Source organism: Pleuronectes platessa, chromosome 9 (genome assembly GCF_947347685.1).
Source record: "Pleuronectes platessa chromosome 9, fPlePla1.1, whole genome shotgun sequence".
In the NCBI taxonomy this organism is placed as follows: Eukaryota; Metazoa; Chordata; class Actinopteri; order Pleuronectiformes; family Pleuronectidae; genus Pleuronectes; species Pleuronectes platessa.
In genome coordinates this window covers 476,564-1,046,939 of record NC_070634.1, presented here as the reverse complement: position 1 = coordinate 1,046,939, position 570,376 = coordinate 476,564, and the positions used below count along the sequence as shown (strand labels likewise).

Below are 570,376 nucleotides of genomic sequence, written 5' to 3'. Positions count from 1 at the left end.
AAACTTTCTCCACAGCATCTGTTTTTTTGCAGGGGATAATTGCACAGACAAATCACTAGATACAGTAAGCCTGTGGATATTATCAGTAAGCTAGGTAATATAAGATAAGTTAAAGAAATTATGGTGCAGGGATCTAACATCAGTACAGGACATTTACTTTTAATTAGACTGACAAGGTGAGGTATGTGTGAGGGCATAATCAGCTATTTCCAAAGTTGATCAGGGGCTCTAAGTCCGAGGTATTTGCTTCTTTTCATCAACAGGTATCAGTCTGTCATTGCAATTGGCTTCGCTAACACTAGCTCTTTATATTTCAGGGCGTGGATACACAATATTGCTTGTAGAGCCCTTTCACAAGATGCTGACTTTGTATATGACCCATGTAGGTTTTGTTTTACACAGCATCTAATGTTATTCATTCTTTCATTTTGAATTTTCTTTGCAAACTGCAGTGTTCTATTTGCAGGAAGATAGTGCCAGTATGACTGCAGTAGATGATTAAACCTTATCTGTAACTACAGAAATACAGGAAGAAAAGGTTTCTTTCATAGCCATCAGTCTCCGGATGCCAATCCATATTGAATCCTGCCATTTTGTCTCATGCCGAAAAAAGTTGCAAAATACGTCCCATCTTAGACCAAAAGTGGTTAAATGGCTTCATAAAGGTACTTCATTTCAAGATGCTGAACACGGTTCATATCTTAAAAATGAGTGGATCACCGCGAAAGATCTAAAAGAAAGCTACCATGTGACCATCTCCCTTTGAGTGTGTGAGACCACAGCTTGTCTGCTCGCTGCTCACAAACTGGAAACAGGATGTAAAAAATCTGGTCCAAAAATTTAAGTTGCAGGGGCCAAATCAAGATCATCTCTGTCTTTAACAAAATTTACAATCATACTCTTTTAATTTCCAGTGTCAAGCACACATTTCTGAAGCTTTAGGGTCGTTCAAGATGAAATTGTATTTTTCTTTAAATAGGAAAAAAAATGTATAACTACAACCTTACTGATAAATCAATACACAGTAAACCAGTCCCTTATTGCAGTTATATCAGTATACATGCATATGCTGGAAGACATAAAATGTGCACTGGACTACATCTTCTAGATGTCTACCTGATAGTGCTGTAGCTAAATTTAAGGAAATAATCCCAATTACATTTAAACCCGTACTAGCAGTAGATATAAACAACAAATTCTTTAAAACCCTGAGCTCCATTGAGATCTACCACCTCGTCGATAGCTCTGCAGACTCATTACGATTAACATTAGACTCAATAGCGCCTCTAAAAAAGAAAAATGTCAAACATAATAAATTAGCTCCGTGGTATAATTCCCAGACAAATGAGTTAAAACAATTATCAAGAAAACTAGAAAGGAAGTGGCGCTCCAGCAACAATGTTGAAAATCTAATAGACTGGAAGCATAGTGTTAAAGAATATAAAAAGGCTCTCCACAAAGCAAGAGCCGCCTACTATTCAAAACTAATAGAAGAGAATAAAAACAACCCCAGGTTTCTCTTCAGCACTGTAACCAGGCTGACAGAAAGTCACACCTCCACCGAACCCAGTATTCCTCGATCCCTAAATAGCAATATCTTTATGACCTTTTTTAATGATAAAATTCAAACTATTAGAAATAAAATCAACCATCTCCTGCCCTCAATTGGCACTAATACCCTCCTAACAACAGAGATCTCAGAAACGGCTGAGAATCCTACCCATTACTTAGACAGCTTCTCTCTGATCACCTGTGATCAGTTTACCAAATTAATCTCAGGTTCTAAACCAACAACCTGTATCTTAGATCCCATTCCTACCAAATTACTTAAAGAAATTCTGCCCCTAATTGATAGTTCGTTACTTAACATTATCAATCTGTCATTATCATCAGGTTATGTACCACAGCCTTTTAAAATAGCTGTCATCAAACCCCTACTCAAAAAACCCACCCTAGACCCAGAGGTTTTAGCCAATTACAAGCCAATATCTAATCTCCCCTTCATTTCTAAAATCTTAGAAAAAGTTGTTGCCAATCAGCTGTGTGAGTTTCTCCGGGAAAATAATATATATGAAGACTTTCAATCGGGGTTTAGAGCCAATCACAGTACAGAGACAGCCTTGGCCAAAGTCACTAATGACCTTTTAATAGCCTCAGATCAGGGACTTGTGTCTGTCCTCGTTCTGTTAGATCTCAGTGCAGCATTTGACACAATTGACATTACAAAGACTCAAACAGTTAATTAACATTAATGGAACCGCCCTTAACTGGTTTAAATCGTATTTTTCTGATCGCTCCCAATTTGTGCAAATTAATGATGAGTCATCTGTGCGCACCAAAGTTAACCATGGTGTTCCACAGGGCTCTGTGCTCGGCCCAATTTTATTCTCATTATATATGCTTCCACTAGGAAACATTATCAGGACACACTCGGTAAATTTCCACTGCTATGCGGATGACACCCAGTTATATTTGTCAATAAAACCTGAACAAAGTAATCAATTAACTAAACTTCGAACATGTCTCAAGGACATAAAAACCTGGATGACCCGCAATTTTCTCTTATTAAACTCAGACAAAACAGAGGTTATAATACTTGGCCCCAAACACCTTAGAGATGCATTATCTAATGATATAGCTGCGCTAGACGACATTGCCCTTGCTTCCAATGAAACAGTCAGGAACTTGGGAGTGATCTTCGATCCTGATTTAACCTTTAATAGTCACTTAAAACAAATTTCTAGGACCGCTTTTTTCCACTTGCGTAATATTTCAAAAATTAGACATGTCCTTTCCCAAAAAGATGCAGAAAAACTAGTCCACGCCTTTGTTACATCGAGACTGGACTATTGTAATTCATTATTATCTGGCTCCAGCAGTAAGTCGTTAAAGACTCTACAGCTTGTCCAAAATGCCGCAGCACGTGTCCTGACGAGAACAAAGAGAAGAGAGCACATTTCTCCAATATTAGCATCGCTACACTGGCTTCCAGTTAAATCTAGAATAGAATTTAAAATTCTCCTCCTCACCTTCAAGGCCCTTAATAATATAGCGCCTTTTTACCTTAAAGAGCTGTTAGTACCTTATAAACCCACTAGAGCACTCCGCTCCCAGAATTCAAGCCTACTTGTCGTCCCTAAATTCTCTAAAAGTAGAGTAGGAGCCAGAGCTTTTAGCCATCAAGCCCCTCGGCTGTGGAATAATCTACCACTTTCAGTTCGGGAGGCAGTCACCATCTTTTCGTTTAAAAGTAGGCTCAAAACCTTCCTTTTTGATAAAGCTTATAGTTAGAGCTAATTAGTGCGCCAGAACGTTACTTGTTCTATTTTATGACACATGACACACGGAGCTTCTCTTTCCAGCTTCTCCTTCCTCTTCTCCATCCCTATCCCCCTTCCCCGGAATCCCTTTTCTTTATCACCCGCAGATCCAGGGCCTCTGTGGCCGCACCATGGATTGCGGTTTGTGGATCGCGCACCGGGGGTCGCAGTGTTGGATCCAGTGTGGCGGATTCTGAGTTATGTGGGCTGATCCTGGTGCTGGTGGCGGACCCTGTGTCGCGTTGGCATTGGGCACGGGCGGTGGACCAGGACCGCGGTGGTGGCTTGTGATGGGTCCTGGTGGGCGGCGGTGGACGGTGACTGAGGACTGGAGTGGCGTCTGGTCTGGATGGTGGATCGTGGTATGGATGGTTGCTGAGCGTGGACTGTGATCGCAGCGGGACTGCTTGGCATGTCATGTTGGGGTTGTCCTTCGGGATGTCTACCCTCATCAAATGCTGCTAGAGACTTTGACTATTGATGATGTTCTCCTAAACGTGGCATCTATTGCACTTCTGTCCGTCCTGGGAGAGGGATCCCTCACATGTGGCTCTCTCTGAGGTTTCTACATATTTTTACCCTGTTAAAAGGGTTTTTAGTAGTTTTTCCTTACTCTTGCTGAGGGTTAAGGACAGAGGATGTCACACCCTGTTAAAGCCCTATGAGATGAATTGTAATTTGTGAATATGGGCTATACAAATAAAATTTGATTGATTGATTGATTGATTGATCTCAAGCAAAACTGCATCGGGTTAAGTTCACACTAAGCCATGGTTCAGGAACATGTGCCTCCCACACCCATTAACATTTCAATTAGGAGAGACCTTGATTTATCGGTTTAACAAACATTTATTGACATGCGGACATGGAAAATTATGTGAATGTTATACTTCTTTTGGCGATTTAGAACCTAGGTGATGCCATCAGGATTAGAAGGGGGTGGAGCAGAACGTAGGATAGGCATGCCCCCCAAAAAGAAAGAAAGTAAAGGAGTAGAATTGATTCTTAACCTGTTCTGGAGAAGTGAACTTGATAAGTTATTATTATTTTTGATTGATTGATCATTTATTTAAGCCTCGGAAAACACATTGAAGAATAAGACCCTCATTTAAAATGGTGCTGTAATATTTTGATATTCTATTTTATTCTATTTTCTACTATTTCTATTTTATTTTATTTTATCGGTTGTAATTACTTGAGCATTGCTAGAAGAGAGCCTGAGACTCAAGCATTTCACTGCCAGCGACTGCCTAATGTTATTGTTGTGCATTTGACAATAAAAAAATCTTGAATCTTGAACTGTTAAACCACTGTAGGCTCTTATGATCAAAGCCGATATGTGATAATTTGTTTAAAAGCAGATGGTGGTCAACTGTGTCAAAGGCCTTTGAGAGGTCCACAAATAGTGCGGCACAATGTTGCATATTGTCCAGGGCAGTAGTGAAATCATTCACTACAAGGGAGGCTGCAGAAATAGTGCTATGTCGGGCTGTAAAACCTGATTGAGATGGACTCAAGAAAGAGGATAGTGATAAAAATGATTTTAGCTGGGTATTAATGAAGGATTCAAGAATTTTTGAGAGACATGATAATTTTGAAATTGGCCTGTAATTGTTCATATTATTCGTGCTACCACCCTTGTGCAGTGGGAGAACATGGGCTGTTTTCCAGGTTGAAGGGATAACACCAGTTGTTATGGAGAGATTAAAGATGTGAGTAATATGTTAAAAAATTACAATAGCTGAGGTTTTCAGAAAGAAAGGGTCAAGCTTGTCATCACCAGTTGATTTCTTTGGATAAATTTTGATCAGGGCATTGCAGACCTGAACTGAATCTAATGTTGTTAGACTAAAGCTGCTCTCTGAAAGTGGAACTGACAAAGCGGGGGCTGTGCAGGGATCTGCTTGAAGATCAGTAGTATGTACAGTATTATCAAAAAGGTGCCCAGCTGCAGCAAAATGTCTGTTAAAAGCAGAGCAGATGTCAGAGGGTTCAGTTAAAACAGTGGAGTCTGCTAAAATGCTAGCAGGCAGGCATGAACTGCGCTCTCCTTTTAGACTTTTAATTGCTTTCCAGAAATCACCTGGTCTATTGGACGATTCAGTGAATTTTTGCAAATAAAAATCAGCTTTCCCTCTCCTGACAGCTGATGTGCATTTATTTCGCAATTGTATAAATTTAAGCCAGTGGGCGTGGTCATTTGTCTGCCTTGCTAGATTTCATGCCTTGTTCCTGGAACAATGCAGTTTTGCAAGTTCATTGCAGTACCAAGGGTTGACTGTGTTCTTAGTCCTGCATTTTTTATAGGGAACATGTTTGTCAACTATAAAGTTGAAAGCTGTGGTGAAGTGTTTTAGGGCCAGATCAACATCAGGTATTTTGACAGTATCTGCAGGGCCGGCCCTAGCACATTTGGAGCTCTAGGCAAGCTTCACTCTTTAACGTCAAAATATTGGTTGGAGATATATGTTATGGGTCCCAAAATTGATACCACAGCAACAAAGTATATCTGTAGAATACAGCATGAATGCAGCAGCAATAACGACACAGAGCCTTCAGTTTCTCATCCAGACTGCATCTTATTCAAATTAAACACAATTTCAAGTACAAGCATTTCTCTGAGTGTAACTGCATTTTAAAGTGCATAAAACATACATTCAATTATTATGTTGTCTCTTTCCTCCAAACATCCTAATATACATCATCACTCATAAAGCAATATAAACATTTACAATATAGACCTATTGAACATTAGCTTATAACTGGTCTTTATAAGGCACAATAACAATACATGAATTACAGAGTCTGTGTGTGTCGGACAGGGGTGGACTGGGACAAAAATTCCGCCCTGGCATTGTCTTTCCAGATCAGCCCACTACATTATCAGCGGACACCACATAGAAGTCCACAAATCTCGCGGTGTCTTCTCTCATGCATACTACTGTTACCACCTAGCTTAAAGATGGCAACAAGAAGGGAGGCCACACACAAACCTCTCAAGCCAAAAGTAAATTTATTTAACTCCAAATCAAGATAGCTCTAACTACGTAGTGGGATGTGTAAAATATGTTACGCGTCAGTGCTGTTAACAGTGTGTGGATGTGTGAAAATAAGGTGTGATGTATGTTGTAAGGTGCAGAAGCAAAGAAAAACAAAGGCTGAGGGCCCCATGCCCCTGGAAGCAGCCTTTAGATCTGCAGCTGAAACCCAGCCCAAAAGGGCAGGCCCAGGGTGACGCCCCTGCCAGCTCTACCTGTGTCTGGAAAACAACTCCTCAGGCGCTCACATGTCAAGTGGTCAACCTGAGAAGGACATGGATACATTATAGTGTCTCTAATCATCACAAATTAAGTATGATTTCATAAAACATAAAAAATGATAAACTCACCAGACTAGAGGAGACTCAACAGACAAACTTTGGTACAGTGAAGGCAGAGAGTGGAGGCAGACAGAGAGCAAGTCATCGAACATGGACAGAGGGGGAACAACTCCTCAGGCTCTCACATGTCAAGTGGTCAACCTGAGAAGGACATGATACATTCTAATGTCTGAAAAATAAAGAAAATGTTTTCCTCTGTCCTGCACCTAGAGTTGAGAACTTTTTGGATGTGTGTTTCTTTTAAAACCTTTTGAAAATTATTATAATTATGAAGTATGAACTTATACATTAAAAAATACATGATAAACTTACCAAATTATAACAGTGGTCCCAAATGTCCACATATAAAATAGAGGGAGAACGACTCCTCAAATATATCACAACAACCTGTAATGGAGAATAATTGATCATTTAGTGTACATGATCACACCATTAAGGATCAACACATAAGCACTCTCATCTCTATTTACAGCTCAGAAAGTTTACTGTTGCTATGGCAACAGTAAACGACGTTAGCAGCTCTTAGCTAGCTTACTGCAGTAAAGTGAGCCGTCATCTGGGAAGCCAGCCGCCACTCGGGTTTTTGTTGCGCGTCTAGTAGTGCCTCATACGGTAAAGCGGTATAGATAGTCGGAGCGCTTAAAAAAGAACGAAAAGACAACTACATCTTAGTTATAGTCTCTCATTTGATTTTTTTTTTTTTATCTTCATGACGTATCTGTTCATATAAATTATGTATTTTTACTGCAAATTGAAGGGCAAGTCTGTAAAAAAGGACCACTGTATTTTTAATGTAACAATATTTGGATGCTGATTAAAAATATTCCTTGAGAGGTTATAAGTTACTTCGAGTGGATTCCTGTTCATGCTGTCTCTGACTATGCTGACATACATTTTTGTTTATTTTTACTGTAGAATAACTGAGAAAATTAAAGGGCAAATCTGTAAAAAAGGACCAATGTATTCATAATGTCACCATATTTGGAAGCTTATAAAATGTTTTCCTTGAGACGTTATAAGTTAATTTGAGTGGATTCCTGTTCATGCTGTCTCTGACTATGCTCATCCAAATTTTTGTGTACTTTTACTGTAGAATAACTGAGAAAATTAAACGATCAATTATTCTCCATTACAGGTTGTTGTGATATATTTGAGGCATTCATAATGTTACCATATTTGGAAGCTTATAAAAAATATTCCTTGAGAGGTTATAATTCACTTCGCGTGGATTCCTGTTCACGGTGTCTCTGACTATGCTCATACAAATTGTTGTGTACTCTTACTGTAGAATAACTGAGAAAATTAAAGAGAAAATCTGGGAAGTGGTCCAATGCATTCATAATGTTACCATATTTGGAAGCTTTTAAAAAATATTCCTTGAGAGGTTATAAAAGACATCGAGTGAATTCCTGTTCATGGTGTCTCTGACTATGCTGATACAAATTTTTGTGTACTTTTACTGCAGAATAACTGAGAAAATTAAATAGCAAATCTGGGAAGTGGCCCAATTTATTCATAATGTTACCATATTTGGAAGCTTATAAAAAATATTCCTTGAGAGGTTATAAAAGACATCGAGTGAATTCCTGTTCATGGTGTCTCTGACTATGCTCATACAAATTTTTGGGTATTTTTACTGTAGAATAACTGAGAAAATTAAAGAGAAAATCTGGGAAGTGGTCCAATGCATTCATAATGTTACCATATTTGGAAGCTTTTAAAAAATATTCCTTGAGAGGTTATAAAAGACATCGAGTGAATTCCTGTTCATGGTGTCTCTGACTATGCTGATACAAATTTTTGTGTACTTTTACTGTAGAATAACTGAGAAAATTAAATAGCAAATCTGGGAAGTGGCCCAATGCATTCATAATGTTACCATATTTGGAAGCTTATAAAAAATATTCCTTGAGAGGTTATAAAAGACATCGAGTGAATTCCTGTTCATGGTGTCTCTGACTATGCTCATACAAATTTTTGGGTATTTTTACTGTAGAATAACTGAGAAAATCAAAGGGAAAATCTGGGAAGTGGCCCAATATTCATATTTGGATGAATTTGTAAGATATTCCTTAACAGGTTATGAGTATTTCCAGTGGATTCCTGTTCATAGAGCCTCTGACTATGCAATGTCCACATACAAATTTAGAAGAAACCTCCTGTTTTCACACTCATTCCACTTCAACATGATAGTAGACCATCTCTGAGTGTCAGTGACATTATATCAGTAAAGACTGAACTAAATTTTCAAAATGACTTTGTTTTATTTTTTAAACAATTAATTTAGTGTTACTTAATATCATTTTGGTGTCTAACCTTCCTCCATGTTGTTAGATGTACTCTCAAAAAAGCATTTCCAAATACACTTACAAGGATATGAGGTGGAGTGTGTCAACTTTACATATGTCAACTTTGATCAAATCAAACTTTATTGTCACATGCACCTATGACAGCGGCATCGGAGCAGTGAAATGATTGTGACATGGCAGGCAACATCTACGCAGTAGATGACTTTACAAAATAGAAAAATAACATAGCAAGTAACATAACATATAACATAACATCATAACATATAACAAAGTCAAGTGAAGCAGCCGTTCACAAGGTGAAGTAGTGTTGAATATTAAATTAAATAATATGAATATATGTATACATATAACATAGTCACATCAAAGTCAAATTAAGCAGCAGTTTACAGGGTGAAGGAATGGGGAAGAGAGTGAGAGAGCTCACAGTCACTTAGTACTAGAGAATTAATAAATCAAACAAAAATAGAGAGTAACCACAAAAGGTTTTAATGTTGCATGAAATAAGATTAGTTTAACAGAATGAATAATAATATAGAGTGTTCACACACTTGTATTAAACTACTGTCTTGGCAATAAAAGTTTCACATTGAACTAAAATAACTCAGATATGCAGTGACAATATTTCTTAGAATACAAGTAGAACATCAATACATTAGAAAACATACTAAACTAGGGCTACGTTGTAGCACTGGCGGGCCCGAGCACCCGCACGTTGAAGCCTGTTGCGGTCGGTGGAGAGAGCGATCGATGACATAGCGCATGTCTCCGCGTTGTATCCATTTTGCAACCTCTCAAGGAAAAATTTTAATAAGCTTCCAAATATGGCATCATTATAAATTCATTCGTCCTTTTTTACAGATTTTTCATTCAATTTTCTCAGTTATTCTACAGTAAAAATACAGAAAAGTTTGTATGAGCATAGTCAGAGACAGCATGAACAGGTGAAAAAAAAAAAAATTAGATTTCTTTTGCTCGGCGATAGTTTTTGGCGCACCCCCTCTCAGTGGCGCCCTAGGCCAGTGATTTTCAACCAGTGAGAGATCGTCAGGTGTGCCGTGGGAAATTATCTAATATCTAGTGTTGCACCGAAGTATCGGCCGAACATCGGTAGCGGCAGATATTTACCTCGTTTACCGACATCTGCACATCGGTAATAAACTTGACTTTCACCGATATCATTGGTATTTGTGGTTAAACCGCTGGGCAGGTGCCGCGGCTGGGGGAGCAGTCGCCCTCCTCTCCACGCCGCCGGAGACTCGGCGTGCGGCACGCCTCGACGTTTTTTTTGGGGGGGGGGTCCTATTCCGCTGTGCCTCACGGCGTCAGTGGTGCGGGGGGCTTTCTTTCTCTTGGACCGTGGGGTGGTGTCCGTCGCCGGTGCGGAAGGCGGGCCGTTGGAGGGGACCGGGTACGGCGGTCGGCGGCAGCGACTCTGGACGCGTGTCGGGCCCTTCTCGCGGATCACCTCAGCCACGGCGCCCGCTGGGGGAACCCTCCGTTCGCGCGGGGGGCCCCTTCCGGCGGTGCGCCTCGGCTGGCGCCTAGCAGCCAGAACTGGTGCGGACCAGGGGAATCCGACTGTTTAATTAAAACAAAGCATCGCGAAGGCCCACGGTGGGTGTTGACGCGATGTGATTTCTGCCCAGTGCTCTGAATGTCAAAGTGAAGAAATTCAATGAAGCGCGGGTAAACGGCGGGAGTAACTATTGGCACTCAAAACAGGTCAATCTGTTTTAGACAGGGTTAAAAGGTCCTGTTTTAAATGATCCTTGTGGTATTTTGATCAAAATATGTTACAGACATTTCAATAAGACTCCAAGGAACCATATCAAATGTGATAAAATGGGTATAATATGTCTCCGTTAAATAAAGTTTAGTTAAATCAAAGATTGTTGCATAAATCTGATTCAATTTGTGCTCATTAAAAGGTAAGAGTAAGAAAGGGCTGAAATAATTTAAAATAGTGCTTTTTAATACATTTAGAAATAATATTAGTAACTATATGTATTATATGTACTGTGTTAATCCATAGAGTGTCATTTTGGTTGGTGGTGTGCCCCAGGATTTTGTAAATGTAAAAAATGTGCCGCGGCTCAAAAAAGGTTGAAATTCACTGCCCCAGGCAACCGACTATGTCGCCTGTAGGAAAGACCGGCCCTGAGTATCTTCTATGTCACTATAAAAAAGGTCGTCTAAGAAGGCCTGCTCGTCAAAGAGCTTAAAATTCCTTTTCATAACTACCCAAGAACCACATTTCTGCAACCTCATGTCACGGATGCATATTATGGGACAATGATCACTGATCCCCAAGTCTAAAACCCCATTTGCAACATATTTTTCCGGTTTGTTGCAAAAAATTTGATCAATTAAAGTTGATTAAGAAAAGTCTTTCAGATTAGGACGAGTGGGCACAGAAATAAGCTGGGTAAAATACAGGTCAGAGGACAGCTCCTTAAGAGCTTTGGAGGCATCAGTTGACCAATCTAAATAAAAAATCACCCAACACAATTAGTTCTGAGTCAGAAAGAGGAATCAGAAGTTCTGCAATCTTGTTTAGGGCCATAGTCGGGGTATTAGGGGGTCTGTAAACTCCAATGACAATAATGGAATTTTTGTTACCAAGGTCAATTTTTAGGGAAATGAATTCAAAGCATTTTGGGATGGATACAGCGTTTAAAATAGTAGCAGCATAAGTGCTTTTAGCATAGACAGCTACACCACCACCCCTGCTGGCCCTATCAGATCTGTAAATATTATATCCCTGGATATATACTGTTTGGTCGTCTATATCTTTATGTAGCCATTTCTCCGATATGACCAATATGTCAGGCTTTGCTTGATTTACTAAAATATTAATGTGGTCAAGTTTGTGATGGCTCAAAAGACTTCTTACGTTTAAATGTAGGAAACCCACCCCTTTCCTGTTTCTAAATTCTTGGGGGTCACTTATAAAGGTATTGATATTTTGTTTGACAGTACATGTGTTGAGGGGTGGAGAAATGTCTTGTATCTGCAACAAGTCCCTGAGAGTTTGTGTTCTGAGACGTCGCTGCAAATGTAGTATTCTTAGAATAGCGATGACTGAATGAAGAATTTATATGTTAGTATGGACAAACAATAATTTAACATTTATCAGATAAACCATTTTTGGTGATATAACTCTTGTTAGAATGCAGCTGTAAGCCATGCGATAAAGTAGATTTGCTAAATAAAGGTCTAAGAGATGAAGTAGAGATCATAATTTAAATGAAATTAGGTTGAGTGCAAGTACAAAATATAATATTTGCAAACAATATATGGTTAATGAGAGGTCTTTAATGTGAAACATAATAAAGGGTCAGCAGGGACCAAACTAAAACAAAAGGTAATTCGACCGAAACAAAAATTTAGGTCGGAAGACCAAATATTATATATATTGCCAAAAGAATACACACACCGACTCCTGATGACAGAAGAGTTCCTCCCGCAGAAAATGACTTAACGCAGTGTTTTAACTTCATTGTTGCAGAAGAAGCGACGCCCCGTTAAAAGGAGTAAATTTCATAGTTTTTTTTATATATTTGGTCGATGCAATAGAAAATGAAATTGTTGCTTACTGCAGGGTGGTCATCAGAATATTATCTGTAGCTGAAGTGGGTGCATGTGTAACTTCTCAGCGGCGGGGGGGCTGGATTGTCCTTGGGATGGGATCCGCAATCAGGCTGAATCGAAAAGCAGGTTGCTTGAACCGCTAGCTCAAGGAGCCGAGAAGGAGGCCGACCTTGAGCTCGCATAATGCCACAATTTTGAAGCTGAGCGATGAGGAAATCAGCCTCGTCTGGAAGAGATTTGTTGTGTTAACTTGGCGAAGGCTCCTGTGCCGACCACCAGAAGAATTGGAGGCGATAGAGGCGATGCTTGGGCCTGAACATTGAGTCCGACATCGAGATTAAAAACGATGTGAAAATAAGCATGGTTAGCGAAAGATTTGCCTTATGCGCATTACTGAATAACGGCTTCAAGTTCCTGGGTGTCCACATCTCTGAGGACTACGGTGGCCCTGAAAGCTCAACGAACAGCAACTTAAGAAAACACATGCAACTTAAGAAAACACATGCAAGTTGACAAAACACAAGCAAAGTAAGAAAACATCTTCATCAATTTCAAAACACAACACAACACATTACAGAAACGCGCAGCAAATAGAGAAACGCGCTGAAAATAGAGAAACGCGCTGCAAATAGACAAACGCGCTGCAAGTAGAGGAGAAAACACAACGGAAGTGTTTCCAGAGGAAGGCTAAAAGTGATGGACACTGCTGCCACAAAAACGTCCAATACATCATATAAATTCGGTTCCACACAGAGGTCTGCCACCTGCGGCTCTGGAGCCGAACGCGGCTCTTCAGCCCCTCTGCAGTGGCTGTACAGTACAGTGTTGTGCATATTTTTTACGAACGCTGAACTTAACGAATCAGTTTTCATTTTATTAACGTAAACATAACGATGAACGTGAGTGAACGTCATGTTCCTTTTTTAAATCATCATCGTATCAGGCCATCATAAAATACCATGAGCGGCCAAGTGTGTGTGTGTGTGTGTCTCCCGGCGCTCCGACCCCGCCCACTCGCTCGGAGAGATCAACAGTGATCTCTGAGTAGGAAGATGGTCCGATCTAGAGACATGACGTCTTCTCCTGTTAAACTGAATAAACAGAGCTAACAAGCCCCTGTTTGTGAGGCAATGTATTGTCCATAGTGTGCAGGGGTAGGAAACCTTTACTATCAAATGAGCGAGTGGGCGGGGTCAGAGCCCCGGGACCCGGGACCGGAGCGTTCGCCACACACACACACACACTCGCCCGTTCCTGGTATTTCATGATGGCCTGATAGGATGATTATTAAACAAATGAACGTGACGTTCACTCACGTTCATCGTTATGTTCACGTTAATAATATGAAAGCTGATTCTTTAAGTTCAGCGTTCGCGATAAATATGCACAACACTGTACAGGGAGCCACTGCAGAGGGGCTGAAGAGCCGTGAACTCTGCACCACTACCTTATTCACTTTATCTTTCTCATTTTCATTTCACTTACTACACTTCATATCTACACTACCTACTTCTATTGCTGCTCGTCTTGAATCAATACTGTTAATATTCCATATCTATTTCTTACTGTACATATCTTATTTATTTACATATTCCACTTTACATATGCCCATACTCTGCACTTTTACTGCTTTCTTTGCACTTCTGGTTAGATGCTAAACTGCATTTCGTTGTCCAAGTACTTGTACTCTGTACAATGACAATAAAGTTTAATCTAATCTACAAAAAATCGAAAGAAGGGATTTCAAGTTTGACAGCTACCGCATAATTGGCTGGAAGAGACTGTGGCAAAATCTGATTGGCCTTTTATTAATTATTAATCAATTAATAAGCATAGAGAGGGAGAGAATTGAGGTTGATTGAATGGGTGAAGGTCTGAGCTTCAGTACTGAACTTTTTTTGAATAAAGAATTTAGCTCCATTGTCAGACTTCCTGCTTTTGAATTGTTACTATGTTATTAAAAATTGTTACTGTGCACTGCCAAGTGGTGCAGGCACTACTTGGCAGTGCATTGCATGGCGCAACGCACTACATATTACTATTCGGTGGTGTTTCTTATTCTTAGTTCCGCTGCCAAAAAGTTTGGCGCGCTTCTACTCCGACAAATTTTGTTTTTTGTGTTTAATAGGAATTTTGTCCACCGGTTCGCACAAAAATCGCAATAACGTGGCCGAAAACGTACAATGGGAGTCAAGCTCTTTTTACCAAAAGAGCGAGAGGCTGAAAATCTGTGTTTAAAGAGCCTTTTTTGTCAATAAAACTGCCCTCAAATCCCGAAACATAGGTCTTCAGACATGATTTTTAGAAATATTTTCTTTCGACATGTCACTCTCAAATCTCTCGGACCTGTGCTTATATCCACTACGAGAAATCGAGGAATTCTTTCCACCGTCTTCTCCCATTCGAGACCATTTAAATTTTGACCGAATTTCTGGAAAGACTAAAACTGAAGAAAAAAAACTGAAATCGCTCCCACGGCTCCATTTCTTTAGCCTGGACGCCAGACGAACTTAGCCCCGCCCACAACATTTGAGGTCAGGAAGTTCGGTCTGGCATTGCTCCGTTGGGGAGAAACTATGCCCGAACAAAAGCTGTTCGGACCAATCAAACTGTCAGGGCGGGCTTTATACGATGATGGACAGATGATCAACAGTAACGTAATCAACCACGTCACAAAAGAGCGCTTGGGTTGAATTCATTTTCAACAAACATGCCTGCCGCTGGAGAGCTGAGGTGTGTAGATGCTGCCATTGAGTCTGTCTAGTTTCTCCTTTGGTCGCACTCATGAAGGACCAAGTGAAAGAGGCGACCGAAATGGGCATCACAGCGATGCAACTCGGCGTGCACAACGAGGTGGACATTACCAGCGGTCGTTGCCAGCTCCTTTTTTGGAAGCCCGGAATCCTGGCTAATGAACAAGAAGTGGAGGGACATGCTAGGCTCCGATGTTTTTCAAGCCAACGTAATAGGTATCGTCGTGGATGAAGTTCATCTAACTTAGTAAATAACTCACAATGTCGTGATATGAATCAAATGTTGTAAACATAGTATCATAGGTGTAACTGACGGCTACACCTGCCACTTTATGCATACTATTTTATTCTGATATTTTGGGTTGGGCTTATTTTGTTTTACACGTAGCGACTCCCCTGCATAAATACCTGCAGTTTAACGCCGGGTTCACACCGGACGCGGAAGCGTGGGGTAAGCGCTAATCCATAGAGCGCCGGCGCTTGGCTGTTCACACCGGACGCGGTAGCGATGCCGAAGCATTACTGATAATATCACATACTGTTATCAGCCTGCAGTAAAAACGGCATTTAATCATTTTTTTCAAGCATATGCTTACTTGTTGCTCCAACATTAACTGCAACAGCATCCCAACATGTGTCTTTTTTGGTGTTGTCTTTATACAACGTATGCTGAGAATCATACAACTCAAGTTACTTCTCCACTTCAATTATTAATTTAATGTCATCCATGTTGAAGAAATTCTCCGCTGTTTGCTCCGTTAAATGTCGGATGTCGAGGGTAAACTACGTATTCTCCACTCATGCCTATGTGGAGAATACGTAGCCCCCCCCCCTTTTATCTTTATCACTGCTTGTGTGGCTGTAGTGGACGGGCAGATGGGGACATTTAATAATGTGGTTGGTAAAAGTGGTAAAATTAAAACTCCAAGACAACAGAAGGTGAATACAAAGTATGGGATGCATATTTGATCATTTATATGATATAAAATATCGTTTAAAATCATTTTTCAGTGTGTTTCCTGTGAAAATAGACTCGACGCCGAACGATCGCTTCACGGCGCTAGCCTGATTTTTAACTATATTTTATATGAGGGCAAGAGGACTTCCGGTATTGTGTGGTAGAGAGGAGCAGCGTGGCCAGCTAAACCAGCATAAAAAAAATATCAAACTATCCTCTTAACCCAACTTGGCAATGCCGAAGTCTGCAAGACAACAAAAAGTTGACCAGCTCCGGGATACGGCAGAAGATCCTGTTGACTCGAGTGAGGCTAACGCTAACACCGAGCATGCTGCTACCGCTAAAAGCAGGTCTTCTCCAGCTTCGAATCAATTCTGGAGGAAAAAGTTGACAGCATGCTGAAACGCATCGATAAGGTCGCGGCAGCTACCGACTCCCTCACTGCACATCAGACCGAATACGAGACCCGTGTCTCCGCCTTGGAGGACGACGTTACACCGCTGAAGAGGAAACTAACCGCGATGGAGAAAGTGACCCGGTTCGTTTCTTTGAAGGATTCATTCCCAAGGTGCTGGAGCTCCCGGTCCAATCCATCACTATCGACCGCGCACACAGAAGTCTCGGGCCGCCTTTGGAAGGTCGCCCTCGCCCTTTCATTGTCAAGATCCATCGCTCCAGAGATGTCTCCATGATATGGTCTGCAGCGAGACGCAAAGGAACCATCCAACATGAGGACCAGGCTATTCGCTTCGCTCCCGACATCCCTCCGCTGGTCCGGTCTGCACGCAGAGCCTTCAACCCTGTCTGCGCAGAGCTTATTAAGCGAAACATCCACTTCCAGATGATCTTCCCTGCCGTGCTGTCATTCAGGGTAAACGGGGTACAGAAGTCATTCAAGGATCCGGAGGATGCAAAGACATTATTGGGCGGTAACGTGTAATCGGTGACTTTTCCGTTATCTGCCTTTCATTGTACTGCTGTCAGCTGGTGAGTCACACACTTAACTTCAGTGACCTGCTACCCACACATCACATTAGTTAACCCTCCCTCCCCTTCTTTATTTTATATTATTTTATATTATCATTATTTTTTGCACCCCTTAACTTTCTGTGTGGTGGTGCGGTCACCTATGCAGCCATCAGTTGGCCACCTTTTGGTGATTTTTTTTTTTTTTATAATTAAGGAAGCCTTTTCATTTTCAAGCTAGAGAAAGTAGTGTCTTTGACACCTCCTTGTGGTTTTGAAGTCTCGGTGGAGACTAGCTTATTTTCCTTCCATAGGAGTTACAGACATGGGTGTTCTTGTCTTCTCCTTGTTTTGTGTTTATATTTGTATTGTTCAGATGTTCTTGAGTTATTGCAGGTCCAGAGGTTCTTCTTTCCCCCTTCGCTTCCCCTGTCCGAGATATATATCCATAGCCTTCAAATACGCTGCCCTCCTTTTGCCTCTGTTTTTACTTTGTAATGGGTGAGGGTTTTCAGTTGAAAGTCCTAAGCCTCAATACAAGGGGTTTAAATAATCAAGTGAAAAGAGTTGCTATTTTTTACCTCCTTCGCAAACAAGAAGCCCATTTTGCTATGCTACAAGAAACCCATATGGTTAGACGTGATGTGAACCGTTTATCTAATAGATTTTTTCGGATACTTGCTCATTCTTCTGCCACCAATAAAACCAAAGGTGTAGCAATTATCTGCCGTCGCAATCTGCACTTTAAATTGCTGGATACATGGTCTGACAATAAAGGCAGGATAACTATTGCCAAAATTCATATAGAAAATACAGACATTGCGCTGGTATCGCTTTACGCCCCTAATACTTTTGACTCACAATTTTATGAACAGATAACTAAAATTCTGCTTGATCTTCCTGACTTTAAGCTAATCATAGGTGCTGATTTTAATGCTGTATTGGACCACTCCTTTGATAGATCCGGTCAATCTGCAAACAAAGAACAAAAACAGAGTTCGGATGCCTTGCGCTCTTGGTCAAATAACACTGGTGTGGTAGATTTATGGCGTTTGATGAACCCTACTTCCAGAGATTTTACCCACCTCTCAGCAAGACACAAGTCCTTTTCGCGTATTGATTTTATTTTTGCCTCTAGAGGCTTGTTTAAAAAAATTATGGAGGTCACTCTCTTGCCAGTCACTCTTTCAGATCACAAGGCTGTAGTTGTTCTTGCCTTGATTCGCTCCACCCCATTGCGAGCTCCTAAATGGCGTTTTAATACTACCTTACTTCGTGACGAGTCATTCAGAACTCAGTTTATGGCTCAACTTAGTGAATTTATCAATATAAACAAGGGGTCAGTCAGTGACCCGAGAATACTCGGGGACGCTGTTAAAGGCTTTATTAGAAATAATGCTACTCTGTATGCATCTAATTTAAGAAAAGCCCGCTCCTCCAGGCTGACCTAGTTGGAGCGCAAACTTTCAACATTGGACAACTTATTACAACAAAATTTTGATGATCACGTTGCATTGCAGTACGACCTGGTGAAAAAAGACATTAATGCTATTCTCAAACGGCGTGCTGAATTCTTGATCCATAGAACACGCCAAACATATTATTTTAATGGAGCCAGACCCAGCCATTTACTCTCGTTGAGGCTGAAAGCTAATGAACATTTCGCTGACATCACCTCCATTAGATCAGAAGACGGGCATATGTTAACAGAACCCTCTGAAGTCAATGCTTCTTTTTGTAGTTTCTATGCTGACTTGTACAGCTCAGAGGTTTCTCATGACAAAGATTTATGCAACAAATTCTTGAGTTCCATTCAACTACCTAAAATGACAGACAATGGCTCCCAAAGTTTAAACGCCCCTATCACTTTAAATGAGCTTAAGGCTGCAGCTGATGATATGCACAAGGGCAAATCACATGGCCTGGACGGGATCCCCCCAGAATTTTACACAGCTTTCTGGGATAGTCTGGGGCCCTTATTTCTTGATATGATTCAGGCCTCCTTGGAGAGAGGTGCTTTCTCCAGAGATGTGAATGTAGCTATCATTTCATTGTTATTGAAAAAGGATAAGGATCCTTCTGAATGTGCCAATTATAGACCTTTATCCCTTTTAAATGCTGATATTAAAATTTACGCTAAGTTTCTTGCACGTAGGCTCCAACCCTTTATGACGAAACTCATTAATTGTGACCAAACAGGATTCATCAGATCCAGGCAGCCTGCGGACAATGTGAGGAGATTAATACATATAATACATGGGGCCTCCTCATTACAACTACCATCAGCTGTCTTTTCGTTAGACGCTATGAAAGCATTTGATCGTTTGGAGTGGCAGTTTCTCTGGTCAGTACTGGAGTTTTTGAGGTGGGTCCTCACTTCTTACATATGATTAAAGTCTTATATACCAATCCAACAGCTATGGTGCTTACGGGCAGGACTTGCTCGTCCCTATTTGACGTTACGAGGGGCTCCAGACAGGGATGCCCTTTGAGTCCCCTCCTGTTTGCACTCTCTCTGGAGCCTCTCGCTCAGTCAATCCGGATGTCTAAAGTGATCACTCCTATCACGGTGATTGGGACCACACATTACATATCTTTGTATGCGGATGACATCCTCTTATATCTAGGGAACGCGCAGCAGTCTCTGCCTGATGTTTTATCTATTTTCCAACGTTTAAGTGATCTATCTGGGTACAGAATAAATTGGACAAAGTCAGCTTTCTTACCTCTGAATGACCAAATGAGAAACATAACTTTACCTGCAAATACTCCAGTAGTCAACCACTTTAAGTATTTGGGCATTAAGATTAGCTCAACAGTATAGTCCATTGTCAAGTCCAATTATGAAGAAACTCTGTCCAACATAACCCGTGACCTTTGATAAATGGTCCGCGCTGCCAAATTCTCTTAGATCTCGTGTATCTATTATTAAAATGAATGTGCTTCCCCGGATTAACTTTGTGAGTGCGATGCTGCCTTTGCCACCACCCCCACATTTTTGGGACAAGGCCCAGCAGATAATTTCTAACTTTGTCTGGAACAGAAAACGTCCTCGTCTCAGATTATCCATGGCACAGAGAGATAGAGCTGACGGGGGTCTCTCACTGCCTAATCCTAAATGATATGACTGGGCCTTCACTCTGCGACCCCTGATCAGCTGGCTCGACGAGGGTATCGAGACTTCATGGCGAACACTGGAGGAGAATATGGTTTGTCCATTGAAACTAAATGAAATCTTATTTTCCAATGTTCCCCTAAAGAAATCTCAAGTCAGCTATGGCCCAATTGTCTCTCACGTATTAGCAGTCTGGAGGTCAGCAGAAAAATTGGAACCCGTATTCACCTATTTTTTATAATGATCGTTTGTTGATTGGTAAATCCCCAATTAAGTTTGGTTAGTGTCGCCGGTGGTATGACAAGGGGATTCACTCCCTTGGTGACATTTTTGGGGACAGGGGCCTATACTCTTTTGAAGAGCTCACATTTCGGTTCAACTTGCAACATTCCACTTTTTATTTCTACTTGCAGCTGAGAACAGCCATGAAAACATATGGTGTACCCTGGCAAGGTCCACTTGAGGAACACTCTTTGATCAAACTTTTTCGTCAGGCCCGGGAATCCAGAAAAATTTTATCTAAATTGTATCGTTATTTCCTAGAAAAATCTTATGTTACTCTGCCAGTGAATGCAGCTTGGCGGGCAGATATTCCTGACCTTGACCCCGACTTCAGCTGGGATGAGGTCTGGAATACAGTTAAACAGTCATCCAGAAACCCTGACCACCAACAGATTCATCTAAATTTCATTCACAGAACGTACATGACGCCTCGTAAACTTTACTGTATGAAAATTAAAGATAATCAAAACTGTACACTATGTACTACAGGCACTGTGGGCACCTTTTTCCACATGATTTGGGAATGCCCGGGGGTTGAAAATTTTTGGAAGATGGTGCAGAGTGAACTGTCATTGCTATTGTCCATTCCTATCCCCCTGTCCCCATCTGTTTTTATTTTAAATGATCTTTCGCAACCAAAACTCACGAAATCTTCAAAGCGCGTGTTTCTGGCTGGCCTAACTGCAGCTAAAAAGATGATCGCAACAAGGTGGAAACCGCCCCATATACTATCTCGGCGACAGTGGCTGCTCAACTTCATAGACGTTGCGCTTCTGGAATTGTCCACAGCACGCGTCCATGGTGCAAAGGAGGAAGTGTCATTGTACTGGGCTCGAACAGTGGAGGCTCTCAAAGGCCTTTTGGTGTGAACTGAGCCCCCCCCCTCTGGTCCTGTTTTCTTTGGTTCATGTTCCCTGTTTAGGTTTTATTGTGTACTGCAAATTGTGGACGGCATCTAACCATTTGATAGATCTAACTAGGTTACACTTCAATGGCACTTTTTTTTTCCTTTTGCATTTATGACATCTCATGTATGTTACTTAATTTTTTGCTATATATTTATCTTCAGTTATATATATATATATATTTTTTTTATTTTAATTTAATTTTTTAATTTTTTATTTTTATGTTTTCATTTTATTATTATCCGGTATGTGTGTATCTGTTTGTGTGAGTACTTGGGTATGCTTATGTTTGTATACGATAATTACTTTATTTATGTGCTTTTGAATGATGATGATTGTTGTCCTTCAAATCCCAATAAAAATTTGATCACAAAAAAACAACAACTATATTTTATATGATATAAATGATCAAATATGCATCCCATACTTTGTATTCACCTTCTGTTGTCTTGGAGTTTTAATTTTACCACTTTTACCAACCACATTATTAAATGTCCCCCTCTGCCCATCCACTACAGCCACACAAGCAGTCATAAAGATAAAAAAGAGAGAGGGGGGGCTACGTATTCTCCACATAGGCTTGAGTGGAGAATACGTAATTTACCCTCGACACCCGACATTTAACGGAGCAAACAGCGGAGAAGTTCTTCAACATGGATGACATTAAATTAATAATTGAAGTGGAGAAGTACAGTGAGTTGCATGATCCTTGGCACATGTTGTATAAAGACAACACCAAAAAAGACACATGTTGGGACGCTGTTGCTTACTGTCGGAGCAACAAGTAAGTATATGCTTGAAAAAATGATTAAATGCCGTTTTTACTGCAGGCTGATAACAGCAGAAGTATGTGATATTATTAGTAATGCGCGGCGCTTCGGTGTCGCTACCGCATCCGGTGTGAAGAGCCAAGCGCCGGCGCGCCAGGGATTAACGCTTATGCCACGCTTTGGCGTCGCTTCCGCGTTCGGTGTGAACCCGGCGTAACGCATCAGACTTGTTTCGTGGTGATTTGTTTGTTTATTATATTTTCTCCGCCGGGCCCGGGGAGCCGGTCGACCCTCCCGCGGTGCGGGCCTGTCCCTCCGGGGAGCCGGTCGTCGCGGGGCGGGCCGCCACATCCGAGCGGCCAGTAGCTGCTCCACGGGCTTCACCGCCAACATCTCCGCGGAGAAGCGAGGCTGTGACCGAGCCATTACACTGCGTTCAAGCCAGTCGACACTCGAGTCTCTGTGGTCAAATCAGCCGACACAGAAATTCTACTGCACCTATATACTGATATTTATGGTAAACGCATCCGAACCGCCCAGAACGGGAAACGGGATATTTCAAAGTACTATAAAAACAGTTTGCTCAATAATTCCAGAGAGACACTGATATGACTGTGTTCAGGACCTCTCAGGCTACCCACACACTGAATATCAGACATTTTTTACTGTACAAATTAAGATATTTTTCAAAGTAAAGTCAAACATGTGCCCAATCAAATTGGTTCATTTCTGGATATTTCAAAGTACTATAAAAAATACTTTGCCCAATAATTCCAGAGTGAGACTGATATGGCTGTGTTCAGGACCTCTCTGACTACCCACAAAATGAATATTGTACATTTTTACTGTATAGATTAAGAGATTTTTCAAAGTAAAGTGCAACATTTCTACTGTGTAATAGATCATTTCTGGATATTTCAAAGTACTATAAAAATACTTTTCCCAATAATTCCAGAGTGAGACTGATATGGCTGTGTTCAGGACCTCTCAGGCTACCCACACAATGAATATTAGACATTTTTACTGTATAGATTAAGAGATTTTTCAAAGTAAAGTGCAAGATTTCCCATGTGGAATACATCATTTCTGGATATTTCAAAGTACTATAAAAACTGTTTGCTCAATAATTCCAGAGTGAGACTGATATGGCTGTGTTCAGGACCTCTCAGGCTACCCACACACTGAATATTAGACATTTTTACTGTATAGATTAAGAGATTTTTCAAAGTAAAGTGCAAGATTTCTACTGTGTAATAGATCATTTCTGGATATTTCAAAGTACTATAAAAATACTTTTCCCAATAATTCCAGAGTGAGACTGATATGGCTGTGTTCAGGACCTCTCAGGCTACCCACACAATGAATATTAGACATTTTTACTGTATAGATTAAGAGATTTTTCTAAGTAAAGTGCAAGATTTCCCATGTGGAATACATCATTTCTGAATATTTCAAAGTACTATAAAAACTGTTTGCTCAATAATTCCAGAGTGAGACTGATATGGCTGTGTTCAGGACCTCTCAGGCTACCCACACACTGAATATTAGACATTTTTACTGTATAGATTAAGAGATTTTTCAAGTAAAGTGCAACATTTCTACTGTGTAATAGATCATTTCTGGATATTTCAAAGTACTATAAAAATACTTTTCCCAATAATTCCAGAGTGAGACTGATATGGCTGTGTTCAGGACCTCTCTGAGAACCCACACAATGAATATTATACATTTTTACTGTATAAATTAAGAGATTTTTCAAAGTAAAGTCAAACATGTGCCCAATCAAATTGGTTCATTTCTGGATATTTCAAAGTACTATAAAAAATACTTTGCCCAATAATTCCAGAGTGAGACTGATATGGCTGTGTTCAGGACCTCTCTGACTACCCACACAATGAATATTAGACATTTTTACTGTATAGATTAAGAGATTTTTCAAAGTAAAGTGCAACATTTCTACTGTGTAATAGATCATTTCTGGATATTTCAAAGTACTATAAAAATACTTTTCCCAATAATTCCAGAGTGAGACTGATATGGCTGTGTTCAGGACCTCTCAGGCTACCCACACACTGAATATCAGACATTTTTACTGTATAGATTAAGAGATTTTTCAAAGTAAAGTGCAACATTTCTACTGTGTAATAGATAATTTCTGGATATTTCAAAGTACTATAAAAAATACTTTTCCCAATAATTCCAGAGTGAGACTGATATGGCTGTGTTCAGGACCTCTCTGACTACCCACACAATGAATATTAGACATTTTTACTGTATAGATTAAGAGATTTTTCAAAGTAAAGTGCAACATTTCTACTGTGTAATAGATCATTTCTGGATATTTCAAAGTACTATAAAAATACTTCTCCCAATAATTCCAGAGTGAGACTGATATGGCTGTGTTCAGGACCTCTCAGGCTACCCAAACAATGAATATTAGACATTTTTACTGTATAGATTAAGAGATTTTTCAAAGTAAAGTGCAAGATTTCCCATGTGGAATACATCATTTCTGGATATTTCAAAGTACTATAAAAACTGTTTGCTCAATAATTTCAGAGAGAGACTGATATGGCTGTGTTCAGGACATCTCAGGCTACCCACACACTGAATATTAGACATTTTTACTGTATAGATTAAGAGATTTTTTAAAGTAAAGTGCAACATTTCTACTGTGTAATAGATCATTTCTGGATATTTCAAAGTACTATAAAAATACTTTTCCCAATAATTCCAGAGTGAGACTGATATGGCTGTGTTCAGGACCTCTCTGAGAACCCACACAATGAATATTAGACATTTTTACTCTATAAATTAAGAGATTTTTCAAAGTAAAGTTTAAGATTTCTCATGTGGAATACATCATTTCTGGATATTTCAAAGTACTATAAAAACTGTTTGCTCAATAATTCCACAGTGAGACTGATATGGCTGTGTTCAGGACCTCTCAGGCTACCCACACACTGAATATTAGACATTTTTACTGTATAAATTAAGAGATATTTCAAAGTAAAGTCCAACATTTCCACTGTGGAATACATCATTTCTGGATATTTGAAGTGCTAAGTGTTTAGTACATAATCCTAGTATTGAAGGAAATGCTGGAGATAACCCTGCAGCTCCGCCGTATAGCGGACACACAGCGAGTGTTAACAACAGAGAACCGACAGACAGCTGATCCGCGGCGCAACCGCATTCAGTGAGTCAGTCGGTTCCTAATTTAATTAACGAACAGTTTGAAGTTAAATTGACGGTCCAAAGCAGTTTTCTCAAGTCAAGGATGATATCTGTCTCTGCTTCCCGATGATAGCGGGGTTAAATTCACTTCTGAGGTGTCACAGCCAGGTTCGAATGGAAAGTGCAGATTCCATACATTTACACTTAGAGATTTAATTAAAAGACACTTCCTTTGACAACTGAGACATAAGTTACTGCGTTGACTCGTTCAATAAAAAAGGGAAAATCTAACAAATAAAAAACGTAATTTTTTTATTTACCTTAACCCTGATATCGAACTCAAATTTCCGCCGTTGTCTTAGTCATCATATATGCGACAAAGTAGAACACGTTTTCAGTGCCGACCTTCGACTCGTCCGACAACTTTTGCAAACTTTGCAACTTGTTCATTTTCGAATTTCGTTTCTGGTGAGAAACGTTGTCAGCGCATCCACAATCCAGAATGCCAGCAAGACGAGGGTAAGTACGCAACGATTTAATTGAAAATTACCTGACGGACACAGATACGTCTAAACTATAGTGGGGCTCAGCGCTGTCCCCGGGACTTAAATGGCGGAGGAGAGATAGACAGCCTCACTTCACAACAGCCTTGCTTGCGTTTCATCATATCATATATCATATCATCATCAACCAGTTTTATAATTGGTTGTCTAGGACATTACATCTTCCCTCTTGACAATCAACATTCATGTACAAACCGTAATACCACAGTACAAATACTTTTGTGCATCCTTATTCTTTTCTTAGTACAAAGTAATGCCAACTTTTTCAAATGTTCTGTTTATTTTAAAACAGTATGTCAGGACAAGCCTTGCTTGCTTACAAGGGACATTTTATTTTGTCATTATGCCATACTTTCACTGGGGTATTATTAAAAGGTTTGGTGAATTCACTTAAAAATAATTAATGTTAAGGACCAATATCGCCACAAGCATGAACTTAAATGTGTATTTATTTTACAATCAGTAGACACCAAATATATTCCAATGAGTCTTTATGTTCTTTCCCATTTTAGAGTCTTGGTTTTTCCTGCCTTTGGAAAGGTGAGTCCTTTACAAATTAAAAAAATATATATAAATGACCGAAAAATTGAACTTGTTATTTCAATTTAAGTCCAGAAGAGTTTCCATTACGGCAGAGGCTATTGTGTTGGTCATCGAAAAGCTTCAGGCCTCAGCTAAGCTTCATGCTAAGGCTGAAGAAAAGGATGACACCACTTTCTGGGGTGAGGCATGCCAGGATCTGGGAATTGCTAACAGCAATATCAATAGGAAGAGGCTTAAACATGCATATCATCGACAAAGAAAGGTAATAAAGGTTGTACTTTCACCATTTCAATATTTATTAGTATATTATGTCTTCGTAAAGAAATCCATTCATTCCTGAGCTAATTATTCATTTCAAGGTTTTCCTTTGATGTGAAGATGAAAATTCTGAGAATCACTCAAATTGTGTTTCAGATCGATGAAGCAGTGAGCCCTCCACAAAAAGCAGGGCCAGTTTCCCCACAGCCTGATTTTGATACTTCATGGCCAGTTTCCCCACAGCCTGATGACATTACTGTAGGGCCAGTGCACCAACAGCCCAATACACAAACATCGACAACTCCAGCGGAAACTGCAGAGGTAAATATTGCAATGTCAATAATGACATAATTGTTATGATATTGCAATGTCAATAATGACATAATTGGATGATCTGAATTTCCCTTGGGATTAATAAAGTATCCATCTATCCATCTATCTATCTATCTATGAAATACAGAATACTGTATCAGCGTTTTCAAATCATGGTGATAGAAAGTTCTACAAAAGAACTGTTAGGTATCCAGTAAATAATACCCTGTGACAACAATGGTTAACGTGCATCTACTGTTATTAGGCAACTTCACAACAACTTGTTCACTGATTTTACTGTGTTTTGCAGTTCCATTGTACAACCGGCAATGGCAATGGCTCCACAACATCGTCATCAGCGGATGAAAAAGAATATGAGGAACAATTCTTTTCTCATCCATTGCCTAAGCAACCCTGTTTTTTTTTTCTTACTGAAAATCAATGGAAAAAACTCAGGAGGACGCAGCGTAAACGGCGTTTCACAACACTGAACTGGACAGTTTTATTGCTAATGGAATCCGCAGCATTCATCCACATTGCAGTTTTGCATTCAAGCACCACAATGTCCAAACGATCGGGTCGACTAGAAATGCACCTGTATTTTATTGTTCAGGCTACTGTCTTTTTAAAGACTGCCCTGTTAAAGTTCAGGTGACAGTACAAGATGAGGCATCACTCAAGGCGGTTGTGACCTTTAGTGGAGACAGAGTGTGGCACCACAGCGAAGAACTGCAAAGACGTCCGGTGCGGGCAGATGAAAGGGATGCCATAGCGGATGTCCTCACCACCAAACTGCCAAGAACATTATATTTACAAAAGTTGGATAACCTGGAAGACAGTGTTGTGGAATCCGGATGTCGAGATGACGTTCCTACAACCGGTGTCATGAAAACGCTCTCATGCAATAGTCGGAAAAAAAACAGAAGACACAAAAACGAAATGATTAGTTTAGAAATTATGCGGGAGGAAGAGCAAGAGCAAGATTCAGAGGATGCAGTTATCCAAAAAATAATATTGCAGCCCAAAAGCATTATGCTCTGGTGTGACAAGACTCTCAACTTGTTTTATGAGCGGTGCAAATCTGACATTGTTTATTTGGATGCGACGGGCAGCATTGTGCACAAAGGAAAGGGGCAAACTGCCCCATTCTATGTGTACGAAATGGTGGTGAGACATCCATCAAAAGGATCCTCCCCTGTTCCTGTGGCCACTTATCTGACAAATGACCACACCACAACATCCGTGTCATATTTCCTGGGGTCCTTTGTGACGGACTTAAGAAGACTCCACGGACTGTGATGGCTCCATAGTCCTCCTGCAGGCACTCTCCTACAACTTCTGTGGATTGAGCCTTCAGGAACTGCTGTGCAAGTATTATGACATTACAACCGGTCAAGGGCAAGAGGACTCAATAGGGCTTCCGATTTTGCATCGCTGCTTGAGTCATGTGATGAAAAATGCAAAGGACCTATGCCGAAAACAGTGAGTGATTGCTGTATATGCTGAACATTTTCTAACATCATAACATGTGAAATATCTGTAAAACTTATTTTACAAGCTTTGTCCTTGCAGTGCCTCCCAACATTACCACCTGGCAATGCATGTGTTTGGCCTCATGACCCAGGCTAAAACACTTAAAGACATGGATGAAGTTGTCATCAGTGCTGCCATGGTGTTTTCCAGTTCCCACAGTGAGAGGAATGTTGAAAAACACTTCCAAAATCTCCAGAGGCTGTTGTTAAAAGCAGGACATACTGGCAGTGATGACACAAACATTGTGGAGCAAGACTTTGTGGTATGTGATCATTGTCTCAATTGCCATCCGTTTTATAGCAATAATTAATTGTTGTCTTTGTAAGGACAGTATTCATATCCATAATTATAGCAAAATGCAAATTGACTACAATCCTTAAGAAATGACGGTTTTCATTTGTTTCCAAGATCCAGCTCAAGAAAAAAAATGTAATTTCTTATTATTTTTTCTAGAATGATGTGGGACCAACACCGTTCCAACATCATTTTGAGGAAGTCATTCAGAGGGCAGAGCTTGAGAAAGATGGGGATCCGAATGTCTATTTCAGCCCAACATTCATCCCAACATTGCTGAAATACTTCCTTCCTCAGGCTGCTCTTTGGTCTGGCTTACTCCTGGGTTAGTCCTCTTCTATGGCATATGCTTTGATATATGTTTGTTTTTAATAGCTTATTCAGTAAATAAATTAAAATTGCATTATCTTTTGGCAGGTGACCTTGGACGCCACGAACGGGTCCTGTGTATGACAGGCTTACTCAGAAGTTCAAAATAACTGCCCGTAAACCCACACAGGTACTATAACACAAAAGATCTGTTAGAAAAATTGAAAAACATTGCATTATTCAATCCTGGATATTACAGATTTGAATGCAAATAAGGTGAATGAAGCAATTTGTATGTTATATAACGTACTGTACATGTTGAACTCCAGAATTACACCAAAGACAACAAAACACAAGGAATAATGGAAAAAAGCCAGTGGGACCTCAAAAAGATCCGCTTTCAACGGAGACGGCTAACCAGACTGGACGATTTTGTACATACATACAAGCTCACACTGAATGCCCTTCTAAGGGAATACAGTGACTCCATGAAGAAGAAGAGGAAGGTAAAAAATGTAAGCTCTGATATATAAACTATACATGAAACTGTACTTCAGCAGTGCAGTAGCTGAACTATTAACATTGATTTACTCTGTTTGATCAACTGTAGACACACCGTGTGGATCTGGAGCGGTGGAAACAACGACATCAGAAGAGGCGAGGAGTTTATGTGTCCCCTCTAATAAAGCCTTTTGTTTTCAAACAGCAGAAGAAAAAGGTAAACATTTTGTAGAGCTATCCATTATCATTCCATATGTTTAAATAGCTTAAAAATGTAATCGATAAAAAGTTTGTGTCATACAGAATCTTTTTGTGTTTCTCAGACAACACAGAAAACACACGGATTGTCAACAAGCAATCAGTGTCATGCTTCATCACAGGTAATCAATTGTGGCAAAGTTACACAAGGACAGGAAGCTAATCAAAAGGATTAATGTACAACAGCTGTAAATCAAAAGGTTTTTGCATTTTGTGCTTTAAACACTTCCGTGACTTAGTGAATTGCCATAACATGCAATTACCGAAACGTATTCACCATGTTGGTGGTATGAAAGCATATAATGAAAAGCTTCCAATAATATCTAACAATTTCTATATCTAGAAACCAACAGACAAGGTCACTACCAAAATCCAATCAGACATGACAGGCCATCATGAGGTGGATACAAAGGGAAGCATTGTTCAAAGTCCAGTGGATGCTCCATCTCAGGTGAACTTAGTGTTCAAGTGTTATCAATACATCCAATGCAATCAATGTATCTGGGATGTAAATTGTACATTTCATTAAGTGCATGTATTCATACAGGATGTGTTTAACTTATCATCTGTAAATTATTTATTTATCTACTCAAGCAAATAACTTGTATTATTTTTATGACCCTCAGCTCAAGGAATTGTGGAAAAGAAGTGACACAGAAGTGGTAGTGTCTGTGGTCCCCTCTCAAATCAGAGGGAACAGCTTCGTAATCCACCACAGTGAGCTACGGACACTTAGACCTCACCAGTGGCTTACGGGCGAGGTATGTAGTCCTATTAATATAATAAAACAAATTACCATAAAAAACGAAATGACCCAAATAAATCTCTCCACTATACATTAATCGAATACCTATGTCATACTCCTGACTATTATGTGGGTGTTTAAATATATCCCCAGTTAAAACATTTTTCCATAGTAATGTACTAATGTGTGAATTTGTGATTCTGAATGTCAAGTATGTGATTGCAAAGTATTATGTAGACCTGATTATTATGTAAGTCTTTTTTTTAAACAGTCACACATTAATTGTCATAATTATAAATCAATTTATGATGTTTGATTGACTATCTGTCTGTATCTCAACAATCTCTTAAGGTCATTGAGTGTCTTTTGCATCACTTTTCCAATGAGCTCCATTTGGAGAGAATGATTTATATTCTAAATCATTACACGGCTGGTGTGATCCTCTTTGGGAACAGAGAACAGATCAGGAGGAACACTTTGTCTAAGGTGACTTGTTTTTGTTTTGGGGATACATCCAGAAGTTTAATAACTGTCATATGTGAGCTGATGTTTGTGTGGCTTTGTGTACAGTATGATAAAGCAGATACAATTCAACAGATCTGTTGTAACTATAGGATATTTACAAACATTTCAATATAAAATGTTTTTATCAGGTTGTTCATTTTTGGATGTGTTACAGATCAACTTTGACAACTATAAAGCAATTGTGTCTTTTGTGAACATACACAATTCCCACTAGAAGCTTCTGGTTAGTAGTGATTATATTTATATTTATCTTGATTGTCTTTCATTTTCTTCTGGATGTTGTGAATAATCTTTGAATGATATTTAATGTGTTTCCAGTACATCAATGCAGCAGAAAAAAATGTGTATTTGGTTGACCCAGCACGCAGGTCCACAGAGCTGACAGACTCAGACCATGCTGCAAAAAGAATATGGTACTTACGCAATTTCAACCATTCAGCCTATATAAATTATGTCAATTTATTTCACAATTCTGGTACAGGTAGTAAAAGGAACGTTATCAAGGAGGCAATGGTTAGAAACAGGCTTACAGTATGAAGCAACATCCTTTTCTTATGAGAGCGTAACAGCTGGCTCACCAGTACATTCAAAATAATAACAGGCACGTGTTTAGCAATGCCAGCAAAAGCTTTGTTTTAAATTCATCTTGTCCAACATTAGAAATCAGAATGTGTTATATTGGTGTCTTAGCAGTGAAATCCATTTTCAAACTCATGTGTAATCACTGATGCTGAGTGAACAGAAGACATTCCTACTGAAAGCAAGGTTTGAGAGCAAAAACCATTGAGTGCTGATTATTCATTGCGGATATTTGAGGTTTCTTGAAAAGTTTAGAAAAGCTTTTCACGGTATGAGTATAACAATGGTCTGTATCATGTCACCTTCAATTTATCATGTCCCTGTTACTGAGTAAGAGGCAGGAGGCTGAAGAAGCATGTTAGGAGTTTAATTGTCATTGCAAAAACATACAAAAAACACTACAGCCAACAAGGCTTTCTAACTAAGTTACGAGGCAACCTTCAATCTATTATGTAGAAATAAAGAAATGAAAAGAGAAAAGAGGTAAGTGATGCATTTGTCTGGTACTCCCATGAAATAAGATACAAGATTTAGTAAACAAAACAGTAATGTGGCTTATACATAGGTTAGGAAACAGGTGAAGTCAATTATTAGACAAGGAAGTTATTGGTTCAAAGATTATAAATACCTCCCAAGCTGCTAACAGCTGCAGGATTAGTACCTTGGAGAGCGCTGCAGTGCGCTCCTCACAGATTTAAGCTCATGAATATATGATTGGACCCAAAACACCAACTTCATGGCTTGGGAGGGATCTTTAGGAACCATCAATTGGATAGCAGTTGCATTGACAAAAAAACTTTGAGTTGCAACTTTAAGGAGATACACTTTGGGGTTATGTTGTAACGAGGCTGACCAGGAGGAGGGAGGGAGGGAGGGAGAGAGAGAGAGAGAGAGAGAGAGAGAGAGAGAGAGAGAGAGAGGGAGAGGAGTTTTTTCTTATATTGTACATACATTATATGTGTATGTTTGTACATATAGTAGATTAATACTTTCATAAATTATTGTCACACAGTGAATACTTCAAACTGAGGAGGCCCTGCCACAGCAAGACTGACTGGGTGGACATCAAATTCAAAGGAGGTGTTCTGCAACACCCACTGCAGCAGGATGGAGATAGCTGTGGGGTACTTGTAATCATGGTAAGATGAATATTTATTGAAATGTTAAGATTTTCCAAAAGAACTGTATACATTTTGCATTTAGGATTTAATCTGTTTTACAGTATTTCCAACCACCACATTGGCAGACTTTGAACATTATCCAAAGTACATAACTTATTGTGTCATTGTTTAGATGGCAAACGCAGTCATGGAGGCCTTTCCGAAAATACCAAACATTGCATTTGGTACAACAAAGACAGAGATGGTACATCAGCGTAAACATTACGCTCTGCAAATACTTAAAGCCTCAGGCGGGTGAGGAGTGTTTTTAGTCATATTGTGATATTTTAGTACTCAACGTCTAAAATGTGTATTTGTATTTAAGTATTTGACATAGATAACAACTGTGCCATGTGCTCAGCGACAAAACCACCAGGTCCAGGGCCTTCCTTCACTGACTGGGTATGTTTAGTTTTTTTTACTCTTGTCATTGTTTGTTTGTGCATTTTGTACATTTTAGAGATGACAGGAAACGAGGGTAAAGAAAGATGGGGAATTACATGATACAAAGGTCTCTGGCCGAAAGTCATTCTCATAGACTTCATAAAAAGGTGGCTAAGTCAGCCTTGTATTTCACATTTATAATTTTCTGTTAACAACAGCAATGTAGCATTTGGTTAAAGCATGGTAAAGCTCGTACACATGAATAAAGCCTGCTAGTTTGGTGAAACATTTTAAATGATTACTAAGCAATGAACCTCTGTCTGTATTAAAGGTGGGAAATTTGAATTTTTACAGATTCAGTGTGACAGATGTAGCCGGTGGTTTCATGCCCAGTGCCTCCAGATGGACACAGCCCAGCTTCAAAATGTGCAAACCGCTGACTGGAAATGCTGTCTGTGTGATAAATAATTCCACAATCAGTATGTGCTATGTCTTTTTTTTTTTTATGTGACACTGTTTTCTACGTCTGTGTATGAAAGGGTCGCCTAAAACACATATTTTGCCTTTCATAGTATTACCAGCTGCAAAAGCAACACTGGTATTGTTTTCACTTTGTGAGTCTGTGTGCAAGTCCAGAGGTGTTTATATTGCTATCTCTGTGTACAGATTTTCTCATCCCGATAGCAACCGTGAACGATGCAGTCACAAAACTTTACAGGTGTTTATTTTTTATCAAAGTGAAGGCCGCGTTTGAAGATGGGTGTGGCCCAACAATGGCACCTGAATTACGAGGTTAAAAGGAAGGGGTTGATCAGGACTTTAAGCCCCTTAAACAATTTAGCATCATGGCCGTTTAGGTTTTCTAATTTTATTTTCGTTTTAATATCACAGTGGAGTGATGTTTTGTGTTTTTACATAAAGGTTTTAGGTTCCCATTTTATACAAAATGACATAAAAAAAAAGTTTTACCTTGTTATAAAGAACAAAGCTTTTGACAACTACTCCGGTGTTTTATTTATAAAAAGTATTTTTTTCCTCCATTGTTGGCGTTATGTATGTATTTTGTTATATAATACCTGTACTTACAAGTTTTGCAATAGTGAAATGGTGATAAATAATCAAGCTCGAAGGGAGCAAAGGAGCCACAGTTGGTGCCAATTCAAAAAATATTATAAAATACAACACTACTAATTGAACAGAGCATAATTCATAGGAAAACAAATTGTATTTGTAGTGTAAAGGTGTACCCACATCTAACCTAAGCATTATCCCTATAAAAGGATAAGATAATAAACAAAATGCTCAACATAATTAACTAATACAAAGAGAGTCTTTCACGCTGCGATCAAGAAATTAAAAAGACATCGCTTAGGCAAGATTGATTTTTACATATGGGTGCGGCTGAAAGAGAGGGTAGGACAGTTACAGATTCCAAGAAAAGGGACTAGTCATAGGAGTGGGAATAGAAGCATATCAGTCTCACTCTGGAATTATTGGGAAAAGTATTTTTATAGTACTTTGAAATATCCAGAAATGATCTATTACACAGTAGAAATGTTGCACTTTACTTTGAAAAATCTCTTAATCTATACAGTAAAAATGTCTAATATTCATTGTATGGGTTCTCAGAGAGGTCCTGAACACAGCCATATCAGTCTCACTCTGGAATTATTGAGCAAACAGTTTTTATAGTACTTTCAAATATCCAGAAATGATGTATTCCACATGGGAAATCTTGCACTTTACCTTGAAAAATCTCTTAATTTATACAGTAAAAATGTCTAATATTCATTGTGTGGGTAGCCTGAGAGGTCCTGAACACAGCCATATCAGTCTAACTCTGGAATTATTGAGCAAACTGTTTTTATAGTACTCTGAAATATCCAGAAATTATCTATTACACAGTAGAAATGTTGCACTTTACTTTGAAAAATCTCTTAATCTATACGGTAAAAATGTCTAATATTCATTGTGTGGGTTCTCAGAGAGGTCCTGAACACAGCCATATCAGTCTCACTCTGGAATTATTGAGCAAACAGTTTTTATAGTACTTTGAAATATCCAGAAATGATGTATTCCACATGGGAAATCTTGCACTTTACTTTGAAAAATCTCTTAATTTATACAGTAAAAATGTCTAATATTCATTGTGTGGGTTCTCAGAGAGGTCCTGAACACAGCCATATCAGTCTCACTCTGGAATTATTGAGCAAACAGTTTTTATAGTACTTTGAAATATCCAGAAATGATGTATTCCACATGGGAAATCTTGCACTTTACCTTGAAAAATCTCTTAATCTATACAGTAAAAATGTCTAATATTCATTGTGTGGGTAGCCTGAGAGGTCCTGAACACAGCGATATCAGTCTAACTCCGGAATTATTGAGCAAACTGTTTTTATAGTACTTTGAAATATCCCCGTTTCCGTTCTGGGCGGTTCGGATGCGTTTACCATAAATATCAGTATATGGGTGCAGTAGAATTTCTGTGTCGGCTGATTTGACCGAAGACACGCGAGGGTCGGCTGGCTTGACCGCAGTGCCATTACGAGGGGTGAGTTCAGTTAATACACCGGGTGTTGGGGGGGAAGTGTTGGTGGAGGAGGTTGTGGGTGAGGTAGAGGAATGGGAGGTGGGAGATAAAGGGGAAGAAGAGGGTGGTGTAGGTAATAAACAGGTGGAGGAGAGGACAGGTGAAGAAAAAAGCGTTGAGCAGGATGGAGGGGACAGTGGAAGGAGAGGAGGAGATGGAGGAAGAAGCAATACAAGCTAAAAAAAAACAGTAAAACGTAGGAGGTCAGCCAGGACAGTTTTAACTGAAGCAAAGAATAGTAAAGTACAAATGGACAGTGCTGTGAGTGAAAGTGAGTGTGTGTCTGATAGCAGCGACGTTCCGCTTTTTAACAGCAGTCAAAAAAAGAAAATGCTTACAGTAGATACATTTAAATCGTTTTTACATCACACAAAAAATCAGCACGGTCTTAAACTCGAAGACCATTTCCCAGATCTCAGTCTTTTTATTTCCTCAGCCAGACTCCACGTGAGCCAGAGGGAAGAGTCTGGCCTCACAGAGAAGGACATTTTTAGACTCATAAAACTGGTGCTCAAAGCAAAAAGACAACTGAGCAGTGATGGAAAGGACAGCAATGTGTGTATTAATTAATTTATTGTTTTCTGTTATTGTTTCTAACATTTTAAACAACCTGGATGTTTTTAAAATTGGGGTTTTAAACGTGAACGGTGCAAGAGATCAAAAGAAAATAACTTTTATTTATGAAACCATGAAAATGAAAAAAAATGATGTCAAGTTTTTACAAGAAATGCACAGTGATTTTAATAATGAGTCTGACTGGAGGAGGGAGTGGGGAGGGTAGGCCATTTTAAGTCACAACACTTCTCTGAGCGCAGGAGTGGGCTTCCTCTTCTCCACGGCTTTTAAACCGAACTTGCTGGAGGTCAAACATGTGATCCAGGGGAGGCTTCTTTTAGCCACAGCTCAGTTCGACCATTTTACTACTGTTTCTATTAACGTTTATGCTCCAACAACTGGTGCAGAGAGGAAGCAGTTTGTACTGAAAATAAGTGAGGTTCTTAATGATTGTGCCATGGTGGATTTTTTTATTCTTGGGTGGGGATTTTAACTGCACTGAAGATGCGATTTTAGCCTCTCAGCACGCCTTAAAGCAGCTGGTCCGTTCTCAAGGCCTGGTGGACGTGTGGAGGAGGATGCACCCAGACGGCAGACAGTATACCTGGTCCCACATCAGAGAGAGTAGGATCCCCTCAGACAGGCTAGACAGGATGTATTGTTTTAAACAGCACTTTAACATTTTTAAAAGCTGTGCTATCATGCCGGCTGGTTTTACTGATCATTCCCTGCTTTAATGTCATGTTTTTGTTAGGAATGTTTTACCGAAGAGCGCGTATTGGCATTTTAATTCTGTTTTAACATTCGATAAGAATTTTAAAGATGTCTTTACGTTTTTCTGGGGTGTTTTTATAAAGAGGAAGGGCAAGTTTAACAGTCTTAGGCAGTGGTGGGACCATGGCAAGACGCAAATACGCCTATTGTGTCAACAGCACACCCTCAATGTCACAAAAGACGCCACCCGATCTATGAAAGATCTAGAGACCGACATAGTGGAACTAGAACATTTAAGTGAGTCCACCGGAAATCAAGGTTATATTGAAAGCCTCAAAGGAAAAAAATGGCTTTAGCCGACCTGCTAGAAAGTAAAGTACAGGGCGCGTTAGTCAGGTCTCGGTTCCAGAACATCAGCGACATGGATGCTCCAACCAGCTATTTCTTCAGTCTGGAGAAAAAGAACGGGCAGAGGAAAGTAATCCACACCCTGCTTTCGGACACAGGGCAAGAGCTAATGGCACCACGCCAGATAAGAGAGCGGGCTGTGAGTTTTTATCAAGCACTGTACTCTTCTGAGGAAGAACAGACAGGCACAGAGGACTTCTGTAAAGATTTACCTCAGATCTCGGAAGAGTCCAACTTACAGCTCACTGCCCCCCTCCGGATGCAGGAGCTGCTGACCGCCCTGCAGGGCATGCAGTGACGGCGGGCTCCTTGCATTGATGGTCCAACCCAGTCTCATCAGAAAACGTTCAATGGCAACGTTGGTCCACTTGGAACGACGTTACCATCTCACAATCTGGCCTCTCAGATTGTGAGATGGTAACATTTAGTCCTCCCATTGTTTTGCATTGGCATGTTCTCACGTCACGTGACTCTCAAGCTCCCGTCTGCGGAGAGGAAAACATGGCGGAGATTCCTTGTTTTTTCAGATAAAAATATAATTTTGTAACTTAGTTTGGGCATAAAAATACATTCTGACACCATTTCTAGCGAGAAATGTGCTCTTTGCTTCCACAGTCTTCAGCCAGTTCGTGCTTAAGATAAATATTTTAATAGTTATCACGCATGTTTTTATCGTTGCTATGACGGTTGCCATGCCACCACGGCGCAGCTTGGTGTTTAAATCACAGTCCCTGCGTGGTGTCCTTCAGTGATCGTGAATGTTATTCATGTTATATAATAGTAATATTTGAGGCTAGATTACATCTCTAATGAGAAGGATCCTGCGAGTCTGTTCATACCGAGGCCGGCCCTAGTGCGCGACCGGACCGAGTGCGCGAGCGGACATGACGTGTGGCTGTCGTAAAAACCCTATTTGTAAACAACCAGTCCTTTAACTCAGCACTTCGTCATAAACACGGCGCGCTTGGAAGACCACGATGTCATTCTCCTTCTGTCAGGTAAGTAGTTTATTATTTTTAAAGATCGTTACGATCTAGGTTTACAGTCCGAGTGCGGAGAGAGTCCGTCAATCCACACTATGGACGCTGTTCATCAGCTAATACGCCATTGTTAGCCACATGCTTCAGCCCACGGTAGCCTGTGCTACCTGGGAGGTGAATACATGGTTGTTGAAACCAGTTCAAGACGCTTAGCTCATCATTGAGGGACGCTACAATATAAATATAAACATGAATTTGATTTATGAATGCTTTAGATTAATAAGGAGTGTATTTCTCTACTATTACTCCACAATATCAGGTCAATTTGGTTTAATGTATAGTATGCACTATGACAATAATGTTTCCATGTTATGGAGTTGCGATTCATTTTATAAAACAATTGCTATGTTCTGTTTTTTAATCAAGGAGGATCCAAGTGAAGCTACAGGAGTTTCATTAACGTCAATAACTTGGACCGAACAGTTTGTTTTGCTTGATGAAGAGCAGGAAGGGCAGCCTGGAGAGAAAGAGAAGCCGGGTTGAGCCCACTACCATCATCCATGTACCACAAGGAAGATGAGGGAGAGAAATGATCCTACCATTAAAGAGGTACTTTTAAGTTACATACCAGAAACACCATTTTATATAATGTGCTAAATATACATTTTTATTACATCCCCAAAGTACGCTTGCTGAAATACAAGTTAATATCACACTGAAAGAATTTTGATCAATCATGCTTCCCTGCTGTGATTGTTTAACTGGGAAAACAACTTTTTCCACAGGAAGGCAAGTAAATTTAAGGAATACATGTGCAAAGTTTTCCTCTGTTATGTATAATGATGACCCCCATCAAACATAATGTTAGCAATCTTTACACCTTTTAATTTATACTGATTATTTCTGTCTACATGTGTGAATTTGCCTTCATTAGTTTCAGAAAAGAGCGATGATGTATCGGTCAGTGGGCGGCAGCACGAGACTCCGCAAACTAGTCTGTAAGCAAAGCAGACGAAGGCATCGAGGTTGCGGCCTGCCATCATTGTTATTTTTGCTTAAGGGACTGAATATATTTCATGCAGGAATATTAGCATTTCCCTTATATCTACCAAAACTGCTTGTTTCACAGACTGCAGTTTTGTTTTGATCCGATGTGGTGTGCAAATACAACCGTATCTTCAATGGGTTGTGGGGCATTAACATTTGTAACTGTAATTTTGTTTTGACAGACTGTGAAAAGAACGTTGAGAACATCACCACTCTACAGGAAGACACAGTCCAGTAATGGGTGTCAGAATTTCAGTAGTGAACGACAGGTACTGTGGAAAAATGTGTGTCATTGTTGTACAATGTCCTTTGACTCTGTTTACACAAGGTTAACACAAAAAGGTTTGATTGTAAACTGATATTGGTATGAATTCATGTTATTCTCCTCTTCACAAGAAACAAACAATCCAAATTACCTGCAGAACACCCTTGATGGACGCTTCAGCTGCATCGTCAGACTGGCCAGACAGCAAGATGCCAACTTTAATGCCAATTTATTTGTGTAACATTCTGTGACCAAATGTATAGATAACTTTTTGTAGATTGTAAAAAAGATAAGCCATTTATTAAAAAAAAACTACACTAGAATTACCGCACTGCGTTGTATGACTCCGCTAACCAGTGCAGTGTCCGTCTACATATTTCTACATATTTTCTCTCGTATAAATGACACTGTGTCTCTTGACAACTGAAACCATAAGATGAGGTCAGTGTGGCCTTGACCTTTTGACTTTAACACAAATACACAGTTAGACAATCCGAAAACATACAGTTATGCCAAAATATATTTTGTTTCACATTCTAGATGGCATAAGCAGAGACATCAACTCAGGAAAAATATTTCTGTAGAAAAGAAAGCCCTGTACGTGTGTATGTATACATACGTACACACGTACAAACGCACTATTGAGACGTTTTGTTTTTTATCATATATTCTCAGGAAGGACTGATGCATTTACTGAGACGGGACGTGAGGGCCTACTCTGCGTGGTCAGAGTTCAAGCCCAGCAGGCTGCAGCGGTCCTGACATATTCTGGAACAGCAGCACAGTCTTTGGATGACTCCTCTGAAGATGAAAACATGGCGAGGTACTTCTCCACTGATGAAGAACTGTGAGAGCTGTGATTAGCTACACTCTCTTGCTACAAGGCTACTCTTGCTACTCCCTGGCAGCCTTAGGAAGGCATTAGCTTGCTGTTGGGTAGCTGTTAGCTTCAGCATTTATAGTTTTTAGCGGCCTGTGTGACGTTTATGTTTAAAACAAAAAAATCAGAGGGAACCATCTTCATATTTTAACACTATGGTTTGTTTGTGTCCTTCAGTTCTTCTCAAGAGAAGCAGTACAGGTGTGCCTCAGCTCCACGGTCCCTCCTGCAGCCTCCGCTCCTGATGCTAACCTCATGTCTCCATCACACCAAGCAGCAGACCTGGATTGACAGACCTTTCTCCAGAGCTGCCCCCTCCCTCTGAAACCCCCCTCTCCAAAACACTATTTGTGTAGTTTTTAAAGTATTTTTTGCATGAGAATTGTTGATCATAACATTTCCAGCAGATGCCTTAATGTAATGTTTGTGCACAATAAATGACATTGATCATAACATATTGCTATTTCCTTGCACTTCTACACCATGATATTGTCAGATAAGATGCTGATTACATTAAAGCAGTGAATGCTCTGCTTTAAGCAACATAAACACACAATGATCCAATGGATCTGAAGTAGAATGGGCACATTACATTCTGAGGTTCCAGTCATTTATAGTCACAGCAAAGCACACAGGTCTGGTTGTCTAAGTGGCTCCCATATCATATTGTTTAAGATGTGTAACATCAAGTTTGTGTATCAGTGCAAAATACATACCGTCATTAGTCAAGAGTTCACTCTCTTGTTTACACTAAATTTAGGTGACCCAGATGTTTCACAATGCATCTGATAAGGTCTTATGAGAAACATTCTTAACATTAAAGAAATCAACACAGAGGATAGCAGTAGATGTTTGACTTCAATCCGTAGCTGATAATCAGCGGCCTGACTTATTCAAACACATTAATACCACAATGAATGAGGCAGGGATTATCTATCAGAAATCAACTATATCATCACATTAGGTTTCTCTTGAGCTCATTGGAATTACCTTCACATTCCACTCACTGTCAACTGAACCATACTGTTGTTTTTGTATCTACAGTGACTTTTAGGAAAACATGTATAAAGCAATGTATAAACAATAATACATCCTATTTATATAGAGCTTTTCAAGAAGTGCAAGTACTTAACTGAGGGACAGCTTATACAAACAATATATATGTCTTAAATCCATGTGATGGGACAGCCTCTCACTTGGATGTAAACCAATTTTAAAACACATTTACTTATACTGGAGATCTTTTAAATTAATGTCCTAGAAATGATTTCTGATAGATAACCCCTGCCTCATTCATTGTAGTATTAATGTGTTTGAATAAGTCAGGCTGCTGATTATCAGCTACGGATTGAAGTCAAACATCTACTGCTATCCTCTGTGTTGATTTCTTTAATGTTAAGAATGTTTCTCATAAGACCTTATCAGATGCATTGTGAAACATCTGGGTCACCTAAATTTAGTGTAAACAAGAGAGTGAACTCTTGACTAATGACGGTATGTATTTTGCACTGATACACAAACTTGATGTTACACATCTTAAACAATATGATATGGGAGCCACTTAGACAACCAGACCTGTGTGCTTTGCTGTGACTATAAATGACTGGAACCTCAGATAAAGAAAGTTATTTTCTGACTTCAATTACTGAGGCATTCTCTACAGAATGTAATGTGCCCATTCTACTTCAGATCCATTGGATCATTGTGTGTTTATGTTGCTTAAAGCAGAGCATTCACTGCTTTAATGTAATCAGCATCTTATCTGACAATATCATGGTGTAGAAGTGCAAGGAAATAGCAATATGTTATGATCAATGTCATTTATTGTGCACAAACATTACATTAAGGCATCTGCTGGAAATGTTATGATCAACAATTCTCATGCAAAAAATACTTTAAAAACTACACAAATAGTGTTTTGGAGAGGGGGGTTTCAGAGGGAGGGGGCAGCTCTGGAGAAAGGTCTGTCAATCCAGGTCTGCTGCTTGGTGTGATGGAGACATGAGGTTAGCATCAGGAGCGGAGGCTGCAGGAGGGACCGTGGAGCTGAGGCACACCTGTACTGCTTCTCTTGAGAAGAACTGAAGGACACAAACAAACCATAGTGTTAAAATATGAAGATGGTTCCCTCTGATTTTTTTGTTTTAAACATAAACGTCACACAGGCCGCTAAAAACTATAAATGCTGAAGCTAACAGCTACCCAACAGCAAGCTAATGCCTTCCTAAGGCTGCCAGGGAGTAGCAAGAGTAGCCTTGTAGCAAGAGAGTGTAGCTAATCACAGCTCTCACAGTTCTTCATCAGTGGAGAAGTACCTCGCCATGTTTTCATCTTCAGAGGAGTCATCCAAAGACTGTGCTGCTGTTCCAGAATATGTCAGGACCGCTGCAGCCTGCTGGGCTTGAACTCTGACCACGCAGAGTAGGCCCTCACGTCCCGTCTCAGTAAATGCATCAGTCCTTCCTGAGAATATATGATAAAAAACAAAACGTCTCAATAGTGCGTTTGTACGTGTGTATGTATACATACGTACACACGTACAGGGCTTTCTTTTCTACAGAAATATTTTTCCTGAGTTGATGTCTCTGCTTATGCCATCTAGAATGTGAAACAAAATATATTTTGGCATAACTGTATGTTTTCGGATTGTCTAACTGTGTATTTGTGTTAAAGTCAAAAGGTCAAGGCCACACTGACCTCATCTTATGGTTTCAGTTGTCAAGAGACACAGTGTCATTTATACGAGAGAAAATATGTAGAAATATGTAGACGGACACTGCACTGGTTAGCGGAGTCATACAACGCAGTGCGGTAATTCTAGTGTAGTTTTTTTTTAATAAATGGGTTATCTTTTTTACAATCTACAAAAAGTTATCTATACATTTGGTCACAGAATGTTACACAAATAAATTGGCATTAAAGTTGGCATCTTGCTGTCTGGCCAGTCTGACGATGCAGCTGAAGCGTCCATCAAGGGTGTTCTGCAGGTAATTTGGATTGTTTGTTTCTTGTGAAGAGGAGAATAACATGAATTCATACCAATATCAGTTTACAATCAAACCTTTTTGTGTTAACCTTGTGTAAACAGAGTCAAAGGACATTGTACAACAATGACACACATTTTTCCACAGTACCTGTCGTTCACTACTGAAATTCTGACACCCATTACTGGACTGTGTCTTCCTGTAGAGTGGTGATGTTCTCAACGTTCTTTTCACAGTCTGTCAAAACAAAATTACAGTTACAAATGTTAATGCCCCACAACCCATTGAAGATACGGTTGTATTTGCACACCACATCGGATCAAAACAAAACTGCAGTCTGTGAAACAAGCAGTTTTGGTAGATATAAGGGAAATGCTAATATTCCTGCATGAAATATATTCAGTCCCTTAAGCAAAAATAACAATGATGGCAGGCCGCAACCTCGATGCCTTCGTCTGCTTTGCTTACAGACTAGTTTGCGGAGTCTCGTGCTGCCGCCCACTGACCGATACATCATCGCTCTTTTCTGAAACTAATGAAGGCAAATTCAAACATGTAGACAGAAATAATCAGTATAAATTAAAAGGTGTAAAGATTGCTAACATTATGTTTGATGGGGGTCATCATTATACATAACAGAGGAAAACTTTGCACATGTATTCCTTAAATTTACTTGCCTTCCTGTGGAAAAAGTTGTTTTCCCAGTTAAACAATCACAGCAGGGAAGCATGATTGATCAAAATTCTTTCAGTGTGATATTAACTTGTATTTCAGCAAGCGTACTTTGGGGATGTAATAAAAATGTATATTTAGCACATTATATAAAATGGTGTTTCTGGTATGTAACTTAAAAGTACCTCTTTAATGGTAGGATCATTTCTCTCCCTCATCTTCCTTGTGGTACATGGATGATGGTAGTGGGCTCAACCCGGCTTCTCTTTCTCTCCAGGCTGCCCTTCCTGCTCTTCATCAAGCAAAACAAACTGTTCGGTCCAAGTTATTGACGTTAATGAAACTCCTGTAGCTTCACTTGGATCCTCCTTGATTAAAAAACAGAACATAGCAATTGTTTTATAAAATGAATCGCAACTCCATAACATGGAAACATTATTGTCATAGTGCATACTATACATTAAACCAAATTGACCTGATATTGTGGAGTAATAGTAGAGAAATACACTCCTTATTAATCTAAAGCATTCATAAATCAAATTCATGTTTATATTTATATTGTAGCGTCCCTCAATGATGAGCTAAGCGTCTTGAACTGGTTTCAACAACCATGTATTCACCTCCCAGGTAGCACAGGCTACCGTGGGCTGAAGCATGTGGCTAACAATGGCGTATTAGCTGATGAACAGCGTCCATAGTGTGGATTGACGGACTCTCTCCGCACTCGGACTGTAAACCTAGATCGTAACGATCTTTAAAAATAATAAACTACTTACCTGACAGAAGGAGAATGACATCGTGGTCTTCCAAGCGCGCCGTGTTTATGACGAAGTGCTGAGTTAAAGGACTGGTTGTTTACAAATAGGGTTTTTACGACAGCCACACGTCATGTCCGCTCGCGCACTCGGTCCGGTCGCGCACTAGGGCCGGCCTCGGTATGAACAGACTCGCAGGATCCTTCTCATTAGAGATGTAATCTAGCCTCAAATATTACTATTATATAACATGAATAACATTCACGATCACTGAAGGACACCACGCAGGGACTGTGATTTAAACACCAAGCTGCGCCGTGGTGGCATGGCAACCGTCATAGCAACGATAAAAACATGCGTGATAACTATTAAAATATTTATCATAAGCACGAACTGGCTGAAGACTGTGGAAGCAAAGAGCACATTTCTCGCTAGAAATGGTGTCAGAATGTATTTTTATGCCCAAACTAAGTTACAAAATTATATTTTTATCTGAAAAAACAAGGAATCTCCGCCATGTTTTCCTCTCCGCAGACGGGAGCTTGAGAGTCACGTGACGTGAGAACACGCCAATGCAAAACAATGGGAGGACTAAATGTTACCATCTCACAATCTGAGAGGCCAGATTGTGAGATGGTAACGTCGTTCCAAGTGGACCAACGTTGCCATTGAACGTTTTCTGATGAGACTGGGTTGATCTGATCTCGAGTCTTTTAAAAGAATTTGGTGTTTTAACGACATACTTTGCACCGTCACCAACAATGAGCTTTTTTTTACATTAGCACTTTTGTTTTATTTATTGAATACTGTAAGCAACTGTTTATAAAATGAAAAAATATGTAAATAAAGTGTTTGTGGAAAAATCAAAATCTCGCGTTCTTGAATAAAGATTAAAGAAGGATAAGCAGAAGCAACGTTCTTGTGGTGATTCTGTTGTTGGTTGTGTTGTCTTTGTCTCCCTCTCCTGTTCTGTTCCTGTCCTGCAGGTGGTGTCTGTGGCAGGGGGTGTGGCTGGCTTCCTCACTTCAGCAAACAAGGCACACCTGCAATCACTCACCCATCATCCACTCCATAAAAGCCTGGTCCCGACTCCACTACTCTGCCAGATAATTCCGTCTTGTTCGACTCCTCGGTGTGCCTTGTTGCTGCTCCTCGGTTTTTTTCGCTTTCCCTCCTGCGTTTCCCCCCTGGATTATTCGGCCAGCCAGCACCCTGCCTCCACAGCCTGCCTGCTCTGTTTTCTGGTGTTAAAATAAACCTTACTCAACACTAGACTGCTCTCTGTGTCTGCTTTGGGGTCCAACCAAAGAACCACCCGTAACAGAATTATCTGGCCAAAATGGACCCCGCAGACGCAGATAAATTTAGACAGGCTCTTTCGAACCACGGAGTTCGCATGGGTCAGCACGAGACGGCTCTACAAGAGATTATGGAGACGCTCCAGAATCTCTCCTCTAATGTGGCACAAGTCGGTGGCCGCTTGGACCAGCTGTCTACTCACCTCACCACGACGGTTCCCGTCCACCTTCCAGCTCCGGTTCCAGCTCCTGCTCCTGTACCTCCAGCTCTTCCCATCGCTCATTCTGCACAACCCCGGGAACCCTTCATCCCCACGCCCGTCAGGTATTCAGGAGAATTAGGGTCATGTAGACAATTTCTTCACCAGTGCAGTCTCGTTTTTGATCAGCAGCCACTCACGTATTCCTCAGACCAGTCGCGGACCGCCTTTGTTATGAGTCTCCTGTCGGAGCGCGCCGCGGCTTGGTCTGTTGCCATATCACACGCTAACTCCCCCATCTGCGATTCCTTTCAGTCATTCTCCGCCGAATTTCTCAGGGTTTTCGACCATCCCCTACGTAGCAAGGAGGCCAGCAGTCGGCTCCTCTCGCTACGCCAAGGGCAAAATTCAGTAGCAACTCACTCCATAGATTTCCGCATTCTCGCAATCGAGAGCGGGTGGGATGAGCGGGCCCTACAGGCAGTTTTCCTCCGGGGTTTGCGGGAGGAGTTGAGAGACGAGTTAGCGGCACGGGACGAGACCACCTCTCTGGATGAGTTAATTTCTTTAGCTATTCGTTTAGATAGCCGGCTCCGTGAGAGACGTAGGGAGAGATCAGAGAGAGAGAGACACGCCCCTCCCGTGAGACAGACAATGAGCTCTCACTCTGAGCCTCTTCCTCAGCCCAAGGATGTGTTTGCCCTTGATGGTAGGCTCCTGGCTCGTGTCACTCACCGCACTGTTTCCATTTCGCTACTACTCTCCGGTAACCATCATGAATCCATATCCCTGTACATTATCCCATCTCCCACGTCTCCGCTAGTGTTAGGTCTCCCTTGGCTAAAGCTCCATAACCCACACATAGACTGGTCCACCTCCTCCATAAACAATTGGAGTCTTTTCTGTCACTCCCACTGTCTGCATTCTGCCATTCCCTCCAGGCCAGCCACCACACCATCTCCACCCAAACCGGTCGATCTCACCTCTGTTCCCTCTGTTTATCACCATCTCCAAGATGTGTTTAGCAAAGATCGTGCCTTGTCCCTTCCCCCCTCATAGACCCTATGATTGCTGCATCAATTTGCTTTCGGGCGCCCCCTATCCGTCCAGTAAATTGTACCATCTGTCCAAACCCGAGAGAGACGCCATGGAGGCTTATATCACAGACTCGCTCAAAACCGGCCTCATTCGACCCTCCTCTTCACCTATGGGAGCTGGCTTTTTCTTTGTAGCCAAGAAGGATAAGTCGCTCCGCCCCTGTATCGACTATAGAGGATTAAATGACATCACTATTAAGAATAAATATCCCCTTCCCCTGATTGACTCAGCCTTTGGGCCCCTACACGAAGCAACCATCTTCACCAAATTGGATCTTCGTAATGCCTATCATCTGGTCAGAGTCAAGGAAGGGGACGAGTGGAAAACCGGCTTCAACACTCCGTTAGGACATTTTGAATATCTTGTAATGCCTTTCGGTCTCACCAATGCACCTGCTGTTTTTCAAACACTTATTAATGATGTGCTTCGGGATATGTTGAATAGGTTTGTTTTTGTTTATCTAGATGACATTTTGATTTTTTCACGTAATTTCAAAGAACATGTTCATCACGTTTCACTGGTCCTTAAAAGACTTCTCGAGAACAAACTGTATGCTAAGGCTGAGAAATGTACGTTTCATGTTTCGTCTGTAAGTTTTCTGGGGTTTATTGTGGAGAAAGGGCAAATTAAGACCGACCCTGCCAAGGTTCCGGCAGTGGCCGAATGGCCCACTCCTACATCAAGGAAGCAACTACAGAGGTTTCTAGGATTCGCCAATTTCTACCGTAGGTTTATCCGTGACTATAGCAAAGTTGCCACACCTCTGACCAAGTTAACTTCATTTAAGATCCCCTTTGATTGGTCGCCGGCAGCAGAGGCGGCGTTTGCTAAACTAAAATTTTTGTTTTCCTCTGCACCAGTGCTTGTCCATCCTGACTCTGCTGTTCAGTTCGTGGTGGAGGTGGATGCTTCGGACTCCGGTGTGGGGGCGGTTCTTTCTCAGCGAACCGCCTCTGACCAGAAGCTCCACCCCTGCGCCTTTTTCTCCCGCCAGCTCTCCTCGGCGGAGAAGAACTACGATGTAGGAAACGGGGAGTTATTAGCGGTCGTCCTGGCCCTCCAGGAGTGGAGGCACTGGCTTGAGGGCTCTATTCACCCATTCATAGTCTGGTCTGACCATAAAAATCTCTCCTACCTTCGCTCTGCCCGTAGGCTGAACTCACGCCAGGCTCGGTGGGCCTTGTTCCTGGGACGCTTCAACTTCAGTCTAACCTTCAGACCCGGTACCAGGAACATCAAACCAGATGCTTTGTCCCGTCAGTTCGCCCCTCCGGTGGAGGATGCTGCGGGGAGTACCATCTTACGGAAGGTAAGATGGTACTCCCCGCAGCATCCTCCACTGTGTGGTTGGAGCAGCTGGGTGGGAGATCGAGGGAGTGGTCCAGGGAGCCCAGAAGGACCAACCAATTCCTCATGGGTGTCCACCTAACCGTCTGTTTGTTCCTCCAGCTGCCAGATCCGCAGTTCTCCAGTGGGGGCATTCCTCCAGGATTTCATGCCACCCTGGTTCCCACCGGACTTTGACTCTCATACAACAACGTTTTTGGTGGCCCTCGATGGCTGCAGACACTAAGCTGTTCGTTTCCGCCTGTTCTGTCTGCGCCCGGAGTAAGGGTTCCCATCAGGCTCCTGCCGGCCTGCTCCGTCCCCTGCCCATTCCCCACCGGCCGTGGTCCCACATCGCCGTCGACTTCATCACGGGCCTGCCGCCTTCGGAGGGAAACACGGTTATACTTACCATCGTTGACCGCTTCTCCAAGGCGGTACACTTCATCCCCCTGCCGAAGCTGCCATCCGCCCTCGAGACGGCCACTCTTCTGGTGCAGCATGTGTTCCGTCTCCATGGCATCCCGGTAGACATTGTATCAGACAGGGGTCCGCAGTTCTCCGCCCGTGTGTGGAGAGCCTTTTGCCAGGCGCTGGGGGCGTCGGTCAGCTTGTCGTCTGGTTACCACCCACAGACGAACGGCCAGACAGAACGGGCAAATCAGGACCTTGGGGCGGCTCTGCGTTGCGTCTCATCCCGCCATCCGGCTTCCTGGTCCACCCACCTCCCCTGGGTAGAATACGCCCACAACTCCCTGGTCTGCTCCGCCACAGGGATGTCCCCGTTCATGGCTGCCAACGGATACCAACCTCCACTCTTCCCAGCTCAGGAGACGGACGTGGCAGTACCCTCGGTGCAGGGGCATCTCCGGCGTGCTCGTCGAGTCTGGCGTGAGGCCCGGGCAGCCCTCATCCGTACCGCTGCTCGCAATCAGAGAATAGCGGACCGTCATCGTACCCCGGCTCCGGATTACCAACCCGGTCAGAGAGTATGGTTATCTTCCCGGGATTTATCACTCCAAACGGAATCCCGGAAACTCACACCCAAATTTATTGGCCCGTATGAAATTGACCGGGTTATTAACCCCTGTGTTATGAAGCTTAAGCTTCCCCCCTCTCTTAATATTCACCCAGCTTTCCATGTCTCTCGCCTCAAGCCAGTGTCTACCAGCCCGCTAAGCCCTCCGGCCGAGCCCCCGCCACCCACCCGGAGCATTGATGACCACCCTGCCTATACGGTTACTAAGATATTGGACGTACGTCGGCGAGGCAGGGGGTTTCAGTATCTGGTGGATTGGGAGGGTTATGGGCCGGAGGAGCGGCAGTGGATTTCTCGCTCCCTCATTCTCGACCACACACTCCTCCATGATTTTTATTCTGAGTTCCCGGACAAGCCGGGTAGGCCACCAGGAGGCGTCCCTTGAGGGGGGGGGGTACTGTGGTGATTCTGTTGTTGGTTGTGTTGTCTTTGTCTCCCTCTCCTGTTCTGTTCCTGTCCTGCAGGTGGTGTCTGTGGCAGGGGGTATGGCTGGCTTCCTCACTTCAGCAAACAAGGCACACCTGCAATCACTCACCCATCATCCACTCCATAAAAGCCTGGTCCCGACTCCACTACTCTGCCAGATAATTCCGTCTTGTTCGACTCCTCGGTGTGCCTTGTTGCTGCTCCTCGGTTTTTTTCGCTTTCCCTCCTGCGTTTCCCCCCTGGATTATTCGGCCAGCCAGCACCCTGCCTCCACAGCCTGCCTGCTCTGTTTTCTGGTGTTAAAATAAACCTTACTCAACACTAGACTGCTCTCTGTGTCTGCTTTGGGGTCCAACCAAAGAACCACCCGTAACAGTTCTGTGTGTGTGTCGAAGCGAGAGAAATTGTCGATGTAACAAAGTTTGTTACAATACATTTTCATGTGAAAGTTTGGAGTTAAGTTCAGCCTGTAGCTTGTCCAATTATTTCTCTTGTCCAAAACTTCAATTTATATTATATGCATTAGGGCAAAGTGCTTAATATGGTTTTTACTTGGCATTTTTCATACCAGCACCTTGCAGTATAACAGAAAAACAGCATCAGTCTGTGTAAAAAAAAAATACTTATTGTAATAAATAAAATATGTTTTGAATATGCCTTTATATGCAAGTAATGGAACTGTAGTGCAAGTAAAGCAGTAAACGTTCTGATGTCCGGATGTCGATGGGGAGCTTAGGGAGTGTTTAGCTCGCAGTGAGGGAGCAACAAGCCGATTGGGCGAAGCAGAGTGGAGTGAACGGGCCATGACCTGGATGTAGACTGGACCCGATCCGTTCGCAGCACGGCACTCAAGTACTAATGTTTTTCAAACGAATTTGGGCAGCCACGGGTAACCAGTGAAGGGAGCGGAGGAGCGGAGTAGTGTGAGTGAATTTAGGTAGGTTAAAAACCAGTCGAGCTGCTGCATTCTGAATGAGCTGCAGAGGTTGGATGGCACTAGCAGGTAGACCTGCCAGGAGGGAGTTACAATAGTCTAGGTGGGAGATGACCAGGGCCTTGACCAGAACCTGCACCGCCTTCTGAGTGAGAAGGGGGCGTATTCTCCTGATATTGTACAGCAAGAATCTGCGGGAACGTGTTGTTACAGTAATGTTGGCAGTAAGGGAGAGTTGAATGTCGATTATCACACCCAGGTTCCTAGCAGTCTGAATGGGGGTTAACATGGAGTGTGAAAGTTAATAGTCAGGTCGTGGGTGGGAGAGTCTTTCCTTGGGAGGAAAAGTAGTTCAGTCTTGTCAAGGTTAATTTTCAGGTGGTGTGCAAACATCCACTGAGATATGTCATTCAGACAGGCATAGATTCGTTGTGTTACCTGTGTTTCATATCGGGGGAAAGACAGGATTAGTTGAGTGTCATCAGCATAGCTATGGTAGGAAAAACCATGTGAGTGAATGACAGAGCCGAGAGAGATGGTGTACAGAGAGAAGAGGAGAGGACCCAGGACGGAACCTTGAGGGACCCCTGTAGTGAGAGGACAAGTTTCAGACACAGATCCTCTCCAAGTCACCCGATAAGTGCGGTCATTGAGGTAGGATGAGAGCAGGGAGAGAGCAGAGCCTGAGATACCCAGGTCCTGAAGGGAGGAAATAAGGATCTGATGGTTCACTGTGTCAAATGCAGCAGAGAGGTCTACAAGGATCAGGACAGAGGAGAGAGACAGCAGAGACAGCAAGGAGGGCAGTCTCAGTTAAGTGGCCTGCCTTCAAACCAGACTGCTGAGCGTCAAGAAGATTGTTATGGTGGAGATAGGAGGAGAGTTGATTAAAGATAGCTCGCTTGAGAGTTTTGTAAAGAAAGGGAAGAAGAGAGACAGGTCTGTAGTTGTTTACTTCAGACGGGTTGAGGGTGTGTTTCTTAAGGAGAGGATTTACTCTTGCCTCCTTCAGAGAGTTAGGGAAACAGCCAGTTGACAGGGAAATGTTAATAAGATGGGTGAGAAAAGGAAGAAGGTCAGGAGCGATAGCCTGGAAAATGTGAAATGGGATGGGGTCAAGGGGGCAGGTGGTTGGGTGGACGATGATTAAAAAGGTTATAAATCAATTGGGAGAGAGGGGGGTGAAAGAGGAAAGTTAAGGGGTATGAAGATGAATATGAAGTTGATGGAAATGTAGTTACAGAAGGTTGATTTGAAAATGAGTAGAGTGTCATCTTTCTTTTTTGTAAAGTAGTTGACAAAGTGGCTTGGTAGAAGGGTGGGAGGAGTAGGGGGAATGGGGGGATCAAGGAGGCTGGAAAAGATGGAGAAGAGTTTCTTGGGGTTCGAAAATGAGGATTTAATTCTAGTTTGGTAAAAAGAGCTCTTGGCTGCAGAAATAGAGGCAGAGAATGATGCCAGATCAATAGTTTCCAAACTTTTTCTGCCCAAGGCATAACGCAGGGCTAGCCAAAATCGCAAGGCACACCTGTATCCTTATTTAAGTGTATGTGAGTGCAGGTCCGCAGTGAGGAGTAGGACACTCAGAGACTCTGACACAATACAAAGCAACTGTTGTTTATGCTCTGATCCGGAAGCAGCGGCGCAAAATGTTTTAGAGCAATGGTCCATAATTGAAACCTTGTATTCACACTTTTCCCTGTTTAACAAACATCGCCCCATTCACCTACACTTCACTTAAATATGTGAGCTAGTGGGTACAGGGCAAGCCTGGGGCCTGTGTAAATTCCACAGAGGAGATGAGATGAGGAAGCTACACTACTCGATCAAATACAGAGACTCACCAGTGCAATGTTTGGTGCATCGGTGTAAAAAAGGAGCATTTTTAATCGCACTTCACAGATTAAAATGGATGCACTCTGGAGCCTCGTAATAGTATAGTAGTATTGGAATAAAATATTATACATTGCTCTCAAATTCCCATGGGACACCTGGACTTGCCTTGTTGCACACCAGTGTGTAGTGGCACACCATTTTGGAACCACTGTGCTAGATCATACTATGTAAAAAAAAAATCACTGTGCAGTGCAACGGCTACCAGTAGCTAATGAAAAACATTAAGGGAGAATGTTAAGATGATGCCTGTAACTCGAGGCAAATCACTTTAACTTAAATGTCAATATAACAATTTGACCATTTCTATCCTTTTTATTTGCTCTCTTTCATGTTTCTTTCTTGTTTTTACTTGCTCTATGTGCCCTTCGGCCAAATAAAGTTGTTTTGAAATGAATTGAATGACATATTCTTTAGATCTGGGGTTCTCAACCTTAATTACCTCAAGGCCCACCTTTTCATACATGTAGTGTTCCAGGGCCCATTAACATATAAATCCCTAATTGTTTTTGACTAATTGATTCTACTCTTTATTATATCTTAATTTTATTAAATATGTACAACAAAGCCAGTCCCTGCTTTACAGAAAAAAGCCATCGAATACAATGTATACATAAAAAACTGGTTCCCAACGATAGCAAACGAAACCCAACAGTAACGCTGGAGGAGATTAGCATTATAATTTTTTCTACTATAAATGGACTATAAATGGATTGCATTTATATATCCCTTTCTGCTCTAAGCAATCACTCAAAGTGCTTTTAAACTTTACGTCCTTCACTACGCATAAGGTCGCTAGTATTAATCTCTGACTCAACAGACTAAACCCAAAATTGTCCCTTTAGCATAGAAGTGTGCTTGTCAAACTGCCTTTGACTCCTTTATGAGATCAGGTTTCTTGGACATATTTTTATCAGACACGTGCACAGATATGCAATAGAAAATGACTTCAACAGACTTTTCTTCTTAAGTGTTAAGAGACACCAGTAACATGTAAATTAGCATATTGCACTGATTATCAACTCTGTGTAAGATGTTTGAGAGAGGATTGTTATAAAACTTGTACAGATTGTTTAGCTGTGTGCAATATATATGCGATTCAGGCTGTTTAACAGTACATAAACGCTCTATGTATCTCTTAACAGTTCTAATTTACATTACATTCAATAACATGTTCAATCAACTTTTATCCAAAGCAACTTACTCTCAGTGCATTCAACATCAATTTACATACATCTATTATCTAAGATTTCATGGTTTGACTTTGCCTTATTGCCTTGTGTTTGTGTCTGGCTCTCTCTCTACGTCTGTGTATCTGCACTTTAAATTCTAACGTTTAATTTAATTAGAAGGTCTATCAACCTGCTATTAAAATGTATTAAATATAAGTAAATAGTTGTGGGCACGGAGGTGAGTAGTAATATGTTGGTTTGAATGCGCATTTTTCCAAGCTGACGCTCAGAATCTCGGATTGTGTGGGCCTCAATAATGCTGCTGATGTTGAAAGTATGTCTACTGACACAGGACCTGGTGCTAAATTATTGAATGCAGCCCCTTGAAAAAGGAGATGTGACTGGGGATGTCTTATTACAGGGATACCTTCTGAATTAAAGAGCATGAGGGGAACAATGGCTATGTTTACTCAGCTAAATATCATGATGGAAGAGTTGCACTCTGTGTGAGTAGAAGTGGTTCTGTGGATAGTGAGACGTGAAGCATCTGTTTATCTAAAAAAAAAGATTGGAAAGTTAGTCAACCTTGATCAACCTGGTTTTCCAGAGATGCATCATGCAGTGCAATGGGCAAGCACTACAGGATCAGACATATATCGTATTGAAGCGGATAGTTTATAAAACAGGTGTGATGGGAATTCATCTTGAGATTTGAAATAATGAAATTCTCAGACTGGAGTTGCCATTGAGTCGTTTTAATAGTAAGCTCTGCAGAGTTTACACAACAAGCACGGGTGCTCAAAATGGAACAACTGGCCGCAAGCTCACAAAAGCCAGAACTTATACAAAGAGGCGTTTCATAAGACATGATATGAAAAAGAAGAAGACATGAAAGACATGAGATCATCCTCTATGTTATCTGCTGTGTCCTTCCCTCCGCGGTCTAGTTGGAAGAAAACATCACCAAATAAGGGTTCTATCCTGTTTATCAAGGTCATAGCAGTGAGACACCTAGTCAGGGGACTTCCACTACCAGACACTGATCAGTGGAATTTTCCATAACACAGGCAAACCCTGATCATAGGGTTGAGGATTGTATTGATCATGGACAGGATAAATGTTGCTATTGTGGTTGCCAACTCAGAGTTACATAGGTAAGATGTGAAGTCAGGAAGAGGGCTGTAGATAACAAGCTGGTCAGTATTTGAGAGCAGAGGCAAGTCAGTGAATGGACATCCCAGGACGTAATACACAGAGTGTGGACCGCCCACCGGATTGCCAGGCACTCTTTCTCGGCCGTTCTGTATCTTGACTCCCACTCTGACAATTTCCGGCTGAACGCCTCTCACCTGCTGGGACAAAACAGCCCCAGAAGCTCTGTTCAAAGCGTCAGTCTGCAAGATAAGGGGAGAGAAAAGTTAGGTGTTTGGAGAAGTGTCTACCAACAGAAGACCTGTTTTTACCCTCTCAAAGGCCTGCTGGCACTGCTACATCCACTGGACCGGATATGAGGCACCTTGTCGGGTCACATTAGTCAGGGGGCTGGTCAGGACGGCAAACGCGGGGATATACCACTTGTTTTAACCCACCAGCCCCAAGAACTGCCTCTTTTTTTTACTCGGGCCGCAGGCAACTTGCTTCAGCTGCGGTTTTGGTCACCTGAGGGTGCACCAGTCCTCCGCCCAAGTTGTACCCCAAATACCGCAGCTCCCTCCAACTGCACACATCTTCGGGTACCCAGGAGCCCAGCCTTCCTCAATGACTCAAGCATGGCAGCCACCCGCTGCACATGCTCTGCCCAAGTGTCACTTTGGATGATGACATCGTCCAGGTAGGCGGCGGCACCGAACAAGCCGAACGTAGGCATGACAAATTGGAACAACCCGCACAAAGTGAAGAAGGCTTTTTTCTCCTGAGACTCCTTTTTCTCCTTAGACTTTGCAGACATTGGTTAAATCCAGTGTGGTAAAAAAACATGAAGTGCCTAGCCAATCCAAGGGCTCATCGACCTGGGGTATTGGACATGTGTCAGACCATGACAAGCTGGTCTGTATAGATTGACCTGCGCAACACTTTTTTAAAAGATGGTGTGCAGCAGCCCTGCTTCGGGATATCACGTTGCATAATCCAATAGGATTTATACAAAGCTTTATTTGAAATGGCTCAATCAGGGTCCATACCAATGCGCTCGAATTGAACCTCCATTAATGGTAATAGCAAAATGGCGATCTGGGAATGGCTGGTTTGTTTACCAGTTGACATTCACAGTAGGACGCACACGAGCAGCGCCACGATTGCTATTCCAATAAAATCAGGTCATAATCTGGCTTTGTGTTTTTTCATACCCCTGTGACCAGCCATTGCCTCGGCTTAAAGGCACCAGCAACTGGGTGAGTTCTCCTCCTGTCTGAATGTTGCGACTCACTCTGTAGAGCCTGTACCTGATCAACGAAAAATGTTGGGATGTTTGCACCGCGTCAGGTCTGTCATGTGACCATACAATTTTTTTTAAATGTTAATATTAAAGGCCAAGTGTGGAGTGTCATCCCAAGACTGTTTGAGTGGAAAATCTTCCAGGGAGAGTAATCCGGGTACCAGCTTGTCCCTCAAAGGAAGGCGTCGCTGATTTGGGTTTATGAATATGTTTGTGTTTTGTGTGGTTCTCTCTCCCTGCCTGGGGGTAGAGCTGTTTCCCTTTCTCTGTGTTTTCCTGTGGCTGTGCTTCAGATCCGGCAGGTGATTGGAGGATAGGCTGACGGAGCTCACCCTAAAAAATCTCAAATCAAATTTGATTGATTGATTGTCCTGTTGGATCTTAGTGCAGCATTTGACACCATAGATCAGTGGTTGCCCACCCGTTGATCACAATCAACTGGTCGATCTCAACAGTCTTCACTGACGATCCCTGTAACGCTCTGGACTCACAGGCTGCGGTCGGGCCGCAGATCAGCTGTGTGTAGGTTGTCTCTTATTCACTCGTGCTGTGTGTCCGCTATTGATGGCAGAGCTGCTGGTTTATCTACTGCATTTCCTTCAATACAAGTTGGATTCCACGGTAAGTAGAGGAGCATCTTCCGGTCTGTTGATAACTAAATTAAAGCCCTGTTAGAACAAATTAATGGATTCAGAATTTGAAACGCTGGAGCACTTTTACTTTGAAACAGGTTCCATAAGTGATGGAAATATGTACGTTTGTGACATAGACTGATAAACCTTGTGGTTCACAGAAGAATAAACAGAGAAAATGATCTTTTAGCTGAGTTTTAATGTTTATCTGATGAATTTATGTCACAAACAAAAGGTTGCATAACTTTATGTATGTGTTTCAAAATAATAGCACTACAGCGTTTCTGTTTACCAAATCCATTCTTTTGTTTAAAAAAAAGGGGGATTTATTGTTAAACATTTGGATGAGCGGAAGACGCAACATTTCTTACTGTATAGTACTATTATTTAGTACACAGGACTACTTTTATACAAGGAAATAGTCATATTTATGACCATATTCAAGGCAAAGCCTATGTGAAAACATTATACTGCAGTAGCAACTCCTCTGCAGAATATATTGTTGAACTGAGAAGCAAAATATTATGCATGGAAAAGATTTTGTAAATATGAATTGATATTAATGTGAATATTGAGCAGTAAATAAATAAAGTTGCATAACTGTCTTTTTTGTATATTTATGCCAGTACATTCAGCCTTTAACAAAAATGACTAAAATAATAAATATGACCCTCCTAAGTGTTTTTTTTTGGGAAGATATCAGGGTGGTAGCTGTCGGCTTGCGCTTAGAATAAAAAAGTGTTCTTGGGCTCGAAATGTTGGTGACCACTGCTGTAGATCATACGATTTTGAACTGGAAAATGGAACAGGATGTAGGGATTAAAGGAGCTGCATTAGGCTGGTTTAAAGCATATTTATCATATATCAATTTTTTCAAAAATGACAAGGAGTTCCACAAGGAATGACAATGAGTTCCACAAGGCTCTGTCCTTGGACAGACACTCTTCACCTTATATATGCTCCTTTAGACAAAATCCTCACAAAGCACCACATACACGTCCATTGTTACGCAGACGACACCCAGCTCTACATATCTATGAAGCCTGATGAATTTAATCACTTAGTTCAACTTTAGGAATGTCTCAAGAAGATCAAGGCCTTGATAACCCATAACTTCATAATTTGAATTCTAATAATTCTGATTGTGAACAATAATACTTATTTCTAATTAATTCTTATATGAATTTTTGCTGCTATCATTATTAAAATCTTAACACTCTTATTGTTTTCATTATAACTAGTCATAGCTGAAACCTGATGTGCACAAGTTTTCCTGGTCGCTCTCTCCTCTATTTCCCCCTCTCCTCCCCCTCCCCCCTATCTCTCTCTCTTATCTCCTTTCTTTTAATGAGGGAGTTTTTTCTCTCCTCACTCACCTATCCTTGCTCCTTGTGGGAACTGTTGGTTTTCTCTATACATTGAGATAATGTATATTAGGATTTGGCGCTATACAAATAAAATTGAATTGAATTAACCCAACACAGGACAGTGGATAAGCTGATTCTGTTTATTGCGTGTGTGATAAATTTAACAGATTAAAAGAAAATAACTTTAAAGGGAGCTGAGAAATGTATGGGTATAAAGCAGGGGTCGGCAACCTGCGGCTCCGGAGCTGCATTCGGCTCTTCAGCCCCTCTGCAGTGGCTCCCTGTTCAGAACATGTTGTGCATATTTTTCGCGAATGGTGAACTTAACGAATCAGGTTTCATATGATGGACGTAAGTGAACGTCACGTTCATTTTCATCATCGTATCAGGCCGTCATGAAATACAGGGAGCGGGATAGTGTGTGTGTGTGTGTGTGTGTGTGTGTGTGTGTGTGTGTGTGTGTGTGCGCGCGCTCCCAGATAGCGGACACAAACACAGGCCCCGGGGCTCCGCCCACCGCCCCGCTCACTCCCTCAGAGACACGGTGAGATCAGAGCTCGTTCACGTGAAGCAGCCGCTCAGTGACTGATCGGCTGCTTCTTAACAGTGGATACAGTGACAACACCGAGTTTCTCTGGTCTCAGCTGCTCAGAGATCAGCGCCGCAGCTTCTTTATCAGAGCAGAAGCTGCATTTGGAGTGTACCGAGCTTCATTTTCTGTGTCCACCTCCAGTCTGACCTGCTCTCACGTTTTGTTAAAATTTTTCGTCAACTAAAACATGCGTCACATCCTATTACGTCTAGGGCTGGGTACCAAGAACCGGTTCCAATATGGTACCGGTTCCAATACAACCAGTACCTACCCGGACCGAAATGCAACGCAGATTTCGGTGCTTCATTTTGGTGCCTGAGCCAATTGAAGACTAAAGGCCAATGTATGCTTCTCCGTTTTGACGGACACGGACAGATAGGACCGCCTTCTCCAACGTGGAACGCCCTCTCCGGGCCTCTCCGCGGCTCCTCGGAGAGCTTTTCGGGCAGCTCTAATTTTTCTAACTACACGTCGAAATGGCGGACAGCCCACGGATAGCACTTGGCAACGTCATTTCCGGACCTCAAACTTCCTGTTTCATTCCCTAAATAAATAAACAATAAACCTAAATCACAACTACGACTCTATGATTAATGTGACAAGTGTGCTAAGCCAGCGGCGTTGTCCGGCTGACGGTGGCTGGTTAGAGCACTTACAGCAAGTGTGTACGGTCACATACGGTTATAACGAACTTTGATAACGGGGATAGCGGGCTAGCCACCATGCTAACTGCAGTGGGAACAGCGCAAAAACCCGCAGACTTTAATCCCACGGCTCTCATGACACTGTTTCTCAAACACCATCAGGTTAGAAGCAAACACTTGGTAGTAGCTAGTATCGGGTGTCCGTGCTGACTGTTTGTGGAAGCTGGGGGGGAAGACAGCTGCCTCCGTGTAGCTTCAAGCTGTTGCAGCTGTTGAATTAGCAACGCAGTTTGGAAACAAGACCGGGGAACCGCTGCGCTAAGACACGATAACATAAGCATTTTGACCCGCTGGGTGTCACTTTATTTCAGCAAGACTGTCGCGTCATCAACAGCCTTTTTCTGTTGTCATCGTTCACTGTGTGTGAGGAGCCGGGAGGACGTAAATAAACCAGCGTGGACTTCTTCTGTATACTTCATGAGGTAGGCTTCTCTAAGCTCGACTTCCGTTGCGCCAACTACTGTTCTGGCGGTGAATTGTTTTCGGAACAAAAAGGCTCGTAGAACTATAAATCAAAAAGTGTCCATCCGCTCCGTCCGTCCGTCCTTCCGCAACGGACTCGGAGAAGCATACAGAGGCCTTAAGGTCTTCGTTCCTCCCGCCTCCTCACACTTCCACTCCTTCCTTCACGGGAAGGGGCGCCTTCCGTCGGGCCCCCGTATGAGTCGGGCACGGCTTTCGGTGGACAAACTCTTGTCTCCGGGCTGCTCGCGTAAAAGCCTGCGTCAGGGCTTCTGTGCAGATGTGGGAGAATCTCCTCGCGGGACCTCTCCCCGGCGCTGCTTTGCCCCCGCCGGGTGCATTTCCTCCCTGGCGGTGCGCCGCGGCTGGCTCTGGGTCGGCATGGAAAGGCTGGGGGCGGGAGGATTGAAGACCACGTCGAAGGTTTCTCAAAAGCGTCTGCATTGGGGGGACAGAGGCGGCCAAAATGCCTGCGACAGCCCCAGCCGCGGAGACACGGGGGTCCCGAGGGATAGAAAAGCGACCCTCAGTCTTCAATTGGCTCAGGCACCAAAGTCAGAGTCAGGAGTCAGAGTGTGTGTGTTTTGTATTCATTTTTATTTATTTAAGTATAGTGTAAACTTTTGTTAACAGTTCATATATTATTCATAATTTTAAGTTAAAAAGTGTTTTGTATTTATTTATGTATTATCTATAATCTACTTTAAACAGTTCATGTATTTGGCATAAAAAAAAGCCTTTCTTAAATGTCGTCAAGCATCGTATTGTGCACTTTATTTTTTTTTAAGTATCAGTTCAGGCACCGTTTAGGCACCGGTATCGGTTAAGCACCGGTATCGGATAAAAACCAAACGATACCCATCCCTAATTACGTCCCGGCGCTCTTCCCTGCAGGTCGCTAATCTAGAGTTTCCGACCATCGGCCTCTGTAAACTAACCAGGGACAAATCCCATAAGAGAAAAGTCTGGGAGGAAAATAGAGTTTAATTCAGATTCATTTGCTTTCACTGCCAACGATGTTGGTTTACCTATATGCTTGATATGTGGCGAGGAATTAGCAACAAAAAAACATATAATGTTAAAGACATTTCCAGAGCAAGCACACAGCATCTCCTGAAACGTACCAAACTGGAGATGAGCAAAAAAAGCATTGTTCTGTGTTTCATTCATTTCAAAGTAGGCCTACACATGTATTTTGTTCTTCTCTTCATAAGAGTTTGGTGTTTTCCTTTTTTGTAACAGGTAAAATTGCAGTTAAATGTCACAGTTTTTTTTTTCTCGTTCTGTAATTTAATAAATGCCACAAACTATAGTTTTTATATATATTGTATAACTATATATATAACCTTAGAGCCTGTGTTATCAAATATGTTTTGCGGCTACCCCTGGTATAAAGGATGTATCTTGGGAGAATATTAATAAACGACTTAATTCAGATGGAAAGCCAGGAGGTCCAGGGGACAGGACAGTTTGACTGTGCGGTAGAGACAGCCGTGCCAGTCACCAACAGTTCCTTTGGCTGATCTTCGCCTTTGCTTCTTTCCTGCTGTTGGCTGATCGATCCTCTGGTACAAAAGGTAGCAGAGGAGCTGCCAGAGAGACAAGCGGAGAGACAAAGGCACAAGGGACATGAGCAAAGCTCAAAGAGGGACAGAGACATGCACATGAAAGACTGAGCTGAAAAGCTGGACGCCAGCAGAAAGTGCTGGTAAATTTAAGTTTTTGTGAATTTATAATTTAATAAAGATGCTGAAAGGCAACAGTTGTGTCTCTGGCTGTGTGTGGGAGACCGCGGTGGCATGGTCATTAGCCACAGAAACACTGCCATAATATGAGGCATTAAACACTGATAATTTTGCTGTAGATGCTGCTATTTCAATTTTAATTTCAAGTTGCTCCTTTTTCCCTCTTAGTTGTTCCACTTGCTCCTCCAAAACATGTATTTTCTGTAGAGCTGCAGCACTTGCCATGAGCACAGCCTTTTCTGCCTCTTCTTGAAGCAGTGCAGATGATAATGCAGACTTGCTGCTTCTTGAGACATTACTTTTTCGTCCTGAACCTTTAATGAAGGTATTAGACTGCATTAAATGGTAAATGGCTTTGTATTTATATAGCGCTTTTCTAGTCTTGATGACCACTCAAAGTGCTTTAAAGTACAGTTCTACATTCACCCATTCACACACACATTCATACAGTGCATCTATTCACAGCACTTTGTTATTCTATGGGGGGCCATTCGGGGTTCAGCATCTTGCCCAAGGACACTTCGGCATGCAGATGGGTCAGACTGGGGATCGAACTGCCGACCCTCAGGTTGGAGGATGACCATTCTACCCCTCAGCCACAGCCGCTCCATTAGGCTTCACATTAACCCCATCATTATGAATATTGACACTTTCAGCATAAAGGCAAATTGAATTGCAAGACAATAGTTTATTTACAGCAATCAGCAATAGTCATTGACACTGAATATTTTTTGTAGCTTTTTATGTAACAACCCCATCAAAATTCCATCTTTTTCTTTTGGTTCACTGCAGAGAACATACAATTTTTCATATGCACCTTTCTTTCTGCAGTTTGATCATTTTTTCCATTAGTAATGGTTATGTATTTATAGTGTTTTCTAGTCTTCATGATCACTGAAAGCACTTTACAGTACAGTTTTACATTCACACACAGATTCATACAGTGTATCTATTCGCAGCACTTTGTTATTCTATGGGGGGCCACTCAGGGTTCAGCATCTTGCCCAAGGACACTTTGGCATGCAGATGGGTCAGACTGGGGATCGAACTGCCGACCTTCAGGTTGGAGGAGGACCACTCTACCCCTCAGCCACAGCCGCCCATAAGTAATGTTACTCTCAATTTAACGGCCCGCTTTTCAGCTTTGGCTGAATGTGAGCTTGGTTTGTTTATATAGTCACCACCAATGCATTGGATTTTACACGTAAAGTTATGTGTGCACACATTTACAACAATGGCCATTCTTCATTGCAACCAGTACTTTAATGTTGGCATGTACTCTCCATTTTGCAGCCCTTGTGTTTTTTGTATATTCATGTACTACATAGTGTATTCTTTATCAAATACCACCAGTTAAATTCATGCCCTAAAACATCACATGTCAATAATGCAGCCTACTTTGCAAGTCAAGCTGCCATCAGTATAAATTATACTGCATGTATACGACGGCTTTTGTTTTTTACTAATACACACTAATTAAAAAGAGGAATGTCAGATGTTTTTACTGAGTGGTGTCTTTGGATGTGCATTTGATGGTTCTTCTTTTGGAGTTGTTAAAAAACCTGTTTTGTGCTTTGACAGCAATATTAGAGGGGCTGTGGAAGTATGATGTCCTCTTGCTGGAAGTGTTGTTGTTGCTGCAGTACTTTTCTTGGGTTCCTTAGTCGGAACCATCACAGTAATCAGTGGAGGAGTCTCTGTCACTTCAGTTCCTGCCATCAGAGCAGTAGCTAGAACTGATGCTGCCATCTGATTAATTGCTACAGATGTTGCTGCTACCATCGGAGCAGGTGAAGTCCTTTTTCTTTCAAGTGGTTAAGGAACCACTCCTTTCCAAGTACAGAGGCTATAGGGATCTATTTCTGTAATAACATACTTTGGAGGAAACATTTTTGGAGAGTAATAAATAATCATGTCACTTACAACAATCTATTTTTACATCAGAGGGTCCATGAAAACCTGAACTTTTGCAGTCATTGGGTGATAATCCTAATATTGTGCTATTAAACAAAATTTAGGATATTATTCAAAATTACTGGTGGTCAAAACCAGAAGATACATTTTTATTGAGAATGTGACTGCACAAAAATCAAGTATGGCCACAACATCTGATATAAAAGTAATAAACTCAAAAGATTTCCAAAGAAAAAGCACATTAATAATTAGGCTAATATATAAGGTATTTACACTTGATTCCTTGGAATGGAATATTTTACTTCAATTCAGCTTTTTATCTTTGCACTCACATTGCTTGTTACATTGGCCATAAATGCTGCATTGTTTGCTCAATTGACATTAGAAAAGCATTGTTTGGAAAGCATTGCTTTTAACATGCTCAAAATGAATGCCAATGGAACTGTGCAATGTGTCACCTGAGACTTGTGTGCGACCTTTTGGATTCTACACTAAACGTATACTTGGGAAAGTCCAATCTCTTCAAACAGCCTCATATTCCATCACCCTGATGGAATGTCACAGGGTAAAGAAAAGACGTGAAGGAGAAGCCATAAGGAGCTGGTAAAGGAGAACCATTGATCATAGAAAATCTTACATTTGTTGTTATTAAAAAACAATTATTCACTTGAATAAATTATTCATAACTGAAGAAACGCACAAAATGTACATTACTATGAGCTGTAGGGTGTGAGGTGAGTTATAATAAAGCTTCCTGCTCCCCTACCTTTTCAGTTCATACAGAGGGAACATTGAATCATCTACCCACCGGAAACAAAACAGATTTTATTTAAAATTAAAAAATATTTTTTTGAATGTTGTAATTATATAATAATGTGAGGAATATAGTCGGAGAAAACCTTGTATAAGTTGAGAGAAAAAAATATTGTGTCCATTCCACACTCAGGGGATTAAAAAAACTAGTTTATTTGTGTTTAGCTGTGATGATGCTATTGTGAAGGTCATCATATGTTTGTGACAAGATGGTAGTGACAGAGAAGAAATCATGACCTCAGACAATCTTGTGAGGATTCACATCAGATCATGTCAAGAGAATAAAACAGCTGTAATGTTTTTGTACGTGTTTGTGTTCAGGTGTAGCTACGAGGTTGTCACCTTAAATATTGCTGCTGTAATTAACTGTGGGGCAAAAAAAAATTCCTGTCCTTTCATCAAGGATGGTTCGATGTTTCCTTTGTTAAATGAGATGGGTTAGGAAACATTAAAGCTCCTTCCCTTAAGCTTTGAGCATTTGAACAGTTCTTATTATGGCAGCGGCTGGGTTACTTCCGGGTCATTTCATTCAGTTCGGGAAACTTCGCTAAGCAAAAATGGAAGATTTGAATGACCTTTATATAACAAGTTTATGGTTTGTTAATGTATCCACCAACAGGCTGGAAGAACCTTTGAGCATGGAGATTTATCACTGAGGAGGTGGAGGCACCACCTGCTGGAAACAAATGTAACTGGATTGTTTCAATTTTAGGAATATTATTGGGAAGTGGTTATTGTGAATGTGGTGCAGTGATACATGTTCAAACCTTTAAGAATTTTGTCGAATTGGATATAACATATGGATTTTTGACAGTTGTGGAAGTAGAAATTATAAAATTTGTAATTTTTCTAATAATAAAAAATGTTTTTGACTACATGTCAAAAATAATGTTTTTCATTTTTAAAACCCCAAGAATGTGATTTGTCACAAAGAATGATACATGTCTCTATGGTTACATCATCAAATCCTACTGCTTTGTTTCAAGAGGACAGCTTTATTGTAAAATCAGGAAAAAGTGCATGAGCAAGACTGTTCTGAAGACAGCACGTTTTTGTAAGGTTTCTTCTAGGTTTAAGGTTTGATAATCATTGAGAAATAAATGGATTACAAAGCTGACTCAAACATCAAAAACATCATTTATAATTGAGAAGCAAAGGATATCAAGTGCCATTTTCAATTATTAACTCAACGGTCATCACATAAAAAGGTAAAATATTGGGGACAAATAGGGTAGTACAATTTATCCCTAAATGTGATTTGTAAATGCAATAAAGTTTGTCAAAGAATGCTGATACATCTATAACTCATTGTTATAACTGCTTCTCCTTCGCATTAATGTCAGTTAGCAGAATAAATGCTTAAAATGCCTCAGTATGTTGAAAACAATGTGAAATGGATAAAAACCAATGTCTGAAGAGTTGAGTTGGGACTGGATCTCATAGTTTCTGTAGCTTTACAAAGACAATCTGCCAGACAGAAACCACTCCAAACTGTGATTGGTCAAGGGTGCACACGTGATACTAAGCATGTTTTGGTCGTGTCTGTCAAGCTTGATGTTTTCATCCTTAAAATAATTGATTGTCCTTTCTCCTATTAACAAGTGAGTGTACATTTTGAGAAAAATCTAGAAGGTAGATGGATGCAGCCAGGCTTATCAGCATGGATTAATTCGATTATATAAAGCAGATTGAGCCACAAGTTTTTGAATAAGCTTCTTAAATGGAAAACTCAACCAAAACTGATAATTTACTGATTATCTACTCACCGCTATGCTGATGAAAGGGCGGGTGATGTGTTTGAGTCAACCTCATGGAGTTTCAGGGCTAAACAGAATTGCAGCCGAATCCCATACAATTGAAGCAACTGGATTCAGACGTAATAAAACAGAAAAAAACTAACATGCCTCAATTCTACTCCTGTGGTGTCATCCAAGTCTCCGCAAGCCCCGATATTCATATTTTACTTGAAACAAGGTCATTTACAATGTGTTTTAGGCCTAAATCCCTCTGTCTTCTGATTAGGTGCATTCAGGGACCGTCAAATACTAGCCACTTGGTGGACCTTTAGGCTTAAAACTTACCTCGTTTCGAGTCGAATATGACTGTCAGGGCTTGCAGACACTTGGATGACCCCACACACAAGCAGTATGGAGGCATGGTAGTTTTTTTCCCGTTTTTTTTTACATCTGAAGCTGGGGTCACTAGTTACTTCCATTGTATTGGATCCTGCTGCAACACTGTTTACCCCTGAGACTCCTTAAGGGAGTCACTTCGCCCACCCCTCTGTCAGCTTTGTAGAGAGTATAATGAGTGAATTTTCTTTTCTGGGTGAATTGTCAGTTCAACACCTCTGATTTAAAAACCCTGTTGGTGTAATTTGATGATACAATCAGCATAATGACGGCTTAGTTTAAGGAACTGCAAATTTATTACAAAAAGCCTGCATTATAAATGTGACAGATGTGGACATTTAATAGCTATGGGGATTTTAAAGGAAACCTGTAAACATTTTATTTGTACTGCATAACAAGTGAACAAATTAGCTTCTACCAACATTACAATCATTTCAGCGAGTTGTTTAAAAATATGTACATGTATTGTATGATGAAATATTACATAACATGAATCATAATGTTATTACAGCTTGTGGGTTGTTTGGTTATTGTCAATCAAATCTGATCAAATCACACAAGCAGTCAAAATGAGGCACATTGCTTGAGTTTTTCCAGTGTGAATCTCGACAAAAATAGATGCATTGGACTTTGTTGCTGATGTACACACATACCTGGTGAGAGACCTCCAAATTTACGCAAGTGCAGAATCAAAACACTTAAGTAGCTCTTGATTGTTTTCCTATAAACACACCACCACAGATTCAAAAACTAGTTACAAATGGCACTTCTGTTGGACATTTTCTCATTTGACTCTTTACTCTGTTCTTCATTTATTTAACTGATTAGTTCATCAACACTCTCCTTAACCCCCTATCCCGTTTTCTCTATCTCATTCCCCCTAGCAGATGTAAGACTAACTCCTCATCTTCGGCCAGAGAGAGACCAGTGTCCAGAGTTATGTGTTCGTCATTTAGCTGTCTTACTTTCTTCCTCTTCCCTGCTATAAGCTCCTCATCACTGCTTTCCCTGCTTTGCCTTTTTTCTGATCTTCTTTGATCCTTTGGGCGTTCCTCCTCCAATGATCTCAAATTGTCAGGGTCCGGAAGAGCGCTGGGGTCAAACTCATCTTCGCCGTGCTTGGCAAGGTACGCTACCACCTCTTCTTCAAAATCTTCTTCAGACTGCTGTCCATGCTGCCTGCTGGCCTCCCTCCTAGCTGCGTTGGCCTTCAGCCTCTTCTCTCTGTGTTTAGCTTTCACTTTGCAGCTGTACTCCCGCTTGTCAAACACCTGGTCTTCATGTTTCAGCCTTTCCTTTGCCTTCTCCACATTGATTCCTGAAACCTCATCCTCATCCTCATCAGTCACTGCCCGTTGGACAGGTGGCCACAGCTGCACAGCATCTCCTTCTTCATTAAAGGTCACTTTGGTGTTGACATGGAAGTTTCTCTTAAGGACCTTTTTGGCATCTTTGAACTTTGTTTCTTTTCCAAATTCTTTTTTGGAGCTCATGGAGAGTTCCCCCTCATTTTCCTGCTCCTTTGTGAGACTGAAAACATTCTTTGTTTTGACTTTAAGTAGGTCCAAGTCTCTTAGGTCATCATCATCATCATCGTCACCCATAAGTCTTGTCTTCGGTTGATTCGCATTTTGTTCATCACCACTTTCCCCAGCCTCATCCGAGTCTTCTGACTGATAGTTTTGACCTTTCCCATGGGGAATACTTCCTCTCAGTTCAGCCTTAAAACTCCTCAGCTGATCATCTTCAGACTGCTGTTCCTCTTTCTGTTTATCTCCCTCAGCTGTCTGCGCCTGAACTTTATTTAAGAAGCGCACCCTTGGAGCCACAGCAAGGCCCAGAGAAACAGCAAACTCTTGAATCTGGAGTTTTAAAACATCAAACACCTCTTTGTTCTTCATCAGGTAGACAGAGCGCAAGTAGGAAACAAAACATCTCTGTGCTCTCTCCTTCTGCTCTTTCTCCTGGGCCAGGAAGGCAACAAGCTTGGGTTGGACAGTTTGCAGTTTTTCTGGGTTCACCTGGAATCAACCACACAATGAAATGAATTAATACCGATGTTAACTTTTCCTTTTAAGAGTTAATTATAACACTTGTAGCACTATTGGACAATATATTGATGGAGGGTCTCATATACAATGGTAAATATACAAAAGACAAAAACCGACACGTCTCTTAACATAAACAACTGGTTTCCTTTGTAGAAAATCCAGCATTTATATTGGTTATATTGCAACACCTGGGTTATTCACAGTCAAATCATCACACTTTCGGGACTCACAATCAGAGATATTAGTAACATTTTAAATGCTGATTTGATCATAAGGAACTAATATTTCCTTTTTATTTGGGATCTTACTCAAGGGGAATAAGGACTAATAAAGTTAAAACTTGTTGGGGGTGCTTTGACTGGCCTTTGCTATTCTCAATGTAAAATATAACATTATGAGGTCTAGGTTATGTGGAGATGCCAAAAGAATCCATACTTTTTAAAATTGGTCAAATTTTTACTAAAGTTTAGGAAATGTAATATTCCCCAAAACCCTCTTCTGTCTGACTATTTTTAATTACACTTAAATTTAGGATAATTAACCACACTGATTCTGCACAAAAATTATATTATAGTCAATTTGTATCAGAAGGTACTGTCAACAAATCTAAGGAAATAATTCATCTGACATTTACTTCACAGCCTGTACAATACAGAGTTATCAAAACTTCGCTGACATCTTTTATTAATCTATGTATCACAGGAAACGTTTTCAATTCAAGCATCTCACAACTATGGGTTATTGTTACTAATATACCAGCAGTGATATAGAAATTATAATAATTTAAAAATATGCCACAATTACGATTATTCCAATGTGCTTCATGTGTCCGTTTTTTAGGATGAGACAAAGCAATTTGAAGGACTTTTTCAACAAAAGGAGCCAAAATGCATGCATACCAAGGATATTCTGCTGAGGTTGGGGATGTTTATCAAGGACATGCTTAATGTATAGTGTACTATATTCCTTTTACCTGAGTGGAACAAGCTCTTATACCAATTTAAATTGGAGAGATTAGCAGTTCAGACTGGGCTATTTTTGTTGTGGAAGGATAAATTGCAGTGCATACTTAAAAAAAAAAGAAGATAATTGAATAAAATGTTGAAATATAGTTTTTCAAACGTATTTCGGATTAATTAATTAATATATAAATCGAGTAACAAAAAATAATTCGTTTAAATCGAGATTAATCAGTAAAATATTTCAAAAAGGGGCAGCCCTAAATACATATTATATTCCAAATTCTTATTGTAAAGATGGTTATGTTTAAAAAGAAAATTCTCGTCTAATTTATCTTATGCACTTACTTATTATAGGACAGAAAGCTGTATGAATGTTGCAATCCTGTATATTGACCGTTCAGTGTCTTGTCTTTGTTTGCATTAAACTGTTTACTGAAAATGAACACAAACAGCCTACACATAAGGTTGATTAGATATCTTTAGGATTATAATACATTTTACCCTGTTCCCTCCGTTTTGGTATAGCGTGATGGTGTATGACTGACGTCTCACCTGGATCTTGCTGATGGGAACCCTCTTCTCCTGCAATTGGCCGACCATGCCCCTCTCCTCTGAGGGGAGCAGAAGTAACAAGGCCTCTCCACCCTGCTTGTATCTGGCAGTCCTGCCCACCCTGTGGATGTAGGTGTCTGCATTCTCCGGACAGTCGAACTGCAGCACCCAGTTGACTGCGGGAAAGTCCAGACCTCTGGCAGCTATATCAGTGGCAAAGAGAACAGCATTCTGCTTTTTGATGAAGTCATTGTAGACATCCACCCTCTTCATCTGCTGTTGCTTGCCATGCAAAGCCAGGATGGGCATGCCGGGTCTTAGGCGACAGAAAACTCGGAACAGGTATTGTACTTCCTTGCAGCAAGCAAAGAAAACAATGATCTTCCTCTTCAAGTGACTCTTAATGAAAGAGTAGAGCATGTTAACCTTATGGTGGAGCTCACACACCACATAGCTCTGCTCCAGGGTGGCCGGCGTGCTGAACTTTGCTTTCTCGTGTACCCACACATACTCTGGGTCTTTCAGACTTAGCCGGGCTAAGTCTTTGACTGACTTAGTCTGTGTGGCGGAGAACAGCAGCGTCTGTCGGGACCTAGGAAGGTTCTCCAATATGGCGTTTAATGTATCGGCGAAGCCCATGTCCAGGATGCGGTCTGCCTCGTCCAGGACCAGCATGTGGAGGTCGGATGCGTGAAAAGTAGCCGTCTCGTCCATGTGCTGCAGTAGTCGGCCCGGGGTGCAGATAATGATGTTGGTGCGGTGGATTCTCTCCGACTCGCTCTTAAGCTCCTTCCCCCCGATGATGAGCCCCGCTGAAAACTCGTGGTTCTTGCCCACCTTACGCAGAACTTCGAAGGTCTGGTAGGCGAGTTCTCTGGTGGGGGAAATTATGAGCGCACCGAGGCCATCCATGGAGCTCCATTGCTGTCGGTACAGACACTCCAGCACCGGTATGATGAAGGCTAAAGTCTTCCCGGAACCAGTCTTCGCCGCACCGAGGACATCTTTACCTTGTAATGCGAAGCCGATGGTCTGTCTCTGGATCTCTGTGGGCTGTCTATACTGAGCTTCCTGTAGCCCTAGCAGGGTTTTCTTTGAAATGGGGAAATCTGAAAACCTGACAACGTCTTTGGTGTTGATCTGTCCGTACCTGCTTTCAAGTCTGTGGATATAATCCCGTTCGACCTGCCACTGGGGTTTCTTCTCCACTTTCTCTCGATTTACTCGTTCTTTCCTCTTATTGTATTTTTTCTTCCACTTCTCGAAGTTTTTCACCGGGTCAGCAATGTCCTTCATCTTCGTAGGTTTGGTTTTCCTCCCTAAATATTCGGAGCTTTCGGCTTCCATAATTTCAGCACCAGCGGTCACTCCACGCACACGTGGAAGCACCTTCTAATACGTTTTACTTGACGAATTCAGAGCTGTCCTCTTGCAACCGCTTTGCCAAAAATATATGCTAATGTAGGTCCGAACAGGCCCTGGTTCTTCGCGTTCCGCAATTTAAGACAACCAAACCCAGTTACCAAGATTGGAACCACTAAAACCACAATCCGACCCTTGAACAGCGTGGAAGAGGCAGTTCACCGGCGCTTTCAGCGTGACGTCATCAGGATGCGACACAAATCGCTCTCTGCTGTAGGGGTTGCCAGGTCCGCAGAGTATAAATGAAATAATTTAATTATTTCATCAAAATCACAAACTGTCTGAAATCCAGAGTTTTTATCTTAAAATTAGATACATTTATATTAATTTGATTACTTGTCTTGGCGATTTCAAACAAATGGAAATGTTGAAGAGGAGAACACTATTACACTCTACATGTTAAATATGTTACAGTTTTTCAGCCACAGCTTTGAATTTGTCCGTTTGTAGCCCTTTCATTATGTTAAATGAGCGGCCTTTCTGAATGAGACGGTAGATGCCCCAGGAAGTACAACCACTGTGCTACTATTCTATACAATGAATATATAGTGTGTGTGCGTGTGAGTGTGCACCTGTTTAATTTGTATTTAGGTTCAACCTGAGGTATAAATTGCTACTGGCAGCAACTGAAGTTGAAGGTATAATTTAATTACTAGGTGTTATGGAATTTTTCTGGAAGCTGTTGAAAGGAGAAGTAGGCAGCAGCTGATGTCTTATGCAGAAGATTTTAATGTAGACTTGATGCATCAAGGAGACCAAAAGGTGCAACAATATATCAATCAATCAATCAATCAAATTTTATTTGTATAGCCCATATTCACAAATTACAATTCGTCTCAAAGGGCTTTAACAGGGTGTGACATCCTCTGTCCTTAACCCTCAGCAAGAGTAAGGAAAAACTACTAAAAACACTTTTAACAGGGTAAAAATACGTAGAAACCTCAGAGAGAGCCACATGTGAGGGATCCCTCTCCCAGGACGGACAGAAGTGCAATAGATGCCACGTGCAGGAAAACATCATCAAGATTAAAGTCTTCAAGATTAAAGATTAAAGTCTCTAGCAGCATTTGATGAGGGTAAACATCCCGAAGGACAACCCCAACATGACATGCCAAGCAGTCCCGCTGCAATCACAGTCCATGGTCAGCAACCAGCAGGACCACGATCCACCATCCAGACCAGAACGCCACTCCAGTCACTGTCCACCGCCAGTGACCACGAGCCACCGCCGCGGTCCTGGTCCAATGCCCGTACCCGATGCAAACGCGACACAGGGTCCGCCACCACCACCACGATCAGCCCACACGACACAGAATCCGCCACACTGGGTCCACCAACACGACCCCCGGTGCGCGATCAACAAACCGCAATCCATGGTGCGGCCACAGAGGCCCTGCATCTGCGGGTGATAAAGCAAAGGGATTCCGGGGATGGAGAAGAGGAAGGAGAAGCTGGAAAAAGAAGCTCTGTGTGTCATGTGTCATAAAATAGAACAAGTAACGTTCTGCCGCACTAATTAGCTCTAGCTATAAGCTTTATCAAAAAGGAAGGTTTTGAGCCTACTCTTAAACGAACAGATGGTGTCTGCCTCCCGAACTGAAAGTGGTAGTTTATTCCACAGCAGAGGAGCTTGATGACTAAAAGCTCTGGCTCCTACTCTACTTCTGGAGACTTTAGGGACGACAAGTAGGCCTAAATTCTGGGAGCGGAGTGCTCTAGTGGGTTTATAAGGTACCAACAGCTCTTTAAGGTAAAAATGCGCTATATTATTAAGGGCCTTGAAGGTGAGGAGGAGAATTTTAAATTCTATTCTAGATTTAACTGGAAGCCAGTGTAGCGATGCTAATACTGGATAAATGTGCTCTCTTTTCTTTGTTCTCGTCAGGACAGGTGCTACGGCATTTTGGACAAGCTGTAGAGTCTTTAACGACTTACTGCTAGAGCCTGATAATAATGAATTACAATAGTCCAGTCTCGATGTAACAAAGGCGTGGACTAGTTTTTCTGCATCTTTTTGCGAAAGGACATGTCTGATTTTTGAGATATTACGCAAGTGGAAAAAGGCGGTTCTAGAAAAAAAATTTAAGTGACTATTAAAGGATAAATCAGGATCGAAGATCACTCCCAAGTTCCTGACTGTTTTGTTGGAAGTAAGGGCAATGTCGCCTAGCGCAGCTATATCATTGGATAATGTATGTCTAAGGTGTTTGGGGCCAAGTATTATAACCTCTGTTTTGTCTGAGTTTAATAAGAGAAAATTGCGGGTCATCCAGGTTTTTATGTCCTTGAGACATGCTCGAAGTTTAGTTAATTGATTACTTTGTCCAGGTTTTATTGTCATCCGCATAGCAGTGGAAATTCACAGAGTGTGTCCTGATAATGTTTCCTAGTGGAAGCATATATAATGAGAATAAAATTGGGCCGAGCACAGAGCCCTGGGGAACACCATGGTTTACTTTGGTGCGCACAGATGACTCATCATTAATTTGCACGAATTGGGAGCGATCAGAAAAGTACGATTTAAACCAGTTAAGGGCGGTTCCATTAATGTTAATTAACTGTTTGAGTCTTTGTAATAGAATTTGATGGTCAATTGTGTCGAATGCTGCACTGACATCTAACAGAACGAGGACAGACACAAGTCCCTGATCTGAGGCTATTAAAAGGTCATTAGTGACTTTTGCCAAGGCTCTCTCTGTACTGTGATTGGCTCTAAACCCCGACTGAAAGTTTTCATATTATTTTCCTTGAGAAACTCACACAGCTGATTGGCTACCACTTTTTCTAAGATTTTAGACATGAAGGGGAGTTTAGATATTGGTCTGTAATTGGCTAAAACCTCTGGGTCTAGAGTGGGTTTTTTGAGAAGGGGTTTGATTACTGCTATTTTAAAAGATTGTGGTACATAACCTGATGATAATGACAGATTGATTGTATTAAGTAACAAACTATCAATTAGGGGCAGAATTTCTTTAAGTAATTTTGTAGGAATGGGGTCTAAGACACAGGTTGTTGGTTTAGAACCTGAGATTATTTTGGTAAACTGATCACAGGTGACCAGAGAGAAGCTGTCTACGTCATGGGTAGGATTCTCAGCCGTTTCTGAGATCTCTGTTGTTGGGAGGGTATTAGTGCCAATTGAGGGCAGGAGATGGTTGATTTTATTTCTAATAGTTAGAATTTTATCATTAAAAAAGGTCATAAAGATATTGCTATTTAGGGATCAAGGAATACTGGGTTCGGTTGAGGTGTGACTCTGTCAGCCTGGCTACAGTGCTGAAGAGAAACCTGGGGTTGTTTTTATTCTCTTCTATTAGTTTTGAATAGTAGGCGGCTCTTGCTTTGTGGAGAGCCTTTTTATATTCTTTAACACTATTCTTCCAGTCTATGAGGTTTTCAACATGGTTGCTGGAGCGCCACTTCCTTTCTAGTTTTCTTGATAATTGTTTTAACTCATTTGTCTGGGAATTATACCACGGAGCTAATTTACTATGTTTGACATTTTTCTTTTTTAGAAGGGCTATTGAATCTAATGTTAATCGTAATGAGTCTGCAGAGCTATCGACGAGGTGGTCGATCTCAATGGAGCTCAGGTTTTTAAAGAATTTGTTCTTTATATCTACTGATAATACGGGTTTAAATGTAATTGGAATTATTTCCTTAAATTTAGCTACAGCACTATCAGGTAGACATCTGGAAAGAGTTTTTTATTAGTGGCATATATTCAGTTATTGAAAAATCGAAGGTTATTGAATTATGGTCTGATAGAGCTGGATTGCGCGGAAGTACTGTTAAATGTTCAATTCCGAAACCGTACGATAATATAAGGTCAAGTGTGTGGTTACAACAATGAGTAGGTTGGTGTACACACTGACTGAAACCAATTGAGTCTAGTATTGAACTAAATGCTACGCTACAGCCATCTTTCTTATTGTCAACATGTATATTAAAGTCACCAATAATAATAATTTTATCGGTCTTTAGGACTAAGTTTGATAAAAACTCAGGGAATTCCATTAAAAATTCGGCATAAGCCCTGGGAGCACGGTAAACTACAGCAAATATGATTGGCTGTTGGTGTTTCCTGGATTGGCGTGGAAGACTAAGAACCAGACATTCAAAAGATTTGTAGCTGAGTTTAGGTTTAGGATTAATTGATAGACTGGAGTTAAAAATAGCAGCAACTCCACCTCCTCATCCAAATTATCTGGGAACCTGTGAATTTATATGACTGGGGGGAGTAGATTCATTTAGACTGACATTACATTACATTACATTACATTTTATTTAGCTGACGCTTTTATCCAAAGAGACTTACAATAAGTTCATTCAAACCCGAGGGTACATACCAAGGACGACAAGAATCAAGAAAGTACAATTTCTTCAAATAAAGCAAAACTACAAAGTGCTTTAAGTAAGTGCCATTTAAGTGCTACTAAAGTGTTAGTTTAAAAAGTTGTTAGTTTTTTCTTAAATTTTTTTTATTCAAGGTAAAGTCGGAAGAGGTATGTTTTTAGTTTTCAGCGGAAGATGTGTAAACTTTCTGATGTCCGGATATCAATGGGGAGCTCATTCCACCATTTAGGAGCCAGGACGGCAAACAGTCGTGTTTTTGATGAGTGTTTAGCTCGCAGTGAGGGAGCAACGAGCCGATTAGCCGAAGCAGAGCGGAGTGAACGAGCTGGGATGTAACGTTTGACCATGTCCTGGATGTAGACTGGACCGGATCCGTTCACAGCATGGTACGTAAGTGCTAGTGTTTTGAACCGGATGCGAGCAGCCACTGGTAACCAGTGAAGGGAGCGGAGGAGAGGAGTAGTGTGAGTGAATTTAGGTTGGTTAAAAACCAGTCGAGCTGCTGCATTCTGGATGAGCTGCAAAGGTCGGATGGCAGTAGCAGGTAGACCTGCCAGGAGGGAGTTACAGTAATCTAGACGTGAGATGACCAGAGCCTGGACCAGAACCTGCACCGCCTTCTGAGTGAGAAGGGGGCGTATTCTCCTGATGTTGTACAGCATGAATCTACAGGACCGTGTTGTTGCAGTAATGTTGGCAGAGAGGGAGAGTTGGCTGTCGAGTGTCACACCCAGGTTCCGAGCCGTCTGAGTGGGGGTTAACACAGAGTTGTCAAAGTTAATAGTCAGGTCGTGGATGGGAGAGTCTTTCCCTGGAAGGAAAAGTAGTTCAGTCTTGTCAAGGTTAATCTTCAGGTGGTGTTGAGACATCCACTGAGAGATGTCGGTCAGACAGGCAGTGATTCGGACTGCTACCTGTGTTTCTGATCGGGGAAAAGACAGGATTAGTTGGGTGTCACCGGCATAGCTATGGTAGGAAAAGCCGTGTGAGTGAATGACAGAGCCGAGGGAGTTGGTGTACAATGAGAAGAGGAGAGGACCAAGGACAGAACCTTGAGGGACCCCAGTAGTGAGGGGACAAGGTTCAGACACAGATCCTCTCCAAGTTACCCTATAAGTGCGTTCATTGAGGTAGGAAGAGAGCAGGGAGAGAGCAGAGCCTGAGACACCGAGACATATTCATCAGGATGCAGCCACGTCTCAGTGAGGGATAATAAATCTATGTTGTAATCGGAGACTATTTCATTAACTAAAATAGCTTTTGATGACAGTGATCTAATGTTTAAATGACCACATTTAAAAGTTTTAGTTTCCTGTGTTGTTTCAGAGGTTGTTTTAATGTGTATTAGATTATTGTGTGGACTTCTCGCTCTGTTATACAGCTAATGGAGTTTCTAAGCTGCTGAGCCGAGCTTCTAAATTGCTAAGCCTCGTCTCCATCGCTACCAACACACTACATTTATTACAAGTACCTCTACTGTTAAGGGAGGCAGAGGAGTAAGTAAACATAAGACACTCGGAGCAAGAGACAGCAGTGGAGCAACAGGGAGAGAGAGAGAAGACATCGCTGCTATAGAGCTACGAGGGTGAGAACACAAAATCACTAAGCAAGATAGAGTATGGGTTATGTGTGGGTGTTTAACTACAGACCGGTGATTTTAGCCGTAGTGCTACAGAGAAACAGCTGTGTTTAGCGGAAGAGCTAATACAGAGAGCTACCACCGCCAGCAGCAAGAAAACAGGAAATCACGCAGCGCGCTTACCGTAATGACGTTAAAAGACAGTGACAAAAACAACTCCCTGTGAGCCACTGAGCATGTGGGACAATCAAAAGACAATAAATCAAATCAAAAGTATTTTTGTCTCTGCATGTTACAAACACTAACGGAGTAACATGAGCAATTGTCACCCCCAAGTATGACGATGTCTCCCACAGCATCCCCATATATCTTCCTCTACTTGCGTCACCCATTCTAACATCACACAGAATTAGTGTCACTCTCTATGTAACATGTAAGTGTTCGCATCCTATTGTATAGTTGCCTCAAGAATGCATAACTAAATCACATTGTGTCCTTGCACTAAAATGCATTGTTGGTTGGCCCTTTTTCTTTAACCTAGCCTTGGGTACTGCTTAGAGATAGAAGGGAGCATCTGTGGAATTTAGACAGGCATCAAATTCTTTTCTCGTATTGTTTCATATTGAACTTTCAATGATTACCTATATATGACCTACATTTCTGCTATTCACATTCTGCCTTTTATCATTTTGTTTAACATAGAGTTCATGTTTATCGGGTCATGGTGTAGATCAGTAAGGCAACCTCACCCTTTAGACATTAGGTTACAAAATTAAACCATGCAAAACCATTCTCCCCCAAAGTGAAGATCAGTGTGACCGTCTCTAGCGACACCCAAACTATTCAAAGAACGCTGGTTATGCTGAGTACAGGCCTGCACCGACAATCTCATTCAGTAACCCAGTACTTGAAGCGCCTGGAGAAGAGGGCTCACAGCCGCGACCCCTGGCATAGCCCCTCAGCTGAAAAACTGATATTGTCTCAAGGAGGAAACCTCATGGACCTGACGTGAAGGTTCACGTTGTTGAGGAATTTTTGACCATCCTCCCCCATTACTGTTTATGCCACTATATATTGTGTTTATTGTATATAACATTATATCTGTACAGGAGAATAATGCCTGTCTAATTCCAAAGATACTCCCTTCTCTCTTTAGGCAGTACCCAAGGTCAGGTTATAGGTAAAGGGCCAACCAACAGTACATTGTAATTTCTACGTTGAGGGACTGTCATATCTAATTCAGATGCGCCAGACAGAGAGGCACCAACTTCAACTCTCAACAACTTCCATTCTTTTGTGTATTTTATTAGTGGCAAGACGTAAGGACACAATGTGATTTAGGAATGCATGCTTTAGGCTTAATTATCCAGTAGGATGCGAACCCCTACCTGAAACATAGTGACAGCAATTCTAGCTATTGATGGATGTGCTGTTAGAATGGGTGACACAAGTAGAGAGAGATATATGGCGATGCTGTGGGAGACATCGTCAGACTCGGGGGTGACAATTGCTCATGTTACTCTGTCATGTTTGTATATTGTTGCATCTTCTGGTCTCCTTGATGCATCACGTCTCCATTAAAACTGAGACCTGATGCATCAGCTGCTGCTGCCTGTGTTCTCCTTTCAACAGCTTCAAGAAAACATCCATTTCACAAAGCACAGTGGAACTCATTCAATTAGGTTTTCGTCCATTAATTTGATACTATCATTGCCTGGGTTGATGTCTCTAACAGAATCACATCTCTACATTTACCTTCATTGATTCATTCTCTTATGTTGCCATTAACATTACCGCACTTTAAAATATCATCTTCCACCAGCTCACAAATGATCACCTTTCAATTTTTATAAATCCTTTTGCTCATTTATCCCATTATGCATATTCTCTGAATTATCATCCTTGTAAATAATCCCTTGTATACAATAAGAACCCTGTGGCAGTTGACCATGCCACAGAGCTTCAGCGAAGCAGCCAGAGACAAACCATTTTGGATTTTAACATTGTTTATTATCTCAAACACACAGGAACAAACATAAATAAGGTTTAACTAAAGGCAACTAGCCTCCAGCTCCGTCAGTCTCTTCCAGAATCTCTCCGTGTCCTGTGTGTTTCAGTCTCCTGAGTGTTCGGCGAGTGTCCCAGAGGCAGCGCAGAAGCGTGAGGACCAATAAGCTAACAGCTCTCACCTGTGCTGATTGATCCTCTGTGGTTCAGGTGAGGGTGCTCTCCCTAACCCTAAGTTAGTTTGTGTGTTTATACTTTTATTATTTTCATAATAAATGTTTTTCATAAACACACATGCTGTCTTTTTTAATGTTGCATACAGTCAGTGTGAATTTTGTCAACCTCTACACTGTCAGGAACTCCATATCCTTCAGCTTTGCTAGCTATTGATGTGGTAATTTTGGTTATTAATCAAATTTTTTCAGCGTTCCAAATTTGTAGTTACTACTTTCAAGAGACTTAATCGATTAATCCGCTATCTTTTCCCTTCATTTGAAGGGTTTTATCCCGAGGTAGCTTTAATGCAAATTTAAGTTATTTTTTATTTATTATTAATATTAAATATAATTAGGTATAATGGGGGTGTATTGTTATATATTGTAGAGCAGCACAGATGATGAAAGAGCTGAAGTGTGTGCAGACTTAATGATACAGGCATTTTAGCTCTGTATCAGGGATATTAACCATGGTAATGTCATGAGAGTCCTGCCACAATTAGGTGGCTTAAACACCTACACCTGTGTGAGTGGTGTGGCATTCTGGGAGCTGTAGTGTGTGCATCCTCGGCAATTTGTGGTGTGGCAGCCGATCTTGACTGGGAATGTAGCACCCCTCTCCTACCTGGCCCCGAGTGATGCCACCTGAAAACTTATATTACGGGACCTTTCTCATTCACACTGGGCACATATGTGCTTAAACAGCGAGCAAATTGTCTATTCTGCATCTAGTAGCTTAATTTAAACAAGAAAATACTGCAAACGAAGCACAACAATGGTGACGGGGAAAAGGATACATTTTTTGGGACTGACCAAGGTGAAACTAATTGTTTTTGGTTTGATTTGGTGTTCAAAAGGGTTAGCACATAAATAGACTTAAGTAAACAATTCTTAAGTCAAATCTAAATTAGCAGGATTTGTCCGCAAAGTTATCCAAAGTGTACTCTTAATGATTAATTGATATAAAGTGCTTTGAGTTGATAAAAAGTTTAGACAAGCACTGTATATTTACCATTTAGATCTGCCAGTAGAGGGCAGTAATTTAACTATTAATCAGAATTAGAAGTATATTTTAGTGCAGTCTTTGACAATCTACTACATGCAACAAATCATTGCTTGTTCTGTGAGTTTTCAGCATAAGGCTTACTTTCGTAAAATAGTAATGAATATACAGTATGTCATAACGGATAATAAGACTTTGCTAGGCTAAGAACCGTGCTCATGGCTCTGAGCTGCCTCTTTCAGTTGAGTTCAAAACAGCTTGAATCTTAAACTAAATCTTAAAGGCAATTCTCAGATATCTAATACCAGAAAGTAATAATTTAGGTAAATTTACTCAGTTTGCAAGACCATGTCAGAAAGAGAAAAACTTCAACACAATGTCAAATTGATTGGTGACTAGGGATGCAAAGTGAAAACGATTCCGACCATGTGCCGGGTACATGGTACTAGTGAAAAAAGTTAAATTTTGGTGGTGCTTATTTATTGCAAAAATGTATAAATTAATTTGTCTTTGCAAGGAAAGGCTACCTGCCAGGAGCTTTTTAATCAGTCTGTCTGCATCTCAGTCTGTCTGCATCTCAAATAAACTTAAAAGCTAGCGCTTTGAATGCACAAGTGAAATCCAAGCAGCAGGGTGAAAGATGGTTCACAGTCAACAGTAAAAAGTGTGGCAGTGACTTGACAAGAAAGTCACTTCACGGCTAGGTGCAGGGAATCCGGGGCGCTGATTAGCTGCAGGTTAGATTGCGCCTCAAAACTAGAAAAAAGTAAAAGCAGCCTGGCACTGATTTGGAGCAAGTGTTTAATCTTTAGCGCTTCCTCAGCTAAAGCCTGCGACAATGAGCCGCCGGGAGACACCAGATAAGTGTTGTACACGGAATTTACTTTAGTTCTCACTTTATGAAATAATTAATTTTATTATTACATCACTATGTCTTATAAAAAAAAAAGAGAAGCCACCAGTATCTTAAAATGTATATAATGTTATGTTTATGTTCAGTTAACCCTTTAGAGCCATTCTGTGTCTGATCATCAAGCTTTTGGGCCACACTGTCTCAGATATTAAATTATATTATTCATGCTACCTTGGTCCCATGAGAAACATAAGGAACCGACATTTCATGTGTTTTGGATCACAATTAAAGGAAATACAGGCCAATACATTTTGGGGGGATTCAGACTTTGGCCATATTGGTCCCAGCGAAATGTTTTTTTGGTCATTTTGAAGATCTTTTCCAGCTAAATATGTATCTGAACAGTATGCTATCCTCAATATAAAAAAAATTGTATTATGGATGGTAATAACAGTTAATGTCGAATTGCAAAATATATATTAATATTGGTTAAATTCTCTTAAATTGTCATCAGACCCCTGCAAAGTTCCTGCTGAGATATTTTTACTAAACTAACTAATGTTTTTTAAAAAGCAATTTGTGATAACTGCATAGTCAGGCAAATGCAAAATACCAATGCACTTCTTTGTTGAAGGGCTCCCAGGCCATTGTATATTGTGCAGAAAGAAATAAAACATGTGGATCATAATTTTTAAGCCAAATGTTAATTCAATTTATTGCATAACTACGTTTGAATCTTGAGACAGTAATAAAACTCAAAGAAGAAGTGGCCATTCTTTTATTAATGTGCATTCAGCCTTTTGATGTAAATATTTTGTATTTAAAAGTCGTAACCCATAAGAACCAGAATTAGTAAGGAGAATCAGAATCAGCTTTTCAGTCTAATCTGATCCATATACTACCACCATGGCCGCATCAAGAATTTTAGGAAAGGAAAGTAAGGTTTGGGGTAGGATTGACAAGCGATGTCCACTGTGATTTTAAGACAGCAATTCTTAAAAAGTTTGAAGTATCGGTTTGGTGGTGCTTTCAAATATAAAAACAATACATTTTAAACTGAAGGTAGATATTTAATATCTACCTTTAGAGATATTAAATATCTACCTTTACCTATCTATTATCTAATCTACAAAGCTCCTCAACTCTTTTTACACAATTTCTGCCTGTTAAAGACTTCAAAATATATGCAACTCCAAATGACATTTGTTATTAAAGCAAATAACCAAACCCGTTCTGTGAAAAGGGGCGCAAACTTAATACTTCTGGTCATGACACTTGTCTTGTTACACAGTGAGCTCAATCACAGCTTTGCTACTTAAATAGAAAACATTACATTTATATTACTCTATCTGCTGATAATTTTGTCCAGTCAATTATTTTGCCAATCCCAATTTTCCAAAGTGATTTCTTCAAATTACTTTTTTGTCTGACCAACCGCCAAAAAGCAATATATTTACTTTATTATCATAAAAGATATATACACATTTGAGGTGGGCTTCAATTAATAGACTGATCAAAGAACTGGTTCATCATTTAAAACAAAAATGTAATGCAAACAGAACAAAGTCATCTTCCAAAGATATTGTAATGTTAATTTAAAGTCATGAAATCCAATGAAAATTAAAGGATCATCGGACTTGAGGGGCGAGGGGGGGATTATTTCATTAATCTGGCCTCCTCCACTCCAGGTGTGGTGGGGGGTTAATGCAGATGCTCGTTGCTGCAGCTTTGAGATTGCTAAAAGTGTTCAATTACACTTACTTAAAAAGGTGCGGGTGAGGCCACACATTTACCCCTGTTCAGTTCAACCATATCTTCTTTTAGGCTTGAAGTTCCTTCCCTATCATTTTCCCCATTGTCATTCAGCTACTGTGGTGCTGAGGATATTTCAATCATTTAAGAGGATTTCCATCATCAATTATTTAAAAACATGTCAAACTTAATCTTCTCATGAAAATGTTTTACTACATGAGCTTAGCAAAAAAAGGTAACGCCACAGACCAGACACACGGGCCAGCCTCAAATGGCATGCTCAGTGCTTGGTACAGTACAAGGAGGAGCTTCTTACATTGTCCACCACAAAATTATTACAACATTTTTTGTAAAAATAATAATACATCTGAGACAGAAAAATATACATTAACACACACCCAAGACCATAAACCTGCAGTTAAGAATGTTGTGTGGACACACTTGTGCTTTAATGGCTAACCCTGCTCCCTGTAAAAAGTAATGGAGCAGAGACTAAGTCAGGCTCTCCCATTAAGGAGCAGCTTTACTTTTTCACAAAGTGCAACTCAAGGGGGGAAAAAAGCTAAATAATATACACAAATATACACATCTCCAGCTGAGGAAATAATGTGTAGTTTGAAATTAACACAATTTTGTAAATAAAATAAATAAGGCATGCAATATATATTGTTGAATCAGAAGATTTGGATACCTTTCTACTAGGAAAAAACCACTCACTCCTCAGAACGAAGGTAGCTGCCGAAATAAAATTCAATCCACTGGAATATCATTGAAATATGCCCGAGCATTTAAAGGCCCCCATTAACATATTGTGTTCTGTGTTCAAGCTTTAAGAGGCTACTATTAACATACATGTTCATGCGGATTCAACAGCAGTGCAGCAAAACAGCAAATTACATTGATTGACCTAGACGACATTTTCAAACATCCTGAATCAGAGAAAATAGTATGGATCAAAATAAAAAACACACATTGCAAATATTAAAGATGACTTTCCTCTGATCCCTCATCTTAAAAGACTATGTTTGCCTAACAACATGAAATGAAAAGAAAGTGAGACAAAAACCTGTCTTTTGGCTTGTATGGTGACGTTAATACATAAGAAGTGAAGTAGTGCTGAGCCTCCCAGAGGGAGCTGTGGTTTTGCCACATTAAGGCTTTGCAGTAAACATCAAGAGCTGAGTTGCTGCCGCTCTCCCTAACTTAAACCAACTTGTACGGTTCAGCCAATATTGACAAAGAGACATGCACTCAGACATGCACACGCACAAAAAAACAAACAAACTATGAGAGACTTGCTACTACCTCTCCTTTTTTCCAGTTTTCTTACTAGGTATTTTGGCCGCATTACATGGTGCATCTCCTCACCCCTCCCTGCCTATGTCCCCCCTGGTGCTAGGAGGCCAGACTTGAGCTGGGCAGGTTGGGGTGTGGAGTAGGGCTGGGCGGGGCAATTCAGTAGTCTTTGATAGGGACAAGCTCAGGGTTCAGGTCGACCGTGATGTTCTTGTAGAGGCTGCTGAGGGAGATGTGGGGGCTGTAATGAAGATTGTTGAGGCCGTCTAAGTGTTGCCGCTCTTTGGAATACCTCAGCAGTTTATACCTAAAAACACACAGTCATACAGTTCTTATATCAATATTTATCCACTTCTCCTGCCCTGCCTCTACTCTCCTTTAAGACACAGTTTACTGCTTTGAGGTGCAAATGTGTCTAGTATTGATCACATGCTGGATGAAAATAGAAGTGTAGAGTGATGTGTTTCCACTATTGAGGAAAGAACACATTAATACTATATAATGACATGTTGTAAAAATATTTTTTGAATATCTTTGCTAATTTATAGAAGAAAACATTTTAATTACAGTTTGACATAGTATCCCTCCCATTTCTCTTGACAATCTTTGTGATGTACACCTATCCACCTGATATGCTGCTTCATTGTGAATATTGTGCATAATTTCAAAACTGCTTCTTTTCATAACAGGTCAAATTTCTTTGAAAACATCAGCCCTGTTCAAGAGTGTTTATCCTGCTTATGTCTATTAAGATAATTTGTCAGCAATACACTTTCTGCTATTGTTTTTTCCTTTGAGACAATAGCCCTAACCTGACAGGAAATCATAGAAATTGCATTTTAACAAACTCCATTAACAGAATTTATCTGATTCACTTAAAAATTGGTCTGTGCAATTTGTGAGAAGATTAAGATGTATTTATTAGTTCCAAACACATGCACAGTTACACTCATGCAGGTAGGGAAATTTAACCTCTGCTTTTGACCCATCTGGTGCAGGACACACAGAGCCGGAGCAGATGTTGGGGGAGTAAGGTGCCTTGCTCAGGGGCACTAGACAGGGAAGGGAGAATCCTCTTAGATTTTTGGAAAGATCAATCCAGGTTCGTCTTTTTGTTGTTTCTCCGTGGAGTCGAACCAGAGACGAACCAGAGACCCTTTCTGCCCATAGTCCAAGTTTCTGCCACTAGTCCACCGCCTCTCCTAATCTCTTCTTTTTGATTAGATTGAATCAAGAGGAGGTTGGCATGCTAGTTACCGTCACAGTTAATGTGAATTACGACGCTAATCAAGAAAGCTAGTTAGCTGGTAACTTTAGCCTCAGGTAGGGCTGCACGATTAGGGCCAAAATCATAATCACGATTATTTTGATCAATATTGAGATCAGGATTATTTATCAGGATATTTATAAATTTTAGGGACAACATCTTTTTATTGCACTTTCACATTTAAATCAACAGAGCACTGCTTTCACTTAAATGTTGTGCTACATTCCAGCCAATGTACACGTCTTTGCTCAGTGCCTGGTCAATCGACTCTCCTGTGTGGTCTTGTGGGGAAAATGACGTCTGCAAGCACCGACTCTTCATTGCAAAATTACCGTCGATGTAGTGAATTTTCAGGGACCTGTACGGCTCCATTGCTCTCCTTGACCAAGGAAAAATACTCGACAGCTGGGAAATCCCTTTTTATTTCCCCCCGACGTTTTTCATAAAGTGCAGGTAATGCCTGTTTTGAGAATTAATTGCGTGTTGGGGATCACGTATCTCTTGTCAAGTGTCTTTACCATTTTTCTGAAGCCTTCATTGCTCACAGTATTTATTGGACACGTCTTTGACCAAATTAAATGCGATTGCATCCGTTATTTCAATCTGTCTTTGGGAGGTGGATGGATACGCTGTCGTGCTATGCAGGGTCACTGCTATGGTTTTCTGGGTTGACGTTGGACATGGACCGAGATTCAGTGAGGTAACATTAGCTTTTGCGTTAATGCTTTCGTCGTACTGTGGTTTATGGTTATTTTTCAGGTGGTTGAACAAGTTAGTTGTATTGCTATGCAGTGCAGACACAACTCTAACGGACTCTGTGTATATGATTTGTTCTTGGTTAACATCACTTGCCCTAAATCCAAGAAACTTCCAGACAACGGATGATGATACTTTTCGAGGGACTAGCTCCTCGCCTTCTGCTCCTGACATATGATTTACCTTTCACACGCGCATGACACCTCCAATCTCGTTCTCCCCCTGGTGGTTAGCTGAGTGTTAGTTGAGAAAGCGCTTGATTAGATATGTAGCAGAGCATGCATTTTAAACATCAATATCGCTGACGATTATGCTCATTTAATTGTGACAGCCAAAACCGTGATCGCGATTAAAATTTGATTAACTGTGCAGCCCTAGTCTCAGGGCTAACCTTTGTTAACCAGCTGTTAAAGTAAAGCTCGATAAAAAGGTAGATTTAAACAAATTAACATGACATGTTTGTTTTGTTTATTGATGATGTCAATAAACCAGCTCAAGTTCAGTGTCTTCTGATAGGGTGACAGTACAGCAGAACTTTATTTAGAATTCTCTCAGGTTCATTTTCTTGGCTTTTACTTCCTTAAACTATGCTCTTTTTAGAGCTGGTACTAACAATTTTAAAACATAATTTATAAACTATTAAACTAGAATTAGATGATGGATCAACTTCAGCAGTCACAACCTTGACAGGTAAGTGTCTACCAATGTGACGAGAAGAGTCTTCAATTGTAAACAGCTGGAACTGTCCAAACTGAAATTCGACTGGATAAAATGTGAATTATATGACAAATGTTTACTGCTGTTAACACTTTAAAGGTATTATTAGATATGGAAACTGTTAGGTGTTAACTTAAGCTCTGATATTCAAATGTTGAAACCACAGTTTATGTGATTGAACAGTTTGTGTTTAACACATTTACTTGCAACAAGTCATCATTTACATTTGATGGTCTACATATTGTACACAGCAATAAAATGCATGTTTGGTACATGCTCTCTCGCAACAACAAAGTGGAAACTGGTATTGTTGTGCAATATGTAATTCATTATGTCCACCGCAATGGACGCAAGCAAGAAATGACATCTTATTGCTTTGAGACTTTTCTCTAATGGTAGCAACAGCAGGCAGCTGTGTCAAGGATGTAGCCCCAAGATGAACAGGACTGTGAGGGCCCTTTGTCAGTAATTGTCATCAGATTTCAATTAGAGCAAAATTCCTAAGAAAGTTCCAGATTACACACTGAACCATAGCTTTAAGTCGCAACTTGCTTTTAGATCTCATGCCTTCTAGTGCTCTTTAGCTTCATCTTCTTGACTTAAGTGCTGACATTTAATGTGTAAATACGATAGGTTGAAAAGGCTTCATGAAAAGTTTTAATTTAACTAGCACCTCCCCTTATTTTCTTGTTAATAACTGAACTTATCTAGCATTCTTAAAATAGACTTCACTCATAGGTAATTAACTTCTACGTCAGTAGATGGCAGTCTCATGCTGTCATGGATCAACCAAGACAAGCTACGTGCCCTTCTCATGCCTAGCTCACAAATAAACAAGCTCTGGCCTGGGGAAGACACCAACTCTGGTCATCTCTTTGTTGATTCACAGGTAATGTAAACACCGGTTCTCTATCTTTAAGTCTGGTTTATGACACAACATTGGTAAGGACGTTTTCTGGAAGCTGGTGAAAGGAGAACTCAGGCTGCAGCGGATGTCTTTTGAAGAATATTTTAATGTAGAATTGATGTCTACAGCCCCCACTTAAAATTAAAGTTCTCACCATTTAAAAACCTGGAGACTATTCTTCCTATGATGGATGAAGTTGATGAACCAAATTTATATGCTTTTGGTTTTGATTTAAGTAAATGATACAGATAAGAGGTTGTCCAGTCCTTCCGTGATCCCCTTTGCCCACTGTTACTTGACACTTTTAGAGTTTCAGGGGTAAACGGTTGATTAGTGACCTATCTTCAGACATAATAAAACAACAGGAAAAGCATAACATGCCTCCATACTGCTTGTGTGGTGTCATCCAAGTGTCCGAAAGCCCGGACATTCATATTGGACTCAAACAAGGTAATTTTTAAGTTTAAGTCTAAAAGTCCACCAGAAGTGGTTAAACTAGTGGACGTTAGCATTTCCAACGGTCCCTGAATGCATTTCGTTGGAAGATATTAGCAGACATTAACACTGAAAACAAGGTGTAAATGATACTGTTTCGAGACAAATATGGAAATCTGGGCTTCCTGACTCTTGGATAAAACCACAGGAGCCATATCGAGGCATGATATGGTTTTTTTCTAGTTTTATTACAAACCACCAATGACTTCAATTATATTGGATTCTGCTCTAACAAAGGTTATCCCTGAGACTCAAGATGTGTTTTGTGGACTCAATCACTTCACCCACCCCTCATCGGAATAGGTATGAGTAGATAATGAGTGAATTTTCATTTTTGGATGAACTATCCCTTGGAGAAGCTGCCGTTAGCTATATATAGCTCAGGTCAGGAAACTATATAAGAAACACTGACCAAAACAATGATGACTACTGGTTTGAAGTGGCCACCCACATTTCTTATTGTGCTTTATGCCAATCAAAGCCCCCCTAGTGCAAGCCCACCTTTGACACCCCATAAAAAAACTCTGCTCTGAGTCTGGACTGATCGGTATATGAATGTAAATAAAACGACCTAATTAACTAAATCACTAAACTAAACTAGAAGATTACATGCTAATCAAATCTGGAAAATTGTCTCTATCTCATATAGATGAAAAGGTCTGTTTAAGGTGCTGTTAACATCCAGAACAGCCCTTAAGGTCCAAGGTAAAGGTAAATTAAATTCATCTTTCTGAGAAGACGATGGAGATAGCAGGACTGTACCCCTGTGGGTGGGGCTATCCATGTTTGTTTCTATCTGTAGACAAATCCCTAATGCTTTATATTATTTCTGTTACAAGTCTGATGTACAGTAATCAGACAGTGAATTCTTAGTCTAACAAACTTGTTTCTGTTAGTTTAATTCCTAGATAATTAAGACATTATAAATGATTGACAGGAATGTTACCTTCTTGTGATTAATCATATATAAAAAAAAATATTCAATTCAAATATTTCATTCCCAGTTTGACTTTCAGTTTGAGCTTGTCTTTTGTCTTAATTTTAGTGTTCCTATTTGATGTAATGTCTAAGTGTGTTTATCCCAAGGTTTTGAAGGTCTAAAGCTCCGGGTCAGTTGATAATTGTCCAAATAATTTTTTAATTGTACAATATGAGTGTTTGAATTTTATAGATTCAATTAAAGCATGGATGGGGAACGTCCATCAAGACTGTCTGATCCAGCCTGCAAGGCAATTCATAAATACAAAAACAAACACATAGGAAAAGCCGAAATGCTGACCTAATACATCCTATTCATTTTTACTGAGCTGTTAACATATATCCTGTGCCAATGTTTAATATGAATTCAGGATAATTTTTTGTTAGCAGGACTAAAGAGTCCATTTTATCTTTTGTTTTAGTTGCGAGTGATTTTCAAATTCAAAAATCAAATAAAATTGGTGCTGTTCAATAATATATCCTTAATTAAATAGATATTGAATCAAATCAAACTGAGACCTTGTGAATTGAAATTGATTAATAATAAAGAAATAATGAAACATTTTACTTTGACTAACTTTGTATCTAATTTAGAAATCTCTCAAAGTGAGATTTATTATTAAATGTGTGGTTGAATAAGGTATTTGTCTTTAAGTACAAATGGGTAATTTCTGTGTTTGTTTTGGTCTTTAGCTTATTTGATGATTCCAGGTTTTCATTGTGTAAAAAAAAAGAAGTACAATGAGTAAATTAATTAATCTGTTTGAAGCCTATCAAGATCATATTTCCTAGAAATGTTGTATCATGAAAGAAAAGAATTTAAAGTGGAAAATTTGTGAAAGCTGGAATGATAATCCTCTAAGTATGGATTCCATATCGCCATGCATTGTATGTTCTAGTAACCTCTGTATTGGTGGTGACCCTCAACATACGTAATGCACATGGGTTGAAGACTCTACAATGTGTTAATGATGGTTAATGTGATTCAGTTTGTTATATTATTTTATATTGTGTGTTTCAATATATGTAGAAGTTCTCTTTATGTATCACTGGTCCTTAATATATAATTAATACTTATCAATGATGACCATTCTGGAGCTAAGAAGAAAACAGGGTGGATCAATGAACAGCCCTGGCGGTGGCAAGACATAAGGACACAATGTGATTTAGGAATGCATACCTACTATCCAATCGGATGCGAACACCTACATGTAACATAGAGAGTGACAGTAATTCTAACCATTCATCGATGTGCTGTTAGAAGGGGTGACGCAAGTAAAGGAAGATATATGGGGATGCTGTGGAAGACATCTTCAGACTTGGGATGGAAAATTGCTCATGCTACTCTGTTAGCGTTTGTATATTGTTCCACCTTCTGGTATCCTTGATGCATCAAGTCTACATTAAAACCTGGCATGAGACATTAGTTGCTGACTGAGATTTCACCAGCTTCCAGAAAACTTCCATAACAAACATGAATTTAGCAGTGCTTTCTGATGAACATATTCAGCAAATTGTCTTGATGAGCAACATTTCCGAGTCTTTCTTTGTCTTGAATACCTGTGTTACACAGCAGCTTATCAGTATATTAAACATTGACAATCTGTAAAATGTGGAACTGTGTTCTTGTATGAGTTTTAACCAATCAGCAGTGAGAAAATTGTGACTAAAAGGTTCATATATTCAAGCTAGTTCACATTTCCAGTCACAAGCCGACATGCCGACCTATTGAGTGCTATGGTTAAGTGCAAGTGTTTGTATGAGTGTAGTGCATGTGAAAATTGTAGAAAGATTGAGTGTGATTTGTATTAATTTTGAATGAATGTTAGCTCGTATGTATGTTTTTATATGGAAGTTTCTGTAGGGGTGGATGGAACAGTAAATGTGTTTTTGAGTTAAGCCAATTTCGGGGTTATGAGGAATATGTCAAAATATTGTATTTTTCATGTGCAATTATTTTCCTTTAAACAGACAAATTAATATTGTTTATGTCTGTATGGTTTTGCATTTGTGTATGAAGTGTTGAAGCATAAGTTGTAACAATAAAAACACTTTTCAGAGATGATTAGATGCTCAAGAAATAAACAAGCTCTGACATAAGGAAGACGCTAACTCTGGTCCTATCTATGTTGATCCACCGAAAACCGTATTTTTTTTCATATTGGCTACACAGTGTTCTCTAGCCTGTGTAACCCTGGAGGCCAGTCCAGATTGCCCATAGGTCTGGTGTCTGTAACGTAAACATCATTGAGAAATATGTGCTTTTGTGATCTTGTGAAAGTATCATACTTTTTGGGGAAAAGTATTTCTTTGATTAAATTCATTATGTAAAAGATATAGCTCATGTGAAAGTAAAGACTTCATTCTTTAGAATGGAGACCTTGAAGGTGGAGGAGATGGCGGAGTGAGCAGTCACGTAGTTTTGGGCTCTCTTAACTCTGCGACGATAATCCCCTCAAAAATCAAAATTTGGACAAATGGATTCAATGTAATATAGGAGGGAGCTAATGAAGAGGACGAATATACAAAGAAAATCAAGTCAGAGGTGATAGAAAAGGAAGAAAATGGATTCAAATGCTGATGGTGGAACGTGGGGTGAGAGGAGCGGGGCATTTGCGGAGCCAGCTAGCCTAAATCAACTGATTGACTTGCTATCACCCATAGGCAAACAACTGGACGAGGTGAAAAAGGAGATTAAAGAAGTCAAACAAGGGATAAGCAATGTGAGGAGAGAGGTGAAGGAAGAATTCGAGAGGATCCGGAGAGAAACTGAAAGTAAATTCGAAGGGATTAATGCCGACATGAAAACACAGCATGACAACATGGAGGAAGCTCAAACGCGCATAGCGGAACTGGAGGAGTGGCAGACAGAAGCTAAGAGTGAGATGCTAACTATGATGGCCCAGACCCAAAGGATGAAGGAGAAAATGACGGACCTAACGTAATAACATACGCATTTTTGGCTTACCGGAGGGCATGGAGGAGAATTTGGCAGGCAAGTACCTGGAGCGCTTCCTAACCACCGAACTCGAATTACCTGGAGACATCCCACTCCAGATACAGAGAGCACACAGGGCCCTGGCACAGAGGCCGCCTCCGAACGCACCCCCAGATCACTGGTGGTTAACTTCCTACAATTCGAGACCAAGGAAATGGTGCTTAGTCATGCATGGAAGAGGAAGATTCACGTGGGAGAGAAGAGGATTTTTTTTTACCATGATTATGCAACTAAAGTGGTCCAGAAGAGAAAGGCGTACGGGGCCATAAAGAAGGAAGGATCCGCTTCCAGACCCCGCTATCGAAGATGCGCATTCACTGGGCAAGAGGAGCGAACACCTATGACAGCGCAGAGGACGTGGCGAGAGACATGGAGGAGAGAGGATACGAGGTGGGTCTCACGGGAGAAAGCACTGCGACCGCAAAGAGGGAGAAGACACGAGACCGGGCAGAATGGCAACAGGCGAAGCAAGACGGGGAGGACGGCGGCAGCTGCTGCCAGGGAGAAGCTGAGGGGCTTTCAAAGAAGGAAATGAGTCCGGCTCGCTGACCTGAATGGATGTTTTAAGGGGCATGGAACCCAGTCTGACGGCCTACAAGGTATGTTAACGGACCTCTACTAAATCCAACGTAACTGAAGCCAATTGAGAGAGACTGAAATGACAGAGTTGGACATATCTAGACGGAGGGGAAGCCTACGGAATGGGTTTGATTTCGGTTCTAGGGAGGGGCCCTTTCTGAGAGGAAGTATAACCCCTCAACCTACCAACGGGACTTGGGGGAGGCGACTTCCCCCTTTTTGAAAGAAGTTTGTATTTTGTTTTATTTCATATTATAATTTCATGTTATGTTTTATTGCACGTTTTTGCAATGTTAAAGGTTCCTTGTTTACTCAACCTACTGCTGTTCAGGTCGCTTAATAGGGATATTGATCTAGGACTAGATGGGCACGACTGTTAAGACTGGTGTCACTTAATGTTAATGGCTTGAATACCCCCAAGAAGAGGGACAGGGTTTTGACGAAACTGAAGAAGGACAGAGCCCAAATTATATATCTGCAGGAGACGCACCTTAACAAAGTAGAACATGACAAGCTAAAGAGATACGGTTATAGAAATCTGTACAGTAGTTCGTTTAAGGGAGGTCCAAGAAGAGGTGTGACGATTATGATATCAAACCAGGTACAATTCGAATACGACAAAGAGATAAGAGATAGGGAGGGAAGATATATTATTGTGAAAGGGAAGCTCGACAATGTGAAGGTTACTCTGGTGAATGTGTATGCGCCCCCAGACTGTGATAAAAAATGTTTTAGATTGCTATTCGATGTAATTGCAGCGGAAACAGAAGGGATTCTAATTTGTGGGGGGGATTTGAATGTAGTTTTGAATTATAACATGGACACAACGAGCATAAAAAAATCGAAAATACAAATATCAAAATACGTAAATACATTATTGAAGGAGATGGGGTTGGTCGATATATGGAGGAATCTATACCCGCTAGAGAAGGATTTCACACACTTTTCGGGGGTGCATAAAGTACATTCTAGAATAGATTATTTGTTTGTGGATCCAGGAAATGTTCACAGGGATAAAGATTGCCACATAGGGGGTGCAGATGTGTCTGATCATAACTCGTTGTACCTCGACTAGGCATCATTAACCGGAAAAGAATAACTAATTGGAGATTGAATGTGGGTCTACTGAATAATGAACAAAGGAAGGACAAATTCAAATTGGAAATACAAAACTATATTACAGAAAACGATAATGAGATGGTGGAGCCAACGATGGTATGGGATGCCTTGAAGGCAGTTATGAGAGGCAGATTAATCTCTGAATCGACCTACGCAAAAAAAATGAAATTAGAAATGTATACGAAAAATATAGAAAAACTGAGAGAGTTGGAAAGAGAATACCAGAATTCGGCTGACTTGGACACACAAAAGAAAATGACACTCGTAAAATTACAGATAGATAAACATCTAACAGAGGAGATAGAGCGGAAGACTCTTTTCTATAAGCAAAGCTATTATGAGATAGGTCCGAGAGCCACTAAATTATTGGCGAGACGGACCCGTAAGGAACTAGCGACTAGTCAAATCCATAAAATTAGGGACCCGATTACGAACCAATTGATAACAGAGCCAGAGGATATAGAAAGAACATTCCTGAGATATTATGAGGAGTTATATACACAGCCAGAGTCTGCACAAAGAGAGGAGATTAACTCTTTTTTAAACACACTAGACCTACCAAAGATAGGATAGACACAGAATTATACCCTAACGAGGGATATTTCAATCGAGGAGGTAGTGGAGGCAATAAACAGATAAAAAAATGGGAAATCACCAGGTAGTGATTACCCAGCGGAATGGTATAAGACACTCAAAGACAAACTGTCTCCACTGTTAGTTAAATCGTTTAATTGTACATTACAAAAAGGCAAATTACCACCAACATGGACAGAAGCAATAATAACGGTCATACTTGAACCGGGGAAAGATAGGGAATTATGCGGAAATAATCGAACAATATCGTTACTAAATTTGGTCTACAAGTTATATACATCTATTATTGCTAGATGATTATACACCTTTAAACAGGATTTGATTGACGAGGACCAAACAGGATTTGTGAGCGGGCGACAGATGCACGATAACATTAGGAGGACTCTGCACATTATAGACCAGGCAAACAAACAGAAAAGAGACACGATTCTGGTTAGTGTAGATGCCGAAAAGGCATTTGACAGGGTAAATTGGACTTTCCTATTCACTGTGTTAGAGAAGTTTGGATTCAACGATAAATCAATACAGATTATTCGGACTCTATATCAACGACCTACAGCTAGAATCAAATAAATGGAAGCCTATCTAACAAGTTCGATCTACAGAGATCAACCAGACAGGGATGCTGTTTGTCACCAACCCTGTTCGCATACTTTATTGAACCATTGGCCCAAGCCATACGCGAAAATAAACAAATTCAAGTGGTGACAGTGCGCGGAGTAGAACATAAGGTTGGCCTCTTCGCAGATGACATCATTGCATTCCTTGAACGGCCTAGTGGATCGTGGCCTGAATTGCTAGATCTCTTGAACGCATATGGACAGCTATCAGGATACAAGATAAATATCACTAAAACCCAAGTACTCACTATCAATTATACGCCACCAAAGGAGATCAGGGAAAAATACAATTTAAATTGGAATCTAAAGAAAATGTATTATTTAGGCGTAGAGGTGACTAGAAACTTATCAGGACTATATAGGGCAAATTATGATAGGATTAACCGAGAATTATTAAAAGATATACATAGGTGGACCACCCTAACATTGGATTTTAGCTCAAGGATTGAATTAATAAGAATGAATGTATTACCCAGACTTTTATATTTGTTCCAAGCATTATCAATAGAGATACCTCAAACACAATTCATATCATGGGACAGGATGATATCCAGATTCATATGGGGGGGGGGGGGGGGGGAGGCCAAGAGTGAGACTCAGAACTCTTCAGCTAAAGAGGGAGGGGGGGGGGCCTTAGTCTGCCGAACCTGAAAGAATACTTCCACGAGGGCCAGCTGAGATATGTGCATTGTTGGTGTAAACTGGATTATGAAGCAAAATGGAAAGAAATGGGAAAATCATTTGAAATGTGTCCGATACAGATTATTGGAGATAGGGAAACATTTAAGAAGGTAAGAAATCAAATGGATTCGATTACAAAATTTACCTAGGAATTATGGTTCAAATTTCTTAGACATAATAAGGCGGAGAAGGACACAAATTTATTGAAATGGGTGGCTTTTGATAGCAGATTTAAACCAGCTGGGCGCGGTGGGGGATTTGTATAGGGGGCGGATAAGGGCATTATGGCATGGTGCACGCTGATGGACAAGGGGAAGATAATGAGTTTTCAAGACTTGAAAACGAAACATGGCCTGGATTGGCGGGAAATATATGTTATGGAAAGACTGACACACAGGCTACGGCTGACAGGATCACAGATGGACAATAAATGGAGGAAGTGGACTCTATGGCAGTTGACACAGACTTGACATGACAGCAGGTTTTTTATTTTATTTTATTTTTTTATCTCTGGTTGTGGATGTTGTTGATGACATGTATTGGTGTACTTATTGTTGAATAAAAAGAAAAAGGTAAAAAAAAGAATGGAGACCTTATTACAGATTCTTACCTGCCAAGGAACTGCACCTCTCCCCTGTGGTGATGAGGAATAGACTTGTACTTGCCAATCTCTCCATCTGGACGTGTGACATTGAAACCCGAATAGTGAACCCTGGATAGAGAGCAGGCTGCGTTACTATTCCCAACATTAAACTAACATAAAAATACAGCCTACCTTAAACCAGTTGTGCCATATCATATAAATGAGGCTTTGTGCCTTGTTTATTTGTACAGTTCATTTAAACTATTAAAATGGTTGAACATTTACTAAAAAAACACATCTAAAAACATATGTAATTTGATGCACTGGGTGGTATAATTTGAGCTGTAGTCCCAGTCATGACCCGTTATGCCACTAACATTGTTAGCCTTGCTGTTTCCTTCAAAAGAACTTATCTCATTAGGCCAATCATTATTGGCTGATAAATGTGTGTGTCGTCACATGACAAAAACACAGAAGCACACAAGAGAGGGGTCTTGGGGGGGGGGGGGCAGTCACCTGTGAAGACCACAATCAGTCACCTGTGAAGACCACCATCATTTACCCTGAACCAAGATATACTTGAGGTCTTCCACGGCCCAAGAGCGTCTCAGTGGACTATCAGTGATAAGCATAAACCATGATGTGTCACAGAAAGTCTCACTTTATGAGGTCATTGATGACTTTGCCAAAAAGAAGTCAAGGCGCGTTCAGTTTGATACTTTTTGTGCCAATCTGAAATCTCGCCTAGGGCTCCAACATTGCCAGGGCCAGCCCTGGCTGATGACATTGAAACAAACCCAGCCTAATTGCTTTTGCTGACTCATTGGAGAACAGCAGTCATGTTTTCCAGTTTGTAGTTTGTGGCATGCCCACTTATATGGAGTGTGTGGGGATGCTGACACGCTTGAGGTTGAGGCTATTGCTTTATCTTAATTGAATAAGGGTATGCATGCATACTTGACTCGTGGTCTGGCAACAATCTGGGCCTCATTCAGTGGAGTTCCTAATCAGGACATTTGTCCGGCAGTGAGTTGTTCCTCGCCTCTCGGTTTTGTCCACTTCTACATATTGGATGTCTCAGCCCCGGTGATCTTAGAGTCCTAACTAGAACAGAGTGTCTCTCTTGCAGGTTAATGGATGCTAGATAAACTTGTCTGCAGTTTAGGTTCTAACACATTGTATGGAATATTATGAAAAACGGCAGGTGGCGCTACGGAATATGGTCAAACTTGATCATGATTGTGTAAGTGCTTTTGAGGGTCACAGCGGGGCTTGCTTGTATAGATATATATTATAGACATCTATAATAATGATACATTTTATTTCATTTCACCTTTTGTAACACCCAACACGTTACAATATATCATTAGTAAATACAAGGTGTAATCCAAGGTTAATTAAAGGAGGAGGAAGCAAAGAAAATCTTCTATCTACTAATTCCAGAAATATCATCAGGGCAACTCACAATGTGACTAAAGTGTCCTATATGCATGTGGTATCATCATGTGACATCAAGTGTCCATAGGCCCAGACAATCAAATTTGACACAAAACGACATCTTTTACACCAGGTTTTTTGCATAAATGTCCTCGGATATCCTCCTCTGTAGCCGAGTTTGCACGCACATGCTGCACAAAAGCTCTCGCCAAGGGGCTATAAGCAAGTTGCGCGGTAGCATCACTAGTTCCGGTAGCATTGCTACCTTCTATAGTGGAGATTTACGCACTATAGAAAAACAGTAATGTATATTTCCACAGGTAAACAGTGACACAGACATTTTTTTTACTTTATATAGTCAGTTACAGACTGTCATTCCATTCCAAAACACAGGAAGGCTATCAAGCTTTGATAGAAGTGTAAAAGTTACATCAAAAACACAAAATGAGTTTTTCTGACATGTCCATATCCCCAAATGTAGAAAACAATTTTAAAATAGTATAGGGGAGAGCGGGGTAATGCGAGACATCGGGTAATGTGAGACACCCCCTGTATCTAGGCAACGGAACACATTTGTGGTCATGTGACCATTATGTTTTAAAGCCCCTCCCATTCCCCCCTTGCCATGAAGGAGAAGTTGGTGCTGGTGCTGTGGTAATTATGTTTTTTTTAAAAAAAAGGGTTTTTTGCATGTAAAAGTACATTTTCTTGCTTTGAACTTAATCAACTGTTGTGTCAAAATAAATTGATTCAGGTAGAAAAAATTATATCATACATGTTGATGAACTTCCAACATATAAAACCATGTGATTGATGCTGGCTGAAGATTAGCCTGAATTGATAAGAGATGTTGTTTTTTATAAATGGTGGCTGCGGGGAAGTCAAATCAGTAGCCTGGGGTGCAGTAGCTGAGGCAAAGAGAATATTATCAGATGAGATGGAGGAGGAGCTGGCCAAACACTTGAAACAACTAGCTGACCATTTCCATGGCCTTGCTCCAGTTAAGTGCCGTGAACTGGCATTTTAATACGCAGAGAAAAAAAATATCCCTATCCCTGCCAGTTGGACAGAGAAACAATGTGCCGGTAAGCTAGGGTGTGCAAGAGATCACATGAATCATAATAATCATAAATGTGCTTAATTGACCAATCCCCATGATTCTGTTACTAGTCCGATATTAGTTTCGGAATGTGTGGTTGTCAATTTAGCTGTCAGGATTTTAACTTTTACAACATGTGTTATTATGGTAGTTTTAAAGTGGAAAAAGTAAGTGAATCACTTTACCCCCTTGATCTCCCTGGTCTGTCTCATTTTACCCCAACTTAGGGGTAAAGTCAGACACAAAATCTTTTTTCAAAAGACAATTATATTTTCACTGCCCTTTGTCCTGACGACATTCTGATCATTTCCATTGCTAGGAAACATCCTGAATTAATGGGAAATGTGTAAATTTTACTGGTATATCATTTTAGCTCGCCTAGAGGGGAGCAAATGTAAAAAATGTTTCACATTACCCCGCTCTCCCCTAATAGTATTCAGATATCAGATTAACATGCTACAGTCAGGGTATTTTACTACTAAACAACTACCTTACTTATCAGACCTCTGTTGTTTTTAGCCTGTTTGACTCAGTGCGCTCTCCATCATAAAACCTCACATATATGCACAGCTGGGCCATGTCGGTACAGTTGTCGATTCCTCCACAGCGATAGACCTTGCTTTTCGAAGGTTTTCCAAAAGCTTCCCTGCGACATCCGTTGCCAGTAGCTCCACTCTACGGAGAGTTGATGTGTCCGAGAGAGGCACTTTTTTAATGGACTAAGTTAAGCTTTCCTTTACTTTTTCTTCAACAACCATTTGATCAATAACTGCAAGCATGCAGTCTTTAACAGTCTCCGACTAGGTAAAGGGCCTCTTCTGTCTGGTTAGTGTCCAGGCTACGCGTAGAGATGCTATCATGGCTCTCTCTTGTTCAGTGCAAAAGCGACTAAGGGCACACTGACCTCATTGAAAAGATGCTAACAGTCCGTTTACTTTCCTCCGCCGTTCATCCGAGCCCTCGGGAAAACTTTCATGAAACGAGTCATGATTCGACTTGTTGGTGTCAGCTAGCACTCTTACCAAGCTAAACCAGTTTGCAGGCAGTCTTGCGGGTTATAGTTATTTTCTGTGAGCTAATTATTATTCCTAGAAAAACAATTACATTGTACCCAGAAAAAACTAGCCTTCCATCAAGGGAGATAAAACTATCCCAAATGCGGTTTAAAGACAAGGTCGAAAAATTTATGATGAGTCATCTGTGCGCACCAAAGTTAAACATGGTGTTCCACAGGGCTCTGTGCTCGGCCCAATTTTATTCTCATTATATATGCTTCCACTAGGAAACATAATCAGGACACACTTGGTAAATTTCCACTGCTATGCGGATGACACCCAGTTATACTTGTCAATAAAACCTGAACAAAGTAATCAATTAACTAAACTTCGAGCATGTCTCAAGGACATAAAAACCTGGAAGACCCGCAATTTTCTCTTATTAAACTAAGAGATAAAACAGAGGTTATAATACTTGGCCCTAAACACCTAAGAGATACATTATCTCAAGATATAGCTGCGCTAGACGACATAGCCCTTGCTTCCAATGAAACAGTCAGGAACTTGGGACTGATCTTTGATCCTGATTTGTCCTTTAACTTACACCTAAAACAAATTTCTAGGACAGCCTTTTTCCACTTGCGTAATATTTCAAAAATTAGACATGTCCTTTCGCAAAAAGATGCAGAAAAACTAGTCCACGCCTTTGTTACATCAAGACTGGACTATTGTAATTCATTACTATCAGGCCTCAGCAGTAAGTCGTTAAAGACTCCACAGCTTGTCCAAAATGCCGCAGCACGTGGCCTGATGAGAACCAAGAGAAGAGAGCACATTTCTCCAGTATTAGCATCGCTACACTAGCTTCCCGTTAAATATAGAATAGAATTTAAAATTCTCCTCCTCACCTTCAAGCCCTGAATAATATGGCACCTTTTTATCTTAAAGAGCTGTTAGTACCCTATCAACCCACTAGAGCACCCCGCTCCAAAAATTCAGGCTTACTAGTTGTCCCTAAAGTCTCTAAAAGTAGAGTAGGAGCAAGAGCTTTTAGCCATCACGCCCCTCGGCTGTGGAATAATCTACCACTTTCAGTTCGGGCAGACACCATCTGTTCGTTTAAAAGTAGGCTCAAAACCTTCCTTTTTGATAAAGCTTATAGTTATCTAACAAGCCAGAACGTTACTTGTCCTATGTTCTAAAATAGGAAGGGTTTAGTTTAAAAAGGCATAGAGGTATTGATGGCTGATCTACTGAGTTGGCCACATGTTTTTCATCGTACTACCATACAAACCAGTAGCCAGTCAGATTTACCTTGAGCCTCAGTGTACCCCCAAGTTCAGCCTGTATCATTGATTACAAGGCAAAAACCCCTGATGATGCTAAGACGCAAAGGGAATTTATGACACATGACACACGGAGCTTCTCTTTCCAGCTTCTCCTTCCTCTTCTCCATCCCTATCACATAGAAGTAAGTCATATCTCATCAGTAAATATTACTGACTTGACCCCTTCCCAGAGTCTCTTTGCTTTATCGCCCGCAGATCCGGGCCCGCTGTGGCCGCACCATGGATTACGATTTGTGGATCGTGCATCAGAGGTCGCAATGGTGGATCCAGTATGGCGGATTCTATATCGTGCTGGCTCATCGTAGTGGGAATGACTGATCCTTTGTCGCGTTGGAGTGAGATAATGGTGGTGGACCACGGCCGAGGCGCCGCTTGATGATGGATCTTAATAAGCGGCAGTGGTCAATAACTGTGGACTATAGTGGATCCGACCAGGATGACGGATCATTATCTTGCTGGCTGCTGACCATGGACTATGATTGCAGCTTGACTACTTGACATATCGTATTGAAGTTATCCTTCAAGATGTTTACCCTCATCAATGCTGCTAACATTTTTTTTTCTTGATTATGTTTTCCTGCACTTGACATCTAATGCACGTCTGTCCGTCCTGGGAGAGGGATCCCTCACATGTGGCTCTCTCTGAGGTTTCTATGTATTTTTATCCTGCTAACAAGGTTTTTAAGTAGTTTTTCCTTACTCTTGCTGAGGGTTAAGGACAGAGGACGTCTCACAATGTTAAAGCCCTATGAGACGAATTGTAATTTGTGAATATGGGCTATACAAATAAAATTTGATTGATTGATTGAGAGGATAAACTTGAGAATTGCAACTCTTGCTTTGTCTGGAGGGGGTTTAAATCTATGGTGGGAATTTGGGATAAGAAAATAGGGGGGTTAAATCCTAATGAATTTGACTGTCATGGCAGAGGACAAGTTTTATTTTGAGATTTTGAGGAGACTCATGGGCCTGACTGCATCAGCAGCCAGTTGCTTAAAAACTGTGCTTTGTTCTTGTGTGGCATCTTCACATCCACTTTCCAGCTTTCTTTGTCACTGAAATAAAGTTCCCATGTTGTGGGAAAAAAATATTTCTCTCAACATTCATGTTGGTGTCTTCTATGTCTATGGTTTTTCACAGAGAGATATTTGTTATCTTTTTCTTCTTTTTTCTTTACAGTAAACTTTTTACATTCACACATTCATACAATGCATCTAGAGGCAGTTTGGTGTTCAGTAACTTGCCCAAGGACACTTTGGCATACGGACTAGGGAAGACTGGGATTGAACTTCAGACTGTGTGGTTAGAGGACGACCGCTCTACCAGCTGCCACAGCTGCCCTGCCTATAATCAACTCACTGAAACCAGAAGGGGATCCCCTGCTGTGTTGAAACTGCTGTGTTGAAACTGCAGAGCATCTCACACATGCACCTCCGGAGAAAATACAGAGGAACCGTGAAGTCCAGAACATGTATGAAAACAGCTTTTCAGACATTTTTGGGTACTAGACAGTGTGAGAAAACCACCTGGTCTGCTCATTGCTATTCCATGGCCAGGACTGCGTGTTAGGTCACATTGTACCCTTTGTAGTAGACCTTTTTTAGTCAGATCACGTGGCCCCGCCGCCATGTCGCACGGCATTTTTGTCCTCCCCTCTTCCCCTCTTCCCCACCCACAGACAGACAGACAGACAGACAGACAGACAGACAGACAGACAGACACACAGACACACACACACACACATGCATGTAGGTACCGCATGTGTGTTCCCATTAATGTATTATGTATTAGTCCCTGATACCAGGGTGGCTCCATACACTTTAGTTACCGAATGTGTGTTGCAATTAATGGATAATGTATTGGTCGCTGATACCAGGGTGGTTCCCCGTAATTATTCATTTTCAATTATAATAATATAAAAATGAATAACCATGTTTGATTATTATTAATAATTAGCCAATAATCGGCTCCCTTCTATGCCCAACATTAATGTAAAAGTATGCTTGATGCTCTTTACCACCCTGGAGACAGTACCATATTTGCCCTATAAATAGGACCCTTACCCATACTTTTTCTTAAACTAAGTTTAGAAAATGGTCTTATATTTAAAGACGTATTGTGGGTTTTAAATGGAGCAAGTACCACAGTATAAAAAATCTTTAACAGAGTGTTACATTGTGGGTTATTTGTAGTCTTAATTTTGCTCGGCCAGTGACTGCATTTCACTTTTTACTTCACTTTTTATATCTTTTATCTATTATATATATTTTATTTAGATATGTTTATGTCTAAATAAATGTTACTTTGCATAAATATTAGAAAAAGGGAGTCAATAAGAAGTCAATAGGGAGTAAATATATATTGTTTCTTTTTGTGTGACGATTTATTGCCCTAAAAGTGATCTTTTAGTCTCATTTATTTTGGTCATCTCTGTCTATCTAGGTCAGGGGTAGGCAACCTTTACTAACAAAAGAGCCATTTTGTCCCGTCCTCTCCCAAATAAAGTTTTTCTGGAGCAGCAAACATATTTGATGAAACAGCTTATAAAGTTTTATATGTAGTTATACTATATATATATAAACTATAGTTTGTTGTATTTATGAAATTATAGAATAATAATAAAGAAAACTGTTGACATTTTATCGCTATTTTTATCTGTTACAACAAAAGAAAATACCAAATTCTTGTGAAGAGTAGAACAAAATACATTGGCATGTGTAGACCTACTTTGAAATAAATTAAACACAGAACTATGCTTTTTTGCTAATCTCCAGCTAGGTACTTTTCACTAAACTGTGTGCTTGTTCTGGAAATGTCTTTCAACCTTACCTTAAACTTGTTGTTTGCTAATTCTTCGCCACATATCAAGCATACAGGTAAGCAAACATCGTTGGGCAGTGAAAGCAAATTAATCTGTCCACGCAGAATTGAACTCTCCATTTTTCTCCGAGACTTTTCTTTTTGGGGATTTATCCATGGTTAGCTTACCGAGGCCGGGGGTCGGAAACTCAACATTTGCGACCTGTAGGAAAGAGCGCCAGGCCGTAGACGTAATAGGATGTGACTCATATTTTAGTTGACGAATTATTAAAACAAAAAGTGAGAGCAGGTCAGACTGGAGGCGGACACAGAAACTGAAGCTCAGTACAAACCAACTGCAGCTTCTGCTCTGATCAAGAAGCTGCGGCGCTGATCTCTGAGCAGATGTGACCAAAGAAACTCAGTGTTTCACTATTTCCACTGTTAAGAAGCAGCCGGTAAGTCACTGACTTGCTGCTTCAAGTGAACAAGCTCTGATCTCACTGTGTGTGTCTCTCTGAGCGAGTGAATGGGGGTGGAGCCCCGGGGCCTGTGTGTGTGCACTCTCTGGGAGCCGCATGCACACGCAGATTTGGTCAGTGCAATCTAAACACCATAATGATGAAAAGTTGTACTCTTGTAAGTTATTGTCAAACGATGTTGCCTTGTCAGGGTGTCAAATTTAATGTAAACAGCAGGTTGTAAATTTAGTGTACATTATCCAATCTTCACCAAACTTATGTTTTCAATAAGCGTCTCGGCCTGAACATATCTACATGCAAATATTTTGTCATAGTCATAGTGCCCCATACTGGGAGATGTGGTCAATCCTGTGCTTTTTCATTGAACTTATCACATTTTTGGGGGGGCTCACCTAATTCACAAAACTGTCTGGATAGCTTCCCCTGCAGCCGCACTGGCGGCAGGTTCCATCAACAGGTATGAAAATCGGTAAGTATACGTACGATACCTCACCATTTTAAATGTAATGTAAAAATATTGTTGTATTTTTGCCAGTTCCATGCATTGTACTTCAACAATCTCTTCCTAAAGGATGAATCCGACTTGCTTCATATTGGGTCACTGTAATCTAAACAACTTCAACATAAAATAATGTGGTCTTTATGAGGTTCTGTTGAGCGACGTGTATGTGAAGTGTCGTCAAACTTTCACATTTTGCCTTGAAAAAGGAAGCTTTTCCAACAAGACTATGCTGTACATTGTCCAATCCGCACCAAACTTAACATGTTTGATGATCATCTGTGACCCCATTTACATGCCAAAATTCATTTTAGCACCACCTACTAGCAACAGGATGCATGCCTTAACAGGATGTGACATTTAACTCCTCCATGCAGTGTGAAACACATAATGCAATGCCATATAAAGCAATTTCAAGCAACTATACTGAAGCCACAGCACACCCTGATGCACACTTGGATTGTAAGGGCCAAACCACAGCCGCTTGCAGCTTTAATTAGGGCCCCAGCAGGGACCGCTGCACGGACCTTATTGAAATTCAAGTAATAGTTTTTCCTAATAATGACTTTGTGGCCTAAACATGCATACGTTTTGCTGAAACTTTGCAAAAAATTCAGATGTACGAGAAAGTTGTGTGTCAAATGGTTTTTGCGCATGGGCATGCCCGATTGACCTGAGAGTCTGTCCCAACATTTGTGCGAAAAGTGGCGGATGCACAAAATGGGGTTTGAAAGATATGTACTCAATACAAAATGAGACATTGGTTTCACTACACTGGCTACCTAATTAAAAATCCTCCTCCTCACCTACAAGGCCCTTAATAAAATGGCAGCATCATACTTTAAAGAGCTGATATCATCATATCATCTCACTTTTTTTTAGAGACGGGCGTGGTGTTAAGTTTAACTGTATTCTTTAAGTTTCAACATTATGTTCCAACTGTATTGTATATTCTCTTTCAGACTCACAGAAAAGTGAAATGGCACAGTTTTCACTCACCATGTTCCCAGCAAAGCTGAAATGTTAACCCAGGGGTGTGTTTTTTTTGGTATAAGATTAGTAGTTTAAAGAGTTTTCTGCTGTGCTTTTGGCAGCTGTCTTGTTCCAATATTAGGGTGGGGGGTGGGTGTCCTCAGGGTTGTGCGGTCCTTTGGGTCTTCACAAGCCTTGGTTCTCTCCCGATTTAATACTTGCCTTACGTTTCCATGCCATGTCTTATGCCGGTGTAACAGGCCATAGTATACCCCTAGTCCGGACTATACCCGGGGTTAAAGGGGCCTAGGCTAGATTATACCCCGGGTATATTGTGGCCTAGGCCGATTTATACCCCTCGGGCCAGATTATACCCCCACGATATCAGGAGTGTTGAGTAATATACACAAGAATTACTTTTTCAACATTTTATTGGGGGTTCAGCTTTGTCAGGTAAATTAAGTAAGAAAGCTAACCGACTTAAATCTTAAAACTCTAAAACATAGACTTTTATTACTTGAACCAGAAAAACTGAAAAAATATTAGACTTCCATAAAGATCAGAGATTACAACACTTCTCAGTAGTGTTACACATTAAAATAAAAGCACATACCCAAAACATAATGCAATTGTAACATAATATAATAAAACTCATAATGTCCTGAAACGTCAACTTATCAGACTAGCAAGTCCTCGCAACAATTTAAATGTTCAGAGTTAAACAATGATAACATCAAAATGATCATGCTTGTTTTCAAGATAAAGTGCATGTTCTGTTGATGAATGCAGATTGAAGCTTGCGGGATAGGTCAACCAATCCATGGAGTCACAGACTTTTGTGTGGATGACGATGTCGCAACTCAACAGATTCGCTGTGGCCATGATCTCTGCATCAGTTGCCCAGACTCCATCACGAGAGATGCCAGAGGTGGTCACATATTCATTCACATTTTGGTTCAAGTAGGCCTGTAGATTTTCTATCAAGTCAGTGTTGATGTGGTGGATGACTTTATCTCTGAGAAGGGAGTGGTTGTCTTCTGATCCTGTCAAGATGTAGCTGATGGCCCGGAAGTAGCAGTTCCCATCACCTTCGACTTTATATGTACTGTGGGAGCCTGGCTTTGCACAAAACCGGAAAAAGAGCAGTCAGACGCAGGGGTTGTGGTGAATATAACATAAGGTTTATTTATAACTTGAGGGGAAAAGGAAGGAGGACGTCCAAAGGTAACTCAAAACTCTTCACCTGGTTGGCAGTTTGCATCTGGGGCTCCGTCGGGCTATTCCTAATCCAACAAGAGAGAGAGACAGCAATTATTCCTCTTCATGAGAGTAGACAGGCAGGCCGCTGGCCTCTTACCCTGATAGTGCTTGGCTGTAAGCGTCTGGGTCTCTTTCCTCTGCAGCTCTGCCTCTCACTCCTTTGTTTGGGTTTTTTAAGATGGCTCCTGATTGCCCGGCTGATTCCCTTCACCTGTGAGGGACAATCAGAGCCACCTGGGAGGGGAGGAGTTCCCTATGATGATCCTGTGGAGTAGTACCGCCCATCCAACACCACATCCCTTGATCTCTCTTGTCTGGCTGTCCTCAGCCATGTGGGGCACTGCTCACCAGCTGGACCCTCACAGTAGGCCGTGGTTGTCCAAGGTCCTTTGTACGTCCACAGTACACAACCTTATATAAAACGTAAGGCCAAGAGTGGTGCTAAGATACTACCGTCCTGAACTTGGAAGTGGGTTGAAAGTCTTGGTCTGCTTGTGTTTCTGTGCGATGTAGATGTCATCATTGTCTGGTTCTTCATGTGGTCTTTTGAGTGTCTTTTGCTTTGGGCTGTCATTGGCAGAGTTACTGGGAGAATCATCAGGTGACTGGGGTGGTGGAGAAGCCTCTTCATCCTGGTAAATCATAAGGTTGCTGGCGGGGTAAGTGTTCCTCAGTATCTTGTCAGTTTTATTGTTCTTAAGTTTTACTCGTCCCTTGGTCAAGGATTCCACAACTAAGTAGGGTCGAAACCAGTGTGGTTCCATCTTTGAACCCATGCGATTAATACGGCGCTGATTCTTGATATAAACGATGGAGCCAGCAGTGATTTTTTTTTTTGCTGTTGTGTCGGCGATTAAAGGCATGCTTCTGGTGTTCCTGGGCAGAGTGGATGTTGGTACTCACGGTTGAGTGGAGCTTTTTATGAATGGCTATCAGTGTATCCAGCACATCAGGATTGGCATCATCTGAAAGTGGCATGGGGTCCACAGTGTCATCTTCTGGGGGTTTGAGGTCCATAGGAAGCTTGGCCTTCCTTCCATACATGAACTCCAATGGAGTGCACTTGGTTGAGGCTTGCACAGAAGTGTGATAGGCAAACAGAGCACCAGGGATGAACTGGTCCCAGTTGTTTCTTTTGTCATTGACAAGCTTACTAAGAGATTCTTTGAGTTTAAGATTGTCCCGTTCCCGTTGGCCATTTGTCTGTGGGTGGTGGACAGATGAAATGCGTTGATCTGTTTGAAAATGCTCCATCAGGTTGTCGATGATCGAGTTCACAAACTCTCGTCCCTGGCCAATAATCAGAGTGTCCATACAGCCAAGGCGGCAAATAACAGTGTACAACAAATGTGCTACTGACTTGGCAGTCTTATCTTGAACAGCTGTTGCTTCAGTCCACTTGGAGTAATGATCAGTGGCAGCAACTATATATTTGTTGCCGTTTGATGTGTCCTGAAGAGAACCGATCATATCAATCCCGACTAAGCTCCATACTTTTCCAGGCACTGGTACACTGTTGAGTGGTGGAGCCTCCTCGCTGATTTTGGGATTTATGACAAAACATTTTTGACAAGCTCTGACATGTTGGTGAGCATCATTCTTCATTCCCCTCCAGTAATAACGGTCAGAGATTTTAGCTGAAGTTTTATCGCTGCCAAAATGGCCACCAGAAATTGGGTTGTCATGACAGGCTTTCAGGATTTTGGCAGTCGGCTTTTAGTGAGAACCTCCTTTTCCCCATGGTAAAGAATCCCTCCTTCTGTTCGATATGGCTTAGCTTTTTGTCTGAACTGGGACTTGGCTTTTACACGTTTTTCTGGAGGTAAATCGTAGAATCCCTGGAGATACTTTTGTTGTGTTGCAGTGTAGAATCTCAAAATCTGGTCATACAGTTGATCTTCCATTGTTGTCAAAATTGGTCAACTAAAGAGTTTGGTGTTAGATGAAGCAGCTATCCCACCTCCTTCAGCAAACTCTAATCCTCTGCTTGCATTAAGCATGGCTTATATAGGCAAGCTTCACCCCTGGCGCCTCCCCCCAAAAAAGAAAAGTTCAAAACTTCTTAACAGTTCTACAGTAAAGCACTGCACCTTTATTTATCACAAGAATGAGAGCTAAGAAGAAATGCAAAGTGCACACTAAAGAATAAAAACAAATGACAACTTAGCTAGCAAACAATAATAATTACAATAACAAGAAATTAAATATATGCAAGTTTGCTTTCAATTAAAATGATATATTGTAAAATATGTTACACGTATTTAATAATCAAAATGGAATACACAAAATAAACAAACAAATAAATAATAAATTTACATTCCACTCCCTAGCATCACCCTTCAAGGGTTAAAATGCAATCCTTCTGGCCTTCCTTGCTGCAAAGTCATCAGTTAAGACTGTTGCCATGGAAACACCAATGAGCGTGAACCACACAGGCCAAAGTTAACATTGGGAGATGGGGCACTTTCAGTTGTGCCCCACGAAATATGCCTAGCAACTCGACTCTAATAATGCGAAATGCGACTCCAGCTCCTAGCCTGTTGCCTGCTCGGCTTCACCTGAGCTAACACGCTAACAGGCTATCCCCCGTCAGTTAACACGACCTGAGTCTGTGGAGAGGTTTCACTCACATATCGGATGAATAATATGGTTTGATGTTCTGCTTGTTCTCCGGACAGAGAAGCTAAAGACGTCTGCGCTCCTGTTTCTGTGGTAAGTCAAGTTATTTTGTATTTATGTGTTAGTAGTGATGAGCAGGTATCGTTGTCTCTGTGCCTGGCTACATTTTTTTTACTTTGTTGCAATCATTTTACTTTAATGCTGTATTATAGGCAACATCTTTGTGTCGCGCTGAACGCAAAAGCATGTGAAATGTATTTGAAATAGGATTTCTGCTCCCTGCTGGCACTCAAAATGCAGCGCATAGTATATCTTACTGGTCTATATAGGCCTACTGCTTATAATAATCAGCTACCTCTATTTTTTGGACGGTGACATGACATCATACATTATTGCCCCACCAGAAATTTCAGGCTATAATCGCCACTGAAAGTCATCAATCACATCATCGTATGAAATCTGGCTACCAACCTCATGGTTAACCACTGAGGCGTTCTTGAGCCATGATTGACCTCGTTTTCAACAGTTTTAATTAGAAAAAACTCCTCTTGGCTGAAGCTACTGTTACTGGTAGCGTTGCACTGATCCGCAGAGTAATACACAAGTTGGGATATATTTCTGTGAGCTGCTTTGCATGTATGAAAGACTTGTCATGCTCTTTGGTGGCCAGTAAGGTAAAATGTCTAACTCCTGGGCCAGCTTATTTAGTTATTAAGCATTTTGGAATATTTGGACAGCCCGACATACTTTTTTCATTCCAAGATAGCTATTGATTAGTTAAATCAGGTCTGATTAAACTGTCTAGCTCGCTACAACAATACTAACGTTGTTATCACCAGTGTTAATTTTGGCAGCTATTTTAGATTTAGTCTTAGTCTTTAGACGAAAATGCATATTAGTTTTTGTCACATTTAGTTATTTTTATCCTTCTTACTTTTAGTCTAGTTTCCGTCGATGGAAACTCAGAACATTTATGAAAACTCATTAATTTTAGTCTAGTTTAAGTCACATTTATTAGCCACATTTCACTCATTTCCTTCCCTTCTAAGGCCCAGGGATCCCCTGTGTTGTGTCTACAACTGCAATATAGTCTAGTTTGCAGTACTTAAATTGTGGATACAATTAGTCTCTAACATATATAAAAATCTCCTAGTATATGCCTACAGCTGAATTCCAATTAATTCAGTGTAAATTATCATAATCTAACAGAATATCAAGTTAAATTTTGAAGATTCAAATGCCTTGATAGCACAATACAACTACTATGCCTACCTGACCTTAGAGCTAAATCAACCACATATCCACCATGTACAGCGCCTTGCATAAGTATTCACCCCCTTTGGACTTTTCTACATTTTGTCATGGTATAACCACAGATTAAAATTTATTTCATCGTGAGTTTATGTAATGGACCAACACAAAATAGTGCATCATTTGGAAGTGGGGGGAAATATTACATGGATTTCACAATTATTTACAAATAAAAATCTGAAAAGTGTTGAGTGCATATGTATTCACCCCCTTTACTGTGAAACCCCTAACAAAGATCTGGTGCGACCAATTGCATTCACAAGTCACATTTGCAAGTCACATAATTAGTAAATAGGGTCCACCTGTCTGCAATTTAATCTCAGTATAAATACACCTGTTCTGTGACGGACTCAGAGTTTGTTGGAGATCATTACTGAACAAACAGCATCATGAAGACCAAGGAGCTCACCAAACAGGTCAGGGATAAAGTTGTGGAGAAATATGAAGCAGGTTATAAAAAAATATCCAGAGCTTTGAACATCTCTCTGAGCACCATCAAATCCATCATAAGAAAATGGAAAGAATATGGCACAACCGCAAACCTACCAAGAGGAGGCCGTCCACCCAAACTGAAGAGTCGGACAAGGAGAAAATTAATCAGAGAAGCAACCAGGAGGCCCATGGTTACTCTGGAGGAGTTGCAGAGATCCACAGCTGAGGTGGGAGAATCTGTCCACAGGACAACTATTAGTCGTCTACTCCACAAATCTGGCCTTTATGGAAGAGTGGCAAGAAGAAAGCCATTGTTGAAAGGGATCCATAAAAAATCCCGTTTGGAGTTTGCCAGAAGCCATGTGGGAGACACAGCAAACATGTGGAAGAAGGTGATCTGGTCAGATGAGACCAAAATTGAACTTTTTGGCCTCAATGCAAAACGCTATGTGTGGCGAAAACCCAACACTGCCCATCACCCTGAGCACACCATCCCAACAGTGAAACATGGTGGTGGTAGCATCATGCTGTGGGGATGCTTCTCTTCAGCAGGTACAGGGAAACTGGTCAGAATAGAGGGAAAGATGGATGGAGCCAAATACAGGGAAATCCTTGAAGAAAATCTGATGCAGTCTGCAAAAGACTTGAGACTGGGGCGGAGGTTCATCTTCCAGCAGGACAATGACCCTAAACATACAGCCAGAGCTACAAAGGAATGGTTTGGATTAAAGAATGTTAATGTCTTAAAATGGCCCAGTCAAAGCCCAGACCTCAATCCAATAGAGAACCTATGGCAAGACTTGAAGATTGCGGTTCACAGACGGTCTCCATCCAATCTGACTGAGCTTCATCTTTTTTGCCAAGAAGAATGGACAAACCTTTCCATCTCTAGATGTGCAAAGCTGGTAGAGACATACCCCAAAAGACTTGCAGCTGTAATTGCAGCGAAAGGGGGTTCTACCAAGTATTGACACAGGGGGGTGAATACTTATGCACCCAACAGATGTCAACTTTTTTGTTCTCATTATTGTTTGTGTCACAATAAAATTTATTTTGCACCTCCAAAGTACTATGCATGTTTTGTTGATCAAACGGGAAAAAGTTTATTTAAGTCTATTTGAATTCCAGTTAGTAACAGTACATAATGGGAAAAAGTCCAAGGGGGGTGAATACTTATGCAAGGCACTGTATAGTTTGGCCTAGGGCAGTTTATCCCCTTGGGTATACTCTGGCCTGGAGGGGTATAGTATGGTCTAGGCTGTTTTACTCCCCCGGGTATAGTTTGGCCAAGGACAGTTTATCCCCGGGTTATTCTCTGGCCCGGGCCAAAGTATACCCGGGTTTAATCTGGGCGGGGGGTAATTTGGCCTGTTTACCAATCTACATTTTCAGTTAAGGAGAAGGATTAGCCTCCTAGATTTTTTCAGCTGGAACGTCAAGGGTTTTAACCACCCTATTAGGAGAGAAAGAAAGTGCTATCACACGTCGAGCAATTCTAAGTTTCTATTGCCTTTTTACAAGAAACTCTTATTTGTCGACCCTAACCTTCTGGTCGAACTTTTCAGCACCACCAGAGAGGTTGACCCACGTCTGACTCCAACCAAGGCTCGCACATTGTCCTTTGACTCCCTGCTGGCCAACTTATTATACAATTCAAAGAATGCGATATTCCCTCAGGCATGGCACTTGGGTTCGAAGTTGGGAGGGGATATGAGGTATTTGTGTTTAATGTGAAAACTTAATAAAAATAATTCTGAGAAAAAAAATGGTATGGGGAGGTCTACAGTATTGAAAGCAGACCTGATATTCAAAAGAACGAGGATGGATAATTTACCAGCATCTTCATGCAAAAGAAGGTCATTGCGTATTTTCAAAAGAGCAGTTTCTGTAATGTAGAGGGACCGAAAACCAGATTGGAATGCATCAAATTAAGACTGATATTTTGAAAGAGGGCTGTTATTATTGAGAGTGAAGAGGTCTAGGTTGGGTTTTTTGAGGAGTAGTTCAACTAGAGCAGTTTTGAAATTAGCAGGGTAGAAGGCAGATGTCAAGGAGCTATTTCTAATTGCTAGATTGAAAGGACTAAGAGTTACCATATCAGTCAGAGTTCAGGAAGAGTCACTGGTAAAAAAGGAGCTGAGGAATGGGATGTTAACTGGTCTAGAGGGCTCAAGGGCAGGAAGGCCATGGGGGTACTGTTAGTCATGGATCCCACAATTCGTTAAAGTGTTTTGAAAACTTTAGAGTTTGGAAAATTCTGATAGATGAAGTTGGAAAAGTAGTTTGCCCGTGCTTTTTCCATAGCAGCATTATATTTTTATATGAAGTCCTTCATGTGTTCTTAATTAACATAAAGTTTGCTGGCTTTCCATTTGAGCTCCACTTTACGCACCTTCCTCCTTAGAAGCGGGTGATGTCACTTAACCACAGTTCAGATTTGACACTAGTTCCGATTGGGGCGACTGCATCCAATGCTGCCAGTCAGAGATTATTAAAGGAGTTCACCAGGTGTTCAATGTCAGTTACTGTATGTGGGGCAGGGCCCAAGAGAGTCATAAGAATGCATATGAAAATTTGCCAGCTGTTGTTGAATTAATAATGTGAGAGCTAATGGGGGCCAGTTTAATTTCGGGCGGTGAGGGAGAATATAAATTATACGTAACACAAAAGAGATCATATACACAGGTATTAATAAGATCTTCAGGTCAAATGATATAACAAGATCGAGAGTATGGCCCTTGTCATGGGTTGGCCCAATGGGGTGTAAAACTAAAATAAGTGATTCTAAGGGGTAAGAAATTCCCCTGCCAGAGTATCACCTGCAAAACAATATTAAAATCACCAATAATGCAGATCCGGTCATAATTAGGCAGAAGTAGAGAGAGCTGAACTGAGTATTCAGAGAGAAAATTGCAATTTGGTTTGAGAGGCTGGTAGACTAGAAGTAATAAAAAAGGAGGATGCATGTAACACAAAATGTTAGGCTTTCAAATGAAGCAAATTCCCCGTAGGACAATGGTTTAAAGCAGAGGTCTTCAACAGGGGGTCCGCGACCCCTAGGGGGTCCGCGGAGGTATTGCAGGGGTGTCGCGAAATGTTTGGTTGATTAGACAATTTCTTATTTTTTTTATAATTTTAGATTTATTTTCTAAACAATTTTTTCCCCACAAATTTAAATGTCTTTAAATACACATCAACATGCATCCAACATATTGAAAGGCTGATTTGACCCTCTGCCTGACAACCTCCATCCGTCCAAGATTAGATAAGTTGTGTGCTACCCATCAGGGTCAAACATTTTACTGATGTCGGAGTATGTGTGCTATCCACAAATTGCTTGAGGATTCACTGTCTCTTCTGCATGTATGTTTAAAATAAAAACATGAATCTGTGAATTACTTTAACAGCTCAGTGTTGTATGCAAGATGTATGTTTATAAATGGCAGTGGCATGGCCACCCTGTACCTAGCACATGTTTAAATTAAAAACATGAATATATGAACCCGTGTTATATTTGAATAGCTTAGTATTGAATGCACAATAACAGGGTAGCTATGTTTATATATGGCACTAGGCCCAGCTTAATATAAAACACAATTTTTTACAATATATATAGTAGGGGGTCCCTGCTCCATCTCTCCATCAGTTTGGGGTCCTTGGCCTGAAAAACGTTGAAGACCCCTGGTTTAAAGGAAAACAGCCTCTCAATAAAATAGCGCCCCCTAATTACTCTAAGGATGTTTTTTAATGGCTAGGTACTGGAAAACTCATTAAACTTTGCAAATTTATCAAGATTGGCCCAACTTCATTTTTAAAATGGCTGTTGAGCATGGGTGTGGCCAAATGACTGAAGGGTGCCCCCGAGAATATTTCAATAAAAGAGCCCCTCGTTGTTTCACATACATGTGTGAAATTATTCTCAAAAATCGGATGAATGGGACTTAAGTACTCTAACCTAAAAGAGTGACAGTGGAGCAGTACAGAATTCCATCGACTTTTTTGTGCTTAAACTGCTCTAAAAGCCACAAATGGAGGTTATCATACATGATTTTTAGCTCAAAACTAAGGAAAACTGAGAAATGTCAGTATGAAATCAATCGGACTGAAACTTTTGGCTGTAACAATTTGGTTTAACTTTAAAGTTTCCAAGCCCTGTCCAAGCTCTGCATTTCTCACCTGTCTGCAGGAGTGAGTGTCTGCTGGTCTCTGTCGCACTTCACACAAACTGACAAGCACATTTTGTTATTTATCGATGATGTCGGATCATAACTCTGGATCGTTATTGTGAATTTAATTGTGATGTCCTGGCTGTGCACGTCACATTACATCTCATGGTGAAATGTTGGACATTTTGTACATGTCTTATAAACTCGAGAGTGAATCAAAGAAACACAAAGTAAACTTCAAGTACTGTTCAGGTCCTAATAACTTCTGATTAGTGTGCACTAAGGTTCAGGGGGATGGAGGAAGGAGGAAATGCGGCAGGGGTATACAGCACGGTACAAGGATACTGGGCATATTATGTGTGCCTACACAGCCCGACTTTTGATCAAGAAAATACAGTAGTTATAACAGAAACATCAGATTGCAGCGCTGCTGCAGACACACAGCAAAAACACTTCCAGTGTAAACAACAGACAACCGCAACAAATACACAGCACAACCGTGGTGTAGCGACGCAACTCTCACGGAGGCAGTGTGGCCAGAGCTTCATAAGGCACGACAAAAGGAGACCGTCATAGCAAAACAAAACGTGGGATAATAATTTGGTTTATGTCGATAACTTGGTTTTCATAATCGTTGTAAGCCATAATCGTAATTGAAATTCAATTAGTTGCCCTGCCCTACTCCATAGTGTTTTGAAAATCAGGCCCCCTCTCTGTTACACATTTAATACATACATATGTGTATATTATGTTATTCTTATCTGTGAACCCTCAAGAACAATAAATGACTAACTCAGGATTGAAGATTCAAGATTTATATTATCAAATGCACAACAATAACATTAAGCAGTCGCTGGCAGTGAAATGCTTGAGTCACAGGCTCTCTTCTAGCAATGCTCAAGTAATTACAACCTCTAAAATAAAATAGAAATAGTATAAAATAGAAATAAAGTATATATATCTAAATATATATATAAACAGCTGAAGAGAAAATAAAACAATAGTGCATTTATGTGCAATATGCAAATATGTCAGGGTGCTCGTCTGGTGGAATTATTGCAGTTCAGAGAAGTTAAAAAGTCTTATGGCCTGGGGGATGAAACTGTCTCTGAGCCTGGTGGTGCGGGCCCGGATGCTGCGGTCCGTCGGTCAGACGGCAGCAGGCAAAAATGTTTATGGATGGGGTGAAAGGGGTCTTTAATAATCCGGCTGCTCTTCTTCCTGCACCGCTGGGTGTAGAGGTCCTCTATGGATGGTAGCGCCGTCCTGGTGATGTGCTTGGCAGACTTCACCACCCTCTGTAGAGCCTTACGGTTCAGGGCGGTGCAGTTGCCATACCAGGCGGTGATGCAGCCAGTCAGGATGCTCTCTATTGTGCACCTGTAGAGGTTGCAGAGAATCCTGGAGTCCATGAGGAGCTTCCGCAGCCTGCGGAGGAAGAAGAGCCGCTGCCTGGCCGTCTTCCTGATGGAGTCTGTGTGATGGGTCCAGGTCAGGTCATCAGTGATGTGGACCCCGAGGAACTTGAAGCTGCTGACTCGCTCCACCGTGGTCCTGTTGATGGAGAGGGGGGCGTCTTCCACTCCTTGTCTCTTCCTGTAGTCCACGATCAGCTCCTTCGTTTTGCTGACGTTGAGATGGAGGTTGTTGTCCTGGCACCAAGATGTCAGGGCTCTGACCTCCTCTCTGTAGGCCTTCTCATCTTCGCCGGTGATCAGGCCTATGACAGTGGTGTCATCAGCAAACTTGACGATGGTGTTGGAGCTGTGGGTGGCCACACAGTCATGCGTGAACAGGGAGTACAGGAGAGGACTGAGCACGCAGCCCTGGGGCTTCAGGGGCACGATGGTGTTGAATGCTGAACTGTAGTCGATGAACAGCATACTCACATATGTGTCCCTCTGGTCCAGGTGGGAGAGGGCAGTGTGGAGGGTGAGGGAGATGGCATCTGCAGTCGACCTATTTGACCTGTAGGCGAACTGAAGAGGGTCCAGAGAGTCAGGGAGGGAGGAAGTGATGATTGGGTGGACCAGCCGCTCAAAGCACTTCATGATGATGGAAGTGAGTGCTACTGGGCGGTAGTTGTTCAGGCAGAGGATTTTTGTTTTTTGGGGAACAGGGACAATGATGGTCTTCTTGAAGCATGCAGGGACAACAGACTGGAGCAGTGACAGGTTGAAGATGTCTGTGAACACATCTGCCAGCTGATCTGCACACACCTTGAGAGCTCGGCCAGGGATGCCATCAGGTCCAGGTGCCTTTCGCGTGTTGATCCGGTTGAGAGATTTCCACACGTCTGCCCTACATATGACGAGGGGGGGGCAGCGGTCCTCCTGGGCCTCTGCTGCCCCGCTGAAATCCTTGTGGTCTGGACTATATACAAGTCTCAGGCCGTCTCAAATTACTTGCCAGACTTTCCAGCAGAGGGTACCCTCCTGCACCTTTTCTCTACTGTTGCTTTAAAATAAACTAATGTAGGTCAAAAAGTATGAAATAATTAAAACTTGTGTCAGTCTGTGTAGTGTTGTGCTGTTATACTGCAATAAGAAAAACTAGAAAATGCGGTATTGAAAAAACTTGAACCCTTTGGACTCCTACATAAATCTTCAAAGGGCTGAAGGTATCCACTCTACCTCCCCTTTTTTGGACACTAACCTGTTCCACAAGTCATCATCTTCTCCTCCCCAGCCCCAGAAGGCATTGGGAAAGCCATTAATCTTGCGGAACTGGTCCACAGTGAGTCCACTCACACCACCAAAGAATTCACTGTATGGAAGACTGGAAATAACAATAAACATGAGGTAAAAATGTCAAAATATCCACAGCAATCTTATATTTTTTTTATGATAACCAATGGAAACAGCTTATAGTGATCACCGATATAGGGATCAACTGTTTACAAGGATTAAAAAGCTTGGGAAAGAATAGTTCCTAAACAAATGCTGTTTAATAATTCAGTTAAAGTGATCAAGAAATGTGCTTATATGTTTGGCATCTAAAAAATATATTTTTATATTTAAGTTTTATCCAGCTCTGTCAGTAATTTACTGCCCCTCTGAGAGAGATTTGATTTTTTATATTGTCAAACCACTTTTATTTGCTCAAAAACAAACAAAACTTGTACATAAAATAAATTGAATGAAGCTTTACTTAACAATATGACCAGAAACCAACTCATCCTTCTCCAGAGAACACAACACTCGTTTGAGGCACTACGTCCTTAAAGTCTTCCACATTTGTCGAATGAAAAAATAAATAAAATAGTCTCTCTGTGTAAGGAAAAGACAAGCATCTTGAACATTGGAACTGATCACAGAAACAAAAGCATTAACAACCACAACACCATGAAGAACCCTCAGTGTAAATCTGGGAAAGAATTATTATAAACAGGCTGAATCAGTCCATGACAATAAGCAGCAGTAAGTAAGAGTCCAGAGCGAGTAAGCTATTGATTCGAGTCTCACAGCAGGAGGCAGATCACCCTGACTGACCTTGCGCCTCAGTCATCAGTCATATCTAATAACGTCATTTATAACCGTTGCGTATGCACACAAGGGGGTCGGAAAGATGTGTAAGTCACTTTTCACGCAAAGTTATGATCTAGAAAAATAAACTTCATGGGAGAATGTGTGCACTTGTACGTTAACACTTACACTTTTGGCAAAGGGAAAATGGCGATGCAGGTGTGAGGTGGTGAACTGAAGCCAGATTATTGATCCACTTCATCATTAACATTAAAACCAACTGCGTTATTTTTGCTCGTTCAATAAATAACTGTCCCTTCTATTGTGTTCATATACAATTAATCAGCAGAGTTGCGTCATTAATCATTTTGAATAATATCTTCTAACACTGTGCGTGTATCATCAAGTGCGACTTTAGTTTTATAGTGTGTGTGTGTCTGTATGTGTGTGTGTGTGCGTGCGTAAAATGTCTACAGTGAACGTGAATGTGCCATCATGTGAACAGAGCTCATTGGAGATCACTCTACGATTTCCAAATAATATCCCAGAGTGGAGGTTAGGATCCCACTGATGTGTGAAGTAATCTTTATATATATAATGCACTCACATGTACATGTATTTGTCCAGCTTGGCAGCAAAGTGGCGTGGCATCTGACCACAGCCGTAATAGTTTCGATCGTTCACAGGGATGTGGTCAACATCGTGAAAGATAAAGCAGTCCCAGTCCACGTCCTTCATGGCCTCTAGGAATCCCACGTTAAAGAGCATAGCTCTATTAAAGGGTTGGCTCCCACTCTAAACACATACATATGTGAAAGCATATACCATAAAATATACCATTTATTTTTGCTATGTATAATGAAAGTAAATAATCTAAAACCTTGTTCAATATCAGCAACTGCCTTCATTGCAACAAATGCCTTTTTTTACTTTTTTTTTAAACTTCTTTTGACTATAAATCATTTATACAGCATGAGCTTAAAACGTTTTCATTCAGCTGAATATCTGACTTTTATGCCTAGTGCACACTAGACGAATCGGGTCTAAAATTGGCCTGATTATCCTATAGTGTGCAGCAGCCCTAACTAAAACAAAAAATGCCTCACCATACACTGTAGTACACTCAGACATCAATACACTGCACCTGTTCAATGACGTAGAAGGCAAACTGCAGCCGCTGTCTCTGCAGCATTGGGATGAGGTGGTGGAAGAGGATGGGGAGATGTTCATGGCGGTTTCTAAATGGAATTAGGATGGCTACCTACAACACAAATATGTAAGTACGAATCAATATATGCTTATAATATGAATGCATTTTGTATAATGTAAATGGAGTGTACTTACAACTCACCCACTTGCACACAAATTCATGTATAAACTCAGACACTGATAGCTCCATCAGGCACAATTAGGGTTTCAGTATCTTGTCTAACAACAATTTGACATGGAATGGATGAGCCAGGGATCAAACCCCCAACATTCGGAGGCGTGAATCACCCACTCTCCCCAGCTGGTTTCAAAGTGGGCTGTATACAATTATAACGTTATTATAGGTGCTGGATTTTTTCACATCTTGCAAGTGTTGCTGTAACTTAATAATGAAATATGTTGTACTTCTTCGTTAATATATTTGGGTATTTCTGTGGTAATGCATGCATAATAATAATCATAATAAAACCAAAAAAACAGCAATTAAAAACTGATTTGGACATTCTTACAATGGCAACGGTCAAAGCTATGAAGCATTCTGGTAAGCCTTAAATTAAAAACAGTGTTATCTGTAAATGTAAAATCTAAAAACCAACCTTCCAGTGAGGTCTGCAGTCCTTTGGTTTCCAACGGCCTCCGAATTCAATGTCAAAAAACTTGGAGAACTTTAGTTCTAAAGCCTCCATAGGGATCTCTGTCATGTTCACTTCCATTAGGCCGTCTGTGAAGAGTTTTTGGTTCAAGGTTCCACAGATACATGAGCAACAATAAACAAAAAACAAATAAAAAAGAAATCACTACAGGAAAACACAAGACATTCATGTTTGAAGGAGTCTGTGGCTTTACCTGCCACTATAAATGTATCAATAAGATAATATAAACCACATCAATTATTATTATTTATCATGCATTAATAAGTGGTACTGTTAAAAGATTACAGCACTTCAAATTTTCACTGGCCAACCATATTATCTAGTGGATGGAGAGCTGGTATTATCATGATTGGATTAAGTAATGTCACCAAAAAGGATTAGCATATTTCCTGAGATAAGAGCACCTGCTTTCTAAAAGCTTTTTATTTTTTCCAAGCTAAACAATGATGCAGCAAAGCAGAGAGAGCAGTAACGGTCTTTTTAAATAAAAAACTTGAATGAATTAATTCATTGACCTCCTGAAACAACACTTTTCTGGTGCTGGGTACCAGTCTACTCACTCATAGAAGGCAATCGCTCAGGGCAGGGAAGGTTATTGTGATAGGTGAAGTTCTCGGGAAGATATGAAGTTGGCTGGACCAGGTATTCACTGGAGTTACTGCCATCAGGATAGTCTACAGAAAAGAAAAGAAAAACTCATGAGTCAAAACACTATATAACAAAAGATAAATAGTAAAACATTTGCTACGATGCTCAGGGAGTATTAAAGTACAGTTGGCCAGTATCCGAGTTTTGATATCATTAAATCTCTATTACATTTTTAAAAAAAAACTTGAATGAACAACAAAAGCAGCGGAAACAGAATCTGTGACAACATTTAAAGTATATTAGAAAAGTGATTAATTGTGTGAGAGGATTGAAGAATTGCCAGGTTGGTTCCGGTGTGTTTGTGTATGATCTGGTTCTTGTATGAGTTGATGCATTATCTACAGGTGGGGCTCTTTGGCTGAATCACTGGGTCCCCTCCCAAGGGCTGGTTTCATGGTCTTGGCTTTCAGCTGTGGCGGATCGTACTGTTACAGGCTAGGGTGGACACAGAAGATCTCAAGCTGGCCCCGATGTGAGTAGGCATATTGCCCTGCAACTGGGGCACACTGGCAGGGCGTGATGGCTGGGTTGCTAATCTGCTATGGGGGGCATCTGTTGTTCACACAAGGAGCATGCAGACATTCTGCTTGGGTTTATTGTATGACTATTGTATTTCCTCAGTTAAAAGAAGCCTTTGTACTCAACTGAATGTGAGGACACTATTGTATGATGTTATGCATCTTGTGGTCCTAAAACAATACAATAAAGATGATGTTAAGGCAAATTAATGCATTAAGTCCACAGAGAAGTCAGAGTTCTTTACTTGTGTGGGTGACATTTTGAAAGATATTGTTGCGCCCTCTGGTGGCTCGGAGTAGGACATAACAAATGCAACAGGTTTGGGGAAGTGAGGGTGCAGTCACACAAAATCCAGTACCCGATATAAAGCAAAGAAAGTATTTATTTACACAAAGCAATACAGGGATCAACAAGGACTGTCAGTCGCACCGAAGAATAGAACACAAAGAACCCCCCCCCCCCTTTACAGGTGCCTAGCACCAAAAAGTACAGCGGGTGTTGCTCACTCTAACCTGGGGTATTAATAAGAAGTAAACCTACGTGTGTGTTATATGTAGACCCCGGAGTATCTTACAAAGACAAAACAAAAGTAGGCTGCTAACAACTCAAATAATACAGGTAAAACTAAATCAATGCACCAGCAAACACCCAAGCTAAACCAAATCAAACAATCAGAGCTCTGCCACAGCTCTACCCAAAAACCTCCTCTCGCTAACAAAAAACAAAGGACTATTTAAAGGGGAAGGTCCGATGGGAGATCCGGAACAGGTGTGGTGATTTTATTATTGGAACCAGGTGAGATGAGCGGCCATGATGCTTCTTCCTCTTTGGCCACTTCACTGACGCGTCCTGCCCGGGAGCTCCCCTTTCCGGTCCCTGCAGGCATCACCAGTCAACCAGGAGGAGGAGACCAAACAACAACACAAAACAGATCACAATACATGTATACATATAAGACATACAGAACAGGCCCAGGCATTAGTGCCATCCTTTAAAGATGTGAGGTTAACTCGTACTTCAATGCTTTATTGAAATAACATGAGGTGTTCTGTTAAGGTGGTGTTCACTTAATATAGTAGGGAAGGCACAGAAGGTTTGTTTGACCTTATCCAATGAAAGCCAGAATTATGATGGTGATACAGTGCCTTGCATAAGTATTCACCCCCCTTGGACTTTTTCCCATTATGCACTGTTACTAACTGGAATTCAAATAGACTTAAATAAACTTTTTCCCGTTTGATCAACAAAACATGCATAGTACTTTGGAGGTGCAAAATAAATTTTATTGTGACACAAACAATAATGAGAACAAAAAAGTTGACATCTGTTGGGTGCATAAGTATTCACCCCCCTGTGTCAATACTTGGTAGAACCCCCTTTCGCTGCAATTACAGCTGCAAGTCTTTTGGGGTATGTCTCTACCAGCTTTGCACATCTAGAGATGGAAAGGTTTGTCCATTCTTCTTGGCAAAAAAGATGAAGCTCAGTCAGATTGGATGGAGACCGTCTGTGAACCGCAATCTTCAAGTCTTGCCATAGATTCTCTATTGGATTGAGGTCTGGGCTTTGACTGGGCCATTTTAAGACATTAACATTCTTTAATCCAAACCATTCCTTTGTAGCTCTGGCTGTATGTTTAGGGTCATTGTCCTGCTGGAAGATGAACCTCCGCCCCAGTCTCAAGTCTTTTGCAGACTGCATCAGATTTTCTTCAAGGATTTCCCTGTATTTGGCTCCATCCATCTTTCCCTCTATTCTGACCAGTTTCCCTGTACCTGCTGAAGAGAAGCATCCCCACAGCATGATGCTACCACCACCATGTTTCACTGTTGGGATGGTGTGCTCAGGGTGATGGGCAGTGTTGGGTTTTCGCCACACATAGCGTTTTGCATTGAGGCAAAAAAGTTCAATTTTGGTCTCATCTGACCAGAGCACCTTCTTCTACATGTTTGCTGTGTCTCCCACGTGGCTTCTGGCAAACTCCAAACGGGATTTTTTATGGATCCCTTTCAACAATGGCTTTCTTCTTGCCACTCTTCCATAAAGGCCAGATTTGTGGAGTAGACGACTAATAGTTGTCCTGTGAACAGATTCTCCCACCTCAGCTGTGGATCTCTGCAACTCCTCCAGAGTAACCATGGGCCTCCTGGTTGCTTCTCTGATTAATTTTCTCCTTGTCCGACTCTTCAGTTTGGGTGGACGGCCTCCTCTTGGTAGGTTTGCGGTTGTGCCATATTCTTTCCATTTTCTTATGATGGATTTTATGGTGCTCAGAGAGATGTTCAAAGCTCTGGATATTTTTTTATAACCTAACCCTGCTTCATATTTCTCCACAACTTTATCCCTGACCTGTTTGGTGAGCTCCTTGGTCTTCATGATGCTGTTTGTTCAGTAATGATCTCCAACAAACTCTGAGTCCGTCACAGAACAGGTGTATTTATACTGAGATTAAATTGCAGACAGGTGGACCCTATTTACTAATTATGTGACTTGCAAATGTGACTTGTGAATGCAATTAGTCGCACCAGATCTTTGTTAGGGGTTTCACAGTAAAGGGGGTGAATACATATGCACTCAACACTTTTCAGATTTTTATTTGTAAATAATTGTGAAATCCATGTAATATTTCCCCCCACTTCCAAATGATGCACTATTTTGTGTTGGTCCATTACATAAACTCACGATGAAATAAATTTTAATCTGTGGTTATACCATGACAAAATGTAGAAAAGTCCAAAGGGGGTGAATACTTATGCAAGGCACTGTATGTGGTCAAAGTTAGTTTTGCGTGCTTACAAGTTGGTTCTGGAGGCAGACAAGCCATTTAAGCTTCTTAATGCGGAGATGAAAGGAAAGTTAGAGGATGCAATCCGTTCACCGAGGGTGGACTTTATGGGCCACAGAGTCTTGCGTTACAATCACTACCCATTTTATTGACAACTAGAGGGAAATGCACTCCTTCATGCTATACACTAGGGCAATGGTCGCCAACCCGTCAAACTAAACACCAGGTCTCTACAGTACAAAGATGAGCATCTTCTGAGCTGTTTAACAACCAAAGCCCCGTGAGAACAAATTAATGGATTCAGGAAGTGAAAAGCTGAAGTGCCTTTACTTTGAAACAGTTTTGGGAAGTGTCGGAAATACGTTACTGACATGGACAGGTGTGGTTCACAGCACAATAAACAGAGAAAATTATCTTTCACCTTAGTTTAAATGTTTATCTTTTGCATTTATGTCAGAAACAAATTGTTGCAACACTTTCTGTAGGCATTTCAAAATAAAAGCACTAGCTTTTCTGTTGACCGAATCCATAATTTTGTTTAAAAAAGAAAAGGTGGTTAATTGTGAAATATTTGCAGGAGCAGAAGATGCATGCCTTTGTACTGATAGAACATGTATTTATTTAAGTAGACAGGACTACTTTTAAACAAGGAAATAGTCAGATTTATTGCCCTAATCAAGGCAAAGCCTTTATTAAAAACATTGTGCTGCAATAGCAGCTCCTCTAAACATATTATTGACCTGAGAAGCTAAATATTGAAAATTGAACAGATGCTGTAAATATGAATTGATATACAGTGTATATCAAAAGTCTACACACGCCTGTTAAAATAAGAGGTTTTTGTGATGTAAACAAATGAGACAGAGATAAATCCTGTCCAAACTTTTCCACCTTTAGAGTGACTTAAAACGTGAACAATTCAGTTGAAAAACAAACTGAAATCTTTTAGGCGGAAAAAAATGAACTAAAAAACTTACAATAACCTGGTTGCATAAGTGTGCACACCCTTGACCTAAAACTATGTTGAAGCACCTTTGGACTATATTACAGCACTCAGTCTTTTGGGGTAGGAATGTATAAGCATGGCACATCTTGACTTGGCAATATTTGCCCACTCTTCTTTGCAAAAGGGCTCCAAATCTGTCAGATTGCGAGGGCATCTCCTGTGCACAACCCTCTTCAGATCACCCCACAGGTGTTCAATTGGAATCAGGTTTTGGGTCTGGCTGGGCCATTCCAAAACATGAATCTTCGTCTGGTGAAGCCATGCTTTTGTTGATTTGGATGTCTGCTTTGGTTCGTTGCCATGCTGATAGGTACAATTCCTCTTCATCTTCAGCTTTCTAACGGAAGCCTGAAGGCTTTGTGCCTGGTATTTTTTAACTGCTCATAAGTCCCTCCACCTTGACTAAGGCCCCGGTTCCAGCTGAAGTAAAACAGCCCCAAAGCCTGATGCTGCCACCACCATGCTCCACTGATGGTACGGTGTCCTTTGAGTGATGTGCAGTGTTGTTTTGCGCCAAACATACCTTTTGGAATTATGGCCAAAAAGTTCAACTTTGGTTTCATCAGACCATAACACATTTTCCCACATACTTTTTGGAGACTTCATGTATGTTTTTGCACTCCGCAGACTTTTTCACTCAGTCCATTCAAAGAAATATGTTATTGAAACGTCTGGCACTCATCTCTCAGCCCCACCCAGCCGGTACCAGCCTCCGTACCCTGCACCCTGCTCTTTACACATTTGTACGTCCAAATCTCCCCATGTCTTAAAAACTTGTCAAGACAGTAGGATTCTTGGGATAAATGCAGATCATTTCATACACCTCTAGTTCGACTAACCACCGAAAATGGTACAGTCATGCTAACAATTTTGGTGTCCAATCAAACACCGGTTAACTTGTTAGAGAGAGATGTGACCTCAGGCCAATGATGAGAATCGCAGTGAAAACTGAATGGCAGAGAACTTGATTTTCTGGTCACTGGATGAGTACATGATCAAAATTGTCTGTAGGACAACCATGGTTGGAAAACCACAATAAGTTACACTTGCTTCACATAAAACACTTCTTCACTTGACTCAACTCTAAAATGCGAAAATGTTTTGTAGGGTTGTTGAAGTCAGCTAAACCAGTGAAAATTGAACTGGAACCAAACACTAGATTACTGAGACATGCTCAGTATCCTCTGAAAAATAAAGATGATGGATAAGTAAAACAATTGAAGGATTGTTGAATGCAGGAGTGCTGTTTTAGACACACTATTGAAAGCAGACGGATACAAATATCGGCTAGTACATGACCTTTGCGCAGTAAATGACGTGGTCTAAGACTGGTCGTCTGTGGTGCCAAATCCTTACACACTTTTCACTAATTTGCCACTTGAAGTTAAGTTTTTTAGGGTGATTTATTTTTGTTCAGATTCCTTAAGCTTTCCAGTGGCTGAAGAATTAAGACATTTATTTACATTCACATATAGAGGTAAGCAATATTGCTGCACTACAATGCTTCAGGGGTTGAAACATAGCCCACATGTATTTAACCACATTCTGGAACAAGAACAGTAAATTGATACAATATGTAGATGATTTGTTGATTTTGCTCACCAACATTATCAACAATAACAATGGGGTATACAGTTATCACATACACACACATCATATTATCGCTGAGTTGATTATCAAAGGAGATTTGTAGTAACTCAAGCAAGGTGCCTACAATCTACACATCTATAGAGTTTGTTTCCATGAGACTAAATGAGTGAATTTACTATATTTTGCCCCTTGGTAGTTTTATAATAATTTTTTACTTAATATCAATATTTTAGTATGAATATCTAAAAAAATCTGATTGCCAAATGTACTGTGAATTTATTGATGCTCAAGGCTCAACACAGTAGACAACTCATCACTGTACGTTATAAAACTGGACTACAATTAATGACAACATAAGACCATGACAAATGTTTAGAAAAAATTATTTGACAAACTGTAAAACTGATAAATATTTTACCCTTCTGACGGTGCCATTTTGTTTAAAGCAGACAATGATATCTCATGAATGTCAAATTGTGTATGTGCAGTTCTTGGAGAATGGAAGGCATTCACATTCCCTAAGAAAGTTGTATATCTTTTTAACAAAATGTATTTAAGTGGAACAAGTTCTAAATAGTATTTGAAACTTAAGTGTCTATTGGTTTTTGATAATTATGGATTTAATTTATTCATGTTTTCTTTCAGGGGTCTTGATGATCACTAAGGAAAGATAGGTGTGATTGTATAACTGAGTCAGGGTGCCAAATAAGCCGAACCCAGTGTAAACCAGATTGTTTTTTATTTGCAATTAGTTTACCCGTCTGGTGAGAAAATGTTTGTGTTACTGTGTGTGTGTGTGTGTGTGTGTGTGTGTGTGTGTGTGTGTGTGTGTGTTTGTGAGCGCATGCGTGCATAAAAGCAAAATGCATGGACGGATTTTTACTTTCAGTGAATATTCCTTAAGTGCTTGAGTGAGAGAGAGGGGGAGAAAAAGTGTATTGTGATAGAAAATTGTTGGAACTTGCAATACTCACGCATGAAATCTATGGTGGTGTGTGTAGTTTACGATGTCTTGCATCCAGTTTGGAAAACCTACCAATAGTGGCAAATCGAAACATCAATTATTAATTATTAATCCAATGTTTTGATTAAAATAGAAATGGGGAGTAAATTTTTCTGTACATTTTGCCACGCTCTTTGTGAACCGTGTAAGGGGCTGTCTACTTTACAATCCCATTGGAGAAGAACAATGTGATCCCCTCCCCTTCGCTACCTTTGGGTAAAAAAAAGAAGAAAAGGAGAACCAGGAACTTGAAGCAAACAATGCAAAGCCAAATCCAGGTGGCCTGCTTGAGAAGATCCGGACTTTGTTTGCTCAGAAGCAAGGTGATGACATGCAATTCCAGTTGGTGTTTAGCTTTACAGTTTAAACAGTGATCCAAATATTTTGTCTCATCATGACATAAAACACCTTTAGTTTTGAACCACTGGTATATTGTAGAGGTGTGTACAGCGCTGTTCAATCTCTCTTGCACTCACAAGTGCATTTTCACATCAAGCACAGACTAGTAATTTGTGAACTATCCCTTTGAAGATTTAAAAGAGAAAAGAACTGCTATTGTCCATGAATGATGACTTGATGCAGATCCACATGTAGGGGCCTTCAATGGATCAGATTGATCCCAGTCCTAATGTAGACCACAGGCTAACATTGAAGCAGGCCCGGTGACCTGATTCACAATAACCTGTGTAGAAGGGAGAGCCTGAAAGCCTGAAAAAAAGACGCCAATGCGGTGATGTTACACATCATGCCTCTAACACCGGAAAATTGGAAAACAAAAGTTTTAAATAAATTTTGGACAACATGTTGCGGCAGTTTGCAAGTTATGTCATAGGTTTGCTGAATATTGTGTATCATTTTGCCATATCATGACTAGAACATACAGTTCTCATTAGGCAATCAGAACTGTGTTGATATGTGCGTGTCCAAGGGGTGATCTCACTTGCAAATCAGAAATACTCAACCCCACCCCTGGTATCCACTACGATCTGATTTCTAATGGACTACAATTCTGCAGCATTTTAATTAAGAACTTCAGCTGCATCACAACTAAAACTTTTTCTATCAACCCATGACAACAGTGTTAGTGAATGCGATGCTAGCAGTGCAATACAGCATGTGAGACTTTTAATACTTTCCAACTGCACATGCATTGGCATACTTTGGATGGCCTCTTGCCAACCTGGGTTTGAGTGATGTCTGTTCATCTCATGTTAAATGCATAATGTTACATGTAGGCAGAGCTGGTAGCAGAAATCATTCAAGAAGCTGTAGACAGTACCATGTCGGCATACTACACTCTGTAAAGGTAGAGCAACTGGATTTAGCCAGGAAAGAGGTCAGGCAATAGAACATACAGTAAACATGAATAAGATTATCACTTACCTGTCCCATTGACTGTACTGTTCGTGTTGGTGTACACTCGAATCATCTGGCCAATGGTCCTTACATTGTCCCTCAACATGATGCCCTGAGCCTGCACCATGAAGAAGTATGTGTTGGCTGACAGAAAGATAGAAAAAAACCTTTTAGCCTCTTTGACTTATTGTTAATGTCTTTAAATATACTCAATTACTGTATCAACAGCTGTTACATGCCCTCACTTATTGTAAAACAAAACTTTACACATTGAACAGATGTTGTTTCAGTTACATCACATCTGATTCTTTAGTTGCAGGTAGAAACAATAATAGTAAATGCATAACTCATTCATCAAAACTACAACAGCAACCAAAATGAAATAAGACGTTGAAAAATGTAATCAAAACAATGAAATCAATGTGAAGAAAAAATATAAAAGTTATCATATACAGTGGATATAAAAAGTCTACACACCCTTGTTAAAATGCAAGGTTTTTGTGATGTAAACAAATGAGACCTTTAACTTGAACAATTCAATTGAAAAAACAAACTGAAATCTTTTTGGGGGAAAATAAAAACAAAAAACAAAAATAATGTAGTTGCATAAGTTTGCACAGCCTCTTATAATGGGGGATGTATCTGTATTCAAAATTAAACAATCACATACAAACTCATGTTAAATAGTAGTCAGTACAAACCTGCCATCATTTACAGTATTACTACAATAGTTGTTCTAGTAGGATTTTTCTGACATTCTCTTAGTTGCAACTAGCCATGGTCCGCAGAGAGCTTCCTAAGCATCAGAGGGATCTCATTGTTGAAAGGTATCAGTCAGGAGAAGGGTACAAAATAATTTCCAAGGCACTAGATATACCATGGAACACAGTGAAGACATCCATCATCAAGAGGAGAAAATATGGCACAACAGTGACATTACCAAGAACTGGACATCCCTCCAAAATTTATGAAAAGACAAGAAGAAAACTGGTCAGGGAGGCTTCCAAGAGGCCTACAGCAACATTAAAGGAGGTGCAGGAATTTCTGGCAAGGACTGGCTGTGTACTACTTGTGACAACAATCTTCCGTATTCTTCATATGTTTGGGCTATGGGGTAGGGTGGCAAGACAGAATCCTTTTCTTACCAAGAAAAAAATCCAAGCCTGGAAAAATTGAGCAAAAACATACATGAAGTCTCCAGAAAGCATGTTGGAAAATGTGTTAGGGTCTGATGAAACCAAGGTTGAACTTTTTGGCCATAATTCCAAAAGGTATGTTTGGCGCAAAAACAACACTGCACATCACCCAAAGAACACCATACCCGCAGTGAAGCATGGTGGTGGCAGCATCATGCTTTGGGGCTGTTTTACTTCAACTAGAACAGGGGAGTTAGTCAAGGTGGAGGGAATTATGAACAGTTAAAAAATACCAGTCAGTTTTGGCACAAAACCTTCAGGCTTCCGTTAGAAAGCTGAAGATGAAGGAATTTCACCTATCAGCATGACAACGACCAAAAGCATACATCCAAATCAACAAAAGCATGGCTTCACCAGAAGAAGATTCATGTTTTGGAATGACACAGCCAGAGCCCAGACCTGAATCCAATTGAACATCTGTGGGGTGATCTGAAAAGGTCTGTGCACAGGAGATGCCCTCACAATCTGACAGATTTGGTGCCCTTTTGCAAAGAAGAGTTGGCAAATATTGCCAAGTCAAGATGTGCCATGCTAAAAGACTCCTATCCCAAAAGACTGAGTGCTGTAATAAAATCAAAAGGTGCTTCAACATAGTTTTAGGTTAATGGTATGCACACTTATGCAACCAGGTTATTGTAAGTTTTTTATTTCATTTTTTTCCGCCTAAAAGATTTCAGTTTGTTTTTCAACTGAATTGTTCACGTTATAAGTCACATTAAAGGTGGAAAAAGTTCAGAAATTATTTATCTTTGTCTCATTTGTTTACATCACAAAAACCTTGCATTTTAACAGGGGTGTGTATACTTTTTATATCCACTGTATATTATCATATTATTATTATTTCCTTTTAAAACATCTGTATGACAATACAGTTCAGATTAAGATATGTTGGCTGAATATTGCACTTTGACCAGGCTACTCACAACCTTTGTTTACCTCATAAAATACTATCTGGTATTGTCACAGTGACTGCAGTACAGTATAATCTGGAGTATTTTTTTTTATACAGAATTAAAGAAACGATTTTTAATCAGAATGATTCAATTTTGTAACTGTGAACTTCGTTAAAAAATGTAAAAGAAGAACTATGAATTAGCTTATTTTCAACTGTATGAACTGAACTTTGAACTAGTGAGAACCGGCAAAACACTGGTTATGGTGTTAAACCATATTAGAGAGCCTGGGGATGAAAACAATGTTACCACAGCATTTCAGCATTTTATTTAAAGGCCACATGGCTCTTTAAGCCCTCGGGGAACTTTTCCCAGAACCCCAAAATAAAGGCAATACAGTAGACATTTGCTTTGAAATTATTTATTTTTAATGAATATATTCATAAAAATTTTTCAATTGAGTTTACACTGGAAGGAAAGGTGCAATAATAAAAAACACAAACAGATCTGCTGTATTTATTTTAGGTGTATGTATATATATATATATATATATACACACATAAGCAGTTGGTTCGTATGGAGGGTTTTGTTGGCCAAAACTATATCTATATATATATATAAATATAGAATTTGAAAACAGATATTTGACGTTGCTCCATCAAATCCCGCTCAGCCTCCTCCGACTAAATTCTACAGTGAAAAAATGTATTGATCACATATGTCCCGGATCAGATTCATCAATATGATTGGTTGATAATAAAAAAGAATCATGAAACTTATTTATGAACCCAGAACCTAAGGGAAGTAACAGCGCGTGCAACCACGTACGCCGTTGCTATCTGTGTGTGTGTGTGTCTCTCGCTCTCTCTCTCTCAACTGACATCTCTATATAATTATGTATTTATCATTTTATTTATGTATTTATATAATTATTTATGTATTTATATATATAGTTTTGGCCAAGAAAACCCTCCATAGGTTTGTACCGAGCTGGAGTTTCTGTTTCCTCCTCCACTCTGACCTGCTCTCATTTGAACTAATAAACACTAATCACTAGTTATCAGGACCTGATCAGTACATGAAGTCACTTAGTGTTTGTTTAATTCGCTCCAGAGTTTGTGAGGCTGCATTTAAACATCATGATAATGACTCATCCACATTTTGTGCTCAGTACAACACAAGATGTGACACTCACAGTCAAGACTCAGTGTTAAAATGACCTGAGCGACACGCAGACATGATCCGGCACCATCGATTCATAACTAAACACATGACCGTTTGAACTGGCACAACACTGTTTCTACAGATGGGCTCAGATTCACATTTCACATATAATTATGTAAAGGTTATGTTGTTTGTTTGATTCAAAAAAGAAAAAGTTGTATTCCACCATCCCATATTTGCCAAAAAAAAAAAAGAGAGCAAAGGCTAGTATGCCCCAATTGTTTAGGAAGAAGTTAAGTTTAAATTGGATAAAAAAGGGTTCTAAATAATATCTTCCTATGTTTGCTCAGAGGCATAGCAAAGAGACAGACAAATTTAAGTATGGTATGGTATTGTTTTGTTTGATTTAATTTTATATTTCAAACTTAATAACATCATTTTGACACTCATTTGTGATCATTAAAAAAACAAATGTTAAATTTATATATCCACATTCTGTCATTTATCTTTCCCACAACAATATAAAGAGAAAACGGGGATTTTTCGGGTATTTAGAAATGGGGATTAATCACAGCTACCTTGTGATGAATCTGATTAAAAATTGCACAAAGAAATAAACATGCAAAGATGAGCAGACAAGCAGGTTATGTTGTCAACCACGGTTCTTTGTCTGTTAGATAGCAGGGTTACGCAAAAGCATCTCATGTGCATAACCTTGTCAAACATCTTTGGGAAATCAATGCCATCTAGAGTTGCATTTATAAAAATTCCATACATTAGTTCAGAGTGGATGAAGGGAAAAACTCATTAATTGAAGAAAACAGAATTAAAATCAAAATAAATGGGAAAATCTACTAAAACATTAATGAACTATGGAAAACACAATGCATGCCTCTGGAGTTATAGGTGTACAATGTGTGGGTGCATGTATAGTTCTAGTTGCACTGAGTCTGGTTCTGCTAGAGGTTTCTCCAAGTTAAAAAGAGGGAGTTTTTCCTCTCCACAGTCGCCAATGTGCTTGCTCATTGTAGGAACTGCTGGGTTTCTCTATACATTTTAAGGTCTTGACCTTATTATGTTATGATTTGGCTATTAAAATTTAACTGAACTGAATACCTTTTATAATATGTCATTCTTCATTTTTCCATGGATGTTTGTGTAAAGCACTTTGTTACCTTGTTTTGATAAGTGCCATAAAAAAGTTATTTTTATCAATGTATTGATTAAAATATATATATATATATATATTTTTTTTTTTATTATTCATAATTTTTTCTTAAAATAGAAATGTTGGCATAGTTAGGAACTCCAGTAATGGCCATTGAACAAATATTTGGCTGGAAAAAAACACTCCAATCACATTTCTTATCTCTGTTCTCTCATTGATTAAGTTAATAGACTATTTAATATAAAATTATACTGATTGCACATATGGTTCGACAAAATGATGCTGTCTGACAAGTCTTTTAAGAGCATTATGACCCTAGAAAGGCTTGCATATAGCTTTGGACATATAGTTGTACAAACCCTTTACTGGGAAAATCTAAGAAAAAGACCATCATCACCAAGAGGTCACACATCTGTCCTACAGTAAACTATGGTACGTAGGTAGAGGAATCAAATTTACCCCAGTGGAGGGGATGAATAGCTTCTTAATGAAACTCATGTGTATATAAAATAATTAAGTGCTGTGACTGATGATGAAAGAAGTACAAATATAATACACAACCTTTTAAAGTCCTAAAGTCGTATTGCACAACTCAACATGCAACATAAAGCAGTATAATAAACCTGGGTAACAGTAAACTAGTGTATACAACAAGGTAATAGGTTACAATTCCAAAATGCTTTTTTACTTAATTATTATTATTGGGTTCTTCAATGACAGAGAATATTACTATGGACCGTGGATAATGTGCTATTCTGCAAAGGCGATCAGTGCTCAAATCATATGGTGGCGATCGGTGTTCGAATAGTCTGGTCAGCCTGTCATCTTCACTGAATGAGTGATCAATGTTCGATATTAGTTGTTGTGATATCCATGGGCGCTGTCATCAATACAACGACACTCTTTACACCGCCCAGTGTCAATGAGCACAGAAAGCGCTGTATTTACCCTACCATAAAAGCCGTAGTTTACACCGTTCTTTATTAAGAGCGCCATAAAAAAACGGCTTTTACTCGGTTAGGATAGCGCTTTTTACGCTGTCTTTTTTGCATGACGTAATTTAGGAGTGACAAATTTTGTCCAGGTTGGCTTGCCCTACTGTGGCAATATGGCGATCTAAGATAGCAATTATAAATTTACTATTTTATCACTCATACGATCAAATCAGTGACACTACTGTTTTTATTTTAGGATCACTACACACTTAGATATGAGGATTATATCCTGTTTTTGCAGAGAGCCATAGAGAAAGCTTACACAATGCCCCTTTAATATAATTCATATCTCAGCAATGACCCAAAAACCAAAGACCAAAAATTATGGCGGCCTTGATGACATTATAAGCTAACTTTGGTAAAGATTTTACAAATTTACAAATATAGTAGTGTTTTTGCAATTCAACTTTACCTGTTATTATTACTCTTAAATATATTATTTTCAAAGCTACATTCAGATATGTATCAAATTCCAGATAATTTACTAATATTTTCCAGAGGGACTTGAGAACTCAATTGTGAGAGTGAGAGGCTCTGATCTTATTAAGTCTCTTCTGCCAGCCCCCTTGTAAAACATCCAAGTGACTGGAAGTGAGAATACAGCAGAAGATCCTGGGGAGGATTCACCGCGACCTAATGAGCATGTTGATTACATGCAACAGATAATAAAACATTTTTTTTTAAAGAATAACAATATCTCATGATGAATAAGCAGTGCCATAAATGAAAAAGATGCGACAAAGACGTTAATAGAGTTTTTGCTGATAAAGGCTAGTGTGGACGTCCATTAAATATCAGTGGTGATCAGAGTTTAATCAATACATTACTGCCTTGCTCTGCATGCTGTGCCACCCCTCACCTGAGGGCTCCAGAGTTTTCCCCTATTGTGTGAACATGTCTGATTGGAGAATCTCATTAACTGTGACCTACCTTAGAAAATATAATCAGTCAAAGTCATAAAGTCCCCCCCAAGAAGCTCTACATTTCTTAGCCCATACCTAGACTCTTATTGCACTTTATAGCACAAGCCACGATCCCCAATGCACACACAGGTTCATCCGGCAGTGCAATAAGCTTCTTTAATCACACACAGGTGAAATCTGGTGTGGATGTAAGCAGATTGCAGAAAAATGTTGAGTGCACGGCAAATTTAAGATAGTGTGTATGTATGTATGTATGTATGTATAACATTAGCATCTGCAGTGATGCCCCACTTCATTCATAACAATGCTTTGAACTGTCATAACTTCAACACGATGGGCTATATTTAGACAATATAGCAATCCACTTGCCACTTGGAGAAGCAGTTCGCTATTTAATATCGCACGATAATGAAGGTTAGCCTGAAATCATGTCCTGGGGTGGACATTTCGGTGTGAAGTAGTTAGCCTGTAAGCTAATCGTAAGCAACTACAGCTAGTTGGGCAGCACAAATTAATTCACACGTAATAGCATTAAGAGTTACCTTGACTCGCGTCAGTGTAAACACCTGTTTACTTACCTATTCCAGGAGCCACATAAATGAAGTAGAGACAAGTGGTGGACATGGAGAAGAAGAATATGAAGGCCAGAAACGATCGGTTGGACATTCGTAGTAGCCGCCTCCAGTTCACCATTTTAGCTTCTCCTTTGCCGAAGTGAATCCCATAAAATACTTCTTGGTTTTGAGATGTCCAGGAAGGAATAGGTGCACAACAATGTCAACAGTAAGCCATGTAAAAGCCCAGGACTGCAGCACGGAGAAGGCTAACCCTAGCTGTGCCTGTCTGCTTTCCCCTGCCAAGTAATTTCTAGATGGAAAAAGCAGGCTATAACGTCAATAAAAGGCAACTCACAGCCTCTTGGGGCACTGCCGGTTGGGCATGTTGAAACCGTAACAGTACGGGCTGAAAGTTCGGCAGTAATCCTACTCAACGATAGTCGTGGTAGTCTTCTATGGTAACGATGACAACAGTGTGGATTTAATCGCTGTCAATGAAAGGTTGTCAATGCAGTGGACGGGACCGCCCTTGCTTATCGCATACAGTCGGCTCATTAATAATAAAAGGAATCCTTGCCACCAGGTACCACTGTACTGATTTCACACATTCAACATATATCTGTGCATGGTGGTATACATGAAAGAAATGCTCGTCTGTCTCCTTTTCATTTTCTGCTTGCTCTACTTCCGGTTGATGTAACACCGCCCATCCCCTGCGTCGCCGTGGAAACCTGTATCAGAATCAGAATCAGAAAGGATTTATTGCCAAGTTTGTTTACACCTACCTGGAATTTTCTTTGGTAAAAAAAGGTGCATACATTGAACATAAAACATAAAAACACAATAAGTACTTCAAAAACACAATAAGTACTTCACATAAGAGAGAAATAACTATATATAAAACAAAACAAAAATATATACAAGATATAAAAAGTTAAATAAAAGAAAATGCAAAACAGATGAGAAATTTGTGGATGTGCAATATACTGTTATGTGTGTTAATGTAACACAGAATTGAGGCGTCAGGGCGGAATAAGAGTCCAAGTCAGATGGGGGCCTTGTTGATATGCGCTGAGCAAGTGAAAAACATTTTATTTATTGAAAACTTGAATCGTACAAATATCAAGGCATTGAAACCATGATAGATAAAGATGAAGATTTCTTTTTTTTATCTCATAATTATGTCTCAGCATCTCATTGTTATGAGATACTATCTCATTATTATGACTTAGTATATCATAATTATGTCTTAGCATCTCATTATTATGACTTAGCATCTCATTATTATGAGATAGTATCTCAGAATTACGACTTAGCATCTCATAATTATGACTTAGCATCTCATAATTATGACGTAGTATCTCATTATTATGAGATACCATCTCATAATTATGACTTACTATCTCCTTATTATGAGATAGTATCTCATAATTATGACTAAGCATCTCATTGTTATGAGATACACATTATGTGTGTGTGTGTGTGTGTGTGTGTATGTGTGTGTGTGTGTATGCTTGTCTCTGTTCCTCTTCACTAAAACGGATAATCGGATGAATGCAGTGGTGTATAAAGTACTTGAAAGCCATACTTGAGTAAAAGTACAAGATATCTTACCTGAAAGCAGTGGTGTATAAAGTACTTGAAAGCCATACTTGAGTAAATGTACAGATATCTTACCTGAAATTACTTCGGTAAAAGTAAAACTCACCCGTCAGAAAATGACTTGAGTAAAAGTAGCTCATATTAAATCTACTTAAGTACCAAAAGTATCTGGTGTTGAAATGTACTTAAGTATTAAAAGTAAAAGTACAAGTACCAAACTTAAAAATGAAAGTGCCTTTTATAGTAGGCCTATACAGACACAAAACAACCCAAAATGTTTCTCCTCAAGATGTATTTCAACTGACTGCAAAATTATAACAACAATATACATATAATGCAGCCTGGATGCCAGACGAACTTAGTCCCGCCCACAACATTTGAGGTCGGGAAGTTCGGTCTGGAGTCGATCGTTGGGGAGAAATTATGCCCGAACAGAAAATGTTCGGACCAATCAGATTGTCAGGGCGGGCTTTATACGATGATGGACAGATGATCAACAGTAACATAATCAACCACGTCATCAAAGTGCACTTGGGTTGAATTAGTTTTCAACAAACATGCCTGCCGCTTGAGAGCTGAGATGTGTAGATGCTGCCATTGCGTCTGTTTTAGAAGACATCGCCAGCACATTCATTTTGAAAGAGGAACAGAGAACGAAGAGGCGAGGCGAAAGCGCCGCGCTCATCCCTATCGCGCCGGCGCTTGGCTGTTCACACCGGACGCTGAAGCAACGCCGAAGCGACGCCGATGCGACGCTGAACCGCCGGGCAGCGCTAATAATATCACCCGTTGATCCAGTAGTCATCAAGCATATACTTACTTGTTGCTCCAACATTAAGCAACAGCATCTCAACATTTGTCTTTTTTGGTGTCGTATTTATACAACATGTTTCGAGGATCATACTCAATAATTGAAGTACTTCTTCACTTCAATTATTAATTTGATGTCATCCATGTTGAAGAACTTCTCCGCTGTTTGCTCCGTTAATGTTGGGTGTCGAGGGTAAATTACGTATTCTCCACTCAAGCCTATGTGGAGAATACGTAGCCCTCCCCCCTCTCTTTCTTTTTATCTTTATCACTGCTTGTGTGGTTGTAGTGGATGAGCAGAGGGGGACATTTAATAATGTCATTGGTAAAATTAAAACTCCAGGACAACAGAAGGGGAATTCAAAGTATGGGATGCATATTTGATCATTTATATCGTATAAAATATGTCATCAATATTGACTCGACGCCAAACAATCGCTGCACGGAGCTAGGCAGCCTTGGTGCAGCGCGGCGCTTCAGCCTCCGGTGTGACCCGCACAAAGGTTTAACATGGGAGTCGATGGGAGCCAGCTGTTATTTAAGGCTTGGCGCTGCGCTTAAGCGTCGCTTTGGCGTCGCTTCAGCGTCCGGTGTGAACCGGACGCTCACAATGCATCAATGCATCGCTTAACATACTTGACGTACGTTGCTCTGATTGATTGTAGGTCTATCCAATTGAGACAAGAGGACTCACATTCTGACTAGAATTGTGAGTATGACAACGTCAGGCTATATATAATGTATACTTTTACAAATTTGGAACACTAGATACTGAGGTTCCAATAGTAATGGAATAGTGCATCTGAACTTTTAGAGACAACAAAGAATCAACTATAATCAAGTGCCTCTTGTGTCTGCCTAAGAACATTAATAAACCACAGTATAACCACTAAAGCATTCTGTACATATCACTAGACATGGAACTTTCATCAGTAGCAGGAATGATACACAATGCCCCTTTTGATAACTCAGCAAAGGGAAACAAGATCTAGGCACACTAAATAAGATAGTTTCTCTTTTGTTAGCATGCACTTAGTAGGGGTAGTACAGAGAAGAAAAAATCACTGGACAGTCTTGTTTTGCTGCCAAATTTCAGACAGAATACTAAAGACTGAACTGAACCGAGCTCCTGCATGAGCACCTGGATAATTCTAAAGGGAATAAATGGATGGGGAATGTGCTTGCGTTGACTAAGTCCCTCCCCTTTGTACACACATCGCTACTCCCGATTGGATGGTTTAGTGAGGTCCTCGGATAAGGATCAGCCCTGCAAGAGTCGGTCACGGCCCCGGGCGGAGCGCCGAGAAGACGATCAAACTGGATTATCTGGAGGAAGTCAAACTCTTAGCAAGCTTTCTGATGGTGAACATGCGGCAGGATCGTTACCAGAACAGCCTGCTCGACCCCGGTCGACCAAGGCAAACCGACCAACCTCCGGACGCTTAAGGCCGATTTATATTTGGATTTTACGCAGGCACGCAATACTTTTTTCTAACTATACAACAAAGCTCAGCAAGCCTCACGCAGCCCGCAAGGCTGTGATTGGTCTGCTAACTTCATCCTTTCCGGAATCGCATTACCGATTTCATGCCTCATAATACCGGCAGAACCCAAGGAAGATTTAGAAGAACGAATATGGACCAAATAGAAGAGCATTTGGCAGAAGAGATCCGAGAGTATGACCACTTGTATAACCCGTCACTGACTGGCGGTTATGTCCGCCAGAAAAAGGTTATGTGGAGCCGCAGTGGCGATGTAAATAAACAGTCGACGAAGAAGAAAGGTGTCTCTAAGGTCGTCTTCAACAAAACACGTTACTCTGCCTATTGTTCTGGCCTGGGAATTGCTTTATAACACGCGCAATCCTTGGGGAACCATAAACCAAAACGAGTCTGTCGATGCAACCGCAGTTGCAGTCGCAGTACTATAATTCGTTCTTTAGGGTCTAGCGCTGCCCCCCCTACAGCAAACACACCACCGGACCTGCGCATCTCCCGAGGGAGGGGGCAGCGGGTGAGCGCGCGAGAGAGAAACTCGCGCCGTGTGTAAAGGTGCACGTTGCTCCAACCTCTGTTGCTCAAGTAACGAGACAGTTTTGAGAAAATACGAAGTAGAAAGTTAAAGATATTTGTGTTCAAATGTAACGAGTAAAAGTATAAAGTCGTCAGGAAAATTAATACTCAAGTAAGGCACAGATATGTGAAAAATCTACTTAAGTACAGTAACGAAGTATTTCTACTTCGTTACTTCCCACCACTGCATGAATGTGTTAGTTATTATTCGATGATGACTGATCATGACTCCGGATCGCTCCGTCACTTTAACCCTCAGTGTCGTACTGCAGTAAAGTGAGCCGTCATATGGGAAGCCAGCCGCCACTCGGGTTTTAGTTGCGCGTCTACTTGTGCCTTATACAGTAAAGTGGTACAGATAGTCGGAGCGCCTAAAAAGCACGAAAACACAACTATATTTTAGCTATATATTTGAATGAATTTTAAAGTATTTCCAGTGGATTCCTGTTCCTAGAGTCTCTGACAATGCAATGTCCACATTCAAATTGAGAAGAAACCTCCTGTTTTCACCGACTCATTCCACTTCAACATGATAGAAGACCATCTCTGAGTGTCAGCAATATTATATCAGGAAAGACTGAACAAAATTTTCGAAATGAATCCCTTTTAAATTGTGAATAAACAGCAACTCCAGCTTTCATCCCTTGCTTGTTGCAGCTCCTTGGTGTCCATATCCAAGCACTGTTCATGGAACCATCTCTCACACTTGTCACATTGAATCTGTGCGTGACAATGTGGAAATGACCTTGGGGAATAAGTACTGTTTGAATTTGATGGACACTGCAGAGGGATGCCACAGACCCAGTGGGAGATAGAGCTGCATTGTAAAAGCAGAGGCTTATAGGGAACCAAACAAAATCAAGATGTTCATTTTTCATTACATTGTGCAATCATAATACTATTCTGCATAGTAGTTACTAAAAAGCATGAAAACATGTCATGGATGATCAGTGTAAATACTTTGCTTATATGTTTTGAATTAATGTTGAATTTCCCACTTAAATTTCTGCTTCCACAACACCTGAAAATGCAACTATAAATGCTATTACATGAGTTTTAAGGCAATGTAACTAAAATGACATTCAGTCTTAATATCAGTTTAATCCTACCCCATTTTTCAACTTGAAAAACCTGACAGCAGCTTGTCTTGTGACACTCTCATTGAACTTCAAAAATATTAATCAAAACAATAAAAAAAATAAAGAGAAATTTAAAATACTCACCCAATTTGTTAATGGAGGCCCTGATCCAGGTGGTTTTGCCAGCGAACACATGGCACAATTATTGGCTAAATCAAACACTAAAATATAAGCACAACCGATAATAAATTGGAAACACCAACATGTGAAATTTATTCTAACATGCAGTAGTGTACATACTAAAACCTCCACCCTTGTATTGTAAGTAAGTATAAATACAGATTAGTTCTAGAGGCAGCATATTTACATGTCGTGGTAAACATAGATCTAATAAATAGCTCTATTCACCTTTGTCGTCACCCAGGCCTATGGATTAGCATGAACCATAACTAAAATGTTTAGGCAATCCTTAATCAAAAGCTACACTGTTAAAGCTCTGAATGTATATCTTAAGAGGAGATTGTATGACTGCTCTGAACCCTCCCTTTGCTCCACAGTTAGTATCACTTTCCTCTGAAGCTTACGTAAAGATTGTCAGTAGAAATTCAAACCACAGACAAATACTCTTCACACACCTGATGCTTTCAATATTTGAAGAGCCATTTTTTGTCTCTCAGTGGCCATTTCATTACTGGATGTCCCAAATGTTAGGACTGGAACAGCTGGAAATGCCTTCATAACTGCCCTGGCCATCTAAACCAACCAACATAGCTGTTCTACTGCTGATTATAATACAGAAAACTGTGTAATGACTGAATGTATTGAAGACAAGTGTGACCTAAACCACTTAAGAAAAACAATACATTTGTAGGTGTCAAATGACATCCAAAATCACTTACCATGATGACAATGACCCCACAGCTACTGCAATCCTGCTGTGTTGGATGAGTCATTACTCCTCATTTCCATTTTTTGTCGAACCACTCAGTTTTTTCCAGGCTCGCTCTCCTCCTTTTCAGATACTCACTGTGTGTTGTTTATGAAAGATATTTGTAATTAAAAATAACAGTGAAGGTTTGCAACATAAAAGGAAAATTGTAATGAGATCAAAGTATTCATACTGAAATGTGGTCACAAATGGTTAATCCAGTATCATATATTTATATATATTAAAATAACCTGAGTTTTTCGGCAGCAAGTTTGGAGTCGTCTTCCTCATTGGAACCTGGTGCAGGATCCAACAGATAAACAGTCTGGTTGACTGCATTTATGTACAATTTTTTTTTTAATGAATTCAATTAACCAAATATTTAATAGACGTTTATAATAAAACCAAAATCTGCAGGATTATATATTAACTTCACTTACTAACCAAAAGATTGCAGTATTCATTTGAAACATTTACAAATTAAACAATGCCCTGGAAGTTCTCCAAGTTCACCTGTGAAAGTATAAAAATATTTATTTTAGTTTCAGTATGAATCATTATTTTGACATATTTCCAGCGATATAAAATGATGCATTTCACTACTCACAAATAATACAAAAAATACATCTTAATTCTTGCCTCTATTACATTTGTTGTACCTAAAATTTCTGCTCAAACACACACACACACACACACACACACACGCACACACAAACACAGGCACACACTTAGCATCCAGATTACCTTGGATAAACTTTGACGGGCAACCAGCTCTCTCATCCCAAACAGGATCACACCTGCTGTGTAGTGGTTGAGAATGTAGAGGTTTTTCCCATCCTGCAGCTGATTTGCCTCCAGCTGTAAAAGTCCTTCAATTGCCTAAATCAGAGGAATTCTTGTGAGAAACACAATTTGTAATTTCACAAATCTAAATATAAAAGATATGTGAAACTGCTTTAAAGACAAATGTAATTCCTTGAACACATGATAAGATTACATTACACTACATATTAGAACAGATTCATTTTTGGAACTACAGCTGGAAAAAAAAAGAAGCTTAAAATACCTTGCCTATCAGCCAATTGTGAGGTTGAAGTGACTTCAACTCACTGTGGTGGATAATAAGGCTGTTGCCTTTTATCTGGCAGGGGAGCACAGAAACCACATCCTCTGTGTCCTTCTTCTTCCACAATGTGGTGTGCTGAAAGTTAGAGAGGTAAGCAAAACACAAAACATATTTGGTAAAACATTACAAGTTCAATATGTTGGATTTTTCTATCACTTTTTTGATGGAAACACGTGTTTCTTCACCCATATTTTAATTTTTGGAAATGATTTGTGTTTTTTGGGGGAATAATATTTTTACACTGTACCTCTTCTTGTGGAGTTTGAAGCCTGGAACTGGCTAATGATGATGTTGGCTCCTGGGATGTTATTTTGTATGTTCGCACATCAGAATCCCCCTAAAAAACAGTGTGGGTACAAACACATAAATTAGGAGCATAATTTACTACTGCGTCCTTTTGTCCATCTGTCAAAGTTGTATTAGGGTCAGAGCACCAAACACTGCAAGGACACATTAGGGCCCGAGGTATTTTTATTTTTTTTACCAAAGTAATCACATTTTTGGAGGGCTACATGTACTTGAAAACCCATGAACCAGGATGTTGATGTAACTGAACTGTACATGCTCAACCTGAACCTTAAGGTGTGTGACAGTAAGCCCTACCCAAGAACAAGTCTAGATGCCATTTTGCCAATGTTTACAGACAAATAAGACAAGTACTGTTACCAAACCTGAAATTAGTTATCGTCTGGTGCTGAGTGGGTATAGTGGCTGTCTTCCACACAGGAAGGTGGTTTGAATCCAAGCTCATGCCGAATTGTCCTTGGGCAAGATGCTGAACCCCAGTATTTGCCCCCCATAGATGTTGGATGCATTGTAAGTTATTTTGGATAAAAGCATCTGCTCAATGACATGTAATCATTTCTACACTTCTGTGAATGAATACCTGTCGGGGTCTTTTTTGGAAACGACCAAAGGCAAGATGTATACTGTCGCATTGACATTTTTTGCAGTAGATTACCAACATTGTATTCTTTGATTCCACAGGGACATAACCCTTGAGTTTAGCTGGGTTCAGGGCAGCTGTGGCTGAGGGGTAGAGTGGTTGTCCTCCAACCTGAAGGTCGGCAGTTCGATCCCCAGTCTGACCCATCTGCATGCCGAAGTGTCCTTGGGCAAGATGCTGAACCCTGAATGGCCCCCCATAGAATAACAAAGTGCTGCGAATAGATGCACTGTATGAATGTGTGTGTGAAAGGGTGGAAGTTAAAACTGTACTGTAAAGCGCTTTGAGTGGTCATCAAGACTAGAAAAGCACTATATAAATACAAAACCATTTACCATTTACCATCCTTGGCATGGGTCTGAACTTGCATTTAAATATCAATCAATCAAATTTTATTTGTATAGCCCATATTCACAAATTACAATTCGTCTCATAGGGCTTAACAGGGTGTGACATCCTCTGTCCTTAACCCTCAGCAAGAGTAAGGAAAAACTACTAAAAACCCTTTTAACAGGGTAAAAATACGTAGAAACCTCAGAGAGAGCCACATGTGAGGGATCCCTCTCCCAGGACGGACAGAAGTGCAATAGATGCCACGTGCAGGAAAACATCATCAAGATTTAAGTCTTCAAGATTAAAGATTAAAGTCTCTAGCAGCATTTGATGAGGGTAAACATCCCGAAGGACAACCCCAACATGACATGCCAAGCAGTTCTGCTGCAATCACAGTCCATGGTCAGCAACCAGCAGGACCACGATCCACCATCCAGACCAGAACGCCACTCCAGTCCTCTGTCACCGTCCACCGCCACCCACCACGAGCCGCCGCCGCGGTCCTGGTCCAATGCCCGTACCCGATGCCAACGCGACACAGGGTCCGCCACCACCACCACGATCAGCCCACACGACACCGAATCCGCCACACTGGGTCCACCACCACGACCCCCGGTGCGCGATCAACAAACCGCAATCCATGGTGCGGCCACAGAGGCCCTGGATCTGCGGGTGATAAAGCAAAGGGATTCCGGGGAAGGGGGATAGGGATGGAGAAGAGGAAGGAGAAGCTGGAAAAAGAAGCTCCGTGTGTCATGTGTCATAAAATAGAACAAGTAACGTTCTGCCACACTAATTAGCTCTAACTATAAGCTTTATCAAAAAGGAAGGTTTTGAGCCTACTCTTAAACGAACAGATGGTGTCTGCCTCCCGAACTGAAAGTGGTAGTTTATTCCACAGCAGAGGAGCTTGATGGCTAAAAGCTCTGGCTCCTACTCTACTTTAGGGACGACAAGTAGGCCTAAATTCTGGGAGCGGAGTGCTCTAGTGGGTTTATAAGGTACTAACAGCTCTTTAAGGTGAAAAGGCGCGATATTATTAAGGGCCTTGAAGGTGAGGAGGAGAATTTTAAATTCTATTCTAGATTTAACTGGAAGCCAGTGTAGCGATGCTAATACTGGAGAAATGTGCTCTCTTTTCTTTGTTCTCTTTTGGACAAGCTGTAGAGTCTTTAATGACTTACTGCTGGAGCCTGAAAATAATGAATTACAATAGACCAGTCTCGATGTAACAAAGGCGTTGACTAGTTTTTCTGCATCTTTTTGCGAAAGGACATGTCAGATTTTTTAGATATTACGAAAGTGGAAAAAAGCGGTTCTAGAAATTTGTTTTAAGTGACTATTAAAGGATAAATCAGGATCGAAGATCAATCCCAAGTTCCTGACTGTTTTGTTGTATCATTAGATTGGAGTGAATAGGGGACTTACATAATTCACCCTCGGCACACTGTGGTTTACTTAATGTGTCGGCGTCAGTCTCCTACGAGGGCGATGACGTCGACCCCGGGGCATGCCGGGTGACGTGATGACGTCAGGATCCCAAATGCATGATGGGAACGTAATGACGTCTGAGACCCCAAGGCATGCTGGGATGTTAAAAGCCATCTTGTTTGTTATTGTTTTGATGCTAATAAACGGAGCACAATTTGTGTGTCCAACTTGATGGAAGTTGCCTTTTGTGTTTCATCGCAATTTCCACAAGATAATGTATCTCTAAGGTGTTTGGGGCCAAGTATTATAACCTCTGTTTTGTCTGAGTTTAATAAGAGAAAATTGCGGGTCATCCAGGTTTTTATGTCCTTGAGACATGCTCGAAGTTTAGTTAATTGATTACTTCGTTCAGGTTTTATTGATAAGTATAACAGGGTGTCATCCGCATAGCAGTGGAAATTTACCGAGTGTGTCCTGATAATGTTCCTAGTGGAAGCATATATAATGAGAATAAAATTGGGCCGAGCACAGAGCCCTGTGGAACACCATGGTTTACTTTGGTGCGCACAGATGACTCATCATTAATTTGCAGGAATTGGGAGCAATCAGAAAAGTACAATTTAAACCAGTTAAGGGCGGTTCCATTAATGTTAATTAATTGTTTGAATCTTTGTAATAGATTTTGATGGTCAATTGTGTCGAATGCTGCACTGAGATCTAACAGAACGAGAACAGACACAAGTCCCTGATCTGAGGCTATTAAAAGGTCATTAGTGACTTTTGCCAAGGCTGTCTCTGTACTGTGATTGGCTCTAAACCCCGACTGAAAGTTTTCATATATATTATTTTCCTGGAGCAACTCACACAGCTGATTGGCTACCACTTTTTCTAAGATTTTAGACAGTAAGGGGAGATTAGATATTGGTCTTTAATTAGCTAAAACCTCTGGGTCTAGAGTGGGTTTTTTTGAGAAGGGGTTTGATTACTGCTATTTTAAAAGATTGTGGTACATAACCTGATGATAATGACAGATTGATTGTATTAAGTAACAAACTATCAATTAGGGGCAGAAGTTCTTTAAATAATTTGGTAGGAATGGGATCTAAGATACAGGTTGTTGGTTTAGAACCTGAGATTATTTTGGTAAGCTGATCACAGGTGATCAGAGAGAAGCTGTCTAAGTAATGGGTAGGATTCTCAGCCGTTTCTGGGATCTCTGTTGTTGGGAGGGTATTAGTGCCAATTGAGGGCAGGAGATGGTTGATTTTATTTCTAATAGTTAGAATTTTATCATTAAAAAAGGTCATAAAGATATTGCTATTTAGGGATCGAGGAATACTGGGTTCGGTGGAGGTGTGACTCTGTCAGCCTGGCTACAGTGCTGAAGAGAAACCTGGGGTTGTTTTTATTCTCTTCTATTAGTTTTGAATAGTAGGCGGCTCTTGCTTTGTGGAGAGCCTTTTTATATTCTTTAACACTATTCTTCCAGTCTATGAGGTTTTTAACCTGGTTGCTGGAGCGCCACTTCCTTTCTAGTTTTCTTGATGATTGTTTTAACTCATTTGTCTGGGAATTATACCATGGAGCTAATTTACTATGTTTGACATTTTTCTTTTTTAGAGGGGCTATTGAATCTAATGTTAATCGTAATGAGTCTGCAGAGCTATCGACGAGGTGGTCGATCTCAATGGAGCTCGGGTTTTTTAAGAATTTGTTCTTTATATCTACGGATAATACGGGTTTAAATGTAATTGGAATTATTTCCTTAAATTTAGCTACAGCACTATCAGGTAGACATCTAGAAAATGAGTTTTTTATTAGTGGCATATTCAGTTATTGAAAAATCTAAGGTTATTAAATTATGGTCTGATAGAGCTGGATTGCGCGGAAGTACTGTTAAATGTTCAATTCCGACACCGTACGATAATATAAGGTCAAGTGTGTGGTTACAACAATGAGTAGGTTGGTGTACACACTGACTGAAACCAATTGAATCTAGTATTGAATTAAATGCTACGCTACGGCAATCTTTCTTATTGTCAACATGTATATTAAAGTCACCATTAATAATAATTGTATCCATCTTTAGGACTGAGTTTGATAAACACGTGGAGACACTTGTCTGACGTCATTACGGTAAGCGTGCTGCGTCATTTCCTGTTTTCTTGCCACTGGTGGTGGTCGCTCTGCGAATTAGCTCCGCTGCTAAAACACAACTGTTTCTCTGTAGCACTACAGCTAAAATCACCGGTCTGTAGTTAAACACTCGCACATACCAACCCTTACTCTATCGTGCTTAGTGATTCTGTGTTCTGTTTGAGCTCACCCTCGCAGCTCTATAGCAGCGATGTCTTCTCTCTCTCCCTGTTGCTCCACTGCTCTCTCTTGCTCCGAGTGTCTAATGTTTACTTACTCCTCTGCCTCCCTTAACAGTAGTGGTACATGTAATAAATGTAGTGTGTTGATAGCGATGGAGGCTCGGCTTAGCGACTTAGAAGCTCGGCTCAGCAGCTTAGAAACTCCGTTAGCTGTAGTTAGCCGGCTCCCGCTAGCCGCGGAGCCACCTAGCTTATCACGTGGCTTAGCCTTAACTAGCAGTCCCCAGACTAGTCCCGTGCAGCCGGGAGCGCAGGGCAGCTGGGTGACAACCCGGAGGGGACATAGTGCTAGACTTAAAAAGCCCACGATTAAAGAGCCACCAGCTCACGTCTCAAATAGATTCGCTCCACTCAGCGAGGCACCCGCTGATAAACAGACTCTGATTATTGGCGACTCGGTTCTGAGAAACGTCAGGTTAGCGACACCAGCGACTATAGTTAATTGTATCCCAGGGGCCAGAGCCGGCGACATCGAATCTAAACTTAAGTTAATGGCTAAAACTAAAAAAGGTAAATACAATAAAATCGTAATTCACGTCGGCAGCAACGACTCCCGGCTTCGCATGTCGGAGATCACTAAAGTTAATGTTGAGTCCGTGTGTGCTTTTGCTAAAACGATGTCGGACAAAGTAGTTTTCTCTGGCCCGCTCCCTAATACAACAGGTGATGACATGTTTAGCCGCATGTTGTCTTTTAACCGCTGGCTGTCGAAGTGGTTTCCTGTAAACGGCGTGGGCTTTATAGATAATTGGCTAACTTTTTCGACAAAACCTGGTCTTGTTAGGAGAGACGGCGTTCATCCCACTTGGGATGGAGCAGCTCTCTTATCTAGGAATATTACTCAGTCTATTACATGACAACCCATAGTTGGGACCAGGAAGCAGAGCTGCAGTGCTAAACACTTCTCTGCGCTCCCTCTGGATCAATCACAAAACCCCATAGAGATTGTGTCTGTTCACCGTCCGATTAAATTATTGAAATTAAACAATAACAGAGCGAGAACTCCACACAAAAATTTAATACAAATAAAAACAACCTCTGAAACAATACAGGAAACCCAGACTTTTAAATGTGGTCTTTTAAACATTAAATCACTGGAAAAAAAGGCTCTTTTAGTTAATGAAATAGTCTCCGATTACAACATAGATTTACTGTCCCTCACTGAGACGTGGCTGCATCCTGATGAATATGTCAGTCTAAATGAATCTACTCCCCCCAGTCATATCAATTCACAGGTTCCTAGAGAAATTGGGCGAGGAGGTGGAGTTGCTGCTATTTTTAACTCCAGTCTATCAATTAATCCTAAACCTAAACTCAGCTACAAATCATTTGAATGTCTGGTTCTTAGTCTTCCACGCCAATCCAGGAACCACCAACAGCCAATCATATTTGCCGTAGTTTACCGTGCTCCCAGGGCTTATACTGAATTTTTAAAGGAATTCCCTGAGTTTTTATCAAACTTAGTCCTAAAGACCGATAAAATTATTATTGTTGGTGACTTTAATATTCATGTTGATAATAATAAAGATTGCCTTAGCGTAGCATTTATTTCAATACTAGACTCTATTGGTTTCAGTCAGTGTGTGCACAAACCTACTCATTGTGGTAACCACACACTTGACCTTGTATTATCGTACGGTGTCGGAATTGAAAATTTAACAGTACTTCCGCGCAATCCAGTTCTATCAGACCATAATTTAATAACCTTTGATTTTTCAATAACTGAATATATGCCACTAATAAAAAATTCATTTTCTAGATGTCTACCTGATAGTGCTGTAGCTAAATTTAAGGAAATAATCCCAATTACATTTAAACCCGTATTAGCAGTAGATATAAACAACAAATTCTTTAAAACCCTGAGCTCCATTGAGATCGACCACCTCGTCGATAGCTCTGCAGACTCATTACGATTAACATTAGACTCAATAGCGCCTCTAAAAAAGAAAAATGTCAAACATAGTAAATTAGCTCCATGGTATAATTCCCAGACAAATGAGTTAAAACAATTATCAAGAAAACTAGAAAGGAAGTGGCGCTCCAGCAACCATGTTGAAAATCTAATAGACTGGAAGAATAGTGTTAAAGAATATAAAAAGGCTCTCCACAAAGCAAGAGCCGCCTACTATTCAAAACTAATAGAAGAGAATAAAAACAACCCCAGGTTTCTCTTCAGCACTGTAGCCAGGCTGACAGAGAGTCACACCTCCACCGAACCCAGTATTCCTCGATCCCTAAATAGCAATATCTTTATGACCTTTTTTAATGATAAAATTCAAACTATTAGAAATAAAATCAACCATCTCCTGCCCTCAATTGGCACTAATACCCTCCCAACAACAGAGATCTCAGAAACGGCTGAGAATCCTACCCATTACTTAGACAGCTTCTCTCTGATCACCCGTGATCAGTTTACCAAATTAATTTCAGGTTCTAAACCAACAACCTGTATCTTAGATCCCATTCCTACCAAATTACTTAAAGAAATTCTGCCCCTAATTGATAGTTCGTTACTTAACATCATCAATCTGTCATTATCATCAGGTTATGTACCACAGTCTTTTAAAATAGCTGTCATCAAACCCCTACTCAAAAAACCCACCCTAGACCCAGAGGTTTTAACCAATTACAGACCAATATCTAATCTCCCCTTCGTCTCTAAAATCTTAGAAAAAGTTGTTGCCAATCAGCTGTGTGAGTTTCTCCGGGAAAATAATATATATGAAGACTTTCAATCGGGGTTTAGAGCCAATCACAGTACAGAGACAGCCTTGGCAAAAGTCACTAATGACCTTTAAATAGCCTCAGATCAGGGACTTGTGTCTGTCCTCGTTCTGTTAGATCTCAGTGCAGCATTCGACACAATTGACCATCAAATTTTATTACAAAGACTCAAACAGTTAATTAACATTAATGGAACCGCCCTTAACTGGTTTAAATCGTATTTTTCTGATCGCTCCCAATTTGTGCAAATTAATGATGAGTCATCTGTGCGCACCAAAGTTAACCATGGTGTTCCACAGGGCTCTGTGCTCGGCCCAATTTTATTCTCATTATATATGCTTCCACTAGGAAACATTATCAGGACACACTCGGTAAATTTCCACTGCTATGCGGATGACACCCAGTTATATTTGTCAATAAAACCTGAACAAAGTAATCAATTAACTAAACTTCGAACATGTCTCAAGGACATAAAAACCTGGATGACCCGCAATTTTCTCTTATTAAACTCAGACAAAACAGAGGTTATAATACTTGGCCCCAAACACCTTAGAGATGCATTATCTAATGATATAGCTGCGCTAGACGACATTGCCCTTGCTTCCAATGAAACCGTCAGGAACTTGGGAGTGATCTTTGATCCTGATTTATCCTTTAATTCTCACTTAAAACAAATTTCTAGGACCGCTTTTTTCCACTTACGTAATATTTCCAAAATTAGACATGTCCTTTCCCAAAAAGATGCAGAAAAACTAGTCCACGCCTTTGTTACATCGAGACTGGACTATTGTAATTCATTATTATCTGGCTCCAGCAGTAAGTCGTTAAAGACTCTACAGCTTGTCCAAAATGCCGCAGCACGTGTCCTGATGAGAACAAAGAGAAGAGAGCACATTTCTCCAGTATTAGCGTCGCTACACTGGCTTCCAGTTAAATCTAGAATAGAATTTAAAATTCTCCTCCTCACCTTCAAGGCCCTTAATAATATGGCGCCTTTTTACCTTAAAGAGCTGTTAGTACCTTATAAACCCGCTAGAGCACTCCGCTCCCAGAATTCAAGCCTACTTGTCGTCCCTAAATTCTCTAAAAAAAGAGTAGGAGCCAGAGCTTTTAGCCATCAAGCCCCTCGGCTGTGGAATAATCTACCACTTTCAGTTCGGGAGGCAGATACCATCTTTTCATTTAAGAGTAGACTCAAAACCTTCCTTTTTGATAAAGCTTATAGTTAGAGCTAATTAGTGCGCCAGAACGTTACTTGTTCTATTTTATGACACATGACACACGGAGCTTCTCTTTCCAGCTTCTCCTTCCTCTTCTCCATCTTTATCCCCCTTCCCCGGAATCCCTTTGCTTTATCACCCGCAGATCCAGGGCCTCTGTGGCCGCACCATGGATTGCGGTTTGTGGATCGTACACCGGGGGTCGCGGTGGTGGATCCATTGTGGCGGATTCTGGGCTGATCGTGGTGCTGGTGGCGGACCCTGTGTCGCGTTGGCATTGGGCACGGGCGGTGGACCAGGACCGCGGTGGTGGCTTGTGATGGGTCCTGGTGGGCGGCGGTGGACGGTGACTGAGGACTGGAGTGGCGTCTGGTCTGGATGGTGGATCGTGGTCTAGATGGTTGCTGAGCATGGACTGTGCTTGCAGCGGGACTGCTTGGCATGTCATGTTGGGGTTGTCCTTCGGGATGTCTACCCTCATCAAATGCTGCTAGAGACTTTGATTATTGATGATGTTCTCCTACACGTGGCATCTATTGCACTTCTGTCCGTCCTGGGAGAGGGATCCCTCACATGTGGCTCTCTCTGAGGTTTCTACATATTTTTACCCTGTTAAAAGGGTTTTTAGTAGTTTTTCCTTACTCTTGCTGAGGGTTAAGGACAGAGGATGCCACACCCTGTTAAAGCCCTATGAGATGAATTGTAATTTGTGAATATGGGCTATACAAATAAAATTTGATTGATTGATTGATTGATTGAATTCCGTTAAAAATTCAGTATAAGCCCTGGGAGCACGGTAAACTACAGCAAATATGATTGGCTGTTGGTGTTTCCTGGAGTGGCGTGGAAGACTAAGAACCAGACATTCAAATGATTTGTAGCTGAGTTTAGGTTTAGGATTAATTGATAGACTGGAGTTAAAAATAGCAGCAACTCCACCTCCTCATCCAAATTCTCTGGGAACCTGTGAATTTATATGACTGGGGGGAGTAGATTCATTTAGACTGACATATTCATCAGGATGCAGCCACGTCTCAGTGAGGGATAATAAATCTATGTTGTAATCGGAGACTATTTCATTAACTAAAATAGCTTTTGATGACAGTGATCTAATGTTTAAAAGACCACATTTAAAAGTTTTAGTTTCCTGTGTTGTTTCAGAGGTTGTTTTAATTTGTATTAGATTATTGTGTGGACTTCTCGCTCTGTTATTGTTTAATTTCAATAATTTCATTAATAGTTTTAGCCAGCAGCTTTAGTTTAGATGCAATGTCGCCGGCTCTTGCCCCTGGAATACAATTAACTATGGTCGCTGGTGTCGCTAACCTGACGTTTCTCAGAACCGAGTCGCCAATAATCAGAGTTTGTTTATCAGCGGGTGCCTCGATGAGTGTAGAGAATCTATTTGAAACGTGAGCTGGTGGCTCTTTAATCGTGGGCTTTTTAAGACTACCACTATGCCCCCTCCGGACCGTCACCCAGCTGCCCTGGGCTCCCTGCTGCACGGGACTAGTCAGGGGGCTGCTAGTTAAGGCTAGGCTACGTGCTAAGCTAGGTGGCTCCGCGGCTAGCGGTAGCCGGCTAACTACAGCTAGCGGAGTTTCTAAGCTGCTGAGCCGAACTTCTAAGTCGCTAAGCCTCGCCTCCATCGCTACCAACACACTACATTTATTACAAGTACCTCTACTGTTAAGGGAGGCAGAGGAGTAAGTAAACATAAGACACTCGGAGCAAGAGAGAGCAGTGGAGCAACAGGGAGAGAGAGAGAGAAGACATCGCTGCCATAGAGCTACGAGGGTGAGCTCAAACAGAACACAGAATCACTAAGCAAGATAGAGTATGGGTTGTTATGTGTGGGTGTTTAACTACAGACCGGTGATTTTAGCCGTAGTGCTACAGAGAAACAGCTGTGTTTAGCGGAGAAGCTAATATAGAGAGCGACCACCGCCAGCAGCAAGAAAACAGGAAATGACGCAGCACGCTTACCGTAATGACGTCAGCACCTGTAATATAAAATATATAAAATATAAGATTGCAATATCCTAACGTGGCGCCATCTAGTGGCCATTGTTAAAAAGCACACCACAGGTTTGCCGCTATGCTTATACAGTATAATCTTTGGCTGATTGAGGCAATTCGCACGCTTAGGTCAAGGTTAGGCTAAGGTTCCTAACTAATTGAAATAACCCAGATATATCTTTGTGGCAGCCATGATCAGAAACCTTTTCATCAAGGTCAGGGAAAATATTTGAGGAAAAGACAATGAGTATTCAACTGCAGACTTTGCATGAGGTAAGTATGTGGTAGTACCCTGGGGAACTCTTATCTGTGGTTGGCTTCTCCCCAGGTTGTCCCCCTTCAGAGTTAGAAGCCTACTTAAACAAAATTAAGGTAAGTGAGCTTAATAACAACAATACCACTACAACAACAACTTGTACAATAATAACAATATCAATTTAAATAGTTGCATCTCCAATTGCTGTGAGCTGTATGTGTGGAAAATAGGAAAATTAAACTTGGCCCAATAACTAGAAATATTCCAACGCTTCCTATAAAATATGACTCTCACCATATGGTCAGAAGGTCACCGTTATAAAGTAAGCTAAAAACTGAGCCAAAAAAACGAAGAACCAACCTGTGTTGTGGTGGGGACTTCAGGTTGTTCATCTCGCAATGTGGTTCTTTGGATTTCTGTTGAAAGTGAAACACACTTAATGTTAATCCAATTATCAAAATCCAAAGTATCAAAAATGTTAATCAAACATTAACAAATTGTAAAAGATTGAGAGTTATAAATCATGGTGTCTATATTCAAGGGGAAAAAACTTTGCATAGTCACACTGACACTAAAAGCGCATAAAGAAATACCTTTATTTTCTGTCCTCCTAAAGGCAGGCGAGTCTACAGTGGTGAAACGTACAGCCCTTTGCGTCGCGCACTTCTCTTTCTCCATTTCTCCATTTCAACTCGAAAGGACTTAAACAGGATTAGGATAAAGTGGGAACCTTGTTTCTTAATAGATTGCTTATTGACAGTAATTCTTACCTTCTTTCTTGACCTTTCCATGTCGGCATACTCAAGCAGCAGGGCATCGTGCATTTCTTGATATATTTGCACAAAGTCGTCCAGTCTTGAAAATCGTCTTCTTTGTAACCTTATAGTCTTCAGGTCCCACTGACTCTCCAAGATGCCCTGTGTCGGATTATCTTGGGTGTAGTTTTGAATAATTAAGTGTAAATCTATTACATTTTTCAGACTAAAACAATACATACACAAACAATTTTTTTTTTTTTACACGCTTCATCATTTAAGTAAATTGGGAAATGTTTTTAGTGTTACTTTGTGTACATATATATTAAAATCATATCATATATTTGATATATGCCATATATATCATATAAAGAAGACAGAAAAAATAGAATGCAAGGTTTTAACTGTGCTTTTGACTGCCTGACCTCATTGTGGCGCTGACTCAATTGATGGTATGCTGGTCCTGTCCCATGACGCCTAGATCACGTAAAGGCCATGGAATATTTAGAGGTCACTGTTAGTATGAGATAATTGACATTTAGGCTCCTTAAATCACAGCAATAGTGTACAACTTTCATTTAAACTAACCTAGCATCAGTCCAGACCACAAGGTGGCATGTGGGAGGAAATGTTTTGCCAAACACGGAACAAAATTTGGTGCTTGGTATGTGTTCACTTCACCAGTGAGATCAAGTGGTGCCTGATCAATGATCTCTTGGAAGTGGCTCATCAAGGGTGCGGTTCCTACATCCAGCTATAAGAGAAAACATTCAAATTTCACAGTCCATCAAAGACTTGTAGGATACTATTTCATAGAAGCCCACATCCACCAATATATAAAAACTATAAAAAAAACTTTTAGAGAGACATTTGATTATTAGTGCATTAGTACAATATTCAAAGTCGTATATATTAGCAGACATCCATTTATAAAAGCTAAATAATGATGGAAAGTGCTTACAACAGTGAATAACCTAAATAGAATTTTATAAAATCCTTACTATTGGTAATCTGCCTGTGCATTGGTACCGTAGATATACTTGTCAATATTACCTTTTAGTCTTCCGGGACGATTTGTTCGTCATCTATCTCCAAGGTCCCCCTTTATCCATCCAGACATGTAGGTTTTCAAGGTGCTTCTGAATGTTCTTCCCAGTGCAAGGACTGCAGAAGAGTACAGTCGTACTGAGAAGAACCTCATCCAAGTCTTTAAGACTTGAAATACATGCAAGTAGGCCAAAGGTGTGCATTGCCAAATTGTAGTGTTCTGCATTCCTACAAACACAGTATAAATAACAAAGTTATTATCATCAGTAATTTATGTTATAAATATATTGTTCTTTATTTATAATACAATAATACATACTTTTTTTTGCAGAGGTCCTTGGCATTCTTCATGATGGGACTGAGACATCGATGAAGAATGGGCAGGTCGATCTTTCCAGTGGGATGTTGTCCAGTGACAATTCTATAGTACTTCTGCAGTAAGTCTTCCAGACTTGACTTGCAAAATGTCATTGCAAGTGATTGCAGAAGTACTATAGAGCCATCACAGGCCTGTTGTTGGATCTCCCCCCGTACATCCTGACAAGATCTGTTTGAAACGCCTGCAGGAAGTAAGTCACAGATGCTGTGGTGTGGTCACATGTTACATACGATGCAACAGGAAGTGGTGACGCCCCCTTCAATGGGTTTCCCACCACTAACTCATACACATAGAATAGATGACTTTGCGGCGTTTCTTTACGGATCACACTTCCTGTTGCATCAAAGTAGATAATATCATCCCTACACCTTTTATAAAACATTGCAAGAGTCTTCTTTGACCATAGCATCATTCCTTTAGACTGCATGAGGACCTTCTGCAAAACCTGTTTGTCTGTATTTTGTTGTTCCACAAAGATTTTTTGGAGGCTTAAAATCTCATTGGAATTACGTCTACGCAGCTTTATTTGGCTTGCCGATATAGTTTTTAAAACGTCTTTTGTTGGGGCTTCATCCCTGCATCCAGATTCAATGACCTTTTCATGTCTGTCGATAAAAAAGACACAGGGCTGCTGTGGCAAACCACATTGGAAGAATTTCTCCTCTGTATCGCTGCTGTCTGTGGAGTAACCTGCTTCCTTGTCACTAACCTGTTAAATGGGAAAAAATATCATAGCAAGCATCAGTGATCGAATTCTAGATGTTTTTGCACAAAAGAACAAAGTAGGTCAGTTTGCCTCATAGTGAACATGGGTCACTACGAGAAGAGTGGGTGCAGAGTGTTCAACTATGAAGGCTGGATGTAAACTATTCATCCAATCAGTATTTTGACATGTTAATAGTATTTTCTGTGCTTTGTTTCACTGGCTGAACATTTTATAATTGAATCCATTAATTGTATGGGCAAGACACCCGTGTGCTGGAGCTCATCCCGGACTGTCACTATGTAAGGTTAACAATGCACGTTATTATCAATAATAGATGCATTTACCTTTGTACAGGTGGACTGCAGCGAATGTCTGTCATCACTCTCCTGTGTCACCAATGATGCAACATCAGTGGGAAAGTCATCATCGAAGTCTTTCTCCCGCACATCCTGGAAAGACAGATGGGGTGGGATCATTAATTAAAAGACCACAAGGAAGTGCATAGACGAAACACATTAGAAAGTTGAATGAATTTTTTTTTATTTTCATCATCTTACAGTTCTTAGCTCTCAATCAATTTAAGTGCATATCAGTCATACACCAATTACGTAATAGACCCGTCAACATGATTCAGTTTGCGTGTTACAAAGTTTTCTGTAAAACATCATTGGATAAACCTATTAATTTAAAAGCATCACGATAATAACCGCTGTCTTTTTTACTTTCGATGAAATGACACGATACGTACCAAAGAGGATGTTTCCTCTGCAGTGGGTCTCTCCTCAACCTTGTCATTTGTCACTTGGGTATCGCCTGAAGTGCGCTATAGAATGTAAAACATAATAATTGTATGAAAAAATGACATATATTACACATCACAGTTACTGTTAATAACATGTATTAGGTACTTCATTACAAAAATTTGTTAATCAAAATTTCTATCAATAAATTTAAAAAGATTTACCTTCTGGTGATCAAGTACTGCCTTACGGAGCTCCACGCGATAAACCAATGTGTTGGAAACCTCCAATACACTGCAGACATTTTTCCAAAAACCAGCTGGACTGTTCACACTGTAGTCCTTTATATTTCCACCGGGTTCAGAAAATGTATCGATAGCTGATACTATTTCTTGGAGGCTTCTTTTCAGGTGTCTTCCCTTTGAAATTAAATAAGGCAATAAAGCATTTGCATGACAACATGCTTTGAAGCAGTAAAGGATGTTGTGTCAGTGAAATATAAACTATTTACAAAAATAAATACTTTTTGTGTTGTGTGAATGTATTGTGCTTTAATTAACACTTGCCTTTCCAAAGCTGGTAAAAGTGCAGAATCTGAAAACAAAATAAATAAGAAAACATTAAATATTTCAAAAAACAGGAGAAAAAATACATAATGCAGGGAGCATGTTTATGACTGTAATTTTATTTTATTCTAAGAGATATATTACACACACAAACCCAAGAAATAAAATCATGAAAGTATGAAAAAATAATACAAAGACAAAATAAAACAGGAAACAGAAAATATGAAACCCAGAAACAACTCAAACAGACATACTACAGGGATGTACTAATAAACAGAAAACACTTCTTCAAAAACAGCAGTGGACCTGAAACTCTGGAAAATACAAAACCGTTAGTTATATTCTTCACTAGACCTGCGGAGCAAGGGCTTCCATGTGCAACATCAGTATATCCCCTAATGGCGTCCACCATGACCCAATGGCGATAGGAAGTGGACGCTGTAAAATGTATTCTGTGACAGCAAAAAGTTAAAAAAAGCTTTTTACAAAAGACATGGCTGATTCGCTTCTTAACTGTCAATCTTTGTTTTCCACACTAGTGATGGGAAGTTCGGATCTTTTTACCGTGTCGGTTCTTTGAATCTCGTTCAGTAAAATGAACGAATCTCTTTTTGAGTCATTCGTTCGTTTCAAGGGGGGGGTGCAAACGATCCAAAGACTCGTACCCGGCAGATGAACGAATCGTTCTACTCCCGACCATGTGTTTGGATCAATGATCGGGTTCATCTGCCCACAGAGTCTTCGGCCGACGTGTCGGCCACACAGAGCGAGCAGCGCACGGGAAAATCGCCCGGCACCTCCATACCGCTGCATGTAAACCCGGACACGAACGGGAATCTATGGAGCTGCTGATTCGCACGCTGCCAGCACATCCAGCTGGCCCGCCGCATCCGCGGACACAGAGCTTAAACTGCTGCTGATCCACTGACTATAACAACGCCGCATTCAAATAAAAATATGGGAAAGAATATTGTACAGTATCTAATATTGTGTTTGTCATATTTAAATCATTCATTATTTTTTTTGGGGGGGGGGGGGGGGAGAGGATAAAATAAAAGAATCGCATATTAAATCTTAACCGTTCAGCCCTATTCACAAGTCATAATGACTGGTTTTGTTATTTTCACGTTACATTTACACTTACAGTTTAGTGCAGTGTAATTATTTCCCGTGATAATTAAATGCCAGTGTGACAAAACATGACAATGTCATGTTTTACTGTATTTAATAGAGGAGGTTTTCTTAAAAAATATATGATCTGCCACACAAAAGCTGTCAGTCATGGCTGCTTTTTAACAGCGGTCACGCGAAAGGGGATGAGGTAACTGTTTCCTCTTCTGAGCCTATGGAGGTCACGTAGAAAATGATCCAAAGACTCGTACCCGGCAGATGAACGAATCGTTCACCTCCCGACCGTGTCTTCAGATCAGTGTTTTGTTCTTCTGCCAACAGAGTCTTCGGATCAGTGATTCGTTCATCTGCCGGATACGAGTCTTTGGATCCTTTTTCACGTGACCTGCATCAGCCTATGCAACAGTCCCGATGCGCGCCCACGAGAAAATGAACGAATCTCTCTTTGAGAGGACTCGTTACTCCCGAGTCCTTGTAAGGATTCGTTCAAAACGAACGAATCGTTCACGACCGACACATCACTATTCCACACTCCCGAACTTCTCTTTCAACAGCACCCCCTTCCATTAAAACCGCTATCAAAACAAGAGTCCCAACCAACAACCTGCTTATATCAGGAACTACACATTAACCTTCCATAATAAAGTCACTAAATAAAATAGCCTACACATATACTGTATTAATCCCTAACTATCCAAGTCTACTATCTTTTTCTCAATTTATCCGACTGACAAGTCCTCACCACTAATTACTGGGGGGGTCAGCAGACTGGCACAAGAAGTGACTGCATTAGCCAGTCCCATTGTGCAAAAAGACCACCACCTGCAAAATTGGGCTGGTGCACTACCCTCAATCTTTTTTTTTAATCAAACTTTTAGCAAATTTGTGAAGGGAGGGGCCATCTGAGCTGTTTATATGGGCTTCAACTTTGTTGAGATGTCATTGTAAGAGCATTATTGAGATCTTAATTAAACCAATGCTATTGTTTTCAGTTACTAAACTGACAACTTACTAAAGTGAATGACTTGAAGTGAATCAATGGCGTTTGAAATTGAAAAGCTTCTATGCAACCCTATCAGGATGCTTTGTTATGAGAGGAGCAGTTCAGCTCAGTAACATCACGCTAAAGTTAGCTAGCATCCTAACGCTAGCGCGCTAGCTGGGTGAAATGGGATTGGGCCTAAATTGAACAGTCAGTGACTGCAATTTCCCATTATTGTAGCTAAGTCGTGTTTTGAACATAGGGATATTTGGCATTAATCTTGTCTACTTTGTTGTGGGGAGGCAGTTGGCTGTGGAACTTGCTGATTTGGGTATTCACAGACTAACAGAGGTAGTCCAGGGCTCAAACTACATGTGTGTTAATCACAAAGATCACCTTGATTATTGTCCATTAATGGTGTACAAGCTATGGCACATCAGTCATTATATTTCAACACTCCCTCCCAGATATATACTGACATGTCAGTACTGACCTGCAGTTCATCAAAGAGGAGGATCTCCCTGCCAACATCACAGCTATCTAGTGTCGGAGGCTTCTCAACACTTGGCAAACATGCATTTTGAAGTATTAACAGCTATTTATTGGCAACTTAAGTAACAGGAATCCACTCGAAGTTACTTATAACCTCTCAAGGAATACATTGGGCCACTTTAACAGATTTGCTCTTTAATTTTCTCTGTTATTCTGCAGTAAAAATACACAAAAAATTATCTCAGCATAGTCAGAGTCACCATGAACAGGAATCCACTCGAATTCACTTATAACCTATTAAGGAATATTTTTAATCAGCTTCCAAATATGGTTACATTATTAATACATTGGACCTTGTTCACAGATTTTCCCTTTCATTTTCTCAGTTATCCTGCAGTAAAAATACAAAAAAAATTATCTCAGCATAGTCAGAGACACCATGAACAGGAATCCACTCGAAGTCACTTACAACCTCTCAAAGAATATTTTTATCACCTTCCAAATATGGTTACAATATGAATACATTGGGCCACTTTCACAGATTTGCTCTTTAATTTTCTCAGTTATTCTGCCAGTAAAAATACACAAAAATCTATCTCAGCATAGTCAGAAACACCACGAACAGGATTCCACTCGAAGTGACTTATAACCTCTCATTATTAGTGATAGCGCCACCTAGTGGTCGGTCTGAAAATGAAGTTTGTGCTATCGGTCCCAAATTGAACACACTTCATCAGATTCCAGACCTGAACAGATATATTAGTGCGTATGCAGTGATAGCGCCACCTAGAGGTCGGTGTGAAAATGAAGTTTTAGCAATCGCCCCCCAAAATCCTGTCACATGATCAGAGCCCTGTCCTGAGAGATCGATGAGTGTGTATGCAATGTTAGCGATAGCGCCACCTGCTGATCAAGTCTCTCTCTCTCTCTTAAACCAGTCTCTCTCTCTCTGGGTCTTACTATCTCTTTCTTAAAGCAGCCAGTCTGTCTCTCTCTCTCTCTCTCTTTCTCTTTTATACTAGCCATTCTCTCTCTCTCTCTCTGGGTCTGTCTATCTCTCTCTTAAAGCAGCCAGTCTGTCTCTTTCTTTCTCTTTTATATCAGCCATTCTCTCTCTCTCTCTCTCTGGGTCTCTCTCTCTCCACCTCTCTCTCAAATTGACACAGTCTGTCTCTCTTCCCCCAAAAAACAAAAGTCTCTTTTCGACCCGGAGGTAGAAGGCACCCATTCGAAATTTCTCGGCAGGAGGAATTTTCTAGTTATGGGTGCCGCCTAGTGGCTGGCACCACTAGGCGGCACAATGCTTTGCGCCATGCAAAGCATTACATATTACTATTCTGTATACTTCTTGTTATGGGTGCCTAGTGGTGCAGGCACCACTAGGCAGTGCATTGCATGGCGCGTTGCGCGTTGCGCCATGCAATGCACTACATATTATTATTCCGTGGTGCTTATTATGGGTGCCGCCTAGTGGCAGGCACCACTAGGCAACGCTTTGCAGGGCTTTGCATGGACCTAGTGGTGCCTGCCACTAGGCGGCACAATGCTTTGCATGGCGCGTTGCGCCATGCAAAGCATTACATGTTACTATTCCGTGGTGTTTATTATTCTTATATCTTCTTCAGTCTTTATTTCGGCGCGCTTCTCCTCCAACAAATTTTGTCGCACATTCACGAGACCTAGAAATAAACCTGCGGAATTACGTCGAATAGTGTGCTATTACTTTTATAAGAAATTCGTCCAACAGTTCGCTCAAAGATCGCGATAACGCGACCAAAAACGACGAATGGGACTCAAGGTCTCTCGCCCTAAAGCCTTGTGATTCTCACGGTGTTTTCATTTCACGGACAGCAGTTATAGATTTTGAATTAGAGCATTTTGTTCGGGACCTTCTCCTCAGGTCTGATGTCTCCCTCTCTCACGACAAACCTGCTGTAATCAGGGAGTCAGACACGCAGAGGGAGGGGCCAAAAGGGACAGTGAGATCTATTTTTAGACTGCACAGGTGCTAATCAGCACTGTAGGTAATTCAGTCGGTAGAGCAGAGGGACAGTAACACAGAGGTGGAGGTTTCAAGTCTCAGTGTGGGTAAGACACAAACATTGAATTTTTTCTTTGTCTTTCAGGGGGGAACTGTTGAATTCTTTAAATAATCAATTGTCAATGATATCTAAAGTCAATGTGATTGGATTAGTGGGTCTGCCGCTGACTCAGTGATCCGCTGGTTGTGACTTCAAAACCAATAGAGGCCAAAAATTACTTCCGAACAAATATATTAATATATCTGGTTGTAGTGTCAAGCCTTGTGATTCTCAAAATGTGTTTATTTTCCAGATAGGACTTAAAGTTTTTGAGTAACAAGTATTTGTTTGATGACGGTGTTAGAGTGAAATGAGAAGTAGGTTTCTAAACTGCTTGCATGGCCTCATTTTTTGGCTCTAAATAATGATATAGATATGTACTTGTCCGTCCAAGGGTTGTGTTTCGCAGGGTTCGCAGGGTTCATTTCACGGATAGGAGTTATAGATTTTCAATTAGAGCATTTTGTTTGGGACCTTCTCCTCAGGTCCAATCTGTCACTCTGTGTCACAGGTGCGTCGTTAGTGAAGTCACACACGCTGAGGAGGGGGGCCAGAGGGGGAAAGGAGACAGTCAGATCTGGTTATAAACTACTTCAAAGGTATTAATCAACACAGGTGGTTCAGTGGGTAGAGCAGAGGGACAGTGACCCAGAGGTGGAGAGATCAAGTCCAGGTGAGGGCAGGTCTAACATTGTTTTTCAGAAGGGCACCATTGAACTCTTTAAATATACAACCCTCAATGATTTGAACTACGATGTGATTGGCTCTTCATCCGATTCCTGTTTTAGTGTGAATGAAGTGATAGTGATAGCGCCACCTAGTGGTCTGTGTGAAAATGAAGTTTTAGCAATCGACCCCAAAATCCTGTCACATGATCTGAGTCAACACCTGATGAAGTCAAGACTATTACTGCATACACACTAATAGTGATAGCGCCACCTAGTGGTCAAGGCGAAAATGAAGTATTAGCAATTGGTCCCAAATCGCACACACTTCATCAGATTCCTGACCTGAAGAGACCTATGAGTGTGTATGCAGCATTACTGATAGCGCCACCTACTGATCAAGTCTCTCTCTCTCTCTCTCTCTCTCTCTCTCTTTCTCTGTCTGTCTCTCTCTCTCTCTATCTCTATATATATATATGGGTCTGTCTCTCTCTCTTAAAGCAGCCAGTCTGTCTCTCTCTATCTCTCTTTTATACCAGCCAGTCTATCTCTCTGGGTGTCTCTCTCTGGGTCTCTCTCTCTGGGTCTCTCTCTCTCTCTAAAATTGACACAGTCTGTCTCTCTTCCCCCAAAAACTAATATTTAGTCTGGAACCGGCAAATTCTAGGCACCCATTAGAAATTTCTCGGCAGGAGGAATTTTCTAGTTATTCTTAGTTCTTCTGCCAAAAAGTTTGGGACGCTTCTCCTCCCACAAATTTTGTCGCACATTCAAGAGACCTATAAATAAACCTGCGGAATTACGTCCATTGGTGTGCTATTATTCAGATTTTAATTTCGTCCCCCGGTTCGCTCAAAGATCGCGATAAAGCGGCCGAAAACGTAGAATGGGAGTCAAGCTCGCTCTATCAAAAGAGAGAGTAGAGCCCTTAAACCTTTGGGACGCTTCTCCTCCCACAAATTTTGTCGCACATTCACGAGACCCACAAATAAACCTGCGAAATTCCGTCGAATAGTGTGCTATTATTTTTATAAGAATTTCGTCCAACAGATCGCTCAAAGATCGCGATAACGCGACCAAAAACGACGAATGGGACTCAAGCTCGCTCTACCAAAAGAGCGAGAGGCTGAAAATCAGTGTTTTTAGACCCTTTTTTCGTCACTAAAACTGCTCTCAAATCCCCAAACAGAGGTCCTCAGACATGATTTTTTAGATATTTGAGGTCGTGAGATTGTTTCCTTCGCAGACATGTCACTCTCAAATCTCTCGGACCTGTGCTTATATCCACATCGAAAAATCTTAAAGCTTAAAACTGAAAAATAAAATGTAAATTGCTCCCACGTCTCCATTTCTTAGCCCTCATGACTAAAAAATATATTTGGTTGTAGTGTAAACTGTTGTGATTCTCAAAATGTTTTCATTTTCCAGAAAGGACTTTTAGTTTTTGAGTAGGAAGTATTTGTTTGATGACGGTGCTAGAGTATGAAAAAATGTCTCTCTCATTAAAACTAATGAAAATCTTAGGAGAAGAATTTATGAAATGAGAAGTACGTTTCTAAACTGCTCGTACGGCCTCATTTTTTTACTTCAATCAATAATTAGGGCCCGAGCACCGATGGTGAGAGGCCCTATTGAATCTGTAAGGATTTTTAGGGCCCGAGCACCGAAATCGGTGAGAGGACCTATTGAAATTGAAATGATTATTATTAGGGCCCGAGCACCGAAATCGGTGAGAGGACCTATTGAAATTGAAATGATTATTATTATTCTTATTATTAGGGCCCGAGCACCGAAATCGGTGAGAGGACCTATTGAAATTGAAAAGATTATTAGGGCCCGAGCACCGAAATCGGTGAGAGGACCTATTGAAATTGAAAAGATTATTATTATTATTATTTTTCTTCGCTCAGTGAATTGGCTTTTTGAGGGCTTTAACGTGCTCAAAAAGTTTCTAAAGTGTACAGTAAATTAGAAATGTGCGCAAGTTTACGTATTCTGAAGTATTTGGGAACGGGTGTGTCAAAACCGCTCAATAGCGCCACCTACGGAAAAGCCCCTCATTTAGCATTCACCGATCCTCAAAAAAAATAAAGACTATTGTGTATCATGACTAGATACACAAAAAAGTCCATAAGTGCATTATGAATAACGCAACAGGAAGCCCGCCAGTTTGACTTTAGTGGCCATTTTGGTCATATTCGATATTTTTTCTTTTAAGTACTCCTCCTACAGCTTTCATCAAATCAACTTACAATTTAGACGATCGTCATCACAACAAAATGGAGATCTAAAGTTATTGAAGGATTAAGTTTTAGCAAAACCGTCTGACCGTGGTGTGGCCTCAAAGTTTGATTAAACGCCATCAAAACACGGGCTCCTGTATCTTGGACATATTTTGTCCAATCGAGTCCAAACTATACACATAAGACCAGAGTCGCGACCTGAAGACATCGGTACAGAAATCGTGACTTAAAATCACAGCGTCCCCTGGTGGCAACAGGAAATGTTTTTTTTTTATACGTCTTACACTTTGATTTACTTGTCGTAGGGCCTTCATCAGGTCAACTTAAAAATTACATGAGTCTCCTCAAGACAACATGAAGATGTAAAGTTATCAAAAAAACAACTTTTCGCCACACCGTCTGACCGTGGCGTGCCCTTAAAGTTTGATGAATAACATTAAAACACGGCATTCATTTTAACGGAGTTACCATGAACGCATCATTAGACCGCATTGTTTTGGTCAACTCACACCTGGAGCTATTTTTATTCAGCCACTTTGCGAAACCATTTCAAACTGTGTGAAATGGGTCTCAAGATATTGATAGTGTAGGCATAAGATTGCTGTGACTTTTCATCATGATGATTAACTGCTTGGCAGCTGAGGTCATCATCTCGACATGAAAAACGAAACTCAATTGAACACAGCTGCAAGTGAACGCATCATAAGACTTTGAAAAAAGTTACAGCGTGACAAGCTGCGGAGCTGTGGGTCACGGGGAACCGGAGGACGGTTGGCGAATCTGGATGAGAGGACGGCGTCGGAGTTGCTGTGGACGTTGTTCGCTCAGCAGGTTAGAGTGTCTCCACGCTCTTTTCCCCTCTCCCCTCGTGTTTCTTCCTGTGTGAACTCTGCCGCTGCCTTTCTCAACATCAGCACTGGCTATTAGCTAGCTCCTGCTAGCTCCAACAAAGCATCTCTCAACTGCTACGTAAGTGAAACGGACACTTCTGACTGACTGTGATGATAAGCAAAAGAGACACTGTGGACTGACTGTGCAGAGTACAGTGCGCGGCACACACTCTAAGAACAATTCCATAGCGACAGTGAGACTGCATGCTGGTGCACGTGTGATGTGTTGTACTGCTATTTGTTTGATCTGTTTACTAATACTAGCTCTAATAAATACTGTATAAGTTATATTTTGCTCCGGAATTGAACTGTGTTAAAGCGGTTCACATGGAAAATATATGTTCAATTATGTGAAGGGTGATTTTCATTACTATTATACTAATGGAGATTTAGCACTTGCTACACATTGTAAGAGCAGCTGTGCAAAGGAGCACTACGTATCCTAAGGCTCTTTATTCAGAGTCACGGTGTTGATGTCCTGTCACGTGTTACAGTGAAAAATAACCGTGTCTACTAGTGTTTACATCGTTAATCTCAGGCAGACTTCCCTGAATTATTTTGTTAAATATAAATACATTATAGCCTTGTAACTTTACTAGAACAGACAGTGTTCATAGAGAATTTGAAAATGATGTACACTACCTATTTCCTAAGATGAAATGATTATGATCTGATTATTTTTATGTTTCCTCTCATTTTATTAGGGACGGACGAGCCTGAAGGACACAGCTGTGATGACCAATTGACCATGTTTTGTCTCTTATGGCAAAGCAGAAATATTAAACACTGGGTTCTTATCTAAAGTGTATCAAATCAGAAAGCAAAAGATACACATTGTTGTTATAAGTTTTTATTATTTTAACCAACCATAATGAAGATAGAAATGAATTCTTATCCATGCCACTTAGCAATGACTGCCACCACCAAACAGTTGCAGGCCATCTTTATTTAAGGGAGGAATTTAGAAGTGTTGTGTAGCTTCTGATGATGATGCAGTCGTCCACGTGTTGACCACCATGTTGCTGCTGACGACGTCAGGTGCTGCAGTTCCTCATCTATGAAGAGAAGAAACGCACTGTTAAAGAATGTTTTGAGTTGTGTATGAAGCACAACAGATTTCAGATAGAACCGTTGTACTGTGGTCTGGGTTTGTATCCTAATGGTTAAATGCACATATTTTAAGTCGCTTTTGATAAAAGTACTGAAAGAAATACAACATTGTAAAAATAGATAAAATGTCTTTCTACCTCATCTGTAATATTCAAGGTGATAATCTCCCACAGAGCTATTGATAACAGTCCACATCAAGTCTCTCCACTTCTCTCAGTGTGAAAACATAATTATATAATTAATTTGAGAACTGTTTACAACACTGATGTGTGGAGATTAAAATCATATCTAAACTGTCTAATTCACTGTAAAACTCCATGACATTCGCAGGCCATCTGTAGTTAAGGGAGCAACGTATGGAGTGATGTGTAGAGGGCAGAAACTTGGACTATGGGCAGAGAAGGTCTCTGGTTCGTCTCCGGTTCGACTCCACGGAGAGAAAACAAAAGACAAACCTGGATTGATCTGTCCAAAAATCCAAGAGTCTCCCTACCCTCTCTAGTGCCCCTGAGCAAGGCACCTCACTCCCCCAACATCTGCTCCGTGAGCGCCGTACATGGTCGCTCACTGCTCTGTGTGTCCTGCACCAGATGGGTAAAAAGCAGAGATTAAATTTCCCTACCTGCATGAGTGTGCCTTTGCATGTCTGTGCATGTGTTTGGGACGAATAAATGGATCTTAATCTTAATCTTTTAATCTTAATCAGTTGTCTTCCAGTTGACCAGCATGAAGCTCCAAATCTCCACCATGTTGCTGCTGAGGACATCAGGAGCTGCATTAATGAGGAGCAGAAGCGCACTGTTATGAATGTTTTGTGTTGTGTATGAAGCACCACATATTTCAGATAGAACCGATGTACTGGGGTCTGGGTTTGTATACTAATGGTTAAATGCACATACTTTAAATCGCTTTTGATAAAACGTGAGAAAGAAATACAACATTGTACACATAGATAAAATGTCTTTCTACCTCATCTGTAATATTCAAGGTGATGATCTCCCACAGAGCTGTTGATAACAGTCCACATCAAGTCTCTCCACTTCCCTCAGTGTGAAAACATAATTATATAATTAACTGGAGAAGTGTTTACAACACTGATGTGTGGACATTATAATCTTATCTATACTGTCTAATTGACTCTACAACTCCATGACCTGTCTAAATTAACGATGTGAAAATAGTAATGGTGGATATATCAGCCTGTATCAGAATAATGGTGAAACATAGTTATTATCACATGCAACTTACACATGTAGCGTATTGATATTAACTTATTAAAATAAAACAAAGTCACAGCCAAACATACGACTCTGCAGTTAACTTGCTTCAATGTGTTCATTAGACGTGTTAAATAAACTGTAACTTTTATAACAATTTTATATTAAAAAAGCCTTGAGGCATGTAAGTATATGGTGATAGTTAAAGCAATAGGTTTGGTTGTATGGTTTCAAGGTTACTTACCTCTAGTTCATAGAGCCTCCTGCTGGCTACAGGAAGTGAAGCAATAATCCTTGCCGCAGTGCACAAACGCATGCAACGCAGAGACGAGCGCTTGGTCATTGAACGTTCTCTATTCACCGACCGCAACAGAATAGAAATTGCCTGTGCTCGGGCCCGTTAGTGCTACAACGTAGCCCTAGTTATTATTATTATTTTTCTTCGCTCAGTGAATTGGCTTTTTGAGGGCTTTAACGTGCTCAAAAAGTTTCTAAAGTGTACAGTAAATTAGAAATGTGCGCAAGTTTACGTATTCTGAAGTATTTGGGAACGGGTGTGTCAAAACCGCTCAATAGCGCCACCTACGGAAAAGCCCCTCATTTAGCATTCACCGATCATCAAAAAAAACAAAGACTATTGTGTATCATGACTAGATGCACAAAAAAGTCCATCAGTGCATTATGACTAACGCAACAGGAAGCCCGCCAGTTTGACTTTAGTGGCCATTTTGGTCATATTCGATATTTTTTCTTTTAAGTACTCCTCCTACAGCTTTCATCAAATCAACTTACAATTTAGACGATCGTCATCACAACAAAATGGAGATCTAAAGTTATTGAAGGATTAAGTTTTAGCAAAACCGTCTGACCGTGGTGTGGCCTCAAAGTTTGATTAAACGCCATCAAAACACAGGCTCCTGTATCTTGGACATATTTTGTCCAATCGAGTCCAAACTATACACATAAGACAAGAGTCGCGACCTGAAGACATCGGTACAGAAATCGTGACTTAAAATCACAGCGTCCCCTGGTGGCAACAGCAAATGTCTTGTTTTTCTATGTCTTACAGTTTGACTCACTTCTCGTAGGGCCTTCATCAAATCAACGTAAAAATTTGATGCATGTGTACAAAACAAGATGAAGATCTAAAGTTATCAAAATTTAAACTTTTCATCAATCTGTGTGACCGTGGTGAGGCTTATAAATTTGATAAACAAAATGAAAACACCATGTCTGTAGTTAATGGTCCAACACTGCTCTCTAGTGACTTAATATTGAATTACACCTGTAGTGCCAATATTAAGGCACCAGAGGTCAGTGTAACACCATGGTTTGATCAAGACACAAAATGTAACTATTGAAAAAGCCATTTCGTCCCCTCTTCCCCCAATTTAAATCTGTCTGGAGCCGCACAACATATTTGATAACACAGGTTATAAAGTTATATATATACATATATATATATATAGTTATACAATATATATAAAAACTATAGTTTGTTGCATTTATTAAATAACAGAACGACAATAAAGACAACTGTTGACATTTAACTGGTATTTTTACCTGCTAAAAAATAGGAAAACACCATACTCTGACCATGGCGTGGAGTCAAAGTCTGATCACATGCCATCAAAACACGAGCGTCTGTATCTTGGACATATTTGGTCCAATCAACTCCAAACTAGACATGTAAGACAAGAGTCACGATCTGATGACATCTACAAGGACACCATGACTTAAAATCCTAGCGCCACCTGCTGGCTACAGGAAGTGAAGCGTTTATTCTTGCTGCAGAGCTTAAAACGCACGCAAGGCAGAGACGTGCGCTTGGTCATCGATCGCTCTCTCTTCCCCGACCGCAACAGACTTGAAATTGCCTGTGCTCGGGCCCGTTAGTGCTACAACGTAGCCCTAGTTATTATTATTTTGCTGTGTCGTTAATGAATTGGCTTTTTGAGGGCTTTACCATGCTCAAAAAGTTGTAAAAGTTTGCAGTAAGTTAGAAAGTCGTGAAAATTTACGTATTCTGGGGTATTTGGAAATGGGCGTGGCAAAATGGCTCAACAGCGCCACCAACGGAGAGCCCCTCATTTACGGAGATGCACCTCATTTAGCATTCACTGATCCTCACGAAATTGAAGACAGTTGTGTATCATCACCAGATGTACAAAAAAGCCTCTTGGAGCATTATGAAAAACGCAACAGGAAGCCCGCCATTTTTGATTTAGTGACTATTTTGGTCATATTCCATAATTTTTTACTTTAATACACTTCTCGTAGAGCTTTCATCAGATCAACTTAAAATTTAGACGGCTGTCTTGACAACAAAATGAAGCTCTAAAGTTATCAAAGAAAATCTTTTCGCCACACCGTCTGACTGTGGCGGGGCGTCAAAGTGTGACGAAACGCCATCAAAACACGAGCTTCTATATCTCAGACATATTTGGTCCCATGGACTCCAAACTACACATGTAAGACAAGAGTCGCGACCTGAAGACAACAACACAAAAATCTTGACTTAAAATGACAGCGCCCCCTGGTGGCAGCAGGAAATGTCTTGTTTTTGGTACATGTTCTATTTTGATGTACTTCTCGGAGAGCTTTCATCAGATCAACAAAAAATTTAGATGAGTGTCATCACAACAATATGGAGATAAAAAGTTATCAAAGAAACAACTTTCTGACACACCGTCTGACCGTGGCGTGGCGGCAAAGTGTGATGAACGCCATGAAAATGCAAGCTTCTATATCTTAGACATATTTGGTCCCATCGACTCCAAACTAGACATGTAAGACAAGAGTCGCGACCTGATGACATCTACAAAGACACCATGACTTAAAATCATAGCGCCACCTGCTGGCTACAGGAAGTGAAGCGTTTATTCTTGCTGCAGAGCTTAAAACGCACGCAAGGCAGAGACGTGCGCTTGGTCATCGATCGCTCTCTCTTCCCCGACCGCAACAGACTTGAAATTGCCTGTGCTCGGGCCCGTTAGTGCTACAACGTAGCCCTAGTTATTCTTATTATTAGGGCCCGAGCACCGAAATCTGTGAGAGGACCTATTGAAATTGAAATGATTATTATTATTAGGGCCCGAGCACCGAAATCGGTGAGAGGACCTATTGAAATTGAAATGATTATTAGGGCCCGAGCACCGAAATCGGTGGGAGGCCCTATTGAAATTGAAATGATTATTATTAGGGCCCGAGCACCGAAATCGGTGAGAGGACCTATTGAAATTGAAAGGATTATTAGGGCCCGAGCACCGAAATCGGTGAGAGGACCTATTGAAATTGAAATGATTCTTATTATTATTATTTCGCGGAGCGCAATGAATTGGCTTTTTGAGGCCTTTAACTTGCTCAAAAAGTTGTAAAAGTTTGCAGTTGGTTAGAAAGTCGTGAAAATTTACGTATTCTGGGGTATTTGGAAATGGGCGTGGCAAAATGGCTCAACAGCGCCACCAATGGAGCTTCCCCTCATTTACGGAGAAGCACCTCATTTAGCATTCACTGATCCTCACGATTTTTAAGACAGTTGTGTATCATGACCAGACGCACAAAAAAGCCTCTCGGAGCATTATGAAAAACGCAACAGGAAGCCAGCAATTTAGGATTTAGTGGCCATTTTGGGAATATTCCATGTTTTTTTCTATGATACACTTGTAGCAGAGCTTTCATCAGATCAACTTACAATTTAGACGAGTGTCCTCACAACAAAATGGAGATCTAAAGTTATCAAAGAAACAACTTTTTGACACACCGTCTGACTGTGGCGTGGCATCAAAGTGTGACAAAACGCCATCAAAACACGAGCTTCTATATCTCAGACATATTTGGTAAAATGGACTCCAAACTACACATGTAAGACAAGAGTCGCGACCTGAAGACAACAACACAAAAATCTTGACTTAAAATGACAGCGCCCCCTGGTGGCAGCAGGAAATGTCTTGTTTTTGGCACATGTTCTATTTTTATGTACTTCTCGGAGAGCTTTCATCAGATCAACAAAAAATGTAGATGAGTGTCATCACAACAATATGGAGATAAAAAGTTATCAAAGAAACCACTTTCTGACACACCGTCTGACCGTGGCGTGGCGGCAAAGTGTGATGAACGCCATGAAAACACAAGCTTCTATATCTTAGACATATTTGGTCCCATCGACTCCAAACTAGACATGTAAGACAAGAGTTGCGACCTGATGACATCTACAAAGACACCATGACTTAAAATCATAGCGCCACCTGCTGGCTACAGGAAGTGAAGCGTTTATTCTTGCTGCAGAGCTTAAAACGCACGCAAGGCAGAGACGTGCACTTGGTCATCGATCGCTCTCTCTTCCCCGACCGCAACAGACTTGAAATTGCCTGTGCTCGGGCCCGTTACTGCTAAAACGTAGCCCTAGTTATTATTCTTATTATTAGGGCCCGAGCACCGAAATCGGTGAGAGGACCTATTGAAATTGAAATGATTATTATTATTAGGGCCCGAGCACCGAAATCGGTGGGAGGCCCTATTGAAATTGAAATGATTATTATTATTATTATTATTATTAGGGCCCGAGCACCGAAATCGGTGAGAGGACCTATTGAAATTGAAAAGATTATTATTATTATTATTTTTCTTCGCTCAGTGAATTGGGTTTTTGAGGGCTTTAACGTGCTCAAAAAGTTTCTAAAGTGTACAGTAAATTAGAAATGTGCGCAAGTTTACGTATTCTGAAGTATTTGGGAACGGGTGTGTCAAAACCGCTCAATAGCGCCACCTACGGAAAAGCCCCTCATTTAGCATTCACCGATCATCAAAAAAAACAAAGACTATTGTGTATCATGACTAGATGCACAAAAAAGTCCATCAGTGCATTATGAATAACGCAACAGGAAGCCCGCCAGTTTGACTTTAGTGGCCATTTTGGTCATATTCGATATTTTTTCTTTTAAGTACTCCTCCTACAGCTTTCATCAAATCAACTTACAATTTAGACGATCGTCATCACAACAAAATGGAGATCTAAAGTTATTGAAGGATTAAGTTTTAGCAAAACCGTCTGACCGTGGTGTGGCCTCAAAGTTTGATTAAACGCCATCAAAACACAGGCTCCTGTATCTTGGACATATTTTGTCCAATCGAGTCCAAACTATACACATAAGACAAGAGTCGCGACCTGAAGACATCGGTACAGAAATCGTGACTTAAAATCACAGCGTCCCCTGGTGGCAACAGCAAATGTCTTGTTTTTCTATGTCTTACAGTTTGACTCACTTCTCGTAGGGCCTTCATCAAATCAACGTAAAAATTTGATGCATGTGTACAAAACAAGATGAAGATCTAAAGTTATCAAAATTTAAACTTTTCATCAATCTGTGTGACCGTGGTGAGGCTTATAAATTTGATAAACAAAATGAAAACACCATGTCTGTAGTTAATGGTCCAACACTGCTCTCTAGTGACTTAATATTGAATTACACCTGTAGTGCCAATATTAAGGCACCAGAGGTCAGTGTAACACCATGGTTTGATCAAGACACAAAATGTAACTATTGAAAAAGCCATTTCGTCCCCTCTTCCCCCAATTTAAATCTGTCTGGAGCCGCACAACATATTTGATAACACAGATTATAAAGTTATATATATACATATATATATATATAGTTATACAATATATATAAAAACTATAGTTTGTTGCATTTATTAAATAACAGAACGACAATAAAGACAACTGTTGACATTTAACTGGTATTTTTACCTGCTACAAAATAGGAAAACACCATACTCTGACCATGGCGTGGAGTCAAAGTCTGATCACATGCCATCAAAACACGAGCGTCTGTATCTTGGACATATTTGGTCCAATCAACTCCAAACTAGACATGTAAGACAAGAGTCGCGATCTGATGACATCTACAAGGACACCATGACTTAAAATCCTAGCGCCACCTGCTGGCTACAGGAAGTGAAGCGTTTATTCTTGCTGCAGAGCTTAAAACGCACGCAAGGCAGAGACGTGCGCTTGGTCATCGATCGCTCTCTCTTCCCCGACCGCAACAGACTTGAAATTGCCTGTGCTCGGGCCCGTTAGTGCTACAACGTAGCCCTAGTTATTATTATTTTTTTCCGATTAAACTTATTGGCTTTTTGAGGGCTTTAATGTGCTCAAAAAGTTGTAGGAGTTTGCAGTAAATTCGAAGGCGGCTTAAATTTACGTATTCTGGAGTATTTTGAAAAGGGCGTGGCAAAATGGCTCAAGAGCGCCACCTACGGAAAAGCCCCTCATTTAGCATTCACCGATCCTCAAAAAAAACAAAGACTATTGTGGATCATGACTAGATGCACAAAAAAGTCCATCAGTGCATTATGAATAACGCAACAGGAAGCCCGCCAGTTTGACTTTAGTGGCCATTTTGGTCATATTCCATATTTTTTCTTTGATGTACTTGTCGTACAGCTTTCATCAGATCAACTTCAAATTTAGACGATCGTCATCACAACAAATTGGAGATCTAAAGTTATTGAAGGATTACGTTTTAGCAAAACCGTCTGACCGTGGTGTGGCGTTAATGTTTGATGAAATGCCATCAAAACACAGGCTTCCATATTTCAGACATAGTTTGTCCAATTGAGTCCAAACTAGACACATACGACAAGAGTCGCGACCAGAAGACATCACTGCAGAAATTGTGACTTACAATCACAGCGCCCCCTGGTGGCAACAGGAAATGTCTTGTTTTTAAGACGTGTTATGTTTTTATGTACTACTCGGAGAGCTTTCATCAGATCAACTTAAAAATTAGATGAGACTCTACAAAACAAGATGAAGATCTAAAGTTATCAATATTTAAACTTTTCATCATACCGTGTGACCGTGGTGAGGTCTCAAAGTTCTACTAAACGCCAATATAAGCGAGCTTCTGTAACTTAGACATATTTTGTCCAATCGACTCCAAACTACACATATAAGACAAGAGTCGCGACCGGAAGGCATCTACCTAGAAATCATGACTTAAAAGGAAAGCGCCCCCTGGTGGCATCAGGAAATGTCTTGTTTTTGTACATCGTGCGCTTTGATTTATTTGTCGGAGAGCTTTCATCACATCAATTTAAAATTTAGACGGGTGGCATCACAACAAGATGGAGATCTAAAGTTATCAAAGAAACAACTTTTCGACACACCGTCTGACTGTGGCGGGGCGTCAAATCAGCTCGCCATGACACACGAAAACGCTTTAAAGGGGACATATTCGCTTTAAAGGGGACATATTATTTCCATTTCACCACAGTTGATATGGTTCCTTGGGTTCTTAATGAAATGTCTGTAAAATATTTTGGTAAAAATACCCCAAGGATAATTTAAAACAGCACCTTTATACTCTGTCTAAAACAGACCTCCTCAGATCAACCTGTTTTGAAGGCCCCGCCCCCCTCTCACCCCGCCCCCCATCTTACCCCACCCCCTTTCACCCCTCTCATCCCTCCCCCTTCTCACCCCTCCCCCCTCTCATGGAGGTGTAGGACATGTGCTTGAATGTGTTCTCACTACAGAATGCATTCAACATCTATAGAGCAGATTATGGGCCTCGTGAAAATTTACGTATTCTGGGGTATTTGGAAATGGGTGTGGCAAAATGGCTCAACAGCGCCACCAATGGTGCTTTCCCTCATTTACGGAGAAACACCTCATTTAGCATTCACTGATCCCCACGAAATTGAAGACAGTTGTGTATCATCACCAGATGCACAAAAAACGCGCTCGGAGCAATATGAAAAACGCAACAGGAAGCACGCCATTTTCGATTTCGTGGCCATTTTGGTCATATTCCATAATCTTTTACTTTGATATACTTCTCGTACAGCTTTCATCACATCAACTGAAAATTTAGACGAGTGTCATCACAACAAGATGGAGATCTAAAGTTATCAAAGAAACAACTTTTCGTCACACTGTCTGACTGTGGCGGGGCGTCACATCAGCTCGCCATGACACACGAAAACGCTTTAACTTCCGTGTTCATGGGTCCATCTCCCTCAAACTACATGTGTGTATCATCAGCCCCCCTCCCTTGAAGATATTCAGATGGTTTTAAAGAATGGGCGTGGCAAAATGGCTCAACAGCGCCACCAACAGAGCTTCCCCTCATTTATGGAGAAACACCTCATTTAGAATTCACTGATCCTCACGAAATTGAAGACAGTTGTGTATCATCACCAGATGCACAAAAAACGCGCTCGGAGCAACTTGAAAAACGCAACAGGAACCCCGCCTTTTTCGATTTGGACCATATTCCATGTTTTTTATTTTCAAGTACTTCTTGGAGAGCTTTCATCAGATCAACTGAAAATTTAGACGAGTGTCATCACAACAAGATGGAGATCTAAAGTTATTGAAAGAACAATTTTTCGCCACACCGTGTGACAGTGGCGAGGCGTCAAAATGTGACTAAACGCCATCAAAACACAAGCTTCTGTATCTTGGACATATTTGGTCCAATCGAGTTCAAACTACACATGTAAGACAAGAAGCGCGACCTGATGACATCAACAAAGACACCATGACTTAAAATCATAGCGCCACCTGCTGGCTACAGGAAGTGAAGCGTTTATCTTGCAGCAGTGCGCAAATGCATGCAACGCTGAGACGAGCGCTTGGTCATCGAACGTTCTCTCTTCCCCGACCGCAACAGACTTGAAATTGCCTGTGCTCGGGCCCGTTAGTGCTACAACGTAGCCCTAGTTATTCTTATTATTATTATTATTTTGCTGTGTCGTTAATGAATTGGCTTTTTGAGGGCTTTACCGTGCTCAAAAAGTTGTAAAAGTTTGCAGTAAGTTAGAAAGTCGTGAAAATTTACGTATTCTGGGGTATTTGGAAATGGGCGTGGCAAAATGGCTCAACAGCGCCACCAACGGAGAGCCCCTCATTTACGGAGATGCACCTCATTTAGCATTCACTGATCCTCACGAAATTGAAGACAGTTGTGTATCATCACCAGATGTACAAAAAAGCCTCTTGGAGCATTATGAAAAACGCAACAGGAAGCCCGCCATTTTTGATTTAGTGACTATTTTGGTCATATTCCATAATTTTTTACTTTAATGCACTTCTCGTAGAGCTTTCATCAGATCAACTTAAAATTTAGACGACTGTCATCACAACAAAATGAAGATCTAAAGTTATCAAAGAAAAAACTTTTCGCCACACCGTCTGACTGTGGCGGGGCGTCAAAGTGTGACGAAACGCCATCAAAACACGAGCTTCTATATCTCAGACATATTTGGTCCCATGGACTCCAAACTACACATGTAAGACAAGAGTCGCGACCTGAAGACAACAACACAAAAATCTTGACTTAAAATGACAGCGCCCCCTGGTGGCAGCAGGACATGTCTTGTTTTTGGTACATGTTCTATTTTTATGTACTTCTCGGAGAGCTTTCATCAGATCAACAAAAAATTTAGATGAGTGTCATCACAACAATATGGAGATAAAAAGTTATCAAAGAAACAACTTTCTGACACACCGTCTGACCGTGGCGTGGCGGCAAAGTGTGATGAACGCCATGAAAACACAAGCTTCTATATCTTAGACATATTTGGTCCCATCGACTCCAAACTAGACATGTAAGACAAGAGTCGCGACCAGAAGACATCGGTGCAGAAATTGTGACTTACAATCACAGCGCCCCCTGGTGGCAACAGGAAATGTGTTGTTTTTGTAAGTATTACAGTTTGACTCACTTCTCGTAGGGCCTTCATCAAATCAACGTAAAAATTTGATGCATGTGTACAAAACAAGATGAAGATCTAAAGTTATCAAAATTTAAACTTTTCATCAATCTGTGTGACCGTGGTGAGGCTTATAAGTTTGATAAACAAAATGAAAACACCATGTCTGTAGTTAATGGTCCAACACTGCTCTCTAGTGACTTAATATTGAATTACACCTGTAGTGCCAATATTAAGGCACCAGAGGTCAGTGAAACACCATGGTTTGATCAAGACACAAAATGTAACTATTGAAAAAGCCAATTCGTCCCCTCTTCCCCCAATTTAAATCTGTCTGGAGCCACACAACATATTTGATAACACAGGTTATAAAGTTATATAAATACATATATATATATATATATAGTTATACAATATATATAAAAACTATAGTTTGTTGCATTTATTAAATAACAGACCGACAATAAAGACAACTGTTGACATTTAACTGGTATTTTTACCTGCTACAAAATAGGAAAACACCATACTCTGACCATGGCGTGGAGTCAAAGTCTGATCACACGCCATCAAAACACGAGCGTCTGTATCTTGGACATATTTGGTCCAATCAACTCCAAACTAGACGTGTAAGACAAGAGTTGCGATCTGATGACATCTACAAGGACACCATGACTTAAAATCCTAGCGCCACCTGCTGGCTACAGGAAGTGAAGCGTTTATTGTTGCTGCAGAGCTTAAAACGCGCGCAAGGCAGAGACATGTGCTTGGTCATCGATCGTTCTCTCTTCCCCGACCGCAACAGACTTGAAATTGCCTGTGCTCGGGCCCGTTAGTGCTACAACGTAGCCCTAGTTATTAGGGCCCGAGCACCGAATGGTGAGAGGCCCTATTGAATCTGTAAGGATTTTTATTATTATTATTATTATTATTATTATTATTATTATTATTTCCCTTTGGGGGGCTTTTTCAGGGTCTAGACATGCTCAAAAAGTTATGAAACTTTGCAGGAAATTCAAGGTCTGCGGATATTTTAGTATTCTGGAGTAATTGGAATTGGGCGTGGCAAAATGGCTCTACAGCGCCCCCTGGAACCAGCCCCTAGGTTTCCACATAACGGATTTTCATCAAAATCTGGATATAGGTGTATCGTGACCAGTCATGAAAAAAAGTCTCATGGAGCATTATGAAATACGCAACAGGAAGTCCGCCATTTTGCTTTTAGTGGCCATTTTGGCAATATCCCACATTTTTACTTTTACGTACTTGTCCCAGGGCTTTCATCAGATCAACTTCAAATTCAGATGAGTGTCATCACAACAAGATGGAGATAAAAAATGATTGAGGGATTTTTTTTTTATCACACCGTGTGACCGTGGCATGGCGTTAAAAATTGGTTACACGCCATCAAAACACGGGCATCTGTATCTCGGACATACATGTTCCAATCAAGTCCAAACTAGACATGTAAGACAATAGTCCCCGCCTGATGACATCTATGCATAAATGATGACTTAAAACCGCAGCGCCCCCTGGTGGCAACAGGAAATGTCTTGTTTTTTGCTTGTCTTACACTTGGATGAATTTCTCCTCATCCACTGACCTCAACCATGTCAAACTGTATCAAATGGGTCCCAAGACATTGACAATGAAGACATAAGATTACCGTGACTTTTCGTCAAACGCCATATGAATGGCGTGGCATTAAAGTTCATCAACTCGCCGTGAAACACGAAATTGCTGTAACTTCAGTGTTCATGATTCTATCTCTCTCAAACTACATGTGTGTAACAACAGCCCCCCCCTGAAGATATTCATATGGTTTTAAGAAATGGGCGTGGCAAAAAAACTGACCAGCGCCCCCTATAGGGCAACCCCGGCACTACGATGGCCGACATTTATACAAATCTATCGGGACATGTGTCGTTTCATAACAAACAAAAAAATATCTTGGATAGGTATGCTTGACCAAACAGGGAGGCCGCCATTTTGGATTAAGTGGCCATTTTTTTTCCATATTCCACATTTTTACTTGATGCACTTGTCCCAGGGCTTTCATCAGATTAACTTCAAATTAAGATCAGTGCCATCACAACAAGATGGAGATAAAAAGTGATTAAGAGATTGACCTTTCGTCACACCGTGTGACCGTGGCGTGGCGTCTTGAGTTTGATTAAACGCCATCAAAACACGAGGTTCTGTATCTCGGACATACATTGTCCAATCGAGTCCAAACTAGACATGTAAGACAAGAGTTTCGGCCTGATGACATCTACACAGAAATTATGACTTGAAATCACAGCGCCCCCTGGTGGCAACATGAATCGACATGTTTTATTCTTTGATGAACTGCTCCTGGCTGCTTTAAGATATACAGCTCAAATGAGCTCAGTCAAGTCATAGAATCAAGGTCAGAATTGTGACATTTCCTCAAACCATTTAAACATTGAGGTGCGGCGAAGGATCATCCTTCGCCAAAGGACACGATGTTTTCATAAGTCCACTGTGCATTGTCCTATCACTACCAAACTTCTGTCACATGATAAGAGTACGAGCCTGAACAGCTCTATGTGTCAATATTTCCTCAGTGTCATAGCGCCACCTACTGATTATCCATGAAACAGGAAGTACTTTGTTAATCCACACTGCCTTATCCAACCGGCTCCAAACTTCTGACCTATGATCACAATCCTGATCTGAACAGCTCCATATATAAACATTAGTTCAGGGTCATAGCGCCACCTACTGATCAGTGTGAAAATTACATTGTGGTAAAATTTTCCAATTGACACGAAACTGCTCACGCTACATCAGAGCGGCTACTTGAACAGATCTATAAGTCTGTGTGTAATAATAGTGATGGCGCCACCTACTGGCAAACCTACTGCCGCAGAGCGCAAAACGCATGCAACGTGGAGAAGTGCATGCTCGATCGATGATGTGCGCTTAGTCATCGATCGCTCTCTCCACCGACCGCAACAGGCTTCAACGTGCGGGTGCTCGGGCCCGCAAGTGCTACAACGTAGCCCTAGTTATTATTATTTTGCTGTGTCGTTAATGAATTGGCTTTTTGAGGGCTTTACCATGCTCAAACAGTTGTAAAAGTTTGCAGTAAGTTAGAAAGTCGTGAAAATTTACGTATTCTGGGGTATTTGGAAATGGGCGTGGCAAAATGGCTCAACAGCGCCACCAACGGAGAGCCCCTCATTTACGGAGATGCACCTCATTTAGCATTCACTGATCCTCACGAAATTGAAGACAGTTGTGTATCATCACCAGATGTACAAAAAAGCCTCTTGGAGCATTATGAAAAATGCAACAGGAAGCCCGCCATTTTTGATTTAGTGACTATTTTGGTCATATTCCATAATTTTTTACTTTAATGCACTTATCGTAGAGCTTTCATCAGATCAACTTAAAATTTAGACGACTGTCATCACAACAAAATGAAGATCTAAAGTTATCAAAGAAAAAACTTTTCGCCACACCGTCTGACTGTGGCGGGGCGTCAAAGTGTGACGAAACGCCATCAAAACACGAGCTTCTATATCTCACACATATTTGGTCCCATGGACTCCAAACTACACATGTAAGACAAGAGTCGCGACCTGAAGACAACAACACAAAAATCTTGACTTAAAATTACAGCGCCCCCTGGTGGCAGCAGGAAATGTCTTGTTTTTGGTACATGTTCTATTTTTATGTACTTCTCGGAGAGCTTTCATCAGATCAACTTAAAATTTATACGACTGTCATCACAACAAAATGAAGATCTAAAGTTATCAAAGAAAAAACTTTTCGCCACACTGTCTGACTGTGGCGGGGCGTAAAAGTGTGACGAAACGCCATCAAAACACGAGCTTCTATATCTCACACATATTTGGTCCCATGGACTCCAAACTACACATGTAAGACAAGAGTCGCGACCTGAAGACAACAACACAAAAATCTTGACTTAAAATGACAGCGCCCCCTGGTGGCAGCAGGAAATATCTTTTTTTGGTACATGTTCTATTTTTATGTACTTCTCGTAGAGCTTTCATCAGATCAACAAAAAATTTAGATGAGTGTCATCACAACAATATGGAGATAAAAAGTTATCAAAGAAACAACTTTCTGACACACCGTCTGACCGTGGCGTGGCGGCAAAGTGTGATGAACGCCATGAAAACACAAGCTTCTATATCTTAGACATATTTGGTCCCATCGACTCCAAACTAGACATGTAAGACAAGAGTCGCAACCTGATGACATCTACAAAGACACCATGACTTAAAATCATAGCGCCACCTGCTGGCTACAGGAAGTGAAGCGTTTATTCTTGCTGCAGAGCTTAAAACACACGCAAGGCAGAGACGTGCGCTTGGTCATCGATCGCTCTCTCTTCCCCGACCGCAACAGACTTGAAATTGCCTGTGCTCGGGCCCGTTAGTGCTACAACGTAGCCCTAGTTAGGGCCCGAGCACCGAATGGTGAGAGGCCCTATTGAAATTGTAGGCATTATTCTTATTAGGGCCCGAGCACCGAATGGTGAGAGGCCCTATTGAATCTGTAAGGATTTTTATTATTATTATTATTATTATTATTATTATTATTATTATTATTATTATTATTATTATTAGGGCCCGAGCACCGAATGGTGAGAGGCCCTATTGAAATTGTAGGCATTATTCTTATTATTATTCTTATTATTCTCCGAACAATGAATTGGCTTTTTGAGGGCTTCAACGTGCTCAAAAAGTTTTTAAACTTTCCAGTAAATTAGAGAGTGGTGAAAATTTACGTAATCTGGAGTATTTGGAAATGGGCGTGGCAAAACGGCTCAACAGCGCCCCCTGGAACCAGCCCTTAGGTTTCCACATAAGCGATTTTCACCAAAATCTAGACACTGGTGTATCGTGACCAGTCATGAAAAAAAGTCTCATGGAGCATTATGAAAAACGCAACAGGAAGTCCGCCATTTTGCTTTTAGTGGCCATTTTGGCAATATCCCACATTTTTACTTTTACGTACTTGTCCCAGGGCTTTCATCAGATCAACTTCAAATTCAGATGAGTGTCATCACAACAAGATGGAGATAAAAAATGATTGAGGGATTTTTTTTTTATCACACCGTGTGACCGTGGCATGGCGTTAAAAATTGGTTACACGCCATCAAAACACGGGCATCTGTATCTCGGACATACATGTTCCAATCAAGTCCAAACTAGACATGTAAGACAATAGTCCCCGCCTGATGACATCTATGCATAAATGATGACTTAAAACCGCAGCGCCCCCTGGTGGCAACAGGAAATGTCTTGTTTTTTGCTTGTCTTACACTTGGATGAATTTCTCCTCATCCACTGACCTCAACCATGTCAAACTGTATCAAATGGGTCCCAAGACATTGACAATGAAGACATAAGATTACCGTGACTTTTCGTCAAACGCCATATGAATGGCGTGGCATTAAAGTTCATCAACTCGCCGTGAAACACGAAATTGCTGTAACTTCAGTGTTCATGATTCTATCTCTCTCAAACTACATGTGTGTAACAACAGCCCCCCCCTGAAGATATTCATATGGTTTTAAGAAATGGGCGTGGCAAAAAAACTGACCAGCGCCCCCTATAGGGCAACCCCGGCACTACGATGGCCGACATTTATACAAATCTATCGGGACATGTGTCGTTTCATAACAAACAAAAAAATATCTTGGATAGGTATGCTTGACCAAACAGGGAGGCCGCCATTTTGGATTAAGTGGCCATTTTTTTTCCATATTCCACATTTTTACTTGATGCACTTGTCCCAGGGCTTTCATCAGATTAACTTCAAATTAAGATCAGTGCCATCACAACAAGATGGAGATAAAAAGTGATTAAGAGATTGACCTTTCGTCACACCGTGTGACCGTGGCGTGGCGTCTTGAGTTTGATTAAACGCCATCAAAACACGAGGTTCTGTATCTCGGACATACATTGTCCAATCGAGTCCAAACTAGACATGTAAGACAAGGGTGCCATCCTGATGACATCTACACAGAAATTATGACTTGAAATTACAGCGCCCCCTGGTGGCTACAGGAAGTGACATGTTTTATACTTTGATGAACTGCTCCTGGCTGCTTTAAGATATACAGCTCAAATGAGCTCAGTCAAGTCATTGAATCAAGGTCAGAATTGTGACATTTCCTCAAACCATGTAAACATTGATGTTTGGCGAAGGATCATCCTTCGCCAAAGGACACGATGTTTTCATAAGTCCACTGTGCATTGTCCTATCACTACCAAACTTCTGTCACATGATAAGAGTACAAACCTGAACAGCTCTATGTGTCAATATTTCCTCAGTGTCATAGCGCCACCTACTGATTCGCCAGGAAACAGGAAGTACTTTGTTAATCCACTCTGCATTATCCAACCGGCTCCAAACTACTGACCTATGATCACAATACTAATCTGAACAGCTCCACATATAAATATTAGTTCAGGGTCATAGCGCCACCTACTGATCAGTGTGAATATTAAGTTGTGTTAACATTGTCCGATTGACACAAAATTGCTCACGCTACATCAGAGCGCCTACATGAACAGATAAATAGATGTCTGTGCGTAATAATAGTGATGGCGCCACCTACTGGCAATCCTACTGCCGCAGAGCGCAAAACGCATTTATTGTGGAGAAGTGCATGCTCGATCGATGATGTGCGCTTGGTCATCGATCGCTCTCTCCACCGACCGCAACAGGCTTCAACGTGCGGGTGCTCGGGCCCGCAAGTGCTACAACGTAGCCCTAGTTATTATTATTCTTATTATTCTCCGAACAATGAATTGGCTTTTTGAGGGCTTCAACGTGCTCAAAAAGTTTTTAAACTTTCCAGTAAATTAGAGAGTGGTGAAAATTTACGTAATCTGGAGTATTTGGAAATGGGCGTGGCAAAACGGCTCAACAGCGCCCCCTGGAACCAGCCCTTAGGTTTCCACATAAGCGATTTTCACCAAAATCTAGACACTGGTGTAACGTGAATAATCATAGAAAAAAGTCTCTTGGAGCATTATGAAAAACGCAACAGGAAGCCCGCCATTTTGGATTTAGTGGCCATTTTGGCCAAATTCAACATTTTTAGTTTAATGTACTTGTCGTAGAGCTTTCATCAGATCAACTTAAAAATTAGACGCGTGTCATCACAACAAGATTGAGAAAAAAACTGATCAACGGAATTTTTTTCCGTCACTTCGTGTGACCGTGGCGTGTCGTCAAAGTTTGGTTCCACGCCATCAAAACACGAGCATCTGTATCTCGAACATACATGGTCCAATCAAGTCCAAACTAGACATGTAAGAGAAGAGTCCCGGCCTGATGACATCTACACAGAAATAATGACTTAAAATCACAGCGCCCCCTGGTGGCACCAGGAAATGTCTTGTTTTTTGCTTGTCTTACACTTGGATGTATTCCTCCTCATCCACTGACCTCAACCATGTCAAACTGTATCAAATGGGTCTCAAGACATTGATAATGAAGGCATAAGATAACTGTGCTTTTTCGTCAAACGCCATATTAATGGCGTGGCATCAAAGTTCATCAACTCGCCGCGAAACACGAAATTGCTCTAACTTCAGTGTTCATGGTTCTATCTCACTCAAACTACATGTGTGCAACAACATCCCCCCCCTGAAGATTTTCATATGGTTTTAAGGAATGGGCGTGTCAAAATAACTGACTAGCGCCCCCTAACGGGCAGCCCCGGCACTAAGATTGGCCGACATGTACAAAAATCGATTTGGGCATGTGTCTTTTCATAACAAACAAATAAGTCTCTTGGATAGATATACTAGACTAAACAGGAAGCCCACCATTTTGGATTTAGTGGCCATTTTAGCCCTATTCCACATTTTTACTTTGATTTACTTGTCGTAGAGCTTTCATCAGATCAACTTCAAATTCAGATGAGTGTCATCACAACAAGATTGAGATAAAGACTGATTAAGGGATTTTTTTCCCTTCACACCGTGTGACCGTGGCGTGGCATTAAAGTTTGGTTACACGCCATCAAAACACGAGCATCTGTATCTCGAACATACATGGTCCAATCAAGTCCAAACTAGACATGTAAGACAAGAGTTTCGGCCTGATGACATCTACACAGAAATTATGACTTGAAATCACAGCGCCCCCTGGTGGCAACATGAAGTGACATGTTTTATACTTTGATGAACTGCTCCTGGCTGCTTTAAGATATACAGCTCAAATGAGCTCAGTCAAGTCATTGAATCAAGGTCAGAATTGTGACATTTCCTCAAACCATGTAAACATTGATGTTTGGCGAAGGATCATCCTTCGCCAAAGGACACGATGTTTTCATAATTCCACTGTGCATTGTCCTATCACTACCAAACTTCTGTCACATGATAAGAGTACAAGCCTGAACAGCTCTATGTGTCAATATTTCCTCAGTGTCATAGCGCCACCTACTGATTCTCCAGGAAACAGGAAGTACTTTTTTAATCCACTCTGCATTATCCAACCGGCTCCAAACTACTGACCTATGATCACAATACTGATCTGAACAGCTCCACATATAAATATTAGTTCAGGGTCATAGCGCCACCTACTGATCAGTGTGAAAATTAAGTTGTGTTAACATTGTCCAATTGACACAAAATTGCTCACGCTACATCAGAGCGCCTACATGAACAGATATATATGTCTGTGCGTAATAATAGTGATGGCGCCACCTACTGGCAAACCTACTGCCGCAGAGCGCAAAACGCATGCAACGTGGAGAAGTGCATGCTCGATCGATGATGTGCGCTTGGTCATCGATCGCTCTCTCCACCGACCGCAACAAGCTTCAACGTGCGGGTGCTCGGGCCCGCAAGTGCTACAACGTAGCCCTAGTTAGGGCCCGAGCACCGAAATCGGTGGGAGGCCCTATTGAAATTGAAATGATTATTATTATTATTATTATTATTATTTTTCTTAGCTTAAATGAATTGGCTTTTTGAGGGCTTTAATGTGCTCAAAAAGTTGTAGGAGTTTGCAGTAAATTCGAAGGCGGCGAAAATTTACGTATTCTGGAGTATTTTGAAAAGGGTGTGGCAAAATGGCTCAAGAGCGCCACCTACGGAAAAGCCCCTCATTTAGCATTCACCGATCCTCAAAAAAAACAAAGACTATTGTGTATCATGACTAGATGCACAAAAAAGTCCATCAGTGCATTATGAATAACGCAACAGGAAGCCCGCCAGTTTGACTTTAGTGGCCATTTTGGTCATATTCAATATTTTTTGTTTTAAGTACTCCTCCTACAGCTTTCATCAAATCAACTTACAATTTAGACGATCGTCATCACAACAAAATGGAGATCTAAAGTTATTGAAGGATTAAGTTTTAGCAAAACCGTCTGACCGTGGTGTGGCCTCAAAGTTTGATTAAACGCCATCAAAACACGGGCTCCTGTATCTTGGACATATTTTGTCCAATCGAGTCCAAACTATACACATAAGACAAGAGTCGCGACCTGAAGACATCGGTACAGAAATCGTGACTTAAAATCACAGCGTCCCCTGGTGGCAACAGCAAATGTCTTGTTTTTCTATGTGTTACAGTTTGATTCACTACTCGTAGGGCCTTCATTAAATCAACGTAAAAATTTGATGCATGTGTTCAAAACAAGATGAAGATCTAAAGTTAACGAAATTGCAACTTTTCATAATACTGTGTGACCGTGGTGTGGCTTCCAGTTTGAGGTATGAAAACATCTATATCTGGCAGATGTGCTGCAATATTTAGTCACTAGATGGCAGTGTCAGACCATAGTTTGTGTTATCTATGCATTAACAGACTGTGTTTACAGGGTGGCCAACTTTAGAGGAGAATTAAACCTTTTACAGCATTGCTCAAACTTTGGTTTTAGTCTCAATCGCTAAGTTCTTCCTTCATGACAACTCTGAGGGGGGTAAATTTGTTTTTAACTTCCTTGTTTAAGCGATATAGATGTTTGAAATTCACGTGACGCCACAGTGTAAGCTGTGCTGTGTGTTGTGAGTTCGGCTTTAACCAGGTACAAGTGAACGCCTCATGAAATGGCTTACACCCACATACCCAGTAAATTACACACTTTGATGTTCTGCTCCTTCTCCTGACGGTCACGGTAACGATGTCTGCGCCTCCGTTTCTGTGGTAAGTCACGTTAAGTATTTTATTTCGATGTGATTCGCAGGGTGCCTTTGAATCAGCCGTGATAGCTAAGGGACGCTAATCCGAGAGCTACATACCAGCTCAGTGTATATCAACGGGTTCGATGCGAATGCCAGCTGTTACCGAAACAACCGCCATGAACCCAGGTCCACCAAGCAGAGATAAGCGTTCGTTTATAAGGATGAATCTGAGACAGGAGACTGTGTGTCGGCTTGTTTTTCGCTAGCGCCGGAGGCTAACTAGCTCGCTAACAAGCAAGCTAACAATATCTTCGCATGGGTGCAGTAACTGTTCTTCGACTCGATTGGGGTTATTACCGACAAACACCGACATGAAACGACATGAGCGGGTCCACCCAGCAGATATAAGCGTTACTTTATGCGGATGACTCTGAGACAGGAGACTGTGTGTCGGCTTGTAAGTTACTTTCGCTAGCGGGCTAGCGATGCTAACTGAAACCTGAGAAACCTGAGTGTTTAAAGTCACATCTGCATTGCAAGAGCAGCTGTTCAAAGGAGCATTACGTGTCCTAAAGCTCTTTCTTCAGAGTAGTGTTGTAACGTGTTACAGTGAAAAGTAACCGTGTCTCCCACCTTCAGTATTTAAATCGTTAATCTCAGACAGACTTCACTGAATTCTTTTGTTAAATATGAGTAAATCATAGCCTTGTAACTTTACTAGAACAGACAGTGTCATACAGAATTGTAGGCTAATATGCACTACCTATTTCCTAAGCTGAAATGATTATGATCTGATTAACTTTGAATTAATATTTTATTAGTACCATGTAAAAGTCTGTTAAGCAGATAACATGGCACATGTATGACTTAACATATCTGTGTATTTGTGTTCAATGTTCCTCTAGGATGTCCAGCGTGAGACACAACTTGAATCCAACCAGACTGAACACTGACTCCAGGTACAGACCTGTTTTCATTACTTACAAAGTATTGCACATAATACATAATGTGTTAAATTATAATGCAATACTTTTAATGTGAAATAGCTCCATACTAAACATTCATTGTCATGGTAGTGCACGTTTTAATCCAAAAGCATATTCAAATACATAGTTGAATATCCACCGAAAATAAGAATACACACTTTGTTCATATGTAACTCTAATAAATACTGTATACGTTATATTTTGCTCCGCAATTGAACTGTGTTAAAGCGGTTCACATGGAAAATATATGTTCAATTATGTGAAGGGTGATTTTCATTACTATTATACTAATGGAGATTTAGCACTTGCTACACATTGTAAGAGCAGCTGTGCAAAGGAGCACTACGTATCCTAAGGCTCTTTATTCAGAGTCACGGTGTTGATGTCCTGTCACGTGTTACAGTGAAAAATAACCGTGTCTACTAGTGTTTACATCGTTAATCTCAGGCAGACTTCCCTGAATTCTTTTGTTAAATATAAATACATTATAGCCTTGTAACTTTACTAGAACAGACAGTGTTCATAGAGAATTTGAAAATGATGTACACTACCTATTTCCTAAGATGAAATGATTATGATCTGATTATTTTTATGTTTCCTCTCATTTTATTAGGGACGGACGAGCCTGAAGGACACAGCTGTGATGACCAATTGACCATCTTTTGTCTCTTATGGCAAAGCAGAAATATTAAACACTGGGTTCTTATCTAAAGTGTATCAAATCAGAAAGCAAAAGATACACATTGTTGTTATAAGTTTTTATTATTTTAACCAACCATAATGACGATAGAAATGAATTCTTATCCATGCCACTTAGCAATGACTGCCACCACCAAACAGTTGCAGGCCATCTTTATTTAAGGGAGGAATTTAGAAGTGTTGTGTAGCTTCTGATGATGATGCAGTCGTCCACGTGTTGACCACCATGTTGCTGCTGACGACGTCAGGTGCTGCAGTTCCTCATCTATGAAGAGAAGAAACGCACTGTTAAAGAATGTTTTGAGTTGTGTATGAAGCACAACAGATTTCAGATAGAACCGCTGTACTGTGGTCTGGGTTTGTATCCTAATGGTTAAATGCACATATTTTTATCTAAGTCGCTTTTGATAAAAGTACTGAAAGAAATACAACATTGTAAAAATAGATAAAATGTCTTTCTACCTCATCTGTAATATTCAAGGCGATAATCTCCCACAGAGCTATTGATAACAGTCCACATCAAGTCTCTCCACTTCCCTCAGTGTGAAAACATAATTATATAATTAATTTGAGAACTGTTTACAACACTGATGTGTGGAGATTAAAATCATATCTAAACTGTCTAATTCACTGTAAAACTCCATGACATTCGCAGGCCATCTGTAGTTAAGGGAGCAACGTATGGAGTGATGTGTAGAGGGCAGAAACTTGGACTATGGGCAGAGAAGGTCTCTGGTTCGTCTCCGGTTTGACTCCACGGAGAGACAACAAAAGACAAACCTGGATTGATCTGTCCAAAAATCCAAGAGTCTCCCTACCCTCTCTAGTGCCCCTGAGCAAGGCACCTCACTCCCCCAACATCTGCTCCGTGAGCGCCGTACATGGTCGCTCACTGCTCTGTGTGTCCTGCACCAGATGGGTAAAAAGCAGAGATTAAATTTCCCTACCTGCATGAGTGTGCCTTTGCATGTCTGTGCATGTGTTTGGGACGAATAAATGGATCTTAATCTTAATCTTTTAATCTTAATCAGTTGTCTTCCAGTTGACCAGCATGAAGCTGCAAATCTCCACCATGTTGCTGCTGAGGACATCAGGAGCTGCATTAATGAGGAGCAGAAGCGCACTGTTATGAATGTTTTGTGTTGTGTATGAAGCACCACATATTTCAGATAGAACCGATGTACTGGGGTCTGGGTTTGTATACTAATGGTTAAATGCACATACTTTAAATCGCTTTTGATAAAACGTGAGAACGAAATACAACATTGTACACAGATAAAATGTCTTTCTACCTCATCTGTAATATTCAAGGTGATGATCTCCCACAGAGCTGTTGATAACAGTCCACATCAAGTCTCTCCACTTCCCTCAGTGTGAAAACATAATTATATAATTAACTGGAGAAGTGTTTACAACACTGATGTGTGGACATTATAATCTTATCTATACTGTCTAATTGACTCTACAACTCCATGACAGACTAAATTAACGATGTGAAAATAGTAATGGTGGATATATCAGCCTGTATCAGAATAATGGTGAAACATAGTTATTATCACATGCAACTTACACATGTAGCGTATTGATATTAACTTATTAAAATAAAACAAAGTCACAGCCAAACATACGACTCTGCAGTTAACTTGCTTCAATGTTTTCATTAGACGTGTTAAATAAACTAACTTTTATAACAATTTTATATTAAAAAAGCCTTGAGGCATGTAAGTATATGGTGATAGTTAAAGCAATAGGTTTGGTTGTATGGTTTCAAGGTTACTTACCTCTAGTTCATAGAGCCTCCTGCTGGCTACAGGAAGTGAAGCAATAATCCTTGCCGCAGTGCACAAACGCATGCAACGCAGAGACGAGCGCTTGGTCATTGAACGTTCTCTCTTCACCGACCGCAACAGACTTGAAATTGCCTGTGCTCGGGCCCGTTAGTGCTACAACGTAGCCCTAGTTAGGGCCCGAGCACCGAAATCGGTGAGAGGACCTATTGAAATTGAAAAGATTATTATTATTATTATTTTTCTTCGCTCAGTGAATTGGCTTTTTGAGGGCTTTAACGTGCTCAAAAAGTTTCTAAAGTGTACAGTAAATTAGAAATGTGCGCAAGTTTACGTATTCTGAAGTATTTGGGAACGGGTGTGTCAAAACCGCTCAATAGCGCCACCTACGGAAAAGCCCCTCATTTAGCATTCACCGATCATCAAAAAAAACAAAGACTATTGTGTATCATGACTAGATGCACAAAAAAGTCCATCAGTGCATTATGAATAACGCAACAGGAAGCCCGCCAGTTTGACTTTAGTGGCCATTTTGGTCATATTCGATATTTTTTCTTTTAAGTACTCCTCCTACAGCTTTCATCAAATCAACTTACAATTTAGACGATCGTCATCACAACAAAATGGAGATCTAAAGTTATTGAAGGATTAAGTTTTAGCAAAACCGTCTGACCGTGGTGTGGCCTCAAAGTTTGATTAAACGCCATCAAAACACAGGCTCCTGTATCTTGGACATATTTTGTCCAATCGAGTCCAAACTATACACATAAGACAAGAGTCGCGACCTGAAGACATCGGTACAGAAATCGTGACTTAAAATCACAGCGTCCCCTGGTGGCAACAGCAAATGTCTTGTTTTTCTATGTCTTACAGTTTGACTCACTTCTCGTAGGGCCTTCATCAAATCAACGTAAAAATTTGATGCATGTGTACAAAACAAGATGAAGATCTAAAGTTATCAAAATTTAAACTTTTCATCAATCTGTGTGACCGTGGTGAGGCTTATAAATTTGATAAACAAAATGAAAACACCATGTCTGTAGTTAATGGTCCAACACTGCTCTCTAGTGACTTAATATTGAATTACACCTGTAGTGCCAATATTAAGGCACCAGAGGTCAGTGTAACACCATGGTTTGATCAAGACACAAAATGTAACTATTGAAAAAGCCATTTCGTCCCCTCTTCCCCCAATTTAAATCTGTCTGGAGCCGCACAACATATTTGATAACACAGGTTATAAAGTTATATATATACATATATATATATATAGTTATACAATATATATAAAAACTATAGTTTGTTGCATTTATTAAATAACAGAACGACAATAAAGACAACTGTTGACATTTAACTGGTATTTTTACCTGCTACAAAATAGGAAAACACCATACTCTGACCATGGCGTGGAGTCAAAGTCTGATCACATGCCATCAAAACACGAGCGTCTGTATCTTGGACATATTTGGTCCAATCAACTCCAAACTAGACATGTAAGACAAGAGTCGCGATCTGATGACATCTACAAGGACACCATGACTTAAAATCCTAGCGCCACCTGCTGGCTACAGGAAGTGAAGCGTTTATTCTTGCTGCAGAGCTTAAAACGCACGCAAGGCAGAGACGTGCGCTTGGTCATCGATCGCTCTCTCTTCCCCGACCGCAACAGACTTGAAATTGCCTGTGCTCGGGCCCGTTAGTGCTACAACGTAGCCCTAGTTATTATTATTTTTCTTAGCTTAAATGACTTGGCTTTTTGAGGGCTTTAATGTGCTCAAAAAGTTGTAGGAGTTTGCATTAAATTCGAAGGCGGCGAAAATTTACGTATTCTGGAGTATTTTGAAAAGGGCGTGGCAAAATGGCTCAAGAGCGCCACCTACGGAAAAGCCCCTCATTTAGCATTCACCGATCTTCAAAAAAAACAAAGACTATTGTGTATCATGACTAGATGCACAAAAAAGTCCATCAGTGCATTATGAATAACGCAACAGGAAGCCCGCCAGTTTGACTTTAGTGGCCATTTTGGTCATATTCGATATTTTTTGTTTTAAGTACTCCTCCTACAGCTTTCATCAAATCAACTTACAATTTAGACGATCGTCATCACAACAAAATGGAGATCTAAAGTTATTGAAGGATTAAGTTTTAGCAAAACCGTCTGACCGTGGTGTGGCCTCAAAGTTTGATTAAACGCCATCAAAACACGGGCTCCTGTATCTTGGACATATTTTGTCCAATCGAGTCCAAACTATACACATAAGACAAGAGTCGCGACCTGAAGACATCGGTACAGAAATCGTGACTTAAAATCACAGCGTCCCCTGGTGGCAACAGCAAATGTCTTGTTTTTCTATGTGTTATAGTTTGATTCACTACTCGTAGGGCCTTCATTAAATCAACGTAAAAATTTGATGCATGTGTTCAAAACAAGATGAAGATCTAAAGTTAACGAAATTGCAACTTTTCATAATACTGTGTGACCGTGGTGTGGCTTCCAGTTTGAGGAATGAAAACATCTATATCTGGCAGATGTGCTGCAATATTTAGTCACTAGATGGCAGTGTCAGACCATGCTTTGTGTTATCTATGCATTAACAGACTGTGTTTACAGGGTGGCCAACTTTAGAGGAGAATTAAACCTTTTACAGCATTGCTCAAACTTTGGTTTTAGTCTCAATCGCTAAGTTCTTCCTTCATGACAACTCTGAGGGGGGTGTATTTTATTTTAACTCCCTTGTTTAAGCGATATAGATGTTTGAAATTCACGTGACGTCACAGTGTAAGCTGTGCTGTGTGTTGTGAGTTCGGCTTTCACCAGTTACACGTGAACGCCTCATGAAATGGCTTACACCCACATACCCGGTAAATTACACACTTTGATGTTCTGCTCCTTCTCCTGACGGTCACGGTAACGATGTCTGCGCCTCCGTTTCTGTGGTAAGTCACGTTAAGTATTTTATTTCGATGTGATTCGCAGGGTGCCTTTGAATCAGCCGTGATAGCTACGGGACGCTAATCCGGGAGCTACATACCAGCTCAGTGTATATCAACGGGTTCGATGCGAATGCCAGCTGTTACCGAAACAACCGCCATGAATGCAGGTCCACCAAGCAGAGATAAGCGTTCGTTTATAAGGATGACTCTGAGACAGGAGACTGTGTGTCGGCTTCATTTTCGCTAGCGCCGGAGGCTAACTAGCTCGCTAACAAGCAAGCTAACAAGCAAGCTAACAATATCTTCGAATGGGTGCAGTAACTGTTCTTCGATTCGATTGGGGTTATTACCGACAAACACCGACATGAAACGACATGAGCGGGTCCACCCAGCAGATATAAGCGTTACTTTATGCGGATGACTCTGAGACAGGAGACTGTGTGTCGGCTTGTAAGTTAGTTTCGCTAGCGGGCTAGCGATGCTAACTGAAACCTGAGAAACCTGAGTGTTTAAAGTCACATCTGCATTGCAAGAGCAGCTGTTCAAAGGAGCATTACGTGTCCTAAAGCTCTTTCTTCAGAGTAGTGTTGTAACGTGTTACAGTGAAAAGTAACCGTGTCTCCCACCTTCAGTATTTAAATCGTTAATCTCAGACAGACTTCACTGAATTCTTTTGTTAAATATGAGTAAATCATAGCCTTGTAACTTTACTAGAACAGACAGTGTCATACAGAATTGTAGGCTAATATGCACTACCTATTTCCTAAGCTGAAATGATTATGATCTGATTAACTTTGAATTAATATTTTATTATTACCATGTAAAAGTCTGTTAAGCAGATAACATGGCACATGTATGACTTAACATATCTGTGTATTTGTGTTCAATGTTCCTCTAGGATGTCCAGCGTGAGACACAACTTGAATCCAACCAGACTGAACACTGACTCCAGGTACAGACCTGTTTTCATTACTTACAAAGTATTGCACATAATACATAATGTGTTAAATTATAATGCAATACTTTTAATGTGAAATAGCTCCATACTAAACATTCATTGTCATGGTAGTGCACGTTTTAATCCAAAAGCATATTCAAATACATAGTTGAATATCCACCGAAAATAAGAATACACACTTTGTTCATATGTAACTCTAATAAATACTGTATAAGTTACATTTTGCTCCGGAATTGAACTGTGTTAAAGCGGTTCACATGGAAAATATATGTTCAATTATGTGAAGGGTGATTTTCATTACTATTATACTAATGGAGATTTAGCACTTGCTACACATTGTAAGAGCAGCTGTGCAAAGGAGCACTACGTATCCTAAGGCTCTTTATTCAGAGTCACAGTGTTGATGTCCTGTCACGTGTTACAGTGAAAAATAACCGTGTCTACTAGTGTTTACATCGTTAATCTCAGGCAGACTTCCCTGAATTATTTTGTTAAATATAAATACATTATAGCCGTGAACTTTACTAGAACAGACAGTGTTCATAGAGAATTTGAAAATGATGTACACTACCTATTTCCTAAGATGAAATGATTATGATCTGATTATTTTTATGTTTCCTCTCATTTTATTAGGGACGGACGAGCCTGAAGGACACAGCTGTGATGACCAATTGACCATGTTTTGTCTCTTATGGCAAAGCAGAAATATTAAACACTGGGTTCTTATCTAAAGTGTATCAAATCAGAAAGCAAAAGATACACATTGTTGTTATAAGTTTTTATTATTTTAACCAACCATAATGAAGATAGAAATGAATTCTTATCCATGCCACTTAGCAATGACTGCCACCACCAAACAGTTGCAGGCCATCTTTATTTAAGGGAGGAATTTAGAAGTGTTGTGTAGCTTCTGATGATGATGCAGTCGTCCACGTGTTGACCACCATGTTGCTGCTGACGACGTCAGGTGCTGCAGTTCCTCATCTATAAAGAGAAGAAACGCACTGTTAAAGAATGTTTTGAGTTGTGTATGAAGCACAACAGATTTCAGATAGAACCGTTGTACTGTGGTCTGGGTTTGTATCCTAATGGTTAAATGCACATATTTTAAGTCGCTTTTGATAAAAGTACTGAAAGAAATACAACATTGTAAAAATAGATAAAATGTCTTTCTACCTCATCTGTAATATTCAAGGTGATAATCTCCCACAGAGCTATTGATAACAGTCCACATCAAGTCTCTCCACTTCCCTCAGTGTGAAAACATAATTATATAATTAATTTGAGAACTGTTTACAACACTGATGTGTGGAGATTAAAATCATATCTAAACTGTCTAATTCACTGTAAAACTCCATGACATTCGCAGGCCATCTGTAGTTAAGGGAGCAACGTATGGAGTGATGTGTAGAGGGCAGAAACTTGGACTATGGGCAGAGAAGGTCTCTGGTTCGTCTCCGGTTCGACTCCACGGAGAGACAACAAAAGACAAACCTGGATTGATCTGTCCAAAAATCCAAGAGTCTCCCTACCCTCTCTAGTGCCCCTGAGCAAGGCACCTCACTCCCCCAACATCTGCTCCGTGAGCGCCGTACATGGTCGCTCACTGCTCTGTGTGTCCTGCACCAGATGGGTAAAAAGCAGAGATTAAATTTCCCTACCTGCATGAGTGTGCCTTTGCATGTCTGTGCATGTGTTTGGGACGAATAAATGGATCTTAATCTTAATCTTTTAATCTTGATCAGTTGTCTTCCAGTTGACCAGCATGAAGCTGCAAATCTCCACCATGTTGCTGCTGAGGACATCAGGAGCTGCATTAATGAGGAGCAGAAGTGCACTGTTATGAATGTTTTGTGTTGTGTATGAAGCACCACATATTTCAGATAGAACCGATGTACTGGGCTCTGGGTTTGTATACTAATGGTTAAATGCACATACTTTAAATCGCTTTTGATAAAACGTGAGAAAGAAATTCAACATTGTACACATAGATAAAATGTCTTTCTACCTCATCTGTAATATTCAAGGTGATGATCTCCCACAGAGCTGTTGATAACAGTCCACATCAAGTCTCTCCACTTCCCTCAGTGTGAAAACATAATTATATAATTAACTGGAGAAGTGTTTACAACACTGATGTGTGGACATTATAATCTTATCTATACTGTCTAATTGACTCTACAACTCCATGACAGACTAAATTAACGATGTGAAAATAGTAATGGTGGATATATCAGCCTGTATCAGAATAATGGTGAAACACAGTTATTATCACATGCAACTTACACATGTAGCGTATTGATATTAACTTATTAAAATAAAACAAAGTCACAGCCAAACATACGACTCTGCAGTTAACTTGCTTCAATGTGTTCATTAGACGTGTTAAATAAACTAACTTTTATAACAATTTTATATTAAAAAAGCCTTGAGGCATGTAAGTATATGGTGATAGTTAAAGCAATAGGTTTGGTTGTATGGTTTCAAGGTTACTTACCTCTAGTTCATAGAGCCTCCTGCTGGCTACAGGAAGTGAAGCAATAATCCTTGCCGCAGTGCACAAACGCATGCAACGCAGAGACGAGCGCTTGGTCATTGAACGTTCTCTCTTCACCGACCGCAACAGAATAGAAATTGCCTGTGCTCGGGCCCGTTAGTGCTACAACGTAGCCCTAGTTATTATTATTATTTTGCTGTGTCGTTAATGAATTGGCTTTTTGAGGGCTTTAACATGCTCAAAAAGTTGTAAAAGTTTGCAGTAAGTTAGAAAGTCGTGAAAATTTACGTATTCTGGGGTATTTGGAAATGGGCGTGGCAAAATGGCTCAACAGCGCCACCAACGGAGAGCCCCTCATTTACGGAGATGCACCTCATTTAGCATTCACTGATCCTCACGAAATTGAAGACAGTTGTGTATCATCACCAGATGTACAAAAAAGCCTCTTGGAGCATTATGAAAAACGCAACAGGAAGCCCGCCATTTTTGATTTAGTGACTATTTTGGTCATATTCCATAATTTTTTACGTTAATACACTTCTCGTAGAGCTTTCATCAGATCAACTTAAAATTTAGACGACTGTCTTCACATAAATATAGAGATCTAAAGTTATTGAAGGATTAAGTTTTAGCAAAACCGTCTGACCGTGGTGTGGCCTCAAAGTTTGATTAAACGCCATCAAAACACGGGCTCCTGTATCTTGGACATATTTTGTCCAATCGAGTCCAAACTATACACATAGGACAAGAGTCACGACCTGAAGACATCTGTACAGAAATCGTGACTTAAAATCACAGCGCCCCCTGGTGGCAGCAGGAAATGTCTTGTTTTTGGTACATGTTCTATTTTTATGTACTTCTCGGAGAGCTTTCATCAGATCAACTTAAAATTTATACGACTGTCATCACAACAAAATGAAGATCTAAAGTTATCAAAGAAAAAACTTTTCGCCACACTGTCTGACTGTGGCGGGGCGTAAAAGTGTGACGAAACGCCATCAAAACACGAGCTTCTATATCTCACACATATTTGGTCCCATGGACTCCAAACTACACATGTAAGACAAGAGTCGCGACCTGAAGACAACAACACAAAAATCTTGACTTAAAATGACAGCGCCCCCTGGTGGCAGCAGGAAATATCTTTTTTTGGTACATGTTCTATTTTTATGTACTTCTCGTAGAGCTTTCATCAGATCAACAAAAAATTTAGATGAGTGTCATCACAACAATATGGAGATAAAAAGTTATCAAAGAAACAACTTTCTGACACACCGTCTGACCGTGGCGTGGCGGCAAAGTGTGATGAACGCCATGAAAACACAAGCTTCTATATCTTAGACATATTTGGTCCCATCGACTCCAAACTAGACATGTAAGACAAGAGTCGCAACCTGATGACATCTACAAAGACACCATGACTTAAAATCATAGCGCCACCTGCTGGCTACAGGAAGTGAAACGTTTATTCTTGCTGCAGAGCTTAAAACACACGCAAGGCAGAGACGTGCGCTTGGTCATCGATCGCTCTCTCTTCCCCGACCGCAACAGACTTGAAATTGCCTGTGCTCGGGCCCGTTAGTGCTACAACGTAGCCCTAGTTAGGGCCCGAGCACCGAATGGTGAGAGGCCCTATTGAAATTGTAGGCATTATTAGGGCCCGAGCACCGAATGGTGAGAGGCCCTATTGAAATTGTAGGCATTATTAGGGCCCGAGCACCGAAATCGGTGGGAGGCCCTATTGAAATTGAAATGATTATTATTATTATTATTATTATTATTTTTCTTAGCTTAAATGAATTGGCTTTTTGAGGGCTTTAATGTGCTCAAAAAGTTGTAGGAGTTTGCAGTAAATTCGAAGGCGGCGAAAATTTACGTATTCTGGAGTATTTTGAAAAGGGCGTGGCAAAATGGCTCAAGAGCGCCACCTACGGAAAAGCCCCTCATTTAGCATTCACCGATCTTCAAAAAAAACAAAGACTATTGTGTATCATGACTAGATGCACAAAAAAGTCCATCAGTGCATTATGAATAACGCAACAGGAAGCCCGCCAGTTTGACTTTAGTGGCCATTTTGGTCATATTCCATATTTTTTCTTTGATGTACTTGTCGTACAGCTTTCATCAGATCAACTTCAAATTTAGACGATCGTCATCACAACAAATTGGAGATCTAAAGTTATTGAAGGATTACGTTTTAGCAAAACCGTCTGACCGTGGTGTGGCGTTAAAGTTTGATGAAACGCCATCAAAACACAAGCTTCCATATTTCAGACATAGTTTGTCCAATTGAGTCCAAACTAGACACATACGACAAGAGTCGCGACCAGAAGACATCACTGCAGAAATTGTGACTTACAATCACAGCGCCCCCTGGTGGCAACAGGAAATGTCTTGTTTTTAAGACGTGTTATGTTTTTATGTACTACTCGGAGAGCTTTCATCAGATCAACTTAAAAATTAGATGAGACTCTACAAAACAAGATGAAGATCTAAAGTTATCAAAATTTAAACTTTTCATCAATCCGTGTGACCGTGGTGAGGCTTAAAATCTTGATGTGCAAAATGAAAAGACCTGTTTTCATTTCAACCATGTATGTGTTTCATGGTCTTATACTGACCTCTAGTGGCTTTATATTGCCGGCACAACCTACTTGTACCGCAATATTAAGTCACTAGAGGGCAGTGTAGGATCATGGTTTGACCAAGGCACAAATTGTGTCACCTAAGGCAGGGGTAGGCAACCTTTACTATTTCCTCCACTCTTCCCCCAATTTAAAGCTGTCTGTTGCCGCACAACATATTTGATAACACAGGTTATAAAGTTATATATATATATATATATATATATAGTCATGCAATATATATAAAAACTATAGTTTGTTGCATTTATTAAATAATAGAACGACAATAAAGACAACTGTTGACATTTAACTGCTATTTTTACCTGTTACAAAATAGGAAAACACCAAACTCTGACCATGGCGTGGAGTCAAAGTCTGATCACACGCCATCAAAACACGAGTGTCTGTATCTTGGACATATTTGGTCCAATCAACTCCAAACTAGACATGTAAGACAAGGGTCGCGACCTGATGACATCTACAAAGACATCATGACTTAAAATCCTAGCGCCACTGGCTACAGGAAGTGAAGCGTTTATTGTTGCTGCAGAGCTTAAAACGCACGCAAGGCAGAGACATGCGCTTGGTCATCGATCGTTCTCTCTCCCCCGACCGCAACAGACTTGAAATTGCCTGTGCTCGACCACTCTTCCCCCAATTTAAAGCTGTCTGGTGCCACACAACATATTTGATAACACAGGTTATAAAGTTATATATATATATATATATATATATATATATATAGTCATACAATATATATAAAAACTATAGTTTGTTGCATTTATTAAATAATAGAACGACAATAAAGACAACTGTTGACATTTAACTGCTATTTTTACCTGTTACAAAATAGGAAAACACCAAACTCTAACCATGGCGTGGAGTCAAAGTCTGATCACACGCCATCAAAACACGAGTGTCTGTATCTTGGACATATTTGTTCCAATCAACTCCAAACTAGACATGTAAGACAAGGGTCGCGACCTGATGACATCTACAAAGACATCATGACTTAAAATCCTAGCGCCACCTGCTGGCTACAGGAAGTGAAGCGTTTATTGTTGCTGCAGAGCTTAAAACGCACGCAAGGCAGAGACATGCGCTTGGTCATCGATCGTTCTCTCTTCCCCAACCGCAACAGACTTGAAATTGCCTGTGCTTGACCACTCTTCCCCCAATTTAAAGCTGTCTGGTGCCGCACAACATTATTGATAACACAGGTTATAAAGTTATATATATATATATAAAAACTATAGTTTGTTGCATTTATTAAATAATAGAACGACAATAAAGACAACTGTTGACATTTAACTGCTATTTTTACCTGTTACAAAATAGGAAAACACCAAACTCTGACCATGGCGTGGAGTCAAAGTCTGATCACACGCCATCAAAACACGAGTGTCTGTATCTTGGACATATTTGGTCCAATCAACTCCAAACTAGACATGTAAGACAAGGGTCGCGACCTGATGACATCTACACAGACATCATGACTTAAAATCCTAGCGCCACTGGCTACAGGAAGTGAAGCGTTCAATGTTGCTGCAGAGCTTAAAACGCACGCAAGGCAGAGACATGCGCTTGGTCATCGATCGTTCTCTCTCCCCCGACCGCAACAGACTTGAAATTGCCTGTGCTCGACCACTCTTCCCCCAATTTAAAGCTGTCTGGTGCCGCACAACATATTTGATAACACAGGTTATAAAGTTATATATATATATATAGACATACAATATATATAAAAACTATAGTTTGTTGCATTTATTAAATAATAGAACGACAATAAAGACAACTGTTGACATTTAACTGCTATTTTTACCTGTTACAAAATAGGAAAACACTAAACTCTTACCATGGCGTGGAGTCAAAGTCTGATCACACGCCATCAAAACACGAGCGTCTGTATCTTGGACATATTTGGTCCAATCAACTCCAAACTAGACATGTAAGACAAGAGTCGCGACCTGATGACATCTACAAAGACACCATGACTTAAAATCCTAGCGCCACCTGCTGGCTACAGGAAGTGAAGCGTTTATTCTTGCTGCAGAGCTTAAAACGCAAGCAAGGCAGAGACGTGCGCTTGGTCATCGATCGCTCTCTCTTCCCCGACCGCAACAGACTTGAAATTGCCTGTGCTCGGGCCCGTTAGTGCTACAACGTAGCCCTAGTTCTTATTATTATTCTTATTATTCTCCGAACAATGAATTGGCTTTTTGAGGGCTTCAACGTGCTCAAAAAGTTTTTAAACTTTCCAGTAAATTAGAGAGTGGTGAAAATTTACGTATTCTGGAGTATTTGGAAATGGGCGTGGCAAAATGGCTCAACAGCGCCCCCTGGAACCAGCCCCTAGGTTTCCACATAAGCGATTTTCCCCAAAATCTAGACACTGGTGTAACGTGACTAATCATAGAAAAAAGTCTATTGGAGCATTATGAAAAATGCAACAGGAAGCCCGCCATTTTGGATTTAGTGGCCATTTTGGCCAAATTCCACATTTTTACTTTAATGTACTTGTCGTAGAGCTTTCATCAGATCAACTTAAAAATTAGACGGGTGTCATCACAACAAGATTGAGAAAAAAAATGATCAACGGAATTTTTTTCCGTCACTTCGTGTGACCGTGGCGTGAAGTCAAAATTTGGTTCCACGCCATCAAAACACGTGCATCTGTATCTCGAACATACATGGTCCAATCAAGTCCAAACTAGACATGTAAGACAAGAGTCCCGGCCTGATGACATCTACACAGAAATAATGACTTAAAATCACAGCGCCCCCTGGTGGCACCAGGAAATGTCTTGTTTTTTGCTTGTCTTACACTTGGATGTATTCCTCCTCATCCACTGATCTCAACCATGTCAAACTGTACCAAATGGGTCTCAAGACATTGATAATGAAGGCATAAGATAACTGTGACTTTTCGTCAAACGCCATATTAATGGCGTTGCATCAAAGTTCATCACCTCGCCGTGAAGCACGAAATTGCTTTAACTTCAGTGTTCATGGTTCTATCTCACTCAAACTACATGTGTGCAACAACATCCCCCCCCTGAAGATTTTCATATGGTTTTAAGGAATGGGCGTGGCAAAATAACTGACTAGCGCCCCCTAACGGGCAGCCCCGGCACTACGATTGGCCGACATGTACAAAATTCGATTTGGGCATGTGTCTTTTCATAACAAACAAATAAATCTCTTGGATAGATATGCTAGACTAAACAGGAAGCCCGCCATTTTGGATTTAGTGGCCATTTTAGCCCTATTCCACATTTTTACTTTGATTTACTTGTCGTAGAGCTTTCATCAGATCAACTTCAAATTCAGATGAGTGTCATCACAACAAGATTGAGATAAAAACTGATTTAGGGATTTTTTTCCCTTCACACCGTGTGACCGTGGCGTGGCGTTAAAGTTTGGTTACACGCCATCAAAACACGAGCATCTGTATCTTGAACATACATGGTCCAATCAAGTCCAAACTAGACATGCAATACAAGAGTTCTGGCTTGATGACATCTACACAGAAATTATGACTTGAAATCACAGCGCCCCCTGGTGGCAACATGAAGTGACATGTTTTATACTTTGATGAACTGCTCCTGGCTGCTTTAAGATATACAGCTCAAATGAGCTCAGTCAAGTCATTGAATCAAGGTCAGAATTGTGACATTTCCTCAAACCATGTAAACATTGATGTTTGGCGAAGGATCATCCTTCGCCAAAGGACACGATGTTTTCATAATTCCACTGTGCATTGTCCTATCACTACCAAACTTCTGTCACATGATAAGAGTACAAGCCTGAACAGCTCTATGTGTCAATATTTCCTCAGTGTCATAGCGCCACCTACTGATTCACCAGGAAACAGGAAGTACTTTGTTAATCCACTCTGCATTATCCAACCGGCTCCAAACTACTGACCTATGATCACAATACTGATCTGAACAGCTCCACATATAAATATTAGTTCAGGGTCATAGCGCCACCTACTGATCAGTGTGAAAATTAAGTTGTGTTAACATTGTCCAATTGACACAAAATTGCTCACGCTACATCAGAGCGCCTACATGAACAGATATATATGTCTGTGCATAATAATAGTGATGGCGCCACCTACTGGCAAACCTACTGCCGCAGAGCGCAAAACGCATGCAACGTGGAGAAGTGCATGCTCGATCGATGATGTGCGCTTGGTCATCGATCGCTCTCTCCACCGACCGCAACAGGCTTCAACGTGCGGGTGCTCGGGCCCGCAAGTGCTACAACGTAGCCCTAGTTCTTATTATTATTATTCTTATTATTCTCCGAACAATGAATTGGCTTTTTGAGGGCTTCAACGTGCTCAAAAAGTTTTTAAACTTTCCAGTAAATTAGAGAGTGGTGAAAATTTACGTAATCTGGAGTATTTGGAAATGGGCGTGGCAAAACGGCTCAACAGCGCCCCCTGGAACCAGCCCTTAGGTTTCCACATAAGCGATTTTCACCAAAATCTAGACACTGGTGTAACGTGAATAATCATAGAAAAAAGTCTCTTGGAGCATTATGAAAAACGCAACAGGAAGCCCGCCATTTTGGATTTAGTGGCCATTTTGGCCAAATTCAACATTTTTAGTTTAATGTACTTGTCGTAGAGCTTTCATCAGATCAACTTAAAAATTAGACGCGTGTCATCACAACAAGATTGAGAAAAAAACTGATCAACGGAATTTTTTTCCGTCACTTCGTGTGACCGTGGCGTGTCGTCAAAGTTTGGTTCCACGCCATCAAAACACGAGCATCTGTATCTCGAACATACATGGTCCAATCAAGTCCAAACTAGACATGTAAGAGAAGAGTCCCGGCCTGATGACATCTACACAGAAATAATGACTTAAAATCACAGCGCCCCCTGGTGGCACCAGGAAATGTCTTGTTTTTTGCTTGTCTTACACTTGGATGTATTCCTCCTCATCCACTGACCTCAACCATGTCAAACTGTATCAAATGGGTCTCAAGACATTGATAATGAAGGCATAAGATAACTGTGCTTTTTCGTCAAACGCCATATTAATGGCGTGGCATCAAAGTTCATCAACTCGCCGCGAAACACGAAATTGCTCTAACTTCAGTGTTCATGGTTCTATCTCACTCAAACTACATGTGTGCAACAACATCCCCCCCCTGAAGATTTTCATATGGTTTTAAGGAATGGGCGTGTCAAAATAACTGACTAGCGCCCCCTAACGGGCAGCCCCGGCACTAAGATTGGCCGACATGTACAAAAATCGATTTGGGCATGTGTCTTTTCATAACAAACAAATAAGTCTCTTGGATAGATATACTAGACTAAACAGGAAGCCCACCATTTTGGATTTAGTGGCCATTTTAGCCCTATTCCACATTTTTACTTTGATTTACTTGTCGTAGAGCTTTCATCAGATCAACTTCAAATTCAGATGAGTGTCATCACAACAAGATTGAGATAAAGACTGATTAAGGGATTTTTTTCCCTTCACACCGTGTGACCGTGGCGTGGCATTAAAGTTTGGTTACACGCCATCAAAACACGAGCATCTGTATCTCGAACATACATGGTCCAATCAAGTCCAAACTAGACATGTAAGACAAGAGTTTCGGCCTGATGACATCTACACAGAAATTATGACTTGAAATCACAGCGCCCCCTGGTGGCAACATGAAGTGACATGTTTTATACTTTGATGAACTGCTCCTGGCTGCTTTAAGATATACAGCTCAAATGAGCTCAGTCAAGTCATTGAATCAAGGTCAGAATTGTGACATTTCCTCAAACCATGTAAACATTGATGTTTGGCGAAGGATCATCCTTCGCCAAAGGACACGATGTTTTCATAATTCCACTGTGCATTGTCCTATCACTACCAAACTTCTGTCACATGATAAGAGTACAAGCCTGAACAGCTCTATGTGTCAATATTTCCTCAGTGTCATAGCGCCACCTACTGATTCTCCAGGAAACAGGAAGTACTTTTTTAATCCACTCTGCATTATCCAACCGGCTCCAAACTACTGACCTATGATCACAATACTGATCTGAACAGCTCCACATATAAATATTAGTTCAGGGTCATAGCGCCACCTACTGATCAGTGTGAAAATTAAGTTGTGTTAACATTGTCCAATTGACACAAAATTGCTCACGCTACATCAGAGCGCCTACATGAACAGATATATATGTCTGTGCGTAATAATAGTGATGGCGCCACCTACTGGCAAACCTACTGCCGCAGAGCGCAAAACGCATGCAACGTGGAGAAGTGCATGCTCGATCGATGATGTGCGCTTGGTCATCGATCGCTCTCTCCACCGACCGCAACAAGCTTCAACGTGCGGGTGCTCGGGCCCGCAAGTGCTACAACGTAGCCCTAGTTATTATTATTATTTTGCTGTGTCGTTAATGAATTGGCTTTTTGAGGGCTTTAACATGCTCAAAAAGTTGTAAAAGTTTGCAGTAAGTTAGAAAGTCGTGAAAATTTACGTATTCTGGGGTATTTGGAAATGGGCGTGGCAAAATGGCTCAACAGCGCCACCAACGGAGAGCCCCTCATTTACGGAGATGCACCTCATTTAGCATTCACTGATCCTCACGAAATTGAAGACAGTTGTGTATCATCACCAGATGTACAAAAAAGCCTCTTGGAGCATTATGAAAAACGCAACAGGAAGCCCGCCATTTTTGATTTAGTGACTATTTTGGTCATATTCCATAATTTTTTACGTTAATACACTTCTCGTAGAGCTTTCATCAGATCAACTTAAAATTTAGACGACTGTCTTCACATAAATATAGAGATCTAAAGTTATTGAAGGATTAAGTTTTAGCAAAACCGTCTGACCGTGGTGTGGCCTCAAAGTTTGATTAAACGCCATCAAAACACGGGCTCCTGTATCTTGGACATATTTTGTCCAATCGAGTCCAAACTATACACATAGGACAAGAGTCACGACCTGAAGACATCTGTACAGAAATCGTGACTTAAAATCACAGCGTCCCCTGGTGGCAACAGGAAATGTGTTTTTTTTGTACGTGTTATGTTTTTATGTACTACTCGGAGAGCTTTCATCAGATCAACTTAAAAATTAGATGAGACTCTACAAAACAAGATGAAGATCTAACGTTATCAAAATTTAAACTTTTCATCAATCCGTGTGACCGTGGTGAGGCTTAAAATCTTGATGTGCAAAATGAAAAGACATGTTTTCATTTCAACCATGTATGTGTTTCATGGTGTTATACTGACCTCTAGTGGCTTTATATTGCCGGCACAACCTACTTGTACCGCAATATTAAGTCACTAGAGGGCAGTGTAGGATCATGGTTTGACCAAGGCACAAATTGTGTCACCTAAGGCAGGGGTAGGCAACCTTTACTATTTCCTCCACTCTTCCCCCAATTTAAAGCTGTCTGTTGCCGCACAACATATTTGATAACACAGGTTATAAAGTTATATATATACATATATATATATATAGTTATACAATATATATAAAAACTATAGTTTGTTGCATTTATTAAATAACAGAACGACAATAAAGACAACTGTTGACATTTAACTGGTATTTTTACCTGCTAAAAAATAGGAAAACACCATACTCTGACCATGGCGTGGAGTCAAAGTCTGATCACATGCCATCAAAACACGAGCGTCTGTATCTTGGACATATTTGGTCCAATCAACTCCAAACTAGACATGTAAGACAAGAGTCGCGATCTGATGACATCTACAAGGACACCATGACTTAAAATCCTAGCGCCACCTGCTGGCTACAGGAAGTGAAGCGTTTATTCTTGCTGCAGAGCTTAAAACGCACGCAAGGCAGAGACGTGCGCTTGGTCATCGATCGCTCTCTCTTCCCCGACCGCAACAGACTTGAAATTGCCTGTGCTCGGGCCCGTTAGTGCTACAACGTAGCCCTAGTTATTATTATTTTGCTGTGTCGTTAATGAATTGGCTTTTTGAGGGCTTTACCATGCTCAAAAAGTTGTAAAAGTTTGCAGTAAGTTAGAAAGTCGTGAAAATTTACGTATTCTGGGGTATTTGGAAATGGGCGTGGCAAAATGGCTCAACAGCGCCACCAACGGAGAGCCCCTCATTTACGGAGATGCACCTCATTTAGCATTCACTGATCCTCACGAAATTGAAGACAGTTGTGTATCATCACCAGATGTACAAAAAAGCCTCTTGGAGCATTATGAAAAACGCAACAGGAAGCCCGCCATTTTTGATTTAGTGACTATTTTGGTCATATTCCATAATTTTTTACTTTAATACACTTCTCGTAGAGCTTTCATCAGATCAACTTAAAATTTAGACGGCTGTCTTGACAACAAAATGAAGCTCTAAAGTTATCAAAGAAAATCTTTTCGCCACACCGTCTGACTGTGGCGGGGCGTCAAAGTGTGACGAAACGCCATCAAAACACGAGCTTCTATATCTCAGACATATTTGGTCCCATGGACTCCAAACTACACATGTAAGACAAGAGTCGCGACCTGAAGACAACAACACAAAAATCTTGACTTAAAATGACAGCGCCCCCTGGTGGCAGCAGGAAATGTCTTGTTTTTGGTACATGTTCTATTTTGATGTACTTCTCGGAGAGCTTTCATCAGATCAACAAAAAATTTAGATGAGTGTCATCACAACAATATGGAGATAAAAAGTTATCAAAGAAACAACTTTCTGACACACCGTCTGACCGTGGCGTGGCGGCAAAGTGTGATGAACGCCATGAAAATGCAAGCTTCTATATCTTAGACATATTTGGTCCCATCGACTCCAAACTAGACATGTAAGACAAGAGTCGCGACCTGATGACATCTACAAAGACACCATGACTTAAAATCATAGCGCCACCTGCTGGCTACAGGAAGTGAAGCGTTTATTCTTGCTGCAGAGCTTAAAACGCACGCAAGGCAGAGACGTGCGCTTGGTCATCGATCGCTCTCTCTTCCCCGACCGCAACAGACTTGAAATTGCCTGTGCTCGGGCCCGTTAGTGCTACAACGTAGCCCTAGTTATTCTTATTATTAGGGCCCGAGCACCGAAATCGGTGAGAGGACCTATTGAAATTGAAATGATTATTATTATTAGGGCCCGAGCACCGAAATCGGTGAGAGGACCTATTGAAATTGAAATGATTATTAGGGCCCGAGCACCGAAATCGGTGGGAGGCCCTATTGAAATTGAAATGATTATTATTAGGGCCCGAGCACCGAAATCGGTGAGAGGACCTATTGAAATTGAAAGGATTATTAGGGCCCGAGCACCGAAATCGGTGAGAGGACCTATTGAAATTGAAATGATTCTTATTATTATTATTTCGCGGAGCGCAATGAATTGGCTTTTTGAGGCCTTTAACTTGCTCAAAAAGTTGTAAAAGTTTGCAGTTGGTTAGAAAGTCGTGAAAATTTACGTATTCTGGGGTATTTGGAAATGGGCGTGGCAAAATGGCTCAACAGCGCCACCAATGGAGCTTCCCCTCATTTACGGAGAAGCACCTCATTTAGCATTCACTGATCCTCACGATTTTTAAGACAGTTGTGTATCATGACCAGACGCACAAAAAAGCCTCTCGGAGCATTATGAAAAACGCAACAGGAAGCCAGCAATTTAGGATTTAGTGGCCATTTTGGGAATATTCCATGTTTTTTTCTATGATACACTTGTAGCAGAGCTTTCATCAGATCAACTTACAATTTAGACGAGTGTCCTCACAACAAAATGGAGATCTAAAGTTATCAAAGAAACAACTTTTTGACACACCGTCTGACTGTGGCGTGGCATCAAAGTGTGACAAAACGCCATCAAAACACGAGCTTCTATATCTCAGACATATTTGGTAAAATGGACTCCAAACTACACATGTAAGACAAGAGTCGCGACCTGAAGACAACAACACAAAAATCTTGACTTAAAATGACAGCGCCCCCTGGTGGCAGCAGGAAATGTCTTGTTTTTGGCACATGTTCTATTTTTATGTACTTCTCGGAGAGCTTTCATCAGATCAACAAAAAATGTAGATGAGTGTCATCACAACAATATGGAGATAAAAAGTTATCAAAGAAACCACTTTCTGACACACCGTCTGACCGTGGCGTGGCGGCAAAGTGTGATGAACGCCATGAAAACACAAGCTTCTATATCTTAGACATATTTGGTCCCATCGACTCCAAACTAGACATGTAAGACAAGAGTTGCGACCTGATGACATCTACAAAGACACCATGACTTAAAATCATAGCGCCACCTGCTGGCTACAGGAAGTGAAGCGTTTATTCTTGCTGCAGAGCTTAAAACGCACGCAAGGCAGAGACGTGCACTTGGTCATCGATCGCTCTCTCTTCCCCGACCGCAACAGACTTGAAATTGCCTGTGCTCGGGCCCGTTACTGCTACAACGTAGCCCTAGTTATTATTCTTATTATTAGGGCCCGAGCACCGAAATCGGTGAGAGGACCTATTGAAATTGAAATGATTATTATTATTAGGGCCCGAGCACCGAAATCGGTGAGAGGACCTATTGAAATTGAAATGATTATTAGGGCCCGAGCACCGAAATCGGTGGGAGGCCCTATTGAAATTGAAATGATTATTATTAGGGCCCGAGCACCGAAATCGGTGGGAGGCCCTATTGAAATTGAAATGATTATTATTATTATTATTATTATTATTATTATTTTTTTCCGATTAAACTTATTGGCTTTTTGAGGGCTTTAATGTGCTCAAAAAGTTGTAGGAGTTTGCAGTAAATTCGAAGGCGGCTTAAATTTACGTATTCTGGAGTATTTTGAAAAGGGCGTGGCAAAATGGCTCAAGAGCGCCACCTACGGAAAAGCCCCTCATTTAGCATTCACCGATCCTCAAAAAAAACAAAGACTATTGTGTATCATGACTAGATGCACAAAAAAGTCCATCAGTGCATTATGAATAACGCAACAGGAAGCCCGCCAGTTTGACTTTAGTGGCCATTTTGGTCATATTCCATATTTTTTCTTTGATGTACTTGTCGTACAGCTTTCATCAGATCAACTTCAAATTTAGACGATCGTCATCACAACAAATTGGAGATCTAAAGTTATTGAAGGATTACGTTTTAGCAAAACCGTCTGACCGTGGTGTGGCGTTAATGTTTGATGAAATGCCATCAAAACACAGGCTTCCATATTTCAGACATAGTTTGTCCAATTGAGTCCAAACTAGACACATACGACAAGAGTCGCGACCAGAAGACATCACTGCAGAAATTGTGACTTACAATCACAGCGCCCCCTGGTGGCAACAGGAAATGTCTTGTTTTTAAGACGTGTTATGTTTTTATGTACTACTCGGAGAGCTTTCATCAGATCAACTTAAAAATTAGATGAGACTCTACAAAACAAGATGAAGATCTAAAGTTATCAATATTTAAACTTTTCATCATACCGTGTGACCGTGGTGAGGTCTCAAAGTTCTACTAAACGCCAATATAAGCGAGCTTCTGTAACTTAGACATATTTTGTCCAATCGACTCCAAACTACACATATAAGACAAGAGTCGCGACCGGAAGACATCTACCTAGAAATCATGACTTAAAAGGAAAGCGCCCCCTGGTGGCATCAGGAAATGTCTTGTTTTTGTACATCGTGCGCTTTGATTTATTTGTCGGAGAGCTTTCATCACATCAATTTAAAATTTAGACGGGTGGCATCACAACAAGATGGAGATCTAAAGTTATCAAAGAAACAACTTTTCGACACACCGTCTGACTGTGGCGGGGCGTCAAATCAGCTCGCCATGACACACGAAAACGCTTTAAAGGGGACATATTCGCTTTAAAGGGGACATATTATTTCCATTTCACCACAGTTGATATGGTTCCTTGGGTTCTTAATGAAATGTCTGTAAAATATTTTGGTAAAAATACCCCAAGGATAATTTAAAACAGCACCTTTATACTCTGTCTAAAACAGACCTCCTCAGATCAACCTGTTTTGAAGGCCCCGCCCCCCTCTCACCCCGCCCCCATCTTACCCCACCCCCTTTCACCCCTCTCATCCCTCCCCCTTCTCACCCCTCCCCCCTCTCATGGAGGTGTAGGACATGTGCTTGAATGTGTTCTCACTACAGAATGCATTCAACATCTATAGAGCAGATTATGGGCCTCGTGAAAATTTACGTATTCTGGGGTATTTGGAAATGGGTGTGGCAAAATGGCTCAACAGCGCCACCAATGGTGCTTTCCCTCATTTACGGAGAAACACCTCATTTAGCATTCACTGATCCCCACGAAATTGAAGACAGTTGTGTATCATCACCAGATGCACAAAAAACGCGCTCGGAGCAATATGAAAAACGCAACAGGAAGCACGCCATTTTCGATTTCGTGGCCATTTTGGTCATATTCCATAATCTTTTACTTTGATATACTTCTCGTACAGCTTTCATCACATCAACTGAAAATTTAGACGAGTGTCATCACAACAAGATGGAGATCTAAAGTTATCAAAGAAACAACTTTTCGTCACACTGTCTGACTGTGGCGGGGCGTCACATCAGCTCACCATGACACACGAAAACGCTTTAACTTCCGTGTTCATGGGTCCATCTCCCTCAAACTACATGTGTGTATCATCAGCCCCCCTCCCTTGAAGATATTCAGATGGTTTTAAAGAATGGGCGTGGCAAAATGGCTCAACAGCGCCACCAACAGAGCTTCCCCTCATTTATGGAGAAACACCTCATTTAGAATTCACTGATCCTCACGAAATTGAAGACAGTTGTGTATCATCACCAGATGTACAAAAAAGCCTCTTGGAGCATTATGAAAAATGCAACAGGAAGCCCGCCATTTTTGATTTAGTGACTATTTTGGTCATATTCCATAATTTTTTACTTTAATGCACTTATCGTAGAGCTTTCATCAGATCAACTTAAAATTTAGACGACTGTCATCACAACAAAATGAAGATCTAAAGTTATCAAAGAAAAAACTTTTCGCCACACCGTCTGACTGTGGCGGGGCGTCAAAGTGTGACGAAACGCCATCAAAACACGAGCTTCTATATCTCACACATATTTGGTCCCATGGACTCCAAACTACACATGTAAGACAAGAGTCGCGACCTGAAGACAACAACACAAAAATCTTGACTTAAAATTACAGCGCCCCCTGGTGGCAGCAGGAAATGTCTTGTTTTTGGTACATGTTCTATTTTTATGTACTTCTCGGAGAGCTTTCATCAGATCAACTTAAAATTTATACGACTGTCATCACAACAAAATGAAGATCTAAAGTTATCAAAGAAAAAACTTTTCGCCACACTGTCTGACTGTGGCGGGGCGTAAAAGTGTGACGAAACGCCATCAAAACACGAGCTTCTATATCTCACACATATTTGGTCCCATGGACTCCAAACTACACATGTAAGACAAGAGTCGCGACCTGAAGACAACAACACAAAAATCTTGACTTAAAATTACAGCGCCCCCTGGTGGCAGCAGGAAATGTCTTGTTTTTGGTACATGTTCTATTTTTATGTACTTCTCGGAGAGCTTTCATCAGATCAACTTAAAATTTATACGACTGTCATCACAACAAAATGAAGATCTAAAGTTATCAAAGAAAAAACTTTTCGCCACACTGTCTGACTGTGGCGGGGCGTAAAAGTGTGACGAAACGCCATCAAAACACGAGCTTCTATATCTCACACATATTTGGTCCCATGGACTCCAAACTACACATGTAAGACAAGAGTCGCGACCTGAAGACAACAACACAAAAATCTTGACTTAAAATGATAGCGCCCCCTGGTGGCAGCAGGAAATATCTTTTTTTGGTACATGTTCTATTTTGATGTACTTCTCGTAGAGCTTTCATCAGATCAACAAAAAATTTAGATGAGTGTCATCACAACAATATGGAGATAAAAAGTTATCAAAGAAACAACTTTCTGACACACCGTCTGACCGTGGCGTGGCGGCAAAGTGTGATGAACGCCATGAAAACACAAGCTTCTATATCTTAGACATATTTGGTCCCATCGACTCCAAACTAGACATGTAAGACAAGAGTCGCAACCTGATGACATCTACAAAGACACCATGACTTAAAATCATAGCGCCACCTGCTGGCTACAGGAAGTGAAGCGTTTATTCTTGCTGCAGAGCTTAAAACACACGCAAGGCAGAGACGTGCGCTTGGTCATCGATCGCTCTCTCTTCCCCGACCGCAACAGACTTGAAATTGCCTGTGCTCGGGCCCGTTAGTGCTACAACGTAGCCCTAGTTAGGGCCCGAGCACCGAATGGTGAGAGGCCCTATTGAAATTGTAGGCATTATTCTTATTAGGGCCCGAGCACCGAAATCGGTGGGAGGCCCTATTGAAATTGAAATGATTATTATTATTATTATTATTATTATTTTTCTTAGCTTAAATGAATTGGCTTTTTGAGGGCTTTAATGTGCTCAAAAAGTTGTAGGAGTTTGCAGTAAATTCGAAGGCGGCGAAAATTTACGTATTCTGGAGTATTTTGAAAAGGGCGTGGCAAAATGGCTCAAGAGCGCCACCTACGGAAAAGCCCCTCATTTAGCATTCACCGATCTTCAAAAAAAACAAAGACTATTGTGTATCATGACTAGATGCACAAAAAAGTCCATCAGTGCATTATGAATAACGCAACAGGAAGCCCGCCAGTTTGACTTTAGTGGCCATTTTGGTCATATTCGATATTTTTTGTTTTACGTACTCCTCCTACAGCTTTCATCAAATCAACTTACAATTTAGACGATCGTCATCACAACAAAATGGAGATCTAAAGTTATTGAAGGATTAAGTTTTAGCAAAACCGTCTGACCGTGGTGTGGCCTCAAAGTTTGATTAAACGCCATCAAAACACGGGCTCCTGTATCTTGGACATATTTTGTCCAATCGAGTCCAAACTATACACATAACACAAGAGTCGCGACCTGAAGACATCGGTACAGAAATCGTGACTTAAAATCACAGCGTCCCCTAGTGGCAACAGCAAATGTCTTGTTTTTCTATGTGTTACAGTTTGATTCACTACTCGTAGGGCCTTCATTAAATCAACGTAAAAATTTGATGCATGTGTTCAAAACAAGATGAAGATCTAAAGTTAACGAAATTGCAACTTTTCATAATACTGTGTGACCGTGGTGTGGCTTCCAGTTTGAGGAATGAAAACATCTATATCTGGCAGATGTGCTGCAATATTTAGTCACTAGATGGCAGTGTCAGACCATGCTTTGTGTTATCTATGCATTAACAGACTGTGTTTACAGGGTGGCCAACTTTAGAGGAGAATTAAACCTTTTACAGCATTGCTCAAACTTTGGTTTTAGTCTCAATCGCTAAGTTCTTCCTTCATGACAACTCTGAGGGGGGTGTATTTTATTTTAACTCCCTCGTTTAAGCGATATAGATGTTTGAAATTCACGTGACGTCACAGTGTAAGCTGTGCTGTGTGTTGTGAGTTCGGCTTTCACCAGTTACACGTGAACGCCTCATGAAATGGCTTACACCCACATACCCGGTAAATTACACAATTTGATGTTCTGCTCCTTCTCCTGACGGTCACGGTAACGATGTCTGCGCCTCCGTTTCTGTGGTAAGTCACATTAAGTATTTTATTTCGATGTGATTCGCAGGGTGCCTTTGAATCAGCCGTGATAGCTACGGGACGCTAATCCGGGAGCTACATACCAGCTCAGTGTATATCAACGGGTTCGATGCGAATGCCAGCTGTTACCGAAACAACCGCCATGAACCCAGGTCCACCAAGCAGAGATAAGCGTTCGTTTATAAGGATGAATCTGAGACAGGAGACTGTGTGTCGGCTTGTTTTTCGCTAGCGCCGGAGGCTAACTAGCTCGCTAACAAGCAAGCTAACAATATCTTCGAATGGGTGCAGTAACTGTTCTTCGATTCGATTGGGGTTATTACCGACAAACACCGACATGAAAGGACATGAGCGGGTCCACCCAGCAGATATAAGCGTTACTTTATGCGGATGACTCTGAGACAGGAGACTGTGTGTCGGCTTGTAAGTTAGTTTCGCTAGCGGGCTAGCGATGCTAACTGAAACCTGAGAAACCTGAGTGTTTAAAGTCACATCTGCATTGCAAGAGCAGCTGTTCAAAGGAGCATTACGTGTCCTAAAGCTCTTTCTTCAGAGTAGTGTTGTAACGTGTTACAGTGAAAAGTAACCGTGTCTCCCACCTTCAGTATTTAAATCGTTAATCTCAGACAGACTTCACTGAATTCTTTTGTTAAATATGAGTAAATCATAGCCTTGTAACTTTACTAGAACAGACAGTGTCATACAGAATTGTTGGCTAATATGCACTACCTATTTCCTAAGCTGAAATGATTATGATCTGATTAACTTTGAATTAATATTTCATTATTACCATGTAAAAGTCTGTTAAGCAGATAACATGGCACATGTATGACTTTACATATCTGTGTATTTGTGTTCAATGTTCCTCTAGGATGTCCAGCGTGAGACACAACTTGAATCCAACCAGACTGAACACTGACTCCAGGTACAGACCTGTTTTCATTACTTACAAAGTATTGCACATAATACATAATGTGTTAAATTATAATGCAATACTTTTAATGTGAAATAGCTCCATACTAAACATTCATTGTCATGGTAGTGCACGTTTTAATCCAAAAGCATATTCAAATACATAGTTGAATATCCACCGAAAATAAGAATACACACTTTGTTCATATGTAACTCTTTCTCTATAATTATGACATACTTTCATGTTTCCTATCATTTTATTAGGGACGGACGAGCCTGAAGGACACAGCTGTGATGACCATGTTCTGTCTCTTATGACAAAGCAGAAATATAAAACACTGGGTTCTTATCTAAAGTGTATCAAATCAGATCTCCACCATGTTGCTGCTGAGGACATCAGGTGCTGCAGTTCTTCATCTATGAAGATGAAAAAACTCACTGTTAAAGAATGTTTTGTGTTGTGTATGAAGCACAACAGATTTCAGATAGAACCGTTGTACTGTGGTCTGGGTTTGTATCCTAATGGTTAAATGCACATATTTTAAGTCGCTTTTGATAAAAGTACTGAAAGAAATACAACATTGTAAAAATAGATAAAATGTCTTTCTACCTCATCTGTAATATTCAAGGTGATAATCTCCCACAGAGCTATTGATAACAGTCCACATCAAGTCTCTCCACTTCCCTCGGTTTGAAAACATAATTATATAATTAATTTGAGAACTGTTTACAACACTGATGTGTGGAGATTATAATCATATCTAAACTGTCATATTCACTTTAAAACTCCATGACAGGCTAAATAAACGCGGTGGGAATAGTAATGGTGGATATACCAGCCTTCAACAGAATAATGGTGAAACATAGTTACTATCACATGCAACTTACACGTGTAGCATATTGATATTAACTTATTATAATAAAACATAAAGTCTCAACCAAACATACGACCCTGCAGCTAACTTGCTTCAATCTGTTCATTAGACGTGTTAAATAAACTGTAACTTTTATAACAGTTTTATATTAAAAAAGCCTTGCGGCATGTAAGCATATGATGATAGATGAAGCAATAGGTTTTGTTGTAGTATAGTTTCAAGGTTACTTACCTCTAGTTCATAGAGCCTCCTGCTGGCTACAGTAAGTGAAGCGATAGTCCTTGCCGCAGTGCCCAAACGCATGCAACGCAGAGACGAGCGCTTCTCATTGAACGTTCTCTCTTCACCGACCGCAACAGACTTGAAATTGCCTGTGCTCGGGCCCGTTAGTGCTACAACGTAGCCCTAGTTATTATTATTCTTATTATTCTCCGAACAATGAATTGGCTTTTTGAGGGCTTCAACGTGCTCAAAAAGTTTTTAAACTTTCCAGTAAATTAGAGAGTGGTGAAAATTTACGTAATCTGGAGTATTTGGAAATGGGCGTGGCAAAACGGCTCAACAGCGCCCCCTGGAACCAGCCCTTAGGTTTCCACATAAGCGATTTTCACCAAAATCTAGACACTGGTGTAACGTGAATAATCATAGAAAAAAGTCTCTTGGAGCATTATGAAAAACGCAACAGGAAGCCCGCCATTTTGGATTTAGTGGCCATTTTGGCCAAATTCAACATTTTTAGTTTAATGTACTTGTCGTAGAGCTTTCATCAGATCAACTTAAAAATTAGACGCGTGTCATCACAACAAGATTGAGAAAAAAACTGATCAACGGAATTTTTTTCCGTCACTTCGTGTGACCGTGGCGTGTCGTCAAAGTTTGGTTCCACGCCATCAAAACACGAGCATCTGTATCTCGAACATACATGGTCCAATCAAGTCCAAACTAGACATGTAAGAGAAGAGTCCCGGCCTGATGACATCTACACAGAAATAATGACTTAAAATCACAGCGCCCCCTGGTGGCACCAGGAAATGTCTTGTTTTTTGCTTGTCTTACACTTGGATGTATTCCTCCTCATCCACTGACCTCAACCATGTCAAACTGTATCAAATGGGTCTCAAGACATTGATAATGAAGGCATAAGATAACTGTGCTTTTTCGTCAAACGCCATATTAATGGCGTGGCATCAAAGTTCATCAACTCGCCGCGAAACACGAAATTGCTCTAACTTCAGTGTTCATGGTTCTATCTCACTCAAACTACATGTGTGCAACAACATCCCCCCCCTGAAGATTTTCATATGGTTTTAAGGAATGGGCGTGTCAAAATAACTGACTAGCGCCCCCTAACGGGCAGCCCCGGCACTAAGATTGGCCGACATGTACAAAAATCGATTTGGGCATGTGTCTTTTCATAACAAACAAATAAGTCTCTTGGATAGATATACTAGACTAAACAGGAAGCCCACCATTTTGGATTTAGTGGCCATTTTAGCCCTATTCCACATTTTTACTTTGATTTACTTGTCGTAGAGCTTTCATCAGATCAACTTCAAATTCAGATGAGTGTCATCACAACAAGATTGAGATAAAGACTGATTAAGGGATTTTTTTCCCTTCACACCGTGTGACCGTGGCGTGGCATTAAAGTTTGGTTACACGCCATCAAAACACGAGCATCTGTATCTCGAACATACATGGTCCAATCAAGTCCAAACTAGACATGTAAGACAAGAGTTTCGGCCTGATGACATCTACACAGAAATTATGACTTGAAATCACAGCGCCCCCTGGTGGCAACATGAAGTGACATGTTTTATACTTTGATGAACTGCTCCTGGCTGCTTTAAGATATACAGCTCAAATGAGCTCAGTCAAGTCATTGAATCAAGGTCAGAATTGTGACATTTCCTCAAACCATGTAAACATTGATGTTTGGCGAAGGATCATCCTTCGCCAAAGGACACGATGTTTTCATAATTCCACTGTGCATTGTCCTATCACTACCAAACTTCTGTCACATGATAAGAGTACAAGCCTGAACAGCTCTATGTGTCAATATTTCCTCAGTGTCATAGCGCCACCTACTGATTCTCCAGGAAACAGGAAGTACTTTGTTAATCCACTCTGCATTATCCAACCGGCTCCAAACTACTGACCTATGATCACAATACTGATCTGAACAGCTCCACATATAAATATTAGTTCAGGGCCATAGCGCCACCTACTGATCAGTGTGAAAATTAAGTTGTGTTAACATTGTCCAATTGACACAAAATTGCTCACGCTACATCAGAGCGCCTACATGAACAGATATATATGTCTGTGCGTAATAATAGTGATGGCGCCACCTACTGGCAAACCTACTGCCGCAGAGCGCAAAACGCATGCAACGTGGAGAAGTGCATGCTCGATCGATGATGTGCGCTTGGTCATCGATCGCTCTCTCCACCGACCGCAACAAGCTTCAACGTGCGGGTGCTCGGGCCCGCAAGTGCTACAACGTAGCCCTAGTTATTATTATTATTTTGCTGTGTCGTTAATGAATTGGCTTTTTGAGGGCTTTAACATGCTCAAAAAGTTGTAAAAGTTTGCAGTAAGTTAGAAAGTCGTGAAAATTTACGTATTCTGGGGTATTTGGAAATGGGCGTGGCAAAATGGCTCAACAGCGCCACCAACGGAGAGCCCCTCATTTACGGAGATGCACCTCATTTAGCATTCACTGATCCTCACGAAATTGAAGACAGTTGTGTATCATCACCAGATGTACAAAAAAGCCTCTTGGAGCATTATGAAAAACGCAACAGGAAGCCCGCCATTTTTGATTTAGTGACTATTTTGGTCATATTCCATAATTTTTTACGTTAATACACTTCTCGTAGAGCTTTCATCAGATCAACTTAAAATTTAGACGACTGTCTTCACATAAATATAGAGATCTAAAGTTATTGAAGGATTAAGTTTTAGCAAAACCGTCTGACCGTGGTGTGGCCTCAAAGTTTGATTAAACGCCATCAAAACACGGGCTCCTGTATCTTGGACATATTTTGTCCAATCGAGTCCAAACTATACACATAGGACAAGAGTCACGACCTGAAGACATCTGTACAGAAATCGTGACTTAAAATCACAGCGTCCCCTGGTGGCAACAGGAAATGTGTTTTTTTTGTACGTGTTATGTTTTTATGTACTACTCGGAGAGCTTTCATCAGATCAACTTAAAAATTAGATGAGACTCTACAAAACAAGATGAAGATCTAAAGTTATCAAAATTTAAACTTTTCATCAATCCGTGTGACCGTGGTGAGGCTTAAAATCTTGATGTGCAAAATGAAAAGACATGTTTTCATTTCAACCATGTATGTGTTTCATGGTGTTATACTGACCTCTAGTGGCTTTATATTGCCGGCACAACCTACTTGTACCGCAATATTAAGTCACTAGAGGGCAGTGTAGGATCATGGTTTGACCAAGGCACAAATTGTGTCACCTAAGGCAGGGGTAGGCAACCTTTACTATTTCCTCCACTCTTCCCCCAATTTAAAGCTGTCTGTTGCCGCACAACATATTTGATAACACAGGTTATAAAGTTATTTATATATATATATATATATATATATATATATAGTCATGCAATATATATAAAAACTATAGTTTGTTGCATTTATTAAATAATAGAACGACAATAAAGACAACTGTTGACATTTAACTGCTATTTTTACCTGTTACAAAATAGGAAAACACCAAACTCTGACCATGGCGTGGAGTCAAAGTCTGATCACACGCCATCAAAACACGAGTGTCTGTATCTTGGACATATTTGGTCCAATCAACTCCAAACTAGACATGTAAGACAAGGGTCGCGACCTGATGACATCTACAAAGACATCATGACTTAAAATCCTAGCGCCACCTGCTGGCTACAGGAAGTGAAGCGTTTATTGTTGCTGCAGAGCTTAAAACGCACGCAAGGCAGAGACATGCGCTTGGTCATCGATCGTTCTCTCTTCCCCGACCGCAACAGACTTGAAATTGCCTGTGCTCGACCACTCTTCCCCCAATTTAAAGCTGTCTGGTGCCGCACAACATATTTGATAACACAGGTTATAAAGTTATATATATATATATATATATATATATATATATATATTTATTTTTATTTTGCTGTGTCGTTAATGAATTGGCTTTTTGAGGGCTTTATCATACTCAAAAAGTTGTAAAAGTTTGCAGTAAGTTAGAAAGTCGTGAAAATTTACGTATTCTGGGGTATTTGGAAATGGGCGTGGCAAAATGGCTCAACAGCGCCACCAACGGAGAGCCCCTCATTTACGGAGATGCACCTCATTTAGCATTCACTGATCCTCACGAAATTGAAGACAGTTGTGTATCATCACCAGATGTACAAAAAAGCCTCTTGGAGCATTATGAAAAACGCAACAGGAAGCCCGCCATTTTTGATTTAGTGACTATTTTGGTCATATTCCATAATTTTTTACTTTAATGCACTTCTCGTAGAGCTTTCATCAGATCAACTTAAAATTTAGACGACTGTCATCACAACAAAATGAAGATCTAAAGTTATCAAAGAAAAAACTTTTCGCCACACCGTCTGACTGTGGCGGGGCGTCAAAGTGTGACGAAACGCCATCAAAACACGAGCTTCTATATCTCAGACATATTTGGTCCCATGGACTCCAACCTACACATGTAAGACAAGAGTCGCGACCTGAAGACAACAACACAAAAATCTTGACTTAAAATGACAGCGCCCCCTGGTGGCAGCAGGAAATGTCTTGTTTTTGGTACATGTTCTATTTTTATGTACTTCTCGGAGAGCTTTCATCAGATCAACAAAAAATTTAGATGAGTGTCATCACAACAATATGGAGATAAAAACTTATCAAAGAAACAGCTTTCTGACACACCGTCTGACCGTGGCGTGGCGGCAAAGTGTGATGAACGCCATGAAAACACAAGCTTCTATATCTTAGACATATTTGGTCCCATCGACTCCAAACTAGACATGTAAGACAAGAGTCGCGACCTGATGACATCTACAAAGACACCATGACTTAAAATCATAGCGCCACCTGCTGGCTACAGGAAGTGAAGCGTTTATTCTTGCTGCAGAGCTTAAAACGCACGCAAGGCAGAGACGTGCGCTTGGTCATCGATCGCTCTCTCTTCCCCGACCGCAACAGACTTGAAATTGCCTGTGCTCGGGCCCGTTAGTGCTACAACGTAGCCCTAGTTATTATTATTATTATTATTATTATTATTTTTTTCCGATTAAACTTATTGGCTTTTTGAGGGCTTTAATGTGCTCAAAAAGTTGTAGGAGTTTGCAGTAAATTCGAAGGCGGCTTAAATTTACGTATTCTGGAGTATTTTGAAAAGGGCGTGGCAAAATGGCTCAAGAGCGCCACCTACGGAAAAGCCCCTCATTTAGCATTCACCGATCCTCAAAAAAAACAAAGACTATTGTGTATCATGACTAGATGCACAAAAAAGTCAATCAGTGCATTATGAATAACGCAACAGGAAGCCCGCCAGTTTGACTTTAGTGGCCATTTTGGTCATATTCCATATTTTTGTTTTGAAGTACTCCTCCTACAGCTTTCATCAAATCAACTTACAATTTAGACGATCGTCATCACAACAAAATGGAGATCTAAAGTTATTGAAGGATTAAGTTTTAGCAAAACCGTCTGACCGTGGTGTGGCCTCAAAGTTTGATTAAACGCCATCAAAACACGGGCTCCTGTATCTTGGACATATTTTGTCCAATCGAGTCCAAACTATACACATAAGACAAGAGTCGCGACCTGAAGACATCGGTACAGAAATCGTGACTTAAAATCACAGCGTCCCCTGGTGGCAACAGCAAATGTCTTGTTTTTCTATGTGTTACAGTTTGATTCACTACTCGTAGGGCCTTCATTAAATCAACGTAAAAATTTGATGCATGTGTTCAAAACAAGATGAAGATCTAAAGTTAACGAAATTGCAACTTTTCATAATACTGTGTGACCGTGGTGTGGCTTCCAGTTTGAGGAATGAAAACATCTATATCTGGCAGATGTGCTGCAATATTTAGTCACTAGATGGCAGTGTCAGACCATGCTTTGTGTTATCTATGCATTAACAGACTGTGTTTACAGGGTGGCCAACTTTAGAGGAGAATTAAACCTTTTACAGCATTGCTCAAACTTTGGTTTTAGTCTCAATCGCTAAGTTCTTCCTTCATGACAACTCTGAGGGGGGTGTATTTTATTTTAACTCCCTCGTTTAAGCGATATAGATGTTTGAAATTCACGTGACGTCACAGTTTGAGCTGTGCTGTGTGTTGTGAGTTCGGCTTTAACGAGTTACAAGTGAACGCCTCATGACACATGGCTTCCACCCACATACCCGGTAAATTACACACTTTGATGTTCTGCTCCTTCTCCTGACGGTCACGGTAACGATGTCTGCGCCTCCGTTTCTGTGGTAAGTCACGTTAAGTATTTTATTTCGATGTGATTCGCAGGGTGCCTTTGAATCAGCCGTGATAGCTAAGGGACGCTAATCCGGGAGCTACATACCAGCTCAGTGTATATCAACGGGTTCGATGCGAATGCCAGCTGTTACCGAAACAACCGCCATGAACCCAGGTCCACCAAGCAGAGATAAGCGTTCGTTTATAAGGATGAATCTGAGACAGGAGACTGTGTGTCGGCTTCTTTTTCGCTAGCGCCGGAGGCTAACTAGCTCGCTAACAAGCAAGCTAACAATATCTTCGCATGGGTGCAGTAACTCTTCTTCGATTCGATTGGGGTTATTACCGACAAACACCGACATGAAACGACATGAGCGGGTCCACCCAGCAGATATAAGCGTTACTTTATGCGGATGACTCTGAGACAGGAGACTGTGTGTCGGCTTGTAAGTTAGTTTCGCTAGCGGGCTAGCGATGCTAACTGAAACCTGAGAAACCTGAGTGTTTAAAGTCACATCTGCATTGCAAGAGCAGCTGTTCAAAGGAGCATTACGTGTCCTAAAGCTCTTTCTTCAGAGTAGTGTTGTAACGTGTTACAGTGAAAAGTAACCGTGTCTCCCACCTTCAGTATTTAAATCGTTAATCTCAGACAGACTTCACTGAATTCTTTTGTTAAATATGAGTAAATCATAGCCTTGTAACTTTACTAGAACAGACAGTGTCATACAGAATTGTAGGCTAATATGCACTACATATTTCCTAAGCTGAAATGATTATGATCTGATTAACTTTGAATTAATATTTTATTATTACCATGTAAAAGTCTGTTAAGCAGTTAACATGGCACATGTATGACTTAACATATCTGTGTATTTGTGTTCAATGTTCCTCTAGGATGTCCAGCGTGAGACACAACTTGAATCCAACCAGACTGAACACTGACTCCAGGTACAGACCTGTTTTCATTACTTACAAAGTATTGCACATAATACATAATGTGTTAAATTATAATGCAATACTTTTAATGTGAAATAGCTCCATACTAAACATTCATTGTCATGGTAGTGCACGTTTTAATCCAAAAGCATATTCAAATACATAGTTGAATATCCACCGAAAATAAGAATACACACTTTGTTCATTTGTAACTCTTTCTCTATAATTATGACATACTTTCATGTTTCCTATCACTTTATTAGGGACAGACGAGCCTGAAGGACACAGCTGTGATGACCATGTTCTGTCTCTTATGGCAAAGCAGAAATATTAAACACTGGGTTCTTATCTAAAGTGTATCAAATCAGATCTCCACCATGTTGCTGCTGAGGACATCAGGTGCTGCAGTTCTTCATCTATGAAGAGAAAAAACGCACAGTTAAAGAATGTTTTGTGTTGTGTATGAAGCACAACAGATTTCAGATAGAACTGTTGTCTTGGTTTGTATCCTCATGGTTAAATGTACATATTTTAAGTCCCTTCTGATAAAAGTACTGAAAGAAATACACATTGTATAAATAGATAAAATGTCTTTCTACCTCATCAGTAATATTCAAGGTGATAATCTCCCACAGAGCTATTGATAACAGTCCACATCAAGTCTCTCCACTTCTCTCAGTATGAAAACATAATTATATAATTAATTTGAGAACTGTTTACAACACTGATGTGTGGAGATTAAAATCATATCTAAACTGTCTAATTCACTGTAAAACTCCATGACATTCGCAGGCCATCTGCAGTTAAGGGAGCAACGTATGGAGTGATTTGTAGAGGGCAGAAACTTGGACTATGGTCAGAGAAGGTCTCTGGTTCGTCTCCGGTTCGACTCCACGGAGAGACAACAAAAGACAAACCTGGATTGATCTGTCCAAAAATCCAAGAGTCTCCCTACCCTCTCTAGTGCCCCTGAGCAAGGCACCTCACTCCCCCAACATCTGCTCCGTGAGCGCCGTACATGGTCGCTCACTGCTCTGTGTGTCCTGCACCAGATGGGTAAAAAGCAGAGATTAAATTTCCCTACCTGCATGAGTGTGCCTTTGCATGTCTGTGCATGTGTTTGGGACGAATAAATGGATCTTAATCTTAATCTTTTAATCTTAATCAGTTGTCTTCCAGTTGACCAGCATGACGCTGCAGATCTCCACCATGTTGCTGCTGAGGACATCAGGAGCTGCATTAATGAGGAGCAGAAGCGCACTGTTATGAATGTTTTGTGTTGTGTATGAAGCACCACATATTTCAGATAGAACCGATGTACTGGGGTCTGGGTTTGTATACTAATGGTTAAATGCACATACTTTAAATCGCTTTTGATAAAACGTGAGAAAGAAATACAACATTGTACACAGATAAAATGTCTTTCTACCTCATCTGTAATATTCAAGGTGATGATCTCCCACAGAGCTGTTGATAACAGTCCACATCAAGTCTCTCCACTTCCCTCAGTGTGAAAACATAATTATATAATTAATGTGAGAACTGTTTACAACACTGATGTGTGGACATTATAATCTTATCTATACTGTCTAATTGACTCTACAACTCCATGACAGACTAAATAAACGATGTGAAAATAGTAATGGTGAATATACCAGCCTGTATCAGAATATTGGTGAAACATAGTTACTATCACATGCAACGTACAAGTGTAGAGTATTGATAGTAACTTATTGAAAAAATAAATAAAGTCACAACCAAAACAAGACTGTGGAGTTAACTTGCTTCAATCTGTTCATTAGACGTGATAAATAAACGGTAACTTTTATAACAATTACATATTACACAAAACTTGAGGCATGTAAGCATATGATGATAGATAAAGCAATAGGTTATGTTGTATAGTTTGAAGGTTACTTACCTCTAGTTCAGCACCAGCTGCTGGCTACAGGAAGTGGAGCGATCATCCTTGCCGCAGAGCGCAAACGCATGCAATGCGGAGACTAGCGCTTGTTATTAGGGCCCGAGCACCGAAATCGGTGGGAGGCCCTATTGAAATTGAAATGATTATTATTATTATTATTATTATTATTTTTCTTAGCTTAAATGAATTGGCTTTTTGAGGGCTTTAATGTGCTCAAAAAGTTGTAGGAGTTTGCAGTAAATTCGAAGGCGGCGAAAATTTACGTATTCTGGAGTATTTTGAAAAGGGCGTGGCAAAATGGCTCAAGAGCGCCACCTACGGAAAAGCCCCTCATTTAGCATTCACCGATCTTCAAAAAAAACAAAGACTATTGTGTATCATGACTAGATGCACAAAAAAGTCCATCAGTGCATTATGAATAACGCAACAGGAAGCCCGCCAGTTTGACTTTAGTGGCCATTTTGGTCATATTCGATATTTTTTGTTTTAAGTACTCCTCCTACAGCTTTCATCAAATCAACTTACAATTTAGACGATCGTCATCACAACAAAATGGAGATCTAAAGTTATTGAAGGATTAAGTTTTAGCAAAACCGTCTGACCGTGGTGTGGCCTCAAAGTTTGATTAAACGCCATCAAAACACGGGCTCCTGTATCTTGGACATATTTTGTCCAATCGAGTCCAAACTATACACATAAGACAAGAGTCGCGACCTGAAGACATCGGTACAGAAATCGTGACTTAAAATCACAGCGTCCCCTGGTGGCAACAGCAAATGTCTTGTTTTTCTATGTGTTACAGTTTGATTCACTACTCGTAGGGCCTTCATTAAATCAACGTAAAAATTTGATGCATGTGTTCAAAACAAGATGAAGATCTAAAGTTAACGAAATTGCAACTTTTCATAATACTGTGTGACCGTGGTGTGGCTTCCAGTTTGAGGAATGAAAACATCTATATCTGGCAGATGTGCTGCAATATTTAGTCACTAGATGGCAGTGTCAGACCATGCTTTGTGTTATCTATGCATTAACAGACTGTGTTTACAGGGTGGCCAACTTTAGAGGAGAATTAAACCTTTTACAGCATTGCTCAAACTTTGGTTTTAGTCTCAATCGCTAAGTTCTTCCTTCATGACAACTCTGAGGGGGGTGTATTTTATTTTAACTCCCTCGTTTAAGCGATATAGATGTTTGAAATTCACGTGACGTCACAGTTTGAGCTGTGCTGTGTGTTGTGAGTTCGGCTTTAACGAGTTACAAGTGAACGCCTCATGACACATGGCTTCCACCCACATACCCGGTAAATTACACACTTTGATGTTCTGCTCCTTCTCCTGACGGTCACGGTAACGATGTCTGCGCCTCCGTTTCTGTGGTAAGTCACGTTAAGTATTTTATTTCGATGTGATTCGCAGGGTGCCTTTGAATCAGCCGTGATAGCTAAGGGACGCTAATCCGGGAGCTACATACCAGCTCAGTGTATATCAACGGGTTCGATGCGAATGCCAGCTGTTACCGAAACAACCGCCATGAACCCAGGTCCACCAAGCAGAGATAAGCGTTCGTTTATAAGGATGAATCTGAGACAGGAGACTGTGTGTCGGCTTCTTTTTCGCTAGCGCCGGAGGCTAACTAGCTCGCTAACAAGCAAGCTAACAATATCTTCGCATGGGTGCAGTAACTCTTCTTCGATTCGATTGGGGTTATTACCGACAAACACCGACATGAAACGACATGAGCGGGTCCACCCAGCAGATATAAGCGTTACTTTATGCGGATGACTCTGAGACAGGAGACTGTGTGTCGGCTTGTAAGTTAGTTTCGCTAGCGGGCTAGCGATGCTAACTGAAACCTGAGAAACCTGAGTGTTTAAAGTCACATCTGCATTGCAAGAGCAGCTGTTCAAAGGAGCATTACGTGTCCTAAAGCTCTTTCTTCAGAGTAGTGTTGTAACGTGTTACAGTGAAAAGTAACCGTGTCTCCCACCTTCAGTATTTAAATCGTTAATCTCAGACAGACTTCACTGAATTCTTTTGTTAAATATGAGTAAATCATAGCCTTGTAACTTTACTAGAACAGACAGTGTCATACAGAATTGTAGGCTAATATGCACTACATATTTCCTAAGCTGAAATGATTATGATCTGATTAACTTTGAATTAATATTTTATTATTACCATGTAAAAGTCTGTTAAGCAGTTAACATGGCACATGTATGACTTAACATATCTGTGTATTTGTGTTCAATGTTCCTCTAGGATGTCCAGCGTGAGACACAACTTGAATCCAACCAGACTGAACACTGACTCCAGGTACAGACCTGTTTTCATTACTTACAAAGTATTGCACATAATACATAATGTGTTAAATTATAATGCAATGCTTTTAATGTGAAATAGCTCCATACTAAACATTCATTGTCATGGTAGTGCACGTTTTAATCCAAAAGCATATTCAAATACATAGTTGAATATCCACCGAAAATAAGAATACACACTTTGTTCATATGTAACTCTTTCTCTATAATTATGACATACTTTCATGTTTCCTATCATTTTATTAGGGACGGACGAGCCTGAAGGACACAGCTGTGATGACCATGTTCTGTCTCTTATGACAAAGCAGAAATATAAAACACTGGGTTCTTATCTAAAGTGTATCAAATCAGATCTCCACCATGTTGCTGCTGAGGACATCAGGTGCTGCAGTTCTTCATCTATGAAGATGAAAAAACTCACTGTTAAAGAATGTTTTGTGTTGTGTATGAAGCACAACAGATTTCAGATAGAACAGTTGTACTGTGGTCTTGGTTTGAATCCTCATGGTTAAATGTACATATTTTAAGTCCCTTCTGATAAAAGTACTGAAAGAAATACAACATTGTACAAATAGATAAAATGTCTTTCTACCTCATCAGTAATATTCAAGGTGATAATCTCCCACAGAGCTATTGATAACAGTCCACATCAAGTCTCTCGACTTCTCTCAGTGTGAAAACATAATTATATCATTAATTTGACAACTGTTTACAACACTGATGTTTGGAGATTAAAATCATATCTAAACTGTCTAATTCACTGTAAAACTCCATGACATTCGCAGGCCATCTGTAGTTAAAAGACGAACCTGGATTGATCTGTCCAAAAATCCAAAAGTCTCCCTACCCTCTCTAGTGCCCCTGAGCAAGGCACCTCACTCCCCAAACATCTGCTCCCCGAGCGCCGTACATGGTCGCTGACTGCTCTTTGTGTCCTGCACCAGATGGGTAAAAAGCAGAGATTAAATTTCCCTACCTACATGAATGTGCCTTTGCATGTCTGTGCATTTGTTTGGGACGAATAAATGGATCTTAATCTTAATCTTTTAATCTTGATCAGTTGTCTTCCAGTTGACCAGCATGACGCTGCAGATCTCCACCATGTTGCTGCTGAGGACATCAGGAGCTGCATTAATGAGGAGCAGAAGCGCACTGTTATGAATGTTTTGTGTTGTGTATGAAGCAGCACATATTTCAGATAGAACCGATGTACTGGGGTCTGGGTTTGTATCCTAATGGTTAAATGCACATACTTTAAATCGCTTTTGATAAAACGTGAGAAAGAAATACAACATTGTACACATAGATAAAATGTCTTTCTACCTCATCTGTAATATTCAAGGTGATGATCTCCCACAGAGCTGTTGATAACAGTCCACATCAAGTCTCTCCACTTCCCTCAGTGTGAAAACATAATTATATAATTAATTTGAGAACTGTTTACAACACTGATGTGTGGAGATTAAAATCATATCTAAACTGTCTAATTCTCTAGTGCCCCTGAGCAAGGCACCTCACTCCCCCAACATCTGCTCCCCGTACATGGTCGCTCACTGCTCTGTGTGTCCTGCACCAGATGGGTAAAAAGCAGAGATTAAATTTCCCTACCTGCATGAGTGTGCCTTTGCATGTCTGTGCATGTGTTTGGGACGAATAAATGGATCTTAATCTTAATCAGTTGTCTTCCAGTTGACCAGCATGACGCTGCAGATCTCCACCATGTTGCTGCTGAGGACATCAGGAGCTGCATTAATGAGGAGCAGAAGCGCACTGTAATGAATGTTTTGTGTTGTGTATGAAGCACCACATATTTCAGATAGAACCGATGTACTGGGGTCTGGGTTTGTATACTAATGGTTAAATGCACATACTTTAAATCGCTTTTGATAAAACGTGGGAAAGAAATACAACATTGTACACATAGATAAAATGTCTTTCTACCTCATCTGTAATATTCAAGGTGATGATCTCCCACAGAGCTGTTGATAACAGTCCACATCAAGTCTCTCCACTTCCCTCAGTGTGAAAACATAATTATATAATTAACTGGAGAAGTGTTTACAACACTGATGTGTGGACATTATAATCTTATCTATACTGTCTAATTGACTCTACAACTCCATGACAGACTAAATTAACAATGTGAAAATAGTAATGGTGGATATATCAGCCTGTATCAGAATAATGGTGAAACAGTTATTATCACATGCAACTTACACATGTAGCGGATTGATATTAACTTATGAAAATAAAACATAAAGTCACAGCCAAACATACGACTCTGCAGTTAACTTGCTTCAATGTGTTCATTAGATGTGTTAAATAAACGGTAACTTTTATAACAATTTTATATTAAAAAAGCCTTGAGGCATGCAAGTATATGGTGATAGTTAAAGCAATAGGTTTGGTTGTATGGTTTCAAGGTTACTTACCTCTAGTTCATAGAGCCTCCTGCTGGCTACAGGAAGTGAAGCAATAATCCTTGCCGCAGTGCACAAACGCATGCAACGCAGAGACGAGCGCTTGGTCATTGAACGTTCTCTCTTCACCGACCGCAACAGACTAGAAATTGCCTGTGCTCGGTCCCGTTAGTGCTACAACGTAGCCCTAGTTATTATTATTTCCCTTCGGGGGGCTTTTTCAGGGTCTAGACATGCTCAAAAAGTTGTGAAACTTTGCAAGAAATTCAAGGTCTGCGGATATTTTAGTATTCTGCAGTAATTTGAATTGGGCGTGGCAAAATGGCTCAACAGCGCCCCCTGGAACCAGCCCCTAGGTTTCCACATAAGCGATTTTCACCAAAATCTAGACACTGGTGTAACGTGACGAAGCATAGAAAAAAGTATCTTGGAGCATTATGAAAAACGCAACAGGAAGCCCGCCATTTTGGATTTAGTGGCCATTTTTGCCAAATTCCACATTTTTAGTTTAATGTACTTGTCGTAGAGCTTTCATCAGATCAACTTAAAAATTAGACGGGTGTCATCACAACAAGATTGAGAAAAAAATGATCAACGGAATTTTTTTTTGTCACTCCGTGTGACCGTGGCGTGTCGTCAAAGTTTGGTTCCACGCCATCAAAACACGAGCATCTGTATCTCGAACATACATGGTCCAATCAAGTCCAAACTAGACATGTAAGACAAGAGTCCCGGCCTGATGACATCTACACAGAAATAATGACTTAAAATCACAGCGCCCCCTGGTGGCACCAGGAAATGTCTTGTTTTTTGCTTGTCTTACACTTGGATGTATTCCTCCTCATCCACTGACCTCAACCATGTCAAACTGTACCAAATGGGTCTCAAGACATTGATAATGAAGGCATAAGATAACTGTGACTTTTCGTCAAACGCCATATTAATGGCGTGGCATCAAAGTTCATCACCTCGCCGTGAAACACGAAATTGCTTTAACTTCAGTGTTCATGGTTCTAGCTCACTCAAACTACATGTGTGCAACAACATCCCCCCCCTGAAGATTTTCATATGGTTTTAAGGAATGGGCGTGGCAAAATAACTGACTAGCGACCCCTAACGGGCAGCCCCGGCACTACGATTGGCCGACATGTACAAAAATCAATTTGGGCATTTGTCTTTTCATAACAAACAAATAAGTCTCTTGGATAGATATGCTAGACTAAACAGGAAGCCCGCCATTTTGGATTTAGTGGCCATTTTAGCCCTATTCCACATTTTTATTTTTATTTACTTGTCGTAGAGCTTTCATCAGATCAACTTCAAATTCAGATGAGTGTCATCACAACAAGATTGAGATAAAATCTGATTAAGGGATTTTTTTCCCCTTCACACCGTGTGACCGTGGCGTGGCGTTAAAGTTTGGTTACACGCCATCAAAACACGAGCATCTGTATCTCGAACATACATGGTCCAATCAAGTCTAAACAGTTCTGGCTTGATGACATCTACACAGAAATTATGACTTGAAATCACAGCGCCCCCTGGTGGCAACATGAAGTGACATGTTTTATACTTTGATGAACTGCTCCTGGCTGCTTTAAGATATACAGCTCAAATGAGCTCAGTCAAGTCAGAATTGTGACATTTCCTCAAACCATGTAAACATTGATGTTTGGCGAAGGATCATCCTTCGCCAAAGGACACAATGTTTTCAATGCACAGTCCACTGTGCATTGTCCTATCACTACCAAACTTCTGTCACATGATAAGAGTACAAGCCTGAACAGCTCTATGTGTCAATATTTCCTCAGTGTCATAGCGCCACCTACTGATTCGCCAGGAAACAGGAAGTACTTTGTTAATCCACTCTGCATTATCCAACCAGCTCCAAACTACTGACCTATGATCACAATACTGATCTGAACAGCTCTACATATAAATATTAGTTCAGGGTCATAGCGCCACCTACTGATCAGTGTGAAAATTAAGTTGTGTTAACATTGTCCAATTGACACAAAATTGCTCACGCTACATCAGAGCGCCTACATGAACAGATCTATATGTCTGTGCGTAATAATAGTGATGGCGCCACCTACTGGCAAACCTACTGCCGCAGAGCGCAAAACGCATGCAACGTGGAGAAGTGCATGCTCGATCGATGATGTGCGCTTGGTCATCGATCGCTCTCTCCACCGACCGCAACAGGCTTCAACGTGCGGGTGCTCGGGCCCGCAAGTGCTACAACGTAGCCCTAGTATAGATATGTACTTGTTCGTCCAAGTCTCGTGATTCTCACGGTGTGTTCATTTCACGGATAGGAGTTATAGATTTTCAATTAGAGCATTTTGTTCGGGACCTTCTCCTCAGGTCTGATGTCTGCCTCTCTCACGACACACCTGCTGTAATCAGGGAGTTACACACCCAGAAGGAGGGGCCAAAAGGGACAGTGAGATCTATTTTTAGACTACTTCACAGGTGGTAATCAGCACTGCAGGTAGTTCAGTCATTAGAGAAGAGGGACCATAACACAGAGGTGGAGGTTTCAAGTCCAAGTGTGGGTAAGACACAAACATTTAATTTTTTTTCTTTGTCTTTCAGGGGGGAACTGTTGAAGTCTTTAAATAATCAACTGTCAATGATATCTAAAGTCAATGTGATTGGATTAGTGGGTCTGCCGCTGACTCAGTGGTCCACTGGTTTTGACTTCAAAACCAACAGAAGCCAAAAATTACTTTTGGACAAATATATTAATACATCTGGTTGTAGTGTCAAGCCTTGTGATTCTCAAATGTGTTCATTTTCCAGATAGGACTTATAGTTTTTGAGTAACAAGTATTTGTCTGATGACTGATGATAGCAAAAGGAGGAGATTTATGAAATGAGAACTGCGTTTCTAAACTGCTCGCATGGCTTCATTGTTTGGCTCTAAATAATGATATAGATATGTCCTTGTTCGTCCAAGTGTTGTGGTTCTCAGGGTGTTTTCATTTCACGGATATGAGTTATAGATTTTCAATTAGAGCATTTTGTTTGGGACCTTCTCCTCAGGTCCAATTTGTCACTCTGTGTCACAGGTGCGTCGTCAGGGTAGTCACACACGCTGAGGAGGGGGGCCAGAGGCGGAAAGGAGACAGTGAGATCTATTTATAAACTACTTCAAAGGTGTTAATCAACACAGGTGGTTCAGTGGGTAGAGCAGAGGGGCAGTGACCCAGAGGTGGAGAGATCAACTCCAGGTGAGGGCAGGTCTAACAATGTTTTTCAGAGGGGCACTATTGAACTCTTTAAATATACAACCCTGCATTAGTTGAACTACGACGTGATTGGCTCTTCATCCGATTCCTGTTTTAGTGTGAATGAAGTGATAGCGCCACCTAGTGGTCTGTGTGAAAATGAAGTTTTAGCAATCGACCCCAAAATTCTGTCACATGATCAGAGTCAACACCTGATGAAGTCAAGACTATTACTGCATACACACTAATAGTGATAGCGCCACCTAGTGGTCGGTCTGAAAATGAAGTTTGAGCAATCTGCCCCAAATTGGACACAGTCCCTGCTCCAGTCCCTGTTCCGCGCTGGAGGGTCCCGGCAGACGCCACTCTGTTTCTGCCCACGTCCGGGGTTGAGGTCAGAGCTCTTGCCCTTGGCCCCTGACCGGTCTTCGGGCCACCCGCCTGAGGAGCTCCCGGGCTTGGCTCCTGACCGGCCTCCGGGCCGTCCACGAGAGCCCTTGTTTTCTGCCCTTGAGAGGCCATGGGGCCGTCCTTCCGAGCCTCAGAACTCTGTCCCTGAGCAGCCACGGCGCCGCCCTCCTGAGATTCAGAACTCTGCCTTTGAGCGGCCACGGCGCCGCCCTCCCGAGCTTCAGAACTCTGCCTTTGAGCGGCCCACGGCCGCCCCCCTGAGTCTCAGAACTCTCTCCCTGAGCGGCCTCCCGTGCCTCTGTGCTCAGCCCCTGAGCGACCACGGAGCCGTTGGCCCGAGACCCTGGGCACCTCCCGGATTCCCTCCTCCGGTTCCCCCCTCCTCCCTCCTCCGGTTCCCCCCTCCTCCCTCCCATCTCAGGTCATGTTATGGACCGTCTGGAATCCGGTCCTTGAGGGGGGGGTACTGTGACGCTCGGTCATTTATCTTTATGGATTTCTGTCTCTTTGTGTTTTCTGTTTCCTGTTTTGTTTTGTTTTGCTTTCCCTGTGTCTTGTTCCAGCTTCTCGGTGTGTCACTTCCTGTCTTTGATTGTCCTCCCCAATCCTCATGTGTTTCACCTGTGTTTAATTGCCCCTGCCTTCCTTCCGTGTATTTAAGCCTCTGTGTTTCCCTTTGTCTGGTGTCGGTTCGTTGTTGTTCTCTTACTCGTTTCCACATGTCGTGAGATATGTTTTTTTGTTTGTTTTTTTTACACATCTTTTTATAAGTTTTTCGTTCACATACAGCAATAATTCACACATAGTCTATACAAAAATTCTTAGAGGTAGAAAATAGCAGTAGGATGTCCTACACGATGTATGATGATAACAACAATGAGCTTAAACTGAGTCAGAACGGCTTCTATGAACCACAATTAACCCTTGACCCTTCCCACCCACTGACAAGAAAAAAGTAAAATAATTGCATAATTAAACCATTACAGACTTTACATTACATAAAAAGAAAAATAAAGAAATTAGTTGTTGAGATAATAGAGAGTAGTAAATAGTACGGAGTTGAGGGGGGACATCGAGTCACTTTCTGGGTGAATAGTAGTTCTGTTTAAGTACTCTAAGAAAGGCTGCCAGGTTTTGTTAAAAGCGTTATCAGAACCCGACAGAGAGAATCTAACCTTCTCAAGTTTGATATGAATGAGGACCTCCCTAAGCCAGCTATTTTGTGAAGGTGGAGCAACTTGTTTCCATTTAAACAAAAAAAGGCGTCTGGCCAATAGAGTAGTAAAGGCCAGTACCCGGCGTTTCGATGCAGGGAGACAAAGTGTCATAAGTGGAGGCAGGCCAAACAGGGCCATGTAAGGCTCAGGGTTAAGATCCACTTCAAGCACTGTTGCAAGTGTATACAAAATTTGGCACCAAAAGCTGGTGAGGTTCGAACAGGACCAAAACACATGTGTGTGATTAGCAGGCGACTGCTTACATCTATTACAACTGTCACTGTTGCCTGGGTAAATCTTCGCCAATCGGACGTTTGTGTAGTGCACTCTGAAAAGAACTTTACATTGTAATAAGCTGTGCCTGGCACATATAGAGGACGTGTGAACTAGCTTAAGGATTTGGTCCAACTGGTCGTCTGAAACCGGAACTCCTATCTCCTGCTCCCAGGTCTGCTTCAGACGAGCCGTTTGGTCAGGGTTGAGGGAGTCAATGGAATTGTAAATCACAGAGATGGACTGTTTTGAGCAGGATTGAGGGCGAGCAAAGAGTCAATCAGAGAACCGGGCGGGTGGTTGGGGAAGTGTGGATAGGCAGTTTGGACAAAGTGCCTGACTTGAAGGAAACGAAAAAAAGTGAGAGTGAGGTAATTCAAACCTGGCTGCGAGCTCTGTAAAATCAGTAAATGTATTTTCTTTGTAAAGTTCTTGGACATATAATAAACCTTTGTTTCGCCAGATAGTAAAGGTAGGGTCAGATGAGGAGGGAGGGAATAGATGTTTAACAACCGGGGCCAAAGTTGAGGGTTCATTCAAGCCATAATGTTTACGAAATTGATTCCAGATTTTCAGCGAGTTAGTAACAACAGGGTTCTGTGAGACGTTATGGATCTTGAGGGGGAGCCGCGCAGTAAGGAGGGACGGTAAGTTGTAGAACAGCTTTTCTAGTACGGGGCGGATTATTCAACCACAGAAACGACGAAATTGTCTGGTCCAGTTGCTGAAAGAAGGACCGTCCAATAAAAATCGGAATGTGTTGGAACAAATAAAGAAATTTGGGGAGAATCACCATCTTAACCAGGTTAACTCTGCCAGTTAGGGAGAGAGGGAGGGAGGACCAACGAGTCAGATCTAGCTTGCACTTGTCAATGAGAGGGCGAAATTTTTTATTAAAAAGGTCCTTGAAAGATGCAGTCACAAATATACCAAGATATCGAAACCCCTCTGAAACAACTCTAAATGGGAAAGAGGATGGCGGCATCTTCTTAGACAGTTCATTTATAGGAAGAAGTTCACTTTTATAAAAATTTAACTTGTAACCAGAGTATCTGCCAAATTGGGTTAAAATGTCTGAGATAACAGGGATGGATGAGGCTGGGTTAGACACATATAATAACAAATCGTCGGCATAAAGGGACAGCTTGTGGGTGACATCATTTCTGGTGATGCCCTCAACTCGCCCCTCCCTCCGAAGCCAGATGGCCAATGGCTCGATAGCTAGAGCAAATAGGAGGGGGGAGAGGGGGCATCCCTGTCTAGTGCCCCGACAGAGGGCAAAAGGGGGCGACCTCAAACCGTTTGTAAGGATATGGGCAGTTGGAGAGTCATAAAGCAGTCTAACCCATGCAATAAAGTCGGAGCCGAAACCAAATTTAGACAGGACGCAGTACAGATACTTCCACTCAACTCTGTCAAATGCTTTCTCAGTGTGTAAAGAAATTACAGGATTGGGGGAGCCGATAATGTTGAGAAGTCTCCTGGTGTTGGACGAAGAGTTCCTTCCGGCCATGAACCCAGTCTGGTCTGTAGAAATTAGGGTAGGTAGGGCTTGCTGCAGACGAGTGGCTAGAACTTTGGCAAGAATCTTTTGGTCCACATTTAAAAGTGAGATGGGCCTATAGTTACTACATTCAAGGGGGTCCTTGTCTTTTTTTAATAAAAGAGAGATGTTGGCTTCTGATAGGGTTGGAGGCAATCTCCCACTATTAAAGGATTCGTTGTAGACATTAGTCAAATGTGGGATTATTAGGATTGAATATGTTTTGTAGAATTCTACTACAAACCCATCTGGGCCAGGGGATTTGCCGCTCTGTAGCTGCCCAATCGCCTCCTGCACTTCCGCCGCTGCAATCGGAGCGCCCAGTTTATCAGCCAGATTGCCATCAACTTTGGGATATGAGAGCTCCTCCAGGGGATTGTGGTTCTTCCAGATTTCAGGTGACTACTCTGAGGTATACAGGTCAGAATAGAAATTCAAAAACGCATCATTTATCAATTTGGGGTCGGTGACCACTGACCCCGATGGCGAATTTATCCTAGGGATCAGTCTCGAAAGAGCTGCGGTTCTAGCTTGATGGGCAAGAAGTTTGCCCGCCTTATCTCCCATTTCGAAATAGAGTTGCTTTGTTTTTAACAATTGTGTTTCAACCTTGGATGTTGACAGGAGGTCAAACTCAGCCTGGAGTTTAAGACGTTGGTCATAAAGGGAGGGAGTAGGGGCGGCGGCATGTTGTGTGTCGATACTAACTAGTTGCTCTGAGAGCCAGACCACCCTTTCAACGTCCGCTTTTTTCTGTCGAAAGGCAAACGAGATCGCCTGTCCCCTCAGATAAGCTTTACACGCCTCCCAAAGAGTGCTTCTTGTGACGTCTGGGGTGTCGTTCGCCTGAAAAAAATTAGCTATTTCCTCCTGATTTTTTTTTTTAAAACGTGAGTTATTCAATCAAAAGTGAGAAAGTTTCGACTGAGTATGTGGAAGACTGTGGTTGGAAAGTTTATGACAGCGGACGTAGGAGCATGGTCTGAGATCAATATACTGTGATACTCGCCAGAGTTGACCCAATGCAGTAGCCTGTTATCGGCAAGAAAAAAAATTGATTCTAGAATATGTACGATGGACATGGGAGAAGAATGAAAAGGCCTTAGTGGTTGGATTAAGAGATCTCCAAGGATCACAAAGACCAAGCTGGTTCATAAAAGATTTCAATGAAGTAGCTGAACTGGACAAAGTGAGGGGCCTAGCGGAGGACTTATCTACAACAGGATCTTGAATAAGGTTGAAATTGCCACCTATAATAGGGTAATGACTGTCCATGTCCGGGAGAGAAGTGAAAAGATGGGTTATGAATTTGTCATCATCCCACATAGGGGCATAGACACTCACTAAAATAACTGGGATGTCAAACAGCCTGCCTGAAACAGCCACAAAACGGCTACTGGGATCTTCAACTGATTTTGTTGGTTCAAATGTTATATTTTTACTTATAATGATGGCCGCACCTCTCGCCCTCGCCGGAAATTTGGAATGAAACACGTGACTCATCCAAGGTCTTTTAATACGTGAAATCTCAGAGGTCTTAAGGTGAGTTTCTTGAAGGAAATAAATATCCCCTTTGAGCTGTTTCAAGTGTGAGATCACTCTGTCCCTCTTGATTATTCCATTGACTCCCCTAACGTTCCATGATACCAACCTGCAGCCATGATTTGGAGGAGTAGTTGTATTATGCATTACTCACCCTTTGTCAAGCTGCAATGTACGGTGATGATGCCCTTGGGGGGGGGACACAAAAAAAAATTTAACAAAACAAAAAAAAAACATTCAAAACCCCTGTATAGCTTTCAGTTTCTTTATACTCACTTATACCCATAGGTTGCCGGTGAAGGCACACAATCACGGGTGTGGGCCGGTCTATCCCTCGCGGCTTAGCAGCTAGGGAGCGGTGGGCCCGGTCCAGCTCGGGTGGGGTTTGTAGCACCTGGTCTCCGAGTATCTCCATCAGGACGTCCGAGAAGAAGGACATAGGTCGGGGACTCAGGCAGGCCAACAATCCTGATGTTGTTGCGTCGGCTTCGTCCCTCCAGATCGATGTTTTTGTTTTTGAGTTTAGCACAAGCCTCTGATAAGGTGGAGCATGATGCTTCAAGAGCTTGGATGCGCTCCTCAATTAAATTGGCGTTGGACTCCAGACTCTCAATTCTTTCACCAAAGTCAGTCACTGTGGCCTGCACCGTGTCAAGTTTAGCCTCCAGAGAGGCAAACGCCGACCTGAGCTCAGCGGACAGCGCCGCCGATATGGACTGGCGGTGCTCCTCCAGCAAGCTAGTCAGAGCAGGCATGCTTATCTGGTTAGCCATGGCGAACGAGTCGTCTTTCGCGGTTTCTATCTCTTTAGCCAGCCTGGTTCCGGAGGCCATGAAGCGTGGAGGATTTTATTCCCTCTTTACTAGGGATTCGGGTCGGGTTTGGGTTATGAAAAGTTGAGTTTTTACAAGTCAGTGCGGGAGAGCGCGATACGTGCGTCTACTCCATTCCCCTCTCCACCCGAAGTCATCAGATATGGTTTTTCTTGTCCTGCTGTCTTGACCAGCTTTCCCGTCCGGAGCTTCCTTGTTCTCCGTGCGACTTGTCACCAGTGTTACTTGTTAGTGTTCCTGTTTTGTTTTTTTCTTGTTTAAAGACTCTTTTTATATTAAATACCTTTTTTCGTTATAACCTCTACATCCTGGGTCCATCTCCTTCCACAAACGGTAACAACATAGTTCTGTAATCAGCCTTATTTAAAAAATGGGATTAAACATTGGAGAATGCATCAAAGTCAGCATATTTGAACAGATCCAGTCAAAGATCATTATCTGCATGTTTTTCTTTGCTCATAAGGAACTCAGAGGTGCATGGTTTTAGTGAAGTCTGCCTTGTTTTCGTCTCGACCCCTCTAAACCACGTCAGTGTGGTTGTAATCAGTCATTCTGCTTAGCAGTTCATTTAGTTATTATTATTCTTTTCTTGTGCACTTTGAGTAGTGTTTCTTGTGTGTAAGATTTGAGTTACCAGAACAAGCCCCTCCTCTCGAGACCACTCATTAGGAGAAGGAGGAAGAAACACTCCCTCTTTCCCTCCCACCCAGTTATACCGTGTATGTCAATAAAACCTGAACAAAGTTATCAATTAACTAAACTTCAAGCATGTCTCAAGGACATAAAAACCTAGATGACCTGCAATTTTCTCTTATTAAACTCAGATAAAACAGAGGTTATAATACTTGGCCCTAAACAACTTAAAGATACATTATCTAATGAAATAGCTGCGCTAGACGACATTGCCTTGCTTCCAATGAAACAGGAACTTGGGAGTGATCTTCGATCCTGATTTGTCCTTTAAATTGTCCTTTAATTCACATTTAATACAAATTTCGAGGACCACCTTTTTCCACTTTCGTAATATCTCCAAAATCAGACATGTCCTTTAGCAAAAAGATGCATAAAAACTAGTCCACGCCTTTGTTACATCCAGCCTTGATTATTGTAATTCATTATAATCAGGCTCCAGCAGTAAGTCGTTAAAGACTCTGCAGCATGTCAAAAATGCCGCAGCACGTGTCCTGACAAGAACCAAGAGAAGAGACCACATTTCTCCAATATTAGCATCGCTACACTGGCTTCCGGTTAAATCTAGAATAGAATTTAAAATTCTCCTCCTCACCTTCAAGGCCCTTAATAACATGGCACCATTTTACCTTAAAGAGCTTTTAGGCGCTAGCCTGACGTTGTCATACTCATAATTCTAGTCAGAATATGAGTCTGATACCGCTCCATTGGGCTGTGATTATGGGGCGTGTTTCAACCGAACTAGGAAAAAAAATGCCTCTTCGCTCTATTGGATAGACCTACAACCAATCAGAGCAACGTAGTATGTGACGTATGTAAAGCAAAGCATAGTTGTTGTCAACATACCTCAATGCACGCACGCTGGAAGAAGTAGAAGAGGTAGATCAGTAAAAACGATTTTTGCCGGTGTAAAAATAATTTAAGGATACACGGACAACTTACCAACACGATCAGTATTTTTGAGCATTTTTGAGCTTCCCAAACATGACGCTGAGTTTCACTACTGATATCACACAGCTCTTTATTGTTCACTTCATCGTAGCCGTAAATACACCGTAAAACTGGAATGACATTAAGTACACCATATTTTATCCATAAAACCAAACAAAAACGTTAAAATACAATAAACAAACAAATCACCACGAGACAAGTCTGATGCGTTAACGTGACATAGCGTCTCCCGTTCCGTACTACCTGCAGCAAATTAAATGGGACCAGCTTCCTTACCTCGTTCCGCTGGCGGGGGGTGTTAAACTATAATTTTTGACAAATGCCGCACAGCCGGCGTCCGGTCGTTGTTCCTGCTCCTATCCATGTGCCTGGTGTCTTATTGCACTGGTCTGCAAGCGAGGGATCTGGTGCGTCTATTAACATGGTCCGCTCCTTAAACTGCCATTTATGCGAGGGAGTCGCTACGTGTAACAAAATAAGCCCAACACAAAATAACAGAATAAAACAGTATGCATAAAGTGGCAGGTTTAGCAGTCAGTTATAGTAAAGGTGAATGCACGTACGAACAAGTTCTCCGTTTAGGATTACAACTCCACAACACATCAAACAGATCGTATCGCATTTGTCGGTCCTGTAAGAACTTAATAACACGGTTGGAACGTGACATTCCCGTGTCCCATCTTCTTCGCGACCATCGGGGCCAGCTGATAGATTAAACTTTTTCCGAATCCCGTAGGAAGGAAGGATAAAACATCTTTTCGATCTACAAATGCCTTGATCGTGTTTCTCTGTTCCTCTTTCAAAATGAATGCGCTGTCGATGTCTTCTAAAACTGGCAGCATCTACACATCTCAGCTCTCCAGCGGCAGGCATGTTTGTTGAAACCGAATTCAACCCAAGCGCACTTTGAAGACGTGGTTGATTACGTTACTGTTGATCATCTGTCCATCATCTTATAAAGCCCGCCCTGACAATTTGATTGGTCCGAACAGCTTCTGTTCGGGCATAGTTTCTTCCAAACGGAGCGACTCCAGACCGAACTTCCCGACCTCAAATGTTGTGGGCGGGGCTAAGTTCGTCTGGCATCCAGGCATCAACTGCGCTCCCAGAATTCAGGCTTACTTGTCGTCCCTAAAGTAGAGTAGGAGCCAGAGCTTTCAGCCATCAAGCCCCTCTCCTGTGGAATAATCTCTCACTTTCAGTTCGGGAAGCAGGGACTGTGCGCCTGTCTTCTCGACTCCTCCACACCGGGCCCGCGGCTTTATCTTCCCTCCAGGGAAACAGTGTTGTGTCGAATACAGCAAGTTATTTATCCAGAAAACAGAGTCACTCATACGGAACACACTTAACGAGATCCTCTCATGTCTGCGGCAGACAGACTCTGCATTCCCGAGGCTGTGATTGGACAATCCCATCAGGTGATGACGCAAATGACTGCCGTCACTTCTTCAGAGTAAAGCTCCACAACTGTCCTTTTCATCTTAAAGCAGCGGTTAAAACAGCTTTTAAATTTATATTTTATATGGGATGAGTATGTGACTGAGGATCCGTTTATTCTTTCTGGTTTTAAGTTATTGTACTTACCTGATTTTTGCTGTTCTGTGTTTGTAGCCTCATAGTTGAATGCACATATTGTAAGTCGCTTGGAAAAAATTGTTTAGTGTTTTAATGGAATACTGAGAAAGTTTAATAAGAAGTTCAAATTATGAGGGAATTTCCAGTATTTTGGGAGGACAGATATCTTTATGGAAAGCCAGTAGAAGTTTGGAGCTTACAGGGCACAGACACATCATATCCAACATCATTTCTGTCTGTTGAGCGGATTGCTGGTAGATGTGTGGTTAACACATCCACTGTGCATTTAACCAGCACAATTGAAAAAGTGATTGTATCTGATAGTTAGCTTAGCAGTTAGCAATGGCTTCGCTCTTTGGCTGGGTCTCACCTTAATTTAGAGACTGTGCGCCCGTCTTCTCCGCCTTGACTCCTCCACACCGGGCCTGCGGCTTTGCTTTCCGACTCACTCATCTTCTCCTCCAGGGAAACAGTGTTGTGTCAACTTCAGCAAGTTGTGGCATCTATTGCACTTCTGTCTGTCCTGGGTGAGGGATTTATCACATGTGGCTCTCTGAGGTTTCTACGTATTTTTACCCTGTTAAAAGGGTTTTTAGTAGTTTTTCCTTACTCTTGATGAGGCTTAAGGACATATTTTTAACGGAATTCCCTGAGTTTTTATCAAACTTAGTCCTAAAGACCGATGAAATTATTATTGTTGGTGACTTTAATATTCATGTTGACAATAAGAAAGATAGCCTTAGCGTAGCATTTAGTTCAATACTAGACTCAATTGGTTTCAGTCAGTGTGTACACCAACCTACTCATTGTTGTAACCACACACTTGACCTTATATTATCGTACGGTGTCGGAATTGAACATTTAACAGTACTTCCGGGCAATCCAGTTCTATCAGACCATAATTTAATAACCTTCGATTTTTCAATAACTGAATATATGCCACTAATAAAAAACTCATTTTCTAGATGTCTACCTGATAGTGCTGTAGTTAAATTTAAGGAAATAATTCCAATTACATTTAAACCCGTATTATCTGTAGATATAAAGAACAAATTCTTTAAAAACCCGAGCTCCATTGAGATCGACCCCCTCATCGATAGCTCTGCAGACTCATTACGATTAACATTAGATTCAATAGCCCCTCTAAAAAAGAAAAATGTCAAACATAGTAAATTAGCTCCGTGGTATAATTCCCAGACAAATGAGTTAAAACAATTATCAAGAAAACTAGAAAGGAAGTGGCGCTCCATCAACCATTTTGAAAACCTCATAGACTGGAAGAATGGTGTTAAAGAATATAAAAAGGCTCTCCGCCTACTATTCAAAACTAATAGAAGAGAATAAAAAAAAAAAAAAGGTTTCTCTTCAGCACTGTAGCCAGGCTGACAGAGAGTCACCCTTCCACCGAACCCAGTATTCCTCGATCCCTAAATAGCAATATCTTTATGACCTTTTTTAAGGATAAAATTCTAACTATTAGAAATAAAATCAACCATCTCCTGCCCTCAATTGGCACTAATACCCTCCCAGCAACAGAGATCTCAGAAACGGCTGAGAATCCTACCCATTACTTAGACAGCTTCTCTCTGATCACCTGTGATAAGTTTACCAAAATAATCTCAGGTTCTAAACCAATAACCTGTATCTTAGATCCCATTCCTACAAAATTACTTAAAGAAATTCTGCCCCTAATTGATAGTTCGTTACTTAACACAATCAATCTGTCATTATCATCAGGTTATGTACCACAGTCTTTTAAAATAGCAGTAATCAAACCCATTCTCAAAAAACCCATCCTAGACCCAGAGGTTTATGGCCAATTACAAACCAATATCTAATCTCCCCTTCATGTCTAAAATCTTAGAAAAAGTGGTAGCCAGTCAGCTGTGTGAGTTTCTCCAGGAAAATAATATATATGAAGACTTTCAGTCGGGGTTTAGAGCCAATCACAGTACAGAGACAGCCTTGGCAAAAGTCACTAATGACCTTTTAATAGCCTCAGATCAGGGACTTGTGTCTGTCCTCGTTCTGTTAGATCTCAGTGCAGCATTCGACACAATTGACCATCAAATTCTATTACAAAGATTCAAACAATTAACATTAATGGAACCACCCTTAACTGGTTTAAATCGTATTTTTCTTATCGCTCCCAATTCGTGCAAATTAATGATGAGTCATCTGTGCGCACCAAAGTTAACCATGGTGTTCCACAGGGCTCTGTGCTCGGCCCAATTTCATTCTCATTACGTATATGGTGTGGCCTAGTGGTTAGAGTGATGGTTCTACAACAAGATGGTTGCCGGTTCAAACCCCACTCTCTCCCATCTGCATGCCGAAGTGTCCTTGGCAAGATATACTGAACCACTAAATGGCCCCTCATGAATGTTGAGTGTAACAATTGTAAGTCGCTTTGGACAAAAGCATCAGCCAAATGACATGTAATGTAAATGTAATTTAATATGCTTCCACTAGGAAACATTATCAGGACACACTCGGTAAATTTCCACTGCTATGCGGATGACACCCAGTTATATTTGTCAATAAAACCTGAACAAAGTAATCAATTAACTAAACTTCGAACATGTCTCAAGGACATAAAAACCTGGATGACCCGCAATTTTCTCTTATTAAACTCAGACAAAACAGAGGTTATAATACTTGGCCCCAAACACCTTAGAGATACATTATCTAATGATATAGCTGCGCTAGACGACATTACCCTTGCTTCTAACGAAATAGTCAGGAACTTGATTTATCCTATAATAGTCACTTAAAACTAATTTCTAGGACCGCCATTTTCCATTTGCGTAATATCTCAAAAATCAGACATGTCCTTTCACAAAAAGATGCAGAAAAACTAGTCCACGCCTTTGTTACATCGAGACTGGACTTTTGTAATTCATTATTATCAGGCTCCAGCAGTAAGTCGTTAAAGACTCTACAGGTTGTCCAAAATGCCGCAGCACGTGTCCTGACGAGAACAAAGAAAAGAGAGCACATTTCTCCAGTATAAGTATCGCTACACTGGCTTCCAGTTAAATCTAGAATAGAATAAAAAATTCTCCTCCTCACCTTCAAGGCCCTTAATAATTACTATTTGGTCCATATTCGTTCTTCTAAATCTTCCGTGATTTCCGCGTATTTTGGGGCATGAAACCGGAAACTAGACTCCGGACGGGATGTAGTAAGCAGACCAATCACAAGCCTTGCGGGCTGCGTGAGGCTCGCGTCGCTTTGTCGTGTAGTTAGAAAAATTGGCGGACGCACGCAAGCCCGCAGAGGGCACGAAAGGGGCGTGTTGCGTGTCTTGCGTGCATGCGTGCGTGCGTGCAACCCGACTATAATTCGGCCTTAAGTCACAATAGTCAACCACCAACCCTGTGTCGCGTTGGCATTAGGTACGGGCGGTGGACCAGGACCGCGCGGGGTCCTGGTGGGCGGCGGTGGACGGTTACTCAGGTCTGGAGTGGTGTCTGGTCTGGATGGTGGATCGTGGTCCGGTCTGGATGGTGGATGGTGGTCCTACTGGTTGCTGACCATGGACTGTGATTGCAGCGGGACTGCTTGGCATGTCATGTTGGGGTTTTCCTTCGAGATGTTTAACCACATCAATGCTGCTAAAAACTTTAGGTTACTTTCGTAACCCCGGTTCTCTGAGTAGCATGAGTGAGATGTCTCACTATGGGATACGCCCCTCGCGCGTATTCACAGAAGCACTTATTCCAATTCGCCAGCCCTGATAGGCTGGCAGTCGTGACGTCCGCGTCAAGGTGCCGCACCTTAAATACGGTGGACGCGGCGTCACACGTCATTCAAAACAAGCACACCTCTTCTCGCTTCACCCCAGTAGCAAGAAGGGCGGTCTGGTGAGACATCTCACTCATGCTACTCAGAGAACCGGGGTTACGAAAGTAACCTAAAGTTCTCTTTCTTAGCATTCGTTTCAATGTCTCACTATGGGATATGGAGACTCCCGTATTGCCAGACAAGCTTATCTCGGTGACTGACCGCCAGCCCCCCCATCACTTAAAAGTGAGATCCACATTGGAGCCCACGCTCAAGACAGCGTGGGTCAGGCCAGGGGATGTGACATCCAACCTGTAGTACCTCGCAAATGTGAGGGGAGAAGACCAGCTAGCTGCAGCGCAGATGTCTTGGATAGAGACTCCCTTGAACAGGGCCCAAGAGGTCGCGAGACCTCTAGTAGAATGTGCCCGTAAACCAGTCGGAACCTGAAGGCCTGAGCTGGAGTAGGCCAATGCAATGGCGTCCACTATCCAGTGAGAGAGTCTTTGTTTGGTGACAGGTTTGCCCGAGTGGGGCTTAGCCCAGGACACAAACAACTGATCCCCTTTTCTAAAGCTCCTTGTCCTTTCCACATATGTGTGTAAGGCACGGACAGGGCACAGCATGTGTAACCGCTGCTGTTCTGCAGAACCATAGGGAGGTGGCTGAAAAGCTGACAGTTCCACTGGGGAGCATGGTTTAACAACCTTTGGAACAAATGCAGGATTCGGTCTCAGCGTCACCCCAAGGTTCCCCGGGGTGAACCGCATACATGCTGGATGTACAGATAAAGCGTGAATATCACTTACTCATTTAGCTGTAGCCAAAGCCAATAACAGAGCCACCTTCAAGGATAACGTTTTCATGTCCACGTTATCCAATGGTTCAAAAGGATGACTAGAGAGGGCTCCAAGCACCACTGTTAGATCCCATGATGGTGACATAGTCTTAGAGACGGGCAGCAACCTCCGTGCACCCTTCATAAAACGACAAACCAGGGGGTGTTGGCCCACTGGTTTCCCATCAAATCCAACATGGCAAGCAGAAATAGCTGCCAAGTAAACTTTGACAGTAGAAAATGCCCTCTTTTGATCAATCAAGTCCTGCAGGAAGGACAGGACTATACCAACTGGACATTGAAAAGGGATTTCCTGTGCCTTAGCACACCAATCCTCAAACAATCTCCACTTACTGTCATAAAGAGACCTAGTGGATGATGGTCTGGCATTCGGAATTGTGTTAACAACATTCTGTGATAATCCAGTCAGGCTCAAATTAAACCACTCACGGGCCAAGCCCACAGGGCGAGGCGCTCCGGATGAGGGTGAAATATCTGTCCGCACGCCTGGGAGAGCAGGTCCCTGCGCAGCGGGAGAGGCCATGGGTGACCGTGGAGGAGCTGTCTCACTTCCGCCAGCCAGTGCATGGACGGCCAGTGAGGAGCGATCAAAATTAGTGACAGACGATTCTCCCGCACCCTGAGCAGTGTCGGGGGAATCAGAGCCAGAGGTGGAAAAGCGTAAAGCAGGACGCGCGGCCACTCGTGAGCGAACGCATCCAGCCCCAGCGGTGTGCTCTGGTCGTGCAGGGAGAAGAACAGTGGGCACTGTGTGTTCCCCCTCGACGCAAACAGATCCACTGTTGCGCGGCCGAAATGTGACCAAATCTGAGCTACTACAGCCGGGTGAAGTTTCCACTCCGCATAGAGAGGATTTCCCCTTGACAAAAGGTCCGCACCCACATTCTGAATTCCGGGAACGTGGGTCGCTCTCACTGAGAGGAGATGCTCCTCGCCCCATAATATCAGTCTGCGTGCAAGAGTGTGTAACTGTAGGGAACGTAGACCCCCCTGACGATTGATATACGCCACCGTGGTCGTATTGTCCGTCCTCACTAACACATGATGTCCCCAGAGGAACGGCAGAAAATGTTTCAGCGTCAGAAACACTGCCATCAACTCCAGATAATTTATATGGGCATGTTTGAGATCCGTGCTCCACATCCCATTCGCGGATCTGCCCTCGAACAGACCGCCCCAGCCTGACAGGCTGGCGTCCGTTGTGACCACTTTTCTGGCAGATATTGCGCCCATGCGCACCCCCGCTGTCAACATAGACGGGCATTGCCATGGTAGCAGCGCGAGGGCGCAGGACACGCAAGCCGTCACACTGCGGCGTCTGTGGCGCACAGGATCCAGTCTGAGAGAAGCCACCCAGCGCTGAAAATCTCTCATGTACAGCCTGCCCAGCCTCACCACCAATATTGTTGAGGCCATCAGTCCCAATAACCTGAGGCACAGTCCGTACGTGACCCGACGTGTTATGGCAAAATGAGAGAGAGTGGACCTGAAAGTGTGCACTCTCTCGGCTGACAGGCGAGCCGTGTAGGTTAGTGAATTTAACGTGAGACCCAGAAAGGCAATTTCCTGACTCGGCGTTAACACACTCTTTTCCCTGTTCACCACAAAACCGAGATCGGCCAGGTGTGTCAGTACAATGCTTGTGTGCGCCGCAGCCTCTTGCTCTGAGCGCGCCAGCAGCAGCCAGTCGTCCAGATAAGTGGCCACGCGTATACCCCGCTCCCTGAGGGGGGCTATAGCGGCGTCGACACATTTTACAAAGACCCTCGGGCTCAGTGACAGGCCAAATGGGAGTACCAGGTACTCGTACACTGTGTCCTGAAAAGCGAACCTCAGATATTTCCTGTGCGGAGGATAAATGGGAATGTGAAAATACGCGTCTTTCAGATCGATTGATGTGAACCAGTCCCCCGGTCGGATCAAACGTGTCAGCGTTGAGTGTGTCAGCATGCGAAACTTGTATCTCCTGAGATACGAGTTCAAAATGCGAAGGTCCAGGATGGGACGTAATGAGGTCCCCCCTTTCTTTGGGACCAGGAAATACCTCGAATAGAAACCCTCCAGTCCCTGACTGTGTGGCACTATTCGTATGGCTCTTTTGTTTAATAGAGCTGATATTTCTTCCCGTAACACCCGGGCCGACTCTCCCTGCGCACGGGAAGAGACGAGGCCGGGGAAACGGGGGGGCATTGTGGCGAATTGAAGCCTGTAGCCTTTGGCCAGTGTTCTCAATACCCATTCTGACGCTGTGCATGCTGTCCAACTCTCTAGCCTCAAAGTTAGGGGTGAGTGAAGCTCTGTCTGACACAGACGATCTTTGGGGGCCCGTACCAGCTGCGCTCTTCCGAGTATCACTGCGCATGCGCGGTCTGATAGGATCGGAGCGAGCGGAACGGGATGTTTCACCACAGGTGGGACGCTGTTTCCCCCTTGTGGTGTTATTGGGAACAACAGTGTGCTCTGCACCTCTGTGTTTCTTTGGTTTTGTTTTTGTGTTTTTATGATTTTGCAACCCTGCGCCCTCGGCTGTGAGCCTGGATACGTCAGTGGAAAACTTTTTATTAACACAAACTCTGTGTGCGTGCTTGTGAGACATTGATGTGGCGTTGAACAATCCCACATCTGAAACATGTCTCTTCGCCTCTTCACTGGGACGCACGAACTGAGCTCTGGGCCCACGCGTCGCCGAGAGGGATGGGTGGCACTGGGTAATTTCTCCCCTAACACATGGGATAGCTGGGCTGCCAGTGAACAGGGAACGGGTGGCAGCTCCGCTCGCGGTGGGGTTAACCGCTAAGTCGCCTTCTTCTTCCGCCTGGCCTGCTGACTGGGTGTCGGGCCCGGTTGTGCAGTCTGGGTTGACGGGGAATAGAAGGGCTTTCTTGGCCAAGCGGGCTTCGTTTCCGTGGGGCCGTTGGTGTTCGCACCCGGTTGAGCCCTGGGGCGCTTCGGGATGCGAAAAGCAGGAGCGGCGCTCCTAGAGGCAACCTGAGCGAAAGTCTGCCGGGGGGGCGGAGGCGCCGCGGCAGGTGTTTTCCTCGGAAGGCAGAGCTGTAGCGCCTCATCCTCCTTTTTCTTTGCCTCACAGCGCTTTTGCATTGAGGCGAGGGCGGAGCCGAAGACACCCTCGGGGACAATAGGCATGTCCAGGATGTCCTCTTTCTCTCTATCGGACAGATTGGTCAGATTCAGCCATCTCGTCCTCTCTTGTAACACCAACATCGACATGCACTTGCCTGCCGCCTGTACAGCGCATCGCTGGACGCGTAGGCAGATATCCGCGATTGTGGTGATCTCGTCCCACGCGGAACTTTCGGCATGTCGGCTATGTCGTCAAAAAGCTCCGCTTGGTAAGCTGACAACATGGAGGTGACGTTGAGAGCCCTCACCGTCAAAGCCGCTGCTTTATAAGCTCGCTCAGTCATGGCAGATTGGAAGCGATCGGCTTTCGTGGGAAGTGTGGGGGCCCTGGATGAGGCAGCTGACAGCCGTGGATGAAGGTGTGCTGCCACCAGGGGCTCCATGGGAGGCATGCGGGCCATGGCATGGTTATCCATCCCCTCAATATCCAAGGAAGACGCACCTTGAATGGTGGTTTTGCTGGAGTAAGGGTTCTGCTTCCATGAGGCGGTAACTTCCTCCAGGAGTTCCGGGAACACCGGGAGAAGTTGTCTCGCAGCCCTCTTTGCTTGGGGTAATTTCTTCCCCTCGTAGCGGGACCTTGAGGCCTCCGCCACGACCGCGGGCCATGGAATCTTCAGTCTCTCTGCGGCGCGTTTACACACATCGTGCATGTCGCCACTGGGCTGGGGCGTAATTGTCCCAACCGAGCCCTTTACAGGGCTTGGAGAGCTGAGAGCCTGTGAAGGTGGGACAAAGCAGGATTCATAATCCTCGTCGTCACCGTCCGACACCAGACAATCCCCGCCGTCGAACTCATCCTCCTCCTCATAATCCAACATGAGGGGTGACTCTGTTAGCGGGTCAAGCAAATCCAGCGTGGAGCCCCAGTGCCGAATCTCTGATTCGGGAGCGTCCTCCTCGTCCACACCGGGTTAGGGTTCCTTGGTATTGGCACTGGAATGGATCGGGTCCCTCTCAGAGACGCTAGCTTGGCGTGCTAGTCGTCGGCGGAGACTCTTCGCTGTGAAGCGGGCGCAGTCGGCGCACGAGCTTGCGTTGCTGACAGCGGCGTGGGCATGTTCCAGCCCGAGACACGCGGAGCAGACCTGGTGAGTGTCCATGCTCGATATTTTATTTCCACAGGTGCACAGGCGATTAGCATCGCCTGGTTGCGAGGTGGAAGGAAGCTTTGCAGCTTGATCCATTTAGCTTGGTGTGCTAAAGGGGAGCGAATTATCTGGGATGATAGTCGCTGTTAGCTAGCTCTGGTGGCAGGCAGTGTGGTGACCGCAGGCTCCCGGTGCCGTTTAGCTATTCAAATAGAAGCAACTACCTATGGTGAAGGCGGTCGGATCGGCGTTTATTCCACTAGCGTCCGGCGATGGAGGTGTTAGCTCCGGTCTGTGGACAGCAGCTAGTTAGCATCAACGCCGATTAGAAAAATGCTTGTTCGTGAAGCGAGAAGAGGTGTTTGAATGACGTGTGACGCCGCGTCCACCGTATTTAAGGTGCGGCACCTTGACGCGGACGTCACGACTGCCAGCCTATCAGGGCTGGCGAATTGGAATAAGTGCTTCTGTGAATACGCGCGAGGGGCGTATCCCATAGTGAGACATCGAAACGAATGCTAAGAAAGAGAACTTTAATCTGGATGCTGTTTTCCTACATGTGGCATCTATTGCACTTCTGTCTGTCCTGGGTGAGGGGTTTATCACATGTGGCTCTCTGAGGTTTCTACGTATTTTTACCCTGTTAAAAGGGTTTTTAGTAGTTTTTCCTTACTCTTGCTGAGGGTTAAGGACAGATGATGTCACACCCTGTTAAAGCCCTATGAGATGAATTGTAATTTGTGAATATGGACTATACAAATAAAATTTGATTGATTGATTGATTGATATCCAGCATCATCTAGATCTAAGATGGCGCAGAGTAAGGCTGCTTCGGTGATTTGGTGCGCGATGTTTTGTCTTGTCTTGTTAGTTAACTCAGTTTTCTGCTTAAAAACCGGGAGCTCTTTCACCAGAGAGATGCTCATGAACATCAGGGACATAACTCCTGATAATTTATTACCGACTTTTATTGCCTCATCCATCGATATTTTGGACATTCTGGTCAAAGGTGCGCTCACCTTTGTTCACACGGTGAAGCGGCGGAGGAGAGGTAAACGGGCCGGCGCTCTTGTGCGTCTCCGCCAGCAGGGACTTCGCACAGCGCTTCCGGGAATATTCCTCTCCAATGTGCGCTCACTGTGCAACAAACTGGACGAACTCCAGCTACTAGTTAGTAAAAACAGAGACTTCTCCTCATCTTCTTTGCTGTGCTTCATGGAGACGTGGCTGTGTGGATCTGTACCAGACTCTGCGCTGCAGCTGGCTGGTTTCCAACTTTTCCGAGCGGACCGCAACACGGAGCTCTCCAGCAAAACGAAAGTTGGAGGTATCTGCTTTTACACTAACACTAATGGCTGGTGCAACCATGTGACAGTGATTCAACAGTACTGTTCTCCTGATCTGGAATATTTTTTCATTCACTGCAAACCTTTCTACTCCCCCCGTGAGTTTGCTTCATTCATTCTGGTCGGTGTTTACATTCCACCGCAGGCTTACGTGCAAGAGGCACAACGCTTGCTCGCCCACAGATACTGTGTGTGGAGCGGACTAACCCGGACTCCTTAATTCTGGTCCTCTGGGACTTTAACAAAGGAAATCTCACCCGTGAACTTCCCAAATATAAACAATTTATTAAATGCCCGACCAGAGATGAGAATATTCTGGATCACTGTTACACCACAGTAAGCAGTGCTTTTCACGCCGTCCCCCCGGGCTGCACTGGGACTCTCGGACCATGTCATGGTCCATTTGATTCCTGCATACAGGCAGAAATTAAAACTCTGTAAACCTGTTGTGAGGACTTCAAAGTTGTGGACCAGTGAAGCTGTGGAGGATCTTCAGGCGTGTTTTGACTGTACAGATTGGGATGTGTTCAGGACTGCTACTAATAGTCTAGATGAGTACACAGAGGCTGTGACTTCTTATATCAGCTTCTGTGAGGACAGCTGTGTTCCATCACGCACCAGGGTGATTTACAATAATGACAAACCCTGGTTCACAGCTAAACTCAAAAAGTTAAGGTTGGAGAAGGAAGAGGCGTTCAGGAGCGGGGACAGAGACAGGTTTATAGAGTCTAAATACAGGTTTAGCAAGGAGGTGAGAGATGCTAAATGACTCTACTCAGAGAAACTTCAACAACAGTTCTCATTCAATGACTCTGCCTTTGTCTGGAGAGGGCTTAGGCAGATTACAAATTGCAAGCCCAGAGCCCCCCACTCCACTAACGACTCACGCCTGGCCAACGACTTGAACGAGTTTTACTGTCGCTTTGAAAGACAATGGGAAAGTCCTGAAACCATCCCCCATGACACAAAACTACAGCCCATCAGTTGCAGCTCCCCCACCAAAGCAAGGGCCTGCACCTCTCCACAACTTCCCACCTCTGAGTCCCTCCCCCCTCCCCCTCCTCTACCACAGCGATGACTCTCTCCATCCTGGAGAGGGACGTCAACAGACTCTTCAGGAGACAGAACCCCCGCAAAGCAGCCGGGCCGGACTCTGTCTCTCCATCACTCCTGAAGCACTGTGCTGATCAGCTGTCTCCGGTGTTTACTGACATTTTTAACACCTCACTGAAGACATGTCACGTACCAGCCTGCTTCAAGACCTCCACCATCATCCCTGTCCCCAAAAAAACCAAGATCGCTGGACTCAATTATTACAGACCTGTCGCCCTGACCTCTGTGGTGATGAAGGCATTCGAGCGCCTCGTGCTGTTCCACCTCAAAGCCATCACTGACCCTCTCCTGGACCCCCTGCAGTTTGCCTACAGAGCCAACAGGTCTGTAGACGATGCAGTCAACATGGCCCTCCACTTCATCCTCCAGCACCTGGACTCCTCAGGAACCTACGCCAGGATCCTGTTTGTGGACTTCAGCTCTGACTTCAACACTATCATCCCGAATCTGCTACAGGAGAAGCTGTCCCAGGCTGACTGTGCCCGACTCCACCTGCAGGTGGATCACAGACTTCCTGTCTGACAGGAGGCAACGCGTGAGGCTGGGTAAGTGTGTCTCTGAATTCAGATCCATTAGCACCGGTTCCCCTCAAGGCTGTGTTCTTTCACCTCTTCTCTTCTCCCTGTATACCAAGAGCTGCACCTCCAGTCACCAGTCCGTCAAACTCCTTAAGTTCGCGGATGACACCACCCTCATTGGGCTCATCTCTGATGGGGATGAGTCCGCCTACAGGTGGGAGATTGACCATCTGGTGACCTGATGTGATCAGAACAACCTGGAGCTCAACGCTCTGAAAATAGTGGAGATGGTTGTGGACTTCAGAAGGAACCCAGCCCCACCCGCCCCCATCACCCTGAGAGACGCCCAAGTCGTCACTGCGGAGTCCTTCCGCTTCCTTGGCACCATCATCTCCCAGGACCTCAAATGGGAGCTGAACATCAGCTCCATCACCAAAAGAGGACAACAGAGGATGTACTTCCTGCGGCAGCTGAAGAAATTCAACATGCCAAAGTCAATGATGGTTCACTTCTACACCTGCATCATCGAGTCCATCCTCACCTCCTCCATCACCATCTGGTTCGCTGCTGCCACCGCAAACGACAAAAGGAGGTTGCAGCGGATCATCCGTTGGTGATCGGCTGCAATCTGCCATCTCTACAGGACCTGTTTGCCTCGAGGACCCTGAGGCGTGCAGGCAAGATTGTGGCTGATCCTTCCCACCCGGGTCACAAACTCTTTGAGGTTCTTCCCTCGGGCAGGAGGCTGCGGGCCATCAGGACCAAAACCTCCCGCCACAAGACCAGCTTCTTCCAGGCTGCAGTTGGCCTTATCAACAAGGCCCGGGACCCCCACCTGACTCTGACTTTTATTCCGCCCCCACACCTCAAGGATGTGTTAAATTAACACATTATATCATATCATATTATATTATACTGCATTACATTGCATATAGCAATCGGACACTGTTAACTGTTTTTGCATTTTACATATCACTTTTTATATCTTTTATCTTTTATATATTTTTATTCAGAAATGTTTATGTGTTGACCTGTGGTGGCGCGCAACAGGTATGGCAGCATAGTAACTGAGCTCCGGGCATCAACCGTAAATTCAATCATATTTACTCATTAATTCTACACACAAACAAACAAATTACATCTCGCTTCGACGATGAATGGGGACAAAGGCAAGAAAGGAGGATATGGACTACGCAGTAACTTTGAAGGAGCATCCGAGGTGGAGGCCGAAGCTAGCGAAACTCGAAAACAAGATGGAGACCGCAGAGCCACCGAAACTTTGGATTCAATACGCACGGTGGTGAGTGAAGTTATGACTAAGGGAATGGCAGCGCTTCAGGCCGAATTGAAGAAAGACCCGCACATACTTCAGGGAAGATATTAAAAAACAAATGGACGAATTTGTATCAGAAGTAAACCGGAAAATACAAGACGTGACCAAACTGAAGAGGCAGTGGAGCGCGTAGGCCAGATGGAGGAAAACTTGCTCGTCATGGAAAGATGGGACATCGGAGTCAAAGACACTCTCACCCAGCTGCTCACTAAACAGCGGGCGCTACAGGAAAAAGTGACCGATCTGGAGGGGCGCTCCAGGCGTAACAATATCAGGATCTATGGCATCCCCGAGGACGCAGAGGGCACGTCAACAGTGACTTTTATTGGAAACTTAATCAAGACGGAGCTGGGGGGCGAACTCGGCCGTGAACTGGGGATTGAGCGCGCGCACCGTTCCATGGCACCGAGACCTCCGCCGAGTGCCCCGCCACGCTCTATGGTGGTTCGTTTCCTCCAGTTCTCTGTCAAAGAAAAGATCCTTCACGCCGCCTGGAAAAAAGAGCTCCGTGTCCAAAACAAACGGGTGTATTTTGACCATGATTATGCAACGGAGGTGCAGAACAAAAGGAAAGAATTTATACCCATCAAGAAAATACTACGGGATAATGGCGTGCGTTTCCAGACTCCACTAACAAGAATGCGTGTCTTTTTTGAAACGGGCACTGCAACGTACAACAGCGCTGCACAAGCAGCAGAAGACCTACGGAGGAGAGGATACACGGTGGGCGAGATCCCCGGCAGCAGTACCAAGAGCAAAGACATCTCGGAGGAGACGCTGGCTCGGCTTCTACCCTGGGAGACAGCGGAGGCCCGACCCGGCGGAGAAAAGCATCGGTTCCAGAAGCAGATTCGGGAGAAGCTGAAGGAGTACCGTAGCCTGGATGCCAGACGAACTTAGCCCCGCCCACAACATTTTGGTCGGGCAGTTCGGTCTGGAGTCGCTCCATTGGGAAAAAATTATGGGGCGTGTTTCAACTGACCAGGAAGTAAAATTCCTCTTCGCTCAATTGGATAGACCTACAACCAATCAGAGCAACGTAGTATGTGACGTATGCTAAGCAACGCATTGTGAGTTATTTACTGGGTTCACACCGGACGCTTCAGCGCAGCGCCAAGCCTTAAATAACAGCTGGCTCCCATCCACTCCCATGTTAAAACTTTGTGCCGGTCACACCGGAGGCTGAAGCACCGCGAGGCAGCCTTGGCGCAGCGCGGTGCTTCAGCCTCCGGTGTGACTGGCACAAAGCCGTGCAGCGATCTACTGGATCAACGGGTGATATTATTAGCGCTGCCCGGCGGTTCAGCGTCGCTTCAGTGCCCGTTGTGAACAGCCAAGCGCCGGGGCGATAGGGATTAGCGCGGTGCTTTGGCGTCGCCTCCACGTTCTGTGTTCCTCTTTCAAAATGAATGTGCTGTCGATGTCTTCTAAAACAGACTCAATGGCATCTACACATCTCAGCTCGCCAGCGGCAGGCATGTTTGTTGAAAACGAATTCAACCCGAGGGCACTGTGATGACGTGGTTGATTACGTTACCGTTGATCATCTGTCAATCATCGTATAAAGCACGCCCTGACAATCTGATTGGCCCGGTCCGGCCATAATTTTTTCCCAATGGAGCGACCCCAGACCGAACTGCCCGACCAAATCTGTTGTGGGCGGGGCTAAGTTCGTCTGGCATCCAGGCTAGGAGTACCGCAGAGCGGAACCGGGGGTCACAGCAAGGGATGAGTGAGATATTTAATCATAATTTCCCCATTTTTCTTATTATAATGATGTTCAGTTAAAACATAGGCTGATGCCCACGGGCAAAAGACACAGTCACCAAACTCTCATTTTTTCTTTCCACCACTGAGGGCCCCACCTTGTGGCCAGCCCCCTCACTGTCTAAAGCGGCATGACAGCTTTTCTGATGGAAGTTCAGTTCACTGTTCCACAAAGTTCTGTTCTACACTGTGTTGTTTATTACCAAAGGTCCGGGGTGTTACAAGAATGTTTCAAATGTAAGACTGACGCACTATCAACATTATAATATACTGTCTCTGAATGTAAATGGGCTGAATAACCCGGTCAAAAGAAGCAAAATGATAGCTAAAATAAATAGGGAAAAGATAAATGTGGCATTTTGGCAGGAGACGCACCTCTCAGGTGCTGAACATGAAAAACTTAAAAAGATGGGGTTTAGAAACACCTTCTTCTCATCATATAAGAAAGGAAAGACAAGGGGAGTAGCTATATTGATCTCAAATGCTGTCAAATTTGAATTAATATCTCAAATTAATGAGAGAGAAGGTAGATTTGTTTTGGTAAAAGGAAAAATAGACCAGAAAGAAGTAACATTATTTAATGTCTATGCCCCCCCTGGGAGCAATATAACCTTTTTCAGAAGGATATTTGAACTAATTACATCACAAACGTATGGGACTCTTATTTGTGCAGGAGATTTTAATGTACTTCTGAACCCTTCTTTAGATACAACTAATAGAACAAGAAGAAGGAATTTGACTGAAAAACGCATAAACAAAGTACTTAAAGAATTAGGACTTATTGATGTATGGCGGGCTCTGAATGGCTCAACCCCAGGATATACTTTCTACTCTGCAAGACACACAGCCCACTCAAGGATTGACTATTTTTTCATGCATAACAAAGATCTACATAGGCTGAAATATTGCAGAATAGGTCAGAGGGATCTGTCAGACCACTCAGGGATTTTTTTAACTTTACATTTAGACGGTAGACAGCGAAAAACTTTGTGGCGACTTAATACCGGTTTGCTAAATGACCATACCTTTAGAAATTCAATGGAGAAGGACTTAGCATTATACATGCAGGACAATAATAATGAAGAGGTAAACCCTTGTATATTATAGGATGCAGCTAAAGCTGTTCTCAGGGGGAAGATTATAGCAAGGACAGCTGCACTTAAAAAGGTGAAAACCCAAAAATTAATTGGTTTACAGGAAAAACTGAGAGACCTGGAACAAATACACATAACAAATAAAGAACCCTCGATTATACAATAAATCAGACATACTAAACAGGAAATAAATAAAATATTAGGTGAGGAGGTGGAGAAAAATATAAGATTCTTGAAACAAAGATATTACGAGGCTGGCCCTAGGGCTGCAAAATTGCTGGCTTGGAGGCTCAGAAAGCAACAGGCAGAAAACATTATCCACAAGATTAGAGACCCTACTACAAATAAAATGACTAATAATTTGGATGGCATACAAAAAGCATTTGAAAGATATTATAAATCGTTATATTCTCAATCAGAACAGGTTAATAACCACTCAGCTGCGGAATTTCTGAGCTCCTTAGACCTTCCCACACTAGGTAAAGAAGCAAATGATAAACTCATCTCACCAATAACAGAGGAGGAAATAAGTAAAGCTATCTCAAGTTTAAACACTAACAAATCACCTGGCACGGATGGCTTTCCTCCAGAATGGTATAAGTCAATGAAAGACCACCTGCTCCCTCTTTTGGAGTCCAGTTTTAATTATATCCTAAAAGGAGGCTCTCTCCCTCCCTCCTGGAGCGAGGCCTTCATATCTGTGATCCCCAAAGAAGGTAAGGACAGAGCAGACTGTAAAGGGTACAGACCTATTAGTGTTTTAAATTCAGACTATATGCCACCATTTTAGCAAAAAGAATGGAACCTGTAATGCCCTTGCTAATAGACGAGGACCAAACAGGATTCATAAAGAATAGACAGACACAGGACAACATAAGAAGAGCCTTACATACTATCGAACAGATTAACAAAGACCAAATTAGTGCCATCATGCTCAGTTTAGACGCTGAAAAAGCTTTTGATTCAGTTGGGTGGGAATTTCTGTATTTAGTTATGAAGAGATTCAACTTTAGTAAAGATTTTATACACTGTATCCAGGGACTTTACACCTCCCCCACTGCGAGAATTAAAGTTAATGGCAGTCTGTCTGATTCTATAACTTTACAACGTGGTTGCAGGCAGGGCTGCCCCCTCAGCCCTAACCTATTTAATTTATTCATCGAACCTTTAGCCCAAGCAATACGTCAGGAGACAGAATTGGGGGGTATATCCATGGGAGGAGAGGAATATAAAATAAGTCTGTACGCGGACGATGTATTGATCACAATAAAAAATCCTAATTCAGGCCTGCCTCTATTAATGAAAATGCTGAAAACATATGGGGAATATTCAGGATATGCCCTAAATATACATAAAACACAGGTTATGACATTTAATTACACACCTACAGAAGAACTTAACGTAATGTATAGTCTTAATTGGAACGCACCCTTTATAAAATATCTTGGAGTGAATTTGCCTAAAGACATGTCAAAATTATTCAATATTAACTATACCTGTATTAGCAAGAAAATATATGATGACCTTAATGGGTGGAGCCTGTTGCCTCTTGACTTTGGTAGCAGAATTAGATCAATAAAAATGAATATCCTCCCTAGGTTATTATATCTATTTTTATCATTGCCAGTGGAAATTCCTCTGAAACAGTTTAGAGAGTGGAATAAACATATTTCACGATTCATCTGGAATAAACAGAGACCGAGGGTTAAATTTTCCACCCTTCAGCTTCCGGAGGATAGGGGCGGCAAGGCCCTCCCATCTTTAAGGGACTACTATTTAGCAGCCCAACTGAGACCCCTAATATATTGGTGTAATTCTTCTTATGTAGCTAAATGGAAAACCATGGAGTTATCATTAACAGAGGTACCAATACAATCACTGCTTGGTTGTGTGGGAATAGAGAAAAAGATATTACATACGGAGAGCCAATGGGTGAACTGCTCTTTGAAAGTATGGGGCGAGGTCGTTAAAAAATTTGAACTCCAAAAACAGATAAAACTACTTAGATGGCCAGCGTATGACCCCGAATTCACACCAGCATCACTAGATCATAGATATAAACAATGGACCTATTATGGTGTTACGGCTGTATGCAAAATTGTTAAAAAATGGGAGCTTAATAGCTTTAACAAATTATGTCAAATGTATGGACTAGGTGGGCATGACTTTTACAGGTACTTACAGTTCCGGGATTATTTTTGTAAAAAGCTGAAAGGTTGTAACCCAGCGGAGTCACCAGCGATTATTGATATATTTATGGATGCATACAACTCTGGGAATATTAAAGGACTTATAAGCAGGTTATACCACAGCATTACCTCATTGAAGAAGGATTCTACAGACTATGTGAAACAACGATGGGAAAAAGAGTTGAACATTGTGATAACAGAGGACATGTGGCTGAACGCTTGGGAGACGCAGTCATCCTCCACCAACTCCTGGACTTGGAGAGACTTCTGTTGGAAAAGCCTGATTTGTTTTTTTGTAACTCCCAAGCAAAAGGCCAAACAGACTGGTGCACAACTGGCCTGCTGGAGAGAATGCGGAGAGGTCTTTGCTGATCATGCCCATATTTTTTGGTCTTGCCCCTCCATCCAGTCTTTCTGGAGAGAGGTGGCAAAAATTGTTTCAAAGGTTCTTTGCTTTAATATTAATGTATTATTCACAATACTCTATCTTGGGAATATGCCAGATGGGTTGAGTAAAGCTGATGTATACCTACTTAGGGTCTTGCTGGCTGCAAGTAAAAAGGCCATCACAAAATGTTGGCTCCAGAAAAACGCCCCCACTACAGACTCTTTTGTTAATATTGTAAAACAACTACATATACTGGAGCAAATGACTTATTCAGTAAGACTCCAAAAAGATTTAGGTGAAAAACGATGGCAGAAATGGCAAGCCTACTTGGCCAATGAGTGAGACTGTATGCACGTACTGGGTTTGATACTTTGTCTTTTGGATTTATTGATCACCCCTGGACCTTGAGTTTGGGTAATTGTTCAATGTTTTGTATTTGTCTTTTGTTTTACCTCCCTGTACTAAACGATGAAAATGACCTATAAATAAAGAGTTTAAAAAAAAAGAAATGTTTATGTGAAAATAATTGTTACTTTGTATAAGTATTGGAAAAAAGTGAGTAAATAAGAAGTAAACAGTGAGTAAATATATACTGGTTTTCTATTTTTTATTGCTTTTCCTATGTATGTTGTATTTATTGCGTTTTTATGTTATTGCGTTTTTATGTTTCTATGTTCATTGTATGCACCAATTACCAGAGCAAATTCCTTGTAGGTGTAAACCTACTTTGCAATAAAATACTTCTGATTCTGATTTCTTCCTGTTGAGCGGATTGCTGGTAGATGTGTGGTTAACACATCCAATGTGCATTTAACCAGCATATTTGAAAAAGTGACTGTAATCATGCCACTCTGGTTGAGATTTAGGATTGTCTTTTGAATAAAATGTTGAAATAATGTGCATTGTTTCAATTTTTTATCATAGCTTTGATTTTGCTCTTGGTATACAATGTAATTAATTGTAGCACACTTACTTACTTAAGAACAATTTACAATTTCAGGTTTTATATTTATTTTAAGCCTGGTATACTTTCGCCAGATAGTTTAGAAAAAGGTGTTATCTGCTCCGAGGGAAACTAATCTTATTTGCATTTGTAAAGCACAGAGCATTGTAATTTGCATGTGAAAGCCTCCCCTAGGCTTAGGAGCAGGGGGGTCACCTCCCAACATTCTCAGGCTTGTAAAACTGCAAGAAACGCTTAACAGAAATTTCTCCAGGAATTTCCTACGACACGTACTGGCACAAACTCTTCTTTTCATGCAGTGCTAATGATTAGATTGCAACTTTGTGCATTTCAATGTATCAAATCCACAATTTCCTATATTACTTCACATGCTTTTCATCAATCACATGCTATTCATCAATTAATACAATCAGTCAGTCAAATGTATATAACTTCCTTTTTTATTTAGAAAGTGCACTAAAAAGTATTAAAGACTGTTAATGACACACAATTGTGTTGTAATATACAAAATAAGGTTTTCAATAAAAAAAAAAACCTTACTCTAACAGTAAGTCTATGACAGTAGTCAGTGCTCTCCACACTGATTTGACCTTAATTGAGTTTAGACTTGTTTGCTGCACCTAAGGCTTAAAGTAAAAACTCTGATTATAGCCTTCACTGTATCAAGGTGGCTTTGGAGAACAAGGTATACTGTTGTCTTTCTCAGACATAAAACAAAAACACTTTGTTTTGGAGTTATATTAAGTTAAATCAAATATGCACTGAAATGTTATGCATATGCTTAGCTGTAAAGTGTTTATTTGTATTTTTCCTGCTGAGTAATAATCATCAATCATAATAGTCAATATGTTTTCTCATGTATGGGGTCAACACATTTTGGCTTCAAGAAAATTACAGCTGATTGGAAACAACCTTCTACGTTGACTAACAACTCTTTCCAGCTTTTTCCAGGTCAGGAATAATATAAAGCTGAAACCCTTAAAAAACTTTTTTATTTGCTACATGGTCACAGTTTGTTCAACAATGTTAAAGGGGAATATAACACAGTCAGTTGTTCAATGGAGCTGTCTAAGTATAGTTTCTTTATAGTGTTGGTTGGAGAGCCACTGACATTGTGATGTTTCCCCCATTTTTCTGTAAGTTGAGATATGCAAAGTTTCTCTAAATTTAATTAGGGACAATCTGTTGCTCTAGAAGGTATGTTTAGCTAAGGCTAAACGTACCATCTAGTTGTTTGCATAGAAGATACATTTGTGTTCATTCTGTTTAGTACATGAGCTCTGATAATGCCCTCTAGTCTCTAACTCTGTCAGGTTATTACTCAAATGTATTTTCGAACATTATATCTACTTATAATATTGAACACTGAGTATAGAGCTTAGAGTGTGTTTGCAAAATTAGTAATAAGGACTGATTGTGGGTCATATTGAGTAAAACTGTGGGTTCAACAATGTGTCATTTTTTTTTTTTTCATCTGTCCTATCAAAAAGCCTGGTATTTGCCTTCAAACAGAGGTTGTTTAACTGCAACCATCAATGTCAAGCTGAAACTATACTATGAGCATGCAGGCACATGTTGCTTAATTCTAGTACAATCTGCTGTAGCACACCCTCCACCAATAAACTGACATACACATGCAGAGCGCTGCTCATACAAAATATTGACACACTGCCATGACAGTATGAGCTGCATTTAACCATGTCATTTCTCAAATAACACTTTGTTGAATTTCTCCAGTCTGCTGGATCACCATTTTGCGGTAAGCAGGGGTTGCACTCGACATGATAGAGGAACCCACCGCACGGTTCTGAGAGCCAGAGGATGTGCTGCTCTCACTGCAAAGAACTCTCTGAGAACCCGATACATCACCCTTTTCAGACACTCCTTCTGCCTCCTGGACCAGCTGCCCTCCATTGCCTGTTGGCCCTCCAACCACCAGGCCTCTCTGAGATCTCAAAAGCCCTCCTAGCTGTCGAGTGCCTCTCGGAATGTGGCAGGTCTGGATCCCTTTCACCACTTTCATTGACTTTGCAGGGACCTTGTCCTCTTCAACCATCATGATTTGGGAGCCACAGATGTTTCCAGCATAGATCCGGTCAGTGCCGTCTTCCTGGATTCCATTACTTTCCACAAGCATCACATGGGGGCCCTGGTACTGTCCACTAGACATTAGTACCTGACCCTGAAGGACCACACATGAGGAAGTTCCAGTCTGTGTGCTGTTAACCAGTACCATGCCCTGTAAGTTGTTGGCTTGTGCCTCAGCTAGTAGCATAGTGTTCTGAATCTGTGGCTGGACAACGTAGTGCATTGGCTGCAGCCCTGGAGTTGTGGTGTAGTACAAAGGCTGCTGCTGCTGTATTAACAGCATCTGATCTGGATTTGCCATCTCTCGTCTTTTTGTGGTCATGGTCTCATTGATAATCTGATCGGAATGCTCAGATATATCCCTGACTACAGTCTGTTCTATGTTGGAGACAATTGGCTTCAGCTGGGTTGGAGGGGGCAGCTGTGGTTCATGCACAAACCTTGATACTGAGGTCTGTGTGTTCATTGCGGCAGGAGTGAACACTTGTTTAACTTCAGTTAGAATTGGCTTGCCTCCGCACACCTCAGCCAGGGTCTTAAACTTTGGTCCAAGATCATCGAGGAAATGCAGGTCATCATCAGACTCCAGGAGGCTGCAGCATCCCACAGAGCCAGCAACGGAACCCTGGCCTTCATAATCATAAACCAACAGACTGTTCTTCACTGCAAGGTTCTTGTTTCCATTGTCCAGTTTCTGTTAAAGAGTAAAAAAGCTCATTATCCATGTTTGTTTTTTTGAGTTAGTAGTCATTTTTTGTGCCATTCATGACACTTGTTGAACTTGCTTAGGCGTTTATGAATGCTCTAATATCTCTTAAATTCAAATAAAATAATAGTTGTCAATCTCATTATTAGTCAGTAGAAATCCCAGACATGTATGATATATTAATACAAGCACACAAGGGTGTTGGGAGCCTTAAGGGCTTCAGCCCATGCATACTTGGGTGACCGCAAATTATAATTCGAAAATATTTACACCAGTCCTCACCTGAGTGTAGTACTGTTCCAGAAAGTGGTCTGGCAGAGCCATGCCATCATAAATTCCTCCACCTCCTCCTGATTCTCTGCCTTCAAACTCAGAATGGAAGCCACTGGCGCTCGGCTGGTTCACCATCCCCCAGGTTTCTTCTCTGTGGTCACCGGCAAATCCATCTAGATAGACCCTGTTAATCCCATCCATTGAAGTGACTGACTTCTGAAAATCAAAAGTTGCCATGGGCGCCATTGCTGAAGTTTTGAACATATCTCCCTCCATTTGTGGTGGCATATTCAGCAGTGGTACCTCCTATAGCAAGGATCCAAATGTAAGAACATATTAATTCAGCTTTAACACAGACATCTCAATAGCATTTGACCATGTGTTATGCCATTATTAATTTCCTTTGCAGTTGTATTCAAATGGTGAATTTGTCAGTCTTACCGTGTTTTCTCCCTGGCCCTCAGTGTGATAGTTAATGAGGTGTGATTTGGTGTCGAAAGGCATCTCAGTAAAGCCTCCTGAAACACCTGCAGCCCCCCCACATTGGCATAAGAGCAGCAACAGAGGAATGACTGTAAAAATAACACAAACTTTAGTTTAGTTAAGTGTAGTGTGGTTGGGGACTGCACAACTGGTATTGGCCATCAATTCAACCAGAAGGTCGGCGGCTTACGATCCCAGTCTTCCCCATCTGCTGAATGGCCCCTCATAGAAAAAAATGCTGCCCATAGATATACTGGGTGAATGGCAAAATTGGACTGTAAAACGCTTTGAGTGGTCATCAAGACTAGAAAGGCACATAGTATTTTAGCGCTATATTAATACACACCATTTACCTTTTAAAACAAACAGAGTTTATAAAACCATCCGTATTTATGTTGCATTTCACCAAATTTGTTACTTAGGCACACTCTAATTGTGTATGACTTATACTATGCCTGAACCTGAAATATGTTTCACAGATGTGTTGTGATCGAATCAAGACAAAGAACAATGGAGAGGCCTACATGGGACTTTAAAAGCCTGAGCTACAGTTTTCAGTCTTGGGCCAAACACTCTCAGAATTCCTTTGTGGACCCCCATGGTTTCTCTAACCGCTCCTGGAGTTTAAACTCTGACATTCCATTGGCTGAGGGCCAACAGACCCACACGGCCCCGCCTGGAGAGAGGCCGGTCACCTCTCAGGTAATAAATAGAGGAGCACCCTTGAAATCTTGGCTTTTTCCCCTGTGCTGAAGATAGGACCAGAACCTCTCCCGGCTCCTCCAGATGATCCATCCGCTCAAAGGGAGCAATCATCCAGACATTTGTAGTTTTATTTTTAAATTAAGTTTACCTTCCCTCTTTTATTTTTGTAAACACCTTTTTATTTTATTTTGATTTTGAAAAGACCGTGGCAAAAGTCTTTCGGTCGCAGGCAGAGTTCAGAGACTTTCCCCAGATCCATGGTCAGCTGCTCCACACCTGCTAATCACTGCAGAAGGACGAAGATATTCCGTCAAGGAGAACGAGACGCATTCTCTCCATTTTTTCCGGCCCCAGCGCGATCCCCGCTGCCACCGCACGAACCAGCTGATTGTTTGCTCTTGAGGCCATGCACACAATTCACTTGTCTTGGCGGAATACGCCGCTCGCGCGTTAATGAACGACTTATGCCTAGGCAGAGATTAGTTTAATAATTAGCGTGTCATTATTTGTGTAGATTTATTATTTGTCCACCTTGTCCACCTTGTCCAGTGCCATCTCGCCGTGACGAATCTGCATTTCCAGGCCGCACTGTTATCGTTCGACCAACTTTGAATAGATTTTTACCCATCAAAAGACCAGTACACAGCTGGGCGGATTTTAGTTCGTCACCGCAAAATTGTCTGTGCCGTGTTTTGAGATCTCCACTGATCATTTATTTGCATGTTTCCTTCTCTCTCTATCTCTCTCTCTTTTCTCCTAAACCTGGCTACACGCACTTTCCGACCTGCATCCACACATTTCACATTTTATATACAAATTCTGGGACCTAAATAGTGTGGTCGCATCTCAACACCATTTGGCGCTTTGTAACATGAGATAGATCAAAGTATCCTTTGTCCTCGACCTCCCATTTGGCGGTTCTACCACCATCTTCTTCGGCCATACGACCTCACCAACGTCACTTTGTACGCCATTTTTACTCCCCCCTCTCTCACACACACACACAAACACATACACACACACACACACACACAGACACACACACACACACAGACACACACACACACACAGACACACACACACACACACACACACACACACACACACACACACACACACACACACACACACACATATATATACCATCGGAATTACATGTGTGTTATAAATCCTGATAAGTGCTGTTGTTGTTATCTGTGATATAGTAGAGTTTTGTTAGCTTAACTCATTGATTGACATTGATGTCGTTATCTTTAATAAATTCTAGTGTAATTAAAGTGATTATTTGTGCATATGTATGTGAATACAGCTGGATTATGATAGTCAGTGCTCGAACTCAAAACCTTTCATTGTTCATTATATAATCATTAATATTAAAAATTGAGATTACTAATTGAACTTTTCCAAACTGAGACTGATCTTTACAGATTTATTGTTGGTCCCTTATACCAGGGTGGTGCCCCGTTTTTTTATAAATTATAATTACAGATTTTATTATTCTTAATTGATAATTTTATTGTTTTTCATTAATCATTTCCTTATTCTTAATTGATAACCTTATCATTTTTTATTTATTATTTTTGATAAATATTTTTATCATTTACATAATCATAATTGATTATCATTAATAATTAGCCAACATCAAGTCTGCTACTATTGCACAACAGATGGTTGCCCTGAGAGGTCTGAGGCTTCTGCAGGAATATTTTAGATAAGATGTGTGGTGGAAAACTATTTTGTAGCTGGAAAGTAACTTTTGCATACCTGTCTGAGACTTTTATGACCTAAACTGTTTGTGACCGGAAACCTCTTTGGCCTTTTTAATACCTGTATGACCTTTCTATAACTTAATGACTCTCCAAGGACTTAATTTCTGTCTGCTTTAATTTCAAAGGAAACATATGCAAATCAGTTTCCTGTGTCTTAATTCCTGGCTGAAACTGCGCCTACAGAACTAATGTGAACTGACTCAGACAAACTGTCTTAGTTCTGGTATATAAGATCTTTGCATTTGACAGCTCCCCATTAAAACTCTGAGATCCCTGTGACTCTCTGTGTTGATCCTTTCTGGACAAAGCCCCTTTTAAAATTCACAAAGACCATATTCAAGCCTCTTGTATTCTCAAATTTCTATCACAATGTGTTGTGAGTTGCCATCCTGTCTCTGGTAAGGTGAACCTTGAGAGTGATCCTCATGAGGATAATAGGCAATTGTCATGACTCTGTGATTGTGACATGATTGTGACCTAGACCAGGGGTTCCGAAAGTGGGGGTCGGGACCCCCCTCTGTGGGGGGTCATGAGATGCCGTCAAAAAAAACAAATACAATTTAAAAATAATTTAATTAAAATTATGAGGTGAAGTAGAATAAAACCATGCAATAAAAACATTCCCATCAGTTTTTTCTTATTTCTTTGTTGAACCATGAGGTTATTACGACTCGGATTAGTGGAACGAGCCAGAGTTGCAAGGCCAAAAGAAAGAACTTACTAAACAGACAATCCCAGCCGCAGCTCAAAGGGCATCATATGAGCTGCCATATTTAATTGCACAGGCAAAAAGCCAGACACAATCGGCAAAACGTTAATGAAACCCGCTGCTGTAGCTATAAATCTGGTCATGCATGGGGATAAATTATAAGCCTGTGATCTGGAATAAATGCCGCTGTCTAACGGGACTATTGCCCGGTGCATCACCGACATGGCCCAGGACATAACGTGCCAGCTGGTGGATAGAGTTAAGAAAGGGAAATATGCTTTACAGATAGATGAATCCACAGATATATTAAACTCTGCCCAGCTGCTTGCTTTCATCAGATACAGTTTTGACGGAAAACGTAATGCTGTTTTGCTCTGCGCTCTGGAGTGGACGTACACAGGTGGGGACATTTTTACAAAACTAAAAGAAGAGTGACTATCTTGGGAAAACTGTACTGGTTTGTGCGCACCAAAGTTAACCATGGGGTTCCACAGGGCTCTGTGCTCGGCCCAATTTTATTCTCATTATATATGCTTCCACTAGGAAACATTATCAGGACATACTCGGTAAATTTCCACTGCTATGCGGATGACACCCAGTTATATTTGTCAATAAAACCTGAACAAAGTAATCAATTAACTAAACTTCGAACATGTCTCAAGGACATAAAAACCTGAATGACCCGCAATTTTCTCTTATTAAACTCAGACAAAACAGAGGTTATAATACTTGGCCCCAAACACCTTAGAGATACATTATCTAATGATATATCCGCGCTAGACGACATTGCCCTTGCTCCCAATGAAACAGTCAGGAACTTGGGAGTGATCTTCGATCCTGATTTATCCTTTAATTCTCACTTAAAACAAATTTCTAGGACCGCTTTTTTCCACTTGCGTAATATTTCAAAAATTAGACATGTCCTTTCACAAAAAGATGCAGAAAAACTAGTCCACGCCTTTGTTACATCGAGACTAGACTATTGTAATTCATTATTATCAGGCTCCAGCAGTAAGTCGTTAAAGACTCTACAGCTTGTCCAAAATGCCGCAGCACGTGTCCTGACGAGAACAAAGAGAAGAGAGCACATTTCTCCAGTATTAGCATCGCTACACTGGCTTCCAGTTAAATCTAGAATAGAATTTAAAATTCTCCTCCTCACCTTCAAGGCCCTTAATAATATAGCCTCTTTTACCTTAAAGAGCTTATAAACCCACTAGAGCACTCCGCTCCCAGAATTCAAGCCTACTTGTCGTCCCTAAAGTCTCTAAAAGTAGAGTAGGAGCCAGAGCTTTTAGCCATCAAGCCCCTCGGCTGTGGAATAATCTACCACTTTCAGTTCGGGAGGCAGACACCATCTTTTCGTTTAAGAGTAGGCTCAAAACCTTCCTTTTTGATAAAGCTTGTAGTTAGAGCTAATTAGTGCGCCAGAACGTTACTTGTTCTATTTTATGACACATGACACACGGGGCTTCTCTTTCCAGCTTCTCCTTCCTCTTCTCCATCCCTATCCCCCTTCCCCGGAATCCCTTTGCTTAATCAACCGCAGATCCAGGGCCTCTGTGGCCGCACCATGGATTGCGGTTTGTGGATCGTGCACCGGGGGTTGCGGTGTTGGATCCAGTGTGGCGGATTCTGAGTCATGTGGGCTGATCGTGGTGCTGGTGGCGGACCCTGTGTCGAGTTGGCATTGGGCACGGGCGGTGGACCAGGACCGCGGTGGTGGCTCGTGATGGGTCCTGGTGGGCGGCGGTGGACGGTGACTGAGGACTGGAGTGGCGTCTGGTCTGGATGGTGGATCGTGGTCTGGATGGTTGCTGACCATGGACTGTGATTGCAGCGGGACTGCTTGGCATATCATGTTGGGGTTGTCCTTTGGGATGTCTACCCTCATCAAATGCTGCTAGAGACTTTTATTATTGATGATGTTCTCCTACACGTGGCATCTATTGCACTTCTGCCCGTCCTGGGAGAGGGATCCCTCACATGTGGCTCTCTCTGAGGTTTCTACGTATTTTTACCCTGTTAAAAGGGTTTTTAGTAGTTTTTCCTTGCTGAGGGTTAAGGACAGAGGATGTCACACCCTGTTAAAGCCCTATGAGATGAATTGTAATTTGTGAATATGGGCTATACAAATAAAATTTGATTGATTGATTGATTTGTGTAGGGAAAGGGCTGGAGTGATGCTGGGGAAAAAGGCAGGACTGAGATTAAGAGTCTTACAAGTGGTGCCGCACGTAAATTCCACACACTGTATTATTCACAGAGAATCTCTTGCAAGCAAAACACTTGAACCAGAGCTTAAACATATTCTTGACATGGGGAAAAAAATGGTCAACTACATAAAAACACTTCCACTCAATATCAGACTTGCTCTTGCGGGGAAATGTGCAGAGCCACCTGAATGAGCTATGGAACCAGGTGCTTATACGATCGAGCATGGATCCCAGCTCGCTGACCACCTCACTGACCCTGACTGGTTAACAAGGCTGGCGGACTTTCCCTCGACTGACTTGATGTGGCAGTTACTCATCCGGTATAATTAACTATTGTTGTTCTCTACCGTCCACCAGGTTCTTTGGGAGATTTTTTGGAGGAATTAGACGTCCTCCTGTCAAACTTCCCAGAAAATGGGCTTGCACTTATCCTTCTGGGTGACATTAACATCCAGACAGTCATCTGACCTATTACTTTTACTGTCTTCTTTTGCTCTCTCACTCAGTCCTTCCCCTTCTTCTCACAAAGTCGGTAACCACCTTGACTATATTTCACCAGAAACCTTTCAACATCTAACCTCACTGTAACCCCACTTCATGTCTCCGACCACTTCTTTATCTCTTACTCTCTACGACTATCTTAAACTGACAACCCTACCACATCAACAAACTCTGTACATGTCTATCGTAATATTTGTTCCCTCTCTCCCGCCTCTCTAGCTTCCTGTTTTATCAGCCCTCCCTTCCACTAAGTCTTTCTCACTCATGCATCCTAACCCTGCCACAGACATTCTCCTTTCTACTCTGTCCTCCTCTCTTAACTCTCTCTGTCCTCTTACCTAACAACAGCTCTGCAAGTCCTCCCCAGCTCTGTGGTTGTCTGACTCGGTGCATGCCATAAGAGCCACTATGCGAGCATCAGAAAGGAAATGGCGGAAATCTTAACACCCTGCCGTCCTGCTCGCTTATCAGTCTATTCTCTCCTCTTTCTGTGCCTCTATTTCCACAGCCAAAGGCACTTTTTACCAAACTACTATTCAATCCTCATTTTCTAAGCCAAAAAAACTCTTCTCCATCTTTTCCAACCTCCTTGACACCCCCAGTCCCCCTCCTCCTTCTTCACTTCTACCAAGCCACTTTTTCAACTATTTTACAAAAAATATATATGACATATGCTCCTCATTTTCTATCCTCCTTCTATAACTACATTTCGATCAACTTCATCCCCTTCGCTTTCCTCTTTCACCCCCTGTCTCCGAATCAAGTTCTTACCTTGGTAACCTCCGCCAACCCGACCACCTGCCCCCTTGACCCCATCCTATATTCTCCAGGCTATCGCTCGTGACCTTCTTCCTTTTCTCACCCATCTTATCAACACTTCCCTGTCAACTGGCTGTTTCTCTAACTCTCTGAAGGAGGCAAGAGTAAATCCTCTCCTGAAGAAACGTACCCTCGACCCGTCTGAAGTAAACAACTACAGACCTGTCTCTCTTCTTCCCTTTGTTTCCAAAACTCTCGACCGCGCTATCTTTAATCAACTCTCATCCTATCTTAACCACAATAACCTTCTTGACCCTCAACAGTCTGGTTTCAAGGCAGGCCACTCAACTGAGACTGCCCTCCTTGCTTTCTCTGAGCAACTTCACACTGCAAGAGCAGCCTCTCTCTCCTCTGTCCTTATCCTTCTAGACCTCTCTGCTGCATTTGACACAGTGAACCACCAGATCCTTATTTCCTTCCTTCAGGACCTGGGTGTCTCAGGCTCTGCTCTCTCCCTGCTCTCTTCCTACCTTAATGACCGCACTTGTCGGTTAACTTGAAGAAGATCTGTGTCTGAACCTTGTCCTCTCACAACTGGGGTCCCTCAAGGTTCTGTCCTGGGTCCCCTCCTCTTCTCTTTGTACATCAACTCTCTCAGCTCTGTCATTCACCCACATGGCTTTTCCTACCATAGCTATGCTGATGACACTCAACTAATCCTGTCTTTTCCCAAATCAGAAACACATGTAGCAGTATGAATCTCTGCCTGTCTGACTGACATCTCTCAGGGAGTGTCTGAACACCACCTGAAAATTAACCTTGACAAGACTGGACTACTTTTCCTCCCAGGGAAAGACTCTCCCACTCACGACCTGACTATTAACTTTGACAACTCCGTGTTAACCCGCACTCAGATTGCTAGGAACCTGGGCGTAACACTCGACAGCCAACTCTCCCTTACTGCCAACATTACTGTAACAACACGTTCCTGTAGATTCATGCTGTACAACATCAGGAGAATACGTCCCCTTCTCATTCAGAAGGCGGTGCAGGTTCTGGTCCAGGCCCTGGTCATCTCATGCCTAGACTATTGTAACTCCCTCCTGGCAGGTCTACCTGTTAATGCCATCCGATATTTGCAGCTCATTCAGAATGCAGCAGCTCGACTGTTTTTTTAACCTACCTAAATTCACTCACACTACTCCGCTCCTCCGCTCCCTTCACTGGCTACCATTGGCTGCCCGCATCCGTTTCAAAACATTAGTACTTGTGTCCAGTGCTGTGAACGGATCAGGTCCAGTCTACATCCAGGACATGGTCAAACGTTACACCCCAGTCCGTTTACTCCGCTCTGCTTCGGCCAATTGGTTTGTTGCTCCCTCACTGCGAGCTAAACACTCATCAAATTCACGACTGTTTGCTTTCCTGGCTCCTAAATGGTGGAATGAGCCGATTGACATCCGGACATCAAAAAGTTTACACATCTTCCGCCGCAAACTAAAAACATACCTCTTCCGACTACACCTTCAATAACATTTTGAAACTAACAAGTTAGTAGCACTTAAATGGTACTTACTTACAGCACTTTGTAGTTACTTTATTTTTGAAGAAATTGTACTTTCTTGATTCTTGTTGTTCTGGGTTTGTACCCTCGGGGTTGAATGCACTTATTCTAAGTCGCTTTGGATAAAAGTGTCAGCTTAATAAAATGTAATGTAATGTAATTTATCTTATTCTTCGTGTTAGTTTCTTGTGTTGTTCTTGCCTTCCCTTTTGTCATTTCCAGTCCAAGGTCATTGCCTAGTGGTCTGTTAGTGAGTTGTCCTCCGCCGCCACACTCGCCGACTCTGGGGTTAATTTTCCTTTAATTGCTTTCGTAACCTTTACTGAGTCAACGGTCATGATCTTGATGAGCTACTTGCCAAATGTGATTGCCAAACTCATTGTGTAGATTCACACAATGACTAAAGGCAATGTGCAGGGTGCCATGTAAAGGCAGCATCACCATCATGACTGAGTTTAGTCATGTTTCTACTGCAGGAAGCATTTTGCTTGAAAAGACATCACCAGAGTTATTGTATATCACCTGGGGTTTGAACTCAACCTTACACACTAAGCGCAAGTCATGACCTCAATGAGCCACCTACCAGCTTCACACTATAACTGGCTGGTTTGTAGGGCTGCATTTAAAGTCATATGTCTCTGTGAAGACTGTAAAACATTATAAAGAAAACATTTTGATTATTCCTTTATTTCATGTAGATAGTATAGAGATGTCTGTAAGTTGGATTGCTCCACGAGTGAAACAAATTATGTTTAAAGATGTTGTATTACCCTTGACTGCAGGTGACATGATAGAATTTTTTCTCTAAGAAATAATTTTTGAAAATGTTATGAAATATACTGACATTTTCCCCGCTGCATCAACCAAGACATAAACATTTCGTCATTTGTTTGTGAACATTTGACATATTTTATTTGAGAATTTCCAGTTTATAGTAAACCATTTGAAAGCTCTGTGGGCTACATTTTAGATAAATCAAATATCTGGCTTAATCTTTTGTGGAAGATGGTCCAAGTTGCTGTCAATTGATCTAAAATTTTGATAGGAGATAGGATTACTTATTTGTTAACTTCATGATTGCTTAAAAAATGAAGCATCTAGGAGTTTGAGATCAATTCGGCCAAAAGTTTGGTCAAAGTTGCAATGTTCTAGCACTTACGATTGATTTGCAATATTGCTATGACTGGCAGCACAGTGACCCGGCCCCTAATTAAAGCTTCAAGCAGTGATGGTCTGGCCCTCGCAGTCCGATTGTGTCAGAATTTGCTACACCTGCGGAGTGGGTTGCCAGAGGTTGGTTGAAATGGCTTATTATTCTGTTATGAGTTATGCAAAGTCACATCCTGTTGAGGTGTGCATCCAATTGCTTGTAGGTGTTGCTAGGATTATGTTGAATTCTAGCATGTAAATGTGCTCATAAAACATGTTAAGTCTTGTATAGATTGGACTATGTATAGTCCAATTAGTTGAACCTCCTGTTTCATGGCGATATGGTCACATCACGACTCAGACATGCTGTTCAACGAAACTTCATGAGGAGCACAACATTTCATCTTGAAGGTGTTTCGATAACACTGACCTAGGCCGGTGTGATTAATCCTCTAGGAGGAGTTCATTGAACTAAAATGCATGATGTTATATGTAACATTAAAAAATAGGCAACTTCCTGTTGGGTTTAGGGTATGCGCCCAAGAAATTTTTTTGTAAGTCTGACCATCATGGTAAGTAACCAAAATTGGTAAGTTAATGATCTCGTGGAGGAAAACACGCCCGGCGCGATGTTTCAGAACACGAACTCTCAGGGGCTTGCTGCAGATACAAGACATTTCTCCGCCCCTCAACACATGTACAGTCATCATTACCTTTATAAGTGACCCCCAAAAATTTTGAAACAGGAAAGGGGCGGGTTTCCTACAATTAAACATAAGAAGTCTGTTGAGCCATCACAAACTTGATCACATTAATATTTTAGTAAACCAAGTAAACCCTGAAATATTGTTCATATCGGAGACATGGTTACATAAAGATATAGACGACCAAACACTGTATATTCAGGGATATAATATTTACAGATCTGATAGGGCCAGCAGGGGTGGTGGTGTAGCTGTCTATGTTAAAAGCACTTATGCTGCTGCTATCTTAAACGCTGTATCCATCCCAAAATGCTTTGAATTCATTTCCCTAAAAATTTACCTCGGTTACAAAAATTCCATTATTGTCATTGGAGTTTACAGACCCCCTAGTGCCCCGACTATGGCCCTAAAAAAGATGGCAGAACTTCTTATTCCTCTTTCTGACTCAGAACTAATTGTGTTGGGTGATTTTAATTTAGATTGGTCAACTGATGCCTCCAAAGCTTTAAGGAGTTGTCCTCTGACCTGCATTTTACCCAGCTAAATTCTGTGCCCACTCGTCCTAATCTGAAAGACTTTTCTAAATCAACTTTAATTTATCAAATTTTTTGCAACAAACCGGAAAATACATTGCAAATGGGGTTTTAGACTTGGGGATCAGTAATCATTGTCCCATAATATGCATCCGTGACTTGAGGTTGCAGAAATGTGGTTCTCCGGAAGTAATGAAAAGGAATTTTAAGCTCTTTGATGAGCAGGCCTTCTTACACAACCTTTTTTACAGTGATATAGCAGATACTGTCAAAATACCTGATGTTGATCTGGCCCTAAAACACTTCACCACAACTTTCAACTTTATAGTTGACAAACATGTTCCCTATAATAAATGCAGGACTAAGAACAGATTCAACCCTTGGTACTGCAATGAACTTGCAAAACTGCATTGTTCCAGGAACAAGGCATGGAATCAAGCAAGGCAGACAAATGACCATGCCCACTGGCTTAAATTTAGACAATTGCAATAAATGCCCATCAGCAGTCAGGAGAGGGAAAGCAATTAAAAGTCTAAAGGAGAGCGCAGTGCATGCCTGCCTGCTAGCATTTTAGCAGACTCCACTGTTTTAACTGAACCCTCTGAGATCTGCTCTGTTTTAAACAGACATTTTGCTGCAGCTGGGCACCTTTTTGATAATACTGTACATACTACTGATCTTCAAGCAGATCCCTGAACACCCCCCTCTTTGTCAGTTCTACTTTCAGAGAGCAGCTTTAGTCTGACAACATTAGATTCAGTTCAGGTCTGCAATGCCCTGATCAAAATTGATCCAAAAAAAATCGACCGGTGATGACAAGCTTGACCCTTTCTTACTGAAAACCTCAGCTACTGTAGTTTTTGAACATATTACTCACATCTTCAATCTCTCCATAACAACTGGTCCTATCCCTTCAACCTGGAAAACAGCCCATGTTCTCCCACTGCACAGGGGTGGTAGCACGAATAATATGAACAACTACAGGCCAATTTCAAAATTATCATGTCTCTCAAAAAGTTTTGAATCCTTTATCAATACCCAACTAAAATCATTTTTATCACTACCCACTTTCTTGAGTCCATCTCAATCAGGTTTCAGAGCCCGACATAGCACTATTTGCATGCAGCCTCCCTTGTGGTGAATGATTTCATTACTGCCCTTGACAATAAGCAACATTGTGCGGCACTATTTGTGGACCTCTCAAAGGCCTTTGACATGGTTGACCACCATCTGCTTTTACGCAAATTATCACTTATTGGCTTTGATCATATGAGCCTACAGTGGTTTAACAGTTATCTCACTGGTCGCTCCCAATGTGTAAAGGTTGGCAAAATAACATCACTTTTTTTAGATATTGACAAGGGAGTACCCCAAGGCTCTGTCCTTGGACCTTTACTTTTTATAATATATATCCATGAAATTGCCTCCACACTCACTCTACTTTCTCAGGTTCATCTTTATGCGGATGACACATCTCTGTATTTTTAGTGCCTCCAACATTGACTCTGCTATAAATAGACTGCAGCTCTCCTTCCACATACAAGATACAAGATACTAGAGAAGCAGTTAAGTGACATGAAGCTAGTCCTGAATTGTGCCAAAACCAAATGGATTATTTTTACTAAAGCTAGAAGCACTGATTTTAATAGTTTAAAACTCTGCCCTAGAAATGGTACCGCTCTGGAAAGGGTCACCAGCTATAAGTATACAGGCATTTGGGTTGATGAGAAGTTTGATTTTAAACCACATGTGAATCAACTCGTAAAAAGGTAAAACGTAGCACTGTACTCTTTATAACAAGGTTGGCTGGCCAGCCCTGTCTGAAAAAAGGAATGGTCATTGGAAGATCTTTATTTACAAAACAATCATTGGGCTACTGCCACTATATCTCTCCTCTCTCATCAGCTGGAATTGTAATGACCTCAATACCCGCTCCCAGAGCTGGCTTTCATTATATCTGCCTCGTGTTAACACTAACTTTGGGAAGACAGCTTTCTGATATAAGGCACCCTACATTTTGAATGAGGTCCAAAAATCTTTAAGGTTTGCTCATTTATTTCATTAAGGGAATTCTCGAATCTTATCTCATGTACAACGGACTTTTCCTGCAGTGATTGTAACTGTTAGTTGACTTAACCATAGTATTTTATTGATCCGTCAAAAATGATTGTTTATGACCTTTTCCCTTGTATTACTGTATATATATATATATATATACATATTTATTTCATTCTTATTTCTTTTTTTCTTTTTTTTCTTTTTTTTCTTTTTTTTCTTTCAATGTATTAACTCTTCATTTATACTCTTGGAACCATTGTAAATGAGGGATTTATTCCTCAATGTGTTTTCCGAGGCTTAAATAAATAACCCATCCAAAAAATATACATAGGCTTCTTCATTGAAATTTAGTTGCGGGCGCTATCGAGCCATTTTGACATGACCATATGCATGACCCATATTGGAAGTAATTATGTGACATTTCTGATGTGTTTGCCAAGTTACACGAGTTCTCATGTATGTTTAGCCTCCTGAAAAAATCGATCAACTGTAAAAAGCATTTGTAAAAAGCATTTGCTGTGTTGCCACAGCAGCAGCATTCTATGAAACAGTCACAAGATGTCTCATAAACACTTGTTTGACCAAATGTCAGCTGGGTCATGTGAAGTTTGGTGCAGATTGGACAATACATAGTCAAATTGGAAGAACTTCCTATTTCAAGGGGAAACATCAAACTTTGATGTCACGCCATTCAATGAAACCTCATGAAGAATAGATTACACTGACCCAATATGAAACCAATCCAATAAATCATCTAGAAGGAGTTCGCTAATGTACAAATGGCTAAACCTGTACATTACATTCAATAAGGGTGACTTCCTTTTGGGGCTAGCATATGGGTCTGAGAAGTTTTTTTGTAAGTCTTGGACATGGTATATACACTTTCTGATTTTCATACGTACATAAACCTCGAGAATGCTTCGTTGAGATATCATAGGACGCTTTATCAAACCATTTTGCCAAGACCATATGCAAGACCCATATTGGAGTAAATTTGTATTATTTCTGATGTGTGTGATGACTTTCTTGACTTTTCATGTTTAGACCCCCAAAAATGTAATGGTGAGACCTTGAATAAGACGACTTAGCTGAAAACAATTCTGTCCATTGAAACTCAGATCTTACCTGGTCACAGCTACAAGCTGCATCTGTTGACTACTAAAGTATGACAAGTATACCCAGTACACCACTGCCAATGTGACTATTTGTCGTAGTTATTCAGGTGACATCCTTTGTATTAATGATGCTTAAAAGTAGCCCACCAGCCTTCACTTTATCCAAAGACCCTTCAAACAACTTACGTGCTAACAGCAGGAAGCCCAGGAACAGCAATCCGATGCCTGCAGCCCCAAAGTCTGCTCCTCCATTGGCACTGTGTTTTCCACACACCATTCCATCCTCACAGGTACAAACTTGGACCTTTACCATCTGTGGATCTGGACAGGCCTTGTCCTGTTCATCCTTCACTACAAGCTTCAATTCATAGAAACCAGGCCACAAAGACTCCTGAACCCTAAGGATAGCTGCAGTATCTGCATGAAAAAAGACGAAAATATGAAACATTTTGAAAATCAACATGAGTCCCTCAAAAGCTTACAGCTAACAGGTCAAAGGATTCTGGACATTCTGGAATCCCACTCATCCAGGATGCATTCAACAAATTCCAGTAGCTATTCAAGCTCAGGACTTTGATTACACGTCATTCTCTTCTCGCCCCATGTGCCCCATTTTTCTTTACTTTATTGTCAAACTGTAAAATCAATGCCTGCTTTTTCACAGTATAAACATTGGAAGTTAATGCTAAGAGCAAACTTTAAAGTTTAATTAAATGCAACCTGATACTGTTGTGTTTGCTGATTCGGATGGTTATGAGTTTGCTGCACAGATGGATCTACTCAAGGACTCTGTGACATCACTGATAAGTGTAATGACAGGTGCAACACTGCACAATACTAACTTTACCTAAACAAACTAAAGATGTTGACATGTGAGTAGATGAGTTATTTCCTTGCTTTTGAGTTTGCGATGCGAGTAATGACCTTACAATTGAGCTCAGAGAGGTTATGTGTGAATAGACCTATTATCCTGGCAGCAGTATGGGTTATAGATGTAAGTTTTGTTCTGTTGGTTGAAGGGAAATACCCCAGGAAGTCCCTAAATGGACAAATTAAAGTGCCCTTTTTTGTTCAAATGAGTCCACATGCCTGCCGCAGTCGCTTGTATTCTGCAGTATTCTCCTCACCATTGAGATGCTCCACCTGCCACTTGCCCTTAGTGCCTTCTGGGACAATACTAAAGTCAAAAGGAGATCCATTTGGGAATGCATCCTCATCTTTAGCACTCACAATGACAGCATCAACCGTTGTACAGATTGTTTGGATATTATTGGTCAGGGTGGGACAGTGGTCGTTAACATCTTCCACCTGGATGGCTACAGTGCCAGTGGCGGTTTTACTTGGCATGTCTGTTAGAAAAATACAATTATGAACATTTCATTCATCATTTTATTCATTATTCTTTCATTTTGTCAGACAAAAAATTGAGAGAGACAACTGTTTACCATACTAACGATGTGAGGTTGATGGTGAAAAATTTCTCCTCACTTCATAAATTGACTTCTTTAGTCCTTGCACAGTCCATACAGATGATAGATGTAGCTGGATACTGGCTTATGCTAAAACTTATATTATTGTACTCTTCATGAACCCCATGTTATGATATGAGCTCCCTGAAACATTTGTACAGAAGAAACTGAAAACAGGTATCTAGATTTTGATTTAATTTGCTGGAAATGTGAACAGTAAACCAAAACTGATTATGAAATGTATGTAATGAAATGTAATGTAATGTAAAGGGATAACTGTAAAACATGTTATCTCTTTCTTCCTGGAATATTAATATTCAGGAATGAATAATTCAGACTGTGGGCCTCTCCTTAGACAATGCATATAAGGACTCCCAGTACCCTACCTTACTTTACTTGCCTAGTTTAGTTCAATATAGCCTTTTCACAGAAGCCATTTTGACATGAAATAGAAGTTAAACACAGGTGTTACTAATCACTTCAATTAAGGTTGTGCTCTGTTTAGATAGAGGATTAATAAATGTGTTAAGTAACACCTGTGTTTCCCTCCTATTTCATGTAAAACATTTCTGGCATGAAAAAGCCATCCTTAAAGCACAACTTTACTTTTCAGCTCCTCTATTGGCAAGACTGAATGATAACCAAAATAATTCCCAGTGTTGTTTTCATAGGATGTATGGGGTAAACATGGGCTTTTATGTTAAGGGTCTATTCCCATCTACTTTTCATGAAGACTACTAGTTTAACACATAAAGCATCTGACACTGGAGCAATTATATATAATAGAACCGCAGGTGTACCATCTGTAATGCAGAGTACTTTAGCAATGTATGTCCCATTGACCAAGTATGGAGATTCTCTGTCAGGTATCTTGTTTAGTGTGATCTTGGCTGTTTCTGGGTCGATGTTTAGCCAGTTGTCAGGGTCGGAGCCTTTGGCATACCTATTCAAGGAATACATTGTGTCAGTTATTATTAAGCTGATTTTGTTGATTTAACTGGAGAACCTTTAATGTGCATGTGTTTGCGTATGCACTGACCTGACATTCTCAGCAGGTTTCCCAGTGTCCCCATCTAATGCAAAGTAGTGGGCAATAGCATCTTTCATGTTAATGGAGTGGCCTGCCTCTGAGATTGGGATGGCTTTGACTTTAGGATGAAAATGTGGCCCCTCCTGCTTATCCTTCACGTTGATTTTGATTGGATAAGTTTTAAATGTAGACCCACTTTGCCATGATGATCCTCCAGACACACCTCCTGCACCAGAGCCACTTGTTCCCCCTGCAGCACCTGCCCCACCTCCCCCACCTCCCCCACCTCCCCCACCTCCCGCACCTCCCCCACCTCCCGCACCTCCCCCACCTCCCCCACCTCCCCCACCTCCTGCACCTCCCCCACCTCCCGCACCTCCCCCACCTCCCGCACCTCCCCCACCTGCTCCACCAGCTTCCCCTCCTCCACCTGCGAAACTTATACCAGCTCCAGTATTGACCCCTGATCCACTAAAAAATGGAGCCTTGTTTCTTACAACTAGTCCTAGGTCAAGGTCCTTCACATCTTCATAGTCCACTGCCTGTAAAATGGCACAAACAAACACATTACAAAGGACAACAGCAAAATAGTACAGTTGGCATGCATCTTGCACAAGGTGCACACAGAGATGGGTGACTGGACTTCAAATATGTTAACTGTCACAATGTAAGCTATTTTCAGATCATTTACCTACAATGCACTATTTTTACTACTATTCGCTATTCACTAAACCATCTCCAGCTGAGAGAAACTCTCTATCCCTGGCTCATGACATCTCTAGCGAACCCACAGACAGCCTAAAGCACTTTTACAAGGAGTATCATATGCACAATCATACAATATAAACGCGTGTAATGCTCAATTGGATGTGCCTTGATACTGCTTGTGGTTACTCTACACCAGACCTGGGCATTGTACGGCCCCCGGGCCGCATCCGGCCCTTTGGCTGTCTGTGACCGGCCCGCGTGAGGTCAACGGAATATTAGGAATCACACGTAAATAAGTGAACATCATGCAAAGAATACAACAACATTTATTTTATTTTGAAGGTGCCTTTTTTAAACATTTACCTGACGTACATCCTGAATGCCCGCGAGCGGATGATGTGTTGGAGAACGGAGTTAAGAAGAGATGTGAGTTACTATTAGTCCGCAAAAATAACAGCCCACGTTATTAAGACAAGAAAGATAGAGTTTGTAACGAGACATGGACTGCTAAGTATTTATTTACTGAAGTCAAAGGGAAAGCCGTGTGCTTAGTTTGTGGAGAAAAGATCGCTGTTTTTAAGGATTACAATTTGAACCGCCACTACGAGACAAAGCACGGAGTGCGGGAAATTTCGAGCTTCAGCTGCTAAAGAAAGTGGTAGATTTTGACTTTTTCTCCTTGTCTCTGGATGAGAGCTGTGATGTCCGCGACACAGCCCAGTTCCTCATCTTTGTACGTTGGATGACGAAAGACTTTGACTTTACTGAGGAGCTGGCAGCAATGCGGTCAATAAAAGGGACGACTTTTGAAGCGGATGCAAGATAAAGTGAGGGAAATTAACCCACAGTCATGGAATTGTTAAATGTTTATTTCCAGTCCTGGAAAAGTGCTTGAAAAAGATTAAATCCCAAAAGTTTTGGAGAAGTCATGGAGATTTGTTATAGTCATATTTTCATGTCGTTCATTTACGCTGAGTTTTAATTAATTCATATGCTATTAAAAGAAATACGCTCAAAATATAAGTAGGCATACTATCTCATACTAATTTAAATGTTCGGTGTGGAAGCAGGCGAGATAATGCACTACGCCAGGGAAGTGTAGATTTAACCATGCTTGGCTACAAATGGAAAAGTACATGCCATGTGTTACAACAGACGTCAATCAAACTATTGTCTCATTCATTTGTGTAATTCAAGGTTTACTGTATGCTTTGAAATTCTCATTATTAGCTTAAATACTAAATTTAGTCTCTTTTGCATGTATACACTGAGATCTCACAGAATGTTTGGTCATAGAAAGTTGGTTTAAATATATTGAAACTCATGAAAAAGTCATGGAAATCCATGGGTCAAAATGTGTATGAACCCTGTGTATTATACACCAGGAGGTGTTGTGTAAGTCAGTGCTCAAAATGAATCATGTTACTGATGTTGTAACTAAATTAGTTAACTTTATCAGGGTAAGAGCATTGATTCACAGACAGTTTGTTGCACTTTTGGAGGAGCATGAGACTGAACATGGGGACATAGGCTACCACACAGCTGTCAGATGGCTCAGTCTGGGCAAAGTGCTTAAAACTGTATGGGACCTGAGAGCAGAGATTCAAGAGTTTTGTGAAAAGAAAGGCAAGGACAGCCCAGAGCTCTCAGATGCAGACTGGATGGAAGATCTTGCATTTGCTGTTGATGTCACTGCATTAATGAATGAGCCAAATACCAAACTGCAAGGCAAGGTCCTATTTGCACATGAAATGTACAGTCTGGTGAGACTTTCATGAGAAAGTTGCAGTGTCTTTCAAGACAGTTGGAAGGTAACATTCTCAACCACATGCCAACACTGAAAGAAGCCCCACCATCAGTTGATCACCTCCGCAGGTACACTGCTGGCAGAGCACTTTAAGTCAGCATCACTGCTGGAGTTTTATTCTTCTCTCAAAGAGGAGAACTTTTCATACGTGAGGAGGCATGCTCAGAAGATGTTGGTTCTCTTTGGATCTACTGACATATGTAAACAAACATTTTCTGTGATAAAGTTTAACAAATACAGATACAGATCCTCTCTCACTGATGATCACCTGTCAGCTGTCCTTCGCATATCCACCTCAGATATTCAACCTGACTTCAGTGCACTTGTTCATGCCCAAAACAGACTAGATTTCTCTCACTTAACAAGAAATAAAAACGCAAATGGAGTGATTAGACTATATGCAAATAGTAATAGTGCTTTGTATACAGTTAATTTAAAGCTGATCTTTGGAATACTGCCAAAAAATTGCATACTTTGTTTACAAATGTTCTTGTAAATTTGATTAAAGTGTGATATATTGTTGGCGTTATTACTTTGCCTGCCTCACTTTTTCATTGCCTAACCATAACATTTACTCTTACCTGTAGAAGCTTATCAAATTAATATGAGTAGAATTAAGTTCAGCTTATTGGTCCGGACCTCCACAACTGTCCATGTTTCTCATGTGGCCCCTCGGGAAAATTAATTGCCCACCCCTGCTCTACACGCTAGATTAATTTTGCCTGCTGCATATTGTATGATGTGACAATGGAAGGTGTACTGATTCAGCACCAGCAGAGAACATGCCAGTGTAACATCGCCCAAAAAGCACTGTACAAACAATTTAAGGAGACATTTTGCATAAGAATATGAACAATGGGGGGGGGGGGGGGGGGGGTCAATGGTGCAGCGATCTGACAGTGAACAACAGTGAATGATGTGCAGTTCAGGCTGGCCAAACACTTGAGCAAGTGGACTGCTGAAGTGAGCTTTAGAATCTGACACACAAATTTGAGCCAAGGATCTGCTCGCTAGCTCTCTGTATGCCGTAAAATACAAACAAAAACCTACCTTGTCAAGCATTAGGATCCCTTCATTGGTCTTGGGGTCTGTTCTAATGGTAAAGTATCCAGCCTCATTGCCTTTAATAATATCAAACACAGCCTCCCAGTTGTCTGTGCCTTCCTGGTCTAGGTCCTTTGCTTTGATTCTCATCACCTCCACGCCTTCTGTGTTCTCCTCAATGCTGCCCTCATACTGCAAGTAAAACAGATGAAATAAAAATAACAGGGCTAATTTCAAAGTTGAGTAGTCATCCTTGACATGATCTCATCTATATGTCAATGTTTTCCCTTTCTTTTTCATTCTTGCCCATATCACCCATGATATGCTTGTATTGAAGACTGAGAGAAAGAAAACTACCTCCTCTTTTTCCAGAGTCGGAAGATTGTCATTCACGTCTCGCACATTAATGGTAACAGTACAAGTTGCACTTTTTCCCTCTGATTGGCCATTTAGGTCTTGACCTTTCACGGTCAAAGTGTACTGATCCACTTTCTGAAATTAATAATCATAACAAAATCATAAAATCAAGTTGAAGTCAGTCAGGCTATGTTCTAAATAGACAATGTTGCTGTTGTCGATACAGCACCTCTCGATCCAGGGGGTTGTTAACGAGGATTGTTCCATCTTTGGTTATGTGAAAATAGTCATTGGATGGATTCTGATCTATGATGCTATAGGCAATCTGAGAGTTTGGATTCCCTGGTTCATCAGCATCAGTTGCAATGACTTTCATTACGGATGTCCCTGTAAAAACAGAATTAAGTGAAAGGGTCATCAAACTGAATCGTGAATGCAGGTAGAGCCTACTGCATTCAAAATAACTTACGACAAAGGCTATACTCAAAGAATGTGGTGTAATTACTATAATATACTATTATAAGCTTTCACTATTGCCAAGCTCCACATGATCGAAAAGCAAGCAATGTCAAGGCTATGCACACAGTTTAATTTCACAGCCTCTGAGTAACTTCAAATAACACCTATGTATTTCTGTCATTCTTACATGGAGAAATGCTAGTTTAAGAAACGGCAGACAACAAATTTGGGTTTTTAAGACAAAGGACAAAAACCAGCAGAAAACATGGAAATATTATTGGCTTTAAACTTTATCGCGTTTGCTCCTATAGGTCTTTTATGATGAAAACTATTTAAAATGTACTCCCTTGCAGTAACAAAACTATGACTGTTTTGCTCTATACATGATTAATCCGGGTAGAATTATTTAGCCATCACATATCAGTATGAGGATTGGTGAAAACTATATATATACCAAAATGTGTTCAGGGAAATTGACTGATTATTAAGCTGTCTTTCAGCAACGCCCTGAGATTACATTCAAACAAGCAGGGAGATAAATGAAAATAAAACAGAAAACCATTAAAAGCAGACATGACTAGCTAGAATGATATATAATAGTAAGAGCAGTAAAACAATGAAAAGTCACAAAAATAATAACAAGCCAGTCTGCCAAGAAATATATAAAACAATGATTTAACAGTAAAATATGTAAAATGTCAATGAAACATCAATAACAGATGGTTAAAATAAAACGACTTATAGCAATAGTAAAACAATAGACAAGGTTAACTAAAAACAATAAATAACAACCCAGTCTACAGATCAACCACAGCCGGAACAATGTAAAATAACCAGATTGTCGAGTAGATCCTTACAACTATTCTGATTTACCTGTCTAATTTCATTACTTCCTGCACTTTATTCTAATTGTTTGGTGCAAAAAACCTAAATGCTAGTTTTCCGAGCTTAGTATTATTCAGAGGAGTTTCAAGGGATATCAATTACTGAGCCTGTATGATGATAAACAGATTTCCGCCTTGTAATTAAATAAGAAGCAGTGTCTTTCCCTTCAATCACTGAGGGTAGACCATCCAAGATAGTGGTATAATTTACAGTGGTGAGTTCTAAACCATCCCCAGTAATAAAATGTAAGACACTGTGATTTCAATATGGATGAGACTGCATGCATATACACTATATCATCATAATCTAAGACTAACATGATGGTTGATTTGAGAATCTTTACCCTGTTCTCAAATGAGAAGTAAGACGGGGTCCTGCAAGTGCACCAAGTTTAATTCTCACCTTCTTTGTGAGCTCAAGCATGTGTTTTGAATGAAAGTTCATCATCTGGCCAAATACTTAGATATTTGTAATTGGAGACACACTGTCATGGTTACACACACACACAAACACTCACCATTTCCTGCTGCATGTTATATGTCACTCCCTGTTTTATTTTGATACTCATGCTTGTTTCTTCTAGCTACACTCTTGTAAATAGCATAAATTAAATTGTTCGCTCATTTAAAACAAAATTGTAATCTTTCAGATCAGAATTTTTGCAAACAGTCAAATGCATACCCAAGAAATGACACCGTTTGTATAATCAGCATAAACATTTACATTTCAGTTGTATTTTGAGGAAATTATATTATTGATATACACTGTTAACAACAACTTCCCTAGAATAAAGCATTGCGGTACAGATTTTCTTTTTATCGTAAAACCTCTGAATTCAGCCCTAAGACATATATGCAAAGTCCTCAAACCACTTAAATGATGCATCATCAAAAATGGTTAAAGTGAAGTAAAAGTTCTTTTTGTCAGTAGGTGGCACTTTGACTATCTCAACATACAGACTAATAGATCTATTCAGGTCGCGGTTCTGATGAGGCTTGAGTAATTTGGGGTCGATTGTACAATGAACAGTGGAGTTACAACAACTTCATTTTCACACTTATCAGTAGGTGGTGCTATCACAATCACTACATACAGACTAAGATAGCTTTTCAGGTCGGGACTCTGATCATAGGTCAGAATTTTGGGGTCGTCTGGAGAATGCACAATTGAGTTAAAAACAATAACATGTTCACGGTAATCAGTAGGTGGTGTTATGACCATGAGTTGATATTGTCATATTGAGCTGTTCAGGCCTTGACTCTGATCATGCAACATCATTTTGGTGCTGTTTGGACAATGCAAAGTGGAGTTATGACTACTTTGCCAGTTACACTAAATAAATGATTCAAAAAGATAATCAAGCATCCCTTTCTGACCTTATTCTTGAAGGTTGGGGAAGTGATTACGAAATATAAATGCATTTATATAAAATTGTACACAAAAGAGCCATAAGAATCATCTGTAGAAGTCGATATATAGATCCATCAAAACCATTATTCATTAATTAAAGTTGTGAAAATTTCAGGAACTATTAGACTACAGTATTCTGCAAATTATGTAAACAGCTCATAAGAAAACTATGCCTACCAACATCCAGAAAATATTTGAAAAAGAGAGTCATTTTAACTTAAAAAAGAACACAGCTCTTACATTTTTTTTTGTTCACAATCAAGTTGATTGGATGTTGCATTATAGTGAAAGGAGTCAGTTTATGCTCCAATCTCAACAAAGATACAAAATATTCTAGAACATACATATTATTAAAAAAAATTAAATCCAGTATGTTGACAAATACAATGTCATTTGTCATTCGGTTTTGTTCAGTTTTCTTGTGTCAAGTAAATCATTTTGTGAGCTTCTTTGAATGGTAAAAAATTAACTGTAACTTAGGAACTAATGGAGGGATATGAGGGGCTGTGTTGGCGTGCAGCTATTTCAATTAAAAAAGATTCAGCTCCACAACCAACCGTTGGAATGAGACCAGCAATAAATAAAAATTTCCCAAAGTCCTTTAAAAACATTAAATAGGAGATTAAAATAGTTTGCTCAGACTCCAAATGGGATGTATCATTCATCCCTTCATGAACCACTATTCTTGTGATTGAGGTGGGGAGTGTAGGCAGCAATTCTAACAATTTAAAACTAATCACGAAAGAAGGAAGACTAACCTGGAAGACTGAGCTCGTCCACCTCCCCGTTGTCAATCAATCCAAACTCTGGAGCGTTGTCATTTTCATCTAAAACCTTGATTTGTATTTCGATTGTTTCATTAAGATTTTTACCACCTGTGGAAATACCTGTCAGCTGAAACAAGAGTTACACTCACAAACGATCACTTTTGTCATTGCTGTGTAGCAAATATTGCTAAAGATCTTGGTACCACATATGAAAAACTGAAATTGAATTGAACACAGGAAACGTGACATGAAATTCATAAAGTACATGAAAATAGAATAAAGTCAAAGATCACTCACATTGTATATATGAATATTCTCTCTGTCAAGTACTTGGGTCACACGTAGGAATCCAGTTTTAGGGTCAACAACAAATACACCGAAGGGAAATTTGTTTGCACCTTTGCCCTCAAGGGAGTACAAAATGTTTGGATCAAGGTCATCTGATCGGATCTGAAACAAGAAACAGAACAAACCAACAAAGCAGAACACCTGATCACTTCATTGCTCAAGAAATACTTAATAAGAAAAACTAATAAAATAATGAGCAGTCTTTGCTGTTGCAATACCTCTCTCTAGTGGCTGATGATGGTTATTTAATATTTGCTCACCAAAATGTAGTGACACAATTTCCTGAAGACAAATGGAATTGATGTCTGTTTTCATATTTGGAGTGCAGAGGGTAATGCCATCTTTAGAATCTAAATTGAACTGTTATGCAGTGCATTTTCTGACTGATTGATTGAATTAGCTGCCCCTCCATCTAATAATGATAATAATTTTTTATATCACCTGCCTTTCATAATGTGAGAGGCGGTGGACTAGTGGCAGAAACTTGGACTATGGGCAGAAAAGGTCTCTGGTTCGACAAATAAATGTCTTAATGTTAATCTTAATAATCAAATACATTGGTGGTGCTTATCAATACTAAATAAATCAAAAGTAGAAATAAATGTAATAGACAATGGCTCTAAATGACTAACCCTCGTGCAACATCTAATGAATTTTTGTGTCACTAACTGAAGACATTGTGATTCTCAATGTCAGCTGTTTTGTTTGTCATCTTTTGCTTCAGTGTTAATGGGTAGAGTTCAAATTAACTGGAGATCAGCAACTCACCTTGGCTATATATTCCTGATGAGTGTAGTCTACATTTTCTTTCAGAGCTTTTGGAGGGATAATCCATTCTCTTCTTTTTCTTGCCAGATTGTCTCCAGAGTTGACCCTCACCACAGGAACAACCTGGAACAATACATATACAAATTGGAAAGGGTTTTTATTTGACTAAATTATTTGAGTTTGTTTCTAGAAAAGTTTGTTATGAGTATTATTTGAGAACAGTTTCCATGCTCAAGTAAAAAATATAAGAACTACTGAGGGATGTAATAGTGGTCAAGTATAAGGTTCCATGACATATAAAAAAGCCAAATGTTATTGTATGGTTTGGATAATATAACAATTTAATATAATACCTTTTTAGCAAGTGTTGAGGAAATCCCTAAAGGTTTCTCATTTTTCAGGGATTGGGGATTTAAGTAACATACTAAACTAAGATTGGCATGTCAAAATTAGCATACATGCACTTTTATCAAACACTGAGCTGTTTTTGTCATCAGTATGGTTGCATTTATATGCTGTTTTTGTTTAAAACAACCACTGCTACTACTTTCAAACACAAACATTCATACAGCCATTCTATAAGCATTGCTTTTCTATCAAATATTATCAACATTCTGACGAGCAATGTAGGGCTCAGTATTTTGCCAAAAGATACTTCAGGATGCAGACTGGAGGATTTTGGTGACATGCAACAGCCTTCCTACTCTGCTGTTTCTATTTTCCATTGTAATTCAGTTATACAAAAAATCTATGTATTTCCACCTGCGCAGCAGATTATGTTCTTCAACCTGTGTCATATTAGACACAGGTTGAGCGGGTTGTCTACTTTCAACCTGTGTCATATTAGACATATTAGATTTAGCCATAGTGTTTAACTGCATTTTATTTTTGATTGATCTGCTTACGGGGACTCCCGTGGTAAAAGGCTATCAGAAATAGATTTAAACCTGTAATTTCAGATGGGAGGCTGAAATTAAGGAAGCATTTCTTTCTTTTCTACCAGAATAGATACTGCTAGGGCGTATGTGAAAGCAGCCACCTGTCTGGTCCTGTGTAACAGTGTATGGTCACACCCTACCAATCCTAGGACATGTATCTATGGGCATGCCAAAATAATAAAGGAGCTACAAAGAGAAGACGAGAAAAAGGAGCGGTGTCTCTAAAATAACGCAATATGACTCACAACCACATTAATTAAAAACTGCTGAGCACAAAGAATATAATGTCAACACTAGTGAAAGATACTTTTTGTCTTCACTCTTCATCTGAGAACATATGATTGTTGCTACCCTTCTCTCACTTGAATAGTTATTCAGTGATGAATCATTGAAAGGAAATAAAATTAAGTTGAAGAAGAGTATGGCTGAGAGCCAGTTTAGCTTAGAACTAAGGCCTTGGGCACGAGGTTGCTGTCTTAACTTGTTCTGGTTAGAATCATCCATTGAGTTCCTGAAGAACTGGTTGGTCATATAAGAAAGGTGGAACAACATGATAAGACTTGATGATGAATTGTAATCTGCATACGAAATCCAACTGAGACATTTACACAATTTACAACACAAGCTGACCTAATATCCTCAGAATTCAGAACTCAGAAGTTATAACCTATTGTTAATAATTACTCAATGACCTTGTTTATAACAATGTCTTAATGCACACTGCAATATGATTTAAAACCGTTATATATTAACATTTTACGATTTTTGAAAATATTTTTTGTTAAACTGATGATTAACTTTATTACTCGGATTTAAAATGGGGCATGGGACATTATGGGATGATATATTTTGCCGTGTGTCCAACAGTACAGGCGGTTGTGTTGCCATACCAGCCATATATTTGTTAGGATCGACATGAAGAAGATAATTGACCTATAGTGTGAAGGTTAAACAACCCCAAACTCCCAAGTTTTATCATAAAATTATGTTTGAACAGGTTTATGATCTGCCTGACATAGAAATCATGATTAAAAATCCTGGAACAATGATAACAAGCAGGAACAACAACAAATTGCAAATCATTTCTAGTCCTATGGCTAAATCTAATACAAACTGTCTATGAACCTACAGGAAACATGGCCTAAAATAAGTAGAGTGTGTTCATTTAGAAACATTAACACGATTTAACATGGAAGGCTTCTATCCCACAATCCACAGAGACCTGATATACCACCAGACAAAAAAAACTTAAAGTTGCTAAACTCACAGTTCAAATTATATTACTGGGAAAACCCAAAGACACAGGAGAATCCTTCAGCACTCACCACAAACAGTAGCAGCGCAAACACGGGTGAAGAAACTGTAATCATGACTGGAGAAAAGTCCAACTATCCACAGTTAACCAAAGGAATCCAGGTAAGAGCTACTGTCTGACTGTGAACTGATGGTGGCAAGGGGAGGAGGCTTATGAAAGGGGTGTGCTACACCGCACACGCAGATACATAGTGTCTCTCACACACACATACACACATCACCACTGTTGATTAGTGTTGCTGACAAGCATTTAATCTTCGATTTGAATATTGCATTAGCATTAAATTTAATAATCCAGACTTCCAGGTGAAAACTTTCCTTTGAAATAAATCTGATTCTGATTCCAAAATATAGTTGCTTGGCAAATAAAGGATTAAATAGTCAATAAACATAATGGATAATTACGATGCTTTAAGACATTGGGATTGCTTCTTCTCCTGCACACATTCACACATCTCTCCAGTCCAGGCCACTGAGGCCTCCCAAATTCCCACACAGTCCATCTACACAACGCATCCATATTCAAGATTATTCTGATGCTAAAAGTTGAGAATTATGATTTTTGGTGTATAGTCATTTATGTATTTTCAGACATTTTATATGTGTTGGTCCAAGTGGAATTTGGTACTGCTTTTGCTGCTGCTCTTTCACTTGATGATGATTGAATGCATGTTGTAATAAAGATTATTTTAAAATTGAATACTGGTTTGCCAATTGATATTCAACAGGTATGGTTTTGGTTTTGTATTTATATAGCGCTTTTCTAGTCTTGATGACGACTCAAAGCGCTTTACAGTACAGTTTTACATTCACCCATTCATTCATACAGTGCATCTATAGCTATTCGCCATTCAGGGTTCAGCATCTTGCCCAAGGACACTTCGGCATGCAGATGGGTCAGACTGGGGATCAAACTGACGACCTTCAGGTTGGAGGACGACCACTCTACCCCTCAGCCACAGCCGCACAAACACCAGGGCGGTATGACAAACACCAGACCTGCTTTCCAAAATAGGAGAAAAGATTGTAAATTATTATGAACTACCTGCGGCAGAACTTCTGTATACAGCAGGGAGAAGCACACACAACACATATTTCTCCAAGTAGGGTAGAACAAAATTCAGGGATGACATTAAACCAGGAATGCTAAAGCTCGGTCAGAGGACTGCCATTGATATACACTCTCTTTGGAATAGGCTTGAGGACTGCATAATTGGTCAAATTACCAAGGTGGCACCAGCCTTTTGCAGACTGTAGAATGACAAATTGCACATATGTAATTTGATGACCAGTAAATGTACATGCGGGCAGGTCTGCAACATGGATGGAACCAGAAAGAACAACATTCCAGTTGCTCAGGTTGCTTAAAAAGTTCCAGTTTTCTTGAAGTACGAGGATTGACATACATTCTTTTAGTTAATAACAATAGCTTTATTCATGTTTCGCATCATCTATGCATAACAATTATGACAAAGTCATATCTACAACTGTCACACCCCGCCTCGGGTGAAGGTAATGTAACCTTAAAAAGACTGGACTTTCAAACCCAAAGATGGCAAGGCACACAGTTGCAAATTGGTTTATAACAACATTTATTCTCCCAAAGTGTCAAAATAAGTGCACAACATACATAGGAGGCCAAAACCCAAACATCTCAGTAGATATTCCGTGGAGAGCTGAGCGCTGAGCACCCTGCTGAGCACCCTGCTGAGCACCCTGATGAGCACCCTGCTGAGCACCCTGCTGAGCACCCTGCTGAGCACCCTGCTGAGCACCCTGCTGAGCACCCTGCTGAGCACCCTGCTGAGCACCCTGCTGAGCACCCTGCACAACACCGACAACCTCCTCCGGCAACAGCATGCAGCAGACTGTCAGAAGGACAGCAGCTCACCCCTTATATACCCCATGGCCCCTCCCACTAGACAGGCCCAATCAACAGGGGGATTATAATACTGAGCATTTTGCCAACCAACCATGAATACACTCATCAAAAAATACAGCATGCATGTTAATGTTACTTTCATTTAGCAGATTAGTGATTTTCACTAGTACATTTCAAATTGTCACTCATTAATGTCCAGTGTCCCCCTTTGACACAAGGGAAAATGGTTTGGCCCAAACATGGCCAATCAGTCCAATCAGTTGCAGCAGGTATTTCCTGACACCATATTTAAAGCCCTCAGCCCCACCCTGACTCTTTTAGTCTGCAGTACAGAGCCGTGGTGAGCGGGTAAGATTGTTTGTGAGTGTTTGAACAAAGAGAATGTATGCTTGAGGGCCTTGCCGCTCACACCATCCATCAATGCGCGCCGCCGACAGGCAGCCAAACAGGGACAGTGGTCTAAACTGTCACAACAACCTAACTGTTTGTAACTGTTATTAAACAATATGTATGACCTTTATGTATACTTGACCTCAATAAAAACAAGCACTGGAAACTAGAACAAGTGCAAAATAAATGTCCAATCAACATGCGCAAACACAACACGTGTATATATATATTAACATAAAACAAGTGCAGAAGTCGTTTTCAATATGAAATGTCATGACGCATGGCAGTCATGCAATTTTTCATTTGTCATTTAAGGGGACATAATATGAAAACACCACTTTTGTAGTACTTCTACACGTTAATTTGGGTATCTGGCATGTCTACCGACACAAAAACTATGGAAAAAAACAACTGCCTCGATTTGTTATGGTTCCTCTAAGCCAGAAACGTTTTGCTTGAGTGACTGCGAATGAGCTTCCGTATCATTCTCTCGTCACTGCCTTACCATCTCAATTTTTTATAGCCTCTAGTGAAGCCTTAATGCATCAACAAACTCAGATTTTCCACATATTTTACCAAATTCTAGTGAAGTTTAAGTTTTTTTTCCACTGCACTAACTGCAACAACTGACGGTCACAACCTATTCCAGAGACTCCCATCCAGCAAAAGGATCCGGGCAATCAAGACTAAAACCTTGCGCCACCTGAACAGTTTCTTCCCCCACAAACAAAAATATACGTGGCCAATAAAATAATTCTGATTCTGATACTGATTTGATCTTCAAATCAGACAATTTATATATGTATAGCCCATATTCACAAAACACAATTACCCTCATAGGGCTAACAAAGTGGGGAATCCTCTGTTAACCCTCAGCAAGAGTACCAAAAGTAACAGTGACCACATTTATAAAAATGGAAATAACATATTGACTTGAATCTGTATTCAAAATTACATTGAGCTTAAAGGGTAAGATCAGTTTTTTGTGTCTAAAGCAGCCAGTCAACAATACAATTTGACTGCATCCTAATGAAGCCAGTATGATGCTTTGTTAACAGTAAGATTACTGTTACCTATTAAAATTGAAAGGATTATTATTAGGGCCCTCCTACCGAAATCGGTGGGAGGCCCTATTACAATTGAAAGGATTTTTAGGGCCCGAGCACCGAATGGTGAGAGACCCTATTGAATTTGTAAGGATATTTATTATTATTAGGACCCGAGCACCGAAATCGGTGGGAGGCAATGTTGAAATTGAAATGATTATTATTATTAGGGCCCGAGCACCTCCGGTGGGAGGCCCTATTGAAATTGAAAGTAGAAAATTAAATATAAAAGAATATTTATAAATTATTAATATTTGAAAATTGTAAAGGTTATTAAATATTGAATATCAAATACATAAATTAAAGCAAACGTTTGACAGAGTTGCAATATAGCGCCTCTTATAAAAAAAAAAATATACAAATATTCTGCACATTATGACATTTTCATTCCGCAATGTTTGTAAGTAGTGAGGGCAACATATGAAAATCTGGGAACTAAATCCTTACCAAGAAATTTCTTGGTAAGGATTTAGTTCCCAGATTGGTCAAATATCTGCTAAAATGCCCTTACTAAAGGACAGGTAACTGATGAATAGATAGCAAAGCATTTAGTGTGTGAATTACCTGAGGTAGTGCAATCAATGTCAGATTGGGTTCTTCTTTTGGGTTTTGATGATCCTGCTAAAATAACAGTTAACATGTCAACATGATTTTAATTTTGAAAAAATCGTAATTCTGTGTACTTACTTATTTTTAAAGTCTTTTTCAGTTGGATGACATCTTATTAGAAAGCAGATTGCTACAGTTTGACTCAAATGCTTATCAATGGTATCAAATAGTACTGGACATTTGAAATAGCAGCATTTCTCATTGACTATCATGAAGTGCAAGAATTTACAGCATGTTGTGAAAATTGTTTTATGGTTGTAATACCCTATAGCCCTGATATTCTCTATGTGTATACTTCAGGAGGAGTTAAACTATTAAGAGGGCCGTCTTATCTAACAATGCAAAGTGTGCTTGACACTCACCGAGAAGATCAAGATACATTTCGATATGTTGGAGGTCCTGATATTGTTGAGGTTTCCCTCTCTTCGTTTGGACTTCCTGATGGCTAAATAAATTAGGGAGGACAGCCATTCAACAGCTAACTTAGTTATAGGTTAGTCAATAAAACATCATCATTTATACCTTGTGGGAATTTAGGAAATCAAAACCATGCTTAAATAAACCTCCCTATGGTTCTTTTAAAGATGATGTAGGGTTTTAAATAAAATTTGTGAAGAGCATACCAGGCCTACCAATAAGAATGGGAAGAGTGATTAATGATTTTCTTTATAATTATATTATTAATGTTCTTGCTAGTTCTAAGCTGCTTGTTTAGCTGTGTGAAGCCTCTCATGTTTTCGTTGAGTATATTTAACAAGTTAGACATTAGAAGAAGCCACTATAAGAGGCCTGTTGCTCTCCTGATCCCTGCACCTCACCATGAATATCAGAGCACCTACCTGCTTCAAACTGAACATATAGTGAACATATGGTGCTCAACATTGTATAAAATCATGACAAACATGTGGACCAGATGAGTCAGGAAAGGCGTGTGTGGTCAGCACTGAGTTTGGGAGGGAAGATGTAACCATGGAGACAAGGAGTGTCAGGAAGGTTTGTCTGGGTGTGGTCGAAACTGAGTGTGGGAGTTAAGAGGCTACCATGGGGACTAAGAGAGTCAGGAAGCTGTGTCTGGGTGTGGTCAAAACTGAGTGTGGTAGGGAAGAGGTAACCATTGGGACCAGGAGACTCAGGAAAGATGTGTTCATGTGGGGTTGGCACTGAGTGTGGAAGGTAGGAGGTAACCATGGGGACCAGGAGAGTCAGGAAAGGTGTGTGTGGGTGTGGTCAGCACTGAATTTGGGAGGGAAGATGTAACCATGGAGACAAGGAGAGTCAGGAAGGTTTGTCTGGGTGTGGTCGAAACTGAGTGTGGGAGTTAAGAGGCTACCATGGGGACTAAGAGAGTCAGGAAGTTGTGTCTGGGTGTGGTCAAAACTGAGTGTGGTAGGGAAGAGGTAACCATTGGGACCAGGAGACTCAGGAAAGAAGTGTTCATGTGGGGTTGGCACTGAGTGTGGAAGGTAGGAGGTAACCATGGGGACCAGGAGAGTCAGGAAAGGTGTGTGTGGGTGTGGTCAGCACTGAATTTGGGAGGGAAGATGTAACCATGGAGACAAGGAGTGTCAGGAAGGTTTGTCTGGGTGTGGTCGAAACTGAGTGTGGGAGTTAAGAGGCTACCATGGGGACTAAGAGAGTCAGGAAGTTGTGTCTGGGTTTGGTCAAAACTGAGTGTGGTAGGGAAGAGGTAACCATTGGGACCAGGAGACTCAGGAAAGATGTGTTCATGTGGGGTTGGCACTGAATGTGGCAGGGAAGAGGTGACCACGGGGACCAGCACAGTCAGGAAAGGTGTATTCGGTTGGGGTCAGCACTGAGTGTGGGAGGGAAGAGGTATACATGTGGACAAGGTGAGTCAGGAAAGGTGTGATGGGTGTGGAAGGTAAAGGGTGGGGAGGGGAGTGGTAACCATGGGAACCAGGAGGGTCAGAAAAGGGGTGTTTAGCCGTGGTCTTCCTTCTCCACCACTTTCAATGCAGAACTTTTATGACATGATTGCAGCTTTGTTTGTCGAACATATGAGTACATTCAAAATAAAGATATTTTGAAGATATTTTTATCATTATGGCCCGAGCACTGAAACGGTGGGAGGCCCTATTGAAATTGAAATGATTATTAGGGCCCGAGCACCTCCGTTGGGAGGCCCTATTGAAATTGAGATGATTATTATTAGGGCCCGAGCATCTCCAGTGGGAGGCCCTATGGAAATTGAAATGATTATTATTAGGGCCCGAGCACCGAATGGTGAGAGGCCCTATTGAATCTGTAAGGATTTTTATTATTATTAGGGCCCGAGCACTGAAATCGATGGGAGGCCCGTATTGAAATTGAAAGGATTATTAGGGTCCGAGCACCGAATGGTGAGAGGCCCTATTGAATCTGGAAGGATTTTTATTAGGGCCCGAGCACCTGTGGTGAGAGGCCCTATTGAAATTTAAATGATTATTAGGGCCCGAGCACCTCTGGTGAGAGGCCCTATTGAAATTGAAGGAATTATTCTTATTTAGGGCCCGAGCACCTCTGGTGAGAGGCCGTATTGAAATTGTAAGGATTTTTATTATTATTAGGGCCCGAGCACCGAAATCGGTGGGAGGCCCTATTGAAATTGAAATGATTATTCGGGCCCGAGCACCGAATGGTGAGAGGCCCTATTGAAATTGTAGGCATTATTAAGGCCCGAGCACCGAAATCGGTGGGAGGCCATATTGAAATTGAAATGATTATTATTATTATTAGGGCCCGACCACCGAAATCGGTGGGAGGCCCTATTGAAATTGAAATGATTATTATTAGGGCCCGAGCACCGAAATCGGTGAGAGGACCTATTGAAATTGAAAGGATTATTAGGGCCCGAGCACCGAAATCGGTGAGAGGACCTATTGAAATGATTATTATTATTCTTATTATTATTATTTTGCTGTGTCGTTAATGAATTGGCTTTTTGAGGGCTTTACCATGCTCAAAAAGTTGTAAAAGTTTGCAGTCATTTGGAAATGGGTGTGGCAAAATGGCTCAACAGCGCCACCAACGGAGAGCCCCTCATTTACGGAGATGCACCTCATTTAGCATTCACTGATCCTCACGAAATTGAAGACAGTTGTGTATCATCACCAGATGTACAAAAAAGCCTCTTGGAGCATTATGAAAAACGCAACAGGAAGCAAGCCATTTCGGATTTTTGGCCTATTTTGGTCATATTCCATAATGACAGCGCCCCCTGGGGGCATTAGGAAATGTCTTGTTTTGGTAGGTGTTACTCTTTGATCTATTTCTCCCCAGCCACTGTGCTAAACCATGTCAAACTTTGTCACATGGGTCTCAAGATATTGATAATGTAGGCATAACATTACTGTGATTTTTCATCAAGCAGATTCTTAATGACGAGGCAACAAAGTTCATCAGCTCACCATGACAAACGAAATCCATTTTAACGGAGTTACCATAAACGCATCATGAGACGGTAGTGTTTTGGTCAACTCACACCTGGAGTTATTTCTACTCAGCCACTTTGCGAAACCATGTCAAACTGTGTGAAATGGATCTCAAGATATTGATAATGTAGGCATAAGATTGCTGTGACTTTTCATCATGCGGATGGTTAATGGCTTGGCAGCAGAGTTCCTCATCTCGACATGAAAAACGAAACGCAATTTAACACAGCTGCAAGTGAACGCATCATGAGAATCTCCTTACGAGCTGAGTCTGTGGTGACGGTCCACTCACACATCGAATCAGTAGCACAGTGTGATGTTCTGCTTGCTCATCTGACGGACACGTTAAAGGCGACTGCTCTCCCGTTTCTGTGGTAAGTGAAGTTAACTATTTTATTTCGATCTGTTAGAAGTGATTTGCAGCGTGTGTTAAAGCAACTTGTTAGCATTGTTGCGCTAGCCCTGAGGCTAAACAATATCTTCGCATGGGTGCAGTAACTGTCCTGCGATTCGATTGGGGTTATTACCGACAAACACCGACATGAAACGACATGAGCGGGTCCACCCAGCAGATATAAGCGTTACTTTATGCGGATGACTCTGAGACAGGAGACTGTGTGTCGGCTTGTAAGTTAGCTTCGCTAGCGGGCTAGCTAAGCTAAATGAAACCTGAGAAACCTGAGTGTTTAAAGTCACGTCTGCATTGCAAGAACAGCTGTTCAAAGGAGCATTACGTGTCCTAAAGCTCTTTCTTCAGAGTAGTGTTGTAACGTGTTACAGTGAAAAGTAACCGTGTCTCCCACCTTCAGTATTTAAATCATTAATCTCAGACAGACTTCACTGAATTCTTTTGTTAAATATGAGTAAAACATAGCCTTGTAACTTTACTAGAACAGACAGTGTCATACAGAGTTGTAGGCTAATATGCACTACCTATTTCCTAAGCTAAAATGATTATGATCTGATTAACTTTGAATTAATATTTTATTATTACCATGTAAAAGTCTGTTAATTAGTTAACCTGGCCCATGTATGACTTTACATATCTTTGTATTTGTGTTCAATGTTCCTCTAGAAGGTCCAACTTGACACACAACTTGAATCCAACCAGACTGAACACTGACTCCAGGTACAGACCTGTTTTCATTACTTACAAACAATCAAAGTATTGCACATAATACATAATGTATTAAATTATAATGCAATACTTTAATGTGAAATAACTCCATACGAAACATTCATTGTCATGGTAGTGCACGTTTTAATCCAAAAGCATATTCAAATACATAGTTGAATATCCACAGAAAATGAGAATACACACTTGTTCAAAAGTAACACTTCCTGTACAATAATGATATAATTTATGTTTCCTATCATTTTATTAGGGACAGACGAGCCTGAAGGACACAGCTGTGATGACCATGTTCTGTCTCTTATGGCAAAGCAGAAATATAAAACACTGGGTTCTTATCTAAAGTGTATCAAATCAGATCTCCACCATGTTGCTGCTGAGGACATCAGGTGCTGCAGTTCTTCATCTATGAAGAGAAAAAACTCACTGTTAAAGAATGTTTTGTGTTGTGTATGAAGCACAACAGATTTCAGATAGAACCGTTGTACTGTGGTCTTGGTTTGTATGCTCATGGTTAAATGTACATATTTTAAGTCCCTTCTGATAAAAGTACTGAAAGAAATGCAACATTGTACACATAGATAAAATGTCTTTCTACCTCATCTGTAATATTCAAGGTGATGATCTCCCACAGAGCTGTTGATAACAGTCCACATCAAGTCTCTCCACTTCCCTCAGTGTGAAAACATAATTATATAATTAATTGGAGAAGTGTTTACAACACTGATGTGTGGACATTATAATCTTATCTATACTGTCTAATTCACACTACAACTCCATGACAGACTAAATAAACGATGTGAAAATAGTAATGGTGGATATACCAGCCTGTATCAGAATATTGGTGAAACATAGTTACTATCACATCCAACGTACACGTGTAGCGTATTGATAGTAACTTATTAAAAAAAAAATAAAGTCACAACGAAAACAAGACTGTGGAGTCACCTTGCTTCAATCTGGTCATTAGACGTGATAAATAAACGGTAACTTTTATAACAATTACATATTACAAAAAACTTGAGGGATGTAAGCATATGATGATAGATAAAGCAATATGTTATGTTGTATAGTTTGAAGGTAACTTACCTCTAGTTCAGCACCAGCGGCTGGCTACAGGAAGTGGAGCGATCATCCTTGCCGCAGATCGCAAACGCATGCAATGCGGAGACTAGCGCTTGGTCATCGAACGTTCTCTCTTCACCGACCGCAACAGACTAGAAATTGCCTGTGCTCGGGCCCGTTAGTGCTACAACGTAGCCCTAGTTATTATTATTATTTTTATTCGCTCAATGAATTGGCTTTTTGAGGGCTTTAACGTGCTCAAAAAGTTTCTAAAGTGTGCAGTAAATTAGAAATGTGCGCAAGTTTACGTATTCTGAAGTATTTGGGAATGGGTGTGTCAAAACCGCTCAATAGCGCCACATACGGAAAAGCCCCTCATTTAGCATTCACCGATCCTCACCAAAAAAAAGACAGTTGTATATCATGACTCAATGCATAAAAAAGTCCATCAGCGCATTATGACAAACGCAACAGGAAGCTCGCCATTTTGACTTTAGTGGCTACTTTGGTCATATTCCACTTTTTTACTTGGAAGTACTCGTCGTGGAGCTTTTATCAGATCAACTTAAAATTTAGACGGGTGCTATCACAACAAGATGAAGATCTAAAGTTATTAAAAAAACAACTTTTTGCTATTGCGTTTGACCGTGGTGTGGCATCAAAGTGTGACGCCATCAAAACACTCAGACATATTTGGTCCCATGGACTCCAAACTACACATGTAAGACAAGAGTCGCGACCTGAAGACAACAACAAAAAATCTTGACTTAAAATGACAGCGCCCCCTGGTGGCAGCAGGAAATGTCTTTTTTTTGGTACATGTTCTGTTTTTATGTACTTCTCGGAGAGCTTTCATCAGATCAACAAAAAATTTAGATGAGTGTCATCACAACAATATGGAGACAAAAAGTTATCAAAGAAACAACTTTCTGACACACCGTCTGACCGTGGCGTGGCGGCAAAGTGTGATGAACGCCATGAAAACACAAGCTTCTATATCTTAGACATATTTGGTCCCATCGACTCCAAACTAGACATGTAAGACAAGAGTCGCAACCTGATGACATCAACAAAGACACCATGACTTAAAATCATAGCGCCACCTGCTGGCTACAGGAAGTGAAGCGTTTATTCTTGCTGCAGAGCTTAAAACGCACGCAAGGCAGAGACGTGCGCTTGGTCATCGATCGCTCTCTCTTCCCCGACCGCAACAGACTAGAAATTGCCTGTGCTCGGGCCCGTTAGTGCTACAACGTAGCCCTAGTTATTATTATTATTTTTATTCGCTCAATGAATTGGCTTTTTGAGGGCTTTAACGTGCTCAAAAAGTTTCTAAAGTGTGCAGTAAATTAGAAATGTGCGCAAGTTTACGTATTCTGAAGTATTTGGGAATGGGTGTGTCAAAACCGCTCAATAGCGCCACCTACGGAAAAGCCCCTCATTTAGCATTCACCGATCTTCACCAAAAAAAAGACAGTTGTATATCATGACTCAATGCATAAAAAAGTCCATCAGCGCATTATGACAAACGCAACAGGAAGCTCGCCATTTTGACTTTAGTGGCCATTTTGGTCATATTCCACTTTTTTACTTGGAAGTACTCGTTGTGGAGCTTTTATCAGATCAACTTAAAATTTAGACGGGTGCTATCACAACAAGATGAAGATCTAAAGTTATTAAAAAAACAACTTTTTGCTATTGCGTTTGACCGTGGTGTGGCATCAAAGTGTGACGCCATCAAAACACTCAGACATATTTGGTCCCATGGACTCCAAACTACACATGTAAGACAAGAGTCGCGACCTGAAGACAACAACAAAAAATCTTGACTTAAAATGACAGCGCCCCCTGGTGGCAGCAGGAAATGTCTTTTTTTTGGTACATGTTCTGTTTTTATGTACTTCTCGGAGAGCTTTCATCAGATCAACAAAAAATTTAGATGAGTGTCATCACAACAATATGGAGACAAAAAGTTATCAAAGAAACAACTTTCTGACACACCGTCTGACCGTGGCGTGGCGGCAAAGTGTGATGAACGCCATGAAAACACAAGCTTCTATATCTTAGACATATTTGGTCCCATCGACTCCAAACTAGACATGTAAGACAAGAGTCGCAACCTGATGACATCTACAAAGACACCATGACTTAAAATCATAGCGCCACCTGCTGGCTACAGGAAGTGAAGCGTTTATTCTTGCTGCAGAGCTTAAAACGCACGCAAGCCAGAGACGTGCGCTTGGTCATCGATCGCTCTCTCTTCCCCGACCGCAACAGACTTGAAATTGCCTGTGCTCGGGCCCGTTAGTGCTACAACGTAGCCCTAGTTATTATTAGGGCCCGAACACCGAAATCGGTGGGAGGCCCTATTGAAATTGAAATGATTATTATTATTATTAGGGCCCGAGCACCGAAATCGGTGAGAGGACCTATTGAAATTGAAATGATTATTATTATTCTTATTATTATTAGGGCCCGAGCACCGAAATCGTTGAGAGGACCTATTGAAATTGAAATGATTATTATTCTTATTATTATTATTTTGCTGTGTCGTTAATGAATTGGCTTTTTGAGGGCTTTACCATGCTCAAAAAGTTGTAAAAGTTTGCAGTAAGTTAGAAAGTCGTGAAAATTTACGTATTCTGGGGTATTTGGAAATGGGCGTGGCAAAATGGCTCAACAGCACCACCAACGAAGAGCCCCTCATTTACGGAGATGCACCTCATTTAGCATTCACTGATCCTCACGAAATTGAAGACAGTTGTGTATCATCACCAGATGTACAAAAAAGCCTCTTGGAGCATTATGAAAAACGCAACAGGAAGCCCGCCATTTTTGATTTAATGACTATTTTGGTCATATTCCATAATTTTTTACTTTAATGCACTTCTCGTAGAGCTTTCATCAGATCAACTTAAAATGTAGACGACTGTCATCACAACAAAATGAAGATCTAAAGTTATCAAAGAAAAAACTTTTCGCCACACTGTCTGACTGTGGCGGGGCGTCAAAGTGTGACGAAACGCCATCAAAACACGAGCTTCTATATCTCAGACATATTTGGTCCCATGGACTCCAAACTACACATGTAAGACAAGAGTCGCGACCTGAAGACAACAACACAAAAATCTTGACTTAAAATGACAGCGCCCCCTGGTGGCAGCAGGAAATGTCTTGTTTTTGGTACATGTTCTATTTTTATGTACTTCTCGGAGAGCTTTCATCAGATCAACAAAAAATTTAGATGAGTGTCATCACAACAATATGGAGATAAAAAGTTATCAAAGAAACAACTTTCTGAAACACCGTCTGACCGTGGCGTGGCGGCAAAGTGTGATGAACGCCATGAAAACACAAGCTTCTATATCTTAGACATATTTGGTCCCATCGACTCCAAACTAGACATGTAAGACAAGAGTCGCGACCTGATGACATCTACAAAGACACCATGACTTAAAATCATAGCGCCACCTGCTGGCTACAGGAAGTGAAGCGTTTATTCTTGCTGCAGAGCTTAAAACGCACGCAAGGTAGAGACGTGCGCTTGGTCATCGATTGCTCTCATTTCCCCGACCGCAACAGACTTGAAATTGCCTGTGCTCGGGCCCGTTAGTGCTACAACGTAGCCCTAGTTAGGGCCCGAGCACCGAAATCGGTGAGAGGACCTATTGAAATTGAAATGATTATTATTATTCTTATTCTTATTATTATTTTGCTGTGTCGTTAATGAATTGGCTTTTTGAGGGCTTTACCATGCTCAAAAAGTTGTAAAAGTTTGCAGTAAGTTAGAAAGTCGTGAAAATTTACGTATTCTGGGGTATTTGGAAATGGGCGTGGCAAAATGGCTCAACAGCGCCACCAACGGAGAGCCCCTCATTTACGGAGATGCACCTCATTTAGCATTCACTGATCCTCACGAAATTGAAGACAGTTGTGTATCATTACCAGATGTACAAAAAAGCCTCTTGGAGCATTATGAAAAACGCAACAGGAAGCCCGCCATTTTTGATTTAGTGACTATTTTGGTCATATTCCATAATTTTTTACTTTAATGCACTTCTCGTAGAGCTTTCATCAGATCAACTTAAAATGTAGACGACTGTCATCACAACAAAATGAAGATCTAAAGTTATCAAAGAAAAAACTTTTCGCCACACCGTCTGACTGTGGCGGGGCGTCAAAGTGTGACGAAACGCCATCAAAACACGAGCTTCTATATCTCAGACATATTTGGTCCCATGGACTCCAAACTACACATGTAAGACAAGAGTCGCAACGTGAAGACAACAACACAAAAATCTTGACTTAAAATGACAGCGCCCCCTGGTGGCAGCAGGAAATGTCTTGTTTTTGGTACATGTTCTATTTTTATGTACTTCTCGGAGAGCTTTCATCAGATCAACAAAAAATTTAGATGAGTGTCATCACAACAATATGGAGATAAAAAGTTATCAAAGAAACAACTTTCTGAAACACCGTCTGACCGTGGCGTGGCGGCAAAGTGTGATGAACGCCATGAAAACACAAGCTTCTATATCTTAGACATATTTGGTCCCATCGACTCCAAACTAGACATGTAAGACAAGAGTCGCGACCTGATGACATCTACAAAGACACCATGACTTAAAATCATAGCGCCACCTGCTGGCTACAGGAAGTGAAGCGTTTATTCTTGCTGCAGAGCTTAAAACGCACGCAAGGCAGAGACGTGCGCTTGGTCATCGATTGCTCTCTCTTCCCCGACCGCAACAGACTTGAAATTGCCTGTGCTCGGGCCCGTTAGTGCTACAACGTAGCCCTAGTTATTATTATTATTATTTTGCTGTGTCGTTAATGAATTGGCTTTTTGAGGGCTTTACCATGCTCAAAAAGTTGTAAAAGTTTGCAGTAAGTTAGAAAGTCGTGAAAATTTACGTATTCTGGGGTATTTGGAAATGGGCGTGGCAAAATGGCTCAACAGCACCACCAACGGAGAGCCCCTCATTTACGGAGATGCACCTCATTTAGCATTCACTGATCCTCACGAAATTGAAGACAGTTGTGTATCATCACCAGATGTACAAAAAAGCCTCTTGGAGCATTATGAAAAACGCAACAGGAAGCCCGCCATTTTTGATTTAGTGACTATTTTGGTCATATTCCATAATTTTTTACTTTAATGCACTTCTCGTAGAGCTTTCATCAGATCAACTTAAAATGTAGACGACTGTCATCACAACAAAATGAAGATCTAAAGTTATCAAAGAAAAAACTTTTCGCCACACTGTCTGACTGTGGCGGGGCGTCAAAGTGTGACGAAACGCCATCAAAACACGAGCTTCTATATCTCAGACATATTTGGTCCCATGGACTCCAAACTACACATGTAAGACAAGAGTCGCGACCTGAAGACAACAACACAAAAATCTTGACTTAAAATGACAGCGCCCCCTGGTGGCAGCAGGAAATGTCTTGTTTTTGGTACATGTTCTATTTTTATGTACTTCTCGGAGAGCTTTCATCAGATCAACAAAAAATTTAGATGAGTGTCATCACAACAATATGGAGATAAAAAGTTATCAAAGAAACAACTTTCTGAAACACCGTCTGACCGTGGCGTGGCGGCAAAGTGTGATGAACGCCATGAAAACACAAGCTTCTATATCTTAGACATATTTGGTCCCATCGACTCCAAACTAGACATGTAAGACAAGAGTCGCGACCTGATGACATCTACAAAGACACCATGACTTAAAGTCATAGCGCCACCTGCTGGCTACAGGAAGTGAAGCGTTTATTCTTGCTGCAGAGCTTAAAACGCACGCAAGGTAGAGACGTGCGCTTGGTCATCGATTGCTCTCATTTCCCCGACCGCAACAGACTTGAAATTGCCTGTGCTCGGGCCCGTTAGTGCTACAACGTAGCCCTAGTTAGGGCCCGAGCACCGAAATCGGTGAGAGGACCTATTGAAATTGAAATGATTATTATTATTCTTATTCTTATTATTATTTTGCTGTGTCGTTAATGAATTGGCTTTTTGAGGGCTTTACCATGCTCAAAAAGTTGTAAAAGTTTGCAGTAAGTTAGAAAGTCGTGAAAATTTACGTATTCTGGGGTATTTGGAAATGGGCGTGGCAAAATGGCTCAACAGCGCCACCAACGGAGAGCCCCTCATTTACGGAGATGCACCTCATTTAGCATTCACTGATCCTCACGAAATTGAAGACAGTTGTGTATCATTACCAGATGTACAAAAAAGCCTCTTGGAGCATTATGAAAAACGCAACAGGAAGCCCGCCATTTTTGATTTAGTGACTATTTTGGTCATATTCCATAATTTTTTACTTTAATGCACTTCTCGTAGAGCTTTCATCAGATCAACTTAAAATTTAGACGACTGTCATCACAACAAAATGAAGATCTAAAGTTATCAAAGAAAAAACTTTTCGCCACACCGTCTGACTGTGGCGGGGCGTCAAAGTGTGACAAAACGCCATCAAAACACGAGCTTCTATATCTCAGACATATTTGGTCCCATGGACTCCAAACTACACATGTAAGACAAGAGTCCCGACCTGAAGACAACAACACAAAAATCTTGACTTAAAATGACAGCGCCCCCTGGTGGCAGCAGGAAATGTCTTGTTTTTGGTACATGTTCTATTTTTATGTACTTCTCGGAGAGCTTTCATCAGATCAACAAAAAATTTAGATGAGTGTCATCACAACAATATGGAGATAAAAAGTTATCAAAGAAACAACTTTCTGAAACACCGTCTGACCGTGGCGTGGCGGCAAAGTGTGATGAACGCCATGAAAACACAAGCTTCTATATCTTAGACATATTTGGTCCCATCGACTCCAAACTAGACATGTAAGACAAGAGTCGCGACCTGATGACATCTACAAAGACACCATGACTTAAAATCATAGCGCCACCTGCTGGCTACAGGAAGTGAAGCGTTTATTCTTGCTGCAGAGCTTAAAACGCACGCAAGGCAGAGACGTGCGCTTGGTCATCGATTGCTCTCTCTTCCCCGACCGCAACAGACTTGAAATTGCCTGTGCTCGGGCCCGTTAGTGCTACAACGTAGCCCTAGTTATTATTATTATTATTTTGCTGTGTCGTTAATGAATTGGCTTTTTGAGGGCTTTACCATGCTCAAAAAGTTGTAAAAGTTTGCAGTAAGTTAGAAAGTCGTGAAAATTTACGTATTCTGGGGTATTTGGAAATGGGCGTGGCAAAATGGCTCAACAGCGCCACCAACGGAGAGCCCCTCATTTACGGAGATGCACCTCATTTAGCATTCACTGATCCTCACGAAATTGAAGACAGTTGTGTATCATCACCAGATGTACAAAAAAGCCTCTTGGAGCATTATGAAAAACGCAACAGGAAGCCCGCCATTTTTGATTTAGTGACTATTTTGGTCATATTCCATAATTTTTTACTTTAATGCACTTCTCGTAGAGCTTTCATCAGATCAACTTAAAATTTAGACGACTGTCATCACAACAAAATGAAGATCTAAAGTTATCAAAGAAAAAACTTTTCGCCACACCGTCTGACTGTGGCGGGGCGTCAAAGTGTGATGAAACGCCATCAAAACACGAGCTTCTATATCTCAGACATATTTGGTCCCATGGACTCCAAACTACACATGTAAGACAAGAGTCCCGACCTGAAGACAACAACACAAAAATCTTGACTTAAAATGACAGCGCCCCCTGGTGGCAGCAGGAAATGTCTTGTTTTTGGTACATGTTCTATTTTTATGTACTTCTCGGAGAGCTTTCATCAGATCAACAAAAAATTTAGATGAGTGTCATCACAACAATATGGAGATAAAAAGTTATCAAAGAAACAACTTTCTGAAACACCGTCTGACCGTGGCGTGGCGGCAAAGTGTGATGAACGCCATGAAAACACAAGCTTCTATATCTTAGACATATTTGGTCCCATCGACTCCAAACTAGACATGTAAGACAAGAGTCGCGACCTGATGACATCTACAAAGACACCATGACTTAAAATCATAGCGCCACCTGCTGGCTACAGGAAGTGAAGCGTTTATTCTTGCTGCAGAGCTTAAAACGCACGCAAGGCAGAGACGTGCGCTTGGTCATCGATCGCTCTCTCTTCCCCGACCGCAACAGACTTGAAATTGCCTGTGCTCGGGCCCGTTAGGGCTACAACGTAGCCCTAGTTATTATTATTATTCATGTCTTTAATGAATTGGCTTTTTGAGGGCTTTAACATGCTCAAAAAGTTTTAAAAGTTTGCAGTAAGTTAGAAAGTCGTGAAAATTTACGTATTCTGGAATATTTGGAAATGGGCGTGGCAAAATGGCTCAACAGCGCCACCAACGGAGAGCCCCTCATTTACGGAGATGCACCTCATTTAGCATTCACTGATCCTCACGAAATTGAAGACAGTTGTGTATCATCACCAGATGTACAAAAAAGCCTCTTGGAGCATTATGAAAAACGCAACAGGAAGCCCGCCATTTTTGATTTAGTGACTATTTTGGTCATATTCCATAATTTTTTACTTTAATACACTTCTCGTAGAGCTTTCATCGGATCAACTTAAAATTTAGACGACTGTCTTCACAACAAAATAGAGATCTAAAGTTATCAAAGAAACAACTTTTTGACACACCGTCTGACTGTGGCGTCGCCTTAAAGTTTGATGAAACGCCATGAAAACACGAGCGTCTGTATCTCAGACATATTTGGTCCAATCGACTCCAAACTAAACATGTAAGACAAGAGTCCCGACCTGAAGACATCTACACAGCAATCGTGACTTAAAATCACAGCGCCCCCTGGTGGCAGCAGGAAATGGTTTGTTTTTGCTACGTCTAACATTTTCATGTACTAGTCGTAGAGCTTTCATCAGATCAACTTCAAATGTAGATGAGTGTCATCACAACCAAATGGAGATCCAAAGTTATTGAAAAATCAACTTTTCTCCACACCGTGTGACCGTGGCGTGGCCTCAAAGTTTGATTAAACGCCATCAAAACACGGGCTCCTGTATCTTGGAAATTTTTTGTCCAATCGAGTCCAAACTATACACATAAGACAAGAGTTGCGACCTGATGACATCTACAAAGACACCATGACTTAAAATCATAGCGCCACCTGCTGGCTATAGGAAGTGAAGCGTTTATCCTTGCTGCAGAGCTTAAAACGCATGCAAGGCAGAGACGTGCGCTTGGTCATCGATCACGCTCTCTACCCTGACTGCAACAGAAATGAAATCGCCTTTGCTCGGGCCCGTTAGTGCTACAACGTAGCCCTAGTTATTATTATTTTTTTCATGTTTAAATCAATTGGCTTTTTGAGGGCTTTAATGTGCTCAAAAAGTTGTAGGAGTTTGTAGTAAATTCGAAGGCGGCGAAAATGTACGTATTCTGGAGTATTTTGAAAAGGGCGTGGCAAAATGGCTCAAGAGCGCCACCTACGGAAAAGCCCCTCATTTAGCATTCACCGATCCTCAAAAAAAACAAAGACTATTGTGTATCATGACTAGATGCACAAAAAAGTCCATCAGTGCATTATGAATAACGCAACAGGAAGCCCGCCAGTTTGACTTTATTGGCCATTTTGGTCATATTCGATATTTTTTGTTTTAAGTACTCCTCCTACAGCTTTCATCAAATCAACTTACAATTTAGACGATCGTCATCACAACAAAATGGACATCTAAAGTTATTGAAGGATTAAGTTTTAGCAAAACCGTCTGACCGTGGTGTGGCCTCAAAGTTTGATTAAACGCTATCAAAACACGGGCTCCTGTATCTCAGACATATTTTGTCCAATCGAGTCCAAACTAGACACATACGACAAGAGTCGCAACCAGAAGACATCGGTGCAGAAATTGTGACTTACAATCACAGCGCCCCCTGGTGGCAACAGGAAATGTCTTGTTTTTGGTACATTTTACATTTTGAAGTACTTGTCGGAGAGCTTTTATCAGATCAACTTAAAATTTACTTGAGTCTCATCACAACAAGATTGAGATCTAAAGTTATTGAAAGATTGATTTTTCGTCACACCGTGTGACCGTGGCGTGGCCTCCCAGTTTGATGAAACGCCATGAAAACACGAGCGTCTGTATCTCAGACATATTTGGTCCAATCGAGTCCAAACTAGACACATACGACAAGAGTCGCGACCAGAAGACATCGGTGCAGAAATTGTGACTTACAATCACAGCGCCCCCTGGTGGCAACAGGAAATGTGTTGTTTTTGTAAGTATTACAGTTTGACTCACTTCTCGTAGGGCCTTCATCAAATCAACGTAAAAATTTGATGCATGTGTACAAAACAAGATGAAGATCTAAAGTTATCAAAATTTAAACTTTTCATCAATCTGTGTGACCGTGGTGAGGCTTATAAGTTTGATAAACAAAATGAAAACACCATGTCTGTAGTTCATGGTCCAACACTGCTCTCTAGTGACTTAATATTGAATTACACCTGTAGTGCCAATATTAAGGCACCAGAGGTCAGTGTAACACCATGGTTTGATCAAGACACAAAATGTAACTATTTTAAAAGCCATTTCGTCCCCTCTTCCCCCAATTTAAATCTGTCTGGAGCCGCACAACATATTTGATAACACAGGTTATAAAGTTATATATATACATATATATATATATAGTTATACAATATATATAAAAACTATAGTTTGTTGCATTTATTAAATAACAGACCGACAATAAAGACAACTGTTGACATTTAACTGGTATTTTTACCTGCTACAAAATAGGAAAACACCATACTCTGACCATGGCGTGGAGTCAAAGTCTGATCACACGCCATCAAAACACGAGCGTCTGTATCTTGGACATATTTGGTCCAATCAACTCCAAACTAGACATGTAAGACAAGAGTCGCGATCTGATGACATCTACAAGGACACCATGACTTAAAATCCTAGCGCCACCTGCTGGCTACAGGAAGTGAAGTGTTTATTGTTGCTGCAGAGCTTAAAACGCGCGCAAGGCAGAGACATGTGCTTGGTCATCGATCGTTCCCTCTTCCCCAACCGCAACAGACTTGAAATTGCCTGTGCTCGGGCCCGTTAGTGCTACAACGTAGCCCTAGTTATTATAATTTTTCTCATGTTTAAATGAGTTGGCTTTTTGAGGGCTTTAATGTGCTCAAAAAGTTGTAGGAGTTTGCAGTAAATTCGAAGGCGGCGAAAATGTACGTATTCTGGAGTATTTTGAAAAGGGCTTGGCAAAATGGCTCAAGAGCGCCACCTACGGAAAAGCCCCTCATTTAGCATTCACCGATCCTCAAAAAAAACAAAGACTATTGTGTATCATGACTAGATGAGCAAAAAAGTCCATCAGTGCATTATGAATAACGCAACAGGAAGCCCGCCAGTTTGACTTTAGTGGCCATTTTGGTCATATTCCATATTTTTTCTTGTAAGTACTCCTCCTACAGCTTTCATCAAATCAACTTACAATTTAGACGATCGTCATCACAACAAAATGGAGATCTAAAGTTATTGAAGGATTAAGTTTTAGCAAAACCGTCTGACCGTAGTGTGGCTTCCAGTTTGAAGAATGAAAATACCTATAACTGGCCGATGTGCTGCAATATTTAGTCACTAGATGGCAGTGTCAGACCATGGTTTGAGTTATCTATGCATTAACAGACTGTGTTTACAGGTTGCCCAACTTTACAGCAGAATTTCACCTTACAGCATTGCTCAAACTTTGGATTTAGTCTCAATCGCTAAGTTCTTCCTTCATGACAACTCTGAGGGGGATGAATTTGTTTTTAACTCCCTTGTTTAAGCGATATAGATGTTTGGAGTTCACGTGACGTCACAGTGTAAGCTGTGCTGTGTGTTGTGAGTTCGGCTTTAACGACCTACAAGTGAACGCCTCATGAGACGTCAAATGGCTTGCACCCACATACCCGGTAAATGACACACTTTGATGTTCTGCTCCTTCTCCTGACGGTCACGTTAACGATGTCTGCGCCTCCGTTTCTGTGGTAAGTCACGTTAAGTATTTTATTTCGATGTGATCGCAGTGATTCGCAGGGTGCCTTTGAATCAGCCGTGATAGCTAAGGGACGCTAATCCGGAAGATACATACCAGCTCCAAGTATATCAACGGGTTCGATGCGAATGCCAGCTGTTACCGAAACAACCGCCATGAACCCAGGTCCACCAAGCAGAGATAAGCGTTACTTTATAGGATGAATCTGAGACTGTGTGTCGGCTTGTTTTCCGCTAGCGCCAGAGGCTAACTAGCCTCCGGTGCTAGCAAGCTTGTTAGCTTGCTAGCACCGGAAAAACCTGAATATTTAAAGTCACGTCTGCATTGCTAGAGCAGCTGTTCAAAGGAGCATAATGTGTCCTAAAGCTCTTTCTTCAGAGTACTGTTGTAATGTTTTACAGTGAAAACTAACCGTGTCTGCCACCTTCAGTGTTTAAATCGTTAATCTCAGACAGACTTCACTGAATTCTTTTGTTAAATATAAATAAATTATAGCCTTGTAACTTTACTAGAGTAGACAGTGTCATACAGAGTTGTAGGCTAATGTGCACTACCTACTTCCTAAGCTGAAATGATTATGATCTGATTAACTTTGAAGTAATATTTTATTTTTACCATGTAAAAGTCTATTAAGCAGTTAACCTGGCACATGTATGACTTTACATATCTTTGTATTTGTGTTCAATGTTCCTCTAGGATGTCCAGCGTAAGACACAACTTGAATCCAACCAGACTGAACACTGACTCCAGGTACAGACCTGTTTTCATTACTTACAAACAATCAAAGTATTGCACATAATACATAATGTATTAAATTATAATGCATTACTTTTAATGTGAAATAGCTCCATACTAAACATTCATTGTCATGGTAGTGCACGTTTTAATCCAAAAGCATATTCAAATACATAGTTGAATATCCACCGAAAATAAGAATACACACTTTGTTCATATGTAACTCTTCCTCTACAATAATGACATACTTTCATGTTTCCTATCATTTTATTAGGGACGGACGAGCCTGAAGGACACAGCTGTGATGACCATGTTATGTCTCTTATGGCAAAGCAGAAATATAAAACACTGGGTTCTTATCTAAAGTGTATCAAATCAGATCTCCACCATGTTGCTGCTGAGGACATCAGGTGCTGCAGTTCTTCATCTATGAAGAGAAAAAACGCACTGTTAAAGAATGTTTTGTGTTGTGTATGAAGCACAACAGATTTCAGATAGAACCGATGTACTGAGGTCTGGGTTTGTATCCTAATGGTTAAATGCACATACTTTAAATCGCTTTTGATAAAACGTGAGAAAGAAATACAACATTGTACACATAGATAAAATGTCTTTCTACCTCATCTGTAATATTCAAGGTGATGATCTCCCACAGAGCTGTTGATAACAGTCCATATCAAGTCCCTCCACTTCCCTCAGTGTGAAAACATAATTATATAATTAATTGGAGAAGTGTTTACAACACTGATGTGTGGACATTATAATCTTATCTATACTGTCTAATTCACTCTACAACTCCATGACAAACTAAATAAACGATGTGAAAATAGTAATGGTAAATATACCAGCCTGTATCAGACAGGGTTCATACACATTTTGACCAGTGGATTTCCATGACTTTTCCATGACTTTTACATGACTTTAAACCAAATTTCCATGACCGAACATTTTGTGAAATCTCGTTGTATTCGCGAAAAAGTGACAATGTAGTATTCAAACTAACAATGAGAATTCCAAGGCATACAGAATACTTTAAATTACACAAACCCAAGTATGCCTGCTTATATTTTAGCGTATTTCTTTAAAAGCATATGAATTAATTAAAACTCAGCGTAAATGAACTAGGGATGGGCATTCAATTAAATGGTCTTAATCGATCGTTGGGAGAATTAACGATCGATTTTCGATTAATCATTAATATTTTCATATTAATATTCACTATTTATAGGCTATATTAAAATGCAGTGAAAATAGAAAAAACAAAGCGTGTTTCCTCATTGAGATCTTTATTCGAAGATGAACAACTCTTGTGGCAGTTAAACGGGATCTGTTCACTGGTAACACTTGAAAATATGCGCTGCTGTACTCTAAACTAAGCCCCGTTTGGAGCTAGCTGAATTTGACTGTTCTCGCCCTCTCAGTCAAGTTATTGTCACCATAGATATATCTATGATTGTCACGCCCTAACTCCCGGAACCCCTGACACAGACCCGGGTCTGTCCGGGTTCCCGTCCAGGTGGACTGACGGTCCGTGTGCAGACATGAAGCCGAGCAGCGCAGGTAAGCTCCGGGCTGCTTTCTCCAAATGCTAACATCCTCGCTGTGCTGCGTTCAAGGCAGTAGTTTGAAGGTTACTTACCTCTAGTTCAGCACCAGCGGCTGGCTACAGGAAGTGGAGCGATCATCCTTGCCGCAGAGCGCAAACGCATGCAATGCGGAGACTAGCGCTTGGTCATTGAACGTTCTCTCTTCACCGAATGCAACAGACTTTGAATTGCCTGTGCTCGGGCCCGTTAGTGCTACAACGTAGCCCTAGTTAGGGCCCGAGCACCGAAATCGGTGGGAGGCCCTATTGAAATTGAAATGATTATTAGGGCCCGAGCACCGAAATCGGTGAGAGGACCTATTGAAATTGAAATGATTATTATTATTCCTATTATTATTATTTTGCTGTGTCGTTAATGAATTGGCTTTTTGAGGGCTTTACCATGCTCAAAAAGTTGTAAAAGTTTGCAATAAGTTAGAAAGTCGTGAAAATTTACGTATTCTGGGGTATTTGGAAATGGGCGTGGCAAAATGGGTCAACAGCGCCACCAACGGAGAGCCCCTCATTTACGGAGATGCACCTCATTTAGCATTCACTGATCCTCACGAAATTGAAGACAGTTGTGTATCATCACCAGATGTACAAAAAAGCCTCTTGAAGCATTATGAAAAACGCAACAGGAAGCCCGCCATTTTTGATTTAGTGACTATTTTGGTCATATTCCATAATTTTTTACTTTAATGCACTTCTCGTAGAGCTTTCATCAGATCAACTTAAAATTTAGACGACTGTCATCACAACAAAATGAAGATCTAAAGTTATCAAAGAAAAAACTTTTCGCCACACCGTCTGACTGTGGCGGGGCGTCAAAGTGTGACGAAACGCCATCAAAACACGAGCTTCTATATCTCAGACATATTTGGTCCCATGGACTCCAAACTACACATGTAAGACAAGAGTCGCGACCTGAAGACAACAACACAAAAATCTTGACTTAAAATGACAGCGCCCCCTGGTGGCAGCAGGAAATGTCTTGTTTTTGGTACATGTTCTATTTTTATGTACTTCTCGGAGAGCTTTCATCAGATCAACAAAAAATTTAGATGAGTGTCATCACAACAATATGGAGATAAAAAGTTATCAAAGAAACAACTTTCTGACACACCGTCTGACCGTGGCGTGGCGGCAAAGTGTGATGAACGCCATGAAAACACAAGCTTCTATATCTTAGACATATTTGGTCCCATCGACTCCAAACTAGACATGTAAGACAAGAGTCGCGACCTGATGACATCTACAAAGACACCATGACTTAAAATCATAGCGCCACCTGCTGGCTACAGGAAGTGAAGCTTTTATTCTTGCTGCAGAGCTTAAAACGCACGCAAGGCAGAGACGTGCGCTTGGTCATCGATCGCTCTCTCTTCCCCGACCGCAACAGACTTGAAATTGCCTGTGCTCGGGCCCGTTAGTGCTACAACGTAGCCCTAGTTAGGGCCCGAGCACCGAAATCGGTGGGAGGCCCTATTGAAATTGAAATGATTATTATTATTATTATTATTATTATTTTTTTTCTTAGCTTAAATGAATTGACTTTTTGAGGGCTTTAATGTGCTCAAAAAGTTGTAGGAGTTTGCAGTAAATTCGAAGGCGGCGAAAATTTACGTATTCTGAAGTATTTTGAAAAGGGCGTGGCAAAATGGCTCAAGAGCGCCACCTACGGAAAAGCCCCTCATTTAGCATTCACCGATCTTCAAAAAAAACAAAGACTATTGTGTATCATGACTAGATGCACAAAAAAGTCCATCAGTGCATTATGAATAACGCAACAGGAAGCCCGCCAGTTTGACTTTAGTGGCCATTTTGGTCATATTCGATATTTTTTGTTTTAAGTACTCCTCCTACAGCTTTCATCAAATCAACTTACAATTTAGACGATCGTCATCACAACAAAATGGAGATCTAAAGTTATTGAAGGATTAAGTTTTAGCAAAACCGTCTGACCGTGGTGTGGCCTCAAAGTTTGATTAAACGCCATCAAAACACGGGCTCCTGTATCTTGGACATATTTTGTCCAATCGAGTCCAAACTATACACATAACACAAGAGTCGCGACCTGAAGACATCGGTACAGAAATCGTGACTTAAAATCACAGCGTCCCCTGGTGGCAACAGCAAATGTCTTGTTTTTCTATGTGTTACAGTTTGATTCACTACTCGTAGGGCCTTCATTAAATCAACGTAAAAATGTGATGCATGTGTTCAAAACAAGATGAAGATCTAAAGTTAACGAAATTGCAACTTTTCATAATACTGTGTGACCGTGGTGTGGCTTCCAGTTTGAGGAATGAAAACATCTATATCTGGCAGATGTGCTGCAATATTTAGTCACTAGATGGCAGTGTCAGACCATGCTTTGTGTTATCTATGCATTAACAGACTGTGTTTACAGGGTGGCCAACTTTAGAGGAGAATTAAACCTTTTACAGCATTGCTCAAACTTTGGTTTTAGTCTCAATCGCTAAGTTCTTCCTTCATGACAACTCTGAGGGGGCTGTATTTTATTTTAACTCCCTCGTTTAAGCGATATAGATGTTTGAAATTCACGTGACGTCACAGGGACGCGCGCCCACTTCCTGGTGCCATGCTGCGGTTTCAGCTCAATAGAGTGAGCAGCACACGCCTCATCAGACTGTCCGCGGCTTCCACTCCCATATCGTATGAGAAACACGGTTTGAAGTTCTGCTTGTTCTCCTGAGGGACACGTCAAAGACGTCTGCGCTCTGTGGTAAGTCACGTAGAGTATTTTATTTAGATGTATTCGCAGGGTGCCTTTGAATCAGGCGTGCTAGCTTAGTAGCGCTAATCCGGACGCTACATACCAGCTGCGATCGGGATAGATGCGAATGCCAGCTGTTACTGACACACCACCATGAACGCAGGTCCACAAAGCAGAGACAAGCGTTACTTTATGAGGATGACTCTGAGACAGGAGACTGTGTGTCGGCTTGTAAGCTAGCTTCGCTAGCGGGCTAGCTAAGCTAACTGAAACCTGAGTGTTTAAAGTCACATCTGGAGTGCAAGAGCAGCTGTTCAAAGGAGCATGTCCTAAAGCTCTTTCTTCAGAGTAGTGTTGTAACGTGTTACAGTGAAAAGTAACCGTGTCTGCCACCTTCACTCTTTAAATCGTTGATCTCAGACAGACTTCACTGAATTCTTTTGTTAAATATGAGTAAATCATAGCCTTGTAACTTTACTAGAACAGACAGTGTCATACAGAGTTGTAGGCTTATATGCACTACCTATTTCCTAAGCTGAAATGATTATGATCTGATTAACTTTGAATTAATATTTTATTTTTCCCATGTAAAAGTCTGGTAATTATTTTACCTGGCCCATGTATGACTTTACAGATCTGTGTATTGGTTTTAAGTACCTGTAGAAGGTCCAACTTGACACACAACTTGAATCCAACCACACTGAACACTGACTCCAGGTACAGACCTGTTTTCATTACTTACAAACAAAGTATTGCACATAATACATAATGTATTAAATTATAATGCAATACTTTTAATGTGAAATAACTCCATACTGTACATTTATTGTCATGCTAGTGCACGTTTTAATCCAAAAGCATATTCAAATACATAGTTGAATTTCCGCAGAAAATGAGAATACACACTTGTTCAAAAGTAACACTTCCTGTACAATAATGATATATTTTATGTTTCCTATCATTTTATTAGGGACAGACAAGCCTGAAGGACACAGCTGTGATGACCATGTTCTGTCTCTTATGGCAAAGCAGAAATATTAAACACTGGGTTGACCAGCATAAAGCTGCAGATCTCCACCATGTTGCAACTGAGGACATCAGGAGCTGCATTAATGAGGAGCAGAAGCGCACTGTTATGAATGTTTTGTGATATGTATGAAGCACCACATATTTCAGATAGAACCAATGTACTGGGGTCTGGGTTTGTATCCTAATGGTTAAATGCACATACTTTAAATCGCTTTTGATAAAACGTGAGAAAGAAATACAACATTGTATACATAGATAAAATGTCTTTCTACCTCATCTGTAATATTCAAGGTGATGATCTCCCACAGAGCTGTTGATAACAGTCCACATCAAGTCTCTCCACTTCCCTCAGTGTGAAAACCTAATTATATAATTAATGTGAGAACTGTTTACAACACTGATTTGTGGACATTATAATCTTATCTATACTGTCTAATTCACTCGACAACTCCATGACAGACTAAATAAACGATGTGAAAATAGTAATGGTGGATATACCAGCCTGTATCAGAATATTGGTGAAACATAGTTACTATCACATGCAACGTACACGTGTAGCGTATTGATAGTAACTTATTAAAAAAATAAATAAAGTCACAACCAAAACAAGACTGTGGAGTTAACTTGCTTCAATCTGTTCATTAGACGTGATAAATAAACGGTAACTTTTATAACAATTACATACTAGGGCTACGTTGTAGCACTAACGGGCCCGAGCACAGGCAATTTCTAGTCTGTTGCGGTCGATGAAGAGAGAACGTTCGATGACCAAGCGCTAGTCTCCGCATTGCATGCGTTTGCGCTCTGCGGCAAGGATGATTGCTCCACTTCCTGTAGCCAGCCGCTGGTGCTGAACTAGAGGTAAGTAACCTTCAAACTATACAACATAACCTATTGCTTTATCTATCATCATATGCTTACATGCCTCAAGTTTTGTGTAATATGTAATTGTTATAAAAGTTACCGTTTATTTATCACGTCTAATGAACAGATTGAAGCAAGTTACCTCCACAGTCTTGTTTTGGTTGTGACTTTATTTATTTTTTTAATAAGTTACTATCAATACGCTACACGTGTACGTTGCATGTGATAATAACTGTTTCACCATTATTCTGATACAGGCTGATATATCCACCATTACTATTTTCACATTGTTAATTTAGTCTGTCATGGAGTTGTAGAGTCAATTAGACAGTATAGATAAGATTATAATGTCCACACATCAGTGTTGTAAACACTTCTCCAGTTAATTATATAATTATGTTTTCACACTGAGGGAAGTGGAGAGACTTGATGTGGACTGTTATCAACAGCTCTGTGGGAGATCATCACCTTGAATATTACAGATGAGGTAGAAAGACATTTTATCTATGTGTATAATGTTGTATTTCTTTCTCACGTTTTATCAAAAGCGATTTAAAGTATGTGCATTTAACCATTAGGATACAAACCCAGACCCCAGTACATTGGTTCTATCTGAAATATGTGGTGCTTCATACACAACACAAAACATTCATAACAGTGCGCTTCTGCTCCTCATTAATGCAGCTCCTGATGTCCTCAGCAGCAACATGGTGGAGATCTGCAGCGTCATGCTGGTCAACTGGAAGACAACTGATCAAGATTAAAAGATTAAGATTAAGATCCATTTATTCGTCCCAAACAAATGCACAGACATGCAAAGGCACACTCATGCAGGTAGGGAAATTTAATCTCTGCTTTTTACCATCTGGTGCAGGACACACAGAGCAGTCAGCGACCATGTACGGCGCTCGGGGAGCAGATGTTTGGGGAGTGAGGTGCCTTGCTCAGGGGCACTAGAGAGGGTAGGGAGACTTTTGGATTTTTGGACAGATCAATCCAGGTTCGTCTTTTAAGTACAGATGGCCTGCGAATGTCATGGAGTTTTACAGTGAATTAGACAGTTTAGATATGATTTTAATCTCCAAACATCAGTGTTGTAAACAGTTCTAAAATTAATGATATAATTATGTTTTCACACTGAGAGAAGTCGAGAGACTTGATGTGGACTTCTATCAATAGCTCTGTGGGAGATTATCACCTTGAATATTACTGATGAGGTAGAAAGACATTTTATCTATTTATACAATGTTGTATTTCTTTCAGTACTTTTATCAGAAGGGACGTAAAATATGTACATTTAACCATGAGGATACAAACCAAGACCACAGTACAACGGTTCTATCTGAAATCTGTTGTGCTTCATACACAACACAAAACATTCTTTAACAGTGAGTTTTTTCATCTTCATAGATGAAGAACTGCAGCACCTGATGTCCTCAGCAGCAACATGGTGGAGATCTGATTTGATACACTTTAGATAAGAACCCAGTGTTTTATATTTCTGCTTTGTCATAAGAGACAGAACATGGTCATCACAGCTGTGTCCTTCAGGCTCGTCTGTCCCTAATAAAATGATAGGAAACATGAAAGTATGTCATAATTATAGAGAAAGAGTTACATATGACAAAGTGTGTATTCTTATTTTTGGTGGATATTCAACTATGTATTTGAATATGCTTTTGGATTAAAACGTGCACTACCATGACAATGAATGTTTAGTATGGAGCTATTTCACATTAAAAGTATTGCATTATAATTTAACACATTATGTATTATGTGCAATACTTTGTAAGTAATGAAAACAGGTCTGTACCTGGAGTCAGTGTTCAGTCTGGTTGGATTCAAGTTGTGTCTCACGCTGGACATCCTAGAGGAACATTGAACACAAATACACAGATATGTTAAGTCATACATGTGCCATGTTATCTGCTTAACAGACTTTTACATGGTAATAATAAAATATTAATTCAAAGTTAATCAGATCATAATCATTTCAGCTTAGGAAATAGGTAGTGCATATTAGCCTACAATTCTGTATGACACTGTCTGTTCTAGTAAAGTTACAAGGCTATGATTTACTCATATTTAACAAAAGAATTCAGTGAAGTCTGTCTGAGATTAACGATTTAAATACTGAAGGTGGGAGACACGGTTACTTTTCACTGTAACACGTTACAACACTACTCTGAAGAAAGAGCTTTAGGACACGTAATGCTCCTTTGAACAGCTGCTCTTGCAATGCAGATGTGACTTTAAACACTCAGGTTTCTCAGGTTTCAGTGAGCATCGCTAGCCCGCTAGCGCAGCTAACTTACAAGCCGACACACAGTCTCCTGTCTCAGAGTCATCCGCATAAAGTAACGCTTATATCTGCTGGGTGGACCCGCTCATGTCGTTTCATGTCGGTGTTTGTCGGTAATAACCCCAATCGAATCGAAGGACTGTTACTGCACCCATGCGAAGATATTGTTAGCTTGCTTGTTAGCGAGCTAGTTAGCCTTCGGCGCTAGCGGAAAAACAAGCCGACACACAGTCTCCTGTCTCAGAGTCATCCTCATAAAGTAACGCTTATATCTGCTGGGTGGACCCGCTCATGTCGTTTCATGTCGGTGTTTGTCGGTAATAACCCCAATCGAATCGCAGGACAGTTACTGCACCCATGCGAAGATATTGTTTAGCCTCGGGGCTAGCGCAACTATGCTAACAAGTTGCTTTAACACACGCTGCAAATAACTTCTAACAGATCGAAATAAAATAGTTAACTTCACTTACCACAGAAACGAGAGAGCAGTCGCCTTTTACGTGTCCGTCAGATGAACAAGCAGAACAGCAAACTGTGCTACTGATTCGATGTGTGAGTGGACCGTCACCACAGACTCAGCTCTTACTGAAGGAGATTGTCATGATGCGTTCACTTGCAGCTGTGTTAAATTGCATTTCGTTTTTCATGTCGAGATGATGACCTCAGCTGCCAAGCAGTTAATCATCATGATGAAAAGTCACAGCAGTCTTATGCCTACACTATCAATATCTTGAGACCCATTTCACACAGTTTGAAATGGTTTCGCAAAGTGGCTGAATAGAAATAACTCCAGGTGTGAGTTGACCAAAACAATGCGGTCTAATGATGCGTTCATGGTAACTCCGTTAAAATGAATTTCGTTTGTCATGGTGAGCTGATGAACTTTGATGCCCCGCCATTAACAATCCGCATGATGAAAAGTCACAGTAATATTATGCCTACATTATCAATATCTTGAGACCCATGTGACAAAGTTTGACATGGTTTAGCACAGTGGCTGGGGAGAAATAGATCAAAGAGTAACACCTACCAAAACAAGACATTTCCTAATGCCCCCAGGGGGCGCTGTCCTTTTAAGTCATGATTTCTAGGTAGATGTCTTCCGATCGCGACTCTTGTCTTATGTGTATAGTTTGGACTCGATTGGACAAAATATGTCCAAGATACAGAAGGCCGTGTTTTAATGTTATTCATCAAATTTTAAGGGCACGCCACGGTCAGACGGTGTGGTGAAAAGTGTTTTTTTTGATAACTTTACATCTTCATGTTGTCTTGAGGAGACTCATGTAATTTTTAAGTTGACCTGATGAAGGCCCTACGACAAGTAAATCAAAGTGTAAGACGTATAAAAAAAAAACATTTCCTGTTGCCACCAGGGGACGCTGTGATTTTAAGTCACGATTTCTGTACCGATGTCTTCAGGTCGCGACTCTTGTCTTATGTGTATAGTTTGGACTCGATTGGACAAAATATGTCCAAGATACAGGAGCCCGTGTTTTGATGGCGTTTAATCAAACTTTGAGGCCACACCACGGTCAGACGGTTTTGCGAAAACTTAATCCTTCAATAACTTTAGATCTCCATTTTGTTGTGATGACGATCGTCTAAATTGTAAGTTGATTTGATGAAAGCTGTAGGAGGAGTACTTAAAAGAAAAAATATCGAATATGACCAAAATGGCCACTAAAGTCAAACTGGCGGGCTTCCTGTTGCGTTATTCATAATGCACTGATGGACTTTTTTGTGCATCTAGTCAAGATACACAATAGTCTTTGTTTTTTTTGAGGATCGGTGAATGCGAAATGAGGGGCTTTTCCGTAGGTGGCGCTATTGAGCGGTTTTGACACACCCGTTCCCAAATACTTCAGAATACGTAAACTTGCGCACATTTCTAATTTACTGTACACTTTAGAAACTTTTTGAGCACGTTAAAGCCCTCAAAAAGCCAATTCACTGAGCGAAGAAAAATAATAATAATAATAATCTTTTCAATTTCAATAGGTCCTCTCACCGATTTCGGTGCTCGGGCCCTAATTACACAAAACTTGAGGCATGTAAGCATATGATGATAGATAAAGCAATAGGTTATGTTGTATAGTTTGAAGGTTACTTACCTCTAGTTCAGCACCAGCGGCTGGCTACAGGAAGTGGAGCGATCATCCTTGCCGCAGAGCGCAAACGCATGCAATGCGGAGACTAGCGCTTGGTCATCGAACGTTCTCTCTTCATCGACCGCAACAGACTAGAAATTGCCTGTGCTCGGGCCCGTTAGTGCTACAACGTAGCCCTAGTTATTATTATTTTTCTCCAGTTTAAATGAATTGGCTTTTTGAGGGCTTTAATGTGCTCAAAAAGTTGTAGGAGTTTGCAGTAAATTCGAAGGCGGCGAAAATGTACGTATTCTGGAGTATTTTGAAAAGGGCGTGGCAAAATGCCTCAAGAGCGCCACCTACGGAAAAGCCCCTCATTTAGCATTCACCGATCCTCAAAAAAAACAAAGACTATTGTGTATCATGACTAAATGCACAAAAAAGTCCATCAGTGCATTATGAATAACGCAACAGGAAGCCCGCCAGTTTGACTTTAGTCGTCATTTTGGTCATATTCGATATTTTTTGTTTTAAGTACTCCTCCTAAAGCTTTCATCAAATCAACTTACAATTTAGACGATCGTCATCACAACAAAATGGAGATCTAAACTTATTGAAGGATTAAGTTTTAGCAAAACCGTCTGACCGTGGTGTGGCGTTAACGTTTGATGAAATGCCATCAAAACACAAGCTTCTGTATCTCAGACATATTTTGTCCAATCGAGTCCAAACTAGACACATACGACAAGAGTCGCAACCAGAAGACATCGGTGCAGAAATTGTGACTTACAATCACAGCGCCCCCTGGTGGCAACATGAAATGTGTTGTTTTTGTTAGTATTACAGTTTGACTCACTTCTCGTAGGGCCTTCATCAAATCAACGTAAAAATTTGATGCATGTGTACATTACAAGATGAAGATCTAAAGTTATCAAAATTTAAACTTTTCATCAATCTGTGTGACCGTGGTGAGGCTTATAAGTTTGATAAACAAAATGAAAACACCATGTCTGTAGTTCATGGTCCTACCCTGCTCTCTAGTGACTTAATATTGAATTACACCTGTAGTGCCAATATTAAGGCACCAGAGGTCAGTGTAACACCATGGTTTGATCAAGACACAAAATGTAACTATTGAAAAAGCCATTTCGTCCCCTCTTCCCCCAATTTAAATCTGTCTGGAGCCGCACAACATATTTGATAACACAGGTTATAAAGTTATATATATACATATATATATATAGTTATACAATATATATAAAAACTATAGTTTGTTGCATTTATTAAATAACAGACCGACAATAAAGACAACTGTTGACATTCAACTGGTATTTTTACCTGCTACAAAATAGGAAAACACCATACTCTGACCATGGCGTGGAGTCAAAGTCTGATCACATGCCATCAAAACACGAGCGTCTGTATCTTGGACATATTTGGTCCAATCAACTCCAAACTAGACATGTAGGACAAGAGTCGCGACCTGATGACATCTACAAAGACACCATGACTTAAAATCCTACCGCCACCTGCTGGCTACAGGAAGTGAAGCGTTTATTGTTGCTGCAGAGCTTAAAACGCGCGCAAGGCAGAGACATGTGCTTGGTCATCGATCGTTCTCTCTTCCCCGACCGCAACAGACTTGAAATTGCCTGTGCTCGGGCCCGTTAGTGCTACAACGTAGCCCTAGTTAGGGCCCGAGCACCGAAATCGGTGGGAGGCCCTATTGAAATTGAAATGATTATTATTATTCCTATTATTATTATTTTGCTGTGTCGTTAATGAATTGGCTTTTTGAGGGTTTTACCATGCTCAAAAAGTTGTAAAAGTTTGCAGTAAGTTAGAAAGTCGTGAAAATTTAGGTATTCTGGGGTATTTGGAAATGGGCGTGGCAAAATGGCTCAACAGCGCCACCAACGGAGAGCCCCTCATTTACGGAGATGCACCTCATTTAGCATTCACTGATCCTCACGAAATTGAAGACAGTTGTGTATCATCACCAGATGTACAAAAAAGCCTCTTGGAGCATTATGAAAAACGCAACAGGACCTCTTGGAGCATTATGAAAAACGCAACAGGAAGCCCGCCATTTTTGATTTAGTGACTATTTTGGTCATATTCCATAATTTTTTACTTTAATGTACTTCTCGTAGAGCTTTCATCAGATCAACTTAAAATTTAGACGACTGTCATCACAACAAAATGAAGATCTAAAGTTATCAAAGAAAAAACTTTTCGCCACACCGTCTGACTGGCGGGGCGTCAAAGTGTGACGAAACGCCATCAAAACACGAGCTTCTATATCTCAGACATATTTGGTCCCATGGACTCCAAACTACACATGTAAGACAAGAGTCGCGACCTGAAGACAACAACACAAAAATCTTGACTTAAAATGACAGCGCCCCCTGGTGGCAGCAGGAAATGTCTTGTTTTTGGTACATGTTCTATTTTTATGTACTTCTCGGAGAGCTTTCATCAGATCAACAAAAAATTTAGATGAGTGTCATCACAACAATATGGAGATAAAAAGTTATCAAAGAAACAACTTTCTGACACACCGTCTGACCGTGGCGTGGCGGCAAAGTGTGATGAACGCCATGAAAACACAAGCTTCTATATCTTAGACATATTTGGTCCCATCGACTCCAAACTAGACATGTAAGACAAGAGTCGCGACCTGATGACATCTACAAAGACACCATGACTTAAAATCATAGCGCCACCTGCTGGCTACAGGAAGTGAAGCGTTTATTCTTGCTGCAGAGCTTAAAACGCACGCAAGGCAGAGACGTGCGCTTGGTCATCGATCGCTCTCTCTTCCCCGACCGCAACAGACTTGAAATTGCCTGTGCTCGGGCCCGTTAGTGCTACAAACTAGCCCTAGTTATTAGGGCCCGAGCACCGAAATCGGTGAGAGGACCTATTGAAATTGAAAAGATTATTATTATTTTTATTCGCTCAGTGAATTAGCTTTTTGAGGGCTTTAACGTGCTCAAAAAGTTTCTAAAGTGTACAGTAAATTAGAAATGTGCGCAAGTTTACGTATTCTGAAGTATTTGGGAACGGGTGTGTCAAAACCGCTCAATAGCGCCACCTACGGAAAAGCCCCTCATTTAGCATTCACCGATCCTCAAAAAAAACAAAGACTATTGTGTATCATGACTAGATACACAAAAAAGTCCATCAGTGCATTATGAATAACGCAACAGGAAGCCCGCCAGTTTGACTTTAGTGGCCATTTTGGTCATATTCGATATTTTTTGTTTTAAGTACTCCTCCTACAGCTTTCATCAAATCAACTTACAATTTAGACGATCGTCATCACCACAAAATGGAGATCTAAAATTATTGAAGGATTAAGTTTTAGCAAAACCGTCTGACCGTGGTGTGGCCTCAAAATTTGATTAAACGCCATCAAAACACGGGCTCCTGTATCTTGGACATATTTTGTCCAATCGAGTCCAAACTATACACATAAGACAAGAGTCGCGACCTGAAGACATCGGTACAGAAATCGTGACTTAAAATCACAGCGTCCCCTGGTGGCAACAGGAAATGTTTTTTTTTTATACGTCTTACACTTTGATTTACTTGTCGTAGGGCCTTCATCAGGTCAACTTAAAAATTACATGAGTCTCCTCAAGACAACATGAAGATGTAAAGTTATCAAAAAAACAACTTTTCGCCACACCGTCTGACCGTGGCGTGCCCTTAAAGTTTGATGAATAACATTAAAACACGGCATTCATTTTAACGGAGTTACCATGAACGCATCATTAGACCGCATTGTTTTGGTCAACTCACACCTGGAGTTATTTCTACTCAGCCACTTTGCGAAACCATGTCAAACTCTGTGAAATGGATCTCAAGATATTGATAATGTAGGCATAAGATTGCTGTGACTTTTCATCATGGGGATGGTTAATGGCTTGGCAGCAGAGTTCCTCATCTCGACATGAAAAACGAAACTCAATTGAACACAGCTGCAAGTGAACGCATCATAACACTGTGAAAAAAGTTACAGCGTGTCAAGCTGCGGAGCTGTGGGTCACGGGGAACCGGAGGACGGTTGGCGAATCTGGATGAGAGGACGGCGTCGGAGTTACTGTGGACGTTGTTCGCTCAGCAGGTTAGAGTGTCTCCACGCTCTTTTCCCCTCTCCCCTCGTGTTTCTTCCTGTGTGAACTCTGCCGCTGCCTTTCTCAACATCAGCACTGGCTATTAGCTAGCTCCTGCTAGCTTAGCTAGCTCCTGCTAGCTCCAACAAAGCATCTCTCAACTGCTACGTAAGTGAAACGGACACTTCTGACTGACTGTGATGATAAGCAAAAGAGACACTGTGGACTGACTGTGCAGAGTACAGTGCGCGGCACACACTCTAAGAACAATTCCATAGCGACAGTGAGACTGCATGCTGCATGCAACGTAGCCCTAGTTATTATTATTATTTTTCTTAGCTTAAATGAATTGGCTTTTTGAGGGCTTTAATGTGCTCAAAAAGTTGTAGGAGTTTGCAGTAAATTCGAAGGCGGCGAAAATTTACGTATTCTGGAGTATTTTGAAAAGGGTGTGGCAAAATGGCTCAAGAGCGCCACCTACGGAAAAGCCCCTCATTTAGCATTCACCGATCCTCAAAAAAAACAAAAAACTATTCTGTATCATGACTAGATGCACAAAAAAGTCCATCAGTGCATTATGAATAACGCAACAGGAAGCCCGCCAGTTTGACTTTAGTGGCCATTTTGGTCATATTCGATATTTTTTGTTTTAAGTACTCCTCCTACAGCTTTCATCAAATCAACTTACAATTTAGACGATCGTCATCACAACAAAATGGAGATCTAAAGTTATTGAAGGATTAAGTTTTAGCAAAACCGTCTGACCGTGGTGTGGCCTCAAAGTTTGATTAAACGCCATCAAAACACGGGCTCCTGTATCTTGGACATATTTTGTCCAATCGAGTCCAAACTATACACATAAGACAAGAGTCGCGACCTGAAGACATCGGTACAGAAATCGTGACTTAAAATCACAGTGTCCCCTGGTGGCAACAGCAAATGTCTTGTTTTTCTATGTGTTACAGTTTGATTCATTACTCGTAGGGCCTTCATTAAATCAACGTAAAAATTTGATGCATGTGTTCAAAACAAGATGAAGATCTAAAGTTAACGAAATTGCAACTTTTCATAATACTGTGTGACCGTGGTGTGGCTTCCAGTTTGAGGAATGAAAACATCTATATCTGGCAGATGTGCTGCAATATTTAGTCACTAGATGGCAGTGTCAGACCATGGTTTGTGTTATCTATGCATTAACAGACTGTGTTTACAGGGTGGCCAACTTTAGAGGAGAATTCAACCTTTTACAGCATTGCTCAAACTTTGGTTTTAGTCTCAATCGCTAAGTTCTTCCTTCATGACAACTCTGAGGGGGGTGTATTTTATTTTAACTCCCTCGTTTAAGCGATATAGATGTTTGAAATTCACGTGACGTCACAGGGACGCACGCCCACTTCCTAGTGCCATGCTGCGGTTTCAGCTCAATAGAGTGAGCAGCACACGCCTCATCAGACTGTGCGCGGCTACCACTCCCATATCGTATGAGAAACACGGTTTGAAGTTCTGCTTGTTCTCCTGAGGGACACGTCAAAGACGTCTGCGCTCCTGTTTCTGTGGTAAGTCACGTAGAGTATTTTATTTAGATGTGTTCGCAGGGTGCCTTTGAATCAGGCGTGCTAGCTTAGTAGCGCTAATCCGGACGCTACATACCAGCTGCGATCGGGTTAGATGCGAATGCCAGCTGTTACTGACACACCACCATGAACGCAGGTCCACAAAGCAGAGACAAGCGTTACTTTATGAGGATGACTCTGAGACAGGAGATTGTGTGTCGGCTTGTTTTTCGCTAGCGCCGGAGGCTAACTAGCTCGCTAACAAGCAAGCTAACAATATCTTCGCATGGGTGCAGTAACTGTCCTTCGATTCGATTGGGGTTATTACCGACAAACACCGACATGAAACGACATGAGCGGGTCCACCAGCAGATATAAGCGTTACTTTATGCGGATGACTCTGAGACGGGAGACTGTGTGTTGGCTTGTAAGTTAGCTTCGCTAGCGGGCTAGCGATGCTAACTGAAACCTGAGAAACCTGAGTGTTTAAAGTCACATCTGCATTGCAAGAGCAGCTGTTCAAAGGAGCATTACGTGTCCTAAAGCTCTTTCTTCAGAGTAGTGTTGTAACGTGTTACAGTGAAAAGTAACCGTGTCTCCCACCTTCAGTATTTAAATCGTTAATCTCAGACAGACTTCACTGAATTCTTTTGTTAAATATGAGTAAATCATAGCCTTGTAACTTTACTAGAACAGACAGTGTCATACAGAATTGTAGGCTAATATGCACTACCTATTTCCTAAGCTGAAATGATTATGATCTGATTAACTTTGAATTAATATTTTATTATTACCATGTAAAAGTCTGTTAAGCAGATAACATGGCACATGTATGACTTAACATATCTGTGTATTTGTGTTCAATGTTCCTCTAGGATGTCCAGCGTAAGACACAACTTGAATCCAACCAGACTGAACACTGACTCCAGGTACAGACCTGTTTTCATTACTTACAAAGTATTGCACATGATACATAATGTGTTAAATTATAATGCAATACTTTTAATGTGAAATAGCTCCATACTAAACATTAATTGTCATGGTAGTGCACGTTTTAATCCAAAAGCATATTCAAATACATAGTTGAACATCCACCGAAAATAAGAATACACACTTTGTTCATATGTAACTCTTTCTCTATAATTATGACATACTTTCATGTTTCCTATCATTTTATTAGGGATGGACGAGCCTGAAGGACACAGCTGTGATGACCATGTTCTGTCTCTTATGACAAAGCAGAAATATAAAACACTGGTTTCTTATCTAAAGTGTATCAAATCAGATCTCCACCATGTTGCTGCTGAGGACATCAGGTGCTGCAGTTCTTCATCTATGAAGATGAAAAAACTCACTGTTAAAGAATGTTTTGTGTTGTGTATGAAGCACAACAGATTTCAGATAGAACCGTTGTACTGTGGTCTTGGTTTGTATCCTCATGGTTAAATGTACATATTTTAAGTCCCTTCTGATAAAAGTACTGAAAGAAATACAACATTGTACAAATAGATAAAATGTCTTTCTACCTCATCAGTAATATTCAAGGTGATAATCTCCCACAGAGCTATTGATAACAGTCCACATCAAGTCTCTCGACTTCTCTGTGTGAAAACATAATTATATCATTAATTTGAGAACTGTTTACAACACTGATGTTTGGAGATTAAAATCATATCTAAACTGTCTAATTCACTGTAAAACTCCATGACATTCGCAGGCCATCTGTAGTTAAAAGACCAACCTGGATTGATCTGTCCAAAAATCCAAAAGTCTCCCTACCCTCTCTAGTGCCCCTGAGCAAGGCACCTCACTCCCCAAACATCTGCTCCCCCAGCGCCGTACATGGTCGCTGACTGCTCTGTGTGTCCTGCACCAGATGGGTAAAAAGCAGAGATTAAATTTCCCTACCTGCATGAGTGTGCCTTTGCATGTCTGTGCATTTGTTTGGGACGAATAAATGGATCTTAATCTTAATCTTTTAATCTTGATCAGTTGTCTTCCAGTTGACCAGCATGACGCTGCAGATCTCCACCATGTTGCTGCTGAGGACATCAGGAGCTGCATTAATGAGGAGCAGAAGCGCACTGTTATGAATGTTTTGTGTTGTGTATGAAGCACCACATATTTCAGATAGAACCAATGTACTGGGGTCTGGGTTTGTATCCTAATGGTTAAATGCACATACTTTAAATCGCTTTTGATAAAACGTGAGAAAGAAATACAACATTGTACACATAGATAAAATGTCTTTCTACCTCATCTGTAATATTCAAGGTGATGATCTCCCACAGAGCTGTTGATAACAGTCCACATCAAGTCTCTCCACTTCCCTCAGTGTGAAAACATAATTATATAATTAATGTGAGAACTGTTTACAACACTGATGTGTGGACATTATAATCTTATCTATACTGTCTAATTCACTCTACAACTCCATGACAGACTAAATAAACGATGTGAAAATAGTAATGGTGGATATACCAGCCTGTATCAGAATATTGGTGAAACATAGTTACTATCACATGCAACGTACACGTGTAGCGTATTGATAGTAACTTATTAAAAAAATAAATAAAGTCACAACCAAAACAAGACTGTGGAGTTAACTTGCTTCAATCTGTTCATTAGACGTGATAAATAAACGGTAACTTTTATAACAATTACATATTACACAAAACTTGAGGCATGTAAGCATATGATGATAGATAAAGCAATAGGTTATGTTGTATAGTTTGAAGGTTACTTACCTCTAGTTCAGCACCAGCGGCTGGCTACAGGAAGTGGAGCGATCATCCTTGCCGCAGAGCGCAAACGCATGCAATGCGGAGACTAGCGCTTGGTCATCGAACGTTCTCTCTTCATCGACCGCAACAGACTAGAAATTGCCTGTGCTCGGGCCCGTTAGTGCTACAACATAGCCCTAGTTATTATTATTTTTCTCCCGCGTAAATGAATTGGCTCTTTGAGGGCTTTAATGTGCTCAAAAAGTTGTAGGAGTTTGCAGTAAATTCGAAGGCGGCGAAAATTTTCGTATTCTGGAGTATTTTGAAAAGGGCGTGGCAAAATGGCTCAAGAGCGCCACCTACGGAAAAGCCCCTCATTTAGCATTCACCAATCCTCACAAAAACAAAGACTATTGTGTATCATGACTAGATGCACAAAAAAGTCCATCAGTGCATTATGAAAAACGCAACAGGAAGCCCGCCAGTTTGACTTTAGTGGCCATTTTGGTCATATTCCATATTTTTTGTTTTATGTACTTGTTGTACAGCTTTCATCAGATCAACTTAAAATGTAGACGATCGTCATCATAAAAAAATGGAGATCTAAAGTTATTGAAAGATCGACTTTTTGCAAAACCGTCTGACCGTGGTGTGGCGTTAAAGTTTGATGAAACGCCATCAAAACACAAGCTTCTGTATTTCAGACATGTTTTGTCCAATCGAGTCCAAAGTAGACACATACGACAAGAGTCGCGACGAGAAGACATCGGTGCAGAAATTGTGACTTACAATCACAGCGCCCCCTGGTGGCAATAGGAAATGTGTTGTATTTGTTAGTGTTACAGTTTGATTCACTTCTCGTAGGGCCTTCATCAAATCAACGTAAAAATGTGATGCATGTGTTCAAAGCAAGATGAAGATCTAAAGTTATCGAAATTGCAACTTTTCATAATACCGTGTGACTGTGGTGTGGCTTCCAGTTTGAAGAATGAAAATACCTATAACTGGCAGATGTGCTGCAATATTTAGTCACTAGATGGTAGTGTAAGACCATGGTTTGTGTTATCTATGAATCTTGTCATCACAACAAGATTGAGAAAAAAAATTATTAAGGGAATTTTTTATCTTCACACCGTGTGACCGTGGCGTGGCGTCAAAGTTTGGTTCCACACCATCAAAACACGAGCATCTGTATCTCAAACACACATGTTCCAATCAAGTCCAAACTAGACATGTAAGACAAGAGTCCCGGCCTGATGACATCTACACAGAAATAATGACTTAAAATCACAGCACCCCCTGGTGGCACCAGGAAATGTCTTGTTTTTTGCTTGTCTTACACTTGGATGTATTCCTCCTCATCCACTGACCTCAACCATGTCAAACTGTATCAAATGGGTCTCAAGACATTGATAATGAAGGCATAAGATAACTGTGACTTTTCGTCATAGGCCATATTAATGGTGTGGCATCAAAGTTCATCAACTCGCCGTGAAACACGAAATTGCTTTAACTTCAGTGTTCATGGTTCTATCTCACTCAAACTACATGTGTGTAACAACACCCCCCCCCCCCTGAAGATATTCATATTGTTTTAAGGAATGGGCGTGGCAAAACAACTGACTAGCGCCCCCTAACGGGCATTCCCGGCACTATGATTGGCCAACATGTACAAAAATCGATTTGGGCATGTGTCTTTTCATAACAAACAAATAAGTCTCTTGGATAGATATGCTAGACTTAACAGGAAGCCCGCCATTTTGAATTAAGTGGCCATTTTGGCCATATTCCACATTTTTACTTTGACGTACTTGTCCCAGGGCTTTCATCTGATCAACTTCAAATGCAGATGAGTGGCATCACAACAAGATTGAGAAAAAAATGATTTAGGGATTGTTTTTTCATCACACCGTGTGACCGTGGCGTGGTGTCAAAGTTTGGTTACACGCCATCAAAACACGAGCATCTGTATCTCGGACATACATGGTCCAATCGAGTCCAAACTAGACATGTAAGACAAGAGTCCCAGCCTGATGACATCCACACAGAAATTATTACTTGATATCACAGCGCCCCCTGGTGGCTACAGGAAGTGACATGTTTTATACTTTGATAAACTGCTCCTGGCTGCTTAACGATATACAGCTCAAAAGAGCTCAGTCAAGTCATTGGATCATAGTCAGAATTGTGACTTTTCCACAAACCGTGTAAACATTGATGTGCGGCGAAGGATTTTCCTTTGCCAAAAGACACGATGTTGCCATAACTCCACTCTGCATTGTCCTATCACTACCAAACTTCTGTCACATGATAATAGTCCAAGCCTGAACAGCTCTGTGTCAATATTTCCTCAGTGTCATAGCGCCAACTACGGATTCGCCATGAAACAGGAAGTACTTTGTTAATCCACTCTGCATTATCCAACCGGCTCTAAACTACTGACCTATGATCTATCACAATCCTGATCTGAACAGCTCCATATATAAACATTAGTTCAGGGTCATAGCGCCACCTACTGATAAGTGTGAAAATTAAGTTGTGTTAACATTGTCCAATTGACACAAAATTGCTCACGCTACATCAGAGCGGCTACATGAACAGATCTATATGTCTATGCGTAATAATAGTGATGGCGCCACCTACTGGCAAACCTACTGCCGCAGAGCGCAAAACGCATGCAACGTGGAGAAGTGCATGCATGATCGATGATATGCGCTTGGTCATCGATCACTCTCTCCACCGACCGCAACAGGCTTCAACGTGCGGGTGCTCGGGCCCGCCAGTGCTACAACGTAGCCCTAGTTGTTATTACTATTATTATTCTCCGAACAATGAATTGGCTTTTTGAGGGCTTCAACGTGCTCAAAAAGTTTTTTTTACTTTCCAGTAAATTAGAGAGTGGTGAAAATTTACTTACTCTGGAGTATTTGGAAATGGGCGTGGCAAAACGGCTCAACAGCGCCCCCTGGAACGCAGCCCCTAGGTTTCCACATAACGGATTTTCATCAAAATCGGGGCACAGGTGTATCGTGAATAATCATACAAAAAAGCCTCAAGGAGCATTATGAAAAACGCAACAGAAAGCCCGCCATTTTGAATTTAGTGGCCATTTTAGCCATATTCCACATTTTTTCTATGATGTACTTGTCGTAGAGCTTTCATCTGATCAACTTCAAATTCAGATGAGTGTCATCACAACAAGATTGAGAAAAAAATTATTAAGGGATTTATTTTTCGTCACACCGTCTGACCGTGGCGTCAAAGTCCAATCGAGTCCAAACTAGACATGTAAGACAAGAGTCCCAGCCTGATGACATCCACACAGGCATTATAGTCTTGTTTTGGAGTCAATTGATTTGTGTGTGTTTCTGCCTGTGTGCTTGCTCTGTGAAATGAGCTTCTCCCTTGCCGTCCCTCTCTGCTCTGGGCGCAACTGCCCAAGCTTAAGACCGTTGCCATGGACACACCACTGAGCGTGAACCACACTGGCCACAGTTAACATCGGGTAGGGGGGGTGGGGGGGAGACTTTCAGATGTGCCCCACGAAATCTGCCCAGCATCTTGACTCGAATGATGCAAAACGCGACTCCATCTCCAAGCCTGTTGCCTGCTCAGCTCTACCTGAGCTAACAGGCTAATCCTGTGAACACTCCCCAAGTCTGTGGAGAGGTTTCACTCTCTCACATGTCGGATGAATAACACGGTTTGATTTTCGGTTTGTTTTCCTGACAAAGAAGCTAAAATCGTCTGCGCTCCAGTTTCTGTGTTAAGTCAAGATTAGTATTGCATTACTGTATAAGTAGTGATGGGCAGGTATCGGTGTCTCTGTACCTCGCCTTTTAGCTTAGCTCTCGTAGCCTGCAGGCAAGATACCATCAGTAATGGCAATGCTAATGGAACCTTACGGAGTTATTGACCCGACATGAGCCGACACTTTCCGGTCCACCCAGCGGGGAAAAGCGTTAGAGTTGATGAGGATGAGTGTGTTTGGAGAATAAGCCCCACCACGTAAGATATCTAATGATATGTAAAGTTGTTTCACTCGCCAACCCATTTGATTTGATTACGTTACACAGATTAGTATTCTGCAGTAACAGATTTACTGTGATCAACTGAAACGTGAGTATTTAAAGTCACATCTGCATTGCAAGAGCAGCGGTTCAAAGGAGCATTACGTGTCCTAAAGCTCTTTATTCAGAGTAGTGTTGAAACGTGTTATAGGGAAAACTAAACGTGTCTGCTACCTTCAGTGTTTACATCGTTAATCTCAGACAGACTTCACAGAATTATTTTGTTAGATATAAATAAATTATAGCCTTGTAACTTTACTACAACAGACAGTGTCACAGAGAATTTGAGGAAGCACCACAGATTTCAGATAGAACCGATGTACTGTGGTCTGGGTTTGTATCCTCATGGTTAAATGCACATATTTTAAGTCGCTTTTGATAAAAGTGCTGAAAGAAATACAACATTGTACAAATAGATAAAATGTCTTTCTACCTCATCTGTAATATTCAAGGTGATAATCTCCCACAGAGCTATTGATAACAGTCCACATCAAGTCTCTCCACTTCCCTCAGTGTGAAAACATAATTATAATATTAATTTGACAACTGTTTACAACACTGATGTGTGGAGATTATAATCATATCTAGACTGTCTAATTCACTGTAAAACTCTGGGACAGGCTAAATAAACCCGGTAGGAATAGTAATGGTGGATATACCAGCCTGTAACAGAATAATGGTGAAACATAGTCATTATCACATGCAACTTAAACGTGTAGCGTATTGATATTAACTTATTAAAATAAAACATAGGCACAGCCAAACATACGACTCTGTGGTTAACTTGCTTCAATCTGTTCATTAGACATGTTAAATAAACAGTAACTTTTATAACAATTAGATATTAAAAAAGTCTTGAGGCATGTAAGCATATGATGATAGATAAAGCAATAGGTTTTGTTGTATAGTTTCAAGGTTACTTACCTCTAGTTCATAGAGCAACCTGCTGCCTACAGGAAGTGAAGCGATAATCCTTGCGGCAGTGCGCAAACACAGGCAACGCAGAGACGAGCGCTTGGTCATCGAACGTTCTCTCTTCACCGACCGCAACAGACTTGAAATTGCCTGTACTCGGGCCCGTTAGTGCTACAACGTAGCCCTAGTTATTGTTGTTATTATTACTATTATTATTCAGGCAAATGAATTGGCTTTTTGAGGGCTTTAACATGCTCAAATTCTTACCAAAATTGGCAGAAAGTTAGAAAGCGGTGAAAATTTTTGTATTCTGGAGGAATTTTCAAAAAGCGTCGCAAAATAGCTCAATGGTGCCCCCGAGACCCCTGACCGTGTTCACATTGACCGATCTTCACAAAAATCGATACACAGGTGTATCATGACCAGACAAACAAAAAAGTCTTTAGGTGCTATTTTGCATTAAGTTGCCATTTTGGCCATATTCCACATTATTACTTTTATATACTTGTACCAGGTCTTTCATCAAATCAACTTAAAATTGAGATGAGTGTCATCACAACAAGATGGAGATAAAATCTTATTGAAAGATCGATTTTTCGTCACACGGTGTGACCGTGGCGTGGCGTCAAAATTTGATTACACTTCATGAAAACACGATCTTCTGGACCATGGATCCTTTGATGCTGAGCTGTAAACAAACAACTCCACTCCTGCAGTGTCAGTGTTCAAAGATCACAGGAATCTTTATGTCTTGCAAAGGTGACGTCTCTCTCTCTCCCTCTCAGAATTGTACATTTCCTCAAACCGTGTAAACATTGAGGTACGGCGAAGGTTCATCCTTCACCAAAGGAGACGATGTTGTCATAACTCCACTGTGCATTTTCCTATCACCACCAAACTTCTGTCACATGATTAGAGTAAAAGCCTGAACAGCTCTACGTGTCAATATTTCCTCAGTCATTATTTATTTTGTTCAGGCTAAACGATGCAACACTTCTAAATGCATGTGCTCGGGCCTGCTCAGTACTGCTTTGCAGTCCTAACAATTTTAGTTTAGTTTAATTTCAGGAGGAAGTGTTCTGTCTGGTTTATTAACAGTCTTTTGACCTTTATTAAAGTCTTTGATCTTGTTTACAGTCTTTTGATCTTTATTAACAGTCTTTGATCTTGTTTAATATTCATATTTTTAATATTAATGTTTTATATTTTATTTTGATAACCACATTTATTGAATGCCTAAAGGCCCACCATTCTATGGTATCATTTTAATCATTATTGCACAACAAGAAGCATCTAAAACATGTTCTGCAGAGATTGAAAGAGCTGAGCCTCCTTAGAAAAAACTGTTGGCTCTGACCTTTCTTACACTGCCTCTGTGTTTCTAGACCAGTCTATGTAGATGCCCAGGTAAGTACCTGGGCATCCTCATAGACTTTTACTCCTTGATGACATCCACCACATAGGTTGTGCAGGTAGCCGGACTGTGAACAGTATCTGAAGTCTGAGATGTAGAGAGTGAACAGGAAGGGAGACAGGATCGTCCCCTGAGTCGCCCCTGTGCTGCCCACTATGGTGTCAGACCTGGTTTTCTGAAGCCTCACATGCTGTGGTTGAATAGTTAGCTAGCTGGTGATCAAGGCCAGTAGTCAGGGATCCACTTGGACTTCCTTTCGTTGACAGGTTTGAGCTTGGAGACATGAAATGTAGGATGGACCCTCATGGACCGGGGAAGCTGAAGACGTATTGCAGCAGGGTTAATGACCTGGGTGATAGGAAAGGGTCCCACAAACCGCGGAGGCAATTTCCTGGACACCGACTAGGGTGGGAGGTCACGAGTGGATAGCCAAACCTTCTGACCGGGAGTGTAGTGAGGCGCCGGGGTGCGGTGTCGGTTGGCCCCTCTCTGGTGCCGGTCCGAAGAGCGCAGAACGGGCCTGCAACCAGGTGCGACGACAGCACTGTATAAACATCTGGACAGATGGGACATTGGCTTCCCGCTCCTGTACAGGGAAAAGTGGGGGCTGGTAACCTCGGGAGCACTGGAAAGGTGAGAGTCCAGTGGCTAAACTGGTAAGCGTGTTGTGAGCGTATTCCACCCACAGGAGCTGCCTGGACCAGGAAGAAGGATTGTGGGAGACCTAACATCTCAAAGCAGTTTCCATCTCTTGATTCATCCTTTCGGACTGGCCATTGGACTGTGGATGGAACCAAGAGCATAGGCTGATTTTGCCTCCAACAGACTGCAGAACTCTGTCCAAAACCGAGAGGTGAATTCTGGGCCCCTGTCGGAGACAATGTCAGTGGCATGTATTTTTTTTTTTTTTACCTAACACAAAGAGTATGAGTAGGCATCTTTCAGCAGTCAAGTTGGGCTTTAGAGTGGGTCACAAGGCTTGCCTGATGCTGGAGTTTTTTTCTCCGATGTATTGTATTTTTTCATAACAAAACGTGTGGGACATTTCGAGGAATTTTTGCTACACTGTAAAGTGTCTCCAAGTGTCCCATGTATTTTTTTACATAACACAAAGAGTGAGACATTTCTAGGCATTTTTCATCACTCAGGGTGTGGCTTCAGAGTGGGTCCCCGGGCTTGGCCGGTGCTGAAGAATTTTTTCTCCCATATAAGTAGTCTCAAAACCTTCCTTTTTGATAAAGCTTATAGTTAGAGCTAATTAGTGTGCCCGAACGTTACTAGTTCTATTTTATGACACATGACACACGGAGCTTCTCTTTCCAGCTTCTCCTTCCTCTTCTCCATCCCTATCCCCCTTCCCCGGAATCCCTTTGCTTTATCACCCGCAGATCCAGGGCCTCTGTGGCCGCACCATGGATTGCGGTTTGTGGATCGTGCACCGGGGGTCGCAGTGTTGGATCCAGTGTGGCGGATTCTGAGTTGTGTGGGCTGATCGTGGTGCTGGTGGCGGACCCTGTGTCGCGTTGGCATTGGGCACGGGCGGTGGACCAGGACCACGGTGGTGGCTCGTGATGGGTCCTGGTGGGCGGCGGTGGATGGTGACTGAGGACTTGAGTGGCGTCTGGTCTGGATGGTGGATCGTGGTCTGGATGGTTGCTGACCATGGACTGTGATTGCAGCGGGACTGCTTGGCATGTCATGTTGGGGTTGTCCTTCGGGATGTCTACCCTCATCCAATTCTGCTAGAGACTTTAATCTTTAATCTTGAAGACTTTAATCTTGATGATGTTTTCCTGCATGTGGCATCTATTGCACTTCTGTCCGTCCTGGGAGAGGGATCCCTCACATGTGGCTCTCTCTGAGGTTTCTACATATTTTTACCCTGTTAAAAGGGTTTTTAGTAGTTTTTCCTTACTCTTGCTGAGGGTTAAGGACAGAGGATGTCACACCCTGTTAAAGCCCTATGAGATGAATTGTAATTTGTGAATATGGGCTATACAAATAAAATTTGATTGATTGATTGAATGATATATTGTATTTTTCCCTAACAAAACGTGTGGGACATTTCGAGGCATTTTTGCTATACTGTAAAGTGCCTACAAGTGTCCCATGTATTTTTTTTACATAACACAAAGAGTGAGACATTTCTAGGCATTTTCCAGCACTTAAGGTGGGGCTTCAGAGTGGGTCCCCGGGCTTGGCTGTTTCTGGAGAATTTTTTCTACCATGTATTGTATTTTTCCCTAACAAAACATATGGGACATTTCTAGGCATTCTTGCTATAATGTAAAGGGCCTACAAGTGTCCCATGTCATTTTGTTACATAACACAAAGAGTGAGACATTTCTAGGCAATTTTCAGCACTCAGGTCGGGGCTTTAGATTGGGTCCCTGGGCTTGGCTGGTGCTGGAGAATTTTTTCTCCCATGTATTTCATTTTTTTCCTCACAAAACGTGTGGGACATTTCTAGGCATTTTTGCGATCATGTAAAGTGCCTGCAAGTGTCCCATGTATTTTTTTACCTAACACAAAGAGTGAGACATTTCTAGGTATTTTTCAGGACTCAGGGTTGGGCTTTAGAGTGGCTCCCCAGGCTTGGCTGGTGCTGGAGAATTTTTTCTCCCATGTATTTTATTTTTCCCTAACAAAACGTGTTGGACATTTCAAGACATTTTTGCTATAATGTAAAGTGTCTACAAGTGTCCCATGTATTATTTAATTTTTTTTAACCTAACACAAAGAGTGAGACATTACTAGTTATTTTTCAGCACTCAGGGTTGGGCTTTAGAGATACTCCCCAGGCTTGGCTGGAGCTGGAGAATTTTTTCTCCCATGTATTTCATTTTTCCCTAACAAAACATTTCGGAAATTTCTAGGCATTCTTGCTATAATGTAACAAGCCTACAAGTGTCCCATGTATTTTTTTACCTAAATCAAAGAGTGAGACATTTCTAGGCATTTTTCAGCACTCAGGGTGGGGCTTTAGAGTGGGTCCCCGGGCCTGGCTGGTGTTGGAGAATTTTTTCTACCCATATTTAATTTTTCCCTAACAAAACCTGTGGGACATTTCTAGGCATTTTTGCGATCATGTAAAGTGCCTACAAGTGTCCCATGTCCTTTTGTTACATAACTAAAAGAGTGAGACATTTCTAAGCATTTTTCAGCACTGAGGGTGGGGCTTTCGAGTGGGTCCCCGGGCTTGGCTGGTGCTGGAGAATTTTTTCTACCATGTATTGTATTTTTCCCTAACAAAACATTTGGGACATTTCTAGGCATTCTTGTTATAATGTAAAGTGCCTACAAGTGTCCCATGTATTTTATTACATAACACAAAGAGTGAGACATTTCTAGGCAATTTTCAGCACTCAGGGTGGGGCTTTAGATTGGGTCCCTGGGCTTGGCTGGTGCTAAAGATATTTTTCTCGCATGTATTTCATTTTTATCCTCATAAAACGTGTGGGACATTTCTAGGCATTTTTGCGATCATGTAAAGTGCCTGCAAGTGTCCCATGTATTTTTTTACCTAACACTAAGAGTGAGATATTTCTAGTCATTTTTCAGCACTCAGGGTGGGGCTTTAGAGTGGGTCCCCGGGCCTGGCTGGTGTTGGAGAATTTTTTCTACCCATATTTAATTTTTCCCTAACAAAACCTGTGGGACATTTCTAGGCATTTTTGCGATCATGTAAAGTGCCTACAAGTGTCCCATGTCCTTTTGTTACATAACTAAAAGAGTGAGACATTTCTAAGCATTTTTCAGCACTGAGGGTGGGGCTTTCGAGTGGGTCCCCGGGCTTGGCTGGTGCTGGAGAATTTTTTCTACCATGTATTGTATTTTTCCCTAACAAAACATTTGGGACATTTCTAGGCATTCTTGTTATAATGTAAAGTGCCTACAAGTGTCCCATGTATTTTATTACATAACACAAAGAGTGAGACATTTCTAGGCAATTTTCAGCACTCAGGGTGGGGCTTTAGATTGGGTCCCTGGGCTTGGCTGGTGCTAAAGATATTTTTCTCGCATGTATTTCATTTTTATCCTCATAAAACGTGTGGGACATTTCTAGGCATTTTTGCGATCATGTAAAGTGCCTGCAAGTGTCCCATGTATTTTTTTACCTAACACTAAGAGTGAGATATTTCTAGTCATTTTTCAGCACTCAGGGTTGGGCTTTAGAGATGCTCCCCAGGCTTGTCTGGTGCTGGAGAATTTTTTCTCCCATGTATTTAATTTTTCCCTAATGAAACATTTCGGACATTTCTAGGCATTCTTGCTATATTGTAACGTGCCTACAAGTGTCCCATGTATTTTATTTTTTCTTTAACCTAACACAAAGAGTGAGAAATTTCTAGGCATTTTTCAGCAGTCAGGGTGGGGCTTTAGAGTGGCTCCCCAGGCTTGGCTGGTGCTGGAGTATTTTTTCTCCCATGTATTGTATTTTTCCCTAACAAAACATTTGGTACATTTCTAGTTATTCTTGCTATGATGTAAAGGGCCTACAAGTGTCCCATGTCATTCTGTTACATAACACAAAGAGTGAGACATTTCTAGGCATTGTTCAGCACTCAGGGTTGGGCTTTAGAGTGGCTCCCCAGGCTTGGCTGGTGCTGGAGAATTTTTTCTCCCATGTATTTCATTTTTCCCTAACAAAACGTGTGGGACATTTCAAGGCATTTTTGCTATAATGCCAAGTGCCCATGTATTTTTTTTACCTAACTCAAAGAGTGAGACATTTCTAAGCATTTTTCAGCACTGAGGGTGGGGCTTTAGAGTGGGTCCCCGGGCTTGGCTGGTGCTGGAGAATTTTTTCTACCATGTATTGTATTTTTCCCTAACAAAACATTTGGGACATTTTTAGGCATTCTTGCTATAATGTAAAGGGCCTACAAGTGTCCCATGTCATTTTTTTACATAACACAAAGAGTGAGACATTTCTAGGCAATTTTCAGCACTCAGGGTGGGGCTTTAGATTGGGTCCCTGGGCTTGGCTGCTGCTAAAGATATTTTTCTCCCATGTATTTCATTTTTATCCTCATAAAACGTGTGGGACATTTCTAGGCATTTTTGCGATCATGTAAAGTGCCTGCAAGTGTCCCATGTATTTTTTTACCTAACACTAAGAGTGAGATATTTCTAGTCATTTTTCAGCACTCAGGGTTGGGCTTTAGAGATGCTCCCCAGGCTTGTCTGGCGCTGGAGAATTTTTTCTCCCATGTATTTCATTTTTCCCTAATGAAACATTTCGGACATTTCTAGGCATTCTTGCTATATTGTAACGTGCCTACAAGTGTCCCATGTATTTTATTTTTTCTTTAACCTAACACAAAGAGTGAGAAATTTCTAGGCATTTTTCAGCAGTCAGGGTGGGGCTTTAGAGTGGCTCCCCAGGCTTGGCTGGTGCTGGAGTATTTTTTCTCCCTTGTATTGTATTTTTCCCTAACAAAACATTTGGGACATTTCTAGGCATTCTTGCTGTGATGTAAAGGGCCTACAAGTGTCCCATGTCATTCTCTTACATAACACAAAGAGTGAGACATTTCTAGGCATTTTTCAGCCCTCAGGGTGGGGCTTTCGAGTGGGTCCCAGGGCTTGGCTGGTGCTGGAGAATTTTTTCTACCATGTATTGTATTTTTCCCGAACAAAACATTTGGGACATTTCTAGGCATTTTTGCTATAATGTAAAGTGCCTACAAGTTTCCCATGTCATTTTGTTACATAACACAAAGAGTGAGACATTTCTAGGCAATTTTCAGCACTCAGGGTTGGGCTTTAGAGTGGCTCCCCAGGCTTGGCTGGTGCTGGAGAATTTTTTCTCCCATGTATTTCATTTTTCCCTAACAAAACGTGTGGGACATTTCAAGGCATTTTTGCTATAATGCCAAGTGCCCATGTATTTTTTTTACCTAACTCAAAGAGTGAGACATTTCTAAGCATTTTTCAGCACTGAGGGTGGGGCTTTAGAGTTGGTCCCCGGGCTTGGCTGGTGCTGGAGAATTTTTTCTACCATGTATTGTATTTTTCCCTAACAAAACATTTGGGACATTTCTAGGCATTCTTGCTATAATGTAAAGGGCCTACAAGTGTCCCATGTCATTTTTTTACATAACACAAAGAGTGAGACATTTCTAGGCAATTTTCAGCACTCAGGGTGGGGCTTTAGATTGGGTCCCTGGGCTTGGCTGCTGCTAAAGATATTTTTCTCCCATGTATTTCATTTTTATCCTCATAAAACGTGTGGGACATTTCTAGGCATTTTTGCGATCATGTAAAGTGCCTGCAAGTGTCCCATGTATTTTTTTACCTAACACTAAGAGTGAGATATTTCTAGTCATTTTTCAGCACTCAGGGTTGGGCTTTAGAGATGCTCCCCAGGCTTGTCTGGCGCTGGAGAATTTTTTCTCCCATGTATTTCATTTTTCCCTAATGAAACATTTCGGACATTTCTAGGCATTCTTGCTATATTGTAACGTGCCTACAAGTGTCCCATGTATTTTTTTTACATAACACAAAGAGTGAGACATTTCTAGGCATTTTTCATCACTCAGGGTGTGGCTTCAGAGTGGGTCCCCGGGCTTGGCCGGTGCTGAAGAATTTTTTCTCCCATATAAGTAGTCTCAAAACCTTCCTTTTTGATAAAGCTTATAGTTAGAGCTAATTAGTGTGCCCGAACGTTACTAGTTCTATTTTATGACACATGACACACGGAGCTTCTCTTTCCAGCTTCTCCTTCCTCTTCTCCATCCCTATCCCCCTTCCCCGGAATCCCTTTGCTTTATCACCCGCAGATCCAGGGCCTCTGTGGCCGCACCATGGATTGCGGTTTGTGGATCGTGCACCGGGGGTCGCAGTGTTGGATCCAGTGTGGCGGATTCTGAGTTGTGTGGGCTGATCGTGGTGCTGGTGGCGGACCCTTTGTCGCGTTGGCATTGGGCACGGGCGGTGGACCAGGACCACGGTGGTGGCTCGTGATGGGTCCTGGTGGGCGGCGGTGGATGGTGACTGAGGACTTGAGTGGCGTCTGGTCTGGATGGTGGATCGTGGTCTGGATGGTTGCTGACCATGGACTGTGATTGCAGCGGGACTGCTTGGCATGTCATGTTGGGGTTGTCCTTCGGGATGTCTACCCTCATCCAATTCTGCTAGAGACTTTAATCTTTAATCTTGAAGACTTTAATCTTGATGATGTTTTCCTGCATGTGGCATCTATTGCACTTCTGTCCGTCCTGGGAGAGGGATCCCTCACATGTGGCTCTCTCTGAGGTTTCTACATATTTTTACCCTGTTAAAAGGGTTTTTAGTAGTTTTTCCTTACTCTTGCTGAGGGTTAAGGACAGAGGATGTCACACCCTGTTAAAGCCCTATGAGATGAATTGTAATTTGTGAATATGGGCTATACAAATAAAATTTGATTGATTGATTGAATGATATATTGTATTTTTCCCTAACAAAACGTGTGGGACATTTCGAGGCATTTTTGCTATACTGTAAAGTGCCTACAAGTGTCCCATGTATTTTTTTACATAACACAAAGAGTGAGACATTTCTAGGCATTTTCCAGCACTTAAGGTGGGGCTTCAGAGTGGGTCCCCGGGCTTGGCTGTTTCTGGAGAATTTTTTCTACCATGTATTGTATTTTTCCCTAACAAAACATATAGGACATTTCTAGGCATTCTTGCTATAATGTAAAGGGCCTACAAGTGTCCCATGTCATTTTGTTACATAACACAAAGAGTGAGACATTTCTAGGCATTTTTCAGCACTCAGGGTTGGGCTTTAGAGTGGCTCCCCAGGCTTGGCTGGTGCTGGAGAAGTTTTTTCCCATGTATTTCTTTTTTCCCTAACAAAACATTTGGGACATTTCTAGGCATTCTTGCTATAATGTAAAGTGCCTACAAGTGTCCCATGTATTTTTTTACATAACACAAAGAGTGAGACATTTCTAGGCAATTTTCAGCACTCAGGTCGGGGCTTTAGATTGGGTCCCTGGGCTTGGCTGGTGCTGGAGAATTTTTTCTCCCATGTATTTCATTTTTTTCCTCACAAAACGTGTGGGACATTTCTAGGCATTTTTGCGATCATGTAAAGTGCCTGCAAGTGTCCCATGTATTTTTTTACCTAACACAAAGAGTGAGACATTTCTAGGTATTTTTCAGGACTCAGGGTTGGGCTTTAGAGTGGCTCCCCAGGCTTGGCTGGTGCTGGAGAATTTTTTCTCCCATGTATTTTATTTTTCCCTAACAAAACGTGTTGGACATTTCAAGACATTTTTGCTATAATGTAAAGTGTCTACAAGTGTCCCATGTATTATTTAATTTTTTTTAACCTAACACAAAGAGTGAGACATTACTAGTTATTTTTCAGCACTCAGGGTTGGGCTTTAGAGATACTCCCCAGGCTTGGCTGGAGCTGGAGAATTTTTTCTCCCATGTATTTCATTTTTCCCTAACAAAACATTTCGGAAATTTCTAGGCATTCTTGCTATAATGTAACAAGCCTACAAGTGTCCCATGTATTTTTTTACCTAAATCAAAGAGTGAGACATTTCTAGGCATTTTTCAGCACTCAGGGTGGGGCTTTAGAGTGGGTCCCCGGGCCTGGCTGGTGTTGGAGAATTTTTTCTACCCATATTTAATTTTTCCCTAACAAAACCTGTGGGACATTTCTAGGCATTTTTGCGATCATGTAAAGTGCCTACAAGTGTCCCATGTCCTTTTGTTACATAACTAAAAGAGTGAGACATTTCTAAGCATTTTTCAGCACTGAGGGTGGGGCTTTCGAGTGGGTCCCCGGGCTTGGCTGGTGCTGGAGAATTTTTTCTACCATGTATTGTATTTTTCCCTAACAAAACATTTGGGACATTTCTAGGCATTCTTGTTATAATGTAAAGTGCCTACAAGTGTCCCATGTATTTTATTACATAACACAAAGAGTGAGACATTTCTAGGCAATTTTCAGCACTCAGGGTGGGGCTTTAGATTGGGTCCCTGGGCTTGGCTGGTGCTAAAGATATTTTTCTCGCATGTATTTCATTTTTATCCTCATAAAACGTGTGGGACATTTCTAGGCATTTTTGCGATCATGTAAAGTGCCTGCAAGTGTCCCATGTATTTTTTTACCTAACACTAAGAGTGAGATATTTCTAGTCATTTTTCAGCACTCAGGGTGGGGCTTTAGAGTGGGTCCCCGGGCCTGGCTGGTGTTGGAGAATTTTTTCTACCCATATTTAATTTTTCCCTAACAAAACCTGTGGGACATTTCTAGGCATTTTTGCGATCATGTAAAGTGCCTACAAGTGTCCCATGTCCTTTTGTTACATAACTAAAAGAGTGAGACATTTCTAAGCATTTTTCAGCACTGAGGGTGGGGCTTTCGAGTGGGTCCCCGGGCTTGGCTGGTGCTGGAGAATTTTTTCTACCATGTATTGTATTTTTCCCTAACAAAACATTTGGGACATTTCTAGGCATTCTTGTTATAATGTAAAGTGCCTACAAGTGTCCCATGTATTTTATTACATAACACAAAGAGTGAGACATTTCTAGGCAATTTTCAGCACTCAGGGTGGGGCTTTAGATTGGGTCCCTGGGCTTGGCTGGTGCTAAAGATATTTTTCTCGCATGTATTTCATTTTTATCCTCATAAAACGTGTGGGACATTTCTAGGCATTTTTGCGATCATGTAAAGTGCCTGCAAGTGTCCCATGTATTTTTTTACCTAACACTAAGAGTGAGATATTTCTAGTCATTTTTCAGCACTCAGGGTTGGGCTTTAGAGATGCTCCCCAGGCTTGTCTGGTGCTGGAGAATTTTTTCTCCCATGTATTTAATTTTTCCCTAATGAAACATTTCGGACATTTCTAGGCATTCTTGCTATATTGTAACGTGCCTACAAGTGTCCCATGTATTTTATTTTTTCTTTAACCTAACACAAAGAGTGAGAAATTTCTAGGAATTTTTCAGCAGTCAGGGTGGGGCTTTAGAGTGGCTCCCCAGGCTTGGCTGGTGCTGGAGTATTTTTTCTCCCATGTATTGTATTTTTCCCTAACAAAACATTTCGTACATTTCTAGTTATTCTTGCTATGATGTAAAGGGCCTACAAGTGTCCCATGTCATTCTGTTACATAACACAAAGAGTGAGACATTTCTAGGCATTGTTCAGCACTCAGGGTTGGGCTTTAGAGTGGCTCCCCAGGCTTGGCTGGTGCTGGAGAATTTTTTCTCCCATGTATTTCATTTTTCCCTAACAAAACGTGTGGGACATTTCAAGGCATTTTTGCTATAATGCCAAGTGCCCATGTATTTTTTTTACCTAACTCAAAGAGTGAGACATTTCTAAGCATTTTTCAGCACTGAGGGTGGGGCTTTAGAGTGGGTCCCCGGGCTTGGCTGGTGCTGGAGAATTTTTTCTACCATGTATTGTATTTTTCCCTAACAAAACATTTGGGACATTTTTAGGCATTCTTGCTATAATGTAAAGGGCCTACAAGTGTCCCATGTCATTTTTTTACATAACACAAAGAGTGAGACATTTCTAGGCAATTTTCAGCACTCAGAGTGGGGCTTTAGATTGGGTCCCTGGGCTTGGCTGCTGCTAAAGATATTTTTCTCCCATGTATTTCATTTTTATCCTCATAAAACGTGTGGGACATTTCTAGGCATTTTTGCGATCATGTAAAGTGCCTGCAAGTGTCCCATGTATTTTTTTACCTAACACTAAGAGTGAGATATTTCTAGTCATTTTTCAGCACTCAGGGTTGGGCTTTAGAGATGCTCCCCAGGCTTGTCTGGCGCTGGAGAATTTTTTCTCCCATGTATTTCATTTTTCCCTAATGAAACATTTCGGACATTTCTAGGCATTCTTGCTATATTGTAACGTGCCTACAAGTGTCCCATGTATTTTATTTTTTCTTTAACCTAACACAAAGAGTGAGAAATTTCTAGGCATTTTTCAGCAGTCAGGGTGGGGCTTTAGAGTGGCTCCCCAGGCTTGGCTGGTGCTGGAGTATTTTTTCTCCCATGTATTGTATTTTTCCCTAACAAAACATTTGGGACATTTCTAGGCATTCTTGCTATGATGTAAAGGGCCTACAAGTGTACCATGTCATTCTCTTACATAACACAAAGAGTGAGACATTTCTAGGCATTTTTCAGCCCTCAGGGTGGGGCTGTCGAGTGGGTCCCAGGGCTTGGCTGGTGCTGGAGAATTTTTTCTACCATGTATTGTATTTTTCCCTAACAAAACATTTGAGAAATTTCTAGGCATTCTTGCTATAATGTAAAGTGCCTACAAGTGTCCCATGTCATTTTTTTACCTAACACAAAGACTGAGACTTTTCTAGGAATTTTTCAGCACTCACGGTGGGCCTTCAGAGTGTGTTCCCGGGCTTGGCTGGTGCTGGAGAATTTTTTCTACCATATATTGTATTTTTCCCTAACAAAACATTTGGGACATTTCGAGGCATTCTTGCTATAATGTTAAGTGCCTACAAGTGTCCCATGTATTTCATTTTTCCCTAACAAAACGTGTGTGACATTTCGAGGCATTCTTGCTATAATGTTAAGTGCCTACAAGTGTCCCATGTATTTCATTTTTCCCTAACACAAAGAGTGAGACATTTCTAGGCAATTTTCAGCACTCAGGGTGGGGCTTTAGATTGGGTCCCTGGGCTTGGCTGCTGCTAAAGATATTTTTCTCCCATGTATTTCATTTTTATCCTCATAAAACGTGTGGGACATTTCTAGGCATTTTTGCGATCATGTAAAGTGCCTGCAAGTGTCCCATGTATTTTTTTACCTAACACTGAGAGTGAGATATTTCTAGTCATTTTTCAGCACTCAGGGTTGGGCTTTAGAGATGCTCCCCAGGCTTGTCTGGCGCTGGACAATTTTTTCTTTCTCCCATGTATTTCATTTTTCCCTAATGAAACATTTCGGACATTTCTAGGCATTCTTGCTATATTGTAACGTGCCTACAAGTGTCCCATGTATTTTATTTTTTCTTTAACCTAACACAAAGAGTGAGAAATTTCTAGGCATTTTTCAGCAGTCAGGGTGGGGCTTTAGAGTGGCTCTCCAGGCTTGGCTGGTGCTGGAGTATTTTTTCTCCCTTGTATTGTATTTTTCCCTAACAAAACATTTGGGACATTTCTAGGCATTCTTGCTATGATGTAAAGGGCCTACAAGTGTCCCATGTCATTCTCTTACATAACACAAAGAGTGAGACATTTCTAGGCATTTTTCAGCCCTCAGGGTGGGGCTTTCGAGTGGGTCCCAGGGCTTGGCTGGTGCTGGAGAATTTTTTCTACCATGTATTGTATTTTTCCCGAACAAAACATTTGGGACATTTCTAGGCATTTTTGCTATAATGTAAAGTGCCTACAAGTTTCCCATGTCATTTTGTTACATAACACAAAGAGTGAGACATTTCTAGGCATTTTTCAGCACTCAGGGTTGGGCTTTAGAGTGGCTCCCCAGGCTTGGCTGGTGCTGGAGAATTTTTTCTCCCATGTATTTCATTTTTCCCTAACAAAACGTGTGGGACATTTCAAGGCATTTTTGCTATAATGCCAAGTGCCCATGTATTTTTTTTACCTAACTCAAAGAGTGAGACATTTCTAAGCATTTTTCAGCACTGAGGGTGGGGCTTTAGAGTGGGTCCCCGGGCTTGGCTGGTGCTGGAGAATTTTTTCTACCTTGTATTGTATTTTTCCCTAACAAAACATTTGGGACATTTCTAGGCATTCTTGCTATAATGTAAAGGGCCTACAAGTGTCCCATGTCATTTTTTTACATAACACAAAGAGTGAGACATTTCTAGGCAATTTTCAGCACTCAGGGTGGGGCTTTAGATTGGGTCCCTGGGCTTGGCTGCTGCTAAAGATATTTTTCTCCCATGTATTTCATTTTTATCCTCATAAAACGTGTGGGACATTTCTAGGCATTTTTGCGATCATGTAAAGTGCCTGCAAGTGTCCCATGTATTTTTTTACCTAACACTGAGAGTGAGATATTTCTAGTCATTTTTCAGCACTCAGGGTTGGGCTTTAGAGATGCTCCCCAGGCTTGTCTGGCGCTGGAGAATTTTTTCTCCCATGTATTTCATTTTTCCCTAATGAAACATTTCGGACATTTCTAGGCATTCTTGCTATATTGTAACGTGCCTACAAGTGTCCCATGTATTTTATTTTTTCTTTAACCTAACACAAAGAGTGAGAAATTTCTAGGCATTTTTCAGCAGTCAGGGTGGGGCTTTAGAGTGGCTCCCCAGGCTTGGCTGGTGCTGGAGTATTTTTTCTCCCTTGTATTGTATTTTTCCCTAACAAAACATTTGGGACATTTCTAGGCATTCTTGCTATGATGTAAAGGGCCTACAAGTGTCCCATGTCATTCTCTTACATAACACAAAGAGTGAGACATTTCTAGGCATTTTTCAGCCCTCAGGGTGGGGCTTTCGAGTGGGTCCCAGGGCTTGGCTGGTGCTGGACAATTTTTTCTACCATGTATTGTATTTTTCCCTAACAAAACATTTGTGAAATTTCTAGTCATTCTTGCTATAATGTAAAGTGCCTACAAGTGTCCCATGTATTTTCTTTTTTTTTTACCTAACACAAAGACTGAGACATTTCTAGGAATTTTTCAGCACTCACGGTAGGCCTTCAGAGTGGGTTCCCGGGCTTTGCCGGTGCTGGAGAATTTTTTCTACCATGTATTTTATTTTTCCCTAACAAAACATTTGGGACATTTCTAGGCATTCTTGCTATAATGTAAAGTGCCTACAAGTGTCCCATGTCATTTTTTTACATAACACAAAGAGTGAGACATTTCTAGGCATTTTTCAGTACTCAGGGTTCGGCTTTAGAGTGGGTCCCAGGGCTTGGCTGGTGCAGGATAAATTTTTCTACCATATATTGTATCTTTCCCTAACAAAACATTTGGGACATTTCCAGGCATTCTTGCTATAACGTAAAGTGCCAGCAAGTGTCCCATGTCATTTTTTTTTTACATAACACAAAGAGTGAGACATTTCTAGTAATTTTTCAGCACTCAGGGTTGGGCTGTAGAGTGGCGCCCCAGGCTTGGCTGGTGCTGGAGAATTTTTTCGCCCATGTATTTCATTTTCACTAACAAAACATTTCGGACATTTCTAGGCAATCTTGCTTTAATGTAAAGTGCCTACAAGTGTCCCATGTATTTTCATTTTTTTTTTACCTAACACAAAGAGTGAGACATTTTTAGGCTTTTTTCAGCACTCAGGGTGGGGTTTTAGAGTGGGTCCCAGGGCTTGGCTGGTGCTGGAGAATTTTTTCTCCCATGTATTGTATTTTTCCCTAACAAAACATTTGGTACATTTCTAGGCCTTCTTGCTGTAATGAAAAGTGCCTATAGGTGTCCAAAGTATTATTTAATTTTTTTTACCTAACAAAAAAGTGAGAAATTTTTCGGCATTGTTCAGCAGTCAGGGTGGGGCGTTAGAGTGGGACCCCGGGGTGGCTGGTGCTGGAGAATTTTTTCTCCCATGTATTTCATTTTTCCCTAACAAAACGTGTGGGACATTTCAAGGCATTTTTGCTATAATGCCAAGTGCCCATGTATTTTTTTTACCTAACTCAAAGAGTGAGACATTTCTAAGCATTTTTCAGCACTGAGGGTGGGGCTTTAGAGTGGGTCCCCGGGCTTGGCTGGTGCTGGAGAATTTTTTCTACCATGTATTGTATTTTTCCCTAACAAAACATTTGGGACATTTCTAGGCATTCTTGCTATAATGTAAAGGGCCTACAAGTGTCCCATGTCATTTTTTTACATAACACAAAGAGTGAGACATTTCTAGGCAATTTTCAGCACTCAGGGTGGGGCTTTAGATTGGGTCCCTGGGCTTGGCTGCTGCTAAAGATATTTTTCTCCCATGTATTTCATTTTTATCCTCATAAAACGTGTGGGACATTTCTAGGCATTTTTGCGATCATGTAAAGTGCCTGCAAGTGTCCCATGTATTTTTTTACCTAACACTGAGAGTGAGATATTTCTAGTCATTTTTCAGCACTCAGGGTTGGGCTTTAGAGATGCTCCCCAGGCTTGTCTGGCGCTGGACAATTTTTTCTCCCATGTATTTCATTTTTCCCTAATGAAACATTTCGGACATTTCTAGGCATTCTTGCTATATTGTAACGTGCCTACAAGTGTCCCATGTATTTTATTTTTTCTTTAACCTAACACAAAGAGTGAGAAATTTCTAGGCATTTTTCAGCAGTCAGGGTGGGGCTTTAGAGTGGCTCCCCAGGCTTGGCTGGTGCTGGAGTATTTTTTCTCCCATGTATTGTATTTTTCCCTAACAAAACGTGTGGGACATTTCAAGGCATTTTTGCTATAATGCCAAGTGCCCATGTATTTTTTTTACCTAACTCAAAGAGTGAGACATTTCTAAGCATTTTTCAGCACTGAGGGTGGGGCTTTAGAGTGGGTCCCCGGGCTTGGCTGGTGCTGGAGAATTTTTTCTACCATGTATTGTATTTTTCCCTAACAAAACATTTGGGACATTTCTAGGCATTCTTGCTATAATGTAAAGGGCCTACAAGTGTCCCATGTCATTTTTTTACATAACACAAAGAGTGAGACATTTCTAGGCAATTTTCAGCACTCAGGGTGGGGCTTTAGATTGGGTCCCTGGGCTTGGCTGCTGCTAAAGATATTTTTCTCCCATGTATTTCATTTTTATCCTCATAAAACGTGTGGGACATTTCTAGGCATTTTTGCGATCATGTAAAGTGCCTGCAAGTGTCCCATGTATTTTTTTACCTAACACTGAGAGTGAGATATTTCTAGTCATTTTTCAGCACTCAGGGTTGGGCTTTAGAGATGCTCCCCAGGCTTGTCTGGCGCTGGAGAATTTTTTCTCCCATGTATTTCATTTTTCCCTAATGAAACATTTCGGACATTTCTAGGCATTCTTGCTATATTGTAACGTGCCTACAAGTGTCCCATGTATTTTATTTTTTCTTTAACCTAACACAAAGAGTGAGAAATTTCTAGGCATTTTTCAGCAGTCAGGGTGGGGCTTTAGAGTGGCTCCCCAGGCTTGGCTGGTGCTGGAGTATTTTTTCTCCCTTGTATTGTATTTTTCCCTAACAAAACATTTGGGACATTTCTAGGCATTCTTGCTATGATGTAAAGGGCCTACAAGTGTCCCATGTCATTCTCTTACATAACACAAAGAGTGAGACATTTCTAGGCATTTTTCAGCCCTCAGGGTGGGGCTTTCGAGTGGGTCCCAGGGCTTGGCTGGTGCTGGACAATTTTTTCTACCATGTATTGTATTTTTCCCTAACAAAACATTTGTGAAATTTCTAGTCATTCTTGCTATAATGTAAAGTGCCTACAAGTGTCCCATGTATTTTCTTTTTTTTTTACCTAACACAAAGACTGAGACATTTCTAGGAATTTTTCAGCACTCACGGTAGGCCTTCAGAGTGGGTTCCCGGGCTTTGCCGGTGCTGGAGAATTTTTTCTACCATGTATTTTATTTTTCCCTAACAAAACATTTGGGACATTTCTAGGCATTCTTGCTATAATGTAAAGTGCCTACAAGTGTCCCATGTCATTTTTTTACATAACACAAAGAGTGAGACATTTCTAGGCATTTTTCAGTACTCAGGGTTCGGCTTTAGAGTGGGTCCCCGGGCTTGGCTGGTGCAGGATAAATTTTTCTACCATATATTGTATCTTTCCCTAACAAAACATTTGGGACATTTCCAGGCATTCTTGCTATAACGTAAAGTGCCAGCAAGTGTCCCATGTCATTTTTTTTTTACATAACACAAAGAGTGAGACATTTCTAGTAATTTTTCAGCACTCAGGGTTGGGCTGTAGAGTGGCGCCCCAGGCTTGGCTGGTGCTGGAGAATTTTTTCGCCCATGTATTTCATTTTCACTAACAAAACATTTCGGACATTTCTAGGCAATCTTGCTTTAATGTAAAGTGCCTACAAGTGTCCCATGTATTTTCATTTTTTTTTTACCTAACACAAAGAGTGAGACATTTTTAGGCTTTTTTCAGCACTCAGGGTGGGGTTTTAGAGTGGGTCCCAGGGCTTGGCTGGTGCTGGAGAATTTTTTCTCCCATGTATTGTATTTTTCCCTAACAAAACATTTGGTACATTTCTAGGCCTTCTTGCTGTAATGAAAAGTGCCTATAGGTGTCCAAAGTATTATTTAATTTTTTTTACCTAACAAAAAAGTGAGAAATTTTTCGGCATTGTTCAGCAGTCAGGGTGGGGCGTTAGAGTGGGACCCCGGGGTGGCTGGTGCTGGAGAATTTTTTCTCCCATGTATTTCATTTTTCCCTAACAAAACGTGTGGGACATTTCAAGGCATTTTTGCTATAATGCCAAGTGCCCATGTATTTTTTTTACCTAACTCAAAGAGTGAGACATTTCTAAGCATTTTTCAGCACTGAGGGTGGGGCTTTAGAGTGGGTCCCCGGGCTTGGCTGGTGCTGGAGAATTTTTTCTACCATGTATTGTATTTTTCCCTAACAAAACATTTGGGACATTTCTAGGCATTCTTGCTATAATGTAAAGGGCCTACAAGTGTCCCATGTCATTTTTTTACATAACACAAAGAGTGAGACATTTCTAGGCAATTTTCAGCACTCAGGGTGGGGCTTTAGATTGGGTCCCTGGGCTTGGCTGCTGCTAAAGATATTTTTCTCCCATGTATTTCATTTTTATCCTCATAAAACGTGTGGGACATTTCTAGGCATTTTTGCGATCATGTAAAGTGCCTGCAAGTGTCCCATGTATTTTTTTACCTAACACTGAGAGTGAGATATTTCTAGTCATTTTTCAGCACTCAGGGTTGGGCTTTAGAGATGCTCCCCAGGCTTGTCTGGCGCTGGAGAATTTTTTCTCCCATGTATTTCATTTTTCCCTAATGAAACATTTCGGACATTTCTAGGCATTCTTGCTATATTGTAACGTGCCTACAAGTGTCCCATGTATTTTATTTTTTCTTTAACCTAACACAAAGAGTGAGAAATTTCTAGGCATTTTTCAGCAGTCAGGGTGGGGCTTTAGAGTGGCTCCCCAGGCTTGGCTGGTGCTGGAGTATTTTTTCTCCCATGTATTGTATTTTTCCCTAACAAAACATTTGGGACATTTCTAGGCATTCTTGCTATGATGTAAAGGGCCTACAAGTGTCCCATGTCATTCTCTTACATAACACAAAGAGTGAGACATTTCTAGGCATTTTTCAGCCCTCAGGGTGGGGCTTTCGAGTGGGTCCCAGGGCTTGGCTGGTGCTGGAGAATTTTTTCTACCATGTATTGTATTTTTCCCTAACAAAACATTTGTGAAATTTCTAGGCATTCTTGCTATAATGTAAAGTGCCTACAAGTGTCCCATGTATTTTCTTTTTTTTTTACCTAACACAAAGACTGAGACATTTCTAGGAATTTTTCAGCACTCACGGTGGGCCTTCAGAGTGGGTTCCCGGGCTTGGCTGGTGCTGGAGAATTTTTTCTACCATGTATTGTATTTTTCCCTAACAAAACATTTGGGACATTTCGAGGCATTCTTGCTATAATGTAAAGTGCCTACAAGTGTCCCATGTATTTCATTTTTCCCTAACAAAACGTGTGGGACATTTCAAGGCATTTTTGCTCTAATGTAAAGTGCCTACAAGTATCCCATGTATTTTTTTTTTTTTTAACCTAACACAAAGAGTGAGACATTTCTAGGCATTTTTCAGCACTCAGGGTTGGGCTTTAGAGTGGGTCCTTGGGCTTGGCTGGTGCTGGAGAATCTTTTCTACCATATATTGTATCTTTCCCTAATAAAACGTGTGGGACATTTTGAGGCATTTTTGCTTTAATGTAAACTGCCTACAAGTGTCCCATGTCATTTTTTTACATTCCACAAAGAGTGAGACATTTCTAGGCATTTTTCAGCACTCAGGGTTGGGCTTTAGAGTGGCGCCCCAGGCTTGGCTGGTGCTGGAGAATTTTTTCTCCCATGTATTTCATTTTTCACTAACAAAACATTTCGGACATTTCTAGGCAATCTTGCTTTAATGTAAAGTGCCTACAAGTGTCCCATGTATTTTCATTTTTTTTTTACCTAACACAAAGATTGAGACATTTTTAGGCTTTTTTCAGCACTCAGGGTGGGGTTTTAGAGTGGGTCCCAGGGCTTGGCTGGTGCTGGAGAATTTTTTCTCCCATGTATTTCATTTTTCACTAACAAAACATTTCGGACATTTCTAGGCAATCTTGCTTTAATGTAAAGTGCCTACAAGTGTCCCATGTATTTTCATTTTTTTTTTACCTAACACAAAGATTGAGACATTTTTAGGCTTTTTTCAGCACTCAGGGTGGGGTTTTAGAGTGGGTCCCAGGGCTTGGCTGGTGCTGGAGAATTTTTTCTCCCATGTATTGTATCTTTCCCTAACAAAACATTTGAGAAATTTCTAGGCATTCTTGCTATAATGTAAAGTGCCTACAAGTGTCCCATGTCATTTTTTTACCTAACACAAAGACTGAGACTTTTCTAGGAATTTTTCAGCACTCAGGGTGGGGCTTTCGAGTGGGTCCCAGGGCTTGACTGGTGCTGGAGAATTTTTTCTACCATGTATTGTATTTTTCCCTAACAAAACATTTGGGACATTTCTAGGCATTCTTGCTGTAAAGTGCCTACAAGTGTCCCATGTCATTTTTTTACCTTACACAAAGAGTGAGACATTTCTAGGCATTTTTCAGCACTCAGGGTGGGGCTTTATAGTGGGTCCCCGGGCTTGGCCGGTGCTGGAGAATTTTTTCTACCATGTATTGTATTTTTTCCTAACAAAACATTTGGGACATTTCTAGGCATTCTTGCTATAATGTAAAGTGCCTACAAGTGTCCCAAGTCATTTTGTTACATAACACAAAGAGTGAGACATTTCTAGGCATTTTTCAGCACTCAGGGTTGGGCTTTAGAGTGGCTCCCCAGGCTTGGCTGGTGCTGGAGAATTTTTTCTCCCATGTATTTCATTTTTCCCTAACAAAACGTGTGGGACATTTCAAGGCATTTTTGCTATAATGCCAAGTGCCCATGTATTTTTTTTACCTAACACAAAGAGTGAGACATTTCTAGTCATTTTTCAGCACTCAGGGTTGGGCTGTAGAGTGGCGCCCCAGGCTTGGCTGGTGCTGGAGAATTTTTTCTCCCATGTATTTCATTTTTCACTAACAAAACATTTCGGACATTTCTAGGCAATCTTGCTTTTATGTAAAGTGCCTACAAGTGTCCCAAGTATTATTTAATTTTTTTTACCTAACAAAAAAGTGAGAAATGTTTAGGCATTGTTCAGCAGTCAGGGTGGGGCGTTAGAGTGGGACCCCGGGGTGGCTGGTGCTGGAGAATTTTTTCTACCATGTATTGTATTTTTTCCTAACAAAACATTTGGGACCTTTCGAGGCATTCTTGCTATACTGTAAAGTGCCTACAATTGTCCCATGTATTCTTTTTTTTTTTTTTACCTAACACAAAGAATGAGACATTTCTAGGCATTTTTCAGCACTCAGGGTGGGGCTTTATAGTTTGTCCCCGGGCTTGGCTGGTGCTGGAGAATTTTTTCTACCATGTGTTGTATTTTACCCTAACAAAACATTTGGGACATGTCTAGGCAGTCTTGCTATAATGTAAAGTGCATACAAGTGTCCCATGTCATTTTTTTACATAACACAAAGAGTGAGACATTTCTAGGCATTCTTCAGCACTCAGGGTTGGGCTTTAGAGTGGGTCCCAGGGCTTGGCTGGTGCTGGAGAATTTTTTCTACCATGTATTGTATTTTTCCCTAACAAAACATTTCGGACATTTCTAGGCAATCTTGCTATAATGTAAAGTGCCTACAAGTGTCCCATGTATTTTCTTTTTTTTTTACCTAACAAAAAGAGTGAGACATTTCTAGGAATTTTTCAGCAGTCAGGGTGGGGCTTTAGAGTGGCTCCCCAGGCTTGGCTGGTGCTGGAGTATTTTTTCTCCCTTGTATTGTATTTTTCCCTAACAAAACATTTGGGACATTTCTAGGCATTCTTGCTATGATGTAAAGGGCCTACAAGTGTCCCATGTCATTCTCTTACATAACACAAAGAGTGAGACATTTCTAGGCATTTTTCAGCCCTCAGGGTGGGGCTTTCGAGTGGGTCCCAGGGCTTGGCTGGTGCTGGACAATTTTTTCTACCATGTATTGTATTTTTCCCTAACAAAACATTTGTGAAATTTCTAGTCATTCTTGCTATAATGTAAAGTGCCTACAAGTGTCCCATGTATTTTCTTTTTTTTTTACCTAACACAAAGAGTGAGACATTTCTAGGAATTGTTCAGCACTCACGGTGGGCCTTCAGAGTGGGTTCCCGGGCTTTGCCGGTGCTGGAGAATTTTTTCTACCATGTATTGTATTTTTCCCTAACAAAACATTTGGGACATTTCTAGGCATTCTTGCTATAATGTAAAGTGCCTACAAGTGTCCCATGTCATTTTTTTACATAACACAAAGAGTGAGACATTTCTAGGCATTTTTCAGTACTCAGGGTTCGGCTTTAGAGTGGGTCCCCGGGCTTGGCTGGTGCAGGATAAATTTTTCTACCATATATTGTATCTTTCCCTAACAAAACATTTGGGACATTTCCAGGCATTCTTCCTATAACGTAAAGTGCCAGCAAGTGTCCCATGTCATTTTTTTTTTACAGAACACAAAGAGTGAGACATTTCTAGTAATTTTTCAGCACTCAGGGTTGGGCTGTAGAGTGGCGCCCCAGGCTTGGCTGGTGCTGGAGAATTTTTTCGCCCATGTATTTCATTTTCACTAACAAAACATTTCGGACATTTCTAGGCAATCTTGCTTTAATGTAAAGTGCCTACAAGTGTCCCATGTATTTTCATTTTTTTTTTACCTAACACAAAGAGTGAGACATTTTTAGGCTTTTTTCAGCACTCAGGGTGGGGTTTTAGAGTGGGTCCCAGGGCTTGGCTGGTGCTGGAGAATTTTTTCTCCCATGTATTTCATTTTTCCCTAACAAAACGTGTGGGACATTTCAAGGCATTTTTGCTATAATGCCAAGTGCCCAGGTATTTTTTTTACCTAACTCAAAGAGTGAGACATTTCTAAGCATTTTTCAGCACTGAGAGTGGGGCTTTAGAGTGGGTCCCCGGGCTTGGCTGGTGCTGGAGAATTTTTTCTACCATGTATTGTATTTTTCCCTAACAAAACATTTGGGACATTTCTAGGCATTCTTGCTATAATGTAAAGGGCCTACAAGTGTCCCATGTCATTTTTTTACATAACACAAAGAGTGAGACATTTCTAGGCAATTTTCAGCACTCAGGGTGGGGCTTTAGATTGGGTCCCTGGGCTTGGCTGCTGCTAAAGATATTTTTCTCCCATGTATTTCATTTTTATCCTCATAAAACGTGTGGGACATTTCTAGGCATTTTTGCGATCATGTAAAGTGCCTGCAAGTGTCCCATGTATTTTTTTACCTAACACTGAGAGTGAGATATTTCTAGTCATTTTTCAGCACTCAGGGTTGGGCTTTAGAGATGCTCCCCAGGCTTGTCTGGCGCTGGACAATTTTTTCTCCCATGTATTTCATTTTTCCCTAATGAAACATTTCGGACATTTCTAGGCATTCTTGCTATATTGTAACGTGCCTACAAGTGTCCCATGTATTTTATTTTTTCTTTAACCTAACACAAAGAATGAGAAATTTCTAGGCATTTTTCAGCAGTCAGGGTGGGGCTTTAGAGTGGCTCCCCAGGCTTGGCTGGTGCTGGAGTATTTTTTCTCCCATGTATTGTATTTTTCCCTAACAAAACATTTGGGACATTTCTAGGCATTCTTGCTATGATGTAAAGGGCCTACAAGTGTCCCATGTCATTCTCTTACATAACACAAAGAGTGAGACATTTCTAGGCATTTTTCAGCCCTCAGGGTGGGGCTGTCGAGTGGGTCCCAGGGCTTGGCTGGTGCTGGAGAATTTTTTCTACCATGTATTGTATTTTTCCCTAACAAAACATTTGAGAAATTTCTAGGCATTCTTGCTATAATGTAAAGTGCCTACAAGTGTCCCATGTCATTTTTTTACCTAACACAAAGACTGAGACTTTTCTAGGAATTTTTCAGCACTCACGGTGGGCCTTCAGAGTGTGTTCCCGGGCTTGGCTGGTGCTGGAGAATTTTTTCTACCATATATTGTATTTTTCCCTAACAAAACATTTGGGACATTTCGAGGCATTCTTGCTATAATGTTAAGTGCCTACAAGTGTCCCATGTATTTCATTTTTCCCTAACAAAACATGTGGGACATTTCAAGGCATTTTTGCTCTAATGTAAAGTGCCTACAAGTATCCCATGTATTATTTTTTTTTTTTAACCTAACACAAAGAGTGAGACATTTCTAGGCATTTTTCAGCACTCAGGGTGGGGCTTTCGAGTGGGTCCCAGGGCTTGACTGGTGCTGGAGAATTTTTTCTACCATGTATTGTATTTTTCCCTAACAAAACATTTGGGACATTTCTAGGCATTCTTGCTGTAAAGTGCCTACAAGTGTCCCATGTCATTTTTTTACCTTACACAAAGAGTGAGACATTTCTAGGCATTTTTCAGCACTCAGGGTGGGGCTTTATAGTGGGTCCCCGGGCTTGGCCGGTGCTGGAGAATTTTTTCTACCATGTATTGTATTTTTTCCTAACAAAACATTTGGGACATTTCTAGGCATTCTTGCTATAATGTAAATTGCCTACAAGTGTCCCAAGTCATTTTGTTACATAACACAAAGAGTGAGACATTTCTAGGCATTTTTCAGCACTCAGGGTTGGGCTTTAGAGTGGCTCCCCAGGCTTGGCTGGTGCTGGAGAATTTTTTCTCCCATTTATTTCATTTTTCCCTAACAAAACGTGTGGGACATTTCAAGGCATTTTTGCTATAATGCCAAGTGCCCATGTATTTTTTTTACCTAACACAAAGAGTGAGACATTTCTAGTCATTTTTCAGCACTCAGGGTTGGGCTGTAGAGTGGCGCCCCAGGCTTGGCTGGTGCTGGAGAATTTTTTCTCCCATGTATTTCATTTTTCACTAACAAAACATTTCGGACATTTCTAGGCAATCTTGCTTTTATGTAAAGTGCCTACAAGTGTCCCAAGTATTATTTAATTTTTTTTACCTAACAAAAAAGTGAGAAATGTTTAGGCATTGTTCAGCAGTCAGGGTGGGGCGTTAGAGTGGGACCCCGGGGTGGCTGGTGCTGGAGAATTTTTTCTACCATGTATTGTATTTTTTCCTAACAAAACATTTGGGACCTTTCGAGGCATTCTTGCTATACTGTAAAGTGCCTACAATTGTCCCATGTATTCTTTTTTTTTTATTTACCTAACACAAAGAATGAGACATTTCTAGGCATTTTTCAGCACTCAGGGTGGGGCTTTATAGTTTGTCCCCGGGCTTGGCTGGTGCTGGAGAATTTTTTCTACCATGTGTTGTATTTTACCCTAACAAAACATTTGGGACATGTCTAGGCAGTCTTGCTATAATGTAAAGTGCATACAAGTGTCCCATGTCATTTTTTTACATAACACAAAGAGTGAGACATTTCTAGGCATTTTTCAGCACTCAGGGTTGGGCTTTAGAGTGGGTCCCAGGGCTTGGCTGGTGCTGGAGAATTTTTTCTACCATGTATTGTATTTTTCCCTAACAAAACATTTCGGACATTTCTAGGCAATCTTGCTATAATGTAAAGTGCCTACAAGTGTCCCATGTATTTTCTTTTTTTTTTACCTAACAAAAAGAGTGAGACATTTCTAGGAATTTTTCAGCAGTCAGGGTGGGGCTTTAGAGTGGCTCCCCAGGCTTGGCTGGTGCTGGAGTATTTTTTCTCCCTTGTATTGTATTTTTCCCTAACAAAACATTTGGGACATTTCTAGGCATTCTTGCTATGATGTAAAGGGCCTACAAGTGTCCCATGTCATTCTCTTACATAACACAAAGAGTGAGACATTTCTAGGCATTTTTCAGCCCTCAGGGTGGGGCTTTCGAGTGGGTCCCAGGGCTTGGCTGGTGCTGGACAATTTTTTCTACCATGTATTGTATTTTTCCCTAACAAAACATTTGTGAAATTTCTAGTCATTCTTGCTATAATGTAAAGTGCCTACAAGTGTCCCATGTATTTTCTTTTTTTTTTACCTAACACAAAGACTGAGACATTTCTAGGAATTGTTCAGCACTCACGGTGGGCCTTCAGAGTGGGTTCCCGGGCTTTGCCGGTGCTGGAGAATTTTTTCTACCATGTATTGTATTTTTCCCTAACAAAACATTTGGGACATTTCTAGGCATTCTTGCTATAATGTAAAGTGCCTACAAGTGTCCCATGTCATTTTTTTACATAACACAAAGAGTGAGACATTTCTAGGCATTTTTCAGTACTCAGGGTTCGGCTTTAGAGTGGGTCCCCGGGCTTGGCTGGTGCAGGATAAATTTTTCTACCATATATTGTATCTTTCCCTAACAAAACATTTGGGACATTTCCAGGCATTCTTGCTATAACGTAAAGTGCCAGCAAATGTCCCATGTCATTTTTTTTTTACATAACACAAAGAGTGAGACATTTCTAGTAATTTTTCAGCACTCAGGGTTGGGCTGTAGAGTGGCGCCCCAGGCTTGGCTGGTGCTGGAGAATTTTTTCGCCCATGTATTTCATTTTCACTAACAAAACATTTCGGACATTTCTAGGCAATCTTGCTTTAATGTAAAGTGCCTACAAGTGTCCCATGTATTTTCATTTTTTTTTTACCTAACACAAAGAGTGAGACATTTTTAGGCTTTTTTCAGCACTCAGGGTGGGGTTTTAGAGTGGGTCCCAGGGCTTGGCTGGTGCTGGAGAATTTTTTCTCCCATGTATTGTATTTTTCCCTAACAAAACATTTGGTACATTTCTAGGCCTTCTTGCTGTAATGAAAAGTGCCTATAGGTGTCCAAAGTATTATTTAATTTTTTTTACCTAACAAAAAAGTGAGAAATTTTTAGGCATTGTTCAGCAGTCAGGGTGGGGCGTTAGAGTGGGACCCCGGGGTGGCTGGTGCTGGAGAATTTTTTCTCCCATGTATTTCATTTTTCCCTAACAAAACGTGTGGGACATTTCAAGGCATTTTTGCTATAATGCCAAGTGCCCAGGTATTTTTTTTACCTAACTCAAAGAGTGAGACATTTCTAAGCATTTTTCAGCACTGAGGGTGGGGCTTTAGAGTGGGTCCCCGGGCTTGGCTGGTGCTGGAGAATTTTTTCTACCATGTATTGTATTTTTCCCTAACAAAACATTTGAGAAATTTCTAGGCATTCTTGCTATAATGTAAAGTGCCTACAAGTGTCCCATGTCATTTTTTTACCTAACACAAAGACTGAGACTTTTCTAGGAATTTTTCAGCACTCACGGTGGGCCTTCAGAGTGTGTTCCCGGGCTTGGCTGGTGCTGGAGAATTTTTTCTACCATATATTGTATTTTTCCCTAACAAAACATTTGGGACATTTCGAGGCATTCTTGCTATAATGTTAAGTGCCTACAAGTGTCCCATGTATTTCATTTTTCCCTAACAAAACGTGTGGGACATTTCAAGGCATTTTTGCTCTAATGTAAAGTGCCTACAAGTATCCCATGTATTATTTTTTTTTTTTAACCTAACACAAAGAGTGAGACATTTCTAGGCATTTTTCAGCACTCAGGGTGGGGCTTTCGAGTGGGTCCCAGGGCTTGACTGGTGCTGGAGAATTTTTTCTACCATGTATTGTATTTTTCCCTAACAAAACATTTGGGACATTTCTAGGCATTCTTGCTGTAAAGTGCCTACAAGTGTCCCATGTCATTTTTTTACCTTACACAAAGAGTGAGACATTTCTAGGCATTTTTCAGCACTCAGGGTGGGGCTTTATAGTGGGTCCCCGGGCTTGGCCGGTGCTGGAGAATTTTTTCTACCATGTATTGTATTTTTTCCTAACAAAACATTTGGGACATTTCTAGGCATTCTTGCTATAATGTAAATTGCCTACAAGTGTCCCATGTCATTTTTTTACATAACACAAAGAGTGAGACATTTCTAGGCATTTTTCAGCACTCAGGGTTGGGCTTTAGAGTGGGTCCCAGGGCTTGGCTGGTGCTGGAGAATTTTTTCTACCATGTATTGTATTTTTCCCTAACAAAACATTTCGGACATTTCTAGGCAATCTTGCTATAATGTAAAGTGCCTACAAGTGTCCCATGTATTTTCTTTTTTTTTTACCTAACAAAAAGAGTGAGACATTTCTAGGAATTTTTCAGCAGTCAGGGTGGGGCTTTAGAGTGGCTCCCCAGGCTTGGCTGGTGCTGGAGTATTTTTTCTCCCTTGTATTGTATTTTTCCCTAACAAAACATTTGGGACATTTCTAGGCATTCTTGCTATGATGTAAAGGGCCTACAAGTGTCCCATGTCATTCTCTTACATAACACAAAGAGTGAGACATTTCTAGGCATTTTTCAGCCCTCAGGGTGGGGCTTTCGAGTGGGTCCCAGGGCTTGGCTGGTGCTGGACAATTTTTTCTACCATGTATTGTATTTTTCCCTAACAAAACATTTGTGAAATTTCTAGTCATTCTTGCTATAATGTAAAGTGCCTACAAGTGTCCCATGTATTTTCTTTTTTTTTTACCTAACACAAAGACTGAGACATTTCTAGGAATTGTTCAGCACTCACGGTGGGCCTTCAGAGTGGGTTCCCGGGCTTTGCCGGTGCTGGAGAATTTTTTCTACCATGTATTGTATTTTTCCCTAACAAAACATTTGGGACATTTCTAGGCATTCTTGCTATAATGTAAAGTGCCTACAAGTGTCCCATGTCATTTTTTTACATAACACAAAGAGTGAGACATTTCTAGGCATTTTTCAGTACTCAGGGTTCGGCTTTAGAGTGGGTCCCCGGGCTTGGCTGGTGCAGGATAAATTTTTCTACCATATATTGTATCTTTCCCTAACAAAACATTTGGGACATTTCCAGGCATTCTTGCTATAACGTAAAGTGCCAGCAAGTGTCCCATGTCATTTTTTTTTTACATAACACAAAGAGTGAGACATTTCTAGTAATTTTTCAGCACTCAGGGTTGGGCTGTAGAGTGGCGCCCCAGGCTTGGCTGGTGCTGGAGAATTTTTTCGCCCATGTATTTCATTTTCACTAACAAAACATTTCGGACATTTCTAGGCAATCTTGCTTTAATGTAAAGTGCCTACAAGTGTCCCATGTATTTTCATTTTTTTTTTACCTAACACAAAGAGTGAGACATTTTTAGGCTTTTTTCAGCACTCAGGGTGGGGTTTTAGAGTGGGTCCCAGGGCTTGGCTGGTGCTGGAGAATTTTTTCTCCCATGTATTGTATTTTTCCCTAACAAAACATTTGGTACATTTCTAGGCCTTCTTGCTGTAATGAAAAGTGCCTATAGGTGTCCAAAGTATTATTTAATTTTTTTTACCTAACAAAAAAGTGAGAAATTTTTAGGCATTGTTCAGCAGTCAGGGTGGGGCGTTAGAGTGGGACCCCGGGGTGGCTGGTGCTGGAGAATTTTTTCTCCCATGTATTTCATTTTTCCCTAACAAAACGTGTGGGACATTTCAAGGCATTTTTGCTATAATGCCAAGTGCCCAGGTATTTTTTTTACCTAACTCAAAGAGTGAGACATTTCTAAGCATTTTTCAGCACTGAGGGTGGGGCTTTAGAGTGGGTCCCCGGGCTTGGCTGGTGCTGGAGAATTTTTTCTACCATGTATTGTATTTTTCCCTAACAAAACATTTGGGACATTTCTAGGCATTCTTGCTATAATGTAAAGGGCCTACAAGTGTCCCATGTCATTTTTTTACATAACACAAAGAGTGAGACATTTCTAGGCAATTTTCAGCACTCAGGGTGGGGCTTTAGATTGGGTCCCTGGGCTTGGCTGCTGCTAAAGATATTTTTCTCCCATGTATTTCATTTTTATCCTCATAAAACGTGTGGGACATTTCTAGGCATTTTTGCGATCATGTAAAGTGCCTGCAAGTGTCCCATGTATTTTTTTACCTAACACTGAGAGTGAGATATTTCTAGTCATTTTTCAGCACTCAGGGTTGGGCTTTAGAGATGCTCCCCAGGCTTGTCTGGCGCTGGACAATTTTTTCTCCCATGTATTTCATTTTTCCCTAATGAAACATTTCGGACATTTCTAGGCATTCTTGCTATATTGTAACGTGCCTACAAGTGTCCCATGTATTTTATTTTTTCTTTAACCTAACACAAAGAGTGAGAAATTTCTAGGCATTTTTCAGCAGTCAGGGTGGGGCTTTAGAGTGGCTCCCCAGGCTTGGCTGGTGCTGGAGTATTTTTTCTCCCATGTATTGTATTTTTCCCTAACAAAACATTTGGGACATTTCTAGGCATTCTTGCTATGATGTAAAGGGCCTACAAGTGTACCATGTCATTCTCTTACATAACACAAAGAGTGAGACATTTCTAGGCATTTTTCAGCCCTCAGGGTGGGGCTGTCGAGTGGGTCCCAGGGCTTGGCTGGTGCTGGAGAATTTTTTCTACCATGTATTGTATTTTTCCCTAACAAAACATTTGAGAAATTTCTAGGCATTCTTGCTATAATGTAAAGTGCCTACAAGTGTCCCATGTCATTTTTTTACCTAACACAAAGACTGAGACTTTTCTAGGAATTTTTCAGCACTCACGGTGGGCCTTCAGAGTGTGTTCCCGGGCTTGGCTGGTGCTGGAGAATTTTTTCTACCATATATTGTATTTTTCCCTAACAAAACATTTGGGACATTTCGAGGCATTCTTGCTATAATGTTAAGTGCCTACAAGTGTCCCATGTATTTCATTTTTCCCTAACAAAACGTGTGTGACATTTCAAGGCATTTTTGCTCTAATGTAAAGTGCCTACAAGTATCCCATGTATTATTTTTTTTTTTTAACCTAACACAAAGAGTGAGACATTTCTAGGCATTTTTCAGCACTCAGGGTGGGGCTTTCGAGTGGGTCCCAGGGCTTGACTGGTGCTGGAGAATTTTTTCTACCATGTATTGTATTTTTCCCTAACAAAACATTTGGGACATTTCTAGGCATTCTTGCTGTAAAGTGCCTACAAGTGTCCCATGTCATTTTTTTTACCTTACACAAAGAGTGAGACATTTCTAGGCATTTTTCAGCACTCAGGGTGGGGCTTTATAGTGGGTCCCCGGGCTTGGCCGGTGCTGGAGAATTTTTTCTACCATGTATTGTATTTTTTCCTAACAAAACATTTGGGACATTTCTAGGCATTCTTGCTATAATGTAAAGTGCCTACAAGTGTCCCAAGTCATTTTGTTACATAACACAAAGAGTGAGACATTTCTAGGCATTTTTCAGCACTCAGGGTTGGGCTTTAGAGTGGCTCCCCAGGCTTGGCTGGTGCTGGAGAATTTTTTCTCCCATGTATTTCATTTTTCCCTAACAAAACGTGTGGGACATTTCAAGGCATTTTTGCTATAATGCCAAGTGCCCATGTATTTTTTTTACCTAACACAAAGAGTGAGACATTTCTAGTCATTTTTCAGCACTCAGGGTTGGGCTGTAGAGTGGCGCCCCAGGCTTGGCTGGTGCTGGAGAATTTTTTCTCCCATGTATTTCATTTTTCACTAACAAAACATTTCGGACATTTCTAGGCAATCTTGCTTTTATGTAAAGTGCCTACAAGTGTCCCAAGTATTATTTAATTTTTTTTACCTAACAAAAAAGTGAGAAATGTTTAGGCATTGTTCAGCAGTCAGGGTGGGGCGTTAGAGTGGGACCCCGGGGTGGCTGGTGCTGGAGAATTTTTTCTACCATGTATTGTATTTTTTCCTAACAAAACATTTGGGACCTTTCGAGGCATTCTTGCTATACTGTAAAGTGCCTACAATTGTCCCATGTATTCTTTTTTTTTTTTTACCTAACACAAAGAATGAGACATTTCTAGGCATTTTTCAGCACTCAGGGTGGGGCTTTATAGTTTGTCCCCGGGCTTGGCTGGTGCTGGAGAATTTTTTCTACCATGTGTTGTATTTTACCCTAACAAAACATTTGGGACATGTCTAGGCAGTCTTGCTATAATGTAAAGTGCATACAAGTGTCCCATGTCATTTTTTTACATAACACAAAGAGTGAGACATTTCTAGGCATTTTTCAGCACTCAGGGTTGGGCTTTAGAGTGGGTCCCAGGGCTTGGCTGGTGCTGGAGAATTTTTTCTACCATGTATTGTATTTTTCCCTAACAAAACATTTCGGACATTTCTAGGCAATCTTGCTATAATGTAAAGTGCCTACAAGTGTCCCATGTATTTTCTTTTTTTTTTACCTAACAAAAAGAGTGAGACATTTCTAGGAATTTTTCAGCAGTCAGGGTGGGGCTTTAGAGTGGCTCCCCAGGCTTGGCTGGTGCTGGAGTATTTTTTCTCCCTTGTATTGTATTTTTCCCTAACAAAACATTTGGGACATTTCTAGGCATTCTTGCTATGATGTAAAGGGCCTACAAGTGTCCCATGTCATTCTCTTACATAACACAAAGAGTGAGACATTTCTAGGCATTTTTCAGCCCTCAGGGTGGGGCTTTCGAGTGGGTCCCAGGGCTTGGCTGGTGCTGGACAATTTTTTCTACCATGTATTGTATTTTTCCCTAACAAAACATTTGTGAAATTTCTAGTCATTCTTGCTATAATGTAAAGTGCCTACAAGTGTCCCATGTATTTTCTTTTTTTTTTACCTAACACAAAGACTGAGACATTTCTAGGAATTGTTCAGCACTCACGGTGGGCCTTCAGAGTGGGTTCCCGGGCTTTGCCGGTGCTGGAGAATTTTTTCTACCATGTATTGTATTTTTCCCTAACAAAACATTTGGGACATTTCTAGGCATTCTTGCTATAATGTAAAGTGCCTACAAGTGTCCCATGTCATTTTTTTACATAACACAAAGAGTGAGACATTTCTAGGCATTTTTCAGTACTCAGGGTTCGGCTTTAGAGTGGGTCCCCGGGCTTGGCTGGTGCAGGATAAATTTTTCTACCATATATTGTATCTTTCCCTAACAAAACATTTGGGACATTTCCAGGCATTCTTCCTATAACGTAAAGTGCCAGCAAGTGTCCCATGTCATTTTTTTTTTACATAACACAAAGAGTGAGACATTTCTAGTAATTTTTCAGCACTCAGGGTTGGGCTGTAGAGTGGCGCCCCAGGCTTGGCTGGTGCTGGAGAATTTTTTCGCCCATGTATTTCATTTTCACTAACAAAACATTTCGGACATTTCTAGGCAATCTTGCTTTAATGTAAAGTGCCTACAAGTGTCCCATGTATTTTCATTTTTTTTTTACCTAACACAAAGAGTGAGACATTTTTAGGCTTTTTTCAGCACTCAGGGTGGGGTTTTAGAGTGGGTCCCAAGGCTTGGCTGGTGCTGGAGAATTTTTTCTCCCATGTATTGTATTTTTCCCTAACAAAACATTTGGTACATTTCTAGGCCTTCTTGCTGTAATGAAAAGTGCCTATAGGTGTCCAAAGTATTATTTAATTTTTTTTACCTAACAAAAAAGTGAGAAATTTTTAGGCATTGTTCAGCAGTCAGGGTGGGGCGTTAGAGTGGGACCCCGGGGTGGCTGGTGCTGGAGAATTTTTTCTCCCATGTATTTCATTTTTCCCTAACAAAACGTGTGGGACATTTCAAGGCATTTTTGCTATAATGCCAAGTGCCCAGGTATTTTTTTTACCTAACTCAAAGAGTGAGACATTTCTAAGCATTTTTCAGCACTGAGGGTGGGGCTGTCGAGTGGGTCCCAGGGCTTGGCTGGTGCTGGAGAATTTTTTCTACCATGTATTGTATTTTTCCCTAACAAAACATTTGAGAAATTTCTAGGCATTCTTGCTATAATGTAAAGTGCCTACAAGTGTCCCATGTCATTTTTTTACCTAACACAAAGACTGAGACTTTTCTAGGAATTTTTCAGCACTCACGGTGGGCCTTCAGAGTGTGTTCCCGGGCTTGGCTGGTGCTGGAGAATTTTTTCTACCATATATTGTATTTTTCCCTAACAAAACATTTGGGACATTTCGAGGCATTCTTGCTATAATGTTAAGTGCCTACAAGTGTCCCATGTATTTCATTTTTCCCTAACAAAACGTGTGTGACATTTCAAGGCATTTTTGCTCTAATGTAAAGTGCCTACAAGTATCCCATGTATTATTATTTTTTTTTAACCTAACACAAAGAGTGAGACATTTCTAGGCATTTTTCAGCACTCAGGGTGGGGCTTTCGAGTGGGTCCCAGGGCTTGACTGGTGCTGGAGAATTTTTTCTACCATGTATTGTATTTTTCCCTAACAAAACATTTGGGACATTTCTAGGCATTCTTGCTGTAAAGTGCCTACAAGTGTCCCATGTCATTTTTTTACCTTACACAAAGAGTGAGACATTTCTAGGCATTTTTCAGCACTCAGGGTGGGGCTTTATAGTGGGTCCCCGGGCTTGGCCGGTGCTGGAGAATTTTTTCTACCATGTATTGTATTTTTTCCTAACAAAACATTTGGGACATTTCTAGGCATTCTTGCTATAATGTAAAGTGCCTACAAGTGTCCCAAGTCATTTTGTTACATAACACAAAGAGTGAGACATTTCTAGGCATTTTTCAGCACTCAGGGTTGGGCTTTAGAGTGGCTCCCCAGGCTTGGCTGGTGCTGGAGAATTTTTTCTCCCATGTATTTCATTTTTCCCTAACAAAACGTGTGGGACATTTCAAGGCATTTTTGCTATAATGCCAAGTGCCCATGTATTTTTTTTACCTAACACAAAGAGTGAGACATTTCTAGTCATTTTTCAGCACTCAGGGTTGGGCTGTAGAGTGGCGCCCCAGGCTTGGCTGGTGCTGGAGAATTTTTTCTCCCATGTATTTCATTTTTCACTAACAAAACATTTCGGACATTTCTAAGCAATCTTGCTTTTATGTAAAGTGCCTACAAGTGTCCCAAGTATTATTTAATTTTTTTTACCTAACAAAAAAGTGAGAAATGTTTAGGCATTGTTCAGCAGTCAGGGTGGGGCGTTAGAGTGGGACCCCGGGGTGGCTGGTGCTGGAGAATTTTTTCTACCATGTATTGTATTTTTCCCTAACAAAACATTTGGGACATTTCTAGGCATTCTTGCTGTAAAGTGCCTACAAGTGTCCCATGTCATTTTTTTACCTTACACAAAGAATGAGACATTTCTAGGCATTTTTCAGCACTCAGGGTGGGGCTTTATAGTTTGTCCCCGGGCTTGGCTGGTGCTGGAGAATTTTTTCTACCATGTGTTGTATTTTACCCTAACAAAACATTTGGGACATGTCTAGGCAGTCTTGCTATAATGTAAAGTGCATACAAGTGTCCCATGTCATTTTTTTACATAACACAAAGAGTGAGACATTTCTAGGCATTTTTCAGCACTCAGGGTTGGGCTTTAGAGTGGGTCCCAGGGCTTGGCTGGTGCTGGAGAATTTTTTCTACCATGTATTGTATTTTTCCCTAACAAAACATTTCGGACATTTCTAGGCAATCTTGCTATAATGTAAAGTGCCTACAAGTGTCCCATGTATTTTCTTTTTTTTTTACCTAACAAAAAGAGTGAGACATTTCTAGGAATTTTTCAGCAGTCAGGGTGGGGCTTTAGAGTGGCTCCCCAGGCTTGGCTGGTGCTGGAGTATTTTTTCTCCCTTGTATTGTATTTTTCCCTAACAAAACATTTGGGACATTTCTAGGCATTCTTGCTATGATGTAAAGGGCCTACAAGTGTCCCATGTCATTCTCTTACATAACACAAAGAGTGAGACATTTCTAGGCATTTTTCAGCCCTCAGGGTGGGGCTTTCGAGTGGGTCCCAGGGCTTGGCTGGTGCTGGACAATTTTTTCTACCATGTATTGTATTTTTCCCTAACAAAACATTTGTGAAATTTCTAGTCATTCTTGCTATAATGTAAAGTGCCTACAAGTGTCCCATGTATTTTCTTTTTTTTTTACCTAACACAAAGACTGAGACATTTCTAGGAATTGTTCAGCACTCACGGTGGGCCTTCAGAGTGGGTTCCCGGGCTTTGCCGGTGCTGGAGAATTTTTTCTACCATGTATTGTATTTTTCCCTAACAAAACATTTGGGACATTTCTAGGCATTCTTGCTATAATGTAAAGTGCCTACAAGTGTCCCATGTCATTTTTTTACATAACACAAAGAGTGAGACATTTCTAGGCATTTTTCAGTACTCAGGGTTCGGCTTTAGAGTGGGTCCCCGGGCTTGGCTGGTGCAGGATAAATTTTTCTACCATATATTGTATCTTTCCCTAACAAAACATTTGGGACATTTCCAGGCATTCTTCCTATAACGTAAAGTGCCAGCAAGTGTCCCATGTCATTTTTTTTTTACATAACACAAAGAGTGAGACATTTCTAGTAATTTTTCAGCACTCAGGGTTGGGCTGTAGAGTGGCGCCCCAGGCTTGGCTGGTGCTGGAGAATTTTTTCGCCCATGTATTTCATTTTCACTAACAAAACATTTCGGACATTTCTAGGCAATCTTGCTTTAATGTAAAGTGCCTACAAGTGTCCCATGTATTTTCATTTTTTTTTTACCTAACACAAAGAGTGAGACATTTTTAGGCTTTTTTCAGCACTCAGGGTGGGGTTTTAGAGTGGGTCCCAGGGCTTGGCTGGTGCTGGAGAATTTTTTCTCCCATGTATTGTATTTTTCCCTAACAAAACATTTGGTACATTTCTAGGCCTTCTTGCTGTAATGAAAAGTGCCTATAGGTGTCCAAAGTATTATTTAATTTTTTTTACCTAACAAAAAAGTGAGAAATTTTTAGGCATTGTTCAGCAGTCAGGGTGGGGCGTTAGAGTGGGACCCCGGGGTGGCTGGTGCTGGAGAATTTTTTCTCCCATGTATTTCATTTTTCCCTAACAAAACGTGTGGGACATTTCAAGGCATTTTTGCTATAATGCCAAGTGCCCAGGTATTTTTTTTACCTAACTCAAAGAGTGAGACATTTCTAAGCATTTTTCAGCACTGAGGGTGGGGCTTTAGAGTGGGTCCCCGGGCTTGGCTGGTGCTGGAGAATTTTTTCTACCATGTATTGTATTTTTCCCTAACAAAACATTTGGGACATTTCTAGGCATTCTTGCTATAATGTAAAGGGCCTACAAGTGTCCCATGTCATTTTTTTACATAACACAAAGAGTGAGACATTTCTAGGCAATTTTCAGCACTCAGGGTGGGGCTTTAGATTGGGTCCCTGGGCTTGGCTGCTGCTAAAGATATTTTTCTCCCATGTATTTCATTTTTATCCTCATAAAACGTGTGGGACATTTCTAGGCATTTTTGCGATCATGTAAAGTGCCTGCAAGTGTCCCATGTATTTTTTTACCTAACACTGAGAGTGAGATATTTCTAGTCATTTTTCAGCACTCAGGGTTGGGCTTTAGAGATGCTCCCCAGGCTTGTCTGGCGCTGGACAATTTTTTCTCCCATGTATTTCATTTTTCCCTAATGAAACATTTCGGACATTTCTAGGCATTCTTGCTATATTGTAACGTGCCTACAAGTGTCCCATGTATTTTATTTTTTCTTTAACCTAACACAAAGAGTGAGAAATTTCTAGGCATTTTTCAGCAGTCAGGGTGGGGCTTTAGAGTGGCTCCCCAGGCTTGGCTGGTGCTGGAGTATTTTTTCTCCCATGTATTGTATTTTTCCCTAACAAAACAGTTGGGACATTTCGAGGCATTCTTGCTATAATGTAAAGGGCCTACAAGTGTACCATGTATTTTTTTTTTTTTTTTTACCTTACACAAAGAGTGAGACATTTCTAGGCATTTTTCAGCACTCAGGGTGGGGCTTTATAGTGGGTCCCCGGCTTGGCCGGTGCTGGAGAATTTTTTCTACCATGTATTGTATTTTTCCCTAACAAAACATTTGGGACATTTCTAGGCATTCTTGCTGTAAAGTGCCTACAAGTGTCCCATGTCATTTTTTTACCTTACACAAAGAGTGAGACATTTCTAGGCATTTTTCATCACTCACGGTGGGCCTTCAGAGTGGGTTCCCGGGCTTGGCTGGTGCTGGAGATTTTTTTCTACCATGTATTGTATTTTTCCCTAACAAAACATTTGGGACATTTGAGGCATTCTTGCTATAATGTAAAGTGCCTACAAGTTTCCCATGTCATTTTTTTACATTCCACAAAGAGTGAGACATTTCTAGGCATTTTTCAGCACTCAGGGTTGGGCTTTAGAGTGGCGCCCCAGGCTTGGCTGGTGCTGGAGAATTTTTTCTCCCATGTATTTCATTTTTCACTAACAAAACATTTCGGACATTTCTAGGCAATCTTGCTTTAATGTAAAGTGCCTACAAGTGTCCCATGTATTTTCATTTTTTTTTTACCTAACACAAAGATTGAGACATTTTTAGGCTTTTTTCAGCACTCAGGGTGGGGTTTTAGAGTGGGTCCCAGGGCTTGGCTGGTGCTGGAGAATTTTTTCTACCATGTATTGTATTTTTCCCTAACAAAACATTTGGGACATTTCTAGGCATTCTTGCTGTAAAGTGCCTACAAGTGTCCCATGTCATTTTTTTACCTTACACAAAGAGTGAGACATTTCTAGGCATTTTTCATCACTCACGGTGGGCCTTCAGAGTGGGTTCCCGGGCTTGGCTGGTGCTGGAGATTTTTTTCTACCATGTATTGTATTTTTCCCTAACAAAACATTTGGGACATTTGAGGCATTCTTGCTATAATGTAAAGTGCCTACAAGTGTCCCATGTATTTCATTTTTCCCTAACAAAACGTCTGGGATATTTCAAGGCATTTTTGCTCTAATGTAAAGTGCCTACAAGTGTCCCATGTATTTTTTTTTTTTTTTAACCTAACAAAAAGTGTGAGACATTTCTAGGCATTTTTCAGCACTCAGGGTTGGGCTTTAGAGTGGGTCCCTGGGCTCGGCTGGTGCTGGAGAATTCTTTCTACCATATATTGTATCTTTCCCTAATAAAACGTGTGGGACATTTCAAGGCATTTTTGCTTTAATGTAAACTGCCTACAAGTGTCCCATGTCATTTTTTTACATACCACAAAGAGTGAGACATTTCTAGGCATTTTTCAGCACTCAGGGTTGGGCTTTAGAGTGGCGCCCCAGGCTTGGCTGGTGCTGGAGAATTTTTTCACCCATGTACTTAATTTTTCACTAACAAAACATTTGGGAAATTTCTAGGCATTCTTGCTATAATGTAAAGTGCCTACAAGTGTCCCATGTCATTTTTTTACATAACACAAAGAGTGAGACATTTCTAAGCATTTTTTGGCCCTCAGGGTGGGGCTTTCGAGTGGGTCCCAGGGCTTGGCTGGTGCTGGAGAATTTTTTCTACCATGTATTGTATTTTTACCTAAAAAAACATTTGTGACATTTCGAGGCATTCTTGCTATAATGTAAAGTGCCTACAAGTGTCCCATGTTTCTTCTTTTTTTTTTACCTAACACAAAGAGTGTGACATTTCTAGGAATTTGTCAGCACTCAGGGTGGGGCTTTATAGTGGGTCCCCGGGCTTGGCTTGTGCTGGAGAATTTTTTCTACCATGTTTTGTATTTTTCCCTAACAAATCATTTGGGACATTTCTAGCCATTCTTGCTGCAAAGTGCCTACAAGTGTCCCATGTCATTTTTTTACCTTACACAAAGAGTGACACATTTCTAGGCATTTTTCATCACTCACGGTGGGCCTTCAGAGTGGGTCCCAGGGCTTGGCTGGTGCTGGACAATTTTTTCTACCATGTATTGTATTTTTCCCTAACAAAACATTTGTGACATTTCTAGGCATTCTTGCTATAATGTAAAGTGCCTACAAGTGTCCCATATATACATTTTTTTTTTTACCTAACACAAAGACTGAGACATTTCTAGGAATTTTTCAGCACTCAGGGTGGGGCTTTATAGTGTTTCCCCAGGCTTGGCTTGTGCTGGAGAATTTTTTCTACCATGTATTGTATTTTTCCCTAACAAAACATTTCGGACATTTCTAGGCAATCTTGCTATAATGTAAAGTGCCTACAAGTGTCCCATGTATTTTCTTTTTTTTTTACCTAACAAAAAGAGTGAGACATTTCTAGGAATTTTTCAGCACTCAGGGTGGGGCTTTGGAGTGGGTCCCCGGGCTTGGCTTGTGCTGGAGAATTTTTTCTACCATGTATTGTATTTTTCCCTAACAAAACGTGTGGGACATTTCAAGGCATTTTTGCTCTAATGTAAAGTGCCTACAAGTGTCCCATGTATTTTTTTTTTTTTTAACCTAACACAAAGAGTGAGACATTTCTAGGCATTTTTCATCACTCACGGTGGGCCTTCAGAGTGGGTTCCCGGGCTTGGCTGGTGCTGGAGAATTTTTTCTACCATGTATTGTATTTTTCCCTAACAAAACATTTGGGACATTTCGAGGCATTCTTGCTATAATGTAAAGTGCCTACAAGTGTCCCATGTATTTCATTTTTCCCTAACAAAACGTGTGGGACATTTCAAGGCATTTTTGCTCTAATGTAAAGTGCCTACAAGTGTCCCATGTATTTTTTTTTTTTTTTAACCTAACACAAAGAGTGAGACATTTCTAGGCATTTTTCAGCACTCAGGGTTGGGCTTTAGAGTGGCGCCCCAGGCTTGGCTGGTGCTGGAGAATTTTTTCTACCATATATTGTATCTTTCCCTAATAAAACGTGTGGGACATTTCTAGGCATTCTTGCTATGATGTCAAGTGCCTACAAGTGTCCCATTTATTTTCTTTTTTTTATACCTAACACAAAGAGTGAGACATTTCTAGGAATTTTTCAGCACTAAGGGTGGGGCTTTATAGTGGGTCCCCGGGCTTGGCTTGTGCTGGAGAATTTTTTCTACCATGTAATGTATTTTTCCCTAACAAATCATTTGGGACATTTCTAGGCATTCTTACTGTAAAGTCCCTACAAGTGTCCAATGTCATTTTTTTACCTTACACAAAGAGTGACACATTTCTTGGCATTTTTCAGCACTCACGGTGGGCCTTCAGAGTGGGTTCCCGGGCTTGGCTGGTGCTGGAGAATTTTTTCTACCATGTATTGTAATTTTCCCTAACAAAACAGTTGGGACATTTCAAGGCATTCTTGCTATAATGTAAAGGGCCTACAAGTGTACCATGTATTTTTTTTTTTTTTTTTACCTTACACAAAGAGTGAGACATTTCTAGGCATTTTTCAGCACTCAGGGTGGGGCTTTATAGTGGGTCCCCGGGCTTGGCCGGTGCTGGAGAATTTTTTCTACCATGTATTGTATTTTTCCCTGACAAAACATTTGGGACATTTCTAGGCTTTCTTGCTATAATGTAAAGTGCCTACAAGTGTCCCATGTCATTTTTTTACCTTACACAAAGAGTGAGACATTTCTAGGCATTTTTCAGCACTCAGGGTGGGGTTTTAGAGTGGGTCCCAGGGCTTGGCTGGTGCTGGAGAATTTTTTCTACCATGTATTGTATTTTTCCCTAACAAAAAATTTGTGACATTTCTAGGCATTCTTGCTATAATGTAAAGTGCCTACAAGTGTCCCATGTATTTCCTTTTTTTTTTTACCTAACAAAACATTTGGGACATTTCTAGGCATTCTTGCTGTAAACACCCTACAAGTGTCCCATGTCATTTTTTTACATACCACAAAGAGTGAGACATTTCTAGGCATTTTTCAACACTCAGGGTTGGGCTTTAGAGTGGCGCCCCAGGCTTGGCTGGTGCTGGAGAATTTTTTCTACCATGTATTGTATTTTTCCCTAACAAAACATTTGGGACATTTCGAGGCATTCTTGCTTTAATGTAAAGTGCCTACAAGTGTCCCATGTATTTCATTTTTCCCTAACAAAACGTGTGGGACATTTCAAGGCATTTTTGCTCTAATGTAAAGTGCCTACAAGTGTCCCATGTATTATTTTTTTTTTTTAACCTAACACAAAGAGTGAGACATTTCTAGGCATTTTTCATCACTCACGGTGGGCCTTCAGAGTGGGATCCCGGGCTTGGCTGGTGCTGGAGAATTTTTTCTACCATGTATTGTATTTTTCCCTAACAAAACATTTGGGACATTTCGAGGCATTCTTGCTATAATGTAAAGTGCCTACAAGTGTCCCATGTATTTCATTTTTCCCTAACAAAACGTGTGGGACATTTCAAGGCATTTTTGCTCTAATGTAAAGTGCCTACAAGTGTCCCATGTATTTTTTTTTTTTTTTAACCTAACACAAAGAGTGAGACATTTCTAGGCATTTTTCAGCACTCAGGGTTGGGCTTTAGAGTGGGTCCCTGGGCTTGGCTGGTGCTGGAGAATTTTTTCTACCATATATTGTATCTTTCCCTAATAAAACGTGTGGGACATTTCTAGGCATTCTTGCTATGATGTCAAGTGCCTACAAGTGTCCCATTTATTTTCTTTTTTTTATACCTAACACAAAGAGTGAGACATTTCTAGGAATTTTTCAGCACTAAGGGTGGGGCTTTATAGTGGGTCCCCGGGCTTGGCTTGTGCTGGAGAATTTTTTCTACCATGTATTGTATTTTTCCCTAACAAATCATTTGGGACATTTCTAGGCATTCTTACTGTAAAGTCCCTACAAGTGTCCAATGTCATTTTTTTATCTTACACAAAGAGTGACACATTTCTTGGCATTTTTCAGCACTCACAGTGGGCCTTCAGAGTGGGTTCCCGGGCTTGGCTGGTGCTGGAGAATTTTTTCTACCATGTATTGTAATTTTCCCTAACAAAACAGTTGGGACATTTCGAGGCATTCTTGCTATAATGTAAAGGGCCTACAAGTGTACCATGTATTTTTTTTTTTTTTTTACCTTACACAAAGAGTGAGACATTTCTAGGCATTTTTCAGCACTCAGGGTGGGGCTTTATAGTGGGTCCCCGGGCTTGGCCGGTGCTGGAGAATTTTTTCTACCATGTATTGTATTTTTCCCTAACAAAACATTTGGGACATTTCTATCAATCAATCAATCAAATTTTATTTGTATAGCCCATATTCACAAATTACAATTCATCTCATAGGGCTTTAACAGGGTGTGGCATCCTCTGTCCTTAACCCTCAGCAAGAGTAAGGAAAAACTACTAAAAACCCTTTTAACAGGGTAAAAATATGTAGAAACCTCAGAGAGAGCCACATGTGAGGGATCCCTCTCCCAGGACGGACAGAAGTGCAATAGATGCCACGTGCAGGAAAACATCATCAATAATCAAAGTCTCTAGCAGCATTTGATGAGGGTAGACATCCCGAAGGACAACCCCAACATGACATGCCAAGCAGTCCCGCTGCAAGCACAGTCCATGGTCAGCAACCATCCAGACCACGATCCACCATCCAGACCAGACGCCACTCCAGTCCTCAGTCTCCGTCCACCGCCGCCCACCAGGACCCATCACAAGCCACCACCGCGGTCCTGGTCCACCGCCCGTGCCCAATGCCAACGCGACACAGGGTCCGCCACCAGCACCACGATCAGCCCAGAATCCGCCACAATGGATCCACCACCGCGACCCCCGGTGTACGATCCACAAACCGCAATCCATGGTGCGGCCACAGAGGCCCTGGATCTGCGGGTGATAAAGCAAAGGGATTCCGGGGAAGGGGGATAGGGATGGAGAAGAGGAAGGAGAAGCTGGAAAGAGAAGCTCCGTGTGTCATGTGTCATAAAATAGAACAAGTAACGTTCTGGCGCACTAATTAGCTCTAACTATAAGCTTTATCAAAAAGGAAGGTTTTGAGTCTACTCTTAAATGAAAAGATGGTATCTGCCTCCCGAACTGAAAGTGGTAGATTATTCCACAGCCGAGGGGCTTGATGGCTAAAAGCTCTGGCTCCTACTCTTTTTTTAGAGAATTTAGGGACGACAAGTAGGCTTGAATTCTGGGAGCGGAGTGCTCTAGCGGGTTTATAAGGTACTAACAGCTCTTTAAGGTAAAAAGGCGCCATATTATTAAGGGCCTTGAAGGTGAGGAGGAGAATTTTAAATTCTATTCTAGATTTAACTGGAAGCCAGTGTAGCGACGCTAATACTGGAGAAATGTGCTCTCTTCTCTTCTTTCTTGTCAGGACACGTGCTGCGGCATTTTGGACAAGCTGTAGAGTCTTTAACGACTTACTGCTGGAGCCAGATAATAATGAATTACAATAGTCCAGTCTCGATGTAACAAAGGCGTGGACTAGTTTTTCTGCATCTTTTTGGGAAAGGACATGTCTAATTTTGGAAATATTACGTAAGTGGAAAAAAGCGGTCCTAGAAATTTGTTTTAAGTGAGAATTAAAGGATAAATCAGGATCAAAGATCACTCCCAAGTTCCTGACGGTTTCATTGGAAGCAGGGGCAATGTCGTCTAGCGCAGCTATATCATTAGATAATGCATCTCTAAGGTGTTTGGGGCCAAGTATTATAACCTCTGTTTTGTCTGAGTTTAATAAGAGAAAATTGCGGGTCATCCAGGTTTTTATGTCCTTGAGACATGTTCGAAGTTTAGTTAATTGATTACTTTGTTCAGGTTTTATTGACAAATATAACTGGGTGTCATCCGCATAGCAGTGGAAATTTACCGAGTGTGTCCTGATAATGTTTCCTAGTGGAAGCATATATAATGAGAATAAAATTGGGCCGAGCACAGAGCCCTGTGGAACACCCTGGTTAACTTTGGTGCGCACAGATGACTCATCATTAATTTGCACAAATTGGGAGCGATCAGAAAAATACGATTTAAACCAGTTAAGGGCGGTTCCATTAATGTTAATTAACTGTTTGAGTCTTTGTAATAAAATTTGATGGTCAATTGTGTCGAATGCTGCACTGAGATCTAACAGAACGAGGACAGACACAAGTCCCTGATCTGAGGCTATTAAAAGGTCATTAGTGACTTTTGCCAAGGCTGTCTCTGTACTGTGATTGGCTCTAAACCCCGATTGAAAGTCTTCATATATATTATTTTCCCGGAGAAACTCACACAGCTGATTGGCAACAACTTTTTCTAAGATTTTAGAGACGAAGGGGAGATTAGATATTGGTCTGTAATTGGCTAAAACCTCTGGGTCTAGGGTGGGTTTTTTGAGTAGGGGTTTGATGACAGCTATTTTAAAAGACTGTGGTACATAACCTGATGATAATGACAGATTGATGATGTTAAGTAACGAACTATCAATTAGGGGCAGAATTTCTTTAAGTAATTTGGTAGGAATGGGATCTAAGATACAGGTTGTTGGTTTAGAACCTGAGATTAATTTGGTAAACTGATCACGGGTGATCAGAGAGAAGCTGTCTAAGTAATGGGTAGGATTCTCAGCCGTTTCTGAGATCTCTGTTGTTGGGAGGGTATTAGTGCCAATTGAGGGCAGGAGATGGTTGATTTTATTTCTAATAGTTTGAATTTTATCATTAAAAAAGGTCATAAAGATATTGCTATTTAGGGATCGAGGAATACTGGGTTCGGTGGAGGTGTGACTCTCTGTCAGCCTGGCTACAGTGCTGAAGAGAAACCTGGGGTTGTTTTTATTCTCTTCTATTAGTTTTGAATAGTAGGCGGCTCTTGCTTTGTGGAGAGCCTTTTTATATTCTTTAACACTATTCTTCCAGTCTATTAGATTTTCAACATGGTTGCTGGAGCGCCACTTCCTTTCTAGTTTTCTTGATAATTGTTTTAACTCATTTGTCTGGGAATTATACCACGGAGCTAATTTACTATGTTTGACATTTTTCTTTTTTAGAGGCGCTATTGAGTCTAATGTTAATCGTAATGAGTCTGCAGAGCTATCGACGAGGTGGTCGATCTCAATGGAGCTCAGGGTTTTAAAGAATTTGTTGTTTATATCTACTGCTAATACGGGTTTAAATGTAATTGGGATTATTTCCTTAAATTTAGCTACAGCACTATCAGGTAGACATCTAGAAAATGAATTTTTTATTAGTGGCATATATTCAGTTATTGAAAAATCAAAGGTTATTAAATTATGGTCTGATAGAACTGGATTGCGCGGAAGTACTGTTAAATTTTCAATTCCGACACCGTACGATAATACAAGGTCAAGTGTGTGGTTACCACAATGAGTAGGTTTGTGCACACACTGACTGAAACCAATAGAGTCTAGTATTGAAATAAATGCTACGCTAAGGCAATCTTTATTATTATCAACATGAATATTAAAGTCACCAACAATAATAATTTTATCGGTCTTTAGGACTAAGTTTGATAAAAACTCAGGGAATTCCTTTAAAAATTCAGTATAAGCCCTGGGAGCACGGTAAACTACGGCAAATATGATTGGCTGTTGGTGGTTCCTGGATTGGCGTGGAAGACTAAGAACCAGACATTCAAATGATTTGTAGCTGAGTTTAGGTTTAGGATTAATTGATAGACTGGAGTTAAAAATAGCAGCAACTCCACCTCCTCGCCCAATTTCTCTAGGAACCTGTGAATTGATATGACTGGGGGGAGTAGATTCATTTAGACTGACATATTCATCAGGATGTAGCCACGTCTCAGTGAGGGACAGTAAATCTATGTTGTAATCGGAGACTATTTCATTAACTAAAAGAGCTTTTTTTTCCAGTGATCTAATGTTTAAAAGACCACATTTAAAAGTCTGGGTTTCCTGTATTGTTTCAGAGGTTGTTTTTATTTGTATTAAATTTTTGTGTGGAGTTCTCGCTCTGTTATTGTTTAATTTCAATAATTTAATCGGACGGTGAACAGACACAATCTCTATGGGGTTTTGTGATTGATCCAGAGGGAGCGCAGAGAAGTGTTTAGCACTGCAGCTCTGCTTCCTGGTCCCAACTATGGGTTGTCATGTAATAGACTGAGTAATATTCCTAGATAAGAGAGCTGCTCCATCCCAAGTGGGATGAACGCCGTCTCTCCTAACAAGACCAGGTTTTGTCGAAAAAGTTTGCCAATTATCTATAAAGCCCACGCCGTTTACAGGACACCACTTCGACAGCCAGCGGTTAAAAGACAACATGCGGCTAAACATGTCATCACCTGTTGTATTAGGGAGCGGGCCAGAGAAAACTACTTTGTCCGACATCGTTTTAGCAAAAGCACACACGGACTCAACATTAACTTTAGTGATCTCCGACATGCGAAGCCGGGAGTCGTTGCTGCCGACGTGAATTACGATTTTATTGTATTTACCTTTTTTAGTTTTAGCCATTAACTTAAGTTTAGATTCGATGTCGCCGGCTCTGGCCCCTGGGATACAATTAACTATAGTCGCTGGTGTCGCTAACCTGACGTTTCTCAGAACCGAGTCGCCAATAATCAGAGTCTGTTTATCAGCGGGTGCCTCGCTGAGTGGAGCGAATCTATTTGAGACGTGAGCTGGTGGCTCTTTAATCGTGGGCTTTTTAAGTCTAGCACTATGCCCCCTCCGGGTTGTCACCCAGCTGCCCTGCGCTCCCGGCTGCACGGGACTAGTCTGGGGACTGCTAGTTAAGGCTAAGCCACGTGATAAGCTAGGTGGCTCCGCGGCTAGCGGGAGCCGGCTAACTACAGCTAACGGAGTTTCTAAGCTGCTGAGCCGAGCTTCTAAGTCGCTAAGCCGAGCCTCCATCACTATCAACACACTACATTTATTACATGTACCACTACTGTTAAGGGAGGCAGAGGAGTAAGTAAACATAAGACACTCGGAGCAAGAGAGAGCAGTGGAGCAACAGGGAGAGAGAGAAGACATCGCTGCTATAGAGCTGCGAGGGTGAGCTCAAACAGAACACAGAATCACTAAGCACGATAGAGTAAGGGTTGGTTTGTGCGAGTGTTTAACTACAGACCGGTGATTTTAGCTGTAGTGCTACAGAGAAACAGTTGTGTTTTAGCAGCGGAGCTAATTCGCAGAGCGACCACCACCAGTGGCAAGAAAACAGGAAATGACGCAGCACGCTTACCGTAATGACGTCAGGCTTTCTTGCTATAATGTAAAGTGCCTACAAGTGTCCCATGTCATTGTTTTACCTAACACAAAGACTGAGACATTTCTAGGAATTTTTCAGCACTCAGGGTGGGGCTTTATAGTGGGTCCCCGGGCTTGGCTTGTGCTGGAGAATTTTTTCTACCATGTATTGTATTTTTCCCTAACAAAACATTTCGGACATTTCTAGGCAATCTTGCTATAATGTAAAGTGCCTACAAGTGTCCAATGTATTTTCTTTTTTTTTTACCTAACAAAAAGAGTGAGACATTTCTAGGAATTTTTCAGCACTCAGGGTGGGGCTTTGGAGTGGGTCCCCGGGCTTGGCTTGTGCTGGAGAATTTTTTCTACCATGTATTGTATTTTTCCCTAACAAAACGTGTGGGACATTTCAAGGCATTTTTGCTCTAATGTAAAGTGCCTACAAGTGTCCCATGTATTTTTTTTTTTTTTAACCTAACACAAAGAGTGAGACATTTCTAGGCATTTTTCATCACTCACGGTGGGCCTTCAGAGTGGGTTCCCGGGCTTGGCTGGTGCTGGAGAATTTTTTCTACCATGTATTGTATTTTTCCCTAACAAAACATTTGGGACATTTCGAGGCATTCTTGCTATAATGTAAAGTGCCTACAAGTGTCCCATGTATTTCATTTTTCCCTAACAAAACGTGTGGGACATTTCAAGGCATTTTTGCTCTAATGTAAAGTGCCTACAAGTGTCCCATGTATTTTTTTTTTTTTTTAACCTAACACAAAGAGTGAGACATTTCTAGGCATTTTTCAGCACTCAGGGTTGGGCTTTAGAGTGGGTCCCTGGGCTTGGCTGGTGCTGGAGAATTTTTTCTACCATATATTGTATCTTTCCCTAATAAAACGTGTGGGACATTTCTAGGCATTCTTGCTATGATGTCAAGTGCCTACAAGTGTCCCATTTATTTTCTTTTTTTTATACCTAACACAAAGAGTGAGACATTTCTAGGAATTTTTCAGCACTAAGGGTGGGGCTTTATAGTGGGTCCCCGGGCTTGGCTTGTGCTGGAGAATTTTTTCTACCATGTATTGTATTTTTCCCTAACAAATCATTTGGGACATTTCTAGGCATTCTTACTGTAAAGTCCCTACAAGTGTCCAATGTCATTTTTTTACCTTACACAAAGAGTGACACATTTCTTGGCATTTTTCAGCACTCACGGTGGGCCTTCAGAGTGGGTTCCCGGGCTTGGCTGGTGCTGGAGAATTTTTTCTACCATGTATTGTAATTTTCCCTAACAAAACAGTTGGGACATTTCAAGGCATTCTTGCTATAATGTAAAGGGCCTACAAGTGTACCATGTATTTTTTTTTTTTTTTTTACCTTACACAAAGAGTGAGACATTTCTAGGCATTTTTCAGCACTCAGGGTGGGGCTTTATAGTGGGTCCCCGGGCTTGGCCGGTGCTGGAGAATTTTTTCTACCATGTATTGTATTTTTCCCTGACAAAACATTTGGGACATTTCTAGGCTTTCTTGCTATAATGTAAAGTGCCTACAAGTGTCCCATGTCATTTTTTTACCTTACACAAAGAGTGAGACATTTCTAGGCATTTTTCAGCACTCAGGGTGGGGTTTTAGAGTGGGTCCCAGGGCTTGGCTGGTGCTGGAGAATTTTTTCTACCATGTATTGTATTTTTCCCTAACAAAAAATTTGTGACATTTCTAGGCATTCTTGCTATAATGTAAAGTGCCTACAAGTGTCCCATGTATTTCCTTTTTTTTTTTACCTAACAAAACATTTGGGACATTTCTAGGCATTCTTGCTGTAAACACCCTACAAGTGTCCCATGTCATTTTTTTACATACCACAAAGAGTGAGACATTTCTAGGCATTTTTCAACACTCAGGGTTGGGCTTTAGAGTGGCGCCCCAGGCTTGGCTGGTGCTGGAGAATTTTTTCTACCATGTATTGTATTTTTCCCTAACAAAACATTTGGGACATTTCGAGGCATTCTTGCTTTAATGTAAAGTGCCTACAAGTGTCCCATGTATTTCATTTTTCCCTAACAAAACGTGTGGGACATTTCAAGGCATTTTTGCTCTAATGTAAAGTGCCTACAAGTGTCCCATGTATTATTTTTTTTTTTTAACCTAACACAAAGAGTGAGACATTTCTAGGCATTTTTCATCACTCACGGTGGGCCTTCAGAGTGGGTTCCCGGGCTTGGCTGGTGCTGGAGAATTTTTTCTACCATGTATTGTATTTTTCCCTAACAAAACATTTGGGACATTTCGAGGCATTCTTGCTATAATGTAAAGTGCCTACAAGTGTCCCATGTATTTCATTTTTCCCTAACAAAACGTGTGGGACATTTCAAGGCATTTTTGCTCTAATGTAAAGTGCCTACAAGTGTCCCATGTATTTTTTTTTTTTTTTAACCTAACACAAAGAGTGAGACATTTCTAGGCATTTTTCAGCACTCAGGGTTGGGCTTTAGAGTGGGTCCCTGGGCTTGGCTGGTGCTGGAGAATTTTTTCTACCATATATTGTATCTTTCCCTAATAAAACGTGTGGGACATTTCTAGGCATTCTTGCTATGATGTCAAGTGCCTACAAGTGTCCCATTTATTTTCTTTTTTTTATACCTAACACAAAGAGTGAGACATTTCTAGGAATTTTTCAGCACTAAGGGTGGGGCTTTATAGTGGGTCCCCGGGCTTGGCTTGTGCTGGAGAATTTTTTCTTCCATGTATTGTATTTTTCCCTAACAAATCATTTGGGACATTTCTAGGCATTCTTTCTGTAAAGTCCCTACAAGTGTCCAATGTCATTTTTTTACCTTACACAAAGAGTGACACATTTCTTGGCATTTTTCAGCACTCACGGTGGGCCTTCAGAGTGGGTTCCCGGGCTTGGCTGGTGCTGGAGAATTTTTTCTACCATGTATTGTAATTTTCCCTAACAAAACAGTTGGGACATTTCAAGGCATTCTTGCTATAATGTAAAGGGCCTACAAGTGTACCATGTATTTTTTTTTTTTTTTTTACCTTACACAAAGAGTGAGACATTTCTAGGCATTTTTCAGCACTCAGGGTGGGGCTTTATAGTGGGTCCCCGGGCTTGGCCGGTGCTGGAGAATTTTTTCTACCATGTATTGTATTTTTCCCTGACAAAACATTTGGGACATTTCTAGGCTTTCTTGCTATAATGTAAAGTGCCTACAAGTGTCCCATGTCATTTTTTTACCTTACACAAAGAGTGAGACATTTCTAGGCATTTTTCAGCACTCAGGGTGGGGTTTTAGACTGGGTCCCAGGGCTTGGCTGGTGCTGGAGAATTTTTTCTACCATGTATTGTATTTTTCCCTAACAAAAAATTTGTGACATTTCTAGGCATTCTTGCTATAATGTAAAGTGCCTACAAGTGTCCCATGTATTTCCTTTTTTTTTTTACCTAACAAAACATTTGGGACATTTCTAGGCATTCTTGCTGTAAACACCCTACAAGTGTCCCATGTCATTTTTTTACATACCACAAAGAGTGAGACATTTCTAGGCATTTTTCAACACTCAGGGTTGGGCTTTAGAGTGGCGCCCCAGGCTTGGCTGGTGCTGGAGAATTTTTTCTACCATGTATTGTATTTTTCCCTAACAAAACATTTGGGACATTTCCAGGCATTCTTGCTTTAATGTAAAGTGCCTACAAGTGTCCCATGTATTTCATTTTTCCCTAACAAAACGTGTGGGACATTTCAAGGCATTTTTGCTCTAATGTAAAGTGCCTACAAGTGTCCCATGTATTATTTTTTTTTTTTAACCTAACACAAAGAGTGAGACATTTCTAGGCATTTTTCATCACTCACGGTGGGCCTTCAGAGTGGGTTCCCGGGCTTGGCTGGTGCTGGAGAATTTTTTCTACCATGTATTGTATTTTTCCCTAACAAAACATTTGGGACATTTCGAGGCATTCTTGCTATAATGTAAAGTGCCTACAAGTGTCCCATGTATTTCATTTTTCCCTAACAAAACGTGTGGGACATTTCAAGGCATTTTTGCTCTAATGTAAAGTGCCTACAAGTGTCCCATGTATTTTTTTTTTTTTTTAACCTAACACAAAGAGTGAGACATTTCTAGGCATTTTTCAGCACTCAGGGTTGGGCTTTAGAGTGGGTCCCTGGGCTTGGCTGGTGCTGGAGAATTTTTTCTACCATATATTGTATATTTCCCTAATAAAACGTGTGGGACATTTCTAGGCATTCTTGCTATGATGTCAAGTGCCTACAAGTGTCCCATTTATTTTCTTTTTTTTATACCTAACACAAAGAGTGAGACATTTCTAGGAATTTTTCAGCACTAAGGGTGGGGCTTTATAGTGGGTCCCCGGGCTTGGCTTGTGCTGGAGAATTTTTTCTACCATGTATTGTATTTTTCCCTAACAAATCATTTGGGACATTTCGAGGCATTCTTGCTATAATGTAAAGTGCCTACAAGTGTCCCATGTATTTTTGCTTTAATGTAAACTGCCTACAAGTGTCCCATGTCATTTTTTTACATACCACAAAGATTGAGACATTTCTAGGCATTTTTCAACACTCAGGGTTGGGCTTTAGAGTGGCGCCCCAGGCTTGGCTGGTGCTGGAGAATTTTTTCACCCATGTACTTCATTTTTCACTAACAAAACATTTGGGAAATTTCTAGGCATTCTTGCTGTAAAGTGCCTACAAGTGTCCCATGTATTTTTGCTTTAATGTAAACTGCCTACAAGTGTCCCATGTCATTTTTTACATACCACAAAGAGTGAGACATTTCTAGGCATTTTTCATCACTCACGGTGGGCCTTCAGAGTGGGTTCCCGGGCTTGGCTGGTGCTGGAGAATTTTTTCTACCATGTATTGTATTTTTCCCTAACAAATCATTTGGGACATTTCTAGGCATTCTTGCTGTAAAGTCCCTACAAGTTTCCCATGTCATTTTTTTACCTTACACAAAGAGTGACACATTTCTAGGCATTTTTCAGCACTCACGGTGGGCCTTCAGAGTGGGTTCCCGGGCTTGGCTGGTGCTGGAGAATTTTTTCGACCATGTATTGTAATTTTCCCTAACAAAACAGTTGGGACATTTCGAGTCATTCTTGCTATAATGTAAAGGGCCTACAAGTGTACCATGTATTTTTTTTTTTTTTTTTACCTTACACAAAGAGTGAGACATTTCTAGGCATTTTTCAGCACTCAGGGTGGGGCTTTAGAGTGGCGCCCCAGGCTTGGCTGGTGCTGGAGAATTTTTTCACCCATGTACTTCATTTTTCACTAACAAAACATTTGGGAAATTTCTAGGCATTCTTGCTGTAAAGTGCCTACAAGTGTCCCATGTATTTTTGCTTTAATGTAAACTGCCTACAAGTGTCCCATGTCATTTTTTACATACCACAAAGAGTGAGACATTTCTAGGCATTTTTCATCACTCACGGTGGGCCTTCAGAGTGGGTTCCCGGGCTTGGCTGGTGCTGGAGAATTTTTTCTACCATGTATTGTATTTTTCCCTAACAAATCATTTGGGACATTTCTAGGCATTCTTGCTGTAAAGTCCCTACAAGTTTCCCATGTCATTTTTTTACCTTACACAAAGAGTGACACATTTCTAGGCATTTTTCAGCACTCACGGTGGGCCTTCAGAGTGGGTTCCCGGGCTTGGCTGGTGCTGGAGAATTTTTTCGACCATGTATTGTAATTTTCCCTAACAAAACAGTTGGGACATTTCGAGTCATTCTTGCTATAATGTAAAGGGCCTACAAGTGTACCATGTATTTTTTTTTTTTTTTTTACCTTACACAAAGAGTGAGACATTTCTAGGCATTTTTCAGCACTCAGGGTGGGGCTTTATAGTGGGTCCCCGGGCTTGGCCGGTGCTGGAGAATTTTTTCTACCATGTATTGTATTTTTCCCTAACAAAACATTTGGGACATTTCTAGGCTTTCTTGCTATAATGTAAAGTGCCTACAAGTGTCCCATGTATTTTTGCTTTAATGTAAACACCCTACAAGTGTCCCATGTCATTTTTTTACATACCACAAAGAGTGAGACATTTCTAGGCATTTTTCAACACTAAGGGTTGGGCTTTAGAGTGGCGCCCCAGGCTTGGCTGGTGCTGGAGAATTTTTTCACCCATGTACTTCATTTTTCCCTAACAAAACATTTTGGACATTTCTAGGCATTCTTGCTATAATGTAAACTGCCTACAAGTGTCCCATGTCATTTTTTGACATAACACAAAGAGTGAGACATTTCTAGGCATTTTTCAGCAATCAGGGTGGGGCTTTATAGTGGGTCCCCGGGCTTGGCTGGTGCTGGAGAATTTTTTCTACCATGTATTGTATTTTTCCCTAACAAAACATTTGGGACATTTCTAGGCATTCTTGCTATAATGTAAAGTGCCTACAAGTGTCCCATGTATTTTTTTTTTTTTTTTTACCTAGCACAAAGAGTGAGACATTTCTAGGAATTTTTCAGCACTCAGGTAGGGGCTTTATAGAGGGTCCCCGGGCTTGGCTTGTGCTGGAGAATTTTTTCTACCATGTATTGTATTTTTCCCTAACAAAACATTTGGGACATTTCTAGGCATTCTTGCTGTAAAGTGCCTACAAGTGTCCCATGTCATTTTTTTACCTTAAACAAAGAGTGACACATTTCTAGGCATTTTTCATCACTCACGGTGGGCCTTCAGAATGGGTTCCCGGGCTTGGCTGGTGCTGGAGAATTTTTTATACCATGTATTGTATTTTTCCCTAACAAATCATTTGGGACATTTCGAGGCATTCTTGCTATAATGTAAAGTGCCTACAAGTGTCCCATGTATTTTTGCTTTAATGTAAACACCCTACAAGTGTCCCATGTCATTTTTTTACATACCACAAAGAGTGAGACATTTCTAGGCATTTTTCAACACTAAGGGTTGGGCTTTAGAGTGGCGCCCCAGGCTTGGCTGGTGCTGGAGAATTTTTTCACCCATGTACTTCATTTTTCCCTAACAAAACATTTTGGACATTTCTAGGCATTCTTGCTATAATGTAAAGTGCCTACAAGTGTCCCATGTCATTTTTTTACCTTACACAAAGAGTGACACATTTCTAGGCATTTTTAATCACTCACGGTGGGCATTCAGAGTGGGTTCCCGGGCTTGGCTGGTGCTGGAGAATTCTTTCTACCATGTATTGTATTTTTCCCTAACAAAACATTTGGGACATTTCAAGGCATTTTTGCTCTAATGTAAAGTGCCTACAAGTGTCCCATGTATTTCATTTTTCCCTAACAAAACGTGTGGGACATTTCAAGGCATTTTTGCTCTAATGTAAAGTGCCTACAAGTGTCCCATGTATTTTTTTTTTTTTTTAACCTAACACAAAGAGTGAGACATTTCTAGGCATTTTTCAGCACTCAGGGTTGGGCTTTAGAGTGGGTCCCTGGGCTTGGCTGGTGCTGGAGAATTTTTTCTACCATATATTGTATCTTTCCCTAATAAAACGTGTGGGACATTTCTAGGCATTCTTGCTATGATGTCAAGTGCCTACAAGTGTCCCATTTATTTTCTTTTTTTTATACCTAACACAAAGAGTGAGACATTTCTAGGAATTTTTCAGCACTAAGGGTGGGGCTTTATAGTGGGTCCCCGGGCTTGGCTTGTGCTGGAGAATTTTTTCTACCATGTATTGTATTTTTCCCTAACAAATCATTTGGGACATTTCTAGGCATTCTTACTGTAAAGTCCCTACAAGTGTCCAATGTCATTTTTTTACCTTACACAAAGAGTGACACATTTCTTGGCATTTTTCAGCACTCACGGTGGGCCTTCAGAGTGGGTTCCCGGGCTTGGCTGGTGCTGGAGAATTTTTTCTACCATGTATTGTAATTTTCCCTAACAAAAAAGTTGGGACATTTCGAGGCATTCTTGCTATAATGTAAAGGGCCTACAAGTGTACCATGTATTTTTTTTTTTTTTTTACCTTACACAAAGAGTGAGACATTTCTAGGCATTTTTCAGCACTCAGGGTGGGGCTTTATAGTGGGTCCCCGGGCTTGGCCGGTGCTGGAGAATTTTTTCTACCATGTATTGTATTTTTCCCTAACAAAACATTTGGGACATTTCTAGGCTTTCTTGCTATAATGTAAAGTGCCTACAAGTGTCCCATGTCATTGTTTTACCTAACACAAAGACTGAGACATTTCTAGGAATTTTTCAGCACTCAGGGTGGGGCTTTATAGTGGGTCCCCGGGCTTGGCTTGTGCTGGAGAATTTTTTCTACCATGTATTGTATTTTTCCCTAACAAAACATTTCGGACATTTCTAGGCAATCTTGCTATAATGTAAAGTGCCTACAAGTGTCCCATGTATTTTCTTTTTTTTTTACCTAACAAAAAGAGTGAGACATTTCTAGGAATTTTTCAGCACTCAGGGTGGGGCTTTGGAGTGGGTCCCCGGGCTTGGCTTGTGCTGGAGAATTTTTTCTACCATGTATTGTATTTTTCCCTAACAAAACATTTGGGACATTTCTAGGCATTCTTGCTGTAAAGTGCCTACAAGTGTCCCATGTCATTTTTTTACCTTAAACAAAGAGTGACACATTTCTAGGCATTTTTCATCACTCACGGTGGGCCTTCAGAATGGGTTCCCGGGCTTGGCTGGTGCTGGAGAATTTTTTATACCATGTATTGTATTTTTCCCTAACAAATCATTTGGGACATTTCGAGGCATTCTTGCTATAATGTAAAGTGCCTACAAGTGTCCCATGTATTTTTTTTTTTTTTTTTTACCTAACACAAAGAGTGAGACATTTCTAGGCATTTTTCAGCACTCAGGGAGGGGCTTTATAGTGGGTCCCCGGGCTTGGCTGGTGCTGGAGAATTTTTTCTACCATGTATTGTATTTTTCCCTAACAAATCATTTGGGACATTTCTAGGCATTCTTACTGTAAAGTCCCTACAAATGTCCAATGTCATTTTTTTACCTTACACAAAGAGTGACACATTTCTTGGCATTTTTCAGCACTCACGGTGGGCCTTCAGAGTGGGTTCCCGGGCTTGGCTGGTGCTGGAGAATTTTTTCTACCATGTATTGTAATTTTCCCTAACAAAACAGTTGGGACATTTCGAGGCATTCTTGCTATAATGTAAAGGGCCTACAAGTGTACCATGTATTTTTTTTTTTTTTTTACCTTACACAAAGAGTGAGACATTTCTAGGCATTTTTCAGCACTCAGGGTGGGGCTTTATAGTGGGTCCCCGGGCTTGGCCGGTGCTGGAGAATTTTTTCTACCATGTATTGTATTTTTCCCTAACAAAACATTTGGGACATTTCTAGGCTTTCTTGCTATAATGTAAAGTGCCTACAAGTGTCCCATGTCATTGTTTTACCTAACACAAAGACTGAGACATTTCTAGGAATTTTTCAGCACTCAGGGTGGGGCTTTATAGTGGGTCCCCGGGCTTGGCTTGTGCTGGAGAATTTTTTCTACCATGTATTGTATTTTTCCCTAACAAAACATTTCGGACATTTCTAGGCAATCTTGCTATAATGTAAAGTGCCTACAAGTGTCCCATGTATTTTCTTTTTTTTTTACCTAACAAAAAGAGTGAGACATTTCTGGGAATTTTTCAGCACTCAGGGTGGGGCTTTGGAGTGGGTCCCCGGGCTTGGCTTGTGCTGGAGAATTTTTTCTACCATGTATTGTATTTTTCCCTAACAAAACATTTGGGACATTTCTAGGCATTCTTGCTGTAAAGTGCCTACAAGTGTCCCATGTCATTTTTTTACCTTAAACAAAGAGTGACACATTTCTAGGCATTTTTCATCACTCACGGTGGGCCTTCAGAATGGGTTCCCGGGCTTGGCTGGTGCTGGAGAATTTTTTATACCATGTATTGTATTTTTCCCTAACAAATCATTTGGGACATTTCGAGGCATTCTTGCTATAATGTAAAGTGCCTACAAGTGTCCCATGTATTTTTTTTTTTTTTTTTACCTAACACAAAGAGTGAGACATTTCTAGGCATTTTTCAGCACTCAGGGAGGGGCTTTATAGTAGGTCCCCAGGCTTGGCTGGTGCTGGAGAATTTTTTCGACCATGTCTTGTATTTTTCCCTAACAAAACATTTGGGACATTTCGAGGCATTCTTGCTATAATGTAAAGTGCCTACAAGTGTCCCATGTATTTCATTTTTCCCTAACAAAACGTGTGGGACATTTCAAGGCATTTTTGCTCTAATGTAAAGTGCCTACAAGTGTCCCATGTATTTTTTTTTTTTTTTAACCTAACACAAAGAGTGAGACATTTCTAGGCATTTTTCAGCACTCAGGGTTGGGCTTTAGAGTGGGTCCCTGGGCTTGGCTGGTGCTGGAGAATTTTTTCTACCATATATTGTATCTTTCCCTAATAAAACGTGTGGGACATTTCTAGGCATTCTTGCTATGATGTCAAGTGCCTACAAGTGTCCCATTTATTTTCTTTTTTTTATACCTAACACAAAGAGTGAGACATTTCTAGGAATTTTTCAGCACTAAGGGTGGGGCTTTATAGTGGGTCCCCGGGCTTGGCTTGTGCTGGAGAATTTTTTCTACCATGTATTGTATTTTTCCCTAACAAATCATTTGGGACATTTCTAGGCATTCTTACTGTAAAGTCCCTACAAGTGTCCAATGTCATTTTTTTACCTTACACAAAGAGTGAGACATTTCTTGGCATTTTTCAGCACTCACGGTGGGCCTTCAGAGTGGGTTTCCGGGCTTGGCTGGTGCTGGAGAATTTTTTCTACCATGTATTGTAATTTTCCCTAACAAAACAGTTGGGACATTTCGAGGCATTCTTGCTATAATGTAAAGGGCCTACAAGTGTACCATGTATTTTTTTTTTTTTTTTACCTTACACAAAGAGTGAGACATTTCTAGGCATTTTTCAGCACTCAGGGTGGGGCTTTATAGTGGGTCCCCGGGCTTGGCCGGTGCTGGAGAATTTTTTCTACCATGTATTGTATTTTTCCCTAACAAAACATTTGGGACATTTCTAGGCTTTCTTGCTATAATGTAAAGTGCCTACAAGTGTCCCATGTCATTGTTTTACCTAACACAATGACTGAGACATTTCTAGGAATTTTTCAGCACTCAGGGTGGGGCTTTATAGTGGGTCCCCGGGCTTGGCTTGTGCTGGAGAATTTTTTCTACCATGTATTGTATTTTTCCCTAACAAAACATTTCGGACATTTCTAGGCAATCTTGCTATAATGTAAAGTGCCTACAAGTGTCCCATGTATTTTCTTTTTTTTTTACCTAACAAAAAGAGTGAGACATTTCTAGGAATTTTTCAGCACTCAGGGTGGGGCTTTGGAGTGGGTCCCCGGGCTTGGCTTGTGCTGGAGAATTTTTTCTACCATGTATTGTATTTTTCCCTAACAAAACATTTGAGACATTTCTAGGCATTCTTGCTGTAAAGTGCCTACAAGTGTCCCATGTCATTTTTTTACCTTAAACAAAGAGTGACACATTTCTAGGCATTTTTCATCACTCACGGTGGGCCTTCAGAATGGGTTCCCGGGCTTGGCTGGTGCTGGAGAATTTTTTATACCATGTATTGTATTTTTCCCTAACAAATCATTTGGGACATTTCGAGGCATTCTTGCTATAATGTAAAGTGCCTACAAGTGTCCCATGTATTTTTTTTTTTTTTTTTACCTAACACAAAGAGTGAGACATTTCTAGGCATTTTTCAGCACTCAGGGAGGGGCTTTATAGTGGGTCCCCGGGCTTGGCTGGTGCTGGAGAATTTTTTCTACCATGTCTTGTATTTTTCCCTAACAAAACATTTGGGACATTTCGAGGCATTCTTGCTATAATGTAAAGTGCCTACAAGTGTCCCATGTATTTTTGCTTTAATGTAAACACCCTACAAGTGTCCCATGTCATTTTTTTACATACCACAAAGAGTGAGACATTTCTAGGCATTTTTCAACACTCAGGGTTGGGCTTTAGAGTGGCGCCCCAGGCTTGGCTGGTGCTGGAGAATTTTTTCACCCATGTACTTCATTTTTCCCTAACAAAACATTTTGGACATTTCTAGGCATTCTTGCTATAATGTAAAGTGCCTACAAGTGTCCCATTTCATTTTTTTACCTTACACAAAGAGTGACACATTTCTAGGCATTTTTAATCACTCACGGTGGCCATTCAGAGTGGGTTCCCGGGCTTGGCTGGTGCTGGAGAATTTTTTCTACCATGTATTGTATTTTTCCCTAACAAAACATTTGGGACATTTCGAGGCATTCTTGCTTTAATGTAAAGTGCCTACAAGTGTCCCATGTATTTCATTTTTCCCTAACAAAACGTGTGGGACATTTCAAGGCATTTTTGCTCTAATGTAAAGTGCCTACAAGTGTCCCATGTATTTTTTTTTTTTTTTAACCTAACACAAAGAGTGAGACATTTCTAGGCATTTTTCAGCACTCAGGGTTGGGCTTTAGAGTGGGTCCCTGGGCTTGGCTGGTGCTGGAGAATTTTTTCTACCATATATTGTATCTTTCCCTAATAAAACGTGTGGGACATTTCTAGGCATTCTTGTTATGATGTCAAGTGCCTACAAGTGTCCCATTTATTTTCTTTTTTTTATACCTAACACAAAGAGTGAGACATTTCTAGGAATTTTTCAGCACTAAGGGTGGGGCTTTATAGTGGGTCCCCGGGCTTGGCTTGTGCTGGAGAATTTTTTCTACCATGTATTGTATTTTTCCCTAACAAATCATTTGGGATATTTCTAGGCATTCTTACTGTAAAGTCCCTACAAGTGTCCAATGTCATTTTTTTACCTTACACAAAGAGTGACACATTTCTTGGCATTTTTCAGCACTCACGGTGGGCCTTCAGAGTGGGTTCGCGGGCTTGGCTGGTGCTGGAGAATTTTTTCTACCATGTATTGTAATTTTCCCTAACAAAACAGTTGGGACATTTCGAGGCATTCTTGCTATAATGTAAAGGGCCTACAAGTGTACCGTGTATTTTTTTTTTTTTTTTACCTTACACAAAGAGTGAGACATTTCTAGGCATTTTTCAGCACTCAGGGTGGGGCTTTATAGTGGGTCCCCGGGCATGGCCGGTGCTGGAGAATTTTTTCTACCATGTATTGTATTTTTCCCTAACAAAACATTTGGGACATTTCTAGGCTTTCTTGCTATAATGTAAAGTGCCTACAAGTGTCCCATGTCATTGTTTTACCTAACACAAAGACTGAGACATTTCTAGGAATTTTTCAGCACTCAGGGTGGGGCTTTATAGTGGGTCCCCGGGCTTGGCTGGTGCTGGAGAATTTTTTCACCCATGTACTTCATTTTTCACTAACAAAACATTTGGGAAATTTCTAGGCATTCTTGCTGTAAAGTGCCTACAAGTGTCCCATGTATTTTTGCTTTAATGTAAACTGCCTACAAGTGTCCCATGTCATTTTTTTACATACCACAAAGAGTGAGACATTTCTAAGCATTTTTCATCACTCACGGTGGGCCTTCAGAGTGGGTTCCCGGGCTTGGCTGGTGCTGGAGAATTTTTTCTACCATGTATTGTATTTTTCCCTAACAAATCATTTGGGACATTTCTAGGCATTCTTGCTGTAAAGTCCCTACAAGTTTCCCATGTCATTTTTTTACCTTACACAAAGAGTGACACATTTCTAGGCATTTTTCAGCACTCACGGTGTTCCTTCAGAGTGGGTTCCCGGGCTTGGCTGGTGCTGGAGAATTTTTTCGACCATGTATTGTAATTTTCCCTAACAAAACAGTTGGGACATTTCGAGTCATTCTTGCTATAATGTAAAGGGCCTACAAGTGTACCATGTATTTTTTTTTTTTGTTTTACCTTACACAAAGAGTGAGACATTTCTAGGCATTTTTCAGCACTCAGGGTGGGGCTTTATAGTGGGTCCCCGGGCTTGGCCGGTGCTGGAGAGTTTTTTCTACCATGTATTGTATTTTTCCCTAACAAAACATTTGGGACATTTCTAGGCTTTCTTGCTATAATGTAAAGTGCCTACAAGTGTCCCATGTCATTGTTTTACATAACACAAAGAGTGAGACATTTCTAGTCATTTTTCAGCACTCAGGGTTGGGCTGTAGAGTGGGTCCCCGGGCTTGGCTGGTGCTGGAGAATTTTTTCTACCATGTATTGTATTTTTCCCTAACAAAACATTTGGTACATTTCTAGGCATTCTTGCTATAATGTAAAGTGCCTACAAGTGTCCCATGTATTTTTTTTTTTTTTTTTACCTAGCAAAAAGAGTGAGACATTTCTAGGAATTTTTCAGCACTCAAGGAAGGGGCTTTATAGAGGGTCCCCGGGCTTGGCTTGTGCTGGAGAATTTTTTCTACCATGTATTGTATTTTTCCCTAACAAAACATTTGGGACATTTCTAGGCATTCTTGCTGTAAAGTGCCTACAAGTGTCCCATGTCATTTTTTTACCTTAAACAAAGAGTGACACATTTCTAGGCATTTTTTTCATCACTCACGGTGGGCCTTCAGAATGGGTTCCCGGGCTTGGCTGGTGCTGGAGAATTTTTTATACCATGTATTGTATTTTTCCCTAACAAATCATTTGGGACATTTCGAGGCATTCTTGCTATAATGTAAAGTGCCTACAAGTGTCCCATGTATTTTTTTTTTTTTTTTTACCTAACACAAAGAGTGAGACATTTCTAGGCATTTTTCAGCACTCAGGGAGGGGCTTTATAGTGGGTCCCCGGGCTTGGCTGGTGCTGGAGAATTTTTTCTACCATGTATTGTATTTTTCCCTAACAAAACATTTGGGACATTTCAAGGCATTTTTGCTGTAATGTAAAGTGCCTACAAGTGTCCCATGTATTTTTTAATTTTTTTTACCTAACACAAAGAGTGAGGCACTTCTAGTCATTTTTCAGCACTCAGGGTAGGGCTGTAGAGTGGCTCCCCAGGCTTGGCTGGTGCTGGAGAATTTTTTCTCCCATGTATTTCATTTTTCACTAACAAAACAGTTCAGACATTTGTAGGCAATCTTGCTATAATGTAAAGTGCCTACAAGCATCCCATGTATTTTTTATTTTTTTTTACCTCACACAAAGAGTGAGACATTTCTAGGCATTATTCAGCACTCAGGGTGGGGCTTTAGAGTGGGTCCCAGGGCTTGGCTGGTGCTGGAGAATTTTTTCTACCATGTATTGTATTTTTCCCTAACAAAACATTTGGGACATTTTTTGGCATTTTTGCTATAATGTAAAGTGCCTACAAGTGTCCCATGTATTTTCATTTTTTTTACCTAACACAAAGAGTGAGACATTTTTAGGCATTTTTCAGCACTCAGGGTGGGGCTTTAGAGTGGGTCCCAGGGCTTGGCTGGTGCTGGAGAATTTTTTCTACCATGTATTGTATTTTTCCCTAACAAAACGTATGGGACATTTCTAGGCATTTTTGATATAATGTAAACTGCCTACAAGTGTCCCATGTTTTTTTTTACATAACACAAAGAGTGAGACATTTCTAGGCATTTTTCAGCCTTCAGGGTGGGGCTTTTGAGTGGGTCCCAGGGCTTGGCTGGTGCTGGAGAATTTTTTTGACCATGTATTGTATTTTTCCCTAACAAAACATTTGGGACATTTCTAGGCATTTTTGCTATAATGTAAAGTGCCTACAAGTGTACCATGTATTTTTTTTTTTTTTTTTACCTAAAACAAAGAGTGAGACATTTCTAGGCATTTTTCTTCACTCACGGTGGGCCTTCAGAGTGGGGTCCCGGGCTTGGCTGGTGCTGGAGAATTTTTTCTACCATGTATTATATTTTTCCCTAACAAAACATTTGGGACATTTCGAGGCATTCTTGCTATAATGTAAAGTGCCTACAAGTGTCCCATTTATTTTTATTTTCTTTACCCAACACAAAGAGTGAGACATTTCTAGGCATTTTTCAGCACTCAGGGTGGGGCTTTATAATGGGTCCCCGGGCTTGGCTGGTGCTGGAGAATTTTTTCTACCATGTATTGTATTTTCCCCTAACAAAACATTTGGGACATTTCTAGGCATTCTTGCTATAATGTAAAGTGCCTACAAGTGTCCCATGTCATTTTTTTACCTAAAACAAAGAGTGAGACATTTCTAGGCATTTTTCTTCACTCACGGTGGGCCTTCAGAGTGGGTTCCCGGGCTTGGCTGGTGCTGGAGAATTTTTTCTACCATATATTATATTTTTCCCTAACAAAACATTTGGGACATTTCGAGGCATTCTTGCTATTATGTAAAGTAACTACAAGTGTCCCATGTATTTTTATTTTCTTTACCTAACACAAAGAGTGAGACATTTCTAGGCATTTTTCAGCACTCAGGGTGGGGCTTTATAATGGGTCCCCGGGCTTGGCTGGTGCTGGAGAATTTTTTCTACCATGTATTGTATTTTCCCCTAACAAAACATTTGGGACATTTCTAGGCATTCTTGCTATAATGTAAAGTGCCTACAAGTGTCCCATGTCATTTTTTTACCTAAAACAAAGAGTGAGACATTTCTAGGCATTTTTCAGCACTCAGGGTTGGGATGGAGAGTGGCGCCCCAGGCTTGGCTGGTGCTGGATAATTTTTTCTACCATATATTGTATCTTTCCCTAATAAAACGTGTGGGACATTTCGAGTTATTTTTGCTACACTGCAAAGTGCCTAAAAGTGTCCCATGTCATTTTTTTACCTTACACAAAGAGTGAGACATTTCTAGGCATTTTTCATCACTCACGGTGGGGCTTTATAGTGGGTCCCCGGGCTTGGCTGGTGCTGGAGAATTTTTTCTACCATGTATTGTATTTTTCCCTCACAAAACATTTCGGACATTTCTAGGCAATCTTGCTATAATGTAAATTGCCTACAAGTGTCCCATGTATTTTCTTTTTTTTTTACCTAACACAAAGAGTGAGACATTTCTCGGAATTTTTCAGCACTCAGGGTGGGGCTTTATAGTGGGTCCCCGGGCTTGGCTTGTGCTGGAGAATTTTTTCTACCATGTATTGTATTTTCCCCTAACAAAACATTTGGGACATTTCTAGGCATTCTTGCTGTAAAGTGCCTACAAGTGTCCCATGTCATTTTTTTACCTTACACAAAGAATGACACATTTCTAGGCATTTTTAATCACTCACGGTGGGCCTTCAGAGTGGGTTCCCGGGCTTGGCTGGTGCTGGAGAATTTTTTCTACCATGTATTGTATTTTTCCCTAACAAAACATTTGGGACATTTCGAGGCATTCTTGCTTTTATGTAAAGTGCCTACAAGTGTCCCATGTATTTCATTTTTCCCTAACAAAACGTGTGGGACATTTCAAGGCATTTTTGCTCTAATGTAAAGTGCCTACAAGTGTCCCATGTATTATTTTTTTTTTTTAACCTAACACAAAGAATGACACATTTCTAGGCATTTTTAATCACTCACGGTGGGCCTTCAGAGTGGGTTCCCGGGCTTGGCTGGTGCTGGAGAATTTTTTCTACCATGTATTGTATTTTTCCCTAACAAAACATTTGGGACATTTCGAGCTATTCTTGCTTTAATGTAAAGTGCCTACATGTGTCCCATGTATTTCATTTTTCCCTAACAAAACGTGTGGGACATTTCAAGGCATTTTTGCTCTAATGTAAAGTGCCTACAAGTGTCCCATGTATTATTTTTTTTTTTTAACCTAACACAAAGAGTGAGACATTTCTAGGCATTTTTCATCACTCACGGTGGGCCTTCAGAGTGGGTTCCCGGGCTTGGCTAGTGCTGGAGAATTTTTTTTACCATGTTCTGTATTTTTCCCTAACAAAACATTTGGGACATTTCGAGGCATTCTTGCTATAATGTAAAGTGCCTACAAGTGTCCCATGTCATTTTTTTACCTTACACAAAGAGTGAGACATTTCTAGGCATTTTTCAGCACTCAGGGTGGGGCTTTATAGTGGGTCCTTGGGCTTGGCTGGTGCTGGATAATTTTTTTTACCATGTATTGTATTTTTCCCTAACAAAACATTTGGGACATTTCTAGGCATTCTTGCTATAATGTAAAGTGCCTACAAGTGTCCCATGTCATTTTTTTATCTAACACAAAGAGTGACACATTTCTAGGCATTTTTCATCACTCAGGGTGGGCCTTCAGAGTGGGTTCCTGGGCTTGGCTGGTGCTGGAGAATTTGTTCTACCATGTATTGTATTTTTCCCCAACAAAACATTTGGGACATTTCTAGGCATTCTTGCTATAATGTAAAGTGCCTACAAGTGTCCCATGTCATTTTTTTACATAACACAAAGAGTGAGACATTTCTAGTCATTTTTTAGCACTCAGGGTAGGGCTGTAGAGTGGCGCCCCAGGCCTGGCTGGTGCTGGAGAATTTTTTCCCCCTCATCGTCATCGTCATCGTCATCCGCTTATCCGGGGTCGGGTCGCGGGGGGAGCAGCTCAAGCAGGGGGCCCCAGACTTCCCTTTCCCGGGCCACATTGACCAGCTCTGACGGGGGGATCCCGAGGCGTTCCCAGGCCAGTGTTGAGATATAATCTCTCCACCTAGTCCTGGGTCTTCCCCGAGGTCTCCTCCCCACTGGACGTGCCTGAAACACCTCCCAAGGGAGGCGCCCAGTGGGCATCCTTACCAGATGCCCGAACCACCTCAGCTGACTCCTTTCTAAGTAAAGGAGCAGCGGCTCTAATCCGAGTCCCTCACGGATGACTGAGCTTCTCACCCTATCCCTAAGGGAGACGCCAGCCACCCTTCTGAGAAAACTCATCTCGGCCGCTTGTACCCGCGATCTCGTCCTTTCGGTCATCACCCAGCCCTCATGACCATAGGTGAGGATAGGAACGAAGATCGACCGGTAGATCGAGAGCTTTGCCTTGCGGCTCAGCTCTCTTTTCGTTACAACGGTGCGGTAAAGCGAACGCAATACCGCCCCCGCTGCTCCGATTCTCCGGCCAATCTCACGCTCCATAGTACCCTCACTCGCGAACAAGACCCCGAGGTACTTGAACTCCTTCACTTGGGCTAAGGACTCATTTCCTACCCGGAGTAAGCAATCCATCGGTTTCCTGCTAAGAGTCATGGCCTCAGATTTAGCGGTGCTGATCCTCATCCCAGCCGCTTCACACTCGGCCGCCAGCCGATCCAGTGAGTGCTGAAGGTCACAAGCCGATGATCCAATGAGGACCACATCATCCGCAAAAAGCAGTGACGAGATCCTCAGACCACCGAACTGCAACCCCTCCCCACCACGACTACGCCTCGATATCCTGTCCATGTATATCACAAACAGGATTGGTGACAAGGCGCAGCCCTGGCGGAGACCAGCACCCACTGAGAACGAAACTGACTGGCTGCCGAGGACCCGAACACAGCTCTCGCTTTGGGAGTACAGAGATTGGATGGCCCTGAGGAGAGACCCCCTTACCCCATACTCCCGCAGCACCTCCCACAGTTTCTCCCGGGGGACCCGGTCATACGCCTTCTCCAGATCCACAAAACACAAGTGGACCGGATGGGCATACTCCCAGGCCCCCTCCAGGATCCTTGCGAGAGTGAAGAGCTGGTCCGTAGTTCCACGTCCGGGGCGAAAACCGCATTGTTCCTCTTCAATCTGAGGTTCGACGATCGGCCGAACCCTCCTTTCCAGCACCTTGGAGTAGACTTTACCAGGGAGGCTGAGGAGTGTGATACCCCGATAATTGGTACACACTCTCTGGTCCCCCTTTTTGAACAGGGGAACCACCACCCCGGTTTGCCACTCCTTTGGCACTGTACCCGACTCCCACGCGATGTTGAATAGGCGTGTCAACCATGACAGCCCCTCAACACCCAGAGCCTTTAGCATTTCTGGCTGGATCTCATCAATCCCTGGGGCTTTGCCACTGCGGAGATGTTTGACTACCTCAGTGACCTCCACCAGGGAAATTGACGACGAAACACCATCAACCTCGAGCTCTGCCTCCAACATAGAGGGCGTGTTATTCGGATTCAGGAGTTCCTCAAAGTGTTCCTTCCAACGTCCGACGACCTCCTCAGTTGAGGTCAACAGAGTCCCATCCTTACTGTACACAGCTTGGATGGTTCCCTGTTTCCCCCTCCTGAGGTGCCGGATAGTCTTCCAGAAACACTTTGGTGCCGACCGAAAGTCCTTCTCCATGACCTCTCCGAACTTCTCCCACACCCGCTGCTTAGCCTCCGACACGGCAGCAGCTGCAGCCCTTCGGGCCTGTCGGTACCCTGCAACCGAGTCAGGAGTCCTCCAGGATATCATATCCCGGAAGGCCTCCTTCTTCAATCGGACGGCTTCCCTGACCACCGGTGTCCACCACGGTGTCCGAGGGTTACCGCCCCTTGAGGAACCTAAGACCCTGAGGCCACAGCTAGCCGCCGCAGCTTCAGCAATGGAGGCTTTGAACACTGCCCACTCCGGCTCAATGTCCCCAACCTCCACAGGAATGCCAGAAAAACTCCGCCGGAGGTGTGAGTTGAAGATACCTAGGACGGGGGCCTCCTCCAGACGTTCCCAGTTCACCCGCACTACTCGTTTGGGCTTACCAGGTCTATCCGGAAATTTCCCCCATTCCCTGATCCAACTCACAACCAGATGGTGGTCGGTTGACAGTTCCGCCCCTCTCTTTACCCGAGTGTCCAAAACATGCGGCCTCAGATCAGATGACACGATCACAAAATCGATCATTGATCTTCGGCCTAGGGTACTCTGGTACCAGGTACACTTATGAGCACCCTTATGTTCGAACATGGTGTTTGTTATGGATAATCCATGACTAGCACAGAAGTCCAATAACAAACGACCACTCGGGTTCAGATCAGGGAGGCCGTTCCTCCCCACCACGCCTCTCCAGGTATCTCCATCGTTGCCCACGTGGGCGTTGAAGTCACCCAGCAGAACTACGGAGTCCCCTACTGGAGCCCCATGCAGGACTCCATTCAGGGTCTCCAAGAAAGCCGAGTACTCTGAGCTGCTGTTTGGTGCATACGCACAAACAACAGTCAGAGTTTTCCCCCCTACAACCCTTAGGCGCAGGGAGGCGACCCTCTCGTCTACCGGGGTAAACTCCAACACCGCGGCGCTCAGCCGGGGATTTATGAGTATCCCCACACCCGCCCGGCGCCTCACGCCCTTGGCAACTCCGGAGAAGAATAGAGTCCAACCCTTATCCAGGAGTACGGTACCAGAGCCGAGACTGTGCGTGGAGGTAAGCCCCACCAGATCTAACTGGTAGCGCTCCACCTCCCTCACAAGCTCCGGCTCCTTTCCCCACAGCGAGGTGACGTTCCACGTCCCCAGAGCCAGCTTCTGCCGCCCGGGTCTGGTCCGTCGAGACCCCTGACCTTCGCTGCCACCCATGTGGCTGCGCACCCGACCCCAACGGGTCTTCCCACAGGTGGTGGGCCCATGAGATGAAGAGAGGGGGGGTGCCACGTAGTTTCTTCGGGCTGTGCCCGACCGGGCTCCGTGGCAAACCCGGCCACCAGGCGCTCGCCATCGAGCCCTCCGTCTGGGCCTAGCTCCAGACGGGGGCCCCGGGCTTCCTCCGGGCCGGGTCACATCTCCTCTTCCGTCGATATTCATTGAGGCTTTTTGAACCATTCTTAGTCTGGCCCCTCACCTGAGACCACTCTGCCATGAGAGACCCTACCAGGAGCACAAGGCTCCAGACAACACAGCCCTCAGGTTCACAGGGACACGCAAACCTCTCCACCACGATAAGGTGACGGTTCCAGGAGTTCTAGGAATGTTTCCTTTTGAATTACTCATAGAGAGACCCAAATATTGCACTTCCGTAACCCCTAGAGTGGGACATTTCTAGGCATTTTGCTGTAATGTAAAGTGCCTACAAGTGTCCCATGTACTGTATTACCCTAAAACCAAAGGTGTGGGACTTTTCCAGGCATTTTGCCTCAATGATAAGTGCCTAGAAGCGTCCGGCTCATTCTGATTGGTTGGGACATTTTTAGGCATTTTTGCTATAATATAAAGCGCCTACAAATGTCCCATGTAATGTATTTTTCCCTGACACAAAGAGTGGAACATTTCTAGGCGTTTTCAGCACTCAGGGTGTGGGCTTTAGAGTGGGTCCCCGGGCTCAGCAATATTTGGAGGTTTTTTCTCCCATGTTTTGTATTTTTCCCCATGAAAAAGTGTGGGACATTTGTAGGCATTTTTGCTATAATGTAAAGTGCCTAGAAGTGTCCCAAGTATTGTATCTTTCCCTAACACAAAGAGTGAGACATTTCTAGACATTTTCAGCACTCAGGACGGGGGCCTAAGTGTGGGTCCCCGGGCTAGGCCGGTGCTGGTGCTGGGTCTCTCCATGGAGGCCTGGGTCAGCGAAATCGGATTAAGTGTGGAATGGAGAACCAAGGGCGCGAGGCTCTTTAACCAAGGCCCATGGGTGATAACACTCAGGACGGGGGCTTAAGTGTGGGTCTCAGGGCACGGCCGGTGCTGGTGCTTGGTCTCTCCTTGGAGGCCCGGGTCAGCGAAATCTGACTAAGTGTGGAATGGAGAACCAAGGGCGCGAGGCTCTTTAACCAAGGCCCATGGGTGATAACACTCAGGACGGGTCTAAAGTGTGGGTCTCCGGGCACGGCCGGTGCTGGTGCTGGGTCTCTCCATGGAGGCCTGGGTCAGCGAAATCGGACTAAGTGTGGAATGGAGAACCAAGGGCGCGAGGCTCTTTAACCAAGGCCCATGGGTGATAACACTCAGGACGGGGGCTTAAGTGTGGGTCTCAGGGCACGGCATTTGCTGGTGCTTGGTCTCTCCATGGAGGCCTGGGTCAGCGAAATTGGACTAAGTGTGGAATGGAGAACCAAGGGCGCGAGGCTCTTTAACCAAGGCCCATGGGTGATAACACTCAGGACGGGAGCTTAAGTGTGGGTCTCAGGGCATGGCCGGTTCTGGTGCTTGATCTCTCCGGGAAAGCCCGGTTCAGTGAAATGTGACTAAGAAAGAGATCTAAACACAGGAAACTGATATACATATGTTTCCTTTGATTCCTTTGGAGATAACCATAGGAAATATGTGTAAGAACGGGAACCAAGGATCCTTTGGAGATAAGCATAGGAGTGTTTCCTTTAAAGAGGATCATAGGAATGTTTCCTTTTGAATTACTCATAGAGAGACCCAAATATTGCACTTCCGTAACCCCTAGAGTGGGACATTTCTAGGCATTTTGCTGTAATGTAAAGTGCCTACAAGTGTCCCATGTACTGTATTACCCTAAAACCAAAGGTGTGGGACTTTTCCAGGCATTTTGCCTCAATGATAAGTGCCTAGAAGCGTCCGGCTCATTCTGATTGGTTGGGACATTTTTAGGCATTTTTGCTATAATGTAAAGCGCCTACAAATGTCACATGTAATGTATTTTTCCCTGACACAAAGAGTGGAACATTTCTAGGCGTTTTCAGCACTCAGGGTGTGGGCTTTAGAGTGGGTCCCCGGGCTCAGCAATATTTGGAGGTTTTTTCTCCCATGTTTTGTATTTTTCCCCATGAAAACGTGTGGGACATTTGTAGGCATTTTTGCTATAATGTAAAGTGCCTAGAAGTGTCCCAAGTATTGTATCTTTCCCTAACACAAAGAGTGAGACATTTCTAGACATTTTCAGCACTCAGGACGGGGGCCTAAGTGTGGGTCCCCGGGAACGGCCGGTGCTGGTGATGGGTCTCTCCATGGAGGCCCGGGTCAGCGAAATCTGACTAAGTGTGGAATGGAGAACCAAGGGCGCGAGGCTCTTTAACCGAGGCCCATGGGTGATAACACTCAGGACGGGGGCTTAAGTGTGGGTCTCCGGGCACGGCCGGTGCTGGTGCTGGGTCTCTCCTTGGAGGCCTGGGTCAGTGAAATCGGACTAAGTGTGGAATGGAGAACCAAGGGCGCGAGGCTCTTTAACCAAGGCCCATGGGTGATAACACTCAGGACGGGGGCTAAAGTGTGGGTCTCCGGGCACGGCCGGTCCTGGTGCTGGGTCTCTCCATGGAGGCCTGGGTCAGCGAAATCGGACTAAGTGTGGAATGGAGAACCAAGGGCGCGAGGCTCTTTAACCAAGGCCCATGGGTGATAACACTCAGGACGGGGGCTTAAGTGTGGGTCTCAGGGCACGGCCGTTGCTGGTGCTTGGTCTCTCCTTGGAGGCCCGGGTCAGCGAAATCTGACTAAGTGTGGAATGGAGAACCAAGGGCGCGAGGCTCTTTAACCAAGGCCCATGGGTGATAACACTCAGGACGGGGGCTAAAGTGTGGGTCTCCGGGCACGGCCGGTCCTGGTGCTGGGTCTCTCCATGGAGGCCTGGGTCAGCGAAATTGGACTAAGTGTGGAATGGAGAACCAAGGGCGCGAGGCTCTTTAGCCAAGGCCCATGGGTGATAACACTCAGGACGGGGGCTTAAGTGTGGGTCCCCGGGCACGGCCGGTGCTGGTGCTTGGTCTCTCCGTGAAAGCCCGGTTCAGTGAAATGTGACTAAGAAAGAGATCTAAACACAGGAAACTGATATACATATGTTTCCTTTGATTCCTTTGGAGATAGCCATAGGAAATATGGGTAAGAACGGGAACCAAGGCTCCTTTGGAGATAAGCATAGGAGTGTTTCCTTTAAAGAGGATCATAGGAATGTTTCCTTTTGAATTACTCATAGAGAGACCCAAATATTGCACTTCCGTAACCCCTAGAGTGGGACATTTCTAGGCATTTTGCTGTAATGTAAAGTGCCTACAAGTGTCCCATGTACTGTATTACCCTAAAACCAAAGGTGTGGGACTTTTCCAGGCATTTTGCCTCAATGATAAGTGCCTAGAAGCGTCCGGCTCATTCTGATTGGTTGGGACATTTTTAGGCATTTTTGCTATAATGTAAAGCGCCTACAAATGTCCCATGTAATGTATTTTTCCCTGACACAAAGAGTGGAACATTTCTAGGCGTTTTCAGCACTCAGGGTGTGGGCTTTAGAGTGGGTCCCCGGGCTCAGCAATATTTGGAGGTTTTTTCTCCCATGTTTTGTATTTTTCCCCATGAAAAAGTGTGGGACATTTGTAGGCATTTTTGCTATAATGTAAAGTGCCTAGAAGTGTCCCAAGTATTGTATCTTTCCCTAACACAAAGAGTGAGACATTTCTAGACATTTTCAGCACTCAGGACGGGGGCCTAAGTGTGGGTCCCCGGGCTAGGCCGGTGTTGGTGCTGGGTCTCTCCATGGAGGCCTGGGTCAGCGAAATCTGACTAAGTGTGGAATGGAGAACCAAGGGCGCGAGGCTCTTTAACCAAGGCCCATGGGTGATAACACTCAGGACGGGGGCTTAAGTGTGGGTCTCAGGGCACGGCCGGTGCTGGTGCTTGGTCTCTCCTTGGAGGCCCGGGTCAGCGAAATCTGACTAAGTGTGGAATGGAGAACCAAGGGCGCGAGGCTCTTTAACCAAGGCCCATGGGTGATAACACTCAGGACGGGTCTAAAGTGTGGGTCTCCGGGCACGGCCGGTGCTGGTGCTGGGTCTCTCCATGGAGGCCTGGGTCAGCGAAATCGGACTAAGTGTGGAATGGAGAACCAAGGGCGCGAGGCTCTTTAACCAAGGCCCATGGGTGATAACACTCAGGACGGGGGCTTAAGTGTGGGTCTCAGGGCACGGCATTTGCTGGTGCTTGGTCTCTCCATGGAGGCCTGGGTCAGCGAAATTGGACTAAGTGTGGAATGGAGAACCAAGGGCGCGAGGCTCTTTAACCAAGGCCCATGGGTGATAACACTCAGGACGGGAGCTTAAGTGTGGGTCTCAGGGCATGGCCGGTTCTGGTGCTTGATCTCTCCGGGAAAGCCCGGTTCAGTGAAATGTGACTAAGAAAGAGATCTAAACACAGGAAACTGATATACATATGTTTCCTTTGATTCCTTTGGAGATAACCATAGGAAATATGTGTAAGAACGGGAACCAAGGATCCTTTGGAGATAAGCATAGGAGTGTTTCCTTTAAAGAGGATCATAGGAATGTTTCCTTTTGAATTACTCATAGAGAGACCCAAATATTGCACTTCCGTAACCCCTAGAGTGGGACATTTCTAGGCATTTTGCTGTAATGTAAAGTGCCTACAAGTGTCCCATGTACTGTATTACCCTAAAACCAAAGGTGTGGGACTTTTCCAGGCATTTTGCCTCAATGATAAGTGCCTAGAAGCGTCCGGCTCATTCTGATTGGTTGGGACATTTTTAGGCATTTTTGCTATAATGTAAAGCGCCTACAAATGTCACATGTAATGTATTTTTCCCTGACACAAAGAGTGGAACATTTCTAGGCGTTTTCAGCACTCAGGGTGTGGGCTTTAGAGTGGGTCCCCGGGCTCAGCAATATTTGGAGGTTTTTTCTCCCATGTTTTGTATTTTTCCCCATGAAAACGTGTGGGACATTTGTAGGCATTTTTGCTATAATGTAAAGTGCCTAGAAGTGTCCCAAGTATTGTATCTTTCCCTAACACAAAGAGTGAGACATTTCTAGACATTTTCAGCACTCAGGACGGGGGCCTAAGTGTGGGTCCCCGGGAACGGCCGGTGCTGGTGATGGGTCTCTCCATGGAGGCCCGGGTCAGCGAAATCTGACTAAGTGTGGAATGGAGAACCAAGGGCGCGAGGCTCTTTAACCGAGGCCCATGGGTGATAACACTCAGGACGGGGGCTTAAGTGTGGGTCTCCGGGCACGGCCGGTGCTGGTGCTGGGTCTCTCCTTGGAGGCCTGGGTCAGTGAAATCGGACTAAGTGTGGAATGGAGAACCAAGGGCGCGAGGCTCTTTAACCAAGGCCCATGGGTGATAACACTCAGGACGGGGGCTAAAGTGTGGGTCTCCGGGCACGGCCGGTCCTGGTGCTGGGTCTCTCCATGGAGGCCTGGGTCAGCGAAATCGGACTAAGTGTGGAATGGAGAACCAAGGGCGCGAGGCTCTTTAACCAAGGCCCATGGGTGATAACACTCAGGACGGGGGCTTAAGTGTGGGTCTCAGGGCACGGCCGTTGCTGGTGCTTGGTCTCTCCTTGGAGGCCCGGGTCAGCGAAATCTGACTAAGTGTGGAATGGAGAACCAAGGGCGCGAGGCTCTTTAACCAAGGCCCATGGGTGATAACACTCAGGACGGGGGCTAAAGTGTGGGTCTCCGGGCACGGCCGGTCCTGGTGCTGGGTCTCTCCATGGAGGCCTGGGTCAGCGAAATTGGACTAAGTGTGGAATGGAGAACCAAGGGCGCGAGGCTCTTTAGCCAAGGCCCATGGGTGATAACACTCAGGACGGGGGCTTAAGTGTGGGTCCCCGGGCACGGCCGGTGCTGGTGCTTGGTCTCTCCGTGAAAGCCCGGTTCAGTGAAATGTGACTAAGAAAGAGATCTAAACACAGGAAACTGATATACATATGTTTCCTTTGATTCCTTTGGAGATAGCCATAGGAAATATGGGTAAGAACGGGAACCAAGGCTCCTTTGGAGATAAGCATAGGAGTGTTTCCTTTAAAGAGGATCATAGGAATGTTTCCTTTTGAATTACTCATAGAGAGACCCAAATATTGCACTTCCGTAACCCCTAGAGTGGGACATTTCTAGGCATTTTGCTGTAATGTAAAGTGCCTACAAGTGTCCCATGTACTGTATTACCCTAAAACCAAAGGTGTGGGACTTTTCCAGGCATTTTGCCTCAATGATAAGTGCCTAGAAGCGTCCGGCTCATTCTGATTGGTTGGGACATTTTTAGGCATTTTTGCTATAATGTAAAGCGCCTACAAATGTCCCATGTAATGTATTTTTCCCTGACACAAAGAGTGGAACATTTCTAGGCGTTTTCAGCACTCAGGGTGTGGGCTTTAGAGTGGGTCCCCGGGCTCAGCAATATTTGGAGGTTTTTTCTCCCATGTTTTGTATTTTTCCCCATGAAAAAGTGTGGGACATTTGTAGGCATTTTTGCTATAATGTAAAGTGCCTAGAAGTGTCCCAAGTATTGTATCTTTCCCTAACACAAAGAGTGAGACATTTCTAGACATTTTCAGCACTCAGGACGGGGGCCTAAGTGTGGGTCCCCGGGCTAGGCCGGTGTTGGTGCTGGGTCTCTCCATGGAGGCCTGGGTCAGCGAAATCTGACTAAGTGTGGAATGGAGAACCAAGGGCGCGAGGCTCTTTAACCAAGGCCCATGGGTGATAACACTCAGGACGGGGGCTTAAGTGTGGGTCTCAGGGCACTGCATTTGCTGGTGCTTGGTCTCTCCATGGAGGCCTGGGTCAGCGAAATCGGACTAAGTGTGGAATGGAGAACCAAGGGCGCGAGGCTCTTTAACCAAGGCCCATGGGTGATAACACTCAGGACGGGAGCTTAAGTGTGGGTCTCAGGGCATGGCCGGTTCTGGTGCTTGGTCTCTCCGGGAAAGCCCGGTTCAGTGAAATGTGACTAAGAAAGAGATCTAAACACAGGAAACTGATATACATATGTTTCCTTTGATTCCTTTGGAGATAACCATAGGAAATATGGGTAAGAACGGGAACCAAGGATCCTTTGGAGATAAGGATAGGAGTGTTTCCTTTAAAGAGGATCATAGGAATGTTTCCTTTTGAATTACTCATAGAGAGACCCAAATATTGCACTTCCGTAACCCCTAGAGTGGGACATTTCTAGGCATTTTGCTGTAATGTAAAGTGCCTACAAGTGTCCCATGTACTGTATTACCCTAAAACCAAAGGTGTGGGACTTTTCCAGGCATTTTGCCTCAATGATAAGTGCCTAGAAGCGTCCGGCTCATTCTGATTGGTTGGGACATTTTTAGGCATTTTTGCTATAATGTAAAGCGCCTACAAATGTCACATGTAATGTATTTTTCCCTGACACAAAGAGTGGAACATTTCTAGGCGTTTTCAGCACTCAGGGTGTGGGCTTTAGAGTGGGTCCCCGGGCTCAGCAATATTTGGAGGTTTTTTCTCCCATGTTTTGTATTTTTCCCCATGAAAACGTGTGGGACATTTGTAGGCATTTTTGCTATAATGTAAAGTGACTAGAAGTGTCCCAAGTATTGTATCTTTCCCTAACACAAAGAGTGAGACATTTCTAGACATTTTCAGCACTCAGGACGGGGGCCTAAGTGTGGGTCCCCGGGAACGGCCGGTGCTGGTGATGGGTCTCTCCATGGAGGCCCGGGTCAGCGAAATCTGACTAAGTGTGGAATGGAGAACCAAGGGCGCGAGGCTCTTTAACCGAGGCCCATGGGTGATAACACTCAGGACGGGGGCTTAAGTGTGGGTCTCCGGGCACGGCCGGTGCTGGTGCTGGGTCTCTCATTGGAGGCCTGGGTCAGTGAAATCGGACTAAGTGTGGAATGGAGAACTAAGGGCGCGAGGCTCTTTAACCAAGGCCCATGGGTGATAACACTCAGGACGGGGGCTTAAGTGTGGGTCTCCGGGCACGGCCGGTGCTGGTGCTGGGTCTCTCCTTGGAGGCCTGGGTCAGTGAAATCGGACTAAGTGTGGAATGGAGAACCAAGGGCGCGAGGCTCTTTAACCAAGGCCCATGGGTTATAACACTCAGGACGGGGGCTAAAGTGTGGGTCTCCGGGCACGGACGGTCCTGGTGCTGGGTCTCTCCATGGAGGCCTGGGTCAGCGAAATCGGACTAAGTGTGGAATGGAGAACCAAGGGCGCGAGGCTCTTTAACCAAGGCCCATGGGTGATAACACTCAGGACGGGGGCTTAAGTGTGGGTCCCCGGGCACGGCCGGTGCTGGTGCTTGGTCTCTCCGTGAAAGCCCGGTTCAGTGAAATGTGACTAAGAAAGAGATCTAAACACAGGAAACTGATATACATATGTTTCCTTTGATTCCTTTGGAGATAGCCATAGTAAATATGGTTAAGAACGGGAACCAAGGCTCCTTTGGAGATAAGCATAGGAGTGTTTCCTTTAAAGAGGATCATAGGAATGTTTCCTTTTGAATTACTCATAGAGAGACCCAAATATTGCACTTCCGTAACCCCTAGAGTGGGACATTTCTAGGCATTTTGCTGTAATGTAAAGTGCCTACAAGTGTCCCATGTACTGTATTACCCTAAAACCAAAGGTGTGGGACTTTTCCAGGCATTTTGCCTCAATGATAAGTGCCTAGAAGCGTCCGGCTCATTCTGATTGGTTGGGACATTTTTAGGCATTTTTGCTATAATGTAAAGCGCCTACAAATGTCCCATGTAATGTATTTTTCCCTGACACAAAGAGTGGAACATTTCTAGGCGTTTTCAGCACTCAGGGTGTGGGCTTTAGAGTGGGTCCCCGGGCTCAGCAATATTTGGAGGTTTTTTCTCCCATGTTTTGTATTTTTCCCCATGAAAAAGTGTGGGACATTTGTAGGCATTTTTGCTATAATGTAAAGTGCCTAGAAGTGTCCCAAGTATTGTATCTTTCCCTAACACAAAGAGTGAGACATTTCTAGACATTTTCAGCACTCAGGACGGGGGCCTAAGTGTGGGTCCCCGGGCTAGGCCGGTGCTGGTGCTGGGTCTCTCCATGGAGGCCTGGGTCAGCGAAATCGGACTAAGTGTGGAATGGAGAACCAAGGGCGCGAGGCTCTTTAACCAAGGCCCATGGGTGATAACACTCAGGACGGGGGCTTAAGTGTGGGTCTCAGGGCACGGCCGGTGCTGGTGCTTGGTCTCTCCTTGGAGGCCCGGGTCAGCGAAATCTGACTAAGTGTGGAATGGAGAACCAAGGGCGCGAGGCTCTTTAACCAAGGCCCATGGGTGATAACACTCAGGACGGGGGCTAAAGTGTGGGTCTCCGGGCACGGCCGGTCCTGGTGCTGGGTCTCTCCATGGAGGCCTGGGTCAGAGAAATTGGACTAAGTTTGGAATGGAGAACCAAGGGCGCGAGGCTCTTTAGCCAAGGCCCATGGGTGATAACACTCAGGACGGGGGCTTAAGTGTGGGTCCCCGGGCACGGCCGGTGCTGGTGCTTGGTCTCTCCGTGAAAGCCCGGTTCAGTGAAATGTGACTAAGAAAGAGATCTAAACACAGGAAACTGATATACATATGTTTCCTTTGATTCCTTTGGAGATAGCCATAGGAAATATGGTTAAGAACGGGAACCAAGGCTCCTTTGGAGATAAGCATAGGAGTGTTTCCTTTAAAGAGGATCATAGGAATGTTTCCTTTTGAATTACTCATAGAGAGACCCAAATATTGCACTTCCGTAACCCCTAGAGTGGGACATTTCTAGGCATTTTGCTGTAATGTAAAGTGCCTACAAGTGTCCCATGTACTGTATTACCCTAAAACCAAAGGTGTGGGACTTTTCCAGGCATTTTGCCTCAATGATAAGTGCCTAGAAGCGTCCGGCTCATTCTGATTGGTTGGGACATTTTTAGGCATTTTTGCTATAATGTAAAGCGCCTACAAATGTCACATGTAATGTATTTTTCCCTGACACAAAGAGTGGAACATTTCTAGGCGTTTTCAGCACTCAGGGTGTGGGCTTTAGAGTGGGTCCCCGGGCTCAGCAATATTTGGAGGTTTTTTCTCCCATGTTTGGTATTTTTCCCCATGAAAACGTGTGGGACATTTGTAGGCATTTTTGCTATAATGTAAAGTGCCTAGAAGTGTCCCAAGTATTGTATCTTTCCCTAACACAAAGAGTGAGACATTTCTAGACATTTTCAGCACTCAGGACGGGGGCCTAAGTGTGGGTCCCCGGGAACGGCCGGTGCTGGTGATGGGTCTCTCCATGGAGGCCCGGGTCAGCGAAATCTGACTAAGTGTGGAATGGAGAACCAAGGGCGCGAGGCTCTTTAACCGAGGCCCATGGGTGATAACACTCAGGACGGGGGCTTAAGTGTGGGTCTCCGGGCACGGCCGGTGCTGGTGCTGGGTCTCTCCTTGGAGGCCTGGGTCAGTGAAATCGGACTAAGTGTGGAATGGAGAACCAAGGGCGCGAGGCTCTTTAACCAAGGCCCATGGGTGATAACACTCAGGACGGGGGCTAAAGTGTGGGTCTCCGGGCACGGCCGGTCCTGGTGCTGGGTCTCTCCATGGAGGCCTGGGTCAGCGAAATCGGAGTAAGTGTGGAATGGAGAACCAAGGGCGCGAGGCTCTTTAACCGAGGCCCATGGGTGATAACACTCAGGACGGGGGCTTAAGTGTGGGTCTCCGGGCACGGCCGGTGCTGGTGCTGGGTCTCTCCATGGAGGCCTGGGTCAGCGAAATCGAACTAAGTGTGGAATGGAGAACCAAGGGCGCGAGGCTCTTTAACCAAGGCCCATGGGTGATAACACTCAGGACGGGGGCTTAATTGTGGGTCTCCGGGCACGGCCGGTGCTGGTGCTTGGTCTCTCCATGGAGGCCTGGGTCAGCGAAATCGGACTAAGTGTGGAATGGAGAACCAAGAGCGCGAGGCTCTTTAACCAAGGCCCATGGGTGATAACACTCAGGACGGGGGCTTAAGTGTGGGTTTCAGGGCACGGCCGATGCTAATGCTTGGTCTCTCCTTGGAGGCACGGGTCAGCGAAATCTGACTAAGTGTGAAATGGAGAACCAAGAGCGCCAGGCTCTTTAACCCAGGCCCATGGGTGATAACACTCAAGAGGGGGACTTAAGTGTGGGTCCCCGGGCACGGCCGGTGCTGGTGCTTGGTCTCTCCGTGAAAGCCCGGTTCAGTGAAATGTGACTAAGAAAGAGATCTAAACACAGGAAACTGATATACATATGTTTCCTTTGATTCCTTTGGAGATAGCCATAGGAAATATGGGTAAGAACGGGAACCAAGGATCGTTTGGAGATAAGCATAGGAGTGTTTCCTTTAAAGAGGATCATAGGAATGTTTCCTTTTGAATTACTCATAGAGAGACCCAAATATTGCACTTCCGTAACCCCCAGTGTGGGACATTTCTAGGCATTTTGCTGTAATGTAAAGTGCCTACAAGTGTCCCATGTATTGTATTACCGTAACACCAGAGGTGTGGGACATTTCCAGGCATTTTGCCTCAATGATAGGTGCCTAGAAGCGTCCGACTCTTTCTGATTGGTTGGGACATTTTTAGGCATTTTTGCTATAATGTAAAGCGCCTACAAATGTCCCATGTAATGATATTTTTCCCTGACACAAAGAGTGGAACATTTCTAGGCGTTTTCAGCACTCAGGGTGTGGGCTTTAGAGTGGGTCCCCGGGCTCAGCAATATTTGGAGGTTTTTTCTCCCATGTTTTGTATTTTTCCCCATGAAAAAGTGTAGGACATTTGTAGGCATTTTTGCTATAATGTAAAGTGCCTAGAAGTGTCCCAAGTATTGTATCTTTCCCTAACACAAAGAGTGAGACATTTCGAGGCATTTTCAGCACTCAGGACGGGGGCCTAAGTATGGGTCCCCGGGCACGGCCGGTGCTGGTGCTGGGTCTCTCCATGGAGGCCCGGGTCAGCGAAATCTGACTAAGTGTGGAATGGAGAACCAAGGGCGCGAGGCTCTTCAACCGAGGCCCATGGGTGATAACACTCAGGACGGGGGCTTAAGTGTGGGTCTCCGGGCACGGCCGGTGCTGGTGCTGGGTCTCTCCATGGAGGCCTGGGTCAGCGAAATCGGACTAAGTGTGGAATGGAGAACCAAGGGCGCGAGGCTCTTTAACCAAGGCCCATGGGTGATAACACTCAGGACGGGTCTAAAGTGTGGGTCTCCGGGCACGGCCGGTGCTGGTGCTGGGTCTCTCCATGGAGGCCTGGGTCAGCGAAATCGGACTAAGTGTGGAATGGAGAACCAAGGGCGCGAGGCTCTTTAACCAAGGCCCATGGGTGATAACACTCAGGACGGGGGCTTAAGTGTGGGTCTCAGGGCACGGCATTTGCTGGTGCTTGGTCTCTCCATGGAGGCCAGGGTCAGCGAAATCGGACTAAGTGTGGAATGGAGAACCAAGGGCGCGAGGCTCTTTAACCAAGGCCCATGGGTGATAACACTCAGGACGGGGGCTTAAGTGTGGGTCTCAGGGCATGGCCGGTGCTGGTGCTTGGTCTCTCCGGGAAAGTCCGGTTCAGTGAAATGTGACTAAGAAAGAGATCTAAACACAGGAAACTGATATACATATGTTTCCTTTGATTCCTTTGGAGATAACCATAGGAAATATGGGTAAGAACGGGAACCAAGGATCCTTTGGAGATAAGCATAGGAGTTTTTCCTTTAAAGAGGATCATAGGAATGTTTCCTTTTGAATTACTCATAGAGAGACCCAAATATTGCACTTCCGTAACCCCTAGTTTGGGAAATTTCTAGGCATTTTGCTGTAATGTAAAGTGCCCACAAGTGTCCCATGTATTGTATTACCCTAAAACCAAAGGTGTGGGACTTTTCCAGGCATTTTGCCTCAATGATAAGTGCCTAGAAGCGTCCGGCTCATTCTGATTGGTTGGGACATTTTTAGGCATTTTTGCTATAATGTAAAGCGCCTACAAATGTCCCATGTAATGTATTTTTCCCTAACACAAAGAGTGGAACATTTCTAGGCGTTTTCAGCACTCAGGGTGTGGGCTTTAGAGTGGGTCCCCGGGCTCAGCAATATTTGGAGGTTTTTTCTCCCATGTTTTGTATTTTTCCCCATGAAAACGTGTGGGACATTTGTAGGCATTTTTGCTATACTGTAAAGTGCCTAGAAGTGTCCCAAGTATTGTATCTTTCCCTAACACAAAGAGTGAGACATTTCTAGACATTTTCAGCACTCAGGACGGGGGCCTAAGTGTGGGTCCCCGGGAACGGCCGGTGCTGGTGCTGGGTCTCTCCATGGAGGCCTGGGTCAGCGAAATCGGACTAAGTGTGGAATGGAGAACCAAGGGCGCGAGGCTCTTTAACCAAGGCCCATGGGTGATAACACTCAGGACGGGTCTAAAGTGTGGGTCTCCGGGCACGGCCGGTGCTGGTGCTGGGTCTCTCCATGGAGGCCTGGGTCAGCGAAATCGGACTAAGTGTGGAATGGAGAACCAAGGGCGCGAGGCTCTTTAACCAAGGCCCATGGGTGATAACACTCAGGACGGGGGCTTAAGTGTGGGTCTCAGGGCACGGCATTTGCTGGTGCTTGGTCTCTCCATGGAGGCCAGGGTCAGCGAAATCGGACTAAGTGTGGAATGGAGAACCAAGGGCGCGAGGCTCTTTAACCAAGGCCCATGGGTGATAACACTCAGGACGGGGGCTTAAGTGTGGGTCTCAGGGCATGGCCGGTGCTGGTGCTTGGTCTCTCCGGGAAAGCCCGGTTCAGTGAAATGTGACTAAGAAAGAGATCTAAACACAGGAAACTGATATACATATGTTTCCTTTGATTCCTTTGGAGATAACCATAGGAAATATGGGTAAGAACGGGAACCAAGGATCCTTTGGAGATAAGCATAGGAGTTTTTCCTTTAAAGAGGATCATAGGAATGTTTCCTTTTGAATTACTCATAGAGAGACCCAAATATTGCACTTCCGTAACCCCTAGTTTGGGAAATTTCTAGGCATTTTGCTGTAATGTAAAGTGCCCACAAGTGTCCCATGTATTGTATTACCCTAAAACCAAAGGTGTGGGACTTTTCCAGGCATTTTGCCTCAATGATAAGTGCCTAGAAGCGTCCGGCTCATTCTGATTGGTTGGGACATTTTTAGGCATTTTTGCTATAATGTAAAGCGCCTACAAATGTCCCATGTAATGTATTTTTCCCTGACACAAAGAGTGGAACATTTCTAGGCGTTTTCAGCACTCAGGGTGTGGGCTTTAGAGTGGGTCCCCGGGCTCAGCAATATTTGGAGGTTTTTTCTCCCATGTTTTGTATTTTTCCCCATGAAAACGTGTGGGACATTTGTAGGCATTTTTGCTATACTGTAAAGTGCCTAGAAGTGTCCCAAGTATTGTATCTTTCCCTAACACAAAGAGTGAGACATTTCTAGACATTTTCAGCACTCAGGACGGGGGCCTAAGTGTGGGTCCCCGGGAACGGCCGGTGCTGGTGATGGGTCTCTCCATGGAGGCCCGGGTCAGCGAAATCTGACTAAGTGTGGAATGGAGAACCAAGGGCGCGAGGCTCTTTAACCGAGGCCCATGGGTGATAACACTCAGGACGGGGGCTTAAGTGTGGGTCTCCGGGCACGGCCGGTGCTGGTGCTGGGTCTCTCCTTGGAGGCCTGGGTCAGTGAAATCGGACTAAGTGTGGAATGGAGAACCAAGGGCGCGAGGCTCTTTAACCAAGGCCCATGGGTGATAACACTCAGGACGGGGGCTAAAGTGTGGGTCTCCGGGCACGGCCGGTCCTGGTGCTGGGTCTCTCCATGGAGGCCTGGGTCAGCGAAATCGGACTAAGTGTGGAATGGAGAACCAAGGGCGCGAGGCTCTTTAACCGAGGCCCATGGGTGATAACACTCAGGACGGGGGCTCAAGTGTGGGTCTCCGGGCACGGCCGGTGCTGGTGCTGGGTCTCTCCATGGAGGCCTGGGTCAGCGAAATCGAACTAAGTGTGGAATGGAGAACCAAGGGCGCGAGGCTCTTTAACCAAGGCCCATGGGTGATAACACTCAGGACGGGGGCTTAATTGTGGGTCTCCGGGCACGGCCGGTGCTGGTGCTTGGTCTCTCCATGGAGGCCTGGGTCAGCGAAATCGGACTAAGTGTGGAATGGAGAACCAAGAGCGCGAGGCTCTTTAACCAAGGCCCATGGGTGATAACACTCAGGACGGGGGCTTAAGTGTGGGTTTCAGGGCACGGCCGGTGCTAATGCTTGGTCTCTCCTTGGAGGCACGGGTCAGCGAAATCTGACTAAGTGTGAAATGGAGAACCAAGAGCGCCAGGCTCTTTAACCCAGGCCCATGGGTGATAACACTCAAGAGGGGGACTTAAGTGTGGGTCCCCGGGCACGGCCGGTGCTGGTGCTTGGTCTCTCCGTGAAAGCCCGGTTCAGTGAAATGTGACTAAGAAAGAGATCTAAACACAGGAAACTGATATACATATGTTTCCTTTGATTCCTTTGGAGATAGCCATAGGAAATATGGGTAAGAACGGGAACCAAGGATCGTTTGGAGATAAGCATAGGAGTGTTTCCTTTAAAGAGGATCATAGGAATGTTTCCTTTTGAATTACTCATAGAGAGACCCAAATATTGCACTTCCGTAACCCCCAGTGTGGGACATTTCTAGGCATTTTGCTGTAATGTAAAGTGCCTACAAGTGTCCCATGTATTGTATTACCGTAACACCAGAGGTGTGGGACATTTCCAGGCATTTTGCCTCAATGATAGGTGCCTAGAAGCGTCCGACTCTTTCTGATTGGTTGGGACATTTTTAGGCATTTTTGCTATAATGTAAAGCGCCTACAAATGTCCCATGTAATGATATTTTTCCCTGACACAAAGAGTGGAACATTTCTAGGCGTTTTCAGCACTCAGGGTGTGGGCTTTAGAGTGGGTCCCCGGGCTCAGCAATATTTGGAGGTTTTTTCTCCCATGTTTTGTATTTTTCCCCATGAAAAAGTGTAGGACATTTGTAGGCATTTTTGCTATAATGTAAAGTGCCTAGAAGTGTCCCAAGTATTGTATCTTTCCCTAACACAAAGAGTGAGACATTTCGAGGCATTTTCAGCACTCAGGACGGGGGCCTAAGTATGGGTCCCCGGGCACGGCCGGTGCTGGTGCTGGGTCTCTCCATGGAGGCCCGGGTCAGCGAAATCTGACTAAGTGTGGAATGGAGAACCAAGGGCGCGAGGCTCTTCAACCGAGGCCCATGGGTGATAACACTCAGGACGGGGGCTTAAGTGTGGGTCTCCGGGCACGGCCGGTGCTGGTGCTGGGTCTCTCCATGGAGGCCTGGGTCAGCGAAATCGGACTAAGTGTGGAATGGAGAACCAAGGGCGCGAGGCTCTTTAACCAAGGCCCATGGGTGATAACACTCAGGACGGGTCTAAAGTGTGGGTCTCCGGGCACGGCCGGTGCTGGTGCTGGGTCTCTCCATGGAGGCCTGGGTCAGCGAAATCGGACTAAGTGTGGAATGGAGAACCAAGGGCGCGAGGCTCTTTAACCAAGGCCCATGGGTGATAACACTCAGGACGGGGGCTTAAGTGTGGGTCTCAGGGCACGGCATTTGCTGGTGCTTGGTCTCTCCATGGAGGCCAGGGTCAGCGAAATCGGACTAAGTGTGGAATGGAGAACCAAGGGCGCGAGGCTCTTTAACCAAGGCCCATGGGTGATAACACTCAGGACGGGGGCTTAAGTGTGGGTCTCAGGGCATGGCCGGTGCTGGTGCTTGGTCTCTCCGGGAAAGCCCGGTTCAGTGAAATGTGACTAAGAAAGAGATCTAAACACAGGAAACTGATATACATATGTTTCCTTTGATTCCTTTGGAGATAACCATAGGAAATATGGGTAAGAACGGGAACCAAGGATCCTTTGGAGATAAGCATAGGAGTTTTTCCTTTAAAGAGGATCATAGGAATGTTTCCTTTTGAATTACTCATAGAGAGACCCAAATATTGCACTTCCGTAACCCCTAGTTTGGGAAATTTCTAGGCATTTTGCTGTAATGTAAAGTGCCCACAAGTGTCCCATGTATTGTATTACCCTAAAACCAAAGGTGTGGGACTTTTCCAGGCATTTTGCCTCAATGATAAGTGCCTAGAAGCGTCCGGCTCATTCTGATTGGTTGGGACATTTTTAGGCATTTTTGCTATAATGTAAAGCGCCTACAAATGTCCCATGTAATGTATTTTTCCCTGACACAAAGAGTGGAACATTTCTAGGCGTTTTCAGCACTCAGGGTGTGGGCTTTAGAGTGGGTCCCCGGGCTCAGCAATATTTGGAGGTTTTTTCTCCCATGTTTTGTATTTTTCCCCATGAAAACGTGTGGGACATTTGTAGGCATTTTTGCTATACTGTAAAGTGCCTAGAAGTGTCCCAAGTATTGTATCTTTCCCTAACACAAAGAGTGAGACATTTCTAGACATTTTCAGCACTCAGGACGGGGGCCTAAGTGTGGGTCCCCGGGAACGGCCGGTGCTGGTGCTGGGTCTCTCCATGGAGGCCTGGGTCAGCGAAATCGGACTAAGTGTGGAATGGAGAACCAAGGGCGCGAGGCTCTTTAACCAAGGCCCATGGGTGATAACACTCAGGACGGGTCTAAAGTGTGGGTCTCCGGGCACGGCCGGTGCTGGTGCTGGGTCTCTCCATGGAGGCCTGGGTCAGCGAAATCGGACTAAGTTTGGAATGGAGAACCAAGGGCGCGAGGCTCTTTAACCAAGGCCCATGGGTGATAACACTCAGGACGGGGGCTTAAGTGTGGGTCTCAGGGCACGGCATTTGCTGGTGCTTGGTCTCTCCATGGAGGCCAGGGTCAGCGAAATCGGACTAAGTGTGGAATGGAGAACCAAGGGCGCGAGGCTCTTTAACCAAGGCCCATGGGTGATAACACTCAGGACGGGGGCTTAAGTGTGGGTCTCAGGGCATGGCCGGTGCTGGTGCTTGGTCTCTCCGGGAAAGCCCGGTTCAGTGAAATGTGACTAAGAAAGAGATCTAAACACAGGAAACTGATATACATATGTTTCCTTTGATTCCTTTGGAGATAACCATAGGAAATATGGGTAAGAACGGGAACCAAGGATCCTTTGGAGATAAGCATAGGAGTTTTTCCTTTAAAGAGGATCATAGGAATGTTTCCTTTTGAATTACTCATAGAGAGACCCAAATATTGCACTTCCGTAACCCCTAGTTTGGGAAATTTCTAGGCATTTTGCTGTAATGTAAAGTGCCCACAAGTGTCCCATGTATTGTATTACCCTAAAACCAAAGGTGTGGGACTTTTCCAGGCATTTTGCCTCAATGATAAGTGCCTAGAAGCGTCCGGCTCATTCTGATTGGTTGGGACATTTTTAGGCATTTTTGCTATAATGTAAAGCGCCTACAAATGTCCCATGTAATGTATTTTTCCCTGACACAAAGAGTGGAACATTTCTAGGCATTTTCAGCACTCAGGGTGTGGGCTTTAGAGTGGGTCCCCGGGCTCAGCAATATTTGGAGGTTTTTTCTCCCATGTTTTGTATTTTTCCCCATGAAAACGTGTGGGACATTTGTAGGCATTTTTGCTATACTGTAAAGTGCCTAGAAGTGTCCCAAGTATTGTATCTTTCCCTAACACAAAGAGTGAGACATTTCTAGACATTTTCAGCACTCAGGACGGGGGCCTAAGTGTGGGTCCCCGTGAACAGCCGGTGCTGGTGATGGGTCTCTCCATGGAGGCCCGGGTCAGCGAAATCTGACTAAGTGTGGAATGGAGAACCAAGGGCGCGAGGCTCTTTAACCGAGGCCCATGGGTGATAACACTCAGGACGGGGGCTTAAGTGTGGGTCTCCGGGCACGGCCGGTGCTGGTGCTGGGTCTCTCCTTGGAGGCCTGGGTTAGTGAAATCGGACTAAGTGTGGAATGGAGAACCAAGGGCGCGAGGCTCTTTAACCAAGGCCCATGGGTGATAACACTCAGGACGGGGGCTAAAGTGTGGGTCTCCGGGCACGGCCGGTCCTGGTGCTGGGTCTCTCCATGGAGGCCTGGGTCAGCGAAATCGGACTAAGTGTGGAATGGAGAACCAAGGGCGCGAGGCTCTTTAACCGAGGCCCATGGGTGATAACACTCAGGACGGGGGCTTAAGTGTGGGTCTCCGGGCACGGCCGGTGCTGGTGCTGGGTCTCTCCATGGAGGCCTGGGTCAGCGAAATCGAACTAAGTGTGGAATGGAGAACCAAGGGCGCGAGGCTCTTTAACCAAGGCCCATGGGTGATAACACTCAGGACGGGGGCTTAATTGTGGGTCTCCGGGCACGGCCGGTGCTGGTGCTTGGTCTCTCCATGGAGGCCTGGGTCAGCGAAATCGGACTAAGTGTGGAATGGAGAACCAAGAGCGCGAGGCTCTTTAACCAAGGCCCATGGGTGATAACACTCAGGACGGGGGCTAAAGTGTGGGTCTCCGGGCACGGCCGGTCCTGGTGCTGGGTCTCTCCATGGAGGCCTGGGTCAGCGAAATTGGACTAAGTGTGGAATGGAGAACCAAGGGCGCGAGGCTCTTTAGCCAAGGCCCATGGGTGATAACACTCAGGACGGGGGCTTAAGTGTGGGTCCCCGGGCACGGCCGGTGCTGGTGCTTGGTCTCTCCGTGAAAGCCCGGTTCAGTGAAATGTGACTAAGAAAGAGATCTAAACACAGGAAACTGATATACATATGTTTCCTTTGATTCCTTTGGAGATAGCCATAGGAAATATGGGTAAGAACGGGAACCAAGGCTCCTTTGGAGATAAGCATAGGAGTGTTTCCTTTAAAGAGGATCATAGGAATGTTTCCTTTTGAATTACTCATAGAGAGACCCAAATATTGCACTTCCGTAACCCCTAGTGTGGGACATTTCTAGGCATTTTGCTGTAATGTAAAGTGCCTACAAGTGTCCCATGTATTGTATTACCCTAACACCAAAGGTGTGGGACATTTCCAGGCATTTTGCCTCAATGATAAGTGCCTAGAAGCGTCCGGCTCATTCTGATTGGTTGGGACATTTTTAGGCATTTTTGCTATAATGTAAAGCGCCTACAAATGTCCCATGTAATGTATTTTTCCCTGACACAAAGAGTGGAACATTTCTAGGCGTTTTCAGCACTCAGGGTGTGGGCTTTAGAGTGGGTCCCCGGGCTCAGCAATATTTGGAGGTTTTTTCTCCCATGTTTTGTATTTTTCCCCATGAAAACGTGTGGGACATTTGTAGGCATTTTTGCTATACTGTAAAGTGCCTAGAAGTGTCCCAAGTATTGTATCTTTCCCTAACACAAAGAGTGAGACATTTCTAGACATTTTCAGCACTCAGGACGGGGGCCTAAGTGTGGGTCCCCGGGAACGGCCGGTGCTGGTGATGGGTCTCTCCATGGAGGCCCGGGTCAGCGAAATCTGACTAAGTGTGGAATGGAGAACCAAGGGCGCGAGGCTCTTTAACCGAGGCCCATGGGTGATAACACTCAGGACGGGGGCTTAAGTGTGGGTCTCCGGGCACGGCCGGTGCTGGTGCTGGGTCTCTCCTTGGAGGCCTGGGTTAGTGAAATCGGACTAAGTGTGGAATGGAGAACCAAGGGCGCGAGGCTCTTTAACCAAGGCCCATGGGTGATAACACTCAGGACGGGGGCTAAAGTGTGGGTCTCCGGGCACGGCCGGTCCTGGTGCTGGGTCTCTCCATGGAGGCCTGGGTCAGCGAAATCGGACTAAGTGTGGAATGGAGAACCAAGGGCGCGAGGCTCTTTAACCGAGGCCCATGGGTGATAACACTCAGGACGGGGGCTTAAGTGTGGGTCTCCGGGCACGGCCGGTGCTGGTGCTGGGTCTCTCCATGGAGGCCTGGGTCAGCGAAATCGAACTAAGTGTGGAATGGAGAACCAAGGGCGCGAGGCTCTTTAACCAAGGCCCATGGGTGATAACACTCAGGACGGGGGCTTAATTGTGGGTCTCCGGGCACGGCCGGTGCTGGTGCTTGGTCTCTCCATGGAGGCCTGGGTCAGCGAAATCGGACTAAGTGTGGAATGGAGAACCAAGAGCGCGAGGCTCTTTAACCAAGGCCCATGGGTGATAACACTCAGGACGGGGGCTAAAGTGTGGGTCTCCGGGCACGGCCGGTCCTGGTGCTGGGTCTCTCCATGGAGGCCTGGGTCAGCGAAATTGGACTAAGTGTGGAATGGAGAACCAAGGGCGCGAGGCTCTTTAGCCAAGGCCCATGGGTGATAACACTCAGGACGGGGGCTTAAGTGTGGGTCCCCGGGCACGGCCGGTGCTGGTGCTTGGTCTCTCCGTGAAAGCCCGGTTCAGTGAAATGTGACTAAGAAAGAGATCTAAACACAGGAAACTGATATACATATGTTTCCTTTGATTCCTTTGGAGATAGCCATAGGAAATATGGGTAAGAACGGGAACCAAGGCTCCTTTGGAGATAAGCATAGGAGTGTTTCCTTTAAAGAGGATCATAGGAATGTTTCCTTTTGAATTACTCATAGAGAGACCCAAATATTGCACTTCCGTAACCCCTAGTGTGGGACATTTCTAGGCATTTTGCTGTAATGTAAAGTGCCTACAAGTGTCCCATGTATTGTATTACCCTAACACCAAAGGTGTGGGACATTTCCAGGCATTTTGCCTCAATGATAAGTGCCTAGAAGCGTCCGGCTCATTCTGATTGGTTGGGACATTTTTAGGCATTTTTGCTATAATGTAAAGCGCCTACAAATGTCCCATGTAATGTATTTTTCCCTGACACAAAGAGTGGAACATTTCTAGGCGTTTTCAGCACTCAGGGTGTGGGCTTTAGAGTGGGTCCCCGGGCTCAGCAATATTTGGATGTTTTTTCTCCCATGTTTTGTATTTTTCCCCATGAAAACGTGTGGGACATTTGTAGGCATTTTTGCTATACTGTAAAGTGCCTAGAAGTGTCCCAAGTATTGTATCTTTCCCTAACACAAAGAGTGAGACATTTCTAGACATTTTCAGCACTCAGGACGGGGGCCTAAGTGTGGGTCCCCGGGAACGGCCGGTGCTGGTGATGGGTCTCTCCATGGAGGCCCGGGTCAGCGAAATCTGACTAAGTGTGGAATGGAGAACCAAGGGCGCGAGGCTCTTTAACCGAGGCCCATGGGTGATAACACTCAGGACGGGGGCTTAAGTGTGGGTCTCCGGGCACGGCCGGTGCTGGTGCTGGGTCTCTCCTTGGAGGCCTGGGTCAGTGAAATCGGACTAAGTGTGGAATGGAGAACCAAGGGCGCGAGGCTCTTTAACCAAGGCCCATGGGTGATAACACTCAGGACGGGGGCTAAAGTGTGGGTCTCCGGGCACGGCCGGTCCTGGTGCTGGGTCTCTCCATGGAGGCCTGGGTCAGCGAAATCGGACTAAGTGTGGAATGGAGAACCAAGGGCGCGAGGCTCTTTAACCGAGGCCCATGGGTGATAACACTCAGGACGGGGGCTTAAGTGTGGGTCTCCGGGCACGGCCGGTGCTGGTGCTGGGTCTCTCCATGGAGGCCTGGGTCAGCGAAATCGAACTAAGTGTGGAATGGAGAACCAAGGGCGCGAGGCTCTTTAACCAAGGCCCATGGGTGATAACACTCAGGACGGGGGCTTAATTGTGGGTCTCCGGGCACGGCCGGTGCTGGTGCTTGGTCTCTCCATGGAGGCCTGGGTCAGCGAAATCGGACTAAGTGTGGAATGGAGAACCAAGAGCGCGAGGCTCTTTAACCAAGGCCCATGGGTGATAACACTCAGGACGGGGGCTAAAGTGTGGGTCTCCGGGCACGGCCGGTCCTGGTGCTGGGTCTCTCCATGGAGGCCTGGGTCAGCGAAATTGGACTAAGTGTGGAATGGAGAACCAAGGGCGCGAGGCTCTTTAGCCAAGGCCCATGGGTGATAACACTCAGGACGGGGGCTTAAGTGTGGGTCCCCGGGCACGGCCGGTGCTGGTGCTTGGTCTCTCCGTGAAAGCCCGGTTCAGTGAAATGTGACTAAGAAAGAGATCTAAACACAGGAAACTGATATACATATGTTTCCTTTGATTCCTTTGGAGATAGCCATAGGAAATATGGGTAAGAACGGGAACCAAGGCTCCTTTGGAGATAAGCATAGGAGTGTTTCCTTTAAAGAGGATCATAGGAATGTTTCCTTTTGAATTACTCATAGAGAGACCCAAATATTGCACTTCCGTAACCCCTAGTGTGGGACATTTCTAGGCATTTTGCTGTAATGTAAAGTGCCTACAAGTGTCCCATGTATTGTATTACCCTAACACCAAAGGTGTGGGACATTTCCAGGCATTTTGCCTCAATGATAAGTGCCTAGAAATGTCCGGCTCATTCTGATTGGTTGGGACATTTTTAGGCATTTTTGCTATAATGTAAAGCGCCTACAAATGTCCCATGTAATGTATTTTTCCCTGACACAAAGAGTGGAACATTTCTAGGCGTTTTCAGCACTCAGGGTGTGGGCTTTAGAGTGGGTCCCCGGGCTCAGCAATATTTGGAGGTTTTTTCTCCCATGTTTTGTATTTTTCCCCATGAAAAAGTGTGGGACATTTGTAGGCATTTTTGCTATAATGTAAAGTGCCTAGAAGTGTCCCAAGTATTGTATCTTTCCCTAACACAAAGAGTGAGACATTTCTAGACATTTTCAGCACTCAGGACGGGGGCCTAAGTGTGGGTCCCCGGGCACGGCCGGTGCTGGTGCTGGGTCTCTCCATGGAGGCCTGGGTCAGCGAAATCGGACTAAGTGTGGAATGGAGAACCAAGGGCGCGAGGCTCTTTAACCAAGGCCCATGGGTGATAACACTCAGGACGGGGGCTTAAGTGTGGGTCTCAGGGCACGGCCGGTGCTGGTGCTTGGTCTCTCCTTGGAGGCCCGGGTCAGCGAAATCTGACTAAGTGTGGAATGGAGAACCAAGGGCGCGAGGCTCTTTAACCAAGGCCCATGGGTGATAACACTCAGGACGGGTCTAAAGTGTGGGTCTCCGGGCACGGCCGGTGCTGGTGCTGGGTCTCTCCATGGAGGCCTGGGTCTTCGAAATCGGACTAAGTGTGGAATGGAGAACCAAGGGCGCGAGGCTCTTTAACCAAGGCCCATGGGTGATAACACTCAGGACGGGAGCTTAAGTGTGGGTCTCAGGGCATGGCCGGTTCTGGTGCTTGGTCTCTCCGGGAAAGCCCGGTTCAGTGAAATGTGACTAAGAAAGAGATCTAAACACAGGAAACTGATATACATATGTTTCCTTTGATTCCTTTGGAGATAACCATAGGAAATATGGGTAAGAACGGGAACCAAGGATCCTTTGGAGATAAGCATAGGAGTGTTTCCTTTAAAGAGGATCATAGGAATGTTTCCTTTTGAATTACTCATAGAGAGACCCAAATATTGCACTTCCGTAACCCCTAGTGTGGGACATTTCTAGGCATTTTGCTGTAATGTAAAGTGCCTACAAGTGTCCCATGTATTGTATTACCCTAACACCAAAGGTGTGGGACATTTCCAGGCATTTTGCCTCAATGATAAGTGCCTAGAAGCGTCCGGCTCATTCTGATTGGTTGGGACATTTTTAGGCATTTTTGCTATAATGTAAAGCGCCTACAAATGTCCCATGTAATGTATTTTTCCCTGACACAAAGAGTGGAACATTTCTAGGCGTTTTCAGCACTCAGGGTGTGGGCTTTAGAGTGGGTCCCCGGGCTCAGCAATATTTGGAGGTTTTTTCTCCCATGTTTTGTATTTTTCCCCATGAAAACGTGTGGGACATTTGTAGGCATTTTTGCTATACTGTAAAGTGCCTAGAAGTGTCCCAAGTATTGTATCTTTCCCTAACACAAAGAGTGAGACATTTCTAGACATTTTCAGCACTCAGGACGGGGGCCTAAGTGTGGGTCCCCGGGAACGGCCGGTGCTGGTGATGGGTCTCTCCATGGAGGCCCGGGTCAGCGAAATCTGACTAAGTGTGGAATGGAGAACCAAGGGCGCGAGGCTCTTTAACCGAGGCCCATGGGTGATAACACTCAGGACGGGGGCTTAAGTGTGGGTCTCCGGGCACGGCCGGTGCTGGTGCTGGGTCTCTCCTTGGAGGCCTGGGTCAGTGAAATCGGACTAAGTGTGGAATGGAGAACCAAGGGCGCGAGGCTCTTTAACCAAGGCCCATGGGTGATAACACTCAGGACGGGGGCTAAAGTGTGGGTCTCCGGGCACGGCCGGTCCTGGTGCTGGGTCTCTCCATGGAGGCCTGGGTCAGCGAAATCGGACTAAGTGTGGAATGGAGAACCAAGGGCGCGAGGCTCTTTAACCGAGGCCCATGGGTGATAACACTCAGGACGGGGGCTTAAGTGTGGGTCTCCGGGCACGGCCGGTGCTGGTGCTGGGTCTCTCCATGGAGGCCTGGGTCAGCGAAATCGAACTAAGTGTGGAATGGAGAACCAAGGGCGCGAGGCTCTTTAACCAAGGCCCATGGGTGATAACACTCAGGACGGGGGCTTAATTGTGGGTCTCCGGGCACGGCCGGTGCTGGTGCTTGGTCTCTCCATGGAGGCCTGGGTCAGCGAAATCGGACTAAGTGTGGAATGGAGAACCAAGAGCGCGAGGCTCTTTAACCAAGGCCCATGGGTGATAACACTCAGGACGGGGGCTAAAGTGTGGGTCTCCGGGCACGGCCGGTCCTGGTGCTGGGTCTCTCCATGGAGGCCTGGGTCAGCGAAATTGGACTAAGTGTGGAATGGAGAACCAAGGGCGCGAGGCTCTTTAGCCAAGGCCCATGGGTGATAACACTCAGGACGGGGGCTTAAGTGTGGGTCCCCGGGCACGGCCGGTGCTGGTGCTTGGTCTCTCCGTGAAAGCCCGGTTCAGTGAAATGTGACTAAGAAAGAGATCTAAACACAGGAAACTGATATACATATGTTTCCTTTGATTCCTTTGGAGATAGCCATAGGAAATATGGGTAAGAACGGGAACCAAGGCTCCTTTGGAGATAAGCATAGGAGTGTTTCCTTTAAAGAGGATCATAGGAATGTTTCCTTTTGAATTACTCATAGAGAGACCCAAATATTGCACTTCCGTAACCCCTAGTGTGGGACATTTCTAGGCATTTTGCTGTAATGTAAAGTGCCTACAAGTGTCCCATGTATTGTATTACCCTAACACCAAAGGTGTGGGACATTTCCAGGCATTTTGCCTCAATGATAAGTGCCTAGAAATGTCCGGCTCATTCTGATTGGTTGGGACATTTTTAGGCATTTTTGCTATAATGTAAAGCGCCTACAAATGTCCCATGTAATGTATTTTTCCCTGACACAAAGAGTGGAACATTTCTAGGCGTTTTCAGCACTCAGGGTGTGGGCTTTAGAGTGGGTCCCCGGGCTCAGCAATATTTGGAGGTTTTTTCTCCCATGTTTTGTATTTTTCCCCATGAAAAAGTGTGGGACATTTGTAGGCATTTTTGCTATAATGTAAAGTGCCTAGAAGTGTCCCAAGTATTGTATCTTTCCCTAACACAAAGAGTGAGACATTTCTAGACATTTTCAGCACTCAGGACGGGGGCCTAAGTGTGGGTCCCCGGGCACGGCCGGTGCTGGTGCTGGGTCTCTCCATGGAGGCCTGGGTCAGCGAAATCGGACTAAGTGTGGAATGGAGAACCAAGGGCGCGAGGCTCTTTAACCAAGGCCCATGGGTGATAACACTCAGGACGGGGGCTTAAGTGTGGGTCTCAGGGCACGGCCGGTGCTGGTGCTTGGTCTCTCCTTGGAGGCCCGGGTCAGCGAAATCTGACTAAGTGTGGAATGGAGAACCAAGGGCGCGAGGCTCTTTAACCAAGGCCCATGGGTGATAACACTCAGGACGGGTCTAAAGTGTGGGTCTCCGGGCACGGCCGGTGCTGGTGCTGGGTCTCTCCATGGAGGCCTGGGTCTTCGAAATCGGACTAAGTGTGGAATGGAGAACCAAGGGCGCGAGGCTCTTTAACCAAGGCCCATGGGTGATAACACTCAGGACGGGAGCTTAAGTGTGGGTCTCAGGGCATGGCCGGTTCTGGTGCTTGGTCTCTCCGGGAAAGCCCGGTTCAGTGAAATGTGACTAAGAAAGAGATCTAAACACAGGAAACTGATATACATATGTTTCCTTTGATTCCTTTGGAGATAACCATAGGAAATATGGGTAAGAACGGGAACCAAGGATCCTTTGGAGATAAGCATAGGAGTGTTTCCTTTAAAGAGGATCATAGGAATGTTTCCTTTTGAATTACTCATAGAGAGACCCAAATATTGCACTTCCGTAACCCCTAGTGTGGGACATTTCTAGGCATTTTGCTGTAATGTAAAGTGCCTACAAGTGTCCCATGTATTGTATTACCCTAACACCAAAGGTGTGGGACATTTCCAGGCATTTTGCCTCAATGATAAGTGCCTAGAAGCGTCCGGCTCATTCTGATTGGTTGGGACATTTTTAGGCATTTTTGCTATAATGTAAAGCGCCTACAAATGTCCCATGTAATGTATTTTTCCCTGACACAAAGAGTGGAACATTTCTAGGCGTTTTCAGCACTCAGGGTGTGGGCTTTAGAGTGGGTCCCCGGGCTCAGCAATATTTGGAGGTTTTTTCTCCCATGTTTTGTATTTTTCCCCATGAAAACGTGTGGGACATTTGTAGGCATTTTTGCTATACTGTAAAGTGCCTAGAAGTGTCCCAAGTATTGTATCTTTCCCTAACACAAAGAGTGAGACATTTCTAGACATTTTCAGCACTCAGGACGGGGGCCTAAGTGTGGGTCCCCGGGAACGGCCGGTGCTGGTGATGGGTCTCTCCATGGAGGCCCGGGTCAGCGAAATCTGACTAAGTGTGGAATGGAGAACCAAGGGCGCGAGGCTCTTTAACCGAGGCCCATGGGTGATAACACTCAGGACGGGGGCTTAAGTGTGGGTCTCCGGGCACGGCCGGTGCTGGTGCTGGGTCTCTCCTTGGAGGCCTGGGTCAGTGAAATCGGACTAAGTGTGGAATGGAGAACCAAGGGCGCGAGGCTCTTTAACCAAGGCCCATGGGTGATAACACTCAGGACGGGGGCTAAAGTGTGGGTCTCCGGGCACGGCCGGTCCTGGTGCTGGGTCTCTCCATGGAGGCCTGGGTCAGCGAAATCGGACTAAGTGTGGAATGGAGAACCAAGGGCGCGAGGCTCTTTAACCGAGGCCCATGGGTGATAACACTCAGGACGGGGGCTTAAGTGTGGGTCTCCGGGCACGGCCGGTGCTGGTGCTGGGTCTCTCCATGGAGGCCTGGGTCAGCGAAATCGAACTAAGTGTGGAATGGAGAACCAAGGGCGCGAGGCTCTTTAACCAAGGCCCATGGGTGATAACACTCAGGACGGGGGCTTAATTGTGGGTCTCCGGGCACGGCCGGTGCTGGTGCTTGGTCTCTCCATGGAGGCCTGGGTCAGCGAAATCGGACTAAGTGTGGAATGGAGAACCAAGAGCGCGAGGCTCTTTAACCAAGGCCCATGGGTGATAACACTCAGGACGGGGGCTAAAGTGTGGGTCTCCGGGCACGGCCGGTCCTGGTGCTGGGTCTCTCCATGGAGGCCTGGGTCAGCGAAATTGGACTAAGTGTGGAATGGAGAACCAAGGGCGCGAGGCTCTTTAGCCAAGGCCCATGGGTGATAACACTCAGGACGGGGGCTTAAGTGTGGGTCCCCGGGCACGGCCGGTGCTGGTGCTTGGTCTCTCCGTGAAAGCCCGGTTCAGTGAAATGTGACTAAGAAAGAGATCTAAACACAGGAAACTGATATACATATGTTTCCTTTGATTCCTTTGGAGATAGCCATAGGAAATATGGGTAAGAACGGGAACCAAGGCTCCTTTGGAGATAAGCATAGGAGTGTTTCCTTTAAAGAGGATCATAGGAATGTTTCCTTTTGAATTACTCATAGAGAGACCCAAATATTGCACTTCCGTAACCCCTAGTGTGGGACATTTCTAGGCATTTTGCTGTAATGTAAAGTGCCTACAAGTGTCCCATGTATTGTATTACCCTAACACCAAAGGTGTGGGACATTTCCAGGCATTTTGCCTCAATGATAAGTGCCTAGAAATGTCCGGCTCATTCTGATTGGTTGGGACATTTTTAGGCATTTTTGCTATAATGTAAAGCGCCTACAAATGTCCCATGTAATGTATTTTTCCCTGACACAAAGAGTGGAACATTTCTAGGCGTTTTCAGCACTCAGGGTGTGGGCTTTAGAGTGGGTCCCCGGGCTCAGCAATATTTGGAGGTTTTTTCTCCCATGTTTTGTATTTTTCCCCATGAAAAAGTGTGGGACATTTGTAGGCATTTTTGCTATAATGTAAAGTGCCTAGAAGTGTCCCAAGTATTGTATCTTTCCCTAACACAAAGAGTGAGACATTTCTAGACATTTTCAGCACTCAGGACGGGGGCCTAAGTGTGGGTCCCCGGGCACGGCCGGTGCTGGTGCTGGGTCTCTCCATGGAGGCCTGGGTCAGCGAAATCGGACTAAGTGTGGAATGGAGAACCAAGGGCGCGAGGCTCTTTAACCAAGGCCCATGGGTGATAACACTCAGGACGGGGGCTTAAGTGTGGGTCTCAGGGCACGGCCGGTGCTGGTGCTTGGTCTCTCCTTGGAGGCCCGGGTCAGCGAAATCTGACTAAGTGTGGAATGGAGAACCAAGGGCGCGAGGCTCTTTAACCAAGGCCCATGGGTGATAACACTCAGGACGGGTCTAAAGTGTGGGTCTCCGGGCACGGCCGGTGCTGGTGCTGGGTCTCTCCATGGAGGCCTGGGTCTTCGAAATCGGACTAAGTGTGGAATGGAGAACCAAGGGCGCGAGGCTCTTTAACCAAGGCCCATGGGTGATAACACTCAGGACGGGAGCTTAAGTGTGGGTCTCAGGGCATGGCCGGTTCTGGTGCTTGGTCTCTCCGGGAAAGCCCGGTTCAGTGAAATGTGACTAAGAAAGAGATCTAAACACAGGAAACTGATATACATATGTTTCCTTTGATTCCTTTGGAGATAACCATAGGAAATATGGGTAAGAACGGGAACCAAGGATCCTTTGGAGATAAGCATAGGAGTGTTTCCTTTAAAGAGGATCATAGGAATGTTTCCTTTTGAATTACTCATAGAGAGACCCAAATATTGCACTTCCGTAACCCCTAGAGTGGGACATTTCTAGGCATTTTGCTGTAATGTAAAGTGCCTACAAGTGTCCCATGTACTGTATTACCCTAAAACCAAAGGTGTGGGACTTTTCCAGGCATTTTGCCTCAATGATAAGTGCCTAGAAGCGTCCGGCTCATTCTGATTGGTTGGGACATGTTTAGGCATTTTTGCTATAATGTAAAGCGCCTACAAATGTCACATGTAATGTATTTTTCCCTGACACAAAGAGTGGAACATTTCTAGGCGTTTTCAGCACTCAGGGTGTGGGCTTTAGAGTGGGTCCCCGGGCTCAGCAATATTTGGAGGTTTTTTCTCCCATGTTTTGTATTTTTCCCCATGAAAACGTGTGGGACATTTGTAGGCATTTTTGCTATAATGTAAAGTGCCTAGAAGTGTCCCAAGTATTGTATCTTTCCCTAACACAAAGACTGAGACATTTCTAGACATTTTCAGCACTCAGGACGGGGGCCTAAGTGTGGGTCCCCGGGAACGGCCGGTGCTGGTGATGGGTCTCTCCATGGAGGCCCGGGTCAGCGAAATCTGACTAAGTGTGGAATGGAGAACCAAGGGCGCGAGGCTCTTTAACCGAGGCCCATGGGTGATAACACTCAGGACGGGGGCTTAAGTGTGGGTCTCAGGGCACGGCCGGTGCTGGTGCTTGGTCTCTCCTTGGAGGCCCGGGTCAGCGAAATCTGACTAAGTGTGGAATGGAGAACCAAGGGCGCGAGGCTCTTTAACCAAGGCCCATGGGTGATAACACTCAGGACGGGGGCTAAAGTGTGGGTCTCCGGGCACGGCCGGTCCTGGTGCTGGGTCTCTCCATGGAGGCCTGGGTCAGCGAAATCGGACTAAGTGTGGAATGGAGAACCAAGGGCGCGAGGCTCTTTAACCGAGGCCCATGGGTGATAACACTCAGGACGGGGGCTTAAGTGTGGGTCTCCGGGCACGGCCGGTGCTGGTGCTGGGTCTCTCCATGGAGGCCTGGGTCAGCGAAATCGAACTAAGTGTGGAATGGAGAACCAAGGGCGCGAGGCTCTTTAACCAAGGCCCATGGGTGATAACACTCAGGACGGGGGCTTAATTGTGGGTCTCCGGGCACGGCCGGTGCTGGTGCTTGGTCTCTCCATGGAGGCCTGGGTCAGCGAAATCGGACTAAGTGTGGAATGGAGAACCAAGAGCGCGAGGCTCTTTAACCAAGGCCCATGGGTGATAACACTCAGGACGGGGGCTTAAGTGTGGGTCTCAGGGCACGGCCGTTGCTGGTGCTTGGTCTCTCCTTGGAGGCCCGGGTCAGCGAAATCTGACTAAGTGTGGAATGGAGAACCAAGGGCGCGAGGCTCTTTAACCAAGGCCCATGGGTGATAACACTCAGGACGGGGGCTAAAGTGTGGGTCTCCGGGCACGGCCGGTCCTGGTGCTGGGTCTCTCCATGGAGGCCTGGGTCAGAGAAATTGGACTAAGTGTGGAATGGAGAACCAAGGGCGCGAGGCTCTTTAGCCAAGGCCCATGGGTGATAACACTCAGGACGGGGGCTTAAGTGTGGGTCCCCGGGCACGGCCGGTGCTGGTGCTTGGTCTCTCCGTGAAAGCCCGGTTCAGTGAAATGTGACTAAGAAAGAGATCTAAACACAGGAAACTGATATACATATGTTTCCTTTGATTCCTTTGGAGATAGCCATAGGAAATATGGTTAAGAACGGGAACCAAGGCTCCTTTGGAGATAAGCATAGGAGTGTTTCCTTTAAAGAGGATCATAGGAATGTTTCCTTTTGAATTACTCATAGAGAGACCCAAATATTGCACTTCCGTAACCCCTAGAGTGGGACATTTCTAGGCATTTTGCTGTAATGTAAAGTGCCTACAAGTGTCCCATGTACTGTATTACCCTAAAACCAAAGGTGTGGGACTTTTCCAGGCATTTTGCCTCAATGATAAGTGCCTAGAAGCGTCCGGCTCATTCTGATTGGTTGGGACATTTTTAGGCATTTTTGCTATAATATAAAGCGCCTACAAATGTCCCATGTAATGTATTTTTCCCTGACACAAAGAGTGGAACATTTCTAGGCGTTTTCAGCACTCAGGGTGTGGGCTTTAGAGTGGGTCCCCGGGCTCAGCAATATTTGGAGGTTTTTTCTCCCATGTTTTGTATTTTTCCCCATGAAAAAGTGTGGGACATTTGTAGGCATTTTTGCTATAATGTAAAGTGCCTAGAAGTGTCCCAAGTATTGTATCTTTCCCTAACACAAAGAGTGAGACATTTCTAGACATTTTCAGCACTCAGGACGGGGGCCTAAGTGTGGGTCCCCGGGCTAGGCCGGTGCTGGTGCTGGGTCTCTCCATGGAGGCCTGGGTCAGCGAAATCGGATTAAGTGTGGAATGGAGAACCAAGGGCGCGAGGCTCTTTAACCAAGGCCCATGGGTGATAACACTCAGGACGGGGGCTTAAGTGTGGGTCTCAGGGCACGGCCGGTGCTGGTGCTTGGTCTCTCCTTGGAGGCCCGGGTCAGCGAAATCTGACTAAGTGTGGAATGGAGAACCAAGGGCGCGAGGCTCTTTAACCAAGGCCCATGGGTGATAACACTCAGGACGGGTCTAAAGTGTGGGTCTCCGGGCACGGCCGGTGCTGGTGCTGGGTCTCTCCATGGAGGCCTGGGTCAGCGAAATCGGACTAAGTGTGGAATGGAGAACCAAGGGCGCGAGGCTCTTTAACCAAGGCCCATGGGTGATAACACTCAGGACGGGGGCTTAAGTGTGGGTCTCAGGGCACGGCATTTGCTGGTGCTTGGTCTCTCCATGGAGGCCTGGGTCAGCGAAATTGGACTAAGTGTGGAATGGAGAACCAAGGGCGCGAGGCTCTTTAACCAAGGCCCATGGGTGATAACACTCAGGACGGGAGCTTAAGTGTGGGTCTCAGGGCATGGCCGGTTCTGGTGCTTGATCTCTCCGGGAAAGCCCGGTTCAGTGAAATGTGACTAAGAAAGAGATCTAAACACAGGAAACTGATATACATATGTTTCCTTTGATTCCTTTGGAGATAACCATAGGAAATATGTGTAAGAACGGGAACCAAGGATCCTTTGGAGATAAGCATAGGAGTGTTTCCTTTAAAGAGGATCATAGGAATGTTTCCTTTTGAATTACTCATAGAGAGACCCAAATATTGCACTTCCGTAACCCCTAGAGTGGGACATTTCTAGGCATTTTGCTGTAATGTAAAGTGCCTACAAGTGTCCCATGTACTGTATTACCCTAAAACCAAAGGTGTGGGACTTTTCCAGGCATTTTGCCTCAATGATAAGTGCCTAGAAGCGTCCGGCTCATTCTGATTGGTTGGGACATTTTTAGGCATTTTTGCTATAATGTAAAGCGCCTACAAATGTCACATGTAATGTATTTTTCCCTGACACAAAGAGTGGAACATTTCTAGGCGTTTTCAGCACTCAGGGTGTGGGCTTTAGAGTGGGTCCCCGGGCTCAGCAATATTTGGAGGTTTTTTCTCCCATGTTTTGTATTTTTCCCCATGAAAACGTGTGGGACATTTGTAGGCATTTTTGCTATAATGTAAAGTGCCTAGAAGTGTCCCAAGTATTGTATCTTTCCCTAACACAAAGAGTGAGACATTTCTAGACATTTTCAGCACTCAGGACGGGGGCCTAAGTGTGGGTCCCCGGGAACGGCCGGTGCTGGTGATGGGTCTCTCCATGGAGGCCCGGGTCAGCGAAATCTGACTAAGTGTGGAATGGAGAACCAAGGGCGCGAGGCTCTTTAACCGAGGCCCATGGGTGATAACACTCAGGACGGGGGCTTAAGTGTGGGTCTCCGGGCACGGCCGGTGCTGGTGCTGGGTCTCTCCTTGGAGGCCTGGGTCAGTGAAATCGGACTAAGTGTGGAATGGAGAACCAAGGGCGCGAGGCTCTTTAACCAAGGCCCATGGGTGATAACACTCAGGACGGGGGCTAAAGTGTGGGTCTCCGGGCACGGCCGGTCCTGGTGCTGGGTCTCTCCATGGAGGCCTGGGTCAGCGAAATCGGACTAAGTGTGGAATGGAGAACCAAGGGCGCGAGGCTCTTTAACCAAGGCCCATGGGTGATAACACTCAGGACGGGGGCTTAAGTGTGGGTCTCAGGGCACGGCCGTTGCTGGTGCTTGGTCTCTCCTTGGAGGCCCGGGTCAGCGAAATCTGACTAAGTGTGGAATGGAGAACCAAGGGCGCGAGGCTCTTTAACCAAGGCCCATGGGTGATAACACTCAGGACGGGGGCTAAAGTGTGGGTCTCCGGGCACGGCCGGTCCTGGTGCTGGGTCTCTCCATGGAGGCCTGGGTCAGCGAAATTGGACTAAGTGTGGAATGGAGAACCAAGGGCGCGAGGCTCTTTAGCCAAGGCCCATGGGTGATAACACTCAGGACGGGGGCTTAAGTGTGGGTCCCCGGGCACGGCCGGTGCTGGTGCTTGGTCTCTCCGTGAAAGCCCGGTTCAGTGAAATGTGACTAAGAAAGAGATCTAAACACAGGAAACTGATATACATATGTTTCCTTTGATTCCTTTGGAGATAGCCATAGGAAATATGGGTAAGAACGGGAACCAAGGCTCCTTTGGAGATAAGCATAGGAGTGTTTCCTTTAAAGAGGATCATAGGAATGTTTCCTTTTGAATTACTCATAGAGAGACCCAAATATTGCACTTCCGTAACCCCTAGAGTGGGACATTTCTAGGCATTTTGCTGTAATGTAAAGTGCCTACAAGTGTCCCATGTACTGTATTACCCTAAAACCAAAGGTGTGGGACTTTTCCAGGCATTTTGCCTCAATGATAAGTGCCTAGAAGCGTCCGGCTCATTCTGATTGGTTGGGACATTTTTAGGCATTTTTGCTATAATGTAAAGCGCCTACAAATGTCCCATGTAATGTATTTTTCCCTGACACAAAGAGTGGAACATTTCTAGGCGTTTTCAGCACTCAGGGTGTGGGCTTTAGAGTGGGTCCCCGGGCTCAGCAATATTTGGAGGTTTTTTCTCCCATGTTTTGTATTTTTCCCCATGAAAAAGTGTGGGACATTTGTAGGCATTTTTGCTATAATGTAAAGTGCCTAGAAGTGTCCCAAGTATTGTATCTTTCCCTAACACAAAGAGTGAGACATTTCTAGACATTTTCAGCACTCAGGACGGGGGCCTAAGTGTGGGTCCCCGGGCTAGGCCGGTGTTGGTGCTGGGTCTCTCCATGGAGGCCTGGGTCAGCGAAATCTGACTAAGTGTGGAATGGAGAACCAAGGGCGCGAGGCTCTTTAACCAAGGCCCATGGGTGATAACACTCAGGACGGGGGCTTAAGTGTGGGTCTCAGGGCACTGCATTTGCTGGTGCTTGGTCTCTCCATGGAGGCCTGGGTCAGCGAAATCGGACTAAGTGTGGAATGGAGAACCAAGGGCGCGAGGCTCTTTAACCAAGGCCCATGGGTGATAACACTCAGGACGGGAGCTTAAGTGTGGGTCTCAGGGCATGGCCGGTTCTGGTGCTTGGTCTCTCCGGGAAAGCCCGGTTCAGTGAAATGTGACTAAGAAAGAGATCTAAACACAGGAAACTGATATACATATGTTTCCTTTGATTCCTTTGGAGATAACCATAGGAAATATGGGTAAGAACGGGAACCAAGGATCCTTTGGAGATAAGGATAGGAGTGTTTCCTTTAAAGAGGATCATAGGAATGTTTCCTTTTGAATTACTCATAGAGAGACCCAAATATTGCACTTCCGTAACCCCTAGAGTGGGACATTTCTAGGCATTTTGCTGTAATGTAAAGTGCCTACAAGTGTCCCATGTACTGTATTACCCTAAAACCAAAGGTGTGGGACTTTTCCAGGCATTTTGCCTCAATGATAAGTGCCTAGAAGCGTCCGGCTCATTCTGATTGGTTGGGACATTTTTAGGCATTTTTGCTATAATGTAAAGCGCCTACAAATGTCACATGTAATGTATTTTTCCCTGACACAAAGAGTGGAACATTTCTAGGCGTTTTCAGCACTCAGGGTGTGGGCTTTAGAGTGGGTCCCCGGGCTCAGCAATATTTGGAGGTTTTTTCTCCCATGTTTTGTATTTTTCCCCATGAAAACGTGTGGGACATTTGTAGGCATTTTTGCTATAATGTAAAGTGACTAGAAGTGTCCCAAGTATTGTATCTTTCCCTAACACAAAGAGTGAGACATTTCTAGACATTTTCAGCACTCAGGACGGGGGCCTAAGTGTGGGTCCCCGGGAACGGCCGGTGCTGGTGATGGGTCTCTCCATGGAGGCCCGGGTCAGCGAAATCTGACTAAGTGTGGAATGGAGAACCAAGGGCGCGAGGCTCTTTAACCGAGGCCCATGGGTGATAACACTCAGGACGGGGGCTTAAGTGTGGGTCTCCGGGCACGGCCGGTGCTGGTGCTGGGTCTCTCATTGGAGGCCTGGGTCAGTGAAATCGGACTAAGTGTGGAATGGAGAACTAAGGGCGCGAGGCTCTTTAACCAAGGCCCATGGGTGATAACACTCAGGACGGGGGCTTAAGTGTGGGTCTCCGGGCACGGCCGGTGCTGGTGCTGGGTCTCTCCTTGGAGGCCTGGGTCAGTGAAATCGGACTAAGTGTGGAATGGAGAACCAAGGGCGCGAGGCTCTTTAACCAAGGCCCATGGGTTATAACACTCAGGACGGGGGCTAAAGTGTGGGTCTCCGGGCACGGACGGTCCTGGTGCTGGGTCTCTCCATGGAGGCCTGGGTCAGCGAAATCGGACTAAGTGTGGAATGGAGAACCAAGGGCGCGAGGCTCTTTAACCAAGGCCCATGGGTGATAACACTCAGGACGGGGGCTTAAGTGTGGGTCCCCGGGCACGGCCGGTGCTGGTGCTTGGTCTCTCCGTGAAAGCCCGGTTCAGTGAAATGTGACTAAGAAAGAGATCTAAACACAGGAAACTGATATACATATGTTTCCTTTGATTCCTTTGGAGATAGCCATAGTAAATATGGTTAAGAACGGGAACCAAGGCTCCTTTGGAGATAAGCATAGGAGTGTTTCCTTTAAAGAGGATCATAGGAATGTTTCCTTTTGAATTACTCATAGAGAGACCCAAATATTGCACTTCCGTAACCCCTAGAGTGGGACATTTCTAGGCATTTTGCTGTAATGTAAAGTGCCTACAAGTGTCCCATGTACTGTATTACCCTAAAACCAAAGGTGTGGGACTTTTCCAGGCATTTTGCCTCAATGATAAGTGCCTAGAAGCGTCCGGCTCATTCTGATTGGTTGGGACATTTTTAGGCATTTTTGCTATAATGTAAAGCGCCTACAAATGTCCCATGTAATGTATTTTTCCCTGACACAAAGAGTGGAACATTTCTAGGCGTTTTCAGCACTCAGGGTGTGGGCTTTAGAGTGGGTCCCCGGGCTCAGCAATATTTGGAGGTTTTTTCTCCCATGTTTTGTATTTTTCCCCATGAAAAAGTGTGGGACATTTGTAGGCATTTTTGCTATAATGTAAAGTGCCTAGAAGTGTCCCAAGTATTGTATCTTTCCCTAACACAAAGAGTGAGACATTTCTAGACATTTTCAGCACTCAGGACGGGGGCCTAAGTGTGGGTCCCCGGGCTAGGCCGGTGCTGGTGCTGGGTCTCTCCATGGAGGCCTGGGTCAGCGAAATCGGACTAAGTGTGGAATGGAGAACCAAGAGCGCGAGGCTCTTTAACCAAGGCCCATGGGTGATAACACTCAGGACGGGGGCTAAAGTGTGGGTCTCCGGGCACGGCCGGTCCTGGTGCTGGGTCTCTCCATGGAGGCCTGGGTCAGCGAAATTGGACTAAGTGTGGAATGGAGAACCAAGGGCGCGAGGCTCTTTAGCCAAGGCCCATGGGTGATAACACTCAGGACGGGGGCTTAAGTGTGGGTCCCCGGGCACGGCCGGTGCTGGTGCTTGGTCTCTCCGTGAAAGCCCGGTTCAGTGAAATGTGACTAAGAAAGAGATCTAAACACAGGAAACTGATATACATATGTTTCCTTTGATTCCTTTGGAGATAGCCATAGGAAATATGGGTAAGAACGGGAACCAAGGCTCCTTTGGAGATAAGCATAGGAGTGTTTCCTTTAAAGAGGATCATAGGAATGTTTCCTTTTGAATTACTCATAGAGAGACCCAAATATTGCACTTCCGTAACCCCTAGTGTGGGACATTTCTAGGCATTTTGCTGTAATGTAAAGTGCCTACAAGTGTCCCATGTATTGTATTACCCTAACACCAAAGGTGTGGGACATTTCCAGGCATTTTGCCTCAATGATAAGTGCCTAGAAATGTCCGGCTCATTCTGATTGGTTGGGACATTTTTAGGCATTTTTGCTATAATGTAAAGCGCCTACAAATGTCCCATGTAATGTATTTTTCCCTGACACAAAGAGTGGAACATTTCTAGGCGTTTTCAGCACTCAGGGTGTGGGCTTTAGAGTGGGTCCCCGGGCTCAGCAATATTTGGAGGTTTTTTCTCCCATGTTTTGTATTTTTCCCCATGAAAAAGTGTGGGACATTTGTAGGCATTTTTGCTATAATGTAAAGTGCCTAGAAGTGTCCCAAGTATTGTATCTTTCCCTAACACAAAGAGTGAGACATTTCTAGACATTTTCAGCACTCAGGACGGGGGCCTAAGTGTGGGTCCCCGGGCACGGCCGGTGCTGGTGCTGGGTCTCTCCATGGAGGCCTGGGTCAGCGAAATCGGACTAAGTGTGGAATGGAGAACCAAGGGCGCGAGGCTCTTTAACCAAGGCCCATGGGTGATAACACTCAGGACGGGGGCTTAAGTGTGGGTCTCAGGGCACGGCCGGTGCTGGTGCTTGGTCTCTCCTTGGAGGCCCGGGTCAGCGAAATCTGACTAAGTGTGGAATGGAGAACCAAGGGCGCGAGGCTCTTTAACCAAGGCCCATGGGTGATAACACTCAGGACGGGTCTAAAGTGTGGGTCTCCGGGCACGGCCGGTGCTGGTGCTGGGTCTCTCCATGGAGGCCTGGGTCTTCGAAATCGGACTAAGTGTGGAATGGAGAACCAAGGGCGCGAGGCTCTTTAACCAAGGCCCATGGGTGATAACACTCAGGACGGGAGCTTAAGTGTGGGTCTCAGGGCATGGCCGGTTCTGGTGCTTGGTCTCTCCGGGAAAGCCCGGTTCAGTGAAATGTGACTAAGAAAGAGATCTAAACACAGGAAACTGATATACATATGTTTCCTTTGATTCCTTTGGAGATAACCATAGGAAATATGGGTAAGAACGGGAACCAAGGATCCTTTGGAGATAAGCATAGGAGTGTTTCCTTTAAAGAGGATCATAGGAATGTTTCCTTTTGAATTACTCATAGAGAGACCCAAATATTGCACTTCCGTAACCCCTAGAGTGGGACATTTCTAGGCATTTTGCTGTAATGTAAAGTGCCTACAAGTGTCCCATGTACTGTATTACCCTAAAACCAAAGGTGTGGGACTTTTCCAGGCATTTTGCCTCAATGATAAGTGCCTAGAAGCGTCCGGCTCATTCTGATTGGTTGGGACATGTTTAGGCATTTTTGCTATAATGTAAAGCGCCTACAAATGTCACATGTAATGTATTTTTCCCTGACACAAAGAGTGGAACATTTCTAGGCGTTTTCAGCACTCAGGGTGTGGGCTTTAGAGTGGGTCCCCGGGCTCAGCAATATTTGGAGGTTTTTTCTCCCATGTTTTGTATTTTTCCCCATGAAAACGTGTGGGACATTTGTAGGCATTTTTGCTATAATGTAAAGTGCCTAGAAGTGTCCCAAGTATTGTATCTTTCCCTAACACAAAGACTGAGACATTTCTAGACATTTTCAGCACTCAGGACGGGGGCCTAAGTGTGGGTCCCCGGGAACGGCCGGTGCTGGTGATGGGTCTCTCCATGGAGGCCCGGGTCAGCGAAATCTGACTAAGTGTGGAATGGAGAACCAAGGGCGCGAGGCTCTTTAACCGAGGCCCATGGGTGATAACACTCAGGACGGGGGCTTAAGTGTGGGTCTCAGGGCACGGCCGGTGCTGGTGCTTGGTCTCTCCTTGGAGGCCCGGGTCAGCGAAATCTGACTAAGTGTGGAATGGAGAACCAAGGGCGCGAGGCTCTTTAACCAAGGCCCATGGGTGATAACACTCAGGACGGGGGCTAAAGTGTGGGTCTCCGGGCACGGCCGGTCCTGGTGCTGGGTCTCTCCATGGAGGCCTGGGTCAGCGAAATCGGACTAAGTGTGGAATGGAGAACCAAGGGCGCGAGGCTCTTTAACCGAGGCCCATGGGTGATAACACTCAGGACGGGGGCTTAAGTGTGGGTCTCCGGGCACGGCCGGTGCTGGTGCTGGGTCTCTCCATGGAGGCCTGGGTCAGCGAAATCGAACTAAGTGTGGAATGGAGAACCAAGGGCGCGAGGCTCTTTAACCAAGGCCCATGGGTGATAACACTCAGGACGGGGGCTTAATTGTGGGTCTCCGGGCACGGCCGGTGCTGGTGCTTGGTCTCTCCATGGAGGCCTGGGTCAGCGAAATCGGACTAAGTGTGGAATGGAGAACCAAGAGCGCGAGGCTCTTTAACCAAGGCCCATGGGTGATAACACTCAGGACGGGGGCTTAAGTGTGGGTCTCAGGGCACGGCCGTTGCTGGTGCTTGGTCTCTCCTTGGAGGCCCGGGTCAGCGAAATCTGACTAAGTGTGGAATGGAGAACCAAGGGCGCGAGGCTCTTTAACCAAGGCCCATGGGTGATAACACTCAGGACGGGGGCTAAAGTGTGGGTCTCCGGGCACGGCCGGTCCTGGTGCTGGGTCTCTCCATGGAGGCCTGGGTCAGAGAAATTGGACTAAGTGTGGAATGGAGAACCAAGGGCGCGAGGCTCTTTAGCCAAGGCCCATGGGTGATAACACTCAGGACGGGGGCTTAAGTGTGGGTCCCCGGGCACGGCCGGTGCTGGTGCTTGGTCTCTCCGTGAAAGCCCGGTTCAGTGAAATGTGACTAAGAAAGAGATCTAAACACAGGAAACTGATATACATATGTTTCCTTTGATTCCTTTGGAGATAGCCATAGGAAATATGGTTAAGAACGGGAACCAAGGCTCCTTTGGAGATAAGCATAGGAGTGTTTCCTTTAAAGAGGATCATAGGAATGTCTCATCTCATCATCTCATCGTCATCCGCTTATCCGGGGTCGGGTCGCGGGGGGAGCAGCTCAAGCAGGGGGCCCCAGACTTCCCTTTCCCGGGCCACATTGACCAGCTCTGACGGGGGGATCCCGAGGCGTTCCCAGGCCAGTGTTGAGATATAATCTCTCCACCTAGTCCTGGGTCTTCCCCGAGGTCTCCTCCCCACTGGACGTGCCTGAAACACCTCCCAAGGGAGGCGCCCAGTGGGCATCCTTACCAGATGCCCGAACCACCTCAGCTGACTCCTTTCTAAGTAAAGGAGCAGCGGCTCTAATCCGAGTCCCTCACGGATGACTGAGCTTCTCACCCTATCCCTAAGGGAGACGCCAGCCACCCTTCTGAGAAAACTCATCTCGGCCGCTTGTACCCGCGATCTCGTCCTTTCGGTCATCACCCAGCCCTCATGACCATAGGTGAGGATAGGAACGAAGATCGACCGGTAGATCGAGAGCTTTGCCTTGCGGCTCAGCTCTCTTTTCGTTACAACGGTGCGGTAAAGCGAACGCAATACCGCCCCCGCTGCTCCGATTCTCCGGCCAATCTCACGCTCCATAGTACCCTCACTCGCGAACAAGACCCCGAGGTACTTGAACTCCTTCACTTGGGCTAAGGACTCATTTCCTACCCGGAGTAAGCAATCCATCGGTTTCCTGCTAAGAGTCATGGCCTCAGATTTAGCGGTGCTGATCCTCATCCCAGCCGCTTCACACTCGGCCGCCAGCCGATCCAGTGAGTGCTGAAGGTCACAAGCCGATGATCCAATGAGGACCACATCATCCGCAAAAAGCAGTGACGAGATCCTCAGACCACCGAACTGCAACCCCTCCCCACCACGACTACGCCTCGATATCCTGTCCATGTATATCACAAACAGGATTGGTGACAAGGCGCAGCCCTGGCGGAGACCAGCACCCACTGAGAACGAAACTGACTGGCTGCCGAGGACCCGAACACAGCTCTCGCTTTGGGAGTACAGAGATTGGATGGCCCTGAGGAGAGACCCCCTTACCCCATACTCCCGCAGCACCTCCCACAGTTTCTCCCGGGGGACCCGGTCATACGCCTTCTCCAGATCCACAAAACACAAGTGGACCGGATGGGCATACTCCCAGGCCCCCTCCAGGATCCTTGCGAGAGTGAAGAGCTGGTCCGTAGTTCCACGTCCGGGGCGAAAACCGCATTGTTCCTCTTCAATCTGAGGTTCGACGATCGGCCGAACCCTCCTTTCCAGCACCTTGGAGTAGACTTTACCAGGGAGGCTGAGGAGTGTGATACCCCGATAATTGGTACACACTCTCTGGTCCCCCTTTTTGAACAGGGGAACCACCACCCCGGTTTGCCACTCCTTTGGCACTGTACCCGACTCCCACGCGATGTTGAATAGGCGTGTCAACCATGACAGCCCCTCAACACCCAGAGCCTTTAGCATTTCTGGCTGGATCTCATCAATCCCTGGGGCTTTGCCACTGCGGAGATGTTTGACTACCTCAGTGACCTCCACCAGGGAAATTGACGACGAAACACCATCAACCTCGAGCTCTGCCTCCAACATAGAGGGCGTGTTATTCGGATTCAGGAGTTCCTCAAAGTGTTCCTTCCAACGTCCGACGACCTCCTCAGTTGAGGTCAACAGAGTCCCATCCTTACTGTACACAGCTTGGATGGTTCCCTGTTTCCCCCTCCTGAGGTGCCGGATAGTCTTCCAGAAACACTTTGGTGCCGACCGAAAGTCCTTCTCCATGACCTCTCCGAACTTCTCCCACACCCGCTGCTTAGCCTCCGACACGGCAGCAGCTGCAGCCCTTCGGGCCTGTCGGTACCCTGCAACCGAGTCAGGAGTCCTCCAGGATATCATATCCCGGAAGGCCTCCTTCTTCAATCGGACGGCTTCCCTGACCACCGGTGTCCACCACGGTGTCCGAGGGTTACCGCCCCTTGAGGAACCTAAGACCCTGAGGCCACAGCTAGCCGCCGCAGCTTCAGCAATGGAGGCTTTGAACACTGCCCACTCCGGCTCAATGTCCCCAACCTCCACAGGAATGCCAGAAAAACTCCGCCGGAGGTGTGAGTTGAAGATACCTAGGACGGGGGCCTCCTCCAGACGTTCCCAGTTCACCCGCACTACTCGTTTGGGCTTACCAGGTCTATCCGGAAATTTCCCCCATTCCCTGATCCAACTCACAACCAGATGGTGGTCGGTTGACAGTTCCGCCCCTCTCTTTACCCGAGTGTCCAAAACATGCGGCCTCAGATCAGATGACACGATCACAAAATCGATCATTGATCTTCGGCCTAGGGTACTCTGGTACCAGGTACACTTATGAGCACCCTTATGTTCGAACATGGTGTTTGTTATGGATAATCCATGACTAGCACAGAAGTCCAATAACAAACGACCACTCGGGTTCAGATCAGGGAGGCCGTTCCTCCCCACCACGCCTCTCCAGGTATCTCCATCGTTGCCCACGTGGGCGTTGAAGTCACCCAGCAGAACTACGGAGTCCCCTACTGGAGCCCCATGCAGGACTCCATTCAGGGTCTCCAAGAAAGCCGAGTACTCTGAGCTGCTGTTTGGTGCATACGCACAAACAACAGTCAGAGTTTTCCCCCCTACAACCCTTAGGCGCAGGGAGGCGACCCTCTCGTCTACCGGGGTAAACTCCAACACCGCGGCGCTCAGCCGGGGATTTATGAGTATCCCCACACCCGCCCGGCGCCTCACGCCCTTGGCAACTCCGGAGAAGAATAGAGTCCAACCCTTATCCAGGAGTACGGTACCAGAGCCGAGACTGTGCGTGGAGGTAAGCCCCACCAGATCTAACTGGTAGCGCTCCACCTCCCTCACAAGCTCCGGCTCCTTTCCCCACAGCGAGGTGACGTTCCACGTCCCCAGAGCCAGCTTCTGCCGCCCGGGTCTGGTCCGTCGAGACCCCTGACCTTCGCTGCCACCCATGTGGCTGCGCACCCGACCCCAACGGGTCTTCCCACAGGTGGTGGGCCCATGAGATGAAGAGAGGGGGGGTGCCACGTAGTTTCTTCGGGCTGTGCCCGACCGGGCTCCGTGGCAAACCCGGCCACCAGGCGCTCGCCATCGAGCCCTCCGTCTGGGCCTAGCTCCAGACGGGGGCCCCGGGCTTCCTCCGGGCCGGGTCACATCTCCTCTTCCGTCGATATTCATTGAGGCTTTTTGAACCATTCTTAGTCTGGCCCCTCACCTGAGACCACTCTGCCATGAGAGACCCTACCAGGAGCACAAGGCTCCAGACAACACAGCCCTCAGGTTCACAGGGACACGCAAACCTCTCCACCACGATAAGGTGACGGTTCCAGGAGTTCTAGGAATGTTTCCTTTTGAATTACTCATAGAGAGACCCAAATATTGCACTTCCGTAACCCCTAGAGTGGGACATTTCTAGGCATTTTGCTGTAATGTAAAGTGCCTACAAGTGTCCCATGTACTGTATTACCCTAAAACCAAAGGTGTGGGACTTTTCCAGGCATTTTGCCTCAATGATAAGTGCCTAGAAGCGTCCGGCTCATTCTGATTGGTTGGGACATTTTTAGGCATTTTTGCTATAATATAAAGCGCCTACAAATGTCCCATGTAATGTATTTTTCCCTGACACAAAGAGTGGAACATTTCTAGGCGTTTTCAGCACTCAGGGTGTGGGCTTTAGAGTGGGTCCCCGGGCTCAGCAATATTTGGAGGTTTTTTCTCCCATGTTTTGTATTTTTCCCCATGAAAAAGTGTGGGACATTTGTAGGCATTTTTGCTATAATGTAAAGTGCCTAGAAGTGTCCCAAGTATTGTATCTTTCCCTAACACAAAGAGTGAGACATTTCTAGACATTTTCAGCACTCAGGACGGGGGCCTAAGTGTGGGTCCCCGGGCTAGGCCGGTGCTGGTGCTGGGTCTCTCCATGGAGGCCTGGGTCAGCGAAATCGGATTAAGTGTGGAATGGAGAACCAAGGGCGCGAGGCTCTTTAACCAAGGCCCATGGGTGATAACACTCAGGACGGGGGCTTAAGTGTGGGTCTCAGGGCACGGCCGGTGCTGGTGCTTGGTCTCTCCTTGGAGGCCCGGGTCAGCGAAATCTGACTAAGTGTGGAATGGAGAACCAAGGGCGCGAGGCTCTTTAACCAAGGCCCATGGGTGATAACACTCAGGACGGGTCTAAAGTGTGGGTCTCCGGGCACGGCCGGTGCTGGTGCTGGGTCTCTCCATGGAGGCCTGGGTCAGCGAAATCGGACTAAGTGTGGAATGGAGAACCAAGGGCGCGAGGCTCTTTAACCAAGGCCCATGGGTGATAACACTCAGGACGGGGGCTTAAGTGTGGGTCTCAGGGCACGGCATTTGCTGGTGCTTGGTCTCTCCATGGAGGCCTGGGTCAGCGAAATTGGACTAAGTGTGGAATGGAGAACCAAGGGCGCGAGGCTCTTTAACCAAGGCCCATGGGTGATAACACTCAGGACGGGAGCTTAAGTGTGGGTCTCAGGGCATGGCCGGTTCTGGTGCTTGATCTCTCCGGGAAAGCCCGGTTCAGTGAAATGTGACTAAGAAAGAGATCTAAACACAGGAAACTGATATACATATGTTTCCTTTGATTCCTTTGGAGATAACCATAGGAAATATGTGTAAGAACGGGAACCAAGGATCCTTTGGAGATAAGCATAGGAGTGTTTCCTTTAAAGAGGATCATAGGAATGTTTCCTTTTGAATTACTCATAGAGAGACCCAAATATTGCACTTCCGTAACCCCTAGAGTGGGACATTTCTAGGCATTTTGCTGTAATGTAAAGTGCCTACAAGTGTCCCATGTACTGTATTACCCTAAAACCAAAGGTGTGGGACTTTTCCAGGCATTTTGCCTCAATGATAAGTGCCTAGAAGCGTCCGGCTCATTCTGATTGGTTGGGACATTTTTAGGCATTTTTGCTATAATGTAAAGCGCCTACAAATGTCACATGTAATGTATTTTTCCCTGACACAAAGAGTGGAACATTTCTAGGCGTTTTCAGCACTCAGGGTGTGGGCTTTAGAGTGGGTCCCCGGGCTCAGCAATATTTGGAGGTTTTTTCTCCCATGTTTTGTATTTTTCCCCATGAAAACGTGTGGGACATTTGTAGGCATTTTTGCTATAATGTAAAGTGCCTAGAAGTGTCCCAAGTATTGTATCTTTCCCTAACACAAAGAGTGAGACATTTCTAGACATTTTCAGCACTCAGGACGGGGGCCTAAGTGTGGGTCCCCGGGAACGGCCGGTGCTGGTGATGGGTCTCTCCATGGAGGCCCGGGTCAGCGAAATCTGACTAAGTGTGGAATGGAGAACCAAGGGCGCGAGGCTCTTTAACCGAGGCCCATGGGTGATAACACTCAGGACGGGGGCTTAAGTGTGGGTCTCCGGGCACGGCCGGTGCTGGTGCTGGGTCTCTCCTTGGAGGCCTGGGTCAGTGAAATCGGACTAAGTGTGGAATGGAGAACCAAGGGCGCGAGGCTCTTTAACCAAGGCCCATGGGTGATAACACTCAGGACGGGGGCTAAAGTGTGGGTCTCCGGGCACGGCCGGTCCTGGTGCTGGGTCTCTCCATGGAGGCCTGGGTCAGCGAAATCGGACTAAGTGTGGAATGGAGAACCAAGGGCGCGAGGCTCTTTAACCAAGGCCCATGGGTGATAACACTCAGGACGGGGGCTTAAGTGTGGGTCTCAGGGCACGGCCGTTGCTGGTGCTTGGTCTCTCCTTGGAGGCCCGGGTCAGCGAAATCTGACTAAGTGTGGAATGGAGAACCAAGGGCGCGAGGCTCTTTAACCAAGGCCCATGGGTGATAACACTCAGGACGGGGGCTAAAGTGTGGGTCTCCGGGCACGGCCGGTCCTGGTGCTGGGTCTCTCCATGGAGGCCTGGGTCAGCGAAATTGGACTAAGTGTGGAATGGAGAACCAAGGGCGCGAGGCTCTTTAGCCAAGGCCCATGGGTGATAACACTCAGGACGGGGGCTTAAGTGTGGGTCCCCGGGCACGGCCGGTGCTGGTGCTTGGTCTCTCCGTGAAAGCCCGGTTCAGTGAAATGTGACTAAGAAAGAGATCTAAACACAGGAAACTGATATACATATGTTTCCTTTGATTCCTTTGGAGATAGCCATAGGAAATATGGGTAAGAACGGGAACCAAGGCTCCTTTGGAGATAAGCATAGGAGTGTTTCCTTTAAAGAGGATCATAGGAATGTTTCCTTTTGAATTACTCATAGAGAGACCCAAATATTGCACTTCCGTAACCCCTAGAGTGGGACATTTCTAGGCATTTTGCTGTAATGTAAAGTGCCTACAAGTGTCCCATGTACTGTATTACCCTAAAACCAAAGGTGTGGGACTTTTCCAGGCATTTTGCCTCAATGATAAGTGCCTAGAAGCGTCCGGCTCATTCTGATTGGTTGGGACATTTTTAGGCATTTTTGCTATAATGTAAAGCGCCTACAAATGTCCCATGTAATGTATTTTTCCCTGACACAAAGAGTGGAACATTTCTAGGCGTTTTCAGCACTCAGGGTGTGGGCTTTAGAGTGGGTCCCCGGGCTCAGCAATATTTGGAGGTTTTTTCTCCCATGTTTTGTATTTTTCCCCATGAAAAAGTGTGGGACATTTGTAGGCATTTTTGCTATAATGTAAAGTGCCTAGAAGTGTCCCAAGTATTGTATCTTTCCCTAACACAAAGAGTGAGACATTTCTAGACATTTTCAGCACTCAGGACGGGGGCCTAAGTGTGGGTCCCCGGGCTAGGCCGGTGTTGGTGCTGGGTCTCTCCATGGAGGCCTGGGTCAGCGAAATCTGACTAAGTGTGGAATGGAGAACCAAGGGCGCGAGGCTCTTTAACCAAGGCCCATGGGTGATAACACTCAGGACGGGGGCTTAAGTGTGGGTCTCAGGGCACTGCATTTGCTGGTGCTTGGTCTCTCCATGGAGGCCTGGGTCAGCGAAATCGGACTAAGTGTGGAATGGAGAACCAAGGGCGCGAGGCTCTTTAACCAAGGCCCATGGGTGATAACACTCAGGACGGGAGCTTAAGTGTGGGTCTCAGGGCATGGCCGGTTCTGGTGCTTGGTCTCTCCGGGAAAGCCCGGTTCAGTGAAATGTGACTAAGAAAGAGATCTAAACACAGGAAACTGATATACATATGTTTCCTTTGATTCCTTTGGAGATAACCATAGGAAATATGGGTAAGAACGGGAACCAAGGATCCTTTGGAGATAAGGATAGGAGTGTTTCCTTTAAAGAGGATCATAGGAATGTTTCCTTTTGAATTACTCATAGAGAGACCCAAATATTGCACTTCCGTAACCCCTAGAGTGGGACATTTCTAGGCATTTTGCTGTAATGTAAAGTGCCTACAAGTGTCCCATGTACTGTATTACCCTAAAACCAAAGGTGTGGGACTTTTCCAGGCATTTTGCCTCAATGATAAGTGCCTAGAAGCGTCCGGCTCATTCTGATTGGTTGGGACATTTTTAGGCATTTTTGCTATAATGTAAAGCGCCTACAAATGTCACATGTAATGTATTTTTCCCTGACACAAAGAGTGGAACATTTCTAGGCGTTTTCAGCACTCAGGGTGTGGGCTTTAGAGTGGGTCCCCGGGCTCAGCAATATTTGGAGGTTTTTTCTCCCATGTTTTGTATTTTTCCCCATGAAAACGTGTGGGACATTTGTAGGCATTTTTGCTATAATGTAAAGTGACTAGAAGTGTCCCAAGTATTGTATCTTTCCCTAACACAAAGAGTGAGACATTTCTAGACATTTTCAGCACTCAGGACGGGGGCCTAAGTGTGGGTCCCCGGGAACGGCCGGTGCTGGTGATGGGTCTCTCCATGGAGGCCCGGGTCAGCGAAATCTGACTAAGTGTGGAATGGAGAACCAAGGGCGCGAGGCTCTTTAACCGAGGCCCATGGGTGATAACACTCAGGACGGGGGCTTAAGTGTGGGTCTCCGGGCACGGCCGGTGCTGGTGCTGGGTCTCTCATTGGAGGCCTGGGTCAGTGAAATCGGACTAAGTGTGGAATGGAGAACTAAGGGCGCGAGGCTCTTTAACCAAGGCCCATGGGTGATAACACTCAGGACGGGGGCTTAAGTGTGGGTCTCCGGGCACGGCCGGTGCTGGTGCTGGGTCTCTCCTTGGAGGCCTGGGTCAGTGAAATCGGACTAAGTGTGGAATGGAGAACCAAGGGCGCGAGGCTCTTTAACCAAGGCCCATGGGTGATAACACTCAGGACGGGGGCTTAAGTGTGGGTCCCCGGGCACGGCCGGTGCTGGTGCTTGGTCTCTCCGTGAAAGCCCGGTTCAGTGAAATGTGACTAAGAAAGAGATCTAAACACAGGAAACTGATATACATATGTTTCCTTTGATTCCTTTGGAGATAGCCATAGTAAATATGGTTAAGAACGGGAACCAAGGCTCCTTTGGAGATAAGCATAGGAGTGTTTCCTTTAAAGAGGATCATAGGAATGTTTCCTTTTGAATTACTCATAGAGAGACCCAAATATTGCACTTCCGTAACCCCTAGAGTGGGACATTTCTAGGCATTTTGCTGTAATGTAAAGTGCCTACAAGTGTCCCATGTACTGTATTACCCTAAAACCAAAGGTGTGGGACTTTTCCAGGCATTTTGCCTCAATGATAAGTGCCTAGAAGCGTCCGGCTCATTCTGATTGGTTGGGACATTTTTAGGCATTTTTGCTATAATGTAAAGCGCCTACAAATGTCCCATGTAATGTATTTTTCCCTGACACAAAGAGTGGAACATTTCTAGGCGTTTTCAGCACTCAGGGTGTGGGCTTTAGAGTGGGTCCCCGGGCTCAGCAATATTTGGAGGTTTTTTCTCCCATGTTTTGTATTTTTCCCCATGAAAAAGTGTGGGACATTTGTAGGCATTTTTGCTATAATGTAAAGTGCCTAGAAGTGTCCCAAGTATTGTATCTTTCCCTAACACAAAGAGTGAGACATTTCTAGACATTTTCAGCACTCAGGACGGGGGCCTAAGTGTGGGTCCCCGGGCTAGGCCGGTGCTGGTGCTGGGTCTCTCCATGGAGGCCTGGGTCAGCGAAATCGGACTAAGTGTGGAATGGAGAACCAAGGGCGCGAGGCTCTTTAACCAAGGCCCATGGGTGATAACACTCAGGACGGGGGCTTAAGTGTGGGTCTCAGGGCACGGCCGGTGCTGGTGCTTGGTCTCTCCTTGGAGGCCCGGGTCAGCGAAATCTGACTAAGTGTGGAATGGAGAACCAAGGGCGCGAGGCTCTTTAACCAAGGCCCATGGGTGATAACACTCAGGACGGGGGCTAAAGTGTGGGTCTCCGGGCACGGCCGGTCCTGGTGCTGGGTCTCTCCATGGAGGCCTGGGTCAGAGAAATTGGACTAAGTTTGGAATGGAGAACCAAGGGCGCGAGGCTCTTTAGCCAAGGCCCATGGGTGATAACACTCAGGACGGGGGCTTAAGTGTGGGTCCCCGGGCACGGCCGGTGCTGGTGCTTGGTCTCTCCGTGAAAGCCCGGTTCAGTGAAATGTGACTAAGAAAGAGATCTAAACACAGGAAACTGATATACATATGTTTCCTTTGATTCCTTTGGAGATAGCCATAGGAAATATGGTTAAGAACGGGAACCAAGGCTCCTTTGGAGATAAGCATAGGAGTGTTTCCTTTAAAGAGGATCATAGGAATGTTTCCTTTTGAATTACTCATAGAGAGACCCAAATATTGCACTTCCGTAACCCCTAGAGTGGGACATTTCTAGGCATTTTGCTGTAATGTAAAGTGCCTACAAGTGTCCCATGTACTGTATTACCCTAAAACCAAAGGTGTGGGACTTTTCCAGGCATTTTGCCTCAATGATAAGTGCCTAGAAGCGTCCGGCTCATTCTGATTGGTTGGGACATTTTTAGGCATTTTTGCTATAATGTAAAGCGCCTACAAATGTCACATGTAATGTATTTTTCCCTGACACAAAGAGTGGAACATTTCTAGGCGTTTTCAGCACTCAGGGTGTGGGCTTTAGAGTGGGTCCCCGGGCTCAGCAATATTTGGAGGTTTTTTCTCCCATGTTTGGTATTTTTCCCCATGAAAACGTGTGGGACATTTGTAGGCATTTTTGCTATAATGTAAAGTGCCTAGAAGTGTCCCAAGTATTGTATCTTTCCCTAACACAAAGAGTGAGACATTTCTAGACATTTTCAGCACTCAGGACGGGGGCCTAAGTGTGGGTCCCCGGGAACGGCCGGTGCTGGTGATGGGTCTCTCCATGGAGGCCCGGGTCAGCGAAATCTGACTAAGTGTGGAATGGAGAACCAAGGGCGCGAGGCTCTTTAACCAAGGCCCATGGGTGATAACACTCAGGACGGGGGCTTAAGTGTGGGTCTCAGGGCACTGCATTTGCTGGTGCTTGGTCTCTCCATGGAGGCCTGGGTCAGCGAAATCGGACTAAGTGTGGAATGGAGAACCAAGGGCGCGAGGCTCTTTAACCAAGGCCCATGGGTGATAACACTCAGGACGGGAGCTTAAGTGTGGGTCTCAGGGCATGGCCGGTTCTGGTGCTTGGTCTCTCCGGGAAAGCCCGGTTCAGTGAAATGTGACTAAGAAAGAGATCTAAACACAGGAAACTGATATACATATGTTTCCTTTGATTCCTTTGGAGATAACCATAGGAAATATGGGTAAGAACGGGAACCAAGGATCCTTTGGAGATAAGGATAGGAGTGTTTCCTTTAAAGAGGATCATAGGAATGTTTCCTTTTGAATTACTCATAGAGAGACCCAAATATTGCACTTCCGTAACCCCTAGAGTGGGACATTTCTAGGCATTTTGCTGTAATGTAAAGTGCCTACAAGTGTCCCATGTACTGTATTACCCTAAAACCAAAGGTGTGGGACTTTTCCAGGCATTTTGCCTCAATGATAAGTGCCTAGAAGCGTCCGGCTCATTCTGATTGGTTGGGACATTTTTAGGCATTTTTGCTATAATGTAAAGCGCCTACAAATGTCACATGTAATGTATTTTTCCCTGACACAAAGAGTGGAACATTTCTAGGCGTTTTCAGCACTCAGGGTGTGGGCTTTAGAGTGGGTCCCCGGGCTCAGCAATATTTGGAGGTTTTTTCTCCCATGTTTTGTATTTTTCCCCATGAAAACGTGTGGGACATTTGTAGGCATTTTTGCTATAATGTAAAGTGCCTAGAAGTGTCCCAAGTATTGTATCTTTCCCTAACACAAAGAGTGAGACATTTCTAGACATTTTCAGCACTCAGGACGGGGGCCTAAGTGTGGGTCCCCGGGAACGGCCGGTGCTGGTGATGGGTCTCTCCATGGAGGCCCGGGTCAGCGAAATCTGACTAAGTGTGGAATGGAGAACCAAGGGCGCGAGGCTCTTTAACCGAGGCCCATGGGTGATAACACTCAGGACGGGGGCTTAAGTGTGGGTCTCCCGGCACGGCCGGTGCTGGTGCTGGGTCTCTCATTGGAGGCCTGGGTCAGTGAAATCGGACTAAGTGTGGAATGGAGAACTAAGGGCGCGAGGCTCTTTAACCAAGGCCCATGGGTGATAACACTCAGGACGGGGGCTTAAGTGTGGGTCTCAGGGCATGGCCGGTGCTGGTGCTTGGTCTCTCCGGGAAAGCCCGGTTCAGTGAAATGTGACTAAGAAAGAGATCTAAACACAGGAAACTGATATACATATGTTTCCTTTGATTCCTTTGGAGATAACCATAGGAAATATGGGTAAGAACGGGAACCAAGGATCCTTTGGAGATAAGCATAGGAGTGTTTCCTTTAAAGAGGATCATAGGAATGTTTCCTTTTGAATTACTCATAGAGAGACCCAAATATTGCACTTCCGTAACCCCTAGTGTGGGACATTTCTAGGCATTTTGCTGTAATGTAAAGTGCCTACAAGTGTCCCATGTATTGTATTACACTAAAACCAAAGGTGTGGGACTTTTCCAGGCATTTTACCTCAATGATAAGTGCCTAGAAGCGTCCGGCTCATTCTGATTGGTTGGGACATTTTTAGGCATTTTTGCTATAATGTAAAGCGCCTACAAATGTCCCATGTAATGTATTTTTCCCTGACACAAAGAGTGGAACATTTCTAGGCGTTTTCAGCACTCAGGGTGTGGGCTTTAGAGTGGGTCCCCGGGCTCAGCAATATTTGGAGGTTTTTTCTCTCATGTTTTGTATTTTTCCCCATGAAAAAGTGTAGAACATTTGTAGGCATTTTTGCTATAATGTAAAGTGCCTAGAAGTGTCCCAAGTATTGTATCTTTCCCTAACACAAAGAGTGAGACATTTCGAGGCATTTTCAGCACTCAGGACGGGGGCCTAAGTATGGGTCCCCGGGCACGGCCGGTGCTGGTGCTGGGTCTCTCCATGGAGGCCCGGGTCAGCGAAATCTGACTAAGTGTGGAATGGAGAACCAAGGGCGCGAGGCTCTTTAACCGAGGCCCATGGGTGATAACACTCAGGACGGGGGCTTAAGTGTGGGTCTCAGGGCACGGCCGGTGCTGGTGCTTGGTCTCTCCTTGGAGGCCCGGGTCAGCGAAATCTGACTAAGTGTGGAATGGAGAACCAAGGGCGCGAGGCTCTTTAACCAAGGCCCATGGGTGATAACACTCAGGACGGGTCTAAAGTGTGGGTCTCCGGGCACGGCCGGTGCTGGTGCTGGGTCTCTCCATGGAGGCCTGGGTCAGCGAAATCGGACTAAGTGTGGTATGGAGAACCAAGGGCGCGAGGCTCTTTAACCGAGGCCCATGGGTGATAACACTCAGGACGGGTCTAAAGTGTGGGTCTCCGGGCACGGCCGGTGCTGGTGCTGGGTCTCTCCATGGAGGCCTGGGTCAGCGAAATCGGACTAAGTGTGGAATGGAGAACCAAGGGCGCGAGGCTCTTTAACCGAGGCCCATGGGTGATAACACTCAGGACGGGGACTTAAGTGTGGGTCTCAGGGCACGGCATTTGCTGGTGCTTGGTCTCTCTATGGAGGCCTGGGTCAGCGAAATCGGACTAAGTGTGGAATGGAGAACCAAGGGCGCGAGGCTCTTTAACCAAGGCCCATGGGTGATAACACTCAGGACGGGGGCTTAAGTGTGGGTCTCAGGGCACGGCATTTGCTGGTGCTTGGTCTCTCCATGGAGGCCAGGGTCAGCGAAATCGGACTAAGTGTGGAATGGAGAACCAAGGGCGCGAGGCTCTTTAACCAAGGCCCATGGGTGATAACACTCAGGACGGGGGCTTAAGTGTGGGTCTCCGGGCACGGCTGGTCCTGGTGCTGGGTCTCTCCATGGAGGCCTGGGTCAGCGAAATTGGACTAAGTGTGGAATGGAGAACCAAGGGCGCGAGGCTCTTTAGCCAAGGCCCATGGGTGATAACACTCAGGACGGGGGCTTAAGTGTGGGTCTCCGGGCACGGCCGGTGCTGGTGCTTGGTCTCTCCATGGAGGCCTGGGTCAGCGAAATCGGACTAAGTGTGGAATGGAGAACCAAGGGCGCGAGGCTCTTTAACCAAGGCCCATGGGTGATAACACTCAGGACGGGGGCTTAAGTGTGGGTCTCAGGGCACGGCCGGTGCTGGTGCTTGGTCTCTCCTTGGAGGCCCGGGTCAGCGAAATCTGACTAAGTGTGGAATGGAGAACCAAGGGCGCGAGGCTCTTTAACCGAGGCCCATGGGTGATAACACTCAGGACGGGGACTTAAGTGTGGGTCTCAGGGCACGGCATTTGCTGGTGCTTGGTCTCTCCATGGAGGCCTGGGTCAGCGAAATCGGACTAAGTGTGGAATGGAGAACCAAGGGCGCGAGGCTCTTTAACCAAGGCCCATGGGTGATAACACTCAGGACGGGTCTAAAGTGTGGGTCTCCGGGCACGGCCGGTGCTGGTGCTGGGTCTCTCCATGGAGGCCTGGGTCAGCGAAATCGGACTAAGTGTGGAATGGAGAACCAAGGGCGCGAGGCTCTTTAACCGAGGCCCATGGGTGATAACACTCAGGACGGGGACTTAAGTGTGGGTCTCAGGGCACGGCATTTGCTGGTGCTTGGTCTCTCTATGGAGGCCTGGGTCAGCGAAATCGGACTAAGTGTGGAATGGAGAACCAAGGGCGCGAGGCTCTTTAACCAAGGCCCATGGGTGATAACACTCAGGACGGGGGCTTAATTGTGGGTCTCCGGGCATGGCCGGTGCTGGTGCTTGGTCTCTCCATGGAGGCCTGGGTCAGCGAAATCGGACTAAGTGTGGAATGGAGAACCAAGAGCGCGAGGCTCTTTAACCAAGGCCCATGGGTGATAACACTCAGGACGGGGGCTTAAGTGTGGGTTTCAGGGCACGGCCGGTGCTGATGCTTGGTCTCTCCTTGGAGGCCCGGGTCAGCGAAATCTGACTAAGTGTGAAATGGAGAACCAAGAGCGCCAGGCTCTTTAACCCAGGCCCATGGGTGATAACACTCAGGACGGGTCTAAAGTGTGGGTCTCCGGGCACGGCCGGTGCTGGTGCTGGGTCTCTCTATGGAGGCCTGGGTCAGCGAAATCGGACTAAGTGTGGAATGGAGAACCAAGGGCGCGAGGCTCTTTAACCAAGGCCCATGGGTGATAACACTCAGGACGGGGGCTTAAGTGTGGGTCTCAGGGCACGGCATTTGCTGGTGCTTGGTCTCTCCATGGAGGCCAGGGTCAGCGAAATCGGACTAAGTTTGGAATGGAGAACCAAGGGCGCGAGGCTCTTTAACCAAGGCCCATGGGTGATAACACTCAGGACGGGGGCTTAAGTGTGGGTCTCAGGGCATGGCCGGTGCTGGTGCTTGGTCTCTCCGGGAAAGCCCGGTTCAGTGAAATGTGACTAAGAAAGAGATCTAAACACAGGAAACTGATATACATATGTTTCCTTTGATTCCTTTGGAGATAGCCATAGGAAATATGGGTAAGAACGGGAACCAAGGCTCCTTTGGAGATAAGCATAGGAGTGTTTCCTTTAAAGAGGATCATAGGAATGTTTCCTTTTGAATTACTCATAGAGAGACCCAAATATTGCACTTCCGTAACCCCTAGTGTGGGACATTTCTAGGCATTTTGCTGTAATGTAAAGTGCCTACAAGTGTCCCATGTATTGTATTACCCTAACACCAAAGGTGTGGGACATTTCCAGGCATTTTGCCTCAATGATAAGTGCCTAGAAGCGTCCGGCTCATTCTGAGTGGTTGGGACATTTTTAGGCATTTTTGCTATAATGTAAAGCGCCTACAAATGTCCCATGTAATGTATTTTTCCCTGACACAAAGAGTGGAACATTTCTAGGCGTTTTCAGCACTCAGGGTGTGGGCTTTAGAGTGGGTCCCCGGGCTCAGCAATATTTGGAGGTTTTTTCTCCCATGTTTGTATTTTTCCCCATGAAAAAGTGTGGGACATTTGTAGGCATTTTTGCTATAATGTAAAGTGCCTAGAAGTGTCCCAAGTATTGTATCTTTCCCTAACACAAAGAGTGAGACATTTCTAGACATTTTCAGCACTCAGGACGGGGGCCTAAGTGTGGGTCCCCGGGAACGGCCGGTGCTGGTGATGGGTCTCTCCATGGAGGCCCGGGTCAGCGAAATCTGACTAAGTGTGGAATGGAGAACCAAGGGCGCGAGGCTCTTTAACCGAGGCCCATGGGTGATAACACTCAGGACGGGGGCTTAAGTGTGGGTCTCCCGGCACGGCCGGTGCTGGTGCTGGGTCTCTCATTGGAGGCCTGGGTCAGTGAAATCGGACTAAGTGTGGAATGGAGAACTAAGGGCGCGAGGCTCTTTAACCAAGGCCCATGGGTGATAACACTCAGGACGGGGGCTTAAGTGTGGGTCTCAGGGCATGGCCGGTGCTGGTGCTTGGTCTCTCCGGGAAAGCCCGGTTCAGTGAAATGTGACTAAGAAAGAGATCTAAACACAGGAAACTGATATACATATGTTTCCTTTGATTCCTTTGGAGATAACCATAGGAAATATGGGTAAGAACGGGAACCAAGGATCCTTTGGAGATAAGCATAGGAGTGTTTCCTTTAAAGAGGATCATAGGAATGTTTCCTTTTGAATTACTCATAGAGAGACCCAAATATTGCACTTCCGTAACCCCTAGTGTGGGACATTTCTAGGCATTTTGCTGTAATGTAAAGTGCCTACAAGTGTCCCATGTATTGTATTACACTAAAACCAAAGGTGTGGGACTTTTCCAGGCATTTTGCCTCAATGATAAGTGCCTAGAAGCGTCCGGCTCATTCTGATTGGTTGGGACATTTTTAGGCATTTTTGCTATAATGTAAAGCGCCTACAAATGTCCCATGTAATGTATTTTTCCCTGACACAAAGAGTGGAACATTTCTAGGCGTTTTCAGCACTCAGGGTGTGGGCTTTAGAGTGGGTCCCCGGGCTCAGCAATATTTAGAGGTTTTTTCTCTCATGTTTTGTATTTTTCCCCATGAAAAAGTGTAGAACATTTGTAGGCATTTTTGCTATAATGTAAAGTGCCTAGAAGTGTCCCAAGTATTGTATCTTTCCCTAACACAAAGAGTGAGACATTTCGAGGCATTTTCAGCACTCAGGACGGGGGCCTAAGTATGGGTCCCCGGGCACGGCCGGTGCTGGTGCTGGGTCTCTCCATGGAGGCCCGGGTCAGCGAAATCTGACTAAGTGTGGAATGGAGAACCAAGGGCGCGAGGCTCTTTAACCGAGGCCCATGGGTGATAACACTCAGGACGGGGGCTTAAGTGTGGGTCTCAGGGCACGGCCGGTGCTGGTGCTTGGTCTCTCCTTGGAGGCCCGGGTCAGCGAAATCTGACTAAGTGTGGAATGGAGAACCAAGGGCGCGAGGCTCTTTAACCAAGGCCCATGGGTGATAACACTCAGGACGGGTCTAAAGTGTGGGTCTCCGGGCACGGCCGGTGCTGGTGCTGGGTCTCTCCATGGAGGCCTGGGTCAGCGAAATCGGACTAAGTGTGGTATGGAGAACCAAGGGCGCGAGGCTCTTTAACCGAGGCCCATGGGTGATAACACTCAGGACGGGTCTAAAGTGTGGGTCTCCGGGCACGGCCGGTGCTGGTGCTGGGTCTCTCCATGGAGGCCTGGGTCAGCGAAATCGGACTAAGTGTGGAATGGAGAACCAAGGGCGCGAGGCTCTTTAACCGAGGCCCATGGGTGATAACACTCAGGACGGGGACTTAAGTGTGGGTCTCAGGGCACGGCATTTGCTGGTGCTTGGTCTCTCTATGGAGGCCTGGGTCAGCGAAATCGGACTAAGTGTGGAATGGAGAACCAAGGGCGCGAGGCTCTTTAACCAAGGCCCATGGGTGATAACACTCAGGACGGGGGCTTAAGTGTGGGTCTCAGGGCACGGCATTTGCTGGTGCTTGGTCTCTCCATGGAGGCCAGGGTCAGCGAAATCGGACTAAGTGTGGAATGGAGAACCAAGGGCGCGAGGCTCTTTAACCAAGGCCCATGGGTGATAACACTCAGGACGGGGGCTAAAGTGTGGGTCTCCGGGCACGGCTGGTCCTGGTGCTGGGTCTCTCCATGGAGGCCTGGGTCAGCGAAATTGGACTAAGTGTGGAATGGAGAACCAAGGGCGCGAGGCTCTTTAGCCAAGGCCCATGGGTGATAACACTCAGGACGGGGGCTTAAGTGTGGGTCTCCGGGCACGGCCGGTGCTGGTGCTTGGTCTCTCCATGGAGGCCTGGGTCAGCGAAATCGGACTAAGTGTGGAATGGAGAACCAAGGGCGCGAGGCTCTTTAACCAAGGCCCATGGGTGATAACACTCAGGACGGGGGCTTAAGTGTGGGTCTCAGGGCACGGCCGGTGCTGGTGCTTGGTCTCTCCTTGGAGGCCCGGGTCAGCGAAATCTGACTAAGTGTGGAATGGAGAACCAAGGGCGCGAGGCTCTTTAACCGAGGCCCATGGGTGATAACACTCAGGACGGGGACTTAAGTGTGGGTCTCAGGGCACGGCATTTGCTGGTGCTTGGTCTCTCCATGGAGGCCTGGGTCAGCGAAATCGGACTAAGTGTGGAATGGAGAACCAAGGGCGCGAGGCTCTTTAACCAAGGCCCATGGGTGATAACACTCAGGACGGGTCTAAAGTGTGGGTCTCCGGGCACGGCCGGTGCTGGTGCTGGGTCTCTCCATGGAGGCCTGGGTCAGCGAAATCGGACTAAGTGTGGAATGGAGAACCAAGGGCGCGAGGCTCTTTAACCGAGGCCCATGGGTGATAACACTCAGGACGGGGACTTAAGTGTGGGTCTCAGGGCACGGCATTTGCTGGTGCTTGGTCTCTCTATGGAGGCCTGGGTCAGCGAAATCGGACTAAGTGTGGAATGGAGAACCAAGGGCGCGAGGCTCTTTAACCAAGGCCCATGGGTGATAACACTCAGGACGGGGGCTTAATTGTGGGTCTCCGGGCATGGCCGGTGCTGGTGCTTGGTCTCTCCATGGAGGCCTGGGTCAGCGAAATCGGACTAAGTGTGGAATGGAGAACCAAGAGCGCGAGGCTCTTTAACCAAGGCCCATGGGTGATAACACTCAGGACGGGGGCTTAAGTGTGGGTTTCAGGGCACGGCCGGTGCTGATGCTTGGTCTCTCCTTGGAGGCCCGGGTCAGCGAAATCTGACTAAGTGTGAAATGGAGAACCAAGAGCGCCAGGCTCTTTAACCCAGGCCCATGGGTGATAACACTCAGGACGGGTCTAAAGTGTGGGTCTCCGGGCACGGCCGGTGCTGGTGCTGGGTCTCTCTATGGAGGCCTGGGTCAGCGAAATCGGACTAAGTGTGGAATGGAGAACCAAGGGCGCGAGGCTCTTTAACCAAGGCCCATGGGTGATAACACTCAGGACGGGGGCTTAAGTGTGGGTCTCAGGGCACGGCATTTGCTGGTGCTTGGTCTCTCCATGGAGGCCAGGGTCAGCGAAATCGGACTAAGTGTGGAATGGAGAACCAAGGGCGCGAGGCTCTTTAACCAAGGCCCATGGGTGATAACACTCAGGACGGGGGCTTAAGTGTGGGTCTCAGGGCATGGCCGGTGCTGGTGCTTGGTCTCTCCGGGAAAGCCCGGTTCAGTGAAATGTGACTAAGAAAGAGATCTAAACACAGGAAACTGATATACATATGTTTCCTTTGATTCCTTTGGAGATAGCCATAGGAAATATGGGTAAGAACGGGAACCAAGGCTCCTTTGGAGATAAGCATAGGAGTGTTTCCTTTAAAGAGGATCATAGGAATGTTTCCTTTTGAATTACTCATAGAGAGACCCAAATATTGCACTTCCGTAACCCCTAGTGTGGGACATTTCTAGGCATTTTGCTGTAATGTAAAGTGCCTACAAGTGTCCCATGTATTGTATTACCCTAACACCAAAGGTGTGGGACATTTCCAGGCATTTTGCCTCAATGATAAGTGCCTAGAAGCGTCCGGCTCATTCTGAGTGGTTGGGACATTTTTAGGCATTTTTGCTATAATGTAAAGCGCCTACAAATGTCCCATGTAATGTATTTTTCCCTGACACAAAGAGTGGAACATTTCTAGGCGTTTTCAGCACTCAGGGTGTGGGCTTTAGAGTGGGTCCCCGGGCTCAGCAATATTTGGAGGTTTTTTCTCCCATGTTTGTATTTTTCCCCATGAAAAAGTGTGGGACATTTGTAGGCATTTTTGCTATAATGTAAAGTGCCTAGAAGTGTCCCAAGTATTGTATCTTTCCCTAACACAAAGAGTGAGACATTTCTAGACATTTTCAGCACTCAGGACGGGGGCCTAAGTGTGGGTCCCCGGGAACGGCCGGTGCTGGTGATGGGTCTCTCCATGGAGGCCCGGGTCAGCGAAATCTGACTAAGTGTGGAATGGAGAACCAAGGGCGCGAGGCTCTTTAACCGAGGCCCATGGGTGATAACACTCAGGACGGGGGCTTAAGTGTGGGTCTCCGGGCACGGCCGGTGCTGGTGCTGGGTCTCTCATTGGAGGCCTGGGTCAGTGAAATCGGACTAAGTGTGGAATGGAGAACTAAGGGCGCGAGGCTCTTTAACCAAGGCCCATGGGTGATAACACTCAGGACGGGGGCTTAAGTGTGGGTCTCAGGGCATGGCCGGTGCTGGTGCTTGGTCTCTCCGGGAAAGCCCGGTTCAGTGAAATGTGACTAAGAAAGAGATCTAAACACAGGAAACTGATATACATATGTTTCCTTTGATTCCTTTGGAGATAACCATAGGAAATATGGGTAAGAACGGGAACCAAGGATCCTTTGGAGATAAGCATAGGAGTGTTTCCTTTAAAGAGGATCATAGGAATGTTTCCTTTTGAATTACTCATAGAGAGACCCAAATATTGCACTTCCGTAACCCCTAGTGTGGGACATTTCTAGGCATTTTGCTGTAATGTAAAGTGCCTACAAGTGTCCCATGTATTGTATTACACTAAAACCAAAGGTGTGGGACTTTTCCAGGCATTTTGCCTCAATGATAAGTGCCTAGAAGCGTCCGGCTCATTCTGATTGGTTGGGACATTTTTAGGCATTTTTGCTATAATGTAAAGCGCCTACAAATGTCCCATGTAATGTATTTTTCCCTGACACAAAGAGTGGAACATTTCTAGGCGTTTTCAGCACTCAGGGTGTGGGCTTTAGAGTGGGTCCCCGGGCTCAGCAATATTTGGAGGTTTTTTCTCTCATGTTTTGTATTTTTCCCCATGAAAAAGTGTAGAACATTTGTAGGCATTTTTGCTATAATGTAAAGTGCCTAGAAGTGTCCCAAGTATTGTATCTTTCCCTAACACAAAGAGTGAGACATTTCGAGGCATTTTCAGCACTCAGGACGGGGGCCTAAGTATGGGTCCCCGGGCACGGCCGGTGCTGGTGCTGGGTCTCTCCATGGAGGCCCGGGTCAGCGAAATCTGACTAAGTGTGGAATGGAGAACCAAGGGCGCGAGGCTCTTTAACCGAGGCCCATGGGTGATAACACTCAGGACGGGGGCTTAAGTGTGGGTCTCAGGGCACGGCCGGTGCTGGTGCTTGGTCTCTCCTTGGAGGCCCGGGTCAGCGAAATCTGACTAAGTGTGGAATGGAGAACCAAGGGCGCGAGGCTCTTTAACCAAGGCCCATGGGTGATAACACTCAGGACGGGTCTAAAGTGTGGGTCTCCGGGCACGGCCGGTGCTGGTGCTGGGTCTCTCCATGGAGGCCTGGGTCAGCGAAATCGGACTAAGTGTGGTATGGAGAACCAAGGGCGCGAGGCTCTTTAACCGAGGCCCATGGGTGATAACACTCAGGACGGGTCTAAAGTGTGGGTCTCCGGGCACGGCCGGTGCTGGTGCTGGGTCTCTCCATGGAGGCCTGGGTCAGCGAAATCGGACTAAGTGTGGAATGGAGAACCAAGGGCGCGAGGCTCTTTAACCAAGGCCCATGGGTGATAACACTCAGGACGGGGGCTTAAGTGTGGGTCTCAGGGCACGGCCGGTGCTGGTGCTTGGTCTCTCCTTGGAGGCCCGGGTCAACGAAATCTGACTAAGTGTGGAATGGAGAACCAAGGGCGCGAGGCTCTTTAACCAAGGCCCATGGGTGATAACACTCAGGACGGGGGCTAAAGTGTGGGTCTCCGGGCACGGCTGGTCCTGGTGCTGGGTCTCTCCATGGAGGCCTGGGTCAGCGAAATTGGACTAAGTGTGGAATGGAGAACCAAGGGCGCGAGGCTCTTTAGCCAAGGCCCATGGGTGATAACACTCAGGACGGGGGCTTAAGTGTGGGTCTCCGGGCACGGCCGGTGCTGGTGCTTGGTCTCTCCATGGAGGCCTGGGTCAGCGAAATCGGACTAAGTGTGGAATGGAGAACCAAGGGCGCGAGGCTCTTTAACCAAGGCCCATGGGTGATAACACTCAGGACGGGGACTTAAGTGTGGGTCTCAGGGCACGGCATTTGCTGGTGCTTGGTCTCTCTATGGAGGCCTGGGTCAGCGAAATCGGACTAAGTGTGGAATGGAGAACCAAGGGCGCGAGGCTCTTTAACCAAGGCCCATGGGTGATAACACTCAGGACGGGGGCTTAAGTGTGGGTCTCAGGGCACGGCATTTGCTGGTGCTTGGTCTCTCCATGGAGGCCTGGGTCAGCGAAATCGGACTAAGTGTGGAATGGAGAACCAAGGGCGCGAGGCTCTTTAACCAAGGCCCATGGGTGATAACACTCAGGACGGGGGCTTAAGTGTGGGTCTCAGGGCATGGCCGGTGCTGGTGCTTGGTCTCTCCGGGAAAGCCCGGTTCAGTGAAATGTGACTAAGAAAGAGATCTAAACACAGGAAACTGATATACATATGTTTCCTTTGATTCCTTTGGAGATAACCATAGGAAATATGGGTAAGAACGGGAACCAAGGATCCTTTGGAGATAAGCATAGGAGTGTTTCCTTTAAAGAGGATCATAGGAATGTTTCCTTTTGAATTACTCATAGAGAGACACAAATATTGCACTTCCGTAACCCCTAGAGTGGGACATTTCTAGGCATTTTGCTGTAATGTAAAGTGCCTACAAGTGTCCCATGTATTGTATTACCCTAAAACCAAAGGTGTGGGACTTTTCCAGGCATTTTGCCTCAATGATAAGTGCCTAGAACCGTCCGGCTCATTCTGATTGGTTGGGACATTTTTAGGCATTTTTGCTATAATGTAAAGCGCCTACAAATGTCCCATGTAATGTATTTTTCCCTGACACAAAGAGTGGAACATTTCTAGGCGTTTTCAGCACTCAGGGTGTGGGCTTTAGAGTGGGTCCCCGGGCTCAGCAATATTTGGAGGTTTTTTCTCCCATGTTTTGTATTTTTCCCCATGAAAACGTGTCGGACATTTGTAGGCATTTTTGCTATAATGTAAAGTGCCTAGAAGTGTCCCAAGTATTGTATCTTTCCCTAACACAAAGAGTGAGACATTTCTAGACATTTTCAGCACTCAGGACGGGGGCCTAAGTGTGGGTCCCCGGGAACGGCCGGTGCTGGTGATGGGTCTCTCCATGGAGGCCCGGGTCAGCGAAATCTGACTAAGTGTGGAATGGAGAACCAAGGGCGCGAGGCTCTTTAAACGAGGCCCATGGGTGATAACACTCAGGACGGGGGCTTAAGTGTGGGTCTCCGGGCACGGCCGGTGCTGGTGCTGGGTCTCTCCATGGAGGCCTGGGTCAGCGAAATCGGACTAAGTGTGGAATGGAGAACAAAGGGCGCGAGGCTCTTTAACCAAGGCCCATGGGTGATAACACTCAGGACGGGGGCTTAAGTGTGGGTCTCAGGGCACGGCCGGTGCTGGTGCTTGGTCTCTCCTTGGAGGCCCGGGTCAGCGAAATCTGACTAAGTGTGGAATGGAGAACCAAGGGCGCGAGGCTCTTTAACCAAGGCCCATGGGTGATAACACTCAGGACGGGGGCTAAAGTGTGGGTCTCCGGGCACGGCTGGTCCTGGTGCTGGGTCTCTCCATGGAGGCCTGGGTCAGCGAAATTGGACTAAGTGTGGAATGGAGAACCAAGGGCGCGAGGCTCTTTAGCCAAGGCGCATGGGTGATAACACTCAGGACGGGGGCTTAAGTGTGGGTCTCCGGGCACGGCCGGTGCTGGTGCTTGGTCTCTCCATGGAGGCCTGGGTCAGCGAAATCGGACTAAGTGTGGAATGGAGAACCAAGGGCGCGAGGCTCTTTAACCAAGGCCCATTGGTGATAACACTCAGGACGGGGGCTTAAGTGTGGGTCTCAGGGCACGGCCGGTGCTGGTGCTTGGTCTCTCCTTGGAGGCCCGGGTCAGCGAAATCTGACTAAGTGTGGAATGGAGAACCAAGGGCGCGAGGCTCTTTAACCAAGGCCCATGGGTGATAACACTCAGGACGGGTCTAAAGTGTGGGTCTCCGGGCACGGCCGGTGCTGGTGCTGGGTCTCTCCATGGAGGCCTGGGTCAGCGAAATCGGACTAAGTGTGGAATGGAGAACCAAGGGCGCGAGGCTCTTTAACCGAGGCCCATGGGTGATAACACTCAGGACGGGGACTTAAGTGTGGGTCTCAGGGCACGGCATTTGCTGGTGCTTGGTCTCTCCATGGAGGCCTGGGTCAGCGAAATCGGACTAAGTGTGGAATGGAGAACCAAGGGCGCGAGGCTCTTTAACCAAGGCCCATGGGTGATAACACTCAGGACGGGGGCTTAAGTGTGGGTCTCAGGGCACGGCATTTGCTGGTGCTTGGTCTCTCCATGGAGGCCTGGGTCAGCGAAATCGGACTAAGTGTGGAATGGAGAACCAAGGGCGCGAGGCTCTTTAACCAAGGCCCATGGGTGATAACACTCAGGACGGGGGCTTAAGTGTGGGTCTCAGGGCATGGCCGGTGCTGGTGCTTGGTCTCTCCGGGAAAGCCCGGTTCAGTGAAATGTGACTAAGAAAGAGATCTAAACACAGGAAACTGATATACATATGTTTCCTTTGATTCCTTTGGAGATAACCATAGGAAATATGGGTAAGAACGGGAACCAAGGATCCTTTGGAGATAAGCATAGGAGTGTTTCCTTTAAAGAGGATCATAGGAATGTTTCCTTTTGAATTACTCATAGAGAGACCCAAATATTGCACTTCCGTAACCCCTAGAGTGGGACATTTCTAGGCATTTTGCTGTAATGTAAAGTGCCTACAAGTGTCCCATGTATTGTATTACCCTAAAACCAAAGGTGTGGGACTTTTCCAGGCATTTTGCCTCAATGATAAGTGCCTAGAAGCGTCCGGCTCATTCTGATTGGTTGGGACATTTTTAGGCATTTTTGCTATAATGTAAAGCGCCTACAAATGTCCCATGTAATGTATTTTCCCTGACACAAAGAGTGGAACATTTCTAGGCGTTTTCAGCACTCAGGGTGTGGGCTTTAGAGTGGGTCCCCGGGCTCAGCAATATTTGGAGGTTTTTTCTCCCATGTTTGGTATTTTTCCCCATGAAAACGTGTGGGACATTTGTAGGCATTTTTGCTATAATGTAAAGTGCCTAGAAGTGTCCCAAGTATTGTATCTTTCCCTAACACAAAGAGTGAGACATTTCTAGACATTTTCAGCACTCAGGACGGGGGCCTAAGTGTGGGTCCCCGGGAACGGCCGGTGCTGGTGATGGGTCTCTCCATGGAGGCCCGGGTCAGCGAAATCTGACTAAGTGTGGAATGGAGAACCAAGGGCGCGAGGCTCTTTAACCAAGGCCCATGGGTGATAACACTCAGGACGGGGGCTTAAGTGTGGGTCTCAGGGCACTGCATTTGCTGGTGCTTGGTCTCTCCATGGAGGCCTGGGTCAGCGAAATCGGACTAAGTGTGGAATGGAGAACCAAGGGCGCGAGGCTCTTTAACCAAGGCCCATGGGTGATAACACTCAGGACGGGAGCTTAAGTGTGGGTCTCAGGGCATGGCCGGTTCTGGTGCTTGGTCTCTCCGGGAAAGCCCGGTTCAGTGAAATGTGACTAAGAAAGAGATCTAAACACAGGAAACTGATATACATATGTTTCCTTTGATTCCTTTGGAGATAACCATAGGAAATATGGGTAAGAACGGGAACCAAGGATCCTTTGGAGATAAGGATAGGAGTGTTTCCTTTAAAGAGGATCATAGGAATGTTTCCTTTTGAATTACTCATAGAGAGACCCAAATATTGCACTTCCGTAACCCCTAGAGTGGGACATTTCTAGGCATTTTGCTGTAATGTAAAGTGCCTACAAGTGTCCCATGTACTGTATTACCCTAAAACCAAAGGTGTGGGACTTTTCCAGGCATTTTGCCTCAATGATAAGTGCCTAGAAGCGTCCGGCTCATTCTGATTGGTTGGGACATTTTTAGGCATTTTTGCTATAATGTAAAGCGCCTACAAATGTCACATGTAATGTATTTTTCCCTGACACAAAGAGTGGAACATTTCTAGGCGTTTTCAGCACTCAGGGTGTGGGCTTTAGAGTGGGTCCCCGGGCTCAGCAATATTTGGAGGTTTTTTCTCCCATGTTTTGTATTTTTCCCCATGAAAACGTGTGGGACATTTGTAGGCATTTTTGCTATAATGTAAAGTGACTAGAAGTGTCCCAAGTATTGTATCTTTCCCTAACACAAAGAGTGAGACATTTCTAGACATTTTCAGCACTCAGGACGGGGGCCTAAGTGTGGGTCCCCGGGAACGGCCGGTGCTGGTGATGGGTCTCTCCATGGAGGCCCGGGTCAGCGAAATCTGACTAAGTGTGGAATGGAGAACCAAGGGCGCGAGGCTCTTTAACCGAGGCCCATGGGTGATAACACTCAGGACGGGGGCTTAAGTGTGGGTCTCCGGGCACGGCCGGTGCTGGTGCTGGGTCTCTCATTGGAGGCCTGGGTCAGTGAAATCGGACTAAGTGTGGAATGGAGAACTAAGGGCGCGAGGCTCTTTAACCAAGGCCCATGGGTGATAACACTCAGGACGGGGGCTTAAGTGTGGGTCTCCGGGCACGGCCGGTGCTGGTGCTGGGTCTCTCCTTGGAGGCCTGGGTCAGTGAAATCGGACTAAGTGTGGAATGGAGAACCAAGGGCGCGAGGCTCTTTAACCAAGGCCCATGGGTTATAACACTCAGGACGGGGGCTAAAGTGTGGGTCTCCGGGCACGGACGGTCCTGGTGCTGGGTCTCTCCATGGAGGCCTGGGTCAGCGAAATCGGACTAAGTGTGGAATGGAGAACCAAGGGCGCGAGGCTCTTTAACCAAGGCCCATGGGTGATAACACTCAGGACGGGGGCTTAAGTGTGGGTCCCCGGGCACGGCCGGTGCTGGTGCTTGGTCTCTCCGTGAAAGCCCGGTTCAGTGAAATGTGACTAAGAAAGAGATCTAAACACAGGAAACTGATATACATATGTTTCCTTTGATTCCTTTGGAGATAGCCATAGTAAATATGGTTAAGAACGGGAACCAAGGCTCCTTTGGAGATAAGCATAGGAGTGTTTCCTTTAAAGAGGATCATAGGAATGTTTCCTTTTGAATTACTCATAGAGAGACCCAAATATTGCACTTCCGTAACCCCTAGAGTGGGACATTTCTAGGCATTTTGCTGTAATGTAAAGTGCCTACAAGTGTCCCATGTACTGTATTACCCTAAAACCAAAGGTGTGGGACTTTTCCAGGCATTTTGCCTCAATGATAAGTGCCTAGAAGCGTCCGGCTCATTCTGATTGGTTGGGACATTTTTAGGCATTTTTGCTATAATGTAAAGCGCCTACAAATGTCCCATGTAATGTATTTTTCCCTGACACAAAGAGTGGAACATTTCTAGGCGTTTTCAGCACTCAGGGTGTGGGCTTTAGAGTGGGTCCCCGGGCTCAGCAATATTTGGAGGTTTTTTCTCCCATGTTTTGTATTTTTCCCCATGAAAAAGTGTGGGACATTTGTAGGCATTTTTGCTATAATGTAAAGTGCCTAGAAGTGTCCCAAGTATTGTATCTTTCCCTAACACAAAGAGTGAGACATTTCTAGACATTTTCAGCACTCAGGACGGGGGCCTAAGTGTGGGTCCCCGGGCTAGGCCGGTGCTGGTGCTGGGTCTCTCCATGGAGGCCTGGGTCAGCGAAATCGGACTAAGTGTGGAATGGAGAACCAAGGGCGCGAGGCTCTTTAACCAAGGCCCATGGGTGATAACACTCAGGACGGGGGCTTAAGTGTGGGTCTCAGGGCACGGCCGGTGCTGGTGCTTGGTCTCTCCTTGGAGGCCCGGGTCAGCGAAATCTGACTAAGTGTGGAATGGAGAACCAAGGGCGCGAGGCTCTTTAACCAAGGCCCATGGGTGATAACACTCAGGACGGGGGCTAAAGTGTGGGTCTCCGGGCACGGCCGGTCCTGGTGCTGGGTCTCTCCATGGAGGCCTGGGTCAGAGAAATTGGACTAAGTGTGGAATGGAGAACCAAGGGCGCGAGGCTCTTTAGCCAAGGCCCATGGGTGATAACACTCAGGACGGGGGCTTAAGTGTGGGTCCCCGGGCACGGCCGGTGCTGGTGCTTGGTCTCTCCGTGAAAGCCCGGTTCAGTGAAATGTGACTAAGAAAGAGATCTAAACACAGGAAACTGATATACATATGTTTCCTTTGATTCCTTTGGAGATAGCCATAGGAAATATGGTTAAGAACGGGAACCAAGGCTCCTTTGGAGATAAGCATAGGAGTGTTTCCTTTAAAGAGGATCATAGGAATGTTTCCTTTTGAATTACTCATAGAGAGACCCAAATATTGCACTTCCGTAACCCCTAGAGTGGGACATTTCTAGGCATTTTGCTGTAATGTAAAGTGCCTACAAGTGTCCCATGTACTGTATTACCCTAAAACCAAAGGTGTGGGACTTTTCCAGGCATTTTGCCTCAATGATAAGTGCCTAGAAGCGTCCGGCTCATTCTGATTGGTTGGGACATTTTTAGGCATTTTTGCTATAATGTAAAGCGCCTACAAATGTCACATGTAATGTATTTTTCCCTGACACAAAGAGTGGAACATTTCTAGGCGTTTTCAGCACTCAGGGTGTGGGCTTTAGAGTGGGTCCCCGGGCTCAGCAATATTTGGAGGTTTTTTCTCCCATGTTTGGTATTTTTCCCCATGAAAACGTGTGGGACATTTGTAGGCATTTTTGCTATAATGTAAAGTGCCTAGAAGTGTCCCAAGTATTGTATCTTTCCCTAACACAAAGAGTGAGACATTTCTAGACATTTTCAGCACTCAGGACGGGGGCCTAAGTGTGGGTCCCCGGGAACGGCCGGTGCTGGTGATGGGTCTCTCCATGGAGGCCCGGGTCAGCGAAATCTGACTAAGTGTGGAATGGAGAACCAAGGGCGCGAGGCTCTTTAACCAAGGCCCATGGGTGATAACACTCAGGACGGGGGCTTAAGTGTGGGTCTCAGGGCACTGCATTTGCTGGTGCTTGGTCTCTCCATGGAGGCCTGGGTCAGCGAAATCGGACTAAGTGTGGAATGGAGAACCAAGGGCGCGAGGCTCTTTAACCAAGGCCCATGGGTGATAACACTCAGGACGGGAGCTTAAGTGTGGGTCTCAGGGCATGGCCGGTTCTGGTGCTTGGTCTCTCCGGGAAAGCCCGGTTCAGTGAAATGTGACTAAGAAAGAGATCTAAACACAGGAAACTGATATACATATGTTTCCTTTGATTCCTTTGGAGATAACCATAGGAAATATGGGTAAGAACGGGAACCAAGGATCCTTTGGAGATAAGGATAGGAGTGTTTCCTTTAAAGAGGATCATAGGAATGTTTCCTTTTGAATTACTCATAGAGAGACCCAAATATTGCACTTCCGTAACCCCTAGAGTGGGACATTTCTAGGCATTTTGCTGTAATGTAAAGTGCCTACAAGTGTCCCATGTACTGTATTACCCTAAAACCAAAGGTGTGGGACTTTTCCAGGCATTTTGCCTCAATGATAAGTGCCTAGAAGCGTCCGGCTCATTCTGATTGGTTGGGACATTTTTAGGCATTTTTGCTATAATGTAAAGCGCCTACAAATGTCACATGTAATGTATTTTTCCCTGACACAAAGAGTGGAACATTTCTAGGCGTTTTCAGCACTCAGGGTGTGGGCTTTAGAGTGGGTCCCCGGGCTCAGCAATATTTGGAGGTTTTTTCTCCCATGTTTTGTATTTTTCCCCATGAAAACGTGTGGGACATTTGTAGGCATTTTTGCTATAATGTAAAGTGCCTAGAAGTGTCCCAAGTATTGTATCTTTCCCTAACACAAAGAGTGAGACATTTCTAGACATTTTCAGCACTCAGGACGGGGGCCTAAGTGTGGGTCCCCGGGAACGGCCGGTGCTGGTGATGGGTCTCTCCATGGAGGCCCGGGTCAGCGAAATCTGACTAAGTGTGGAATGGAGAACCAAGGGCGCGAGGCTCTTTAACCGAGGCCCATGGGTGATAACACTCAGGACGGGGACTTAAGTGTGGGTCTCAGGGCACGGCCGGTGCTGGTGCTGGGTCTCTCCATGGAGGCCTGGGTCAGCGAAATCGGACTAAGTGTGGAATGGAGAACCAAGGGCGCGAGGCTCTTTAACCGAGGCCCATGGGTGATAACACTCAGGACGGGGACTTAAGTGTGGGTCTCAGGGCACGGCATTTGCTGGTGCTTGGTCTCTCTATGGAGGCCTGGGTCAGCGAAATCGGACTAAGTGTGGAATGGAGAACCAAGGGCGCGAGGCTCTTTAACCAAGGCCCATGGGTGATAACACTCAGGACGGGGGCTTAATTGTGGGTCTCCGGGCATGGCCGGTGCTGGTGCTTGGTCTCTCCATGGAGGCCTGGGTCAGCGAAATCGGACTAAGTGTGGAATGGAGAACCAAGAGCGCGAGGCTCTTTAACCAAGGCCCATGGGTGATAACACTCAGGACGGGGGCTTAAGTGTGGGTTTCAGGGCACGGCCGGTGCTGATGCTTGGTCTCTCCTTGGAGGCCCGGGTCAGCGAAATCTGACTAAGTGTGAAATGGAGAACCAAGAGCGCCAGGCTCTTTAACCCAGGCCCATGGGTGATAACACTCAGGACGGGTCTAAAGTGTGGGTCTCCGGGCACGGCCGGTGCTGGTGCTGGGTCTCTCTATGGAGGCCTGGGTCAGCGAAATCGGACTAAGTGTGGAATGGAGAACCAAGGGCGCGAGGCTCTTTAACCAAGGCCCATGGGTGATAACACTCAGGACGGGGGCTTAAGTGTGGGTCTCAGGGCACGGCATTTGCTGGTGCTTGGTCTCTCCATGGAGGCCAGGGTCAGCGAAATCGGACTAAGTGTGGAATGGAGAACCAAGGGCGCGAGGCTCTTTAACCAAGGCCCATGGGTGATAACACTCAGGACGGGGGCTTAAGTGTGGGTCTCAGGGCATGGCCGGTGCTGGTGCTTGGTCTCTCCGGGAAAGCCCGGTTCAGTGAAATGTGACTAAGAAAGAGATCTAAACACAGGAAACTGATATACATATGTTTCCTTTGATTCCTTTGGAGATAGCCATAGGAAATATGGGTAAGAACGGGAACCAAGGCTCCTTTGGAGATAAGCATAGGAGTGTTTCCTTTAAAGAGGATCATAGGAATGTTTCCTTTTGAATTACTCATAGAGAGACCCAAATATTGCACTTCCGTAACCCCTAGTGTGGGACATTTCTAGGCATTTTGCTGTAATGTAAAGTGCCTACAAGTGTCCCATGTATTGTATTACCCTAACACCAAAGGTGTGGGACATTTCCAGGCATTTTGCCTCAATGATAAGTGCCTAGAAGCGTCCGGCTCATTCTGATTGGTTGGGACATTTTTAGGCATTTTTGCTATAATGTAAAGCGCCTACAAATGTCCCATGTAATGTATTTTTCCCTGACACAAAGAGTGGAACATTTCTAGGCGTTTTCAGCACTCAGGGTGTGGGCTTTAGAGTGGGTCCCCGGGCTCAGCAATATTTGGAGGTTTTTTCTCCCATGTTTGTATTTTTCCCCATGAAAAAGTGTGGGACATTTGTAGGCATTTTTGCTATAATGTAAAGTGCCTAGAAGTGTCCCAAGTATTGTATCTTTCCCTAACACAAAGAGTGAGACATTTCTAGACATTTTCAGCACTCAGGACGGGGGCCTAAGTGTGGGTCCCCGGGCACGGCCGGTGCTGGTGCTGGGTCTCTCCATGGAGGCCTGGGTCAGCGAAATCGGACTAAGTGTGGAATGGAGAACCAAGGGCGCGAGGCTCTTTAACCAAGGCCCATGGGTGATAACACTCAGGATGGGGGCTTAAGTGTGGGTCTCAGGGCACGGCCGGTGCTGGTGCTTGGTCTCTCCTTGGAGGCCCGGGTCAGCGAAATCTGACTAAGTGTGGAATGGAGAACCAAGGGCGCGAGGCTCTTTAACCAAGGCCCATGGGTGATAACACTCAGGACGGGGGCTAAAGTGTGGGTCTCCAGGCACGGCTGGTCCTGGTGATGGGTCTCTCCATGGAGGCCTGGGTCAGCGAAATTGGACTAAGTGTGGAATGGAGAACCAAGGGCGCGAGGCTCTTTAGCCAAGGCCCATGGGTGATAACACTCAGGACGGGGGCTTAAGTGTGGGTCTCCGGGCACGGCCGGTGCTGGTGCTTGGTCTCTCCATGGAGGCCTGGGTCAGCGAAATCGGACTAAGTGTGGAATGGAGAACCAAGGGCGCGAGGCTCTTTAACCAAGGCCCATGGGTGATAACACTCAGGACGGGGGCTTAAGTGTGGGTCTCAGGGCACGGCCGGTGCTGGTGCTTGGTCTCTCCTTGGAGGCCCGGGTCAGCGAAATCTGACTAAGTGTGGAATGGAGAACCAAGGGCGCGAGGCTCTTTAACCAAGGCCCATGGGTGATAACACTCAGGACGGGTCTAAAGTGTGGGTCTCCGGGCACGGCCGGTGCTGGTGCTGGGTCTCTCCATGGAGGCCTGGGTCAGCGAAATCGGACTAAGTGTGGAATGGAGAACCAAGGGCGCGAGGCTCTTTAACCGAGGCCCATGGGTGATAACACTCAGGACGGGGACTTAAGTGTGGGTCTCAGGGCACGGCATTTGCTGGTGCTTGGTCTCTCTATGGAGGCCTGGGTCAGCGAAATCGGACTAAGTGTGGAATGGAGAACCAAGGGCGCGAGGCTCTTTAACCAAGGCCCATGGGTGATAACACTCAGGACGGGGGCTTAAGTGTGGGTCTCAGGGCACGGCATTTGCTGGTGCTTGGTCTCTCCATGGAGGCCAGGGTCAGCGAAATCGGACTAAGTGTGGAATGGAGAACCAAGGGCGCGAGGCTCTTTAACCAAGGCCCATGGGTGATAACACTCAGGACGGGGGCTTAAGTGTGGGTCTCAGGGCATGGCCGGTGCTGGTGCTTGGTCTCTCCGGGAAAGCCCGGTTCAGTGAAATGTGACTAAGAAAGAGATCTAAACACAGGAAACTGATATACAAATGTTTCCTTTGATTCCTTTGGAGATAGCCATAGGAAATATGGGTAAGAACGGGAACCAAGGCTCCTTTGGAGATAAGCATAGGAGTGTTTCCTTTAAAGAGGATCATAGGAATGTTTCCTTTTGAATTACTCATAGAGAGACCCAAATATTGCACTTCCGTAACCCCTAGTATGGGACATTTCTAGGCATTTTGCTGTAATGTAAAGTGCCTACAAGTGTCCCATGTATTGTATTACCCTAACACCAAAGGTGTGGGACATTTCCAGGCATTTTGCCTCAATGATAAGTGCCTAGAAGCGTCCGGCTCATTCTGATTGGTTGGGACATTTTTAGGCATTTTTGCTATAATGTAAAGCGCCTACAAATGTCCCATGTAATGTATTTTTCCCTGACACAAAGAGTGGAACATTTCTAGGCGTTTTCAGCACTCAGGGTGTGGGCTTTAGAGTGGGTCCCCGGGCTCAGCAATATTTGGAGGTTTTTTCTCCCATGTTTTGTATTTTTCCCCATGAAAAAGTGTGGGACATTTGTAGGCATTTTTGCTATAATGTAAAGTGCCTAGAAGTGTCCCAAGTATTGTATCTTTCCCTAACACAAAGAGTGAGACATTTCTAGACATTTTCAGCACTCAGGACGGGGGCCTAAGTGTGGGTCCCCGGGCACGGCCGGTGCTGGTGCTGGGTCTCTCCATGGAGGCCTGGGTCAGCGAAATCGGACTAAGTGTGGAATGGAGAACCAAGGGCGCGAGGCTCTTTAACCAAGGCCCATGGGTGATAACACTCAGGACGGGGGCTTAAGTGTGGGTCTCAGGGCACGGCCGGTGCTGGTGCTTGGTCTCTCCTTGGAGGCCCGGGTCAGCGAAATCTGACTAAGTGTGGAATGGAGAACCAAGGGCGCGAGGCTCTTTAACCAAGGCCCATGGGTGATAACACTCAGGACGGGGGCTAAAGTGTGGGTCTCCGGGCACGGCTGGTCCTGGTGCTGGGTCTCTCCATGGAGGCCTGGGTCAGCGAAATTGGACTAAGTGTGGAATGGAGAACCAAGGGCGCGAGGCTCTTTAGCCAAGGCCCATGGGTGATAACACTCAGGACGGGGGCTTAAGTGTGGGTCTCCGGGCACGGCCGGTGCTGGTGCTTGGTCTCTCCATGGAGGCCTGGGTCAGCGAAATCGGACTAAGTGTGGAATGGAGAACCAAGGGCGCGAGGCTCTTTAACCAAGGCCCATGGGTGATAACACTCAGGACGGGGACTTAAGTGTGGGTCTCAGGGCACGGCATTTGCTGGTGCTTGGTCTCTCTATGGAGGCCTGGGTCAGCGAAATCGGACTAAGTGTGGAATGGAGAACCAAGGGCGCGAGGCTCTTTAACCAAGGCCCATGGGTGATAACACTCAGGACGGGGGCTTAAGTGTGGGTCTCAGGGCACGGCATTTGCTGGTGCTTGGTCTCTCCATGGAGGCCTGGGTCAGCGAAATCGGACTAAGTGTGGAATGGAGAACCAAGGGCGCGAGGCTCTTTAACCAAGGCCCATGGGTGATAACACTCAGGACGGGGGCTTAAGTGTGGGTCTCAGGGCATGGCCGGTGCTGGTGCTTGGTCTCTCCGGGAAAGCCCGGTTCAGTGAAATGTGACTAAGAAAGAGATCTAAACACAGGAAACTGATATACATATGTTTCCTTTGATTCCTTTGGAGATAACCATAGGAAATATGGGTAAGAACGGGAACCAAGGATCCTTTGGAGATAAGCATAGGAGTGTTTCCTTTAAAGAGGATCATAGGAATGTTTCCTTTTGAATTACTCATAGAGAGACACAAATATTGCACTTCCGTAACCCCTAGAGTGGGACATTTCTAGGCATTTTGCTGTAATGTAAAGTGCCTACAAGTGTCCCATGTATTGTATTACCCTAAAACCAAAGGTGTGGGACTTTTCCAGGCATTTTGCCTCAATGATAAGTGCCTAGAACCGTCCGGCTCATTCTGATTGGTTGGGACATTTTTAGGCATTTTTGCTATAATGTAAAGCGCCTACAAATGTCCCATGTAATGTATTTTTCCCTGACACAAAGAGTGGAACATTTCTAGGCGTTTTCAGCACTCAGGGTGTGGGCTTTAGAGTGGGTCCCCGGGCTCAGCAATATTTGGAGGTTTTTTCTCCCATGTTTTGTATTTTTCCCCATGAAAACGTGTGGGACATTTGTAGGCATTTTTGCTATAATGTAAAGTGCCTAGAAGTGTCCCAAGTATTGTATCTTTCCCTAACACAAAGAGTGAGACATTTCTAGACATTTTCAGCACTCAGGACGGGGGCCTAAGTGTGGGTCCCCGGGAACGGCCGGTGCTGGTGATGGGTCTCTCCATGGAGGCCCGGGTCAGCGAAATCTGACTAAGTGTGGAATGGAGAACCAAGGGCGCGAGGCTCTTTAAACGAGGCCCATGGGTGATAACACTCAGGACGGGGGCTTAAGTGTTGGTCTCCGGGCACGGCCGGTGCTGGTGCTGGGTCTCTCCATGGAGGCCTGGGTCAGCGAAATCGGACTAAGTGTGGAATGGAGAACAAAGGGCGCGAGGCTCTTTAACCAAGGCCCATGGGTGATAACACTCAGGACGGGGGCTTAAGTGTGGGTCTCAGGGCACGGCCGGTGCTGGTGCTTGGTCTCTCCTTGGAGGCCCGGGTCAGCGAAATCTGACTAAGTGTGGAATGGAGAACCAAGGGCGCGAGGCTCTTTAACCAAGGCCCATGGGTGATAACACTCAGGACGGGGGCTAAAGTGTGGGTCTCCGGGCACGGCTGGTCCTGGTGCTGGGTCTCTCCATGGAGGCCTGGGTCAGCGAAATTGGACTAAGTGTGGAATGGAGAACCAAGGGCGCGAGGCTCTTTAGCCAAGGCCCATGGGTGATAACACTCAGGACGGGGGCTTAAGTGTGGGTCTCCGGGCACGGCCGGTGCTGGTGCTTGGTCTCTCCATGGAGGCCTGGGTCAGCGAAATCGGACTAAGTGTGGAATGGAGAACCAAGGGCGCGAGGCTCTTTAACCAAGGCCCATTGGTGATAACACTCAGGACGGGGGCTTAAGTGTGGGTCTCAGGGCACGGCCGGTGCTGGTGCTTGGTCTCTCCTTGGAGGCCCGGGTCAGCGAAATCTGACTAAGTGTGGAATGGAGAACCAAGGGCGCGAGGCTCTTTAACCAAGGCCCATGGGTGATAACACTCAGGACGGGTCTAAAGTGTGGGTCTCCGGGCACGGCCGGTGCTGGTGCTGGGTCTCTCCATGGAGGCCTGGGTCAGCGAAATCGGACTAAGTGTGGAATGGAGAACCAAGGGCGCGAGGCTCTTTAACCGAGGCCCATGGGTGATAACACTCAGGACGGGGACTTAAGTGTGGGTCTCAGGGCACGGCATTTGCTGGTGCTTGGTCTCTCCATGGAGGCCTGGGTCAGCGAAATCGGACTAAGTGTGGAATGGAGAACCAAGGGCGCGAGGCTCTTTAACCAAGGCCCATGGGTGATAACACTCAGGACGGGGGCTTAAGTGTGGGTCTCAGGGCACGGCATTTGCTGGTGCTTGGTCTCTCCATGGAGGCCTGGGTCAGCGAAATCGGACTAAGTGTGGAATGGAGAACCAAGGGCGCGAGGCTCTTTAACCAAGGCCCATGGGTGATAACACTCAGGACGGGGGCTTAAGTGTGGGTCTCAGGGCATGGCCGGTGCTGGTGCTTGGTCTCTCCGGGAAAGCCCGGTTCAGTGAAATGTGACTAAGAAAGAGATCTAAACACAGGAAACTGATATACATATGTTTCCTTTGATTCCTTTGGAGATAACCATAGGAAATATGGGTAAGAACGGGAACCAAGGATCCTTTGGAGATAAGCATAGGAGTGTTTCCTTTAAAGAGGATCATAGGAATGTTTCCTTTTGAATTACTCATAGAGAGACCCAAATATTGCACTTCCGTAACCCCTAGAGTGGGACATTTCTAGGCATTTTGCTGTAATGTAAAGTGCCTACAAGTGTCCCATGTATTGTATTACCCTAAAACCAAAGGTGTGGGACTTTTCCAGGCATTTTGCCTCAATGATAAGTGCCTAGAAGCGTCCGGCTCATTCTGATTGGTTGGGACATTTTTAGGCATTTTTGCTATAATGTAAAGCGCCTACAAATGTCCCATGTAATGTATTTTCCCTGACACAAAGAGTGGAACATTTCTAGGCGTTTTCAGCACTCAGGGTGTGGGCTTTAGAGTGGGTCCCCGGGCTCAGCAATATTTGGAGGTTTTTTCTCCCATGTTTTGTATTTTTCCCCATGAAAACGTGTGGGACATTTGTAGGCATTTTTGCTATAATGTAAAGTGCCTAGAAGTGTCCCAAGTATTGTATCTTTCCCTAACACAAAGAGTGAGACATTTCTAGACATTTTCAGCACTCAGGACGGGGGCCTAAGTGTGGGTCCCCGGGAACGGCCGGTGCTGGTGATGGGTCTCTCCATGGAGGCCCGGGTCAGCGAAATCTGACTAAGTGTGGAATGGAGAACCAAGGGCGCGAGGCTCTTTAACCGAGGCCCATGGGTGATAACACTCAGGACGGGGGCTTAAGTGTGGGTCTCCGGGCACGGCCGGTGCTGGTGCTGGGTCTCTACATGGAGGCCTGGGTCAGCGAAATCGGACTAAGTGTGGAATGGAGAACCAAGAGCGCGAGGCTCTTTAACCCAGTCCCATGGGTGATAACACTCAGGACGGGGGCTTAAGTGTGGGTCTCAGGGCACGGCCGTTGCTGGTGCTTGGTCTCTCCTTGGAGGCCCGGGTCAGCGAAATCTGACTAAGTGTGGAATGGAGAACCAAGGGCGCGAGGCTCTTTAACCAAGGCCCATGGGTGATAACACTCAGGACGGGGGCTAAAGTGTGGGTCTCCGGGCACGGCCGGTCCTGGTGCTGGGTCTCTCCATGGAGGCCTGGGTCAGCGAAATCGGACTAAGTGTGGAATGGAGAACCAAGGGCGCGAGGCTCTTTAACCAAGGCCCATGGGTGATAACACTCAGGACGGGGGCTTAAGTGTGGGTCCCCGGGCACGGCCGGTGCTGGTGCTTGGTCTCTCCGTGAAAGCCCGGTTCAGTGAAATGTGACTAAGAAAGAGATCTAAACACAGGAAACTGATATACATATGCTTCCTTTGATTCCTTTGGAGATAGCCATAGGAAATATGGGTAAGAACGGGAACCAAGGCTCCTTTGGAGATAAGCATAGGAGTGTTTCCTTTAAAGAGGATCATAGGAATGTTTCCTTTTGAATTACTCATAGAGAGACCCAAATATTGCACTTCCGTAACCCCTAGTGTGGGACATTTCTAGGCATTTTGCTGTAATGTAAAGTGCCTACAAGTGTCCCATGTATTGTACTACCCTAACACCAAAGGTGTGGGACATTTCCAGGCATTTTGCCTCAATGATAAGTGCCTAGAAGCGTCCGGCTCATTCTGATTGGTTGGGACATTTTTAGGCATTTTTGCTATAATGTAAAGCGCCTACAAATGTCCCATGTAATGTATTTTTCCCTGACACAAAGAGTGGAACATTTCTAGGCGTTTTCAGCACTCAGGGTGTGGGCTTTAGAGTGGGTCCCCGGGCTCAGCAATATTTGGAGTTTTTTTCTCCCATGTTTTGTATTTTTCCCCATGAAAAAGTGTGGGACATTTGTAGGCATTTTTGCTATAATGTAAAGTGCCTAGAAGTGTCCCAAGTATTGTATCTTTCCCTAACACAAAGAGTGAGACATTTCTAGACATTTTCAGCACTCAGGACGGGGGCCTAAGTGTGGGTCCCCGGGAACGGCCGGTGCTGGTGATGGGTCTCTCCATGGAGGCCCGGGTCAGCGAAATCTGACTAAGTGTGGAATGGAGAACCAAGGGCGCGAGGCTCTTTAACCGAGGCCCATGGGTGATAACACTCAGGACGGGGGCTTAAGTGTGGGTCTCCGGGCACGGCCGGTGCTGGTGCTGGGTCTCTCCTTGGAGGCCTGGGTCAGTGAAATCGGACTAAGTGTGGAATGGAGAACCAAGGGCGCGAGGCTCTTTAACCAAGGCCCATGGGTGAAAACACTCAGGACGGGGGCTAAAGTGTGGGTCTCCGGGCACGGCCGGTCCTGGTGCTGGGTCTCTCCTTGGAGGCCTGGGTCAGCGAAATCGGACTAAGTGTGGAATGGAGAACCAAGGGCGCGAGGCTCTTTAACCGAGGCCCATGGGTGATAACACTCAGGACGGGGGCTTAAGTGTGGGTCTCCGGGCACGGCCGGTGCTGGTGCTGGGTCTCTCCATGGAGGCCTGGGTCAGCGAAATCGAACTAAGTGTGGAATGGAGAACCAAGGGCGCGAGGCTCTTTAACCAAGGCCCATGGGTGATAACACTCAGGACGGGGGCTTAATTGTGGGTCTCCGGGCACGGCCGGTGCTGGTGCTTGGTCTCTCCATGGAGTCCTGGGTCAGCGAAATCGGACTAAGTGTGGAATGGAGAACCAAGGGCGCGAGGCTCTTTAACCAAGGCCCATGGGTGATAACACTCAGGACGGGGACTTAAGTGTGGGTCTCAGGGCACGGCATTTGCTGGTGCTTGGTCTCTCTATGGAGGCCTGGGTCAGCGAAATCGGACTAAGTGTGGAATGGAGAACCAAGGGCGCGAGGCTCTTTAACCAAGGCCCATGGGTGATAACACTCAGGACGGGGGCTTAAGTGTGGGTCTCAGGGCACGGCATTTGCTGGTGCTTGGTCTCTCCATGGAGGCCTGGGTCAGCGAAATCGGACTAAGTGTGGAATGGAGAACCAAGGGCGCGAGGCTCTTTAACCAAGGCCCATGGGTGATAACACTCAGGACGGGGGCTTAAGTGTGGGTCTCAGGGCATGGCCGGTGCTGGTGCTTGGTCTCTCCGGGAAAGCCCGGTTCAGTGAAATGTGACTAAGAAAGAGATCTAAACACAGGAAACTGATATACATATGTTTCCTTTGATTCCTTTGGAGATAACCATAGGAAATATGGGTAAGAACGGGAACCAAGGATCCTTTGGAGATAAGCATAGGAGTGTTTCCTTTAAAGAGGATCATAGGAATGTTTCCTTTTGAATTACTCATAGAGAGACACAAATATTGCACTTCCGTAACCCCTAGAGTGGGACATTTCTAGGCATTTTGCTGTAATGTAAAGTGCCTACAAGTGTCCCATGTATTGTATTACCCTAAAACCAAAGGTGTGGGACTTTTCCAGGCATTTTGCCTCAATGATAAGTGCCTAGAACCGTCCGGCTCATTCTGATTGGTTGGGACATTTTTAGGCATTTTTGCTATAATGTAAAGCGCCTACAAATGTCCCATGTAATGTATTTTTCCCTGACACAAAGAGTGGAACATTTCTAGGCGTTTTCAGCACTCAGGGTGTGGGCTTTAGAGTGGGTCCCCGGGCTCAGCAATATTTGGAGGTTTTTTCTCCCATGTTTTGTATTTTTCCCCATGAAAACGTGTCGGACATTTGTAGGCATTTTTGCTATAATGTAAAGTGCCTAGAAGTGTCCCAAGTATTGTATCTTTCCCTAACACAAAGAGTGAGACATTTCTAGACATTTTCAGCACTCAGGACGGGGGCCTAAGTGTGGGTCCCCGGGAACGGCCGGTGCTGGTGATGGGTCTCTCCATGGAGGCCCGGGTCAGCGAAATCTGACTAAGTGTGGAATGGAGAACCAAGGGCGCGAGGCTCTTTAAACGAGGCCCATGGGTGATAACACTCAGGACGGGGGCTTAAGTGTGGGTCTCCGGGCACGGCCGGTGCTGGTGCTGGGTCTCTCCATGGAGGCCTGGGTCAGCGAAATCGGACTAAGTGTGGAATGGAGAACAAAGGGCGCGAGGCTCTTTAACCAAGGCCCATGGGTGATAACACTCAGGACGGGGGCTTAAGTGTGGGTCTCAGGGCACGGCCGGTGCTGGTGCTTGGTCTCTCCTTGGAGGCCCGGGTCAGCGAAATCTGACTAAGTGTGGAATGGAGAACCAAGGGCGCGAGGCTCTTTAACCAAGGCCCATGGGTGATAACACTCAGGACGGGGGCTAAAGTGTGGGTCTCCGGGCACGGCTGGTCCTGGTGCTGGGTCTCTCCATGGAGGCCTGGGTCAGCGAAATTGGACTAAGTGTGGAATGGAGAACCAAGGGCGCGAGGCTCTTTAGCCAAGGCGCATGGGTGATAACACTCAGGACGGGGGCTTAAGTGTGGGTCTCCGGGCACGGCCGGTGCTGGTGCTTGGTCTCTCCATGGAGGCCTGGGTCAGCGAAATCGGACTAAGTGTGGAATGGAGAACCAAGGGCGCGAGGCTCTTTAACCAAGGCCCATTGGTGATAACACTCAGGACGGGGGCTTAAGTGTGGGTCTCAGGGCACGGCCGGTGCTGGTGCTTGGTCTCTCCTTGGAGGCCCGGGTCAGCGAAATCTGACTAAGTGTGGAATGGAGAACCAAGGGCGCGAGGCTCTTTAACCAAGGCCCATGGGTGATAACACTCAGGACGGGTCTAAAGTGTGGGTCTCCGGGCACGGCCGGTGCTGGTGCTGGGTCTCTCCATGGAGGCCTGGGTCAGCGAAATCGGACTAAGTGTGGAATGGAGAACCAAGGGCGCGAGGCTCTTTAACCGAGGCCCATGGGTGATAACACTCAGGACGGGGACTTAAGTGTGGGTCTCAGGGCACGGCATTTGCTGGTGCTTGGTCTCTCCATGGAGGCCTGGGTCAGCGAAATCGGACTAAGTGTGGAATGGAGAACCAAGGGCGCGAGGCTCTTTAACCAAGGCCCATGGGTGATAACACTCAGGACGGGGGCTTAAGTGTGGGTCTCAGGGCACGGCATTTGCTGGTGCTTGGTCTCTCCATGGAGGCCTGGGTCAGCGAAATCGGACTAAGTGTGGAATGGAGAACCAAGGGCGCGAGGCTCTTTAACCAAGGCCCATGGGTGATAACACTCAGGACGGGGGCTTAAGTGTGGGTCTCAGGGCATGGCCGGTGCTGGTGCTTGGTCTCTCCGGGAAAGCCCGGTTCAGTGAAATGTGACTAAGAAAGAGATCTAAACACAGGAAACTGATATACATATGTTTCCTTTGATTCCTTTGGAGATAACCATAGGAAATATGGGTAAGAACGGGAACCAAGGATCCTTTGGAGATAAGCATAGGAGTGTTTCCTTTAAAGAGGATCATAGGAATGTTTCCTTTTGAATTACTCATAGAGAGACCCAAATATTGCACTTCCGTAACCCCTAGAGTGGGACATTTCTAGGCATTTTGCTGTAATGTAAAGTGCCTACAAGTGTCCCATGTATTGTATTACCCTAAAACCAAAGGTGTGGGACTTTTCCAGGCATTTTGCCTCAATGATAAGTGCCTAGAAGCGTCCGGCTCATTCTGATTGGTTGGGACATTTTTAGGCATTTTTGCTATAATGTAAAGCGCCTACAAATGTCCCATGTAATGTATTTTCCCTGACACAAAGAGTGGAACATTTCTAGGCGTTTTCAGCACTCAGGGTGTGGGCTTTAGAGTGGGTCCCCGGGCTCAGCAATATTTGGAGGTTTTTTCTCCCATGTTTGGTATTTTTCCCCATGAAAACGTGTGGGACATTTGTAGGCATTTTTGCTATAATGTAAAGTGCCTAGAAGTGTCCCAAGTATTGTATCTTTCCCTAACACAAAGAGTGAGACATTTCTAGACATTTTCAGCACTCAGGACGGGGGCCTAAGTGTGGGTCCCCGGGAACGGCCGGTGCTGGTGATGGGTCTCTCCATGGAGGCCCGGGTCAGCGAAATCTGACTAAGTGTGGAATGGAGAACCAAGGGCGCGAGGCTCTTTAACCAAGGCCCATGGGTGATAACACTCAGGACGGGGGCTTAAGTGTGGGTCTCAGGGCACTGCATTTGCTGGTGCTTGGTCTCTCCATGGAGGCCTGGGTCAGCGAAATCGGACTAAGTGTGGAATGGAGAACCAAGGGCGCGAGGCTCTTTAACCAAGGCCCATGGGTGATAACACTCAGGACGGGAGCTTAAGTGTGGGTCTCAGGGCATGGCCGGTTCTGGTGCTTGGTCTCTCCGGGAAAGCCCGGTTCAGTGAAATGTGACTAAGAAAGAGATCTAAACACAGGAAACTGATATACATATGTTTCCTTTGATTCCTTTGGAGATAACCATAGGAAATATGGGTAAGAACGGGAACCAAGGATCCTTTGGAGATAAGGATAGGAGTGTTTCCTTTAAAGAGGATCATAGGAATGTTTCCTTTTGAATTACTCATAGAGAGACCCAAATATTGCACTTCCGTAACCCCTAGAGTGGGACATTTCTAGGCATTTTGCTGTAATGTAAAGTGCCTACAAGTGTCCCATGTACTGTATTACCCTAAAACCAAAGGTGTGGGACTTTTCCAGGCATTTTGCCTCAATGATAAGTGCCTAGAAGCGTCCGGCTCATTCTGATTGGTTGGGACATTTTTAGGCATTTTTGCTATAATGTAAAGCGCCTACAAATTTCACATGTAATGTATTTTTCCCTGACACAAAGAGTGGAACATTTCTAGGCGTTTTCAGCACTCAGGGTGTGGGCTTTAGAGTGGGTCCCCGGGCTCAGCAATATTTGGAGGTTTTTTCTCCCATGTTTTGTATTTTTCCCCATGAAAACGTGTGGGACATTTGTAGGCATTTTTGCTATAATGTAAAGTGACTAGAAGTGTCCCAAGTATTGTATCTTTCCCTAACACAAAGAGTGAGACATTTCTAGACATTTTCAGCACTCAGGACGGGGGCCTAAGTGTGGGTCCCCGGGAACGGCCGGTGCTGGTGATGGGTCTCTCCATGGAGGCCCGGGTCAGCGAAATCTGACTAAGTGTGGAATGGAGAACCAAGGGCGCGAGGCTCTTTAACCGAGGCCCATGGGTGATAACACTCAGGACGGGGGCTTAAGTGTGGGTCTCCGGGCACGGCCGGTGCTGGTGCTGGGTCTCTCATTGGAGGCCTGGGTCAGTGAAATCGGACTAAGTGTGGAATGGAGAACTAAGGGCGCGAGGCTCTTTAACCAAGGCCCATGGGTGATAACACTCAGGACGGGGGCTTAAGTGTGGGTCTCCGGGCACGGCCGGTGCTGGTGCTGGGTCTCTCCTTGGAGGCCTGGGTCAGTGAAATCGGACTAAGTGTGGAATGGAGAACCAAGGGCGCGAGGCTCTTTAACCAAGGCCCATGGGTTATAACACTCAGGACGGGGGCTAAAGTGTGGGTCTCCGGGCACGGACGGTCCTGGTGCTGGGTCTCTCCATGGAGGCCTGGGTCAGCGAAATCGGACTAAGTGTGGAATGGAGAACCAAGGGCGCGAGGCTCTTTAACCAAGGCCCATGGGTGATAACACTCAGGACGGGGGCTTAAGTGTGGGTCCCCGGGCACGGCCGGTGCTGGTGCTTGGTCTCTCCGTGAAAGCCCGGTTCAGTGAAATGTGACTAAGAAAGAGATCTAAACACAGGAAACTGATATACATATGTTTCCTTTGATTCCTTTGGAGATAGCCATAGTAAATATGGTTAAGAACGGGAACCAAGGCTCCTTTGGAGATAAGCATAGGAGTGTTTCCTTTAAAGAGGATCATAGGAATGTTTCCTTTTGAATTACTCATAGAGAGACCCAAATATTGCACTTCCGTAACCCCTAGAGTGGGACATTTCTAGGCATTTTGCTGTAATGTAAAGTGCCTACAAGTGTCCCATGTACTGTATTACCCTAAAACCAAAGGTGTGGGACTTTTCCAGGCATTTTGCCTCAATGATAAGTGCCTAGAAGCGTCCGGCTCATTCTGATTGGTTGGGACATTTTTAGGCATTTTTGCTATAATGTAAAGCGCCTACAAATGTCCCATGTAATGTATTTTTCCCTGACACAAAGAGTGGAACATTTCTAGGCGTTTTCAGCACTCAGGGTGTGGGCTTTAGAGTGGGTCCCCGGGCTCAGCAATATTTGGAGGTTTTTTCTCCCATGTTTTGTATTTTTCCCCATGAAAAAGTGTGGGACATTTGTAGGCATTTTTGCTATAATGTAAAGTGCCTAGAAGTGTCCCAAGTATTGTATCTTTCCCTAACACAAAGAGTGAGACATTTCTAGACATTTTCAGCACTCAGGACGGGGGCCTAAGTGTGGGTCCCCGGGCTAGGCCGGTGCTGGTGCTGGGTCTCTCCATGGAGGCCTGGGTCAGCGAAATCGGACTAAGTGTGGAATGGAGAACCAAGGGCGCGAGGCTCTTTAACCAAGGCCCATGGGTGATAACACTCAGGACGGGGGCTTAAGTGTGGGTCTCAGGGCACGGCCGGTGCTGGTGCTTGGTCTCTCCTTGGAGGCCCGGGTCAGCGAAATCTGACTAAGTGTGGAATGGAGAACCAAGGGCGCGAGGCTCTTTAACCAAGGCCCATGGGTGATAACACTCAGGACGGGGGCTAAAGTGTGGGTCTCCGGGCACGGCCGGTCCTGGTGCTGGGTCTCTCCATGGAGGCCTGGGTCAGAGAAATTGGACTAAGTGTGGAATGGAGAACCAAGGGCGCGAGGCTCTTTAGCCAAGGCCCATGGGTGATAACACTCAGGACGGGGGCTTAAGTGTGGGTCCCCGGGCACGGCCGGTGCTGGTGCTTGGTCTCTCCGTGAAAGCCCGGTTCAGTGAAATGTGACTAAGAAAGAGATCTAAACACAGGAAACTGATATACATATGTTTCCTTTGATTCCTTTGGAGATAGCCATAGGAAATATGGTTAAGAACGGGAACCAAGGCTCCTTTGGAGATAAGCATAGGAGTGTTTCCTTTAAAGAGGATCATAGGAATGTTTCCTTTTGAATTACTCATAGAGAGACCCAAATATTGCACTTCCGTAACCCCTAGAGTGGGACATTTCTAGGCATTTTGCTGTAATGTAAAGTGCCTACAAGTGTCCCATGTACTGTATTACCCTAAAACCAAAGGTGTGGGACTTTTCCAGGCATTTTGCCTCAATGATAAGTGCCTAGAAGCGTCCGGCTCATTCTGATTGGTTGGGACATTTTTAGGCATTTTTGCTATAATGTAAAGCGCCTACAAATGTCACATGTAATGTATTTTTCCCTGACACAAAGAGTGGAACATTTCTAGGCGTTTTCAGCACTCAGGGTGTGGGCTTTAGAGTGGGTCCCCGGGCTCAGCAATATTTGGAGGTTTTTTCTCCCATGTTTGGTATTTTTCCCCATGAAAACGTGTGGGACATTTGTAGGCATTTTTGCTATAATGTAAAGTGCCTAGAAGTGTCCCAAGTATTGTATCTTTCCCTAACACAAAGAGTGAGACATTTCTAGACATTTTCAGCACTCAGGACGGGGGCCTAAGTGTGGGTCCCCGGGAACGGCCGGTGCTGGTGATGGGTCTCTCCATGGAGGCCCGGGTCAGCGAAATCTGACTAAGTGTGGAATGGAGAACCAAGGGCGCGAGGCTCTTTAACCAAGGCCCATGGGTGATAACACTCAGGACGGGGGCTTAAGTGTGGGTCTCAGGGCACTGCATTTGCTGGTGCTTGGTCTCTCCATGGAGGCCTGGGTCAGCGAAATCGGACTAAGTGTGGAATGGAGAACCAAGGGCGCGAGGCTCTTTAACCAAGGCCCATGGGTGATAACACTCAGGACGGGAGCTTAAGTGTGGGTCTCAGGGCATGGCCGGTTCTGGTGCTTGGTCTCTCCGGGAAAGCCCGGTTCAGTGAAATGTGACTAAGAAAGAGATCTAAACACAGGAAACTGATATACATATGTTTCCTTTGATTCCTTTGGAGATAACCATAGGAAATATGGGTAAGAACGGGAACCAAGGATCCTTTGGAGATAAGGATAGGAGTGTTTCCTTTAAAGAGGATCATAGGAATGTTTCCTTTTGAATTACTCATAGAGAGACCCAAATATTGCACTTCCGTAACCCCTAGAGTGGGACATTTCTAGGCATTTTGCTGTAATGTAAAGTGCCTACAAGTGTCCCATGTACTGTATTACCCTAAAACCAAAGGTGTGGGACTTTTCCAGGCATTTTGCCTCAATGATAAGTGCCTAGAAGCGTCCGGCTCATTCTGATTGGTTGGGACATTTTTAGGCATTTTTGCTATAATGTAAAGCGCCTACAAATGTCACATGTAATGTATTTTTCCCTGACACAAAGAGTGGAACATTTCTAGGCGTTTTCAGCACTCAGGGTGTGGGCTTTAGAGTGGGTCCCCGGGCTCAGCAATATTTGGAGGTTTTTTCTCCCATGTTTTGTATTTTTCCCCATGAAAACGTGTGGGACATTTGTAGGCATTTTTGCTATAATGTAAAGTGCCTAGAAGTGTCCCAAGTATTGTATCTTTCCCTAACACAAAGAGTGAGACATTTCTAGACATTTTCAGCACTCAGGACGGGGGCCTAAGTGTGGGTCCCCGGGAACGGCCGGTGCTGGTGATGGGTCTCTCCATGGAGGCCCGGGTCAGCGAAATCTGACTAAGTGTGGAATGGAGAACCAAGGGCGCGAGGCTCTTTAACCGAGGCCCATGGGTGATAACACTCAGGACGGGGACTTAAGTGTGGGTCTCAGGGCACGGCCGGTGCTGGTGCTGGGTCTCTCCATGGAGGCCTGGGTCAGCGAAATCGGACTAAGTGTGGAATGGAGAACCAAGGGCGCGAGGCTCTTTAACCGAGGCCCATGGGTGATAACACTCAGGACGGGGACTTAAGTGTGGGTCTCAGGGCACGGCATTTGCTGGTGCTTGGTCTCTCTATGGAGGCCTGGGTCAGCGAAATCGGACTAAGTGTGGAATGGAGAACCAAGGGCGCGAGGCTCTTTAACCAAGGCCCATGGGTGATAACACTCAGGACGGGGGCTTAATTGTGGGTCTCCGGGCATGGCCGGTGCTGGTGCTTGGTCTCTCCATGGAGGCCTGGGTCAGCGAAATCGGACTAAGTGTGGAATGGAGAACCAAGAGCGCGAGGCTCTTTAACCAAGGCCCATGGGTGATAACACTCAGGACGGGGGCTTAAGTGTGGGTTTCAGGGCACGGCCGGTGCTGATGCTTGGTCTCTCCTTGGAGGCCCGGGTCAGCGAAATCTGACTAAGTGTGAAATGGAGAACCAAGAGCGCCAGGCTCTTTAACCCAGGCCCATGGGTGATAACACTCAGGACGGGTCTAAAGTGTGGGTCTCCGGGCACGGCCGGTGCTGGTGCTGGGTCTCTCTATGGAGGCCTGGGTCAGCGAAATCGGACTAAGTGTGGAATGGAGAACCAAGGGCGCGAGGCTCTTTAACCAAGGCCCATGGGTGATAACACTCAGGACGGGGGCTTAAGTGTGGGTCTCAGGGCACGGCATTTGCTGGTGCTTGGTCTCTCCATGGAGGCCAGGGTCAGCGAAATCGGACTAAGTGTGGAATGGAGAACCAAGGGCGCGAGGCTCTTTAACCAAGGCCCATGGGTGATAACACTCAGGACGGGGGCTTAAGTGTGGGTCTCAGGGCATGGCCGGTGCTGGTGCTTGGTCTCTCCGGGAAAGCCCGGTTCAGTGAAATGTGACTAAGAAAGAGATCTAAACACAGGAAACTGATATACATATGTTTCCTTTGATTCCTTTGGAGATAGCCATAGGAAATATGGGTAAGAACGGGAACCAAGGCTCCTTTGGAGATAAGCATAGGAGTGTTTCCTTTAAAGAGGATCATAGGAATGTTTCCTTTTGAATTACTCATAGAGAGACCCAAATATTGCACTTCCGTAACCCCTAGTGTGGGACATTTCTAGGCATTTTGCTGTAATGTAAAGTGCCTACAAGTGTCCCATGTATTGTATTACCCTAACACCAAAGGTGTGGGACATTTCCAGGCATTTTGCCTCAATGATAAGTGCCTAGAAGCGTCCGGCTCATTCTGATTGGTTGGGACATTTTTAGGCATTTTTGCTATAATGTAAAGCGCCTACAAATGTCCCATGTAATGTATTTTTCCCTGACACAAAGAGTGGAACATTTCTAGGCGTTTTCAGCACTCAGGGTGTGGGCTTTAGAGTGGGTCCCCGGGCTCAGCAATATTTGGAGGTTTTTTCTCCCATGTTTGTATTTTTCCCCATGAAAAAGTGTGGGACATTTGTAGGCATTTTTGCTATAATGTAAAGTGCCTAGAAGTGTCCCAAGTATTGTATCTTTCCCTAACACAAAGAGTGAGACATTTCTAGACATTTTCAGCACTCAGGACGGGGGCCTAAGTGTGGGTCCCCGGGCACGGCCGGTGCTGGTGCTGGGTCTCTCCATGGAGGCCTGGGTCAGCGAAATCGGACTAAGTGTGGAATGGAGAACCAAGGGCGCGAGGCTCTTTAACCAAGGCCCATGGGTGATAACACTCAGGATGGGGGCTTAAGTGTGGGTCTCAGGGCACGGCCGGTGCTGGTGCTTGGTCTCTCCTTGGAGGCCCGGGTCAGCGAAATCTGACTAAGTGTGGAATGGAGAACCAAGGGCGCGAGGCTCTTTAACCAAGGCCCATGGGTGATAACACTCAGGACGGGGGCTAAAGTGTGGGTCTCCAGGCACGGCTGGTCCTGGTGATGGGTCTCTCCATGGAGGCCTGGGTCAGCGAAATTGGACTAAGTGTGGAATGGAGAACCAAGGGCGCGAGGCTCTTTAGCCAAGGCCCATGGGTGATAACACTCAGGACGGGGGCTTAAGTGTGGGTCTCCGGGCACGGCCGGTGCTGGTGCTTGGTCTCTCCATGGAGGCCTGGGTCAGCGAAATCGGACTAAGTGTGGAATGGAGAACCAAGGGCGCGAGGCTCTTTAACCAAGGCCCATGGGTGATAACACTCAGGACGGGGGCTTAAGTGTGGGTCTCAGGGCACGGCCGGTGCTGGTGCTTGGTCTCTCCTTGGAGGCCCGGGTCAGCGAAATCTGACTAAGTGTGGAATGGAGAACCAAGGGCGCGAGGCTCTTTAACCAAGGCCCATGGGTGATAACACTCAGGACGGGTCTAAAGTGTGGGTCTCCGGGCACGGCCGGTGCTGGTGCTGGGTCTCTCCATGGAGGCCTGGGTCAGCGAAATCGGACTAAGTGTGGAATGGAGAACCAAGGGCGCGAGGCTCTTTAACCGAGGCCCATGGGTGATAACACTCAGGACGGGGACTTAAGTGTGGGTCTCAGGGCACGGCATTTGCTGGTGCTTGGTCTCTCTATGGAGGCCTGGGTCAGCGAAATCGGACTAAGTGTGGAATGGAGAACCAAGGGCGCGAGGCTCTTTAACCAAGGCCCATGGGTGATAACACTCAGGACGGGGGCTTAAGTGTGGGTCTCAGGGCACGGCATTTGCTGGTGCTTGGTCTCTCCATGGAGGCCAGGGTCAGCGAAATCGGACTAAGTGTGGAATGGAGAACCAAGGGCGCGAGGCTCTTTAACCAAGGCCCATGGGTGATAACACTCAGGACGGGGGCTTAAGTGTGGGTCTCAGGGCATGGCCGGTGCTGGTGCTTGGTCTCTCCGGGAAAGCCCGGTTCAGTGAAATGTGACTAAGAAAGAGATCTAAACACAGGAAACTGATATACAAATGTTTCCTTTGATTCCTTTGGAGATAGCCATAGGAAATATGGGTAAGAACGGGAACCAAGGCTCCTTTGGAGATAAGCATAGGAGTGTTTCCTTTAAAGAGGATCATAGGAATGTTTCCTTTTGAATTACTCATAGAGAGACCCAAATATTGCACTTCCGTAACCCCTAGTATGGGACATTTCTAGGCATTTTGCTGTAATGTAAAGTGCCTACAAGTGTCCCATGTATTGTATTACCCTAACACCAAAGGTGTGGGACATTTCCAGGCATTTTGCCTCAATGATAAGTGCCTAGAAGCGTCCGGCTCATTCTGATTGGTTGGGACATTTTTAGGCATTTTTGCTATAATGTAAAGCGCCTACAAATGTCCCATGTAATGTATTTTTCCCTGACACAAAGAGTGGAACATTTCTAGGCGTTTTCAGCACTCAGGGTGTGGGCTTTAGAGTGGGTCCCCGGGCTCAGCAATATTTGGAGGTTTTTTCTCCCATGTTTTGTATTTTTCCCCATGAAAAAGTGTGGGACATTTGTAGGCATTTTTGCTATAATGTAAAGTGCCTAGAAGTGTCCCAAGTATTGTATCTTTCCCTAACACAAAGAGTGAGACATTTCTAGACATTTTCAGCACTCAGGACGGGGGCCTAAGTGTGGGTCCCCGGGCACGGCCGGTGCTGGTGCTGGGTCTCTCCATGGAGGCCTGGGTCAGCGAAATCGGACTAAGTGTGGAATGGAGAACCAAGGGCGCGAGGCTCTTTAACCAAGGCCCATGGGTGATAACACTCAGGACGGGGGCTTAAGTGTGGGTCTCAGGGCACGGCCGGTGCTGGTGCTTGGTCTCTCCTTGGAGGCCCGGGTCAGCGAAATCTGACTAAGTGTGGAATGGAGAACCAAGGGCGCGAGGCTCTTTAACCAAGGCCCATGGGTGATAACACTCAGGACGGGGGCTAAAGTGTGGGTCTCCGGGCACGGCTGGTCCTGGTGCTGGGTCTCTCCATGGAGGCCTGGGTCAGCGAAATTGGACTAAGTGTGGAATGGAGAACCAAGGGCGCGAGGCTCTTTAGCCAAGGCCCATGGGTGATAACACTCAGGACGGGGGCTTAAGTGTGGGTCTCCGGGCACGGCCGGTGCTGGTGCTTGGTCTCTCCATGGAGGCCTGGGTCAGCGAAATCGGACTAAGTGTGGAATGGAGAACCAAGGGCGCGAGGCTCTTTAACCAAGGCCCATGGGTGATAACACTCAGGACGGGGACTTAAGTGTGGGTCTCAGGGCACGGCATTTGCTGGTGCTTGGTCTCTCTATGGAGGCCTGGGTCAGCGAAATCGGACTAAGTGTGGAATGGAGAACCAAGGGCGCGAGGCTCTTTAACCAAGGCCCATGGGTGATAACACTCAGGACGGGGGCTTAAGTGTGGGTCTCAGGGCACGGCATTTGCTGGTGCTTGGTCTCTCCATGGAGGCCTGGGTCAGCGAAATCGGACTAAGTGTGGAATGGAGAACCAAGGGCGCGAGGCTCTTTAACCAAGGCCCATGGGTGATAACACTCAGGACGGGGGCTTAAGTGTGGGTCTCAGGGCATGGCCGGTGCTGGTGCTTGGTCTCTCCGGGAAAGCCCGGTTCAGTGAAATGTGACTAAGAAAGAGATCTAAACACAGGAAACTGATATACATATGTTTCCTTTGATTCCTTTGGAGATAACCATAGGAAATATGGGTAAGAACGGGAACCAAGGATCCTTTGGAGATAAGCATAGGAGTGTTTCCTTTAAAGAGGATCATAGGAATGTTTCCTTTTGAATTACTCATAGAGAGACACAAATATTGCACTTCCGTAACCCCTAGAGTGGGACATTTCTAGGCATTTTGCTGTAATGTAAAGTGCCTACAAGTGTCCCATGTATTGTATTACCCTAAAACCAAAGGTGTGGGACTTTTCCAGGCATTTTGCCTCAATGATAAGTGCCTAGAACCGTCCGGCTCATTCTGATTGGTTGGGACATTTTTAGGCATTTTTGCTATAATGTAAAGCGCCTACAAATGTCCCATGTAATGTATTTTTCCCTGACACAAAGAGTGGAACATTTCTAGGCGTTTTCAGCACTCAGGGTGTGGGCTTTAGAGTGGGTCCCCGGGCTCAGCAATATTTGGAGGTTTTTTCTCCCATGTTTTGTATTTTTCCCCATGAAAACGTGTGGGACATTTGTAGGCATTTTTGCTATAATGTAAAGTGCCTAGAAGTGTCCCAAGTATTGTATCTTTCCCTAACACAAAGAGTGAGACATTTCTAGACATTTTCAGCACTCAGGACGGGGGCCTAAGTGTGGGTCCCCGGGAACGGCCGGTGCTGGTGATGGGTCTCTCCATGGAGGCCCGGGTCAGCGAAATCTGACTAAGTGTGGAATGGAGAACCAAGGGCGCGAGGCTCTTTAAACGAGGCCCATGGGTGATAACACTCAGGACGGGGGCTTAAGTGTTGGTCTCCGGGCACGGCCGGTGCTGGTGCTGGGTCTCTCCATGGAGGCCTGGGTCAGCGAAATCGGACTAAGTGTGGAATGGAGAACAAAGGGCGCGAGGCTCTTTAACCAAGGCCCATGGGTGATAACACTCAGGACGGGGGCTTAAGTGTGGGTCTCAGGGCACGGCCGGTGCTGGTGCTTGGTCTCTCCTTGGAGGCCCGGGTCAGCGAAATCTGACTAAGTGTGGAATGGAGAACCAAGGGCGCGAGGCTCTTTAACCAAGGCCCATGGGTGATAACACTCAGGACGGGGGCTAAAGTGTGGGTCTCCGGGCACGGCTGGTCCTGGTGCTGGGTCTCTCCATGGAGGCCTGGGTCAGCGAAATTGGACTAAGTGTGGAATGGAGAACCAAGGGCGCGAGGCTCTTTAGCCAAGGCCCATGGGTGATAACACTCAGGACGGGGGCTTAAGTGTGGGTCTCCGGGCACGGCCGGTGCTGGTGCTTGGTCTCTCCATGGAGGCCTGGGTCAGCGAAATCGGACTAAGTGTGGAATGGAGAACCAAGGGCGCGAGGCTCTTTAACCAAGGCCCATTGGTGATAACACTCAGGACGGGGGCTTAAGTGTGGGTCTCAGGGCACGGCCGGTGCTGGTGCTTGGTCTCTCCTTGGAGGCCCGGGTCAGCGAAATCTGACTAAGTGTGGAATGGAGAACCAAGGGCGCGAGGCTCTTTAACCAAGGCCCATGGGTGATAACACTCAGGACGGGTCTAAAGTGTGGGTCTCCGGGCACGGCCGGTGCTGGTGCTGGGTCTCTCCATGGAGGCCTGGGTCAGCGAAATCGGACTAAGTGTGGAATGGAGAACCAAGGGCGCGAGGCTCTTTAACCGAGGCCCATGGGTGATAACACTCAGGACGGGGACTTAAGTGTGGGTCTCAGGGCACGGCATTTGCTGGTGCTTGGTCTCTCCATGGAGGCCTGGGTCAGCGAAATCGGACTAAGTGTGGAATGGAGAACCAAGGGCGCGAGGCTCTTTAACCAAGGCCCATGGGTGATAACACTCAGGACGGGGGCTTAAGTGTGGGTCTCAGGGCACGGCATTTGCTGGTGCTTGGTCTCTCCATGGAGGCCTGGGTCAGCGAAATCGGACTAAGTGTGGAATGGAGAACCAAGGGCGCGAGGCTCTTTAACCAAGGCCCATGGGTGATAACACTCAGGACGGGGGCTTAAGTGTGGGTCTCAGGGCATGGCCGGTGCTGGTGCTTGGTCTCTCCGGGAAAGCCCGGTTCAGTGAAATGTGACTAAGAAAGAGATCTAAACACAGGAAACTGATATACATATGTTTCCTTTGATTCCTTTGGAGATAACCATAGGAAATATGGGTAAGAACGGGAACCAAGGATCCTTTGGAGATAAGCATAGGAGTGTTTCCTTTAAAGAGGATCATAGGAATGTTTCCTTTTGAATTACTCATAGAGAGACCCAAATATTGCACTTCCGTAACCCCTAGAGTGGGACATTTCTAGGCATTTTGCTGTAATGTAAAGTGCCTACAAGTGTCCCATGTATTGTATTACCCTAAAACCAAAGGTGTGGGACTTTTCCAGGCATTTTGCCTCAATGATAAGTGCCTAGAAGCGTCCGGCTCATTCTGATTGGTTGGGACATTTTTAGGCATTTTTGCTATAATGTAAAGCGCCTACAAATGTCCCATGTAATGTATTTTCCCTGACACAAAGAGTGGAACATTTCTAGGCGTTTTCAGCACTCAGGGTGTGGGCTTTAGAGTGGGTCCCCGGGCTCAGCAATATTTGGAGGTTTTTTCTCCCATGTTTTGTATTTTTCCCCATGAAAACGTGTGGGACATTTGTAGGCATTTTTGCTATAATGTAAAGTGCCTAGAAGTGTCCCAAGTATTGTATCTTTCCCTAACACAAAGAGTGAGACATTTCTAGACATTTTCAGCACTCAGGACGGGGGCCTAAGTGTGGGTCCCCGGGAACGGCCGGTGCTGGTGATGGGTCTCTCCATGGAGGCCCGGGTCAGCGAAATCTGACTAAGTGTGGAATGGAGAACCAAGGGCGCGAGGCTCTTTAACCGAGGCCCATGGGTGATAACACTCAGGACGGGGGCTTAAGTGTGGGTCTCCGGGCACGGCCGGTGCTGGTGCTGGGTCTCTACATGGAGGCCTGGGTCAGCGAAATCGGACTAAGTGTGGAATGGAGAACCAAGAGCGCGAGGCTCTTTAACCCAGTCCCATGGGTGATAACACTCAGGACGGGGGCTTAAGTGTGGGTCTCAGGGCACGGCCGTTGCTGGTGCTTGGTCTCTCCTTGGAGGCCCGGGTCAGCGAAATCTGACTAAGTGTGGAATGGAGAACCAAGGGCGCGAGGCTCTTTAACCAAGGCCCATGGGTGATAACACTCAGGACGGGGGCTAAAGTGTGGGTCTCCGGGCACGGCCGGTCCTGGTGCTGGGTCTCTCCATGGAGGCCTGGGTCAGCGAAATCGGACTAAGTGTGGAATGGAGAACCAAGGGCGCGAGGCTCTTTAACCAAGGCCCATGGGTGATAACACTCAGGACGGGGGCTTAAGTGTGGGTCCCCGGGCACGGCCGGTGCTGGTGCTTGGTCTCTCCGTGAAAGCCCGGTTCAGTGAAATGTGACTAAGAAAGAGATCTAAACACAGGAAACTGATATACATATGCTTCCTTTGATTCCTTTGGAGATAGCCATAGGAAATATGGGTAAGAACGGGAACCAAGGCTCCTTTGGAGATAAGCATAGGAGTGTTTCCTTTAAAGAGGATCATAGGAATGTTTCCTTTTGAATTACTCATAGAGAGACCCAAATATTGCACTTCCGTAACCCCTAGTGTGGGACATTTCTAGGCATTTTGCTGTAATGTAAAGTGCCTACAAGTGTCCCATGTATTGTACTACCCTAACACCAAAGGTGTGGGACATTTCCAGGCATTTTGCCTCAATGATAAGTGCCTAGAAGCGTCCGGCTCATTCTGATTGGTTGGGACATTTTTAGGCATTTTTGCTATAATGTAAAGCGCCTACAAATGTCCCATGTAATGTATTTTTCCCTGACACAAAGAGTGGAACATTTCTAGGCGTTTTCAGCACTCAGGGTGTGGGCTTTAGAGTGGGTCCCCGGGCTCAGCAATATTTGGAGTTTTTTTCTCCCATGTTTTGTATTTTTCCCCATGAAAAAGTGTGGGACATTTGTAGGCATTTTTGCTATAATGTAAAGTGCCTAGAAGTGTCCCAAGTATTGTATCTTTCCCTAACACAAAGAGTGAGACATTTCTAGACATTTTCAGCACTCAGGACGGGGGCCTAAGTGTGGGTCCCCGGGAACGGCCGGTGCTGGTGATGGGTCTCTCCATGGAGGCCCGGGTCAGCGAAATCTGACTAAGTGTGGAATGGAGAACCAAGGGCGCGAGGCTCTTTAACCGAGGCCCATGGGTGATAACACTCAGGACGGGGGCTTAAGTGTGGGTCTCCGGGCACGGCCGGTGCTGGTGCTGGGTCTCTCCTTGGAGGCCTGGGTCAGTGAAATCGGACTAAGTGTGGAATGGAGAACCAAGGGCGCGAGGCTCTTTAACCAAGGCCCATGGGTGAAAACACTCAGGACGGGGGCTAAAGTGTGGGTCTCCGGGCACGGCCGGTCCTGGTGCTGGGTCTCTCCTTGGAGGCCTGGGTCAGCGAAATCGGACTAAGTGTGGAATGGAGAACCAAGGGCGCGAGGCTCTTTAACCGAGGCCCATGGGTGATAACACTCAGGACGGGGGCTTAAGTGTGGGTCTCCGGGCACGGCCGGTGCTGGTGCTGGGTCTCTCCATGGAGGCCTGGGTCAGCGAAATCGAACTAAGTGTGGAATGGAGAACCAAGGGCGCGAGGCTCTTTAACCAAGGCCCATGGGTGATAACACTCAGGACGGGGGCTTAATTGTGGGTCTCCGGGCACGGCCGGTGCTGGTGCTTGGTCTCTCCATGGAGTCCTGGGTCAGCGAAATCGGACTAAGTGTGGAATGGAGAACCAAGAGCGCGAGGCTCTTTAACCAAGGCCCATGGGTGATAACACTCAGGACGGGGGCTAAAGTGTGGGTCTCCAGGCACGGCTGGTCCTGGTGATGGGTCTCTCCATGGAGGCCTGGGTCAGCGAAATTGGACTAAGTGTGGAATGGAGAACCAAGGGCGCGAGGCTCTTTAGCCAAGGCCCATGGGTGATAACACTCAGGACGGGGGCTTAAGTGTGGGTCTCCGGGCACGGCCGGTGCTGGTGCTTGGTCTCTCCATGGAGGCCTGGGTCAGCGAAATCGGACTAAGTGTGGAATGGAGAACCAAGGGCGCGAGGCTCTTTAACCAAGGCCCATGGGTGATAACACTCAGGACGGGGGCTTAAGTGTGGGTCTCAGGGCACGGCCGGTGCTGGTGCTTGGTCTCTCCTTGGAGGCCCGGGTCAGCGAAATCTGACTAAGTGTGGAATGGAGAACCAAGGGCGCGAGGCTCTTTAACCAAGGCCCATGGGTGATAACACTCAGGACGGGTCTAAAGTGTGGGTCTCCGGGCACGGCCGGTGCTGGTGCTGGGTCTCTCCATGGAGGCCTGGGTCAGCGAAATCGGACTAAGTGTGGAATGGAGAACCAAGGGCGCGAGGCTCTTTAACCGAGGCCCATGGGTGATAACACTCAGGACGGGGACTTAAGTGTGGGTCTCAGGGCACGGCATTTGCTGGTGCTTGGTCTCTCTATGGAGGCCTGGGTCAGCGAAATCGGACTAAGTGTGGAATGGAGAACCAAGGGCGCGAGGCTCTTTAACCAAGGCCCATGGGTGATAACACTCAGGACGGGGGCTTAAGTGTGGGTCTCAGGGCACGGCATTTGCTGGTGCTTGGTCTCTCCATGGAGGCCAGGGTCAGCGAAATCGGACTAAGTGTGGAATGGAGAACCAAGGGCGCGAGGCTCTTTAACCAAGGCCCATGGGTGATAACACTCAGGACGGGGGCTTAAGTGTGGGTCTCAGGGCATGGCCGGTGCTGGTGCTTGGTCTCTCCGGGAAAGCCCGGTTCAGTGAAATGTGACTAAGAAAGAGATCTAAACACAGGAAACTGATATACAAATGTTTCCTTTGATTCCTTTGGAGATAGCCATAGGAAATATGGGTAAGAACGGGAACCAAGGCTCCTTTGGAGATAAGCATAGGAGTGTTTCCTTTAAAGAGGATCATAGGAATGTTTCCTTTTGAATTACTCATAGAGAGACCCAAATATTGCACTTCCGTAACCCCTAGTATGGGACATTTCTAGGCATTTTGCTGTAATGTAAAGTGCCTACAAGTGTCCCATGTATTGTATTACCCTAACACCAAAGGTGTGGGACATTTCCAGGCATTTTGCCTCAATGATAAGTGCCTAGAAGCGTCCGGCTCATTCTGATTGGTTGGGACATTTTTAGGCATTTTTGCTATAATGTAAAGCGCCTACAAATGTCCCATGTAATGTATTTTTCCCTGACACAAAGAGTGGAACATTTCTAGGCGTTTTCAGCACTCAGGGTGTGGGCTTTAGAGTGGGTCCCCGGGCTCAGCAATATTTGGAGGTTTTTTCTCCCATGTTTTGTATTTTTCCCCATGAAAAAGTGTGGGACATTTGTAGGCATTTTTGCTATAATGTAAAGTGCCTAGAAGTGTCCCAAGTATTGTATCTTTCCCTAACACAAAGAGTGAGACATTTCTAGACATTTTCAGCACTCAGGACGGGGGCCTAAGTGTGGGTCCCCGGGCACGGCCGGTGCTGGTGCTGGGTCTCTCCATGGAGGCCTGGGTCAGCGAAATCGGACTAAGTGTGGAATGGAGAACCAAGGGCGCGAGGCTCTTTAACCAAGGCCCATGGGTGATAACACTCAGGACGGGGGCTTAAGTGTGGGTCTCAGGGCACGGCCGGTGCTGGTGCTTGGTCTCTCCTTGGAGGCCCGGGTCAGCGAAATCTGACTAAGTGTGGAATGGAGAACCAAGGGCGCGAGGCTCTTTAACCAAGGCCCATGGGTGATAACACTCAGGACGGGGGCTAAAGTGTGGGTCTCCGGGCACGGCTGGTCCTGGTGCTGGGTCTCTCCATGGAGGCCTGGGTCAGCGAAATTGGACTAAGTGTGGAATGGAGAACCAAGGGCGCGAGGCTCTTTAGCCAAGGCCCATGGGTGATAACACTCAGGACGGGGGCTTAAGTGTGGGTCTCCGGGCACGGCCGGTGCTGGTGCTTGGTCTCTCCATGGAGGCCTGGGTCAGCGAAATCGGACTAAGTGTGGAATGGAGAACCAAGGGCGCGAGGCTCTTTAACCAAGGCCCATGGGTGATAACACTCAGGACGGGGACTTAAGTGTGGGTCTCAGGGCACGGCATTTGCTGGTGCTTGGTCTCTCTATGGAGGCCTGGGTCAGCGAAATCGGACTAAGTGTGGAATGGAGAACCAAGGGCGCGAGGCTCTTTAACCAAGGCCCATGGGTGATAACACTCAGGACGGGGGCTTAAGTGTGGGTCTCAGGGCACGGCATTTGCTGGTGCTTGGTCTCTCCATGGAGGCCTGGGTCAGCGAAATCGGACTAAGTGTGGAATGGAGAACCAAGGGCGCGAGGCTCTTTAACCAAGGCCCATGGGTGATAACACTCAGGACGGGGGCTTAAGTGTGGGTCTCAGGGCATGGCCGGTGCTGGTGCTTGGTCTCTCCGGGAAAGCCCGGTTCAGTGAAATGTGACTAAGAAAGAGATCTAAACACAGGAAACTGATATACATATGTTTCCTTTGATTCCTTTGGAGATAACCATAGGAAATATGGGTAAGAACGGGAACCAAGGATCCTTTGGAGATAAGCATAGGAGTGTTTCCTTTAAAGAGGATCATAGGAATGTTTCCTTTTGAATTACTCATAGAGAGACACAAATATTGCACTTCCGTAACCCCTAGAGTGGGACATTTCTAGGCATTTTGCTGTAATGTAAAGTGCCTACAAGTGTCCCATGTATTGTATTACCCTAAAACCAAAGGTGTGGGACTTTTCCAGGCATTTTGCCTCAATGATAAGTGCCTAGAACCGTCCGGCTCATTCTGATTGGTTGGGACATTTTTAGGCATTTTTGCTATAATGTAAAGCGCCTACAAATGTCCCATGTAATGTATTTTTCCCTGACACAAAGAGTGGAACATTTCTAGGCGTTTTCAGCACTCAGGGTGTGGGCTTTAGAGTGGGTCCCCGGGCTCAGCAATATTTGGAGGTTTTTTCTCCCATGTTTTGTATTTTTCCCCATGAAAACGTGTGGGACATTTGTAGGCATTTTTGCTATAATGTAAAGTGCCTAGAAGTGTCCCAAGTATTGTATCTTTCCCTAACACAAAGAGTGAGACATTTCTAGACATTTTCAGCACTCAGGACGGGGGCCTAAGTGTGGGTCCCCGGGAACGGCCGGTGCTGGTGATGGGTCTCTCCATGGAGGCCCGGGTCAGCGAAATCTGACTAAGTGTGGAATGGAGAACCAAGGGCGCGAGGCTCTTTAAACGAGGCCCATGGGTGATAACACTCAGGACGGGGGCTTAAGTGTGGGTCTCCGGGCACGGCCGGTGCTGGTGCTGGGTCTCTCCATGGAGGCCTGGGTCAGCGAAATCGGACTAAGTGTGGAATGGAGAACAAAGGGCGCGAGGCTCTTTAACCAAGGCCCATGGGTGATAACACTCAGGACGGGGGCTTAAGTGTGGGTCTCAGGGCACGGCCGGTGCTGGTGCTTGGTCTCTCCTTGGAGGCCCGGGTCAGCGAAATCTGACTAAGTGTGGAATGGAGAACCAAGGGCGCGAGGCTCTTTAACCAAGGCCCATGGGTGATAACACTCAGGACGGGGGCTAAAGTGTGGGTCTCCGGGCACGGCTGGTCCTGGTGCTGGGTCTCTCCATGGAGGCCTGGGTCAGCGAAATTGGACTAAGTGTGGAATGGAGAACCAAGGGCGCGAGGCTCTTTAGCCAAGGCCCATGGGTGATAACACTCAGGACGGGGGCTTAAGTGTGGGTCTCCGGGCACGGCCGGTGCTGGTGCTTGGTCTCTCCATGGAGGCCTGGGTCAGCGAAATCGGACTAAGTGTGGAATGGAGAACCAAGGGCGCGAGGCTCTTTAACCAAGGCCCATTGGTGATAACACTCAGGACGGGGGCTTAAGTGTGGGTCTCAGGGCACGGCCGGTGCTGGTGCTTGGTCTCTCCTTGGAGGCCCGGGTCAGCGAAATCTGACTAAGTGTGGAATGGAGAACCAAGGGCGCGAGGCTCTTTAACCAAGGCCCATGGGTGATAACACTCAGGACGGGTCTAAAGTGTGGGTCTCCGGGCACGGCCGGTGCTGGTGCTGGGTCTCTCCATGGAGGCCTGGGTCAGCGAAATCGGACTAAGTGTGGAATGGAGAACCAAGGGCGCGAGGCTCTTTAACCGAGGCCCATGGGTGATAACACTCAGGACGGGGACTTAAGTGTGGGTCTCAGGGCACGGCATTTGCTGGTGCTTGGTCTCTCCATGGAGGCCTGGGTCAGCGAAATCGGACTAAGTGTGGAATGGAGAACCAAGGGCGCGAGGCTCTTTAACCAAGGCCCATGGGTGATAACACTCAGGACGGGGGCTTAAGTGTGGGTCTCAGGGCACGGCATTTGCTGGTGCTTGGTCTCTCCATGGAGGCCTGGGTCAGCGAAATCGGACTAAGTGTGGAATGGAGAACCAAGGGCGCGAGGCTCTTTAACCAAGGCCCATGGGTGATAACACTCAGGACGGGGGCTTAAGTGTGGGTCTCAGGGCATGGCCGGTGCTGGTGCTTGGTCTCTCCGGGAAAGCCCGGTTCAGTGAAATGTGACTAAGAAAGAGATCTAAACACAGGAAACTGATATACATATGTTTCCTTTGATTCCTTTGGAGATAACCATAGGAAATATGGGTAAGAACGGGAACCAAGGATCCTTTGGAGATAAGCATAGGAGTGTTTCCTTTAAAGAGGATCATAGGAATGTTTCCTTTTGAATTACTCATAGAGAGACCCAAATATTGCACTTCCGTAACCCCTAGAGTGGGACATTTCTAGGCATTTTGCTGTAATGTAAAGTGCCTACAAGTGTCCCATGTATTGTATTACCCTAAAACCAAAGGTGTGGGACTTTTCCAGGCATTTTGCCTCAATGATAAGTGCCTAGAAGCGTCCGGCTCATTCTGATTGGTTGGGACATTTTTAGGCATTTTTGCTATAATGTAAAGCGCCTACAAATGTCCCATGTAATGTATTTTCCCTGACACAAAGAGTGGAACATTTCTAGGCGTTTTCAGCACTCAGGGTGTGGGCTTTAGAGTGGGTCCCCGGGCTCAGCAATATTTGGAGGTTTTTTCTCCCATGTTTTGTATTTTTCCCCATGAAAACGTGTGGGACATTTGTAGGCATTTTTGCTATAATGTAAAGTGCCTAGAAGTGTCCCAAGTATTGTATCTTTCCCTAACACAAAGAGTGAGACATTTCTAGACATTTTCAGCACTCAGGACGGGGGCCTAAGTGTGGGTCCCCGGGAACGGCCGGTGCTGGTGATGGGTCTCTCCATGGAGGCCCGGGTCAGCGAAATCTGACTAAGTGTGGAATGGAGAACCAAGGGCGCGAGGCTCTTTAACCGAGGCCCATGGGTGATAACACTCAGGACGGGGGCTTAAGTGTGGGTCTCCGGGCACGGCCGGTGCTGGTGCTGGGTCTCTACATGGAGGCCTGGGTCAGCGAAATCGGACTAAGTGTGGAATGGAGAACCAAGAGCGCGAGGCTCTTTAACCCAGTCCCATGGGTGATAACACTCAGGACGGGGGCTTAAGTGTGGGTCTCAGGGCACGGCCGTTGCTGGTGCTTGGTCTCTCCTTGGAGGCCCGGGTCAGCGAAATCTGACTAAGTGTGGAATGGAGAACCAAGGGCGCGAGGCTCTTTAACCAAGGCCCATGGGTGATAACACTCAGGACGGGGGCTAAAGTGTGGGTCTCCGGGCACGGCCGGTCCTGGTGCTGGGTCTCTCCATGGAGGCCTGGGTCAGCGAAATCGGACTAAGTGTGGAATGGAGAACCAAGGGCGCGAGGCTCTTTAACCAAGGCCCATGGGTGATAACACTCAGGACGGGGGCTTAAGTGTGGGTCCCCGGGCACGGCCGGTGCTGGTGCTTGGTCTCTCCGTGAAAGCCCGGTTCAGTGAAATGTGACTAAGAAAGAGATCTAAACACAGGAAACTGATATACATATGCTTCCTTTGATTCCTTTGGAGATAGCCATAGGAAATATGGGTAAGAACGGGAACCAAGGCTCCTTTGGAGATAAGCATAGGAGTGTTTCCTTTAAAGAGGATCATAGGAATGTTTCCTTTTGAATTACTCATAGAGAGACCCAAATATTGCACTTCCGTAACCCCTAGTGTGGGACATTTCTAGGCATTTTGCTGTAATGTAAAGTGCCTACAAGTGTCCCATGTATTGTACTACCCTAACACCAAAGGTGTGGGACATTTCCAGGCATTTTGCCTCAATGATAAGTGCCTAGAAGCGTCCGGCTCATTCTGATTGGTTGGGACATTTTTAGGCATTTTTGCTATAATGTAAAGCGCCTACAAATGTCCCATGTAATGTATTTTTCCCTGACACAAAGAGTGGAACATTTCTAGGCGTTTTCAGCACTCAGGGTGTGGGCTTTAGAGTGGGTCCCCGGGCTCAGCAATATTTGGAGTTTTTTTCTCCCATGTTTTGTATTTTTCCCCATGAAAAAGTGTGGGACATTTGTAGGCATTTTTGCTATAATGTAAAGTGCCTAGAAGTGTCCCAAGTATTGTATCTTTCCCTAACACAAAGAGTGAGACATTTCTAGACATTTTCAGCACTCAGGACGGGGGCCTAAGTGTGGGTCCCCGGGAACGGCCGGTGCTGGTGATGGGTCTCTCCATGGAGGCCCGGGTCAGCGAAATCTGACTAAGTGTGGAATGGAGAACCAAGGGCGCGAGGCTCTTTAACCGAGGCCCATGGGTGATAACACTCAGGACGGGGGCTTAAGTGTGGGTCTCCGGGCACGGCCGGTGCTGGTGCTGGGTCTCTCCTTGGAGGCCTGGGTCAGTGAAATCGGACTAAGTGTGGAATGGAGAACCAAGGGCGCGAGGCTCTTTAACCAAGGCCCATGGGTGAAAACACTCAGGACGGGGGCTAAAGTGTGGGTCTCCGGGCACGGCCGGTCCTGGTGCTGGGTCTCTCCATGGAGGCCTGGGTCAGCGAAATCGGACTAAGTGTGGAATGGAGAACCAAGGGCGCGAGGCTCTTTAACCGAGGCCCATGGGTGATAACACTCAGGACGGGGGCTTAAGTGTGGGTCTCCGGGCACGGCCGGTGCTGGTGCTGGGTCTCTCCATGGAGGCCTGGGTCAGCGAAATCGAACTAAGTGTGGAATGGAGAACCAAGGGCGCGAGGCTCTTTAACCAAGGCCCATGGGTGATAACACTCAGGACGGGGGCTTAATTGTGGGTCTCCGGGCACGGCCGGTGCTGGTGCTTGGTCTCTCCATGGAGTCCTGGGTCAGCGAAATCGGACTAAGTGTGGAATGGAGAACCAAGAGCGCGAGGCTCTTTAACCAAGGCCCATGGGTGATAACACTCAGGACGGGGGCTAAAGTGTGGGTCTCCAGGCACGGCTGGTCCTGGTGATGGGTCTCTCCATGGAGGCCTGGGTCAGCGAAATTGGACTAAGTGTGGAATGGAGAACCAAGGGCGCGAGGCTCTTTAGCCAAGGCCCATGGGTGATAACACTCAGGACGGGGGCTTAAGTGTGGGTCTCCGGGCACGGCCGGTGCTGGTGCTTGGTCTCTCCATGGAGGCCTGGGTCAGCGAAATCGGACTAAGTGTGGAATGGAGAACCAAGGGCGCGAGGCTCTTTAACCAAGGCCCATGGGTGATAACACTCAGGACGGGGGCTTAAGTGTGGGTCTCAGGGCACGGCCGGTGCTGGTGCTTGGTCTCTCCTTGGAGGCCCGGGTCAGCGAAATCTGACTAAGTGTGGAATGGAGAACCAAGGGCGCGAGGCTCTTTAACCAAGGCCCATGGGTGATAACACTCAGGACGGGTCTAAAGTGTGGGTCTCCGGGCACGGCCGGTGCTGGTGCTGGGTCTCTCCATGGAGGCCTGGGTCAGCGAAATCGGACTAAGTGTGGAATGGAGAACCAAGGGCGCGAGGCTCTTTAACCGAGGCCCATGGGTGATAACACTCAGGACGGGGACTTAAGTGTGGGTCTCAGGGCACGGCATTTGCTGGTGCTTGGTCTCTCTATGGAGGCCTGGGTCAGCGAAATCGGACTTAGTGTGGAATGGAGAACCAAGGGCGCGAGGCTCTTTAACCAAGGCCCATGGGTGATAACACTCAGGACGGGGGCTTAAGTGTGGGTCTCAGGGCACGGCATTTGCTGGTGCTTGGTCTCTCCATGGAGGCCAGGGTCAGCGAAATCGGACTAAGTGTGGAATGGAGAACCAAGGGCGCGAGGCTCTTTAACCAAGGCCCATGGGTGATAACACTCAGGACGGGGGCTTAAGTGTGGGTCTCAGGGCATGGCCGGTGCTGGTGCTTGGTCTCTCCGGGAAAGCCCGGTTCAGTGAAATGTGACTAAGAAAGAGATCTAAACACAGGAAACTGATATACAAATGTTTCCTTTGATTCCTTTGGAGATAGCCATAGGAAATATGGGTAAGAACGGGAACCAAGGCTCCTTTGGAGATAAGCATAGGAGTGTTTCCTTTAAAGAGGATCATAGGAATGTTTCCTTTTGAATTACTCATAGAGAGACCCAAATATTGCACTTCCGTAACCCCTAGTGTGGGACATTTCTAGGCATTTTGCTGTAATGTAAAGTGCCTACAAGTGTCCCATGTATTGTATTACCCTAACACCAAAGGTGTGGGACATTTCCAGGCATTTTGCCTCAATGATAAGTGCCTAGAAGCGTCCGGCTCATTCTGATTGGTTGGGACATTTTTAGGCATTTTTGCTATAATGTAAAGCGCCTACAAATGTCCCATGTAATGTATTTTTCCCTGACACAAAGAGTGGAACATTTCTAGGCGTTTTCAGCACTCAGGGTGTGGGCTTTAGAGTGGGTCCCCGGGCTCAGCAATATTTGGAGTTTTTTTCTCCCATGTTTTGTATTTTTCCCCATGAAAAAGTGTGGGACATTTGTAGGCATTTTTGCTATAATGTAAAGTGCCTAGAAGTGTCCCAAGTATTGTATCTTTCCCTAACACAAAGAGTGAGACATTTCTAGACATTTTCAGCACTCAGGACGGGGGCCTAAGTGTGGGTCCCCGGGCACGGCCGGTGCTGGTGCTGGGTCTCTCCATGGAGGCCTGGGTCAGCGAAATCGGACTAAGTGTGGAATGGAGAACCAAGGGCGCGAGGCTCTTTAACCAAGGCCCATGGGTGATAACACTCAGGACGGGGGCTTAAGTGTGGGTCTCAGGGCACGGCCGGTGCTGGTGCTTGGTCTCTCCTTGGAGGCCCGGGTCAGCGAAATCTGACTAAGTGTGGAATGGAGAACCAAGGGCGCGAGGCTCTTTAACCAAGGCCCATGGGTGATAACACTCAGGACGGGGGCTAAAGTGTGGGTCTCCGGGCACGGCTGGTCCTGGTGCTGGGTCTCTCCATGGAGGCCTGGGTCAGCGAAATTGGACTAAGTGTGGAATGGAGAACCAAGGGCGCGAGGCTCTTTAGCCAAGGCCCATGGGTGATAACACTCAGGACGGGGGCTTAAGTGTGGGTCTCCGGGCACGGCCGGTGCTGGTGCTTGGTCTCTCCATGGAGGCCTGGGTCAGCGAAATCGGACTAAGTGTGGAATGGAGAACCAAGGGCGCGAGGCTCTTTAACCAAGGCCCATGGGTGATAACACTCAGGACGGGGACTTAAGTGTGGGTCTCAGGGCACGGCATTTGCTGGTGCTTGGTCTCTCTATGGAGGCCTGGGTCAGCGAAATCGGACTAAGTGTGGAATGGAGAACCAAGGGCGCGAGGCTCTTTAACCAAGGCCCATGGGTGATAACACTCAGGACGGGGGCTTAAGTGTGGGTCTCAGGGCACGGCATTTGCTGGTGCTTGGTCTCTCCATGGAGGCCTGGGTCAGCGAAATCGGACTAAGTGTGGAATGGAGAACCAAGGGCGCGAGGCTCTTTAACCAAGGCCCATGGGTGATAACACTCAGGACGGGGGCTTAAGTGTGGGTCTCAGGGCATGGCCGGTGCTGGTGCTTGGTCTCTCCGGGAAAGCCCGGTTCAGTGAAATGTGACTAAGAAAGAGATCTAAACACAGGAAACTGATATACATATGTTTCCTTTGATTCCTTTGGAGATAACCATAGGAAATATGGGTAAGAACGGGAACCAAGGATCCTTTGGAGATAAGCATAGGAGTGTTTCCTTTAAAGAGGATCATAGGAATGTTTCCTTTTGAATTACTCATAGAGAGACACAAATATTGCACTTCCGTAACCCCTAGAGTTGGACATTTCTAGGCATTTTGCTGTATTGTAAAGTGCCTACAAGTGTCCCATGTATTGTATTACCCTAAAACCAAAGGTGTGGGACTTTTCCAGGCATTTTGCCTCAATGATAAGTGCCTAGAACCGTCCGGCTCATTCTGATTGGTTGGGACATTTTTAGGCATTTTTGCTATAATGTAAAGCGCCTACAAATGTCCCATGTAATGTATTTTTCCCTGACACAAAGAGTGGAACATTTCTAGGCGTTTTCAGCACTCAGGGTGTGGGCTTTAGAGTGGGTCCCCGGGCTCAGCAATATTTGGAGGTTTTTTCTCCCATGTTTTGTATTTTTCCCCATGAAAACGTGTGGGACATTTGTAGGCATTTTTGCTATAATGTAAAGTGCCTAGAAGTGTCCCAAGTATTGTATCTTTCCCTAACACAAAGAGTGAGACATTTCTAGACATTTTCAGCACTCAGGACGGGGGCCTAAGTGTGGGTCCCCGGGAACGGCCGGTGCTGGTGATGGGTCTCTCCATGGAGGCCCGGGTCAGCGAAATCTGACTAAGTGTGGAATGGAGAACCAAGGGCGCGAGGCTCTTTAAACGAGGCCCATGGGTGATAACACTCAGGACGGGGGCTTAAGTGTGGGTCTCCGGGCACGGCCGGTGCTGGTGCTAGGTCTCTCCATGGAGGCCTGGGTCAGCGAAATCGGACTAAGTGTGGAATGGAGAACAAAGGGCGCGAGGCTCTTTAACCAAGGCCCATGGGTGATAACACTCAGGACGGGGGCTTAAGTGTGGGTCTCAGGGCACGGCCGGTGCTGGTGCTTGGTCTCTCCTTGGAGGCCCGGGTCAGCGAAATCTGACTAAGTGTGGAATGGAGAACCAAGGGCGCGAGGCTCTTTAACCAAGGCCCATGGGTGATAACACTCAGGACGGGGGCTAAAGTGTGGGTCTCCGGGCACGGCTGGTCCTGGTGCTGGGTCTCTCCATGGAGGCCTGGGTCAGCGAAATTGGACTAAGTGTGGAATGGAGAACCAAGGGCGCGAGGCTCTTTAGCCAAGGCCCATGGGTGATAACACTCAGGACGGGGGCTTAAGTGTGGGTCTCCGGGCACGGCCGGTGCTGGTGCTTGGTCTCTCCATGGAGGCCTGGGTCAGCGAAATCGGACTAAGTGTGGAATGGAGAACCAAGGGCGCGAGGCTCTTTAACCAAGGCCCATTGGTGATAACACTCAGGACGGGGGCTTAAGTGTGGGTCTCAGGGCACGGCCGGTGCTGGTGCTTGGTCTCTCCTTGGAGGCCCGGGTCAGCGAAATCTGACTAAGTGTGGAATGGAGAACCAAGGGCGCGAGGCTCTTTAACCAAGGCCCATGGGTGATAACACTCAGGACGGGTCTAAAGTGTGGGTCTCCGGGCACGGCCGGTGCTGGTGCTGGGTCTCTCCATGGAGGCCTGGGTCAGCGAAATCGGACTAAGTGTGGAATGGAGAACCAAGGGCGCGAGGCTCTTTAACCGAGGCCCATGGGTGATAACACTCAGGACGGGGACTTAAGTGTGGGTCTCAGGGCACGGCATTTGCTGGTGCTTGGTCTCTCCATGGAGGCCTGGGTCAGCGAAATCGGACTAAGTGTGGAATGGAGAACCAAGGGCGCGAGGCTCTTTAACCAAGGCCCATGGGTGATAACACTCAGGACGGGGGCTTAAGTGTGGGTCTCAGGGCACGGCATTTGCTGGTGCTTGGTCTCTCCATGGAGGCCTGGGTCTGCGAAATCGGACTAAGTGTGGAATGGAGAACCAAGGGCGCGAGGCTCTTTAACCAAGGCCCATGGGTGATAACACTCAGGACGGGGGCTTAAGTGTGGGTCTCAGGGCATGGCCGGTGCTGGTGCTTGGTCTCTCCGGGAAAGCCCGGTTCAGTGAAATGTGACTAAGAAAGAGATCTAAACACAGGAAACTGATATACATATGTTTCCTTTTATTCCTTTGGAGATAACCATAGGAAATATGGGTAAGAACGGGAACCAAGGATCCTTTGGAGATAAGCATAGGAGTGTTTCCTTTAAAGAGGATCATAGGAATGTTTCCTTTTGAATTACTCATAGAGAGACCCAAATATTGCACTTCCGTAACCCCTAGAGTGGGACATTTCTAGGCATTTTGCTGTAATGTAAAGTGCCTACAAGTGTCCCATGTATTGTATTACCCTAAAACCAAAGGTGTGGGACTTTTCCAGGCATTTTGCCTCAATGATAAGTGCCTAGAAGCGTCCGGCTCATTCTGATTGGTTGGGACATTTTTAGGCATTTTTGCTATAATGTAAAGCGCCTACAAATGTCCCATGTAATGTATTTTCCCTGACACAAAGAGTGGAACATTTCTAGGCGTTTTCAGCACTCAGGGTGTGGGCTTTAGAGTGGGTCCCCGGGCTCAGCAATATTTGGAGGTTTTTTCTCCCATGTTTTGTATTTTTCCCCATGAAAACGTGTGGGACATTTGTAGGCATTTTTGCTATAATGTAAAGTGCCTAGAAGTGTCCCAAGTATTGTATCTTTCCCTAACACAAAGAGTGAGACATTTCTAGACATTTTCAGCACTCAGGACGGGGGCCTAAGTGTGGGTCCCCGGGAACGGCCGGTGCTGGTGATGGGTCTCTCCATGGAGGCCCGGGTCAGCGAAATCTGACTAAGTGTGGAATGGAGAACCAAGGGCGCGAGGCTCTTTAACCGAGGCCCATGGGTGATAACACTCAGGACGGGGGCTTAAGTGTGGGTCTCCGGGCACGGCCGGTGCTGGTGCTGGGTCTCTACATGGAGGCCTGGGTCAGCGAAATCGGACTAAGTGTGGAATGGAGAACCAAGAGCGCGAGGCTCTTTAACCCAGTCCCATGGGTGATAACACTCAGGACGGGGGCTTAAGTGTGGGTCTCAGGGCACGGCCGTTGCTGGTGCTTGGTCTCTCCTTGGAGGCCCGGGTCAGCGAAATCTGACTAAGTGTGGAATGGAGAACCAAGGGCGCGAGGCTCTTTAACCAAGGCCCATGGGTGATAACACTCAGGACGGGGGCTAAAGTGTGGGTCTCCGGGCACGGCCGGTCCTGGTGCTGGGTCTCTCCATGGAGGCCTGGGTCAGCGAAATCGGACTAAGTGTGGAATGGAGAACCAAGGGCGCGAGGCTCTTTAACCAAGGCCCATGGGTGATAACACTCAGGACGGGGGCTTAAGTGTGGGTCCCCGGGCACGGCCGGTGCTGGTGCTTGGTCTCTCCGTGAAAGCCCGGTTCAGTGAAATGTGACTAAGAAAGAGATCTAAACACAGGAAACTGATATACATATGCTTCCTTTGATTCCTTTGGAGATAGCCATAGGAAATATGGGTAAGAACGGGAACCAAGGCTCCTTTGGAGATAAGCATAGGAGTGTTTCCTTTAAAGAGGATCATAGGAATGTTTCCTTTTGAATTACTCATAGAGAGACCCAAATATTGCACTTCCGTAACCCCTAGTGTGGGACATTTCTAGGCATTTTGCTGTAATGTAAAGTGCCTACAAGTGTCCCATGTATTGTACTACCCTAACACCAAAGGTGTGGGACATTTCCAGGCATTTTGCCTCAATGATAAGTGCCTAGAAGCGTCCGGCTCATTCTGATTGGTTGGGACATTTTTAGGCATTTTTGCTATAATGTAAAGCGCCTACAAATGTCCCATGTAATGTATTTTTCCCTGACACAAAGAGTGGAACATTTCTAGGCGTTTTCAGCACTCAGGGTGTGGGCTTTAGAGTGGGTCCCCGGGCTCAGCAATATTTGGAGTTTTTTTCTCCCATGTTTTGTATTTTTCCCCATGAAAAAGTGTGGGACATTTGTAGGCATTTTTGCTATAATGTAAAGTGCCTAGAAGTGTCCCAAGTATTGTATCTTTCCCTAACACAAAGAGTGAGACATTTCTAGACATTTTCAGCACTCAGGACGGGGGCCTAAGTGTGGGTCCCCGGGAACGGCCGGTGCTGGTGATGGGTCTCTCCATGGAGGCCCGGGTCAGCGAAATCTGACTAAGTGTGGAATGGAGAACCAAGGGCGCGAGGCTCTTTAACCGAGGCCCATGGGTGATAACACTCAGGACGGGGACTTAAGTGTGGGTCTCAGGGCACGGCATTTGCTGGTGCTTGGTCTCTCCATGGAGGCCTGGGTCAGCGAAATCGGACTAAGTGTGGAATGGAGAACCAAGGGCGCGAGGCTCTTTAACCAAGGCCCATGGGTGATAACACTCAGGACGGGGGCTTAAGTGTGGGTCTCAGGGCACGGCATTTGCTGGTGCTTGGTCTCTCCATGGAGGCCTGGGTCAGCGAAATCGGACTAAGTGTGGAATGGAGAACCAAGGGCGCGAGGCTCTTTAACCAAGGCCCATGGGTGATAACACTCAGGACGGGGGCTTAAGTGTGGGTCTCAGGGCATGGCCGGTGCTGGTGCTTGGTCTCTCCGGGAAAGCCCGGTTCAGTGAAATGTGACTAAGAAAGAGATCTAAACACAGGAAACTGATATACATATGTTTCCTTTGATTCCTTTGGAGATAACCATAGGAAATATGGGTAAGAACGGGAACCAAGGATCCTTTGGAGATAAGCATAGGAGTGTTTCCTTTAAAGAGGATCATAGGAATGTTTCCTTTTGAATTACTCATAGAGAGACCCAAATATTGCACTTCCGTAACCCCTAGAGTGGGACATTTCTAGGCATTTTGCTGTAATGTAAAGTGCCTACAAGTGTCCCATGTATTGTATTACCCTAAAACCAAAGGTGTGGGACTTTTCCAGGCATTTTGCCTCAATGATAAGTGCCTAGAAGCGTCCGGCTCATTCTGATTGGTTGGGACATTTTTAGGCATTTTTGCTATAATGTAAAGCGCCTACAAATGTCCCATGTAATGTATTTTCCCTGACACAAAGAGTGGAACATTTCTAGGCGTTTTCAGCACTCAGGGTGTGGGCTTTAGAGTGGGTCCCCGGGCTCAGCAATATTTGGAGGTTTTTTCTCCCATGTTTTGTATTTTTCCCCATGAAAACGTGTGGGACATTTGTAGGCATTTTTGCTATAATGTAAAGTGCCTAGAAGTGTCCCAAGTATTGTATCTTTCCCTAACACAAAGAGTGAGACATTTCTAGACATTTTCAGCACTCAGGACGGGGGCCTAAGTGTGGGTCCCCGGGAACGGCCGGTGCTGGTGATGGGTCTCTCCATGGAGGCCCGGGTCAGCGAAATCTGACTAAGTGTGGAATGGAGAACCAAGGGCGCGAGGCTCTTTAACCGAGGCCCATGGGTGATAACACTCAGGACGGGGGCTTAAGTGTGGGTCTCCGGGCACGGCCGGTGCTGGTGCTGGGTCTCTACATGGAGGCCTGGGTCAGCGAAATCGGACTAAGTGTGGAATGGAGAACCAAGAGCGCGAGGCTCTTTAACCCAGTCCCATGGGTGATAACACTCAGGACGGGGGCTTAAGTGTGGGTCTCAGGGCACGGCCGTTGCTGGTGCTTGGTCTCTCCTTGGAGGCCCGGGTCAGCGAAATCTGACTAAGTGTGGAATGGAGAACCAAGGGCGCGAGGCTCTTTAACCAAGGCCCATGGGTGATAACACTCAGGACGGGGGCTAAAGTGTGGGTCTCCGGGCACGGCCGGTCCTGGTGCTGGGTCTCTCCATGGAGGCCTGGGTCAGCGAAATCGGACTAAGTGTGGAATGGAGAACCAAGGGCGCGAGGCTCTTTAACCAAGGCCCATGGGTGATAACACACAGGACGGGGGCTTAAGTGTGGGTCCCCGGGCACGGCCGGTGCTGGTGCTTGGTCTCTCCGTGAAAGCCCGGTTCAGTGAAATGTGACTAAGAAAGAGATCTAAACACAGGAAACTGATATACATATGCTTCCTTTGATTCCTTTGGAGATAGCCATAGGAAATATGGGTAAGAACGGGAACCAAGGCTCCTTTGGAGATAAGCATAGGAGTGTTTCCTTTAAAGAGGATCATAGGAATGTTTCCTTTTGAATTACTCATAGAGAGACCCAAATATTGCACTTCCGTAACCCCTAGTGTGGGACATTTCTAGGCATTTTGCTGTAATGTAAAGTGCCTACAAGTGTCCCATGTATTGTACTACCCTAACACCAAAGGTGTGGGACATTTCCAGGCATTTTGCCTCAATGATAAGTGCCTAGAAGCGTCCGGCTCATTCTGATTGGTTGGGACATTTTTAGGCATTTTTGCTATAATGTAAAGCGCCTACAAATGTCCCATGTAATGTATTTTTCCCTGACACAAAGAGTGGAACATTTCTAGGCGTTTTCAGCACTCAGGGTGTGGGCTTTAGAGTGGGTCCCCGGGCTCAGCAATATTTGGAGTTTTTTTCTCCCATGTTTTGTATTTTTCCCCATGAAAAAGTGTGGGACATTTGTAGGCATTTTTGCTATAATGTAAAGTGCCTAGAAGTGTCCCAAGTATTGTATCTTTCCCTAACACAAAGAGTGAGACATTTCTAGACATTTTCAGCACTCAGGACGGGGGCCTAAGTGTGGGTCCCCGGGAACGGCCGGTGCTGGTGATGGGTCTCTCCATGGAGGCCCGGGTCAGCGAAATCTGACTAAGTGTGGAATGGAGAACCAAGGGCGCGAGGCTCTTTAACCGAGGCCCATGGGTGATAACACTCAGGACAGGGGCTTAAGTGTGGGTCTCCGGGCACGGCCGGTGCTGGTGCTGGGTCTCTCCTTGGAGGCCTGGGTCAGTGAAATCGGACTAAGTGTGGAATGGAGAACCAAGGGCGCGAGGCTCTTTAACCAAGGCCCATGGGTGATAACACTCAGGACGGGGGCTAAAGTGTGGGTCTCCGGGCACGGCCGGTCCTGGTGCTGGGTCTCTCCATGGAGGCCTGGGTCAGCGAAATCGGACTAAGTGTGGAATGGAGAACCAAGGGCGCGAGGCTCTTTAACCGAGGCCCATGGGTGATAACACTCAGGACGGGGGCTTAAGTGTGGGTCTCCGGGCACGGCCGGTGCTGGTGCTGGGTCTCTCCATGGAGGCCTGGGTCAGCGAAATCGAACTAAGTGTGGAATGGAGAACCAAGGGCGCGAGGCTCTTTAACCAAGGCCCATGGGTGATAACACTCAGGACGGGGGCTTAATTGTGGGTCTCCGGGCACGGCCGGTGCTGGTGCTTGGTCTCTCCATGGAGGCCTGGGTCAGCGAAATCGGACTAAGTGTGGAATGGAGAACCAAGAGCGCCAGGCTCTTTAACCCAGGCCCATGGGTGATAACACTCAAGAGGGGGACTTAAGTGTGGGTCCCCGGGCACGGCCGGTGCTGGTGCTTGGTCTCTCCGTGAAAGCCCGGTTCAGTGAAATGTGACTAAGAAAGAGATCTAAACACAGGAAACTGATATACATATGTTTCCTTTGATTCCTTTGGAGATAGCCATAGGAAATATGGGTAAGAACGGGAACCAAGGATCGTTTGGAGATAAGCATAGGAGTGTTTCCTTTAAAGAGGATCATAGGAATGTTTCCTTTTGAATTACTCATAGAGAGACCCAAATATTGCACTTCCGTAACCCCCAGTGTGGGACATTTCTAGGCATTTTGCTGTAATGTAAAGTGCCTACAAGTGTCCCATGTATTGTATTACCGTAACACCAGAGGTGTGGGACATTTCCAGGCATTTTGCCTCAATGATAGGTGCCTAGAAGCGTCCGACTCTTTCTGATTGGTTGGGACATTTTTAGGCATTTTTGCTATAATGTAAAGCGCCTACAAATGTCCCATGTAATGATATTTTTCCCTGACACAAAGAGTGGAACATTTCTAGGCGTTTTCAGCACTCAGGGTGTGGGCTTTAGAGTGGGTCCCTGGGCTCAGCAATATTTGGAGGTTTTTTCTCCCATGTTTTGTATTTTTCCCCATGAAAAAGTGTAGGACATTTGTAGGCATTTTTGCTATAATGTAAAGTGCCTAGAAGTGTCCCAAGTATTGTATCTTTCCCTAACACAAAGAGTGAGACATTTCGAGGCATTTTCAGCACTCAGGACGGGGGCCTAAGTATGGGTCCCCGGGCACGGCCGGTGCTGGTGCTGGGTCTCTCCATGGAGGCCCGGGTCAGCGAAATCTGACTAAGTGTGGAATGGAGAACCAAGGGCGCGAGGCTCTTCAACCGAGGCCCATGGGTGATAACACTCAGGACGGGGGCTAAAGTGTGGGTCTCCGGGCACGGCTGGTCCTGGTGCTGGGTCTCTCCATGGAGGCCTGGGTCAGCGAAATTGGACTAAGTGTGGAATGGAGAACCAAGGGCGCGAGGCTCTTTAGCCAAGGCCCATGGGTGATAACACTCAGGACGGGGGCTTAAGTGTGGGTCTCCGGGCACGGCCGGTGCTGGTGCTTGGTCTCTCCATGGAGGCCTGGGTCAGCGAAATCGGACTAAGTGTGGAATGGAGAACCAAGGGCGCGAGGCTCTTTAACCAAGGCCCATTGGTGATAACACTCAGGACGGGGGCTTAAGTGTGGGTCTCAGGGCACGGCCGGTGCTGGTGCTTGGTCTCTCCTTGGAGGCCCGGGTCAGCGAAATCTGACTAAGTGTGGAATGGAGAACCAAGGGCGCGAGGCTCTTTAACCAAGGCCCATGGGTGATAACACTCAGGACGGGGGCTTAAGTGTGGGTCCCCGGGCACGGCCGGTGCTGGTGCTTGGTCTCTCCGTGAAAGCCCGGTTCAGTGAAATGTGACTAAGAAAGAGATCTAAACACAGGAAACTGATATACATATGCTTCCTTTGATTCCTTTGGAGATAGCCATAGGAAATATGGGTAAGAACGGGAACCAAGGCTCCTTTGGAGATAAGCATAGGAGTGTTTCCTTTAAAGAGGATCATAGGAATGTTTCCTTTTGAATTACTCATAGAGAGACCCAAATATTGCACTTCCGTAACCCCTAGTGTGGGACATTTCTAGGCATTTTGCTGTAATGTAAAGTGCCTACAAGTGTCCCATGTATTGTACTACCCTAACACCAAAGGTGTGGGACATTTCCAGGCATTTTGCCTCAATGATAAGTGCCTAGAAGCGTCCGGCTCATTCTGATTGGTTGGGACATTTTTAGGCATTTTTGCTATAATGTAAAGCGCCTACAAATGTCCCATGTAATGTATTTTTCCCTGACACAAAGAGTGGAACATTTCTAGGCGTTTTCAGCACTCAGGGTGTGGGCTTTAGAGTGGGTCCCCGGGCTCAGCAATATTTGGAGTTTTTTTCTCCCATGTTTTGTATTTTTCCCCATGAAAAAGTGTGGGACATTTGTAGGCATTTTTGCTATAATGTAAAGTGCCTAGAAGTGTCCCAAGTATTGTATCTTTCCCTAACACAAAGAGTGAGACATTTCTAGACATTTTCAGCACTCAGGACGGGGGCCTAAGTGTGGGTCCCCGGGAACGGCCGGTGCTGGTGATGGGTCTCTCCATGGAGGCCCGGGTCAGCGAAATCTGACTAAGTGTGGAATGGAGAACCAAGGGCGCGAGGCTCTTTAACCGAGGCCCATGGGTGATAACACTCAGGACGGGGGCTTAAGTGTGGGTCTCCGGGCACGGCCGGTGCTGGTGCTGGGTCTCTCCTTGGAGGCCTGGGTCAGTGAAATCGGACTAAGTGTGGAATGGAGAACCAAGGGCGCGAGGCTCTTTAACCAAGGCCCATGGGTGATAACACTCAGGACGGGGGCTAAAGTGTGGGTCTCCGGGCACGGCCGGTCCTGGTGCTGGGTCTCTCCATGGAGGCCTGGGTCAGCGAAATCGGACTAAGTGTGGAATGGAGAACCAAGGGCGCGAGGCTCTTTAACCAAGGCCCATGGGTGATAACACTCAGGACGGGGGCTTAATTGTGGGTCTCCGGGCACGGCCGGTGCTGGTGCTTGGTCTCTCCATGGAGGCCTGGGTCAGCGAAATCGGACTAAGTGTGGAATGGAGAACCAAGAGCGCGAGGCTCTTTAACCAAGGCCCATGGGTGATAACACTCAGGACGGGGGCTTAAGTGTGGGTTTCAGGGCACGGCCGGTGCTGATGCTTGGTCTCTCCTTGGAGGCACGGGTCAGCGAAATCTGACTAAGTGTGAAATGGAGAACCAAGAGCGCCAGGCTCTTTAACCCAGGCCCATGGGTGATAACACTCAAGAGGGGGACTTAAGTGTGGGTCCCCGGGCACGGCCGGTGCTGGTGCTTGGTCTCTCCGTGAAAGCCCGGTTCAGTGAAATGTGACTAAGAAAGAGATCTAAACACAGGAAACTGATATACATATGTTTCCTTTGATTCCTTTGGAGATAGCCATAGGAAATATGGGTAAGAACGGGAACCAAGGATCGTTTGGAGATAAGCATAGGAGTTTTTCCTTTAAAGAGGATCATAGGAATGTTTCCTTTTGAATTACTCATAGAGAGACCCAAATATTGCACTTCCGTAACCCCCAGTGTGGGACATTTCTAGGCATTTTGCTGTAATGTAAAGTGCCTACAAGTGTCCCATGTATTGTATTACCGTAACACCAGAGGTGTGGGACATTTCCAGGCATTTTGCCTCAATGATAGGTGCCTAGAAGCGTCCGACTCTTTCTGATTGGTTGGGACATTTTTAGGCATTTTTGCTATAATGTAAAGCGCCTACAAATGTCCCATGTAATGATATTTTTCCCTGACACAAAGAGTGGAACATTTCTAGGCGTTTTCAGCACTCAGGGTGTGGGCTTTAGAGTGGGTCCCCGGGCTCAGCAATATTTGGAGGTTTTTTCTCCCATGTTTTGTATTTTTCCCCATGAAAAAGTGTAGGACATTTGTAGGCATTTTTGCTATAATGTAAAGTGCCTAGAAGTGTCCCAAGTATTGTATCTTTCCCTAACACAAAGAGTGAGACATTTCGAGGCATTTTCAGCACTCAGGACGGGGGCCTAAGTATGGGTCCCCGGGCACGGCCGGTGCTGGTGCTGGGTCTCTCCATGGAGGCCCGGGTCAGCGAAATCTGACTAAGTGTGGAATGGAGAACCAAGGGCGCGAGGCTCTTCAACCGAGGCCCATGGGTGATAACACTCAGGACGGGGGCTAAAGTGTGGGTCTCCGGGCACGGCTGGTCCTGGTGCTGGGTCTCTCCATGGAGGCCTGGGTCAGCGAAATTGGACTAAGTGTGGAATGGAGAACCAAGGGCGCGAGGCTCTTTAGCCAAGGCCCAGGGGTGATAACACTCAGGACGGGGGCTTAAGTGTGGGTCTCCGGGCACGGCCGGTGCTGGTGCTTGGTCTCTCCATGGAGGCCTGGGTCAGCGAAATCGGACTAAGTGTGGAATGGAGAACCAAGGGCGCGAGGCTCTTTAACCAAGGCCCATTGGTGATAACACTCAGGACGGGGGCTTAAGTGTGGGTCTCAGGGCACGGCCGGTGCTGGTGCTTGGTCTCTCCTTGGAGGCCCGGGTCAGCGAAATCTGACTAAGTGTGGAATGGAGAACCAAGGGCGCGAGGCTCTTTAACCAAGGCCCATGGGTGATAACACTCAGGACGGGTCTAAAGTGTGGGTCTCCGGGCACGGCCGGTGCTGGTGCTGGGTCTCTCCATGGAGGCCTGGGTCAGCGAAATCGGACTAAGTGTGGAATGGAGAACCAAGGGCGCGAGGCTCTTTAACCGAGGCCCATGGGTGATAACACTCAGGACGGGGACTTAAGTGTGGGTCTCAGGGCACGGCATTTGCTGGTGCTTGGTCTCTCCATGGAGGCCCGGGTCAGCGAAATCTGACTAAGTGTGGAATGGAGAACCAAGGGCGCGAGGCTCTTTAAACGAGGCCCATGGGTGATAACACTCAGGACGGGGGCTTAAGTGTGGGTCTCCGGGCACGGCCGGTGCTGGTGCTAGGTCTCTCCATGGAGGCCTGGGTCAGCGAAATCGGACTAAGTGTGGAATGGAGAACAAAGGGCGCGAGGCTCTTTAACCAAGGCCCATGGGTGATAACACTCAGGACGGGGGCTTAAGTGTGGGTCTCAGGGCACGGCCGGTGCTGGTGCTTGGTCTCTCCTTGGAGGCCCGGGTCAGCGAAATCTGACTAAGTGTGGAATGGAGAACCAAGGGCGCGAGGCTCTTTAACCAAGGCCCATGGGTGATAACACTCAGGACGGGGGCTAAAGTGTGGGTCTCCGGGCACGGCTGGTCCTGGTGCTGGGTCTCTCCATGGAGGCCTGGGTCAGCGAAATTGGACTAAGTGTGGAATGGAGAACCAAGGGCGCGAGGCTCTTTAGCCAAGGCCCATGGGTGATAACACTCAGGACGGGGGCTTAAGTGTGGGTCTCCGGGCACGGCCGGTGCTGGTGCTTGGTCTCTCCATGGAGGCCTGGGTCAGCGAAATCGGACTAAGTGTGGAATGGAGAAACAAGGGCGCGAGGCTCTTTAACCAAGGCCCATTGGTGATAACACTCAGGACGGGGGCTTAAGTGTGGGTCTCAGGGCACGGCCGGTGCTGGTGCTTGGTCTCTCCTTGGAGGCCCGGGTCAGCGAAATCTGACTAAGTGTGGAATGGAGAACCAAGGGCGCGAGGCTCTTTAACCAAGGCCCATGGGTGATAACACTCAGGACGGGTCTAAAGTGTGGGTCTCCGGGCACGGCCGGTGCTGGTGCTGGGTCTCTCCATGGAGGCCTGGGTCAGCGAAATCGGACTAAGTGTGGAATGGAGAACCAAGGGCGCGAGGCTCTTTAACCGAGGCCCATGGGTGATAACACTCAGGACGGGGACTTAAGTGTGGGTCTCAGGGCACGGCATTTGCTGGTGCTTGGTCTCTCCATGGAGGCCTGGGTCAGCGAAATCGGACTAAGTGTGGAATGGAGAACCAAGGGCGCGAGGCTCTTTAACCAAGGCCCATGGGTGATAACACTCAGGACGGGGGCTTAAGTGTGGGTCTCAGGGCACGGCATTTGCTGGTGCTTGGTCTCTCCATGGAGGCCTGGGTCAGCGAAATCGGACTAAGTGTGGAATGGAGAACCAAGGGCGCGAGGCTCTTTAACCAAGGCCCATGGGTGATAACACTCAGGACGGGGGCTTAAGTGTGGGTCTCAGGGCATGGCCGGTGCTGGTGCTTGGTCTCTCCGGGAAAGCCCGGTTCAGTGAAATGTGACTAAGAAAGAGATCTAAACACAGGAAACTGATATACATATGTTTCCTTTGATTCCTTTGGAGATAACCATAGGAAATATGGGTAAGAACGGGAACCAAGGATCCTTTGGAGATAAGCATAGGAGTGTTTCCTTTAAAGAGGATCATAGGAATGTTTCCTTTTGAATTACTCATAGAGAGACCCAAATATTGCACTTCCGTAACCCCTAGAGTGGGACATTTCTAGGCATTTTGCTGTAATGTAAAGTGCCTACAAGTGTCCCATGTATTGTATTACCCTAAAACCAAAGGTGTGGGACTTTTCCAGGCATTTTGCCTCAATGATAAGTGCCTAGAAGCGTCCGGCTCATTCTGATTGGTTGGGACATTTTTAGGCATTTTTGCTATAATGTAAAGCGCCTACAAATGTCCCATGTAATGTATTTTCCCTGACACAAAGAGTGGAACATTTCTAGGCGTTTTCAGCACTCAGGGTGTGGGCTTTAGAGTGGGTCCCCGGGCTCAGCAATATTTGGAGGTTTTTTCTCCCATGTTTTGTATTTTTCCCCATGAAAACGTGTGGGACATTTGTAGGCATTTTTGCTATAATGTAAAGTGCCTAGAAGTGTCCCAAGTATTGTATCTTTCCCTAACACAAAGAGTGAGACATTTCTAGACATTTTCAGCACTCAGGACGGGGGCCTAAGTGTGGGTCCCCGGGAACGGCCGGTGCTGGTGATGGGTCTCTCCATGGAGGCCCGGGTCAGCGAAATCTGACTAAGTGTGGAATGGAGAACCAAGGGCGCGAGGCTCTTTAACCGAGGCCCATGGGTGATAACACTCAGGACGGGGGCTTAAGTGTGGGTCTCCGGGCACGGCCGGTGCTGGTGCTGGGTCTCTACATGGAGGCCTGGGTCAGCGAAATCGGACTAAGTGTGGAATGGAGAACCAAGAGCGCGAGGCTCTTTAACCCAGTCCCATGGGTGATAACACTCAGGACGGGGGCTTAAGTGTGGGTCTCAGGGCACGGCCGTTGCTGGTGCTTGGTCTCTCCTTGGAGGCCCGGGTCAGCGAAATCTGACTAAGTGTGGAATGGAGAACCAAGGGCGCGAGGCTCTTTAACCAAGGCCCATGGGTGATAACACTCAGGACGGGGGCTAAAGTGTGGGTCTCCGGGCACGGCCGGTCCTGGTGCTGGGTCTCTCCATGGAGGCCTGGGTCAGCGAAATCGGACTAAGTGTGGAATGGAGAACCAAGGGCGCGAGGCTCTTTAACCAAGGCCCATGGGTGATAACACTCAGGACGGGGGCTTAAGTGTGGGTCCCCGGGCACGGCCGGTGCTGGTGCTTGGTCTCTCCGTGAAAGCCCGGTTCAGTGAAATGTGACTAAGAAAGAGATCTAAACACAGGAAACTGATATACATATGCTTCCTTTGATTCCTTTGGAGATAGCCATAGGAAATATGGGTAAGAACGGGAACCAAGGCTCCTTTGGAGATAAGCATAGGAGTGTTTCCTTTAAAGAGGATCATAGGAATGTTTCCTTTTGAATTACTCATAGAGAGACCCAAATATTGCACTTCCGTAACCCCTAGTGTGGGACATTTCTAGGCATTTTGCTGTAATGTAAAGTGCCTACAAGTGTCCCATGTATTGTACTACCCTAACACCAAAGGTGTGGGACATTTCCAGGCATTTTGCCTCAATGATAAGTGCCTAGAAGCGTCCGGCTCATTCTGATTGGTTGGGACATTTTTAGGCATTTTTGCTATAATGTAAAGCGCCTACAAATGTCCCATGTAATGTATTTTTCCCTGACACAAAGAGTGGAACATTTCTAGGCGTTTTCAGCACTCAGGGTGTGGGCTTTAGAGTGGGTCCCCGGGCTCAGCAATATTTGGAGTTTTTTTCTCCCATGTTTTGTATTTTTCCCCATGAAAAAGTGTGGGACATTTGTAGGCATTTTTGCTATAATGTAAAGTGCCTAGAAGTGTCCCAAGTATTGTATCTTTCCCTAACACAAAGAGTGAGACATTTCTAGACATTTTCAGCACTCAGGACGGGGGCCTAAGTGTGGGTCCCCGGGAACGGCCGGTGCTGGTGATGGGTCTCTCCATGGAGGCCCGGGTCAGCGAAATCTGACTAAGTGTGGAATGGAGAACCAAGGGCGCGAGGCTCTTTAACCGAGGCCCATGGGTGATAACACTCAGGACGGGGACTTAAGTGTGGGTCTCAGGGCACGGCATTTGCTGGTGCTTGGTCTCTCCATGGAGGCCTGGGTCAGCGAAATCGGACTAAGTGTGGAATGGAGAACCAAGGGCGCGAGGCTCTTTAACCAAGGCCCATGGGTGATAACACTCAGGACGGGGGCTTAAGTGTGGGTCTCAGGGCACGGCATTTGCTGGTGCTTGGTCTCTCCATGGAGGCCTGGGTCAGCGAAATCGGACTAAGTGTGGAATGGAGAACCAAGGGCGCGAGGCTCTTTAACCAAGGCCCATGGGTGATAACACTCAGGACGGGGGCTTAAGTGTGGGTCTCAGGGCATGGCCGGTGCTGGTGCTTGGTCTCTCCGGGAAAGCCCGGTTCAGTGAAATGTGACTAAGAAAGAGATCTAAACACAGGAAACTGATATACATATGTTTCCTTTGATTCCTTTGGAGATAACCATAGGAAATATGGGTAAGAACGGGAACCAAGGATCCTTTGGAGATAAGCATAGGAGTGTTTCCTTTAAAGAGGATCATAGGAATGTTTCCTTTTGAATTACTCATAGAGAGACCCAAATATTGCACTTCCGTAACCCCTAGAGTGGGACATTTCTAGGCATTTTGCTGTAATGTAAAGTGCCTACAAGTGTCCCATGTATTGTATTACCCTAAAACCAAAGGTGTGGGACTTTTCCAGGCATTTTGCCTCAATGATAAGTGCCTAGAAGCGTCCGGCTCATTCTGATTGGTTGGGACATTTTTAGGCATTTTTGCTATAATGTAAAGCGCCTACAAATGTCCCATGTAATGTATTTTTCCCTGACACAAAGAGTGGAACATTTCTAGGCGTTTTCAGCACTCAGGGTGTGGGCTTTAGAGTGGGTCCCCGGGCTCAGCAATATTTGGAGTTTTTTTCTCCCATGTTTTGTATTTTTCCCCATGAAAAAGTGTGGGACATTTGTAGGCATTTTTGCTATAATGTAAAGTGCCTAGAAGTGTCCCAAGTATTGTATCTTTCCCTAACACAAAGAGTGAGACATTTCTAGACATTTTCAGCACTCAGGACGGGGGCCTAAGTGTGGGTCCCCGGGAACGGCCGGTGCTGGTGATGGGTCTCTCCATGGAGGCCCGGGTCAGCGAAATCTGACTAAGTGTGGAATGGAGAACCAAGGGCGCGAGGCTCTTTAACCGAGGCCCATGGGTGATAACACTCAGGACGGGGACTTAAGTGTGGGTCTCAGGGCACGGCATTTGCTGGTGCTTGGTCTCTCCATGGAGGCCTGGGTCAGCGAAATCGGACTAAGTGTGGAATGGAGAACCAAGGGCGCGAGGCTCTTTAACCAAGGCCCATGGGTGATAACACTCAGGACGGGGGCTTAAGTGTGGGTCTCAGGGCACGGCATTTGCTGGTGCTTGGTCTCTCCATGGAGGCCTGGGTCAGCGAAATCGGACTAAGTGTGGAATGGAGAACCAAGGGCGCGAGGCTCTTTAACCAAGGCCCATGGGTGATAACACTCAGGACGGGGGCTTAAGTGTGGGTCTCAGGGCATGGCCGGTGCTGGTGCTTGGTCTCTCCGGGAAAGCCCGGTTCAGTGAAATGTGACTAAGAAAGAGATCTAAACACAGGAAACTGATATACATATGTTTCCTTTGATTCCTTTGGAGATAACCATAGGAAATATGGGTAAGAACGGGAACCAAGGATCCTTTGGAGATAAGCATAGGAGTGTTTCCTTTAAAGAGGATCATAGGAATGTTTCCTTTTGAATTACTCATAGAGAGACCCAAATATTGCACTTCCGTAACCCCTAGAGTGGGACATTTCTAGGCATTTTGCTGTAATGTAAAGTGCCTACAAGTGTCCCATGTATTGTATTACCCTAAAACCAAAGGTGTGGGACTTTTCCAGGCATTTTGCCTCAATGATAAGTGCCTAGAAGCGTCCGGCTCATTCTGATTGGTTGGGACATTTTTAGGCATTTTTGCTATAATGTAAAGCGCCTACAAATGTCCCATGTAATGTATTTTCCCTGACACAAAGAGTGGAACATTTCTAGGCGTTTTCAGCACTCAGGGTGTGGGCTTTAGAGTGGGTCCCCGGGCTCAGCAATATTTGGAGGTTTTTTCTCCCATGTTTTGTATTTTTCCCCATGAAAACGTGTGGGACATTTGTAGGCATTTTTGCTATAATGTAAAGTGCCTAGAAGTGTCCCAAGTATTGTATCTTTCCCTAACACAAAGAGTGAGACATTTCTAGACATTTTCAGCACTCAGGACGGGGGCCTAAGTGTGGGTCCCCGGGAACGGCCGGTGCTGGTGATGGGTCTCTCCATGGAGGCCCGGGTCAGCGAAATCTGACTAAGTGTGGAATGGAGAACCAAGGGCGCGAGGCTCTTTAACCGAGGCCCATGGGTGATAACACTCAGAACGGGGGCTTAAGTGTGGGTCTCCGGGCACGGCCGGTGCTGGTGCTGGGTCTCTACATGGAGGCCTGGGTCAGCGAAATCGGACTAAGTGTGGAATGGAGAACCAAGAGCGCGAGGCTCTTTAACCCAGTCCCATGGGTGATAACACTCAGGACGGGGGCTTAAGTGTGGGTCTCAGGGCACGGCCGTTGCTGGTGCTTGGTCTCTCCTTGGAGGCCCGGGTCAGCGAAATCTGACTAAGTGTGGAATGGAGAACCAAGGGCGCGAGGCTCTTTAACCAAGGCCCATGGGTGATAACACTCAGGACGGGGGCTAAAGTGTGGGTCTCCGGGCACGGCCGGTCCTGGTGCTGGGTCTCTCCATGGAGGCCTGGGTCAGCGAAATCGGACTAAGTGTGGAATGGAGAACCAAGGGCGCGAGGCTCTTTAACCAAGGCCCATGGGTGATAACACTCAGGACGGGGGCTTAAGTGTGGGTCCCCGGGCACGGCCGGTGCTGGTGCTTGGTCTCTCCGTGAAAGCCCGGTTCAGTGAAATGTGACTAAGAAAGAGATCTAAACACAGGAAACTGATATACATATGCTTCCTTTGATTCCTTTGGAGATAGCCATAGGAAATATGGGTAAGAACGGGAACCAAGGCTCCTTTGGAGATAAGCATAGGAGTGTTTCCTTTAAAGAGGATCATAGGAATGTTTCCTTTTGAATTACTCATAGAGAGACCCAAATATTGCACTTCCGTAACCCCTAGTGTGGGACATTTCTAGGCATTTTGCTGTAATGTAAAGTGCCTACAAGTGTCCCATGTATTGTACTACCCTAACACCAAAGGTGTGGGACATTTCCAGGCATTTTGCCTCAATGATAAGTGCCTAGAAGCGTCCGGCTCATTCTGATTGGTTGGGACATTTTTAGGCATTTTTGCTATAATGTAAAGCGCCTACAAATGTCCCATGTAATGTATTTTTCCCTGACACACAGAGTGGAACATTTCTAGGCGTTTTCAGCACTCAGGGTGTGGGCTTTAGAGTGGGTCCCCGGGCTCAGCAATATTTGGAGTTTTTTTCTCCCATGTTTTGTATTTTTCCCCATGAAAAAGTGTGGGACATTTGTAGGCATTTTTGCTATAATGTAAAGTGCCTAGAAGTGTCCCAAGTATTGTATCTTTCCCTAACACAAAGAGTGAGACATTTCTAGACATTTTCAGCACTCAGGACGGGGGCCTAAGTGTGGGTCCCCGGGAACGGCCGGTGCTGGTGATGGGTCTCTCCATGGAGGCCCGGGTCAGCGAAATCTGACTAAGTGTGGAATGGAGAACCAAGGGCGCGAGGCTCTTTAACCGAGGCCCATGGGTGATAACACTCAGGACGGGGGCTTAAGTGTGGGTCTCCGGGCACGGCCGGTGCTGGTGCTGGGTCTCTCCTTGGAGGCCTGGGTCAGTGAAATCGGACTAAGTGTGGAATGGAGAACCAAGGGCGCGAGGCTCTTTAACCAAGGCCCATGGGTGATAACACTCAGGACGGGGGCTAAAGTGTGGGTCTCCGGGCACGGCCGGTCCTGGTGCTGGGTCTCTCCATGGAGGCCTGGGTCAGCGAAATCGGACTAAGTGTGGAATGGAGAACCAAGGGCGCGAGGCTCTTTAACCGAGGCCCATGGGTGATAACACTCAGGACGGGGGCTTAAGTGTGGGTCTCCGGGCACGGCCGGTGCTGGTGCTGGGTCTCTCCATGGAGGCCTAGGTCAGCGAAATCGAACTAAGTGTGGAATGGAGAACCAAGGGCGCGAGGCTCTTTAACCAAGGCCCATGGGTGATAACACTCAGGACGGGGGCTTAATTGTGGGTCTCCGGGCACGGCCGGTGCTGGTGCTTGGTCTCTCCATGGAGGCCTGGGTCAGCGAAATCGGACTAAGTGTGGAATGGAGAACCAAGAGCGCGAGGCTCTTTAACCAAGGCCCATGGGTGATAACACTCAGGACGGGGGCTTAAGTGTGGGTTTCAGGGCACGGCCGGTGCTGATGCTTGGTCTCTCCTTGGAGGCACGGGTCAGCGAAATCTGACTAAGTGTGAAATGGAGAACCAAGAGCGCCAGGCTCTTTAACCCAGGCCCATGGGTGATAACACTCAAGAGGGGGACTTAAGTGTGGGTCCCCGGGCACGGCCGGTGCTGGTGCTTGGTCTCTCCGTGAAAGCCCGGTTCAGTGAAATGTGACTAAGAAAGAGATCTAAACACAGGAAACTGATATACATATGTTTCCTTTGATTCCTTTGGAGATAGCCATAGGAAATATGGGTAAGAACGGGAACCAAGGATCGTTTGGAGATAAGCATAGGAGTGTTTCCTTTAAAGAGGATCATAGGAATGTTTCCTTTTGAATTACTCATAGAGAGACCCAAATATTGCACTTCCGTAACCCCCAGTGTGGGACATTTCTAGGCATTTTGCTGTAATGTAAAGTGCCTACAAGTGTCCCATGTATTGTATTACCGTAACACCAGAGGTGTGGGACATTTCCAGGCATTTTGCCTCAATGATAGGTGCCTAGAAGCGTCCGACTCTTTCTGATTGGTTGGGACATTTTTAGGCATTTTTGCTATAATGTAAAGCGCCTACAAATGTCCCATGTAATGATATTTTTCCCTGACACAAAGAGTGGAACATTTCTAGGCGTTTTCAGCACTCAGGGTGTGGGCTTTAGAGTGGGTCCCCGGGCTCAGCAATATTTGGAGGTTTTTTCTCCCATGTTTTGTATTTTTCCCCATGAAAAAGTGTAGGACATTTGTAGGCATTTTTGCTATAATGTAAAGTGCCTAGAAGTGTCCCAAGTATTGTATCTTTCCCTAACACAAAGAGTGAGACATTTCGAGGCATTTTCAGCACTCAGGACGGGGGCCTAAGTATGGGTCCCCGGGCACGGCCGGTGCTGGTGCTGGGTCTCTCCATGGAGGCCCGGGTCAGCGAAATCTGACTAAGTGTGGAATGGAGAACCAAGGGCGCGAGGCTCTTCAACCGAGGCCCATGGGTGATAACACTCAGGACGGGGGCTAAAGTGTGGGTCTCCGGGCACGGCTGGTCCTGGTGCTGGGTCTCTCCATGGAGGCCTGGGTCAGCGAAATTGGACTAAGTGTGGAATGGAGAACCAAGGGCGCGAGGCTCTTTAGCCAAGGCCCATGGGTGATAACACTCAGGACGGGGGCTTAAGTGTGGGTCTCAGGGCATGGCCGGTGCTGGTGCTTGGTCTCTCCGGGAAAGCCCGGTTCAGTGAAATGTGACTAAGAAAGAGATCTAAACACAGGAAACTGATATACATATGTTTCCTTTGATTCCTTTGGAGATAACCATAGGAAATATGGGTAAGAACGGGAACCAAGGATCCTTTGGAGATAAGCATAGGAGTGTTTCCTTTAAAGAGGATCATAGGAATGTTTCCTTTTGAATTACTCATAGAGAGACCCAAATATTGCACTTCCGTAACCCCTAGAGTGGGACATTTCTAGGCATTTTGCTGTAATGTAAAGTGCCTACAAGTGTCCCATGTATTGTATTACCCTAAAACCAAAGGTGTGGGACTTTTCCAGGCATTTTGCCTCAATGATAAGTGCCTAGAAGCGTCCGGCTCATTCTGATTGGTTGGGACATTTTTAGGCATTTTTGCTATAATGTAAAGCGCCTACAAATGTCCCATGTAATGTATTTTCCCTGACACAAAGAGTGGAACATTTCTAGGCGTTTTCAGCACTCAGGGTGTGGGCTTTAGAGTGGGTCCCCGGGCTCAGCAATATTTGGAGGTTTTTTCTCCCATGTTTTGTATTTTTCCCCATGAAAACGTGTGGGACATTTGTAGGCATTTTTGCTATAATGTAAAGTGCCTAGAAGTGTCCCAAGTATTGTATCTTTCCCTAACACAAAGAGTGAGACATTTCTAGACATTTTCAGCACTCAGGACGGGGGCCTAAGTGTGGGTCCCCGGGAACGGCCGGTGCTGGTGATGGGTCTCTCCATGGAGGCCCGGGTCAGCGAAATCGGACTAAGTGTGGAATGGAGAACCAAGGGCGCGAGGCTCTTTAACCAAGGCCCATGGGTGATAACACTCAGGACGGGGGCTTAAGTGTGGGTCCCCGGGCACGGCCGGTGCTGGTGCTTGGTCTCTCCGTGAAAGCCCGGTTCAGTGAAATGTGACTAAGAAAGAGATCTAAACACAGGAAACTGATATACATATGCTTCCTTTGATTCCTTTGGAGATAGCCATAGGAAATATGGGTAAGAACGGGAACCAAGGCTCCTTTGGAGATAAGCATAGGAGTGTTTCCTTTAAAGAGGATCATAGGAATGTTTCCTTTTGAATTACTCATAGAGAGACCCAAATATTGCACTTCCGTAACCCCTAGTGTGGGACATTTCTAGGCATTTTGCTGTAATGTAAAGTGCCTACAAGTGTCCCATGTATTGTATTACCCTAACACCAAAGGTGTGGGACATTTCCAGGCATTTTGCCTCAATGATAAGTGCCTAGAAGCGTCCGGCTCATTCTGATTGGTTGGGACATTTTTAGGCATTTTTGCTATAATGTAAAGCGCCTACAAATGTCCCATGTAATGTATTTTTCCCTGACACAAAGAGTGGAACATTTCTAGGCGTTTTCAGCACTCAGGGTGTGGGCTTTAGAGTGGGTCCCCGGGCTCAGCAATATTTGGAGTTTTTTTCTCCCATGTTTTGTATTTTTCCCCATGAAAAAGTGTGGGACATTTGTAGGCATTTTTGCTATAATGTAAAGTGCCTAGAAGTGTCCCAAGTATTGTATCTTTCCCTAACACAAAGAGTGAGACATTTCTAGACATTTTCAGCACTCAGGACGGGGGCCTAAGTGTGGGTCCCCGGGAACGGCCGGTGCTGGTGATGGGTCTCTCCATGGAGGCCCGGGTCAGCGAAATCTGACTAAGTGTGGAATGGAGAACCAAGGGCGCGAGGCTCTTTAACCGAGGCCCATGGGTGATAACACTCAGGACGGGGGCTTAAGTGTGGGTCTCCGGGCACGGCCGGTGCTGGTGCTGGGTCTCTCCTTGGAGGCCTGGGTCAGTGAAATCGGACTAAGTGTGGAATGGAGAACCAAGGGCGCGAGGCTCTTTAACCAAGGCCCATGGGTGATAACACTCAGGACGGGGGCTAAAGTGTGGGTCTCCGGGCACGGCCGGTCCTGGTGCTGGGTCTCTCCATGGAGGCCTGGGTCAGCGAAATCGGACTAAGTGTGGAATGGAGAACCAAGGGCGCGAGGCTCTTTAACCGAGGCCCATGGGTGATAACACTCAGGACGGGGGCTTAAGTGTGGGTCTCCGGGCACGGCCGGTGCTGGTGCTGGGTCTCTCCATGGAGGCCTGGGTCAGCGAAATCGAACTAAGTGTGGAATGGAGAACCAAGGGCGCGAGGCTCTTTAACCAAGGCCCATGGGTGATAACACTCAGGACGGGGGCTTAAGTGTGGGTCTCCGGGCACGGCCGGTGCTGGTGCTTGGTCTCTCCTTGGAGGCACGGGTCAGCGAAATCTGACTAAGTGTGAAATGGAGAACCAAGAGCTCCAGGCTCTTTAACCCAGGCCCATGGGTGATAACACTCAAGAGGGGGACTTAAGTGTGGGTCCCCGGGCACGGCCGGTGCTGGTGCTTGGTCTCTCCGTGAAAGCCCGGTTCAGTGAAATGTGACTAAGAAAGAGATCTAAACACAGGAAACTGATATACATATGTTTCCTTTGATTCCTTTGGAGATAGCCATAGGAAATATGGGTAAGAACGGGAACCAAGGATCGTTTGGAGATAAGCATAGGAGTGTTTCCTTTAAAGAGGATCATAGGAATGTTTCCTTTTGAATTACTCATAGAGAGACCCAAATATTGCACTTCCGTAACCCCCAGTGTGGGACATTTCTAGGCATTTTGCTGTAATGTAAAGTGCCTACAAGTGTCCCATGTATTGTATTACCGTAACACCAGAGGTGTGGGACATTTCCAGGCATTTTGCCTCAATGATAGGTGCCTAGAAGCGTCCGACTCTTTCTGATTGGTTGGGACATTTTTAGGCATTTTTGCTATAATGTAAAGCGCCTACAAATGTCCCATGTAATGATATTTTTCCCTGACACAAAGAGTGGAACATTTCTAGGCGTTTTCAGCACTCAGGGTGTGGGCTTTAGAGTGGGTCCCCGGGCTCAGCAATATTTGGAGGTTTTTTCTCCCATGTTTTGTATTTTTCCCCATGAAAAAGTGTAGGACATTTGTAGGCATTTTTGCTATAATGTAAAGTGCCTAGAAGTGTCCCAAGTATTGTATCTTTCCCTAACACAAAGAGTGAGACATTTCGAGAAATTTTCAGCACTCAGGACGGGGGCCTAAGTATGGGTCCCCGGGCACGGCCGGTGCTGGTGCTGGGTCTCTCCATGGAGGCCCGGGTCAGCGAAATCTGACTAAGTGTGGAATGGAGAACCAAGGGCGCGAGGCTCTTCAACCGAGGCCCATGGGTGATAACACTCAGGACGGGGGCTTAAGTGTGGGTCTCCGGGCACGGCCGGTGCTGGTGCTGGGTCTCTCCATGGAGGCCTGGGTCAGCGAAATCGGACTAAGTGTGGAATGGAGAACCAAGGGCGCGAGGCTCTTTAACCGAGGCCCATGGGTGATAACACTCAGGACGGGGACTTAAGTGTGGGTCTCAGGGCACGGCATTTGCTGGTGCTTGGTCTCTCCATGGAGGCCTGGGTCAGCGAAATCGGACTAAGTGTGGAATGGAGAACCAAGGGCGCGAGGCTCTTTAACCAAGGCCCATGGGTGATAACACTCAGGACGGGGGCTTAAGTGTGGGTCTCAGGGCACGGCATTTGCTGGTGCTTGGTCTCTCCATGGAGGCCTGGGTCAGCGAAATCGGACTAAGTGTGGAATGGAGAACCAAGGGCGCGAGGCTCTTTAACCAAGGCCCATGGGTGATAACACTCAGGACGGGGGCTTAAGTGTGGGTCTCAGGGCATGGCCGGTGCTGGTGCTTGGTCTCTCCGGGAAAGCCCGGTTCAGTGAAATGTGACTAAGAAAGAGATCTAAACACAGGAAACTGATATACATATGTTTCCTTTGATTCCTTTGGAGATAACCATAGGAAATATGGGTAAGAACGGGAACCAAGGATCCTTTGGAGATAAGCATAGGAGTGTTTCCTTTAAAGAGGATCATAGGAATGTTTCCTTTTGAATTACTCATAGAGAGACCCAAATATTGCACTTCCGTAACCCCTAGAGTGGGACATTTCTAGGCATTTTGCTGTAATGTAAAGTGCCTACAAGTGTCCCATGTATTGTATTACCCTAAAACCAAAGGTGTGGGACTTTTCCAGGCATTTTGCCTCAATGATAAGTGCCTAGAAGCGTCCGGCTCATTCTGATTGGTTGGGACATTTTTAGGCATTTTTGCTATAATGTAAAGCGCCTACAAATGTCCCATGTAATGTATTTTCCCTGACACAAAGAGTGGAACATTTCTAGGCGTTTTCAGCACTCAGGGTGTGGGCTTTAGAGTGGGTCCCCGGGCTCAGCAATATTTGGAGGTTTTTTCTCCCATGTTTTGTATTTTTCCCCATGAAAACGTGTGGGACATTTGGAGGCATTTTTGCTATAATGTAAAGTGCCTAGAAGTGTCCCAAGTATTGTATCTTTCCCTAACACAAAGAGTGAGACATTTCTAGACATTTTCAGCACTCAGGACGGGGGCCTAAGTGTGGGTCCCCGGGAACGGCCGGTGCTGGTGATGGGTCTCTCCATGGAGGCCCGGGTCAGCGAAATCTGACTAAGTGTGGAATGGAGAACCAAGGGCGCGAGGCTCTTTAACCGAGGCCCATGGGTGATAACACTCAGGACGGGGGCTTAAGTGTGGGTCTCCGGGCACGGCCGGTGCTGGTGCTGGGTCTCTACATGGAGGCCTGGGTCAGCGAAATCGGACTAAGTGTGGAATGGAGAACCAAGAGCGCGAGGCTCTTTAACCCAGTCCCATGGGTGATAACACTCAGGACGGGGGCTTAAGTGTGGGTCTCAGGGCACGGCCGTTGCTGGTGCTTGGTCTCTCCTTGGAGGCCCGGGTCAGCGAAATCTGACTAAGTGTGGAATGGAGAACCAAGGGCGCGAGGCTCTTTAACCAAGGCCCATGGGTGATAACACTCAGGACGGGGGCTAAAGTGTGGGTCTCCGGGCACGGCCGGTCCTGGTGCTGGGTCTCTCCATGGAGGCCTGGGTCAGCGAAATCGGACTAAGTGTGGAATGGAGAACCAAGGGCGCGAGGCTCTTTAACCAAGGCCCATGGGTGATAACACTCAGGACGGGGGCTTAAGTGTGGGTCCCCGGGCACGGCCGGTGCTGGTGCTTGGTCTCTCCGTGAAAGCCCAGTTCAGTGAAATGTGACTAAGAAAGAGATCTAAACACAGGAAACTGATATACATATGCTTCCTTTGATTCCTTTGGAGATAGCCATAGGAAATATGGGTAAGAACGGGAACCAAGGCTCCTTTGGAGATAAGCATAGGAGTGTTTCCTTTAAAGAGGATCATAGGAATGTTTCCTTTTGAATTACTCATAGAGAGACCCAAATATTGCACTTCCGTAACCCCCAGTGTGGGACATTTCTAGGCATTTTGCTGTAATGTAAAGTGCCTACAAGTGTCCCATGTATTGTATTACCGTAACACCAGAGGTGTGGGACATTTCCAGGCATTTTGCCTCAATGATAGGTGCCTAGAAGCGTCCGACTCTTTCTGATTGGTTGGGACATTTTTAGGCATTTTTGCTATAATGTAAAGCGCCTACAAATGTCCCATGTAATGATATTTTTCCCTGACACAAAGAGTGGAACATTTCTAGGCGTTTTCAGCACTCAGGGTGTGGGCTTTAGAGTGGGTCCCCGGGCTCAGCAATATTTGGAGGTTTTTTCTCCCATGTTTTGTATTTTTCCCCATGAAAAAGTGTAGGACATTTGTAGGCATTTTTGCTATAATGTAAAGTGCCTAGAAGTGTCCCAAGTATTGTATCTTTCCCTAACACAAAGAGTGAGACATTTCGAGGCATTTTCAGCACTCAGGACGGGGGCCTAAGTATGGGTCCCCGGGCACGGCCGGTGCTGGTGCTGGGTCTCTCCATGGAGGCCCGGGTCAGCGAAATCTGACTAAGTGTGGAATGGAGAACCAAGGGCGCGAGGCTCTTCAACCGAGGCCCATGGGTGATAACACTCAGGACGGGGGCTAAAGTGTGGGTCTCCGGGCACGGCTGGTCCTGGTGCTGGGTCTCTCCATGGAGGCCTGGGTCAGCGAAATTGGACTAAGTGTGGAATGGAGAACCAAGGGCGCGAGGCTCTTTAGCCAAGGCCCATGGGTGATAACACTCAGGACGGGGGCTTAAGTGTGGGTCTCCGGGCACGGCCGGTGCTGGTGCTTGGTCTCTCCATGGAGGCCTGGGTCAGCGAAATCGGACTAAGTGTGGAATGGAGAACCAAGGGCGCGAGGCTCTTTAACCAAGGCCCATTGGTGATAACACTCAGGACGGGGGCTTAAGTGTGGGTCTCAGGGCACGGCCGGTGCTGGTGCTTGGTCTCTCCTTGGAGGCCCGGGTCAGCGAAATCTGACTAAGTGTGGAATGGAGAACCAAGGGCGCGAGGCTCTTTAACCAAGGCCCATGGGTGATAACACTCAGGACGGGTCTAAAGTGTGGGTCTCCGGGCACGGCCGGTGCTGGTGCTGGGTCTCTCCATGGAGGCCTGGGTCAGCGAAATCGGACTAAGTGTGGAATGGAGAACCAAGGGCGCGAGGCTCTTTAACCGAGGCCCATGGGTGATAACACTCAGGACGGGGACTTAAGTGTGGGTCTCAGGGCACGGCATTTGCTGGTGCTTGGTCTCTCCATGGAGGCCTGGGTCAGCGAAATCGGACTAAGTGTGGAATGGAGAACCAAGGGCGCGAGGCTCTTTAACCAAGGCCCATGGGTGATAACACTCAGGACGGGGGCTTAAGTGTGGGTCTCAGGGCACGGCATTTGCTGGTGCTTGGTCTCTCCATGGAGGCCTGGGTCAGCGAAATCGGACTAAGTGTGGAATGGAGAACCAAGGGCGCGAGGCTCTTTAACCAAGGCCCATGGGTGATAACACTCAGGACGGGGGCTTAAGTGTGGGTCTCAGGGCATGGCCGGTGCTGGTGCTTGGTCTCTCCGGGAAAGCCCGGTTCAGTGAAATGTGACTAAGAAAGAGATCTAAACACAGGAAACTGATATACATATGTTTCCTTTGATTCCTTTGGAGATAACCATAGGAAATATGGGTAAGAACGGGAACCAAGGATCCTTTGGAGATAAGCATAGGAGTGTTTCCTTTAAAGAGGATCATAGGAATGTTTCCTTTTGAATTACTCATAGAGAGACCCAAATATTGCACTTCCGTAACCCCTAGAGTGGGACATTTCTAGGCATTTTGCTGTAATGTAAAGTGCCTACAAGTGTCCCATGTATTGTATTACCCTAAAACCAAAGGTGTGGGACTTTTCCAGGCATTTTGCCTCAATGATAAGTGCCTAGAAGCGTCCGGCTCATTCTGATTGGTTGGGACATTTTTAGGCATTTTTGCTATAATGTAAAGCGCCTACAAATGTCCCATGTAATGTATTTTCCCTGACACAAAGAGTGGAACATTTCTAGGCGTTTTCAGCACTCAGGGTGTGGGCTTTAGAGTGGGTCCCCGGGCTCAGCAATATTTGGAGGTTTTTTCTCCCATGTTTTGTATTTTTCCCCATGAAAACGTGTGGGACATTTGTAGGCATTTTTGCTATAATGTAAAGTGCCTAGAAGTGTCCCAAGTATTGTATCTTTCCCTAACACAAAGAGTGAGACATTTCTAGACATTTTCAGCACTCAGGACGGGGGCCTAAGTGTGGGTCCCCGGGAACGGCCGGTGCTGGTGATGGGTCTCTCCATGGAGGCCCGGGTCAGCGAAATCTGACTAAGTGTGGAATGGAGAACCAAGGGCGCGAGGCTCTTTAACCGAGGCCCATGGGTGATAACACTCAGGACGGGGGCTTAAGTGTGGGTCTCCGGGCACGGCCGGTGCTGGTGCTGGGTCTCTACATGGAGGCCTGGGTCAGCGAAATCGGACTAAGTGTGGAATGGAGAACCAAGAGCGCGAGGCTCTTTAACCCAGTCCCATGGGTGATAACACTCAGGACGGGGGCTTAAGTGTGGGTCTCCGGGCACGGCCGGTGCTGGTGCTGGGTCTCTCCATGGAGGCCTGGGTCAGCGAAATCGAACTAAGTGTGGAATGGAGAACCAAGGGCGCGAGGCTCTTTAACCAAGGCCCATGGGTGATAACACTCAGGACGGGGGCTTAATTGTGGGTCTCCGGGCACGGCCGGTGCTGGTGCTTGGTCTCTCCATGGAGGCCTGGGTCAGCGAAATCGGACTAAGTGTGGAATGGAGAACCAAGAGCGCCAGGCTCTTTAACCCAGGCCCATGGGTGATAACACTCAAGAGGGGGACTTAAGTGTGGGTCCCCGGGCACGGCCGGTGCTGGTGCTTGGTCTCTCCGTGAAAGCCCGGTTCAGTGAAATGTGACTAAGAAAGAGATCTAAACACAGGAAACTGATATACATATGTTTCCTTTGATTCCTTTGGAGATAGCCATAGGAAATATGGGTAAGAACGGGAACCAAGGATCGTTTGGAGATAAGCATAGGAGTGTTTCCTTTAAAGAGGATCATAGGAATGTTTCCTTTTGAATTACTCATAGAGAGACCCAAATATTGCACTTCCGTAACCCCCAGTGTGGGACATTTCTAGGCATTTTGCTGTAATGTAAAGTGCCTACAAGTGTCCCATGTATTGTATTACCGTAACACCAGAGGTGTGGGACATTTCCAGGCATTTTGCCTCAATGATAGGTGCCTAGAAGCGTCCGACTCTTTCTGATTGGTTGGGACATTTTTAGGCATTTTTGCTATAATGTAAAGCGCCTACAAATGTCCCATGTAATGATATTTTTCCCTGACACAAAGAGTGGAACATTTCTAGGCGTTTTCAGCACTCAGGGTGTGGGCTTTAGAGTGGGTCCCTGGGCTCAGCAATATTTGGAGGTTTTTTCTCCCATGTTTTGTATTTTTCCCCATGAAAAAGTGTAGGACATTTGTAGGCATTTTTGCTATAATGTAAAGTGCCTAGAAGTGTCCCAAGTATTGTATCTTTCCCTAACACAAAGAGTGAGACATTTCGAGGCATTTTCAGCACTCAGGACGGGGGCCTAAGTATGGGTCCCCGGGCACGGCCGGTGCTGGTGCTGGGTCTCTCCATGGAGGCCCGGGTCAGCGAAATCTGACTAAGTGTGGAATGGAGAACCAAGGGCGCGAGGCTCTTCAACCGAGGCCCATGGGTGATAACACTCAGGACGGGGGCTAAAGTGTGGGTCTCCGGGCACGGCTGGTCCTGGTGCTGGGTCTCTCCATGGAGGCCTGGGTCAGCGAAATTGGACTAAGTGTGGAATGGAGAACCAAGGGCGCGAGGCTCTTTAGCCAAGGCCCATGGGTGATAACACTCAGGACGGGGGCTTAAGTGTGGGTCTCCGGGCACGGCCGGTGCTGGTGCTTGGTCTCTCCATGGAGGCCTGGGTCAGCGAAATCGGACTAAGTGTGGAATGGAGAACCAAGGGCGCGAGGCTCTTTAACCAAGGCCCATTGGTGATAACACTCAGGACGGGGGCTTAAGTGTGGGTCTCAGGGCACGGCCGGTGCTGGTGCTTGGTCTCTCCTTGGAGGCCCGGGTCAGCGAAATCTGACTAAGTGTGGAATGGAGAACCAAGGGCGCGAGGCTCTTTAACCAAGGCCCATGGGTGATAACACTCAGGACGGGGGCTTAAGTGTGGGTCCCCGGGCACGGCCGGTGCTGGTGCTTGGTCTCTCCGTGAAAGCCCGGTTCAGTGAAATGTGACTAAGAAAGAGATCTAAACACAGGAAACTGATATACATATGCTTCCTTTGATTCCTTTGGAGATAGCCATAGGAAATATGGGTAAGAACGGGAACCAAGGCTCCTTTGGAGATAAGCATAGGAGTGTTTCCTTTAAAGAGGATCATAGGAATGTTTCCTTTTGAATTACTCATAGAGAGACCCAAATATTGCACTTCCGTAACCCCTAGTGTGGGACATTTCTAGGCATTTTGCTGTAATGTAAAGTGCCTACAAGTGTCCCATGTATTGTACTACCCTAACACCAAAGGTGTGGGACATTTCCAGGCATTTTGCCTCAATGATAAGTGCCTAGAAGCGTCCGGCTCATTCTGATTGGTTGGGACATTTTTAGGCATTTTTGCTATAATGTAAAGCGCCTACAAATGTCCCATGTAATGTATTTTTCCCTGACACAAAGAGTGGAACATTTCTAGGCGTTTTCAGCACTCAGGGTGTGGGCTTTAGAGTGGGTCCCCGGGCTCAGCAATATTTGGAGTTTTTTTCTCCCATGTTTTGTATTTTTCCCCATGAAAAAGTGTGGGACATTTGTAGGCATTTTTGCTATAATGTAAAGTGCCTAGAAGTGTCCCAAGTATTGTATCTTTCCCTAACACAAAGAGTGAGACATTTCTAGACATTTTCAGCACTCAGGACGGGGGCCTAAGTGTGGGTCCCCGGGAACGGCCGGTGCTGGTGATGGGTCTCTCCATGGAGGCCCGGGTCAGCGAAATCTGACTAAGTGTGGAATGGAGAACCAAGGGCGCGAGGCTCTTTAACCGAGGCCCATGGGTGATAACACTCAGGACGGGGGCTTAAGTGTGGGTCTCCGGGCACGGCCGGTGCTGGTGCTGGGTCTCTCCTTGGAGGCCTGGGTCAGTGAAATCGGACTAAGTGTGGAATGGAGAACCAAGGGCGCGAGGCTCTTTAACCAAGGCCCATGGGTGATAACACTCAGGACGGGGGCTAAAGTGTGGGTCTCCGGGCACGGCCGGTCCTGGTGCTGGGTCTCTCCATGGAGGCCTGGGTCAGCGAAATCGGACTAAGTGTGGAATGGAGAACCAAGGGCGCGAGGCTCTTTAACCGAGGCCCATGGGTGATAACACTCAGGACGGGGGCTTAAGTGTGGGTCTCCGGGCACGGCCGGTGCTGGTGCTGGGTCTCTCCATGGAGGCCTGGGTCAGCGAAATCGAACTAAGTGTGGAATGGAGAACCAAGGGCGCGAGGCTCTTTAACCAAGGCCCATGGGTGATAACACTCAGGACGGGGGCTTAATTGTGGGTCTCCGGGCACGGCCGGTGCTGGTGCTTGGTCTCTCCATGGAGGCCTGGGTCAGCGAAATCGGACTAAGTGTGGAATGGAGAACCAAGAGCGCGAGGCTCTTTAACCAAGGCCCATGGGTGATAACACTCAGGACGGGGGCTTAAGTGTGGGTTTCAGGGCACGGCCGGTGCTGATGCTTGGTCTCTCCTTGGAGGCACGGGTCAGCGAAATCTGACTAAGTGTGAAATGGAGAACCAAGAGCGCCAGGCTCTTTAACCCAGGCCCATGGGTGATAACACTCAAGAGGGGGACTTAAGTGTGGGTCCCCGGGCACGGCCGGTGCTGGTGCTTGGTCTCTCCGTGAAAGCCCGGTTCAGTGAAATGTGACTAAGAAAGAGATCTAAACACAGGAAACTGATATACATATGTTTCCTTTGATTCCTTTGGAGATAGCCATAGGAAATATGGGTAAGAACGGGAACCAAGGATCGTTTGGAGATAAGCATAGGAGTGTTTCCTTTAAAGAGGATCATAGGAATGTTTCCTTTTGAATTACTCATAGAGAGACCCAAATATTGCACTTCCGTAACCCCCAGTGTGGGACATTTCTAGGCATTTTGCTGTAATGTAAAGTGCCTACAAGTGTCCCATGTATTGTATTACCGTAACACCAGAGGTGTGGGACATTTCCAGGCATTTTGCCTCAATGATAGGTGCCTAGAAGCGTCCGACTCTTTCTGATTGGTTGGGACATTTTTAGGCATTTTTGCTATAATGTAAAGCGCCTACAAATGTCCCATGTAATGATATTTTTCCCTGACACAAAGAGTGGAACATTTCTAGGCGTTTTCAGCACTCAGGGTGTGGGCTTTAGAGTGGGTCCCCGGGCTCAGCAATATTTGGAGGTTTTTTCTCCCATGTTTTGTATTTTTCCCCATGAAAAAGTGTAGGACATTTGTAGGCATTTTTGCTATAATGTAAAGTGCCTAGAAGTGTCCCAAGTATTGTATCTTTCCCTAACACAAAGAGTGAGACATTTCGAGGCATTTTCAGCACTCAGGACGGGGGCCTAAGTATGGGTCCCCGGGCACGGCCGGTGCTGGTGCTGGGTCTCTCCATGGAGGCCCGGGTCAGCGAAATCTGACTAAGTGTGGAATGGAGAACCAAGGGCGCGAGGCTCTTCAACCGAGGCCCATGGGTGATAACACTCAGGACGGGGGCTAAAGTGTGGGTCTCCGGGCACGGCTGGTCCTGGTGCTGGGTCTCTCCATGGAGGCCTGGGTCAGCGAAATTGGACTAAGTGTGGAATGGAGAACCAAGGGCGCGAGGCTCTTTAGCCAAGGCCCAGGGGTGATAACACTCAGGACGGGGGCTTAAGTGTGGGTCTCCGGGCACGGCCGGTGCTGGTGCTTGGTCTCTCCATGGAGGCCTGGGTCAGCGAAATCGGACTAAGTGTGGAATGGAGAACCAAGGGCGCGAGGCTCTTTAACCAAGGCCCATTGGTGATAACACTCAGGACGGGGGCTTAAGTGTGGGTCTCAGGGCACGGCCGGTGCTGGTGCTTGGTCTCTCCTTGGAGGCCCGGGTCAGCGAAATCTGACTAAGTGTGGAATGGAGAACCAAGGGCGCGAGGCTCTTTAACCAAGGCCCATGGGTGATAACACTCAGGACGGGTCTAAAGTGTGGGTCTCCGGGCACGGCCGGTGCTGGTGCTGGGTCTCTCCATGGAGGCCTGGGTCAGCGAAATCGGACTAAGTGTGGAATGGAGAACCAAGGGCGCGAGGCTCTTTAACCGAGGCCCATGGGTGATAACACTCAGGACGGGGACTTAAGTGTGGGTCTCAGGGCACGGCATTTGCTGGTGCTTGGTCTCTCCATGGAGGCCCGGGTCAGCGAAATCTGACTAAGTGTGGAATGGAGAACCAAGGGCGCGAGGCTCTTTAAACGAGGCCCATGGGTGATAACACTCAGGACGGGGGCTTAAGTGTGGGTCTCCGGGCACGGCCGGTGCTGGTGCTAGGTCTCTCCATGGAGGCCTGGGTCAGCGAAATCGGACTAAGTGTGGAATGGAGAACAAAGGGCGCGAGGCTCTTTAACCAAGGCCCATGGGTGATAACACTCAGGACGGGGGCTTAAGTGTGGGTCTCAGGGCACGGCCGGTGCTGGTGCTTGGTCTCTCCTTGGAGGCCCGGGTCAGCGAAATCTGACTAAGTGTGGAATGGAGAACCAAGGGCGCGAGGCTCTTTAACCAAGGCCCATGGGTGATAACACTCAGGACGGGGGCTAAAGTGTGGGTCTCCGGGCACGGCTGGTCCTGGTGCTGGGTCTCTCCATGGAGGCCTGGGTCAGCGAAATTGGACTAAGTGTGGAATGGAGAACCAAGGGCGCGAGGCTCTTTAGCCAAGGCCCATGGGTGATAACACTCAGGACGGGGGCTTAAGTGTGGGTCTCCGGGCACGGCCGGTGCTGGTGCTTGGTCTCTCCATGGAGGCCTGGGTCAGCGAAATCGGACTAAGTGTGGAATGGAGAAACAAGGGCGCGAGGCTCTTTAACCAAGGCCCATTGGTGATAACACTCAGGACGGGGGCTTAAGTGTGGGTCTCAGGGCACGGCCGGTGCTGGTGCTTGGTCTCTCCTTGGAGGCCCGGGTCAGCGAAATCTGACTAAGTGTGGAATGGAGAACCAAGGGCGCGAGGCTCTTTAACCAAGGCCCATGGGTGATAACACTCAGGACGGGTCTAAAGTGTGGGTCTCCGGGCACGGCCGGTGCTGGTGCTGGGTCTCTCCATGGAGGCCTGGGTCAGCGAAATCGGACTAAGTGTGGAATGGAGAACCAAGGGCGCGAGGCTCTTTAACCGAGGCCCATGGGTGATAACACTCAGGACGGGGACTTAAGTGTGGGTCTCAGGGCACGGCATTTGCTGGTGCTTGGTCTCTCCATGGAGGCCTGGGTCAGCGAAATCGGACTAAGTGTGGAATGGAGAACCAAGGGCGCGAGGCTCTTTAACCAAGGCCCATGGGTGATAACACTCAGGACGGGGGCTTAAGTGTGGGTCTCAGGGCACGGCATTTGCTGGTGCTTGGTCTCTCCATGGAGGCCTGGGTCAGCGAAATCGGACTAAGTGTGGAATGGAGAACCAAGGGCGCGAGGCTCTTTAACCAAGGCCCATGGGTGATAACACTCAGGACGGGGGCTTAAGTGTGGGTCTCAGGGCATGGCCGGTGCTGGTGCTTGGTCTCTCCGGGAAAGCCCGGTTCAGTGAAATGTGACTAAGAAAGAGATCTAAACACAGGAAACTGATATACATATGTTTCCTTTGATTCCTTTGGAGATAACCATAGGAAATATGGGTAAGAACGGGAACCAAGGATCCTTTGGAGATAAGCATAGGAGTGTTTCCTTTAAAGAGGATCATAGGAATGTTTCCTTTTGAATTACTCATAGAGAGACCCAAATATTGCACTTCCGTAACCCCTAGAGTGGGACATTTCTAGGCATTTTGCTGTAATGTAAAGTGCCTACAAGTGTCCCATGTATTGTATTACCCTAAAACCAAAGGTGTGGGACTTTTCCAGGCATTTTGCCTCAATGATAAGTGCCTAGAAGCGTCCGGCTCATTCTGATTGGTTGGGACATTTTTAGGCATTTTTGCTATAATGTAAAGCGCCTACAAATGTCCCATGTAATGTATTTTCCCTGACACAAAGAGTGGAACATTTCTAGGCGTTTTCAGCACTCAGGGTGTGGGCTTTAGAGTGGGTCCCCGGGCTCAGCAATATTTGGAGGTTTTTTCTCCCATGTTTTGTATTTTTCCCCATGAAAACGTGTGGGACATTTGTAGGCATTTTTGCTATAATGTAAAGTGCCTAGAAGTGTCCCAAGTATTGTATCTTTCCCTAACACAAAGAGTGAGACATTTCTAGACATTTTCAGCACTCAGGACGGGGGCCTAAGTGTGGGTCCCCGGGAACGGCCGGTGCTGGTGATGGGTCTCTCCATGGAGGCCCGGGTCAGCGAAATCTGACTAAGTGTGGAATGGAGAACCAAGGGCGCGAGGCTCTTTAACCGAGGCCCATGGGTGATAACACTCAGGACGGGGGCTTAAGTGTGGGTCTCCGGGCACGGCCGGTGCTGGTGCTGGGTCTCTACATGGAGGCCTGGGTCAGCGAAATCGGACTAAGTGTGGAATGGAGAACCAAGAGCGCGAGGCTCTTTAACCCAGTCCCATGGGTGATAACACTCAGGACGGGGGCTTAAGTGTGGGTCTCAGGGCACGGCCGTTGCTGGTGCTTGGTCTCTCCTTGGAGGCCCGGGTCAGCGAAATCTGACTAAGTGTGGAATGGAGAACCAAGGGCGCGAGGCTCTTTAACCAAGGCCCATGGGTGATAACACTCAGGACGGGGGCTAAAGTGTGGGTCTCCGGGCACGGCCGGTCCTGGTGCTGGGTCTCTCCATGGAGGCCTGGGTCAGCGAAATCGGACTAAGTGTGGAATGGAGAACCAAGGGCGCGAGGCTCTTTAACCAAGGCCCATGGGTGATAACACTCAGGACGGGGGCTTAAGTGTGGGTCCCCGGGCACGGCCGGTGCTGGTGCTTGGTCTCTCCGTGAAAGCCCGGTTCAGTGAAATGTGACTAAGAAAGAGATCTAAACACAGGAAACTGATATACATATGCTTCCTTTGATTCCTTTGGAGATAGCCATAGGAAATATGGGTAAGAACGGGAACCAAGGCTCCTTTGGAGATAAGCATAGGAGTGTTTCCTTTAAAGAGGATCATAGGAATGTTTCCTTTTGAATTACTCATAGAGAGACCCAAATATTGCACTTCCGTAACCCCTAGTGTGGGACATTTCTAGGCATTTTGCTGTAATGTAAAGTGCCTACAAGTGTCCCATGTATTGTACTACCCTAACACCAAAGGTGTGGGACATTTCCAGGCATTTTGCCTCAATGATAAGTGCCTAGAAGCGTCCGGCTCATTCTGATTGGTTGGGACATTTTTAGGCATTTTTGCTATAATGTAAAGCGCCTACAAATGTCCCATGTAATGTATTTTTCCCTGACACAAAGAGTGGAACATTTCTAGGCGTTTTCAGCACTCAGGGTGTGGGCTTTAGAGTGGGTCCCCGGGCTCAGCAATATTTGGAGTTTTTTTCTCCCATGTTTTGTATTTTTCCCCATGAAAAAGTGTGGGACATTTGTAGGCATTTTTGCTATAATGTAAAGTGCCTAGAAGTGTCCCAAGTATTGTATCTTTCCCTAACACAAAGAGTGAGACATTTCTAGACATTTTCAGCACTCAGGACGGGGGCCTAAGTGTGGGTCCCCGGGAACGGCCGGTGCTGGTGATGGGTCTCTCCATGGAGGCCCGGGTCAGCGAAATCTGACTAAGTGTGGAATGGAGAACCAAGGGCGCGAGGCTCTTTAACCGAGGCCCATGGGTGATAACACTCAGGACGGGGACTTAAGTGTGGGTCTCAGGGCACGGCATTTGCTGGTGCTTGGTCTCTCCATGGAGGCCTGGGTCAGCGAAATCGGACTAAGTGTGGAATGGAGAACCAAGGGCGCGAGGCTCTTTAACCAAGGCCCATGGGTGATAACACTCAGGACGGGGGCTTAAGTGTGGGTCTCAGGGCACGGCATTTGCTGGTGCTTGGTCTCTCCATGGAGGCCTGGGTCAGCGAAATCGGACTAAGTGTGGAATGGAGAACCAAGGGCGCGAGGCTCTTTAACCAAGGCCCATGGGTGATAACACTCAGGACGGGGGCTTAAGTGTGGGTCTCAGGGCATGGCCGGTGCTGGTGCTTGGTCTCTCCGGGAAAGCCCGGTTCAGTGAAATGTGACTAAGAAAGAGATCTAAACACAGGAAACTGATATACATATGTTTCCTTTGATTCCTTTGGAGATAACCATAGGAAATATGGGTAAGAACGGGAACCAAGGATCCTTTGGAGATAAGCATAGGAGTGTTTCCTTTAAAGAGGATCATAGGAATGTTTCCTTTTGAATTACTCATAGAGAGACCCAAATATTGCACTTCCGTAACCCCTAGAGTGGGACATTTCTAGGCATTTTGCTGTAATGTAAAGTGCCTACAAGTGTCCCATGTATTGTATTACCCTAAAACCAAAGGTGTGGGACTTTTCCAGGCATTTTGCCTCAATGATAAGTGCCTAGAAGCGTCCGGCTCATTCTGATTGGTTGGGACATTTTTAGGCATTTTTGCTATAATGTAAAGCGCCTACAAATGTCCCATGTAATGTATTTTTCCCTGACACAAAGAGTGGAACATTTCTAGGCGTTTTCAGCACTCAGGGTGTGGGCTTTAGAGTGGGTCCCCGGGCTCAGCAATATTTGGAGTTTTTTTCTCCCATGTTTTGTATTTTTCCCCATGAAAAAGTGTGGGACATTTGTAGGCATTTTTGCTATAATGTAAAGTGCCTAGAAGTGTCCCAAGTATTGTATCTTTCCCTAACACAAAGAGTGAGACATTTCTAGACATTTTCAGCACTCAGGACGGGGGCCTAAGTGTGGGTCCCCGGGAACGGCCGGTGCTGGTGATGGGTCTCTCCATGGAGGCCCGGGTCAGCGAAATCTGACTAAGTGTGGAATGGAGAACCAAGGGCGCGAGGCTCTTTAACCGAGGCCCATGGGTGATAACACTCAGGACGGGGACTTAAGTGTGGGTCTCAGGGCACGGCATTTGCTGGTGCTTGGTCTCTCCATGGAGGCCTGGGTCAGCGAAATCGGACTAAGTGTGGAATGGAGAACCAAGGGCGCGAGGCTCTTTAACCAAGGCCCATGGGTGATAACACTCAGGACGGGGGCTTAAGTGTGGGTCTCAGGGCACGGCATTTGCTGGTGCTTGGTCTCTCCATGGAGGCCTGGGTCAGCGAAATCGGACTAAGTGTGGAATGGAGAACCAAGGGCGCGAGGCTCTTTAACCAAGGCCCATGGGTGATAACACTCAGGACGGGGGCTTAAGTGTGGGTCTCAGGGCATGGCCGGTGCTGGTGCTTGGTCTCTCCGGGAAAGCCCGGTTCAGTGAAATGTGACTAAGAAAGAGATCTAAACACAGGAAACTGATATACATATGTTTCCTTTGATTCCTTTGGAGATAACCATAGGAAATATGGGTAAGAACGGGAACCAAGGATCCTTTGGAGATAAGCATAGGAGTGTTTCCTTTAAAGAGGATCATAGGAATGTTTCCTTTTGAATTACTCATAGAGAGACCCAAATATTGCACTTCCGTAACCCCTAGAGTGGGACATTTCTAGGCATTTTGCTGTAATGTAAAGTGCCTACAAGTGTCCCATGTATTGTATTACCCTAAAACCAAAGGTGTGGGACTTTTCCAGGCATTTTGCCTCAATGATAAGTGCCTAGAAGCGTCCGGCTCATTCTGATTGGTTGGGACATTTTTAGGCATTTTTGCTATAATGTAAAGCGCCTACAAATGTCCCATGTAATGTATTTTCCCTGACACAAAGAGTGGAACATTTCTAGGCGTTTTCAGCACTCAGGGTGTGGGCTTTAGAGTGGGTCCCCGGGCTCAGCAATATTTGGAGGTTTTTTCTCCCATGTTTTGTATTTTTCCCCATGAAAACGTGTGGGACATTTGTAGGCATTTTTGCTATAATGTAAAGTGCCTAGAAGTGTCCCAAGTATTGTATCTTTCCCTAACACAAAGAGTGAGACATTTCTAGACATTTTCAGCACTCAGGACGGGGGCCTAAGTGTGGGTCCCCGGGAACGGCCGGTGCTGGTGATGGGTCTCTCCATGGAGGCCCGGGTCAGCGAAATCTGACTAAGTGTGGAATGGAGAACCAAGGGCGCGAGGCTCTTTAACCGAGGCCCATGGGTGATAACACTCAGAACGGGGGCTTAAGTGTGGGTCTCCGGGCACGGCCGGTGCTGGTGCTGGGTCTCTACATGGAGGCCTGGGTCAGCGAAATCGGACTAAGTGTGGAATGGAGAACCAAGAGCGCGAGGCTCTTTAACCCAGTCCCATGGGTGATAACACTCAGGACGGGGGCTTAAGTGTGGGTCTCAGGGCACGGCCGTTGCTGGTGCTTGGTCTCTCCTTGGAGGCCCGGGTCAGCGAAATCTGACTAAGTGTGGAATGGAGAACCAAGGGCGCGAGGCTCTTTAACCAAGGCCCATGGGTGATAACACTCAGGACGGGGGCTAAAGTGTGGGTCTCCGGGCACGGCCGGTCCTGGTGCTGGGTCTCTCCATGGAGGCCTGGGTCAGCGAAATCGGACTAAGTGTGGAATGGAGAACCAAGGGCGCGAGGCTCTTTAACCAAGGCCCATGGGTGATAACACTCAGGACGGGGGCTTAAGTGTGGGTCCCCGGGCACGGCCGGTGCTGGTGCTTGGTCTCTCCGTGAAAGCCCGGTTCAGTGAAATGTGACTAAGAAAGAGATCTAAACACAGGAAACTGATATACATATGCTTCCTTTGATTCCTTTGGAGATAGCCATAGGAAATATGGGTAAGAACGGGAACCAAGGCTCCTTTGGAGATAAGCATAGGAGTGTTTCCTTTAAAGAGGATCATAGGAATGTTTCCTTTTGAATTACTCATAGAGAGACCCAAATATTGCACTTCCGTAACCCCTAGTGTGGGACATTTCTAGGCATTTTGCTGTAATGTAAAGTGCCTACAAGTGTCCCATGTATTGTACTACCCTAACACCAAAGGTGTGGGACATTTCCAGGCATTTTGCCTCAATGATAAGTGCCTAGAAGCGTCCGGCTCATTCTGATTGGTTGGGACATTTTTAGGCATTTTTGCTATAATGTAAAGCGCCTACAAATGTCCCATGTAATGTATTTTTCCCTGACACACAGAGTGGAACATTTCTAGGCGTTTTCAGCACTCAGGGTGTGGGCTTTAGAGTGGGTCCCCGGGCTCAGCAATATTTGGAGTTTTTTTCTCCCATGTTTTGTATTTTTCCCCATGAAAAAGTGTGGGACATTTGTAGGCATTTTTGCTATAATGTAAAGTGCCTAGAAGTGTCCCAAGTATTGTATCTTTCCCTAACACAAAGAGTGAGACATTTCTAGACATTTTCAGCACTCAGGACGGGGGCCTAAGTGTGGGTCCCCGGGAACGGCCGGTGCTGGTGATGGGTCTCTCCATGGAGGCCCGGGTCAGCGAAATCTGACTAAGTGTGGAATGGAGAACCAAGGGCGCGAGGCTCTTTAACCGAGGCCCATGGGTGATAACACTCAGGACGGGGGCTTAAGTGTGGGTCTCCGGGCACGGCCGGTGCTGGTGCTGGGTCTCTCCTTGGAGGCCTGGGTCAGTGAAATCGGACTAAGTGTGGAATGGAGAACCAAGGGCGCGAGGCTCTTTAACCAAGGCCCATGGGTGATAACACTCAGGACGGGGGCTAAAGTGTGGGTCTCCGGGCACGGCCGGTCCTGGTGCTGGGTCTCTCCATGGAGGCCTGGGTCAGCGAAATCGGACTAAGTGTGGAATGGAGAACCAAGGGCGCGAGGCTCTTTAACCGAGGCCCATGGGTGATAACACTCAGGACGGGGGCTTAAGTGTGGGTCTCCGGGCACGGCCGGTGCTGGTGCTGGGTCTCTCCATGGAGGCCTAGGTCAGCGAAATCGAACTAAGTGTGGAATGGAGAACCAAGGGCGCGAGGCTCTTTAACCAAGGCCCATGGGTGATAACACTCAGGACGGGGGCTTAATTGTGGGTCTCCGGGCACGGCCGGTGCTGGTGCTTGGTCTCTCCATGGAGGCCTGGGTCAGCGAAATCGGACTAAGTGTGGAATGGAGAACCAAGAGCGCGAGGCTCTTTAACCAAGGCCCATGGGTGATAACACTCAGGACGGGGGCTTAAGTGTGGGTTTCAGGGCACGGCCGGTGCTGATGCTTGGTCTCTCCTTGGAGGCACGGGTCAGCGAAATCTGACTAAGTGTGAAATGGAGAACCAAGAGCGCCAGGCTCTTTAACCCAGGCCCATGGGTGATAACACTCAAGAGGGGGACTTAAGTGTGGGTCCCCGGGCACGGCCGGTGCTGGTGCTTGGTCTCTCCGTGAAAGCCCGGTTCAGTGAAATGTGACTAAGAAAGAGATCTAAACACAGGAAACTGATATACATATGTTTCCTTTGATTCCTTTGGAGATAGCCATAGGAAATATGGGTAAGAACGGGAACCAAGGATCGTTTGGAGATAAGCATAGGAGTGTTTCCTTTAAAGAGGATCATAGGAATGTTTCCTTTTGAATTACTCATAGAGAGACCCAAATATTGCACTTCCGTAACCCCCAGTGTGGGACATTTCTAGGCATTTTGCTGTAATGTAAAGTGCCTACAAGTGTCCCATGTATTGTATTACCGTAACACCAGAGGTGTGGGACATTTCCAGGCATTTTGCCTCAATGATAGGTGCCTAGAAGCGTCCGACTCTTTCTGATTGGTTGGGACATTTTTAGGCATTTTTGCTATAATGTAAAGCGCCTACAAATGTCCCATGTAATGATATTTTTCCCTGACACAAAGAGTGGAACATTTCTAGGCGTTTTCAGCACTCAGGGTGTGGGCTTTAGAGTGGGTCCCCGGGCTCAGCAATATTTGGAGGTTTTTTCTCCCATGTTTTGTATTTTTCCCCATGAAAAAGTGTAGGACATTTGTAGGCATTTTTGCTATAATGTAAAGTGCCTAGAAGTGTCCCAAGTATTGTATCTTTCCCTAACACAAAGAGTGAGACATTTCGAGGCATTTTCAGCACTCAGGACGGGGGCCTAAGTATGGGTCCCCGGGCACGGCCGGTGCTGGTGCTGGGTCTCTCCATGGAGGCCCGGGTCAGCGAAATCTGACTAAGTGTGGAATGGAGAACCAAGGGCGCGAGGCTCTTCAACCGAGGCCCATGGGTGATAACACTCAGGACGGGGGCTAAAGTGTGGGTCTCCGGGCACGGCTGGTCCTGGTGCTGGGTCTCTCCATGGAGGCCTGGGTCAGCGAAATTGGACTAAGTGTGGAATGGAGAACCAAGGGCGCGAGGCTCTTTAGCCAAGGCCCATGGGTGATAACACTCAGGACGGGGGCTTAAGTGTGGGTCTCAGGGCATGGCCGGTGCTGGTGCTTGGTCTCTCCGGGAAAGCCCGGTTCAGTGAAATGTGACTAAGAAAGAGATCTAAACACAGGAAACTGATATACATATGTTTCCTTTGATTCCTTTGGAGATAACCATAGGAAATATGGGTAAGAACGGGAACCAAGGATCCTTTGGAGATAAGCATAGGAGTGTTTCCTTTAAAGAGGATCATAGGAATGTTTCCTTTTGAATTACTCATAGAGAGACCCAAATATTGCACTTCCGTAACCCCTAGAGTGGGACATTTCTAGGCATTTTGCTGTAATGTAAAGTGCCTACAAGTGTCCCATGTATTGTATTACCCTAAAACCAAAGGTGTGGGACTTTTCCAGGCATTTTGCCTCAATGATAAGTGCCTAGAAGCGTCCGGCTCATTCTGATTGGTTGGGACATTTTTAGGCATTTTTGCTATAATGTAAAGCGCCTACAAATGTCCCATGTAATGTATTTTCCCTGACACAAAGAGTGGAACATTTCTAGGCGTTTTCAGCACTCAGGGTGTGGGCTTTAGAGTGGGTCCCCGGGCTCAGCAATATTTGGAGGTTTTTTCTCCCATGTTTTGTATTTTTCCCCATGAAAACGTGTGGGACATTTGGAGGCATTTTTGCTATAATGTAAAGTGCCTAGAAGTGTCCCAAGTATTGTATCTTTCCCTAACACAAAGAGTGAGACATTTCTAGACATTTTCAGCACTCAGGACGGGGGCCTAAGTGTGGGTCCCCGGGAACGGCCGGTGCTGGTGATGGGTCTCTCCATGGAGGCCCGGGTCAGCGAAATCTGACTAAGTGTGGAATGGAGAACCAAGGGCGCGAGGCTCTTTAACCGAGGCCCATGGGTGATAACACTCAGGACGGGGGCTTAAGTGTGGGTCTCAGGGCACGGCCGTTGCTGGTGCTTGGTCTCTCCTTGGAGGCCCGGGTCAGCGAAATCTGACTAAGTGTGGAATGGAGAACCAAGGGCGCGAGGCTCTTTAACCAAGGCCCATGGGTGATAACACTCAGGACGGGGGCTAAAGTGTGGGTCTCCGGGCACGGCCGGTCCTGGTGCTGGGTCTCTCCATGGAGGCCTGGGTCAGCGAAATCGGACTAAGTGTGGAATGGAGAACCAAGGGCGCGAGGCTCTTTAACCAAGGCCCATGGGTGATAACACTCAGGACGGGGGCTTAAGTGTGGGTCCCCGGGCACGGCCGGTGCTGGTGCTTGGTCTCTCCGTGAAAGCCCGGTTCAGTGAAATGTGACTAAGAAAGAGATCTAAACACAGGAAACTGATATACATATGCTTCCTTTGATTCCTTTGGAGATAGCCATAGGAAATATGGGTAAGAACGGGAACCAAGGCTCCTTTGGAGATAAGCATAGGAGTGTTTCCTTTAAAGAGGATCATAGGAATGTTTCCTTTTGAATTACTCATAGAGAGACCCAAATATTGCACTTCCGTAACCCCTAGTGTGGGACATTTCTAGGCATTTTGCTGTAATGTAAAGTGCCTACAAGTGTCCCATGTATTGTATTACCCTAACACCAAAGGTGTGGGACATTTCCAGGCATTTTGCCTCAATGATAAGTGCCTAGAAGCGTCCGGCTCATTCTGATTGGTTGGGACATTTTTAGGCATTTTTGCTATAATGTAAAGCGCCTACAAATGTCCCATGTAATGTATTTTTCCCTGACACAAAGAGTGGAACATTTCTAGGCGTTTTCAGCACTCAGGGTGTGGGCTTTAGAGTGGGTCCCCGGGCTCAGCAATATTTGGAGTTTTTTTCTCCCATGTTTTGTATTTTTCCCCATGAAAAAGTGTGGGACATTTGTAGGCATTTTTGCTATAATGTAAAGTGCCTAGAAGTGTCCCAAGTATTGTATCTTTCCCTAACACAAAGAGTGAGACATTTCTAGACATTTTCAGCACTCAGGACGGGGGCCTAAGTGTGGGTCCCCGGGAACGGCCGGTGCTGGTGATGGGTCTCTCCATGGAGGCCCGGGTCAGCGAAATCTGACTAAGTGTGGAATGGAGAACCAAGGGCGCGAGGCTCTTTAACCGAGGCCCATGGGTGATAACACTCAGGACGGGGGCTTAAGTGTGGGTCTCCGGGCACGGCCGGTGCTGGTGCTGGGTCTCTCCTTGGAGGCCTGGGTCAGTGAAATCGGACTAAGTGTGGAATGGAGAACCAAGGGCGCGAGGCTCTTTAACCAAGGCCCATGGGTGATAACACTCAGGACGGGGGCTAAAGTGTGGGTCTCCGGGCACGGCCGGTCCTGGTGCTGGGTCTCTCCATGGAGGCCTGGGTCAGCGAAATCGGACTAAGTGTGGAATGGAGAACCAAGGGCGCGAGGCTCTTTAACCGAGGCCCATGGGTGATAACACTCAGGACGGGGGCTTAAGTGTGGGTCTCCGGGCACGGCCGGTGCTGGTGCTGGGTCTCTCCATGGAGGCCTGGGTCAGCGAAATCGAACTAAGTGTGGAATGGAGAACCAAGGGCGCGAGGCTCTTTAACCAAGGCCCATGGGTGATAACACTCAGGACGGGGGCTTAAGTGTGGGTCTCCGGGCACGGCCGGTGCTGGTGCTTGGTCTCTCCTTGGAGGCACGGGTCAGCGAAATCTGACTAAGTGTGAAATGGAGAACCAAGAGCTCCAGGCTCTTTAACCCAGGCCCATGGGTGATAACACTCAAGAGGGGGACTTAAGTGTGGGTCCCCGGGCACGGCCGGTGCTGGTGCTTGGTCTCTCCGTGAAAGCCCGGTTCAGTGAAATGTGACTAAGAAAGAGATCTAAACACAGGAAACTGATATACATATGTTTCCTTTGATTCCTTTGGAGATAGCCATAGGAAATATGGGTAAGAACGGGAACCAAGGATCGTTTGGAGATAAGCATAGGAGTGTTTCCTTTAAAGAGGATCATAGGAATGTTTCCTTTTGAATTACTCATAGAGAGACCCAAATATTGCACTTCCGTAACCCCCAGTGTGGGACATTTCTAGGCATTTTGCTGTAATGTAAAGTGCCTACAAGTGTCCCATGTATTGTATTACCGTAACACCAGAGGTGTGGGACATTTCCAGGCATTTTGCCTCAATGATAGGTGCCTAGAAGCGTCCGACTCTTTCTGATTGGTTGGGACATTTTTAGGCATTTTTGCTATAATGTAAAGCGCCTACAAATGTCCCATGTAATGATATTTTTCCCTGACACAAAGAGTGGAACATTTCTAGGCGTTTTCAGCACTCAGGGTGTGGGCTTTAGAGTGGGTCCCCGGGCTCAGCAATATTTGGAGGTTTTTTCTCCCATGTTTTGTATTTTTCCCCATGAAAAAGTGTAGGACATTTGTAGGCATTTTTGCTATAATGTAAAGTGCCTAGAAGTGTCCCAAGTATTGTATCTTTCCCTAA

At 43.9% G+C, this 570,376-nt stretch overlaps 3 protein-coding genes and 9 long non-coding RNA genes across 20 annotated transcripts; 6 read left to right on the top strand and 6 right to left on the bottom strand.

Moving 5' to 3' along the window:
* Nucleotides 1–38,090: 38,090 nt before the first annotated feature.
* Nucleotides 38,091–41,367, top strand: LOC128448311 (uncharacterized). The gene is made up of 4 exons (XR_008339727.1): nucleotides 38,091–39,348; nucleotides 39,969–40,055; nucleotides 40,727–40,874; nucleotides 41,109–41,367. It is a non-coding gene; the product is annotated as an uncharacterized LOC128448311 (long non-coding RNA).
* Nucleotides 41,368–42,753: 1,386 nt separating this feature from the next.
* LOC128448343 (uncharacterized) lies at nucleotides 42,754–46,016 on the bottom strand. Of its 2 annotated transcripts, XR_008339729.1 has the most exons (4): nucleotides 44,773–46,016; nucleotides 44,066–44,152; nucleotides 43,247–43,394; nucleotides 42,754–43,012 (listed from the first exon to the last, which is right to left on the bottom strand). It is a non-coding gene; the product is annotated as an uncharacterized LOC128448343 (long non-coding RNA). The 2 variants fall into 2 exon arrangements; XR_008339728.1 differs by having other exon boundaries at nucleotides 43,247–44,152.
* Nucleotides 46,017–67,800: 21,784 nt separating this feature from the next.
* ddx10 (DEAD (Asp-Glu-Ala-Asp) box polypeptide 10) lies at nucleotides 67,801–72,688 on the bottom strand. Its single transcript, XM_053431106.1, has 2 exons — nucleotides 71,089–72,688; nucleotides 67,801–69,544 (listed from the first exon to the last, which is right to left on the bottom strand). Exons 1-2 carry the CDS (start codon nucleotides 72,433–72,435, stop codon nucleotides 68,390–68,392), a joined length of 2,502 nt encoding a protein of 833 aa, XP_053287081.1. The 5' UTR covers nucleotides 72,436–72,688; the 3' UTR covers nucleotides 67,801–68,389.
* A 10,598-nt stretch (nucleotides 72,689–83,286) lies between these two features.
* b4galt6 (UDP-Gal:betaGlcNAc beta 1,4- galactosyltransferase, polypeptide 6) lies at nucleotides 83,287–139,111 on the bottom strand. 7 transcript variants are annotated; one of them, XM_053431114.1, is made up of 12 exons: nucleotides 138,436–138,453; nucleotides 131,546–131,662; nucleotides 130,282–130,870; nucleotides 130,134–130,191; nucleotides 123,172–123,285; nucleotides 122,555–122,679; nucleotides 121,894–122,010; nucleotides 121,357–121,544; nucleotides 119,941–120,063; nucleotides 97,893–97,994; nucleotides 93,660–93,822; nucleotides 85,749–85,878 (listed from the first exon to the last, which is right to left on the bottom strand). In XM_053431114.1, exons 4-12 carry the CDS (start codon nucleotides 130,135–130,137, stop codon nucleotides 85,873–85,875), a joined length of 942 nt encoding a protein of 313 aa, XP_053287089.1. In that variant the 5' UTR covers nucleotides 130,138–130,191; nucleotides 130,282–130,870; nucleotides 131,546–131,662; nucleotides 138,436–138,453; the 3' UTR covers nucleotides 85,749–85,872. The 7 variants fall into 7 exon arrangements, with proteins under 7 accessions (XP_053287084.1, XP_053287089.1, XP_053287088.1 ...); XM_053431113.1 differs by lacking the exons at nucleotides 130,282–130,870; nucleotides 138,436–138,453 and adding an exon at nucleotides 138,770–139,111; XM_053431112.1 differs by lacking the exon at nucleotides 130,282–130,870 and having other exon boundaries at nucleotides 138,436–138,455.
* A 17,277-nt stretch (nucleotides 139,112–156,388) lies between these two features.
* LOC128448449 (uncharacterized) lies at nucleotides 156,389–161,505 on the top strand. The gene is made up of 4 exons (XR_008339745.1): nucleotides 156,389–156,860; nucleotides 157,411–157,454; nucleotides 159,472–159,709; nucleotides 160,580–161,505. It is a non-coding gene; the product is annotated as an uncharacterized LOC128448449 (long non-coding RNA).
* Nucleotides 158,686–159,695, bottom strand: LOC128448450 (uncharacterized). Its single transcript, XR_008339746.1, has 3 exons — nucleotides 159,460–159,695; nucleotides 159,147–159,368; nucleotides 158,686–158,847 (listed from the first exon to the last, which is right to left on the bottom strand). It is a non-coding gene; the product is annotated as an uncharacterized LOC128448450 (long non-coding RNA).
* Nucleotides 161,506–170,017: 8,512 nt separating the features above from the next.
* On the top strand, nucleotides 170,018–307,728 carry LOC128447706 (uncharacterized). Its single transcript, XR_008339658.1, has 3 exons — nucleotides 170,018–170,094; nucleotides 307,193–307,246; nucleotides 307,503–307,728. It is a non-coding gene; the product is annotated as an uncharacterized LOC128447706 (long non-coding RNA).
* LOC128447708 (uncharacterized) lies at nucleotides 190,964–194,241 on the top strand. The gene is made up of 3 exons (XR_008339660.1): nucleotides 190,964–192,232; nucleotides 193,116–193,169; nucleotides 193,810–194,241. It is a non-coding gene; the product is annotated as an uncharacterized LOC128447708 (long non-coding RNA).
* Nucleotides 198,936–201,301, top strand: LOC128447707 (uncharacterized). Its single transcript, XR_008339659.1, has 2 exons — nucleotides 198,936–199,568; nucleotides 200,208–201,301. It is a non-coding gene; the product is annotated as an uncharacterized LOC128447707 (long non-coding RNA).
* Nucleotides 219,730–222,215, top strand: LOC128447709 (uncharacterized). The gene is made up of 3 exons (XR_008339661.1): nucleotides 219,730–220,329; nucleotides 221,213–221,266; nucleotides 221,518–222,215. It is a non-coding gene; the product is annotated as an uncharacterized LOC128447709 (long non-coding RNA).
* Nucleotides 268,486–298,846, bottom strand: dsg2.1 (desmoglein 2, tandem duplicate 1). The gene is made up of 15 exons (XM_053429987.1): nucleotides 298,711–298,846; nucleotides 296,448–296,570; nucleotides 295,629–295,781; nucleotides 295,323–295,458; nucleotides 292,040–292,197; nucleotides 291,811–291,945; nucleotides 291,460–291,645; nucleotides 288,289–288,436; nucleotides 287,904–288,189; nucleotides 287,665–287,807; nucleotides 286,523–286,744; nucleotides 285,582–285,812; nucleotides 271,572–271,702; nucleotides 271,140–271,436; nucleotides 268,486–270,845 (listed from the first exon to the last, which is right to left on the bottom strand). Exons 1-15 carry the CDS (start codon nucleotides 298,753–298,755, stop codon nucleotides 269,772–269,774), a joined length of 3,468 nt encoding a protein of 1,155 aa, XP_053285962.1. The 5' UTR covers nucleotides 298,756–298,846; the 3' UTR covers nucleotides 268,486–269,771.
* Nucleotides 307,729–327,428: 19,700 nt separating the features above from the next.
* Nucleotides 327,429–330,204, bottom strand: LOC128448671 (uncharacterized). Of its 2 annotated transcripts, XR_008339782.1 has the most exons (5): nucleotides 330,051–330,204; nucleotides 329,092–329,145; nucleotides 328,706–328,841; nucleotides 328,141–328,302; nucleotides 327,429–328,028 (listed from the first exon to the last, which is right to left on the bottom strand). It is a non-coding gene; the product is annotated as an uncharacterized LOC128448671 (long non-coding RNA). The 2 variants fall into 2 exon arrangements; XR_008339783.1 differs by having other exon boundaries at nucleotides 327,429–328,841; nucleotides 330,051–330,201.
* Nucleotides 330,205–570,376: the final 240,172 nt, after the last annotated feature.

What these genes read in the sequence shown, in the direction of transcription:
- b4galt6 (XM_053431107.1), bottom strand. Translation starts at nt 138,550, where the DNA reads ATGGTGAACTGGAGGCGGCTACTACGAATGTCCAACCGATCGTTTCTG. An exon ending in TTATGTGGCTCCTGGAATAG is followed by an intron (nt 131,663 to 138,435) that starts GTAAGTAAACAG and finishes TCTTTCTGTCAG; the next exon opens with CCAACACATACTTCTTCATG. An exon ending in GAGGTGCAGTTCCTTGGCAG is followed by an intron (nt 93,823 to 97,892) that starts GTAAGAATCTGT and finishes CTCGAATTGTAG; the next exon opens with GAAGTTAACCACCAGTGATC.
- dsg2.1 (XM_053429987.1), bottom strand. Translation starts at nt 298,755, where the DNA reads ATGATTACAGTTTCTTCACCCGTGTTTGCGCTGCTACTGTTTGTG. An exon ending in GGACGAGCTCAGTCTTCCAG is followed by an intron (nt 292,198 to 295,322) that starts GTTAGTCTTCCT and finishes CTGTTTTTACAG; the next exon opens with GGACATCCGTAATGAAAGTC. An exon ending in AAACCTGCTGAGAATGTCAG is followed by an intron (nt 287,808 to 287,903) that starts GTCAGTGCATAC and finishes TTCCTTGAATAG; the next exon opens with GTATGCCAAAGGCTCCGACC.
- ddx10 (XM_053431106.1), bottom strand. Translation starts at nt 72,435, where the DNA reads ATGGAAGCCGAAAGCTCCGAATATTTAGGGAGGAAAACCAAACCTACG. An exon ending in TTCCCATCAGCAAGATCCAG is followed by an intron (nt 69,545 to 71,088) that starts GTGAGACGTCAG and finishes GGTTGATTCCAG; the next exon opens with GTGAACCCAGAAAAACTGCA.